The sequence below is a fragment of the Nilaparvata lugens genome, chromosome 8 (genome assembly GCF_014356525.2).
Source record: "Nilaparvata lugens isolate BPH chromosome 8, ASM1435652v1, whole genome shotgun sequence".
Lineage (NCBI taxonomy): Eukaryota > Metazoa > Arthropoda > Insecta > Hemiptera > Delphacidae > Nilaparvata > Nilaparvata lugens.
Window position 1 is genome coordinate 44,967,055 of NC_052511.1, and position 442,528 is coordinate 45,409,582.

General features: G+C 33.8%; 12 protein-coding genes across 43 annotated transcripts; 6 read left to right on the forward strand and 6 right to left on the reverse strand.

Annotated features, from left to right (window-relative positions):
* Positions 1 to 1,356: 1,356 nt before the first annotated feature.
* On the forward strand, positions 1,357 to 22,192 carry LOC111053497 (ras-related protein Rac1). The gene is made up of 6 exons (XM_022340396.2): positions 1,357 to 1,866; positions 10,902 to 10,973; positions 12,507 to 12,624; positions 14,710 to 14,772; positions 15,917 to 16,051; positions 17,678 to 22,192. Exons 1-6 carry the CDS (start codon positions 1,832 to 1,834, stop codon positions 17,831 to 17,833), a joined length of 579 nt encoding a protein of 192 aa, XP_022196088.1. The 5' UTR covers positions 1,357 to 1,831; the 3' UTR covers positions 17,834 to 22,192.
* A 2,700-nt stretch (positions 22,193 to 24,892) lies between these two features.
* Positions 24,893 to 60,196, reverse strand: LOC111053496 (serine/threonine-protein kinase 11-interacting protein). Of its 2 annotated transcripts, XM_022340394.2 has the most exons (22): positions 59,882 to 60,196; positions 58,659 to 59,160; positions 56,626 to 56,899; positions 55,617 to 55,810; positions 54,123 to 54,255; positions 53,706 to 53,876; positions 51,504 to 51,688; positions 48,912 to 49,179; positions 48,019 to 48,121; positions 47,398 to 47,572; positions 46,559 to 46,685; positions 45,803 to 45,946; positions 45,065 to 45,163; positions 41,081 to 41,237; positions 39,123 to 39,268; positions 36,726 to 37,001; positions 35,401 to 35,579; positions 34,648 to 34,745; positions 31,002 to 31,174; positions 29,481 to 29,687; positions 27,795 to 27,943; positions 24,893 to 25,162 (listed from the first exon to the last, which is right to left on the reverse strand). In XM_022340394.2, exons 2-22 carry the CDS (start codon positions 59,157 to 59,159, stop codon positions 24,992 to 24,994), a joined length of 3,930 nt encoding a protein of 1,309 aa, XP_022196086.2. In that variant the 5' UTR covers position 59,160; positions 59,882 to 60,196; the 3' UTR covers positions 24,893 to 24,991. The 2 variants fall into 2 exon arrangements, with proteins under 2 accessions (XP_022196086.2, XP_022196087.2); XM_022340395.2 differs by lacking the exon at positions 45,065 to 45,163.
* A 37-nt stretch (positions 60,197 to 60,233) lies between these two features.
* LOC111053503 (protein CREG1) lies at positions 60,234 to 65,710 on the forward strand. 4 transcript variants are annotated; one of them, XM_039434883.1, is made up of 7 exons: positions 60,278 to 60,458; positions 60,936 to 60,999; positions 61,680 to 61,843; positions 63,073 to 63,230; positions 64,038 to 64,157; positions 64,728 to 64,809; positions 65,274 to 65,710. In XM_039434883.1, exons 3-7 carry the CDS (start codon positions 61,690 to 61,692, stop codon positions 65,423 to 65,425), a joined length of 666 nt encoding a protein of 221 aa, XP_039290817.1. In that variant the 5' UTR covers positions 60,278 to 60,458; positions 60,936 to 60,999; positions 61,680 to 61,689; the 3' UTR covers positions 65,426 to 65,710. The 4 variants fall into 4 exon arrangements, with proteins under 4 accessions (XP_022196095.2, XP_039290817.1, XP_022196093.2 ...); XM_022340403.2 differs by lacking the exon at positions 60,936 to 60,999 and having other exon boundaries at positions 60,234 to 60,458; XM_022340401.2 differs by lacking the exons at positions 60,278 to 60,458; positions 60,936 to 60,999 and adding an exon at positions 60,595 to 60,735.
* LOC111053504 lies at positions 65,457 to 74,964 on the reverse strand. Its single transcript, XM_022340405.2, has 4 exons — positions 74,553 to 74,964; positions 72,196 to 72,405; positions 71,685 to 71,826; positions 65,457 to 66,730 (listed from the first exon to the last, which is right to left on the reverse strand). Exons 1-4 carry the CDS (start codon positions 74,748 to 74,750, stop codon positions 66,414 to 66,416), a joined length of 867 nt encoding a protein of 288 aa, XP_022196097.2. The 5' UTR covers positions 74,751 to 74,964; the 3' UTR covers positions 65,457 to 66,413.
* Positions 74,965 to 75,403: 439 nt separating this feature from the next.
* Positions 75,404 to 82,480, reverse strand: LOC111053502 (V-type proton ATPase subunit F 1). The gene is made up of 5 exons (XM_022340400.2): positions 82,272 to 82,480; positions 81,727 to 81,808; positions 79,785 to 79,867; positions 78,248 to 78,370; positions 75,404 to 76,440 (listed from the first exon to the last, which is right to left on the reverse strand). Exons 1-5 carry the CDS (start codon positions 82,323 to 82,325, stop codon positions 76,411 to 76,413), a joined length of 372 nt encoding a protein of 123 aa, XP_022196092.1. The 5' UTR covers positions 82,326 to 82,480; the 3' UTR covers positions 75,404 to 76,410.
* A 187-nt stretch (positions 82,481 to 82,667) lies between these two features.
* LOC111053495 (eukaryotic translation initiation factor 3 subunit G) lies at positions 82,668 to 88,338 on the forward strand. The gene is made up of 4 exons (XM_022340393.2): positions 82,668 to 82,853; positions 84,273 to 84,408; positions 85,168 to 85,384; positions 87,697 to 88,338. Exons 2-4 carry the CDS (start codon positions 84,274 to 84,276, stop codon positions 88,212 to 88,214), a joined length of 870 nt encoding a protein of 289 aa, XP_022196085.1. The 5' UTR covers positions 82,668 to 82,853; position 84,273; the 3' UTR covers positions 88,215 to 88,338.
* A 2,924-nt stretch (positions 88,339 to 91,262) lies between these two features.
* Positions 91,263 to 183,073, forward strand: LOC111043397 (protein tweety). The gene is made up of 14 exons (XM_039435159.1): positions 91,263 to 91,531; positions 110,664 to 110,730; positions 130,289 to 130,327; positions 150,273 to 150,490; positions 156,390 to 156,550; positions 158,686 to 158,797; positions 160,038 to 160,276; positions 161,857 to 161,952; positions 162,469 to 162,541; positions 163,501 to 163,859; positions 166,125 to 166,226; positions 170,005 to 170,277; positions 176,878 to 177,381; positions 178,331 to 183,073. The coding sequence occupies exons 4-13, from the start codon at positions 150,359 to 150,361 to the stop codon at positions 177,224 to 177,226; spliced, it is 1,896 nt and encodes a 631-aa protein (XP_039291093.1). The 5' UTR covers positions 91,263 to 91,531; positions 110,664 to 110,730; positions 130,289 to 130,327; positions 150,273 to 150,358; the 3' UTR covers positions 177,227 to 177,381; positions 178,331 to 183,073.
* A 1,639-nt stretch (positions 183,074 to 184,712) lies between these two features.
* On the forward strand, positions 184,713 to 248,633 carry LOC111043395 (TATA-binding protein-associated factor 172). The gene is made up of 36 exons (XM_039435160.1): positions 184,713 to 184,870; positions 187,338 to 187,421; positions 188,175 to 188,416; positions 189,845 to 190,002; positions 197,003 to 197,143; positions 197,712 to 197,957; positions 199,225 to 199,383; positions 202,036 to 202,171; positions 203,433 to 203,569; positions 206,503 to 206,774; positions 210,124 to 210,328; positions 215,651 to 215,800; positions 216,753 to 216,918; positions 219,146 to 219,489; positions 220,905 to 221,071; positions 222,406 to 222,523; positions 223,072 to 223,203; positions 223,465 to 223,581; positions 225,233 to 225,343; positions 225,875 to 226,028; positions 226,773 to 226,879; positions 227,907 to 227,997; positions 229,398 to 229,556; positions 231,248 to 231,483; positions 233,201 to 233,338; positions 233,627 to 233,778; positions 234,283 to 234,424; positions 236,488 to 236,695; positions 237,675 to 237,775; positions 237,990 to 238,096; positions 239,723 to 239,884; positions 240,650 to 240,784; positions 242,403 to 242,565; positions 244,136 to 244,272; positions 245,788 to 245,869; positions 247,034 to 248,633. The coding sequence occupies exons 2-36, from the start codon at positions 187,411 to 187,413 to the stop codon at positions 247,223 to 247,225; spliced, it is 5,478 nt and encodes a 1,825-aa protein (XP_039291094.1). The 5' UTR covers positions 184,713 to 184,870; positions 187,338 to 187,410; the 3' UTR covers positions 247,226 to 248,633.
* Positions 248,634 to 250,215: 1,582 nt separating this feature from the next.
* Positions 250,216 to 261,911, forward strand: LOC111043403 (lipase 1). 2 transcript variants are annotated; one of them, XM_039434884.1, is made up of 9 exons: positions 250,216 to 252,287; positions 252,917 to 253,058; positions 253,908 to 254,078; positions 255,043 to 255,157; positions 257,233 to 257,485; positions 258,296 to 258,424; positions 258,642 to 258,729; positions 258,944 to 259,089; positions 261,394 to 261,911. In XM_039434884.1, exons 1-9 carry the CDS (start codon positions 252,192 to 252,194, stop codon positions 261,571 to 261,573), a joined length of 1,320 nt encoding a protein of 439 aa, XP_039290818.1. In that variant the 5' UTR covers positions 250,216 to 252,191; the 3' UTR covers positions 261,574 to 261,911. The 2 variants fall into 2 exon arrangements, with proteins under 2 accessions (XP_039290818.1, XP_039290819.1); XM_039434885.1 differs by having other exon boundaries at positions 250,220 to 252,291; positions 261,394 to 261,910.
* Positions 261,912 to 263,626: 1,715 nt separating this feature from the next.
* Positions 263,627 to 405,001, reverse strand: LOC111043394 (tropomodulin). 22 transcript variants are annotated; one of them, XM_039434887.1, is made up of 12 exons: positions 372,726 to 373,074; positions 371,428 to 371,631; positions 294,578 to 294,733; positions 291,924 to 292,091; positions 286,164 to 286,287; positions 284,502 to 284,722; positions 280,489 to 280,643; positions 278,632 to 278,728; positions 276,035 to 276,182; positions 272,500 to 272,653; positions 268,272 to 268,321; positions 263,627 to 265,382 (listed from the first exon to the last, which is right to left on the reverse strand). In XM_039434887.1, the coding sequence occupies exons 2-10, from the start codon at positions 371,530 to 371,532 to the stop codon at positions 272,553 to 272,555; spliced, it is 1,275 nt and encodes a 424-aa protein (XP_039290821.1). In that variant the 5' UTR covers positions 371,533 to 371,631; positions 372,726 to 373,074; the 3' UTR covers positions 263,627 to 265,382; positions 268,272 to 268,321; positions 272,500 to 272,552. The 22 variants fall into 22 exon arrangements, with proteins under 22 accessions (XP_039290821.1, XP_022184028.2, XP_039290824.1 ...); XM_022328336.2 differs by lacking the exon at positions 272,500 to 272,653 and adding an exon at positions 270,640 to 270,744 and having other exon boundaries at positions 372,726 to 372,994; XM_039434892.1 differs by lacking the exon at positions 272,500 to 272,653 and adding an exon at positions 270,640 to 270,744 and having other exon boundaries at positions 263,634 to 265,382; positions 371,428 to 371,646; positions 372,726 to 372,982.
* An 896-nt stretch (positions 405,002 to 405,897) lies between these two features.
* Positions 405,898 to 439,219, reverse strand: LOC111043393 (methylthioribose-1-phosphate isomerase). Of its 6 annotated transcripts, none has more exons than XM_039434909.1 (8): positions 439,169 to 439,219; positions 429,920 to 430,132; positions 428,012 to 428,247; positions 421,933 to 422,141; positions 418,252 to 418,460; positions 412,764 to 412,920; positions 407,988 to 408,175; positions 405,898 to 406,068 (listed from the first exon to the last, which is right to left on the reverse strand). In XM_039434909.1, the coding sequence occupies exons 2-7, from the start codon at positions 430,049 to 430,051 to the stop codon at positions 408,051 to 408,053; spliced, it is 1,068 nt and encodes a 355-aa protein (XP_039290843.1). In that variant the 5' UTR covers positions 430,052 to 430,132; positions 439,169 to 439,219; the 3' UTR covers positions 405,898 to 406,068; positions 407,988 to 408,050. The 6 variants fall into 6 exon arrangements, with proteins under 6 accessions (XP_039290843.1, XP_039290840.1, XP_039290839.1 ...); XM_039434906.1 differs by lacking the exon at positions 439,169 to 439,219 and adding an exon at positions 438,337 to 438,483; XM_039434905.1 differs by lacking the exon at positions 439,169 to 439,219 and adding an exon at positions 431,054 to 431,175.
* LOC120348695 (histone-lysine N-methyltransferase SETD1B-A-like) lies at positions 430,007 to 439,008 on the reverse strand. The gene is made up of 3 exons (XM_039434886.1): positions 438,857 to 439,008; positions 432,510 to 436,836; positions 430,007 to 430,133 (listed from the first exon to the last, which is right to left on the reverse strand). Exon 2 carries the CDS (start codon positions 436,757 to 436,759, stop codon positions 432,545 to 432,547), a length of 4,215 nt encoding a protein of 1,404 aa, XP_039290820.1. The 5' UTR covers positions 436,760 to 436,836; positions 438,857 to 439,008; the 3' UTR covers positions 430,007 to 430,133; positions 432,510 to 432,544.
* Positions 439,220 to 442,528: the final 3,309 nt, after the last annotated feature.

The window sequence follows — 442,528 nt, forward strand, 5'->3', positions numbered from 1 at the left end:
CCGGTTGCACAACAGCCGGTTAAATTTAAACCGTGTTTAATTCTACGATAACCAATCAGAGAAGCCGTCTTTTCAAAAAACCCTTCTCTGATTGGTTCTCGTGAAATTAATCACGGTTAAAATTTAACCGGCTTTTGTGCAACCGGGCCTAAATCTATTTGTTCGATTGTCCTTTCGTAAAAAAACTCGCCCCTTTGTATTTTGTATTCAATTTATTTTTTCAATAGCTCCCTAGAAACTCTTTTATCAATGTATAGGAATTATCAATGTTGATATTTTGAAACTTGATGTTCTAAAATCAGAACAGTATGAGAAATCAGCAACTTGAAAACTATGTTTATTTCCTTGAAAAGTTATTTTTTCCAACGATTGCCATCATTATACATGCTCTGATCAGAAAGATCTCATTTTTTTATTTTTAATTCAGTATAGGGTTTAATATAATATCAGTATAAAATACAATTCACATATGAGGCTTCTCATACATAATTTACGATATTTAATGGTACTGAAATTCTCCCACTTTAATAGTAATATAGTAAAATATATCAACACCAAACTAGATATTAACTTACTGTAATGAGAGAAATTGCTATGTAAATAATTATTATGGTATTCGTATAGTTGGATAATAATATTGAAATTTATAAAATTATACAAAGATTTTAGAAATTGTATGTTTGTAATTGAGTATTTAAGCTGTGTTAGATTATAATTTATTAATGTTATAAGGACTAATCGACTTTGGACTAATATTTTGTGCTTAATATCCAACTTTGCCTTTTGAAAAATGAGATATTTTTTGACAAAAATTGACTAATTCGAATAGTTTGAAGTTGTAGCATATAAGAAAAAGCATAAAATATGTATTTAATTGAAGTGCAATGTATATTATTCTTGTAATGACTGACTTGAACAATAAAGTAATATTGACAAGTATAAAATCTCAATTTGAAGTATTGTTTCATTCAACATATTTCATTTCCCTGTTCAATTTGAACTCTAGCTATTTATTACATTACTAAAATTAATTTATTTCATGAATAGAAATATTGTATAGATTATAATGGTTGTGATCTGTAGGCCTACAGTTTTGCTGCCAAGATTTTTGTCTTAATTATTCACTAAATTATTGACTTTCAATACTCAAAATTATTTGAATTATAGCTTTTCAATCATATATTATCTCTATACTTTATTATTTTTATTCTCGCTTTTGAAATGCTACAAAAAATACTGTAGGGTTCTGAATGACTAATCCAAGTTTTGAAATTAAAATCTCCATCAATGTTTAAATTCTGCGCCCTCCAACATTAGTTCATGTCTACCAACCTTATTCAGTAAGTGAGTCGTTGCCAATTTCGGAAACTATATTATTTGTTCCCATCTTGCATATCAATCATCATACTCTATAAAATAAGAAATTAATTCATTAAACTATGAATCTTTTTTCTAATTGAATTGCGTTTATTTCTAGTTAGCATTTGTAATAGTGTGTGATTTGATTGAATGAACGAAGCAGGGCTGCCTAAAAAAATTAAATAGCAGTGAGAGTGAGTGAACAAGTGAACAGTTGTGGGTCTCAATCATCGGAGATCTATTATTATTATTGATGATAATTCTTTTGTGAATCTTTTGCACATATCTTATTAATGATTTATTTTTGCAACTATAGTTTTGAACTTTATTCGAAATCTGTAATTTCGTGTATCTCATAGTTAACGTTGTAAAATAAAACAATTACCAGTGTAATTGGACTCCATATTAACCTCCCCACCCATTCAGCTCTGCGTAGTTGAACAATAGTACGTGTCGGGATAATAATTTAAAAATGCAAGCCATAAAGTGTGTGGTTGTTGGTGATGGGTAAGTAAAATAACTGTTTAAACTATTTAAATTCAATCTTATGTCTTTGAATTGAACAGCTTGAAAATAAAAAGAAGTACAAGCTCTCTGTCTAGGTTAGAGACCCCTTCATGACAGCCTTGAACCAAACCAATGTACTATTGTTTGACGAACTTGCAATTTATGTAACAATAGAAAACTTTTATTTGTTTTTTCTATATTGATATAATGTTTGATTGATTCTATATTGCGGTAAAATATTCGTATTTTTATCTGACTTATGAATGAGCAAGAGTGTAAGCTCTGCTACTGGTTTGATGTTTTTACCTCCCACAATGAAACTCTTCACATCTGATTTTTGTTTTAGAATATTCCAAACAAAGCCCTTAAATTTTATTATTAAATTTTTATGTATTAATCCTCTTGTGTAAAAATATCAAATCAATAGCCTATTTTCAACATAATCTTGTTTTACAACTTGTTATTCCCCAGTCATGTGTACCGCCTACATGATTCAAGTAGCCTTCTGTACTGGAAGTTGTAATTATTAAACAGTTCAATTTACTTTAAAATATTTCTAAAATACAATTTGTTGATCAACCTAAGATCTAAAATTCTAAATTCACCATTTTACGGGTTAGGTTGATGTAGGTCTGAGTTATGAAATATTCTTTTTATTGGAAATACATCATTCCCTTTTTTGGAGATACAGTCAAGTTGTAAACAAATGGATTGCACAATGAAAATATTGTTTGATTTCACTTGAGAAGAGGTCACGTCCAATAAACTTTTACAAAATTCAATATTTAAATATTTCGAATTGAAAACTTGCCCAATTGGCTCTACCTTCATCTAAGTAGTAGTGTTAACTTTTTCATATGTTGATAAATGCTGGTAGTATTTCATGTGTCAACTCAATAAATTCTCTATGGTCTTTACTGGTTTCATAGTAAAATAGTATTTAATGTGCTACAACCATTTACTTTTTAAAAATCTTATCAAATCTTAAATGAAAAATAGAAACAAATGATACAATTATAAATCTTACTACACCTCAATTATTTGGCTTATTGTTGATAAATTGTGTTAAAACCTAGCAAATGAAAATTTGTTGTCACCTCTTTATGCGCACCGCGCTAAACTCTCATTTTGTCAATTCTTGCCATGCATGATTTTTTCATGTTTTTTAAATACGTCTTCTCCGTAGTCAGTGACTAGGGAATCGTCAGGTTTTCCCCCCTTGGGAGAGTTTGAATCGGCAGTTCTTGTCAGTTGTCCGACCTGTAAGATGTCTGAATGTATGTTTTTCCACATACTCCAACACTGTTAGGTACGGTACCGTTTGAGTGCAATGGCAAACGACCTGTTGTTTTCTAGTGCCTTAAGTTTTGATGGCACCAGGTTGAAAAAATATGCACCCACATATGCTTGGGACCTCTTGAACTTTTTGATGCGGTGCTTGGAGGGGTCAATATAGTTTGTATTCCTTGTATTGTATCGATGCTTGTCACCCATTAATGAGGGGGTTTCTCTTTGTGCCAGGAACGTGGTCACAAGAATATACAGTGAGATTACAGTCACTAGTTCAAATTCATTAAAGAACGGTTTCAGTGGTCCAACCTGTTAACTCTCAGTATTGCTCTTAGGGTCTTCTTTTGGATTATAGTATCCTATCCAGGTGTATCTGAAATGCTGAGCTCCATTCCACAATACCTTACCTCAGATGTGAGGCGAATAGAGCAATATACGTGACATGCGCATGCTGCCGGGTGTCCATTTTAACCGATTCTGCTAAAATTATTTATGAGTTTATAAAAATCGCAAAATATTTGATACAAACGAATAACTTATAACGGTAAAACAAAGGTATATACAACATATTTAGGCAGTCTAAAGAATGATGCAACATTAGTTCTTGTTAAATTAATTTATATCTGTACTGAAATATCGCAGAGCTAGATTTGATTTCGAGATAATAATTTTGCGGTTAAATACTGGTGAGATGGTGATGTAATCTTGGCAAAGTGTGGACCAGGCCATTCGGAGTGTGGCTGAAATTGGCCGGTCGCCAAGCTAACTGTGTTTATATTGGATAAAAGTAAACAAATCCTCCAGAGCAGTCGCCGATTCATAATTTCCTTTTCAATTTGGACCGATCAGCATCTCAGTGCGTCTGTTTATTGTTCATGAAGGCAAATTGATTAGTTTCTTATCAGATTGAGTCAGTTTTAATAGTTTCTGTGATGGGGTTTGGTCGTTTCCATCGTCTATAAATTTATGTATCTAAATTTGTTGACTGTGGTAACAGTTGAAGTAGCACAAGAATCTAGAATTCTAGGAACGTTTATGAAATCATTATTTATTGACAAATTAGGAAGCAACGTAGAATGATAACGTCTATTAAAGTCATTATTGTAAAAGAGTTGACGGAGATTGAAGATTCCAATGTGGTACCCTTATCAGAAAAATTACGTTAATAATACTTGAATCAACAAGTATGATGCTGTTATTTGATTAGGTGTGACATTAGAGTATCAAAAGGACATGTTGGTTTCTAATATTTTAAATCATTTTGTGAGTTATTAAATGAAAGGATAACTGGTAACCAGGAAAAACCAACCATAAAACATGTAAAGTTCTGCAATTCAATTAAAATCACAGGCTACAAAAAACAAATAGGAAGAATCTAACACAAAAATACAAATGGACTAATATATTGGTCAGGAAATCTCACAAGCAATAATACATTATATTATAGTATAATATGCATTATATCATATATTTTAAAAACAATGATGAAGTTATAGAATTAGCCCGTATTCAGCGAAACCAAGTATTCATTACTGTCTCATTAATCAGTCTCATTTAATCACTTGATAATGATCTCTTCATATCATATCATATAAAGTACGTCTATAGCTCTTTGTCTATCATAATTAACTCCACACTTTTTATGATTGGCCCGTAAGATTATTAAAACATTCAATGGTCGGCACTTTTGAATGGAGACCTCAAGTTAATCTGTAAATCACTTTCAATGTCACGTCACGTGTCTTTTGTGCAAGTCTGAGAATGGAATAAGAAGTGGTAGGCCTACTGAACTTGACTGTGCCGTAATTTGATTCAAAAATTGTCAACATTGAATATTCAACTGCACATCAACATCATAGAATAATGAGTGGTGAATATGATATGTGATTCATTTCAAGGTTCAGCTTAGCTCCGGAAATAGAAAATATTCAGCTTTCTTCCAAACAGGGTTTGATGTTGAGATGCAATATAATATAATGCAATTAAGATGGGAAGGTGTGGAGTGTGAAGGTGACGAAGGGGAAGAGTGGGAAGGGGCAGGTGATGTTTGAGGTTAAAAATCTATAATGAGATTCAATTTTCAAAGACAGTGGAAATAATAAATGAAAAGGAGGGTACTAGTAATAATAATTAAACAACTCAAGTAGCCCTATCAAAATACTTTATTTGAAAGTTATATATTCAGAAGTATGAAGTACCTTAATAAAAAACAAGAAATGAAGAGGGAATATAACTATGTATGTGAAATATCAATGCTAAAGATAAGCGTTGTTTCAGGCTGCTGAATATTTTAAACAGTGTAGTCACATTTTATTGTAGAACGTAAATGAAATATTAATGTGCTTAAACTCGCATGCAACGAGGAGCGGCTTTTGACTGAATTGATGCAAAACCCGCAATTTGCCCTCAAGCTAAATGTGCTTGTTCCGCTCAATTCGGCCGCATGTGAGTTACTCGAGTTGAAAATAGAAAAATTGCTGGTTGCACATCAAAAAAGTACAGTGCTCCGCTGCCATTTTACATGCGATTCGAATTTGCTGCGCTTTTGCAAAAAAATATTGGTGTTTGTTACTGGAAATACATTTGCTTCTTGAAATTTTACATGTTACTCAAAGTATTTTAGAACTACTCTAGCTATAAAATACAGTTAGTTGTTCATCGCTTAAAGTACATCATATAGTGATATTTTATGAGCGATTCGGAAATAAAGAGAGTATAAGGATATAACCATATAAGATAACATTAAGAGAGTAAAGGTTCAATTCCTAAACATCGACTATCCGATTCTTGTTGTCGCTTAGGAATTGGACCTAAAAAAATGACGTTGTTCAGGCCTACTGAAATTCATTTATTCTTCATAATTTAGTTAGTTTATATATTTTTATATTTTTTGTCAATTTCAAGTTAGTTGCTAGAAGTAGTAGTCCTTGTGAGAACTACCTATCTTATTAATTTAAACCTTTATTCTATAATAAATATTGATCATTAGTCTTTTTAGACTAGATTGTAATGCATTAAGAAAATAATTCCTAATTTTTATAAATTCTTATCATTGAAATATTAGTAGAGGGAAAGGTAAACCTTGAGCTAGTTTTCTCCAGATTTCAGATAGAATATGATTAGATCTTCACTTTCACACAGTTCAGCACAATTTACAGTCCAAATATATTTATTTATGTTCATGATAGGTTCTATCAAGAAACGAGAAAATACTCTAGTGATTATACATACAATAATTGAAAATACATTACTGTAATGTTATTTTGAATGCTATTTGTAAAAATTGTAGTGTCTCTAGTAAATGTGTAGTCCTGTGTTTTAGTGGAGGCAATGTTGTAGATATTCACATTAAATTGAACGTCTTTAATTTTAGAAACTAGTTTCGGTTGTTACACCAGTATTTGTCTCTAGTAGACATTCGAGTAGTTCAATATCGATCAGCAGATTATTCAAATATAAATGGTGCCATATGAGTGATAGCACACTGATGCTTCATTCTTGTTAGCTTCTAGAATACTTTACATCAATGCGGTAATGATGTAACAGCCACTACTAGTTTCCCATTATTTATAAATAAGTCGTCCCTTTGAAATACATAGTTGAACTTTTCGAAATCTATCTCTGAAAACACGTTCCTTTGATGATATTATACATGATACTTTTCTAAGTAGGTGAGAGACTAAAATAAATAGAATGCAGTCAGTTGGTGTTATTCCATCATCATCATACAGCTTAGGAACAATCTCAAGTATATAATGTTATTATTTAGTAGTGAGCACGATGTGAAATGTTATTATCATCCTGTCAAGCTCCATTACAATTATTAACCTCTTTGTTGATTAACTCCCACTCCCCTTAACTCCTGTCATTTTCAGGTGCTTATTACACTAATGCATAATTTAATGTGTTGCCTCACCATGTATATATTGTCTCGCGGCATGCATAATGATAATATGTGGAGGATCATACAATTTTTCTACTCATTATGATAGGTTCGACTTTTTTATGCTTTATATTAAAGGGAAGGTTTTTCGCCCTAAAAGGCTCAAATATATTTTTTATAATATCTAGTTCATTTAATTTTTTTTTAATACAGTAACTGTAACTGTAAATGTGTGAATAATTCGGAATTAGAAATATATTTACCAGATTAAACAATTCAGGTGTTTTCAATAAGAAGTGAATAAAATTGAAGACAATAGACGTACTGTTTGACAAGAAAGTAAATATATTATTCAACACGTATTTCAAGATATCAAGTTCAAGATAACCACAGTAGTATGAATTATTCTGGATTGTTTATTATTCTATTTCCTTGTCTTAAATTCTAAAATTATCGTTGGATTAGATTCCTTGATGTAACTGGTTTATTCTTATTCTTTTCCATATATATATTATATTTATTTAATACATTTAACATTGCCAAGTCTGACAAAACCTATGGCAAACACTAATAATAATAAACAAAAATAACACTTTTATAATGATGAATTAAATACAATAATAATTATACAAAATGAAGAATATTTGTCTGAATGCATGCAAAAGATGGGATGAGATGAATAGACAGAATTGAGAGGGATGTGGGAAATATGCAGAGAGAATATAATATCGCTAGAGAGAGAAAGAGTGAGAGAGAGAGATAGATCTGAAGTAATAACGAAAGAATTGGAATTTTTATTTAAGATTTATATTCTCTGATAGCTTTAAGTTTCCTGTGCACTTTTTTACTATTAGAAATAGTTAGTAATACTATTAGAATTAGTGTATTCAGATACATTAGTAAATTATTCTGAAATAATTTTCTTATGCTAATGATTAAGTATAAGGTATTTAAGAGCTATGATCACTAGCATTATGATATATAATAGAGAACAATATACCTGAAAACTTATCAAAAATTACTATTTTGGAATACTTTCCAATAATTATCTATTCAACTAAAAAACTGTAACTACAGAGAATGTACTGTTGTAATAGTTACGAATTCTATAACTATAAAAAACTTCTGATCCAGCTAGTTTTAACTTTCGTTTTTTGAATAAGTCAAATTCTGTCCCACTTTTTGAATGCTGTGTCAACAGTTATTATCGAATAATTCGTGCGTGCCTACAAGAATTTATTAGACCGAGAAATCTCTTCAACATTTCAAGACATTCTTTCTAACTGTCATAATCTAGGTGACAACTTAAATACACTAGAAACTAGATTTTTATTTTTTAATAGTTTCTGTACCGTTTATTAAATTCTATTCTTATTCGCTCTATTCAATCTTTAAGAAAAAAATATTAAATTATCAGAAATTTTAGAACTTGTGACTGATATTTGTAGAATTTTTTCCTCTGGCCTCTTCTGACCATGAATGGTTAACGTTATGAACTCTAGTTATTAACAGCTCTCCTGTCTTATACTTGACTAGCACAGGTAACCCTTGCTTTGAATTGGGGAAAATTTAGTGTTCTAAAATGCATTCTCCTTATGAGTCGATAGTCCTATTTTTCGATATTTATTTAGTCGATAGGGGATTTTTCGTAGTCGACAGTAATGGGCTAAAAATTTGGAACATAAACGACCTATATCATGGGATATCTTGTTTAATTATCTCAGTTATATTGTAATCGAATATAAAAGAGAAAGATTTATTACTGTATAATAATTTTAAATATCCAATTAAATAGAATTAAGGACTTCTGCTACTGAAAATATTGACCAAATAACTAAATAGCTGTAATTGCATATTTGAAATAATTATTATACAGTAATGATAATCTAGCAGTTGGTTAAACTGCAATTTCTAATAAAATCTTCCAGAGATAGATTTGATGAAATGAAAAATTTTTAATTGGAAAAAAGATTAGTTGTTGATTAGATTAGTTACCAAGCTCAATTTATAAAAATCTGGTGTGGCACACTCACATAACTTTCCTTGCCGTTATGAAAATTGATCACCTGACGCTAGTGTTCCCGCGCATCTCAAATCTACTATTCAAAGATTTGAGCCAGCTGGTGACAGGGCAATAACGCTGGAGACACACGAGGTCTGCTATCTCTTCATAGTGAATCATTTAATAGAATCAACAGTTATTTGTTGCCAACAGTTTGCAATAATTGGATAATCACATTTTCTCGAATTTCGAGCTTATTTTTAATTTTAGGTGAAAATGTTACTGAACATTAATTGTAGAGATTCTCATGCTCAATCTTTTCCACTTGAAATTTTTTGTTTAAATTGTATCTGAAGCCTGATAATTGAGAATCTAAAATCAAACTTTGCATAGATGGGACAGAGCTCCTGAAATTTTTACAGATATGGGACTTGTGGCAGTTGATAGAGCTTATCGATGACTATTCTAGGTATAACTTTAATCAAAATCGTTGGAGCCGTTTTCGAGAAAATCGCGAAAACCCTGTTTTTGACAACATTTTCGCCATTTTAGCCGCCATCTTGAATCGCATTTGATCGAGATTGTTCGTGTCGGATCCTTATAGTGTAAGGACCTTAAGTTCCAAATTTCAAGTCATTCCCTTAATTGGGAGATGAGATATCGTGTACACAGACGCACATACACTCTAAAGGTGCGTACAGACTTTCGCTCTGCTCCGCAACCGAACGTCACTCCAGCAGAGCGATTGATGATCGACCGGGGAGCAACAGTGGTTCGACCGGGGAACGCGAGAAGATCTAACATCTTCCGTTCATCTTAAGTTCATGATGGGTGCGGGGGCGGAGCGACTGTGGTTCGATGGAGGAACGAGGGCGGTACGAGGGCGGAGGGTGCTCGCTGCGGGTTGGAAGCGCGTATATGTGTACGCAGCTATACACACACACACACACACACACACACACACACACACACACACACACACACACACACACACACCAATACCCAAAAACCACTTTTTTGGACTCAGGGTACCTTGAAACGTATAGAAATTTAGAAATTGGGGTACCTTATTTTTTTTCGGAAAGCAATACTTTCCTTACCCATAGTAATAAGGCAAGGAAAGTAAAAATCGTGGACTAGGAGTGCAACCGTCTAACTCCATTTAACATAAGGGTAAAAATAAATAAAAATGTACTATTGTGGAGTTTGGAAACGTTTTTGGAAACCCGGTCGCACACTAAAGCTATGATTTTTACAAGGTGCTAATCTAAGCCTTAGCTGTACAAAAGCCTGTTGAATTTGAACCGCATTTAAATGCCATGAGAACCAATAAGAGAATCCATTTTTTCAAAACATCATTTTCTGATTGGTTTTTGTGGCATTTAATTATGGTTAAAATCTGACAGGCTTTTGTGCGATTGGGGCTAAGAGACGTTTTTAATTATGTTGAAATTTCAGTTTTGCCAAAATTGGAGTTTATAAGTTGAAACTCGACTTGAGTGAGTAGTAGACATCACAGGTCATCTCGTGGTGCGGCTTCTGTAGTCAACCTATCCATAGGCAACATGATATTACATGTACATTAATGTTTGGCCCAGTTGCACAAAAGCCGGTTAAAATTTAATCTTGAATAATTTCACAAGACCCAATTAGAGAAGGCTATTCCGAAAAAAAGGTTTCTCTGATTGGTTCTCGTGAATCATGATTTAAATTTAACAGGCTTCTGTGCAACCGGCACTGAATCTTATCCATAATTTATCAATGTAATAAGTGTTCGGTAATTTTTATATTTTTCATATCAGTTTGGATCAAAATCACATTAAAATTGTCTATTATATTAGGTTTTTTGTGTGATTTCAGTGCCGTTGGTAAAACATGTCTTCTTATCAGCTACACAACTAATGCCTTTCCGGGAGAATATATACCTACAGTGTGAGTATACTCCCATTATATTCAAATTTTATATTTACGGTATTTGGGGCAGTAAAATGATGGATAAGATCATAAAATAATGGTAAGGTACTGTATGTGCATTACTGTACTTGGATAAAAAATGTTCTCAGTATTTATAACTATTTTTTCTCTGACTTGAGTTATTTCATCAGAAAAATGATATTGCCAAAATAACTCCAGCATCAATAATAATGTAATGCGAGATGGAGGTACAATAATAATTATTTTAACAAACTTAACATTTGATGAGATTGAGGGATCTCCACTAATAAATTCCTTCAATTGAATTATTCATTCGCTTATGGACAACAATTCATGATCTTATCCATCAGTGATGGATCTATAGTTATCTATATTATATATTATCCATAGTTGTTGCTTTCTTTAACTTGTAACAAGAATTTTAATCTCAGATACTTTATTCTCGTGCTCAAATACAGCTCAAGTCATATAGAAATTATCTCTGAATACTTAATAATTTTGGAAGGATTTGGAGATATTACCCCCTTCCACAGTATAATAGTACAAAGCTATGCAAAATTCAACACATTAATGAATGAGTAATATGAATTTATTCAACTCATCATACAAATTGATCGATAATTGCGCTCCATTGATAATATTCATCGACCCATTCGTTTTAATGTGAAATTAATGTGGTTTCCTAACTTTGGATGAATAGACAATTATCTCCCACCAATTTACTATCGTATAAATAGTCACAACGTGATTCATTGATAAATTAAGTTCAAAGAGTATAAACCTTTGTTTATTTTTTATTTTCTTATCAGGACAATGAAGGTTGAGTCACATATCCGTGAATTGGAATTTATATGTTATGTATGGAATGATGATATCTATCACAATTACTGTAGAACATGATATTAATACTTGTTAAGCAAAAGAATGCAATAATTATTATATTTTTATCAACATACAAATATTTTTTAATCCGTCTCAAATATTTTGCATTTGTTTCCACATATCAAGCTCACATCATATGTATCTATTCATATTTAATCTATATTTATCGCTTTTTGATAATGTATTCATTTGTACTTGATTTTTGTGTATTAAAAGTTTATTTTTTAATAATTTCTAAGAGAATTACTCACAAACATGTATTTTTCTCCAAATGGTTTGTTTCAATAATTGTCATTGAAGTGACAATTCCATGATTATTAGTTTTTAGGCGTCGAATTATAGATCAATATAATACAGATTCTCGGCTCTGATTGTAATCTGGATACTGATCTGTATCACAACTTTGTCACTTGAATCCCAAGATTCTAATTTATTAATTTATAGGTTTGTTTGGATGTACGTCTATTAAAACTTCATTCCATCTTCCAATCAAATTATGTAAGAAAATGTCAAAGCTTACATTTTTTTCTTAATGACAAACAGTTTGTGGACTCATGTTTTGAATAATATTTTAAGCTAATCATGAAGTAATTGAAATGTAGCAGAAATTATCTTACTCCTATACTTTATTGTATTGTTCTATTACAGATTCGACAATTATTCAGCAAATGTGATGGTTGATGGCAAGCCGATCAATCTGGGACTATGGGATACAGCTGGTCAGGAAGATTACGACAGGTTACGACCACTGTCTTACCCACAAACGGTCAGTATTTCCTTTTTATACGCTATCAATAATTAAAAAGGATGGCAGCTTCCTTTTATGGAAATTATTAAATTTGTAAGAACGTTTCTACCGTACACCATCTTCAATTCGACAACAAAATATTTCTTGAGCGTTTATTTACTTGGTCTGAATGTGCAGACATGGAAGATTATTAAGGGGTGGTTTCCGAGCTCGGGATCTATAAGTTCTGGACTTACAAAGTCCAGAACTGAAATAAGCGCTCGGGTCTAAATCGAGTCACGATTTTATCTTCTAAACTCCGGGGTCTATAAAGTTCTCGACTTATTTGAGTCCAGGACTTTAATGTAGTAAACATGAGGGAAATTCACAATATTTTTCCGTTATATTGTTGGCATTATAGCAAAACGAAAACAGCTGATTGCAGCGAGATAATTCAAATGAGCATGCTCTCCAAACTATTTTGTGAAAATACGTTTCGATTTCTTTGTAGGCCTATTCAAAGCAAAACCTAACCTTCTGAAAGATGATTGAATAAACATTTTATTTTACTTTATGCTATTATTAATCATTGGTCCTAATCAGTGATTTTGGAAAAAAATTCATTAGGCTATTGAGTTTGAAAACGTATTTGTTTTGAAAAAAACCTGGAATAATAATTTATTATTTTTCTTGAATATTTTAAGGTGATGTCACATTCGTAAAATAAGGTTAGTTTTTACGCATAATTCTGATACAATTTTATTGCAAACTATAAATTATGAATTTAGATTGACTAATCCAAATAATTTAGGTATTCTATGACATCTATTTGGCTTTTCATCTACTCCAAACCAATAACTGAATTGTGTTTGCTCAGTTAAGTCTAGAACTTAAATTTAAACCCTACCCCAGTCGAGGGTTTAAAATTACGCTGTTTTAAGTTCTGGACTTAACGACTTTTTATAAATCCTCGACTCGGAAAGAGGCGAGAATCTAATTCAAGTCCTGGACTTATAAGCCCTTCACTCAGAAAGTGAAATTATAAACTCCAGGGGTCTAACGTGATCTCTAAACTCTAGGGTCTATTTAAGTCCTCAACTTACGTTAACGCTCTGACTCGGAAAGCCAATTTTCTGACTTCAGAGTTTAAAGCCAGTTAAAGTCTAGAACTTATCTAAATCCCGAGCTCGGAAACCGGCCCTAAGTGAGATAATATTTAGACAATTATAAACTATTCCATCATTTTTAATTTGAAACATCTCAGAGCTGTTGTAATCATAAATACTTATTATATTGCTCTAGTGGTGGAGGGATCTTTTTGGATAGTTTTATTTTGCTGTTTGTACCGTATTATGGAAGAGTATGTTCAAGTTTCAAACACATTCAATGTTTTTATATTATTCAAAGTCTAATGGAAATAGGAGAAGAATGTAAAATAAAAAATGTTAAACCTTGAAATGAATTGAAAGATTTAAATTTTCTTAACAGAAAGTGAATTTGGAGTTGATCAATTACAGAATTCCTTAGAACTATTTATATAGCTTTCATTGGATGTTTGAAATAATTATTATAAAGTATTAATATCCCAGCAGTTGGTTAAACTGAAATTTCTAAAAAAATCTTTCATCTTTGATACCTGGTCGGAATGGCTAACATCATAATTGAATTTAAGTAATTACATCTTACTCAATTTTTGGGTAGAATTTTCAAAATTTAAATTGAACTCAAGAAGTATTGGTTAATTGATACAAAATTTATTAATAAATTTATATATTACTTGTAGTATTAGTTTCTAGTTGAAAACTGTATGTAGAATTCAGAATTCCAAAAACTTCCTTGTTTTTCTATTATTCAAAGCTTAGTGAAAAAACTATGAATATAAGATAAGATTTAGTCTTCTTGGTCTGATGATTTGTTGCATGTTCTAAAGCCTTCTTACTTCATTTCATGATAAATACATTCAATTAATTAGTTAATGGAATTTAAACGAAAACATATCTGTTGACTTGTATCACAATGTCACATGATACATTCTATTGTATTTTGGTTAAATTTAAAAGAGTATTTGTGAAGAGTTATAATTTTCAAACAATTGGTAACATGTTTATATTTTCTCTGTTCCAGGATGTATTTTTAATATGCTTCTCACTTGTAAATCCTGCTTCATTCGAAAACGTCAGAGCTAAGGTAATTGAATTACTTATAATATTATTGATTTCAGACCTTCCATAATATTAAGTTACATTCAAGTAATAATATATAATGCACTACATTATACTGTATTAACGTTACATATTTACAGTATACAAGCATTTCTCATGACCGAATTCTCCTGACAATAACAGTAATGGAAGTCCAATGAATTTTTTATTAGAGAACTTTGTTTCCTATTCATTGATCCACTTATCTATTCTTTTTGAATTCAAGTTGATGTTTTATATCGCTGACCCCTACCACCTATGCATTATCTATCACTATCAAATCAATAACCCTATGGACTGTTCCTTGTTTTATATTGTACTGATCTAATGAATAGATGGTTTAGTATTTTTGACACCTGGCCAGTTGTGGAGCAAGTAGTTTGTTCCAAGCACTTGATTCAATTTTTTTGTTCAATCTCTTTTTCTTGAATCTTCCTCACTTTTTACACAATTAATTCTGATCAAGGATATTTCCTTCCCATCTAGTATTGTGGAAACAAGGCTTGAGATTGCTTTGTCATTCGGAAGGAGCTTTCACCACTGTATTTAACAAGAAACGTTTTTACTTTTCAACTAGTTCGATCATTGAAAGTTGTTTGGATGATTATAATAAAAGAGATGCTCTACTGTCTCTTACATTATGTGCTTTTTGGTGATTTTGACAAAAAAAGGACAACGTTTCAATGATATAATAAGAAGATACGTTGTCTTATTCTAGTTTATTTTAATTGACGATTATACTTTTCAATGAAAATTCAACTTTTTTATACTGTTAATGAACTATTAGTCTATTTTACAACTTCTCTGAAGACAGTGTTGAATTGATAATACTAATAATAATATACTGGTAATATAATGTAATACAACACTAAGTGCTGGTTGCACAAAAGCCGGTTAAATTTTAATCGTTATTCCACGAGAACCAATCAGAGAAGCCGTATTTTCAAAAAAACCTTCTCTAATTGGCTCTCATGAAATTAATCATGGTTAAAATTGAACCGGCTTTTATGCTACCGGGCTCAACAATATTTTGTTTTAGTATTGTATTCGTTTGATTTATAGGCAAAACTATATTATTTATTCACATAATATTTTCAAATAAATTCAATAACTAATGTTTTGTTTTTCAGTGGTACCCTGAAGTTAGACATCACTGCCCTACCACACCCATAATTCTTGTCGGAACAAAGCTGGATCTGCGCGAGGACAAAGAAACAATCGAAAAACTGAAAGAAAAGAAGCTTCAGCCAATCACCTATCCCATGGTGAGTGTTATTGTTGTCCAATGAGCACAGTTGTAGCATTGAGAATTGGTTGTCCTTTCAACCAGAATCGTCTCATCGCACAGAATAGCGATAAGTCATGCAGTCGGTTCTTCCTTTAGAAGGGTATCTTGTTGATGCCAGTCTGGCCAAAGCCCCCTGCACACAGGTCAATAGTGGCGTCTACTAGACCTGGTCTGGTTTAGTAGTGACTACTGAAAATCCTTGTGAGAAGGGGTTCGACGTTGCTAATGTCATCTTGATGACATGCGATGATCTTCGGACACCAGCTGTGTCCCTGATATGGTGTCGCTAGTGTAATGCCTAGTCCACACTTGGCCTAGTAAGCTGGCCCAGCCTGGCCCAACTTGGCAAGCTTGGCTGCGTTGGTCTTGTCATCCACACTGCGTGCCCAATCAAGGCCAGCAGTAGCCAACGTTGGCAAGCGCTCGCTACACGGGGGCCGCATTCAAAATGGCAAATTGAAAATAGAGTTGGAGGTTGCAAATATTAACTAGAAGGAACACAATAAAAAGGTAACGCAATACAAATTCACAGAATATAAACTCAAAAATCACAGTAAAACCAGCAAAGGAGACGACAAAACAGGAAACAGCACGCATTGGTTGACTAGTGTGGATGGGTAGTTTGCCAGCGCTGGCATTCGTTGGCCTTCGCTGGGCTGGCATCCACTCGAAAAAATCGTTTAGCTCATTGTTTAAACGTGTCAATTGTACAGTTTTTAAAATTTGATTGAGTTGAAAAACTAGCTAGATAGTTCCTGATGAACATTAGCTTCAATTGGCCAACGCTGGCAAACCATACATTGGCGCTGGCCGACGTTGGCCTTTGTTGGGCCAATAAGTAGATGCGGCATAATAAGCAGATCTGGTGTTCCTAGTGTAATAAACGACATAACTTTGTGTCTCTCATTTTTGTCCCAGCCTAAGCCTGGTGTCCTAATGTGCTTTTGGATACCAACATTAATGACATTTCACTATTGCAAGAGAGTACTTAGATACCTTATTATTTATTTTATTTACAATGTAAATGACACTAATGTAATAACATTGAAAGATGAAATAATAAGGTAGTCCTTGTGCTATTTTTCTTCCAAATTTATAAGTGACAAAGTCCAAGATAAGGTTAGAATTTCACGTGTACAATTTTTATAAAATTTTAGATTAATTATCGACAACAGTTCAAGTTAGGATGGAAACTTTGGAATAAAGCCACATTTGCAAGAGAGTACATTGGTTTATTGGTAGAGAGTTTATTGGAAATAGTTGACCTATTTTGTTTAGCTCATAATATGAGCAATTGTCTTGTTTAGTTATATCCATGTACGAGTATTTTCATGTGATTCTTTCTTATTTTCCTTTTATTTGTTTTTCTATTGTGAATAAGGGTATGAAGGAGGGCCCCACACAGGATTACCTTGGGGGTTCCATTTAGATATACAATGTATTGTGCATGCGAAGATGTTTGCTACACCAGTTAAGAGTGTTTTGTTTTTTTGCAATATTTTGTACAATGTATGTTGATTGGTCGAATAAATTATTACTTATTATATATTAAAGTTATTTATGGTTTGAGGTTATGTTCGAAATTTTGCCTGTTCTATTGCAGGGCTTGTCAATGGCGAAAGAAATCGGAGCCGTGAAGTACCTAGAATGCAGCGCCCTCACCCAGAAGGGCCTCAAGACAGTTTTCGACGAGGCGATTCGCGCCGTGCTCTGTCCCGTGCTGCATGTACCGCACCGACGGAAATGCGTCATCGTCTAGAAACAGCACAAAACCGAGCGCAAAAAGAGAAAACATATAAGGTGATCTAGCAATTGTACGTTCGTAATATAATAATACATTGTTGTCGTCAATAGAGAGAGAGAAAGAGCATCCACCTGTTCGAAAGTAATTCAATCATTACCAATCAACAAATTTGTTGATGAAAGTAATGATACTTTGTCTCCAAAGTTCAGCCAAACTAAAAGAGACTACTATTAAAATTGGTCCTAGAAATAGATAGTTGGTTGTTATAAGTGAGGAGGAAGTCCAACTATGATAACTTAGTCTACCATTCGCACAATTTATGTTATGTTTAAAATTATTATTAATATTATATTGAAAATCTTCGAGTTTATTTTTAGATATTATTGAGATGCACAACAGATTAATGTCGTCATTAATGTTCGAAATTTCGTTGATTGATGAGGTTAGATTAGTAGAGGTAGTAGAGTGTACATGGAACAACAAACTGGCGTTTTACAATGAGAATATATCAACAAACTACATAATAATGAACCTCTGATCTTGGCAGATATAGAAAGAATTGTAGTGTGATGACAATGTTCGAAGCTGACGTTTCAAACGAATCAATAAGAAGAAAGTCATACTTGATGGCAATTTGATTAGATAAGATTTGAAACAATTTACTATTTGTGAGTTTCGATATTGAATTGAAATAGATTGTCTTGCTCGGGTGAAAAAAGTTAATGATATATGAGGAACTATATTTTAGAAAATTTTTGTCCAATCTCCATTGAATTTTAAGCAAACTAAGCCGTAGTTCAAAAAGTTGATACAACGTGTCAATTGTTCAGATTTATAAATTTGGTTGAGTTGAAAAACTAGCTAGATAGTTCCTGATGAACATTAACTTCAATTTTATGGTAAACGGTTAGAGTTTCAGTTATATGAATAAAAACCTTAATGATAGTGTTTTAAAAATTTCATGTCCACAAAAGTACGAACGTTTAATATTGCCATCTACAATCTTGAAAATGTAATATTACTGTGAAGTAGTAATGAATGTAAATAATCAACACTTGATCATTCTACTATTTTTGATTATTTCTTGCTAAACAAAACGCTTTGTTCAATTTTCATAATAAACTGTGTTCATGGTTGAGAATAATTCCAAAATGTTATTATTATTGAATAGTAAATTTCTAATTATTTTTATAATCAAATATACTAGAAATAAACAGTGATGATTATCATTATAATATATTAACATTGTTATACTGGTTTATAATAATTAATTACATGTGTATAATCAACTTTTGTACATACGTGTAAAATGTCAGTGTCTGTCATATATAAATGTCATAAATAATCGTGCAGTATTTGAAAATTTAACGTTATCATTTACTGAAGAAGTGGGTTTCGAAATGAAAACTGATTTCTCAAAATCTATGTTTTTAGTGTTGAATTTGAATGAAAAAAATGAATGAATTTAATCTATGTGTATCAATGTAATACTGATATCAATTTTTATATATGCTATTCAATTTTACTGTGTCAAATTTATTTTTATCTCTAAAGTCTGTTACTTTAGTTTGGAAGATTGAAGACAAAATAAGAAGAAAAAGGAGATTGAAGAATAATAAAGAATATCTACCACAAAGAAGTGAGAAGAAAGCTAAAAGAGTTTAACAAGAAAAAAGAAGCAGATATAGAATGAGAATAACAAAAAATATTATAGAATATGTAAGAAGAAGAATATATGTAGAAAGAAGAATAGAAAATGAATAAATAAAAGAAATTTGAAGAATAAGAAGAAAAAAAATAATATTGGTTCATAACTCCTTTATATAGTCTTTCAGAAGGTTTGAACAGATAGATTGCATATTCCCCTTTAAATTTTTCCCTCAATTTTGTTCATAGCATCTCAGTCTGTTATTTACTGGACGGTAAAGGTGTTATCCTTCTCGAATGTAATACAATATTCTCAAGTAATCTGTTATTTCTTATTGGAACTAGACTTTCATAAAAATACTAATTTATTAAACTTGTTTAGAAAATAAGATAATAGTCCAGTTCTCAAGAATTAAGAAAATGTTGGAATTAGCTGTGTTTAAGGTTCGAACTTTTGACGTGTAGCGATATTTATAGACTTTTAAATTATAAAATTGATAAATTTAAATTCAGCTGGTCTGTCAATTTGGATAAATATTTTAATAATTAAAGTGGTTAGGAAATTGAACAAATTGAATCATTAATGTATTTTATGTAGAGCTAAACGCTGAACTGCTCTTTAGTTAGGAAACGGAACTCTGTAGTTTGAGTTTAACATTAATTGCAGTCGATCTTACATGAACTAACCTAACTATAGTAGGTTTTAATGTTTTTTGTTTGAAAACATTACATTCAGACTATTCTCCAGTATCTGAAAGTACTGTATTTTAATAGATTTAATTTGCTGATCTACATATTCTCATAAAGTCTGAGATCCTGAGACTTATGCATGATGCTCAATGCTACAAAGATACTAGGTTGAATAAACTCATTTTCAACTGAATTTTAACGCAAAATTTGTTAATTAAATTTCATGCCAACTTGAAAGATTCAAGTTCAATAAAGTTACTTCATGTACCGTTAGAGTTACTATTTCAACTTTCCTAAGTTGGCTATAATGAGATTTATCTAATTTGCGAATAACTTTTCTCATAATGTTGCTTGTTATTTATAATTATTATGTAAAACTGTTACAAAATATTGATTAATCTAGTTTAGCCGCTATAGAATTGGTTATATATTATTGATATTGTATTATAACTATATTATTAGAACTATTGAAATTTTGAATTGACTATTCCTTATAATTTTCCTATAACAATCCAAGATTTTGAAAATAATACGGATTATAGGCTTGGATTGTGATATGAAATGTTGATATTTTTTTTAATCAATAAAGTAGTTTCTGTATACATTGTCTTACGTTATTATTTCATGAATACTTGTTTAACATTGGAGCACGTTTAATTTATATTATGTTGCATTTCTCAGCTGTCTATTATAGTGTAATTGAGTAGAGATTTTATTATATATCTTATTTGATAAATTTATTATAATGTTCTAGAACTGTACTCTGGAGTGTGTATGGCTTCACATTGAATTATTATCAATAGATGTGATCCGCAATTAATATTTATATTACGCTTTGAAACGTTTTTAAATTTTCAATATATTTTACATAGTAGTTTTAAGCTTTTGAATCGTTCTTCCAGCAAATTTTGCATTCTATTTTAGGTTTAACACGAATTTCATTGGTTACAATCAGTTTAAATTATTAGGTTCTTTCCAAACGTATAAAGTTATAATTATTATATAGAATATAGTTTTATAAAGTGAAGGTCTTAGGCCGTAGTTATTAGCTCTATCATCCTAATAATCTGTAAAATTTCTACTGGATAAATGCCATAAAGATGTGAGAACTAAATATTCATAAATTGATTTTTAAAGATGGTTATCAATCAATCAATTCCAAAAAAATGGTTCCCATCTATATTTCATTGGTTGAAATATAATACAATGGAATATCTGTCACAGTATTCAAGTAAAAAGGTAGGATATTGAAGTGTTTTGGAAGAAGTTGAAAGGATTTATGGTCAGTATTTAGGTTTGACAATAAATTCAAAGTTGAACCTTGAAGAACCCTGATTTCTTTGTACAATAATGTCCTCAATAATCTTGTAACAATTTATTGTTCCCAACATTTTTTCAATCAACCAATTTTCTTGTAATGGAACAAACTGTGTGAAACTTGGCTAAAATCCTATTTATTTAAGTCTGTTATGTAGCTTGTAGTTGAACTGAAATATAACTGTGTCCGATTTTAAAATTCTCTTTCATTGTGGCTAATCTCAAGCATGAAGTTCTAAAGATATAGTTTGTAAATAACAAAAAGTTTCAGAGACGATAATAAATATCTACGTTTCTGGTTTCAGATTACGAGTACTAATATTGTTTCAAGTGAATAGTAATATTGTTAATGAACAACGCACAAGTCGTTGAAATAAATATTTTTGTACATACAAAACAAATAATAGGCAATGAGTGTGCTTTCCATATGTCTTCAGGGAATATCTGAATTTTTATTGGATTTCAATCGTAATGATTAATGTTTTGTTGATTTTTATCATTTGCGGTAAGTTTATTCATCCTAATAAACAATTTTAACGCATTTTAGCTTCTTTTCTATATTTTTTCGATTATCATTTACTGTACTGTATTTGATCATTTAAATCAATATTGCAGTTTACTTATTCAATTATGTATGATTTATTGTATATACCTATCTATGACATTTTGTTAACTGTATGTTTTTTAAAATACATAAATAATATTTAATTCTAAAAACAATTTTCAATTATGATTGAAAATCTCTCCTATTCCCTACTAAAATATTTACCACGTTTTCTTAGATAATAAATAATTTACTTAATTTTAATATAAATTCCAACTCGTCCTTACTATTGTATAATGGATTATGGAGTGCTAGTCTATTATCTTTTAATGAAACATAATGTGTTTTATACTTCTCATTGTCAAAGAAATGATGATATTCATAGAAAAGGGGATCTAAGGCTCAACTCACACTACCTCGACTCAAATCGTACGACTCCAGTCGAGGATACTCCAGTCTCTCTACCTTACGACTTTTTTGCTCATTGTCACTACTCAACTTCAGTCTCATGCTAATCCATTTCTAACCTTACTTTATTAAAAATATAAGATCCAATTCGTCACTACTTCGCATGTAACAAATTTTATAATAATTATTATGAATAATATATTGTCTCATCTAGTTCTTATTATTGTCTTCTCTAAAATGATAAAACATCACTTTCATTAAAAATGCACGGTACTACCACGGAATAAACATACCGTAGTAGTGCAAACATATAGTAGTGCTTCTCTACTCTGTGGTACTACGCAACTCAAGTCGAGGCTCGACCAATATGTCGAGTTGACGCTCGACTCAATCTCACAGTCATGAGGTCGCGTAGACTAGAATCGACTGGTCTGAGTGTCACCATTTGAAAGCACATGCTGCCTCGAGAAGAGACTAGAGTCGCAGTCACTTGAATCGCGTAAGTGTGATTTGAGCCAAAGTGTTTCATTTACAAGATATTGAGTAGCCCTCATAAAAAATTAGATGCCATTCATGAAAAAATTGTTATCGTATAAACATTACAGTACAAATGTTCTACTGATGAAACTTAATATTGGCATGAGACGGTCTACAAAATAGTACCACAGATCTAAACCTTAGTCTATGATTTACCTACTGTAAATTATTAAATGCAGATCCAAAAAACTTGCTATCAGCTACCCTGAAGACTTCTGAAAATATTGACTACAGGAATAATATCAAGAAGGAAATTTGATAAAATTTGAAGGAAATATTTGCCGAGCGGGGATCGAACCTGGCACCTCCTGATTGCTGGTCAAACATGTTCCCAACTATGAATAGCAGGGCTCATTTCATACAAGCCAAAGTGGTCAGATGACGGGACATTATTTGGATTTTTCTTGAATAATTATATGTCCTCATTATTTTGTAATGTTATAGATCCATATACTGTATCTATTTTTGAATAGTTTCTACTGTTGGCTATACTGGGATGTGGGATCAACCTTATCCCTTAATAATGCTGAGCTGATTTCAGAAAAAATTGATCCTAACTGCTTTAAGCCTTTTAACTGGTAAGCATCTCATGTATAATGGATCCAACGTTGTTCTTAAAAATGTTTTCACATTAATGAAACAAGAACAATCTATATAAGTCAATAATTTATTATCATATCAATTATTGTTGTTATGAATACCTGTTTCAAATCTCATCATACATAATGATCGATTACAGAATACATATAGGCCCTATATCAATGCTTCTATTATTTACAGCGAAATAAATGTTGTCTTATGTGTGAGAGAACGAATAATGAATTTTATAGAAATGAAACTATATTTTATTTGCAGTTTTTATAAAAATGTAGGTGGAGGAAAAATCTTGTGTGTATCACGAGTGAAAAATGTTTTTTCTCCGTCAGGAAAATACAGTACTTTTCACTCTAGATATACAAATAACTATAAAACTTCCTCCACATACAATGTAAATGACTGGTATGGTCTCGGTTTAAACATCGTTGAGAAAGAATTTGTCTTAGAAAACAGTGCACATGAATATTCTTTTATTGTATTTACTAGCTGGATTATAATATCATTATAATTTCAGTTTTATTGTATTTTTTGTATCCCATGTATTGTTAGGAATAGGAAGGAATTTCAGAAGCGATAATGGTTAGGGACTATAAACTTGAAACACCTTGTACTTCCAACAATTAACTGTAGGTAACTAAAAACTTCCTCCATCTTTTTAAATGAGGTGAACTAGAAAATGGATGAACATAAAATATTTATGGAGAATTAATAGTTTTGGATTTCAACAAATCAATCAATAAAATAACATAATTTCGGATTTGCTTATTTTGTTTAAAGGATTTCTTTGAACGAGGAAGAAAAATGCATGCTTTTCCAGTGTCTTGAAAGTTGTAGGAACAATCTTCTAGGAAACTCGGCAAGGTATATAGTCGCTGTACGCTGTACCAATCAATTTTACAGTAGTTATTCATCCAATTTACTTGTTATTCATTCATTAATATAAGGATATTTTTTAAGTATATCAACAGAGTCATAGTTATAGAATTATCATTGGGATCAATTTTCTTGTTATGTAGTAGTAAGTTGTTACAGCAGAAACATAATGGTTTGGGTAGCATTATAGATGAATATTAAGATATTTGTTATCAGTCTCTCTGATCAAGCATTACATAATATAACTTACAATACTGATAAATTTGGCCCGGTTGCACAAAAGCCGGTTAAATTTCAACCGTGATTAATTTCACGAGAAGGCATTTTTGATAAGACGGCTCCTCTGATTGGTTATCGTTGAATTAATCACGATTAGAATTTAACCGGCTTTTGTGCAACCGACAGAATATTAAACCTTGTTCTACGATCAACCGGGGTTGCTTCTCTAAAAAAAAAAACAATTTACAAGAATAAAGCATATTTATTTACAAACAACTTATCGAGTTCAACAGAATAAAATTATTGCCATATAGTTTCTCCTTTAATATCTGGTATCGGTTCTATCCATTGGTTATTTGCAAGGGAACTGAGAACAACGTTTCCCACGGACTTTTTATTGCCTCTAAGATATTGCTGACGGCTTCGGTGGTCAGATAGGAGAGTTTCCAAACTTCTTCAACACCTTCATTCTCGTCCAAGAAATGTAGCTCCAGAGAAGTGCCAGATTTCTCCTGCGAAAAATGTCAATAAGTTACATCTAGGTTCAATTTATTAGATCGTTAACATAGTTTATTTTAAATAAACTTCAAAGGAAACCAGAAAGTTTGTAAATTTAGTTCGATAAATGGTTTGAAATGCCATCACAAAGGAGTTGTTTGTGTGTGGTCACTCTTGATATGTAGGCCTAGCTGTGTAGAAAGTGTGTAAGAGAGATTCAGTTTTTATAGAGGAAATTATAATGTTGTACGTTAGGCTACCAATATTAAACAAAGTCACTTCAAATTACACACAAGGGATGTATGTGTGTTATTTACTGTTAGTAATTTACCATACTGTTGGTGAGTTAAGTTGATGATTAAGAGTGAAGCAATATTACGGGAAAAGTGAAATCTTGAACTAGAAGGCTATCAATCCCAAGGTTCTCAATGCTGTAAAAAGTTGAATTGATGCCATTTCCAGAAGTAGGATACTGGACACACAAAGAAAAAGTGACTTATAGAATCAGTTCAAACATTTCAAGCTCTCTGATCATCTATTGACAACTATAACTAATACCATGTGATTGGAATTTTCTTCAGATAGTAGCAATGCATAGAAAGATAGAAACTTTAATAATATGTGATCGGTTTTTGAGATATGATCTATGATTATTCCTGTAGCAGCTTGACAAATATAATGGAACTACAGTAACCTATATGTTTTGTTTTTTCCTATAGTAGACCTATAAGCTTTTCCAGAAGTAAAAACAATCCAAACAAAGTTGATCAAATTCTTCAGTCGAGATCATTTTAGTGATCCGTGTGGCCTAGTGAATGGGGTGCTTGCGTAGCAGCCCAGAGATTCCGGGTTCAAACCAGCTCATAACCAAATTTTTTTGACCAGGTCACTCCCGTGTGGATGGGCACGTTAAACTGTCGGTCCCGGTTGAGTATGACAGTCCTAAGGCTCATTGATGGCTTACATTATATATTCAGGCCAGATGGAACCTTCCCAGGGACTTTCCACCATTAAAAGCCAGACGAATTTACTTTTACTTATTTAGTTCTAACAAGTTCTATTCTTCTAGCTAGAGTATATTCGATTATTTTTTAAAAGTCGTATTTCGTAAATAATATGTATCAAACGAAACTCCAAATTGAATGCTATCATCCACCCCGAAGACTTCTGCCACTGCAAATATTGACAACAGGGTGAACAGCTAGAAGGAAATTTGTTTTAATAATGGTGCTTCTAAAATTCAATATAGCTCCAACATTAGACATTTGAATTACGGTGTGCCTCAAGGGACAATACTGGGCCCGCTGTTATTTATCTGTTACATCAAGGGGTTGCCTAGAGTTTTCCAAGAGCAAGCTACTTTGTGTCTCTATGCAGATGACGCTAATGTCATCTTCTCAGGTAATACATTGCAAAGTGTAGAAGAGACATCCGCAACTGACCTTTCTCTTATGAATAAATTTCTCAATGACAGGAACCTTATTCTAAATGGGGGGGGGGAAGTCAGTCGTAATTTCATTTTCGACGAATCAGAGAAAAAATGAAATTTGCCCAAATGTCTTTATTGATAATGAAATGTTGGAATTAGTGACCGGTACACAATTCCTGGGTTTAGAAATCGACAGTAATTTATCCTGGAATAATCATGTTTGTCAGGTAGTCAAAAAAATCTCCCCTGGGCTGTATGCTTTAAGACAAATGTCGAATAAATGCAGTCTTTCAACTATGAAAACGCTCTATCACTCACTAATACACTCCCATCTGGCCTATGGTCTATGCATTTACGGAACCACGACCAAGAGCAATCTTGATAGAATTCTCATTCAACAGAAAAAAACACTAAGAATAATGATGAATCTAAAAAGAATGAACTCTGTAAAACTGGTTTTCGCAGCTTGGCATTCTTACAGTTTACAGGCAATACGTATTTGATGTTATCATGTAAGTTAGGAATTACCCTGTAGAAGAACTACGGAATGAGACTCATGGCTTCAATACTAGATTTGGGAGGATAACGGAAAGACACAGGTTAGAATTTTTCAAGAAAAAGACGAACTACATAGGAAGGAAATACTTCACAATGCTGCCTTTGGAATTACAGGCAATAGAGAACATAAAAAATTAAGTATAAAACTCAAGGAGTTTTTAATGTCATTGTATCTGTACTCCCTGCAGTAGTTTGCAGATCGCACTGTGGGTTTGTGATTGTTGTTTAATCGATTTTTGTTATTTACATAGGAGATTTTAAGACTGTTACTACTTTTTACTGATTCTATTACTTTTTATGTTTATGTTTGTATATTGACGCTGTTCCTTATGTACCTGTACATGTTTATGAATGAAGATTTTTTCAATTCAATTCAAATATTCATCCTGCTGTCAGGATATATTTGCAGTAGCAAATTGCAGTATCTATTTAAAATTTAAATTTAATATTTGCAGCATCTTCGAGGAGGTTGACAGCATTTGATTTAAATATACGTTCAATAATTATTATTTATTCATTAGCGTCTGAACAAAAGCAATGTCTCATTTATTTCCATCTTTAGTCTAAAATTTCGATTTGAAATTGGACAGATCATTCAATCCTTCTCTGCTACAAAGCTCCATAAATTAACTAAAAACGATGAACTTAATACAACTTACAACATCAACCAGGTTGCTCATGAGTTGCGTCCTATGCAACGTGGGCTGAACATCGGTGGAAGCCAGCATCCAGCTCACCTCTGGCTCCAGCAGGAAAATATTCGAAGCCGTCACTCCAAACGAAGCCAACGATATTGTTTCAGTCGGCGCTGCAAACGAATTCAAACTTTATACAACTAATACTGAAACTTACTGTGGAATATCTCAGTGACTAATATCTAATTCGAGATTGAAAGACACATGATCTTACTTTTTTTGAGGAGGGGGGGGTCAAAATACTTTACCTATAACATGTAATCGGTGTTACCAAACTAAACAACACATAACTGAGCATCTCAAAGCGATATTGTTGTCAACGAGTAAATAGGTTCATTTTTTTTATTTTTTATTGCGGATGAGCCCTCATGAGCTTTTTGCTTGCGCTTGGGTAATGGAAAGTGCGTTGGTGAATATTGATGAGATGATCAAACGTTCATGCCATCGGCCGGATTCGAACCCACGAATCAGGCGGTGCCAGTAGTACGAAGTTTGTAACGCTCCTTACCACTAGACCGGCCGGCAAAAACTGCCTTTGAATAATTTCAACAATTTCACTACCTAATAAGATTCTTAATTTTCAATGAAGTTCTATTTTCAACTTTATCTCAGTTATGCATGCAAAATTTCCTTGAGCTAGATAAATAATTATATAGAGATTATATTTTATGTGGAGTTACAGCTTTGAATATATGAATTGTCCATTATTTTGTGTATGGAGATATGGGTTGATGTATACTCAACAATAAATTTCCAATAATTTATCTTACAAATTCGACTTATGATACATGATTTTGAACTGCTTTGAAGAGCCGAGAAGAATAAGCTGTAGTACGAGGAGATCCGATCATTGTGTCAAAAGTTATTACTGTTTGAAACTTTGATCCTTGAGGTGTCCTTATAGGCGACTCTCCACCAAATTGCATCTAAAGGCTGGTTCTCATAGAACATGAACATATATAATTGTGCGAAATCTCAATCAGGAAAATGAAATTGGTAATGAATGGTAATGGTTGAAGGTAATAATTAGGTGTTTTTCAAAATACAGGAGTATTTTTTATATTATTTATTTATTTATACATTGATAAATACAATATCATCCTCAATTATGATTGGGAAAGGAATAACAGGCTTATAGACCCAAAACTGTACCTTTCCCAATTTAGATAGAAATTGTCAAAAAATAGGTTATGTTTAATGTTTAAACATTATTATTTATGTTTATGTTTATGTTTAAACATTATGATTTTTGTCCAATTTTGAGTCCAAAATATACACTAGGAATTTAGAATTATAAACTAGAAATATAAACCAGGAATTTAGAATTTAGAAAAGTTGTAACCAAATTAAATAAGAAAACTTCACTAGATCACCACTGTTAGCAGGTGTACCTGGAAATCTATATGAGATAGAGCGCTCTACCTGGTCTCAGATTGTAGAGCACAAAATTACGCCCAGAGGTATTTTGACTTTAATAATGCTATCTACTATAAAAGGCAGTGGGAATGTGAAACTTGGCACCCCTGTAGTCCTATCAGTTTCACTGACTTTATAACGTGAATCTCACTATAATAGACCACTCTACGACTTTTGCACTGCACTTGATAATAGAATAATAGTCAAGATGTGAGCGAGTGACTGATTAGGTACCTTTATCGCGACTGATTGCGACAGAGACAGGCAGCGACATGTGTCGCACAACTGCGTCCAAGTCGCCCTCGCCCTGCATGGAGGGAGCTGTCAGCAGCTGCTGTTGAATGGCCAGCGCCATCTTGCCGTTGCTGTCCTCCCATGAGCCGCCTGCTGACCTCTCACTGCTGTCGATCACGCACTGCTCCGGTAAACATGGCCGAGCGTCTACAACAAATACAACACTTGAATTATTCAATTTAAACAACAAAAAGGTTAACATAATTATGATATGATTGCAAATTAGTTATATTATGATGAAAAGAATTGGCTTATACATGTATGGCATAGGAAATACACAAATAACACATTATCACGTCTGAACTACTAAACTGATTAACTTGAAATTTTTGCATGAAGATTCTTAATTCACCGACGATGGTTATAGGCCTATTTTCATTTTTGTTAATTATAATTTTGATCATTGAAACAAATCTATTCAATTTGCTATGCAAAGTTTACGTAAGATAAAACCCCAAACAAATCGTTTTTCTATTGTAAATTATTGCAGTTGGTAATACCATAGCCACCTCTCATACAAGGCCCCGGCCTACGATATTGCAACGTCGCAGCGTAGGCCTAGAATAACTGTTGTGATTGGTGAAGAAGATTTTGAAAAATACCAGCTGATCTTTTTCACTAATCATGTATTAGATTCTAGGCCTACACTGCGACGTTGCAATATCGTAGGCCGGGGTCTTGTATTAGAGGTGGCTATGGTAATACTTTCAATATCAGCATGGAACTACAAAACTAAAGTCAATCTATTTGTGATTTAAACAGAATTTTGTGGAGCTCGGGTTATCTGCTAGTTTTCAAATAATTTATCATTTAAGAGTGTTTTAATTCAGTTTAGTAATCATAGGAAGTCAATAAATAAAAGTTCACTATTCTGTGAGTATGTTTAATTTACTGAAATGGAATCCAACAGAAATAAACGAGATTGACATGAAAATAAACCTCCATATCAGTTGGTTTGCTAACTAATAAATGCATTTCATTTGAAAAAAGCAAAGATGAATTAATCTTCTGTATAATTGTGCAAATTATTCACTTCGCTAACATTGTTGAATTGTTAGTAGGCCTAATACCGGTTGGTACTGTCATGTTCAATATTGAATGACATCGATAGGACTACTGTCATGTTCAAAATAGGATGACATCGGTACTGTCATTCTTAAATCATCTTATTGGCTAATTCACTATAACGCAATTTTCCCAAGTTTTCTATTGCTGATTAATATATCTCTTTCGAAAAGATTTAGTAAAAATACTTCGATAGTAAAACGCGGTTTTGATCAAAGATATTGTTATAACAATTCCACGCATTCCTGTACAATCATTGTATGTCCTCATCAAAGAGATTAATTCATTCATGATATTTATTGCCATCACGAGATAAGAGAATCCGTAGAAAATACTCTGCCGTATTTTTACAATCTCTAGAATTTGTTCTATTGAAAAATAATGTAATTCACTCACCATTGACAGCTTTGAGAAACGATTTTGTCCTGGACACATCGTGTGTTAGAAGAAGATACCAGCTATCCTGGAACGTTACCGATGCACCTTGAAACCAGGGAAGTGACTGTACTTTGCTCAATTTCGAATTGCTAAACGTGCATTCTTTTTGCAAGAATTCACTAGCATCATCCCTGTTGAATTGAAAGCCAAAAGATTAAATTAAATCTAAATTTTTCAAATTTTGTTTTTAGTTTTGCTATTCACTTATAATATTGGCTATCGACAACAATTGTAAGACAAAAGGCCGGTTTCCGAGCTTGGGATTTGGCTAAGTTCTAGACTTTAAACAGCTGGAGTCAGAAAATTGGCTTTCCAAAACGGGGCGTAGTCGTAGTCAATGGGCCATATGAATAAAACCAAAGCATATGCTCATGACCATGAGCATGGAGCATAAGGTTTTGCTCATGAGCATTAGGTAGAAGCATAAGCATTTGCTCATTTTTATATGAATAAGCTTTACCTTATACTCTTACCTTATGCTCCTGAACTCTGGAGCAAATGCTCACGTATTTTAAAGACTTTTCATCAGCTGATTCGCCTTTGTGGCCTTACTTTGTTTTTATAGCTCACGTAAGCGCTAAATATGCAAGTAGGAGACACCGCTTGTGTTTGCGTCGTCTGCTCTGTTTTCTATTTACTAGTAGTTCTGTGAACAGTAGACCTCACGCAGTATTCTCATCCACAAGTACCTGATTGAAACTATAGACCTTATGGAAATTGTGCCAAAATTTATTTATTTATTTTTTCGAAATTATAACTTTTCCAAGATAAAATTTTATTAGAGTGCTGGATTAACGTTGTGATTTTCTTACGGTATCGGAGTAGTTTCATGATGTCATTCCGCACATTACGTAATTAAATTCTGATATTTCCTCTATTGTTTTCCAACGTTTTTCTAGAGTACTTAGAATTGTTGTAAACGCAAAATCATCATAAAAAATCAGTTGAACGTCCATTCTATTGCTGAGTCTTCTACTTTGATCGAGGGAATTTTCCTGTATTCTGTCTTTGTTAGTTGTATTCCTTTCTCGTTCTATTGAGGGAAATTATTGTCGTCCCCACCACGTCCTTTGTAATTTGGTATTTTTTAATGCATAATATTACCAGCCCTGATACCTTTTTTGATCCTGATTTGGTCGACTTGGAGACCTGAACGAGAGACCGCTTTTATCTTCTGTAGAGTACAGACATGTTTTCTGAGCTTAATTATTTATTGACCTGATTCAATAATGTCTTTTCCAGACAGTTTTTTATTCTCTCTCGGAGACTAAAATTATATTATTGGGAATCATTTATCCCATCAGTTTTGAAATCGCTAATCCTTTTATTAAATTATTAATGGCATAGTTAATTTCCATTCAGAGCGGTTGACTGCTGCACTTTATTATTATTGTAGGCTATGGATTAGTGACAGTCGAAAACCCATTTAAGGGTGAGTAATGAATATTTTATAGTATTGTTGTATTGTCTTTATTTTGATGTATCAGGTAACAACCCCTGATTTAACAATTATTCAATTAATTTAATTTTTCACTCAATTTTGTAGTCTTACATCTGAGATGTATGACCATATCCTAATGTACAAGAAAGCTATACTAAATGGAGTATATTCCTATTTTTTTATTGATACAGTCATTTATATCTCTGGAATTTTGTAATTGTGAGTAAAGTTTGGAATACTCACTGGTTGTACATCAACTGTAACTCTGTAACTGTTCATCATTCTTTTAACTAGTAATTTCTTTTCATAATCCCATTCATTATAGATTTCAAATTCTACAATTAATTCCTCTAATTTTAATATTCATGTAATTTGTATGTATTGTATTCATTAGATGATTTCTTGAGAAATCATTCATTAATTACAATATTTAGTATGTTATTTATTCTAGCATTACTAAGTAGTTGTGACTTGTGTTGCAGGTTTTTTTGTGTGTGTGTGTGTATTCTTGTATACTCATTCGAGGATCGTGCTGTAAATATGCCTTGCTGTCGAACGAGGGCTTACGAATTCGCCGACCGAGATGGCCGGTGATATCGGACATCTGACCTTGCCGTGCGGGGCTGAAAGACGATCTTCGATCTGACGCCACTAGCCCGATGCCTGGAGGCCATAACCCTTCATCCTCATCCATCACCCTTTGGACACCGGACTCGAGGACGACAGATCTTAGATAAGTACTTGATACCCCCACTACAATATTAGATGTGCCCCGTAAATTTGGTCTCTTAAAGACATATTGTATTTGGTCTCTTAAAGACATGTGTATTCGGTCTCTTAAAGACAGATTGATTATTAGATTATCCATGTAAAGATGCATTTTGTAATATTCTCTATATTATTCTCATTATTATAAGAGCAGTCAGTAAACCGCATATCTATGTTTTTTAATTCCAAGACCCTCAAACCACTAGAATTAGGATCACATTATTGATCAGATAAAAATCCGCAGATCTCAGGGTCTAGCACAATTTCAACAACTAAGCCTTCTCCGACAAAATCATTTGTCACCAGGAGATCGGCTTAAAATACAGCAATAGACTGGCTTCTCCACACATCTGTGTAATCACTTGTCAGCTGATTTATGATGAATAATTCTATAGTCTGATTTTTACTCGAATATTGGCGTATGAAGGAGGCTCCTTTTCTTTTTATATTATCCTTGAAATGCAAAATTTCCAAAAACCTTGTATATAGAATTTGTGTTTATAATTTTGAAATAATAGCGTGAAAAAATGTCATCTCTATAACAATCTTCAGCTTATTCTTATAATATCAATAGCCTTCTTATAATCGTCCACACTCTCATCTTCTTAAATGCCTATTTCCTATTTTTTGGTGTCTATCTTTATATCAGATAGCTATCTTTTGTATTTATTCTTTTGTAGGAATAATGGTAATTTTATATCATTGTTGAATCTAAAAAGAGTTTTATACTTCTCAACTATTGGTTGTGATTGTATCTGGTATAGTTTCCTCTTCCTCATACAAATTAGTTGAGCCATTTTACTATGAGCAAAAGGTGAAAAGCTGCTCTAGACTAGACTCACCTTTTTTGAAGCATTTGCTTTAAAAGTTGAGCAAATGCTCTAGTTTATTCATACAATTTTGAGTATAAGCTTTTACTTTTGAGCAAATGCTCAAACTATTTTTTTGATGAGCATGAGCTAAAGGTTTAGCTCACGTTTATTCATAGAGAATGAAGCAAATGCTCCATATTTTAGAAGTATAAGCAAATGCTCAACTTTATTCATATGGCCCATTGTCATAGTCACTTTTGAATCAAATTTCGCAAAACTAAAAAATTGAACACAAAATAAAATAAAGAGAAAAATATTGTTAAGTTTCAGCTATTTTGAATTATTTAGGAATGTTTAATTTCGTCAAGGAAAAACGTTGCCAATTATAGAGATGAGAAAATAAAAACTACAACTACTGTAATAAAAACTGCGACTACGCCACGTTTTGGAAAGCCAATTTTCTGACTCAAGCTGTTTAAAGTCTAGAACTTAGCTAAATCCCGAGCTCGGAAACCGGCCCTAAATATGATTCAGTCTAAAGGAAAACTAGATATTAAATATTAATGCAAGGATTATTACTTACCCAGCCTCTTTGCCAACAACCTTCAGGATGAAACAATTGCAATTTGATAGCACGAAACAACCCGGATACCTTTGTCCCTTTTCATCACAAATAGTCACCTACAAATGTAAAAACAAATAAAAGTATACTTCAGAAATACATTACGGAAAATAGCCAACAATATCACTAGATTCACAAAAAGTATATTGTATTGCTTTTATTTCCTCTCAAAGTGGAAACCACATTATTTATATGAATCTTTTATTGCAAACGTACGATATGAACCAAATCTACTTTATTCATAATCACTAATAATCAATAGCAGTAAGGACAGCTACTACTCGCTATAGTGAGGTCCACGTTATAATGACAGCATTTGATCAACTTTGGTGTTGCTATCCTTGTCTATTATTCGACAAAGCAGGTAGTACTATCCTTTTCTTGCTCCACAACGATGCCATATCTGTTTTTGACAATGTAGAAAGATAATTAATCAAGGCAGAGAATCGGCAACGCTGTTCTCCCATCTCAATCCACTGTCATTATAACGTGGATCTCACTATAGTATAATTCACAATACACAGAAATATTACACAGATAAAATTATAAGAATTTAAAGTAAAAAAGTTGTTAAAAGTTGAGTAATGTGTTTCAAATGAAACTATTCTCGCAGTAAATCGAGATTATAATCAGTAGGTAAATAATAGAATAAATGAAACTTAGAAGTTGTGTTTTAATAACTAAAATATATGCATTAGCTAGAGAATTTCTTACCCTGATTAAAAGTAGAAGGTCCTCATTCTCTTCTTTGAAAAGGCTTTGATACATGAAAAATTTGATACGATGGTCGACATTGGTTAGACAATCGTAGGAGTATTGCACTGTGTCGTCAGTCGGAGCTGCATCCAACTGCTTTGGTTCTTCCAACTTGGAGCTGACATTTTGCAGTAAATCTGAAAAACAACGAAAATCCATCTTAGTAACTTTCCTACTAGCTAACAATATTCTTATAATATAGTAAATACTATTCTAAATTCTAGATTAAAGTTCTCCAATTTCAATTGAAATCGGTAAGAAAGTAAATTCGTATGGCTTTTGTTGGTGGGGAGTCCCTTGCGGGAAGGTCCCACCTCACCTGAATATATAATTGAAATCGGGATTCTCAACTGTTTCTCAAGCACAAAATTGAGACTATGCTTAGTAAAGTATACTGGAAACCTCACTACTTGAAAATACCACGACAGTTTTCAAATGAGTAGATTTTATATTTATAATTCAGTTTTAGCAATATTACTTGTGATGAATTGAATAGAAATTAAGACTATTAAATAACTTGATTTTACAAACATCAACTATTAGTACTGTATTGAACTATTTCAAGTTCTATTTCGAAATCGATGGTTCAACAGCGTGGAATTTGAAGCGTTGGCTGCTACCAATAAGGTCAGAGTTTTTATTGAAGCTTGCATGCTTATTCGAGACAACTTGAAACCGCCTTGAAATAAAGTCCTCAGTTGGGTTTTCTTCTTCTTTGGTTAACAGCCATTGGGCTGATTGGCCTCTATGTCATCTGCCATCCTTTTGAGGTCTCTGTAATTGGCAATTTCAGATCCTTCTTCAATTGTTTTGTTTAAATAATAATTGTTCTATGTACTCCAGTCCATAGGACTTCTTCCAATTGGTTTTAGGAAGACAACAAAAACACTACAGCGATTGTTTAGTGTTGATAACCTAGAGCAGTATTACTGAATATGAAATTATCTGGGTATCTTTTAAATTAGATGAAAAATAATTGCCAAAACTCTTTAGCGGTTCGTTTATATTATTAACAATAACTGTACAAAGTATTCAAGCTATCATAGAATAATAATATTAATAATATTCGTATGGCTTTTATTGGTGGGGAGTTCCTGACGTTCCACCTCGCCTGAATATATCATTTAAGCCGTCAATGGGCCGTGCGACTGTCATACTTCAGCCGGGACCAACAGTCCGGCTGATATCTTTACGATATCATAGCGAAAAGCTATCATAAGATTATGCTATCTTTCCTCTATGATTATACTTATAGTACAATGGGTAACTCTATGTCGGGTTACCTTCCAAAATAGAGGCATAATTGGTGTTTGGAAGACTGTGGAAACTTTTGAGCGGTTCATTGTCATTGGACGGAGGCGGTTGCGGGCAGAGCAGGGGGGCGGTTGAGTCGGGGGCGGCGGCCGTGCTAGGCGAGTTCTCGGCGCTGGTCTCCTCGGTGAGGGTGGGGGCCATCCCCCCTGGCCCCCCGCCACCCCCTACTGACGACTGAGAGGGTAGACGACGCGATAGCGGTGCGTGGTTCTCGTATGTTGTACATATGCTGTCGGTTAGTGAACCTACAAAAAGAAACATTTATACACTCATGAGACACATAAGTATCATAATAATATTAATAACATATTATGTAACATAGCTAATACAACAGAACATAACCTAAAATGAAAAGATCACCTGAAAAACATAGTATAGCAAGAAAAATAGAAAAAGCCTTAAATAATACCCTTTAATATTCCTAAAGAGCTTTATGATGAATAGAGAATACTACTGAATTATTTAGCACTTCTTATTTAGTGGTATCTTCTATCTACTACTAGTAGAAGATACCACTAAATAAGAAGTGCTAAATAATTCAGTAGTATTCTCTATTCATCATAAAGCTCTTTAGGAATATTAAAAGGGTATTATTTAAGGCTTTTTCTATTTTTCTTGCTATACTATGTTTTTCAGGTGATCTTTTCATTTTAGGTTATGTTCTGTTGTATTAGCTATGTTACATAATATGTTATTAATATTATTATGATACTTATGTGTCTCATGAGTGTATAAATGTTTCTTTTTGTAGGTTCACTAACCGACAGCATATGTACAACATACGAGAACCACGCACCGCTATCGCGTCGTCTACCCTCTCAGTCGTCAGTAGGGGTGGCGGGGGGCCGGGGGGGATGGCCCCCACCCTCACCGAGGAGACCAGCGCCGAGAACTCGCCTAGCACGGCCGCCGCCCCCGACTCAACCGCCCCCCTGCTCTGCCCGCAACCGCCTCCGTCCAATGACAATGAACCGCTCAAAAGTTTCCACAGTCTTCCAAACACCAATTATGCCTCTATTTTGGAAGGTAACCCGACATAGAGTTACCCATTGTACTATAAGTATAATCATAGAGGAAAGATAGCATAATCTTATGATAGCTTTTCGCTATGATATCGTAAAGATATCAGCCGGACTGTTGGTCCCGGCTGAAGTATGACAGTCGCACGGCCCATTGACGGCTTAAATGATATATTCAGGCGAGGTGGAACGTCAGGAACTCCCCACCAATAAAAGCCATACGAATATTATTAATATTATTATTCTATGATAGCTTGAATACTTTGTACAGTTATTGTTAATAATATAAACGAACCGCTAAAGAGTTTTGGCAATTATTTTTCATCTAATTTAAAAGATACCCAGATAATTTCATATTCAGTAATACTGCTCTAGGTTATCAACACTAAACAATCGCTGTAGTGTTTTTGTTGTCTTCCTAAAACCAATTGGAAGAAGTCCTATGGACTGGAGTACATAGAACAAGTGAAGAAGGATCTGAGATTTGCCATTACAGAGACCTCAAAAGGATGGCGGATGACAGAGAAGCTAATCAGCCCAATGGCTGTTAACCAAAGAAGAAGAAAACCCAACTGAGGACTTTATTTCAAGGCGGCTTCAAGTTGTCTCGAATAAGCATGCAAGCTTCAATAAAAATTCTGACCTTATTGGTAGCAGCCAACGCTTCAAATTCCACGCTGTTGAACCATCGATTTCGAAATAGAACTTGAAATAGTTCAATACAGTACTAATAGTTGATGTTTGTAAAATCAAGTTATTTAATAGTCTTAATTTCTATTCAATTCATCACAAGTAATATTGCTAAAACTGAATTATAAATATAAAATATACTCATTTGAAAACTGTCGTGGTATTTTCAAGTAGTGAGGTTTCCAGTATACTTTACTAAGCATAGTCTCAATTTTGTGCTTGAGAAACAGTTGAGAATCCCGATTTCAATTATATATTCAGGTGAGGTGGGACCTTCCCGCAAGGGACTCCCCACCAACAAAATCCATGCGATTTAGAGGATAGATTCTTCATGGTATTGTTGATCTAGTAAAACAAAATTTTCTGAAAATATCAATTTCTGAGAAAGTTATTCAATTTACTATAAATAACTCTACTAAAAGTTATCTTTGGTCATTTTTAGTAAATTGAATAACTTTCTCAAAAATTCATATTTTAAGAAAATTTTTGTTTTACTAGATCAACAATACCATGAAGAATCTATTCTCCAAATAGAAAACTTTTTCATTTTGATAGCTTGATGATACACAAATCGAAAAACTTTGAAAAATATCACCAGTAGAAAGTTTATTTTTAGCCTTTGCACAGCCTCAATAGAAGTGAGTAGAAGTTTATTACCTGACGAGCTGCTTTCAGTGAGACCTGTGCCGACATTTTGCACCTCTGGAACGGTGACCAATTGCGGCACAGCGGCGATTGCCTGTCTCTCTTCACTCGATCGTTTCCTTATCGGCGTCGTCGATGCTCCGCCAATCGCATTCAACCTGACAAACAAATAAATCCGCTTGAATAATACGTTCTACACGGATAATATTACGTTAAAAAACTGAATGGATATTGAATATAAATTGAAATTGCAAGCTAAAAATAACAAACCATTTGAAATTTCTCCAACAAATCATATGAAATGTCAAATGTAATCATATGAAATATATTTGCTCAGAATGAGCAATAAATTCAAGAAAGGTAGTGGACTATAACACACTATAGATGAAATACACGAATTTCAAGGACTTGATTTTTGGCACTGTCAATATAGAAGGAAATCTTGAAAGCTGACAGTAAGCTGCATGAATAAGAACAAATATATAATGAATCATCGAAATTCTGGTAATTCAATTCAATTCTTTACTGCCTTAATTTAACAAAGTAACAAATCAAAGGTTAATAAATCAAACACTTATCACAAGAAAATAAAATAAAATTAACTACCCAGAACTAAAAAACTAAAAATTGTTTCAGGCATCACCAGCAAAAGAAAAGTATTTGACCGCTGGTAGCAGTCGCAAAAAAGTCCGATTCAAAATAATACTAAAAATAACACAATACAAAATCAAGTTGATGACAAGAAAAAACTATTTCATATCACTGCAATAAAAAGAGTAATAACAAATTTTGAGAGAAAAAACAAATAAGATTTTCTAATAGGAAAAACTAAAAGAAAACAGAGATCAAATGAAAAATATGATTACCATTCAGGTCTCAGAAATTACAAAAAATAAAATAGAGATTGCTTAAAAAATATAAAATATAGGCTATATATTACAACCATTCAGGTCCCAGGGAAAAGAAATACTTTTCCTTAATCCAAGCCTCTATTCCCTTCAAATCTACTCTTTGATGAATATCAAATGGAATTATATTAATAAATCTAGAGCTCATATACATCAACTGTCTTCTTAACATGCTCAACATAGAATCTTGAACAACATACCTCAGCGAACTGTCTGGTCTCAAGTTGTAAAATGTTCTATCAATCCTACAGAATTCATCTTTATTTTCAACTATATGTTTGAAGAGTCTCTTGAAATAAAGTTGTCTTACTGTCAAAACTTTGAAATCAACAAATAGAGATTCACTTGGATACAGCCTGGATTTATTTTATATTGTTTTTATTATACGCTTTTGAATTATGAATTATGTGGATATCATAGGCCCCACCCCAAACGACTATACCATACTGAATTAACGATTGTACAAAAGCAAAATATATCATTTTAAGGTACTCTAGATTTAAGATTTTATTTATTTTATAGGATTTATAGGAAATAAAAGCAATACTTTTCAAGATAACTGCAGTAGTTGAGAGCTTACACAACTAACCTTACAGAATGTAAGTATACCAAAGTATAGTAAATAAAAGATCCTTTTAATACAGAATAGTCCATAATACTTTACAGAAATGATGTTTCAATCGATTTTGTTACCATGACAAGTTCAGTTGTAATTCAAAAATGCATTCCTTCATTTATTGTACAAAACACTACAATCATAATATAATTATGACCATGGAGGAAAAACTAGGTTGAGCTTGTACCATTTTTCTCCCAAATTTTGATAAAATGTTAATGTTATTTAATATTAGGTTATGAAATAACACATCACTGCAACGCATCGCGACTAACTTTTTCCCACTAAATACAGTACTTTATAGAACTAAATCTAAAATAGCAGAAAAAACGTTATTGAGAAATTTGACTCCAAAGAGATTCAATAGAGATTAGGTTCAAAATTTTTGTGATAAGTAAACCTAACTAAAGACCTCTGAAGTGTATTCCATGGAAATAATACGGTACCTTGCTTGCACTTCGAGTATTTCAATGCTGCTCTGACTTGGGTTGCTTATAACTTCAATGTCACTCGTTCCGTGACTTCCTTCTTTCTCAGCATTTGTACTGCTCGGTCCCCCGGCCGGGGACTCCCTACTGCTGCGGTCCAAAGAAGCTGCTGACCCTAACATACAAATTAATTGAAATTAAGAAAAAAATAATTTTTCAATTACCATACAACTAATAGGGAAAATGATAGATTATTAAGAAAAGAATGATAGATCATTGATAATGGGTAGCAAGTGATCTGTCTTTTTGTGATTGGTAATCTAATTTTATACTATTTTTTATTATTATTTGATTAATCATTTCCTTTCATTTTTGGTTTTACACAGACATTCTTTCTCTCTACATTCTTTCTTCTTTTTTCTCTTTTTATTTCTATCTATCTATTATTATTATTGATTCTATTTTATTTAATGATTATTCTTATAATCAATTATTGACCGAACATAGTGAGGTCTATGTTTTAACTCTGATTTTCTTTTGTTTGTCTGTATGTAACGCGATTACGGCCAAACGCGTTGATAGGATTCTATGAGATTTGGCAGGAATATTCCTTTTTCAACTGCGCGTCGATATATACACAAGGTTTTTTGAAATTTATGCATTTTAAGGATAATATGAAAAGAAAAGGAATTCCTCCATACTCTGATATCACTATAATCTACTCTGAAGATAGGATTAATCAGTCTATTGAATTATTCATAATCAATCAGCTGACAAGTGGATTATTCATTGCATGCATTACACAGATGTCTGGCAGTGTCTATTTCTATAAGGTAGGGTTTCAATATTTTTATGATGCGTGCCTATCAGTATCAATATTCTAACATTTGAAAAACCAATTTAATAGGTGATTGAAAATAACATAAAAATGATAAAATAAACTAAATAATGCTGCAGAAATTATAATATTCTTGATTGAAAGAAATTAATTTTGAAAAAGTGGAGAAATATTTTTATCAGATGGAAAGATTATCACGGAACTGGATAAATTATCATATGGGTTACAAATTCAAACGTTAACTGAGTTTATTAACATTAGTGAGTTTTTGATCTTGGAGAAAACAAATAACAGTTTTTAAGAGTAAATTATGATTTAACTGTGAATTGTGATTCAACTGAATCAACTAGAACAAACTAGTGACATCAGATACTTGTGGATGAGAGAACTGCGTGAGGTCTACTATTCACAGAACTACTAGTTATTGTTAACGATTACTTCAGTGATTATTTGTATTCATTTATATGAATTGTATATTTCTTTCATTTATTTATTTCCTTGTTTTTCAAATTGTATAATGTGTTGAAAATATTGTATTGTGTGAAGGAGGCAAAATGGGTTTCAGCCTGTTGTCTCCATTAATAAAAATTATTATTACTAGTAGTTCTGTGAACAGTAGACCTCACGCAGTTTTCTCATCAACAAGTATCTGATGTCACCTGTTTGAAATGTTCACAAACTCAGTTCACGTTTGAATTTGTATTCCATATGATGATAATTCATCCAGTTCCATGATAATTCTTTAGCTATGTACACATGGTAGTGTCGCAACGCGCGGTGCGACGCGCGTCCAAAATTCTGCAGTTGTACACATGCGAGCGTTTTATACGCGGCGTCCACCTCCAGTTTAGCAATGGAAGTTGAAGAGGTAACATGTATGTGGCTTGTGTATCGTAGATATAAAGCGAGAAAACGAAGGCAAAGAAACTTTTGGGTTCACCCTATTTTGACCGATAGATTAACGCATGGTCCTTTTGTGACACTTTACCCTAAATTGAGGAAATACGAACCCACATTTTTTAACTATTTGCGAATGTCGATTTCATCTTTTGACGAGTTGTTGGAGATCGTAAAAGACGACTTGGCATCAAGTTCATGTTCTGTTCTTGTAATCAGGACTCGCCATATCCCATATGACATGTCGACTTTTTACTTCTTCTATAAACAATTCTGTTCAAAATTGTTCATTTCCATGGCTGCACACTGAACAGAGTTGCTGTAAAATCACCACACAAAACAAGTGAACTAGATCAAAACTGGCGTCCGACTGCTCTAATGTGTACAGTCCAACTGACTGTAGTGTACTGGGAACTGCGCTGTCGCCGCGCGGTTCAGGTTGAAAGTCTGGGCGGCGCAGTGCGCGGCGCGTCCACATTTGAGTGAGTGGTGCATGTGGACGCTGCCATTATCTCCATTGTATATCACACCGCGCGGTCGGACGCGCGTCTCAAACCGCGCGGTGCGACGCTACCATGTGTACATAGCCTTTCCATGTGATGAAAGTATATCTCAAGCATTTAAAAATTGATTTTTTAAATAAAAAATCTTATAATTTCTTCAGCATAATTTAGTTCATTTAATTATTTTTAATCACCTATTAAATTTGTTTTTTAAATGTGAGAATTATTATACTGATGGACACACATAATCAAAATTTTTCCCAGAATGCAAATGAATGCAAAACAAAATATTGAAACCATAGACCTTATAGGAATATACACAGCTTCTCCATGCAGACATCTGTGTAATGCATTCAATGAATAATCCACTTGTCAGCTGATTAATTATGAATAATATATAGTCTGATTAATCCTATCTTCAGAGTAGATGATTTTATATATAGTGATAACGGACTATGGAGGAATTCCTTTTCTTTTCATATTATCCTTAAAATGCAAGATTTCAAAAAAAACTTGTGTATACACATCGACGCGCAGTTGAAAAAGGAATATTCCTGCCAGATCTTATAGAATTCTATCAACGTGTTTGGCCGTAATTGCGTTACATACAGACAGACAAAAGAAAATCCGAGTTAAAACATAGACCTCACTACGTTCGGTCAATTATAATTAATATACAGTAATAAATAAATAAAAGCGGAAATAAACAAAATAGTGAGCGATAGTAAATTTTGTGTAGCGTGATATTATAACTTCTGAGTAAATTATGAGTGGGATGGTGGGCTGATGACATCCACTATACAGCGATACAACCAACCCATGTATACATTTCAATGAACATTTTTGAATTAAGAATTCTTCCTCCAATATATATTAGTTGAATACAAGAATGGTTCTCCTACACCAAAATAGTTTTTAATTCAATTCAAGAGAAAAGCCTTCTGGGAGAAAAACTTCAATTTCTTAATAAATTACCAAATACAGTAATGTTGTCAATTCAAGTCACCTTGGAAGTGGAAATGTACATGTATATGAATTCTACTGTATTTTTACTATTATCAGCTTGAAATAGACTCGAGATAGTTTTGTTAAAATTGAATCGAGGTAAATTTGTCTAAATCGAGGCAATTGTAGTTCAAAATTTGAATGAAACTGAAGTATAAAAACCAACTTCTTCATTCACCGCTTGAACTTGATTAATTGACAATACCAAATTCAACTTGACTACTATAAATTGTAAGAGAAGAAGGAGAAATTGATTGCTTCATTCACAAATCCAGCAGTTGAACTACTTCGGAGAGCAAAAAGGTTGGAAACTCACCTGATCCATCCATTACTATAGTGAGGTCCACGTTATAATGACAGTATATGATCAACTTTGGTTTTTCTATCCTTGTCTATCATTCGACAAAGCCGGTGGTACTATCCTTTTCTAGGTTTACAACAATGACAGTTATGTTTTTGACAGTGTAGAAATATAATTAATTAATGCAGAGAATCGGCATCGCTATTCTTCTATCTTTATCCACTGCCATTATAACATGGACCACACTATATAATATTACCTTATTGCTCGTACCAAAGTCTCAAACTAATATCAGCTACCTTATACCCTATCCCTAGGATAATCACTTTCAAAAAATAAACTAACTAGAATCCATAGAAATATTTTACTCAAGCTAACTAACAATAATTGTAGTAAATTCACTGTGTGGTAGATCAATAAAATAGATACATGATTAGTATTGAAAGACATGCGCTTACATGCAGAATAGGAGCTATCGTTATCCTCATGCTGACTGGTGTTAGTCATGTGAACCTCAGCTAGAAAGGCCACTGAAACCACGCCTTCGCCTTCACTCGCTGCATTTACACAATAAAACAAATTCGAGTGTTAGTTAAAAATCAAAACTAAATTAACGCAAACTGAAGAATCAAGAGGTACAGGAAAGTAAGAATTGGAGTAACTTTTCAAAGTCTAGGGCTCCAATAAAGCGAAAGTAGGAATAATTAAAGTAAACTCAATGAAACCAAATAAAGTAATTAGTGTACGTTGTTTTTTATCATTCAAGTAGATGAATTTAATCAATGGCATCCTAACACAGAACTTTCAAAATTGATTCAACCATGAATATAGTTTTGGATACAGTATGTAAAAAGATGAATAATAAATCAAATACTAATTTAAATATGAAATGACGAACTCAGATTTCTGATGACTCATGAGTAGGTTATCGTTAAGGTATTGGAGAAGACCATAACAGTCTAGTCACTTGAAAGATACTTTCATTGTGAAGATCGTAACAGTCAGGTCGAACAGTATTGGAGAAGTTTTGTAAAAATTAAACACAGATTTCAAAAGTGATTATGGTTAATATCCTATCGAATAAATACAATTTTCAAAATGCAAACTCTGGTTATAGTATGTGAGAAATCAAATTTTCAAACAGCAAACTCACTCAAAATTTAGTTAGGATTTGTTGAAATGAGAACAACACTTACCTATGCTACACTGGGACGGAGATGTGCTGAGTTTGGGTTCGATTCCAGTTTCTGACGGGCTTTTTCCCTGTGACGGTAGGTGCTCGTCGTCATCAACTTGAATCACAAGATTGCTGCCACATGTTTGACAGCGACGAGAGTTGTCTGTAATCAGATTTTTTTCATAAATCTAAAAGTTATTCCCAAAATTAAGCTCAAATCATTCAAATATCATCCTGTATTGATTGATTCATGCAATAAGTACATCAATGATAGGAAGCGGAAAAAATAGGGTAACCTTGTGCTATTCCTCTCCCAAATTTAGATAAGGTTACACATAGTCCGAAATAGGTTAAGTCTTGTGTTCACTTCAAAAAATGTCCAGTCCTTAATTATTTTCACAAAGTAGATTTTTAATTTTCGATCCTGAATGTAAACCTGCAATGGTCAGACACTCTAATAGTTTAAAGCAAATTTCACTATTTCTTACATTTTTTCATCTTGATCGAAAACTTCTTTTAAAACTCTACAAACTAGTAAACATCTTCACTTTATGATATAATGGTTAAAATCAAGTTAATTTAAATTTTAACAAAATTATGAAGTGTTTTATCATCAAGTTTTTTCGCTCTTCCAAGGAATAATTATAATATTAATTAGTCGGTTGTTACTCTAGAAGACATTGCAGTTAGCCGACCTAAGATGCAAAAGAACAAAGTGTTGATTGAAACACAAACATACAAAACTGTCAAAAACTATAGAGATGAACCCACTAACCTTTATGAATAGTTGCTTTTAATTCTTGGGAGAATACTGCTGAGCATTTCATACACCTAAATACGAGTTGGTTCATTTCCTTGAGAGGTCGTGATTCCAATACCTTTCCAATTCTTTGCAATAAAATCTGTGATCAGAAACAATAAGAAAATGGATTAGCATTTTTTATTATTTAAAACATTACAAGAACAATGAACAATAAAATATAGACTGTGAAAATTAAACCAAAATATCATTATGATAGACACACGTTAAATAAATTAAAATGGAACATCAGTAACTATATTACTAAGGGAGTAAGCTCAAGCTTGGAGAAATTAATTGATAGAACATATCATATAATAAATATACGTACAAAGAAATACAGTTTATCTTTCACTAATAAACAATCAGTTCACTGATTCTCTTTTCGAGAAATTTGAGGACATTTTTGGAGGGGGGGGTGTTCAAAATGTTTTACTAATTATTCATGTTCAAGTTTGTTATGGTTTTAAGAGAACAAACTATTGGTGGGGTTCAAAAGAAATGTTTTTGGGGATCACGTAATAGTCTGATAGCTCTCAAATCATTTTTTAAGAATACATATATCTTATGTTTCCCCAACTCATCACCATTGAGGCCAACACAGAACAACTACTCTTCTTATTCAACAGGTTCATTGCTTTATCCTAAATATTATTTTTAAAATGCCTCAATACTCTGGAATTTTTAAAACAAGTTCCAATATATTGATGATCTTATCTTTTTTTCAACGAGCATCATTGGATGTCATACTGTGTATACAAAGTATTCATTTAATATTATGGCAAATATTTATATATTAAGATTGTGTTAATTACCTGAGCATCATTAGGTTCCATTTCGTAGGAGCGTTCAGTACAATTCCTTCTGATAGTGTCGAATGTTAGTTGAATAGTTGGTGGTTCGGATGATGTCTTAACACAGCTTAGTACTGTGGATAGAGCCCATTTGACCAATACGCGGCCTGATTCTGTGCCCTTCTCTTTCAGTTCTCTGAGGAAAAGAAACATAACATGAATTTAGAGTTTTAATAAGATTAAAAAACATATAACTGTTTTTTAAAACACAGTCGCAAATCTTGAATTAAACTGATACTGAATTGATTAGTGACTGGATGTGACTCTCTCCACATGAAAATTCAGCAGTTTTTTAAAAATAGTTTTGAAAATAGTTAAATGAGGGAAGTTCATCACTTCTAACTAGGAAAAAATTTCAAATCTCAACAGTTGGAAACGAAATTATGTCCAAATCAATTAGTACTTGTAGACTTCTAGAAAAAAAATGGATTACAGATTGCTTGATTCTATCAATCTTCCTTACTTTCCTTAGACAGCTTGAATGTGAAATGATTAGTCTTGTTTAGAGAGTTAAGATGTTGCTTGGAATGGACTTGATAAAATGAATAATTTAAAAAATACCGAATTTTATTTGAATGTTACCTTTCTGTGAGCATCAAAAATATCTCGTCCTTCTTGCCATCTGATGCGACCTTTTGTACAAGCCACAGAAGATTATTCTCATGGTCCTCTTCTTTTTCTTCATCTAAAAATTGAGAGTTTAGTTAATAAATTCAGTAGTTCATACCAATCACAGAAAATAATGTGAGATATAAAATAATATTATGAAGTTTTATATTGAGGTAGATTGAAGTCATTGAGATAGTAAAGACAAAAGAAATGAAGAATTGAAATAAATTATAATCAATAAATTATCTAAATCACACTTTACAAGGATAACTAAAAATGTGGAGAATACGACTACAAAGAAGAAGAAAAAGTAAAAGAGAGAAACATGTTCTATTCATTATCTTATTATTGATAGCCTATTATTTACTCACTATCAAATGAGAGATATTTATCATCCTTTATCATCATTGATAAAACCAATTGTCCATCTTGTCCATTATCCTTCCTACCTGAGACGTACAAGAATTCTCCACTTTTTATATCAACAACTAAAATAAAAAAAAGGATTCATAATAATGGATAATTAGTTTACATTATTGAAACAATGATAGAGAGCATACGATTTTGATTTATAAAATACGTCATTAAATCGATCAATGTTACAATTATTTATATTAAAAATAATAGGACACTGATGCTGCCCATACCACTTTAACCATACCATTTTAAAAATATAATATAATTTTTTATTATGGAGAAATTCCACATCTCTTCCCAGACAATCAAGCAATTATTCATATATTAATGAATATATGTGTCTCCTTTTTTTTAAAGACACAGCAATAAATTGATTACTTTGACTTGACAAACGCAGCAATTAAAAATTGAATGTGCAATGAGAATTTAATAAGCAATATTGAACTTACCCGAATCTTCAACTGATGCCGGTTTTTCTTCGCCATCACTACTCGCCTCCTGCCTGACGGTTCTGTCGGATGAGGCGCTTTCCGAGGTGTCCAGTCTGAGTTTGGTGGGGTTGGCGGTGGCCGGTTCGTCTGTGGTGCTCTCGTAGGTGGTGTCCATGGGGGACACGCACTGGCCAAAGTCCTTGCTCGACTGGTCGGCGGCCGAGCCCACAGCCGGCGAGTAGAAGAGATCGGAGCCGGCTGTTGTGTTCAGGAGAGCTTGCTCAATCTGCGAATAAAATGGGTTGATTAATTGGAAAATTGGATTGAAATGAGAGAAAAGTTTTGGTGTTTTCAGTAGATTCTGTCCGATTTGGGAATAAAAAATGTAAATGAGAGATAAATTGAGTCGTGGTCAATACAACTGTCCGATCTTCGGATAAAATGGGTTGATAATATGGAAAATTCGATTGAAATGAGAGAAAAGTTTTGGTTTTTTCAGTAGATTCTGTCCGATCTGGGAATAAGAAAGGTAAATTAGAGATAAATTGAGTCGAAGTCAGTACAGTATGTAGAGAAAGGGAGGAGAGAAAAAATATATAGGGAGGAAAAATAGTAGAATTTTGTCTGATATGGAATTAAAATATATTAATGACAGGGAAATTTGAGTTGTGTTCGGTAGATTCTATCCAATTTGGAAGAAAAAGATAAATAATGCAAGAAAAATAGAAAATGGAGAATGGAAGATTGATAGAAAAATGAGAAATGGAAGAAACTTATGAAACTACAGTATGAAAGATGGACTAATAAGATCAAGGTATAATCGAATGCTAGTAGAGTTTATCACAAACCTATAGTTAAAATTAATCTTTAATTTGGATTAAAATCAGCATTGAATTTTAATTAATCATAAAATCAATTTTGGTAATATGATAAAACACAATAACACTTTCTTGAAACTTTTAACTTGCAACTGAAGTACATATAGTACAGTGCTATCTAACGTAAGGCGGTCAAAATGATGTTCGAAACTTTCGATGACAGGATGAATAGAGGAGAGAATGGAAGAATGGGTTGAGAATAAATTGACTTTTTAGAGTCAATTGACTTATTAGAATCAATTGAACATTTCTAATAGTTGTCAATGTTTGCCAAATGTTTGTTTGTTTGTGCAAATCTTTAGTATTTTTAATGCTGATAATAAATATTGCAACCATTCCATCCACAACAGAATTATTTCAAATTCAGTCTGAATGACAATAGAATGAATATTATAAAGTTATATGAGATTCAGCAAAGTCCTAACTCCGCCTAATATAGTTATTTGTGCAACTAGTGCGCAAAGTGCCACTTTACTGCACCGAAAGAAACGTTTACGGAATGATGGTTTCTTGAGTGCAGCAAAGAAACTTTGCGCACGTATTGCACATTAAATTTTTCCTACAGTTACCATAGAATGTGAAAAGTCAGTAATAGACGGTGAACATGTCCTATACCAAATAAAATGTTTGTTTGTGCAAATCGTAAGTATTATTAATGCTGATAATAAATATTGCAACCATTCCACAACAGAATTATTTCAAATTCAGTCTGAATGACAATAGAATGAATATTATAAAGTTATATGAGATTCAATTATAATAATACTTCATCTACAAGAAGTCATCAGCAAGTGTAGAAATGGCCATATCACTTGGCTGGATAATATATGTATTTTGAGCCATCAATGAGCCTCACAAACATTATACTTCACCCGTGACTAAAAGTTTAATATTCTCCTATCCGAAAACAGAAATTTTAAACTTAACCTCACTTTGGACTATTTATGTGCCAAAATCAAGGAATGAAGAAGTTTTGGGCAATTGCCTGTTTCTCTTTCAAATATCGTGTTTGTGACTGTTCTAATAAATAAATAAATAAATATTGAATACTATCAAAACTTCTTGTTTATTTACTGTTTGTTATTCAATATCTCGCGGTAATAATCAGCTGTTTTACAAAAATTTCCAGCCAGCAACATATTCAGGTTTACCAACATTTCTTTTACTTTGCCGCACTCTACCGTCATAAAGCGTGTTAACTATTTTGTGTTGTTATGTTGCAAATTTGGAGTGCAACAAAGTCTTTGCCGCACTCAAATCTACATTCCCGCACTGGGTGTGGGAATAAGGTATTTTGCGTACTATAATTGATGCGGGAATGAGCACTTTTTCGGGTAACTGTAGGAAAAAGAATTTTTTCATTTTCCTTTTCATTTCAGGAGATCCAGTGATCAATCAACACCAGTGGAAGCTGTGTTCTCAACGGCACAATATCTGTCACGACACCTTTGGTGAGAGTAAAAACTGTTTCATTTGACGTCATTCAATTCCGACCCCCACGAAATCGAACGATATCGTGTCGGAGAGAAATCGGTGTATGTGAAACGGCTAATCTTGACGACCACCTTAGTTACTGACTGTATAATAAATGTAGTAGAGTTTAGGGACTCACATCATGGAGAAAACAACAAAAAATAATCTATCAACGATACAAATAGAGAACAAGAATGTGCGTGGATGTCAACTCCTGACAGGATAACAAAGTATGCGAATGAGAGAATGTCATGCTTACATTGAAAGGTGAGCCTGAAGCAATTTCTGCCGTAACAGTTATCGGTGTATTATGAAGGCCTTGGATGGACGTCCCGTAAATAGACTGCAGAGTTTCTTCGTTTTCTGCCATTTGCTGTACAAAACTCCGAAAACCTTGACGATATTCTTCAATATTGAAGCTTCCTGATTGCTTTTCTGCTTGATCTGTAAAAAATAAGAAAAAGTTGATTTGAGAATGCGTTCTACAGTATTAATATGAAAAGAAGTAGTTTAATGATATTTACTTATTTTACAATCAATTTTTTTGTGAGAGTGATGCCCATATGATCTAGGATCGTGCGTGGGTAATGAGGCGGATGATAATGAGAGATGAATGGACCTACAGTTTTAGGTGGGTTTCGAACCACTGAATGTATGTATGTAAGACGGCGTGACCTAGTAGACTGGAGTGTTGCATCCTCAGTCTGCTATCTCTGTGCCATTTATGGGTTCGATACCCATTCAGTAAGGCACTTTATATAATTATAATCCCTTACATGAGTCATAGATGCATGTGGACATAGTCAGATGCAATGTTTCAAATATTCCTATTCTTACTGTTTCGTTCATCCAAAAGCCTGACTTGAACTTTGCAATGTCTTTTTCAACACTCAACACTTTCAACTGTAGATGATTGTGTGACTGACAATGAAAAAAAATAGTAGTAGAACATTATTTACAGTTTACAACGCATAGTGATGAGTATTAGATATATTTTAGGAATTATAATATAAAAGATAATTATAACAATTATTAAGATAATGATTTCAATTTATTATTTCGTTTATCCTACAACTGTTTTATTTTTACAAAACCCAGGGTTTCGATGTTCAAGGCATTATCTTCAGTTGAGATTGAGCTTAAACTTGAGTACAAACTCAAAATTAGCTATGCTCAAAACTCTCAACTAAATATGAGGCCTTGATAATAGAAGCCTTGGGTTTTGTAAATTAGAATATTTCTAGTAGGAAAGACAACATATATTGTGTTTTTAATCATGTAAAAATTCTACAACATCTTTGAATAAGAAGAACCAAGAACTTCTGTTACTGCAAATATTGATCAAAGAACTAAATAGCTTCTCCAAATTTCCTTCTGCTACTTAGTTATTTGGTCAATATTTGCAATATCAGAAGTCCTTGGTTCTATTTATACAGCTTTCATTGGATGTTTGAAATGACTATTATACAGTAACTATACTAGTAGTTCTGTGAACAGTAGACCTCACGCTCAGTAAGTTACATTGACCTGTTGTTATGTTTTCTCGAGAATTAATAAATAATTTATCAGTTTAAAATGTCTAGAAAAAATCCTTAATAAGCATACAGCTTTCTGTCCTATCGTACCGTGACGTGTCGTCCCGGAATGTGAGTGTGAGCGCTGTTATCAGGTCTGGCTGCCGTCGATATGTCAATCCAATGAACCCATCAGAGAACATTCTTGTTGTCGAAATTAACAAAATAAACTACCATAACGCTAATGTCCTACAAACTTCATTTCTCACTTTTCATGATTTTAGAAATCAATTTCTTTTCAATAATATTTGGTGCAATTTCAATCAGATAAAAAAGAAAAATGTAAAAAAATGTTTTCCAAATGTTTTCCACACTTTAAACTAGAATCATGGCCTCAGCTTATGGAAAGACAAAGTTAGTAGACAACTGTCTACTAACGTTGATGGAAAGATACATTTTCAAGATGTTCGATGTTTTGAACGGGTAGTATTATAGTCCACTAGACAGCTGATTTATGATGAATAATTCTATAGTCTGATTTTTACGGTAATATTGGCGTATGAAGGAGGCTCCTTTTTCCTTTTATATTATCCTTGAAACGCAAAATTTCCAAAAACCTTGTATATACATCGACGCGCAATTTAAAAAGGAGCATACCTGTCAAATTTCATGAAAATCTATTACCGCGTTTCGCCGTAAATGCGCAACATATAAACATTCAAACATTAAGAGAAATGCCAAACCGTCGACTTGAATCTTAGACCTCACTTCGTTCGGTCAATTATGTTTTTCTGTGGTAGGCTTATAATTATTCTTCGCCACAGGATACTTCATATAGTTATTTTACATTGCAGAGTTATACATATAAAATAAATGTATGTGGAACCTTGTTTGCAATCTTTTGTTGAACAAATCGTACCTGTAGAATATTAAATGCTAAATCTTACTCTCAGTTCTGGTCTTGTTTTGGATCCTCATCTGGCGTTCCTCTGTTTCAACTGAATCGGCATCTTGGATTACAGCCACTCGAACTTTCGGCGTTTTTTTACTGGAGACAGATCTCGAAACACCACCACGCTCGCTCAGTCTACGACTTGGACTTCCCGTGCTTGAATCTCCTGCAATAAACAAGACACAATCTTTAAAAATGGAAAATAAATAATTTGAAATAATAATTCAAGGAAAGCACTACTAAATACATTTTTAATTCGACATCTGAAAAAGCCATACTGTAATGACGTCCCACAATATCCACCCAAATTTTACAAAAAAATAGAATAAAGATATTCTTGAGTCTAAAGCATGATAAATTAAATCATAATGTTAAAAATAGAGGTATATTCCTGAATATTATTAAGTATTACCATTGATAAGCTCTTCTGAAGACGTTGGGGGTCTTCTAGGCGTTCTAGATCTTATTGGAAGTCCACCATATTTTACTATCTCTCCCAGCATTTCTTTTTCTTTCGTATTTAATGGTTTGCCATCTAACAGCAGCTGAAAATATAACCAATTAGGTATATTATAATTAAAAATAATAGAAAAGTTATATTTGAAAAGGAAATAATATTTCAACTGAGTTGTGGTCGATGTTGTAGAAACGTTCCATGATGAAATAAAAACACATAGATGTTGTCAGTTTTCTACACTTTAATTTGGTAATTAAAGTGTAGAAAACTGACAACATCTATGTGTTTTTATTTCATCAGGAAATAATATCATTTATATATTAAACGATTCCTATTTGTCATATAGATTTCATCGTTCATGTGCAATTGCAGAGGTCTCCAGAATATTTCATTAGAGTATTAATTGGAATTTTGTTTCAGTATGAATTCAGAAGGAATCAAATTATTACAATTTCATGTTTATTCTTGAAAATAAATTCTAAATTATTTGAAAATATATTGAAACTTAACAATTTGCATGTAAGAATCTATCTAACATTACACAAATAGCCTAAATTCTTATTGATATGGGTTAAGAGCAAACAAATAGCTAAGCTTTGGACAGAGATAATAATTTGAAGTAAATATTATTTTTGTAAACATAGAAGATAAAGTAGTTGACGAATGTTGGATACGAACCATGGATAAAAGTCAAACGAAACCACAGAAAAATATTGTAAGAGAAATAAAATAATATTATTTGTCTTTCGACTGACATAATAAATTACCTTTAGACTGATTATATTATTTCAAACTAGCATGTAACCCGTGCTTTGCACTGGGGAAAATTTGGCGTTATAGAATCTCCTTATGTCCAGGAAACATGAAGAAATAGAATACCTTTGATTCAACAACCGCGCTCGCTACCAAACAAGATACAGAGTCACTTGGAGAAAGTCCTGTTTGATTGGGCTTTTATAGTTAGATGAACTTTGAATCATAAACTGAATAAATTTGTTTTAATTATTATAAAAGAATTAATTTATTAATAGCAATAAGAGCAAGCCTATATCCATCATCGGTAAATTCGGAATCTCTATGCAAGATTTCAAGTCAATCAGTTCTGTAGTTCAGACGTGATGATGCGTCATTCGTGTATTTCCTATCCCGTACATGTTTAGGACGATTCTTTCCTTCATTATATTATACGAGATTACTATACATATATTACTATACTATATTATACATTATATTATTTACTCGTAGATAGATTAGGGATTGAAACAGTTTTTGGCGAATGCCTGTTCCTTCATCTCAAATTTTGTTATAATTAATTACAAACAGGACAATTGATGAATAAATACAGAATAAAGCAAATATTTGTAAACAGATTATTGTTATTTCGAATAATTCAATGATTATTGATAACATGAATAAGAGTTGAGTAGAGAGGGTGGGACTGAGACTGACCTTTGATGTGAATTCATTGCGAATTAGATGCGAGCAAGTTTGTAGACGATAGCTCTTGGCGTAACTAACTGGATTTCCTTCCAGATCAAGTTGGCAGAGATTTTCCAGTTCTCTAAGAGCTGCGAAAGTTCTAAAATTGTCTAGGAGATTATGCGACACATCCAGCCTTCTCAGATTTTTGTAGAGCCAGATTTCTATAAATAAGGATAACAGTAATGTTAAAAAGGTGTTGCATACAACACAAACCAGCAAAATTCAAAACACTATGAGTTACTGAATTAATCAAGAAAATAGGCCGTATTTTTCAATGATCACAATACATCTTTACATGAATTGCGTTGACTGGCATACATTTTCAAATGGTACACAATTTCAATACAATATACAAAATCTGAATCATTGGATAATAATTCATCGAACAAATATAGAGAATCAATTATTTCTCATGATTCGATTCTTACACTCAAGTTTTAAATATCTAGTCAAGCTATTTCTATCATTGACAGGTTGGGTTGGAAAATAAATTAATATCAAGTGAATGAAGTAGAAGTAGATAAGTAGCTTTCTCACGTATTTAAAATTCATAAATAAGAAATGGCCAACGGATATTAATTTTCTGATTTCAGGTGATGATTTTTCAGTAAATTTTGAGGAATGATACATCAAAAACAAAACCTTCAAGATATAATAGTCGAGTTGACATATTCCTGCTCTAATCATACTGAAGCATATTTTAACAATTGCAGAAATGAGTTGACTCCTATTTAGCCTACCTACTAATAATAAATGAGTACAGTTATGAGTATGACTCATTTGGATTCACGTCTTGGAATGCAACATACAGAGATTAGATCAAAAAACACTCATGACTTATCTAATTCATAATGCACGAAATTAAATAAACTTGGAAAACTGAGTTTTGTGATGAAGTTTTAGCTGTTGAGTAATGTGAGCTGTTAAGCTACAATGTTTCAACAGAAGAAAAATAAATTGAGCGAGTATATTCCACCTGCAAGATCGTCGATGAGATTGTTCCTTAGTATTAGAACATCCAGCCTCCGACTAGCCACCTCACTGAGTGCCGGCAGAGATTCCAGATGGTTGTAGCTGAGATTGACGTGTCGGAGATGGTCGAGAGATTCAAGGCACCATTTGCTAGTAATGCGGTTGTTGCTGAGATCAAGGTACTGCAGCCAGGGCGTGCCTCGGAACATGCGGGGACTCACCACTTCCATGTCGTTGTTGCTGAAGCTCACCGTGCGGAGGTCTTCCCATACCGGTACCTGGAAACATTCACATTCTTTCAATTCCTCTTTTATATTTACTCAAGTCAACTGACTGGGTAATCATCAAAGTAGTTGTTTCACCCAGGATATCCTGGGTTGAGAAGGTTACAAATGAGGAGAATCGTCGAAGTGTTTATTTTAACCAGGGTGTCCTGGGGTGAGAAGGTTATAAATGAAGAGAATCGTCAAAGTGTTTATTTTAACCAGGGTGTCCTGGTGTGAAAGTATTTATGAGTAAAATCAGAGGGAACAAAGCGCTAAAATTTGAATATATCAAATGTTGGAATGTGTGCTCTTCAATTTACTGTATTTCAAAACTGCATCTAATGAGTTTTCTAACCGATACTGTTACAATCTTGTAATAGGCCTAGACACACTCTTTTACTTTCTATAGATTAGAGATGAGGTGGGATTAGGTTGCAGAACCGCGACCCTATATGTATCCCACTGCAGAGAAGATACTAGGTTATATTTTCTAAATCGATGTTTAGAAAGATTTATATTATTCTTGTTTCTTGTGTTAAAGTTAGGTTGGTTGCATTACATGTATGGTTTTAAACGTTTTGCCAGTGTTAAGGCTTCCAGAATGAAGATTGATTCAACCGTAAATTGATTTTTTTTCAACAAATGGAGGGTCTGATGCCAGAGTGAACCAACTCCAAAATTTGAATTTTTGTAATACTCTGATCTATACTATGGGCTTGTATGCTCGATTCGATTTGCGTGAAAAATTGTTCTGATCGTCTACATTATGTAGGCTAGTCTTGAAGGGCCCTACACACTTACGGATTTCGCCTATGTCCTTGAAAAGGCTCGGTGCAAAATCAATACACACTTGTGAGCAACGCGAATCCCGCTAGCCGTACTTTTCGAGTTTATTCTCTCCACCTAAATCTAAATCATCCAATAATGGAGATGGAGGAATTTCTATTTCATATTTGGATTCAGCGACCCCACATTCTTAATACCAGGTGTCCCATTTTCGAAAATACCCAAAAACAAGGGAGTTATGACTGTTTTTAATATAGCTTTCCATTATCATAATAAAAACCAACTAGGTTAATAGGATAATAATTCTTCTGCTCACAAAGGAACAGTTTTTTAGAAGTTTATAAAATCTTGAACGTTTAAACATCAACATTTTAAAACTTTGAAAAGATTAATCCAAATATGAAATCAGAAAACTTCTCCCATTATCACCTAATAAAATAAAAATGTATTTATAGAAATAGAATTCTTCATTAATAACATTCAAGTACTCACAGAGTTTTTATCTTTAACTATTTCTGAGTTCCCGCGAACCATTTTATTAATTCGAGGAAGCTGAAATCAAAATCTCTATTTTTAGGAGATTTAGATTTCTATACTACATGCGCCCAGCTGGAAGAGCCTATACACTACAAATTTTCTCCCGAGCCGAGCCAAGTCAAGCCGCGCCAATAGCCCTGGACAGATTTGGCCTGGCTCGACTCGGAAGAATATCGCCTACACACTCACGTTTTGCGAACGAGCCGAGCCGAACCAGGCCAAATCCGTAAGTGTGTAGGACCCTTAATACTCATTTTGGGGTTCAGCTCCCCAAGCAACCATACAATATCGCAACTGTGGAGCAAACAAACAGCGTGTGTTATGCGGTAAGAGCCGACTGATGAGATCCCATGTAAAAGCCTAGAGCTCATGTCGGTATCATCATTGGTCATAACAGCTGCATCACTATGAAGCTAGAAAATTTTAGCATTTTACGAATGATACTTACTTCTTCAATGTCGAGTGAGTTTGATCCACTATCCTCAACCAAACACTGAAATCCGCCGCCGTTCCACTGAAACAGACTGTCCGAAGAATTCGCCTCATCTGTGGCTGAATGGCCCTCATATCCGGCCGAACATCCGTGACAAACCAGAGCCTCCAGTTGGGGTCTTAATGCCTGCAGACCTTTCACCAAATGTATCGGAATCTGCTCCATTTCCAAGTAACGGACATTCACGAATCTCGTGATGTCAACTGTGGCTGTCAGTCCCTTTGAACGGGTCACTTTCAGCTTGGGCGTTCTGCTGACGAATTCCTGGAGGAACTGGAGACGTTCTTTGATCGGTTCTGAGCTGGAATCGGTCTGGTGGAGTGCCGCGTTGATGCGCTGCAACACGCATACTGGTAGCGTCAGTTTTGTCTCGCCTCTGAATATTTTTAGCCCGCCATCTTCTAGCAAATCGACTAGCTTGTCGAGAACCACATCATCCAAGCCGGGGCTTTCCATACTGCCAAATAAGTAAAATGTTAATCAATAGTACTAATTTATTTTAACGGACAAGAACGCAAAGTTTAGCTTGGTATAAAACCTTATTATGATTAAATACTGATTCTAAAATTTAACTTATTTTGATTAGATAAAACAAGAAACCTGTATTCAATTTAGAGCTCGGTGAAATAAAAATAATACATAGTGATATTAGCAGCCATTCAATTTTAAATGCAGCTGCAATAGTAGGCTATTACTTTTGTAGAATATGTAAAGAAAATGATACATTTAATTAAATGCATTGATATTGTATACTTATTGTATGGATGAATAAAGAATTTTTCTACATTCTAGTGGCTTTGTGAAATTGTATTTGCTATAAAAACTACATAAATTAGAATGTCATTACTTTGTTTGACCAATTATCAAGTTTAATTTACAGAACATAAGATAAAACAAAACTTACAAGTTACAAAGCTGATAATTATGGCGATAATATTATAGAAATGCCAATGGTTAAATAATAAAGTTTAGCATTCAATTGAATATAATATTATAAACTAATAAACTTTGTTAATTTCAACAAGAGTGTTGGGCAATCATAGTAAAAATGTATATTGTACAATTAATCCATAAAAGTTATGAGAAAAACAGCCTTTTAATTATTGATATAGAAGCTGTTCTACGGAATGCATTATCTTAAATTTAGCAAATTCTTTAGATAATTTATTGATACTTACGTAAAAGTTTGATAGTTGTTCTATGACGTTGACTTAGGTTATGTCTTGGGTAAAATACAATTTAAAAAAACAAAAATATAACCCAATTTCTGATTGTTTGAATCAGTTTTTCGAATGAACATTTGATCCAGCAAAGTTACTCCAATGGAAATCTTACAAAATTAAAAACTACTGTATTTACTTCTAAACTAAACTGGCTGAAATTATTATTATTGTATTGAAAGAGTGATGACAAAATTTATTCTTATTGTGAGAGTGAGTGTGACTTGTGACATCATGAATCTGAGTACAGCTGTTATGAGTACACCATTTCGAACATCAAAACAACTGATTTTGATCAGCTGATTAGTTTTCAACTTTGACAAATACGCAGCCGACGATGTAAACAAAAACTCGCCCTGGAAAGTTTTCAACTTGCTATTGCTTCTTGCTACTGACAATGACAATCAATTTTAAGCGTCATTATTGATCATTGTAATTGTAATAACAATTATCTTTTGTGTTTATAGTCTTTTTTTGTTTTTGTATTTTCTAAACATTGTGTAATAGCAAAGACAAAAATTATCTGTGAAAATAGGTAAGTTGAAATATTGTCTATCATAATAAAAATTATTACTCTATGCCTACACTTTTTTAATAGCATCAGAAATAGAATATGATGATGTAAAATCTGTTTATGAATCAATTTGTGAGAACCCATTGTTTGTAAAATAATTTGCATACAATGAAAGTCGAAATTATGTTGAGTTGCTAGTGACTTACCTAACTACAGATCTTTTAAATTGTTTAAATTTAGATACGGTACCGTAGTCATTTAGATTCAGCAGGTTGAAAAGTCTTAAAACTCCATCAAAGTAAGTTTTATGTAAATAAATTAATTAATACAATTGGACAGTATCAATCTACCCGCTTGGATAAACCAAGTTGAGGATTTTATGTGAGTCTTGATTACTTAAAATTCTCTTTTGCTATACTTTTACTGAAAAATTAACTACCTTTTGCCTATGCGTTATCATTGTTAGCTATACTCCCCAGCTCTATTTTTATATTTCAGATTTTCTTTTCTCACATGATTCCTTTTAGGAATCCTTGGAGCCTTTTTTATCCATGTTTTAGATGTGAGTATACCTAGTGGACTGGTTAGAAAATTATTCATTTTAAGAAAAAAGAACCAATAATTCATTTGCTTACTTGCTAACTTAACATTATTAAATATTGGTAGGCTATCTTGAGTATTTCCACATTATGTTGAATAGTTTTTTTGAGTTTGGAAAAAGAATGTACAATAAGTTACCAGTTGAAATAAAAGAGCTTGAGATTAGACAGTTCAAAATTTGTGAGAAAAATATTTTAATTGACTGTTGTCCTTACAGTATGACTTAATCTAATGTATAATGTGATGTAATTTTTATGACCTGTGTGATATATTGATGTTAAATTTGTTTTAATTGACTTCTATTCTTACAGTTTGAAATACTTGATAATGTGATATGTAATTTTATGACCTGTAATATATTTTTGAATTTGTGATTGCTTGTATGCTTTTGATGATGTCTTGCATTATTGTTTTTAATGTTCTGACAATAAACAAATCTTGAATCTTATTATAAAGCAGAGCTATATAGCTCTCCAGCTACATAGTGTAAACATAACTTTAGGGCTAAAGCCATTAAAATTATTTTATATTTTTTCATATTTAAAAATGCCGTACATTTAAAATTCGAATAAAATAATATTGATTAGAATTATCTCTACAAAATATTCAGTTAACCATTTATTTTTGTTGAATATTTTCCAGATAAACGAAAATGCTGTATCTACTTTCATTCGTGCTTCTAGTTAATGCTGGAGTGCAAGCAAATACTCCATTTATCATTAGCAGCATAGACCATGATGACATTCCTCCTCCACCACCTGTAGACAAAGCTGCTCAGTATGCCCGATACATCGTTCGAAATTCTGGTGAGTTCATAAATATATAATTTGACTTTATCAAAAACAAGAATTGTTGAGATAATTGATTTCCCAGAATTGGTTATAAATTAAAAATTTTTAGGAAAGAAGTTGTTGGATCTCTCCTCAAAATAGTTGAAAATTTTCCGGTTTCACCTGAAAATTAAATCCGTTGTCACCTGGACTCTGTATATACCCCGCGGGGGGTACAGGCCACAGCATCTCTAAAATGATTCAGTATTCTCATATAAATATCTCGATCTGAAAATTCAATCTCCTTGCCAACAAAGTGATACATCACTCACCATTGATGAGCCGGATATTGAAAAAGTGTACATCAATGCAGAGTGGTAATCACTATGTAGCTCAATAACCCTGATACCACACCTATACTCACATTAGCTCACAGTAATGTTTTCCAAACAGAATTAATTTCATCTCTGGTGGGCTCAATACAATGTAGCCTATGTTATGTTATGTTATAACATTTTTCAAAAGCTTGCATTCTTCTTACAAACTGATTTTTATTCAACATTTTTTTTAAATACTAAATTGAACTAAAAAATAAATTATACATATTGACCTCTTTCATTCCTTCTAATCTAGCTAATAATAATATCGAGTAACCTGGCTGGCTCAGGTCTGGTGTCAGAGTTTTGAGGTCGCAACTGATCAATATTTCAAGGCCTCTGACATGACCTAACGACTGCTTTTTAGGCAGCCGGGACCGACGTCTTAACAAGTGCATCCCAAAACACGGGAGTGGCCCGAGATAAATATCTTGCCCGGGCTGGGATTTGAACCCGGGCCTCTGAATTACAAAGCCAGCATCTAATCCACTCCTTCCATATACAAGCTAGGAATGTTGAATCTGTTCTCACGTTTTTGCTGTTAGCTATCACTCTCTTTCAACTTATACACTTTTAAATATATTTCAAAAATTCACATTACAAAATATACAATTTTGACTATGCCATAAAAACTTCAATAGTCATCTGATAAGGTCCGGTTGCACAAAAGCCTGTTAAATGTTAATCATGATTAGATTCTACCAGACTCAATCAGAGAAGACTTCTCTAAAAAAAACCTTCTCTGATTGGTTTTACGTTCGAGTGTGGCATTGAATCATAAAATTAAAAAGGCTTTTGTGCAACTGGGCCTATCATAAGATTTTCACAGCGAAGAAGACAAAATAGCTGTAGAACCTATTCAAATTTGATTACCTTTTTTCTTTGTAGATTGGTGCTCTTTGTCACATGTATCACATCAGGATGACGTCACTAAGGGTTACCCAGTATCCAGAGTTTACTCTTTTTCCGATGGACCTTTCAGCAACAGCAGTGGAATTCCTTATATCTACACGACATTTGAAGATGGAGGAGCCAGAGATTTGAAGGTGACTTGTTCATTATTCTATTTGTAATTAGTAGTATTGATAATTATGGCGGCTCACTATTAGTATTTGAATATGGTTTCACATATTGTATCCTAATGTAATGCTAAAGTATAAGCAACATAATTTAAAATAAAAATCCTGTATTGGGCTACTTGTAATATAAATAGAAAGAAAAATAATGTATTGGAAATATTTTACTCTCCTATATTATTCATTGAGAACATTATTTATTCATTGAATTGAGTAATTCAGGTTCTTCTTGATCTTTGCTTATCATATGATTTTCGTCAGCTTAATTGAAAGTTAAAATTCAACTTATTAATTTGACATCCATCTGTGTGGGAAAGTGACTGACATGAATGTTGCTAGATTCTACTTCTTGTATAACCATAGAATAAGGATAGAGAACCCTATGTTTTTTAGTTCGGTACCTATATTATTCTATGGTATAACTATCACTTTTATTCTAGCATCTAAATCTGTTACCCATAAAACTACTAATCGAAATTACAAAAAAATGTATTATATTTACACGGCATATAATTATATACAAAAGCACACTTATAGTAATCAATCTTCAATAATAATTTTTCTTTCTCTAGTATGACTTTCATGTATTTCCCAAGTATATAGCCTAGTTTGCAAAACATTTTTGAAAATCTTGAGCAAAATGTAAAAAAATACTGTTTGTGAAATCCTTAGTGTGGCTCATCTAGCACAAGTTGAATCATGTGCTCTAGCCGTAATTCCAAGTCATGAACCATAATGTTTTACCAAGAATCTCAAATACTTATTGGTTTGCTTCAGACTGACGTGAGAAGTTCCATCACCGTATCGCTTGCTCAAGGAGCATTCTGTGATGTTAGAAATCTGGATCCCGAAGATCCAAGATGTCCTCAGGTGATCTTGACTGGCGATTTCGAGTTTGTGAGTATAGTTATTTATTGTTATAATTTATCGTTTCAATTTATTTATAGTAATTTTTGATCTATAATTTGAAGAAGCATAGTTCATTGACCTGACTGACATATGTGTTGGAACCATAAATATACTTGAGCTATCGTTAAAATAAAAATCCATGCGTATATATACACGACATTACCTGATGTGAATCATAATTCCAGCAAAATATAAAATTGAGAAACAAGTAATGAAGGTTGCATGTTTTTCAAAAAATAGTTGTCATAGAATAAAAGATTCATCTTGAAAAAAATAAAATGTTTGTCTTAAAAAATAAATAAAAATGCTCTAGATTACAATGTTATTTACAGAATTTAGCTATTTCGTATAATGTTGGTTTCTAAAGTACAAAAGTGAACAAATTAATATTTCTTTTCTCATCGTGCATTGTTCCAAATATATCTACTGTATTTTGAGACCTCGTACTAAATACAATGTAATTGTCAATCAATTCATTACTGTTTCATACTTGTACAAGTTTTTTTTTATTCTGAAATTTCATTTATTAAATTATACTTCATTTTTCTTCAATTCAAGCTTGAGAAAGACTCAGACGAATGGAAATTTGGACAAAATGCTCTTTTTGAGAAACATCCTGCTATGAAAACTTGGCCAAAAAGTGAGTACCATATTCTAAATTACAATGTGTAATGTTTAATTTAGCCTTATATTTAAAATACAGATAATTGAGAACATAATTACATCATAAAGACTGCACTCAAGGTATGGAACAAGAATACTTGAAATTTATATTATAATATTAAGAACAGTTCAATCTTGAAGACTATACACTTATGGTATGAAACAAGAAGACTAAAAACTTAAAAGAATTCTAGGGGAATAGGTACATTCAAAATCCAGCTAGATCCAGTAACCAATACAATGAGAAGAGGATTAAGGATTTTTTATTAATTTTGACGACATTTTACATAAAAACTCAAAGTAGCATACCATTTTTTTAACTTTATTTTTTCTCACAATATGTTTTGACTTGTAACGTAATTTTCAAGTTATTGAACACATTTTTTTATTCATTACTTTCAAAGTGGTTTTGCATTTTTGAGACACTAATTTCTATTTCAGGCCACAAATGGATGGTTAGCAAACTCAACATTAAATTCATAGAGCTTGTAGATAATGTCGGAGGGGGTAAATACCCAACCGTTCAGGAATATTTCAATGCCTCACCGGAGCATCCTTCAGCCTACCACAACAAAATACCTCTAACTGATTAATCGATAATTTTTCTCTCTTATTCCTCGTCGCACGTACAACTATACAATTTAACTGTGATCAAATAACGTCATCTAACTGAACTAACGCCACGAGAACCAACGAACGAATCTAATGACCATGACGTCATTAATCGACGGTTAAATTTGATAGGCGTACGTAAAACCGGACCTTATTTTTAAATTGTAGTGTTTATCGAGTACGGTAATGTTATTGTTAACTGTTATGCTATGAATTTTAAGAGGCCATAGTTATAGCTCATAAATAGTTATGTTTGTTTCATTATCTTATTTTTATTTTATTTCTCATCATCCCATAATTTTTTCCTCTTTCCTATTAACCCTGTTCGGTACGGTACTATGTTATCAAACTACCTGTTTGGTATGTATTTGTATTTAAGGTCCAATATCCAAAAGTGATTAATTATGGTAATGTCGAGTAACCTGGCTGGCTCAGATCTGGTGTCAGAGTTTCCAAGTCGCACCTGATCAATTTCACCTCACTTCTGAGCTCATTTAAAGACTGTCGATTGGATAGTTTAAGTTATTACATTTTGGACCCTATTTATTGAAATTTAATGGGTATGGATTTAAATCCTCTTGTTACTCTCTTAGAAATCAATTGCAATTTATTTATCCATTTATTGGATTGATAATGGAAACAAACTTTGATTAAAGTTGACACAATATGTTGAAATTCAGTAGTTCTTGGTTCAAAACCTGTTATCTTTCAACAATTGAATGAGATTTGTAAAATAATATGCAATGAATATTATTGCAGAAAGCTATGCGAAAACTATCATCATGGAAAGGAAAGTAATGTGAGTGAGCCTCACCAGATTTTTCGTTCATTGGAGAACAAATAATATTTTTAATATGAAAAACAGACCATATCGTTTAAAACGTTCTCCAAGGTTTTTTCGCATACAAATATACCAAATCAGGGATGTTTCTTGATTTATTAAAAAAAACAATCTTTGAACAGTATTATTTACAAATATTTTTCAAAATGCTCCGGTGAACAAACGTTGGACTCAACGTCGTCTTCATTCAAATCTTGCACAGTTGCCTGCGACCTGTCCGCAACACATTTTGCCAAAAACATTGCCTTGCTGTCTTCGCCTGTATTTTTGAACACCACTTTTTTGTCCTCTGTCCATTCCAAATACTTTACTTCCAGCAAGGTTTCGAATGCTTTTTTCTTCGCCAGCATCTGCTGTGGGTAGCTGGTGAAAATGCCGCCTATTACATCAATTTTGAACTTCTTTGTCTGCTCAATAGCTGCTTGGAACAGAGCGTCTCCAATACCTAAGGATGGAAAATGAAGTGGAAATAGTTCCACGTACTTAGAAATAGTTTGTAAGTTTTTGAGAAATGTTGTGGTTATAAATTAAATAGAATAACTCAGTTTGCCCTTTGCTTTGCTTCATTGTTTCAGAACAATGTTAGTTTTGAAGATTCATAGATTTAATAAATAATGAACTAGTAGAAGGTAATAGAAGTAAACAATTATTTTTTCCTACAGTTAAGTTGAAAAGTGGCCATTGCTGCACTGATTACAGAACACAAAGAATCACTTTTCCGCTCTAGTGCAGGAAAAATTTTTCCTGCACTCCAGATTTGCAACATGGCAACGCAAAATAGTTGGTGGGTTATATGGAGCACCAGTGCAGCAAAATCATAATTAAGTTGGTAACTGTGACTGTGGTGCACGTTATAAGAGTCTTGAGGTGGTTGACAACAGTGGATGACAGCAGTTGACAGCACACAGCCGCCATTCAAACACACATACTACATTCTATTTTATTTATTAATAATAAAATTACACAGATATACATTTGATGCATTTCAGGCAATTTTACCCATAATTACCCACTTATCATATTCAATGGTAAAAACTGTAGGAAAAACTAAATGTCACTTAAAACTTGAACTGTCACTTTGCGCACTAGTTGCACAAATAACTATTTCGCAACTAGTGGATTTTTGAGACATGTTGTTGTTCATAACCAATAACTCAGTTTCTCCATCAAAGTCTTTTGAAAAAATGAACAAGAAAGAATGTTAAATAGACAATCTCAGACTTAATAAAAACACAATGGATTGTCTTCTCTACTAAAAAGGTTGTATTCTTATAACACTCATGATTTTAATATCAGGGTCCACGGGTATTATATCTTCAGTTCAAGGTTAAGCTTAATCACAATCTCAGACTGTGTTGGTCCATTTTTCGAAATAGTTACACATTGTGATTTAGTCCAGGCAATGAATGCTCAAAAAAGGGTATAGAGGGAAAAGTTTGGAAGACAATTTTTGACCCCGCAGCTCTGTTTAGGGTAGTAAGGAGGTAAACATATCAAAAGTTCCCACCCCTACCCCCTGTGCTAAGGGGATGGGGGTGGTTCAAAGGTACCATTTTTTGGTTTCTCGCATATTGGTTTTTCTTATAGAATAGTCATGTCTGTAAAATGCATAATTTTCAAGTTATATCATAGCCACCTCTAATACCTCATAATACTGTATTAGAGGTGGCTATGATATAACTCGAAAATTATGCATTTTACAGACATGACTATTCTATAAGAAATTAAAGCTTACATAATTTTCTACAATATTAATTTAACAAATTTTTCTATATCTCTCTCACTTCTCGAGATATCCGCTCTAAAAGATGTGACATTTTTGAAAAAAACAACACATTTTCCTTCAATTTTTTGCTATTTTTGCTCTTATAACTTTTTGAATGTCGATGAGAAAAATCTATGCTGATCATGAGCTTATAGAGCATCAAATTCTCTTCAATTTGATGTATGATTTCACAAGTTTACGCACATCCCCACTACTGTTGCAGCTGCTTCAGTGTTGAGTGTGAGATCCTCAGTTATGCAAAAATTGACCAATTGACAAAGGAATTTGGAGAGAATGTTTTGAACAAAATTTTTGACTTCACAGCATTGTTGGGACCAGTTGAGAGGTGAACTTATCAAAAGTCCCCATCCCTACACCTTGTGCTACAGGGATGAATGTGGTTTAAAAATTGCATTTTTCAATGTTTTGCTTACACGCTCATATCTTGAGAAAAATGCGCTCAACCGACATGACTAACTGTTCAAAAATGAAGCTTGATAAATTCTCTACAATATTGAATAGCAAAAAATTGAAGGAAAATGTGTTTTTTTTCAAAAATGTCACATCTTTCAGAGAGGATATCTCGAAAAGTGAGAATGATATAGAAAAAGTTGTTAAATCAATATTGTAGGAAATTATGTAAGTAAATAGAAAGAAAAATAAAAAATCTGGTGTGGTACACTCACACAACTTTCCTTGCTCATTGAACTGTGAGCCTCATTCTTAAACGACAATAATTTAGAGAAATAACATTATGACGATTGGCGGCAACATAATTATTTGAAACTACGATCAGACTACTGTATATGTGTGTATATCAAAGTTAGTAGACAGAAGTTTGGTCACTCATCTATAGTATTTTAGTTGAAATGCAATTGGAGTGGGGGAACTGCAGCCGTGACGTAGGCTGTAGTACAGAGTAGGCAGAATATCGCATTCTTGAAAATCATACGGTTACCTATAGTCAAATTATATAACACAAACATTTTCTGACATGTAAGCTTTCTGTTTCTGCTTTACAATAATTATCAAAACATTTGAATAATACAAGCATTTTGCAATATAAAAGCAAAAAACCCACCTCCTAACCTTCCCTTAAGGTTTCTTTATCTTCTAGGTCGTGTTTATATTTTGTTTGTAGTTTGGCTATACATCAGCTTGTGAATTTCGGGGATGAGATATTTTGATTCTCGTAGAACATGTGCTCGATACCGGCATCTGTTCAGTGCATTTATATGAATGAAATTCATTGGATTTATCGGGATCGGTTTATTGTTTTATTGCAATGCATTGGTTCATCGAGATTTTTTATGGATTAATCTGAAATTATAATAGTATAACGTTGTCTACTAACGCTTATCCAGCTTATTAACTTTTTCGTGTCACGTGTTTAGATTCTTGAAAAACTTTCAACTTCATTCTATTCATACAAGTTGAATGAACTTGAAATATTAAACAACATCATTAGAATCGGTGATTAATTCGCTATTAACTTTTTAACGCTATTAATGGAGAATTTTTAAGTTCTAGGTCAATCTTGAGGTGATTAAACGACGATGTATTTGAAGATACAGTGAATAAACTGTATGCTCAGTGTGGTTACTCTATCACTTTTTAACTACATGTGACGTCACGCTGGAATTCCCCCCACCACTTCGAATCTTAGATCAGTGAGTGATCAACCTTCTGTCTACTAACGTTGTGTGTATATGATTGTTTTCAGAGTACTTTTTCCTTTGTGTAAATTGTGAAATCCGATGATTTTTAAAAGTCGTCAAAACAGCTGTTCTACAGATGAAATATCTCGACTATGTGTTATTTTTATAGACTACTCACCTACCTCATGCACGAGAAGGAGGTTACAAAGTCCATTTCTCAAGGATGGGGTGAACCCCCCATTAGTTTCCCAGAAAGGAGACTCATGCCAGTTGATGGAGCTGATAAATAACTATACAGAGTATGAATTTGAAATAAATCAGTCGAGTAATTTTTGAGAAAATCGTGAAAAACATGGTTTTTCAGTAATTATCCGCCATTTTTCTCAAGAATATTACACAGCTCCTGCTATTTTCCTAGAAATTAACTCATGTCAGTTGATAGGGCTTATAAATAGCTATCAATGGTATAAATTTTAAGAAAATCGTTAGAGCCGTTTTCGAGAAAACCGTGAAAAACATGGTTTTTTAGTAATTATCCGCCATTTTTCTTGAGAATATTACGCAGCTCCTGCAATTTTCCCAGAAATGAGACTCATGTCAGTTGATAGGGCTTATAAATAGCTATCCATGGTATAAATTTAATGAAAATCGTTAGAGCCGTTTTCGAGAAAATCGTGAAAAACATGGTTTTTTAGTAATTATCCGCCATTTTTTCCGCCATCTTGAATTGAATTTTATTGAATTTCTTATTGTCGGGTCCTCATGGTAAAAGAAACTTAAGTTTAAAATTTCAAGTCAATCGGTTAATTAGGAATGGAGTTATCGTGTTCACAGACATACACACATACACACACACACACACATACACACACACACACACACAACACACACACACACACGCACACATACACACACACACACACACACACACACACACACACACACACACACACACACACACACACACACCACACACACACACACACACACACACACACACACACACACACACACACACACACACACACACACACACACACACACACACACACACACAGACCAACACCCAAAAATCATATTTTTGGACTCAGGGGACCTTGAAACGTATAGAAAACTTGAAATTGGAGTACCTTAATTTTTTTGGAAAGCAATACTTTCCTTACCTATGGTAGCAGGGCAAGGAAAGTAAAAATCTTTAAAATGGCATTAATGTTGAAACATATTATGATTAAATAATTCAAAAAGAGTACTGAGATTTTTTATATTTCTTCTATTATTATTCTATTTATATTACAAGTAGCCCTATACAGAAAAGAGAAATTATGTAAAGCTTTAATTTCTTATAGAATAGTCATCTCTGTAAAATGCATAATATTTTCGAGTTATATGCGAGAAACCAAAAAATGGTACATTTGAACCACCCCCACCCCCTTAGCACAGGGGGTAGGGGTGGGGACTTTTGATATGTTTACCTCCTTACTACCCTAAACAGAATTTCGGGGTCAAAAATTGTCTTCCAAACTTTTCCCTCTATAAAACTTCGTTGACTGAGCTAATTGGGAATACATTTTTAAGTTTTTATATTATAGATAGAATACCAAGTAATACCGTGGAATAAATTTTATTAAAGTATGAACAGGAAAGTTATGTGTATAGTAAGTTGACAATTTAATAAATTACGTACACTTAGCGGATCAGTTTTTGGGATTCAATGAGACGTTATGAATGGTATTAGATTAATTGAGATTAACTTTAAGTAGATTAATTGGATGAACACGTTAAATTGTCGGTCCCGGCTAGAGTATAAGCAGTATGTGGGGCTCACTAATGGCTTAAATTATTTATATTCAGGCTAAGTGGTAAAGTGGAACCTTCTCGTAATTATGGACTCCACACATAACAAATAGCATAATAATAGCGAATATTTATTTACATGGATTTTTAGGAATGTTAAGAAAATTTAATGAAGAACTCACCCATCCTCCTGAAGGCTGGTTCAACTGAACACAAATAAATGCAATTCCACACATCTGTACCATACATTTTCTTCAAGTCAGCGTATCTTAGAAAATGATTCATTAGGCGTTGCAAAGTTTTAAAACTCTCACCTTTGTATATCTGCGCATACAATATTGTTAATCAATAACATCGGTAAATAATGCATAAATTATTATAATGAGGTAATTGAAATGCATACTTAGTAAAACAAGCCCTGATTGATGACAGAAAGTATTGAAGTTTGACTTTTAGGTTTTGCATATTATCTTTTTTCAGTTGAACATCTCCAAACTACGGTGGGAGTTTGTACTAATGTAGGTTTACATTCAAATTTTGGTCTTTATTTTGTTACTAAATAGGTCTTTATAATGTATATATTTCAAGTAGAAAATTAATCTGGATTTCAAGCTACAAGTTAATAGGCTGATATCATGCAGTTTATATTCAATCAAATGTCCATTAATTTTTTGAAGTAGCGTGAGTACTTACAGCCATTCTAGCAAATGTTTTCATCGCGAGGGAATCAAAAACTCTTGATATGAGAACACCAACTATTTCATTTGTGTCCTCCTTTAGTGCTATTAATGACTGATTATCTTTAATGTATGTTTTAGTGTGTTCATGTAGTGCGTTGAATGATTCTTCGTCTTCCATTATGTTCAACGATTGGAACAGTGGTTCTTCTAGGTAGTAAACTCTCTAAAAGTTTAGAAAAAACTCATAAAGTAATTCTTTGAAATCTTAAGTACCGTACTTGAAAAAATAGACTGAAATGAAATGTGCCTTCCAGTTTTATCTGAACGTGAATTTAACTCCATTGATTTTATTATTGCATATTCGTATTGTCACACAAGCCTTGTTTAGACTTGAATACAGTTGTAGAAGTTTCGTTAATTTTACTAGTAAATGGCAAGTAAAGGTGAATACTTAATTTTACTTGTCCAAATGACAAATTATAGAGGGTAAATTTTATTTCTCAAAATGACAAGTATGAAGGCCTCATCATACAATCTAATGTAAATATAATGCAATATACTAAATATTATACATATAAATAATTATAATAAATTATATTTTACAATTCAATGTAAATAAGCTGTTCATTCTTTTACTTAGCAAACATCACTGCAGCTCTTTTTTATACTTTTTTTGCGTTTCCTTGTTTATTAACAACTCTAAAGTGCCGGTCGCACAACAGCCGGTAAAATATTAACCGCGTGGTTAATTCCACGAGAGCCCCCTGTGGGTTGGGGGAGCTTTGAGTAGATCATCGTACTCAAGAATGTGTTGAAAACCAGAATTCACTCACAGCATCCATGCTTGTCGTAGGTGGCGACTAAAATGGACCTCAAGGCAACTCCAGAAGTTGCCTTGCCTTCAAACCCACGGGATCTGCCCCATTAGGGCAGTTTCGGAGGAACAAAAAGATAAACCCAAGAGACCAGTGATGGGTGAAACTCCAGGCATAAATGTGGGTCAAGAGGCTGAGTCGAGGTTGGCCGGGCGCCGGCGCCCTATAGGCAGTTTGGCGTCCCCTCTCTCAGCGGAAGGACCTAAGAAAAAGCCAGGAGTGGAACTCACGTAGGTTTGTGGGTGGAGAGGCCAAAACTCACCACTGCTCAATGAAGGGCGGCCATTCAGGCAAAACTTCTTGGGAGAGGTGAGGCTTTTGACACTTCAGAGTTTCGGAGGGGCACAAAGAAAAACTCAAGAGACCAGAGATGGGTGAAACTCCTGGTACAAATGTGGGTCAAGAGGCTGAGTCGAGGGTGGCCGGGCGCCGGGCGCCCCAGAGGCAGTTTGGCGTCCTCTCTCTCAGCGGAAGGACCTACAAAATTGCCAGGAGTGGAACTCACGTAGGTCTCGAGGACTAATCAGTCTGAAGAGACTGCCAAGCATATCACACTGGATTGCGACAAGGATTGCAACCAGGTGATGAATGGAATGTTAGTATAGGGAAAAATCCCTGGTTATTGTAAAGGACATATAGTGTCCACGTTATAATGGCAGTGGATAAAGATAGAAGAATAGCGATGCCGATTCTCTGCATTAATTAATTATATTTCTACACTGTAAAAAACATAATTGGCATCGTTGTGGACCTAGAAAAGGATAGTACCACCGGCTTTGTCGAAAAAGGATAGCAAAACCAAAGTTGATCAAATACTGTCATTATAACGTGGACCTCACTATAGGTATTGGTGTGCCTAACTAACATATTACTTGGGAACAAAATAAGCTTCGGTTGACATGTAGGGTTCTTTGAACCTTTGGATCCTTGAATCCGTCCCTTCAAAAACAATTAACGATAATTCCACAAGAACCAATCAGAGAAGCCGTGTTTTCAAAAACGCCTTCTCTGATTGGTTCTTGTGGAATTAATCACAGTTAAAATTTAACTGTCTGTTGTGCAGCCGGGCCTTATACTATTGTAGGGTACAAGACAAGTAATGTAATCTCTGCTATAGTAGACCTGTTCCAGTAGAATGTTGAAATTAAATCATTGTTCACCTAACAAAAAACAATGAAAAATTAAAAATTTAATCTTGGTTATTTTTCATGTACTTTTCAACTGATTCTTATTTAATACAGTACCGTACCTGGTATGTAGAGTTTTTACTTATTTGTCAGTATGTATCTGATATAGCTGTTATTACACTAAGCAGCCAATTATTTGGCTATTTATTTAAAAATGTTGGCTTATTTATAAGTATTCATTCAATCTTATATCTTAAAATATAGTTTATTTATCTATATAAAGTTTCCCAGTTTTCTGTGATAAAATATTATTTTTGACATTTGAAAATTAAGAATAACATCCACATGTGAATCAACTTTTGAATTACCTTAACATGATCGAGAACCTCTTCATATCTGTCCCTACGAAGATCTGTAATTCTCACACCGATCTCTTTCAGTTTGTCCCAAGTTGTCGGTAATTTGATGCGTGATTTTAAGGGAATCGATATATCTAATAAAGTTTCTCTGGGTGGTTCAAAGAGGTCTTTTGAACTCTCGTCTTGAAATATTCTATCAATTTCCATATTAGTCGTCTACTTTTGTTTTGAGAATAACTTCATTCAACTGGTTTCTTTGAAAAGAATATTTTTTGAACGGAGAGAAAGATATTGAATCTACAGGAAGTAGAGTCTATAATCATAGAAAGTTTAGCTGTTATTAAAACTACTCATCATGAAGTTATCTTGCAACATATGATAGTAGAATAAAAAATAAGATACCGTAACTCTATTACTAAGCTTCATGGTAAGTGAGCTATGGTAGGGAAGATATTTTTGTATTGAATTTGGGGAGGTAAGTTCCTGGTCAATCTATGATAATTAATCTATAACGTACTTATAACATACGTATTTTTGCTTACAGTCAAATTTTGATTGTAGTAAACCCCTAAAAGAATAGGTAAAATCAATGTACCTAGAATATTCTAGGTACATTGGGTAAAATCTTATCTTATAAGTGTAGATTAATAATAATAATAATAATAAGATAACATACAACTGTTACGGTATTTAGTTCAAAACTTACTTCAATTATTGAGTTAGGTACATTTATGCTACATTCATTCTCAGCTTCAATACCGTAATATGTTTCTTTCAAACTTACCTCTTTAAAGATGATTCAGTAAATATAATAAACTTTTCTAGTAATAGACAAGAGGTGAATAAAAACAACATGTTGGTCATCTCCTTGAATTTTTAATAACTTTTATTTTATTTACATGTTCTGCATGAAATAATGTTTATAATTAACACACAATATTGGAATGATGATACTTCAAATATTTAAACAACAGTCCAATTATTTTACAGTTGGATAAGTTGGATTATAATGTACTGACATTTATATAATTGCTAATACTAATCTCAAGTACATCCAATAACAAATTTATATCTAGAAACAGAACTGATCTATTGCCAATGATTAGCTGCAGAACTTTTATTATTTCAAATATTTTTTCATACGTAATCCAATATTTTGTAAAAACAAGACAGAATAGATTTCAATACTTTTGGGATAACTATTTATTTATTTATTGTACTTCTTGAACTAATAGGTAATAGTTATTGTAATAGCAAATGAATACTTTTTGAAAGTCTTTATGTTTATGTGTAAGTTATATTTATATGAGACTTGCTCACCTTTAATACGTTGATACGAATGATTAATAAATTAATAAGTATGAGTAAATGCAGCCATTGTGCTTGAATTGAGTCACTTAACCAGAAACTTTAAATCAATGAAACTAGAAAATTATTTTTAAATCACTTTTTAATAGCAAAAAGTGATTTAATAATAAGCAGTTCGTAATGGAAAACAACATTGAAGAATTCTATAATTTTTAATTGCATAATTTCAATAATAGCATTTAATAGATTGCATTTTAAATAATATATTATTGATAAAAAAGAAGTTTATTTTTAGGGCATAGCCTTTAGCAGACATACATTTGAAATTTATCATTTCATCAGTTATTATAATTATACTTACTATGATTCTATCTACGGCACTAATCTGCTGCATGAATAATCGTATAAAATCATAATAAAATATGATTCAATCATAAATTTGAATAAAACTTTACACATTAACAATCAATATCTGATCGGTTTAACCAACACCTATCACGAAATAACTATTATATTTTTTTCATAGATTTTCTGTCCTTGTTGAGGATTCATTCTGCAGTTAGTGTACATCCTCTGGGTTGAACATTCCCTGTAAAACGGATCGACATTATATTAGTTCAATTTCTATAATAACTATTCAAATGCTGGGTACTCTTCTGACCCAGCCAGCATTGCTTCATGTTGACTTTCTATCAATATATAATTGATAATATTATAAATCAGTTATACAGGGTGTTTAAGAACTCCCTACCAATACTCTAGGGCATTGTTCCTGGGTAAAAAACACATCTAAATATCATATTTAAATTGTCTGTAAGTCTTCAGTTACTCACATAGCGGCCATTTTGCTTTTTTCACTTATTATTTTTTTCTAGTTAATATTTAAACATACGAAATTGAAACTTTGCACAATCATTTATGATAACTAGACAAAGCTACAAAAAAATGATAATTTTTCAAATTCATAAAACAAAATGGCGGTCATTTAAAATGTTGTTTCTTAAATAACTCAGAAACCGTTGGTTTTACAAAAACTTTACTATGATAACTTGTTTTAGTAAATTTAATTGTCTATCGATTGGTACCAGATTCTTTAAGATTTGACTAATATTAACTGAGATACGACAGCTTTAGTGGTTGGTGACCCACCTTTGGAGTGTTATGTAACGTTATTTTATTGTTTGAAATGACCTAAAATCGCTTACTATTAACTTTAATGCAAATAGAGATTGTTTTATTATTGAGGCGACTCTATCAGCATGCCTTGGTTTGCATTGCAACAAATTTCAGTGGTTATCTTCATGGCTATGGTCAAATTTCATGGCTATTAACTTCAATGCAAATAGAGATTGTTGTATTATTGAGGCGACTCTATCAGCATGCCTTGGTTTGCATTGCAACAAATTTCAGTGGTCATCTACCACCAAAACTGACATACCTCAGTTAATATTGGTCCAATCTTAAAAAATCAGTTACCAATCGATAAGTAATTAAATTTACTAAAACAACTTATTCTAGTAAAGTCTTTGTAAAACCAACGGTTTCTGAGTTATTTAAGGAACACAATTTTAAATGGCCGCCATTTTGTTTTAATGAATTTGTAAAATTATCATAATTTTTTTGTAGCTTTGTCTAGTTGTCATAAATGATTGTGCAAAGTTTCAATTTCGTATGATCAACCATTAACTAGAAAAAAAAAAATAAGTGAAAAAAGTAAAATGGCCGCTGTGTGAGTAACTGAAGACTTCCGGACAATTTAAATATGATATTTAGTTATGTTTTTTACCCAGGAACAATGCCTTAGAGTATTGGTAGGGAGTTCGTAAACACCCTGTATACTGAGTTACATATTGCAATAATTATAAATAAAGTTGATAATTTATAATCATTCAACTATGCTGCTATACTCAATTGTAACATCATTTTTAAAGATGAAAAACTAATTATAATAAAGGTTGAATATGCATTGAGGATCAGTCTATCTTGAATTAATCCTTAATTAGAACATGAATGTTATTGAAGTTCTCTAATTAATAAATTAAAACTACATTAATGAATTTAATTTACAAAAAATAGTTGGACCACCAAGGCTTAACTGGCCACTCAACCGACAATTCAAGAGACTGGATTAAATATTTAGATTTATATTAGTATGTTTTTGTGTGTTTAAAACACCAGTTGTTGCTATAGTGAGTGAATTACTGCGCGAATCTCACTGTGATAAAAATTGACACCATAAACTCTCAATGTTGTCCAAGTTTATCGAATTTTAACACATAACCTGTGTGAGGTTTACGAGATCTCAATGCGGGGTACATTGATCAGTGTTATTAGCGTTATTGCTTTCAATTATATAACAGTATGTTGTACATAGTTGAGAAGATTCTTAATCTTACCTTTGCTCTTCGTAGAATAGAATCTTTACTTGCGTCATAAGGATGATCCTTGGATGGAATCTCGAGCACAGCTGGAATGGGCATGGTGTGGCAGTCGATAACATGGCGGATCATGTCTGCAATCTGAAAAACAAATAATAACAACGTTATAGTTGTACATGGAGTTTAGACAATAATAATAGAAAGCATGTATTCAACGGCTAAAATCACACTTGCGTATACAGTATTTGATTCCAAGGCTGTAGAATGCAAAAATGCCTGTAATTCTCCTCAGCTTTAAACAATCATGTGACCACATATTTATAATTTCCCTTTTAGAAGACTGAATGATAATTGTTGTAGAAGTAAACAAACGGATCAAGTAGCCTATATATTCACATAGTGTTTGTAAGTAGCAAAACATTATGGCTCAATTTTTATTAAATGATGAGGATACATCTCTGTTGTGATGAGATAGGATTGTCAGCTTTGATGATTACCTCAATGATTGTGTTAGAAATAACCAGTGAATGATATCATAGAGAAACAATAGCGTAAGTTGATATTCCATGTTATAGGGCGTTTATGTCGCAACTTTTACTGTCATCTCAAGCCGATTACTGTCGATTATTGTCGAATTTTACTGTTTTGACCGGGTAAAAGTGTATGAACGGCACAATATGAGAGACTACCAGCGCCATAAAGCTTCACGGGAAAGAAATACATGGACTATCGGCTTGAGATAACAGTAAAAGTTGCGACATAAACGCCCTATACCATGGGATATCTACTTCGCTATTGTTTCTCTATGATGATATTAAGTTATAATCCTATACTATTAAACGAGCAACTTCTGTTTATATGTTTGGATGTTTATATGTTTGTATTTCACCGGATCTCGAAAATGGCTCTAACGATTCTCACTAAATTCAGAACATAGTAGGTTTATAATATAAAGATTCGATTGCACTAGGTCTCATCCCTGGGAAAACTCGCTGAAGGACATTAAAAGGATAATTATTATTCATCCTTGGGAAAACAGCTGATAATAATTATTTCGTCCTCTGATGGAAGTGAGTGAGCGAGTTCATGTGTGTGGGACTGAGTCAAAATTATGACTCAGCTGTTGAACTTTTGTAATCATTAAATCAGGTACTTAGAGCCGGTTGCAAAAAAGCCGTGTTATTTTCAATCCTAATTAATTCCAGTAGATCCATCTTTTTGAAATGGTCTTCTCTGATTTGGTTTACGATAAGTTAAACAGGATTAAAATTGAACCGGCTTTTGTGCAACTGGGTCTTTGTGAGGGAAATTTTTGCATTCTTCTGGAAATTAATCTCAATTTGCTGTGATTAGATAGAACATTTCTGTATGAATGTTACTATAATTTCTTCTTTCGTAATAAATTTTTTATGCTTTTGTACTCCAGAGCAAAGCTCGGTCCCCGATATTATTACATAAACTCAAATTTAAGATTAACTTATAAAGACATTTTTCGACTTGTATGAGACTATAGGATATTAATATCAGAAGTTATTGACAGATGGTCTCTACTTACGTTCTGGTTTATGAGAATGATATCTAGGTCGTCTCTTCTTAGGAATCTTTTGAAAGTTTCTTCAACTTCACTCACAGCAGTATCTGAAAAATAATAAGGATATTGATTGATACTTTATATTATTATACACTAAAGACTGATGAATATAAGAGCCCCGCCACACAGAGAGCGATCTACGATCCTATATGTTTCTATCTCTATATCTTAGAAAGCCATCTAAGATATAGAACCTATTCTTTCTCTTCTTCTGGTCCCTATCCGTTACCGAAGTTGGCAATTATAAAATATATGAATATATAAGGAAATCTATATTCTATACTGTTTATAGATATAGAAACCATTAGGATTGCAGATGAGAGCTATCTAGGCCTCCAAGAATGGATGAAAACGTATTACTTCCAAAGTATATAATAACAAATAATATTATTTGTTACCATTTTAGTTACAAAGTATTTTTTTACTTGTTGTATAACTGTTCTCATTATTATATTACTTGGAATACAGTGGGCGTTTCTTTTCTCGACCAATGTCAGAGCCCAGCTTGATTGGTCAATTAATGATCAATTTTAAGGCTTCACGTGGACGATACCACATTGATCTACGGGGCTTCCTCTTTGGAACTGGTGCAACCAGGTGAGCCAGTCTGGTTGAGGAGGCAAAGCTGTGATTTGCAGCAAACAAGTTGAAGCTAAACGAGGAAAAGACATCCACCCTTGTATGTTCATTGAAGAGGCACGAAGCTGCAGGTGAGCCTGCCAAACAGCTTGGCTTCTGGGTTTGATGGACAGTTCTGGAACCACCACATACACCAGGTTCACCTGAACATGTCAAGAGTCATTTATCTTTTAAGACAGCTGAAGTCGACCAGAGCTGCCTTGTGATCGCACACCATAAACTCTTCTTCCACAGTCATTTGATGTATGGAATGCTCCTTTGGGAACATGTTCCTGAACATACTGCTTATGGAGAAGAGAGCACTGAGGTTTATCAATTTTTTGGGCTACATGGCTCATCTACTGCCGCCCATTTTTCAAGAGCCTTGACATTCTCACAGTCTCTAGCAATTACATAATGTATTCAGTGTTGTTGCGTGTCAAAAAGACACAAGAGGAGCTGTCAAAAAGGAGTAACATACACATCCACAATACTCGTCATGCTGCCAGACTGGAGATGCCTCGATGCAGACTGACGGGGACCCAGGGCAGTTTCCCAACTCGGGCCATCATCGGTTTCATTTAACACTCTGCCGAGAGAAGTACAAGATATGCAGTACACAAAATTCAACTCAACAGTAAGGAAGAGGCTGCTGGATAGGCCCCTGTATTCGTTGCAGGAGTTTGATGAGAAACCTCTCTTTGGCGTTCCAGCGCCTTCACAATCCAGATGACACTGGGTTAGCAAATGACACTGCTAATCTGGAAACGCTAGTCCTTGGCGACGACATCAGTTATCAAGTAAGCATCCTCACTATAATATACTCTGCTGCTTGATTTTTAAGCTTTCAGTTTATTAAAGGAGTAACAACCAAAACTACTACCTTATCTCTAAATGTTTTAATAAATGTGTAAGATAATTTTAATAAATTTTTATTCAATATGGGTAACAAAAGTTAGAAGTCTTATTATTTTTAACAGATTTGATTATCTCTCAGACAATTTGTTTCTTTTGGGGTTCATTATATATTTTTAGTTTAATCTTTTGATCAGCATAACAAAAGTTAAAGTCTTCCTATTGTTGTCAATTATTTAATTCATCATGACTAAAATTTTATGATTAATTGTATTTTTGAAATTATACAATGGTACAAAAGGATTCATCTGTTCAAAATAATGTAAGAAAAATTTCTGTATAAAATTCCTTCTCTGAATTTGCCAAAAATAGTTATTTTTCAGAGTCGTTAATTTATAAAACTGATGTCAAAAATGAAATTATCATCACTTACTTTTATCAACTACCATGAAGTTAGACTGCCTGTTTTTGTTTATTTCTCCCACGCCTCCAAGTAGAAACCCAACACAGGTGTCCTGAAAAAATATTAATTACTTATCAGCACGTATTTGGTATAAAATATATTCAAGTCAATAGGGAAGTTCTAGTGAAATAACTCAATGAACAATCTTGTGTAAACTTAACAGAGTAAAAGAAAAACTGGTAAAAATTTTGTGCTGAAGAATGGTTATGATAATATCATAAATATCGTGAGTAAGCTAAACATTTAATATAGACAATAAAAACGATATTATCTTGAGTTAAAAAAAAAATAACTTGTAACTGAAATTAAAATGAGATGAGCCACTAAATAAATACGATCTATACAAGATATTTGCATACTTCTTATGTTAAAGATTTACTTAACTACTATTTCAAAATTTTAAATATTTTATAAAATTGATAAATTTGAAGTTTAAAAGAAAAAATTAAGTTTTAAAAAAATAACTTCCAGCTAACCAAATACCAAACAGTAACATGTTATTTTTTAAGTCTTACCTCATCACCAATCACTGCAATCAATTTACCCTTGATAGCAGAATGTAGAGCCATTTTATATTATTAAATTTGAAATAGATAATTATAGTTTAGTGTTTCACAATAATAATGTTTTTACGTGTTTGATAGTTCTACAATCCACAACTCCAAAACAGACTACACCTTTCGTCTGTATTCTGTTCTGTAGTCTCGTGACAATCAGCTGACTTGAGTTAACCATGAACTTTTATAATTGTCCACCTCATTGATTTTATAGAAAAAGGTCGTTTCTTCAGATATTAAAATTAATTAGAATATTTAAAAAATATTTAATTTATTGCATGTATTTATAACTTTTCTGATAATTTAAAGTTTAAATTTTGCTTTTATTAATTATGCACAACCAAGGTAAGGTTGCACAACCTGAGTCATAAGCCTGCCACATTTTCTGTGTCCATTTTACAATATTTTTAGGCTATTTCTTCATTTCTTGGCTTTTGTCAAAACTAGAATTATTAATTCTATTTTTATTGCAATCGGGTATATAACTTTCAAAGTGTGATAAATTTGATAATTATTGCAGTGTTGTTCTACAATATAAACGTAAGTATGGTTTTGTTGGAAATAATGAATACAAAATACGGCAACATCTTTATGTCCTTCCTCGTTTAAAAACTTGTTTGACATATTATTTATGGAAATGTGCTTTATTTTGCACATAATACAAATCATTTAGAGTACACAAAGGAGTATTTATATAGAACGGACGCAGCAGGTATTTCTTTTAATAAATACCCACTCTATCCTTGAAAAACGTTCGGATTTGATTATGCTATGATATTTTCAATCTTCATTTGTAGGACCATTAACCAGCCAGATGAGCTGGATATTTTAACTTGCTACAAGTTGTTGTTGATTCTATGGTTTTTAAAGTTTTATAAATGTGAAAAGTATGTAATTTGACTAAAATAACTTGTTCATTCAGCATTTTATTACCAACATGTCAGAAACAGCAACAGGCAGCAAAACATTGTGGTTTCTACGTTTCAACCAGGGTTGGGGGTCCTTTTTTGAGAAATCTAAAATCTCCCACTATTTCTTCAAGGTGGCAGCGGAATTGTTTATTCCCACACCACACATTAAAAAGGTTATTAAGGTGTGGTTATGGTTGTGCCCGCATGAAGGTTTGGTTAGGTTTTTGTGTGATTAGCTTACCTTTTTGAATTTGAGGTTTCAAATTTTAATAGTGACTTGACAGTGTTGTCTGAAAAGACTGGATATAGGTCTATTGGAACAAAAATTCAATGAAAAAATATTTACTGTGTCCGTTCTATTTAATTACACTAGCTGACAATGTATGGTTCTGATAAGGTATGATTACATTCAATGCATAATTTGAAAGTGCACGCTTGGTTGTGCATTATCAAGCCTGCAGATAATAAATGAAATCTGGAAAAAGCAAGAGGAACACCATCACTGAACGGGTGCACTGGCTGGTTGCGTTCAGTGTGAGCAGCTACATACAAGTCACAAAGTGTTTCAATGGCATTTTCCATGAATTCTTTTCGGCTAATGCATAATGTAACGTGCTCTTGCACGTAGACGTAATCAATGTGAACACACCCTGAGGTTAGATTTTTGTTTTTTTCTTGGGTTGACTAGTTTGTGTTAATTTTTACCTATCACTCAAGTGTTCAATACTTATTTACTTATTCATTAATAGTAAGTTATACCCTTTTTATACATTATATTATTATACATTTTATACTAGAAAAAAATATATCTTTTTAAAGTAATGATAGAAATGACTGATATTGATAACTACCGTACGCCTACAATTGCTGAAGTTTTCTTATCAAAAATTTATCACATTATTATTCAGCCTTAAATTGTAAAAATTTTATTTCTTAGTTTACTAGCACAATTTTTTATTGCTATAGGCTACTGTGTTGGATTACTTCTTATAGCCTAACAATCAATTTTACTGTCACAATCTTTATTGTTTTGTCTGCTATTTTTTAGAATGCCAGTCCCAGATACAAAGTCCAGTTGGGCAGATGAAGTTGAAGAAGAGGGTTCACTACCCGCGCCCAGCGAAGTAATCACTAATGGAATGAAAATCACAACTGAGTACAAATTCAATGAGGATAATAAGAAGGTAATACTATTGTACTGATTGTGAAATCCGAATTTTGAAGAATACAAATTGATGGTGATGGTGATGAATCAATAGAACTTTATATTGTCACGGAGAAATTGATTTCTGGTCTGATTCATCCTTCCACATCCGATCATGAATGAATGAATCTATGAAGAAAATTTTATTTACAAAAAGCAACATGTTACAAACATTTGAAATGTAAACTTTACAATAATTTAGAAGAATAGTTCTCACCTAGAACTAGTCATTGTGTGAGGAGGGTAAACTGCTGAACTACACGTAAACTGCTGAACTACTAACATGATCCTTTTTGGAATGTCTGGTCTATAGTTACATCTGGTAACACCTAATATTATTGCTGACGCTGTATTCCATTGTAATGCTCGATCATAGTACTTTTAGTCAGTCTACTGCCAAACTTCACCGATAGCACTTCTCTCTTTTTCGATGTATATTTTATAATTATGTGTTTGAAAATAAAGTTTCCTTTTTAAAAAGGTGTTTGGTTACCCCAGAACTATAACTTATGATCTAGATATTGGGTTCTGTTAAAAATGTAATAATGATTTACCAATAAGAAATTTAAAAGCTTTTAACAATAAAATACTAGACTGTCAAAAAACAATATTTACAATATTTACAATATTGTTTGTCACTTACAATATTTTATCTACGATTTACTTACGATAAAGACAGTCTTATTATTAACTTAATTCTACCGTTTTCAATATCTTATACAACAAACTTGTATTCCAGGTAAAAACAGTGCGCACCTACAAAATCGAGAAGCGTGTTGTCTCGAAGAACATAGCTCTGCGCAAAACGTGGGGTAAGTACGGCGACTCGCAGCACGACAAGCCAGGTCCCAACCCACAAACCACCTTCGTCTCTGAAGACGTGTTCATGCAGTTCATCACCAACAAGGAGGAGCCGGACAAGATTGAGGAGGATGCTCTCGACAAACTCAGAAACCGTAATTATTTGTTTCATTACTCACCAACTTGTTACTTGTCTCGTCTTTTCCACACAGTCTGGTGACCGTGAATCAACTTGAAAAAAAGACTGGTATTTTCATTTCTATTAATTATTTGTTTCATCACTTGAGGTGCAATTCCTCAGCGGCGTCTCAAGACGTGTGGTTAGAGCCGCCGCGGCTAGAGCACACTTTTCCAATTCATCTGCCGCTATAACGTTCATACATTATAAAAACCCATTGGGCCATAAGAATAAAGTTGAGCATTTGCTTATACTAATAAAATATGGAGCATTTGCTTAATTTTCTATGAATAAACGTGAGCAAAACCTTTTGCTCATGCTCATCAAAAAAATAGTTTGAGCATTTGCTCAAAAGTAAAAGCTTATACTCAAAATTGTATGAATAAACTAGAGCATTTGCTCAGATTTTGAAGCAAATGCTCCAAAAAAGGTGAGTCTAGAGCAGCTTTTAGTAAAATGGCACAACTAATTCGTAAGAGGAAGAGGAAACTATACCAAATACGATCACAACCAATAGTTGAGAACTATAAAACTCTTTTTAGAATCAACCATGATATATATCACCATTACTCCTACAAAAAATAGCTATCTGATATAAGGATAGCCATCACAAAATAGGAAATAAGCATTTTAGAAGATGAGAGTGTAGACGATTATAAGAAGGCTATTGATATTATAAGATTATGCTGAAGATTATTATAGAGATGACATTTTTTCACGCTATTACTTAGAAATTCTAGACTCAACTAACCTAAACTAAACTCAATTCATAAATAGAAAACAGAGCAGACGACGCAAACACAAGCGGTGTCTCGTACTTGCATATTTAGCGCTTACGTGAGCTTTAAAAACAAAGTAAGGCCACAAAGGCGAATCAGCTGATGAAAAATCTTTAAAATATGTGAGCATTTGCTCCAGAGTTCTGGAGCATAAGGTAAAGCTTATTCATATAAAAATGAGCAAATGCTTATGCTTCTACCTAATGCTCATGAGCAAAACCTTATGCTCCATGCTCATGCTCATGAGCATAAGCTTTGGTTTTATTCATATGGCCCATTGAGTCATCGAATCTAATGAGTTTTTAGGTTGAGTGCTCCAGCCATCATGGTTGTAACGACGCGTCTCCGCTAAGGAACTGCTCCTTTACATGGTTTAAACTCACGTGTCTTGTCTTCCCCACATTCAAGCGACTGAGGTATTGTCGAATTGTGTTCAGATTATCTAAAGTGATAAAGTAATTTGCTACGAACAGATTGTACTTGCTTCGCCAGAACATATTTATACTAATATTGGAACGTTGAAGAGATTGGGCCAATAGTCTAATGTTTTGCTCATTGTTTCATTGGTTTACTCGAGCGTATTCACTAACTACTGAGAGATTGCATCAATAATGTATGGTCATTTCATTATACTTTTTTGGTCCAAATGTTAAAAATAAAATGTCAAATTCAGCTTATAAGTGCTGTGTTTCCCATTAACATTTATTATTTACTATTGATACTCTCCAATTATCATTCATCCATTTGTTTCTTACTTTTCAATTATTTAAATCATTAGATAACCAATAGTTATCTGTCCTCATCAATATTACTCATTGCCTTAGACTGTGTTTATTTTTTAATAAAACTATTATACATTTTTACTTCTATTTATTTATTTGAAAAAATGAGTAGCTAGTATCGGTTCGACAATTTTATCAATCTCCTGTGAACTGAAATCTTGAACATCGAGTAGCAGATTATAGTATAAATAGAACCATATTATTAATAGTATATCAACAATTCCACAATTATGTGGAACATCTTTTGTTGTGGTGACATCTTTTAGTCGTTGTAGTCAATATGAATATCCGCTTATACAATATCAATCAAATTGAAATTTCAATCAATAATTTCATTCAAGACAAAATACAAAAAAGAAAACAAAATACAATCAAAATACTAATTATTTATTTATTCTTATGGCTTTTATCGGCAGAGATCCTAAAATACTAATAATAATGATACAAAAAACAGACTTCATGTTGGGTACACAGGCTTTGAATTGTCTCAACAACTTGTATTGAGAAGCTCGTTTGGGCTACTCCAACATTATGGACATCACACTTGCTGGACATCAGACTATTAGGAGGACGAAAGAATTAGAAAGACATCACAGAAAGGTGAACTCTGCCTAAACAGTGGGTGAACTCTCTTGAGTAGTTTTACTAATGATTAAAGTATAATTAATTCAAAGTGAATAATTTTGAAATGTATTAGTTTTACTAATGATGTGGCTTTTGTTTTTCAGTTGGCGAGAAGGGTGCGGTGAAATGCCGTACCTGTTCGGGAGACCATTGGACCAGCCGCTGTCCGTACCGCGAGTCCAAGATGGCGTTGGCCAGCAAGGATGTGGGCAAGGTTGGGGGTGGCACAGGCCCTGGGGCAGTGGGAGGCGGACCGGCAGCCGGCGAGGACAAGCCCAAGACAACCGCCAAGTACGTTCCACCGAGCATGCGCGACAGCACCGGAAAACGCGTCGAAAACCTCAACCCGCGTCAGCGCGACGACACGCTCGCGATTCGTATCTCCAACCTGTCCGAGTCCACCCAGGAGGCGGATCTCGAGGACCTCGTCAAGCCGTTCGGTCCCATCTCGAAGATTTTCCTTGCGAAAGACAAGGCCACCGGTCGTTGCAAGGAGTATGCCTACATTCATTTCAAGAATCGCGCCGATGCGGCTAAGGCTATCCAACATCTGCATGGCTACGGTTACGATCACTTGATTCTCGATGTTGAGTGGTCCAAACCATCCACACATAACAACTAGACTTGCTACTTGTTTCTATACTATACGGTGTTTAATGCTGAATCAATAATCAATGGGTTTATAATGTATCTTTTCTTTTAATAAAATGTTCACTATAAACATAGATATTGTGAAATTTCTAGAAGTATCTACTCATTCATTTATTCATACATACACAACTTATCCAAATATTATAATCAAATACAGTGATAATTGAATATATAACTATGGTCTGTTCAATTTGGCTTCTCATCTAATCTTCAACAGTTTTTCCATATAAGCTTTATTATTCAAAAAACACAGTTTTATTTATGTTACATCCACATTTAATAGATTTGTAAACAGGACTGCAGTTTCGTTTTAACAAAAATTCCAGTTAAGCTTTATTACTTATTTTAGATGACATAAAATTCTACACTTTTTAATTGGAAGTTAATAGCCTTACAATAATTAATAAATAGTGCTTGCAATATATATTGTAGTTCAGATTTTTTTTCATATATTATTTTGATACATGAGAGAAGTCCAGAACCTATTTCTTCATGCAAAATTTCCTTGTGCTAGATACAGAGTGGCCAAAAAACCTCGTATTTTCGGTCGTTCGGAGATCGTTCGGAACTCTCTATCTCTAATGAGTACTAAACTATTATTTTTCAAAAATGAGTGAAATTTAAAGAAAAATCTATTCTGATGAATTTTCGTTTTTGATTAACAATATCTTCCGATTGTTGCCATTTATATGTATAATTCAAATTCCCTCTGGGCGTATTTTGTGCTTTTACAATCAGAGATCAGGTAGAGCGCTCTATTCCATATAGATTTCCAGGTACACCTGACAACAATGCTCCTTGTATTGTGAAAAACACCTAATTTTTAGCTTCAACCATCATCACCAACGCTGTGTTCTATCTTGCTCTACTGCCATTATAACGTGGATCTCACTATAGATACACTTCTACTTTGATTCAGTTTGAACTTGTAAAATATGTAGTCTTGAACGTAACTACCTATCTCTATTCTAGTTTTAAATAATCAATTATATTTTATTCTTCAAGAAAATATATTTTTGAATGATTAAATAGTGAATTTTCAAAATTGAGATCTTCATTATATTTTTCTACATTGTTGAAATATAATCTGGCAATTTTGCGGATCTGGAAGAGGATATCACTTTATGTACTATCGAATGATAGACAAGGATAGCAAAACCAATGTTAATCAAATACCGCCAGTATAACGTAGACCTCTAGATCGTATAAACGCGACATTTAGACAACTTTAGAATGCCGAAAACGATGGATACTTTGAAAAGAAGTAGCAGATTTAACAGAAGCCTTGAATAAGAGTGTGTCGGAAATTAAAGTGTATATTTTTATACTTATAATTTGGATTGTTTTCTTGTAAAATTCTATTTTTATAAACAATTATAATTGAGGTTCCTAACTGCGTTGTAAAATCTAAATAAGTAACTCAAGTTGTATAGGTAAATGAGTAGTCAGTGGTGCATTACTCGAGCGTCACACAACACACCTATTAATGCAAAACTTGAAGATAAAAGATTTAACAAGCCGTACACATTAAGGTGAGAGTAAGTAACGTCCTGCTTTCTAATAAATTTCTGCTCTGATAATTAGAGAAAGAATATACCATAGAAAATTATAAGAAGAGAATACGATGTTCAACCAGTGTTGAGTTTGATAAAACATATAGAAATAAGTGGTCAGATCATGTCCTTAGAATGCCTGAAGACCGTTTCCCATTGAATGCCCTACTCCACAAGCCAATAGGCAGAAGAAGTATTGGTAGACCGAGGAAGAGATGGACGCCGGAGCATGCTTGAAAAGCCTAATCCATGACGATGATATACCATAGATTCTTATGGGAGTGCTCACACATTTCCAGTCTACCAATATGTTGACCCTCCCAAGAAAACTAATGATATTTTTTCTACACAGAAGAGCAGATGACTGTGTGTGATGCTCCTACTTTTTTTAACTGATTAAGGTATGTTTTCTTCGTTTTATATTATTTCTTCACTTATCCCTGCAGTTCTCACATTATATCCCTAAATTCCACATTCAAATTTGATTTTTCAAAAGTTTCAGTACAAAATAGAATGCAACTGTACAAGGAAAGGAAGTGAATCAATTACAAAAATAAAATATAACTTTTAGATTAAAATTGAAGGCTATAATATTATTTACATGGATTGCAGAAAGTCATTCATAATTTTTACTTTCCTTGCCCTATTACCATAGGTAAGGAAAGTATTGCTTTCCGAAAAAAATTAAGGTACCACAATTTCTAAATTTCTATACGTTTCAAGGTCCCCTGAGTCCAAAAAAATTGGTTTTTGGGTATTGGTCTGTATGTGTGTGTATGAGTGTATGTGCGTCTGTATACACGATATCTCATCTCCCAATTAAGGGAATGACTTGAAATTTGGAACATAAGCTCCTTACAATAATAAGGATCCGACACGAACAATTTCGATCTAATGCAATTCAAGATACGGTAGCTGAAAAAGTTTGTCAGAAATAGGGGTTTTGGCGATTTTATCGAAAACAGCTCCAATGATTCTGATCAAATTTATACCTAAAATAGTCATTGATAAGCTCTATCAACTGCCACAAGTCCCATATCTGTAAAAATTCCAGGAGCTCCGCCGCATCTATGCAAAGTTTGATTTTAGATTCCCAATTATCAGTCTGATACAATATAAACAAAAAATTTCAAGTGGAAAAGATTGAGCATGAAAATCGCTACAATTAATGTTCAGTAACATTTTCAGCGTTATTGTCCTGTCACCAGCTGGCTCGGTTCTTTGAATAGTAGACTTAAGATGCGCGTGAACACTAACGTCAGGTGATACATTTTCATAACGGCAAGGAAAGTTGTGTGAGTGCGCCAAACCGGATTTTTTCATATTGTGGCTCGACTATTTTTTATAGGTAGCATAACTAACTTGTGTTCTATAGTGAGGTCCACGTTGTAATGGCAGTGGAGAAAGGTGGAGAAAAACGTTGTCTTGTCAATGCCTTCTATAGACGGTAAATGATACAGTCCCAGTGCAGGTTGAGTTAGTCATCTTTCTTTACGTTGTTTGTACGGATTGTCGTGTGTCTCTTGCAGTTTTGTATCTTTGTGTTTGTTCAATGTTTGTTATCTATTAGTGTTAGTGATAGTAATTGATTTTTGTAAAACTTGGAAAATACGGGTAGATTGGCTGCAATGTTCCGGGACCCGAAAAACAAAGATGGAGTTTGTTTGTTTGTGAGAGTTAGTTGTCAGTGATCTTTAGTGATTGGATAAACAGTGCATATTATCAAGATTCAAAGGTAAGTGATCACTTATAAATATGTTGTACCAGTAATTAATAAATTTCAGTTATCCTGTAAGAATCACTCTTTATTGCTGATAACTTTTATTATAATTTGTCAAAAGATTTTACAACCCTGCTACCCTTACGCCGGGCGTGGTATACCTCCTCTAAACTACCCCTACAAGGGAGCATTGAACTGTGAAACTCCCGGATTAAATTCACTTTAATTCTTTGTTTCCACTAGACCCGAAAAAGGCTAATCTGAATCATAATTAAACGCGACAACCATTTACAACCCTTCTGTTTTTTACCGCAACTAATTTTATTAGTTACACTTTTTACACTGTAATACTGCAGGTTGTAATATTTTTCTGTATGATGTTTACTGCGGTAAAAAGTACATTCTGAATTTTCCACTACCTTAAGATACTTGGAAATGAGTGCTCAACTCATTTAATTTTGTTTAATGTCTTTATTATTGGACCACAAACCTATATTAAGGAAGCTTGTCTAATTTTATTTAGTACCTAAAAAATTTCAAAATAACCAAGATTTATAACCGAAACTTTCAAGTTAGAATAAATTTAATAGCTTAAAATATTTGTTCAATCTAAATATGTCTAATATCTAACATCACACTATCTAAAGCATAAGGGAGTTCAGCCCCCCATGCAACACAATTACGCACTCCCTCCTAAAAATACCGTTCCATACATATTATGATATCTTCATTTAGGCCCGGTTGCACAAAAGCCGGTTAAATTTTAATGTAGATTAATATTACGAGAACCAATCTGAGAAGACGTTCTTGAAAAGACAAGAATTAATTACGGTTAAATTTTAACCGACTTGTGCAAGCGGCACTTAAGTTAGTGTCTAAAATCACAATTGCTGCCAATACAATAATTGGCTAATAATTCAAGATTCGACTGGAGTAGAGTGCATTTCATTCCATTATTCATGAACGATAATAATATAAGTATTATACTCATAATTGAGTTTTCCTTCTCATATCATATTCGACGGAAATGTTTTTACATAGGCTACTTCCTTTGATACAGATAAGAGGATTCCGGATTTTCCAATCCATTGTTGTGTACTATTATATCTGAAAACTTGTGAATCATATCAGTTTATCTATAGACACATTCATTAATTCATATCCATTATCGGTTCCTTTCCAATTTGTGGGTTCTTATGATACTAACTGTAGGTGTCCTCTACAGTATATAAATCTCACTATAGGAGGGTCAATCTACTTCTAAAACAAGCCCTGAGAATGCCATAGGCCTACCATTATTACATAAGATTTCTCAGATTCTCGCTTCATTCCCGTACGGTATTACATTAGGACACCAAGCTGTGACAACAGTGGTATAATTAAAGCAAGCTAGGACACTAAATCCTGGTGTCCAGCTACCAAAACCTGGTGTCCAGCCATCAAAACCTGGTGTCCAGCCATCAAAACCTGGTGGCCAGTCATCAAAACCTTGTGTCCCAGCTGGTAGCTCTAGTCCTCAGTGTAATGAACGTAACAAAAATTGAATAATTATGGCATATTTATAAAATATTCCCAGCAACTCACTCGAACATTTGGTGGCTCAGTCCCATGTCCTAATGTAATACATTATACATTACCTATGGGTCTTGTACACATTTGAAACAAATAATAAGGTTTTTAAATGCTATGGATTGTTTCCCAGGCATGAAGGAACAATCACCAATTCATTGAAATGTTCATTTAACCGTGGAAGTCTGTAGTGAATAGTGATTGTTTGTCTCTGAATTAATGGTTTTCAGTGCAATCAGTTGCTTTGTATTTTGGGACTAGTTTCTCGTTAATGGGCAACTTACTTGGGCTACTTACTTTTTAATGGGAATAGGCATAGAGTAAAGATACCTAGGTTATTTGTCTCTGTTATTAGTGTTGTATTATATAGTGAGATTTATGTTAGAATATCAATGGTTCTCACTCAACCAATCCTGACTTTTTGAACTTTAGTGAAATTCACTTGGAACTGTCAGAATCCCTTTACTTACAAAGAACATCTATAATTCCCGTTCAACCAATGCTGAAAGATAATAATAGCCTATTAATAATATCTATGCTGACCGTTAATAGTAGATTTCATTTAGAGTTTCAAGAGAGAGAATTATATTGTATGTAAACCTTTGACATACGATACCACTTTTGGGCCATTTATAGTGTTGGTGTGTTGCCATATCAAATTGTTTGAGAGAGATAGTCAGATTAGTGTGTAGGAAGAAGAGGGGAATATGCATTTATATTATAGGAATATCTATTTCTTTTATATGAAGATAAAATTATATAAAGCTAGGATGCAATCAGTAAGCTAAGGCTAACCTAAAGCTTGGGCAAGAGGAAAATATGAGGAGATGGTAGATAACATAAAATGAAAGATAAGATAATACGGAAAACACGGGACTAGGAATTACATAAAGCTCTTCCTTGATATGGAACTAGAGTTCATCATTCACGAGCTACGGTACACAGCAATGGAAGCACTGTATCCGAGCCAGATTCAATAGAATTGTAGGTAGAAACGATTAGTTTGTGTTAAATTTTTGGTTCGTTACCAAGAAATTGTCAAGTTATCTCAAATTAGAAAATCCATGTATTATAGAGGGTCTGTTTTCATGTATTCCCAATGGAATTGGTCATTGAATCAATTAAACTAAAACAAATAAAATGAGCTGTTTATCCATGGAATTGTACGTTGGATACGTTGTTTGAAATTGAAATATGCTGGTACTTATTTCAATAGGTGTGAATACTAACTAGACAATATAGGTTGCTAGTCGTGCAAATGAAACATAATCCTCATATTACTACTATCTTACTATCAGTACTTGTGCTCTTGTAATTATTGTGTTTCGAGTTAAAACTACTTGAAAATACTTGTCGGCAAAGGAAAGATAAGAATTAGCAGAGCTCTAATAAGTCGTCTAATGATAGTGGGGTCTCAAGATGATGAGATATCGGCCGACAATATAATTATGTTCCCTGCTATTTTTGCTAGTAATTTGGTTAACGCTTAAAATGTGATATTTACATTTTGCGTTGTTTTCAAGGCTTCTCAGAAACGTTGTGATAAATTATTACACTATCACATTACCGGAATGTTTGAAAAAGTTTTGACCAAATATGTTGATGTCTTCGAATTTATGAGAGAATTTGATACTCTTCAAAACTATTTGAAAGAAACCCTAACTGATAAGTGTAGATGATGCACCCCGTTCTTGTTGGGAATCTACTCCAAATAAATGTCTTCTTAATCATAGAATACTATTTTATTATGGTTGAAAAATCCACCTCAAGTCTTGAGCCTTCCCTGTTTCTTCAACTTGAAATGTATGTCAACCAAATTAAATTCAATAAATCAACTCCAACTTAATTGAAGCTGAATGCATTTTATAACTTCAAGTACAGCACCCAAGTATGAAAGCATTTAACGCCCTGTGTTCTCAACATTAGCAATACCGGTTTGCTGTAAATGTGTACAAATGGCTTCGACCTTGACCCCTTTATCCTAAGGAGGTTGCCTGTACAGTACTGCACAACAATTAGTGTCAAGATCCAAACCAGAGTTATTCCCTGGAGGCCTGACATCAATTAATAAGCTCCAGTCAGCATGAATCAAGTTATTGCTGTTTTGTTAATGGTTATTGCCATAAATGGTATCTGAAATCAATTTGATGAACCTGTATTGGTTTACGGTTGTTGGTCTATTGTTAGTCTTTCGATGCAAGTAGTTCAAATTTCATTAACGATTATGTGAATACAGAATTCAATTTTCATCAACTCAAATGTAATTTCATTTGAAAAGGGAATTTGAATATTGATTGTTCTGGTTTTTGTCTAGGAATCTCTTGTTTTGTAGATTCTATAAATGATTACAATTATAATGGAAATTGATGAGAAATTACATTTATTCGAATTCTAATCGATCAATGATTATTATGAAACTAAAATCTTAAGTTAAATACTGGGAACCACCCCGAAGACTAATGCTACTGCAAATATTAACAGCAGGGTTAACAGCTAGATTGAAATTCGATGTGAGCCCTGTTGTCAATATTTGCAGTAGCAGAAGTCTTCGGGGTGGTTCACAGCATTTAACTTAAGATTTTCGTTTAATAATAATTACAATTATAATATATTCTGTCATTTCAATAAATTCTAATTCTGCTAAAAATTTAACTACAGAACTAAGGATTTTCTAGTTAATTGTCAGATAATAGCAATAGGAATAGTGCAGGAATTGTCAGTTATAGGAATACATTGATCTATATAGACACCTTGCTGATTTCCCTGTACATTTTCCTGCAAAACTGAACGCAGGAAATGTGTGGCTTTCTGGAAAACCTGACAGAAGTTCCAATTTTTTGTAATGCCATTTTGTCAGCGTATCTCAGCTCGCTTCTTTTGAAATCTTTGTGCGATGCCCTTTGATAAGTCTTGCTATGGTGAGATTCACTTCATACTGTCAGCATTCTTCGAATGGGAAGCGTTGATGTTAAATGCTGACAGTGTAAAGTGAGGCATGTGATCTCGGTTGTACGCCTCGCTCCTCTGGGGATTCAAAACACAAAACCAAACCCAACACACTTCATAACATAACGTGCACAAACGCGCAGTCACACACGCGAGCTCAGTCTTCAGGAATTTCCCCTCTTACCTCTACAGTAGGCTATCACACGTCGATTCTTTTTTCTTCTGGCTTTTTCACCTGGCATCTATTCATCATCTACATCCGGTGGTCGGTGAATGTGAGGAAGTGAAAGATGGCCGAGTCAGAGAAGAGGAAGAAGGAAAGAGGAGATGAATTGATGTAGGAAGTGAAGAAGGAATAAATCATGTGGAAAAATGGGAGATGAAATCGTGTAGAAGAATATTGATGAAATGAAGGAGGATAGAAAAAAATGAGAAGAATAAGTAAAGGGATTGCAGATTAATGAATAAGAGTGAATGAGAAGAAGGAGGAGGAGGAGATTGAGGAAATGAAGAAGGAGAGGAAGAAACTAAGAAGGAAGAATTGCATACAGGATTGGATAAGAAGTAGGAGAAAACGTGATTAAATTGGAAGCATAAAGAGAAGATACCGTTAATACTTTTATTATTATTTTTCTCTAGTAAGAGAGAAAAAGGACAGAAATCAATTGTAGATAAAAAGAAAATATTCAACTTGTGAATAGAAAAACGTTGAAAAGAAGAGAAGAGCAGAAGTTATAGGGAAGGAGCAATAACAAGAAAAATTAAATAACAAATAGAGGAAGAAGGAAGAAATCATGGAAAAAGAACTGAATTAAACAAGAGAAATGTAGAGAAATTTCTCTTAAACTAGTGAGATTGTAGGAGAGATATAAAAGTCATAGGGAATGAAGTCAGTTTCTAATGATGGAAAAGGTGAAAAAGGAGATAGAAATGTCAACGGTTATGATGCTAAGGATGAAGGTACAGAGCTGGTAAAGGTATTAAAGAAGCTTGATTGATTATAAGCCTTTATGAAGGGCGGAGTTAGGATTTCAGGTCCTCTCTGCCACAAAACCTCAAAGAAGAAGATCTATCGGAAAAGAGAATGGCGGATGATTACAAAATTACTCGTAGAGTAAATAAATGAGAAGAAGATACGGTGATAACGAACTAGAATAACAAAAAGAAGAAAAGTGGGAGATGAATGAAGAAGAATTGAGAGAATTAGGTGTAAAAAAGTACGAGGAAGGGAAAAAGTAGATAAAAGTATTGTACCTGTTAACAGAAACATGATAGAGTGTGATGCTGAAGCTGCGTCCCGTCTTCAGTCGTTTGTCTTCTCTTATTCTATATGAAATATTTTTTTTAACTTGGTACTCCTCCCCCTCTTTTCTTCTTCATCTTCTTCAGCATCATCATCTCCTTTTCATGGTCCTCCTCCTCCACCTCCACCTCTTTTTCCTTCACCTTCTGCATTTCCTTGTCCATATCTTTCTCCTTCTCTTTTTTCTTATCCTTCTCTTCTTCTTTGCCATGTTCTTTTTCTGCCCCGATTCGTTGTGCGTTCAATAATAATAATTGATGGCGTGAATGCCCGCCCGGGCTGTGGGTTGTATCTCTTCTGTGCTGTACTGATGCTCTGTGGTCTCTACTATTCCTTCAACGGTCTTTTGTAGCGAGCAAAAAGATGATCTTTATGTAACGCGCTCCATGTGTAAACGTACAACTATTAAATTGCTTTATGGAGGATGATCTCTGCACTATCTCTCCCTTCACTATACTAGGTTTTCAATGCTGTATAGAGGGTTCAACTTCCCCTTCTTTTTCTCCTCTTCCTTTATCTTGATCCTTCCAACACTTTTCATTCCCGGTTTATCCTCTTGTTTTTTCACATCCTTCTTTTTTTGTCCTCCTCTTCCTTCTCTTTCTATTCCTCCCTCCAACACCGCTCTTTCTCTTGATCTTTTTTCTCTCATTCTCCTCCTTCACCTCCTCCTCCTCCTCCTCCTCCTTCTCCTCCTCGACCTCATCATCATCTCTCATTATCCTCCTTCATTTCCTCCTCATCCTCTTCATCTCCTTTCATTATCCTCTTCTTTTTCCTTCACCTCCTCTTCCTGCTCCTCCTCCTCCTGTTCTTCCACCGCATCTTCCTTTTTCCATCCCTTTCCATTCTCTCTATATCATTCCTTCTTTTTTCTCCTTAATCATTTCTTTAACTGTCATCTAATGTAAATTAGTGTATAAGCCAGTATAATATATTATATTGAAACATACTTGAATAAAGAACTCTAATGTAATGTAATCTAATTGTCTTCATCATCCTTATCGAATTCGATCTCTTCATTCTTTTCCTCCTTATTCTATTCTCAAATTATCCTATTCCTCCTCCTCCTCATCCTCCACCTCCTCTTCCTCCTCCTCCTTCTCCCTCTTCTCTCTTCCTTCTTATTATATGTTCATATTATCCTATTCATCCTCCTTTTCTTCTTCCTCCTCCTCCTTCCTCTTCTCCTAAATCTCATTCTCCTGCCCCTCATCTTTCCCCACTTACCTCCTACCTAATCTTAGTGTTGAAACTAGATTATCAGAAATCATTTCTCAAACCAGACATGAAAACCGTTCAGTTAGAAGTTATACTGATTACTCATTATTTTCGGCAATTAAGCTAGCGTGCCAGAGATTATTGACCGTAGCAATTACACACAATTTGAATAATCCAGCCGTTATTCGGTATGACTGTAGTGTACCTAACGATTTTTCATGCTAATTTTTCCAGTCATTATAGTCATTAGAATGATTGCGATCATTTTGTTAATTGAAATACCGTTACAAAATAACGAAACATAACGATAAATATGAGCTCTGAACTAGACGGTTTTTAGAGACAGACAGACAGTGCACAGGTTCCTAAATCTTTCTTCAAATCAACTCAGTTTGTATTTTATTCTATTCAAACTATTCACCCAGCAAATGCTGCTACCTATTGTTAGAGATTGGAGTTACTTGCATGCATTACTACATAAAAAACTGTTGACCAATCAGAAGAGAGTAGGCGGAGTCGAAAATGTCATGAAACATCTGCTGCCGTCTACTGGCAGAATACCGAGTTATATTACAAACTGTGCCCAATCAGGAGAGAGGAGGCAGAGTCGAGAAGTCTTGTGAATTTGTCATCCAATAAGTACTGCCACCTATTGACTGATTCTAGAGTTGGATGCATTTCAAATTTTTGACCAATCAGGAGAGAGTAGACAGAGTTGAGAGTCAATATGTCATACAAGTGCTGCCACCTATTGGCAGAATTCTGCATTAGATACATTTCATTTGAGATACTTTCGAATAAATTTGATTCAGTTACATCTTCCTGGTGTTAGAGTTCATGTCACTAGAGATTTCATAATCTAATGTAATTAAAATGTATACTTCAAATTGAGGTTAATGCAAAAGAATTCAGATAATTCTACCAGTTCAGCAGTAGTAGAGGAGCATCCTCATAATTGTTTTTGAAAACTATTATCTTTAAAAAATTCGGTACCTACTAGAGCTAGGCAGCCATCAACTGGATAGCATACTGTACATTGCCTTGACGTTCTATTGGTTCTAATGAAATGCAGTCCCCTTAATAGTGTTACGAATTCTACCCTCTATTTCCTCCGTGCCCAATTACGTGTCCAATTGACCCCATTTAGGCCTTGCCAATGCCATTCTCAACTCAGACCTTCTATTTCAAAGTACCACTATAGGCTAGGCTTTGTTCTGTAGTGGACTCCCGACTCCAAAGATGATTTCTCGGTTTTATTTGATAGTTTTGATGGAATAGTACTATAGTTTCATTGAAATAGTATTATAGCTTTGTTGGAATATTTCAGTTTATGACTATCATTTAATGAGACATAGGATTGAAATCCACTTCTAACGCTCATAGTATCATCATAGAACTATTTCATACACCAGAATAATTACTCTATGGTATTATGGTCTTCATAATAGTCCAGTCAGTCCTCAGGTTCTCTCAGTATGATTATCTTCAATTCAAGATTTCATCACGTTCTCTCGCTATCAAAATAGGCAGCCACACTCTTGTGGATTCATAGTCTCTATTTTCTAAAGATGATAAAATAGTTCTGTTTTATAGTTTTGTTGTTGATAGTTTCGGTCTAGCATAATATTTAATTAGAATAGTCCTGGAGTTGATAGTTGAAGGTTTTAGAGTTGAAAGTATCATTCTAACATAACATTCAATTATAATGGTCCGTCCTTATAGTCGTTACAATGCAGCACAATTTTATAGTTTTGGAGTTGAGTTTCATTAAGGAGTTTGATAGATACTTGAGCCCTCACTCATAAAATTAAGGTTCATCACATTATACAATGAAATTCATGTAGATTTTATTGGTGAGGATATCTCAGATATCTTGTCCTTCTCTGGTTATCATTCAATAGTGTTAACGTGAACGTTTACTAGTGTGAAGGGTGATCGAAAAGATACCATGTTTATCATCGAACAACTGTTCAATATTATTGAGCTGTGGTGAGATTTTTATTTTTTCACAAGTTTATATGATACACAATATTTTGAAAGTTTGAACCGTCTTGTAACTCTTTCATTTTTAAGTATTCTAGAATTTAATCCAGAAGCTTGTTTCTTTGGAATTTATAAGTTATATAAGTCCTGTAAGGCTCCCACACACTAAACATGTTCAATCATAACATACGGTTGCCGTTACTATTATTAGTAACATTACTGACATTACTATTATTAGTCTCTTGTGAAGTATCTATTTTTTCCCCACATTACTCGACTCCTAATAAGATACATCTTTATGAAACAAGCCTCAGTTTCCAGATCTCAATCATAGTAGGCCTACACTCATAATTCATCTTGTTATCATACATTTTTAGCTCCAGTACTCAGAATTTTAGCTAAATGTGTCAAGCTACATTTCCAGCTTCAGGCCAACTCATTACACTGTCACAGGTCACACATATTTTCCATTGTTACACAGCCATTTGCAACAGACAGACCGTTTCGTGACGTAGTTGGAGGCCGAGTTCAATAAATAAACACTTTCCCAGGGGTCACGTGACCAAAAGTAAAATATTAACGAAACGATGAGAGGGGGTTGGCCATTGTTGGGAGTGTGGGGGGACGGTTTTAAGGGTAGGAGGGGAAGAGGGTTAAACACGAACATTGACACGATAGCTGTTATGTGGTCGTTTGGAAAATTAAGCCCTGGTGAGTCACTGGTGTGTTAACTGTCACTGATTCATTTAGGCCCGTATCGCGGCAGAGACCACACCGACATTCATAAAGTTTGTTATCGCTTCTAATGAAGTGACAATCTATCACCAGGCCTAATGTGCTTTCCTCGATTCGTTCAATTAACGCAATTAGGGCAATAATTAGATGCCTAGTCGTTGGGTATGGATTTATTTGGTTCAGCTTTCAGAGGTAAATGATGGGGCAGTTTCATCTGTTGGGTATGAATTTATTTGGTTCAGCTTTCAGAGGTAAATGATGGGGCAGTTTCATATATTATGTTGTTGTTTGAATTCATTAATAGATTAAATTAGTACTTTCATTCATCTATCAAATAAAATTGACTTGTAGGATGTAGAATAGAATAGAACTTTATTAATTAATAAAAACAATATAAAAACCTTGTAGTACCCTTTATTTTTTAAAAACTTTAAAATAGTAGGCCTACAACGACTAGTTTCGACCCGTAAATATTTGTACTATTTTAAATGTTTTAAAAATAAAGGTTATTACAAGATTTTTATATTGTTTTTATTAATTTGTTCAAAAGTAGCCCATGTAAGTAAACTTTATTAATATATTAATATAATTCAAATAATACAAAAAGAGAAAATGAAAACTCATTCACAAAAACACCTCGTTTTAAAAATGAATTCAAATAAAATATATCTTGTAGGATGTAAATGAAAAGTGTAAGGCAGTTGAATATTCGAGTTTGATTAAAATATGAAGTGGAAAAATGCTATGAATAAAAATTGTGTTTATTAGAAATAAATAGTGTCTTTACCTGATTTTACTTGGCGCGGATTTACCTGACTTCTGGTTCTATTGAAAAAAATGCGTCATTATGTGACTTAGATTTTATATTACTTGACTATTATGAAGACACTTATATGGTTAAGGAATCTGAAGAGAATAAGCAATTTGAGACTCGAAACAATATAGAGGCCATTATCCTATGATTTATTAAAAGAATTGTCTCTATAATAATCCTAGTAAATATTCTTATTAGTTCCCTTTTGGCATCTAGACAAAATATTGATTTATTTAATAAGGAGGTAATTTATTTATTCATTGGATAAGGCCTACAAATACTTTCAGAAAGACAACAAACGGACAATCGACCAAACTTCTTCTATTGTTGAAGTTTCTCATAAAACTAGTCCAGCTATTAAGGTTAAATTAGATATTCAATCAAACAAATTCTTGAATCTTCATCAGCTCTATTCAGTCGATATTAGAAAGAATTATATTAGTCAGCTTAGAAACAATATTGTCATTTCATCAAATAAATTTTATTTACTATTCCATATTTATTGACTTGTAGAGATTTCCTGAAATTGGGTGCAATTGCTGAAACTTTGAATACTATTTTGTATAACCACACTGTATTGCTAGAGAAAATCGTGATTAACATAATCTTATCGATTATTTCCTCGTGGAATAATTTCTTTTGAACAAGATTAACAACTGAGATTGAAAAAGTACAGTTGGGTGCCCAATTGGATCCGAAGGCTATCTGATGGTGAGACCGTTAACAAGCCGAAGGGATCAGGAAGAAAAATGAATTCGTAGTGGAAGAAATCGAAGAAAAGAGGAAATGAAGCAGATAAAGAGGATAAAAATAAATAGTGAAGAATAAGAAGTGGAGGAGTTAGAGAATAAGAAGTAGAAGGAGAAATGGAATAAAGGAAAAGAAGACGAAGATGGTAGGGGGCCAAGGAAATAGAAAAAGACGAGAAAGAAAAACAAGCTGAAGGAGAAATACCCATTGAAAGTGACGAATTGTTGAATAATAATTAAGAAGTTGGAGAGAATGAGAAATGCTCATAGAGGATAGATGAGTATAAGAATAAGAAAGTATAAGTATAAGAAGTTGAAGAAAATAAAGAGCAAGAAAAAGGGGAATAAAACTATGCAATAAACAAAAAGAATAATCAGTGGTCGGGAGTAGGAGAAGAGGAAGGAAAAGAAAAAGTTGAAGAATTAATAGAACATGAAAAAGAGTTGAGAAACCTGAAAGGAGGATAAGATTGAGAGGGAGAAAAATGGAATAAGGAAGAGGAGAAAGAAGTTGATGAAAAAGGAAAGGACGATGATGATGATTTTTATTCAAAAAAGGATAAGAGTTTGGAATGAGGAAGAGAATTTTGGAGATGAATAATGACAAAGAGAAGGACTGGGAATAGAAATATGATAACATGATGAATAAGAACAGACACTGTTATTTTGTGTAGGCGTGTGTTGGAGAAAGGTGTTAAAAAGGAGATCCACTGATTGCGCTGAGGAGCACGAAGAAATATTTATGCATCAGGATAATTCGTGATCATAGATAAAGTTTTTTCACCTACAGTCGTTGACCCAATGTTTCAAATACAGTAATACATTATAATTTCGGCTGGACGTGCGTGAACTATTGCTTGAATTATTGTTTCTTCATCGACTTCTTCTTCTTCTTTTTCTTCTTCTTCTTCTTCTTCTTCTTCTTCTTCTTCTTCTTCGTCTTTTTCTTCTTCTTCTTTTCCTCCCTCTTCGTCATGTTCTTCTTTTTCTCCGTCTTCTTTACCCGTTCACCTTTGATAATCATTCCTTTCCTTTCTTTCTTGTTGTGTTGAATTCTATCGGTCATGGCATTGCACCGTTATCATTGGTCGGGATTGGCTAGGCTACAGTAATGCTAATAATTAAAATTTATGGAAACCTGCAGACTGCAAGCAGCGGACAGGACTGTAATTGAATGCTGGTTCGATTCGGACTGCTTTCCGTTAGGTTTGCCGATTCGAGACGTACTTTTTGGACTTGGCATTATAGAGATAAAAGAAGAATGAAGAGTTACTCTCGAGTACTAATGGTACTCTAAGGGTCGGTTTCCGAGCTCGGAACTTAGCTAAGCTCTAGACTTTGAACAGCTGGAGTCAGAAAATTGACTTTTCGAAACGGGGTGTAGTCTTAGTTTTTATGATAATTTTTATTTTCTCATTTCTTCAATTGGAAACGTTTTTCCTTTACGAAATGAAACATTCCTATATAACTCAAAATAGCTAAAACTTCACACTATAATCTCTCTATTTTATTTTGTGTTCAATTTTCTAGTTTTTCGAAATTTAATTTAAACGTGAACTACGACTACGCCCCGTTTCGGAAAGCCAATTTTGTGACTCCAGCTGTTTAAAGTCTAGAACTTAGCTAAATCCTGAGCTCGGAAACCGGCCCTTAGAATTAAGGGTTATGAGGAGTTGGGAGAAGGTGGAGGGAAAAGAGTAGGAGTAGGCAAATAATAATACGAAGAGGTAGATGAAGAAGAAGGAGAAGGAGAAAAGGATATTCAAAAAATAAGTGATGGGAATGAGGAACAGAAGGTGGCTGTAAATGAAGGGATGAAGGAAGGAAGGAAGGACTTGCGGTAGATTGATAATAAGCAGTAAGTAGAAGAACAAGAAAATGGAGAGGAAGTAGAGGAAGAGAATGGAGGAGGAGGAGAAGAAGAAAATTAATGACAAGAAAGCATAAGAACAGGACGAAGTAGAAGGAAGTAAAAAGAAGATTGAGGATAGGAAAGAGGAGAAATTGGAGTGCAGAAGATCAATAATTATAGGAGAAAAAGATAACAATGATAATATCAGATTAAATTAATGACTATAAATTAGAATTTATGATAAGATTGAAACTGAAGAAATTGCTTCAAGTCTCATTATATGACAAAATTGAATCTTCGTATTCTTCACAACACTTTTCCTAATCAATCTCATTATGCTACCAAATGAATGAATAAGAACACAACTGCGTTGATTCTCAATAATAAGTGACTTCATTGCTTATTCACTTTCAAGGCTGCTGGCAATTGCATCAAGGAAGCAAAAATGCATTTGAGTTGCATTGCAAACTTTCAAGTTGTGTCAGCTCTTTCTTTAGCGCAATCAATGGAATTGATTTGATTCGTTTCTTAATCTCTAATCACATACTTTTCCGACTTCCCCAACAATCTATTCTCAATTTTTTCCTTCTCTTTCCCCTCACTTTTTTATTGAAACTTAAACACACATAGTTATAGTCTCTTAAGACGAAGGTATATTACGAACGATAAACTCGAGGTATATTTGTAAGCGAGATTAGACAAAATGTTTCTTTCGCCTCTGTTTTGAGTTGAATGCGGATTAAAATGTGATTGAAATAAAGGATTAACATCACTCCCAACACATTAGTCTTATGAAACAGATTCGAGGTACTGTAATTTATCTCATTTTTTAGATTAATAGATTCAGCATTATATACTCTACTGTCACATCATAGATCTACTTATTTATTAATATATTTATACATTCAATATGTGAAATCATCGTGTAATTCGTTATGTAACTCCAATTTAATGTGACAAATTATTGTCAGAATTTCTCATTTGCAAGCTATCATTACTGTACTCCATTTTCTATAGGGTCTTTATTCTATACCGTTTCAATGAGAATTAGTGACAAATCTAGCTGTATCCTGCTGAAGACAAATTATCTCTAAAAATACAAATAAATAAAACGAACCTTGCAACAGTGAAGAATGGAGTAAAAAAAAATAGAGAAAAAACCTGAAATATCCTTTCTTCTAACACCGCTTAGTGGAGAGGCAAGAAAAAATGCTGGTGTCACATTGAAATAACCATTCTTGTGAAATTGTCTAACAGTGAAAAGGGAAGAAAAACTGTTGAAGTCGCCTTGAAATAACCCTTCTTGTGAAAATGTGTAACAGTCTGGGGAAGAAAAATGTTGAACGATGAGGGAAAAAATAGAATTTCAGAAAGAGAAATGGGAGAGAACGCCCAAAGGTGGTGATGACATGACTCACGACGTAATGAAGCCTATTTGCAGCAAAATGAAGAAACGAGGCGTAAGCGGAATGAGTGTGAACAGGGCTGGCTGGCTCTTCAAAGCCCAGGGCTGAACAAGTTTAAATTATTCAAGTGCGACGCTCAGTCCGCGTTTGACAGCTTTTTACTCAGAAATGCTTCTTGCTGTCTCCCTAGTCTTGTATTGTCCTTAAATTCAACAGCTCTTATTGTTCTTTTTAGAGCTTGTTGAAAGTTGAAATCAAGATGGAGAGATTATTATTCGTGAAGAGTAGTACTGTAGTTTTTTTATATGATTTAGTTGAAAATATGACACTTTTTATTATTATATTTTTATTTCAAATGAGCAGAATAACGAATTAATAGAACGTTGCCCAAAAAATAAAGAGAAATGTTGCAGACAGCTACTTTTTAGAGCTTGTTGATAGCTAAAATCAAGATGGAAACATAATTTATTTGTAGAAAGTAGAATTAGTTTGCAGATACCTGATAAACTGCTGACTTATTCATAAATTTATGTTGGATAACTTGATACCGTTACAAATTTGACATTCTCTAATGAGTCATATCTCTTATTGTGGATGATAATAATTATGAGCTCCAGGCTTTTTCAATGATTAGTAAGGCTAATGAAGAAGTGAACCTACAGTTTTAGGTGGGCTCCGAACTACCGATGAGTGATTCTGATTGAATCTTCTGTCAATTATTGGAGCTATCCTTTTACAGTCATAGGTTTCCTAATAAATTAACAAAGCAAATAACTATCATTCATTTAGTACGGTAATAATTTATTCTTTCTTTAGCATAATAATTTCTATCCCAATCGAAGCCAAAACTAGAATAATCAACAGTCATATTTATTCATTATGAACTGCATGGAATGATATTGGCCTGCTATTGGTAGACATAATCAGAGGCTGGCTCTCATTGGCTGGGCATGAATGTGATTGGGGGGGGGGAAGATACTCCGCTCACAACCAATCGCATTCTGATTCATTCTCTCTCACCAACTATTGAAATTGGCCAATCAGAAACGTCAGACCTCGTTACTACTCTGCCAGTCAATAGTATAATTACTTGACGGTATTTGTATCACAACGATTATAATATTTGAATCTATTAGGCATTAACAGTAGTAAGAATGATGTAAAGCTTTAAGTTCCAATTGTATTTGAATCCAACTCCATCAACTTTCTCTTTTTCACATACCTAACAACCTCACTCACTTCATAATAATAATAATGATAAATATTATCACTGTACTACATTACCAAATATTAATACTTTAACCCAGGATTATAAGGCACTAATTTAAAAGTAAAATGGATTGAAATATTACTGTTTTGCAAGGATTCTTATATACAATTTAAAAATCTTAATTTTATTAGACGAAGCCCACCATTGAAATAAAAGTGATAAGATTAACACAATGACACTTACGTTACATAATGTTGTATCTAGAATATTCTTATTTCAAAATACTATTCAAATGAAAGTTACCATAAACGATTAAATCTTTCACACCACAGTATGGTTATAAGCGTGTCGTACAAATCTATTTTGATGAATAAATTCCATTAAAAGACGACTGAAAGTAAGTTCAACTCACTTACATTATTATTGTAATTTTAATCTTCTAACCCCAATCATGTTATGTTGAACTTTTATAAAAGTACTAAATACTTGTGAAAAGTTGTGAAGGATAAGGATAAAAGTTGTGAAAGGATAAGGGATTAAGTTGTAAGAACTTGTGAAGGATTCAAAAATCATTCTGACTTCTTACTTTTGTATTTCCACAATGAAACTTCCAAGTTCTTTGGCGTAAGGAAAAAATGTGAATCGATGAAGAAAAGAGCAGATTATGCCATGAAAGAGATGCAAAAAGGGATTGATTTGCAGAGAATCGAATCCTTTGTTGTTGTGCAACAGAATGCAAAGAATCTTTAGCTGCGTTTTTATCGTCATTGGTCCCGTTGTCTGTCAATCACTTGTCGGCAGTACACTTCAATTGTATGGTAATTTTCGTCTCGACTTAACAACAGTCTAGTGTAATTGCATTATTATCCGTTGCATGCTCAATTTAACTCTGGAGCAAGCGACGATGCAGCCATTCAGATGCTGCTTGCCATTCATGACTGTCTGATGTCTTCTTCTTTTCTTGTCGACAACAAAAGGCCTATATTGAAAGAGTGTTTGTTGTACAAACTCCACCTTCACTTGACATTAAACTGTTTCTTTCATGTTTATATTTTCAGTTCAAATTATCATCAAAATTATATTTGTTTATTTTTTTAAATGTGAATTTGTGTTTAGAAATAAGTTTTCTGGATTTTTAATTTCATAAAATAAAAACTCAGGAAGTCAAAGTGAAAACTTTTAGTGAGAAAACATGAAGAACCCAATATATAACCTATAACTATGAACTTGAGTGTTGATAGGAAATGACATTCTTGGGTAATATGGCGAGGCAGAACATCCAAAAGGATCTCTGCCGATAAATGACATAACAATAAATAAATAATCTTTCATGTCTTCCGTTTATTATAAATATTGACTAGGGATAGTGATTGAAGTAGTTTTACAACTTCTAGAAGAGAAAACTTATACTTTTATTCAAGATTGTTTTATTCTATGATTCTAGTTAACTGGCTAGGTGAAACTAGTTCCGGTTGTTTCACCATCATCAATCGCTGGTAAGCCAACTTGAGCTTGTAGTTTTGTTTAAAGTTTTCCCACTTTTCTATTCACCCTTTCCACTAAGTCTGAAGTAGCATCATAATAATTCAACAAGTTTATTTCTCGAGTAACAACATTCACCACTATATTACCATCACCACTGCTAGGGAAATTCCCAACCCTCACCAACCTTAATCACAGCATTCGACAGTGAGCTGTAATATCATTGCTGCGGTGCTGATTTAAGGTCACATGATCCAGAATGACAGGCAAAGTCAGTCTAGTGGAAAATATGGCGGAGATTAAGTGGAAACTCCAACAGTTTCGCCCGGGGGGGACTTCAATGATAATGGATGAAGAGGTGGGAAGGGGGTGAGGGTAAGGAGGAACGTTAACGAAAAGGAATGATGATAATGGGAGTGGTGAAGGAGGAGATTGAGGAAGGGGTGGTGGATGAGAAGAGGAAAATGAGGGAAAATAATGATGAGACGAAAGCTGAAGATGACGGAAAACAATGACCCGATACTTATTGTCACTTACCTTGAGGGAGGAAAAAACAATAGGCCCTGCATCTGTGTTTAAGTCCCGAAAAGGGTCTAAGTGGGTTTGTTGGGAAGGGTTTAAGCCCTATCAACAGGCACTGACTGTGTGTTGTATGCCTTGCTTCGTCTTGTCTTCACACGTACATTACTTCAACCCTTTTCTGCATTGTTTCGTGTCCATTTTATGCAGAGTCTCGTACTGATATTTCGAAAATTTGCATAACAACCTGATTAATTCAGTAGCGTGTGTAGTTTTTGTGCAGGATTTGATTTTGCTTCATAACACGACTTTTTTGCACGTGACTGTATCATGGTACCAAGGTACTTAAGTTAACGAGATTCCTCGCCAATTTTCGAATACTGGTGGCAGAATTTGCTTATTTGTGTGTGCTACCTTTTATTGGATAATTACATTTTAAAGAAAAGTCTTCAGTATTTGGTTTATTGTATAGTTTGATTCTTTTGCACGTGATTTTATGTGCAAGGCATTCTTTTGTAATCAACAAGAATTTAGATAAATTTTAGCACCTTTTTTAGTATCCATGAGTTTATTTTAGCTGAAACCTGTTACTTGAAATGTTGGGATGCAACAATCGGGATAAACTGTCTTGAACTAGTATAGTAAATTACTAATCTCAGATTAAAATCGCAATACTATGAAGTTTCATATACAGTATTCTTGTATTCTTGAAAATGAGGATATTTTCAAACATCCTTCTAATTTGAAAGGTATATGTTTTTGTATTTTGTTATCGCAAACCTTTTTATTAGTTGTAGTTGATAAGTTCCAATAAATTTCCTATGAAATGGCTTTGGAATTATTCACCAATTGTATATTGGAATTATTGAGATGTTGTCCTTTTTTTTAATCGACTTCAATTTTGGTGGGTTCATGATGATAATATTATGTTGTGGGTAGGTGTTGATTTCTTTATAATCGGGCTTTAAAAAGAACTTATATCACATACTATACAGGTAGTCCTCACATTGAAAAACAACCTCCAAAAATAGTCAACCTTTAGATGGTTGTGCTCTTATACACTTGACCTTTTAAGTGATAGCTAAGTGGGAAGGAAGGCTCACGAGATTCTTGGTTGGAGCTTGATTGATCTAATTGGCTCTAAGGTCAATCTCAGTTCAGTTCCCGGTTGAGTAAATAGTTTTCCTTTGCAACCCATATCAAAGAAATTTCAAAAATATATGCAATCTTCGCCTTTTTCAAAATTTGTCGCAGTTCCTTGTGTATTTAAAAACTGATTATCTAGAAGTGACGAATCGCAGTATTTTGTTGTGGACGATCTATTTTTCTTATAAAAATATTTTTTATTTCATTTCCAGGTGCGTGATCTTTGGACAAAATTCAACCTTATTTCAACAGATTGATGTGAGACAGCCGATCCATTCAGTAAGTGTTCCTAGAGTCTGCCTCTTTTAGAATCTTCGTACTTTTTATTTGGAATGTCCTTGAAACCACTTAAAAGTGCTTGGTTTATTTGGAATTTCCTATTGTAGCCACGACTTCAATAATGGAAAAAATAAGTCATAGAATGAACATATCGATAATATTATACGCTCGATTATCTCAATTCTCGGTAATGAGGCCTAAAATTATTAGCATGATTTTCTAATTTCGTTTATTCTGATTTATAATTTTTCCAAATTCATTAGAATGCCAATTGGATATAGAATCTTTTCAAGTTGTAGTGAGCATAATGACGATCAAATACATTACACAATTATCCTTCCTTTATTTTGTTCCATTCTTATTCCATAATTCCTTCTCATTCCATATTCATCAAGGCTGTGCAAAGGCTAAACACCTTTCTACTGGTGATATTTTTTGAAGATTTTCAATTATTTGTTTACTATCAAAATGAAAAAGTTTCCTCGTGATCTTTTTTTCCGATCAATTACATATGAGCGCATAAAATTCAAATTTCTGGGACAGATCATTCCAAATTCGGTAAGAGATAAATCCATGAATTGACGAGGATATATTCACCATCGTATTGTTGATTGAATAAAAAATTTTTTTTTGAAATTATGAATTTTTGAGAAAGTTATTCAATTTACTAAAAATTACCAAAAAAAATTTTGCTCAGTTATTTTATAAAAGTAATGATTGGAAAAAAATTTCCTGAGAAAACTTTTTAATTTTGATAGCTTGATAGTATAAAAATCAAAAAACTTTAACATCACCAGTAGAATTTTTTTATAGTCTTTGCACAGCATTAAATGCCGATTCACTGTAGGCATCAACTCAGAGGGTCGTTTCAACAATCCAAATATAAACAGCCGCTAGAAAAGCTATCGTTCCATTTATTACAATGTGATAGATGAAACCATCAACTGTTCCTTCTCAGTTTGAACTTACTTTTTGCTAACAGACCTGCCTATAGATGTGAAAAAATTCCCACAACCTAATGTCAAAATCAATTAACAAATGCACACTTGAATAATTTCCGATCGTGCCCCGGGGGTTTCAATTTTTAATCTCCTCATCAGCGAGATGACAGAGCGTCCTCACAGCTGGATGCAAGCCTCACATTGTTAGAGATCAGATTCTATAGTGAGATTCATTTTGAAGTGTCAGCATTCCTCATAAATTACATCGACACTTTCCATTCAGACAATGCTGACAGCTTGAAGAGTGAAGTTGAGGATACAACACCGGCCTCTCTATATGTAATTCGAGTGGACTTGTAAATATTTGAATGGGGATGTTGTGCAGGCAGCTGTACATGGGTTTATATCTGTATATAGTTTTATGCAGCTGTATGTACACAGCGTATGTATAGCTGCAGTACGTATATACAGATATATTGTCGTAGCTGGAACACTTCTCTATGGTGCTCGTATACGCACAGTTGACACAACCCCCAAATTGTGGTACGCACGCGCACTATCTCGTGACGTAGTAGGTGGAATGCAGAAAGGGAAAGTTGGTTGTAGATCAGAGTGGGTGGGGTGGGGGAGGTTCTCTTCCTGGTGTCCCTGTAAATCTGTCCATTCCTCCGAGCCCTCTCTAAACCCTCCAGTATACCGCGCTCTCCTGGTCCTAAAATTGTCTTCCCCTCTTGTCGATGAATCCTCTCTTGTACCCCTCTTGGGTGATTGGGTGGTGTGTGGGTGAGGGGTTGCTGCACATCAGCACAAACTGCACCGGGAACTCACACCCTGTGCAGTCACTGTTCACTGAAGGCAGCACATGTGTGAGGTGTTTGTGTGAAGTGTAAACACTTTAAGGATTTCGAAGATTTCAAAGAAGTACAGAGTTATAGGAAAAAAGCAGAAAAATTTTGAAATATTACTTATTTATTTATTTACCATTCTAATTTTTACAAGAAAGCACTGAATGGGAGAGAAAAACTAAGGGTACTCCTTGTACTATTTCTCTCCCAAATTTAGATCATATTTTAAAAGTACAAAATGAGGTTATAATTCCACTTTTCTGAAATTTTGTCCTTTTTCACTCACAATTAACAGTAACTAAGAATTTTGAATCTTGAGAGTTGAGAAACTGGATAGATCGTCTAATAATCTATCTTTTGTGTTTATAATGTATTTAAGTAATATATTTAAGTATATTCAGTTAATAATGTATTTAAGTTGAGCTCCTGTGCTATAGTGAGACTCACTAATTAATGTCAGAATTGGATAAATTGGCAGCATTTCTATTATTATATTGACACTATAAAGTGCAACTTATTAAATATTTCGAAATAATCTTGCCTCACCCTGAATAATATTGTCCAATATTTACAAAAAACAAAATGTTCGTTGCAAATGGTCATTTGTTGAAGCATCCATTTTGTGGAATGAATGAAATATTTGAGGTGAATGAATTTTAATAATGGGAAGAAATTACTGTAATTAGAATTCAATAGTCATTATTCACCATGTTTTGGACCAATTAAACCTCAATATAGGTGGAATTTTTCTAAATTAATTGATTATAAATTGAAAAAATTCGCAAAGGTAAAATTTTATGCAGGAGAAAAATAATGGATAAAAAACCAGGAACGAAAACAATGTATAAAACAGGCGTGGAACGTGAACTCTAATCAATTCAAAAGAGAATTAGGCCTACGTTAATCTTGTTTCAGTCCCCAAACTCAGAACATATATTTACCGAGGAAATTACACAACCAACTTTGCCCCTAATCTTGGAAAATCCTCTTACAGAATTGTAATTATCACTCTATAAACATTGCAATTAACATAATCTGCTCCCCAATTTAATTACAGACATAAATCCGAATTCACTAAACAGATAATGGGAGGAATCGCAGTATAGCGTCATTAGCACGACTGTTGGGGAACAAAACTTCCAAGTTCAACGTCTTCGGCTAAGGGTCGGCTGGGATCCCTCGGTGTCGGATATCATCTTTCCTTTGAGGGGCCTCTGGAGTCGAATTGCAGTAGCGTTCATTAGGCTCGGCGCATAACCGACATACTGTTCGCAGACGGACAGACTGTCCGCAAACGTTTGTTTTGAAGTCAGAAATTATTGAAGAAGTGGTATGGCTGGTCAATAGGAAGCTCAAATTGCTCAACCAATCTTGTAATGTGAGCGCATGTAGGCCCATCTCTTACAGACAGTATATTTATTTATTTATTTACTTATTCAATGATACAAAATTACTATGTAAAATTATACAATGTAATGTGAATCAATTATACAGAATGTCCCACGAAATGTGTTACACCCGAAGACCAGAGATTCTAAATGAAATTTGCAACAAAAAATTAATAGTAGAATTTTCTTATATCGACCTTAGGTTTCGAGATACTGTATATAAATTTTTCAATATTTTTGGAAGACGTCAATGATTAGAAAACTATCAGTCAAAATCTCATTCTAAGGATATGGTTGGGAAGAGGAAGAAACTGATTTATATAATTTGTTCCTTTGACGTTTTTGAACTTTTTATGAGCGTTCAAACTGTTTGAAATGTGGCGTTAAACTCGACGAATGTACTTTTTTCAACTTTGAGCGCCTATCAAAAGTTCAACAACGTCAAAGGAACATTATAAAGTCATATGAATCTTAAGCCCTGTCCACACACATCGATTTTTGTTCGTACAAAATTTTGCCGTCCTTATGAATTCTACCAGATTAAACGGAACTTGACTAACATCATCTGTTTAGAATAATCTGTTTGATCCAATAGAAATTATAAGGACGGTAAAATATCGTACGAACAAAAATTGATGCGTGTGTAGCTAGCCTTATTGGAAATGTATGTCTCTTCCCAATCATATCCTTAGAATCAGATTTTGACTGATAGTTTCCTACTTATTGACGTTTTTGATAAATATTAAAAAATCTATACATCTCTCGAAAACTAAGGTCGATTTAAGAAAACAATTTTGTAGCAAATGTCATGTAGAATCGATGGTATTTGGCTGTTACACCTTTCGTGGTACACTCTGTATTCTATCGTCTCTGATATCACAATATATTCGTACATCTTGATTTTAGCAGCAATCGACTTGAATGTTAAGCAACTTTAGTAATGTGCTTTGTAGCAACTTGTAAAACAAAAGACTGTATGAAGTTAGATAGACAATTATCTATCAATAGATAATTAAAGAATATCTTTCTATCGTGTTTGGTATATCCATAGAAAAATATAATCTAACGTACACAACTTTACACTACTTGTGATAAGCTATCGATAAGAGAGATTAAGATCCATGCGCCTGCTACTACCGTTGTAAGGGTGACAACTTGAAGAGGAGTCAACTCCTCTTTAAGTTATGAGTTCTAAATAATCACTTATTATGAAAAAGTATGGTTAAATGATGTAATAGTCTATTGAACCTAAGTAATTTCCTCAAAACAACTAAACAAAAGAATGAGTACAGTATAAATATTCCTATAATACCATTCATTGTGCAATATTATCGATTAAAATTTATATAATATATAATCCTAACATTTTCTCGTATAATATAATTTAGCACAGAACAATATGATTGATTCAGCTTAATAGGTGTAATTTCAGTAATTTGACTTGAATCTAGTCTCCAATTCACTGTATTCCTGGAAGTCAATATCATCATCAAATCGCTATTGTAATCCGTGTAATACAATGTGGCTATTCTATTCAAACTTGAATGGTATGGGTTCATAAGGATGACGTTGAATGACAAGGACAGTCTGCAGACCACGTATCATGTATACAATATTGTGCGGAGGGTAGTCCGTCCATAATCCATCCATATGTTGGTGTCAAGTGGAGGGAATCCATATGTTAATCCAAATGGAGGGTAATGCATTATGTAAATTCAGAGGGAGGGAAATCCATGTCTCTATCCTTGAATAATGGGATGGTGGTGAGGGTGTGCTATATTATCTTGATATGATATTTGAATAAATCAAACTTGCATCTTGGGAAATGCTATATTTCTCAGACTTGAGCCGATATTTTTCATTTCTTTATAACTTTGAGAATTCTATTGCTATCAACTCTCACGATGGTTTGATTCATCTAATAGTAGTGTCTTGATATTTTTGCATTGTTCTTATTGATTTTTATCTTGTTAAATTCTTAATCGAAACTCAATATTTATCAAGTTGCATATTTGTGTATTTTTAACCCAACTTCGACTCTTACAAGTGTGAATTTCGCACTTGAATGTTTTATGTTTTCTTCTAACAATAACATGCTTTCCTAAGCTTCATTGAATTTTTTTGACTCATCGATAAGAAATTATCAATTTCTTAATAATTTTGAAATTCTAATTATTTGTTTTTATACTAGATCTATATCCAGTTATAATTTTAAAATTCCATGGACTTCTTTCTACTATATTCGATTTCCACTTTGCATATTCATTCAAATTTAGTGTTACTAAATTTTAGTCTTTTTATAATCCACAGGAAGATCACCAAAAATTCTATCCAACTCAATGAGGATCATTGATTCACTTATTACTGATTAAAATTATCGATCAAAACTGACTTCAGTTCTTTTGTAAAAGTGGAATTTGATACTGCATAAGGTATTTACCACCAGTTTAAGTGGGATGAAACACATTTTTGTTTCTATTTTGTTATCTTTGGCCTCATCTGTGAATTTTGACTTGTTTGCGGTTCAATAGAAGTGAAACAGTTTTAGGTAGGATTAAAATTTTGGAGAAACAAAAATGTTTTGTTATCTTCATCCTCATCTGTGAAGCTTGTCTTTGTTGCGGTTCAGTAGGATTGAACCAGTCCAAGTTGGATAACAATTTTAGAAGAAACAAATTTCTTGTCAAGTGGTTTTGCTATCTTCGGTCTCATTTGTGGGTTTGGTGTTATCTGCGGCTCAATCTACACGTTTGCCGGCGAGTGCAGACGATCTGCGCATGTTTTGAGGGTGGTCAGCTCTTTTTGTGCTGTCGCCAGCGAGTGGGGATTTTGGAAAAGAGCGAGTCGCGTTTAGGTTAGCCGGCTGAAGTTGAAGCCACCCCATGCTACATGCTACGGGGGTCCAGATGGGGATCCAAGCCAGGCATCGATCGGCTCTCAGCCACGCCTAGGCCACCCTTACAACTCATTTACCATCTCTCTCTTCCTCACCCACACTCTCTCTCTTCCACTTCCTCATTGCATCTCTTTTTAACTGTTGTCTGATTATAGTATACGCATTTCTTATCTAGATATCATCTTCTCATATACAGTATTTTCTCTCTTACACTCACTCTCACTCTCTCTCTTCCTCTTTCTCTTCTTCATTGTATCTCTTTTTAACTGTTGTCTAATTTTAAAGTATACGCATCTCTCATTTCTTTTCATCTAGAATTTATAATCTTCTTTTATCACTGTGTACCTCTTCTGTGGCTCTCTTTCCCAAATTTCTCTCCCGCTCTCTCATATTCTTGCTACCCCTATCAGTTGATAAGTAATCAGTATCTCATGTCCTGTAGTATTTACATATTTATTCTCATTCACCATCATTCTGAAGTTCTCTTCCCCCTGTATCCCATTTCCTCATTATATTTTAAAACCTATCTTTCTCCTTCCATCTCTTCACTATGCATTCTTTTCTCTCCACCCTATTTTCGCCTGTTGTCTTGATAACAACATAGTATACGCATAGTAATGTGTATGTATCCACATCTTTTTATCAAAACTATATTCTCCCCAATCCGCACAGATTAGATAATCAGATAGCACAACTTATCTCAATTACTTGTTCAACACTCGTTGATTTTTTCCCATTTTCTGAATTAAGTTTATGTTAATTTTATTTGTGAAATACCAGTCTTTGATTTTCTCCTCATTTTGAATTGGTCATCTTCTCTACTTCTTCATCATACTCGCATATTTCGGTGCTCCTCTGTCTCCTTATTTTTACTTCATGCATCGGAAATAATGGAAGTTTTTTTATCTCCCTCTTCCTCACTTATTATTATTCCAATTACTGTTTACCTGTCCTTTTTGTTTTATCACTTCCTCTTTCTTCTGTTTAGTTATTCAGTTCTCTCTTACTCAGTCTTATTCATCTTCTCATTTTTGTCTTCTTTTACCCATCGTATCACACTTCCTCATTCAGTTTATAGCCATCTCGCATCGCTTTCTCCCTCTTCTTCTATTTAATTTCCTCATCCATTTTATTGAAGACGACTCCTCTTTTACTTTCTCTGCTGGCGCCGCCAAATTTAGTACAACTTTTATCCGATTACTATCTCCCGTTCTTTATGGAGAACGCACTTTTCTCGAAAACGCATTTCTTACTCAAGTAGATCTCCAGTCAACAATCAGACAGATTTTCTATCGTTAAAATTGTTCTATTTTATTCATTCATCAATGATAAAAACACATGAACATAATAGAATAGTTTTGGGCCATGCCTGTTGTTCCTTTTTAATCAAATTTTTATTTGATTTGTGATTGTATCTACGAATAAATAAATTAATAATCGTTACGTACAGAGTAAGAAAAAAAGTCGATGTTTGAGAAAATTATTTATTGAAGGTTCAAAAGAGTTCGTTTAAAATCTCATCACAATAATAAAGAATGTTTGTAGAAAACCATTGAATCAATAAATAAATGACTAATTAGTGTTGCAATATTCGGCCACAATTCCAAAGCCTCTCCATGGGGTGGCTTCCTATTTGTTAAAATTTCATTATCTTCTATTGACTAACTTGGCCGAAAATTTAAATGATTTCACTGTATTTGATAAAATTTCTGACTTTTTTGGTTGATTTCTTGTCAAAAATACCTAGCTTCCTACAGCTGTCAGGTTTCTTATTGAACAGATCTTATCAATCTCTTATGAACACCAGTTTTATAATAATTATAATTACAACCAAAAACTATTTTAGCTTCCATTAATCAAACTATATCATTGGAAAAACTAAATCCACTTTAATTCAACTAACTTTACTATAAATTCCAACTATTTTATAATTAGATCATGGAATAGTAGATTTAGTTTTTCAATACCAAATCGTTCAGTTTACTCATTTTCGAATGTTACATACTTCATTGCAACACGAATAGTGTTGTGACTAGAGAGAATAGAACAAAACCTTATTCTATTCTTTCTGGCTGTGACTTTTATAATCCATACTTGATTTTCGAAAAATTAACTTCATGCTCCTCATAATTTTTTCTCAAGATTGTCTATAAATAGTTCAGTTAAGATACTATAAATTGCTCAATAACATATTAAATACTATATACATAGAGAATAGATAACTTGTATCAGTTGCTCTGCTATATACAGTATTATAGTTCTTTTAACATAATTCCGAAATTTTTATCAGACTGTCGTTCTCTGTTGCTACTTTTCACATCCACAATATTTCTAAAAGTTACTCTCCTCTAGTTTCCTCATGATTGTTTCACAATTGGTTGAAAAAATGTTGAACAATTCCGATTATCACGCTTAAATGAGATCCAACCCTCTAATCTCATCCATACTGTCATTAACATCACAAATATGTTTCGAATCGCGAAAATAAAGTGTCTACAACCTCACACACCAACTGAAATCATTGTCTATTACTCTAGAACACACACGTTGTGAATGTTCAGTGCAAAAACAACTCCTCCACTGTTATGAAAAATAATGTACTTTGTTAGCACGTTCAACATCTCCACGCTTTTGTAGCATCAATGCAAATTTCCGTATCCCATTGTTCAGAGTTTGTTCAGTGACAGGCTGGCATATAGATGGCGTATTTCCGAAATTGAAACGACAAAATTGTCCCAGATTTGCTCTCCTAACATGTGGACCGACTATAAAAGTGAACTGGAGTTATTGCGGAATATTTTTCGAGTTCTAAATGGAATTTCATACGTGTTGTAAATGTTATAGATTGAATTTGGGTTGAATATAGAATTGGTGTGGGATTCAGTAATTTCCTGGGTGCTGTGATTTGTTGTTTGGAGTGTATTTTTTCCTCGTTTTTATCACTTTTCCTCGCCCACTTTTTATTCTTAACTAATATCACTAAGAAACTAAGTATAGACTCACAAAGGACACAACTTGAGGTCTCACATAACGTACAGTATTTTATCCCATTCCAAATAGTATGAAACATTATGACAACTTTTCAATAAACTATTCTTCACATGCTATCATTACAGATCGTATTATAGTGTATTCTTCTTATGACAGAGTTCTCTCCTCATATTTCATTATTCAGAGGTCATGGTCAATAAATTCTTCATTGTATCAGTAAGATTATTATTCAGTTTAGTAGAATCAAGCCTAGTAATGTCGTTTCAGTAATAAAAATAGACATCATTAGGAAATTCCTTGATAAATTAACCTTATTGTTATAGTGTCCAAAGATTCATGGAAAATGTTGAGTTAATAAACTGATTATTGCATTTGACTTTAAGACATAGATAACATTTTATTATTGACATTCATCCAATGTCAACTCAATTTGGTTGTAGGATTAATAGTACAGAATCACCACCCATATAAATTGTATTTTTAAAGCTTGGATATTTGGTTTTGTTGTCAATTTCCTTCATTGTGAGTCTTCCATCCAATTTCAAAGCAATAATACAATTTTGTCAGTGAATTAAACCGTTTAAGACTAATTTAATGAAACTATTTACATCCCAAAGAACTCACTGTATATTGAATAGTTGATTATTCATTCATACTGTAAACCGCAATGCTAGAAACAGTAATTGAATCATCCATATAATTATTATCGGTGTAGGAGCTCTGTATGTTCTATTTATGGATGATATTTCCGTCCTGCTCAAATTGATATTCTGCGTTTGAAGGTGCATGCTGATTGGTTGTATTGATTACTTGGGTAAAATGAGAACCGCGTTGAATTTCAATAGCAGTGTTATTCGATTTGGAATGAGTTGAACAAGCTTATCAATATACATTGAATTTGCCTAATGCATTTCATTGGATTAATGCAAATATTAGATTGTCATCCACCTGAAATTATTATTTTGGTCAAGTATCATTATGTCATTACAAAGGAACGTACTGGTTCCGAATGCATAATTGTCGTAAACAATATACTGTTATAGAAATGTAATTGATTGTGGTCAGTTCTATCTTTCTGAATTCATTATTCTAGATAGTTTCAGTTTTATATCCTCGTTAGTTACATAGTTTTCTGTCAAAACATTGGAGATATTTTAAATAAATTCTGAAATATAAAAAATAAACTAAATTAATATCAACTAAATAAACTAATATCTTCTATCTATATATATAAAAATGTTATGTTGGTTTGTGTACGCTTCAAAAAATCCAAAAGTACTGCACCGATTGAGTTGAAATTTTAACATGATATAAAATCCGCATCAAGGATTGTTTTTGGTCAAATCAAATTTATAATCCGACTTCAGGACTCTTTCCTACGGTCCTTCAAAGTTTACATGTAATCCTTATGGGAGAAGATTTGGGAGCTGGCCTCACACAGAAATAAAAATCAGATGTTATAATCATCGCGTCATCCAACAGCCATCGGTTGTTCTGTTTTTACTTTCCTTGCCCTATTACCATTGGTAAGGAAAGTATTGCTTTCCGAAAAAAAATTAAGGTACCCCAATTTCTTAATTTCTATACGTTTCAAAGTCCCCTGAGTCCAAAAAAAGTGGTTTTTGGGTATTGGTCTGTATGTGTGTGTGTGTGTGTGTGTGTGTGTGTGTGTGTGTGGTGTGTGTGTGTGTGTGTGTGTGTGTGTGTGTGGTGTGTGTGTGTGTGGTGTGTGTGTGTGTGTGTGTGGTGTGTGTGTGTGTGGTGTGTGGTGTGTGTGTGGTGTGGTGTGTGTGTGTGTGTGTGTGTGTGTGTGTGTGTGTGTGTTGTGTGTGTGTGTGTGTGTGTGGTGTGGTGTGTGTGTGTGGTGTGTGTGTGTGTGTGGTGTGGTGTGTGTGTGTGTGTGTTGTGTGGTGTGTGTGTGTGTTGTGTGTGTGTGTGTGTGTGTGTGTGTGTGTGTGTGTGTGTGTGGTGTGTGTGTGGTGTGTGTGTGTGTGTGGTGTGTGTGTGTGTGTGTGTGTGTGTGTGTATATGAGTGTATGTGCGTCTGTGTACACGATATCTCATCTCCCAATTAACGGAATGACTTGAAATTTGGAACTTAAGGTCCTTTCACTATAAGGATCCGACACGAACAATTTCGATCAAATGCAATTCAATATGGCGGCTAAAATGGCGAAAATGTTGTCAAAAACAGGGTTTTTCGTGATTTTCTCGGAAACGGCTCCAACGATTTTGATCAAATTCATACGTAAAATAGTCATCGATAAGCTCTATCAACTCCCATATCTGTAAAAATTTCAGGAGCTCCGCCCCATCAATGCAGATGGATTACCAATTATCAGGCTTCAGATACAATTGAAACAAAAAAAATCAAGTGGAGTAGATTGAGCGTGAAAATCTCTACAATTAATGTTCATTAACATTTTCACCTAAAATTGAAAATAAGCTTTAAATTCGAGAAAATGTGATTATTCAATTGCAAATTATTGTTGATTCTGTTAAATCATTCACTATGAAGAGATAGCAGACCTCATGTGTCTCCAGGGTTATTGCCCTGTCACCAGCTGGCTCAAATCTTTGAATTGAGATGCGCGGGAACACTAGCGTCAGGTGATCAATTTTCATAATGGCAAGGAAAGTTGTGTGAGTGCGCCACACCACTACCTCCGTAAACAAAGCCGTAGTGCATTCGTGTGACGTCAGCATAGGTAGGGCTCCTACACCAATAAAAATTCGTTGATTTCAGCTGATCTATATCAGCTAGTATTTATATTGGTGTAGGAGCCCTACCTGTGCTGACGTCACACGAACGCACTACGGCTTTGTTTACGGGGGTAGTGGCCACACCAGATTTTTCCATTTTCTTTCTTTCTACTGATTCACAAAATTTCAATTCTAATAATAATTTTAACATGTTTAAAATTTTAACATGAGTATAATTTGTGGATTTAAGTGGAATTTTAAATATTTTTGTGATTGTGAAGGAAGATTTTGGTTTGTATTTATATTTTGAAATTAATTAATCTGATAAATCCAAAAAAATTGCAGTACATACATTTTTTGGACTCAAAATATTGTGTGAATTAATTCATTATTTACATAACCTCTAGACCGTGTATTCCAAATTAAGGTTGAAAGCAGTTTTGGGTGAATGCCTGTTGTTTTTACCTGCATTGAATCTATTGTCTATGAATAAATGAAATGAAATAATGCCGCGGTGCGAACGACGTCCAAACTTGGGTCGTAGAACTCGGAATGCTGTAAATTTAGAATATGCACGGGAAAATCAGCAGCAAGGAGAAATACCATTTAAGTCCATATTGAAATATAAAATACTGATTGATGGATAATTTTCATAAAAATATAGTGCATCAGATTAAGCAAAGACTAAGCACATCTGAGGAGGCGCGGCTTGGTGATACAAAGTGTTGATCTTATGGAGATTGCCTTATCACACTGTTACATGCCATGTCCGAATCAGTGAGTGTGAGTTCTTCCATTCAAACAAATAAGCAAGAAGCAGTTAGTTATTATCATTCAGTCGAGTAACATGTAGCAGTTCTAAGTTGGCTTCTAGCACTGAAAATGAGATGGAAGTGACTATCTTAGCAGCTCCTAGATTTGTATGTATAGCAATAAAAATGTCATATAGACAACACTAGACAATATTTCTTTCTTTTATAAGTGAAATTGTGTCAGATTTATTTGAGTTGGTGTTATCTAATCGGTGCTCACTGATTAACTAAGCTAATGACAAGTTGGTGCATCACTGGCTCTCGCTGGTTAGTTATCTCGTAATTACTGGATGAATTCTGTTCTGTCTCACTCCAAAACAGCCTCTCAAATATCACCATTAACAGGCACATCAACAAAGTAATGAGCTCAATAGTCTTATTCCATTGAATTATGTCCTGGAGTCTCTCACAAATTGACTTAATTGGGTGTTGAGCTGATTAAATTGTACTCTTCGGAATACTGATTCAAAACTTCTGGTACAGTAAAGTCTTCTTTTTCGGACTAATCTGTTTTCTTTCTCGCTCATCGTCACTTATACTTCTTCATCACTTTTCATCAAGTTTTCTTATAACTAATTATATGTTTTTCCCTTTCTTACGTTGAAGTTTTCCCCCTCGTAAGAAACATTCCAAGTTCTTAATTATCCCCTTCTCCATTTATTGTATTACTTCAACTTTCTTCCATCTTTCTCTTTTAGTATCCCATTGTATACAGGACGATGCTTCAATATATTTAATGGGCCTACTTTCATTTTAAATTTAAAAAAATCGTTCCTCCAACTTTATGTTTTATCGCATCGTATCCTCTTATATCAAGATACTTTTGCAAAAGTAATAAAATCAACTAAATTTTGAAAAAAAGGAATTAGTAAAAATGAATGGTGGTTCCATATATTTGTTTTTAGACAGAACTTCTTGAATTAATGTGAATGATTAGTTAATGATAAAGTACCATATAAGGTGGTGACAAGTGACAAATGTACTTTTTACTTATTTTTTACTAACTTATTTTTATCACGAGATATCAGTATAAGAGTTTACGAGTATAAGGGATTATGTAATACAGTATTGATAAATTTTGCATGACAATACAGCTTTTACTTACCCATTTTTGTATGTTTTTTTCTTCTTATCAGTGAAACAGTATTTATAAGGCTTGATTTAGTAGAACCGTATTTATACATTTATAGTTGTTACTCTTCCTTTGATGTGTCATATATTTCAAATCAAAATAAAATCAAATCAAATTATTGCTTAAGTGTGTGATTATGTCGTATTATTAGTAAAACATATTTATAAGGGTTGGTTTTGCAGAATTGAAACATAAGTTTTGCATTGCGCTACAGATGATGTCACGATGTAACAGCCTATTACAGTTTGTGATGCATGAGTGATGGGTAGACACGTGGAACTCGTTTCGTTTGATCCTCCTCATGAAATTTGTTGAACTAACCGACTCGTCAATGTCATTAATTATCCTTGACAGTTCTGGCAGTTTGCAAGTGCTCCAATACTCAAAAGTGCCTGTGCAGCTAAAATTCAATTTGTACAACTCTCAAAATTCCCTACCCAGTCGAAATTTGGTTCTCGCAACTCTCAAAATTTACCACTGAACTCACTCAAAACTCAATTTACAGAACTCTAAAATTCACTACTCATTCGGAAATCTATTTCCATAGTTTTCGAAACCTAGCAACTCAAGATTAAATTTGTACAACTCTAAAAATTACCTTCTCTCTTGAAAGTGAATTAGCTGAACAAATCTAGACTGGTCTATGGATTAAGTCTCCAAATCAGCTACTCACTTTAAAATGATCTTGAATCTTAAATGTACCTCTTTAATTTGAAATGTGAACATCACATCACTAAAAATCATGTTCTCACTCTCACTCAAATCAAGACCTCCTTTAATTACCTTTATTCAGGTGTAAAAGAGTTCATGCTCAAAATTCAATTCTCCTTCTCTTTCATATTTACCTAACAACTAAAAATTTGATTATCTCAACACTCAATATTATTACTTATGAATACAAAATTCAGTAACTTCGAAATTTAAAAAATTCCATCAACGTTCAATTGGCAGCTGCACTTTCCCATGCAGTAATATTCACTTTAGGCTGTCAGCATTCCTTACAAATAACCTCAATGCTCCCCATTCAACCAAAGCTGGCAGTTTGAGGTGAAACTCACTATACTGTAGAATGGCAGTCGCAAACTCTATGATTGGATATCGAGAACAATGTAATCTCGTTACCTGGATGACTTGCCTGTTAATTTATTCAGAAGTTAGTGCCTGCCTCCTCCATTGAGTGAACTTGCAGTTCGCACAACTTTGTGCTCATAAATTTATTAGATCTGTTCAAAGTCGGTGACAGAGTTACTAATTGAAGTCGTATCAAACAATAAATCGTCACAAGTCTTTCATTGTATTGATCCTGGATCCTTTGTTTGTGCGTTGAATAATTAAAAAAATCATTTTACGCGTTCTTCTATTACTCGGAACAAAGAGTGAAGAAGTTTCGATGATATTGATTTTGCTCTGTCAAAGGAAATGGAAAATTTGCAACTTGTCGCTTTTTTGGAGACTCATAATATATTAACATTTTTTCTGTTGTTGGTGATGCCTACAGAATTTTGTGACTTGTGCGAGGGTATCGAGGTGAGGGATGATACATAAAATGCCTGGTGGAGATGAAATCGGACTTGGACTGGAGAACTTAGTGAGATGCAAAGCCCAACCTTGGAGAAATAGACTAGTTTATAGCGATTGATATAGTTTTGGTCCAACCCAATGTTCATATGTGAATATTATATTTCAAAGTTCATATATCTATTGAATATTCGCAAACTAATACAATAAAGGTGATGGTTTCTTGATTAATTCCGAGCTGCGATGTATTAACACACTTTTTTCTATGCATTTCACATGTCATGCAGTCAAATAATTATTATTTTAAATAATTATAATTTGACATTCAGTCAAATAATTATTATTTTGAATAATAATAAATAATTATAATTATTTGACTGCATGTCATATGAAATACATAGAAAAAAGTGTGCTAATACAATAGTTGAGAAAGCCTATCCAACAGGCATTTGCGTAAAATTATTTTTGTCCTAGATTTTAAATTATCAGTTCTATTTGAAACTAAAATATAAATAATTCAAAATTGAATTTTGATGGGCTACAAAAATCCATTGAATTTTTCGCATAATAATTGTTATTCGCTATCAACAAAGAACATATTTTTGTGCTTAGAATGGATTGAATCCACTCACGTTGCCTGAAAACTGCTAGTAGAGATGTGGAAAAATGTAAAAAGTTCGAGCCCGAACAAATGATTAAAGTCCAATCATTCATGAAAACGAATCCCCACACAGTTTGTACTAGCTAGAGTTTGTATGGGAGCAAATAGTACTTTCTACTCTACTCGTTCATGAAAAACTTTTCCTTTCTGGAACTTTACCAAAGCTCACAAACAAACTTACTCAACTTTACACTGGGGGCTTCAATGGCCTGTTCAAGTGTGCAACTTACAAACTGTTCAACCATTAAATGAATGAATCGTCGTTTTGAAAGAGTAATTACGGCCGAAAAGTGTGTGAAAGAAAAGTTTTGGGATAAAATTTATATCCGAAGATAAGGGTAGCACTGATTGCATTTGCGTAGTTGAATGTTGGGCAAAATAATTCTCCAACAACCTGGAGTTTTTTACTGGAAACGTTCGTTGGTCTTTTTTCCCATAAGTTTTTTCCGTTTCTTTGACCATCTTTTTCAAATAATCCCGGTGTTGTTCAGAGGAGAATAATACAAAGATGAAAAACGGTGGGTGGGGAAAGGAAATTGAGGAAAAAGCAAGGAAAAGTGGGGAAAAAAGGAAGTTAATTGAGTCTCTGTGCACACAAAAGCAGGATTTGTTGATAAATCTGCCCTAAAGCGTGATACTAATTTCCTGCCATTTGTGAGCAAGGCATCAGAAATCTTGGCAAAATGGATGTTATCCCTATTATTCACTTGCAACCCATTAATTTTTCGCGTTTAATTGATCAATAGACTACTGTGTGCATTGGCTGCATTCTTTTCACGATGGAATTTTAAGGGAAGAAGTGTGTTCTTAGGAAAGATTTAATGAGACTTCTTTTCTTGGAATTTTTCTTTAATTTGAAGTTAGTTAGTTTCTCGTGCATTACCTTTGCCTATATTCAAGGATTTTGAATTCTCGTATATTTTGTTACAACATTGACAAACTTTATACTGTTTATTTTCAACTGTTTCATTCTTATTCAAGGCTTTCTTCTCTGAGTTCTTGGCCCATTATTGTATTAATTTGATGCAATTCTCATTGATTATCATAGTCATTTTAGGAAACTGCTCAGAATTTTTCTTTTTCCATCTTTCAATGATTTTGATGTCAGAAAGTGAGTTATAGTAAAACAAAAAAACCTGCTATCCTATTTATAGACTTGAAACAATAAATTAGTAATTTTAGTGCCGGTTGCAGAAAAGCTGGTTAAGTTTTAATCGTGATTACTTCCACAAGAACCAATCTGAGTAGCCGTCCTATCAACAAGGCCTCACTCATTGGTTCTCGTGAAATTAATCATGATTAAAATTTAACCGGCTTTTGTGCAACCTGACCTGTCTTTAAAGATACTAAACTTGATTATTTACAAATTTCATCATTGATAATGCTAACATCCCTAATATACATTTTATTATCTTGATTCTCGACTTGATATCAGCTATAATTTACCTGGATGTGAGCTACTTAATTTGATTAATTCCTAATTTTTATATTTTTCAGTTACTTCTATCTTGAAATGATAAACCAGCCTTTGAGCAACAAAACTCAATTTTCCCCACTTCTTCATCTACATCTTTTTCAATATTGATGAAAGTTTTAAAAATAGAGAAAAAGTAAGTCTACCTATTTTTCAATTTCTTCTATCGTGAAATGATGAACTACCAACAAAGCTTAATTTCACCCCAATTCTTTATACATATACTCCGTTAATTGATGAAGTTTTATAAATAGCGAACTGCAACAAACATAGTAAATACATCAGGTTGTCACAGTGCATGAAATAGTGAAATTAGGCTAGCACACCCACACCCACGAATACAATTAGCAGTGTATCCAGCTGAGGGCCTAGCATGCCTTCCCATGCTACCATGCTTAGGGTGTAAGTACACGAGCCCAATGTAGGCTTGTAGGGCATATAATACAAATACAAGCCTTTCCCACTCCCCTTTCACCCGAGAACAACATGAACACGCCAAAGTAAAGCCTTTAGGCATTCTAATATATGTGTGTTTATTTATATAGATCTATATTGCTATGCCTTTAGGCTGTGCTCAACATAGGATGTCGTTTAATAAGGGTGAGAGCGAGTGGGGGTAAAAAGGGGACTTGTCTAAGAGCCCCCCTTTCCTTGTAAAAGGGGGGGCTACTGATAAAGTGAACAGAGCACATCGCATTTGGCTTTTGTCCAATTACGAAAAACGCCCTGGCCACGAGATTCTCTGCCTCCTATAGTAAAATTCACGTTTAGCTGTCAGAATTGGTTGATCGGGAACCATCCATGTTATTTATAAGGAATGATGAAAGTTCAAAGTGAATCTATGAACTGTCAGCATGGAGTTTGTTGGTATTATTTACAAGGAATAAGGACAGTTTGAAGTGAATTTCACTTTAGCCTTGCTGTAGTGTTTGTTTTGTGTATATGGTGGAGAGATAAATGAGCTAAGCAACATGCAGATAATGATGTTGTCAGTTTCTATTGAGCTTGGATTGAATGACAATGCAAAATGTAGAATGTAGGAGCTAAGTTGGCTGCTGGAGATGAATGAGTTTGGTTTGGGTTGGAATAACAGATGATATTAGTGGAAAAGATCTTTCGGATAAAAAATATTGATAATAGTATTGGCTCTTCCATCAGTCACTAAGTTATGAAACAATTAATAACATCAAGTTAAACTACGTATCAAACCATAAATTATATTGTAATAGGTTGTGTATCGAACAATCAATAACACCTGAATCATATGAGGTTATATATTGAAGTGGATATAATCTATCAAACTCTGAGGAACACTTGTATCGATGATTTAAAACAGGAATCCATGTATTAAATAATTAAGAGCTTATGTATCAAATGAAAAACATATATATTAGACTTGACAGTAATGAACATCTAGTTGAGTATCAAATAATGAGGAACAAGAAGTTTAGAAGTTCATACCAAGTAATTGGTAAAAATAAGTTAGGCTATGTAAGGAGAAAAGAAATTGAATCGAGGAGAATAATGAACTTGAAATTTTAGCAAACAACACATTTCCATAGAAAATTATAATTGTTTGATTAAAATTGGTGCAATAATTCTTGTGTCAATATTTCACGTTGAAGAAGTTTTGGTACCATTTTGCATCAACAAAGTTTCTCTCTTTTTCATGGTTACATAAAATCTTAACTACTTATTCAAATTTCAGCTAAATAACTGTAGGCTGTATTTTTTGACAAAATTTCAAGTTGGTCGAAATAATAATGGTATTGGAAGTTTGTAAATCACAATTTTGACAACATTTGAATGTTAACTATTAATGCTCTAAACTGCTCAGTTATACATCCTATTTTTTATAATTATATTTAACTCCACACTACTTGAATGTGGAGCATTAACCACACATTATTGTTGCATCACAGCTACATTTGCTGTGGGCTCATTGAATATACTGTGTTATTTTGCTACTACTTGCTTTGCTTAAAGTAACATTATGAATTTGTTTCATCTCATTATAACTGAACTGGATCTAAATTCAACCACTAGCAATAAATCGTGCCAGTTATCATTATTTCAGACATGCATAATATTGCGGATTTATTTCTACAATAATATGTTCTTGATAAAATTTCTATCAAAAACATGTGGAACATACATCTATGATTATAATAATTTTGCATTTTCTTGTTTGTTACAGATTCTTATCTGGTACAACTCTATCACGTGACTTATTTCGGTAAGTTTGAATATTTTCAATTTGAAAAAATATTTTTTATATGTTGTTTAAGGCTAGGGCCACACGAGCGCACAAAGTGCGTCCGTTGCAACTTACTTTTTGACGTCCGTTGTAGAAATACATAGAAGTGAATTGGTGACAACACACCAGGTACGTGCGTACCAAGTAACGGAGTTCGTAACGGACGGTGATTTTTGAACTGCGAAGAAATGCTACAACGCACGTCGAGACAATCATGCAAAAGTTATTGCTTCGTCTGGTTCAATCGCCTAAAGTCAACTGACGTTTTCGCACCACACTCAACGCTCGTGTGGTGTCGTTGGCGACGGCCGCAAAAAGTAAGTTGCAACGGACGCACTATGTGCGCTCGTGTGGCCCTAGCCTTAACCTCTGAAACGTTGCATGCTGTATAGTAGAAGCGTTACTTTTCATAGGATACCTCAGAAAACTCTCTTCAGATGAGTTCAATTCGATTTTCTACTTTACTTTAGCGCATCACTCCGCTGCCAGTGCTCACTAAAACACAACGCTGAAATTTTGCTGGTCTGCCATTTGCAATTCAGTTTCCACTTTTCTTCCTTCTCATACAGGCACCACCATACTTCTTTCATCTACATCTATTCTGCAGAATACTTGAATGTACTGAGAATTATACAAGAACATTGAACACAATGAATTCTTTTTGAAATAATGTGAAAAATTAAATATAATTGCATATTTCACAGTTTTGTCTCAAAATATATCAAAATAATTTATTGAAATTTAAATTACGGTAACTAATATAAAAAATAGCTAATAAAAGTCGAAATTCATCGACAAAAAAAAAATGTCATTGACCGAGACTCGAACCTAGATCATGTTTGTTATTCACTGAGCTTTGAGGTTTGATGTATTTTGCCTTTACGCTCTCGGCCATTCCGTATTGTTAACGAGGGGGCCTGACTGAAACACTTAGCCGGTTTGCCGGCATTTCCACAACAAAATATTGCTCTGAAAATAGTTAAATCATAGAGAAAACATTCGAAGATTCAATCTTGAGTGGGCCTAATGTTTTCTCTATATGGTTTAATATTGAATAAAAATTAACTAAAAGTTTTAATAATGAATTACAGAAAAATTACTAGGAATTTTTCAGTCAAGGCTGAGTTTTACCAGTGGGCTTACCTTAAACTTCAGATCTCTGCTGTATTTTCTTATTACCGTATTATTGTTGATTGTATTGCATTAAGAAGTGGAATTCGACAATAAAAAAGAAACAATTATTACTCTACCTCACTTTTAAATATTGATACAATTATTGTACTTTGATTTCAAATTCGATTCTTCACTTTTAAATACTTGCGATACGTACCTTTCTGACAATGGACAATGCAACCAACATTAAGTATATTGTTGAGGCTATGGAGATATCATCGTATTCTATTGTTTGATATCAAAAACACAATAACAAATATTAAATTATGAAACAGTAATTTATAAAATATATCATAGACATAATACCGCGATTCACGATACATAATTATATAGATTATTACAGTCATTATGAGATCTCTATGATTTTTGTGAGATCGGACACGATCAGCTGTTATTCAAGGTCATTTTACAGCCCTAGGGCCGTAAAGTTTTACCGGCCTGGTCGGAAAACAATCACTTTCGGCCTCCATATGACGCACGTAAACCAGCTCATTACATCCAAGTGTGGCAAAATAGTATATTTCGCACCTAGGGCCGAAAATGAGATATTTCCGGCTCGAAATCGGTTTTTAAGTCCGAGGCCGTAGGCCGAGGACTAGAAAAGATTGAAAGCCAGAAATACATTTTTGCCCATGGTGCGAACGCTATTTTTCGCCACACCAAAAAAAAACTTCCCAATATATAAGAAATTAAAAAATAAATGAAATTTAAACAGCCTATTTTGATAGTTTGAATCTTGGTTATGACAACTTTCACTGTCAATTTCAATATTACCAATTAATAATTTATAATAGTGACAATATTTTTATACTATTAATATTTCGAATAATTGTTTGAATTTTTATAGCTTGCGCTTTGCGCCTGGTGCAATATCTCATGGATAGATGAATGAATAGAATTTTCATTACTATTTTGAAATAATGTGATTGAAAAATTAATATAATTGCATATTTCACAGTTTTGTCTCAAAATATATCTTAAAAATTGATTGAAATTTAAATTACGGTAACTAATATAAAAAATAGCTAATAAAAGTCGAAATTCATCGACAAAAAAAAATGTCACTGACCGAGGTTCAAACCTAGATCATGTTTGAAATTCACTGAGCTTTGAGTTCTGATGTATTACGCCTTTACGCTCTCGGCCATTGCATATTTTTGATCGAAGAAGCCTGTAAGTCAGTTAACGTAAGTAGGCTACTATAATGTAGTGTATAGCGGCAAACTTGAAGCCGCTTTCACAACAAAATATTGCTCTGAAAATAGTTAAATCATAGAGAAAACATTCGAAGATTCAATCTTGAGTGGGCCTAATGTTTTCTCTATATGGTTTAATATTGAATAAAAATTAACTAAAAGTTTTAATAATGAATTACGGAAAAATTACTAGGAATTTTTCAGTCAAGGCTGAGTAAGGCTTACCTTAAACTTGAGATCTCTGCTGTATTTTCCTATTATTATTGTTGATTGTATTGCATTAAGAAGTGGAATTCGATAATAAAAAAGAAACAATTATTACTCTACCTCACTTTTAAATATTGATACAATTATTGTACTTTGATTTCAAATTCGATTCTTCACTTTTAAATACTTGCGATACGTTCCTTTCTGACAATGGACAATGCAACCAACATTAAGTATATTGTTGAGGCTATGGAGATATCATCGTATTCTATTGTTTGATATCAAAAACACAATAACAAATATTAAATTATGAAACAGTAATTTATAAAATATATCATAGACATAATACCGCGATTCACGATACATAATTATATAGATTATTACAGTCATTATGAGATCTCTATGATTTTTGTGAGATCGGACACGATCAGCTGTTATTCAAGGTCATTTTACAGCCCTAGGGCCGTAAAGTTTTACCGGCCTGGTCGGAAAACAATCACTTTCGGCCTCCATATGACGCACGTAAACCAGCTCATTACATCAAGTGTGGCGAAAAAGTTATTGCTTCGTCTGGTTCAATTGCCTAAAGTCAACTGACGTTTTCGCACCACACTCAACGCTCGTGTGGTGTCATTGGCGACGGCCGCAAAAAGTAAGTTGCAACGGACGCACTATGTGCGCTCGTGTGGCCCTAGCCTTAACCTCTGAAACGTTGCATGCTATATAGTAGAAGCGTTACTTTTCATAGGATACCACAAAAAAATCTCTTCAGATGAGTTCAGTTCGATTTTCTACTTTACTTTAGCGTTCACTCCGCTGCCAGTGCTCACTAAAACACAACGCTGAAATTTTGCTGGTCTGCCATTTGCAATTCAGTTTCCACTTTTCTTCCTTCTCATACAGGCACCACCATACTTCTTTCATCTACATCTATTCTGCAGAATACTTGAATGTACTGAGAATTATACAAGAACATTGAACACAATGAATTCTTTTTGAAAAATAATTCGAAACCACAGTAGTCTGCACTTATTATTTCATTAAAATGCTACTCCAAACTCGAATCAAAGAAACTTGTATATTGTAAAATCTGAAGTTTAGCATAGTTTCTTAGGCTTAACATTACACAAGTTTTATTAATTAGAGTATAGTTTAGGAACTCCTTAAGTTGTTTCAATAGACAGCTTTCATCAAACTTCTAGTATAGTTTAGCAACTAAGTTTGACTTTAAATGAAACCTATAATCTGAATCTATGAATTCTAAGGTTGCCTACCAGATTTGAAACTGGAGATTATAGTGTTCCAATAGCTGATTTACTCTCAATGTGATAATTATTAGTCATCCACTCAATTATTTGGCATCTTAACGGACCGAAGAGATTTTATACTGCGATAAAAAGTGTTTTTATTTTGCCTGGCAGTATTTCAACTAAATTAAACCATAACTTATTGCCGTAAGCGTTTTAAAAGGCACTTATATTCTCGGTTAGACTCCAAACTACTACTTCGCTTTCTGCCTGGGCTGTTTCCAACGTCAAATGACACTTTAATTTGCATCTTCGTCTTTAAAAATAACCTGCTGTCTGTTTCTATAAAATATATGTTTTTTTTCTGTATCAGAAGGCTTCCGATCATTACTGAGGAAATAAACATAATATTATATAGGTAGTCATCTAATTATTATGGCGGAAATAAAAAATAAATTCTGGAGGCTTGTATCCGAATAATGGTCCATAAAATACAGTTGAATGTCGTAATTAATCTCAAAATATAATCGGTAGCACCAAAATTTGTATAGAAGCCTTACAAATTTATAAATAGTATAGTATTTGAAAGATAACATCAACTTCGTGTTTGCCTTCACAGAGCTGAGATAACCATCTATTTTTGTCAAAAATGTTTCCAGTTTTTATGATAGAATCTCCCGGCTTTGTTTATTGTTCTATATGTATTATTTCTCTTTCTAAAAATATTTTCTTGGAGATATAGGAGGAATATCAAGAGAGATTTCCTTTTATTTTAAGGAGAGTTTTATATTCTTTTGGTGACTGTTCATTTTGGCAATATCCTATTCTTTTATTAAAGTATCATTCACTTCATCTCTTTCTTGACTGATTTGGTTTGTTTAATAAAGAACACCGTCTTCTTGACTTTTTCCTGCATTTTAAAAATAGCTCATCTTGTAGACATAAAGTCTGCTTTTTTGCTGGGAATGATTTGTTATTTGGTAGGACATCCAAGGGATTATGGTCAAAGATTAACGATCCTTAAGTTGAGGTGGTCTCCGAACCACCAGGAATATTGCTCATAACTGTTGATTAAAGGAGCTGGCCTTAATCAGCCACCCTTTCAACTTGAAGGATTCTGTCAATATTTATTCATTTTTGAAGCCCGTTCAAATTACAACAAATTTGTTTCACATGTTTGTAGTAGTACGGTACATCAGAAAAGGAAAAGTTTATAAGTTATACAACTTATGCGGGGTTTGTTGTAACGATAATGTAGGAACTTATGATGGGAACTCTACACCTTGTTTGTAAGCTTTACTCGTATTAAGTTCATTAATGAATCAATGTACTCTTCAGATAATTTCGTCTTATAAAGGCATCTAAACAACATGAGTCCATACTTTTCGTTATCTTAAGACTGACGTATTAACCGGAATTTCTGTTAAAAGCCTGCTTGTCTCGTGAGTTTGTTCTAGAAGTTGCTAACTCGTGATGAGCACTTCCGCTTAAACTCAATGAAGTATTCCAATCATCTCCAAGTTTCAAAAGCTTTCAAATTGTGCATTCGTTGAAATTTCTGTTATCAAGTTTGGTGAGCCATTCTTATCATTGTGGCGTTGTTGTGTAATTTATTCAGTGCTAACTTCTTAACAGAGAGATATTCTGTGAAGTGCTCGGTTTTGAGAGAGTTTGTAGGCCTGAAGCTGTGAGATGAAATATAATTTTGGCAGAGTTTGTTGAAAGTTTAAGATGTCATCGCCCTGATAGAGACACTCATGTCACTCTCTCACTTACATATGCATAATCACGAAAGAAACTGAGAGAGAGAGGGAGGAGACTGAAAGCGAGAGAAAAAGAGAATGAGAGGTGGATACAGAAAATAAAATTAGTCTTTTACCTGAAGTATTTTTCAGAATTTGTGTTGCCAGTGGAGAAATTCGCACTGCATAGACTACTAAACTGAGTTGTATACTGGAATCTTATTGGTTGACACCGCTCCGCTCAACAAAAAATCGCGTGATTTATTTTTCATAAACCAGTGGGAGTATAGCACTGAATATTATTCGTTCGTGATTGGTTGGTCTAGTTGTTTTGAATCATCTCGTCCCAAAAATGGAGTACGATTTCATTCAATGTTTGTCCCCAATAAACCTATAAGATTGTACAAAATATTTGAATTTTACTGCCTTGAAAAAACTCTTGAACTATTGCTTGGAAATAATATTGTTCATTGTATTCATTGATTAATTTTGCCACTGGAATATACTATTCACTCATAGTTTTGCATTGCTGCATGAATTATTTATAATTTATTGATGGCATTGTTTTACCATTAATATCTATTTTTTACAGTAAATAGGAATTTGAAAATATATAAATGCTTGTCTTACATAATATGTCAACAATAAACAATCTAAATCCAAGCTCAAATAGTTAATTTTCTGATATATAAAGTTTATGATGAGTTAATTTAAAATTATTGAACAATGTGAATATATTAATAGGTTTACTATGACTGTGTGATACTATAATATTGAAAGCAATACCTATTCAATTCAAAAGACAAAAAACTAATATGAAGCGTTTTTATTTGCAATGTTTTTTTAATTTGTTGAAAGCGTTTTCATTTGCAATGTTTTTATTTTTTATTTGGAATAGCTCGGTTACCCATAATAACATTTAAATTCTCACGGATTTCGAAAAAAATTTTTTTTCAAACATTATAATTATATAGCTTTTACTTAATCTCGTAGCACAGCGTCTACTATATTATCCTGTCCATTCATTCCAGTCATGCTATTTTATTTCTAATTGAATTTATCTCCATAACTTACCGATTGTCTCGAGCTTGTACCTGGCGGTTATTTTTGCTTCGGCTATTGAAAATTGGCAATCAAATAAATTGCCAAGGATAGTGACAGGTGCTCAATGATCGTGGCTTTAATTACATTGGTCAGCCATAATCTGTATATTTTATACCTGGAAGTCTTGAGAGACGTGCAATTTACTACTTGCTCAGTGTAGGAGATTCTTTACAATCAATTGAATTGAAAGGCTCTTGAGTTATTGCTTCTGTCGTGTTGCTCAGGGTTGATGAAAAGTATATGCAAATGTAGTACTTCCTAACTCGAATATATTATTGTAGATTTTTGCAATCATATAATTTTTTGCATTGTCATTTATAATGCAGAAATAAATGAATTAATGGAATTCATTTTTATAAAATTTCCAATAATATGAAAGCGAAATGGCACTCACTCACTCACTCGCAGAACTAAAAATCTACCGGACTAAAAACGTTCAAATTTGGTAGGTATGTTCAGTTGGCCCTTTAGAGGCGCACTAAGAAATCTTTTGGCAATATTTTAACTCTAAGGGTGGTTTTTAAGGGTTTAAAGTTCGTCTTTTAGCATGTATATTCTTCTTATTCCAATCTCTTAATTATAATTGAAAAATGTCCTTACCATATGTTAATATAGAACTATAATCTAGAGAGAGTACCTCTTTGAAACAGTTGTTAACTGATAACTAAATTAATAATTTTGTCAGGTTGGCATTAAGTTGAGTTGACTTTGTTGGGTTTGCACCAAGTTGAAGATTGAAATGCATTTATCGCGGAAAAATTGATTGGGCACTGCTACTTCAATCAGAGCTATTCCTGGGAATATTATATTACTAGCCGTCAGGCTCGCTTCGCTCGCCATATCCGTTTAGTCTGGACCCCCGACTGGATCGTCCTAACATATGATAAAAATGCTCAAATGAAAAATGCAGGCGAGCGAAGCGAGACGGATAGACGGATATGGCGAGCGAAGCGAGCCTGACGGCTAGTTTCAATATAATCCATCCAATCGATCAATTTTATTCAATTCAACATAAAAGAAATCATAGTGAGGCTTCATAGTGAGGTGTGCTGAAAATAAAGAAAAGAGGAAAAGTACCTAGTCAACTATGTTTCTCCATATATTTTTTGAACATTGTGACGTTTCCGATTCTGTAATATTTATGCTTAAAGGAATAAAATCTATTCTATTCAATTCTATGCTATTCTATTGGCTGGTCCCTGGTAGAGGCTATAAAAGTAAGGAATGAAGGGTGAAGAGGAGCGAAAAATGGATATTATATAATAACAATTATGTATCAAGGAATAAAAATCCAAGTACCCTTTTTTTAATTGTTTACTTACACCAATTTCCCTATTAGAACAAAGGCACTTTCTATTTCTATTTCGTGATGTTTATGATTAGTCCTGACAAAACGTTAACTATTACATCTATGCAAAGCTGAACACCTGATAAAATGCTAGGACAAAATAAAAAGATGATTTTTGTATTGATCAAAAGGTATTTTCATTAGAATAACTTTCAAGAAATGTAAATCCTCGAAAAGGTCTAACTGATGAACGATTTTCTCAACGATAATAACGATCTTTGACTTGAAGTTATCTAGCACACGACCAAAGTTTTTGTGATGGTTGCTCTTATCAAGGGAAGCCCATCATTGTATTATGGTGGCAGTGACATTGTGTGAGTTCATACGCCTTCTGCATATAATCCAGGTGACTTCAGGGGCAATTATGCTAATGCTTTTCCGCTTTCCCGCTTTTCCCGGTTGCTGCCGTTTTTCCGTCTGAAAACTTTGCTGTTATCGATCGGAGGTCTGGCGCGACTGTCTCAGCTCTCAGGGGTGGCCACGTTCATTCACAACTGCAATTACTCGCTCCTTGTTTTTGTGAATAATTAATGTTAAGCCGGGTACTTGCTGGACACTCTGTACTCTGGTCGCTTGCATATTCATACTGGTATTAATCCGCTATTACGTGTCTTAGCACCAACGCTCCAAGGTATTGGCTAGTACTGTTCACAAGGGTGATATTATCTTTGAATATTAGTTGCTGTAGATTGCATGATGGGTTTGGATATTAATTGGCTGGTTTCGAATACAGTTTGGAATTGAAAATGTGGTGAATTCAATTAAAATACACATTTCCTTAGATATGCAAATACCTCAAATACGCATTACACAGATGTCTGACCGTGTCTATTTCTACAAGGTAGGGTTTCATTATTTTTTATGATGTGTGTCCATCAGTATCAATATTTTCACATTTGAAAAACAAATGTAATAGGTGATTGAAAATAAAATTGAAAAATGATTAACTGAACTAAATAATGCTGAAGAAAATATAATATTCTTGATTGAAAAAATTAAGTTTAAAATAGTTGAGAAATATTTTTATCAGATGGAAAGATTATCACGAAACTGGATTACTCATCATATGGGATACAATTCAAACATGAACTGATTTTAAGTGAGTTTTGATCTAGGAGAAAACAAATAAAAGTTTTTAAGAGTAAATTATGATTCAACTGTGAATTGATTCAACTGAATCAACTAGAACAGGTAACATCAGATCTTGTGGATGAGAAAACTCCGTGAGGTCTACTGTTCACAGAACTACTAGTCTTTTTTGCTTGAGGTTTGGTAATTTAACCTTGGCTCTTGTGTTTGATTTTGAGCACATTCCCAATTCTCATGGACTTTCAATTCAAATTTATCTTCGGTAAATCGGTTCTAAGTTTTTCAAACTTTGATGTTGTTTGATTGTCTCATGGCTGTAGATTGAATCCTCCGCCCATTGTGCAAATAACAAATTTTGATAGGTTAACTACAACTTCCAATCATGTGACTCCATTTCCACTACAAATGCTGCTTGGTGATTGCTGTTTAAGCTTTCAATCCACTAGAGTCAATAAATCCTGGACTAGAAATAGTTTTAGGTTCGGTATCTCGTTAGTTCAAAATAGTAAGTAGTGCAAATCCATTAATGACATTTCATCAGCTAGACCTGGAATCTCATCACTGTATTGTGCAAATTTATCAGATTTTTTTTCATAACCGTATACTTTAACAAGTCTATCAGATTTTCCTCAAAAAACATTATTATTTAACAAATTTATCAGTTTTCTCCCCAAAAAGCACAATAGTTCACTTGGAATTCTTTTTTCAAACTCGTTTCTATTCCTGAGTAGTTACCGACTGGCTGAATTAATTATTCTGGAATGTCATTGTGTGGTTTTATTGTCTGGCAATGGTGTTGCGGGCAGTCATGTGAAGGTAAAGGTGGCAGTGGCATTGTGTGAGTTCATACGCCTTCTGCATATAATCCAGGTGACTTCAGGGGCAATTATGCTAATGCTTTTCCGCTTTCCCGCTTTTCCCGGTTGCTGCCGTTTTTCCGTCTGAAAACTTTGCTGTTATCGATCGGAGGTCTGGCGCGACTGTCTCAGCTCTCAGGGGTGGCCACGTTCATTCACAACTGCAATTACTCGCTCCTTGTTTTTGTGAATAATTAATGTTAAGCCGGGTACTTGCTGGACACTCAGTACTCTGGTCGCTTGCATATTCATACCGGTATTAATCCGCTATTACGTGTCTTAGCACCAACGCTCCAAGGTATTGGCTAGTACTGTTCACAAGGGTGATATTATCTTTGAATATTAGTTGCTGTAGATTGCATGATGGGTTTGGATATTAATTGGCTGATTTCGAATACAGTTTGGAATTGAAAATGTGGTGAATTCAATTAAAATACACATTTCCTTAGATACGCAAATACCTCAAATACGCATTACACAGATGTCTGACCGTGTCTATTTCTACAAGGTAGGGTTTCATTATTTTTTATGATGTGTGTCCATCAGTATCAATATTTTCACATTTGAAAAACAAATGTAATAGGTGATTGAAAATAAAATTGAAAAATGATTAACTGAACTAAATAATGCTGAAGAAAATATAATATTCTTGATTGAAAAAAATTAAGTTTAAAATAGTTGAGAAATATTTTTATCAGATGGAAAGATTATCACGAAACTGGATTACTCATCATATGGGATACAAATTCAAACATGAACTGATTTTAAGTGAGTTTTTGATCTAGGAGAAAACAAATAAAAGTTTTTAAGAGTAAATTATGATTCAACTGTGAATTGATTCAACTGAATCAACTAGAACAGGTAACATCAGATCTTGTGGATGAGAAAACTCCGTGAGGTCTACTGTTCACAGAACTACTAGTCTTTTTTGCTTGAGGTTTGGTAATTTAACCTTGGCTCTTGTGTTTGATTTTGAGCACATTCCCAATTCTCATGGACTTTCAATTCAAATTTATCTTCGGTAAATCGGTTCTAAGTTTTTCAAACTTTGATGTTGTTTGATTGTCTCATGGCTGTAGATTGAATCCTCCGCCCATTGTGCAAATAACAAATTTTGATAGGTTTTAACTACAACTTCCAATCATGTGGCTCCATTTCCACTACAAATGCTGCTGGTGATTGCTGTTTAAGCTTTCAATCCACTAGAGTCAATAAATCCTGAACTAGAAATAGTTTTAGGTTCGATATCTCGGTCGTTCAAAACAGTAATTAGTGCAAATCCATTAATGACATTTCATGAGCTAATTTCCTGGGTTAATGAATCTCATCACTGTATTGTGCAAATTTATCAGATTTTTTTCATAACCGTATACTTTAACAAGTCTATCAGATTTTCCTCAAAAAACATTATTATTTAACAAATTTATCAGTTTTCTCCCCAAAAAGCACAATAGTTCACTTGGAATTTTTTTTTCAAACTCGTTTCTATTCCTGAGTAATTACCGACTGGCTGAATTGATTATTCTGGAATGTCATTGTGTGGTTTTATTGTCAGTGGTGTTGCGGACAGTCATGTGAAGGTAAAGGTGGCAGGACATTGTTTATCGCCCTGAGAGTTCTCAAGGGCCCTTGAAGTGTGCGGATTCCACCCCGGGCAGTCGATAAAATGGAGATCACACCACCTTACTTCCTTCTCTTGATACAGGACTGTGTTGTATACCGTATTCCTGTACCACGTTTACTGTCCTGGCGCCGGAAATAGTGGAGAGAGAGAGAGTGTATGTGTGTGTGTGAGTGTGAGTTCAGGTCAAACTTCAAATAATATCCTCCCATCATCTGCACTCCACACTTGGTGAATAGATGTTACTCCTCTTCTTCTTTTTCTTCTTCTTCTTCTTCCTCTTCTTATCCTTCTTCTCTTCCACCTCCTCTTCCTTCTCCTCCTCCTCAACCTCCTCATCAAGCCCCGCCTTCCCCTTTTCATCCCCCTTTTCCACTTTTAATTTAGTTTGTCTCATTTTCTTCCATCTCCTGTGGGTGTTTTATTTTATAATCCTATCTTTTTTATCTCCTTACATCTTATCCTTCTCGCATCTTATTCTGTTATAAATTTTATTCATCCTTGTCCATATCTCTCTATTTCTCTCTCTCTCTCTCTCTCTACATTTTGCTATTTCTCATACCTCTAATTATTCTTCTTTTTTATTGATCTTATACTCCAATCTCTTTCTCCTATCTCACCTCCGTCATTTTCATTCTTCCTCCCAAGTTTTACTCCATTTATTCTCTTTCTCCTGGATCCTTTTCTTTCTCCTCCTTCACTTTCTTTTCTATTGATTCTCAACTTTCATATCAATACTCTCTCACTCGTCTCTGTTCCAACTTAATCTATTCTCTTTCCCCAATTATTTTTGATTCCGGTTCCTCCTCACTCTTTTTCTATTTTCTCTGTCACTACTTACTTATTTCGTTTCTCCTGTTTCCATTCCTCCTCCATCATCTCCATATTTTATTCATTCTATCAACGTTTCTCATATGAACTATACCTATCAACTCTATGCGTTTCAGCATTCTTCCACTCTTCTCTATTTCTACTCTTTCTGTCTTCCGTCTTCTACCTTCCCCATTCCACCGAGCTTCTTTTTCTATATTTTCCTTCTTATTCTGTTCCTTTCACTCCTACTCTTCTCCATTATCTTTATTTCTTCCTCATTCCACCTTCTACATTTTCCGTTCCTATAAAACAACCTACCCTAGCCATACCCTGTGAATTTGTGTTGGTGGTCGTCTTGATAGTTCAATCTAGTGTTTGGGGAATTGGCTCAGGCTGGCCATGACCAGGCTGTCACTCGCTATCATTTCAATCTCAACTTCACCGCCACCACCCTTCCTTTCAGCTACAATGAATGAGACCCACTTCAAACTGTCACCATTCCTCATTAATAGCATCAATGCTCGCCATTTAAACAATGCTGACAGTTTGAAGTGAATCCCACCATACACTATTTTTCTTCGCAAACATCTTCTTAACATTGGACATTGGACTTCCCAGAAAAATCGTGCTTTCGTCCACCATGTCTAGCTTAAATGTCTCCTCCATTTGTCTTTCAGTAGAAGTGACAATTTGCAGCCAAGTTGAAAAATCATCCGAGAAATCGGCTCATTCTCATTTCAACCCTTCACATTCTTTACAAGGACTTTCACAAGTAAGGGACTTCTTGGAGTCTTGGTAACTCAGCCAGAACTTGAATAATTGTTCTAGATACTATGATATTGTATTTTTTATATGATCATTTGTTCCATTTCAAGACTAGATAATAAAAATGAGTTATTCAAATAGTAAACATTATACATAAAAATCATGTTTTTGGACTCAGGGGACCTTGAAACGTATAGAAAACTTGAAATCAGGGTACCTTAATTTTTTTTTGGAAAGCAATACTTTACTTACCTATGGTAATAGGGCAAGGAAAGAAAAAATAGTGAATAGTACATAATAATATAAAAGATTATCTACTGTGTAAGACTCTGGTACCAGAAAGAAACTAAATACTTGAATTAGATTATAACGTTGTAGATTTACAGGGGTTTCAGCTTCTCCATTCTCTCGACATTCCAAATTCCTTTTCTGACAACTGTAATAGAAATACGAGCAGACCAATTACAAAATTACACTCATAAGCAACTCAAGATGGTTCATGTTTTTAGATTTCTCGATTCTAGTATCAATTGGGTATACAATTGGTATGATATGCGTTTACAATTGGTCATGATATTGTATTTTTTCTTTAGGACTACTTCTAATATAAATGAAAAATAAATCTCAGTACCATTTTAAATTATTTTATCACATGTTTCGGACATTGAAAATTTCATAAAAGGGTACTGAGATTTATATTTTATTTAAATTGGTCATGAGTATGATTTATACAATGATTATGTAATTGGTCAGAAATTGTTTGTAGATCATGCTCTGACATTAAAGATACTTTTACATTGATCCCAGATTTACTATCACCTACTTCTACTTTATGGAATTCTGAACAATTTCCACAAAAATCAACAAAAACCAACAAAGCTCAGAGATGATGATGTTGATATGATTGGAATATTGGAAATAGTAAATAAACACGAGATAATGGGATCGTGACAAGACAATGGTTGTAATATCGCAGTGATTTTTCCAGCTGAGTTTCAGTTGTCTTCCCGTCTCTTTCGACGATAAATTCGTTGTTTCCACATTCCCTGTGGCTCAAATGGTACGGGAAGGAAGGGATGATGATAATAGAGAGAGAGAGAGAGAGAGAGAGAGGGAGAGAGAGAGAGAGAGAGAGAGAGAGGAGAGAGAGAGAGAGAGAGAGAGAGAGAGAGAGAGAGTGAGAAAACTCGCCCGAAGCAGAACAAAGGAAAATTAATCCTGTTTGTGGAATGGAGAATGGGAGAATGGAGATTGTCGAGGAGACCCATCCGTTTTGTCAGTCTATTCCTTTTGCATTCAAAGGAATCACTTCCCATACAAATCAGCGAACAGTTCCGTTGTTTAACCGGATGAGAATCAGCCATAAGCATACGACTGAGATGGAAGTATACAATCAACTATAAATATAGTATATAGAACTGAGATAGAAATATAATATAGAGCTATAATTGAGACACGACACACATCCCAGGATTTTAGCTTGCTCCCCATACAAACCCGTGTCGCTTCTTTGCCGACTGTACTATAGTGAGGAGTGTGGAGTGTGGAGCTTACATGGCTTGTGTTTGTTGAAGAGACAGTTCCTCCATATTAGTAATGATAACCCAAGTATGGAAAGCTGAGCAGCTGATAACGCTGCTACAGTCGTCGTCTTGTTTTGTTTTGGAAAGGAATTGGAATGGATCTCTTCTTGAATGTGTGAATTTGTAACGAAGTGTCTGCTTCTGAAAAGTGGTTAGAGATTCTTAAGTTTCATGAATTGGAAAACGAATTCCTGTTTTATGAGATAAGCTGTAACTATTAATTGGATTACATATAACTTTTTTGCTGGATGATCGGATGATGCCCACATAATTGGTTAAAAGTGTCCCGGCTTTAATCTAGGATTGTTGAGCTGCGTTTACACCAAAGTTATTAACAAAATGTTTATTTTTCCGCCCTTATAGATTCTATCAGATTGAACGGAACTTGACAAACACATTTGATCATCATGTGTATGATAAGTTATGTTCAATATAATAGAATCTATAAGGACGGAGAAATAAATATTTTGTTAATAACTTTGGTGTAAACGCAGCTTTAACGCGTTATCTGACAACTCTGACAATCCAAACAACTATTTCGTTGTATGTCAGTTTCTTCACTTGAAATTGTTAGTTGAATATCCGAAATGGTGTGTGTTAGAGGATATAGGATCTATCGTGTATCAAAAAGAGTAGTGTTGTATGTCATCAACAATAAAGTAGATGAGATCAGATGGATATTAGATAATAAAGTAGTTAATAGTATAATAGTCAATATATAAGAGTAGGAGGTGATACCATATTTATTGATTGGTCTATGAGATCAAAGCTCCTAATTGGTTGAGTATGTCATTATAACAACACGAAATGGCGGATGTAATGCACAAAATGGAGGATTATGTAGTAAAATGAGTGAAAGTTTCTATTTTACGATTGGTCGAAGATCCAAGTATCTGATTGGTTGATTTTGTATGTCAAGTTGATACATGAGATGGCTGATCCAAAACAATATAGAATGGTAGGTATTCCAAGTATTGAAAGGATACGTATGATCAAATCAATAGGAGAGCAGCTCAACAACTCAGCATTTCGTTTTTATGTTAAGAAATCGTTTTAAAATGGAAGTTTATTGAGAGTCCCTATTGTATAATGGAAATCTCATGTCATATATGCTTCTCAATAAATGTATTTTTGAATCAACCAGTGACGAAAAAATAGAATACCCAATTACCCTACAAACTTGCCGCAACTCTACCTCCAAATCAAACTAGATTTAAAAAAACTTTTTTCTTTAATATAAACTTTTATCAAGTTTCTTCATCAATACCAATTTTCATTACGTTTGTTCTATAGTACTCCTCTTCCATGTTCTCTCAATGCTCAATAACTTCCTCTGTTATTTTCTTCATTCCTCGTTCCATCGAGCAAAACTCTTCCTCCCATCGAAATTCGCTAGAGATTGAACACAACTGGGACAATAATTGTGTGTGCTGGAACACACCAGTCCATTCTTCTCGTGCCTATCTATGGAAGTTATTGATGGAGAGAGCGAGTGCAGGAGTGTGTGCCATAAGGGAATTGTTGTAGTATGTAGTAGTGGAACCAAGTTCGTACGACCAACAAATCGTGAGCTAGGAACAAGTTCTATTGGAAGAGAAGTCAGAAGTGAGTGACTTTTCGGATCGGAAGATTTCACATCACGTCTCGCCGTCGCGAAATACGTAAAAGGCGGCTCACGCGATCTCGCATTCTATTCTATTCTTTCTCCAATATTCTTGCAAGGTCCCCATTCTTATCCTGTCTTTTCATTCTTCTTTTTATTCTTCCTCCTTCCCCTGTCGGAACTATCTACTTATCCTCCTATTCATTTTTCTGCTCCTGTCTTCTTTTTCGTAGTTTTCATCTTCATTTTCATTTTCGCTTCTCATAAAACTTCTTCATTATCTTCTTCTCATCATCAACCTGTCTTCCTATCCTCTTGGTTTCACTAGTCCTCTTCTTCTGGGGAGAAGATGGGGGCACCTACGCCTATTTTCTTCTACTCTGTCGAAGGTATTTTCAATTTTTATTTCAAATCAAATCAAGTTTTATTCACTTACATGACAAATTCCATTACACAAATGATATTACAGATCAATGAATACAATACTGTTTGCTTAAGAAAAATCTTGTCTGCAAACAGGACTTTGTCCTTATATTTTTGCTGTTCTTCATACTCATAATTTTCTATTCTTTGTCTCATTCCTCCTCCATCTTCTCCTCTTCCTCTTTCTCCTTTGTCAAAATGCTCGCCTTCTTTTTTATCCCTTCTAATCCTATCTTCTGTTCTCTTCTTCCTGTATTCGTTTTCTACTTCTACTCCGTTATATTGTTCTCCTTCTCTCTTCTTTGTCTCTCTCCTTTCTCCCCTTCTCCACCACCTTCTCCAACCTTCTCCAGTACTCCTACTTCCCCTTTTCTTTTTCTTTCTGCTTCTGTCTTGTTCCCAACCTCCTCCACCTCTTCCCTCGTTCTTCCACCTCCCTCTGTCTCTCCCACCCCTATCTTTATTTTCTTCTTCAATGTTCATCATCAGTTTATTCATCATATTCTTCCTTCTTCTTTCAGTTGCTCTTCTTCTGTCTTGTTCTTCTCCTACTACACTTCATTCATCTTATTTCTGTTGTCTTCTGGGCTTTCGTCTCATCCCATTTTCTTGATATCCTTTTTCGTTTCATCTGCCTTATTGTTCTTTTTTGTGGTCTTCTTCGTCGCCCTCCATCTGATCCGTCCTCAGTCAATAATCGCGTCACATTGTTGAAGGAAACTGCTTCTCGTCGCTTCTGAATTCATTGTATTCACTTATATTCTCAGTTCTACTTGTGCTCACTCGTATGCACTTGTCTTCCTTACCACCGAATTCCTTCTCTCTCCTTCATATTCTCTTCCATATAATCGTCTCTGTTCTTCTTACCCTCCATCACATTCCGGACTCATCCTCGGTTTTCCTTTTTCCTCATATTGTATTCACCTCTCTCCGTTCTTTGCTTATTTTTCTGTTTCTGGCGAAAGAACGTCAACCTGAACCTGTAGCTACCTTATAAAGCATTCTAATACATTTCTTATTGTTGCATTCTCTCTAAGATGGGAGAAAAAAGAAGATTCGAAAGAAAAAGAATCAACCTGTGACAGTGATGGAAAGTCTGAATCTATTTTCCCTTAACTAGGTAGAAAGAATACGATTTTTTTTCATAACCATCTATTTTCTCTATTTGTGTCGTTCGGAATTCGATTGAGCTGTTTTGGGTTTATGACAACAATATTTACAATATCTTTTTTTTAGATTGTGAAATACACTTGTGAACTGTCAATACCAATCCACAAGAACATGGTTCGAGAAACAATGATCGAATACACTTGTGATCTACCCTAATTTTCTTTTGTTCATTTTGCTGTATAATATAACCATGCATGATTGTGTACTTATGTATAATTTGACCTCTCGTTACACGTTCTTGTTTGCATATTTTTCAATAAATTCATTTCTTCGATATTCTATTCTGTTCTAAAAATCCTTCTACATCAATCGATTCCCTCTACTCAGTCTAGGCCACTTTCCTCAACCTTTTCTGACTTTGGAGAATCTTAAAACTCTCTTTAGCTCTTGCCAGTCAATCCTCATCATGCAAAGGGGGCAAGCTGTTTCAGCTCTGATCAGTTTTCGAATGAAATGATTGTAAAACTCCTAACTTTGTGAATATAGGAATTCACGTAGAGTGGAACTAGACAACGTTCTGTACCAATTTATTGTGGCAAAATTCTTCATTATCTCTGAAACAAGTGTTGAATTCATTGCTATTGTAATGTTATGATCTGATATGATCTGTAATGTTACAATTTTTTTCAATTTCTCAATGTGTATCTTTCAGTATTAGCTAAAATAGTGTTGAATTCATTCAGAAATGGTTAGTTACAATGATTGCAATTATTATTGTGCATTACTGAAGAAGGGGCAGAAGAACGAGAAGTCGCATTACTAAGAAGCTACATATTGAAGTTTGATCACAACTTATGAAACTTATTTTCATTTGAAGAATTTATCAGAAGAATGAAACTTATTCACATCTACAAGTTGTGAAACAGGTCTCTAACATCTCTGATAACAATGTTGAACTCATTGGAACTATGTTTCATAACTGTTTTTTCAATCTCACAATAATTATTATTAAACGAAAATCCAAATTAAATGCTGTAAATAATAATTATTAATTCATTAACATTTGAATTAATGCAATATATCAGTAATTCCTATCTGTGATTTTACAATTTCACAATAATAATTATTATGATTCACAATCAATTTCACATTTCTCTGTCATTTCACTAACCAATGCTTGTTATCAACTGCTCTTATATAGTTTTAGTTATAGCTTTAGGGCCAAGCCATATGAAGCGTTTTTTCAGGCGTTTTTAACGAGTCGGCAGGGCAGGATGCTCTCCGATTGGCTGACGGATTATCAGTGATGATTCCTGAACGTCATCCCCATCAGCCAATCGGAGAGCTTCCTGACCTGCCGACCCCTCTGAACATGCCTGAAAAAAACGCTTCGTGTGGCTTTGTCTTTATAGTCGAGTATATAAAATACCATAGATTAAAGATGAGTAACGATACCTATAGTGAGGTCCACGTTATAATGGCAGTTTTTGATTAGCAATGGTATTGCTATCCTTGTGTATCATTCAACAAAGTGGATAGCGCTATCTCTTTCTCGATTTACTCTGTTTCCAGATCGTCTTTTAACAATGTAGAATTAACAATCAACTAACAACATATTTCGTATTAATTATGAAAATTCATTATGAAATAATTGAATAATATAATTTCTTACTTAATAAAATATAATTGATTATTTTACACGACAATGAACAGTTGATATTACGTCAATAAACCTGTACCAGCTACCATCTATTCTATTTATTTATTTAATCACTTTATTTTATTTTATTTATTTATTTATTTATTTATTTTTATTTATCTATAGAAAGCATTGACAAAACAGAGGATCAGCAACGTTGTTCTGCTATCTTTCTTCACTGCCACGTGGAACTTACTATAGATTATTATTACTAACTTAGTCTCTGATAGTACTTTGTTGTCTTGTTATTGTTCACTGTTTGATGTTTTTGCTTGGCCTTTATGTAATTTATGCTGTTTAGGTTCAATAGATTTAATTTTAATTAATTTGTATTTGTGTTGCAGGTTGGAAGCATGTTGTGGGATAGAACAGTTTTTGACGTGGCTGTGTGTTTGGAGCAGTCAGGATAGGCGTGAAGAGCATAAGCAGGATGCGGGGGGAAGAGGGGGTGCACTACCGGCCACCCCCCCTGGCCCGCTTCTTCCACGCCCTCCCCCATGTCAACATCAGTCTGCATCTGGTCAACTCCACATTCGACCCCGACTCTGACATCTATCTAGAGGTAAATTATCATTTATCAAAATATTTTCTACTCTTCAGGACAAGAATAGGACGAGATAATTATTGACCGAGCGAAGTGAGTTTTGGCATTTGTCTTAATGTTTAAATGTTTATATGTTGCGCATTTACGGCGAAACGCGGTAATAGATTTTCATAAAATTTGACAGGTATGTTCCTTTTTAAATTGCGCGTCGACGGATATACAAGGTTTTTGGAAATTTTGCATTTCAAGGATAATATAAAAGGAAAAAGGAGCCTCTTCATACGCCAATATTACCGTAAAAATCAGACTAGAATAATTTTTCATCATAAATCAGCTGTCTAGTGGACTATAATACTACCCGTTCAAAAACATCGAACATCTTGAAAATGTATCTTTCCATCAACTTTGTAGACAGTTACAGCCAGACCTGATAACAGCGCTCACACTCGCATTCCGGACGACACGTCATGGTACGATAGGTCAGAAAGCTCTATGTTTATTTAGGATTTTTTCTAGACATTTTAAATTTATAAATTATTAATTTTTGAGAAAACATAACAACAGGTCAATGTAACTTACTGAGCGCGAGGTCTATTCAAATTCAAATTCAAATTCATTTTATTGAGCCAAAAAAGAGCATACAGGCCAAGTCAAAACATAAAAATAGACAGAATAACAATGTATAATTAAAAATTTAAATCTATTGTTCACAGAACTACTAGTAATAAAGCTATGCCTCCATTATATGCTACAAAGGAAGTAGGGGTGTTGGGGTTTTCCAGTGAGTGTAATTCGAGGGCTAGCTCCAAGGTTCCTTATAAATTAATAATAATAATAATAATAATAATAATAATAATAATAATAATTATTATTAATTTATTAGCATTTTAATAATTGCAATATCTCAGTAATTTCCATCTGTAGACTGGCTGGCCGCTATGGCTTCGTATAAAATGAGCGCTGCTATCCAGAGATTGTCAGTTTGGTGTAAGTGTAAGCATTCCTGACCGGCAATTAGGAAGTACTGGGTTCGATTCCCGGGCTGATAAATAATTTTTGAATAGTAGCGCTCATCGAATTTCCATCTAGCTGTTTACCCCGTTGTCAATATTTGCAGTAGCAGAAGTCTTCGGGTTGAATCACAGCATTCAATTTAGATTTTTGTTTAATAATAATTATTTCTTATAAATATTAGTAACCACGTTTTTCTTGAATTATTTTTAAGGGTGTGTGCAAACTTATATTTATGTCTTCTAAGATCACTAGAACTCAGGACGCCAGACAGATATCTATCTGTGTGCACTCACACCCTAAAATATGATTTAGAACCAAATTGGATGAAATAGAATGGATTCACCGACTTCAAACATGGACAACCGCATCCACATGTTCTTTCCAGTTTGAGACGCAACTGACCTCGAGGACATCGATACAAAATTTCGTATTCAAATTTTCTGCCTCAAGGGAAATCTCCAAAGATTTTTCCATCCACAAGTTGTGATCTCCCTCGAGTCCACCCTTCGAATTGTCCTTTACATATTGAGTGGGCCTGAGTCATATTTAATATCTCCGTTTCCTAATTACCTATCTTATTTCGACAATTGAATAATCTTATGTTATTACATAACTCAAACTGTGCCAATTCGAAAGAAATATTACAATACCGATTGAATAAGTGTGTATTGCTTCAATATTCTGCGGCTACCGTAATGATGCCTCGAGTGTAAAAGAGAAAATATCGTGGCCAAGATGAAATGCGATGCGGGTGCTTCATTGAAGCGGCAATAGATGAAGTCGAAAAGAGACAGAAACGTGTTTTCAAATGTGATACTTTTCGCGCCTGCAATTGAAAGGAAGAGAGTGAATGGAGTGAGAAAAGTTGTAAAGAGTGACAATGGGGATACGGTTCAGAAGTTCAAGGGAAAAGGAAAGGAAATGTGGAAAAAGTAAGACGGTATAAGAAGAAGGAAGATGAAGAAAGAAAGAAGACTTAGAAAGAAAAAGGAACATCTTGCTCTTGAGGAGTTCTCATTGAAATTAGATCACATTGAGCAGCTAGTGTTACCAGATCTGGAATCCTTGCAAGCTTACAATGCTCAACCCACAATATAGTTTCAGATTTTGCGTTTATTCTTTTTACATTAATTCGAAATAGAAAATGTATCTATCTTAATTATGATCTATTTGTTGATTTGCTAGGCCAAAAGTTATTGACGACTATTGAAAAAATATTACTCTCAAAATAAATATAGTTGTATTGATGCAAACCGTATCTCATATTGAAGGGGATTGCATTTGTGATTGCTCTGAAGCCATTCTGGAGGTGCAATTCCTTAGCGACTAGAGCACATAACCTATAAATTCATTAGATTTGATGTCTCATTGGATTTTATGTTGTATGGACGTTATGGCAGCAGATGAATTTTGAAGAAGTGTTGGCTTCTATATTGCTTTTACAATTCATATCTGATGAATATCGAATCCTATGAATTTATAGTTTATGTGTTCTAACCGCTGCGGCTCTTATCACGCGTCTCTAGACGCGCTTCTCGATTCGTTGCTTAGGAATTGCACATTTAGTTAGAAAATATAATACCAATATTCATGAAAATATAATAGTATGTATTTATGTTTCTTTTGACTTGGAACTTGGAATATATTTTGGAAGAACTACAGTATTTATGGAAGTACAGCCTTACTCCTTAGTACACAAAATTAAATCTTACTTCCATCTTTACTTTTTCCCTTCCATTTTGATTTATTATTATAACTCCTTATCATTATATTTCCAATACCTATTTGATTTTCTCTTATGTTGACCAATAATTCTATTGTAGAAAATATAATATCAGTTTGTATTACTATTTCTTGTGACTTTGAACCTTGAAATATGTTATTTTGGAAGAACTACAATATCTGTGGATATCAATGAAAAAACCCTGATTTGATCAGTTTTTTATTAGGTTATGCATCTCAGCTAATTTGCAAACTTGTCATATAATATATATATATATATATATATATATATATTATATATATATATATATATATATATATATTATATATATATATATATATATATATATATATGGAATTAGGTCATATTTCAAAGCCTCCCCTCATTTCCCCACCAGGAAAAGCATTAGCCGAATAAGTCACAAACCCGTTCTCCACATCTCAAGCACATGCTCTTATACGAATTAAGCACCTGCCTTTTGCCAATTAAGTGACAACATAACAATGAGTGAGCAGAGCAACACTCGGTACTTGTGTGATGAGTGGCATGAAAACACCGCAAAACAGGGGAAATGTCAATTATTTCCGTGGTCGGGTAAGCGCTGATCAAGAAAATAGGAAAAACTCTCGACTAGGGATGGAAAAGGCCCCGGGCTGGAGTTAGTTGGTGTGTGTCAGTGTTAGTGTAATGAGCTACTAGTCTGAGGCTCTGTCAAGTTGCCTGTCTGTCTGTCTAGCCTGTCACAGGCACAACAGAGACTTAGCCCGTCACAGGCAACCATTTTATTCTCCTCTTCCTCCTCCTCCTCCTCCTCCCCGTCTTATTATATCCCCAAGAAGCCGCAAGAAGCTTCTAATTACTTGAAACACGTTACCTCTCACTCTTATCCTCTTCCCTTATTAGCTGCACCACTTCCTCCTTATTAGCTACCTCTTATCCTCCTTATACTCCCAGTTTCCTCTATTAGAGTACTCTTTAATCTTCTTATCAATCTCTTATTGAATCTCTTATTTGACCTGTTATTCGCCTTTCCTCCACTTTGTAAGAAGAGCTATAGAAAAGAAGACAGGTTGAGGAAATGGTGGATGAGAAGGAGAAGGATGAAAGGATAGAAGAATAAGAGAAGCAGAAAGACTGGATGAAAAGGCGAGTGGGTGGAGGGGGAAGGAAGGGAAAATAAGAAAAGAATAAAATAAGCAGAAAGACTGGATGAATAGAATAAAGAACAAGAAGAAGCTACGAGGAAATGAAAAGATGAATGAGAAAAGAAAATAGAAATAATGGAAAAGGCTAGAAGAAGGTGAAGAAAATAGGGAAATCATAGAAGAAGAAGGTTAGGAATAAAGTCAGAAGGAGTTGGTAAGATGAGGATATGAGTCATAGGCAGACGCAAGAGATAAAGATGAAGATGAAGAAATAGAAAACAAAAAAGCTTAAAATTTAAAACATTGGGAGGTGGAGAAGAGATGGTAGATAAGAGAACAGATGAAAATGGAGATAGAAATTCAGGAGAACGAAATGAGATGATGAGAGTTATTAGACAGGAGGAACGGAAAACTGTAGAGGGAGAAGTAAGACTAGTGAGGAAGAAATAAGAGACTAGAGAAAAATAAGAAGATACAGGAGAGGATAGCGAAAAAGAGTCAGAAAAAGGATAGCGAAAAGGAGTCAGAAAAGGGGAAAGAGAAGGAGAGAAAAAGATAGTTGAGGAAGAAGAGGGTGAGAAGACATGATGAGGAGATGGTAAATAAAAGAATAAGGAAAGATCCTCTCACACTTATTTTATGCTCAAATTCTCATTCCCCTTCCTGTTAGAAGGAATAGATCAAGAAGAAGAAGAAGAAGGAGAAGGAGAAGAAGAAGATGAAGTGAAGATTATGACGTGAGAATGAGAGAAAAAGAATAGTTGACAAAAATAGAGAGAACTTTCAAGGGAGAGGTTGTGCTTCTTAGCTCTTAGCAACCCCTTCAACCATCTCAATTACCCCTTTCTCCTTTCTAATTCCCCCTTCCAACTCCTTCAGCTTTCCCCTCCACTTCTGTAGTAGTAAATCAACAAGTTCACCAAGAAACTAGATCAAACTGCGGTTTTTACTGGTTTTTTATGGCAACATAAAACCAACAGTGTAGTCACTGGTAACTGTACTTTGGATGAATTCTCAGCTTTGCACCACAATTAGAGCATTTCAAGTTGAATTATACATTAGTAGAGTGTCATTGCTGATTAAAGCACACTTCAGTCATGTATTGATGGAATTATGGTAACGTGAGAAATAACCAGAGTAACCAGATATATGATAATAATAAGCCTACCAAATATAACATTCTTGTCTCATCGGTGATAGTAATCAGATTATATTTATTCAAGTTTATTCAATATTTTTCAAGTTTTAACACATTTCTACTGTGAAGTGTTTACATTAATTTCATATTATAACATTCCAAAATATTTTTTTTAATTATTCTGGGATCGAAATATTTATGTTTGAAAGTGCTGAAGAATCATAACCTCTTTTGGACTGATTTCCGGGTTATAAAGGGTTGTCATAAAACTAAACAATTAATTAGATTATATTAATAATAATTGACAATGCCGATTCTCACCATTTCAAGTAATAATGTTAACTTTGAAAACATCAGCAAATCTAGTTGACATTTGAATATTTTATGAGGAAGCAGGACGGATATTATTGCTGATGCTTTGAGTAATTCAAATCGCTGTTAGATTTATGAAAATATTATTCACTAATATGAATTCTATTCTAGTATACTTGGGAAGAAATACGGAACAGTATTTCATTTGGGTAGGCTGGAAGATGTATTGGAATGGGCCCAGGGTAACTACTAAATTTGCTTTCTCTTATTAATTTTAGAAATTACGGTATAACATTGAATGCTATTATTATTTTTATTGAATGCTTTCCTTGGCTGAGAAACCTGATTCAACTGCACGTCACAGGACCTCTTTCGAGCAGCAGTTAACAATGTAATAATTGCCATGATGGTAGCCAACCTCCGTAATGGAGAGGAAGAAGAAGAATTATTGTTTCCAACAGGAACGTACCTATGAGATATAATTTTCTCAGTTATTCTTTTCCAAATTTAACAAACCAATAAATGATTATTTGTTTTCTTCATCTTTCTTGATAATAGATAAATACATTGTGCTGTTTGTTGCAGTCTCTGGGCATCCTAGGATCAATCCCGGCAGCCTGGTTGATCCTCACCTTATTTCTGCTGCTTATTTACCTGCTTACAAGATGCTGCGATCGCAAGCCTCGGCCAAAGCACAGCATTGTCATCCTCAAATGGACGCTCTCAATATTCACCGTCCTATGCTGGTAACACTACAAATTAACTGTCAATTTATCCATAACATGACAATATAAATTCCCATTAGTGGTAATAATTACAGTAACTATATTACCCACAGTATGGCCATTGACTGTCACGCTTCTGATTGGTTAGCTCGGTCACATGGTACAAATCCGCCATTAAGATTCTAAACAAACTTTCAAGTCCTATCTTATAGCATTAGACATTTGGAAATTATCACTTATTTTACCGATTGGAAACATATTATGAACTTAAGATGAGTTTGATATATCGTTTTCGAAGAGAAATTGATTATACTTTAATAAAGACAACAATATAACTTTAAAAAACACTAATAAAGCTTAAAACATCAATTTCCCTTCCCTCGGACTCCTCGCGGACCACTTCTAGAGCTTTCGCGGACAACTTATTGGGAACCAGTGATCTATATAAATATTTAGAAATATAAATTTCAATTTTGTGTATTTCCTCATCCCATTTATTGGATCGAACTTCGAATAATCCAATTTCAAAATATTTTTTGTGGCTCAATTGAATAATATAACATTTTATGAAATATTTAACCATGATTAAGTGCTGATTGAAGACGTCTTGACTTCTCTGATTGATTCTCTTCAGTACTGAGTACCCTACCCATAACATGTTGGTACAATACCGGTAGCTATTGATATGATTTTCGAGTTGCATTACCACGAGCAGTGGTTAAGATTAGAAATATCACTAAATATAAACAATACCGTAATGGTTATGTATGTTATTTTTCAATTTCTTATATGTTTATTAAATTCATCGAGTAGTACTATGGCTAGAATAATTGGTTCTTCCAGAGTTTATATTCAATGTTGTGCTTCACAATATTTTCTTCAGACTTATTGGCTGAATAAAACAAACTATTTAAATGTTATGGAATCTATTGTGATGAGAATTCCATCATGCTTCTAGAAACAGATATGAGAACTTTATTATTTGTCAATGGAACAAAATTTATTACAATATCATGACACATTTCAAAAGTTTTATGGTATTTTTTTGGAAATTCAGCTTTCAGGTTACGTTACCTACCTTTCATTTTTTACTCGCTATTATCTACGATTTACTATTTCAAGTTCCAAAACTATATTGGGAATATAGAAAAAACATGAAAGAAATTATATCGAAGTTAATAATCACAAAAATATTCTTTAATAAGTAAAAGCAAGCGATTTTACTTATAATCCCATATAAGCTCCATTGTAAAATTCAAATATTTGGAATCTTCGTGGCGGCGGCGGGAAAAAAATTCCAATGGCCATACTGTGGGTAATATAGTTACTGTAGTAATAATGATTTATTATAAAAATATTCAGAACTAAAATTTTTCAGCTTGTAATAGTTTGTATATGTTGCAGTACAATTTCTTAATTTTGTTGGCAATTTCTTTAGGTTATATCATAGAGAACCATGATAATATTTCTTCCCATACAGAATAGTAAACTGAATCGTTATTCAGTTTATCAATGGATATATTAAGTACAGTACACCATCCAATTGTCACCACTAAAAGGTATAGAAGCGGTTATTACATATTTGAAAATAGCCAGACACATAGTATTATCTGTGTCGAGTTTCAATCAACCTTCAGAAAATCCTTCAATCAACCATCAACAGAAAAAATCTGCAGAATTTTACAAACGCTGAAATTAACGTGGTTCAAATCTTCAACAGTAAATACCATCAAGCTAATAACACAAATGCAAAGCGTACTAGGCTAGGCCTACTCTGTCTCATTGTAGAATGTGTAATGTTTAATATAATAAATACATGGAACTGTGTGTTTTCAAAGAATTGAAAGAATTCATGAATCAAAAATCATAAATTTAAATGTCTGCTTATTGACTTATATCATAAAAAACTTTAAAATCTGCTTCAATGAATAATTAACTTATAACTATATCCGAGCGAGAAAATATGTGGCTTGTGACACAATGAAGAGATCTTCCTTATTTTGTGTTTAAAGACATTGGTACTCATTTAAAAAATAAGAAATTTTAAAATCGAACAGTTATTATCGTTGGTACATATTTTTATTAAATAATTGAATTTGTAAAATTAATTCAAGTAATTTTTATTAAAGAAGTGAATTTATTTGAATTTGTTACAGTGGCGCAGTAGGAGTAGGACTATATGGAAACGATGATGTCCATAACGGAGTACTGGAACTGCTAGCGGCAGCGCGCTCAATAGACGACTCCATAGGATCAGTCAAGAATCAGGTAAACTGAAATACGTTTCAATCAATTCATAGCACGGCAATAGTAATTATATATTTATTCAACTATTTATGGATTAGTGATGTCTGTCATCAATAATTCAACAATTTGTTGATGCTGATTTGCACGAAACAATGTTCAGGTTTGGCTTTGGGTCCCTATGACATGGACATGTATAGGGCTACTCTAACTGGTGTTATTCCAATGAAACCTTCAATAACACAAGTTTCACCCAATTTGAAATATGGAATTCTTAGTTTTTATTGTTTTTTAGTGAAAATGTACTAAATTTCTCAACGTGAAATCATAACCCTATTTCGGACTTTTAAAAAGTTATGTAAATTTTGGAAAGAAATAGTACAAGGAGTAGAACAAGTAGTAGTACAAGGGAGTCATTGAGTAGAACAAATAGTAGTACAAGGGATTCATTGAGTAGTACAAGGGATTCATTGAGTAGAACAAGTAGTAGTACAAGGGATTCATTGAGTAGTACAAGTAATACAACTAAGGATTTAGTTGTCTATTTTCTGTATAGGGCTACTTGTAATATAAAAAGAAATAAAAATCTCAGTACCCTTTTTTTGAATTATTTCATCGCATGTTTCAACATTCATGCCATTTTCAAGATTCTTATTTCTTTTTATAGTATCCTTAGTTTTTCTCTTCCGGTCAGTGCTTTCTTGTAAAAAAAGAAATGTTCAACTATTCAAGTTGAATATGTTGAAAGCGGTTTGACTCTATTGAGGCGATTCAAACAGCGATAACAGCTGCTCTTAACAACGCTACAAAAACCGACTTCCAGCGGTCTTTCAACGAGTGGTGAACTACGTGTATAGAATCAGGAGAAATGTATTTTGAAGGGTATTTAGTTTATGATGATACCTGCTATAAATTTCAAGTTGTTGAACTAATCTCGATATTTATTGAATGTACCTTGTATCTGCTTTTGTTAACCGAAATCGTTAACATCTAGCTGTTGCTCTAAAAAAGCAAAAACATATATTGAAACATTTATGTGAAGGTTTTTCATTTTAAAAAAGTGATTAGTTTAATAATGGAATAAAACGATCTAGTTGCCTTATTGCATTACTGCTTGAGCCAGTGTTTCATACAGTTGAAGAGCATTTTTCAAGAGTTGAAAACAAGCGGCGCTATTCGTTGACAAAGGTTGGTTCATTGTTATAACATTATTATTGCTATTGTATTATTATTCGTTGTGTTAATTGTTTAATTTGTGTTTTAGACAAGCGCGATCGAATCGACGCTGAAACTAAAGGTGCAGCCGCTGTTGGTAGAACTGGGTGACACTTTCGACAAGCCGGTGGCCAATCAGACGGCACGCGGCATGCTGTTGGCTGCCCTGGCTGCGATGACTGGCAACACCTCTGCAAGTATCACCTCACTGCAAGACATCATGCGGCCTCTACGCGGCCTCAGTCTCGCACACACCATTTCCACTGTGCATCTCGCTGAGGCCATCAGGTACTACTAAAGTAGGGTTTACATTGGTCAAGTTTACTTGAATTCAAGTGTTTCAACCTCGGTACTAGAAACGTAAGGACCAATACTTTTTGAGACTAAAAGGTTCCGACATAAGAGAGGTTGGATCTTCGCAGGTAGAATCGGTGACCGGAACTTTGGGACCATCGAGGAAAAAGGGAATTTTGGGACCAATGGGTTCCGACAAACAAAGGATGGGTATCCGCAGGTAGAATCAGGTGTCTCCAACAGGTAGTTGAACATTGTTCTTCAACACAAAGGCCTTGAACACATAGAATTAGTTGCAGGCCTATTCAACTATATAAATTTTTATTCAATATACTTTATATTTATTTATTCAGATTTCAAAGTTTAATTATTATTTCCGCTACTTGATCAGAGAAATATGAATTTCTAGTTGTCATTAGATCAATAAACTAAGATCCTATAACATGGTTGAAAGAAGGCCTTCTGAAGATGCCTGTAATAAAAATAGAATTTTTATCTACGCAGTACACAGAACTATTTCTAAAAATGAATCTATGTATGGTTTTCATTCAGTGACAGAAGCATGTGAACCTGTCAAAAGGGCCGACTATTGTTTGCTAATCAATCACCTCGCAGGTAGAGACCCCAGACTTGTTCCCAAAATTTATATTTTTACTGGCTGGTCCCAAAGTTCAGGTCACCTTTAACCTCACTGCAAGACATCATGCGGCATCTGCGTGACCTTAGATTTATGTGATATATGAGAGCCTTGTATAGAATACTTTAGATCCTCAGAGAATAAGAATATAGAAACTCTATGTATTGTACAGAGTCCGCCACGATAAACGGATATTTGCAAATGGATAACACTCCTCTATTTTAAAGTTTAAAAATGATTCATTGCGTTTCAATACGTTTCTTAGAACATGCAATTCGACTAACCTATGCACGGTAAATAATATTATCAAGATGGCTCTATTTTAACGCTGTGGAGACGCTCAATGAAGTTTGCTTCCACTCTCTCCAATAGTTGACGATCGCTCTGAGCGACGTTATGCTCCATGCTTAACTAGCCAAGCAAGCCTAGCTAGCTTGTCGCAGTTCGCCCAAAGCTTGTTTTCATAAATACGAAACTTTATAAATCGTCACAAGAAAAAACACACATCGATTGGTCTGGGGGTCAAAGCAGATCATAGAATCTACTGATAACGCGTTAAGGGAATATAGCCTGTCTCACACGTTCTATATTCCTCAGAGTTGGAACTGTGTGATGTGGTCCCGGTTTCATTGAACTACCTTCACTTCAACATACTGAACAATAACAAGCATAAATTGCAAGGTCAGATTAGTGACTTCCTGGCCTCGGCTTCCCTCGCCAACTCCTACCAAAAGCATGATATAATTTGTGAAATTCATGATTCATTATTTAATATTGTTTCATCATGCAGGTTTATTGCTTTTTAATCATAGTAATTGATCACGGTTTGGTTTGATACTTGATTAACTGCCTATATAAATTTGTGAAATATTATTGAACTATTGTTTCCCACCATTCTTCTTTTAATCTCTCAATGTTTTTTCTGTTTGTTTATTAGATGGCCGGTGACGATGGCAGTCCTAAGCATACTACTTGTGTTCTGTGTTGTATTATTATTTGGTGTTGCTCGCCATTCAAGATGTGCATTAATAACGTAAGTAACAACTATAATAATTACTATCCACTATTTATTATATCTTCAATTTAAATCACACATGATTTGCATCAAAAAGGAGTTGTTTTTAGCTCCTCTACTTCGCACACACTTGAATATTTGTAATATCACTTATCCTTGAATATTTTGGAACAATACTTGTTGCCTTCCAATAGTGATTTGATAACTTATATTCATAGCAGAATAAAATCCAGTTTACTTTTTTGTCCCTCTTCAATATTGTTCTATAAATTTGTTAAATTTCTGTATCAATACTTTGAAAATAGTTGTACCTTTATGTCTTACGGTATATATCATTAAAATGTGGAATTTTATGAATAAATTAATCTGGTGGGGTTGCTCCCCACGACCAGAGAAATGATCATTGATAATTAAATTAATAGCGTAACAAGTATTGATGAATGTAGAGAACTACTTGTTATTAATTCCGATTAAATTGCAAAATATTTTCTCTGTTTTCGAATATTTTTCTAATTATTGTACAATTGATTACAGTTTCTCGGTATTTGGACTATTTGCTGTGATAATATCCTGGCTGCTTGCTTCCGTCTATCTCACTGCCTCTGTTGTAAGTACAATTCAATCATAACAAATTTTAAACTAATTTATTATTTTGCATTCAACAATTTTACTATATATTCTATTTGATTACCTTATCATTAATCGATTTTCGGCTTTCTTCGCAGTTATTTGCTATTAAGTGATTTTATTGAGACAATCAGATCTCTGTAGCATTTAGATGCTATATGGCATGATTCATTGTTTACTTTAGGGTTTTAGGCTACAGATATGCTTTAGACAATCATACACTTTATACTTTACATAGACAATCAGAGCGTTCTCTAGAATCTAGCTGCTATGGAATTTATTGCTTACTTTAGGCTACAAATAATTATTCCATATAGAATGCTCCATCTATCTGCTAATGTCATTCAATTATGTAACCAGTTACTGTGCAAGTTGAATAATCACTTTTTGGCTGCAAGACGGTTTGAACATCGTCACATTCTGATGAATAATTTGAAAAAAAAACCGTGCTTTAAACGAAGGTATACTACAGTTACAGTTACTAGTGAGTCCGATTTCACTAGGCATCAAACCTGCAATCTATGTAGAAATCAATCTGAAAAAAAACTACGATAGAAATAATTATAAGAATCAACAACAATATGGATGAATCCACATATTAACTGTTTTTCATTCTGGTACTGTGAAGGAGTAACGTATGATCACATTCACGAAATAGTCTCCAAGATTAAAGCCTTCTCTAGCTCTAGTAAGGATATTTATTCTCATTCCAGCTCCTTGATCAAACAAGTCATCAAATATTTTTGTTGTATGTCAATAGTTTGATTTTAATTTTTTTTTGTTGTCAAAGAACTTCAGCTTTGACGTGTTTGTTATGAACATTCCATTAACGTTATCATTATGTTTTTCATTGAACCAACTTATATTATTTTATTGTTCATTTATTTCTATAGGGGCGCTTGGTACTACAGTGATATAATATTTTATTTTGTTGTTCAGGCACTAGGCGACCTGTGCATGTCACCGGACGCGTTCGTGGAGCACGAGAGCCCCAGCTCGCTGCAGTCGGACATCCTTGAGTACTACACGTCGTGCAACGCGACGTTGCAGAAGCCGCTGTGGGTGGTGGTTCGCAAGGGCACCGATGCGGTGAAAGCGGTGTCGAGCAGTCTGAGTGTGGTGTCGCGGCTGGCCAGGCAGCTCTATCAGCCCTCGGAGTTGTCGCCCAAGCTGGAGGTGTTGAGTCGCGAGGTCAGCCTCGCACTCAACCTCATCAGCGGCATGGGCGCCCTCATCGACTGTCCGCCCATTCATCGCGAGTACATGCACGCGTTGCACGCTGTCTGCGATCTTGGCCTGTCAGTACTATACAAATACTCTACTCACATTATGAACATTATGGAGTTGATGAATATTATATATGATATATATATTGGAAATATATATGAAAATTATAGATGTATAGATGATAATATGAGGCTCTAATGAAAAACAATGGCTGTTTCATTTTTCAAATCAAATCAATTTCATTGCACAAAAACATAATACAATAATCACTGGGAAAATACAAGGTATGAACAACTAAAAATTCAATTTTATACGCCAGGAATGATAATATTGGTTTTTTAGATCTTCTTCCAATTAGATATCGAAAATACAGTAACGACGTAGTAACTCCATTTCTCCAGTGCCTCTAATTTCGCAGGAGAAGAGGAGGTAGCAGGCATATTGGAAAGCTCTCCAATTAATTTATTTGATTAAAAAAAATAATAATAATTTCAAGTACTCAAACAAATTAATTTTGATTTGTTTAAAATGTAATTTGTCATTATTGACAAAATCAACTCTAATACTAGTCACTAAAAAGTATCTGTATCCGCTAGAGAAACTCAGAATTTATGTTGAAAATAATTTCAAGTTATCAATCAAATCAAGTTATGATTAACATCCTGGATAATGAGATATTGCCATTATTAAATTACTAGCAAATTCATCTTGATAAGATGAAAATATTTATTTTTCATATTATAAGCCATTTAGAAAGACGATTTTGTGAAACAATGAAAAAATGGTGTACAAAATACTACTTCACTAGAAGGCTTCAAGTATTGGAAAAAAATTTGTTGTGTTGAATTTATCTAAAACATATTGGAGTATATAGTTGGACAGTTCTTCAATAATTTTCCCGGCTTAATTCTCTCATAGTTTATTATCAAGTTTTAATGCAGCCTTAACTACAAGTAGAAAATACCTATTGTCAACTACAATTAGGCTATAAATTATTACATAATAAAAAATAACAGCAATCCCTCAAGCTCTATTCTTCACTTATTTTGAAATGAAAATGTCAGCTAATAAAATGAAGTGATATTGGAAATTGTTGACCTGTAAGTAAATTAATCTAAAACCAGTCTAAAAGATATTCTCCTTTTTCATTTTTCAAATAATAATACATTCTTAGTAGACCCAACAAATTTGTCAACATTACAGTTCGTCTTCTATAATACGATTCGCTCACATCCTGCACAACTCCCTGTAGATTTGCAGCCGCATGGGGGATTAGCATTCAGTTCATAATAAATGAGTTGTCAGTGCCGAGGGGTGGACAGCCTACATCCGTTTCGAATTAAATTGCGTGTCTGCAGAGGAGAGAGAGAGAGAGAGGGAGAGAGAGAGAGTGAGCAATGACTGACATGTCATTTCATTCATTCATTCATTCATCCATCACATTTATGCGCGGTGATTCTTCAATTGGCCTCACAAGACCACCACTTGGAAATGATACAATGGATGGGAAGCTGTAGTGGAATGTTTCTTATTGATAAAATATGCTGAATATTTCAATACTCCCATTTTATATTTTAAGAGTTATTTTAAATTTTGTTCTCTACTATTTCTGCAGAATTTTTCTCGTACGTTTTTTACGCTACCGTACTTTCCTTTCCATAACAATAGAATATTATTGTTTAATAATCAAGTAGCGTCCCTTGTTTTATTGATTTTATGCCATGCTATATATTTAAAAATCGATGATTCATCACCATTTATGATTATATTTCAGAAGCTCAATGAAATCAATACGTTCACCTATAACTGAAAACTATTTGATGTATTAATGGTTTAACTGTAAAAATTATGAGGTTTCAATGGTTAAGGCTGTGCAAAAAAGGTTTAAAACATGTTACTGGTGATATTGTCGATTATCGAGAAAGTTATTCAATTTACAAAAAAACACCAAAAATAACTCAATAAAAGTTTTTTTCGTAAATGGAATAACTTTCTCAAAAATTGATATTTTCAGTAAGTTTTCGTTTCATTCAATCAACAATGCCATGAGGAATAATTTATCTTCAAAAGTTCACGAATTTCATGAAAATCTCTTACCAATTTGAAATGAGCTGTCCCAAAAATTTGAACTTTAGACGCTCATATCTTAAAAAGTAAAAACCGTAAAAATTCTGAGAAAACATTTTTATTTTGATAGCTTGATAGTATACAAATAGAAAAATTTTGAAAAATATCACCAGTAAAAAGTTTTTTCTAGCATGTTATGAAAATTGAATTTTTCCAACTGCTCCTTTTTTTATCAATTTATATAAAATGTTTTTGTGTTAATTGTTCAGTTTCGGCCTGACATTCATGCTGGCTGCGGCGGCCGGAGCTGGCTTCTTCTTCACCATTCTCGTCTGGCTCGACTCGCACACGTGGATCTACATCAGGAAAAAGTGAGTTTTCGCCGCTCCAACATTTATACTAGATTTTGCACGTTTTACATTATTCATTCCAATGATATATGATTTGATTGCAGTACCTAATCGTTTCACATGAATTTCAAATAAATCTGTAAATAATTTCAAATCAATAGTTACCTAACTGGTCCCACATGAGTACGGTAAACCATATTTTACAGTAACAAATTGTCATCAATTTTCCGGTTATAATTTTTCCTTTCTCACTATTATTATCATTTCGATAATGATACGGTAAACCATATTTTACAGTAACAAATTGTCATCAATTTTTCGGTTATAATTTTTCCTTTCTCACTATTATTATCATTTCGATAATCAATTAAGTTAGTAATTATTTTCAATAATTATTCTCTTGCATTGTTCCCCTTTCTACTACTGTATTACGTTGAGGGAAAACGTGGAATATTTCCTCCATAGTATTAAGCTGGATTCCCACATACCAATGTCAGTATACGTGTCCGGTACAGTGAAAATATTATTCCCCTCAATCTAACGAGATTATTCATACTCGCTTGGCCGGGCTGAGTGGGAATAGTCCCATTAGAACTCATTGGAATAATATCTTCACTGTACCAGACACCCTGATACTGATATGTGGAAATCCGTCTTTATTCTCACCTATGGCAGCAGGTATTTGCTTGTGCCTGAAATTTGCACGCTTAAAATATTGATAAGTCTTTATTTTCTGTACTTGTTATATACTAGTGATTATAGTAATTGTTCATTTTTTCTTTTAAATTAAATTTGCTTTTTGTAAAACTTATAAAAAGTTACTTACCTTATAGGTATAGTGATAAAGGTAATAACTACTTTGTACCTACTCTAATTATATCGTTACTTATCGCTTTTGCTGCTAAGATTTAATTGATGAGTTAATTATTGCATGAAATATTGTAAATCTTTAGCTATTTGATCAAATATCTATTTATACACTTGAAGCTATGCATGGAGCTTCTGCAATGGTTTTCTAGTTGTCATGTCTATTTTGGTGTTGGTGTTTTAATTGTTTTATTACAGTAGTCTGTTAGTAAAGCTAGCATTGTATACCTTTGCAATTATTATTAGTGGAATGATTATACCTACATTGAAAAATTACTCTGATCTTCATAAAACAAGCATCCATGCTCCCGCTTAATAATGCATTTTTTTTAATATTACACGTTAGAATATGCATTTTGTGATGTGATTACTTATTTTCATATTTACCAATCCATTCTTCGCACTGTCAAATTTTCAAGATTATTTGAATGGTGCATGTGTATTAGAAAAATTATTGTGATTGTGTAAAATATTTCATTGCAAAAATATCATTTATATAATTTTTTTGTTATTGAATACTATATGTTGAGAGCAAACTTATTATTATAATGTTCGAAGCTGGTATTATGGACTGTATTCGAAAATAATATACACAATTCGACAAATCGAGAACTTTATTGTTTTAAATCGAAATCGAAAACATAACCAAAACATTCGGCACGAAGCCAACTCGTGTTTCGGATGGACACGTTAAGCCGTCGGTCCCGGCTGCCTAAAAAGCAGTCGTTAGGTCATGTCAGAGGCCCTGAAATTGATCAGTTGCGACCTGAAAACTCTGACACCAGACCTGAGCCAGCCAGGTCATACGATATTATTATTATTATTTAGTTTATCCAAAACCAATTGATAAATCATCAATTAAATACGTTCCACTAATTAATTTATGAAGTAATTTGATTTTTATTTTAATAAATACTTACAATATATTTTGTTTATATTACGTGTTGATTATGATTTACGCGTACCTGACGTATGAGTCTCTCAAATTGTGTAATGGTTCATGAGCTTTTGCAAGCAAATTTAGAATCTATTTGAATATCGTATTTCAATGAAACTATCAAGGTAGTAGGCCAAATCCACTCAACCAATCTACTTGTAGAATTTCTCTAGAAATTCTAGATTGCATAATTTTTCTACAAGTGGAGAATCTCGTAAAATTAAATAAAAAATACAAAGAATTATAAAATTGTATTTTCAGAACCAACATTACCTTCAAATTTGAAATACGGTACCTTCCACCTTATCACTCGATGCTTTTCATATAATTTTATCTCACAATATAAATAAAACCCTTCTTTTGAAGTACCATTTATATTTTCTAGTTAGAGAAATTCTCCAAAAACGACTCATTAGAAACGCTTTGTCATCTTCAAGTATTTGAAGACTTGGATGTTTGGGCTAGATGGCTCGAACAGACTGTACTCAATGCTCTAAATGTACTGTACTCTTTAACACTTGGAACATTCCAAGTAATTTATTCGATCTCTTGACACTACTTCGAAAAATTTCAGCTATCTTTTGTTTTTCCTTCTGTCAAGTTTTTTGTTGCGTGCCTTCAAAACTTGATATTTTGAAGTTTTAGCGTCGTATTCATATTTTTTTGCAAACATCATGTAAAAACAAGCTACACTAAGCAAATTTCCAACTAAAAATTGCTTGATAAAGTTGTCTTAGAAAATAATTCCTCATTCATAAATATCACATGACTTAATGCTCACAGAATTGCTATTTATAGGTGCTATTGCTATTATATTAGATTAGATGCTTGATTGTTGTAAATGCTTACCATAAATATGTAACATGCAGGAGTGACATTCACTTCGTAATTATTCCAGTTGATCAAAAATCAGAGCAGGTAGGTAGGCAACTTCACTACGTCAAGTTTCCGGTTCATCAAGTTCCTGTTGCTTTCAGAAAGTACAGTGGATACTATATCATTATTTAATAATAATTCTGAAATTATCAAAACTTTCTGAATAATACCAGCTTAGGGTTTTGTGGCAGAGAGGACATAACGCCATTAATAAAGGCATTTAATTAATCAATGATATTGCCTCAACCAAAAATTTCCTCAACCCATTCTCGCTAATCCCTTACTAGTGTGCACCAGTGTATCTGACTATATGTATCAGTCTGCAACGAAAACTTGATGAACTGAATGGCTCAACTTGCCATATCTCAAGAAATAGTCTAAATAGTTACTTGATGAACTGAAAACTTGACGAACTGATGTATCCCGAAAAGGTCCGTTGTCACTGATGCGGCTGGAACGATAATCGTAGATCGCCTGCTGTGCATTGTCTTCAATGTCACTGATGCAGAGTCGTTGACTACAATCGTACGGGTCTGCCTCTCGATCAGTCATAATTGCAGTCGTTGGACGATCTCATCTCCTGTGATGGAATAATATGAAATGTAGTTTGAAGACTTCTTCTTAAGGTCCTCATTGATTAAACCAGACAGACTTAAACTAAAGTTTGGAAAGTCTGAAGAACTCAGAAAATATTCTTTCATCAGCTTGCAAATTATTGTTTATTAATATTTTGAAGTACCCTTCTTTGTAAAAATATTATGTGTGTTAAGTCGTGGTACTCTTAAAATTTTCAAAATGTCTTCATCTCTAAATCTTCAATTAACAAATAAGTCAGTAGCCGTTTCTTCAAACTCATCATTCAATACTTCACTTGGCAACAGTCAAATTTCAACTGAATAATTGTTCATAATCGAATGATTCAGTGATCAGTGACAATGACCACTTCAACGGTTATCGCCGAACTATGATCGTCTACCGATAATCGTTCCAGCCGCACCACTGGTACCTAAATACAGCAATATTTGCACGGCACCTGCTCAGTACTACCTAGTTAGCCTGTTGTCCACTGTTGACCGCTACTCAAACACGTTTGTTTTTTGTTTGTTGTTTGATTTTTAGGCGAGATTACCTGCAGGTGGACGAACAAGACCCGTTCTTGCCGCCGACGGCCGCCTCACAGGCCATAGCTGCCCGCACGCTGCGTAACCAAGGGTCGTACGCCACTTCTCTTATTGTCTCTCCTCCTCCCGGCTCCTCCTCCTCCTTTGCTACCCCCCTGCATCAGGTTCCTACGTCCCCCTCCTTTGACACCCCTCTGCATCAGGTCCCTCCGCCCCCCTATCGGTGGACGTACGCACCGCATGCACAGCGTAATGCACGGCATGATGTACTCTAAGTACCCTCCCCTCCACCCAAGTCAAAACTGTAATCACCGTTTCGTCATTTGCGTAGTCATGTTCAGATTCAGAAACTCATATCATGCCCGCTTAAATTTATTTTTCTCTGATGAATAAGATGCTCTTAAAAGACCTGCGATTGTAAATGAGGGATGGGAGGGATGATGGTTGGAAAAATAGGAATTCATATGTTGACTTGAAAATTAAGTATCATGCCCGCTTAAAATACGTTTTCTCTGCTGAAGGAGATGTCCTCTAAAGACCAGCATTTGTGAATAAGTGATGGAAGGGATGATGGTTCGAGAAATAGAACATCATATATTTACTTGAAAGTTAGTTATAAAAGATTATTAAAAGCTGACTTGAAAGATAAAAGATAGACATAAAAGATTACACAATATACAGTAAATGTGAAAAAATGTAAAAGCCACAAAATTCAGAATTTTCACAGTGCCTACAGTTTTAGATGCGTTTCCAGACCACCGAGAAGTGATTCGTGATTTCTCAGCTCATGTAGTTCAAAATTAAATTAAACTGAAGCACAGTTCAAAGTTGTTATGCCTCAAAATATAAAGTTTAAAAAACTGAATTACCTGAACTAATGATGATGATGATGATAGATGAATGGAACTGCAGTGTTAGGTGAGTTCCGAACAACAGGGAAGTTAATTACTGCCTCTGAGTGAGTTAATAAGTGACCACTTCAACGAGGTTAACGATGGTACTTCACTTATTCCTTCATACACTACTGAATTTAATCTGACTAATTACAAATATCACACTAACTGTTGGGCCAATCGCCTCTCTCTATAATATATTTTTCGGTAGGAATTTTAAAAACCTCAGATTGTGGTTTCAGTTATGAGCTGTAAACAAGTTTTAAGGGTGTTCTTTCACAATTCTCTCTATTGTTTACACAAATTGTATGATTTCTTAGTAGATTTCATTGGCCTACTTCATGAATTCTGTAAATATTATTTATAAACTCTCACAATTCTTATTGTATTGATGTGGGTGTTCAACGTACCAGGATTCAACGTGTGCCTCTCCTCTACGCGTCCGCCCTTTCTGTCTTTCAATAGGGCAAGCGGAGCAAACAACTTTCTCACATTGTCAATCTTTGCTGATTGACGGTATGATTTTTGTTCACTTGCGTTGGCAGATGCGTTTCCAGAAGGCTTTATTCCTAGTATCGCTGATGAAATGGGGGACGACGTAGTAGGTCCTAGACCTAGAGGGTTGTTCCTATACAATCTGGCAATCACTTTTCTTTTCCGCTCTTCTCTCCATTTATTTATGAGTTCTCTTTTTTCTTCGTTGAAAAGAAATCAAAACAGAATCACAGAACAGACTCAAGTCAAAATGAACACAACGGTGCTATCCTACCGTTGGAATTATCCCAATTCCTGGTGAGGTATTAATTAATGGATCTTCTGGCTCTAACCTCGCTAAGAGCAATACTTCTATACCTCAATTATTTCTCCCCATTCCCTCTTAAATGTTCCCTATTCTCTTTCCCTCCCCTTCGTAAATCTGTTCTATACTCTTCCTCATCATTCACTCCAACAATCCTCGCCAATTTATTTTCTTTTCCACCCATTGACCTATGAGTAACATAGATAATAAGCAGCATAAAGTTGTTCTTGTAGTTTGTAATTGTACTTGTAGACTTGTAATTGCTGATTGCTCTTACTTGATTTTTGTGGTGTTGTTACTGACTTGTATTGCAATTACTAATTAGTGTTTCTTGTTTCGAACTAATTAGTTTCAAGATTTGAGTTGATAAAGGTGTGTAGTTTGAAATTTGTTTTATGTGAGAAATTTTCAAGTAAGTTTCAAAATTTCGAATTCCTTTCATTTTTCTACATGAATTTTAAAAGCATGAATTTGACTTCTTGTCTTGTTTGACTCGGAACTGAGAGAGACATACACTTCAATTTAATAAGTTAAACATTCAAACACATAAAACTAGAAACAGTTATTTTAAAAGGAAACTGTCAAACAATAATTGATTGTTATAAGGTGTAATAGGTTCCTAGTATATTTTCAAGAACAATCAGTTGACCTTTTAATGGATTTTACTCCTTATTTTCTTTTCAGTGCTTTGGTGAACAGTTTATTTGAAACTTTAATTCATTTCAATCATTTTCATGCATTATTCCTGATTTTTTCTTAATATCGATAATTTATCCAAAAATTTTCCTATAATTCAATTAGTCATCCAGATTTTTTTCAAAATTTCAATTGTTTCTACTTAGGTACTGTATTGTATATTTTAGTGTAAATTATATTTTAGTATGCTTTCATCTGCTTTATTGTTAGTAAGGCACTGTATTTATATTTTTCACCTTCTTATTATATTTTTTAGTACCGGTAGTGTATTTTAGGTGCTCACCTTGAGTTTATTTGATTGTTTTAAAATTCTATTCCTTTAGTCATTCTTGCTATAATTTATAACTTCAGCCATTTCCTATTCATCTGTTTTCTTTTCCATTTTTAATATGGTTGCTGTTTCATGGATGATGATTTTCCTACTAACGGGCAAAAGACTTTGTTCTTTTTTGTTAGTAGTAATTTTATTTTGCTCTGTGAAAATCATAAGTTTGTTTTTTTCCTTTTCTCTTATTATATATATTTTTTAGTTTTAAATTACAGTATGTTATTATACTCAAGAGAAGGAACTTGTACTATAATATGTATTTGTTTTGATGCAAAATAAAAAATTATTTGATTTGATGGTGTAAATAGTATCTGCTGTGAGGAAAATAAATGAAGTTTTTACTTAGTTTTCATAAATTTCCATTCGCGTTACGGTACGTGTGCAATATCACCAATCAAACATTATCGCCATTCCTTGATTTAATCAAATTTTAGTAAAAATATTTCAATTTATCAGCTTTCCCATTCTCTCCAAAGAACATTACAGTTACCATACACATTCTTTCCCATATTTCAATTTATTCCTATCATTTAGTATTATTATATTCCTAGTAGGTACATTCAATTCTATGAGATAGGATGTATATTTGAATTTAAATCACATATATATTTTATTTTTCGCATCAGCGTTCATTTTTAGAATCGTAAGCTCATTTTATAACTGAGAATACATCATATCGCTATCCTGAATATCTTTGAGACTGTCTAGGATGTTTAAGTCAGGGTGATATCTTTTTATCTTAAAAATAACAGTTCTTAGGAAACGAGATTTTATTCATTTTTTTAGATTAGCATATTTTAATAAATAATATTTTGTATAATTTCGTTGTATCAGATCATGCGAATAAACTTTTTATTTTGAGATCAATTTTCATTTTTTCATCATTCCTTGTTTTGTGTTTTAACTAGAAGAGTTTTTGAGTTTTTCATTTTCGGTTTTTGAAATTAATTAAACTAACAAAATCCTAGGAGAACCACTAAACCAAATGAATAACGAAGGAATATTTGATCTTAGAGATTTTCATCATGTTAGTTATTAATTAGAAATTATTTTAATTAATGAATTCAAGTTGTTTTGTTTTTGAAGTTAGTATATAGATTGTTGCTTTTAAGTAGCTATTTCTATTAATTTGATTGAAGCTTGCAGTTATAGAATGTGACTTAGTTGTAGAATGAATCCATCTTCTGAGATAAATAAGTCTCAAAAAATGTTACGGTATTATTAATTTATGTTTTTCTTGAGTGTTTCAAGTAACTGATAATCAAGAATGTGTTCGTTGATCACTTTCACCTTTCACATCACATAAAACAAAAGCAAATCAGACTTTCATGTTGAAATTTTGTGCAATGAATAAATTTAATTCGCCAAAATAATATAAGAAGAATCTTATGACTTTATCTACAAGGATAGCTTTATTTTCATTACTTAATTTTTATACGGTACTTTTTTATCAGTTTCTGAGCTGAAACTCAACTGAAGTTAGTTGATTTGAAACTGAACTGAAATTAAAACTTAACATTAAAATGATAATGCCATGAGCAGCAAAATAAAAGTTCTAAACAAACTGTCTTTGTAGAAAACGACAATTTTTTTTAATGTGAAATCAAAAACCAAACTTTTGTTAAAAATTTCCTATTTAGTTATTCGCTCTTTACAAAAAAGTTTATACAGTTTAATGTTTACAAATATGATAAGGATAAGAAAATAAGTTCATCGAGTTATAAAAGTCAGATTATGATCATTATAAAGGCCTACCGGTTTTTTGTTGGCATGCTTGAAAAAAGCTATTTTTTCTTTTGGATGTTCTAACACTTGAGTCCTTGTTTAGTAATAAATTCAGTTGACAGTGAGTAGTGTTTGATCAGGATTATATTTGGTGTTATTTTTCTTCCATAAGACTATGTTGCAAAGTAATTAATGCTTTTTAGTATATATACGACTGATTTGCACTATTTTAATTACATTAGTATTATGTCTTTGCAACTTGTACTCAAACTGTCCTTTACTCCATATTTATTTTCTGGATGGCTGGTTCTTATATTAAACGTTTTACATAGATTCTATTCAGCTAGGTGCTGAACCTCATCTTGTGTAAATATTATTTTGCAAGAAGCAGTTCTATACTCGCTGTGGCTTTGTGCATAATTGAGTGCGCTGTTTGAAAACTAAAACATTTTTCAAGAACAACTGCGCATGAGATTGGTGGTGTGTTTGGTAGACTTGCAGATAGAATTAAACATGTTTAGCTAAATATTAGACTATATATCAATTATAAAAAGCTTATGCACACCACTGCAATTCGCATGACAGCGATGAGAGCGAGAGAAATTTCAACCCGTGGTTAAAATGTTGAAATTGTTGCCGTCACCATCATGCGAACAACAGTGCTGGGCAGTGGGCACTGCCCAGTAATTCAATCCAATGAATTATTTAAAATTGTACATGTATTGATCATAGTCTTCAATATTACTTTAATTAGAAGTTGGGTTTTAAATTTTATTTAAATATCTTATAAACTCAATTGACTGACTATGAATTCAGATTTATATGCTGTTCATGATGAAATTGCAATTGTATTGCCAATTGGTGTGACAATTTTGGTGCAGATATAGGAAGCAGGAAGGAAGTACCTAACTACATAACATTTTGGAGCCAAAAACATTTAAAAACGCATTTAATAACTGAAGGTAACATAACATTTAGAATAAACTGGAGGTAAACTCTTTAATAAAATTGATGTTTTTTGAGTTTTAAGCACATCTCAGAGCAATAAATTGAGAAATGCATAGATTTTACTGATTAGAAACGAACTACACATTAGACATGCACTATTGGGACTGTTCAGGTCATGCACTATGTATAACATTCTCCCTTCAAAACACAATGAAAAATAATCAACAAGTAAACATAATCACCTTCATGCAGTGATGGTGAATTATCACAATATAGGCTACTCTTTATTTTATTGTAACACTTCTAATTTCAACTCTTTGAGAGCCGTTTTCAAGTGGCTTACACTTGAAAATTGCTCTTGAAGAGATGAAACTAGAAAAGTGTGCAATAAAATAAATAGCAGGCTACTTGATAATTTTTTATTGTGTTTTAATAACCAGTAGCCCAAGAAAGAGTATAATTGCATTTGCAAACCTAAAATTGACGAACTAGGCCAAGCATGTTTTGTCTAAAGTCAGATGTGCAGTTCTCATTTCATGGAAAAATGAAAAACAGATATTCATAATTAAAAGGACAAATATAATTTTCATTTATAAACATACATTTATTGCTCTATCTCTAAAGTAAACATGAAGTTCACATTATAAACTAGTTAACTAAAGTGAGATTCACTTCAAACTATCAGCATTGATTTATTGGGAAGCAATTGATGTTATTATTCATAATGCTGACAGTTCAAACTGGATCTCACCAGAGGTTGGTGATGGGGTAACAACCAAAACTTGTTTCACGTTATTTTAGTGAGTGATTATGACAATATCCCAAGTCCTCATTTACCACATAACCCAATGCTGCATTTGTACTCTAAATAAAGTAGGTAGAGAGTAGACAGACAAAATATCCGTGTTGCCAAATAGTTCAAAATTCCAAACTTCTCATGCACCCCCCCCCCATCTATGACTAAATATATCCAAACAATTCTGTTGTCAAACTCATTCGTATACAAGATAAAATATTTTATTGGAAATTTCAGCTAACCAATTGCTGGAATATTATTATTGTATAATAATTATTTAAAATATCCAATGAAAGCTTTATAGATAGAACCAAGGACATCTGCTATTGCAAATATTGACCGAAGAACTAAATATAGCAGAAGGAAATTTTAAAAATGAAATTGTCCAATCCAAAAATTGGGCCCAGACCGGAAATCGAACCCGGTACTTCTTCGTTGCCGGCGGAGCGGCTTTAACCCTTCACCCACCAAGCTTTATCATTATTTTATTTTCTTGTGATAAGTGTTGATTTATTAACCTTTGATTTGTTGCGTTGTTAAATTTCTGGCAATAAAGAATTGAATCATTGATATGAGCTTGCATGAAAAGATTGAAATTTGACAACACGGATTTTGTGCAAGTGTGAATTAATTTGTGTGTGTTGACTTGTTGCGTTACTGTTGTTGTTTTGTGTTGGGTGACACAGAGATGGGGGGCGGATCGGCGGAGGCGGTGGCGGGGGGGCCGGGGTGCGGAGTGTCGGTGATCGGGGGGGCGGGGGGCCCTCCTCATACGACCACTTCCAGCCGCCTGCACACCAGCAGCAACCTGGCCAGTACGCGACTTTGAGTCGCAAGTTCCGAACACTCGACCACCACCACCACTCGTCGGCCGACGGCCGCCGGAGGCCTTACGGGGGCGGCGCCATGGAGGCGGGAAACGCCCAGACCCTGGGCAGCCGACGGGGCGGCGGCGGAGGCAGCGGCAGTGGGGCGGGACAGTACTCGACCCTCAGCAAGAAGTGCAAGACCCTCGAGTCTTCGGACTTCTACTGAGAGCCGGCCTCATCAGCTGACGCAGGGGGGGACTCCCAGGGGGGAGAGGGAGAGGGAGAGGGACCCCCTGCGGCCCAAGAAGACGATTACATGGTCACTGAGCTATGAGGCCGGCTAGACTACCAACAGCGACTAGCTACCACTCGACTCTAACTGTAAGTACTTACTTTTCTACTTAATAATTGAAAAATATAAACAATTTGAAAGCATATAGGCTGAAAATATCAATGACGCAGGTATAATGATTGAAATAAAATAATCTTCTAGACGTTTTGGGTAGTTGAGAAGTTGATATTGTGGTAAATTCATATTAAATGAAAAGACTAAGAAATTGTCAGAATCACAGATTTTATTAAAAGTAGAACGACCGGTTTACTGGTTTATCAAAAATTGATAATGGTGTAACAACCAAAACCGGTCGTATTAATAAAATCTGTGGTTTTGACAATTTCTTTGTCTTTTCATTTTATTTTCGAGACATTTCGTGCCAAACGCGATAATCTCGATTTATGGATTGAATACTGAGGTAAATTTATATTATATTGAGTACTGAGTAAATTCATATTAAATGAAAAGACTAAGAAATTGTCAGAACCACAGATTTTATTAAAAGTAGAACGACCGGTTTATTGGTTTATCAGAAATTGACAATGGTGTAACAACCAAAACCGGTCGTATTAATAAAATCTGTGGTTTTGACAATTTCTTAGTCTTTTCATGTTATTTTCGAGACATTTCGTGCCAAACGCCGATAATCTTAATTTATGGATTGAATACACTGAGCTATGATGAAACTCGCAATGAAAAAATGTGAAAAAACTTTGGGAAGATTAAGAACAAGATGAAACCCATGAAATTTGTTGAAAATGCATACAAGTTGTCAAAATACCTAGCAGTAGAATAGAACCGATTTCTTATTGCGAATTTTGTTTGCTTCACTCATGAAATTTTCAACTCTTCTGGTGTGGCAAATCAGTGTAGGTCATGGATCATAAAAACAAACACATAATTTTACTGAACATGAAACATTTCAACAAATATGTAACTTACTTATTGATAATTTACTATCACTGTCACAATGAAATTCATTGTTTATTGTTTCAGGTGGAGAACATCATTGTATAGCGGAATTGTAATGCAACTATTGCATTGAAAAAGTGAATGGAATAATCTTGAATGTTGACTTGACCCAAGGTATCACCGGTTGTTAGATCGCTTATTTAAAATTCGGCCTATGGCTTGCCAGGAGCAAGTTAGACCCCAGTTATCATAATGAAGTCTCAAATATACATAACATTCGTATTTTGAAATCAATTAGTAATGACCGTTATGATGGAAATATGAACAACGATATAATTAATATTTTGTAATTAGATTATTAAATTAAAAACTATCCGTTGTTTGTTGATAAAAGGAAGTAGCTTGTGACTGTCCCCTACCAAGAAGAATATTACTGGAATAATCAAAGACTATGGAAATCAATTGTAGTTAACTTCAATGTCAAATTTAGAACGTAGAGTAATGAGTCAATTTGACATTGGTGGCTGTGTAATAATACGATATAGCAATCAAAAATATACTACCTAAATAAATATGTGATATAGACTGTTGTTTTGCCATAAACTTCAAATGATACAGAAAAATGATTGGTTGAATATTTGTCATCAGTAAATTGCTCAAAATCAAGCATTTATAAATTAGAATGACTCTCATAGTCATGGACACACTATTATGTGTCATAAATTGAGCCAATACAGTACCTAATAATTTTATTTAAGAAGAAATTTTACTTCTATTGACAATATTATTGGAAACTAAATTTTACAGTACTGTCTTTTTATCAAACATATTCTATTGAACATCTTTGTCAAATAGAATTCATTCGTAGAAAAATCTGTAAACGCCAAACATTTTTCTCTGAATTTTGAATTGGAGTTTGAACTTTATATTTACTGCCAATTATTGAATAAACAAGACAAATAAATTTTCCCTGTTCGATAAAGAAAGTACATACAATTTAATTAGATATGTACTTAGATTTTAATTGATGATGAAAATAATACTCTCAAATTGTCTTCGGAATCTAGTTGATTTCACTGAAATCCTTGAATAGACATTCACACATTCATACGGTATTCTACAAAATAATAATGTTCTAATCATATTGTAAATCTTGATGTGAAATCATCAAACATTGTATTGGAAGACTTTTCAAGTTTAATGGAACAATTCCATAGTATTAACTTTAGTCTGCTAAATTATCAATAGAACTAACTGAATTTCATTATTTCCTTCGAAGAAATAGTTTGTTAGTTTCTGAGTTCACATCTTTAAGAATTTGAATTGAATTCTGCAATTTACAAAGCATCTAGTTGTTATAAATTTCTTAAAGAGATTTCATTAATAATAATCATACACCAGTAAAACAATTTGATCTGACAATTTCAAATTAGAAATAATGTTTGAAGCAAACAGTAATAATCTTGACTTGACTGCACAAACTTTAATTCTTTTCAAAGTCTGATCGCACATTCAACTATAGTTCAATTGTATTAAGCACAATAGTTCATTTTAAGAGATTGTGAACCTCATTCATAATATGTGTTGAGATTAGAATAGGCTACAGCTGCCGTTGTACGAATGCTATTTAAGAAATCTTTCAATGTACTGTTCTAAAATCGAATCATAAATTCTGATTCCATTGTTCTCAATAAAAGTTTTAACAAAATCCAATTTTACTAGTAAATGTCTTATCAATTGAATGTTATGGTAATTTAATATCAAATTTTGTAAAAAAAATTGAAAAATTGAGAAAAACTTGTATTGCTAGAATTTTGTATAAAACAAGTATAAAATCCATACAAAAAATTCTTGAGAGTTGTGATGGAAACAATATTGAGTTTTTCTCATAATTTGTCGTGTTAAATTGAATTTTCATGGAAACGGTCAAGATTTATGATATATTTTAATATTCGTTTTCAAAACTCTATGCTCAAAACGTTACTTGGCACGTACAAAATATAACTCAAAAGTATTTAATCTTTTTGATTCTGAACACAGTTTTTAAAGCTGTATTTGATGAAAATATAATCCAATCTGTTTCATTAGTCTGATTTTTAATAGTTGTAGCATAGCCTACGTACATAAATTATTTCAGCTCTGATATCAAATTCTGAATGTTTTAAAGATATAGTTGAAGAAAATACTTTTGAAAACATGAAGTTTATAATCTGTAGTTTTTCGAATTTAGGAGTGAAATTTAATATTTTATTCAAATCAATACCCCAAAGTCATTCTTGGGATTTTTAACACGATTGTGTTATGCAAACAGAAATATGTATGTTAACTTTATTTCACTTTTCTGCAATTTCTGATTTCAGAAATAAAAGTATGAAATTTACTAGGAAAACATGTATATAAATTGTGAGAAATTAACTCGATTTAATAATAGTTTTTCCTCTCTGGCTTTGAAAGAATTATGAAGTTTCCCTTTTTACTTCAACAATTTTAATGTAAAATAATATTTAGAAAATAAAATAGTGTTCTTTAGATGTAAATTGAAATAATGACCAATGTAGGGAGCAAGAATATTGTATTTAATCTCCAATATTATTCGTCTAGAATAAAAAATTATTTGGTTATTCAAGGAAAATAATAAATAATTATTTCATTCTGTTATCTAGTTGTTGATGGAATAAAATAACATTTAGAAAAATCACCATTTATATTGTTCAATGCTTAGTTCGTACCGGTAGTTCGTACCTCAAGTCTTTTTTAGAAAATTACAAAACCGCAATAATATATCATTTTTCATTGAATTTGTAATGAATGAATAATATATCGTTCTTTCCTATTTAAATTGATTCAAATTCATTGAACTTGACATAGTTTTTCGAAATAATTATTGAAAGGTTCAGAAAATAAAGTTTTGAAGTTAAATAGGAATCCAGTCAAATATGATTTTAAAATGTTATAAATCATTACCAATGCCATGCAATATATTATTTATAAATGTTTTCCAAGCAATATATTTATCTCTGTCCTCATACCATGACCCAATTTTTCCCTTGCTTATTGGGAAAGTCTTAGCTACTACGTTTTAGAAGCAACATACTCAAGGCCTACTTAATCAAAAAATGTTAAGATTTTAAGAAAATAGCTTTGTGATTTTAAGTTTTCTTAATAGAAACATTTGGCATCAGAAGTTATTTCTCTTGAGCTTACTCACATGTAAACTAAATTTATTCGTTTATTGATAATTAATATTTCAACAAAAGGTGCATCTTCTTGATTGAAATAGATTTTCACTACTGTGTTTGACTACTGTATAGTTGTTTCTGACTGTATTTTGTTGAATAAATAAATATTATATTATTGAAGAAAAATGTGTTTATACAATAAGTAGGCTATAATAGGCTACAGTTTGTAAATTCTAATAAAATGATACATTTTGGTATTCTAATATTTAAACCGAATTTTATTGTTTCGTATTTCAATCTTGGATTCAAACTGTAACTTCATGCTAATTTCTTATGTCTAGATTATTATACTTCACGGTGATTTCATAAATGCTTTCTGTAAAAATAAGCTAATCAAATAACATTGAAAAGACCAGGTAATACTATAAATCTAGACCTGATGTCACATTCTATTAACGTGAATACTATATAGTATTTATAGCTTTATGTTTCCTCTCGTGCCATTTTATTAAAAAAAGTTCAATGATAAGAGTTTTTATATCTTTTTATAAAATTTTTATAGCTTACATGATATTATATCAAATTGATAATGACAGGTTTGATACCTTGATGGTTGTTCAATTAATAATCGTTTTTGTAGTATAAATAATGTGATTATTTATTTATAATTATTGTAACTTACATCTTCTATCACATATATCTGTATCAAAATATTGGTTGTCTATCTATATAATAATTGAATTCTTAACTTCTTATGGGTGTAGATTGTTTAGTTGTTTCAATAAATATATGACAATTGCTATAATCAAAGCATTGTGGCTGCCATCAATATTTCTACTCGTAATTGTAATTTTATCATGTAAATAAAGTATGAATCAATATTATTTATTGTATTAAATGTTCATCTTTTGCGAGTGAATGATTGGTTGCTAGAAGTGTAATGTACGTGGGAGTAGAAAAATACTGTAGTTTTACTGTTGAAAGTCAGTGTTCATCCATTAAATATATATTGTAAATTAATTCAAAATAAATGAACATTTGAATAGTACAAAACAATTTGATATTAACAAATTGAGAGTAGAGTTTAATATTCAGAAGCATAATCAGCTTTATAACAATGAACCGGTGTAAATGTAGTTTAAGCTAATAAATAGGTAATGAGGTTTAGTGAACCATTCCAGACAGTATTGATAGTTAATTCTCTATTGAAATTTCTCATGTCATTTTGTACTACTCTCAAAAGTTGTCAGTGTATTTGTGGTTATTATAAGCTACTTTTGTGTACAAAAGAATATAATTAATATTATTATACACAGCAAGCAGCTTCGTCATTACCAAAGAGTGTTATCATATAATATTAGTGTACCGGTATTAATGTACATTTTTTAGATAGTCAAAAAATTATGCGATACATCTTTTATTATTACAGATTTCTATGATATTGCGAGTTAGGTGCTTATATGTAACTTGAACTGGAATTTATAATTCTTGTGTTTTGTAAATAATTCTCATCTTTGTAGTGAATGTATGAATATTTTCAATTTAATTTCTCAAATCTTCAGTCATGTTATCTCTGTATTGAAATTTGGTTGCTGTGAAAGAATGACTCAAATTGTAAATTATGTCAATGAATATAAATTACATCTTATAAGCCTTGTTTCATTTATGGAATTTTGTGGTTTCTCCCTGAAATATAACAAAGATATAGATTTTCAATGTAGTTTTAAGACTGATATTAAAAAATAAAATGCAGTGCATTCGCAATTTAATGCAGTGTATTTCCAGCACTTCCATGATTCTATCTTTATATGATTTCAAAGATACCGTGCTACCAAATCGAATCAAATAAATCTTTATCAACAAAATAAAATACATCTGCAGTATCAATTAAAATATTGTGAATATTTTTTACAAAGACACAGTCTGGGTCTGGGAAATGAGTTCTGTTTATTTACATAATATTACAGTATAAAGAACAAAACAGATAGTAATGTTCACAGCTTGATGCTAAGGACGTTTACAGAAACAATTGATAAGGTAATAATGAAAAATATTGAAGAAAAGGAAAAACATGAAATTAATTTAAAATTAATTTAATAGTTCAGTTTTGAACTTCATGCACAGTGAAGACGAGAATAATACTAGATAAATTACCTGAGAACCTGTATCGATAAATTAATATGAAGCATAGTGACCTAAACTTAGAAATCCAGATGAATATCGAATACCGTACCTTCAAGACTCAATAGTCATAGGCTGATTGAATTAGCTGCTGTGTCTACAAATTTTTGAGAGCCATCCAGTAAGACAGCCGTAAAGGATAAGACTGCAGTAATAGTTCCAGTGTCCTCTAGTTGCTTCAGGTAGTAATTTGGTTTATGTTTGCAGCACCTCGACTCAAATAGTTTATGCTATTGAGAAGAAATTGTAATTCCTGTTGAAGTCGCCGGTAAGTCTAAAAAAGGCAATTATCAAATCATTGAAATTATAAAATGTGAAAAATTTATCCTGAATAGGAGTTATAAGATTACGCAGGACAGTTGAGTCTGGAGGATAAGGTTTATTTTTTTTAGAAATAGGCTTAAAGCTGGGTTCACACCAAAGTTATTAACAAAATGTTAATAACTTAATCCTTATAGATTCTATTGTATTGAATAGAACTTATCAAACACATGATGAACATATGTATTTGTCAAGTTCCGTTCAATCTAATAGAATCTATAAGGATTAAGCTATTAACATTTTGTTAAACCCAGCTTTACAATACGAATTTAAAAAAAAACAGTTACCGTAGCAAAATATTTAACTTTAGAACTTTATATTTTACAGCAAGATTTTTGCAATAATTGATTCTTTGATTTGGACATGATGAATTTTTTCTACAAAAGCACAGAATATGCCTACACATGTATTCTGTTACAATGTATTCAATATTATGTTGCATTTGTAACAAACCAAAGGTTCCAATAAAATATTCAAATTGAAAAGCCGCATTTTCGTACCGTACAAAGTTGCCAACGTAAAAAATATAATGATGTTCAAGAAATATTGTCAGCAAAATAGACAATCAACTACTCAAGCTCTAAAAAAGAAAATATGAATCCATAAGTTTAAAACTTATCAAATTGAGATGACAATTCCAAAGTTTGCAATTTTATTTTGACATGAAAATGAACATCTGTTCTTTTTCAGCTGACAATGTTGGCTAGACCGTAACAAAGAGGCGGCCGGTCAACCAATCAGAGGCCAATGCTTGAATAAAATTTGGACCCATCAGCAATATGGCTGTCAGTATAAATGTGACTGTTCCAGAATGCCTTTCTCCCTGTGGAATAGGCGTGTTTTTAGAAGAAATCTGTGTTACCTATTTAAAAAATGTTACATATTTCATCTTGGATTACGGATAAGACACATATGTCTAATTTGCACATAAGGAGTACCCCAGGTAAAAATTGACTTTGTGTTCTGATGTCGCTGTTTTAGGTTATTTTTGCCATTGGTTACCCCACTCTGTCAAACACAATAAAACGTTCTATTTTCTTTTTAAAACTGGTTCATGAGTGAATAAACTTGTTTTCATACGTAGATAATGTCAGCACAATTATCAGCCACGTTTTATCAACATATTGATAATTGCTTTTTGCAGAATTTGACGTATAAGTTTCTGTCAGTCTATCGACGCCAAATTACACTGAATACAGTACATTTGATGAGAACAGAATTCACCCAAGCATACTTTCAATGATTTTCCTTTCCTTCTTTTTAAACAATTTTATTTTGCTCTTATTAAAATGATTCATTTTCCAGATTTTCCCCTTTCCTATTAATTTAGCCTATTCATAATCAATTTTGTTTGTTATACCCTGCTTACTTTTTGATATATATTTAGTTCTGGTTGAAATTTTTACCTGTATAGGCTAGAACAGTTATTGTTAATATTACCACTGTTTGGTTAGGTTTTTGACTTGAAAAATAATTTTTTTTTTCAGGTCATATCCTAGTGTACGGTACGGTATTGGTGTCTTAGGAAACATTTCATCTAGACCTTGCGACAGGTCTATTTTGCAAGATGCAATTTCTTAGCGACAACCGCGCGGCTATAGCCGCTCAATCGCAAGCGTCTGTAACCTCCACCCTAAGTTATATTTATTCATGCGATGTTTCACATAGCAAATCTCCAGTGACCTAGCCTATAAAATGTTACCTCGATTTAAATCAACTTCTATCAAATTTCAGCAAAATCTTCGAGAAACTACTATACAACCGTTTTGTTAATTTTTTCTCAAAAGAGAATATATTCAACAAAGACTTTAATTTGGGTTTAGAAGAGACTTATCCACAATAAATGCAATTGCTAAGTTCACCTAAAAGATTTACGAATGCCTTGACCAAAATAACCTATTTCAGGTACTTTCATTGACCTTTCAAAGGCTTTTGACTCAGTTGACCATTCTATAGTATTAACAAAACGTGGTATTGGAGGTCTAGCATTGAAACTTTTGGAGACATATCTTTCAAACAGGCTGCAATGTACAGAAATTGACTTAGAGGTTCAAAATGCAAGTACGAAAGTCAGATCAAATTTGAAAATTGTATAAAAGGATGTACACCAGGGATCTATCCTTGGACCCCTCCTTTTTTAATCTATGTAAATGATATGCCTAAAATATTGAACAGCCTAATAGTATTATATGCAGATGATACATCTCTGCTAACATGGGACAGTTGTACTGCACAGTTGGAGACATTAAATAGACAGGCTCTTGCAGAAATAACAAAATACTTCAACTCCATTGCTTTAATTGTCAACCCTGAAAAAACCAATGTTGTGCTCTTTGACGCTTGCAAGCAATTTTCACTGGATCCAAACTGCTCTCGTAGATATTTACCTCTAGAAGTAAGGAAAAAGGTGAATTTTCTTGGTATTCACATTGATGAAAAACTGACCTGGGAAGTCATATCAATTACATCACAATAAAATAAATAGAAATTCTTACATTCATAAAAGGATATCCAAATATTTAACTGAAGATCGGCTTCTTCTGGTTTATTATGGAATCGTGCACTCTCATCTAGCCTATGGTATAGAGATATGGGGAGAAGCTGCCAATAAATACTTGAATAGGCATTTTCTCGTTCAAAAAAGAATATTGAGATATATTTTCGGACTAGGATATAGAGACTCTTGTAGAACTACATTTCAAAACTATAAAATATTGACAGTTTATGCTCTCTACATATATAAAACCATAATCTTCATCCACAAAAATTCACATAAAATGACTGCTTCAAGTGACATACATAGCAAGAAAACTAGAAACTCTAAATTTTATCACAGGATAAGGGTAAATAAGTAACTAACAGAGAATGATCCATTTATTAAAGGGGTCATATTTTTCAATAAATTGCCAGAGCACATAAAATCCCTCAAAGGCAACCAATTAAAATCTCAAGAAAGATCTTGGGAGACAGGCCGATAGTGACTACTAATATCAATCATATTACTATATGATATTGTATATTTATTTAATTTATAGATTCACTGTTTAACTCCCTTTTTTGTACTGTCTAGTGTATATGTTTCTTTAAAAAAATGTTAGAGATTAGGAAAAACTGACGGTCTTGTAATCTTGCTTGATATGGAAATAAACTGATTATTATTATTAATGAAATTATGAGTTGAATGAATATAATATAGTAAAGGCTACAGCCGATAGCGACTGAACGGCTTTAGCCGCGCGGCTAGAATCGTAGAGTCATCACTAAGGGATTGGACCCTTAGTAGAGATGATATATTTGCTTGTATTATCTTGAATAATTTTCATTTAATGTGGAAACCAAGTTATATTTGGCTATTGCTAAATTTACTTGCACTAAATCCTAATCCTATTTTTTTTTTGTTTTCATTCCAGAAATATGACTTGAAATTGAGGTGAAGACTGAATAGTTATAAGGCTTCGGCTGTGAATATTTTAGTTATCAATAATGACGTCAAGGTGAGTAATTGCACTCGTTCAATTTACAGTAAGTTAACAGTTTTAAAGAACTAAATAGATTAATTGAACTAAACCAGATGAATTACTTGAAGAATCGATGGCAAAACACTAGCAGATAGTGTCCTGCAAGTTATGCATCTTAAATACTGATAAATTCCAGTGCTTACGTAGAAGAAATAACTTAATTATAAACTTAATCTAGCTTAAGTCAAATACTGATTCTCACCAGTATTCACCTTATAATTAAAAGTAAAAGGTTCTGATCGCATCATACTTCACTTATAAACCAGTTACTTCTTTCTTCCGTAATTAGTACATTTTATGTACTTAGCCAAAATAAAGAGAGAATAGTCTTAAAACAATATTTTTTAATTTAAAACTAGAGACCCCAAAGCATCTTGTACGATACTACACTGAGGGCTCTATTGCGGTCAGATATATCTTCTGTGTTCATATACTGGTCAAATCTCCGATCACCGTTCGAAGTTAAATCCAAGCTACATATCTGTCCCGTTCACATAGCGTATGTTGGGAGAGGGGACGGCTTCATCATTTCAGCGTAGTGTAGCAAAATTTGAAGAGTCCTCAACACAGGTCCAATAGGGAATAAAGTATTTTATAAAAGTTGATTATAGATCTAGCCTATGTCAATTTTAAACTCAATACAATGACTGATATTTGATACAACTGGCATTCATACTGTGTTTTTTCAAGCGGAGGAATGAAAAATATTTGATGTTATTTGCGTTGCAGACTAGACCGGCTGTTTGTGCTGCTAGAAACGGGTTCGTCAGCGGTGACGCGGCGCGCGGCCGCCACGCAGCTGGGCGAGGTGCAGCGGCTCTACCCGCACGAGTTGCACAAGCTGCTAGGTCGCCTGAATGCGCTCATCCGCTCGCCGGTCTGGGAGACCCGCATCGCGGCCAGTGCCGCCGTCCAGGCCGTGCTGGATAGTGTGCCGCTCTGGGATCCGGCCGGCACTGATTGCAAGCCTGGTCAGTCACTACCTGAATCCTCGCTTTATTTCATACATCATGTTCGGGGACAGTTCCTTATCTGGTTTGCGTATTATCGATAATATCGAATGTAGCACCATTAAACAATGATAACTGTACACTGTATTTCGAATAATATCAAAATATTGACATTTAAAAGCATAAACTCAACCTCCCTAACCTACTCTTTCATCTTTAAATCCTTTTATATTAAGCGAGAAATTTCTGTATATATTTTTTTGGTTATAATGGTTCATGTCAAACGGATCTCGAATACGGCTCTAACGATTTTCACGAAATTTGGAACATAGTAGGTTTATGATATAAAAAAATCGATTGCACTAGATCTCATCCCTGGGAAAACTCGCTGAAGGACATGAAAATTATAATAATTATTCATCCTTGGAAAAACAGATGATAATTTCGTCGTCTGTCGATAACAGAAGATGCGTGTGCCTGTGTGGGAGAGAGATTACGTTCAGCTGTGTAATCAATCAGATTATCTCACGAGAAATATCTAGAAATTTTAATCGACTTGATCAAAATAATCTGATTTGTTGCCATTACATGGTATATCATTTTAAATTATAGTATATACAAATTTTCAAATTTAATCATTGTTTTACAGTTTTAAGTGATTAGTGAGTGTTATTTTGTTAATCAATTTGGTTTGTAACCAATCTAAATTAGAACTTTTCTGTTTTCAAATGTTTGGACTGAAATTTGGACCTGAATTCAAGAGTATGGAACATAACCTACTTTTTGGACTATTTATAGTGTATAAATAAAAATTCGGGGAGGAAACAGTTTTGTGCTGTGCCTGTTAGTCCTTCCCCAATCATTTTAAAGAATTGTGTTCTGTTTATCAATAAATAAATAACGAGCGTAGCTCGGTGCCCCGATATTCATTATTAATTAGGTTCTGAACAGATGTGTTAGATGCCTACAGCTTACACAATACACTTGTATGTAATATACTCAGAATCATCACTTAGAACTAGAAATAAAACGTTTCAATCTTTTATACTGATTTAGCGACACCAGCAAAACCTTCGTTCGAGTGCTGGTGAAGAGTAAGGAAGTCAGTTAACAGAAATTTCGAATGAAAACAACTTTATGTTATCAGAACCACTAGGCCTATCAACTTTATTAATTGAAAAAATAAATCGAATGTGCTACTTTATATAACTTATAACCTACAGTATAAATTCAATAACTGAGTTGATTAGATGTAATACGTGTCCTAGAAACCGGGCCTTGATATGTTGAAAATAATAAAAATAAAATAATGTTAATTGAAATAATTTGTAAAGTGAGGGAGTGCTTTGAGTACAATGCTCTAGGTACTGCTGTACAGCCGTTACTAGCTTATACTACTATAACTTATTTGTGATGTTATTTGTTAGTTTATTTATTTACTTGTTTCAGAAAAAGATGTATGGCAAAGTGGTCGATTGACATTTTCGAATTTTGATTTGAAAAATGTGATTTCGAAAAGTGATTGTCTGATGGGATCCGAAGGCAAAGAGTATGATGCAGAGGCCGATCAAGAAGGTAAGAGATCTGGCAATTTAATTTTAATAGGTGTTAGTTATCATGGAATTTTATTATCTCATCCAATAATATTTTACCTTACCGTGCTTTTTATTGCAAATTGTCAGTGATGTAGTTTTAAGGTAAAACGTATATGATAATTTTCCTCTTAATAGGTTATGTTGCAAAAATTCGTGAAAATATCATACTTCTGACTTATAGCCTAATACATTATCTTGTCCAATAATAATTTTTTCGTTGCTATCCTGAAATAATTCTACTTTCCTAATCGATTAATTTTTTATACAATTCTTCATTATCTTAAACCATAGAGAAAATATAGCTAAGTTAAGTTATAATCTGTTGTCTCTTCTTGAATTTTTATGTATCATTTTAACATTGCTTGGTGGCAATCTTACAAATATTGTTTTTTTTTTTTAATTCATTTTTTCCCTAAACTTACGAATATTGCCATGTATAGTATCGAAAGTCTTGTTTCAAGCTTGGCCAATTCTTGATTTTCATCGTTAATCAGGCTTCTTTGTGAATCTGAAAATACGACTCAATTTGCAAGTCTTCATGGTGGGTCATCCGAGACGAATTAAATGTTTTTTTTTTAACAAATATTGCTGAAATATGGACGGTTTTGTTTCAAACTCAGTCGATTCTTGATCATCATCGTTATTAGGTATTCTCCTAAAGCTGAAATACATTTCTATTTTTAAATTTCATTGTGAGTCATTCTAGGTCGTCGAATTCAGTGTCAATGTAATTGATCATGTTTTATTTTTTATGGCATTTCTTCCATGCTAAACTAGATTATTGATAAAATTGTCGAATGACAAATGCGGTACGTGCTCTATCTAAAGTCGAACATACATTATGATAAAAATTGTCGGTGATTTTTCCTCGCCCACGTTTTTGATGTACTTTATCGGATTTGTAAGTGCTGTCCTGCATTATAAACAGTACAAAATTAAATAATCATTCGTGTGGTCTGAAATAAATTGCTCGCTGGCTTAGTAACCTAACGGAAATGACAGCAATAAAGAACCGTGACAAATTATTTCGGTGATAGTTCTAGTACAGCTATAGTTCATTTACGGTTTATCTTCATCATATTTATATATTTTCATACGGATATCATCATCTATCAAAACACAAGCGTGTTTTATAACCCTTGACAAAAATAAACAAGGATCATTTGACTAAAATAATTTGGAATATGATAATATTGCATTAGGTTAAATTTTTCATTTCAAATCAAATAATTCTGAAATATATTTTCACCAAAATTTTTATATTTTGATTAAGATTAGGTTGAGTTGTATTGAAGTTGCTTGAAATTTCTCCATCATGCTGGTTTGGTTTCAAGGCACCACCAAATTATGTTAATTTACTTACTACATTGATACGTCTGGAATAGTAAATATAGAAAGAAGTCTTAGCTGTCCAAGTTCTTTTGAACCTGGTGAATATTTGAATAATGTATTTAACATTGTGTCATAAACGTAAAATTACAACAATAATTGGGGAGTTTGGTCTCAGAAGCCCAAGATATGAAATTATCTTGCGATAAACTGGAAAAATTCAATAAATATGACAGACTGTCATAATAAGTAATTCATTATAAAACCATTATCCTAATCAGCATAGAATTATTTAATTACTAGCAGGTAACCCGTGCTTAGCAGTGGGGAAATGTTATTTTGTTAAATACAATCTCCTTATGTCCAGGAAACATAAAAAATAGAATAATTAATTATTTATTATTTTTTCAAAGTTTCTTTATGATATAGCACAGAATTACTACAGAAGGCTAGCGGAATAGGACATACTGTTCATGCGTAATCGAGGTAGTTCCTTTGCCAGATTGTAGACTGCGCGCAGAACCCTACTCCGGTCTCGCTCACCCCCCTTCCGCACTCCGTCCTCACAACAACTCTATCACCCACTCCACTGACAGGTAGTCGCCCCTCACTCCTTCACACTATCACACACACACACACACCACACAGATGCACACACACAGTCAACTCGGCACCAGACACCTGTCAACATGTGAAGCAATTATAGCAATTATAGGACTATTGTGATAATAATATTATTCAACCGCCTTCTGTTTTCTTTGCATTTCATCCCAACATTCTCACAGCTGAATCATGACTGTATCATTTATATTACTCTGTGTTCTGTAAGAATGAGAATTCTATGTAAAGAAGAAGTAAAGGAATAAGAAAAAGAGAAGTAGAAGAAGAAGAAAATATGAAGTTTTCAGTTCATCATCTTCTAAATATTTATTATTTTCTATCACTATTGTATAGTATATCTTCATCTTTCTTATCCTCTTCTCCTCCTTCATGATCCACTAATTCTTATTTCTCTCATATGCTACTCCTTCTTCTTCTTTTTCTCTTCCTCCTCGTAGAAGAAGAAGAAGAAGAAGAAGAAGATTTCTTCCTTCTTCTTCCACTATCTAATCTTCTTCATGTTCTACCACTTCTTATTTCTATCTTGCTACTCCTTCCCATTCTTCTCTTTCTTCAATGAGAAGAAGAAAGAAGAAGAAGAAGGAGAAGAAGAGGAAGAATAGAATGATGGAGAAGAGGAGAAGAAAAAGAAGAAGATGAGTAGATGATAAGAATAAAATGACGATTTTGAGTAGAAGAAGAAGAATAAATAATAGAACATGATGACAAAAAGATAATAGTAAGAAGCAGAAGAAGGAGAAAAAGAAGAAGAGCTACAACATGATGATGAAGAAAAATAAGTAGGAGATGAAGAGAATAAGATAACATGAGAAAAGAAGAAGAAGCTGATGTATTACTATTATTACATTCATTTAAACTACATAAGTCACCCTATCCATAATATTTGGTGAAGCTGAATTTTGCAGGATGTTAGTATACATAATTAATAGCCTGGAATCACAATATACTCATTTTTCTCTCACTTGCTCTATAAGGTCAACTTTTGTAAAGATATCCAATACTCCAGAATCATTACCCGAAAAATGTTGCGTTTTCGGAACTAATTATCAAAACTGCCCTTTTTCACTATCTCGTAACTGGACTATTATTAACTAATGAGCTGTTTAACATGCATTTGAACATGAAGATTCTGAATTTATCACTTTTATACCCTGGCCACCATGGGCGCCGACTTATCAAAATCTTTGGGTGGGCTCATTGGTTAGGGGTCTGGGGAGGGGTTTTTTCCATATAATTGATCAGAATTTTTTATGGACTCAGCCCCCCAAAATATTTTTTGGGTGGGCTCCACAGCCTACCTACCTACCTACCTACCCAGACCTTATGGAGTCGGCATCAGTGCTGGTCACTTTTTTGAAAACTGAGTATCGTACCATTATAATATAATGGAGAACTTCGTTTCTCTGATACCTTTTTGGCTATTGCATTTTGTGTTTCACACAGAAAGGACTTGTCACGGTTGATTATAAGAATCGTTCAATGGTGGGTGTTGAAAACACTGATGTCTCTCTTGAATGCTTGCTACCATCGGACTCCCCAATGCTTAATGCCCCCAAACAGAAAACTCTAACGGTGTAACATCCGGGTTGTGGGCATATTGTTCCATTCAATTAACCTTGGTAAACTCACACAGAAAACACACGCAATTCATTAGATGTCAATTAAAGGAAGAAACTTTGTAATCAGAAATCAGACCCATGTTTCCATTTCGCCAATCAACATTCAATATCATTATTTTATAACAATAATAACATCATCAACATAATGCAATGCTAATTTTAAGATCTGTTTACCAAGATTAATAATAAATTTGGAGACACATTAGAGCTCGTTTCACTTTCATTGCACTTAATAAAATTATTATTTATTTTATTGTTATAACATATTAATATTTATTATCACGTAATATCATGAAACTTGAGTAGTTTTTTTTTAGTTTATGAATTTCCTACTGGACTGACTGCTAAAAAAAGTATCAGAAAAGAAGAGAAATGAACATCATAACTTGATATTTGACCGAGCGAAGTGAGGTCTAAGATTCATGTCGACGGTTAGGCATTTCTCTTAATGTTTACATGTTAGAATGTTTACATGTTTAAATGTTCAAATGTTTATAAGTTGCGCATTTACGGCGAAACGCGGTAATAGATTTTCATGAAATTTGACAGGTATGTTCCTTTTTAATTGCGCGTCGACGTATATACAAGGTTTTTGGAAATTTTGCATTTCAAGGATAATATGAAAGGTAAAAGGAGCCTCCTTCATAAGTCGATATTACAGTAAAAGTCAGATTAAAGAATTATTCATCATAAATCAGCTGACAAGTGATTACACAGATGTGTGGAGAAGCCAGTCTATTGCTGTATTTCCATAAGGTCTATAGTTTCAATCAGGTGGATGAGAATACTGCGTGAGGTCTACTGTTCACAAAACTGCTAGTAGTTCTGTGAACAGTAGACCTCGCGCAGTTATACACCAACTATTCATTTGATCAGATCATGCTTACACAAGATTTAATTATCATATAACGCTCTCCGGAATTTAGCGCGAGAAAACCAGAAGACATCTAGGCGCCCAGACGAGCTGTTATAAGTTCTTTGCATCCTATTTATTAGGATAAATGATCAAAACTGTTTTAAATAAGGAATGCCGATATCCAAAAGCACAACTTTTTACAGAATTTACAGTTTTAAATGTAAGGCAATTGTACATTAAATCTTTATTGATCTACATAAAAACTAATAAACTTAAAATTTTATCAGATATTTTACATACCTATCCTACACGGTATAGAGCTAACTTCGGTTTTGCGACGCCGCAGGTGGTTCATGGAGTGGAGCTGAGGACACCTTTTTATTTGGCTCAAATGGTCTATCGTAATTTGCCCGCTGAGATAAGAACTGATATGGATGAATGCAGTGTGGCTGCATTCAAGAGTAAGGTGGAGGGGTGGCTATACCGCCTGGGCTGGGAGTCGTCAGAAAGCCTGCTTCAGTCTGTTTATTGGCACTAAGATCATCTCTATTAATTTGATAGCTTTTCTTATACATACATAGATTTTTTTTCATTTTTGAGAGCTTATAAATTTTCATAACTTACCTTTCTTCTCTTTATATTTACCACATACTTTATTTAATCGTTTATAGATTTACACATCTTCATTACTATATTCTTTTCAATAGTCACTGTGGAATCGGCTGGTTTCTGTTCCTCGGTAACTTTTTATATGAGAAGCTACCATTATTTTTTACAATAAGTATATACAAAATATATTCCACTCATGCAATCTCAAGAATTTATTCATATTCCAATTCTCGAATCTGTATAATATATATGTTACTCTTTTCAATCTTTTTCTGTTTATGAAATTTCGTCAATGTACAATGTAATAGGTAATTTTTAATTTCATAATTATAATACAAACTATCTTATACTTACCTTCTTCTTGTTAAAGTCGGACATTCTATTACCTATATAATATTATGAATAGACTATTGGCTACCCACTGTAACAGGAACCCACCCCCTACACTCAGACGAATAGTCTTGTAGGGGTATTCCAGTAAAACATGCTCTGTATTACAATGTAATCTGTTTTTTGTATGGAGTAAAGAATATTTGAATTTGAATTTGATAACACTCACATCATAAAAGCGTTATAAACTGAATAAATTGCAATTTTAAAAAATATCTTAAAATATGCCCAACTATTCTCTCCGATTATAGGAAAATAATGTGGAGTTTGGAAGAAATTGGAATTTACCACACATTATCCTGTTTTAAGTGTATGAGAGTTAAATTTCTAGAATAGAAATGCCCTCCGAGTTGGTTGAAGAGGTTGTCATCCTTTCGTAGTCTTTCAAACAGGCATTCAACCAATCCACTTGTCTTAGAGAATTATCATTTTTTCAGAAGGAATATATATTGTAGGGTACTTATAGTATGAATTCATAATCATACATATACTTTTCAATTAATGATTCATTTTTATTAAATACATTATTATTGGATCATGAAGAGTTGGTTTTCCTTTTCACAAATAAAAAATAAAGAATGAGAGTTTAACAATAAGAGAACAAGTATCATTTGAGAATTCCTCTCACAAATTATAAATGAGAAATATGTGTTTCACAATACGAGAGCAAGTATTCAATACAATTCTCAATAATTACTGAAAATTCCCCACGCGGTATGCATGCTTTAATATAATTATATTCACCCTTATATTTTGTTGTAGTTTCTAATTAGAGAGATTCAACCAGAAAACTATTTCCTGATCAAGTATATGGAAGCCATAATTTTTCTGAAAAAAGAGATTCTCCTCCTAATAATAGTTAACAATAGTTAACACTCACACTTCCTCCTACTCCATCACCTCCTTCTTCCCCTTCTTCTTCTTCTTCTTCTCCTTCTCCTTCTGCTCCTCTTCCTTCAGCTCCTCCTCCTCCATTTTTATCTTCATTTTATTCATCTCCATCTTATTCTTCTTCTGCTATTTCTTCGTGTCTTCTTATTCTTCTTCTGCTATTTCTTCGTGTCTTCTTATTCTTCTTCTTCTTCTCCTTCTCCTCCTCTTCCTTCAGCTCCTCCTCCTCCATTTTTATCTTCATTTTATTCATCTCCATCTTATTCTTCTTCTGCTATTTCTTCGTGTCTTCTTATTCTTCTAGGAGGAGGAAGAAGAGGAGGAGAAAAAGAAGAAACAAAGAAATAGCAGAAGAAGAATAAGGAGAAGAAGAAGAAAATGAAGATGAGAATGGAGGAGGAAGAGGAAGAGAACGTGAAGAAGATGAAGAGCTGAGAATAATAATAAAATCTTCTTATTTTTCTCATTATTCTTATCATCCTCCTTTTCTTCTCCTTATCATATTAAAGAACTTATCATATCAACAGATTATAGAAAAATAGAAATTATATATATTCATAATTCAGCTCTAGTGTTGTCAGAGCAGAAAGCTACATGTCACAAAGGAATGAAATTGTTTGTCTTTTATAATAGGCCACTAATTGGCCTTTGGTTGTGCTTGCAATAATTATTATTGTTGAGGCTTCCTCAGAAATGAGTTGAAAGACTGGCTCGCGAGCGGCAACAGCTGAACACCCGACTGCTACAACTGGGTCATGAGACGACTGCACTGGCTTCCATGCTGATCTCGGCCGAAGATATCAAACCGAGCTCCACTCCGCAGTCTCCATCTAATAAGGTACTGCATTGTTTCTCTATGAATTAGCAATTGGAATAATACTGTGTCTGTACAAAATAGCAAAATAAATTCATGGAAGACTCAAATTCAAATTTTATTTATTCAAACTGACAATATTTACAATCAGAATCAGTAAGAAAAACAAAAACACACAGCTCAGCAAGATAAAAAATAATTAATAGAAGATTAATAAAATAGATACTGGTATGTTTTATTAGAAAGAAATTTGTGAATTGGAATAAAAAATACTACTTGCTGGAAGTATAAAATACTCCACGTTTGCAAGCAGGAATGAATATCACTTTAATTAATTTGGTATCACATGATTAAATGGAGAAATAAAAAGAAGAGAGAAAGAAAAGACTAGCAACCATTCACTCTCACATTCACTCACCTTGCACACTTTCCAATAACAGCTCATCTTACTAATGCTTATTACCCTCGTCTACACTTCCACACAGATAAAGATGATAATAATCATAGTTGAACCCATTCATAAAACTTGATTTATTTAACCTATTAAATTAATTCGTTCACTCATTTAATAGCTGTTTGTCGTTTGTTGTAGCTGAACGTGAGTGAGGTAGTGAACGTCAGCGGACTGAGCTCGCGCGAAATGAACCGCGAGAAGCGGAAGGCGCGACAGGCGATGATGCGACAGAAGTCGCGCGACGCGAGCTGCGACCAGCCTGACGATGGAGGGTCGGGGGTGGAGGAGCCCGAGCGCAAAAGGATCAAACAGGAGGAGGTGGAGGAACCCCCAACCACACCCGGGGAGAGTGTGCCTGATATGACTGGCGTTTGGGGACCTGAGGTATGTTTTTTATTGTTATCATTTTTGGTTCACTAAAAACCAAAGGCACCAAAAAAACTTTCTGAGTAGTTTTAAAGGTGATATTTTGGTAGTAGTCCATACTTAATAAAAAGACTAGGTGTTGTGTCCTACCACAGATTTATAAAAAACGAGATACCGGTTTCGGTTGTTACACCTTTATCAATCTCCGGTGAACTCTACTCTACTTCGTACTCCATACTGAATAAATATACTAAATGTTGTCCAACCACAGATTTATAAAAAAACGAGATACCAGTTTCGGTTGTTACACCTTTATCAATCTCCGGTGAAATCTACTCTACTTCGGATTCCATACTGAATAAAAAGACTAGATGTTCTCCAACCACAGATTTATTAAAAAACAAGATACCGGTTCCAGTTGTTACACACCATTATCAATCTCCGGTGAACTCTACTCAGTGGTTGGACAACATCTAGTCTTTTTATTCAGCATTACAAGAAATTAGAATTCATGGCTAATTTATTATTTCAGTTTTAACAGTAGACTAGGTTTATTGTTTAAGGGTTTCTGTATAGGAGCTGTGAGTTTCACTTCTCTGTTGGAATAATTTTTGAGATTGAGCATTTCTAGCTAAAAGCGACAATGTTTATATTTATTTTGGTTTGCATGAAAACATTTTTTTTGTAGCTTATTTGTAAGATGGATAAGTGATAAATGCCTTTATTTAAAACTTTGAAAACACTAAAACATCTTCTATATAATTATATAAAGGAAGGAATTGGCTTATACATGTACGGGATGCTAAATACATGTTTCACTATATTTGAATATTATAACAGTTCGATAGTATCCCTCTAGCTGTAAGCTATTTGAGGGATGTATAAAAATATATTGAGATTCATGTCGTTTGAACTACTGAACTGATTAACCTGAAATCTTGAATAAAGATTCTTAATTTACCGAGCATAGTTAAAGGTATATTTTCATTGTTATTAATCAGTTAATTATAATTTTAATAAATAGAACAAATTCATTTAATTTTTGATACAAAGTTCAAGTAAGGTAATCAAATCAAATATTTTTTCTATTGTAAATTATTACAGTAGTTGAAACTTTTTAAATCAGTATGGAGCTATAAAACTAATTTCATTCTATTTGTGATTTCACAGACCCTTGCGGAGCACGGGTATCACCTGCTCGTGTATTATAAATTGAGAAATCAAAAGTACAAAACTTATTTAGAACTGGACATTTCTTATAACCAACACCCTTTATTAAATTCAGGCAGTGGATTGGCCGCTGGAATCGTTTGCGGAAGGCCTGTGCTCGTCGCTGTTCAGCCTGAACTGGGAAGTGAGGCACGGAGCCGCCACTGCGCTCAGGGAACTCATTAGGATTCATGGCCGTGGAGCCGGCAAGTCTGCCGATATGCCGTCTAGTCAGGTTAGTGCAAACATTATTCCTATGATCACATTGAATGCGTTGATGTGCAAGTGTGGTCGGTCGGTCATGCATGACCAAGCGCGCTGATGAGAAACAAAATCTGGAAAGAGCAGTAGGAACACTCACACTGAACACGTGCACTTGCTGGTTACATTCAGTGTGAACAGCTGCAGCCCAGTCAAAAAGTGTTTCAATGGCTCTTTCCAGATTTTGTTTCTCGGCATTTGCATGATCTGACGTGCACTTGCACATACACGCATCCAATGTGATCATACCCATAGTTTGTTGGGACGAATACACTGTTCAGTTCTGTGAACATAACCCCTTTATCACTTGTGTTATGGTTAGGTTAGGTTAGGTATTATGCGATCGGTGGTTGAAAGGAATACCCTTTAAATTACTCAGACAAGAATGGTTTTATTTGTTACAATATTCACAATTATGAAACTTATGATTTTGCAAAACTCTTCCAATTGATACACCAGTCCAAATATAGGTTATGTATCACAATTTCAATTTTCTTATTCTTTGAAAAATTTTATGAAAAACTTGATAGTTTTATCTATTACAAACAAATTCAATCAGGGATAATTTTGATGTTTTATTTCTGACTATATTCAAGTATTTCGAAAGGCTTCAATTGTATAATGCTCAAATAGAAATTATATTTGTTAAAATATTTACTTATGCACCTTCATAATATTACATATTCCAGTTGAAACATTTTTTCGGACTTGAAATTGTGTGTAAATCAAATCATGAATTCTTCATAACCTCTGGACTGTTCATTTTAAATAATGGTTGAAAGCAGTTTTGGGCGAATGTTGTTTACACTTGAATTTTATCTATTGTCTGTGAACAAATAAATTTAAAAAATAATGGTTTACTTGCACCATTCACGTTCAACTCTAACCCAGGGTTACATAAGCATATGGTTTTATGGTCGCATTTATTATAATCTGTTACATTCAGAGTTATTCATTTTTTTTACAAATTCAAATTTTATTTATTCAAACTTACAATATTTACAATCAGAATCAATAAGAAAAACAAAAACACATAGCTCAGTTAGATAAAAAATAATTTGAAAAATATTAATAAAATAGATACTAGTATGTTCTATTAGAAATAAATTTGTGAATTCGAATAAAAAATACTACTTGCTGGGAGTATAAGTACTCCACGTTTGCAAGTAGGAATGAATATCACCTAAATTAATTTTGAATTCATGGATAAATGAAGAAAGAAAAAGAAGAGAGAAAGAAAATACTAGCAACCATTCACTCACCTTGCACACTTTCCAATAACAGCTCATCTTACTAATGCTTATTGCGACTAAGAAATTACTTTGATTAAGGATTCCAAATAAATAAATGCTTATTTTCCAAAAAAAACTAAAACTACTACATCAATTACAGAAAATATTAGATAGCTTAGTTCACAATTACATACATTAGTTAGTTTAAGATATTTCTTATAATTTGTTTTCTATATAAATAGGGCCGCATTCCGAGCTCGGGAATTAGGTAAGTTCTAGACTTTAAACAGCTGAAGTCAGAAAATTGGCTTTCCGAAACGGGGCGTAGTCGTAGTAAATAGTTGCAGCAAAATAAATCTTTATTTTCTCATTTCTATAATTGGAAAAGGTTTTTAATTGACGAAATGAAACATTCCTAAATAATTCATAATAGCTGAAACTTTACATTATTTTCTCTTAATTTTATTTTGTGTTCAATTTTATAGTTTTTCGAAATTTAATTTAAACGTGACTTTGACTATGACTACGACTACGCCCCGTTTCGGAAAGCCAATTTTCTGACTTCAGCTGTTTAAAGTCTAGAACTCAGCTGTTTAAAGTCTAGAATTTAGCTAAATCCCGAGCTCGGAAACCGGCCCTAATTATATAGAAAACAAATTATAAGAAATATCTGAAACTAACTATTGTATGTAATTGTGAACTATGGCGTACCATGTTCTAGAGTAGGTGAGGCATAAGACCTCTGAGCCATCTAAGAATTCTTTTTTTAATAACAAGTTGATTCTGAACCCTCTTGATTTCAATTGGGATGTTATTAAACAACTTAGGCCCAAGAAATACAAACGATTTCTCGAAACAAGTGGTATACGATTTGGGAAGTCTCAGTAAATAAAGCCAACAGTTTACCCATCCAAGTTTGAACTATGATGACGCATATGACTTTTCAACTAATCAGTTCGCATGATAGTTTGACATCTCGTGAGAACTAACTACTTCTCCTACTTTCCTACTACTTTTCCCTTCTTATCCTACTTCAAATAGTAATGAAGTAAAATGGTATGGCCATTTACGCCGAATGAATACAGAGAGAATACCATTGAGAGTCTTTGAATGGACTCCAAACCAGCATCAAAAGTGAGGTAGGCCAAGGAAATGTGGTTGGCCATCCAAGTTCGAAAAGAGATGGAATGCAGAGGTTTGCGAGAAGGTGACTGGAGAGATAAGGAGGGGATGCGAGAAGCGACTCTTGCAACAAGTTGTAAAAACATGCGAAAAAATCCTTCTTCATTCCTCTTTAAGCCTACACCTATAAAATTCTCATTCCTTCCATTCCGGTCGGGAATCGTTTTCAAATACAGTAGTTGAAATTTGTGTGTAATTTGTATTTGTTGTAGATGGAGGAGATGCACCAGAGCTGGCTGGAGGACGTGTCACTGCGACTGGTGTGTGTGTTGGCACTGGACAGGTTCGGCGACTATGTCTCCGACCAAGTGGTCGCCCCTGTCCGCGAGACCTGCTCTCAAGTTATTGGTTTGTTATTTGATTTCACCCAGTTTTCATACGATTATTACAAAACAAAAGAAAAAATTAGAACCATTCAAAGGAAACTAAACTATTACTATACTGTATATTGTATTTCTATTTTAGTTTTATTTATGTATTAGTTAATTTTGTTTTCATTTTTGTATGTTATGTACACTAATAAGAATACAAATTCAATACAATTGAATATTATTAATGAGTAGAAATACACCAATAATTCCTTGGTCATTTGACACTAGCACTTAAGTCCACTTTTTAAAGAAATGAGATAATTTCACATCCGGATGTAGAATTTCGAGATCTACTCTTTGGTAAAACCACTTGAGTCCTACTTCCGTTATCAAGACCATTATAAGTCAAGTATTTCAGAAGAATTTTGGGAATCTATGCTTGGGTATAAACACTTTACTGTTGTTAGTTTGAAAATGTGAATAGCTTGCTGTTTGGATGGTGTAAAGTATCATTTGGTAAAATGACTTAAGTTCTCTTATGTCATCTTTTTTCATGGATCAAACAACTCAAGTCATAATTAAATCAGTAGTTTTTTATTTTTTCATTACTTTGCAATAATAGAATCATGAATAAGTTTAGTGTATTTTGAACCTACTTTGTAGGTTTCATTGTAATAGGATCAAAAATATTCTTGAAAATTATGTTTGAACATACAAGAAAACTTTGGACTCCATTTTATTAAAACTGCAGTTTTGGACTTGAGTGCTTATGACATGTGATTAAGGAATTATTGCATTGTTTATACTGTAGACGAATTCAGCTAGTATTATTATTTATTTATACAGTCATCTTTCTTACAGAATTAAAAATTTCATTAGACCTATTTATCCAATAGGTGTTGAATCGATTGTTGACAATGAAGTCATCCAGCAACGTCATGACTGACTAGCTTGTCACCACGAAGAGAAGAATATGGGTATCTTACATCTAACCCTGGCTACTGATAAGCTTTTTGTATCAGCCATACATCTGTCGTACATAAATGAATCTGCTATATTAGATAAACTAGTTAGAAGTGTTTGATGTAAGTTAATGCATGTCATTAAATTATGACGTTCTCTGGTAGCGGATAGTGGAACGGTATGATACGACCCGTTTCAATACAACATGCAATTTATGCATTACACTTAAAGACTCAATCTTGAAGCTACCTTTCTCCGCTGCACTATGTTTGCATCTTTTGTAAGTTTATTGAGACTGATGTGAAGATGTTGAATGGATTGGATTTTGTTGACAGGATCTGTAGTGAATCTGATGAGTAAGGAGCGCGTTGAATACCTGATGAGAGTGCTGCTGCAGTTGCTAGATCACCCCGACTGGGAGGCTCGTCACGGGGGTATGCTTGGCCTCAAATATGTCCTGGCTGTGCGAGGGGTGAGTATTCTATTGAAATGAAATGAAAAATGAATTTTATCTCCACCATAACAAAGAAATTTCACAAACACTTTTTGAAAATTAACTTACCACTACATGAAGTAAGGCTATTGTAATTGAACAAAACCAAAAAGAAAAATAACATTTTACAGAAATTAGGAAAAACCTGCAAAAGCCTGAGCGCAGGAAAACTAACAAAATATTTTCGAATTACATACATCATAATAAATATAGCATATATACAAAGCATAATACAAGATGAAAGTGATTTTTAGATGATCAAATGAGGGGGAAAATGTATGATATAAATGAATATTATGAGAATGAAAGGCGGGGGAAATGAGGAAGCATACGGATTTGAAAACAATATGATAAATACAATATAATGAAATGCATTTAGAAGGTGAAGGGATAATAATCATAACGGAGTCTAAACATCTTGAAATATAATCAATGTTGGTGAATGTTGAATAATCCATTCATTGATCTCAATTATTGATTTCTAATGTTCGATTTTAATTTAATAACTCAGTATCGCATTGATACTAAGTGACTGTTGTCTCTCTGTTACTTACATCTGAAATCTAGTAATGTTGGCAGTAACCAATATGCAGTGTTGCAGTTTTAAATTAAAATGTAAATATCGCGGCACCGAGCTTCTCTCGTTATTCTTATTTATTGATAAACAGAACACAATTCTCTAAAATGATCGTGATTATATTTTACAGCTTGCTATACGTCAGCTTATGAATTTCGGGGATGAGATATTTTCATTTTCCACAGAATCACTCGCTCACTTTTTACTATCCACATACGACAAAAGTCTCAGCTGTTTCAGTCAAGGATGAATTATCCTTTTAATGTCGTTCAGCGAGTTTTTCCAATGATGAGACCTAGTGCAATCGAATTTTTATATCATAAACCTACTATGTTCCAAATTTCGTGAAAATCATTAGAGCCGTTTTCGAGATCCGTTGAACATAAATAACCAGATATAAAAATATGAACAGATATACAGAAATTGATGTTGCTTTCCATGACGAAACACTATATAATAACTCTGTTGTAGTTCAGACACTGTGTTACTTGCAAATATTCGAAAAACACTTACTTTTGTTGTAGTATTGAGGAATGCATTTCACTCCTGAGGCTGATGAAGCTCCTCTTCAGGAGTGAAATGCATTCCTCAATACTCCAACAAAAGTAAGTGTTTTTTCGAATATTTACAAGTAACACAGTGTCAGAACTACAACAGAGTTGATACAGAAATTGCTCGCTTAATATAATAGGATAATAACTACATCTGTGAAGTTTGTTGGCTTTATTTGTTTATTGATGTAGGCAAAGGATACAGTTCAATATCCGTTTTCTAGGACTCATCAAATCATTTCAATGTGAACGTTCATTTTATTTCTGTCTTACTGCAATCATTAATTCTATGGTTTGATTTGAAGATTTAGTACAGTCTTTTTTCTCATGCTTAGTTGATAGTATTTTATTGTATGGTGTAGTTGACTAGCGCTAGTACACTGGCATAATCTAGTTGACATTATGTGAACATCATTTTCATGATGTACTTATTGTATGAATCAATAAAGAATCAATCAATAAAAAAAAAAACTTCTAGTCTGATGTGACTTTTTACAAGAAAAAAGTGAGTGACATTAAGAGCATTATCTTTTACAAAAACTGTTTTAACCGCGAAATTGACTATTTTCATCTTCGGTCAGAGTTTACAATCTTCGATTCCTCTATTTGTATCTGGTTAAGCTTAGCTGAAAATGTAAATAAATGGTAAAGTTTTGGTATATCTAAGAACAAAAAATTGACTTTTTGGTTCAATTACAACAATCTTGGGTGACGAATAGCGATGTACCTCCGATTATTCAAACATAATTTTGGTGCTTATGCGGGCATTATACTATGCAAAAACTACAATTCCTTTATTTGTATTTGGAGCTAAAAGTAAATAAGTAAATGGGTGGGGAGTCCCTTGCTGGAAGGTCCCACCTCGCCTGAATATATAATTCAAGCCGTCATTGGCCTTACGACTGTCAAACCTCAGCTCCAGCCGGGACCGACTGTTTAACGTGCCTATCCGATAACACGGGAATGACCTAATTAAAAAACTTTTGGTAATGAGAGGCTGCGAACCCGGGATCGATAGGCTGCTACGCAAGCACTATCCACGAGACCACGGATGACCCCAATCGAAGCTGATTTTAGATTTTTTAAAATGAAAGTGTCGATACTTCTATGAACAGATACATTTGAATATTATATTATACTAGTAGGTAACCCGTTCTCCGCAAGGGTTCAATTAAAAATTTGATAAACTGAAAACTTGACCTACTGAAATCTTGAAGAATCTAAGGTCTATAACCATCCTCGGTAAATTAAGAATATACAAATTTTCAAGTTAATCAGTCCAGTAGTTTAGACGTGATGATGTGTCATTCATGTATTTCCTATCCCGTATGTAATAGCCAATTTTTTCCATTATTATTTAATAGATAACTGAAGAAGACATAATACTTGAAAATTTCACAGTATCATATTGATTTTTTCAATACAACAATTTTAGTATCAATTATGACAACAATGTAGGCTATGTGTATAAAATTCCCCATGTCCCATGAATGAAATTTGAACATTAATTCTGAAAAAGAAGGAAGGTTCTAGAAGGAAAATTGAAATTTGGCAAATTCTAGAAGGAAAGTTGAAATTTGGGCTTCGAGGTGCACGAGATTGATATTTTTAGAATCTATGTGCAAAATTTGGAGATCTAAATCATTCTCGTTTTACCGGTATTCAATCCACAAGTTGACATTTTTTGATACGAACAAACACAACCCTACTCTCTCTTATTATATAGATGTATTTACATTACACAACATATAACAGTTACATTTGTATTTGTGTTTTGGTTGCAGGACCTAGTGGACACTCTGCTGCCGCTGGCATTCCCTTCCATCCTGCAAGGTCTAAGTGACGAGGTCGACGACGTGGGTTCAGTGGCGGCGGCCGCCCTCATCCCCCCCTGCACCGCCCTCACCCGACTGCTGCCCCACCACATCCCCACCACCGTGCAGCGCCTCTGGGACCTGCTGCTATTGGCCGACCACCACGAGTTGGCCTCCTGCAACAGCTTCATGGGTCTCCTGGCTGCCTTGCTCAGCGATCCCAACGTGCAGAGTTTGGTCAGGTAAGGAATGATTTTTTGAAAATCTCATCCTTTTTATCTTTATTCTTTTAATTTGTATTCTTTCATTTTTCAATTTTAAACTCTTTTCTTATTCTTTTTTCAGTCTTCACCTTCTTAATTTATAGTCTTTTGTTCTCATTATTGTCATATGTGACATGGGTAGGATTTAAGTGCTTATTTTATTGTTTGATTTTTCGTGTGTTTTAGATTTAAGATTTTTCAGGAGAAAAGACTCTCATATTAAAATAACAATTTCCGTAGTTGGACTATAGTGAGAAAATATAATTAGTAGGTAAGTAGTATTATTGCAGCGACAATAAGATTGTGTCAACTTATGTGTGCACGACTGTGAGAAGCATCAAATTGAGGGATATTTGCTAGTTGTTAGGGATGAGGGGGCTGGCTGCACGAGGCAAGGACACGGCGGATATGCGGTAGCCTGTAGATATTTTCACAGAGAAATACTGCACACCTGGCTGCAGACCCGCTTGTCCAATCAAGTGACAACCGACTCACTGCTCCACTAGCAGCAGGGCCTTAGGCCTTCCACTACACTCACGTCGAGAGGGGGAACCAGTCGTTGAACAACCGAGATACCGAGCGGATCAAAATCCATACCGTATTGCAAACAGTTAAGTTAGTTTTCCGGCATCATGAGATACGTGAGTGTCCTGTGTTTTGGGATTACCAGTGGGAGTGATAGCTGTGTGTGAGTGCCAAAATTTCTAGCTCATGATAAAACATTTTCACCCGACCGAAACCCTAATTAGAGATGATCTTGTTGTATAGTAAAATTTATAGTTAGCAGAATCTTATTGGCAGGTAGTTTTGAAGGAATAATATTTTAATAAAATGTACTGCATATTACGTTCTTTAAATCTCAAGTAATTGGCATAATAAATGAGAATTTTTTTAGGTAATACAATGTTGTTGTCTATCCGGTTCCCATGACTCCCTTGAAGTAATAATAAGATATCTTCAACCTCCATCAAGGGCGGTTACACAAATTATTCTTAATTTCATATCCTTATTTTTTCTATTGATCTAAGCTCACATTTCCCTTATTTCTTATTTTTCTCCCTCCTTCTCTCTCTTTCTGTTCTTTCTCCTCCCCTCCCCCTTCCTCATCTTCCATCTCATCTTCATTTACCTCATTTATTTCCTTCTCCTGCTCCTCCTCCTCCTCCTACTCTTCCTCTTCTACTCATCTTTCTCTCATACTTGATTCCTCTGTTAGCAATCGGCTTGCCACAAAACACTCAGCAGGCTTTCAACACGCAACTCTGTGCATCTTGGTTGGGTACCTAGCCATGTAGCCATAGGAGGTAACGAGCGTGCAGATGAGCTTGCTAAGCGGGCTTCCAGTATGCAATTCTTTGGCCCAGAGCCAAGCTATGGCATAAGCAAAACAACTGCCTTCCACACAATTTGTAAATGGTCCAGGGACTTACATCACCAGCAATGGCAGGTTCACCCTGGTCAAGCACTTGGCAAAAGGCTGCTGGCAGACGCAAGCCCTCGCTTCACCAGCTGGCTGGTGAGTCTGGGTAGAGGTCAGGTCAAGCAGTTGATTGCCCTGATAACTGGACATGGCCACTTCAGGAGACATCTCCACACAATTGGACTCAGAAATGAAAGCCAGTTGTGTAGGCTTTGTAATCAGCCTGCAGAAACTGTCAAGCATATCATACTGGATTGCAAAAAACTTCGCAAGCAACCAGGTGAGGAATGGGTTGTTAGTATAGGGAAAACTCCTGGACCTTGTAAAGGACACAGGAGTTGGTTTGCATAACTAACATACTTTGTGACACACAATTAGCTTCGGTTGACATGTGAGGCTCTTTGAACCTTTGGATCTTTGAATCCGCCCCTTCAAAAACATAAACATAAACATAGCAATCGGTTTTCTTCTTTTCGTTAACTTTTTGTCTCTCCCTTCTTGCTCTTCATGTTTTCCTACTTATCTCACTTTTCATAGCTTTCTCTTCCCACTCTTTCTCGTTGTATTTACCTTTTTCTTATTCATAATCGCCTGCTTCTCTTTATCTGTCCTAATCGTCTTGAAAACGTACATTCACATCTCATCAATTTCCTTTTATCGCTTCATCTTCGCCTTCTACCCACACTTTTCTTCTTCCTCTTATAATCTTCCTTATTTCTTCTTCTCAAACATCTTAGAATGCTTCTTATTTTGTCCTTCCTTATCTTCCCTCTAATTTTCTACTACAGTCTTTTAACACGGCTCTTTCTTGAAGACGGAGAGGTTCGATGCTCTATCCTTCACTAATCATTCCCACTACCTAACAGCATTCTCCTACTTTTGTGTCAGTACTGAGTGTGTGTGTGTGAGAGAGCTTTGTAACGCGTTGCGCCAACACTCCCCTCCAGCTATTGCCTCGCCTTGTTCAAGTATAGTGCGAATGTTGCGGACAAGACCAACAACTCGAATGACACGGCGCATCCAGTTGTGCGCATTATGTATCTGTGTCTTTGTTACAAAGTGTGAAAGGAGTTATCGGCATCTCCTCTTCATGTTAAAAGTAATATCTCACGGACTTTAGACATAGATAGGCCTGGTTGCACCGGGCTGGCTGCACCAAATTTTGATCGTGGTTAATTTCACGAGAACCAATCAGAGAAGGCTTTTTTAAAAGACAGCTTCTCTGATTGGTTCTCGTGGAATTAATCACGATTAAAACTTAACCGGCTTTTGTGCAACCGGCACTCAGTAGTTGAGTCCTTCGGTTAGTTTTTTTGTCAAGTATATGTACATTATTATTAGTGTGTGTCCGTTTTGCCAAACTACTTACTACATTCACAGGCTCCTGTTTTTCTCTCCACTTCATTCCGAGATTTTCATTTCACCCAAGCCTTTCATATTTCTTATCTATCTTGAAATTTCTAGTGTATTCTTATAAAACTTTGAAGTGAAAAAACACTCACATTCTTTTGCCACACCAAAGAATGTGAGTGTCTTTTCACTCTGAAGTTTTATAAGAATACACTAGTAATAATTCCAGTGAAAACAAAATGGATAACCAACAACGTATCTTAAAATCATTAAATTACTGTTTTTACTAACCTTGTTCAAACATTCTATCACAATATCCACAATGTGTTGTGATTTGTAGCTGTTTCAGCTTTACAAGACTTCTTAACCTCTATGGAACTTAACCATGGATAGTTTTACACACATTTTCAACAAACTCTCTCTCTCTTGATTAGAGTAATATTCTACGTAATTAGTAATTTATCTGAGCATTTTGCTGCTAAGATTGATAAGAGTAGCCTAATATCCTATGTAATGGGAAGAATATTAATTTTGATGATTGCAATAATATTGTTTCAGTACCGATCAGAGCGTGGTGTCGCGACTGTGGCCGTTCCTGTCGCATAACACGTCGTCAGTGCGTAAGGCGACACTTCAGACGCTGCTCACTCTGACGGGGGGGAGGGGCACCACCCACTCATGGAGTCACACCCTGTTGCAGCAGGCGCTCTGTCACATCTACCAGCGAGCTTTAATCGAACCAACACTAGATTTAGTCGAAAATGTGAGTAATCATATCACTCAACAAACAATACTGATATGAAAACATTGGTAGATAAAATACTTAGGCTATCATCCGTGTTTTTCATATTTTTGGGCTCTACATTTGCCTCAAATTGATAAGTGAAGTAACGTAACCTACTTTTTGGATCCAATTCTAACAAAATATAGAAAAGATATAGTTTTGAGATAAGCCTATTCATCCTTTTTTCAATCATACTTAGGCTATCATTTCTGTATCATTTCTGTATGCATAGATACATAAATGAATTAGTGTTTTTTTTTGTCCTGGGTGGTGCCCACATAAACGTATCACGCGAGTGAATATAAACATTGCGTGTACAATGAAAAAAAAACTTGAATTCGATTTCCTTTCGTCTGTCTGTATGTAACGCATTTACGGCCGAACGCGTTCTATGAGATTTGGCAGAAATATTCCTTTTTTAACTGCGCGTCGATTTTTTTTTAAATTTTGCACTTTAAGGATAATATGAAAAGAAAAGGAATTTTCTCCATACTCCGTTATCACTATATCATCTACTCTGAAGATAGGATTAATCAGACTATAGAATTTTTTTCATAATCAATCAGCTGACAAGTGTATTATTCATTGCTAGCATTACTCAGATGTCTGGAGAAGCCGGTGAACAGGTGACACCAGATACTTGTGGATGAGAAAACTGAGTGAGGTCTTCTGTTCACAAAACTACTAGTTAGATGACAAATTATATGGACCAAAACCCCACCACTGAGTTTCCGTGATTCTGTGAAAATGTGGGTTCTGTGATCGAATTATATGATTAGAACCCACTACTTTCCTGACAATAGTGTGGTAAAGGTTGATAACGCCCTATTCGGTCGTCGATCTGATTAAATGTACTGTCATTTTTTTAATAATTTCAACAAAGTATAATAGATTATTATTGATTAGATAGTGAAATTGTAGTCGTTTCATAGAATAGATAATTTGACGTTCAATTCCCATGATGTCATAATCATCAAAAATAGACTTCTACGTTTGATGCCCAATAACTTTCTTTAAAGACCAGTAAACAAATAATTTTTCGCAATAAAAATTGTAGAGAATTTAATTCTGAAAAAAATGATGTAAGCTGTGTAAACGAAATTTGAATAAAAGTTGGATGAAATGTATTCTCATGTAGTACATTACACCACAAAATTTGCTGTTTTATGTGGAGAGAACTAATAACTCATAGGTTGTAGCTGATTGCAAATAGAACATTGATTTTAAGAACAGCTGTTCCAAAACAGCTGATTTATTTTGTTTTAAATAAAAAAATATTTAAAAGAAATTATCAGCTGAAAATTATTTTCAGAAATATTTTAGCTCACTGTTGAACAAAAAAAAACTGTAAGTTAGGCCTACTGTAGACGCGCTGTGTTTTTTGTTTAACCTATTAACCAGTATTTGTAACCATTTCACTTTGCTTTTGTGTTAAGTGTTAACTTTTTAAAAGATGACAGGTAATTTTAGACATTATTCATACTCCAAATTAGCTGACATGCATTTAATGTATGGAATGGGACACTACTGTAATAGTACTGAAGCAAGACGTTTGTATCAAGAGAACTTTCCTAACCGAGTATGTCCAAGTTCAAGATTTTTTGCCACTATTCATCAACGTCTGTCTGAGACTTTGATGTCCAAAGAGCACATTTATGCAGGCAGACCCCGATCTACTAAGACTGTTGAGTTAGAAGAACAAGTTCTTAATGAAATTTATGAACATCCCGAGAAGAACACAAGAGAATTGTCAGTGCAGTTTAATGTCAATCAATCTATTATTTGGAGGATACTAAAAGAGCAACAATTACATCCATATCACCTCCAGAAAGTTCGTACTCTATCGCCAGGAGACTGTATTCCCCGTGCTGGTATTTGCCGATGGTTTTTAGTAAAACTTGTTTACCCAAACTTTTTAAAAACCGTTTTATTTACCGACGAGGCACACTTTACAAGAACAGCTATCGTTAACGTCCACAACGAACATATTTGGGCAGCTGAGAATCCTCATGCCATCAATCCCAATCTTCCACAACATCAGTTTTCAGTAAACATTTGGGCAGGAATCATAGGAGATCATCTACTTCTGTTCGAGCTTCCTCCTAGGCTTAATGGCATAATCTACTAGTCTTTTGGTATAGTTTGGTAAGTTTGATGTCATTTAGATATGCTACTTTCATATAAAAAAAAACTTTTAATAAAAAACCGAATATTTTATTTGCAATCAGCTACAACTTATGAGTTATTAGTACTCTCCTCATAAAACAGCAAATTTTTGTGGTGTAATGTACTACATGAGAATACATTTCATTCAAATTTAGTTTACACAGCTTACATCATTCTTTTCAGAATTAAATTCTCTACAATTTTTATTGCGAAAAATTATTTGTTTACTGGTCTTTAAAGAAAGTTATTGGGCATCAAACGTAGAAGTCTATGTTTTTCTACTTGATTTTTTTTTTGCATATTTCAACTTTTTTCTCAAAAACTACTCACACTACAGCTTCCAGACTAGTTTTATTCAGTTTTTCAGATATTTTTCCATATGAATCCAGCATAAGTTTTTCAAAAACTAGTTCCCAAACAATTCAGCATCGGTGTATTTCACCAGAGGAACTGAATTCCGGGTGAAATCTTTCACCCTGTATAGCTCGCTAATGAAGCGTTTATGGATATATGTTTATAGGAACTTTTTTCTTATTTTCACCTCTACTATCACGTATTGAATTATTTTACCATAATTATGAATCATTCTGTATAAATACAGAACCTGGTTTCGTAAGTTGTAAACAAACAGCTGAAGATGTGGCTGGTAAAGCCACGAAACCATATAGCCTATATTATAATAATAAAAATCTGGTGTGGCGCACTCACACAACTTTCCTTGCCGTTATGAAAATTGATCACCTGACGCTAGTGTTCCCGCGCATCTCAAGTCTACTATTCAAGTATTTGAGCCAGCAGCTGGTGACAGGGCAATAACGCTGGAGACACACATGAGGTCTGCTATCTCTTCATAGTGAATGATTTAATAGAATCAACAATAATTTGCAATTGAATAATCACATTTTCTCGAATTTAAAGCTTATTTTCAATTTTAGGTGAAAATGTTACTGAACATTAATTGTAGAGATTTTCATGCTCAATCTACTCCACTTTATTTGTTTTGTTTCAATTGTATCTGAAGCCTGATAATTGGGAATCTATCTGCATTGATGGGGCGGAGCTCCTGAAATTTTTACAGATATGGGACTTGTGGCAGTTGATAGAGCTTATCGATGACTATTTTAGGTATGAATTTGATCAAAATCGTTGGAGCCGTTTCCGATAAAATCACGAAAAACCCTTTTTTTGACAACATTTTCGCCATTTTAGCCGCCATCTTGAATTGCATTTGATCGATTTTGTTCGTGTCGGATCCTTATAGTGAAAGGACCTTAAGTTCCAAATTTCAAGTCATTCCGTTATATTGGGAGAAAAGATATCGTGTACACAGACGCACATACACTCATACACACACACACACATACAGACCAATACCCAAAAACTAGTTTTTTGGACTCGGGACCTTGAAACGTATAGAAATTTAGAAATTGGGGTACCTTAATTTTTTTCGGAAAGCAATACTTTCCTTACCTATGGTAATAGGGCAAGGAAAGTAAAAAGTGTTTGACAATTTAAATTTGTGTTTTCAAGCCTATTCATACTTTTTCAATCACACTTTTGTCTCAAATGGATAAAGTGAAGTGATGTAACCAACTTTTTGGATCCAAATCTAACAAAATATAGAAAAGGTACAGTATTGAGATAAGCCTATTCATCCTTTTTCAATCATACTTTTGTCAGAGAATAGGTACAGAATGGAAACTTGTAATCAAATGCCTATCCAACCAATGCTTTTTACATGACGCAAATACTAGACACGTCACGTGACCTTGGGAAGTTCCAACCATGGTCTTCTGATTGGCTCGTGGCAGTGAACGAGATCAATTGATCCGGATTATTAAAGTGATCCGAACCCATCAATACTATTACAATGCGGCGCTTCCTAACAAGATGGCGGATTTTTGCGTCAGGGTACTAGCCAAGCTTCCATACTGTATGTATATTGTGCTTTTGTCTCAAATGGTTAAAGTGAAGTAGCTTAACCAACTTTTTGGATCCAATTCGAACAAAATATAGAAAAGGTACAGTTTTGAGATAAGCCTATTCATCCCTTTTCCACCCATTTCTGTATCATACAAAGTATAGTACATAAATAAATTACTGTTTTTTTTTGTTTTGTACTGGGTGGTGCCCACATAAACTTATCACGCGAGTAAATATAAACAAAGCGTGTACACTGTAATTGACCGAACGCAGTGAGTTCTATGTTTTAACTCGTATTTTCTTTCGTCTGTCTGTATGTAACGCATTTACGGCCAAACGCGTTCGGGAGATTCTATGAGATTTTGCAGGAATATTCCTTTTATAACTGCGCGTCGATGTTTTTTTGAAATTTTGCACTTAAAGGATAATATGAAAGGAAAAGGAATTTCTTCCATACTCCGATATCACTATATATAAAATCATCTACTCTGAAGATAGGATTTATCAGATCATAATTTTTTTTCATAATCAATCAGCTGACAAGTGGATTATTAATTGCAAGCATTACACAGATGTCTGGAGAAACCGGTGAATAGATGACACCAGATACTTGTGGATGAGAAAACTGAGTGAAGTCTTCTGTTCACAAAACTACTAGTTAGATGACAAATTATATGGACCAAAACCCCACCACTGAGTTTCCGTGATTCTGTGAAAATGTGGGTTCTGTGATTGAATTATGTGATTCGAACCTACTACTTCCTGACAACAGTGTGGTAAAGGTTGATAACGCCCTATTCGGTTGTCGATCTGATTAAATGTACTGTCATTTTTTTAATAATTTCAACAAAGTATAACAGATTATTCTTGATTAGATAGTGAAATTGTAGTCGTTTCATAGAATAGATAATTTGACGTGCAATTCCCATGATGGCATGAAAGTCTTGTGTGAATGCTTTTTGTGGCTTCTAGTCGTCACTAGCTCCGACACACAAACTACTTTTTTAGCGAGTAGGAATTGGGCTGTGTGCTTTAAGTGCATGATTTAGTTAGTATTCATTCAAAATTACTTTAAAGGAATTGTTGCTGAAAAATATTTAATTGAGAATTTAATAACGGGCCTGATATTCTTGCTTCATTTGAAAATGTTTTTTTATCTCAGTCTAATCTTAGTGTATAGAATATTGTGTAATTATTTGTTGTTCTTTCCAGGTATGGGAAAATCTTGTAAGAAATAGCAGTTTAGAAAACCTTCTTCTAGCAGTATGTCCCTGTGTTAGTACCTGGTTATGTTTAGCAATGCAACCTACCAAAATCGCATTTGATCCGTCGGTGCTCATTCAAGCTAAATCGTCGGTAAAGGTAAGCTTAATCAGGTAATTGTCATACTATTAAAGAAATCATTTTTATTTATTAAGAAACTGTCATTTCTGTTGCTACAGTATGCTTAGCAGTAAAGTGAGATAATAGCTAGATGAGCTGATAAATTTAGCTACTATTTACCTATAGTCCATGCAAACATAAGTTTGCAGCACGGGGTCTTATGGCTATGCTATTCATTGTGTGAATAGGAGGGGGCATTGTTGCCGAGCTTTTATCAAAATAGTTTGGCATTAATTTAATAAGGTTCTCAGTTTATTAGATTATTGTGCTCTCATAGTTCGTAACAAATAGTTCAATATAGGAAAATTAAATAATTCAATATGGCAAATAATTTTTGGAAGGTAGCTTTCATCAAATTTCCTTCTAGCTGTTCACCTTTTTGTCAGTATTTGGAGTAGCAGAGGTCTTCGGGGTTGTTTACAGCATCTAAATTTGGATTTTTGTTCTACAATAATTGATTAATTCAATCTTGTATGGATAGGAAAAATACAATTACTCGACACAAAAAACTTCATTGAATGCAAAAGTTCACTGATCACTGTAACTAATAACCAGTAAATGCAGAAATTATCTCCATCTACATTGATATGTATTGAACTGAGCTTTTTACCAAATATGTGTAATAATTTTAAGGTTAAATAATTATTTATTACAATGTGGCTGGGATCTGAAGATTGATTTATACAAATTAAGACGTCTTGAAATTGAGATAGAAGTTTCCAACTTAGACGTAACATAAGTAGTTCAGGGAACTGTAGACCTGGGATTATAAATCCCTGTTATCCCTGTTACTGGGATTATAAATATTCATGAAGCAGCCCCTGTTTTTAACGATTGTAACAATTTTGAAACTAGAATTAAAGCTGAATTAACATAATATTTTTTTAAGATATGCATTAAAATACTGATTTGAGTATTTTTAATTTTCTAGGAACAAAAATCTCGCAATAGAAATCGCAATTGTATGAACGCAGATGCTGGTGGAGCAATACCCAATTGCGAGCTGAAACTGTACATCGGAGGCTCGGAGACAGTTGCTCTGGCAACCAGAGAGAAGCATGCAATAATTGCACGGTGTATGGCTGCCAGAATGCTCGGTAAGTGACAACCATATGTATTACGAAAGTATTAGGCCTAATAATAGCCTATAATATTTTCAAAAATAAATAATCAATATTTCGGTATAGATTTCTATATAATATCTTTATTTATATGTATATTGATTGTCTTGAACTATTGATAGAACTTATCTTATTGACTGAAAGGAGCCAGAAAAGAGCTTCATTCTTCATCGCAGTTTGTGATGGATCAAATAACCATAAATTTCTATCTTGATAAAATATTTGTGGATAGAATATTACATCATAGTGAGCAAATACTTGTTTCTCAGGTCGTAGTCAACGTATCACCCCGACGTTAATCAATCTGTCGATTTCACACCAGTGTAGCGTTGATTCAACTTTGGGTAGGACGGCTACGTCTTCCGGAGAGGTATTTCTAGCTACGCTGAGCCCTGTGTGAAGAGACCTTTATGATTGTGAAGCAAACTTTCCACCTCCTAATTCTCATACTACTGATCTACTTCACTGACTCAGCTTCCTATTGTGCGGTTTGATTGTCTCACCCAATATGTTAAGGAAGGCGATGCCAACATGGCAGGTAACCCGTGCTCCGCAAAAGTACAATTAAACACTTGAAAAACTAAAATTTTGACGTAATGAAATCTTGAAAAATTGAAAACAGGCCTATAACCATCCTCGATAAATAAAGAATCTATGTGCAAAATACCAAGTTAATCACTGCAGTAGTTCAAACGTGATGATGCGTCATTCGTGAATCTCTTAAGTGCATACGCCAGTTCTTTCCTTTATTATAATATAGAAAACGTAATCTCTCTTGAATCTACAGTAATGCTGGTTATTTTAATGTACTTTTAATTTGTTAGACATAATTTATTAAAAAAGATAAAGACAACCAATGTTAACATGAGACGTACTTCTTAGTTCTAACCTATTTTCTTCTGAATATACAGTTATGTTGATTATCTAAATCAAATCCAATGTATATCATCAAATTGAAAACAATACAATAGATAGAGCACTTCGCCTGGCACGGGCCGGCATTGATGTTTAGTGGAGTGAATATGAAACTGGCAACCAGCTGGTAGGCCTAAGCCCTTCATGGGCTGTTGAGCCATTGACATACATACAATAGATTAATACAATGTATGATAAATACAGGGTGATTTTAAAAGGACTTTAGAACTTTGAAAGCACATACATATTCATTGAAATTACTTACAGAATTGGGAAAGGTGTAATTTTTTTACAAAACACTTCAAGTTCAATGTGTGGGAGCTATTTTGATTCGATGTGACATCCGTTGCTAATGCGACATAATTCCCACCGATAATCGATTTCTTGCCTCACCCGTAGGCCTACTAGTATATCAGGCTTGTGCAACCGCAGCGATCCAAATGTGATCCGATTTCGGAGGTCATTAGGATTGTCTGGTAGAGGTGGAACATGAACCTTATCCTCAATAAAACCCCACAGGAAGAAATCCATCGATGTTAAATCCGGTGAGCGGGGTAACCACGTGATTGACCCTGCATGGTAAATCCAACGAATTTGAAAGCGAATGTCTAAAAAATCCCAAACTTCTCCGTGGAAATGAGGTGGTGCACCGTCATGCTGAACAAGATGAACAAGTGCCCTTTCACTTTCAGCATGACGGTGAACCAGCTCATTCCCACGGAGAAGTTTGGCATTTTCGAGACATTCGCTTTCAACTTCACTGTATTTACCATGCAGGGCAATTGCATGGCTACCCCGCTAACCGGATTTAACATCGATGGATTTCTTCATGTGGGGTTTCATTGAGGATAAGGTTTATGTTCCGCCTCTACCAGACAATCTTAATTGCCTCTGAAATTGGATCACATTTGGATCGCTGGATTTGCACAAGTTAAGCCTGATATTCTGGTATGAGTGAGGCAAGAAATCAATTATCGGTGGGATGTATGTCGCATTACCAACGGCTGTCACATCGAACCAAAATAACACCCATACGTTAAACTTGAAGTGTTTTGTAACAAAATTACACCTCTCTCAATTCTGTAAGTAATTTCAATAAATATGTATCTGCTTTCAAAGTTGTAAAGTCCTTTTATAATCACCCTGCATATAATATGTTGTTGATTAATATATAAGTGTTTTTGTTAGCTTATTGCTTGTGATTGTAAATATTGTGAATTCGAATAAATAAAATTTGAGTTAAAATTGGAGTAACTTTAAAAAACTTCTAATCTGTTCGTTCTGGCAGGTCTGCTGTCGTGCTACATAGTGAAGCCAGCGCCGGGCGTAGACTACACGGCCGACGTGGAGTCGCCGATTGACATCTACGTGAAGGTAATCTGCGCACACCTGAACTCCAAATCGGCGCTACAGCGCATGGTGGCCGGACTGGTGGTGGCCGAGTTTGCGCGCATCGAGAGGCCCCTCCCCCATCCCCCCGCTCTGGTCGCCAGGCTGCATGCAGCGCTCACCGAGAATGTCTACTACGACGAGATATCCACCTCGTTCATACGGCTACTGCAGGAGGCCAACGACTTCATAGCTACGCTCAAGCACTATAACATACCGTTTGACCAGGATGCTTACAGGAAGGTTAATACAAAAATAATATTGTTTTCGTTTGTTCAATGGTACACAAGATTCAATTCATTAAAATGATTAATGAGGGCAGGCACAGCCCAAAACTGTTCCTTCCCCGAATTTCGATTCATTAGTCCAAAAAGTAGCTTAATGTTTTATCATTTATTTAGCTAGGCCTATATTAGAGTTATATTATAAAATAAAACTTATATAGTACCCTTCAAAAACACAGGTTATATTTCTAAAGTACAAAAAACTTCTTCAAATTATTAAACTACTAAAAAAATTGAATACGGTTTTCGACTTTTAAAAAAGTAAAATGTGTTTTTGAAGCAAAAAAGGGTACTACTCTTTATGCTAGAAGTACTTTATCACTAGAAGTTATCATAGTTCGTACTACATATTATGAGAGTCTTCTAACATAATGAACAACCAATAACAATAAATAAACAAATGAAAAATTAAAAACTATAATGATAGAAAAATAATTTAACCTCAAATAGAGAAGCAAAGAAAAAATATTCAAAAAAAATCGGAGATACAAAAACCCAATCTCAACAAATTTTGTTCGAAGTCTTTCGCTGTGGTAACATCAGTGTATGACGTAAAGTTCGTGTTGAAGACTGGAGAAAGAATTTTGAACCGTTGGTAGCGCCAGACGTTAGGACTGATAACTAAAGTAGTAAGTAGTAGATTTACTACTTCAGAAACAACTTGGAAAATCTATGTGTTTAAATGGAAAGATCTCTAGCACATTTAGACCTCTGCTTGATGACGTAGAAGTAGGTGGACTACTACTTTTAACGAACCGTCGAAGTCGGCACACAGTATTCACTTTCCCATGAGAAATCTCATTGTGTTTGCCTTCTATGATATAATTTTCCGTTTGACCACAAGGCTTTTAGCAAGGTTATAACAAATAATCAATTCGTGCACGAATTGATTAATGTTACGGCCGGCTAAGCGACAAATGGTGCACCCTCTATTCGATTAGGCGTGAAGGAAAGACACGTTTAGACATGTCTAATTGCAATGACTAATTAGTGTGAGTTGCGTCGTAAGCAACAATGTGAAGTATTGTGACTAAACGTGTCTGATCCTGTCTTGTCTTGTCTTGACTAACTGGTGTGCGCCTGACCTTAGTCGCTCAATCATATTGTCCAATTTCAACCTAGAAAGCAACACCTGTAAAAAGGAGATAGAAGAGATAAGGAGTAATATTTAATAAGCGGAGTAAACCTGTAAAATCAATGTAGGAGCCACTAACTTTTTTGATTGTGTTTCTAAATTTTTAACACATATAAAAACAATAGTCATAATAACAAATAGCTACGCTTTGGTAAAGGACTCAAACATTCATTTACAGCGTTAATGTTCATTATTTTTAATGATAATTTTGAGTAATATTTAATATATAATTTTTTTAGGTTTTAACTCTTGAACAAATTCAACAACTGAGTGGTCCCGCATTCCAGCAAATTCTGATCAACTGTAAACTAAAGACCAAAATTCACGAAAACCTAGAATCTAGAAGAAAATCCATCCAAGGAGCTGTTTCTCAAACTAGTTCAGATCAGCAGCTTCTTACAATATCGTGAGTATCTGTTTTATAACTCAGTCCAGCAAGACCACTTTTCATCAAGTACTTATTTTGACCATTTCTTGTGATACTGAAACAAATGGGAAATTGAGACATTCAGTTTGCCAAGTCTTATCATCAAGTTTTCGTTGCAGGCTAATACACAGAAAGTGTATCAGTTCGTCTACACCGTTGCACACTAACATAAAACGTGACATAGTAAAGTTGCCTACCCTGGCTGATTGTTGACCAACTGAGATCTTGATGAATAGAGTGTCGCCCTTTCTTATTGATGGAGTAAAGTATCTCAATTCATATTTTTTTTCTCCTGTGAAGAAAACATTCATGATTATATTTTGTATGTTCCTTTAATCACGTCATTAGTTGATTAAAAGATATTTTAAAACAGGGGAGAATACGACAATTCGAGGTATCTACTTCATTGAAATTCTTGTTGGGGGGGGGGGCGCTCTACAAAGGAGGTCAAAAGTGTTTAACCGAACCGTTTTCTGATGACCTTTCTCTTATGCAGGTATTTTGTTGAAATCTTTTTTATCTACATTTGTTGCAGTTAAGGGCAGGCACCACAGAATAAGATGTTTTCGATGTGGATGATAAAAAATTCTCTACTGCTGGTAGTGAAACTACTATTTTTTCCAATCATATTGTTTTATTATATTTTTTCGCCACACTGCACAGAAAGCAGCTGTTCTCCAGTCCCTATGTAGATCTGAAAGACATTGTTTGCGGAAAACTCTCGTCTGACGTCAGAACAGGTTTCTTTCCGGCCTCAGCCGGAAAGAGTACCCTTTCCGGCCGCTTTTTGAAAATGTGTTTGGACAACTCTGCCATATGTTGCATTGTGTTCAGGAGGGTGAGATCGGAAATTTCCACCCCACTTTGAGTACCCTACGACGTCTGGTTCTTGAGATATGAGACATCAAAGTTCCCCCCCCCTCATAAAACATTCTTATTCAATTTATTATTATTATATAGCTGATGCCAGAAAGTTAGGCGGCTTCGTGGGTCACATGGTGTAACCTACTCACAGCTGATGCAATGCATCTATTTATTGCCAAGCTAGATGACAACTCTACTTGACAACATCAGCTGTTGGAATGCACAAGAGACCCACGAAACCGCCTAACTTTTTGGCGTCAGCTATACCTGCAGTGTGGCGAAAAATATCGTACGCGACTCTCTCAGAAAGGTGTTTACGGTATTCGGATAACATATTCCCGGGCTCGGCGAGCCTCGCCCGGGAAACTATCCTCATACCGTAAACACTAACTTTCTGTGCTTGTAGCGTAATATACTTTTACGAATTAATTGCCAATTTTTATTTGCAGAACTCAAGCAGCCTTGGCAGGCGCCACTCTTATGCTTGGAAGTCTTCCTGAAAAGTTGAATCCTGTCGTAAAACCACTCATGGAAGCGATCAAAAAAGAAGAAAACCAAGAATTGCAGGTGAGGTTTTTTTAGTAGTTGATCTCTCTTTATTTAGTTTTGTTTCAATAGGCTTAAGCTTGGAAACAATTGTCATATTATCAAATAAAATAAGTATAACCAACACATAATTTCGCTAAATCATTTCACTCTGATACTGATCCAATGATAGTCTTTTCCAGCATCATAAAATGAGAGATATTTTATATTTTTAGATATCTTTTGGTTCAACTTTACTAGTTTACTTTTAGGTTTTTGGGAAATTCCTATTCTATTTTTAAACATTATTAATATTGAAGTCTCTGAGTTCAATGTCAAACGTAACCACTACAAATTTGTCTTACTTCGAATTATAAACTAGGTTTTCAAGATGTTACTGTCATTTTCTATATTGACATCTACTCAATTATACGTGTACGACACACTCACACAATTACTTTGATAACTGTGTTATGTAATATTTTCTCTACATGGGTGTCTAAGTTTTATTGTTTACTAATATGTAGTTATGTTTTAATTTGTCTAAGTTTTATTGTTTACTAATATGTAGTTATGTTTTAATTTGGCAGGTGCTTGCTGCAAAACACTTGGCTGAGCTGATGAGTGTCTGTATTGACAGAAATCCATGTCCCAACAGTAAGATAATCGTCAATCTTTGTAATTTTCTTCGGTCGGATGCTGAGTTTACTCCAAAAATTCATGTTAGTATTTTCGCTTTCTTTGAAAGTGATCTTGGGTTTGAAAAGTAACTGAAAAAATCAGTTATTGTATGACAATAGATTTTCTTTCTTAGAAAAATTGAGTTATGATAATAATAATAACTAAAATATCCAGAAACAAGCTGGAAAAGTTTGATCGCAGAATTGTTACACTGCACTTAGTCATATTGGATCATGGAATTATTTGAATTTGAAATGTGTATCTAATTCATGTTAAAATAGCTGATTTTTTTTATTTTTTAGAAACAAGAAGGAGGAGGCTCCAGTAAAGAACCGGCAGCATCAAAAGCCAATTCGAATAACTGTTTCACGAACAATGATAACTACTCGGGAATACTCACTCTCATCAATCAACATAAGGTAAGCATGAATTCATTGTAGCTATTACTTTACTGAATTCTTGAAAAATTAGTTACAATAATTTTAGTTGAATCACCCCTGACTGCTTATATCTGATTTATAAGTCCTTGATGGAACCAATAATTAGATATGACATTGAATCATGGGGAAGTGCAGCCAATTATCTTTTATCTAGAGTTGAACGAATACAATTAAGAACATTGAAATGTATAACTACCAGAATTCCTTATGTTAATAATATTGATCCATACAACCCACGTAGCTTACAAATATTCTATCATACCTTACCGCCCAAACATTTCTATCTTTTCAAAATTGTAATACTTCACAAAGAAAATGTATACTATAGACTCCTTGCTCCTCCCTCACCCTACAATTTAAGATCTCCGTCAATATATGTAGTACCCAGATTCAATAATATTTATGGTAGAAGATCCCTACATTATGTAATTCCCTACTTATTTAACAGACTTCCTCCAAATATTCGTGATTATTCTAAGAAGGATGTAATGTTGTATCTCAATAATAACAGCACAATCAATTTATAAAACTATAAAACTAATAATATTATTTCATCCCTTTCTAATAAATTTTCATTTTTCCCTTTTTTTATTAATTAATTCTGTATAAAAATCTGATGTATATTTCTTATTTTATTTTTGCATTTTCTATTAGTTTTCTTTCATTTTTTACTTAAAATCTTTGAAGTGTAATATTTATTTTGTCTAAGTTTATTTATCTTTTGTAACTCATTTTTTTCCTGTGACTGGGCACCCGCCGAAAAACCTTTGGGTTTGGCAGGACCCTCAACTGTTTGTATTGTGAATAAAAAATTTTGATTTGATTTGATTTTGAATTGTCAATTTATCAAGTTTTACAGACAAAGGTGTTAGGAGCATTGAGTTCCTGTAGATATGTAATCTTCATTATTGCATTTTATAAAATTTGAAAAGCTATCTCAAGCTTTTCTATTTTGTGAAGTATGTGACAAACAAATTTAATCGGGTATTCTCTTTTTTAAAGTGAAAATATATCCATGAATCCATTCTTTCTAAATATACTTCCTAGATAGGAATAGTAGACTAGCATACATAAGAGTAGGAAAATTTCAACACCCGAAACGTTTAATAAATTGAAGCTGATTACATATTAATAATCATTGAAATGAATTGCTTTGTGTATTGAAATGTTTTTGTGCAACGGAATAATGTTTTGCATCACTTTTTTTATTGCTCTTTGCTTTTGCGTGGGTAATGGGATGAGATGATATGAACACTACTTTTTTAGTTCTTAAATTTTGAATTGTTAGTGAATTTTAGTGAAGCGCAGATTGATGTAGTGTCTAGAATCCTTGTAAAAACAATATAGCCTATTATCAGGACCTCTTATATACTACCGGACCTGAGCCTAGAAAAAAAATGGCCGCCGTATGTGGTGGTCTTATAGAAATTCCTGCTGAGAAAAAATCACTAATGTTAGAGAGCATCTCAGTTTGTCTAGTTCCCGTTTAAAATATCAATGCAGGCCACCGCATACCGCGGCCATTTTTTTTTGTAGGCGCAGGTCCGGTATATAGGAAGTTCTGCTATTATTTTAGAAGTTTTAATGAGTTTTTGATTCAATTAAATGCTCAATTTATGCTATTTTTCAGTCTGCTGAAATAGCCGTTTTAAAAAGAACAAACTCTTCTGGTAACCGAGGTCCAGGAAGGCCACCGATAACAGACATACCACTCGAAGAACTATTCGCTGCTGATGATGATGTAAGTCCAACATTTCTTCTAAATCATCGATTTGAAAACTTCCAATTTATTTTTCAACTTACGTTAGTTCAAAAGCATTTCATCTAGCTCCAAATATAATTTTGGTTACCTTCCAAGTATCGTACAAATACTCTGTTGATTTAACTAAAAAGTGAATTCGTATGGCTTTTGTTGGTGGGGAGTCCCTTGCCGGAAGGTCTCACCTCGCCTGAATAAATCATTTAAGTTATTTAAGCCGTCAATGGGCTTTACAACTGTCATACTTCAGTCGGGACCGACAATTTAACGTGCCCATCCGATAACACTAGGACCTAGTCAAAAACTTTTGGTGATGCGGGTTTGAACCCGGGATCTCTAGGATGCTTCGCGAGCATTCTATCAACTACACCGATCACTCCTGTGGATTTTAGTTTTACGAGTAGTAACGCTTATTTGATTACGGGACGTTTTACCCTTAAATTTCTATTCAAGTGCAACCGGAACACTTGCATATTTTTTTAAGGTATTAAATTTATTGTAATGTGATTGCAGGTGAAAAAGATGAACAGAATTCAGAGGCGTGGTGCCGTGTTTGCGTTAACTACAGTAGCCTCTCACTGCGGCAGTGAACTGCCAGTAAAGCAACCAAAGCTGTGGGAAATGATGATTGCACATCTACAGGAACTCATTGATCCTAACTCTTTTGGTGAGATAAAAATTTCTCATCAGATAAATTAATCTTAAATAAATGCATTCTTTTTAGTTAATAAAGCACTACAATTTAATACTGTACAATAATACTGTAAAAGAAATGTATGTTGATTTAAAAAAAAATATTTGAGGAATTTTGACTTGATTTGATCCTAATAATTCTTCTTTTTTGCAGATTCTTCTAGCCCCCTAATTAAGGGTATCTGATACTGAGTAAAACGTCTAGATATTGTCCAACCATTGTTTAAATATGTGGTTGGACAATATCTAGTCTTTTTATTCAACATGAATAACACAATATCAACCTCACAACCACTCAGAAAGGGTATCTGATCTTAACACTACTTTTCAAGAATAGAAGTTATGATATATAATAAACATACAGCATTCATCTGCACGGTTTGTGAAGTATTGTTTATTTAGGTGCAAATGTTGAGCATTTGAAGTAAATACTTCAGAGTTGGAAGAAAAGCCATAATATATTATCTTTATTATGTTATGATACATTTTCATTTTGTCAGTATGATCTCCATATAAGACGTATTGTGAGTGATTGGGTCCTTGTGTCTGGGTGATTGGACTTATTGTGATGGGGAAATAAAGGACTTATCGTTCATGGCTGTATATCTGAGATGCTCGTGTGTGTTTAAGCGTAGATACGCTATAAATTATATTCTTAGACCATTCATTTATATGTTTGTTATTATTTATTTTAGTAACATACTGATTATTTTTCCAGTACCTGCGTCGGCAGTCAATTGTGATTCAGTTGCCGAGGATTTGGTTTCAACTTTGCAAATCCTTGAAGTCACCACTCCAGCTCTTCATTCCTCTCTGATTCCTCAGGTAAATCATCAAACTAATCTAAAACTTTATAAATTACTTTAATGTTTTACGAGGGCAGGATGAAAAGTTCCCGACCTAACCATGCAGATGACAACTCTGGTGAACAAGAGGTGGTGTATCCCTTCGTTCATATTTTAATAGCTACTTCAATATTAGCCATTTTGGATGACTGGTATTTATGTTATGCCACTTCCACACTTTTGCCAAATGCATACAAATGACGACGAGCGCGTATAGATGTATACAGCTAGCCGCTTGGCAAGCGACTTGGCCAGTAATTTGGTGAGAGTGTGGCGCTGGCATTACAGTCGTTTGAATTTGAATTCGAGTTGAGTGCCGCGTCTGTGCACATCAGACAAAAACTTTTCCAACTCCAAATTTGTTAGCGCTGTAGGCTGTAGGCCAATGTTATATGTTATGTTTAATATCAATTTGTCTTTTATAGTGTTAGGCTGGCCACTAACGGTAGGACACCCTTAGGAACGAAGGTGAAGAGAATTCCATTCTTCTCTTTTTCACTTCTCTTCACCCTTCGTTCCTAAGGGTGTCCTACCGTTAGTGGCCAGCCTAACACTATAAAAGACAAATTGATATTAAACATAACATATAACATTGGCCTACAGCCTACAGCGCTAACAATTTGGAGTTGGAAAAGTTTTTGTCTGATGTGCACAGACGCGGCACTCAACTCGAATTCAAATTCAAACGACTGTAATGCCAGCGCCACACTCTCACCAAATTACTGGCCAAGTCGCTTGCCAAGCGGCTAGCTGTATACATCTATACGCGCTCGTCGTCATTTGTATGCATTTGGCAAAAGTGTGGAAGTGGCATAACATAAATACCAGTCATCCAAATGGCTAATATTGAAGTAGCTATTAAAATATGAACGAAGGATACACCACCTCTTGTTCACCAGAGTTGTCATCTGCATGGTTAGGTCGGGAACTTTTCATCCTGCCCTCGTAAAACATTAAAGTAATTTATAAAGTTTTAGATTAGTTTGATGATTTACCTGAGGAATCAGAGAGGAATGAAGAGCTGGAGTGGTGACTTCAAGATTTGCAAAGTTGAAACCAAATCCTCGGCAACTGAATCACAATTTACTGCCGACGCAGGTACTGGAAAAATAATCAGTATGTTACTAAAATAATAATAACAAACATATAAATGAATGGTCTAAGAATATAATTTATAGCGTATCTACGCTTAACACACACGAGCATCTCAGATATACAGCCATGAACGATAAGTCCTTTATTTCCCCATCACAATAAGTCCAATCACCCAGACAAAAGGACCCAATCACTCACAATACGTCTTATATGGAGATCATACTGACAAAATGAAAATGACTACAAATGTATCATAACATAATAAAGATAATATATTATGGCTTTTCTTCCAACTCTGAAGTATTTACTTCAAATGCTCAACATTTGCACCTAAATAAACAATACTTCACAAACCGTGCAGATGAATGCTGTATGTTTATTATATATAACAAGTTCTATTCTTGAAAAGTAGTGTTAAGATCAGATACCCTTTCTGAGTGGTTGTGAGGTTGATATTGTGTTATTCATGTTGAATAAAAAGACTAGATATTGTCCAACCACATATTTAAACAATGGTTGGACAATATCTAGACGTTTTACTCAGTATCAGATACCCTTAATTAGAGGGCTAGAAGAATCTGCAAAAAAGAAGAATTATTAGGATCAAATCAAGTCAAAATTCCTCAAATATTTTTTTTTAAATCAACATACATTTCTTTTACAGTATTATCACTTTTATCCGATTGTACAGTATTAAATTGTAGTGCTTTATTAACTAAAAAGAATGCATTTATTTAAGATTAATTTATCTGATAAGAAATTTTTATCTCACCAAAGTGTCTCATTGATCCCAACACTTTTGGTGAGATAAAAATTTCTTATCAGATAATTAATCTTAAATAATGCATTCTTTTTAGTTAATAAGCACTACAATTTAATACTGTACAATAATACTGTAAAAGAAATGTATGTTGATTTAAAAAAAAATATTTGAGGAATTTTGACTTGATTTGATCCTAATAATTCTTCTTTTTTGCAGATTCTTCTAGCCCTCTAATTAAGGGTATCTGATACTGAGTAAAACGTCTAGATATTGTCCAACCATTGTTTAAATATGTGGTTGGACAATATCTAGTCTTTTTATTCATCATGAATAACACAATATCAGCCTCACAACTACTCAGAAAGGGTATTTGATCTTAACACTACTTTTCAAGAATAGAAGTTATGTATAATAACATACAGCATTCATCTGCACGGTTTGTGAAGTATTGTTTATTTAGGTGCAAATGTTGAGCATTTGAAGTAAATACTTCAGAGTTGGAAGAAAAGCCATAAGATATTATCTTTATTATGTTATGATACATTTTCATTTTGTCAGTATGATCTCCATATAAGACGTATTGTGAGTGATTGGGTCCTTTTGTCTGGGTGATTGGACTTATTGTGATGGGGAAATAAAGGACTTATGACAGCCGTCGTGGAGCGCGTGTTGCCGCTGCTGGCCGCAACGCACTGCGACTCGAGTCGCCAGGGAGCCGCGGAGGCCATCGCATGCCTCATCGACAAGCTGCAGTTCAATATTGTGCCCTATGTCGTCCTGCTCGTCATTCCATTGCTTGGTCAGCTATGTCTTCACTTCTTTTATTCATCCTCTCCTGATTGTGTTTTCAATCTTTTCTTTCTCTTTTTCTTTTCTTCTCTTATTTTTCTGCTACTCATCATCTTCTTCGTCTGTTTATTCTTAATTTTATTTTTTTCTCTTCTTTCTCCTTTTCTTTCCCCCGTGTTTACTTTTCTTCTTTTTTGTCTTTTCGTTTCAACTTTTTTGCTCTTCATACTTTCTTAGTATGTGCTTGTTTATCTTCTACTGTCTATATTTTAATATATATAGCCTATATATGCATATGCACTCATAGGTCAATAAAAGGATTAGAAACATCCAAAGAGTGAATAACTTGTTTGACCTATGTATGTAGCCGGGAGACATTTCTGTGTCCGGCCTGCAAAAACTGAACTTCAAATTGAGAATTCAAAATCCACTCATCATCATGTAATGCACAATGAAAATTCTACTTTGAGGTTGGAATACATTCGTAATCTTGCTTTTGAAATTTCTTCATGAAATTCACTTCCAAAAAAACGTTTTGTTCTTAAACCTTTAGAACTAGTTGATAAACACATATTTTAAACATGAAATTTGTCCAAAATTAGATACACATTACATTTTTTTTATAAAACGGAATTTAAAGATGTTCAACTCTGTTGCTAAGGCAACATCAATAATTTTTTTCTTAATCTATGTCTTCTTTTCCTTTTCTTACCTTTATTTCTCTTCCCATCTACTTCCATTTTCAAATTTTCTTTTGCGGTCCATATTTTTCACTACTTTCTTCTCAGATTTTTTTGTCTCCTGTTTTCCTCTCCTTTTTCTTCTGTACTTTTCTTCTCTTCTTTTATACTTATTCTTCTGTATACTTTTTCTCCAGTATACTTCTGTATACTACTTCTTCTTCCTCTTCTGTATTTGTCTCTTCGAAAATTTCATGTTTCCAGGTGGAATTGACTCGTCATTGTGGAACATATTTATTTATTCAAATAAAGCTATGGGTCGGAAGAAAAATATACTGTTTATAGAAAACAATACAAATGATTAATTATTCTTGTCATTTCAATCTAAATAACTTGCCTATTACTATCTTCCCATGATTCTGGGAGGTGTAATTTTCAAAAGAAAAAATAATGTTTTCATGACTTTACAATTTCATCAAAAATATTTCATTTTCCTTCAACCCTGAAACGCTTTTAGCGCAACTAGTATATTGGGGATAACATTCCACTTAGGCCGGCTACTAACGATACTGAATTTCTGTCGAACATGTCTGTACAAACTTTGTGTCTTCGGCAAAAGACTTCAAGTGAAATACAACTGTTTCTAGCAGTAAATGAACCACTGGAAAATCACTTATAATACAAAAATAATTTAACCCCAAATAGAGCAGCGAAAAATGAACAACTAAGAATTGAAGACATAAATACCTAACCTCAAAACATATTAGTTCGAAGCCTTATCGAAGACACAAAAGTCTGCTCATAGATGAAGACTGTTCAAAAGTCTGTTTGAAGTCACAATCGCTCAAAAAGTATGTTTATAAATGTTGTGACAGTCATGCAATAACGTTAGTGCAGGCCTTACAGACCTGCGGTTGAATTAGACATTTAAGATAGTGATATTCATACAATTGTCAAAACTGATATTTTGTGGTCAGTTTGTTTTATTTAGACTATAACCGTTTTCTTATTGTGTTTGCAGGTCGAATGAGCGACCAGGATACGTCGGTGCGTCAGATAGCGACACACTGCTTTGCCACGCTGATCCAACTGATGCCATTGGACGGCGCCATTCCCAATCCCCCCGCACTCACAGCCGAGCTCACCCTCCAGAAGGACAAGGACAAGGCATTCCTCGAACAACTCTTCAACCCCAAAACCATTGAGGACTACAAGGTGCCCGTGCCTATCAACGCGCAGCTCAGGTCTTATCAGCAGGTTAGTTCAACCATCATTATTAGTTAGGGCCTCCCAATTGTTAGGCTCTCATATCCTACATTCAGTACAAGGTCTATAAAAACCAGCAGGTCAAGACACCCGTGTTCCTTATGGAGCGGCCATTTTGTGCGGTTTTTATGGCGGTACATTTAAAAATCCAATCTAATTCAATTTGCTCGTAAAAAAACATGCATTTTGCATTTAAAAAAAATATTATGGTTCAGATAATATTTTGTAAATTCAGGTTTTAGATTTTTAATAATGAAATTTCAATAATAAATGGTTCAATAATTTATTTATTTATTAATAAAAATTGTTCTTATTCTTGTTCCCAATCAATTAAATCTAAAAATCAACAATTCAGTTCCTAGTTGGAAACTAAATACTATTATTCTGTCGGAAGAATTTATTTTACAATTCAAAGCCAAGCAATATCCCTTAAAAAATATTACAAATAACACATCATATTGTTTAATCTATAATGATAACAGCTGATAAATTTGAAAATTGGTGAACCAGAACCCCACATAATGGCGATTTTTCAATGCATCACGGGATCATGTCATGACCTATATTTATTCATTTATTTATTTATATAGACCTTGATTCAGTAAGTCTGTCAGAAGATGTTGGACGTGGGCTGATTCGAAATGCCGACAATATTATAGAAATAAATAAATTAAACTATCATCCTCATTTCATAACAACATTATCTTTATTGGTTGTGTTATACATTTATTTATTTAATAATGTACAATTATTATACTTATATTAGAAGGCACAATAGGCTAATGTCCAAAACGGTCCCTTTTCAAATTTATACTACAGTCCAAATCAAAATGTAGATTATGACTCTATCACTTATTAAAAGACCAATTTTACACTTGAAAAACAACAGCTATCAACCATATTACTAATACCATAGATAAAGGATAAGCATAAGTTTCTTGTCTCTGCTAATAGTGATACATAGTATTTGGTACTAATAATTAAATATGGAATTAGGAAAAAAAATGGAATAGACCCACGAAAAGCCCTATGATGGCCATGTCCTGCAATAATAGGATTATTGTCTATATAGTAATAACAATGAATAATTTCATTTGTACAAGGTATAACCACACAAATTAGTTGAGTTTAACACATTCTAACAATGACTAAATTATATTACTTGAACAAAATATCATAAATTTGCACACAACCATGGAAGCTCCTACATTACAATAAATAAACAATATTACCATGAATTAATTGCCAACATTTAACAATATGACACTGAAAGGTAATTCCCAAAGTCAATAAATCCAGCAGATTCAACACATTCAAATAATTCAGTAACTTAAATAAATTAAATACATTTTTTTGTTTAAATAATTTATTTCCAATGGTATGAAATTTATACAATTCATAATTTTGTATTATTGAATAATATTAATAATTGATGCTATAAAATCTCAAAAATTTATTTAATCCACGTTGCTTATATTCACTTTTTTCAAATTGTTTGCAACTAAATTGTCTGTTGTCTGCCTACATTTTTTCAGCAGATTTTAACTTAATTTTATTGCATTTGGATTATTGCTCTACTGTTTTGATTTGATCTTCAATTTGATTGAAATCAAAATTTATACATATCAATTTATCCTATCAATCATTGGTCTTCTGTTCAATAACTTTTTCAAATTTATCAAATAATTGAATTTCCTTCACTTTTCAGTCTGGTGTCAACTGGTTGGCGTTTTTGAACAAATACAAACTGCATGGAATACTGTGCGATGACATGGGTCTAGGAAAAACACTGCAGTCAATATGCATTCTTGCCGGTGATCACTATACAAGACACCAACAATATAAGGTATGCTTACATTTCAATTGTTAATTTCATGAAATACACTGTATTTAAAAGTGTTTATCGAATATTAAAGACATCTTATTAGACAAAAACTAGGTTTTATCTTATTGGAAAAATCTAGATTAACTAGTTTTCTGATATTAACCGATTATAAATAATGCAAAATAAATTTTTTGTATTAACTTCATCAACTTTCATTCACTTTCATTTCTTCATGTGTGTATTTATTTGATGGTGATTTATTTTCTTTCATTCAACTGTGAGATTAAGTTTGTTTTAAATTGTTTGCAGGCCACAAAAAGTCCAGACTGTGTACCTTTGCCATCTCTAGTGATTTGTCCTCCAACGCTCACTGGTCACTGGGTTTATGAAGTTGAAAAGTTCCTATCCAAAAAGTATTTGAATCCGCTACATTACGCTGGACCTCCTGTTGAAAGAGAACGGTAAGCATAGTATTATTAAAATTCAATTAAATTTTTTTTTTGTTATTTCATAGTGTTATTTTGAATTTTGTCTTTTTTCTCAAAAATGTTGATCCAATTTTCTAATTTTTCTTTTAACCTGATTCATCAGATCATATAAAAAGTTTTTGTAATGCAGCGTTCTGAATATTCAAAAATGGAAAGTAAATATGCGTTTTGATAAGTTTCTTTTTTATCTAAATGCTTTTCCAAGAAATAGGTATGGTAGAGATATACCTCAGACATTATTATTCTGATAGTAAAGTAAATTCGTATGGCTTTTGTTGGTGGGGAGTCCCTTGCGGGAAGGTCCCACCGCCTGAATATAATTCAAGCCGTCAATGGGCCTTACGACTGTCATACTTCAGCCGGGACCGACAATTTATTCTGATACTTCATTAATTTGATAACTTTTATAATCTATTTTATACATTTTTGTATGGTGGTGTAGATACTTTTGTTCGAGTATTTTGTTTTGTATTACAGGTTACGTTCGAAAGTCAGCAAGCATAATCTGATTATAGCCTCCTACGATATTGTGAGGAAAGACATCGACTTCTTCTCAGTCATTAAATGGAACTATGTCATCTTGGATGAGGGTCATGTCATCAAGAATGGCAAAACTAAGGTACGGATATTTGGCTTCAACATTCAATATTAACCCTAGATTGAAGATTTCAGTATGATTGTTCTAATATTAAATTTTACCAGTCACCAGACAAATGAGTAATGTGATGTAATGTGACAATTAAATTAATTGATTAAAAAATGAAATAAGATTATTGATACATTTTTCTATTGAATTGACATGGTTTGTTTGAATTTAATAGTAATCAATGTTGAAAATTGTTGAGAGCATCACTTCGTAAATCAGTTGATGTAATGTGATGATTAGCCACATATTCTTTAATATATATAGCAACTTGATACTTTACTATAAAATAGCTCTTAGTTCAACTCTATAAAGAGGAATGATTCAAATTAGCAGTTTTGAGTGAATTTCAGATTCAAATTGGACACTATCTTGAAAAATCGGGGTATTTTAAATATCTTATCTTTATTTTATTCTGTAATCGACATTTGTTTGACTCTTCTTTTTAGGGCTACTGATCATTAAAACACGATAAAAATGATCAAGTAGCGTCATTTTATTGCAACAGTGCTAGTTTCAACTCTTAGAAAGCCATTTTCAAGTGTAAATCTTGATTTATTGATTTACACTTAAAATTGCTCTTGAAGAGTTGAAACTAGTTGTGCTGCAATAAAATTGAGGGTACTTGATAATTTTTATCGTGTTTCAAGTATTCGCGAGTTTATCTGGCTAGGGAATCATATTTAGAAAATCATCATTTCTAGAAATCTCGTAATTTTTATTTTTAGTTTCTTTAATTGTAGTTTAATTTTATTTATAATCGTAGGCAATCATAGTATCTAGAAATTTCGTGATTTTTCTTTTTAGTTTCTGTAAGGCTGCATTTACATTAAAGTTATTAAACTGACGATTTTGTAGTAATTGTTATGTTTGAACCACTGTCATTGAAAAAGCGGAAATGTTGTACATCGAAAGGTCTATTCTTGCCATTTCAGTAGCCAGTATGTCGTGGTCAAGTGAACATCAAGCGATTGTGATTGAAGCTTATTTTTAAAATAATGACTCGGTTATTTTAACACATCGTTTATGTCGCAGACATTTCAATATTTTAAATCGACACGCGCCTGTTCCCAGTAGGAATACGATTTTTTGTGGGTAAAGAATTTCAGGAACACGTTGTCCGCTTTAAAAACGAAACTAACAAGACGAAAACGAACCGTGAGAATGCCTGAAAAACGCCCAAATCAAATAGCTGTTACACGGTTCAGCAGCGAAACATGCTGTTGCGCTAGCCATTTCTGATCTAAGTTTACGACGAATTCTTCATTCCGACCTAAAATTTCATCCGTATAAGATAATGTTAGTGCAACAAGTTAATGCAAATGATTGGGCACATTGCAAAGCCGCTTGCGAGATCATTCTCGAATATGTCCACCAGGATGCCGTTATTCTTTCAAGTGACGAGGAACATTTTCATTTTTCAGTATTTGTGAATAAACAAAATTACCGTTATTGAGCAGCTAATAATCCACAGAACTAAAGGAAGTAATTCAACGACAAATTGAAGCAATTCCACAAGTGATGATTGAGCGAGCAATGGCAAATTTTAGAATTAGGTTAAGTGAGTGCGTGAAAAGTAACGGAAATCATTTGGATGACATAATCTCCAAATAAAAAACGTTGTGAGTAATCTATTTAATTCACTATAAATTGCAAAATTTGATCTTCAATTTGATATATTATATGATTTAATTGTACGAAACACACTCAAGTTATTATCCTTCAAAAATCGTCAGGTTTTTATGCCGGGCCCTGTATTAGATTGAACATAATTATGTGTTTGTCAAGTTCCGTTCAATCTAATAGAATCTATAAAGGTTAGTGTAAACGCAGGTTTAGTTTCTGTAATTCTAGTTCATTTTCATCGATTATTTATGGTTTGTTTGGTTGTTTGTCAGTTGTCGAAAGCGATTAAATAGCTGATGGCCAACCACCGCCTGATTCTGTCGGGGACTCCGATCCAAAACAATGTGTTTTCTTTTATTCTAGTTAATTGTCTTTATAATGGATTATTTATGGTTTGTTTGGTTGTTTGCCAGTCGTCGAAAGCGATCAAGCAGCTGACGGCCAACCACCGGCTGATCCTGTCGGGGACTCCGATCCAGAATAACGTGCTCGAGCTTTGGTCACTGCTGGACTTCCTGATGCCCGGCTTCCTGGGCACCGAGCGCCAGTTCACCGCCAAGTACAGTCGGCCCATCCTCGCCAGTCGCGACCCCAAGAGCTCCAGGCAGGAACAGGAGGCTGGTCAGTCGGATTTTGTCACTTCTACTTTTCAAATTCATTCATTTGCCATAAAATTTTTATACAAATTGATAAATATTCTCAATTACAATATGGCTCTACTGACAAAGAACAACTTGTGTGCAGGCAGTGAGCTCAAACAACCAGGTATGATAAACATGTCTATAGAAAAATAAAAATAGAGCTTATTATAAACAACTAAAATAAATAAAATTACGGAAAACTAGGTCACATCCCAATATTTACAAACAATAAGACAAAGTAACGAATTACAAATTAAAAAAGACAGAACAAGGAAGCTATGACAAATAATTTTCAAGATGTATAATACTAGATTGAAACACTACATAATGGAGATAGATAAAATATCTATAAATATCTACTATCAGACTTTTAAATTAATTAATATGTTAGAGCACTTCCACCATCCAACTTTTTTATCATCGAAATTAATTGCAAGTGTCAGTTATGTTAGTATAAGCTCAACACAAAGTTGAGCTTGGAAAGAGACGTGGATAAGTCAAGTCTAAGGACCCAACTCTTCGAGGGTCTCAAGACGCACTGAATTTCTTCAGCTCGTTATCTGGATGCATCATCTTATGGGGTAAACTATACGAGCGAAATAGACGCTCCCCATAAGAGGCCATGCACTTTGAAGACGCGCGCGAAATTAATTCAGAGCGTCAGACGCTCGTATAGTTAGGGTCTTAGTTAGGGCTAAGTAAGTCAAGTGACCTGGTGTCATAGTTGAATGAAACATTCTTACTTCGAAGAATAAAGAATTTATGCTACTCTCATGTTACAGTAACCATTTATTACATTTGGTTCACTGATAATTATCTTGAAACGTGTAAACATAATATTTTGGATGGAATTTGGATGTTCACCTCGATTTTCAGTATTGGGTTCCGATTGAAGTATTAGTAAAAATTGTAAGATTTATTTAAAATCCTCATTTTATCTCAAAATCACTTTATTTCAGGTGTTCTAGCCATGGAAGCTCTCCACAGACAGGTTCTTCCATTTGTTCTTCGAAGAATGAAAGAAGATGTTCTCAAAGATCTTCCACCAAAAATCACTCAGGTAAATATCTTGATTTGTTTTTTCTTGCTTTGGTTATTTTAAATATATCAATCTGCAATTCAGAATTTTTATAATATTAATGATGGATGTTAGGATGTATAATCCATGGAGTATTATTCTATCAATCCAAATCCGTTAAGACTATTAAAAAATGTTGTCAATCATTCTTGTCATCTTCATTGTAAAATGATCTTTGTTTCATTGTTTTTCACAGGATTATTATTGTGATCTAAGCCCTCTACAAGAACAACTGTACGAAGACTTCACCAAGTCGCATGCTCATCAAAACCTTGCTCAAACAATTGGCTCCAAAGTCAGTAGCTTACAAGGAAATCCTTGAGGATTTCCTTGTAAGCTACTGACTTTGGAGCCAATTGTTTGAGCAAGGTTTTGATGAGCATGCGACTTGGTGAAGTCTTCGTACAGTTGTTCTTGTAGAGGGCTTAGATCACAATAATAATCCTGTGAAAAACAATGAAACAAAGATCATTTTACAATGAAGATGACAAGAATGATTGACAACATTTTTTAATAGTCTTAACGGATTTGGATTGATAGAATAATACTCCATGGATTATACATCCAAACATCCATCATTAATATTATAAAAATTCTGAATTGCATTTTGCAGATTGATATATTTAAAATAACCAAAGCAAGAAAAACAAATCAAGATATTTACCTGAGTGATTTTTGGTGGAAGATCTTTGAGAACATCTTCTTTCATTCTTCGAAGAACAAATGGAAGAACCTGTCTGTGGAGAGCTTCCATGGCTAGAACACCTGAAATAAAGTGATTTTGAGATAAAATGAGGATTTTAGATAAATCTTACAATTTTTACTAATACTTCAATCGGAACCCAATACTGAAAATCGAGGTGAACATCCAAATTCCATCCAAAATATTATGTTTACACGTTTCAAGATAATTATCAGTGAACCAAATGTAATAAATGGTTACTGTAACATGAGAGTAGCATAAATTCTTTATTCTTCGAAGTAAGAATGTTTCATTCAAGAATGACACCAGGTCACTTGACTTACTTAGCCCTAACTAAGACCCTAACTATACGAGCGTCTGACGTTCTGAATTAATTTCGCGCGCGTCTTCTAATTGCATGGCCCCTCGTTCCCCAGACCTAACACCGCTGGATTTTTTCTTGTGGGGTTTCATAAAAGATATTAAGTACGTACCCCCTTTGCCAGCCAGTCTATCTGAACTTAGAGCAAGGATTTGCGCTGCTGTTGAGCAAGTTACACCTGAAATGCTAGTGCGAGTCTGGGAAGAAATCTACTATCGATGGGTCTGCAGGATATCCAACGGAAGTCACATAGAACATCTTCAGTTTTAAGGTAAAAAAACTAAAGGAAACCAAGTATTTTCCTAGACACCAAAATCAGCTCTGTACTGTGTTTAATAAGATTTACATGAATTTTCAATGTTGTAAAGTCCTTTTTGAATTACCCGGTATATTACTACTAAAATTATCAACATTTTGGTGAGGGATATTCTTATTTGTATACTACTAAAATCTATTGTGTTATATGTCATTTATCTTTCTATATTTCTTCATATCACAGCACAAACCCGTACTAATGTATAACATTGCATCACAATAACAATCTCAATATTATATGTATAACAATCTATCACATTGTTATAGTCTTTAGAATAGAAAATCGAGTTTGCTTGTAACTGTACACTTTATAGTATTTTGGAATCTACTCTCAACTTCTTGCTGTGAGTTAGAAGTCCGGAGTTGTAGTTTCATGTATTTCTTCATTGGAATATTCATTTACTTAAAATGAATAATAAAGAATACAAAAATGCAGTTTTTTAATTAACATTTTTTGGTCATGTATATCTGAACTCATTTCATGTAATGTTTGAACCTTTTGAATTTAACACAATTGTCATTTATTGTCTTTTATACAATATCAATATTATTCTCTTCTCCAGGCTCTTAGATATTTGCAAAACGTGTGCAATCATCCAAAACTGGTGTTGACACCCCAGCACCCGGAATACAGTAAAATCTCACTGCAAATGCTATCGCAGAATTCTAGTCTCAAGGATATCAACCATGCTGCCAAATTACCTGCTCTAAAGTAAGTATTATTGTAAAATATTGTCTATTTGACTACACAATGAAATGATACATTTGAATTACTTCACATTTTATAAATCGAAAGTGGCAGAGGCTCTAGCACTAGACTATTTTTGAACATCGTTAGGCCAAGTTTCTAGGATACTATGAAATCTAATGAACCATCAAATGTTAATTAAATGCATATGTTTAATGGTCTATTGGATTTATAAAACATATTAAACCTAGAAAACTTATTTTCTCATATAATTTACCAAGTGCTGAATTTAAACGTAAATATACAATAAACAATCGAAAAGGGTGTTACCAAACATTAGAAATAGTGTGAAAACTACTTTATTTAACATCAATGATCTATTTAATAATTCTAATCTAGAATAGCCTAATAATTTGATTTGAAGTTAATATTAATACATCTATTGAATTGTTTATTAATTTTGTAAGTTAAGATTTCTAAGATTGATAGCCTGCTAGTTGCACACAAAAACCTGGTTTTGCTGACAACGCCTGTGAGCTTATGTTGAGAAGAATATATTTATTTCATGTTTATGTTTAAATTAAGTATTTTAATGGTGATTTTGTTTTGAAAATAATTGTATGGTATTATGGCAAATGTAGAAAGTTTGAATTTTCTACTTATTCAATCATTTACAACTTACAACATTCATACTCAAGGAGAAGCATAACAGGCTCATGTCTGAAACTGTTAATTTCCCTATTTATAATGCAGATACATTGAAATATAATAATAATTTGATTATTGCAGACAATTGCTGTTGGATTGCGGAATAGGATCGGAAAGTAGTGGAAGTACTGCGGAGCCTGTAGTCAATCAGCATCGAGCCCTCATCTTTTGCCAGCTCAAAGCCATGTTGGACATTCTGGAAAACGACTTTTTCAAGTAAAAACTCTTATATAACATGATTCTTGAATACTCGATTTACTCATAGATAACCTGTATGGTCAATATCACTTTTACACTTTTATTCACTTTTTTATCACTTTTTCTAAGGTACATCAAATCGCTGAACGAAATTTTCTGTTTTTAAAAAAATGGCTGGACAGAAATACAGAGCTTGAATGTTGATGAAACCAATTACATGACTTTCGCATTAAACAGATCCACATGAAATTTATCTGCAATAGAATAAGATACCTTTCCTTCAAATTCTATGAAGCAAAAAAAATCTGAGTCAAAGTCAGCTGAAAATGGTATACTTTGCTCTGGTTCAATCTATAAAGGTAAGCGCACACAGATCGTCATCGGACGGACGGCACGCATCTAACGATTAGATTTGATGCATTGTTTTCAATTGGAGTGCGCATACCTATACGATGCGGATAGGTATGCGTCGAATCTAATCTGAAAACTAATCTCTGATCTCAAAAAATCTGAAAAACTGATCTCAAATCTAATCGTCCGATGCGTGCCGTCCGTCCGATGACGATCTGTGTGCGCCTAACTTGATAATTCAATATATGATATCGGGGGGGGGGGCTGTTATAATTCGCATTTAGAGGAACTTTCTTATGTCAAAATTTAATCATCAAAACTATTCTAAATAAACCTAGACTTTTCCCAACCACTTTTCAAGAATTTGATGTTCTCACAATTAGACATTTTGAGTATAGTAAAATTTATTACTAAGCATAAAACTGATTTTCCTTCTACAAATAACACTGCCAACAGCCTGTACAACCTAAGACCTACAGCAAATAAATATTCAACTTACAATACAAACATAGAAACTATCAGAAGACAACTTATATACATAAGCAGTAAAATCATTAATACAATCTCTGAAAAGTATATTAAATATGCGAAAATAAATAAAAACCAAAAACAGGATATTAACACCTGGATCAAATGCAATTTTTTCTTCTATCTATGAGATGTTTTCACAAAGTGTACTCTTCTGACTTGTGTGCTTGCTTATTCTGCATTCTTTGTAAATTATCTAGTCCTTCAAATCTTTTCACCACCTGGTTCTATCATATTTTTTATCCTTTCCCTTATTTTTGTTCCCCCTCCCATCCTTTCACATTTACTGTCTATTTACTTTTCCTGTTACCTCTTTCACCTTCTCAAGGATTGAAGGTTTTCCTAGTACATGGATAACCATAGTTGAAAAACCCTTCAATCCTCCACCTTTTTTTTTGCACCACTTTCTTTTTATTTTGTTTTAATGTTAGGGGTCGCTGACAGGAGGTCTCGCGTTCTGAGGAAGGTGTAGAAGCGGAGTGATGCTCTCTGAAGGAGGGCATCGGCTTTTATAGCCGTTGGCTGTAGTAGAGTGGCGAGAGTTGAGCCACCTCCGCTGGCCGGATCTCCAAACCTGCGTATTTAGAATACGCGTTGCAGCAAAATCTTCTAGGCAGTTTAGCGATAACCTCCTGTCATCTCTAGCATTATACTTCGTAACAAATTCACTTCGTTACATACCTAGCACTGCCGTTTTTCATCCTAATCTTGAAGTTTGTATTTCTTAACTTGTGAAATTGATTTTTTTATTTTACAGGACGCACATGCCAAGCGTTTCTTACCTTCGGCTTGATGGTTCGATTCCTCCCGGAGCTAGGCATTCGGTTGTCACTCAGTTCAATAACGATCCCTCGATAGATGTGCTGCTTCTAACCACTCATGTCGGAGGCCTAGGACTCAATCTCACTGGAGCTGATACTGTGAGTTCTAATCTATCACTTTCTTAAAGGATTTTCAATGACATCAGTTCTATCATCATTTTTAAATATCATTCTTATGCACTACTATTTTATGCTAATATGTAATTATTCGAAATTAATAGTATTATTTTTTTATATTGATAGACTTTATTCTGAACCAATATTGTTGTATTTGAATGGGAAAAGTATTAGGGTAGAAACACACTGTAAGCGGAGCGTGGTGTGGTTAGAGTTCATGATACACACAGAAGCGTCTGAGCGTCTAGCGTCAAGGGCCTAGAAAATGGTGTTGTCTAAGTTTGCACGTACATCACTTTGTGAGACTAATTACTAAGAGCCGGTTTCCAAGCTCGGGATTTAGCCAAGTTCTAGACTTTGAACAGCTGGAGTCAGAAAATAGGCTTTCCGAAACGGGGCGTAGTCGCAGTTTTTATGATAATCTTTATTTTATCATTTCTATAATTGGAAAGGTTTTTCCTTGATGAAATGAAACATTCCTAAATAATTCAAAATGGCTGAAACTTTACACTATTTCCTATTTATTTTATTTTGTGTTCAATTTTCTAGTTTTTCGAAATTTAATTTAAACGTGAACTGCGACTACATCCCGTTTCGGAAAGCCAATTTTCTGATTCCAGCTGTTTAAAGTCTAGAACTTATCTGAATCCCGAGTTTGGAAACCGGCCCTTAAAGTATTGGATATTAGCTAAGCCTGCTAGGACAGAGTGGGTTAATGAAATTAACTTAGATCGTCGACTATTTGGCGAATATCATCATCTATTTAGTGTGTGAAGAAAGCATGAGTCCCGATTTTTTGAGTACATGCGAATGTCAACTTCAACATTTGATTATATTTTGACGAGAGTGAAGCCTGATTTGGAAAAACAAGTCACCAATTGGAAGAATCCAATATCTGCTGAATAAAGACTTGTAATAACTCTAAGGTAACCATATTTCATAGAAATATGAATAAAATGGTTTAGGATAGCCTTACTTTTTATTTCAAGGTAAAATAGATGAATTTTCACTTCTGAATAATCAAATAATACACATTACAGGGGAATTTGGGCAAACATTAAATATACTAGTGTACTAGATGGTGGGAAAATGTAGTAGAACAAGTGCATTATTATGTACAAGAGTAGACCACTAGTATGTACATTAGTAGGGCACTCGCACTTTGACGCTTTGAATTGTAGATTCTCCAAAAAACAAACCAGCTTGTTCCACGTTTGACGCCACGCTCCGCTCTGCGAGTAGACGCTTCCAGTGTGTTTTAGCTCATTACTTAACATGATATTGTTCACGTCGCTCCTCAATGCCACGCTCTGCTCCGCTTTCAGTGTGGTTATACCTTTAGGTTATTTCAAATTAAAAATGACTGTCTTATCTGAACTCCCCCCTACACACAGACGAATAGTCTAGTATGGGGTTTCCTAACATATCAATTTTATCATGTAATTTTTGTAATTATTTGCGGAAATAAAAGTTATTTTATTTGATTTATTATTATTATTATCAGGTATTCAGTTCGAATTGTCGAATAATTAAATATTAATTATTGTTTCAGGTTATTTTTGTGGAGCATGATTGGAGTCCTATGAAAGATTTGCAAGCTATGGATCGAGCCCACAGAATCGGACAGAAGAAAGTGGTCAACGTGTACAGACTGATAACTCGTGCAACCCTCGAGGAGAAGATTATGGGGTAAGCTCAACAATTCCATTCTAAAGGAGAAAATTATGAAATAATTAGGATAGCAATAACAAATCTAGATTATCTATTAATTGACACTTCTGTTATGTTATGTTAAGTTTGAAGGGACGGATTCAAAGATCCAAAGGTTCTAAGAACACCACACGTCAACCGGAGCTTATTGTGTTCTCAAGTACGTTAGTTGGGCAAACCAATAACTGTTTCCTTTACAAGATCCAGGAGTTTTTCCCTATATTAACATCCCATTCATCACCTGGTTGCTTGCAGCCAATCAGAGCCCTTCTTCTTGCCCCTAGTCTCTCGCAATCCAGTGTGATATGCTTGGCAGTCTCTTAAGACTGATTGGTCTTCGTGATCTACGTGAGTTCCACTCCTGGCCTTCTTTGTAGGTCCTTCCGCTGAGGGAGGGGTCGCCAAATTGCCTCTAGGGCGCCCGGCGACTGGCCACCCTCGACTCAGCCTCTTGACCGACATTTTTTGCCTGGAGTTTCACCCATCTCTGGTTTCTTGGGTTTTTCATTTGTCCCTCCAAAACTTTGCAGCGTCAAAAGCCTTACCTCTCCCAAGTAGTTTTGCCTGAATGGCCGCCCTTCTTTGAGCAGTGTCTGAGAAGCTCATCCTTACTCTCCAGTTAGGATGGTGTCATTGAGCTTTCGACATCCATGTTGTGATCGGTAAAAGCCTTTTCAATGTAAATAGCCTCTACATAGAACGGAACCTCCTGTGTCCCTGAAGCACCCATTTCATATTGAGGAACCTGCCCTGATGGATCCCGATGGATTTGAAGGCAAGGCCACTTCTGGAGTTGCCTTGAGGTTTGATTTGTTCATGTGTCTCCTACAAACAGCTAGGGAAGTGGAGTCAACCCAGACAGAGCCCCGCATGTCCAGGCAAGGCTAAATACTACAGGAGGGCGCCTGGTATCCTGCAGGCACCGATACCATATAGAAGCACCATTCATCAGCACGGTCCACATCACACCTTGGGTTGGCCTAAGAAGAAGTAAGAATATGAACAAGGTAGACCGTGAGATAGAAAAAAAAGAATGAATGACACAAAGCTAAGTCCATGGAAAAAAGTGCCATTCTAGAAATGAAAAGCTCCAAATTATATTAAGAAGGAGAAGAAGGGCTTCGGAAAGGGGGTCCCTTTAAGTCGCCTCCTACGACAAGCAGGGCTTCTTTGGGTGTATTCTGGTTTTCAACAAATTCTTGAGTACGATGTTCGACTTAAAGTTCCCCCAACCCACAGGGGGCAATTGACACTTGGGAATGCTGAATTTTAAAATCTATGCAGAAATATTATTTTCTCTCTTTAAAATATAGCCTACATTTTATAATAGAAGTGTAAGGTCAACGAATAATGGATATTTTCACTTATGGTCAAGTCAACCCATGTAGATGTGGTTTTTGTGTGGCTATCAAATTCAGCAAGACTTGAATGATTTTTAATAAAAACATGATAACAATCAATCTAGATTCTTTCAATTTTAATTATTTTTTACAGGTTGCAAAAGTTCAAGCTGATGACTGCCAACACAGTAATTAGTAGTGAAAATTCACACATGATGACCATGGGAACAGATAAAGTGAGTATTGAGAAACTGTTATTATGATACATTGTTTTAATTTCAATTATACTGCTTGTATTATTGAAAGAGTGTTTTAGAAGATCTCATGTTCTACTTTTATTTTCACTCGTTGAAAGAAGCCGCCATTGATTGAGAGAAAGTTTATTGTTGAGATTGACTCTTGTGAACTACTTCTTGGAACTGCACATCCCATAATGTAGGTCAATTAAATCCGTCTATTAGTGCTTTTTATAATTTATTTAATATATTATTGAATAACTGACTTGAAGCTCCTCTAGTGTTTACGCATTAATTATTACCTATGTAATCTATCCATATTATTTTCTTGATTCCAAATTTTCTTAAATAACTCAATTTTATTCGTTACAAGTGGTAATTGAGTGAAATATTTCTAATAAATTTATTAATTCAAGCCATCTAAATTCAAAATTTATAGTTTTAATGTTTGTTTTGGACTAAAATTTTATAAAAATTGTACAAGTGAAATTGTAACCTTATCTTGTACTTTGACACCTATAAATTTGGAAGAAAAATATCCCAAGGACTACCTTATTATTTTATCCACCAATGTTATTATATTAGTGTAATTTGCATTGTAAATAAATAAATATTTAAAAATGGAAAGAGAAGTGGTTGGCTCTGTGGTCGTGCTGATTAGCTATCGATTCGTGTGCATGTTACTCCCTTTGTAAGGGTCGTCACTCGAACAGCGGACTCCAAATTCATGTTCAGGATGAAATCAGCTTAGCTTTAGAACTTCACATAATACGAGGGTTCCAAGTTGTAGTTTTCTTTGACAATTGATTTCGCTTCGATATGCGGAAAACTGCAGTAACTGTGAGTTGCTGTGGATTTTATCAGCGGCTCTCCCAATGTTATTAGAAATGTTATAACGGCCCAACCTTTATTACATGCAAAATAATATTATTGTAATACTATTTTGTTGTTATGGATACTGAGATGCAAATGCAAATCTTGAACATTCAATATAATAAAGTGTTATGTACTATCGTGAGATATATTTCAGACTTTCAGTATTGGATGTCGCACCATTGGGAAGCATCATGTTACATGGTAGTTCAAACTTAATGCCATTGTAGTAAGATAATTATTCTCTTTTATTAAATAGCAACACATTAACATTAGAACGTTTTTGTGCAGCTATTGGACCTATTCTCACTGAACAAACAAGAAGGCAGCTCTTCCAGTGCCACCTCGATCAACTCGCCGTTGGCGACATCTAGCGGCCAATCGATGAAGTCTATGATGGAATCGCTGCCCGACTTGTGGGAGGACAACTGCTACCAAGAAGAGTACGACATCACCAATTTCATCAGGAATCTCAAATCATAATCTGACAACCTTCAAGTTGAATCATTAAATACCAAAGCTCAACTGAACTGTATGTTTATTCATTCATTTCTTATCGTATTTCCAAAGCAGTCCATAAATCTTGATTTATGTATACTGTGATAATTTTAACTTGTCGTATCATTTAGTAGTATTGATATTAATTGATTAGTCGTTGTCATATCAAAACTTAGGTTAATAAATTATTGGTCATCTTTAATGCTAGATTTAAATTGTACTTTTTTACTTGTGCTAGAAATGATTCTCTCATTAGTAGATGGGCTATCTGCTGAAGTATTATTTTAGAAAAATTAGCATGTATCGATCTCTTTTGAAGAGGTTAATAAATATTGTAGTGTAACTCCATTCGATACTATGGTAACTTCTAATAACAATATAGAACTGGATGGGAATGAACATAACTTCCAGATAGAATAGTAGAATAATTAGGATGAAAACTCTTAACTTCTGATTACAATACTCGTAATAATAAAATTAGATTGCACACGTGCATGCATGTATTTGAATAAAAAAATATTTGTAAAATAACTCTAAATGAATATTTATATCGATGGTGTATTCCGAGTTTGTTTTAAATTTTTCATAAAATATGCACAGCTCATTCTATCTTAAATTCAGTAGTAGAACTCAGTATTTCTTCAAATTTATATTATTTATAAAATCCTACTGATAGGTTTCTTACTGTATCAGTTCTTTGTAATCAGTATCCTACTGTTATCAGTTTTGTCTATAAAATTTATAGATTTGCTTATTTTATTCCAACAATATTTCATTTAATAAAAAACTTCAAATAAAGTTATTCATTCAAATATCAAGAAGTTATTAACACAAATAGCAGTTTGGTTTAGATTAGAAGAAATGATGCCTCTGTTTAATTATAGAATAGATAATCATTTTTTAAATCTGTTAGTAAGGCTCTTGATAGCTTTTATTTTTCCGGCTTTACTATTTTATATTTTACAAAATTTAAGTTTTAAAAGTGGGAATTAACCGTATATAGTTTTGGGGGATCCAAACATTAATTTGATTTATAAATTACATGTTTTTTATTGAAGTGGTAATAAATTTATTTTAAAATCTTTGTTATTGGATTTTCTTTCATGAATTGAACGTGTTTTCTACATAGCTCACAATTGTTTATATTTTAACAGTTTTCCATGTATTAGTAAGCATCTAGTTTTTGTAGTTGCTAACGTTGGATAAACATCAGATCAAAATTCATAAATCATTGATCAAATCATCCTAGAATGGCAATAATAATTATTAGAATAACTTTCTCCATAGTTATGATATTGTATTATCATTCATTGTATTCATCCGTTTTGTAGATGTGTATGATGTTTTTTATAATAATTATTTATTACATTCATCTGTAATGCACTATTGTGTTTTCATTCATTATTCATTCCATTCTCATAATTCAATGAAAACAAAATATCGAAATTCATTGGCATTCAGTTGGAAAGTATGTTACATTGAGGCAGCTATTTCATTCGATTTTAATGAATTTAGATGGGAAGGATAGTATTTTGGTTGGGTATCATCCAAAAACTTGTATCATAACATGAAATCATCTTTATTTAACTTCCATAGTCCTTGGGTACTCTTGGCTCCTTCAATATTGTAGAATACCCCCCTTGTCCAGCGACTACATTAATGTTTCACATGTTTGACTGATAGTTAGTTCAACTAACCTGCAGTAGCATACAATTGCTACTTTTTATCGGATGTTTTCATCAATTTATTTATTTTTGAATGAAGCAAACAATTACAATATCCAGAATGGAAAAAACAGGCTATTGCCCAAAACTCCTTCTGTTTCTTAATTTTGTCTTAAATAGTGCAAATTAAATAGTTATGTCCATATCAATTTCTCCTTATTTGAACAGTCCCAGTATTGCAAGTCGACAAGTCGATGCGATTGCACTGATTTCATTCTCAGTAAACGAGATAATAGTGATGACTGAGTTAGAAGACTCGTGATACACAAAAGCAGTAAAAAAACTACAAAAAAACTAAACTGCAGTAGAATATTTGTAAAAATCGACCTTTAACTGCTAAATATAGAAATATATAAATGTCTTAGGGCCAGTTGCACGAAAATCCAATCACATTTAACCGCAGTTGAAAGAAATCATCCAAGGAAATCAATGCAACGGGAACCAATGAACGAATCTGACGGCAATCTCACTCAGTTGCGTCATTTCATGGCAGTTGAATTCAGTTGATTTATCTTGCAACAGTCGTTTAATTATTGTACTAATTCGAAAAGTAATTCGAAATCTATGTAACAGGATCCAATGATAAATCTGGGAACTCAGTGACGTCATTTTACGGCTGTTAAATTCAGTTGAATTTTCTGGCAATAGTCGTTCGATTATTCCCACATATCAGTGTCAAAGTCAGTGACCGGTACAGTGAAAATATAATTCCGGTGAGTTATAATGGGACTATTCGCACTCAGCCCGACCGAGCGAGTATGAATAATCCCATTATAACTTATGGGAATAATAATTTCACTGTAACGGACGCGTTCACCGATACTGATATGTGGGAATCCGCCTTAAAAAAAATGATGCGGTCGAGCCACAACCAACCAGCAATGTTTTGCGGATGATGCCCAGATGGGTTTTTGCTTGTGCTTTGATAATCGAAAGTGCGACAACAATAAAATAAAAACCATGCAAACGTAGGAACTATTGAGTGTGAGTATGATTACTACAAATTTACTGTTTAAGCTGGATTCGCATACAACAGTGACATGAACAGTGAATATAATTCCCACGAGTTCCAATTGGATCAGCTTGGACGAATGAGTATGAATGAAACCATAAAAACTTGTGGAAATTGTATTTTCACTGTCACTGTTGTGTGTGAATTCAGCTTTATTCCATGTATTCAGGAATAAATATTATTAATAAATTATATTCAATTCTAAAAATAATAATATAAGAGTAGGTAAAATTTGTGATTTAGCTAGGCTGTTCAGTGGAACCGTCAACGATATCAGTTGATTTTTTAATGAAAATTCCGATTCTCTCTCAATGAATGATCATCGATAATCGTAATACAGCAAACTGTCAGTATTCCAATAAAAATTAAAAATCAAAGCGCTTATTATAGTTTTTTTATTTTTACACAACATGTTTCGAACTTTGATTTTTAATTTTTATTAAAAAGTGAACATGTCAGTATTCCTTGTGAATAACACCACCGCTTCCCATTCAACCTATGCTGACAGCTTGTAGTGAATCTGACCGTAGTGACGCTGCAGTAACTGTCAGTCCAAGCATGTGGGTCAGCAAAACTTGTCTGATGACGTAGTTGTGACGTCAAACTTACGGTAATTCAGCAAATCGAGATATTTCACCCATTTGGTCGCCAACTGGGATAGGTGGACCGGTTTACTATAGCATGTATTTTATGTTTTTCTCCCGTGTGTAACACGTTTATATGTATATATACCAAAGGAACAGGGGAAAGAGAATGTGAAATAACTAGTAACCGATTATTGGCGACGGTCATTGACCAGCGGCAATAAAGTCAAGTTTGACTGAGTCAGTCAGTGACGGTCAATGGTCAGGGTCGGTTGCTGGTTAGTCACGTGGTTAAAAAGTCATGAAATTATAAAATATCTATTATTATGTTGAAAAAACTGGCTATAGTATAATACTGTGCATATTTTAAGTGAATAAAATAAATAAATATTGGAAATGGGAAAATGTTGAAGTCAGTTAAGTGAATTTCTAGTCATTATAGAAGTGGACAATCTTTATTCTGGATACGTGATTTAAACATTTATTATTTAGTGGGAATACTGGGACGAGGATGAATTTACATGAGATTTATGGTTAAATGTATGTGAAGAGTTATAGCCTACTGGTGTGATAAGCTGTAATATGGAATCTACGGGACCAGTTTTTAAAAAAACTGCATTGAATTTTTTTTGACTCAACGATGGACCTACGTGATTGTTATGCATTTAAATGAAGATTAGAGAAAAACAGAGTTCATGATATACGGAAGGATCTGATTTATGGTTTTGAATTGATAAATTCATTAAATATTTTGTCATGATTTGTTCTAGAGACAAATTAAAAATACAAAAGTTGTTTAATATTTGAATCTGAACATTTTTTCTTTTGCAAATAATATTTTTTAATAGGTCGAAATGTGTAATTGGGATGAACTGAGAACAGCTCAGTGAAATTGTAATGAGAAAAATTTGATTTGTCTGTCTCAATAATTGGTTTTAAATATTGTAATGTTGAATCAATAGGCCTATTCAATGCAAAGAGACTCTTGAATACGTTTCATTTGTAAAATATATTATCATGTTTCTCAATGAGAATATATACTTTCCATTTATATATCTTAGAAAATCATGAGTGGCAATATGAAAGAATAATTTATACACTGTTACAATGACCTAGGAAATTTCCGGCCCGTCATGTAGATAGGATCTGTTGAGATCATACTGATATCACCTCTAGTCATCATCATAATATAATGTATGGTAGGTAATGAATGCCGTTAAAAATTGTGAAGGATTTTCAAGTGTGCGTGGACAATAATCACAACGAATTATTCTATTCAAATGCAGTTTTCATTGGTTTTTGATTTCATGCCTGATGAAATGATTCATACATCGAGTCAAAGTTTAATTTAAAAGAAATTAGTGGCTGAATGGCATTGGTGCTATATCGCTTTTGGATATTACAATCTATTAGACTTTTACAAATTACCAACACCATACTCTTCAAATGATAATTGTGAACATCAGAACCTAATTACTTAACACCAAGTTAATAGAGGAAAATTGAGTTGTTTGTAATGACTGATCATTTCATTAACAAATAAATTTTTGAGTTTCTGAAAATGATGGAGTACCTGTGCATTACGTTTACTGAGACTTGGAAGTGACTTTCTACGTTACTGTATTTTGAAAATGGACTTGAGATGGGGTCGAGCGTCTCTGTCTACAGTGATATTTTTCGTCATGTTAACAGCCGGGACATGCCAGGAGAGAACTTTCAAGACATCGGTTGGTCAGTGGTATATTCTTTAGTATAGTGATGCACTCTTTTCAATTCATTTTATTGCGTATTCTTGGGGCTACCTAATCAAATTAAGACCTAAATATGTGAACAGTAATAAAATTAATTGTAAATTGTAATCATCATTTTAATTCAATTTTTATTCTTGGGTAGAATTTTTTGTCAATTATAGTATAAGTATAATAAGAAGAAGTTGAATAAAAGTTATGCAATCTGATTTTGGAATGTTTTTACCTCTTTCAATATTATTATCACCGTAAAAATTACTTCCCCCTATACATTTTCTTTTATTCAGTTTTTGTGATGTAATCTTTGATTATACTTTCTAGAGTCTGTCAACTACTTTCAAGATTCTTGTAGTATTTTTGTGAACTCGCTTATTTTATTCTCGACTGAAATTTCCATGAAAATCGTAATAGAATGAATTAACATAAAGTACTCCAATTAAAACAGTTCATAATAAAATTATCTTATCTAGAAACATTAATAATTTTTCACACAAAATTGAAGGTTTTTTAATTTTAGCTATTGTAGAACAAATAGGCCTAAATAATTTTCTAGCACTATTTTATATATCTGCACTATTCTATTTCAATAGGTACATTATTTTTGACAGATGGAGAGAATACGCGATGCTGGCTGGAGAGGGGAAGAACACAAAGTAGTAACAGAAGACGGTTACATTCTCACTGTGTTTCGGATTCCTCCTCAGAAATCTCCCAGTGAAGAAACTGAAGGAAGTGATGATGGACCAATAGGTAAAAACCGAGCAAATTGTTATTGTTCTACTCATAAATAAATCTCAATCAATTGATTATTTCTACTCTTTATTGACTGTTTTGAACTTTTTATTGATTGTTTGATTCTTTATCACAAATGACAATGTATTGCCAGGTCTTGCAAGACCCATTGCATACTAAAACTACATTATAATGGAAACAAATGAAAAAATTGCCTTATTCAGAACAGAGAATAAATATGTAGATGAGTTGATAACTTCTAGAAACAAAGAGTAGAACTCATTTGTTATATACAGAATAGAAATTAGAATACATCTAAAATTCTATGAATACTAAGTAAATAAAAATGACTCAACTTTTACAACAGATACACTTACACACACACGCTCAACAAAAATCCAATTGAAAAAATAGTTTGAGAAAAATACTTGGATTGAGAAATACTATAGATTGAGAAAAACAAAAACTGAAAAAAATCAAAATTTCAAAAACAAAAAAATTGAAATTTCTCTACTGATAAGAGATAATTTTTATTTTATTATCAGTCATAATCATCCAAGATTCGGATTATGCTCCATATATTATGTCATATTTTGTCATTTGGGAGATAGTTCATATATGTAATATGCATGGGTAAATAGCCTAGTATACTTTTAACTGTCAGCATTTCTTCGAATGGGGATCATAAATGGTATATATATTTATATATATATATATATATATATATATATATATATATATATATATATATATGAAATGCTAACTGTTTAAGGTGAATCTTACAATGGATATAAAGCAACGGTATATGTAAAAATGCTTGGATTAAAATAAACACATTATTAACATCTTCATTTTTCTAATTTACAGGTAGAGTGACCAGCTTTCTGACGGGTATAGCGTCCAGAATAATGGGAAATGATGATGATAACGAAGCTGGAGATAGGGACTCGAGGGAGCCAAGGAGAAGACTGCCAGTTCTCGTTCAACATGGCATATTTCTATCTTCGGATGGGTTTTTGGTTGATAGCGACGGTCTAGGTAATAATAATGACATTATTTTTTAATTTATTTTATTCATTTCCAGAACCAACTAACTTCTCCAATATCGGATCAGTATAAATGTAGCTTGGCAACGTGTAGAGTGTAGAGGTAGAGTATAAATAGGCGGAAAATTGTTTGTTGTAAGATACTGGTTCCTTTTTATTTTGAATCAGCTTCAGTTTAATAATGACTGAGTAACACTTCATTCTTTTACAATTATTATGAAAATCAATTTCTTGAAATGTCTATGAAAATTGAGTGATTCGATTTTTACAAGTATCTCAACTTGAGACTAGCACAACATTTTTGTACCTGTGTCGGTAAATTAGCTGAAAAATCTCGTTTGTTTGTCTTAAAACTGATTTATCACAAATAACACCTTCATGTAATGGTTATCTAAGAGGCGAAGTTATAAAAAACATAAAGCTACACATACTAAAGCTAATCATATTTTTTGTTCAGTATTATCATAGAGAAACAATAGCGTAAATAGATATCCCATGGTATAGGGAGTTTATGTCGTAACTTTTACTGTTATCTCAAGCCGATAGTCCATTTAGTTCCTTCCCTTGAAGCTGTGTGACACTGGTAGTCTCTCATATTGTGCCGTTCATACACTCTCACCCCAACAAAACAGTAAAAATCGACAATAATCAACAGTAATTGGCTTGAGATAACAGTAAAAGTTACGACATAAACTCCCTATACCATGGGATATCTACTTACGCTATTGTTTCTCTATGGTATTATACAGTACTATCCATACACCGTACAATATTATTGGTTCACAATTATTCAATTGATCCAGTTTATTCGTTTATCTTTTAAATTCTATTATCACAATTTTTAAATCAACTAATAACAAATAAAATTTTATATCCTGTTCGTTTTTTGGTTTTTACCATTTGTTTGTTTAACGATCGATTTTTTCGAATATTAATGTCAGATTTGTGAATTTCAGCATTTGTTCTGGCTAGAGAAGGATGGGACGTGTGGCTGGGCAATGCCAGAGGAAATGCTTACAGCAGAGCGCACATCTTACTCAACCCCAGTGGATCAAAATTCTGGGATTTCAGGTGAATATTCAATCTTTTTCATTTTTCTTTTATCAATTCTTCAATTTTTCATAGCAGAGCGCACATCTTACTCAATCATAGTGGAACAAAATTATTGGATTTCAGGAGACAATTCAATCTTTTTCATTTGTCTTTTATCCATTTTCAATTTAAATTAATTCAAGGATAAACATGTAAATGATCGAATGGGTGCTGAATGATTTATCCAACTCAATATGAGAGCTTCAAACCATCATTGTCAGCTATTTTTGGTTTCTAAGGGCCGAGCTCGGGATTTAGCTAAGTTCTAGACTTTAAACAGCTGGAGTCAGAAAATTGGTTTTCCGAAACGGGGCGTAGTCGTAGTCATAGTCACGTTTAAATTACATTTCAAAAAACTAGATAATTGAACACAAAATAAAATAAAGAGAAAATAGTGTAAAGTTTCAGCGGTTTGAATTATTTAGGAATGTTTCATTTCATCAAGGAAAAACGGTTCCAATTATAGAAATGAGAAAATAAAGATTTATTTTGCTGCAACTATTTACAGCGATTATGCCACATTTTTTAAATCAAATTTTCTGACTTCAGCTGTTTAAAGTCTAGAACTTAGCTAAATCCCGAGATCGGAAACAGGCCCTATATTATAGTTATTAATATTTATTTATTCGTGGACAGAATCACAAATCATATAAATATGATTATTGATATTCTACTACAGTAGAACAATAGTAAATAAGACAAAACGGTTAAAGTATTTATTTATTATTTACTTTCTAGAGGAGAAAAGCTCTCTTGGAAATAGGATCCTATCTTTCTCTTAACCCGTCAATGTGGGTAATCTTTTATGTGTTGCCAGCTTTTCATTCTTGAAACTTAAACCTAACTCACAAAAACTTGAAACTTAAACCTCAACTAACAATATCGCTATCAACATTGCATGTCCTGCGTTTTAGTGAAGGTGATGTGGTAGATACGTCTATTAAATCCCCCTATTGAATTCAGGGCTACGGTACTCATTTTTATTTATAAAATAGAATTATAGTACCCTTTTTTGAAATTAATAAAATAATAGATTAAAAATACAATATTGATATTCACTTTGAATTACCATCATTATTTGATTGGCCTGACTAGTTTCCCACACATCAGTATATCAGGTGAAAGTGACCGGTGAAAATAGTGGAAATTACAATGAAGATATAATTCTCATGAGCTATGATTAGACTATTCTCACTAGTCCGGCCAAGCGTATATGAATAGTTTAGATTATTTTAGATTAGTTCCCATTATAGCTTATGAGAATAACATTCTCACTCTACTGGGTGCGTTCACTGTCACTTATATGTGGGAATCTGGCTTTAGCTCGCAATCAATTAAATTAAATTGAATAGAACAACGTCAAAATAATTTGTTTGTTTAAAAATTGAATCGGCCTTCTATTCAATAATGGTTTAGAAAAAACTTTCAATCTCTAGTCTCTGAAAATAGTATTTTAAGTCACAAGGACGGAAGGAGCATTTTGCAGGCGAGAATGATGTTTCTAGTCGAGGTGTTAGCCGAGTAACGTATACTATTTTTTGTCATAATAATCTAAAGAAGAATGATTGGGAAATAGAAAACACTTCATGCTTGTGCTGAAGTTACTACATGCATTATATGAACATAACCTAGTTTACAAATTCCGAATTAGAAATCTTGTGATTGTAGTTGACAAAACTTCCACCTAGAGCGCTGAAGGCGGTTTTTTGTAGTAGTTTTGCTGTTCCTATTTCGGAACTAGGAAACATACTCAACTGTAAAGAAAACATATGATTTCATTACAGTAGAGTATGCTGTAATGAGAATCATAAGTTTATTTTTTTGCAAACAGCTGTTTACCGGCTTGATTTCATGCATGGAAAACAGATGAAATTGGATGAATATGACAAAAAAGTAAATTCGCATGGCTTTTGATGGTGGTGAGTCCCTAGCGGGAATGCCTCATCTTGCCTGAATATATAATTTAAGCCGTCAATGGGCTTCAGTATCGTACTTGTGTATAATTATATTAATAGATTTATTGGATTTTTGTCTCGGTGTAATTGTTGTTATAGTTGGCACGAAATGGGCACCAAGGACCTGCCGGCGATGATTGATTACGTGTTGTCGCGCACCGGTAGACGGCAACTGCACTACATCGGCCACTCAATGGGCAGCACTGTGTTCTTCGTGATGGGCGCCATGTTGCCTCGCTACAACCGGCGCGTGCGCACTATGGTTAGCCTCTCGCCCATCGGGCGCATGACCAAGTGGCACTTCGCCATGCACAACAACTCGCTGCTCTACAGTCTCATGATGTCCGAATATGTCAGTTCACAACTACATTTTATAATAGTTCACTAATCACTAGAGTAATACACTGTATAGAAATACAGTATGAAAAATTATGAAAGAAAAAATATAGAAATGTACAATATATAGGCCTATACAAAGTATGTCTTCATGAAAAATCAAGCTGTGGTTGCATTTATTAAGGCTAAGGTTTTGGGAGATTTTTAGTTGTGAAATTCAATAATTTAAATTCCACAACTTCTAGAAAAGTACCTCAAGCTGAGCTCATAATTTTCACAGTTTTCAAAACCTTGTTTTTCACAATCAAACCTAGATTGCAACATTGCTCTTATGGAGTGCAGAACTGCCAGAATTCATAGAAGCTGGAAAACCTGTGAGGAAAAGAGCGAGAAAGAGAGCAAGATGATTTTGATAGTATCAGAAAGAAAACGGCAACAGTGTGCTCTTATTATCTTTTGAGAAATAAGATTTGCCTTAAAGCCGTGTGCTGCAAACTGCGAGGTTTGCTCTGACTATAGTACCGGTAATCAAAATTAAAAACTTTTCTTATAAATTGTTTTTGTTAATAATTATTGTTGAGATATGAGCATCTAAAGTTGAAATTTCTGTTTGGTAACATTTGAATTCATAAAATTCTGAGGATACATTGTTCACGGTATCGGTGATTGAGGCTGTGCAACAGGCTAAAATAAACGTTACTGGTGATACTTTTCAAAGTTTTTCGACTTGGTTATTATCAAGTTATCGTTATTACATAAGAGTATGGGTTATTTCTATAATAGTAAATAATATATGTGGAGATTCTATTCGCTTTTAACATTTCAGGCACGTCTGATTACCGAAGAAAAAATGGAATTTCTTCCCAGAGAGGATTTGAAAGGAACATCCAACAATCAGGTGCTCTGCTGGGACGTACTTATCAATTTCGCTCTCACATGCGAGTTTATAATTCGGGTAGGATATTTTTTTCTGTAATAATAACAAATTCTAATAATTAATAATTATAAATTTCAATTATGCCAATAGTTGCTTAGAGACAGAAACACATTAAAAAATTATTTTCAACAATCAGGATTACACTCTCTCATCATTATTTTATCGTTATCAATTTATTAAATTTAGAATATAATTTTATGACAATAGAGTTATTTATTATATGTATTGTTAACAGATGGGCCGATACCTGATCAAAGATTCATCACAACCAGCGGGTATTTCAATTAACACTGGCAATCACTTCATTCAGAATATTGGATCAGGTAATCAATGTATTATTCATTGAATGATATAAATGTATCATTAACTAGCATTGTTTCAACCACTCAAATGGACTTTATTCAAATGAATTTAATTCAATGTGAAACTGGTGGTCTTCCAACATGTAGTTGTCCATTCTTGGAAAATTATATCAAAGGATTTCCGGTCCACCAATAATTTGTTGCTAATTGATCATGCTTTGTTTTTAATTTCTAGCGAGTTTCAGACCGTTCGACTACAGGGACACAGAGAAAAATATGAAAGTTTGGGGCGAGAGTCCACCTCCAGAGTATCCACTAGAAAGGATCAGGGCTCCTGTGGCCATTTTCTACACAGCTGGGGACGAACTCATTTCTGAACAGGTTTGATTCTCTTCAACGTTATCAAAATAATAAATTTATTTCCATTGAAGATTTACTGGAGAAATAAAAATAAACTATCAAAATAAATATTAACTACCGGTATATTCTATGAACAATACATATTCAAATAGCTAACGTTTATGATAAAGCGAGAGTTTTCAAATTATTTTGTAACATTTCTTATCAGGAATTTCGTTCTAAAAATGTGATTAGTCTGTGTAAAGCATGATAGGCGCCTAATTGTCTAATATCACCTCTGTTCATAAGTTCATCAACTTGGAGAAATAGTTGAGGGAACAATTGTCTTGTGCCGAGTGATGAATGGTGCTCACATTAAGCAAAAAGAGTTCACCTTTGATTTGATAGGTTAAATATGACTTGTGGCCGAAAGTTTAATGTCAAAACATATTGGAACACCGATATCCATTTTGACTCTATTCTAACAAAAAACTAGTTTTGCATACAGTCAAGCAACTGGCAGTTTTGGTATGCATGTGTGTATACAATAATGAAATTGTAATATTCTTTGTTTCAATAATGATAAATATATTCAATTATAAGTGATTAACCATATTATTGATATTAAGGCTGTGACAACACATTTCATACGCGGATTAGCAAGTGACTATGGCTTTATCACTAGTCTAGACTATGAATAGTGATAAGATAAGGTCTAATTGCCAGCCAAATTTTCCTTTAATTCTATTCTGTTGTAAATGTGAATATTTTTGTATTATTATATTAATGAATATTATAATCCTCTCTCGGAAAGGTGCTTCTCTGAATTTGCCCAACTAGCTGGTTTTAATTTTGTTTCATTGAGATTCTTTAAATTTCACTCAATTGAGGGTGCTTATCCCCTCCATCTATTACTTTGGGGAAGGGTGCTTATCTCCCTTGAACGGTATTCTCCCGGTTCCCGGTGACTCTCCCAGTAGGTTTAGCTACTGAGTCTCTCTGAGATTCTTGTCTCTCGTTACGGTATCGAAAAGTGTGACCTGTCGGTAGTGAGAATCGGAATTTGACTGTGATATGATATTCCTAAAAAAGTATTATACAGGATGTTTGAAAAAGAACTCCCTAGTTTTAGGCATAAATTTAATGTGTAAATTAATTAAAAACGACATCAACAAGTACATACAATGAAAGATAGAGCCTTTAAGTTTTGTTTAACATCAGTACACTTCAACATGGGATCCATTTGTTGCCCTGCACAAGCCGAGACGATATTCAAGTTCTCGCCATGTATTCACCAACATATCAGGTGTAACTGTCCCAACCGCCGTGACGATTCTTTCCCGTAAATGGTTTGTCTCGGATTTTTTTCACTGTACAAAACATTTTTTATGTGTCCCCAAAAGAAAAAGTCCAGAGGGGTTAAGTCCGGGCTTCGAGGTGGCCAAGCAATTGGGCCAGCTCTCCCTATCCACCTTCCCGGCAGCGAGTGTCTAGAGCCCCGCGCACATGGTTACTGTAATGAGGAGGGGCGCCATCTTGCGGGTCTGTAGATGCAGATCTGCCAACTACAGGGGGACAAAACTTGGACAGTTGCTGAATCGAACACCACAAACTAGAACAGTGTATAATACACTTTTTACAGATTCATGACACATTAGAGGTATTCACAATGTTGGAGTTAGCAGGCTAAGTCGAGCTATTCGCTAACTCCTGCTATTTGCTAAGTCTGTGTTAACTCATTGCTGTAGGAGTACGTTAGAAAAAATTAGCGCAGACGAGATAGCAGATAGCGTAGGTTTGAGTCCGCTAACTCTGTTAAAACGGCGGCCATATTTGTTTTGGTCATATTTGGTAGCAAAAGTGAGTTTATAAACTTTGAGTTACACAAATTATCCACTTGGACTGCTATTGCAGTTAGCTAATAGCAGATTGTTTTAGATGGGGCGTTCACAATCCAGAGTTATCAAATAGCACTTTAGCTGGCTAAAACAACATTGTGAATACCTCTATAAAAACTAGAGTTCTTTTTCAAACACCCGGTATATTTAGTGCGTGCGTGCTAATAAATTGATGCCAGAGCTGATGCTCTATCGACTGAGGAATATCCGGGGACATACTGAAAGAGTCGGTGAGTCCGTTCCTTTATCTAAATTACATGAAACGACCCTTAGGTGCAAACCATTCTCACAAGGCCTAGGGCACAGTTGGCCACCATGTACGCTCCACCAGTCGCGCTAATATTTTGTGGGTCATGTTTGTATCTTACGGTACATCTAACTCAGGCTTTAAAGACCCTCATAATAAACCTGTTGTATAAACTACTACTGTATTCAATCAATTTTACAGGACGCTGAGTATATGATCTCGAAGCTGCCGAATGTAATAAGGGTGTGGAAAACGTCATGGCCAATGTTCAGTCACTTTGATTTCACCTTCACAACTGTACCGACAAGCCTCCACAAGCGAAGAGAGATGCATCAGGAAGTGCTCAGCATTCTTGAGGAAAGAGATTCTTTCCGACTTTGATTCACGATTGAAAATTCACCTGATATTGATAGGTAGTGAATTATTACAGTCCACTCACCACTAGAGATTACTGAATAAAAAATGAGGACTGTGATGAAAGTTTTCAGTTTTATACTTTCTTTAATCCTATTGTCTTCCTTCTTAGGGGTTGTATTACACCTGCGTATTTTTTATAAGGTTTCTAATCTATGCACATTAGGCTACAGGAAAACCCCAATATGAAATTCAACTTTACGCCTCAATGTTGAACCTTCGGAACAATCATAATTTATAACTGTACTTAATTTATAATAATTTGTATTGTAGATTATGCTATATGAGAAAAAACAGTAGGCTATGAAGTTCAACTTGACGCCTTTCACTTTTGAATTTGTAATAATTTAATGTGTAAAAGTTGTTTGAAAAAAAATAATGAATTTTAATGAAATATTTCAAAGGAGACACATACTTCATATTTAATTGGAAAGCCAGCCGCAGATATGAGCGATCGCATATCAAGAGCTGACACATTATTGGTAACGTTGTAAACACTTATAAAAAAATATGCAGGTCTATGAGGCCCTTAAAACCGGGGCCACATTTCAATATTAAGCCTGTTCCACACGCAACGATATGATCGCACCAATAATCGTTGCAATAAATTGAACATCGACTTTCCGTCCACATATGCAACAATTTTCGCCCCTATTTCGTCATTGATCTAATTGCACCATTAATCGTTGCAATAAATTAATTTTACATCGACGTTCCGTCCACATGCAACGATATTTTTTGCCCCAACTTCCTTCGCAATTTGTTGGTTTTTCCTCTTTCCTTTCTTTCAGTTGTGATCAACATGGTAACATAGACGTTGTGGTCCCTTTATGTAATTTGTTTGGCGAAGTTAGGGAGAAAGAGACAATTCACACCAAGTGAGAAAACAAATGTTTTTAAAAGTGTAGGGACACATACTACCGCACCGCGTCAGCACCGTCACCGTGTTTGTTGCCCGAGCCGTGCCCGTGCAGTCACCGACTAGTTTAGTTTACTTTTTGACGATGACGGTACGGGCTCGTTTAACATAGAAAGTGAAAAACTTATTGAAGATATAAGGAATTTTCCAGTTTTGTATGATCAAAGTGATAAGAAATATGGTTGAACGGAAAAATAAGTTAATCCAAAAGTAAAATTATAACCAAATAATAAGTTAAGCCAAAGGAAGAATAGACATGATATAATAAAATAAACAACAAAAAGTATAAAAGAAGGAACCCGTGACTGTGTCTTAAATTTTAAGACTAATTATGTTTAGGTACATAAGGCAGAAGATAACAATTTTATTGCTGATATTTATTTCCGATACATGAATGATTGTGGTATTGTTATGCACCGAAATATATAGCAGCACTATGATTCTCATCTTCTGTGTCTACAGGCAATTAGTTTAGAAATGAAAAATATAAATTTAAATCGGATGTAAGAAGATTTCGATAGTGTTATATTATTAAAAATAGTTTAGCACATTCAGAAATCAGACCACAATAGCACTACAGAACTGAGACACGGCTGTCGCACGGATAAGTGTGTTCTCCTAGCACCATCACCGTGTCGCGGGCGCACCTCGGCACGGGCTCGGTGTGGTTATGTGTGTCCCGACCTTCAGTGTAACAATATGGTCGGTACCGATCAGATTGGTGCAATGAATCGTTGCGTGTGGCCACAGTGAAATAATTATAATTTCCATGAGTTCTTATGGGACTATTCCCATTCAGCGAGTATGAATAGTCCCATTAGAGCTCATGGAAATTATATTCTCATTGTACCGGACACGATCTAAACGTACATGATTTTAAGTTTATACAGTCATCACCAAATTGACAAAAATGTCACCCGCTATACTGTCATCTGAGAGAAGACATAGAATTATTCTATTTTGAAAAAGTTTGATCAAGCAAGTTTGATATTTTTACATTAATTCTGCGGATAATGGCATTTTATCCTTTTGATGAGGACGATTTTCCCAAGTCTAAAAAAATGCAGCATTAATCTGGAACTAGTAATAAAAATCCACAAGCCACCAAGCACTTTGATTTACTTTATTTTCTTTTACATTTAGACTGACACAGTAATTCATACACATCAATTAACAAGAGCATATAAAAAATCAGGATTTGCAATTTATATAATATCAATAAATTATTTACATGCATAGGATAAGGCTATATAGCTCTAGATAATAATTCCATTCAATTATATTGAGACTTTACCTTTCAGGTTTTAGTGAGGCCGTGAATACTGTACTCTATTTCATTGTGATGATAGCGTGAACAATTAAACAAAAAAAAAAACATTTGAAATCATTCTCACAAATTACAAAATTAAAATGGTAACATATTTCATATTAATTATTTGGAGCGATATATAAATTTCATCAATCTACAAAAAACAATAATATAATCTTGATTTTTAAAAATTTTATTTACAAAGAAATATATATTGGTTTTGTTTCTGTACTTTAGCGAGGATTCTAAATTATAAAGCATTAGTGCAACTATGTCATTGATTATGTGATGAATGAAGTACCAAAACTAAACTAAATATTTCATTGGGATTCGTTCATTTATTTTAGTTTTTCTACATGAATCGCCTACTAATGGGCTTAAATTTATTATATTTTTATTGAATAATCCTGTATTCCTCTCACAGAGATTTCTCATTAATTGGAATTTATAATTTGAATTAATAAATCAATAAAAATAGTCTTTTAGAAATAAATCTAGAATGAACTCAGTTCTTAAAATTAGTTCCTTTCAAAAGATAATAAATTTTTATTTTGTCATTTGACTTGGCAAAGTTTGGACAGTAATGTCCCATCTTCCACTTAATCTCGATATGCATGTGCTTATATTTTACAAAAAATCCACTTCTTTGAAATCTTTCAAACGGTGGTGCTTAACTTGGCAAACAACATATAAATTAGCTGTGTACATCTATTTCAATATTTTATATTCAGTATTTAAACAACATAAAATTTAAGCTATGATCTAATTCTAGAAGGACATAAAATATAATAATAATTGTTTTACAATATCTTCTTCACTGAACGAGAGAGCAAATTATGAAGTGATAGTATAATATTATAATGATGTTGATGACTTCAATAAGCAAATGATACTAACAATAAAATGTAATATACACTCTTAAAAACTAAATGCTTTTGAAATTTCTCGTTATAGGCGATACTTTGTTGAGATGATGAACACAGTGCTTTGAAATGAACAAAATGTTTATTTCATGTACCTTCACAACACTGAAACTATAATCACAGAAGTCTTCACTCGCAATTCAAAGGCTAAGATGGTGTGACTGGCTATTTTGTTGTAATTTAGGATTTAAATTTGATGTGAAAGATTGAAGTTTAGTTGAAGCCTAACTAACAATACGTGTGCTACGCTTCTACCAAAGCAGTAAAATCTGACTCTACCTAGTACAGCAATATAATTGTAACGAATAATTTGTTCAAATTTATTCGGAAAATTCAAAAATTTCTTGGAACTGATAGAATTCACACAGTTTTTATAAGGATTATCTGAATAGTAAAGATAAATGCACACACTAGACAAGGGGCTATCTGGATAATTCGAGGCAATAATAAAAGTTATTAGGCTGAATAAACTTTCGGCTAAAATTGTTAAAACTGATCTACTGATTTTTTAATTATGTAGTTGGCTGCAAACCCGGAAAATTTCAAATTTTCTTTGCTGTAGGAAAACTGGAAAACCATCCGCCAATATAGTTGCGAGAAAAGTGTCCAATCCGTCTAAGACGACCTGTTAACAAAAGCAAATAAATTTACAATTAGAACGTTTCCAAATTGAAATTTATCAAAATAATTACACCTGATATTTTAGACATTTGGATTGAAGATGCATAATAAGTATAATTTTATCACTGTTGAGAGTTCTTGAAATACTTTACTCGTATCGTTCAATAACTTAAAATCTCGGCATATTCGTATCTCACTACATAATTAATTAATGCATCTGATTACTAGATGCTTCTTAACGTACTACTCATTGGTTCTCCATTGTTTTAAAGACTCAATGTAATAGAAAACTATATTTTTTAGTAAATTATCAGTCTTGATAATATTATGGATAAATTTGAATAGTTCATTCAAGAAAATCTATAGTTTGAAAATCTTCAAGAGACTTTGAAAGGATAGAGAACTTGGATAAAAACAATCAATATTGGAAAATATAATATAAACAGTGAAAAAATCAAATTAATAACTTTAATTTGATATTTATGCGATTATTCAATATTATTTGATTATAATTATATCTGTGGCTGTTGTGAAATATTAAAGAGAATTATAGAAACGACCATCAAACCATAGACTTTATTATTAGAAATATATCATATTCTAAACAATAATTATTCTACTTATTATCAGACCACTTTATTTAATAAGTAGATTAATAAAATCCCAATTATCATAACAATAATTAATTTGAAATTTAGAAGAGAAGCGAAACATTGTTATAGATTATTATTATATCATAACAATATTATTTATGCATTAGAATGCAAATAAGGCTGTAAAGTATTTATGAATAAAACAATTATATTGTACAAGTATAAATTATTATAAATGAAGCACAGTGTAAATGTAATGATATATATCTATATACACAATAATAATTGTACGTGTGTAGTATGTGATCAACAATGCCGTATTTAAATAAATCAATTGACAATATATTTGCAAATTAGGAGGTTACCACATTGAGAATAAATACATTTTCTAAAAGTTACTTTGAAAATTGTTAGACGTATTTTTAAGCTTGAAATTGAGAAGGCGCGAAACTGCTTCCTAAATTCTATTTACCTATTTGCAAGGATTCAAATTGGAATATCTAACACACGCTAGACATAATGAACGTACATTACATTGTAGATTTTAATATTCGAATAGTAACATAGTAATTAATCGAGTATTCAAGTATTGAGGTATTAAAGTATGGAGAATCTTACGCATTTATTTGGCTCGTGCGTGGGTAATGAGGTGGATGATAATGAGAGATAAATAGATCTACAGTTTTAGGCGGGTCCCGAGCCACCGAAAGTGTAGATAGAGCTTAATGTAAGCTTACATGGCCGATATAATGCAATCTCCGAAATTTATAATGTAATCTACTAGTTTATCTTCTAAAATGTAATGTGATATATAAGAATCTCCAAAAACCTAATTTGCAAATATATTGGTGTTGACAGCGCAGTATTTTCATATAACTATTTGTAATCAAGTCAATTAGAACAGTTTCCTACATGTAATATGTATTCTATTATATTGCTTGTAATTTGTACTATGCAGCAAATGAATGAATATCTACATTAATATGATTTGTAGTGTATGTACTGTTTGTTTGAAGTTAGCTGCTGATCTATTGTATTTTTTATTTCAAACATCAAGCATTGCTATGACATACCACTTACTTCTTATTGTAGAAGAAGACAAAAAACAATTTTGCTGAACAAAGAAACAAGTATAGTGAGTGAAAGAGGAATTCGTAACCAAGTGAAGAACCAGGGAAAATATAAATGAAAATGAAATAACATTGAACAAATTTGATAATAATTTGAACAAGTCCTTAACCCCATACACATGCAGTAACTTAATATAATTATCTATAACACAGGAATAATTTGAAATAACTTTTTTGTACAAACGTAAAACAGTGTTTCTATACAGTAATAATTAATGTCAATCAATGATCGCAATTATGGATGATTATGTTCCTTGAACTAAGAGCTTACTTGACTAAATCATGTATTTTCTAAGCCTCACCCTAGTTAAGGGTGTTCGGTCGATTTTTTTTTATTCAAATTAGATAATCTTTCTAAATATAATTGTTAAGATCATTATAAGAGTGAGAAAAAGTGGCAACCACTTTTTGAGTGGTCTAATACGCGAGTTATGGGGCTTTGAAGTGCTAACTCCGTTTTCTTTCCAGATCATAAACGGTTTTGACTATATTAACAGAACTACTCTTAAAAATTCAAAAAATGTATCTTTCCAAACTAAAGCATTTTATTTCCCATATCGTTTATAAATAAAAAAGTAACATTTTTTGTAAATTCGATAACTTGTATATTTTGGCATTAATCGAGAAAAACGCATATTAGAACAAAGCCAATGATGTACTGAATATATTAAAAAAAAACTCCAATGGAAAATTCGGAAGCGTTTTTCGAAAAATCTATAGATGTTTTACTTTTTTATTTCAAAATTTACAATCATTAATTAAAAATAAAACATCTTAAAATCATAGTAAGCAAATATTCAACTATTAACGTTCTAGTGTTATCAACTAAGCTGTATGATTGTTTTGTTTGAATTATCAAAAGAATATCGAGTTCACTATATAGAAAGGTTTAGAATGGGCTTATAGTTTAAATAACGATGATACTGTATCAGCAGAAACTTGAAGGAAGCGAATATCTGGTTGAAAGAAGCGAAATAATAGAAAAGATAGACCAAACCCAACTGAGATCACAAAAGCCGTGGAAATGAATAAATTATTATTTAAAGCGTGAATCATGACCAAAGAAGAAGGAAAAGAAGCATGAAACAAATAATAGAGACGATTAGAAGCATCTGCCGGCTAGTGCTGTATTGACTAAATGCTAGATAAAATCAATTGGCTAGTTAATACCTATTGGACTTGGGCCTATGAGGAGGTATTTCCCAGACGGCTCTGACGTACTGCAATCAAAGCAATAAAAACATCAGTTATACCAACTTGACAAAAATATTATCACTGCTGCCAACTTTACCAAAAATATATGGATTCAAAAGTAAAACGGGGATCCTTCAAAGTGATCCTTCATCAGAATAATCAGTTGGAGCATGATGATTCTAAATGGAAATTGTGTTTTCATATCATTTTTGAATGAGTTCATTATAATTATTGGAAACATGAATGATAAATTTCAAATGATATTATTTTATAACTTTTGAAATTAATGAAGACTTCATATAAAACTATACTCATTTCGGTCTTCTTCAATTATTTATTAGAGAAGTATTTCATGTTACAGGATATACAATTAAAACTGATACAGTGGTATAAATTGAGCAGAAAATGTAAAAAGCCCGTTGTTGGCAGCAAAAAATCAGATTGAATAGCTTTTCTAATAAATTTAATTCATGGAAAATGGTAAGTAATTTTCACTGGGACTCAGATCGAGGCTAGATGCAATAAACGCAAAACAACGTGCTTTCATTAGTATAGGAATCATTGATTGGAAAAATTACAATGCTTATTCAAACAAATTACTCCATTAATAGAGTCACAGAAAACAATAAGTGGACACGAATAACAAGAATTATTCCGTTTAAAAATAGTATGTTTCACATGAAGAGTCATGCTGGGAATAATGAACACTGGATATGTGTCAATTCCTTGAGAATATCGGGGTAATTTGCAGAATTTACTTAATTTGCCGAATAAATTAGTTAATGAGAATGAGCCTATAAATGATAACTTATTCTTCATTCAGGAAACTGAATACCACAGTAGATTACTTTGGATTGGTCTTGAATGGGGATAATTGAAGCATAAGCATTGCAATATTTCAGTATCAGTAATATTATTAGAGAATATATCGTTTAAAAAAGTGAAACACTTGAAAAAATTAATGAGAAAATAGTAAGATTAAAATTCAAGAACACAAACACACACACATGTTTCAAGATGGCACTGAAAAAGACATCACGATGTTAAAAAGCATATTAGTATGTTGATTAATATTATTGAAATAAGTCACTTACATCATACTGCAGACTACAACTTCTATAAAATCATTGTAGTAGACTATCTACAAAGTTGATAAGTCATTTAATCTTAGGTAAAAACGGAATCAATTTGAACCATGAAAACTCTTTGAACATTGCAAAAACGAATCATTTGTACAAATAAATACAGCATTTACATAGGCAGTTCAGATCGCACACAGTATAAACAGCAATGAGATCGTACTTATCAAATTAGACTCTTTCTCACGATACCTTCCTAGATAAAAATTTCGTATACAATCAAAAAATAAAGAATATTGGAAGTCCAAATCGCCAGGTTTGTTGAATTATAAGAAAATATTCAGATACAAAATGAAAAAAGGGAAGAATGGAAGGATTTTTGGGAATTTCAATGATTAAAAAAATGTAAAGAGGAAAGATAGAAAGATGTTGGGGATTTTAATAGAATTTATGTTTGTGGTTTTCTAATTATTCTAAAACATAAATATATTTTTCTGTAACGAAGTACGATTTGTAGATCGAAAATGAAAATAATCAACAGCTTATGTTTATATTTTCTATTAAGTCAGTGCTGTCTTAAGAGCTCAAAAAATATACGAAAATCAATTCAAAACAAAATTAAAACCAAAAACAATCTATGAGTGGTCTTTGGGCTCAATTGGAATGAGTTTAGCTTGGGTTTTTGTTAGTTGCATGAAAGTTAGAGCAAGATAAAATTAATTGGAAATAGACTAAAGAGTAAAAAGTAAACAGACGATAAAATAGGAAAAATTGTCAAGAAAATTAAAATTAATCTATTAAAAGAATCATAAACTAAAATAAAATGTAAACTAAAAATTATGCCTATTCACTGAACTATCGTACTAGAGGTTAAAAAAATTAGAATATTCAATAAGAATTTAAATGTTGAAAACATCTACCTATTAGTCGTTAAATTTTCATCAGAAAGTGATTTGAGCATGAATTGTAATTCATAATAGTAATTGTTGGCAGTAACTTATCTGCATTATTGTATTATACATTAGAAAAAATGAGATTACTTCAATATTATCATCTGTGTTGTTCATGTTCTAGATCAGGACTAACTATATTTATACTAGTTCGGTCCTGAGTAGATTGGAGTTTATTGTATGGAGAAATAAAACTATTTCGAATGTAGCGAAAAAGCATTAGAAAACAGTGGAAAAAGAAGAAGTTAGATAAGCAGAATAAAATTGAAAACCCATAAAAATTTATTTCCGGAAAATTGTTTAATTTTCCTCTACCTGTACAAATTTATTTGCAGCGAGAAACTCTTTAATTCAGATTGTGTTTCCTCTTGAGAGTATTAAAGAATCTGAATTGAAGCCTCAGCTTAAGATCCTTCCGTACTATTCGTCCACAACAAAAAACAATATTCATTCTATAAAATCCAATTGAGGGTAAATTGATTTTCACAATAATTAATTAATAATAATCGAATACACATATTTCCAAATTGTGGGTTCAAATTATATACAATATATAATTACAATAAACCAGATTGGAATCTGAAGTTGGTAGACTTGATTTAAATAGAAATATGGAGGGAAACCTTTTTTAAATAAAGTTTTTCCAATGGTGGAAACTAATATGGAAATAGAAATAGAGATTAGCAATAAAGATTGAAAACTATGCAAATCTACCACTTAGAATTTTAGTTTCAAATTTTGAATACAAAAGTACAAACTAACACCTAGGTAAGAGAAAGTTTGAGAATATAATTCCCAAGGAAATCTCCAGACTCACTAAAAATCTAGATCCTTCAAAATACAAAAATAAGGATAATATTATACACATTTACATAATTGTATATATTCGATACAGAAGTTTTAAACTAAGAAAGAAGGCAGGACAAATCACATACCTGTTATACATGGTGTGCTCAAGTTATTCAAACAATTCAAAGTTCTATTTCTTTGGGAAACTTCGCAAATTTTTGAACAAAAAAAAATGCAAACGATTTAAAAATATCAAGTGACAGTCACATTTCTTGGAATAAAAAAAACTGCCACATCAAGCATAAAACGCATGTGATTTCTCCATCACCTTTTTCACAGTACATCACTAATGAAATAAAAGAGCAAGGATCACTCGGATAAATAGAGTTGCCACCCAACAATCTGAGATCAGATTCCGTCCTGTGGGGGGGGGGGAGAACAGTAGAGTGCTATGGAACAGTTATCATGTCAATTAAATAACATTTTTATTTAGAAAAGTACCTTAATTTGTTTCAAATTCTTCAAAGTTATTATGTTTCTTATTATTTACATGAGGCGTATGGCATTTCGTTACAGAACGATAAATCCTTTAAAAAACATAAATATATCCGGAGAGAACACTATATAACAGTATTCGATCTCAGAACGAGCACTAAATTGAGGTGAACTCTAATTCAACTTGATAGATTCAAGTCGTATTGGATTCTGGAATAGAATATCATTCATTAATATTTCCTACCTATCTGATAATTATATTCTTAGGATGACCTACTCAATTGTTTATGAAACAAGCTCCTGGTTTCCAATAATAAAAAATACTAAGTAATAACAGCTCTATTCTATCACTGATACTCTTCTTTAGTACATAATTAGCTGTTCTATTATCTGTAAATTTCTTTATAATTATCTGTATTACTATCTTTTCTACCTAGTCAAGATGCAAAACCACTAAGGATTAGCATGCTTTTAACTTTCATTTAGTAGTAAAGTTTTCCAAGATATTTGCAAAATTTAAAAGGACAGTTTACTTCCGTCCAGTAGAACCTTAATTTTTCATCCATTATATAAATTTCACGATTAGTTTCTAGAAATTCATTACATCGAGTTCACAGTATTAATCAAAGGTCGGCAAGATTATAAAAAAATTCAAATTCTTAAAAAACATATTCTGATTATTCCAATTCTACTTCATTCTGATAATTACAATTCTACGATCAAATTTATCATCCAGATTATTCTCATTTTAAATTCACTTTTTCGAAAAATCGACATGACCACCAGTTCCAAAACACGCTTTTCCACAACTGCACACACACCAACTCAACTACAACAAGGAGTCATACAACAAGGAGGAGCCAACCACCAACCAAATCTGGTCACACTCACAATGATCTACGCGTGATTACACCATAATTCTACAAATTATCATCATCTATCAGCTAAGCCTGAGCAATAATGTGCAGCGAGCCATCCTGCTGACGACCCAGAGTGAACGAGGCCTCTGTCTCCAGGGCGGTCGCCTTCCTTAGTGCGCGCATATCTATGATTAAATGATTAAATGGTCAACATGATTCAATGATGATGGACTTTAAAAATGAATATATGAATGATCACATTAGAGTGAACCAACATCACTACAATGAATGAATTATCAACTTAAATTCAGAGTGAATAAAATAAATGAATCATAAATGAATGAACTAGAACTAGAGTTTCAAAATAAATTAAATTATTATAAGGTATGAATGACGATTGGTCAAGAACTCAAGTTTGAAAGTGAATTAACGTCACTTTTTCATCAATCAATGACTAAACTAGCTTGTAACTGTGACACTTTTGAAAATAAATATGTATTATGGTAGCATAGGAAATTGAAGTTCTTGAGAAGATTTACTAATTTGGCTCATGTGTCATTCACTGAAAGTGTGATCACACTTTTTGAAAATTTAAAACCCAAAAAAATGTCATGGTGAAAGTTTGATTTATAGTGAATATAAAACCATTTTGTTTAATAATTATATTATAATCATTTATGAATATCAATGCAATTCATTATGTATTTTTTGTTTCAGAAAGGAATGGAAAATTCAACTTCATGAATACATATGAAAAAAATTTGTGGATTTGATTTTTTAAGATACACGTATGAAATTGGCATGGCATTACTGTATTTTATAGCTATTGATCAATACTTGATAAAAGCATGTTTTGAATGTGAAGTTTGAAACGTAATAACAAATTAATTCATATAATTTTACATGTAGGCTACATGTGACCATGTTGTTTGTATGATAACTACAATACAGTGAAGATTATTATTTTTCAAAGAACTTTATTGTTATGAAGATTTAAAAATCATTATTCAAGAATCTGATTATAAGATCCTTTGTGTACGAACAAAGGCTCGAGTATAGATTTCTCTAAAGCAATGGTTAATGCGAATAGCTCAATTCTTTATGCTAATGCCAAATCATTATGCTTTATAATGATTGTACTCTTCGTACGGCCACTATTTATATTTTGATATAAAAATAAATGTATCAAATCTTAGTTATAGACTTACAGATATCATTGTTAAAATTTGACAATGAGGGAGAAAAAATATTCTACAAATATTTCAAACATCCACACATATGCATGAGATTAGAAAATGAAGAACTAGTTGTTGTCAAATAAGAATTCTACTACACAGTGAGGGGGGGATACACTTCAATCATTCACAAACGTAACACCAGTCATACATACTTAAAATGTTTACAATACAATTAGGAATACAAAGATAATACAGAATATGATTAAGATACTCACAAAAATCTAATTATGATTTTGGAATATGAAAAACTTCAATAACTACAATGTACAGGAAAAAAGTGAAAATGCAATAATTTAATAAATTGATGAATGAGAGGAATGGGTTCTAGTACTACATTGAAAAAATGTTGTAAAACAAATTAACAAGACTGAGAGGACAAAATCTACTAGGAATACAAATTCGATTAACATAAAATATAAAGAAATGGGATAGTTGCAATTCATTTTAGGAACAAAATAGTCGAACCAAACCTACTCAAAGATAATACAACTTATCTCTTAACAGATGCCTTCCAAGAAACGGTCTGATGAAAGGTGGAAAATAATCCAAGAGATAAAACTAAAATAGGATAAGTCAATAGAATAATTCCTATCACATGAAGAAATAAATATTTAGATTTAACTATAAAGCAGATGGATGATTAGTAACTATCATTATCTTACAAACTAAATAAATCTAAGAATACATCTAAAAACATTCATACAAAACCGAAGAACTGCATAAAATACTAATATAAAGAACAATAATGATCTAAACAAATAATCTACATTTAATCCTCCTACAAGGAGGATTTGCCTCCTTACCGGTCCGGAAATTTCAATAGAAACAATTTTATAAAACTGGGGGCAGAAGCTGGAAGAAAATTATTAAATTGGGGACAAAAGCTGAAAGAGAAGTATTTGTTAGAAGAATATAGAAGAAGCATAGCTGCTGACACAATCACCTGTTAAAAACGGTTAAAAGCAGATATTATAACATAGACATAGATTAAAAATAGATGTTCAAATCACATAGAGAAAATTAAATACATAGCAAAACAATATTATTGAAGAAAAATAGTATGAGACATCACCAGGAGCAGAATATTATAGTCTCGGCTGAAGCTTAAAATAGGAAAGAATGACACATATTGCTTAATCAATTATTATTATAGTTTTAAGGCAGCGTAAACAATAAAAAGTTAATTATCATGCTTGTTGCTGAAATAAGAGTAATCTCATCAAGATTTGTGAAAAAAGTCCATATAGGCCTACTCTTCTGAATTTGTTGAAAAAATTCTTCAATATGAAATGAGAAATGCTCTCAATATTGGGGACATTATTATTCATTATAGAACAATAATCTAATATTATTTATATTTATTGTTACATTTACATTTGAAAATCTAATCAAATAGTCTGAACGAAATAGTCCAATGTAGACTATAATAATCGCAACTTTGCTACAAAAATCAAGTTGTTGAAAGATGATGCTAAAATATAGTTTAGACTTTGGATCTGTCTAATTTATCGTGATTATTCAAGAAGATAATAATATTGTTTATTTAGAGGAAGATCTCTAGGCTTGGAATAGTTAAAATTCAGTTGGAACCTGCATAATTGATTGCACAAATAATTGATTAAAAGAGACATAATTTTTCCTTAATTTTAAACATTGATTAAAAATAAATGTATCAGGCTTCAAGCATTTGAGAAATTCAGTAAGGACACATCAATTTTCATCAAAATTATTTCAAAATATGTGTTATATCGACTCGTTTAAATCATTTTGTTCATTTAACAAGTTTTTAGTATCATTCCTAAAGAATAAGCCTACAAAAGTTGCTAGTTGAAATGCAGTTTGATTTATCGTGATACTAAAAAGAGATAAGAGTAATTTAGTTAGATAATGGATAAATAGGAGATATTTTTGGTCTGAAATAGTTTAAATTTGGTTATATCCAAATTGATTTCTAAAAGAAAATATGAAATGATTTAAAGTTTAGATAATGACTCCTGTCAGGAGATTTTGTGTCTGCAATAGTAGAAATCTGGTTATATTTATGTTGATTTTCGAAAGAGCTTAGATACTGAAAACAGTTTAGAAATCTGGTTATATTTATGTTGATTTTCTCTTGAGTTTAGATACTGACTCCTTCCGAGAGATTTTGGGTCTGAAATAATTGAATTTAGCTATATTTAAGTTGATTTTTGAAAGAAAATAGATTGATACTTCTGAGTTTTTGAGATTTAGTTTTTGTGAAAAAAATATTTAATTATAAAGACCGAGATATTTTGGATTTGAGATTTTTGTTTATATTTATTGAGTAAGATAGTTTTGGATACTGACTCCTGTCGATGTTTCGCTGTAGGTGGGTGGCGATGCGGTGCCGAGCATCGTTGTACTCCAGATGCAGACCGAGTCGCAGGATGGTCGGGTTCTGCTCTATCAGCTTCGTGATCTCCATCTCAATTTTGTTGCCCAGAACTTGAGATCGCTGCCAACACAAACACACATTGAAATGACTATTATTCGTACAATGAACCATTTCTATTATCATGGATTTTAAAACATTTTTGAAGTAGAAAAAGAACTTACTTCTGGTAGTTACGATCGTTTCGACCTGTATCATAACTAGAGTGCTTGTTCTACTTCGAAAGTAGTTTGAAATTAGTGTTGAAATTATAGTGAAAAAGAATGGTTACACCATATAGTACATCAACAAATTTAAAGTATTAGTATTAATTTGTAACCTATGATACAAATTTCTTAGTTGTTACTGATTTGCAACAATATAATCATGTTATTCCATAGCCACATTATAGCCATACTGAAATATGCAGGATGCCCCACGAAAGGTGTAACAGCCGAAAACCATAGATTCTACATGAAATTTACAACAAAAAATGTCCAGTAAAATTTTCTTATATCAACCTTAGTTTTTGAGATTCAATATTTCGATATTAATGAAAATGTTCAATAACTAGAAAACCATCAATCAAAAGGAAATTAAAAAAGTACATTCGACGAGTTCAAAGCCAAATTTCAAACAGTTTGGACGCTCATAAAAAACAAGAAGTTGTCTTTTTTCTTTAGGGCTACTCTTCAATATAAATGAAAATAGAAATCCAAGTACCCTTTTTAGAATTATTTAGTCACAACATGTTTCGGCAGCTATATGATGCCATTATCAAGTCATAATAATAGCATCATATAGCCGCCGAAACATGTGAATAAAAGCTGCGTTTACACCAAAGTTATTGACAAAATGTTAATAACTTAATCCTTATAGATTCTATTAGATTGAACCCATTGAACATAACTTATCATACACATGATGAAATAGATTAATAGAAATAGATTTCTATTTTCATTTATAAACAAGAAGCTATATGAATGAAGCTATTTTATTGGAAATTTCTTCCTCTTTCCAACCAAGTTTTGCGTTTAAGTGTAAGCGTATAAAAGTGATTACTCATAATAAGCTTCTATTTGCTCGACTTGTAAATATCAGTTCACAATGGATAAATGTTCTATTGCAGTGGTAAAAGAGTTCGTCAAATGCATTAAAACGTCAATTCAAACAATAACTAATGAAAACAAGCATAGCTTGGCCAAGCGTAGCTATGAATAACACGCTTTTACATTATGAATATCAAACTAAATTTCTTGGTCTGTTAATAGATAGCAACCTTTCGTGGGATAATCATGTTGCCAATGTAGTGAAAAAAATTTCCCCAAGTCTATATGCATTGCGTTGAATGTCCAGTTTATGTAATATTCAAATATTAAAATCAATATACCACTCAGTAGTACATGCACATCTATCATACGGTCTCTGCATATATGACAGTAAAATTAAAAGTAACCTTGATAAAATTCTAAAACAGCAAAAACGAGCAATAAGAATTATGCTAAACCTCAATAGAACTGATTCTGTAAAATTAGCTTTCTCAGACATAGGAATTTTCACAATATATGGACAATACATATATGATGTAATAGTCTTTTTCAACAAGAAAATGGTGACACAAACTTGAGAAATAACATTCACGGTTATAATACAAGGTTTGGTCGTATAATAGAGAGGCACAGATTAGATCTTTTTACGAAAAAAACAAATACAGAGGTAAGAAGTGTTTTGTAAAGTTACCAAGCAGTCTCCAAATATTAAAAGATCCAAGAAAGTTTACAAAGAATTTGAAGGAATATCTGGTCAAATTGTCGCTGTATTCTTTTCATGAGTTCAACATTGATTTTTGACGAAACCTTTTTTGTCTATATATAAACTTGCTAAGCTAGCCTAATTATTTATATTTATATTGTAATTTATTGACACTGTTCTAATGTAGTTCTTACATCTGATGAATAAAGTATTTTCTATTCTAAAAAAACAGCGAATAGTATACACAAAACAGAAGAAATACAACAAATAGAATTATAAATGCTTTTATTGCTACTGGGACAGGTACTGTGATTATTCGGCAATCTAAGACAAAGCTGTTTGGATTGTTACTGTAAGTCGGTTTTGCTGCTCCAAGATCCACTCTCACACACATAATTTTGTTTACGTAGTCTATCATCTCCCAGAACCGACTTCAGTCACAATTATTATGGTAGTCAATATTTCTAAAAAAAATAAATTGAAGTTATAAGACATTATATTCACTATGATTGTCTACCACAATATCACCTCGTCTACTAGACAAATTGTTCATCAAAGAACAAATTTAAGATGATGTCTTGATCCATTCCGAGCTGCGATGAATTGACACAATTTTGTCACACCGACATGCATTCAGTCATTCATTTGAATTGAAACGATTTATCTATTTACATACAGGATTTATTGACTTACACATTAGCAAATTGGAATGAAAAACATAGAGAAAAAGAATTATATTATTTTTTGTTAGAAAATTTTGAGGAAAGCGAAAAATACTAACCTGGTTAGATGCCCTGAACTCTTCGATAACCTTTTGGTTGAGGAGGGCCTTCACGAGATGAACTATGCCTACAGGACTGATGAAGTTTGTTTCAACGCTGAAATCGAAACACATAAAAATATGAACAAATGTTGAGACCTGATTGTGATTCAAGTATCGAATTTAAGAGGTCATGAAGATATGAGTAATTGCCAGCAGGAATCGACACAACATTTGCCAATAAGATGCACTGAATTGCACTCTTTTGTAAGGATTATTAAAATAAATTGACAGTTGAAAAGTTACGTTGATGTTGACTTAGAATTCTACCAGAAAAAAAGTTTTTTTTTTAAATATCTAGTTTGAATTGAAAAATTATAATTTTTGACCGAGCGAAGTGAGGTCTAAGATTCAAGTCGACGGTTTTGCATTTCTCTTTATGTTTATATGTCTATATTTTTGTTTATATGATCCGCATTTACAGCGAAACGTAGCAATAGATTTTCATGAAATTTCACAGGTATGTTCCTTTTTGAATTTCGCGTCGACGTATACATACGGTTTTTTTGAAATTTTGCATTTTAAGGATAATACAAAAGGAAAAGGAGTCTCCTTTGAACGCCAATATTACCGTAAAAATCAGACTTTAGAATTATTCATCACTAGCCGTCAGGCTCGCTTCGCTCGCCATATACGTCTAGCCAGGGGGCTCCGCCCCCTGGACCCCCGACTGGATCGTCCAAGAATGAGATTATCAGGCTCGCTTCGCTCGCCTGCATTTTTATCATGTTAGGACAATCAAGTCGGGGGTCCAGGCTAAACGGATATGGCGAGCGAAGCGAGCCTGACGGCTAGTAATATAATATTCCCAGGATTGAAGTAGCAGTGCCCAATCAATTTTTCCGCGATACATGCATTTAAATCTTCAACTTGGTGCCAACCTAACAAAGTCAACTCAACTTAATGCCAACCTGACAAAATTATTAATTTAGTTGCCAGTTAACAACTGTTTCGAAGAGGTACTCTATCTAGATTATAGCTCTATAGTAACATATGATATGGAAATTTCAATTATAATTAAGAGATTGGGAGAAGAAGAATATACATGCTGAAAGACGAACTTTAAACCCTTAAAAACAACCCTTAGAGTTAAAATATTGCCAAAATATTTCTTAGTGCGCCTCTAAAGGGCCAACTGAACATACCTACCAAATTTGAACGTTTTTGGTCCGGTAGATTTTTAGTTATGCGAGTGAGTGAGTGAGTGAGTGAGTGAGTGAGTCAGTCAGTCAGTCAGTCAGTGAGTGAGTGCCATTTCGCTTTTATATATATAGATAAATTAGCTGTCTAGTGGACTATACTACCCGTTCAAAAACATCGAACATCTTGAAAATATATCTTTCCATCAACGTTAGTAGACAGTTGATTATAATACTACCCGTTTAAAAACATCGAACATCTTGAAAATGTATCTTTTTATCAACTTTGTAGACAGTTGCAGCCACACCTGATAACAGCGCTCACACTCACATTCCGGGACGACACGTCACGGTACGATAGGACAGAAAGCTCTATGTTTATTTAAGATTTTTTCTAGCCATTTTAAATTGATAAATTATTTAATAATTTTTGAGAAAACATAACAACAGGTCAATGTAACTTACTGAGCGCGAGGTCTACTGTTCACAGAACTACTAGTGTTATAAGACAAATTTCAAGGTACAAGTAGCTCCTATCTGCAGAAAACCCTGCGGATTTAGCAACACACATGAATGTCTTCAACTACATATCAATTGAAATAAAATGAAATAGTCGGAAAATAAAACTGGTTATGATAGATAGATTAATCTAGGGCAGAAGTGAAGTTTAGATACTGACTTGAGTACTCGCAATGTGTTGTTCTTCTCGATGGCGTCCGCCAGTTTGATGGCGGTGCGGTCATTCAGGTTCACGTTGACCAGACTCAGTGTTTCGAGGTGTGTGTTGTCTCCCAACGCAGAGAACAGCTGTTCAAACTTCTCGTCCGAGATGTTCTGCAACAAATAAGAACGAAGACGTCAATAACAAATAATAATCCAACTCTCTAATAAAGTATTTTAATAGGGCTACTTGGATTGTATGATTATTATAGAAATTACTGGTACCTTTTTCATGCTTGTTTACATAAACACAACTAGTTATAAGCACTCATGCCATTTTCATACACGAGAATGAAACTAGTCGTTTTTATGTAAAAAAAGTATAAGAAGAGTACAACTATTTTCTATAATAATTAATCCAACACTCATTTTCACTATGAATTATTCCATCATTTAAAAAAATTTTAATTCGAAGATGAGTTTAATACAAAGTTCATACTGAATTAATCACAAAATAACTCGGAAATGCCCCATGAATGTCTTTAATTGGCTGTATGAACGATTCTTGATCATCCCAGAATCGATCACTGAATCTACAGCCGCTATTCTCTATTTTAATCATTTATTTTATATTAATCATTAAGATTAATATTGAGCATAAATTGTGAAAACCAAGTGTCTACATTGCAACCCAAGTTTTTGTTGGTGGGGGATCTGCCTTGCTACTGCCTTCTATAGAGGATAGCTGATACCGGTATATCAGCTATAATTAACTGTTAATTCTTGTTAAAAATAATCAATTATACTTTACCCGTCAAGAAAATATATTTTGAAATTATTTTTCCGAGGGTGATGCCCACAAAAACTCTAGGCTTGTTCGTTAGTGATGAGGCGGATAACAAGGAGAGATGAATGAACCTAGTTTTAGGTGGGTTTCAAACCACCGGAAAGTGATTCTACAACCATGAATCATATTGAGAGTAGTTGGCTCACGCGGTCACCCTTCCAACGGGAGTAGCAGGCGCATGATTCTTGACTGGGGAGCGGTTTGACTCAGTGGTCGAGCTGATAAGCTATCACTTAGATAAGTTATGAATCATGTGCCTGTTACCCCGTTGGAAGGGTGACCGCTACTCCCGATTGAAAAGGTTAATATATTTTTTCCCATCTGTAGACTGGCTTGCCGCTATGACTTCGTATAAAATGAGCCCTGCTATCCAGAGATTGTCAGTTTGGTGTAAGGGTAAGCATTCCTGACCGGCAATTAGCAGGTACTGGGTTCGATTCCCGGGCTGACAAATAATATTTTTGAATAGTAGCGCTCATTTTTCAATACTAGCTGTTTACCCTGTTGTCAATATTTGGAGTAGCAGAAGTCTTCGGGGTGAATTACAGCATTTAATTTGGATTTTCGTTCAATAATAATTAATATATTATTTCATAATTATTAAATATTTCGGTAATTGATCATATTTCTACATTTTTAGAAGACGATCTAGCAACGTTGCAGCGGTAGAAAAGGATAGCGCTATCTGCTTTGTCGAATGATAGACAAGAATAGCAACACCAATGTTTATCAAATACTGTCATTATAACGTGGACCTCACTATACACTAAATACTCACTAATCACTATATACTCTGTACATACAGAGTGAATCATATGTATGGGAACCCTTTGATAAATTTGAGATTGTTGTAGATATAATACTGTAGATATACTGTCCTGTAACTTTCAGGATAAGTTGTTGGTCAAATACTCTACCTTTTGACGTACAACTGAATTTCAACCCCTCTTAAGGGGGTGACTTAGGGGTTGAAACTCGAATATTTTAAATGTAAACATCCACTGTGTGGTACATCATTCTAAAGGATTTTTGAAAACGAGAAAGATGGCATCGATAAAACTGTTCTATGCTACTTGTATCCATTGTATACATTTAAAATATTCGAGTTACAACCCCTAAGTCACTCCATTATGAGGGGTTGAAATTCAGTTGTACGTCAAAAGGTAGAGTATTTGACCAATAACTTATCCTGAAAAGTACAGTATTATATCTACAACAGTCTCCAATTTATCAAAGGGTTCCCATACATATGACTCACTCTGTATAATGATGTCGACCAACTTCACCTAAGCTCACCTTGATATTGTTCCAGTTGAGGTCGACGAGGTTGTGGTCGTCATCGCCGACCTGCTGGATGGTCTTGTCGACGTCGGTGGCGTTGGGCGGGTCGGCCGGGAATGCCTTCGGCTGCGACGCCTTGGTGACGCCGTCCCAACCCAGGCCGATTGGCTGGCCCTTGTTCAGCAGCGACGCGTGGTACTGCTCCTGGTTCATCATCGAGTGGAAACCCAGGATTGCTGCAACACCAAACACCATTCAACACTTATTGCAACCATCAGTCACTTATTGCAATCATCAAGCATCAATTCAAATCATTCTTTAATTGGCTGTATGAACGATTCTTGATCATCCCAGAATCGATCACTGAATCTACAGCCGCTATTCTCTATTTTAATCATTTATTTTATATTAATCATTAAGATGAATATTAAGCATAAATTGTGAAAACAAAGTGTCAACATTGCACCCCAAGTTTTTGTTGGTGGGCCTTGTCACTGCCTTCTATAGAGGATAGCTGATACCGGTATATCTGATGTAATACTAACTGTTAAATCTTGTTTAAAATAATTAGTTATACTTTATCCGTCAAGAAAATATATTTTTATATTATTTTTTCCGAGGGTGATGCCCACAAAAACTCTAGGCTTGTTCGTTAGTGATGAGGCGGATAACAAGGAGAGATGAATGAACCTACAGTTTTAGGTGGGTTCCAAACCACCGGAAAGTGATTCTACAACCATGAATCATAATCAGAGTTATTGGCTCAAGCGGTCACCCTTCCAACGGGAGTAGTCAGGCGCATGATTCTTGACTGGGGAGCGGTTTGACTCAGTGGTCGAGCTGATAAGCTATCACTTAGATAAGTTATGAATCATGTGCTTGTTACCCCGTTGGAAGGGTGACCGCTACTCCCGATTGAAAAGGTTAATATATTTTTTCCCATCTGTAGACTGGCTTGCCGCTATGGCTTCGTATAAAATGAGCCCTGCTATCCAGAGATTGTCAGTTTGGTGTAAGGGTAAGCATTCCTGACCGGCAATTAGGAGGTACTGGGTTCGATTCCCGGGCTGACAAATAATATTTTTGAATAGTAGCGCTCATTTTTCAATACTAGCTGTTTACCCTGTTGTCAATATTTGGAGTAGCAGAAGTCTTCGGGGTGAATTACAGCATTTAATGTGGATTTTCGTTCAATAATAATTAATATATTATTTCATAATTCATATTAAATATTTCGGTAATTGATCATATTTCTACATTTTTAGAAGACGATATAGCAACGTTGCAGCGGTAGAAAAGGATAGCGCTATCTGCTTTGTCGAATGATAGACAAGAATAGCAACACCAATGTTTATCAAATACTGTCATTATAACGTGGACCTCACTATACACTAAATACTCACTAATCACTATATACTCTGTATATACAGAGTGAATCATATGTATGGGAACCCTTTGATAAATTGGAGACTGTTGTAGATATAATACTGTAACTTTCAGGATAAGTTATTGGTCAAATACTCTACCTTTTGACGTACAACTGAATTTTGACCCCTCTTAAGGGGGTGACTTAGGGGTTGTAACTCGAATATTTTAAATGTAAACATCCACTGTGTGGTACATCATTCTAAAGGCTTTTTGAAAACGAGAAAGATGGCATCGATAAAACTGTTCTTATACATTGTATCCATTGTATACATTTAAAATATTCGAGTTACAACCCCTAAGTCACTCCATTATGAGGGGTTGAAATTCAGTTGTACGTCAAAAGGTAGAGTATTTGACCAATAACTTATCCTGAAAAGTACAGTATTATATCTACAACAGTCTCCAATTTATCAAAGGGTTCCCATACATATGACTCACTCTGTATAATGATGTCGACCAACTTCACCTAAGCTCACCTTGATATTGTTCCAGTTGAGGTCGACGAGGTTGTGGTCGTCATCGCCGACCTGCTGGATGGTCTTGTCGACGTCGGTGGCGTTGGGCGGGTCGGCCGGGAATGCCTTCGGCTGCGACGCCTTGGTGACGCCGTCCCAACCCAGGCCGATTGGCTGGCCCTTGTTCAGCAGCGACGCGTGGTACTGCTCCTGGTTCATCATCGAGTGGAAACCCAGGATTGCTGCAACACCAAACACCATTCAACACTTATTGCAACCATCAGTCACTTATTGCAATCATCAAGCATCAATTCAAATCATTCTTTATTGTCATGAGCATTTTTACAAATACTGACATCGTCAGGTACAATCATCAAACATAACAACAGAATCAACAAATCAAACTACAGAATGAGAAAGGCTCAACTCACACTTATGCGACTCAGGTCGAGAAGAGACTCGACTCTAGTTGAGAGCATGTGTTTTCAAATGGTGACAGTCGCGGAGACTAGAGTCGACTGGTCTGAGTGTCACCATTTGGAAATACATGCTCTCGACTAGAGTCGAGTCTCTTCTCGACCTGAGTCGCGTAAGTATGAGTTGAGTCTAAAGGTGCGTACAGACTTACGCGCCGCGAACATGAGCAATTGACTTTTAATCAGCTGATGCCAATCTTTTTATATCTGTATCTTACCGTTTCTGTAAAAATACAGATATAATCAGTTGATTAGGCTGATACCATTAGGCTGACTACTCAAGATGGGACACACTTGTTGTCCTGTTGCAGGAACATACACACACACTTGTTCATGATGCATGTTTTGTCATCAGCTAGAGGCTTCTAACACAGAATGAACAACCAATAATAATGAATAAACTACTGGAAATTACAAATTATGATACAAAATAATTTAACCTCAAATAGAGCAGCGAAGAAAAAATAAACTACAAAAATCAAAGATACTAAAACCTAGCCTCAAAAAATGTTGTTCGAAGCCTTTTGCTATGATGACGACGTGTGTACACACATATTAATCATGCTTGCCCTATCGTTAGTGGAAAGCCTTAGTAATTTATTGCAATTATCAAAGATAATTTTGTCGAGTGGCGCTCTTTCACTTGGCGATGTGAACCTCGGTCAAGGTTGCTCTTCAGCCTTGTCATCCCTTCCCAATTGCATTTATCTCTTTGTACTAATTGTGGATGAGTTGTAGTTCTGCCGTGCGAATAATTGAAAAATCAAAATATTTTCCAAGCATTTTAAAAAGTGACTATTTTATTTTAGAAAATCATTTTATATTAGTGAAAGCATATTCACTAACACGAGATTAGTTTGGCGTGAAAAATTCGAACATTTATATAATTTCTAAATGTAGGCTATTCGTAAAAGTATTATATAATTGCATTTCAGAAAAGTATCAAATATCAGTAGCAATATCATTGAGATGTTGACTACACATTAAAGCCACAAGTCGTTGTATTATGTGGAAATTATCCTCAAGAAACAAGTGAGGAGACTCTAATTGATGCACCTCGTCTTGAATCCATTCATCATTCAATGAGAGCATACATACAACGTTAGATTTTTGTTCGGTAAATACGACTACTTATATAGTGATTCCACAAACAGTACATGAGTGAAATGGAAAACTGGATAGTTGAAATTGAAAATAGGAAGCTTACCGGCTAAGTCAATGATTTCTTCTTGTGTGGCATCGTTGAGAGCCTCCTCGTACTCATCTCCCAGGTCAATGGCTATCTGTTCATCGGCGTCCTTCTGCAGTTGTGATTGTGGCGGGGGCATCCACTGCAAACAAATCGAAATAAAATATTCAAATTATCGAAAATCTACAGACAATGTAATGGGAATTGATACAGGGGTAAAGATGTTGCAGATAATAAGCTGTTCTTAGTGAAAATTTGTGTGTGTTTTGGCTTCAAAATTTTATAAAATAACTTAATTAATTCAAGGTGCAGTGATTTAGTGTAATATAATATAACTATAATTTGTAGTTTTAATTCTTCTAAATTCAAAATTTCCACCTCATATATATTTTTGGACTAATATTGAACTTGAACTTTTTTCAGTAGAAACAGTCATAACCTATTTTTTGGACATGTTATTCAGTAGCTATAATAGTTTTGGGCCATGCCTGCTGTTCCTACCCAATCATATTTTATATGATTTTTGATTGTATCCACGATTAAATAAATAATATAGAATGGGGTGAGAGGAGTGACACTTTCAAGGTGCGTGTAGATGACAGTGAAATGTGAGCCGGGCGAATTTAGAGGAAAAAATAATCGTGCATAAAAAATAAATAAATGACCATTATACAATTATTCCATAAAAACAGTATCGAAAGCAAATCATTGTAAGCATTTTCACCCCATGGCAAAGTGCCCTCTGGGGGAGGAATAATCGTACATAGTGAAGAGCGAGTTATTTATTTACAATAAATTACAACATTTTTGGAGCGGGCGCTTGACTTGCTCACATGGCATGTAGGTATTTAAATGTGAGATTACATTTTTTTAAATTATAGATTGGAATAACATTTCATACTCCAAGCACAATGTATAGGGGAAAATTAGAAACATTAATAGGAATAGTATTTTATTTCTAAAACAACAAAATCATGTAACTTCTAACTTTCTTCAATTTCACTCAATGTGGCATGATTATATCATCCTTATTTAAAGAGTTTGACAAATTTACGACAGAACTTGAGTTGGTGGCCTAGGCCTGCCTCAACATTAAACACTGGTGTGCCTTTTGAATGATCATGCACAGTGTTATCATATAATATTTAGTAAAAGCTCGAAATATTCAGAGATTGAACAATTCTATGCATCTTAAAATAAAAAATGTTATTTAATTTTGTTTCCTGTAATATAGTGCGGTATTTCAACGCTGAATTGCATTGTATAGAAGTCTAACATGAAATAATTGACGCAACAGGATGCGCCAATAGGGAAGTAGCAATTAGAACATTCGGCCCACAGAAAAATGATGGGAGATAATAACTATGCAGTGATTCAAACATGAAACACGAAGGAGTAGCCTACGGTATTATTCGACATTTCATGGAAACTCTCATAATTCAACTTATTTGAATGTGCTTTCTATCATACATTAGGAAATGCATTTCTATCCTATTTTAATATGTATTTCTATTACACCTGATACATTAAAATAATCTTCATTGGTTTTTCCGACACTCAAGAAAATACGGAATCTTTCAAGCAAAAATTCAACTGTGTAAGGCGCTACAAGTGTCTATGAACTTATTAACAAATCCATATCGAATTTACTTGAAGTAGGCCTGATTCAGAATTGAAATCAATTTGATAGAGATAATATAGAATCGAAGTTCTGAGTCATATTTGAGCTCAAGTGCTCTAGAAATTATCTCATCAACTTTTTAAACAACGTGAAAGGTGCTTGAACTTGGATTTTCCATTGAAATTCATGAAAGAGAATCCATATTGGTTTTATTCCAAGATAATTAGGTAATGCAAGAAAAGCACAAGTGAGAGACTTTCACAATACTTGCAAAACTTGATTTGATTTTAAAAACAATAATTTTTTGACATTTACTTGTATATCAAACTTATTGGGATTCAAGTTGATCATTAATAAATATTTCGAAGAGGACCGAATTCTTTGTATTTTTTATTTAAAATTACATCATTTTCAGCAAAATTCAAACTTGAGCTATAATTTATATCATAACTTACATATATGACAGTTGTTGCAGTTTATATCAAAATAAGTTATTAAAATAACTCATACATCAACTTCATCTATCAGTAAATCACAACAATTTTGGGTGACCGAGAACGGATTAACCGAGAACGGATTATGTTATTAAAAACGAACAAAAAAATAATTTCCTAGGTCGCATTTCAATAACATGCGATATCTTAAAAGCGTCCATGAACCGATTAAATCAAATCGTTCAACAGACATAAACTGCCATAAAACTTATAGGAAATAGCAAATGCAATGAATCGCTGATAAGCATGAGTCAGAGATTATCGAATTGGGTACGTCAATGATGCATTATTGTCAATGATTCATTATTGTCAATGATTAGGCCAACAGCATTGATAACACTTATTGCTAGAAGGACATTGATAAAAATGCTAGATTCAATATGGATTTTAGAATATGGAATTAAATAAGATACCATACTCAAGGATAAACCAGTCACATTTTATAACCTGGTATTGGGCAGTTGTATTATTATAAGATCAATTTTATTAAATCAAGTTGGTTTTGAAGAATACAAGTAGGCCACAGCGTTAGTGAAATTTACGAATCTAAGTGATTCTATAAGTTTAGAGCCGTTATTAAAACTATAGTTTTTTAGCTATTAAAACTATAGTTTAAAATCTCACTGCAAATGAAATTTGCCTTGAAAATTCAGACTGCACTGAAACTATAAGTTTATATAAGTGCAGTATGATTTGTATTCACTGAACCAATAACATCATATTCACAGTTCGCGGAAAAATTACTGTATAGAAATCAAGAAATACATTTGTGGCAATAAATACTACTAGTGTGCATATTCAATAGTTGTATCAAGTGTACAAAATTTGACGCGCTATTAAAATAAATTATAATTAATTCAATTAATGAACCAATTACGTAAGCTTTCTAGCGAACCAAAAAATGTCCAGATCAAATAGTCCTAAAGGCGTATGTTTCGAGTTTGATTTATGGTAAATGAAACATTTTCTACTCCCTTTTACATATTGTCTTTAATTACTCCGAACCATAAATTTTGACCATGAACGTTTGTTTCTCTCACATTTAATCCTGATTTGCAAGTGAATAAGATGTTGTGAAAACAAACTACCATTTTGAACGTACTCCAAATACTATATTATTATGAGAATAATATCTCATTAATCATTACCAAGCAATTTGTTGAGGAGTTTTCATACATGGAAATTTTAATCCACATTGATTCTGAGATATTAATATACTGATAGTTGTATGTTTCAAGGGAACAAACACAAACAAAATATTATATTCTATTCTACATGGAAATTTGAAAGTAAATCGAAACCCGTAATCCGGTATAACCATTCAATTGCATAATATTACAGTGCAGCACATTTACTAGTTGGTTCGATTTTCTCCTCCAATGAAGTCACTACATGCTCATGCATTGCACCTGATTATAGGCAAGATGGTGCTCGATGCACAACTTCACTATTACATCCAATTTATGGCGGCCAGGGACTCACTCTCACTGCTCACTGCTCTATTACGGCAGCACCACTATTTACTTTAAACAGATTCACTTTAAACTGTCAACATTCCCAATGAATAGCATTAATGCTTCTCATTCAATCAATGCTGACAGTTTGAATTGAAACTCACTATTATAGCAGTGAAATCTGTCTGATGTTAGGCTAGGCACACACCAGTTAGTCAAGACAAGACAAGACAAGACACGTTTAGTCACAATTCTTCACATAGTTGCTTATGAAGACCTGTCTAATTGCAATGACTAATCGGTGTGTGTTGTTTCATAAGCAACTATGTGAAGTATTGTGACTAAACGTGACTAGTCTTGTCTTGACTGACTAACTGGTGTGTGCCCACCCTTATACTGAGCAGCTGTGTTTGGAAACGTTTGTTAGCATAGTCATCAACCTTCTTAGTGAGGAACAACTGGAGAAAATCTTTGTGATGAATAATTTATCAATTTATCGTATTTAGAAATAAAAGTTCGATATCGTACTTACACCTTACCGAGGGGAGAAAAAATATGGTATTACCTAGATCTGTTCTTCCAAATAAATATGATATTCTCAAGTATGAGTTCCTTTGAATTGGATGATATTCTAATATTTCTATTAGATATAAGATTGAACTCTTGTTGGAAAGTGATGTTTTCTTAAAATAATTCATATGCACATGGGTAAGAAATAAATGCGAGTAGGCTATATATGAGAAACGAAAGGAGTTCAATTAGTATTAGTTTTTATTAAACTTACATTCAACTCACTTGACTTATGATCAGTTTAAAATTACACCATTTTTTTTTTATTCGGACTTAAGTCAAAATATAGAACTTTTATTATTTTCATAGTAATTTTATGATTTAATTTTTGTATATCCTACTTGGAGAAATGTAGGAAGCAATTCAGTTCAATACATTTTTGAATTCATTTCGAATGAATGTTGAAATAGCAAATAATAACATATTTCTGGTATATCAAAATTGAAGTAATGAGAATGATAAAACTGTAGACTGAATTGATGTGCTGATCACACATATTTTAAGAAGTTGTAGGGCTTGAGTAAGGCTTTACTACTTACAACTTTGAGAGCGTAAGACTACTGAGTGCTGATGTGGGCAATTTCGGGCTTAATGACAAGATAGATTGAAAAATGAAAAGAATGTTGTTTGCATTGTATGAGGTTTTCTTATATATTGCAGAGTGCTTATTATAATAAAAAGTTTCCGTTTTTTTGTACATTATTTTCTACTGCTTAATGTAACTAGGAAGGTAAGGGGTTCGGTTTTTGCTTTTAAATGGCAATATGCTGGTATTATACGAAATATATACAGAGTGTCCCACGAAAGGTGTACCAGCCAAAGACCATGAAATTTGCAACAACTAATGGCCAGTAGAATGTTCTTATATCGACCTTAGTTTTCGAGATAATATAGTTTATTCAATATTTTTGTAAAACGTCAATAGCTAGGAAAAATCCAGTCAAAATCGAATTCTAAAAATATGGTTAAAAAGAGAAAGAAGTTTCCAATTTACTTGGTTGCTTTGTTTGACGTTTTTGAGCTTCTTATGAGCGCTCAAAGTTGAATACGTAAATTCGTCGAGTTCAAAGCCAAATTTCAAACAGTTTGAACGCTCATTAAAAAAGTTACATGACGTCGAACAAAGCAACAAATTATATGAATCATATTGAACATTTCTTCCTATTTCCAAACATAAACTTAGAATTTGATTTTGATTAAGCTAGTTAGTTATTTACGTTTTTCAAAAATATCGAAAAATCTATATATCTCGAAAACTAAGGTCGATATAAGAAAATATCAATTGACATTTTTTGTTGCAAATTTCATGTATAGTGAGGTCCCCGTTATAATGACAGTATTTGATCAACTTTGGTTTTGCTATCCTTGTCTATCATTCGACAAAGCCGGTGGTACTATCCTTTTCTAGGTCCACAACGATGACAATATTATGTTTTTGACAGTGTAGAAATATAATTAGTTAATGCAGAGAATCGGCATCACTATTCTTCTATCTTTATTCACTGCCATTATAACGTGGACCACACTATAGTATCTATGGCCTTCGGCTGTTAGGATGATTTCGTGTGACACTCTGTATATTATAGAATATAATTTGTGATCAACTAAAACTATATGGAGATGAAGTGAATGAGCTAACCTTTTTGCCTCGAATGACGCCAGGCACGAAGGGCTTGACCTCTGGCTGATCGGGTGTCTCCATGGCCTGTCGGTTGATGTGTTCGATCAGCTTCTTGCGGTCCAGCGGTCCAGTCGGCAACTTTGTGCACTCATAGCTGCAGCGTTGCGACGGCGGCAGCAAATTGTCCTAATCACACACAATGAGGTTAGGTTAGACTAGTTCATTCATGTGAATGTTATTACATTAGTCTCATTTGTATTGCAAATAAATGAAATGAAATGTAGGTCGCAAAATGCAGAAAATTGTCCTAATCACACTCAATATTACATACTAAATAAATATATAATTATTAGTCCTTTACAAAATTAAACTATTTAATGACATTATTTTTTGTTAATAAATTTGAAAATAAACAAATTGTAACTTGTCAGACAAGCATAAAAACAACAAAATGATTACAACTCTTATAATCTAGAAAATCTACTGTAATTCATTCTTGTAGGCACCAGATTGTCCTAACCAATATTAGATACGTTCTACAGTATAACTCTTACTTCATTCATGAAGGATATGAAAAGCAGAAGATTATCCTGACCGCAACAGAAAAATTACAGTAGCTACGTTTTTACTATACTCTTAGCTAAGATTTTTCTTAGTCAATGGATATCTAACAATTTAGTTTGTACAATGTTATTAGGATGATTGACTTTGATTATGCGCTGAGCAAGGTACACATTTCCTACAATTGATTAATTATTGTCTAGCCTATTATTCTTCGGTAAGAAACTTTTTTATGCTTGCCATTTATAGCTTCTCGGAAAAGTTTAAAAATAATCTCATTCAGAGATTAGTCAGTCATTTTAGATAGTCATTTAGCTCTTAAAATTATCTAATGTAATGATGTTCTCTGATTCACTAAACAATAAATTATTGATGAGGAAGTAACTTAAGCAACAGAAAATATAGAGAAACATAACTTATAGAACTTTGTGTAGAATCTAGGACATGAATAGGACTTGTAATATGGACTCAAATTTGTATTTTACAGGGTAAAGATCAAGAAAACTCATTAGCTTTGGGCAATTAATCCTCTCATCACTTCTCATTCGAGTGTTCAAGTTATTGGCGCATTGTAATGTGGAAATGAAAGCTCAAATAAAATAAAATTAACTTACCCACTCGAGATTATGATCAATATAATTGAAAATGGGGCTAAATGAATGGAATATCATCAGTATACTGTTCAAAGTGACCAACTACATTTTTTACGTTTTGAGAAAACAGTGTTTGAAAATGTTACTTGGAAACAGTTATCAACTCGATAAAAGAAGACTTGCTCACTTGATATGAGTCTCTTTGTAGTGCTCAAAGTGACATTGAGAATAGCTATGATCCTCAGGATACCTATGATCAAAACCAGACAGTTATTTTCAGCTGCATAATAATCGTGTAACTGAGGTATGGTTAAAACACTGCTTCCAGGCCCTCTGATGAAGAAATATCGACTCGAGCAATTTTAATGATAAGTTTACCATCCTATGATGCTAGGTCACAGAAACCCAATTTCGCCAAGAATGTAGTAGGTCACTTTCATCAGTATAAACGATCAATATATTAATGTAATTGGGAATGAAAGCTAACACTCGAATGATAAAGTGATGAGGGATTTAAGTGTCCAAAGCTACTAAGATTTTTAGAAGATAACACTTTAAGAGACGATGAAATCAACTTATTCACTTGAATGTCTAAACTGAAAGCATTGAACGTGTTATGAAAGAGATATTGTTTATTGTTTTTGAAGGGACGGATTCAAGAATCCGAAGGTTCAAAGGACCCCACACGTCAACCGAAGCTTATTGTGTTCCCAAGTAGTATGTTAATCAGGAAAACCAATACCTGTGTCATTTACAACAATAACCAGGAGTTTTTCACTATAGTAACATCCCATTCATCACCTGGTTGCTTGTCGCAATCCAGTGTGATATGCTTGGTAGTCTCTTCAGACGTTCAGACTGATTAAGTCCTCGTGACCTACGTGAGTTCCACTCATGGCCTTCTTAGAAGGTCCTTCCGCTAAGGAAGGGGCGGCCAAGTTGCCTCTAGGGCACCCGGCCATCCTTGACCCACATTTGTGCCTTGAGTTTCACCCATCTCTGGTCTCTTGGGTTTTTTCCCTCCGAAACTTCGCAGGGTCAAAAGCCACACCTCTCCCAAGAAGTTCTGCCTAAATGGCCGCCCTTCTTTGAGCAGTGGTGAGGTTTGGTCTCTCCACCCAAAACTCGTGACCCACGTGAGTTCCACTCCTGGATCTTTTTGTAGGTCCTTCTGCTGAGAGAGGGGACGCCAAACTGCCTCTAGGGCGCTCGGCGCCCGGCCACCCTCGACTCAGCCTCTTGACCCGCATCGTGCCTGGAGTTTCATCCATCTCTGGTCTCTTGGGTTTTTCTTTTTGCCTCTCCGAAACAGCCCTGATGGGAGATCCCGTAGGTTTGAAGGCAAGGCAACTTCTGGATTTGCCTTGGGGTCCTTTTTAGTAGCCTCCTACGATAAGCAGGGATACTGTGGGTGAATTCTGGTTTTCAACACATTCTTGAGTACGATGTTCGACTCAAAGCTGCCCGAGCCCTCAGGGGGCATGAAAGAGATAAATTGCTAAAAGTTGGTGGACTTACATCAGGGTCGACTTCCTTGGCGAGCAGACTGATCTCTTCGGGTGTGAGCTGAGCCAACAGCTGATCGACGTCGAGCTCCTCGTACTCTGACAAGTCCTTGCCGTACAGTTTGGCCGGCGCTGTTGTCATCGTCGTCGTCTTCGTTGTTGACGAAGTCTACAAACAAACATTTCCACTAAATTAGAACACAATTACATAGAAAAGGGTACAGTATACACTGTAGTATAAATTACTAGATTTATAACCATGTAGTAATAATAGTAAATATCGGGGCACCGAGCTTCGCTCGTTATATTTATTTATTGATAAACAGAACACAATTCTTCAAAATGATTGGGGAAGGACTAAAAAGCACAGCCCAAAACTGTTTCTTCACCGAATTTTGATTTATACACTATAAATAGTCAAAAAAGTAGGTTATGTTCCATACACTTGAATTCAGGTCCAAATATTTGAAAACAGAAAAGTTGTAATTTAGATTGTTTACAGAAATTGCTCGCTTTATATAAGAGGATAGACTAGTTATGGTGATACTGTGTATTCCCTCCATAGAGAAAAGATACCATCAGAAGAGAGAAGATATCCCATGGTATAGATAGTTTATGTTACAAATTTTATGCCGACTCTTTGTTAACTGAAGCCGATTACTGTCGACTGTTGTTTATTATTACTGTTTTGGCCGGGTGAGAGTATAAGAACGGCACAGTATGAAAGACTACCAGCGTCACATAGCTTCACGAAAAATAACTACTAGGTCTATCGGCTTGAGTCAACAGTGAAATTTGGAACACAAACGCCCTATACCATGGGATATCTTCTCATGCTATCTTTTTTCTGTGGTATCATAACAAAATACACTGGTAGCAGTTGGGGAAACTTTATAGGTAGAATTTGTGAAATCATTGTTATTATGAAATTATCAAAACATAATTTTGTAAAATAAATTCTATACATTCATTGAACAACCATAGTGAGTTCTTATTGATGACTAGATCCTAGAGTCATTGTCCGTTTTTAGGGTTGTGAGTTTTTTCGATGACTAATTTCGATCGCTTACATCACAATCAACTTCAAATTTTCAACTTACTATATTATTTGCACATAGGCTACATAATATTTATTAAAATCACTTCACTTATATGGGCTACTTTTGTACAAATTAATAAAAACTTGTAAGTTGGTACCCTTTGAAAATGACCTATGGTCGAAACTAGTTGTTGAAATATTTTAACGTTTTTAATAATAAAGGGTACCGTACTACAAGTTTTTATATTGTTTTCATTAATAATATTCATTATATAGATCGAGTACTTTGCCCAAAGAATTTGACTCTCTCTTTTCCTTTTTGAGGATTATAATAGTATAAAATTGAAAATGCATAAGAAATTTGTAGTGACTTATCATGTAGCTGACTAGAGAGTGTGTTTTGGGAGTTATCACAAAGACTGTATGTCCTTTATGCGCCGACACGTGATTTCAGCTATCTATCTTGCAACGGAGGTTTTTTTTACTGAAATAACAAAATTCTAGTAAATAAAGAAGATGGAGTGAGTGGCAAAATAAGTAGAAGGGAACAATTTATAGAACTGCACATTATTGTTATTGGCTAGTGTCTAATTTCCTTTCCATTTTTGTAATGGTTGTGACTTAATAATAAGAAATATCCTGTAAATTCTGGTACCAGATGTAAATTCAAGTCATTTAATTTAGGAGGATTAATTCAAAGTGAAACCAACCACAAGCGTTTAAACCAAAAATAGAAAAAAATAACGATTTACAATCATGAAATGAATATTAATTTTACTAACTTGCAAAGCCAGCTTTTAAATCTAAAAGAAGCCTTGAAATGCAGGTGGGAATAACCAGAGAAAATGCAATATTATTCCTCGCCAGGAGGATGAGAATGGAGTTTAGTGATTTATGTAACTTGATGAATAGTACCGCATGAATATTACTCAATGCTTTCTTCAACAATATTAATAGCTCTGTCTGATTTGTGAAATTCAAATTTTGCATTTGCATTATTGTAGGCAAGAGATTCAAGTATGACCATAGAGAGCATTAGCAAGTTGAGTAACTACTTTTTTGAAGCGCCAGAAACTTAGAAATGCAAATAATGGCTTAGATGCAAGGATACCGACTAGAAGATTTCAGGTTTAGCATAATAGTTATTTCGTACAATGAATATCTGTGATAAATAGTACTAACTTATATAAGTTCAGAGCAGAATTGTTAGCTATTCAAATTAAATGGAAAAATGGCAACTATCCATTTTTTTCTGAACTTATCTATTTAAGTTAATTCAAATCAATTTTGTAGATGTACCTACTACTTCTACACATACACACACATCATAATAATTATTGGAAGTTGTCCAATCTCTGCCAAGGACAAGATAATACAAATGTAAACACATTAGACGTCATTAGAAATTCTCCTCCATGTTCTCAAAAATAATTTATACAAATAACAATACCTCAAAACAGAGTGGAATGAATAGGAGTTGAAGTTAAGTATTAAGTAGAGAAGATTTGTTTTAGACAATTGACAAAAGACAGAATTTTTCAAAGTAATACTTTTATGCTGAACAATAAAGTTCTGTGTGGAGGTCAACTATGAAAGACAAACTTCATTGAAGCTTGGACGGTAATAATTATGTTGCTGTGAAAAACTTCAAGGCTATTTAAATTGAAGATGAATAATTGCACACGTACTTAGCTGTGTGAGATGATTTTTGCATTTCAAGCTTTTACACAAATAAAACTTTGACATGATATTATGTACAAGTGTTGACTTTCAAATATATATATTCTCAAAAATAAAATTAAACTTTGATGGTCCATTTACATATAATGAAATAAATCAATCTTACAGATTTTACCTAAATTAGTTTTATATAAGATAATGTATACTGGGAATCAACAGGTTTGAGATTAGATTTAGCTAGATTTACAAAAGTTCAGTTTAGAAAAAAGTTTAAATAATTGTCTACTAGGTAACTTAATAATATTATAATTAAACAAAAATCTAAAATAATTGCTTTCAACCACCCCGAATACTTTAACCATGCTTAGGTCTTAGGTACTGAAAATATTCGGAGTGGTTGACAGTAATTAAGTAAGATTTTCGTTTAATAATTGTTAAATATCCATTAGCATTTGAATAAATAATGCAATACCTTATCTCATCTCTTTAGATCTGTATATAGGCTACTGAATCAAATATTATATTCATCATCTACAACTGGCTTTTTCTTCCATTCACCTTGAATAAGAATTAATATAGATATCTGTTATTACTAGTAATGTCACTTGTTTCCCCAAATTTTAATAAAAGTAAAATGTTTGAAATTAAGACTAAAATAAGTTGGTTATGTATTATGATGGCATGCAGCTTGGCTGAGAGATAAAATTTCATAAAACTTCTACCAGAAATCCAATAAATAAGGTGCAATTCAACATAAGTTTCACATAGGCTATATTATTTATGTTTATAAATATAATTATTTTTATTGGAGCGCCACAGTGTCATATCAATAAGATACGTCCTACAATAGGATTCATTGTTTTATTTTATCTAATATCAGTTTCAATGCCATAAGTTGTTATGTAGTAGCTAACTTATGATAACTCAATTAGGGTACAAGAAGGATAAAAAATGAATTTAATTCTTTTTATCAGATACCAGTATGTTTTCTATTACAAAATTGTATTTGGAGGATCAGTTTATCAAATAGGATCTTGTTTCTAGTTCTTTGGATAAATCTGAATAGTAGTCTAGGCTATATTTGATAATGAGGTACGATAGGGCAGTTTTTTGAGAGTTCAAATGTTATTATTATTAGAATAACTTACTGGAAAAATAAATGTAAGGGTACATTCAGTAGAACCAGACTATATTTTTAAAAGCTAGACCAGGATTTTCCCAAAACCAAAAGCCCAATTTTTAAAAATGGCAAATCAAACCAATTCACATAGGCCTACCTATTTCATTTTACATAATTTTCATAACACCAACAGTATACAGCTAATAAACATCAACTCAAGAGTGCCGTAACAACATTAATTTATTGTTAGATTTTAATTTTGATCTGGCTTTTAGAAAACGGTTGATCTGTGGAAGGACACCAAAACATCAAATTTGAACCGTAAAAAGTTTTGAATTTCTAGTTGCCTAAATAAAAATGAACAGGAATAATAACAAAGAACACTACATAATAAATAAATCTGACATTGTTTGCTATCAGTCAACGTTACGAACAAGTTGGCTTCCTAGCGAACTTAACCTAAAAATTGACAGCTCACAACTCTAATATTCATTTGGATTAAACACAACTTCATCTCGAATAGATTTATTAAGATAATGCTTTGCGATTTAAAAAATTAAACTAATAATAAAAACAACAACGAAATAAAGTATAAATATTATAAAACCGTTGAAATCCATTCAAATGCTACTAGGATGACACCAATCGATAAAGCCTTCTAGTACGGCCATAGTAAAGGTTGTGTAGATTCAGCCACAAAAACCAATGTAGTTTTGTGTTTGAATAATCAATTGCCGTATTTCAATATCGGCTAGATACTAACCATTGTGGAATGATATCCTCTAAAGAAGAACGAATTATAATCGAAAAACTACACCCACTTCGGCACAACTAGATATCACATGAACTAGCACACAAACTGACACAACCGACAACGCGAACGCACAGTGGATTGGTTGGCTGCCTGACGTAAACTAAACGGAAAACGAGTTCTCTGGTTCGGCTCCGCCGTTATGATGGAAAGTATACAGTCCCCACCATTGAAAGCACAGGCAGTCACCCCACCATGAAAATAATTATTATTGAACGTCTGTGATAAGATCTGCACGTACAGTGAAGTCTGAGAAAAGCAAGAAGGTTTTTTGAAAAGGGAAAACTGAAATGTAAAATGATGGGAAATATTCATGCTTACTCAAAAAGAGTAAGCATTTCGGCACTCCAGTTGATTTAACTTGTGACATGATTTTTACATTGATTTGAAACTTGAAATAATCTATAACACTTTAAGGCCCGGTTGCCGGTTAAATTTTAACCGTGATTAATTTCACGAGAACCAATCAGAGAAGGCGTTTTGAAAAGGCGTTATGATTGGTGCAATTAATCACGGCTAATATTTAACCGGCTGTTGTGCAACCGGCACTGAGAGGATAAAATTTAAGGATTGAAAACTATTAAGCACCGGTATAGTATCCTCATTTGAAAAAAATTGAATATTGGGAAAAAGTCTTATCTATACTGGAGTTCTATAAAAGATCGTTTAAAATAGTATAATATATAAAACCTCCACTTCCATTTCCATCCCCTCATCAATTATTATTATAACCTTTCAAGCCATATCCCTCTTGTCATCAATACCCACCAATACCCACCGGTCAATAACCACTGAAGTGACAGACCAAACGACGAATAGATCAATAGCTGTTAAGAATTGGCCATGCAAATTAGAGACATGAAACCCATCTCCTTGCACAAAATACTGATTCTTGAAAATAATTTTCTATATGAAATAGAAGCCTATATTTGTATTAAACTAATAACACTGTATCGTCTTACAGTGTCATTATCATCATCATGAAACACCTACGCGACACACTAATTTACAATGTGATTCAACCAAAAATAGCACAACTAAAAAAATATCATTCAATATCATGCATAACTACAACATGATAAACAACATAAAAAAGATACTCAATACAACATTAATCAACTAAACACGCAAAATAGTATAACAAAATACATCTCAGCTAGAATATTATGATACAAGAGATAAGAAATTTTGTTTTTTGTTTTTAATTATAGTGCTTACTTGATACAATAATAAAACTTGATAGGAGAAACACTAATCAAAACACACACAAAAAACACCAGTGACACAATATGATACGGTATTAATACAATATTATTCTCTATATCGGTACTACTCGACTCAACAATAAATTTCAATTCAATTCAATTTTTTTATTTCCACAATGAAAAAAATACAACATTAAAACACACAAATAATACAATGAAACTCAACACAAACAATAGAATAAAACTCAACACAAACAATACAATAAAACTCAACACAAACAATACAATGAAACTCAAAACAACATACCACAATCCATCCAATATAACATGGTCTCAAGCATAGATAGCTCAACACAACTAGAAAAAACACATAATTTCAAAACTTTTTCAATTCATAATCTCTTTCAATAAGTTACTCCTCTAAAATATTCTCAACCTACACACAGAGTTGATCTCTGAGTGTGAGTGATCTCTGAACACAGAGCTTGATGCTTTGCTTTCTGAACGGTGATGCTTTCGTGTGATGCTAATACGGTGATGGTTGCTTTCTGATGGAGAAAATTTTTGACTCAAGTCAAATTTGACTCTAAATTCACCTCTGAATAAACAACAAGTGGTGAGGACACTTGAATTGAACTCAATTTTTAGTAGGCCTATCTTATTCTTCCACAGGCCTACTCATGAATGACGAAGCTAATGGGATTTAAATTGGAGCGCTGTCCCAGATCTTACTACCGTACTCCATTGAGAACTCCATCTTGCTCACTATGATTTGTCATGTAGGCCTCCCCAGCACATTATCTTTGACAAAGATGATAGGTCCTTGTGAAATCTCCTATTGTTTCAGTCGATCTAAATACAAACTCTATCATAGCATAGTATTTACGAGGGTGTGCCAATAAATATCGAACTCTAATAATGGACTGCTCCGAACAATTACGTTTTGCTAGATATGCGAGTTATTCTTTAGTACAATTAAAATGAAACAGGAGAAAGAAGCTGTAGATTTAACAAAGTTGTGAGAATAGAGAATTGTATGACAATATTTCCAATTTGTTAGCAGTTTCCGAACTGTTAGTTGATAGTTCGTTTTTGAACTATTTTTAACGACACTACAGTCAAGTTTTTGAATAAAAGTTATTAAATACTAGTATTCACTTGTGTAGCGCCTTCGGAATTTTGAATCCATTTTCAACAAGTGAGAAGGCTACCAGTTTTAAATAACTTTTATTCAAGAAACTTGACTGTAGTGTCGTTAAAAATTGTTCAAAAACGAACTATTAACCAGCAGTTCGTAATGGAAAGTGAAATAAATGAATATTTCCAAGTTGAAAAAACATGTTGCTCAGAAGTTGTATGGGAATATTTTTTGGAAATAGTTTTTCTGTTTTATGGATAAAAGTGCATGAAAAAGAATGTTGGAAGTATGAAAACGACGTCAAAATCAAGTGCCTCTGTTAGTATGTTTAGCACATCACAATAGGCTAGCCTTCAACTAGGCCTCGTGTTGAATTTAGTCTGAATTATTGTGGTAACCTCTACCGCGGTTGCTCAGTGATCCAGTAGAAGAAGATAGCGGTATTGAGTACTGACCACTGACCACAAATTTCCGGGTTCGATTCTAGGCTAGTTGACGCATTTTTTCACCAATTTCCACTTCCACCAACTGAACTACAATCAGGAAATACTTTATTGGGCTATGCTAGTTTGAACTTGTTCCAAATGACTGGAGAGAAACTAATAGGGTTGTCGATCACAATAACTTAATAGGAAATAGAGAAGTACCTACCTATCATCGAATCCTAAAACCAAACTTCAGATCTCTTCTATTCTTCTTCCAATACAAGTAGAATAACTGTATTTTGAACACTGAGAATAAGATAGTGTTGAAACTTGTTTGCGTTTTGGAAGGAACAACACGGTCGTCTTTTATGAGGTGTCTAGTCCTAATCATCAAGGGCCAAGCCACATGAGGCGTTTTCCAGTCGAGTCGATAGGACAGGAAGCTCTCCGATTGACTGATCTCCCGAACGCCAACCCAATCAGCCAATCGAAGAGGATACTGACTTGTTCTAGGAAGAAGAAGAAGAAGTCCCGTTCCAGGAAGAATTCCTTCCCTGCCGACTCGTCTGAAAAACGACTTATTGGTCCTAAGACTCGTCTGAAAAACGACTTATTGGTCCTAAGACTCGTCTGAAAAACGACTTATTGGTCCTAAGACTCGTCTGAAAAACGACTTATTGGTCCTAAGACTCGTCTGAAAAACGACTATTGGTCCTAAGACTCGTCTGAAAAACGACTTATTGGTCCTAAGACTCGTCTGAAAAACGACTTATTGGTCCTAAGACTCGTCTGAAAAACGACTTATTGGTCCTAAGACTCGTCTGAAAAACGACTTATTGGTCCTAAGACTCGTCTGAAAAACGACTTATTGGTCCTAAGACTCGTCTGAAAAACGACTTATTGGTCCTAAGACTCGTCTGAAAAACGACTTATTGGTCCTAAGACTCGTCTGAAAAACGACTTATTGGTCCTAAGACTCGTCTGAAAAACGACTTATTGGTCCTAAGACTCGTCTGAAAAACGACTTATTGGTCCTAAGACTCGTCTGAAAAACGACTTATTGGTCCTAAGACTCGTCTGAAAAACGACTTATTGGTCCTAAGACTCGTCTGAAAAACGACTTATTGGTCCTAAGACTGAATACCAGGCAACATTGAGATTCAGATTGATAATGCAATAAACGGCAAAAAAATAGTATAATTCATTAATCATCATTAATAACATATTATTTTCAAGAAAAACTGCAATTTATTCTGATTATTCATTAACAAAAACCCATTCAGATAACATTTTATCTACAGACTAGTAATATTATTTAAAACATCCAATGGGAGCAATATAAATAGAGCTAATGGAACGGAGAAGTACCGGGTTCGATTCCCGGTCTGGGCGCAATTTTCGGAGAGTTTCATTCTTAAAATTTCCTACCGCTATTTTGTTCTTTGGTCAATATTTGCAGTAGCAGAAGTCCTTAGCTCTGTGTATGTAGCTTTCATTGAATATTTGAAAAAATCTGACTATTGTATTATTTGCTCTATCCAATAAATAAATGACAAATTATTATACAGTAATTGTATTCCAGTGGTTGGTTAACTGCAATTTTTTATAAAATCTTCCTTCTTTAATTTTATCTGGTCTAGAATTGAAGGATTTCTCTTAATTTGAGTAATTCTTGAACTAAATGTTTGTAGGCTCTTGAAAAATTGGAAATAGCTCATTAGCAAGTTGGTGCATGGGAGAGAGCTTATTGCATGTAAATCTCCATCAATTATCCTATATCACGTTCCTCAACATTATCGTAGCTGGCGTCTTTGAAAACAAAACGATTTCAATATAGTTCCTCCAAATATCTCAGTGAGTGATTTTATTCAAGTTACTGAAACCTGGAATAGTTAAATCTCCAACTCTCATCCTCAATTTGATCGAGAACTCATGTAAATCAATTCCAGTAAAACCAACGAAGAATTTCGTTTTGGGATGAGTCTCAATAATTATTCCAGTAAGACACCCACTCATCGCATTCAATCTGACTAGCATGATTCATTACAAACTGTCAGCATTCCTGATAGATAACTCCAAAGATTCCCGTTCAATCAATGCTGACAGCACAACGTAAATCTCACTATTGCATTCAAACCGAGATTGTGTCAGCATTCCTCATTAAAAACATCAATGCACCACATATTCGACCAATGCTGACAGTTCATAGTGAATGTGACTGTAGCTACTGCGGATGCGTTGCGTGGTCGTTTGAACAATACAAAATCCACTTGTAGCCACTACAAGATGACTTCACGTTCTCAAACAGATAATTGCGAACCGTTGGCGTTAACAAAGGTCAAGTAAGGTGAAGAATAAGAATCCGAGAAGCATTCTCAAATAAACAGCGAATCGTATTCTATGGCATCGAAGTAACTTCAATTACTATTTTAATCCATTATGGGAGATAGAATGCAATTTGATAGGTCGAAGTTATTCTCGTGGTTCTCAAGGATTACAAGGTCGTCCAGTGCTCTCAGATCTCACCTTAGCAATATGCAATAATACAATTTATATGCTGAATAGTAATATTGTTACTCTATAGTCGCTGGATGAGAACTTTACAATTCAAATTAACCTTTTTGTACGATATTTAAAAAATAAACTATTGGTCAACCTTAGTGTTATCCGCTGTAATAAGCTACAGATTACTGTATGCTTCTATGAGAGTCCACGATGTTGTAAGTTCTAGTGAAGGTGTTCAAACCACAGATTGTGATTGAATCATATTCTAATAAAGCATTTTGAACCAGATATGTCTTAATTTCTCCCAAAATTAGTATTCATGCTCTTGACAATTGGACAACTATATATTTTTACTTCAAGTACGATTATGATACTGCATCATATTTCTCCAGTGTTTGATAATTTGCACACATTAAAATATCAAACAGATTCTTCTTGGAATCCCTATTTTACCGTGAGCTCTTCTATGAGAATGACTGGATAAACAATAAAATAAAATAAATAAAAAGATACGTTCACAAAGATTAATACATTGTTCATACTGTGCATTGCTCAAGTGTAAACACACTGCAGTTATTAATGGGAATCATATTATATTTACGAGGAGAAAGTAAATTGGATAGAAGAAAAGATAGCTTCCAACAACACTCAACTAAACAAATCCAAGGAAGAGAGCACATTATTTTCTATACTGACTATCCTTTTACTATTTAACTATATTGACAATCTATTCATAATTTATTGCATCTATGATCAATGAATAGTGTTTCTATAATGCCGTGATCTATTAAGATATAGGCTTGAATGACAGTGACTCAATCATTAATAAACTCCCGTGGTAACGGATGACAGCTGAGGAAATAGAGCATATATTCAGAAGAAGAGGTAATTGAAGGAAATCTTGCGGTGTGAATTGGTTCCTTCACCCGGATAAAATAGAAGAAGGCATTGGAAGGAGAGAGATGAATAGGAAGGAAAGATGAAGAGGAAGGAGAGAGAAAGAAAAAAGAAGGAAGAGATTGAAGAGGAGGATGAGAATAGTTTCATGAAAAGATGGAAGCAGAAGAAATCAGAGGATGAGATAATTTGTATGGCTTTCCAACAGGTTGCAATTCAATATTTCCCTACGAGATCATTCACCGTTACCGTTACCATACGAGATGCCTTCCATTTTTTTGAAAACTTCCTAAGCTAAGAACTATACATTGCATAAGAGCTTATATAATCCAGGAGTCATTTGTGATTATTTATTCAATTAAAGTTCGAATATTCAGTATGTGGCATATATTAGAAATTATATTATTTTTTCTCTCATACTTTTAAATCGCAATGTACGTGATTACATTGAAATTAGTTCCTTAATCTATCATTTAATATTCGATTCATTTTACTATTTATTTTTGTTTGGTTATACTGTCTTCCATTTCGACACTCTGTAAACCTACATTAAATTTTCAATTTAAAGTAGATAAACTCAATTATTGCGATTCAATCATCATAATAGTTTAATTGTGATTTGTGAAGCTAGAATCAAGTTATTTGGATCCGTAGTTGGTTTAGTATTCTGTTGATAACAGTAATAATCAATTATCCACGGTCGTATAATTCAATATTCATGCAATTTGCGAATTACATGCTATTTATAGTTATTAGTAAATCGATGATAAATAGAAGGCTACAAGAGTAGGAAAATCCATCCAGATATCTAGTATAACCTGGTAAATGTGATATTACTTTCTAATACCCTAGCATTAGCCTAGTTTTATTTGCGATAAACCGTAACGTTAACATGATGCGTGCTTAAAGTTTCAATCTTGAAATTATTATCAATGGTATAGAAAATTATAGACTTTTTCACGGTTCTATTCAGTTTAACATAATAAGACAAAATTTATGTGAAATTTAATCTTCTTTGAGATTCGTGCAACACGACTCAACGGAAATTGATATTGGTGGAAATATTTATGAAATTGACATCCTAGTAGAGGCTCAACTGTAGAGAAATCTACCAATTTGATACAATTACCAGCAGGTAAGACAGACATCTCAAATCATTGCTGCTGGTCAGTCTAGTTTGTGAAAGTGGAGAAAAAATATATAAATCAACAGGTGTAATTTGGGTACGGTATCAATGTATTTCAAATCATTTCAAGAGTGCATTGATAATAAATTGTAAGGAAGTTTCTTATTGCAAACTAATAGTTGACTACAATACATCGATTTGGGGCTTGACTAGAGGCTCATATTACAGTTTTACATATTTTTCAGTCACCCACATCATTTTCACTTATTCAGTTTATAAGACTCTGTACAGATGAAGTGTGGGAGATCTATTTTAAAAAAGAATTTCTTTCAACTGCATGCTACAACACATACCAGGAGTAGCATGAAGCAAGAGACCATGAGACTCAGACGACAAAGGAAGTAGATATGTGTTAGATAACATTCACAAATAATTTAGAACGGTGGAGTGAAGAAAGGGCACAGCTGTAGTGCAGGAAGTAGACGAAAGGAAAGGGCCACACCCACACCAGTCTTCGTAGGCTCCTCTTCTTCATCCTTTCCCTCTTCTTCAGAGACAGGAGACACAGAAAGCCAACCGGAACTGGGAGTAAAGAGAGAGAAATAGAGTGAGAGAGAAAGAATTGGGAGAACCACTTTCGGTGTTTGATTGTGAGACATCCAAAAGCAAAAGCATATCAGTAGCCAAAGTGTTTGTTGAGAAAGACAAACTTAAAGAAACCGAGAGAGAGAATATGAGAAGTTGTGAATGAAACAGTGAAGAATAGAATAGAATGACTGCCTTTATTTTTATACCTGGGAGGGCGAAGTTAGGGCGCAGTCGGCCCTCTCTTACACTTCACCCTCCAATACAATACTAAATTATAATTTAACAAGCAATACTCAGTAAAAAAAGAAAAAAAAAGTATGAAAGGTAAAGGTAAAAAAGAGGAATGAATGATTAAGTTATGTGTGTTAGGAATGTATACCACTAAGAGATGAAAGGTTTGTGAGATTGAAGGAAAACGAATTTGAAAAAGAATAAGTCTGAAAATGAGGAGAAGAAGAAGATGAAATGTAATAACAATGTTTCAGAATGTTATAGCTTGCATGAAGAAATAGAGTGATTACGTGGGTTTTAAAGTGGAAATATTAGATGAGGTTTAACATTTTGAACATATGACAAATTCAAATTGTTCACTGATACAAGCAAAAGAGAAAAATACATTTAAATACAAGGAACTGGTGAATAAATTTTTTTTTATTATTTTACAAAGGCGACTTTCTAGAAATATTTTAAGCCTAGGTGATGATGATGAGATGAATGATAATACAATGAAGGTAGAGTTATGAATGAATAAAAATTATAGGTTATGCTATATATCCACTTGAATTGATTTTAGTCAACTTTTCAGTCCAGAAATAAATAGAAGGAATAAACAAAGTAGGATTGAAGTGATGAAAAGTCAGAAGTAGAAGGTGAAAACTCAAGTTGGAACAAAATGTAATGAAACTGATTGATTCTAATAAATAATTATTATTTGAATAAATAATCAAAGATTGTGGAGGAAATGTAGGATTGGGCATTGGATAGACTTTATGAGACAATTTAGCAGATGGGAGAAGGAAAATTGGATAGGGAGAACAAAAAAGCGATATAAGAAATAATGTAAGATATGTTTGTGGTAGAAAAAAGTGAGATGCAAAAATTGTGGAAAAGTAGAAGAAGTAACTGAGAAGGAAAATAAATAACGAGTGATAGATTGCTATGAAGATGATACGACAAGAAAGGTAAGAATCACTAAGAGTGAAGAAATGAAGATAATGAAGAAATGAAGATAAGAGTGAAGAAATGAGGAATTATTGAGAATAAGGAAAGTTTGTTAGGAGGATGAGACTAGAAGTGCATGAATTGAAGTGGAAAGAGGAAGACAGTGATGGTTCTAAAATAAGAACAATGGGACAATGGGAGGAAGTAAGAAGTAAAAGTCAGTTAGAGGTTCTAACTATATCTTTTGGCATGTGTTTCAAAGATGAAGAGAAGAGATAATTGGAAATAATATAGAAACATTAAATAAAAATATTTGAACGAAGAATATGAAGAATTCAACAAATCTGATTCGGTTGATTCAAGAATCAAAGGAAGAAAAGCACCTTACTGTTGCAGAAAGAAAGTGCAAATTATGAGAAGGAAATGCAAGTACTGCAAATCATGAAAAGAGGGAGAAGAAGAAGAAGAAGAAGAAGAAGAAGAAGAAGAAGAAAACTAAGCTTGAGGTGGCTACCACCGGAGAAAGCTGTCTTGTATGATAGCCGGTAACTGATAACAAAATACCGGTAATTAGTTGTAAAAGATACTATACTTAATGAGTGGCAGTGGCTAGCTGGTTGGACAAGTGGCAAGTTAAATAAGATAAGATTGAAGGTGAATTTAAGTTGTGACTAGTTGCCAATTCGTGTACTATTCTAGAATCGTTTCCACCTGTAAACAAGTACATAATTCTCAAACTGAATTGAACAGGTGCGAGCTATTCATTTCCAGAAAAAATGAAGGAATTAACTTATATTATGAAGTTCTGTAAATATAGAGAACCGGAAACGCTTCGTTAATTAGTCACGTCTCAGTAATTTTAAACACGGATTCAAATCTAAAAATATGACAATAACGGTGCATTATTTTTCTACTATGTATTAAACTCATTGCTGATTTTATTTATTTATTCATGTGACTTTTATCGGCGGAGAGATCCTTTTGGATGCTGCTGATAATAATTTACGTTGATTGAAAAGATTGGCTAATCTACCAATATTGTTGTAATTTGGATTAAGTTAGACCTTTTGTCATGAACCAACCCACGATCAATCTCGTCCAGTTGAACTGGATTAGAAAAAGACAAAATTCTCAAATAAAGTATAGGCTATGTATTCGTAAGTTGTAAGAGCAAAGCAGAAAGTAGAGAGACTCATGCAGTACTCTGTGAGTTACTTAGGTTTATTGGCTGATAGCTTATACAGTAGTGAGAAAAATCTGGAACATATCCACTCAGAGTACGTAACTGTAACTACAAGAGGGGAAAACATATTCAACTAAAGTTACAAATAATTGGACGGCTTTGGCAAAGTAATGAACAACGTCTCTCTTTTCTATAATATAATAATAATAATAATCATTATTGTTATTATATAACAATAATTATTGAAATGGAAAGAGGAAAATTTGAATAGGCCTACATGAGACAAGTAACTCATAAATAGAAGCTTCCAAGGAGATGGAGTTTGCTATGAATTGTGATAAAATGTGATGTGGCGGTTATGTGTTTTCAGTCTCCTAGAAAATTGTATCTCAATAACAATACCCAATTTTTATGTATTTTTTTCCAAACGACAATATAATAAGCTCAATATGGGTTCTGTTTAGAATTTATTCTACCTTCCTTAATACTCCATAAACCAAGCCCAAGTCATGAGGTATATGATCAGAAAAAATAAATCAAGAAACGAGTACATGACTGAATCCATGACTAACATTTCCTTGCAGGAACATTATACTTGAAAATACAAGTACTATAGACTAAGTGTGACTGTATCAATATATTACGAACAAGGTACTGTACATTATCTATACAGTATTTCTGTTTACAGACCGCAATAATTCTTGAAGTAAAAATGTCAGAATACACCACGTGTGTCAAATGTTTATTCCGTGGTTGACAAGGGAGTTTTTCTACGACAGTGCCTATCGATTGGGGATTTTCCAGACTAGGGCGTCTGGCGCCGCTTTTTACATCTAATCAATAGACAGACCACTATGTGGTGGAAATAGAACAGAGTTTTGGCTTGGGAATAGAGAGCCTCATTGTCAACATGAAACCATGACACTAGTCGATTCAGTTACTGCGCTATCGTTATGTCTCAATTAAAAGGGAATAGAGTCGGGTTCATTTTTAATGTACTGTTTTGCAATAACCTACTATACCATTTAATAACTAACCTACTATTCTACTATAATTTGGTAATAAGTAATCGTTATATGAATTGATAAATATGTGGACTAAAATTCACATTGGATAAGCCACATTTAAAATTTCTCACAGAACGTACGGGCTAACTATTTTCATAAAAAGTATTCAATGAATCTTGGGTTGAGTTTATTTCGACTACTTTATCGGATACAAAATATTGAATGAAAAAGACTAAGAAATTGTCAAAAAACCACAGATTTATTGATACTTAGAAAGACCGGTTTCGGTTTGCAATATTGACAATTTCTTAGTCTTTTTCATTCAATATGAATAATTACCATAATATCAACTTCTCAATTACACAAAAAATGGATACAAAATACCTTAGGATTTCAACCCATTTCATGGCAAACTAGAAAATCAGTAGGAACGGTTTGACAATGATTATGTCTCTATTATTTTATATTTATCTATCTTCAACTATTCGATACTCTCTCTCTCTTTCATTGAGTTGGATGTGCTCGTTGTGAATAAACTATGGAGAAAAACTGTGGAACCCACGTACCGTATACCATGAGAATAATTCACATTGTCAATGGTGAGATAATATTAAGGAAAAGAGTATAACTCTAAAAGCAGAGTAGGCCTATAACTCTGATGTGTATAAAGAAAAAGCAACACTTTTATTTGATTAAACGGAGACGTTATCCCAGCTTTTTTACAAAGTAAACTTCAACTAGCTACGATTCAAATAAGTTTGCCAAAGTAGTATGTAGCTATTCTAGATTAGCTAAAGAGCTCTAGTGTGCTAAAGATACTCTACAGTACGCTACTATACAGTAGCTTAGTACGCTTTATAACTCTAAAAAAGTAGGCATATAACTCTCCAAACAGAGTATAACTCTGATGTGTAAAAAGAAAAAGCAACAACTTTATTTGATTAAAAAGAGACGTTATCCAAGCTTCTTTTCAAAGTAAGCTTGAACTACGATTGAGATGAGTTTTGTCAAGGAAGTATTTAGCTAGTGGAGAGAGGGTATGCCAATGGATTTGAGAATGAACACCATAGAATGTAATCAAACTCATCAAGATATTTTATTGCTGATGAAACATTACTACTCAACAATCACAGTTGCTTGGGAAAGCTTATAGTTATAGTGCAATTTGCAACTTGGGATTGAAAACAGTTTAAAAGTCGTGTAAGATAGTTGGAACACCAGAGAACAGATAACAGAGAAGAAACACGTGTGCACTCCAATTTGTTGTTGGTAATAGGAAACTGAACACTGAAGATGTGGAAGGAAAAGAAGAAGAAGAAGAAGAGGAGGAGGAGGATGATGATGATGAGGAGGAGGTGGAGAAGAAGGAGCAGATCACATCACAGCATAGTATAGCAAGCGGCAATGGGTCAAGGACTGGAAGGCGCAACAGAGGTACATCTAGCCTCTAGTGCAGAAGCGCGCATTACTATAGTGCAATTTACATGCGAACCAGTGTACCCAACTCCACTGGCCTAACCTAACCTAACTGCCGGCATGACCTCCATTTGATGGCGGCACAATTCACATCACACTGTCAGCAATCTATGAACAGCAAGCACCAAGCACCTATCCACGAGCAACGCTGACTGGATCCTACTAAAAACACGACAAACCAAACTGTCTGCATTAGTTGAACGGGAAGAGTTGATTTCATAAATGAGCCATGCTGACAGTTTTTAGTGAATCTGACTGTCGGCACGACAAACAGAAATCAAATACAAACGACTGTTTTCAAACAACACTGCTGGCTGCTCTCACAGCTCACAGGCCTATCCCCTATCAACAACACATTCTCACACTCTCTTTCTCAACAAATTTCTCTCGCTCTAGCTTCAACGAATCCTCTAGCTCTCTCTGTCGAGTTGTGTCTGAGTTCACAATAAATTGGTTGATAGTGGAATGTGCTTTCCGTAGTAGGCTAAAAGGCTAGTAGGCTGGTGCACTGGTCTCGACTTTTATAGTAAATTGGATGCAAAGCACCAGGTATTCTTGTCAACTCAGGCACATATTTACTTGGTGAATAAAAGAATTTGTAATCATTCCTAACTGCGATGAATTACTTTCATAAATATTATTGACTGCACATTGTTGTGTGCAACATCAAAACATGTGGAGTGATCCGTGGTCTAGTGGATAGAGTGCTTGCGTAGCAGCATATAGATCTCGGGTTCAAACCCTCTCATTACCAAACGTTTTTTAACCAGATCACTCCCTTGGATGGCCACGTTAAATTGTCGGTTCCGGCTGAAATATGACAGTCGTAAGGCCCATTGACGGCTTGAATATTCAGGTAAGGTGGGACCTTCCCGCAAGGGACTCCCCACTAACAAAAGCCATACGAATTTACTTTTTACCGTGTATTGATTTGTAATCTCTACTGTTCGAGAATAATCCACGATTTGAATAATGGTACGGTTCAGTGATGCTAGGTGTTTTGAAAAGTTTAATCCGTAGTAAATGTCCAGTTCGAAATTGAGAGAGTAGAAGAGTTTTAATGCGGCCATTGGGACAAATTGTTTTTCAAATCGATTGTAGTATTTTCTCAACAGGAAACACTAGGAAGATCTCTGCCCTCACCTCTCTCCACTTTGAATTTTATTTTTCAGGTTTTTTCAAGTAAAAAATAAAAAAATGAAACATATTCTTGAGGTTTGTGTTTTTTTTTAAATTCAATCAAATTCCAGAGGAAACAGTAATAAATTAAATAATGCTATTCATCAATCTGCTACATTCACTTCAGACTTGGTTGAATGGGAAACATAGATTTTATTATCTAGGGGTGGGAAGGGGTTATCTTGGGTTTCTAGGGGGTGGCATAGGGATAGGGGGGAGGAATGTAGTTCCTTTCTTAGTGGTGGGGGGGGGTGAGGTGTCTTCATTATTAAATGTCAACAAGCTTAACCAATCTATGCAAGTACTGTAAAATATATATGCCTATTCCTACCTTAGACTCATTCTCGCACACAGGAAGTAAGCGGCAGTAATGCCTCTGCGAGAGTATATATTTTTCTTATTATATTACTGGTATATCTGCTGACATTATCTTACTTTTATTGTCAAGTGTATTATTATTTTATGCTACCACTGAAAGTGCTTGTAAGATTTATGAAATAAAGAACGTTGAATTGAATTGAATTAAATAGATGAGGAATGCTGATACTTACAATTTGAAGTAAGTTTGAAGATAGGAAACCATTTTCGAATGTGGATTTCCTCAGCGCAATAATCAACTTATTTTGGATACTGTATTCTGAGTCCTAAAGAAAAGTTTATTTAAGTTCACCAATGCATTTTTCTCGCTAATCCAACTTATTACATGCTACTTTATTTCATTCCTAATTTTTAAATCTCAACTTTCTATGTAAACTTTCTTCGTCTCTCCTACTTCATAAAAACCGGACTGTACAACAGTAATGAACATATTTTCCTTTTAATCCAAGATATTCTCTGTCTTCATGAAAACTCAGCTTCCCTTCTTTGTCAGTTACTAAATTCATATTACACTAATAATAAGTAATGCATCTCGTTTTAGACTTTTTCTACTGAACTAGCTGCCAATAAAAATTGTAATTGCAAATCTTCTTTTCATTTGCGTTCAATTAAACTCTATTGACTTCTCTGCCATTTTCTCCTCACCTCCCTTCTCTCTGAGTTTATTCTTTTTCTACATCTCTATCTACAAGTTTCCGATATTAATTTCCCTAACAATCCCAACTTTTTCATCTACTGTATTTAAATCTTCATCAATTCTACAGACTTCTCCATTAACTACTTCCATCTGTTGTCTTCATCAATCTCCTTTATTTTTTATATCTACTTCTTTCTTTTGCTTTATTTTTCTTAATTTCCTTTATTTTTATATCTACTTCTTTCTTTTGCAAACATTTATCTCTAAATTGCTTCCTCCTGCTTCTCAACTGTACTTTTACAATACTCTCTTCCTCAGCCTCAGCCATCACTCTCTCACTCTCCTGCTCGCGACCCTTCTGTCCTAATAATAATTGGATTGGACAGTGCTCACAGCAGATGGTCACTACTCTGCCAATAGACCGGGCTAATTATATGCGCTTTCGTTTGCTTGCCTGCTTGCTTGCACCTCTTCCCCAATTTCTCTTCCAATCTGTCTTCCTCACACATTCTCTTTCCTTCACTCACTCTTGTTCACTATCACAAACCTTATTTCTCTACACTCACTCCTCCTCACTCTCACAAACCTTCTATTCCTTCTCTCTCATCCTCCTCATTCTATCTCTTCTTTCCCCTGGCGAATCTTCAGCTACTTAATCTGAACGGAACGGAACCGGAACTTAAACCAGAGACTGAATTCAACACACGACGACCACAACCTGAATAATATTCGAACCGATTGTCTGCCAATTCAAGTCGCAGCCACTTAGCAAACACGTTTCTCATTATGCCTGTGGCTGGTCAGTTTAGCTTAACATCTGTGGAAAGTATTTACTTTCCCAAATTTGGCAGTTTTTGCACTGGACTTGATTTCTGTCGAACTCTGGAGTCTTTCTATTGCAAATCATTGTTTTTCTCCACATCTTGCTATTTTGCAAGATTATTCTTGATCTATAATGAAGAAATAGAATTTTAATAGACTATATTAATAGATGATTTTTCAGAAATTCGGATATGTATAGCTCAAGTTCATTAATCCTGATGTATAAATTTATTTACTGATGCAATCATATGCAACAGCAGTTGAAGTTCACTGGAAGATGCATCAAGAGAGTACCACCGAAATAAGCTTCTCTTTCAATTACAAAAATCCGGGTTAGGATACATGACATATTTTGAACAGAGTTTACCACATCAATTACATTGAAAAAATCAAGTATTCAATTTTTTACAGTGGGAATGTTATTGTTTGTTTTTTTTTTTTGTTACAACCAGGAACACCAATCGTGAAGGAAATCCTCATCCAAATCTGTTTTTAAATTTCAGAACTCTCAGAATAGGATATTTTCTATATAAGCATTGGAAAAAAATGAATTAACAAACACACAAGTTGTGGTTTTCTCAAATGGATAGGAATCAGGCAGCTAGTAGTATAGAGAATATGGTGGCTCTAGAAAGTCAACTCAAGTTAGTAAAGTTAAAAGTTAATAGTCAGAAGTGCCTTGAAGGCAGAATTTCACAACAGAGTAGTAGCCCCGAGAAGTAGAAGGGAGATCAAAGCAAAGGAGAAGAAAGAGAAAGGAGGATATACGAGGACCAGTGAGAGAAAAAATCGAGATAAATAGACGAGTGTGTGTAGGCCTACTGACACAAATGGTGAACACTATCCATTATCCATTTCGATCATCCATTACTATTACAGCAATTACTGGGGGCGCGAACACTTCAGATTACACTCGCAGATCTAGTGAGGTCCACGTTATTATAATGGCAGTGGATAAAGATAGAAAAATAGCGATGCCGATTCTCTGCATTAATTAATTATATTTTTACACTTTCAAAAACATAATTGGCATCGTTGTGAACCTAGAAAAGGATAGTACCACCGCTTTTGTCGAATGATAGACAAGGATAGCAAAACCAAAGTTGATCAAATACTGTCATTATAACGTGGACCTCACTATAGTGACATAGTGACAACGTCGTAGCTTGTCTGTTAATAGTTCTACTCTTTGGTATTTGCGTCAGATAGAATTCCGACCTGTGTTACAGTTTGATTACAAATTGGGATTAATTACCCCTGTTTGTCTCCACTGCTCACAAATTATTTCTGGAGTAACCAACTCACTCATAGCTCTTTTATTCTTCAACAAGTTCTCAATAGACTATCATTCACCATACTTTCCGTTCTTGGGTCCTGATTTATCAAAGATTGAAAGTACTTAATACAAAAAAGGGTTCCTTTGTATTTTGTATTTGTATTTCAATTTATTTATTTCGGTCATAAAAGAGGCTAGTACGAGTAGTATGACATCGAATTCAATAATTGTATGATATTATTCTGTATTGTGAGTAGAATGATGAGTTTCGAAACTCAACTAAGAACTGAATCCAGCCTCAGTTCAAGGACACGAAACAAATTAAAAAAATCATTCCATGTTAAGATTGCTGTAAAGGGACTTATGAGAGATGGACACACTGACCATACTGCACAGTGCTGAGCTAATAATAGAGTACAGCTTCTAATACAGAAACAACCAAGAATTTCCAACCTTCAGCTGCAAAAAAAGATAGAAGAAAAACGAAAACAAAATATTGCAGTCGACTCAATTCTTGGTTCTGAGAAAGCATTCTTCTCTTTATCCTTCAGCTTCTAGTACTCAAGTGCACCTAATCACGCAAATTGTATGGCACCTGGATACCTAAACCTGATGATGCTATAATGTTTATTTCGCAAAATCACCACAGCCCGGCGCCACTATCAATTTTCGCTAATCATAGATTGCAAGTTCCAAGTTCCAAGTGCCTTCAGACACACGGCATCGTTTAAGTATAGTAAGGTGATATTTATTGTTTTTAGATATGATAGATGAAGTCAGTCTCATTTAATGCCATAGGTTACAATATATTAGTCAAAATTTCACTGTAAAGAAATATAGACGATTGCAATAAAAACGAAAAATTGAAGAACAAAAGTATGAATCTACATCAGCGTCCCAAGTGAAACGAAACAATGAAATATTCACTACTGACCCTTCAGATAACGAGGGATCCACTGTAGAACTGTAGTTCTCACCCTTTCCCATCCCATACTTGCGGGCTGCTACAATTTTATATTGTAGTGGTGCGGGGGGTACGTGCTTAGTCTTTTTATAGAGAGGCTGACTTCCGTAATATTTTTATCATTATCACTAATCTCTGATCTCCTCTTCTATCCCACACCTTTACGGTCAAATGCGGTTCCTTTTCTCTCTCCTTTACGGTCAAGTGTTGAAGGGACGGTATCCTCGATACCTTTTCTGAGAATGCACACTCTAAAGGTCTAAACTCTTCATGTGAAAATATTACAGTAGGCTAATACCTCAACATTCGCATATTTCATCATATTTATTTGCTCAATATTATTGTAAAACTGGAGTGGCCGTAGTCTAGTGGATCAGTGGATCAGATGCTGGCTTTATGATTCAGAGGCCCGGGTTCAAATCCCGGTCCGGGCAAGATATTTATCTCGGGCCACTCCGGTGTTTCGGATGGACATGTTAAGCCGTCGGTCCCGGCTGCCTAAAAAGCAGTCGTTAGGTCATGTCAGAGGCCTGAAATTGATCAGCTGCGACCTGAAAACTCTGACACCAGACCTGAACCAGCCAGGTCCTCGATATTATTATTATTATTATTATTATTATTATTATTAGCCGTCAAGCTCCCAGATGGAAGACGCTGAGCAAAATTTGGTTCATTTTTTGTTTTCTTGTTCTTTTATCAATCACCAGTTTTTCATTTTCAGTGAGAACTCCGCTTTCCTTGCTTCACTCCATTTTGTTCCCACTCTGGCACAGTCATCTCTGGTTTAACTTCCCATTTTTCAACCTTTCTCTGAAACTGTTCCTGTTGTATTTTCATCATTGTTAATGTTAGCAAGTATTAAGTCTTTCTTGACGTTTTTCATCCATGCACCTCCATTACTAAGGGTTGCTACTATGTTACTATTCTTTTTGTAAGTCTGTGATCTGAAGCCTCATTATGTGACCATAAATTTAAGGCGCCTTTTCCTGATGTCTGCTTCTATGTTAGAGTATTCTTCAACTTTGGCTGTTTTCTGTAGTCTATAACCTCTTCGGTCTTTCTTGGTCCAAGTATTTTTCTAATTATCTTCCTTTCTTCTTTTTTCAATTTTCAGTATCTGTTTTTCTGCTAAGTGTTAGGGTCTCGCTGGCATACAACATTGTTGGCTTGATTACTGCGTTATAATGTTTGATTTTGGTATTGATAGACATACATCTCTTATTATAAATATATTGCACTAGCCCTAGGCCTTTACGAGCTTTCTGTATCCTTTCATTTGTGCATGTTTTTCTGATATAATTTCCCAATATTTAAAGTATGGTACCTTCTTAATTGTTCCATATTTTGTTTAAAAATAAAAATATTATTATTATTAATATTATTGTAAAACTCTTCAGTCTGTATATGATTCATCATGCTATATTACTCTTACTGGTAATATTTATATTTAACGCTTACAAGTAAGTTGTATTTTGTTTTGTTAAACTCATGAATAAAGGAATCTGAATCTGAATTCCATCAATATGTTGAGCCTGTTGTGCCTTTCCACATGTCAAGCATTTGTACACAAGGTGATAGATAAATAAACTAGAGACCTTCTGGGTTGAAGAACTCGCCCATGAACTCTTGTATTGATCTCTGATATCCGTAACTTGTAATTATACTGAGTTGGTGAGAATTATTATGGAAAAAGCTAAATATATATTTCACAGTAGTAGGTTCTATGAGAATCCTATTCCCATGGAAAAAAAAACTTTCTGTCGCTTCAGAACTTTTGTCCACCATCTTGGATCCGTTATATGGATCCAACAGCTTCATTTTTTCAAATGGGAAGGTGGTCATGTGATACGTGATTCCGATACAGAGTTTCAAAGCAAAATTAATGGCGAAACCCGCACATCGATATCTCAAATCGTTTCAATGATCTCAACATTTGAAGGTACTAATGAATGATACAGAAAGGAAATGAATGAGTACGGTACCTATACATTGAATAATCAAGTGTTATTGAACACCAAAATACCTAGAATACCTAAAATGTATTCTAGGTACATTGGTGAACACTAATAACAAATTTTACACTACTCAAACTTTAACACTTTGAACAAAAAAAATTGTCATAGCAACAGCTATCACCAGTATTATTAATAACGTGTATGTTACAGACAGGCAGACAGACGTTAACGGAAGCGAGAACTTATAAAACTTATAGAACTTATAAATTATTGTTGTGTATTATTCAGCTGGAATCATGTGTCGGCGCATAAAGTCTGTTTGTCTGAAAGTTTGTGTGACAACTGCCAAATAATAGCATCAGCTTCTTTAAATGAATGAAAAAATACAGAAAGAGCATGCAAATAATTGCAGCTGACTGATAATAATGATACATCAAAAAATTTTCTCATGAACTTTCAATGTTATTTTTATATCCTGAAAAAGGACGAAGGAGAGAGTCAATTCTGTTGTCCAACGAACTTGACTTGTAAGAAGGTTCGAAGAATTCGTGTTCAAAATGGAGCTGATTGATCCATTCCCCTAAAGTTCTTGTCGAACATACAAACAGACAGAAAACGACTTTGGGCTCTAGTAAGTTAAAAGTGATAACTTCGCTAACGCTCGTTCAATAAACATATTGTTATCCACCTGCAATTGTCCCATCATCCTCCTGCTATCCAATACTGTAGTTTAACTGTTATTCTTCAATTCTTTCTTATATATCATTTACTTCTATTTCTCTCTAACTTTCTCGCTTATACTCTAATTCGTCTCCTAATTTGCTTTCCTATCCTCCTCCTCTTCACTTATCTTATTATCCTTCTTCACTTTTTTACTTTCTTTTCATCCACATGCTTGCCATTCCTTTAACCCTTTTTCTCCTCCATTTTACTCCTTCTTCTTCCTTCAATCTCTTCCACACCTTGTTTTCCTTCTTCGTCTTCCTTGTCTATCACGCTGATGGCATCGCGGACGTGAACATATTATCACCAATAATTGATGGTATGATCCATTTTTGACGGTAAAAGGTGAAAGGATGTCAAATTTGCCAAGGAGAGGAGAAAGGATCTCCCTGATATCGATATGCAATGGAAACGGAGCAGGGCAAGGAGACAGGTGTGATTTGTTCCTGGCTAGATTCTTCATCTTTTTCTAGGTAGTTGCTGCCTGTCGAGGTGAGGAGGATGGCGGTACTTTTGAAGTGCTGCTGTTAGTAAGAAAGTCGGTCCATTAGATTATTGGTTGATGCTTGTCAGCTGCAAAGTGTACAGGGCAGGTGAAGAGGAGAAGGTGAGTGGATGGCGGGAGAAGAAGAAGAAGAAGAAGAAGAAGAAGAAGAAGAAGAAAAAGAAAAAGAAGAAGAAAAAGAAAAAGAAGAAGAAAAAGAAAAAGAAGAAGAAAAAGAAAAAGAAAAAGGAAAAGAAGAAGAAGAAAAATAAAAGAAAAAGAAGAAGAAACAGGATGGTGGAAAGTGAGGAACCGGAATATGTGAAGAGATGTGATGAAAGAGGAAAGGAGGAAAATTACAAGACGATGACGAGGAGGTGGACAAGGTGGAGAAGGAAAAGATAAACGAGAAGAAGGAGGAGAAGGAGGAGAAAGAGGAGAAGGAGGAGAAATAGGAGAAAGTAGAGGAAGAGATCTAGGAGAATGATAAGGAGAATAAAGCAGAGAAGGTTATTGAGAAGAAGATAAGATAAGGGAGAAAGGATAGGAATAAATTTAGAAGAGAAGGTAGACAGAAGACGAAGAATTGGGGAAGAAAGACAATGGAAAAGAATAAAGTTAACAGAATAATGTAACCATGAAAAACCAAGTAGTAATGAGGAAGTGTGTAGAAGATGTAAAGAGTAAAAATTTGTAAGAGCGACAAAAGAGTCTATAAAAATAACATACGAAGATAAAAAAAGAGGAAATCCTAAAAAAAGAGAAAGAATATGATGAATGAAATGCCTGCAGGATCAGATGTGAAAGAAATGGCAATGTGAGAGGATCTTGCATGAGAGTAGCACGAGGTGAGAAAATGGATGAAGAAATGGAATAGAGAAGATAAGAGATAGGGGATGAGGAAGTGGAAAAATGTGACAGAAAACATAGGAGAGAAAATAGTAGGAATGGGAGTAAAAGTAAAAAGTTGAAATGAATAGCCTAATACAGAAGAGCTGGAACAAGTAGAAGAAAACACAGATTTACAAGAAGAAGGAAAAGGTAAAGTAAGCTAGAATATAGGAGTCACCATCATTCTCTGATAATCACCCATCTCTTGCAGATAGAGCTTCTAATTCTAGTCGGTCATGGTGCACTGTCACTTTGATTTGCCGTGCAAAAGGTTTCAGTCCAACTGCAAATTTGCCACCTTTTCTTCTCAGTTCAGCCAAATCATGTGTCATTTCGGGTGCTGGTGAAACTAAGAGAGAGTGAAAGAGAATGATGGTCGTTTAGCTCTCATTTCAACGATTTTCTGCGACAGAGTACGGTTGAATGATGGAACGACCTAACGACAGTGCAATTGAAAATCATTTGCGGACTTGAACTCGGGAGCACAAAGAAGTAAAAGAGAAGAAGTAAAATGTAGAGCACACACACACACAGAGAGAGAGAGAGAGAGAGAGAGAGAGAGAGAGAGAGAGAGAGAGATTAGATTTCTTTATTTATGTATGTTACAATATTTACTGGCTTATACACTAATTTACATTAAATGACGATAATGCTAATTATTCAACGAATTTTACAAAGTATAAATAATTAATCAATGAGAATAAAGATTGAATGCAATTAGAATAACAATAATATAATAATGTGATGTAACTTCATAAATCAGCGGTGTTTCAACAAATAATTGTTGATTCTCTAAGGAGGATATAAAATATCCTTCCCATTAACACACGACCGGGTTGTGATGAATTAGAGCTCTTGGGAATTATAACTCGAAGTAATGTTCAAATAAGAAAATAAGAAACTCTACTTAATAAGTAAAAAACTAGTTGATTTGAATCTTAGAATTATGGGATGAATGGATGAATGAAATTAGAATGAGTAATAGTGAATACAATATTGCATTAATAATTAAATTATTAGATAAATGGAACAAACGTTAAAGGGTGGGATTTAAATTAAAATTTTAGAAATTGATTGAGTAATATCGACAATATACAATACTGAAGAACAGAAAATCTTGAGATGGGAAGATGAATATGTATTATGTAGAATGGAGATGGGATGTGGAAAATGGATGAATGAATGGAATGAAGAATGGAAAGGAAGGGAGATTAGAATATTTGTCATGAAGTGCTCTAGGGTTGGACAGACTAAGTCATTTTCTCTATAAGATACTTTTTCAAAGATAGGATGAGAGAGAGAGAGGGAGAGAGAGATTTGATATTTATTTGATAAATAAAGATAGAAAATATTAATAGAGAGAGAGAGAGAGAAGAGAGAGAGAGAGAGAGAGAGAGAGAGAGAGAGAGAGAGAGAGAGAGAGAGATGAATTATAGGGTTAGAGGAAATAAGAAGACGAGGAAAAAATCATAATTTATTATTATTATATTAATTAGAGATGTAAGATTAGCTTGGAAGATGCTAATCTTACAACACAAGTTAGGAATGTTGAGTAAAAAATCAACACAAATAAGAAACACAACATCAAGTAAGAAATGACAGTTTTGGAAGCGCAAGAAATCGAAGCAGTGACATGAAAGGAATAAGGAACGAAGATGATAATTGGGTAAAAAGGAAAAGAACAAATAATATAAGGAATTGGAAGAGGAAAATGGAATTGATGATTAGCACAGATCACAGATAAAAATGTAAAACCTTTATGATATGGAAATAGAGTATGAAATTATTCCAATGATGTAACAGGGAATAGTGGAATAGTTAAGAAAAATATCTCAAGAGTTCGAGTTCTTTAACCTGCAGACGAGCTGATTAAGCGTTGAATCAGCTCAATAGTGATTCACTGCTTTCTTGGCAAGGTCATCGTTACAGTATATCAAATTCAATGAATCACACTATGATTGTATACTATGAGAAAATACAAAGACTGCAAATACATGACTAAATCGTCATTATCAGTTGATTCACGTCTAGTAAACGTTTTTGATTGACGATTTTGTCAAATAGTCAAATATTTATTCAGTATCTGACTAGTGACAAGTTTCCAATTTATTGTATTTTCTCTCTACCAATATTCCAACTCATAAGAAATTCATCATTAAATCCTTGATTAACAATCTTTTCTCACAAGACGTTATAAGCTTCCTTCGCTTCTTCAGATTTTGTTTATTTTTCAACCTTAACTTTCAACATTATTGAAAATTCTCATACACTACACTCAAGTATGTACTGAATTATCGAGATAAACATTATTACATTTTACATTTCACATGGTTATAGTGTATTGTAACTTAATATATTCGATTTTCACATTGTAATATAATGAGTAAATGAACACTTCCTTTTTGATTTTTCTCTCTTCATTTTGTTCCCATTCCGACCTTCTAAACCCTTTTGTTCCGTAAGCATACAACAGTGTTTTCCAATTACTTCGGATAATTTACAAAGCAAAAAATTGATTGAAATAATGACTATGCGTAGATTGCACAAGGGATAATAATAACAGCTTGCGGCAAACTAAGGACAACACAAGGACGATTCTTTGGAAGAAGACAAAATATCTCTAGGTCTTTTACTCCTTACAGCCTGTACTAGGTTTTTGTTCTTTTGAAGGGAAGGTGTTATCTATAGCTTGAAAGAACTCCTCCAAACTGACATTGACTAAAACTGAAATTATTCTCTGTCTCCATTCCATTGGGCTGAATTGATTGATTTATGTAACTCACTTACCATCAGTGCTTAGACCAATGTTGAATGTCTTTGAACTTCTTAATGATAAAGAAAACCTTTTTTTAATGTTCAAGAGCTATAGAAAACCTCTTTCCAATTTCTCAAGGTATGAATGGACGCATAACTTGTTCTACAATAAGAGCAAGATCACACGAGCGTTTTTTCAGGCGTTTTCAGACGAGTCGGCAGGACAGAAGGCTCTCCGATTGGCTGATTGGATTAGCATTCGTGAATCAGCTGATAATCAGCCAATCGGAGAGCTTCCTGCTCTGCGGACTCTACTGAAAACGCCTGAAAAAAAAAACGTTTCGTTTTGGCTTGGCCCTTATTGTACTATGTTTTTGTTCTTTTGATGGGAAGGTGTTACGTGTTATCATAAACTCCTACAAATTGACATTGTCTCAAAGGTTTTTAGTTTTATTGTTATTGTTAAATAGTTGCATTCGCAAATGAATTGTTGTCTCTTTGTTTTGAATATGAGTGAAGGTTGAATGATTATCAATAACAAATCGACATGAAACTACTAAGGGAATCAGACAATAGTCAGTATGAGTACGTTAGGCTGAGAAGGAAATCGCGTGTTGAAGGAAGGAGCGTGTGGATTGTATCAATCTAGCTCTCATTATTGTATACAACTGCCTGTAACACCTCTTATAAAAATAGCACAAATTTGGTCGACTGCACAAGTAAAGAAAAATAGCGGAAAAATTGCATGGAAACTACTGAATTTGCTGGGTTGCTGGCTAACCTAACAAAACAGGATTATGATTGAATCTAACTCAAACCCATAGTTTGAATGCATCGAAAAGCAAATAGCAATGCTAATGCACTGAGCCAATTCAAATCTCTCCATTGTTTGCAGCAAACGAATTTTCTACATTTAGTGCAGAATTATGCTGATCGACCGGATATGTCCCATTGTTTTACGCCACAGAAAAAAGAGAAAAGAAGAGCAATCATTTCCGTTGATTCAATTGCCTGTTTTTGTTTTACCCGAAAGTGACTGATATTATCTTATTTAAACAGTTAGTGAAACTACAGACTTCTACGTGGTGCAATGATCCAAGTGGGATGTGAAGAGGATAATTTACTAAGAACTGATATGTAGATTGATAGAAATAGCCAATTGATTGAACTGGACTATTGACAAACTAGCTAATTAACATTGAGAATCAGGATAATATAAACAAAAAAAAGCTCCTACTATAAAGATATAAACAACTTCTGTACTTTCAAACACATGAGCGATCTTATCAGTCAATTAGAGGAGAGAGAGCGCTAGACGCCACATCACTTTCACAAATTAGTACAACCAATCAGAGACAAGCAACTTTCGATTGATCCTCCTCCTAACTTACTGGCCATCTGATTGGCCATCTCGATGTCGCCATCTTCTTTCCAAAATACATATGACTTGAATAAGCTGCAAGCTCTGTTTAAAATATTAAATCCTCTCTTCTCTGAGTTCATTGAAGCTGTATGTGTATCAACATTCTTTATGTGTAACAACTTAACGATTATTAGTTCTTCGAAAAACAGGCTTTTGTCGATATTTAAAAGCTTCACAGATGCTACTTCAAATTCAATAAGAATGATTTCATTATTTTCAATAATATAAATTTATTATTTTTTATAATATGAATTTATTATTCAATAAATTATATAACAGTACCCACAAGTTTAAAAATATGCAAAATATAAAAAAATTGACTTTCCAAAGAGAAACGAAAGACCAAGATTGACCTTGAATTTCAAGACAATTCCAATATTTTCAAATTATCATAAATTGTATTTAGTATTGTTAAACTCGACCATATAATTTCTCCATTAATACCTACTACACCAGTTCTTCCTAGCTTCCTTTCTATGAATCTATGAATCTTCTCCCAATTTTTGTAGTCCATAATAAACCTATTTTGATGAGAACTATTGATTAGAAATTATTTCGAAAGTAATCTTTATTTTACGAAAGTAATTATTCTTCTATGTTTGGTTTTGAAGCATCTTAATTAAAAAATCCACTTTGTGGAAATAATTGAGAACTGAAAATTTTGTGAAGTGAACTATAAGACTTAACCTATTTCGGAGTATGTGTAACCTTATCTAAATTTGGGAGAGGAATAGCACATTTTTTCTCTCCCTATCATTTTTGAAGATGAACTTATTGTTTGAATCAATCAATCCATATAAACTTCCTGTGCTGTAGCTTGTGAGAAAGGTAATGTGGTGGTCGCTAGCCTTATAAAATAAAATGTCTTGAATTTGTTTCAGCCACTTATATTCATTAGAATAATCAAGATAAATTTATGTCGATTCTCAAATAAGATAGTTCTTGAGGGAATTTCAGGTCGTTTTCTTTGATTTGGTATTAGCACAGATTAAATAAGTAATCTTCTTATTTACTTCATTTATGGTATTAGGTACTTTTCTACGACGAAATCCACAATAAATATAATTTTTCCTTCCAATTTACAACAAATTACAGACTCGAAGTACAGTAAGGCCTCTTAGGGCTGCAGCTGTCATTGACCTCAGTATTCTTGGCTATCCTTGACACAACAGAGTTGAAAGGACAAGTCAGTCCAGCTCACAGTTTATAGTTGGGGCTATTAGCCTTAAAAACAAAGTGAAGTAATACTGCCTGTGGTTTGACCTGACCTCTGCTTCAAATAATGCCGTAACCAAAACAGCATAATCTTCCATACCACTACAATACAGCAGTAATCTCAGGTTTAGGCTTATTATCATTTAGGAAAAAGAAGTATACCTTTGAGAAGAGTGATGGATGAGCTCTTGTTTCCTTGATTAGAAACGGGACTTGATGAGCATCGTTGAATAAGTCATTATTGATGATCAACCTCACCACGAGGACTTTTTCAAGTATGAGATACTTGAATGACAATATTCCAATCATTGCAGCTGATTGGCCTTCAATAATTGCAATATTTCAAGAAATAAATAAAATTAAATTTCCAAGGAAAAACTTTATTTGATTGCTGTATTCAATTTCAGTCTATTATTCATTTTAAACTGTATTGTTACGTTACTCCTCCTTTTTTTAAGTCTGGTTTCAAGTAATTGCATTAGAAAATCTATTAATATCAACAATTCATTTATCAGGTATTTTATGATCGAGATAGTTCTACTTGATTTGATTATAGAGATAAGGATCACCATTACATCTAGCCTATGAATTTATTTCAAAAGTAGCTGTTAGTTTAGTAGAGTGATATAATGAATCAATTGATATCAAGAATTCAAATATCAGGTATTTTATGATTGAGATAGTTTCACTTGATTTGATTGTTGATTGAGATTATCATTACATTCAGCCTACTGCATTCATTTCAAACGTAGCTGTCAGTTTAGTAGAGTGATGAGTGACAATATAGTAGTTTAGCAGTTACACTTATACACTTCAGTAAAGTATAGCAGGCCCACAGTAGATTGAAGGAGTAATAGGTTAGTGGGCTTCATGCCTGTTTACCAAACATTTATTCAATATTTATCACGTCTAAAGGTAGCGTCTATTGAAATAATATTGTCCCTATAGAATTGTCTCTATAGAATGACTAGATTTTTGATGTGATTACTCTCTCTGTACACAATACAGTAATCAACATTGAATTCTGATTCATTTTCGTAAGTTTTCGGAAGAAGCTGAACATTTTGTGTAAATAAGATTCAATGAATGAATTGGGAATTAGGCCTACTGGTAACCTGAATTTTTTATTTTGATGTCTTTGTTGAATGAAACTTACTTCCTTGATAAACAAATCGAATTGAAAGATCCACTTCAATTATTGCAATTAAATAAAACATAACCGAGAAGTATTTCAAGTCCTTCAAACTTCAAAAAATGGCATTGCTCCACCTCTAATCCTGAAACTCACTCTCTCTCACTCCCACGAGCTATTGATTATTTGCAGCCTAATCCATTACATAACAATTCCTCTATCTGTGCGATCAATGCTAGAAATTATTTGTTGTTGGTGAGTAATGCTAGGAATTCAACTGGACTACAAACGAAAACGACCGTGACCCATTCACAGCCAAGGACCACTCTTTGTGCAGACAAACACTCAACTACTACTACAATAGAAATAGTTGTGAAGAAAAAAACGACGATAGAGTAGGATGGAAAGAACGAATTTTACCTAGGTAGTTCTGTGATGAAGCCATGAAGAGTAGTACTTGTACACAATAAAATGAATACACAGTAAAGAACATGTAGATAAATTATTTCGTGAAGGCCTATACAGAGTGACACAGAATAAAGGGAACTTTTAAAAACGCCATAAAACGTTAGTGGGAAAGGGCAAAAATGATTTTATTCAAACTTATGTAAAGTTCAAGACTTGCAATTTGACAATTATTAATAAATTTTTGACAATTACTTCTTTAAGATGGCTTCCTCCTGAACGAATACTCTCTAGAAATCTGTGTTGACGATTCCTCATTGATCTCTGTAACATCTCATCTGCGATATTGTGGATTTCATTTTGAATTATGATTCTATTTTTAATTAATTCAAAAATTATTGATGAAATTGTGAGCGAAAACCACTCTGCACGGCATTCAATGGCAAATGTGCGAGTAAGTATTGTTTAGTAACCGTGTACACGATTAGGTTGCGTTTCCTGGTCCCGTGATCTGTCCACCTGCGATTTACTCTTTATGGATCTCAAATCAAACGTTTCCTCAACTTGACCAATAACTGTGGTTGAATCATAACAGACAATTCAAAATGAAATTAACAGTATCCCAGCTGAAATATTGCAGCAATCGTTCAGGAATCTCATCACAGATTTCAAGAGTGTATTCGTACAGGAGGAAGCCATCTTAAAGAAGTAATTGTCGAAAAGTGATAGATGTTATGATAATTCTCAAATGACAAGTCTTGAACTTTACATTAGTTTGAATAAAATCATTTTTACCCTTCCCACTAATGTTTTATGGCGTTTTTAAAGGTTCCCGTTATTCTGTGTCACCTTGTATGTTTTGAAGAGAGCTTCATACATGACATTTTCAGAGCATACGAAAAATTTGGGCCTATGAAGTCGACTTAGATCTATAATAGGTCTTATAGTGTCCAGTTATTGCCAACATGTCAAGCTAGTATTTTTTGATGTCTTAAAATATAATGTTTAACATTGTGTTTCAAGCCTTTAAGATTTGAAGGCTTCTCTTCATCTTCATAATTTTTCTCTACATTTCTCACTGAAACTCTCTTGTACCATTTCTATCTTCGTCCTCTTTCTGTATCTCTCTCTCATACACACACACACACACTATTTCTCTTTCAGGTTATTGGGTCAAGTTTAAGACAGTACTTGTTCCAATTTCGTACATTTATGTAAAACCTAACTAATTGTTGTATTTCCTAGATATAGTTTTCACAAATCACTCTCTTTCTTTGCCATTAATGAAGGCAATAATTGAATTCAATTCTAACGTTCAATAGCATAAACAAGGAACTGGTTGTGTTGTAAAAATTTGAATTGGAACCGTTTTAGGCGTAAGTTAGCCTAGTTCTGTAAGTTCTGTAAGTTGTATAATATTCTGAATGATTGAATAAATAAATAACATAGTTCTCTATATATGAATCCTTTCTTCTCCCTTTATCACATTTTATTTGTCTCATTCCCCCCCTCTCTCTCTCTCTCTCTCTCTCTCTCACCCACCGTGAGATAACTGCCGGCCTATTTCGTAACAGAGAACGTTCCGTTTGTTAAAATAAAAATGGCGCCCATAATTCGTATACTGTCGGACCCAGTAAAGTGAAGCATCACGTCCTATTAAATGCCTTTCTCTTTCATATTTCATAAATTAGTTGAAGGTGAAGGGCCCAGTAGTCATCATCCTACGCTCACTCCATTATTGCACTGTACCTTGGGCTGCGCTATCAAATGATTCAATTGAAATTCAAATTCAAAACTCAAATTGAGGCCCACACTCTTAATGTTTGTATTATGCATGGAGTCTGTTGTCGATGGTATTTGATAGAGTAGCTCACAACAAATTCTTCTCTGGTTCGTAGATAAAGTCTGAAGATTTGATTAAAGACTGAAAACAATAAAATATTTAGTAAGAAGTGGCTGCAAGTGGCTTACAAGAATATACAATACAGTGGCTTATAATGGAATATACAGTGGCTTACAATAGAATATAAGCTTGCAATAGTGAACGAGACAATAGTTATTTGTGCAACTAGTGCGCAAAGTGACAGTTTGCTGCATCGAAAGAAACGTTTACGCCCGAGCCGTAGGCGAGGGCGGAATGGTTTCTTGAGTGCAGCAAACGAACTTTGCGCACGTATTTCACATTAAATTTTTCCTACAGTTACCATTGAATATGAAAAGTGGGTAATTATGGGTAAAATTGCCTGAATAATGTAGTAGTGTTTGAATGGCGAGGCGGCTGTGTGGTGTGTGCTGTGGTGGCACTGTGCTGTCGCTGTCCTCCATTATAATATATAATGTAATAATTAGCGCGTTGTGCTTCGTTGCACCTCTGCTCACTATAGCAGCCCACTCACTGTTACCAACTTAATTTTGATTTTGCTGCACTGGTGCTCCATATAACCTACCAACTATTTTGCGTTGTCATGCTGCAAATCTGGAGTACGCAAAGTACTCACTTTTCGCACTAGTGCGGAAAAGTGATTCTTTGCAGCCTGCAATCAGTGCACAAATGGTCACTTTTCAGGGTATCTGTAGGAAAAGATTATTTTATGAGCCTCAATCACTCAATATAAATGTGCGTACAGACTTTCGCTCTGCTCCGCAATCGAACGTCACTCGAGCAGATCGATTGATGATCGACCGCGGAGCAAGAGTGGAACGCGAGAATAGCGTGTAACAGTTTATGATCGGAGCGATTGCGGAGCGAGCGCGGAACGTGTGTGGTGCGATTGCGGAGCGAGTGCGGAGCCTGCGCGGAGCGTGTTGGAGGCGCGTATATCTGTACGTACCTCAATATACAGGGTGATTCATAATTATGGTAAAATATTTTAATACGTGATAGTAGAGGTAAAAATAAGAAAAAAAGTTCATATAAAAAACAGCTGTGGTTTTCTGTAAAGTGTGAGGTTTTTAGCTCGAAAATTTTTAGTTTCAATCAAAATTTAGACTTTTTGAATAATTATTAAGTTACTGTTCTAGATTTTTTGATTCTAGGCTCTAATAGTATCTATTTGGTTCAAAATTTGCTCGTTTGAAGTCTGAGTATTGAAGAGCATAAATTTTATTTTGAAAAGTGAAAGTGACATAACCAACATTTTGATTTGGACAGTATAGTATAAATTGGAAATGGGACAGTTTTGGGTATGAGCCTGTTGTGCCTTTCCTCATCTCAAGTATTTGTACACAATGTGATAAATAAATAAACATATATCCATAAACGCTTCATTAGCGAGCTATACAGGGTGGAAGATTTAGCCCGGAATTCAGTTCCTCTGGTGAAATATACCGATGCTGAATTGTTTGGGGACTAGTTTTTGAAAAACTTATGCTGGATTCATATGGAAAAATATCTGAAAAATTGAATAAAACTAGTCTGGAAGCTGTTTATATGAACTTTTTTTCTTATTTTTACCTCTACTATCACGTATCAAAATATTTTACCATAATTATGAATCACTCTGTATACGGCTCCGATAAGCCTGCAGTGGTGCTAGTCAGTCAGAATCCTGTTATTAATAATTCTCCAAAATTTAGTATTTCAGAAACCTAGGTTTCAACTGTTTTCCAATCTTTTCCTTATTTCATCTTCCACGAGATTCACTCTTACTCATCAATCAACGAGGTAAACTACGATTTTCCTGTATAAGTTCTCCCTTTATTCTACTTTTCCACTAGTCTTTCTATTCACCCTCCAATTGAATGTTTTCAATCCAAAAAGTATTCCAACTACGTCTATTTTTTGGCCTGGAAGTGAGACTTAGTAATTCGTGTCACTGGAAATACGAAGATAAAACTTGATAATGAATAGACTATGTTCAATCAACATTCCGACTCTCCATTTTTCAATACATTGATATTTATTGTTTATCGTTCAATTGACAAAAAGTTCAAATCCTCTCTCCAATACAACAAATTGTGCAATTATCAATAATAATTAATCCACGAGTAATATATAAAGAAGAATCCTGCCAAATAAACTCAGTAGATTTGATGAATTTTTATACCACTACTTGTTTTTGTATTACTAAATACGCTTACTTTATTGAAATAAAGTTCAGACCAACTCATGAACTCATTTCAAACCTTATTATTCCTACATATATATTTTTACCAATCAATTTATCTAATAACTAGACCTAAATCTCCAACCAATTATAAAAAGCTTCACGCATTGTATCATCGAATCCAGTTAACACAACTATTGCGGAATAGTAGTATAATCACGTGCAGTGGGATGTGAAAGGACTCAATTATTTTAGCGAAGTCCACCGGCCCATAAACTATAGATTAATCAGTGTCTTGTATCACAGTCAGAGTTGGATTGAATATTTGTGGACCCAAAGGCAGATTTTTGGTTCGGGGCCCCTACTAGTATGCCTTTTCTCAAGCAGATCCTAACTAGCAGAGGTTGTGTATGATGGGTAGATGACGGACGGAGGTGTTGGGAGGGGGTTTGTCTCAACGTTCATGCAACCCCCTTGATAATGAACAGAAACCCAGTTTCGTGGAAGTAAGTGATAACATAGAGAAACAATAGCATAAGTAGATGGTATAGGGCGTAAGTAAACGCCCATGGTATAGGGCATTTATGTCGCAACTTTTACTGTTATCTCAAGCCGATAGTTCATGTAATTCTTTCCCGTGAAGCTGTGTGACACTGGTAGTCTCTCATATTGTGCCATTCATACATTCTCACCCCAAGAAAACAGTAAAATTCGACAATAATCAACAGTAATCGGCTTGAGATAACAGTAAAAGTTGCGACATAAATGCCCTATAACATGGAATATCTACTTACGCTATTGTTTCTCTATGGTAATAATCTCTATTCACTCATGCTTAATCAGGACATTAATGCATTTATTCATATCAAGACATACGTTTGAATTCGATCATCAATTAATGATATCAAACAAATTATGAAGTGAACTTATTTTCCAATTTAAATCAATTGGCAGCACTTGCTGTAAGACAAATTTTCAAAAATTCTTGATTCTGCCTTCTCTCTCTTGATTGGGCAACAGTTTGTAGTGTATCTACTGCTAATTTGTGCCAATAGGGAGCAGCAGTTGCTGGGTTGATTAGTTCAAATACAAGGGTTATCGATTGGAGAAGTTATTGAGAGCCTTCAATTTCTCCAAGAAAAGTAGAAAAACTTACGCTTCACAGTGAATTGTATTATACGCTTAAAAAATGTACGTGATGTGATTTGATGGCTTATCCTTATGGTTGTAAACATATATGAAGCAAATATGAAATATTTGCTGCAATTCGGAAAATATTGAAGGCTCCGAATACCAGTCGTGCCTCTGAATTAGAATTCTAATCTATCTAATTTCTAAAATTCTAATTTGTATCTTGTACTGCCACCTATTGGCATGATTCAACAATACTGTAATTCCATTCATTATTTTTTGTGCGGAACCATTCAAATCTTAAACATTTAAGATTTCAGGCAGACTTCTCCGAACACAAATGAAAATATAGACTCTATCAATAAGTCTATTTTCTACTCTATTTTGACTTGGAGTTTGCCTAGGAGTTATATTATACTGAATATTCATAATGACTATAATCTGGACTCAACATCTCAAAAACCATCACGCTCCAGCGAACAAAACTGTGAATCAGACTGGAATGAACAGACTACACGAAACAAACCTGAACTACCGACGTAGGTGGTTAGGCCTACAACGATTGAATAATGTAGGTACGGAAGGGTACCACCAAACTGAATTCCTCTTGCATAACAATTCTGATTCAATTTACATTCCAACTATCACGCCAGTATCCTATGAAAACCACAATATCATGATTTCAACACTTTCCAGTGCTTTCAACAGCCTATGCACGAATAGACCAACTCACAGATTTAGATTCACGCGGCTCTTGACTATGTTCTTGAACATGTAAAACTTGGAGAGGAGTTTCTATACAATTATAATCATGGAAACGATGAAAATTATATCTCAAAACAAATCCTCATTTATGTCTGAGGAGCAAATATTTGCGTTTCATGGAGAAAGTATCTCATCCACAAATGGGTCTTTTCCTCAAGAAATTCTTAGAAGATTGGGAGTGACATGATTTGAACAAATGAAAAAGTGTAATACTTCCTATCATTGTAATATCGTACTCCTAGTAATAAATGTTCTCAATAATGTTGAAAATCTCTATTTGACTCTATTCATACCTTTATTAAATTTGTATCACTATATTCTTCAATTTCTGTTCATTCTGAGCTAATATTTCTTCTTCAATGTCATATTTGTAGGGCACCAGAGAATTCCCATAATTACCTTTTATTTCTATTTTGTTGCAGGAGTAAAACAGTAATGAGAAGATTGAAGATTTGAGTTGAAGAGAGAGAGATAGAGATTGATAGATTGATTGATTATATACCTTTATTAGGGCGGAGTTAGGACTCCTGGTCCTCTCTGCCACAAAACCCAACTATCACTCTATCAACTATCTCTCTGTTGAGAGAGAGAAAGAGAGAGAGAGAGAGAGAGAGAGAGAGAGAGAGAGAAAGAGAGAGAGAATAGAACTACAGTAATCTACTGTTTTAGGTGGATTCAAACTACCGGAACAGATACAAGTAACATCGATAGATTCAGTGTAAAAATTATATTTCAGTACATTCTGGATCCTAGAATGCCAAGTCATATAAAATTTGGTTTGATAGCGGTAAAATAAGAGACTATTATTCATGTTTGGTTCCAAACCTTACAAGGAACCTTAACAGTAAAATGCATGTAACACGACTGCTTTCCAGCGATATTGTTATCAATTTCCGTTGAAATTAGGCACTCTGCTCCATTCGTGACAGAATTATAATGAGCCGAAACCAAATCGGGATATTAAATGTGAATCGTGCACTCAGTATCGTGAAATTCAATGAACGGTTGGAAAATGCAAATTTCTCTGAGCCCGCACTATAATGTTTCAATTTATAACCGCAAGTTTTCATGTGAAGCTCATTACAAGTATGAATCCTTCATAGTTTATCCTCCTTCATCCTTCATACTCCTCATAGTTTTGAACTCAAGATTCAACCATGTTGGTCGATTTATAGTGATCAATAACAACTGTCAAAAATTTATGGTCGTCTCAAGTAGACTAGTTTATGTCTCTGTCATGCTCATCATTTCCCATCACAGTACAATAATTCCATTGTTATAGTGCAATTGAGGAGGAGAAAGCCATGTCAAAAATCTTCCACGAGTCATTTACTTTCTCTGCTCTCAAAAGAATCTTAGAACCATGTAATCTTCCAGAATGCAATCAGAGTAAGAGTTCATATTCCGCGTGATATTATTTTTCTTTTAGGGAATAAACGAGATGGAATTGTAACCTATCATTAACCGCAAACTAGCATTGATGAGGAGAATGTCTCTGAAGAAACTGGTAGCTTACTCTGGTAATCAGATCAATATTGGGCAATTTGCTATGTTGAAAAAAGACAGCGAGAGTACTCTATGAAAATTTTATTATGTTCATTTAGTTTGAGAGGCACTATCACTATCACTAAACACACTATCACTACCATGAGAGTTTTTGCTTTCATTAGTATTCGATCTCTGTCAAAAGCTGAAGCAAATTATCGCTGTATAAGTGAAAGGAGTAGTGGAATCAATTCAATTGAGCATATTACCTGAGACAAAAAGGGCCCATACTAACTTATACCATGAACAAAAGATAGCATAGACTTATACTATCTTTTCTATATGTTAATACTGAAGCAAAATAAATACACCAGTTTTTGAATAATGTAGAATGACTTTGGGAGGTAGTCCAGTCAAGATAAAGGTTATAGTGGGAAATGCTTGGAAGACAATTTTTGGCCCCGCAGTTCTGTGTAGGGTAGTAAGGAGGTAGACATATCAAAAGTCCCCACCCCTACCCTCTGTGCTAAGGGGGTGGGGGTGGTTTAAATGTACTTTTTTGGTTTCTCGCATGAAACTCAAAACCTATGTATCTTAAGGACTTGACTGTCGTATAACAAATTAAAGCTTACATAATTTCCTCCAATATTCTTCCTACAACTTTTTTATATCTCCTCTAATTTTCGAGATATCCGTTCTTGAAAGTGTGACATTTTAGAAAAAAACACGTTTGCCACCAATTTTTTCTATTTTTGCTCTTATAACTTTTTAAAAATCGATGGGAAAACCCCATATTGATTATGAGCTTTTAGAGCATTGAATTCTCTTCAATTTGATATATAATTTCACACTTTTACGAATTACCCTACACCTTTTGCAGCAGCTTTAGTGTTGAGTGTGAAATCTTTATTATTGCAACAATAGACCAATATTGACAAAGGAATTTGGAGGGAATGTTTTTGACTTTGCAGCTTTGTTGAGGCTAGTTAGGAGGAGAACATATCAAAAGTCCCCATTCCTAACTCATGTGCTAAGGGGATGAGGGTGGTTAAAAAGTTTCATTTATCAGCGTTTTGCTTCCACGCTCATATCTTGAGAACAATGCGTTCAACCGACATAACTAAATTCTCTACACTTTTTGTTTAGTGGAATTTCGTGATATTAAAAACAATATAACTTTAAAACAATATAAAAAATAGAATTTAATAAATGTAATTAGGTTACTTAGTAATTAATGAATAAGAAATAAATTAATCAAATGAAGATAAGCATATTTTCATATTATCTAGTATCAACTTGTTTATTTTCACATTATAACTTGAAAATGACCAATGGTCGAAAATAGTCGTTATCATGACATGATAATTATTTTCATAAGTGAAACATGTTTCATGATACAATATTGTTAAAGCTCAGACATTTTTGAGCAAAACTCAAGAGACCCGTTCAAAAGAAAACTCCTAGTCCAGCCAAGTGTAGCTTACAATATTCTGAACTACGTTTCAACAACTTTGTTCACAACGGAACAAGATAAACAATTTTAATTGAAGAATACGTGAAGCTTTTCAATAAATGCAAAATTTCATTTGGCAGCCTGTCCGACAGATAGTGCCACGATGTCGGCAGATTTTTCAAGTAGGGGAGGAAGGGTTGGAGATTGTGACAGTAAAGTTTTGGGGCATTTTTTGGCTCCCAACCAAATCCCTATACTTGGCCAGAGAGACTGTGCCAACTCTGTGAGACTCCTCCACGCTCTCTTACTCATCCTCTCTCACTCTCACTCTCTCACTCTTTCTCTCTCTCTCACACTCTCACTCTTTCTCTTTCTCTCTTGGGTTGTGTGGCAGAGAGGACCAGGAGTCCTTATTCCGCCCTAATAAAGGCATATAATCAATCAATCAATAAATCACTATCTCTCTTTCTCTTTCTCACTCTCTCTCTCACTCTCTCTCTCTCTTACTCTTACTCTCTCACTCTCTCTCTCACCCTCTCTCTCTAATTGAAGTTATTTAATCAATCAATCAATACCTCTCTCCCTCACTCAATTTCTCAGTCACAGTTCATCCCTCACTCTCACTTGTTTAATCTCAAACTTTAACTTTTGATACAGTAAATAAGATAATCAAGGAATACAGGAAAGAGCTGAATCAAATAATTTTCAACAACTAACTAGAAGACAGTTTCAACAGAAATGGTGTACTTATATTGTAGCAGGACAATTATTAGGATGACTTCATTCATAAAAAAATGTGACTTTTTAATTTTCTGAAGGATGAAGTGGTAAGGTTTGGACAGTAATGTCCACTCTACCAATCTATCATGATTCACTCTCATTCATTTGATCCCCATCTTATTCAAATCAAACAATTTTATACTTTTAATATCCTATTATATTAAGCAAGCAATTTATGTATATATTCAGTTATTTATATGGTTATTTATGTCCAACGGATCTCGAAAACGGCTCTAATGATTTTCACAAAATTTGGAACATAGTAGGTTTATGATATAAAAATTCAATTGCACTAGGTCTCATCCCTGGGAAAAATCGCTGAAGGACATGAAAAGGGTAATAATTATTCATCCTTGGAAAAAAACATGATAATTTCGTCGTCTGTTGATAACGGAAGATGGGAGTGCCTGTGTGGGAGAGAGACAGAATTATGTTCAGCTGTTCAACTATTTGCAATCAATCAGCTTATCTCAAGAGAAATATTATCAAGAAATTTTAATCCACTTGATCAAAATATCTGATTTGTAGACATGACATGGTATATCATTCTGAATTAGAGTATATAATAATTTTCAAAGTTACTCATTATTTTACAGTTTCAAGTGATTGGTGAGTGTTATTTTGTTATTCAAGTTGGTTTGTAAACAATCTAAATTAGATTTTTCTGTTTTCAAAAGTTTGGAATGAAAATTGGACCTGAATTCAAGTGTATGTAAGATAACCTACTTTTTGGACTATTATAGTGTATAAATCAAAATTCGGGGAGGAAACAGCTTTGGGCTGTGCCTGTTAGTCCTTCTCCAATCATTTTAAAGAATTTTGTTCTGTTTATCAATAAATGAATAACGAGCTAAGCTCGGCTCCCCGATATTTTAATCTTATGTTCAATTAAACTAGCCTCATTTATTCGTCAGAATTCACAGGATTTAGTCTCATAAGACTAAAACCATTTAGGACCGGTTTCCGAGCTCGGGATTTAGCCAAGTTCTAGACTTTAACCAGCTGGAGGCAGAAAATTTGCTTTCCTAAACGGAAACGTAGTCGCAGTCCACGTTTAAATTAAATTTCGAGAAACTAGAAAATTGAACACAAAATAAAATAAAGAGAAAATAGTGTAAAGTTTCAGCTATTTTGAATTATTTAGAAATGTTTCATTTCGTCAAGGAAAAACGTTCCCAATTATAGAAATGAGAAAATAAAGATTATCATAAAAGCTGCGGCTAAGCCCAGTTTCGGAAAGACAATTTTCTGACTCCAGCTGGTTAAAGTCTGATACTGAAATCCCGAGCTCGGAAACCGGCACCAAGTCTCATTTGCTCAGTGACCACTGGTAAGCGATTTTCAAACTCATAAATACATCTAGAGGAGTCTTCTCTTCAAAGGGCCATCCTTACAACGGGAGTAACAGCACTTTGATCTTATCAATAGCTTATCAGTGCAATTACAGTTAATCGCTTCCCCAAATAATAGTGTTTAGTTTTGAATAATATTATTGTTTTGTTGTGAATGGATGCCATTTTTATAAATTTTCATTTAGCTGGTAGTGCAAAAATCAAGTGAATGTGTCATCTTTTATCTTTATTGTTATATATTTTTTAAATTAGTAATGTACTGTTATCAAAAGGAATATATATTCTATTTTGTAGATACTCACATATGTGGTCAAGCTTCAAAGCTTTGCATACATGTGTAATTTAATCAGAAGTATTCATTGATATCAAATTTCAATTGTTATTATTTGTGAATTGTATTATTAAAAAAAATGTATTATGGGTTTTTCGTATAAATGAAATCATTATTTCATATTTCATTACTATTTTGATTTTCGAAGTACGTAATATCTCAGAAGAGTTTCAGAATGGATGCTGTATAAAAGCATCCTGCTTTATAAGCATCCTGCATCATGCTGTATAAAAGTGATTGAAATGATGTAATAATGAGAAGTCTATTTACCTTTAAATGTGTACACATGCTTCATGTTTCATTACTGAAGTACACTCCTGCTGTTACCTGTGAAATAAAACAAATTTAAATTGTAAGATGATCTCATCAGAATAAAAGTAATTATAGCGGGAGAAAGGCGACAGATTTTCAAATTTCGCTACTAATTTAGCGTCTCTTTTATAAAGATTGATTTTTTCAAGAAATAGAGATATGAGAGCTGCTTGAAAGGCGTGATAATATTAAATATACGATTACAGTACAGTGATTGTAATACAACGATAGAATAGAAGCAATAACACTGTTTCTTTATATCGTTCAATCACCCAAACTGGTTTCATGGAGCTATTGTGTCTACTTAGGTTTAGACTGGTGCGTACTGTAATGAATATGTTTCTCATGTCTTCTAGATTTATTTATAAATTATCTCACGAGACAACAATGTGATATTTTCTTATAGTATGAAGACAGTTGCCGGCATTAAATAAAAATAATTTTAAATTTAGTGTCAAAATGGAAGGCTATTATTTATTGTAGCGGCGCAGTCGCTGAGACAGGAAGAACCACTCTTAATGAAGACGAAGACCTGGCTTCAGTTAATTGCTACATAAAATGGTAGACTTCATTTGGCAATGTTCCATTACTATTCATTTTTCTTCCTCTTTCAATAATAGTTTTCTCATTTCATGTTCCTTTATTTTTATTTTACTTCATACTAATCTTTTCCTAGTCTTTACTACCTTCCTTTACTCTTGTCGTGGTTAGCATTCTTCTTCTCTCTTGTATTATCTTCCACATATCCTGCTTTTGTTCTCGCATGCTCCTCTTCCTCCTCCCACTACTACGACATGTTCTCCAACTTTCTGCTATCTTCCTTTCTTCCAAAATTTGTTTTGTGGATCCTAAAAGTTTACTTTTTCTCGTATCTTCCCTATTACTCTCCACTTCGTATGACATCGTCCTTTTTCTATAACTCTGTAGTAGATCTGTAGTGTCATCATGTAACTCTGTAGTTTCATCTTTCTCTGTAGTAGATGAGTTGTTGAAGAGTGAGGTCACGTTTGTTTGAGCTCTCATCATTTGTTGTTTTTCGTGTAGTTTTTGATGGATTAGAGGTCTGAAAATTTGTCAAGTCATTAGAGTAGGTTTTCTGTATAAATTTCATGTATTGAAAATCTCATACATCGATCCAGTCGCCTGATATCAGTGAATATGTCTACTCCTAAAGCGACAAGATCTAATGCAGGAAAGGGCAAGGGTAAAGATAAGGCGTCCGGCACCGCTTCGGGCGCGATAAGCCGGTCGTTACCTGACGATGCCAGGCTTCGACTTTCATCTGATGTCTTGGATGCAAACAAAGTGACTGTGTCAAGTACTTTAAAATTAAAAGACGATTCACTTATCTCTTCTATTCTAGTTGATAAGATATCTTCTAGAGTCTTATCTAGTTTGGGGCAGCAACTCTCCAATATGCAATCAGAAATCAATACTTACTCCAATATTCATTTATCTCAATACTTATCCCATTATTTCATTAGAGATAATGGAATAAGTATATTCTTGAATCTTGATTGAAATCAAATTTCCTGAATCAGAACATAGGAATCCCACAAAAATAAATAAGAAAGTTCACTTTTATACTTTCAGAGAGAAATAATCCTAGCGGAAAACTGCAAGAACTAAATCAGGATACAAAAATGTGGCAGTAGAAATGCTAAAGTAAAATTCCACGCCTCGAATTTTACGAGCTATCTCATTGGACAATGACTTGCATGTGACATTCTCAAGATGCTTGCTTCCTATTGGTGGGAAGCTGTGAAGGTACAATGGCGACTAATCAACGGATTGACCAATCAGACAGCTTCACTGACTGAAGTGTCTATCACATAAGAGTTAGGCTGAAAGGTTGATGAACAACTCTAGGTTTCAGAGACTTATTAAAACATGCTCATGAGGGTGGGAACATGTTGGAGAGAAATTGTAACTTAATTAACAGATTGAATGAAATTTTGAACTTAAGGTTCCTCTACCATGAGGATATTACAATGAAATTAAATACAAAATGACAGAAAAAATGGCGAAAAATGAGTAAAAAACCTTGTTTTTTACGGTTCTCTCGAAAACGGCCAAAACGTTTCTCATCAAATTCATACCCTGGAGAGCTATTCATAAGCCCTATCCACTAACTACTAATATGAGTCTGATTCCTGCAAAAATCGCAGGAGCGGCGCAATATTATCGAGGAAAATAATTCTTGTTGAACTTCTATCACGATTTTCTCAAAAATAGTTTTAGTGCAGTCAAGGAAAGGTTATAGAGGGGAAAGTTAGATCAGTGGAGACAAGTTCCATGAGAACTGAGAAAAAAAAAGTGAGATTAAGGCTATGGAAAGTGGAAGAAAAACTTTTTACTGGTGATATTTTTCAAAGTTTTTCGACTTGTTTACTATCAAAATAAAAACGTTTTCTCAGAAAAACAATTTTCCGATCGTTACTTTTTGAGATATGAGCGCCTAAAGTTTAAATTTATGGAATCATTTCAGATTCGGTAAGAGATTAATCCATGAAATATTGAAGATAAATTATTCGGTTATTTATTACATTCCACAATCAAATATCAAATCAATGATTGGGAGAGAATCAACAGGATAAACCCAAAACTGTTCCTCTCCCCACTTATCCTCACTATAACTCCTGCATAATTCTCGTTCTCTTCCTCCTTCTCCTTTGCCACCTTCAATCCTCTCCTTATCCATTTCCTTCTTTTTCAATTCTCTTCTTTTTTCCCTCCTTTTTCTTCTTTCTCTGGTTCCCTCTCCACATTTCAAAGTTTGATTTTCAATCTTTTTTTTCATAGCCATCACTCTCCTGACTTCTTTTCCATCTATTTTCTTTTCCTCTTCAGGCCATTATATTCTGTTTCAACTTCTTGAGAGTTGAATGTAAGAGAGAGCTGACTGCACCCTAACTTCGTTCTCTAGGAAAAATAGATAAAACCATTCTATTCTCCTTCTTATGGTATACTCCCCAAAGAAAGCTGTTTTTTCATCTTTTTCCTTCTCCCTCCTCTCCTATTCCTCTCTCTTCCCAGAACCCTCCACTCATCACTCTCGATTCCTCTTCCTTGTTGTTCCCTTGATCCTTTTGCTCTTATCTGGACTCCATATTCCTTGCTCATTTTTCCATTTCATTCCATAATCCTCATCTCATAGGTTGGTATCTTTGTCCTCTTTCTATATCTATATTTTTCTCTTTCTCTGTTCTTATATTCCTTTTCTATTCCTTATTATTTCTCAACTTATCTTCTCTCATTCCTGACTCCTCCTGATTCCACTTCTCCTTTCTCCTCTCACTTTTTCCTTTTTATCCACTTCACAATTACTTCGCTTACTCATCCTCTCCTTCACATCCTCCCATCCTCCTTCTCTTCCTCCTCTTCTCCTCCTCCTTTTCTTCCTTCTCCTTCTCCTCTTCCTCCTCTTTTTATCCACTTCTCAACTACTTTGCTTACTCATCCTCTCTTTCACAACCTCCCATCGTCCTTCTCCTCCTCCTCTTCCTCATCCTCCTCTTTTTATCTACTTCTCAACTACTTCGCTTACTCATCCTCTCCTTCACATCCTCCCATCCTCCTTCTTCCCCTCCTCTTCCTCATCCTCCTCTCCTCCACATCCTCCCATACTCCTTCTCCTCCTCCTCCCACTAACCCCAATAACTCTAAAACAGATCGTGAACCTGGCTTCAGTCACGTGATAACCGAGTCACGTAAGAGAAAGAATGATGCTGGTGGCTTGTTCTCGGAAAAGGTGACGAAGGCTAAGCCATCAGGAGCAGCTAAGTAGTCGGTCACAGTCACATTCACTTCAAGCTGTCAGCATCGGTTGAATGGAAAGCTTTGATGTTGCTTATGAGGAATGCCGACAGTGTGTAGTGGACCTCACTGAAGATACGTGTCCTCCTGTCCACTCTGTTCACGTTCCATTCGATTGTATAATGTATTGGTCCACGATTCGGACATGGATGTCAGGATGAGCTCTGTAATGATGCTGTCACGCTTCAATCAGTGGACGGCATCAACTAAACGAGAGGTTAGAGAAATGAGACAGAAGATATTGAGAGATGTGAACATTCTTCCATCTACCTGTAATGATGATATCACGAGGGAGTTGCAGCTCAGTCGAATATGAAGACAACAGAATAAAATCACAGAAACGCACATTGTGAGGAAGATTTCAATAGTGTTGCCAAAATGATATTAGATTATATTATTTTACATAGTAAAATGCCAATGTATGAGAGTTAATTTTTCAGAAAAAATCCTTTCAGAAAAAAATGCAGTTTCGCATTCTGAGGAAAGTTAGAAAAATTACCTAAACAATCAGTCATCAGCCTCCTGAGGCCTCCATGTAGCTCCTCCTCAGGAGTGAAATGCTTACCTCATCTCATCACAAATAGTAAGTGTTTTTGAATACTGTATTCACTAAGATACACAGTATCTAAACTACAACAAAGTTATTATAATATTGTTTCGTCATGGAAAACAACAAACATCAATTCCTTATTAAATCTCAAAGAAAAATTGAGTCAAACCATACGTCGAAATTATTGGGTTTTATAGAAAAAGCTAAATAATAATAAAACACATAATTCTATATCAATATCAACAAAAAAACGAGGCACCAACTCCTCTGCTTCTGCAGAAATTGAATGTCAGAATTGATACAGAATAAATTACTAAACTAAATAGAAACTTAATCAAATTATCAATAATCTTGAGGAGTCTTAAGAGAGCTGTTTGTAATCAATTATTCAGTTGCATCTATTTAATCTAAATGAATAGAGGAAGTGAATAGATTCTCTTTTTGTTCCCTACATTCATGGGCTACAACTTGAAACCAGTCAAAATCCAACAATATTAGTTCAGAACGAAAATGAGTCATTTTTAAGGAAGACTCACCGTATCGCGATTCAAGGCAGTCTGGATCATTAGCTCGCTACTATCAATAGCACACACATGTTCCATCCAGCAACAAAGATAACGGATTTGCCAAATAAACAAAACAAAGCTCGCTTCAAAAATATCTATGGAGCTGTGAATAAATTATCCGTGGAATCGTATGGTTGCAAGTCTCAGTATAGTAGGCCTACAGTCACGTGTTGCAATTATTTCACTTTTTTCAAGTCTCGAAGACAACTATTATGGTGAGACTCATTTTAAACTATCAGCATTCCTTATAATTAACACCAACGCTTCTCATGTACCCAATGCTGACAATTTGAAGTGAATATAGACTGCTAGACTAGTCTAGCGTGAAGGCTACTGAAGTCTTGTATGAGGTGGGGGGTGGGCCCTAACCTTTTATCACGTTTCACGTGTTTGCAATAGCTACAGTAATACACAGTTACTTTTTTGATACATATAGATAATGAGAGATATACATATCAGTAGTAGGTGTGTTTGAAAAGAATAATTAAGTTTCCTGTTTGAAGGATAACCAGCCCCAGATGGAGTAGACCAGTAATGTGCTCTTTATCTTGAGTTTGCCTCGAGGAGCAAACCTTGTTCAGTTGCAAACTATTCGTTAATATCTTTTGTCTGCTGCTAACGAATTCAGGACCGAAGAACAATAGACTCGGATTGCATTTATCAAGGTTGTTGGAGAAGAGAAAGTTTGATATAGGTATTATAGGTTATGCTAGGTCATTGGATGAGGGCACTCAAGAAGTCGTGATGAGGGATGGTGAAGGAATTGATAATGGAGTACGATTATATAACAAGGGATGGATGTAATGAAGTGATAGTTGATTCGAGTTGACTGCAAAGTCTAAGTTACGTGGACTAAGTAGACATAGTTATCCTTACATAGATTTTTCACAGTCATACATTCGCACATTGCTACGTGATAGCAAAGACAGACTGACAAACTATGTATTTTTATGGTATCGTTCTACAGCTTCAGGCAAGAGTGCAGATTGATTCCAAAGAGATAAACTCGCAACAAAATTCTAGGCAAAGATCTATTTCATGGCATTTTTAAAAAATAAAATGTTCATGTATGTACTTTCTACTTCTAGTGTAATCAATCACTGTGATTTTCAGGAGTAAGAATGCAACCTGCATTTCATGCATATATCCTATTTATTGTCATTCGATTCTCAAATTGTTTCAATAAACTAGTAGTGGTTTTTATTTTACAATATGAAACTTAATTATTACAATATCACTGATCATTCAATTCTAATCAGGAATGGATGAATAATACACTGTACTCCAGTAGTTGTATCCCGGTATTGTGAAAGAGTTTATTAATTTAAAAGTTTCCTTCCATTTTCTTAATCTCAACACCAAATCTAATTCCATTTCTCAATCTATCTTTAAAAATGCATACTAGAGATATTCGATTATAACCTACAGTATTTCAGATGGTGAACTCCAATTCCTTTCAGAGTAACAAGCTAATAAGTCTCACTGGAGTTATTCAGTTTAATGTTATATCTCTATTTTTATTATTCTATGCTGGCAGAATATTCAAATGAACTATTTTATTTTAAACGCTTCTGACTTCAGCTTCAGATTCAACGTTATATCTCATTTTCGAACAAAATATACCAAGAACAAAATTGATTATTTCCTTCAGTGATTCAGTTTCAAATGCATTCAAGTGTGAAGTACTAAACCCTACCAACAAGTACAGTATTGTTAAATAATGATTTCAAATGTAAAGTACAATAAACACTATCAACAAGTAGTGCAGTATTGTCACATGGGGTTGCTGCCAAATTCCTTGCTTACTGGGTACTACGGGTCAGGGACAATGACGAAATTCTCCCTCCGTCTTCCTCTAACTCACAACAAAACTTTTCTCTCTCTCTCTGCTCCCTCATCCCCTCCCACAATTAAACATTGCTCTTGCCGATTGTGCAAATCCGTAGCGATTTAGCATTTTTGCAATGTCTTCCTTATTACCACCTGACCGACGCATGCGCACATTCGCGTACCTTTGCACTTTCACGCCATTGAAGCACGTGTGAAGGTCGCGATGTTTCTGAATTGGTCTCGACAATCTACTTCTTCCGCTGCTGCTATCTGATGTTGTTTCAAAGCAGGGAGCACAGTTGAAGCTCAAAATAAAGTGTCGCCTGTTTTTGTTTTGAAATATTCAAATATTAGAATAATTTATGTGCCAATTCTTTTGCATGCCTCGACTGAAATGTGGGACTTGAGTGTAAATCATGATCATGGGATTATGTTTTTTTATGCATTTTTATCTGTCATATTCTACAGACTGTTAGCAGATAGCAATGTAGGTGAATTATAGAAAATATTGCGTGCAAAATTGAATGAATACTAGGTTAACTATAAAAACTTAGAAAGGATATATCGTGAATGAATGAAAATTGTTGTTGTTGAATAATAGAATAATTCGGTAATTAGTCATAATATTATTACATACTATACAATACTGCACGTGCTCCGCAAGTGTCTATTTTAAAACCTGACAAACTGAAAACTTGAAGTAATGAAATCTTGAAGAATTGAAAATAGGCCTATAACCATCATCGCGTAATTAAGAATCTATATGAAAAATTTTAAGTTAATCAGTCCAATAGTTCAGACGTGTTGATACGTCAAACATAATTTTCCTATCGTGTACGTGTATAAGCCATAAGCCAGCTCTTTCCTATTATACTGTAGTATAGATAATCATCATGATATCGGATATTTCTTATCAATGTGCATAGAAAGTATTTATTTTCGATACAGTATTTAAAAATTTCAACAAAGTTGAACCTGCGTTTCAAACAATAATTTGCATGCAAGTAGATTTGGGCAATAAATTTTGAAAGTTTATCATAGTAATAAACGACGTATGGAGTTTCCATGTACTATAGTCTAAAGATGAGACAGAATGATCATATATTCTGGAAAATAAAGTCCCTTTTGAACTGAATTTCCGGAGAAAGTTTCCGTCAAGTATTTTACTACTTTCATTATTTTAATTTTATTTGCCTCTCACAAGCATATCCACTCATCCTTCATAGCAACATTCTCTCAGGCTATCAAAATGAAATAGCACTTTGTAAGAAAAACAATTTTTCCGATCATTTGAGATATAAGCGCATATAGGAGTTTGAATTTTGGGGTCAGATTTTTTCAAATTCAGTGAGAGATAAATTCATGAAATTCTAACGATAAATTCTTCATGGTATTGTTGATTGAATAAAATAATCCTGAAAATAACAATTTTTAAGAAAATTATACAGTTTACATAAAATGATCAAATATAACTTTTAGTTGAATTAATTTTTGGTAAATTGAATAACTTTCTCAAAAATTTATATTTTGTTTCATTCAATCTACAGAATGAATGTTTTTGTAATTTTTCTAGCTTCAAATTTATCATGTTCTTTAATATTTTTCAATTTATTAATGCATTTTCAAGTATAATATCCATACGTTACATCTTTCTGATCAACCCAGATACAACAAGCTTAGTATAATGTATATTTGGACTGTAGTTAAATCATTGAGATCTTTATAAAAATGTTTCCATAAACACATTTGGACTATTTTTATCTAAATTAGGGGGAGAAACAGTTTTGGGTTTATCCTGTTGATTCTCTCCCAATAGTTAATTTGATATTGTGATTGTGGAATGTAATAAATGAATAAACAATACCATGAAGAATGTATCGTCAATATTGCATGGATTACTTAATCTGAAATGATCCCAAAAATTTAAACTTTAGGCGCTCATATCTCAAAAAGTGATAATTGGAAAAAACTGTTTTTCTGAGAATGTTTATGATAGCTTGATAGTATACAAATCGAAAAATATCACTAGTAAAACGTTTACCTTCAACTGTGCACAGCCTCAATCTCACTTCTTTCTTCTCAGTTCTCATGTAACTTATCTCCACTGATCTCTTTTTCCTAACTTTTCCCTCTATAACCTTTCCTTGAATGGACTAGTTATTTTGAGTAAATCGTGATAGAAATTCTACAAGATTTATTTATCTTAAGAATATTGCGACGCTCCTGCAATTAATGCAGGAATAAGACTCATGTTAGTGGTTAGTGGATGGGGCTTATGAATAGCTCTCCAGGGTACGAGTTTGGAAAAAAAAGTTCAAGCCGTTTTCGAGAAAATCCTGAAAAACAAGGGTTTTTACTCATTTTTCACCATTATTTCTGTCATTTTGTATTGAATTTCATTGAATACCGCATTGTCGTATCCTCATGCTATAAGAACCTTAAGCTCAAAATATCATTCAATCCATTAATTAGGTTACAATTCCTCTTCAACATGTTCCCACCCTCATGGCATTTGGTGGAAAAAGCGTGGTTTCAGCTGCAAACAGTACTTTTCTCTCTTTTTCCGATGACGCTCCAGTCGTGGAATATGGACTTACAGCCTCCAAGCTGATGCCATTTTAAAGCTTCGGGAATATTCTAAAACACTGTACCAATAACATTAGTGTATGTCTACTGCGAATACTTTTACAGTGTGGAAAGTGAAATATTGTCCTCAAAAAATGTATGTCTCAAGTTTTTGAAGTTGAATAAATCATGAAAAAAGTGGTCGAAATGAGACGATTCTCTCGAACATCATAGTTTGGTAATTCGAAACACTTTGGTGATAAAACCAATCCGATATCTCTCACAATAACTGAATAGCAAGCGATATAAAAATTTCTGTCAATAATGACTGCCATCTTGAATTTTTCAATGATGTCAAATATTTTCGTTGTTTCCATCATCAATATTCTTATTCGGCTTTTTGTAACGTAGAGGTGACTGTGACCGACTACTTAGCTGCTCCTGATGGTTTAGACTTCGTCACCTTTTCCGAGAACAAGCCACCAGCACTATTCTTTCTCTTACGTGACTCGGTTGTCACGTGTCTGAAGCCAGGTTCACGATCTTTTTGGAGTTATTGGTGCTAGTGGGAGGAGGAGGAGGAGGAGGAGAAGGAGGATAGGAGGATGTGAAGGAGACGATGAGTAAGCGAAGTAGTTGAGAAGTGGATAAAAAGAGGAGTAGGAGGAAAAGATGCATGAAGAGGTGGAGGAGGAGGAGGAAGAGAAGGAGGAGAAGGAATAAAAGAAGTACAAGGAGGAAGAGAAGAAGGATGGGAGAATGTGAAGGAGACGATGAGTAAGCGAAGTAATTGTGAAGTGGATAAAAAGAGGAGTAGGAGGAAGAGATGCATGAAGAGGTGGAGGAGGAGGAGGAGAAGGAGGAGGAGGAGAAGGAGGAGGAGGAGAAGGAGGAGGAGGAGAAGGAGGAGGAGGAGAAGGAGGAGGAGGAGGAGGAGAAGGAATAAAAGGAGTACGAGGGGGGAGAGAAGGAGGAGAAGGAGGATGGGAGGATGTGAAAGAGAGGATGAGTAAGCGATGTAATTGTGAAGTGGATGAAAAGGAAAAAGTGGAAAAAGTGAGAGGAGGAAGGAGAAGTTGAATCAGGAGGAATCAGAAATGAGAGAAGATAAGTTGAGAAATAATAAGGGTTAGAAAAGGAATATAAGAACAGAAAAAGAGAAAAATAAAGAAATAGAAAGAGGACAAAGATGCCATCCTATTATATGAGGATTATGAAATGAAATGGAAATATGAGTCCAGATAAGAGCAAAAAGATCAAGGAAACAACAAGGAAGAGGAATTGGTAGAGTACGTGTGGAGGGTTCTGAAAAGGGGGAGGAGTAGGAAAGGAGGGAGAAGGAAAAATATGAAAAAGTACCTTTCTTCGGGGAGTATACCATAAGAAGGAGAATAGAATAGAATGGTTTCATTTATTTTTACTAGAGAACGAAGTTAGGGTCTCTCTTTTAGCTCTCTTTAGCTCTCTCTTACATTCAACTCTCAAGAAGGTGGAACAGTTGGCCAGTGGACCATTTTTACATAGAGGCTATTCTACAGCTTCGAGAAAGCTTTTTCAAACGAATCTCAGAAGACTTGATAAAATGAACCCACTTATTATAATGTTGGAATACTGCACTCAAGTTGCACTGAATCAAGTTCCTCACCTAAAAATTGAAATAAGTTCTATCTCCGAAAAAGCATTGAAATCAGAGAAAGAATACATGGTAGTTAAATTATTTCCAATATTATTCATATATTAATTATAATATATATATAAATTAATTATATTACAACAAGTAGGAAACACTTCAAACACTTTCCACTAGGAAGAAATATTTAAATATTAACAAGCGTATAAACATTGTTGCTGTAACCTGTAACTAGTGAATAATGTTAACTTTTGTAACTGTGGTTATTTATTGGAAATTTTATTATGTGGCTAGTCAGAAGAAAGGAAATGTTAGCTTAGATGTCTCAATCTCCAAAACTTCGACTGACCTTTAGCAACCAAAATAAACATTCGCAATCCTACTTTTTCCTGTATAGTGTTTTCACTTTTAAGGTAACTTTTGCAACATTATGAAAAAGTCAATCTTTGCTTTCATCACAAAAATTACTCAATCATGATAGTGAAAAATTTAAATGTGAAAAAATTGAACCCCCGACTAGTTTGAAAGTTTTGAGGAGTCTCAGTGTTGAGAAATGCATTTACTCGTGACTTGTTGAGTGAGATTTTAATTAGTATGGTTTTGAACTTAAAATTTACAACCTGGTTTTTGCTTTCAATTTTATGGAACAGGTTGAACTTGAATCAATAAGAAACAACATACTAATAAAATCCATGATTATTGATCAATGAATATTCGTTCAATGCTTGAAATTGCGTCTGGTTTTATGCTTACTTTCACGAGTTGCTGGTCGGTCAAAACAAGTCAACAGCAATTAAGATGAGTTTGATTTGAGCGTCTCCATTCAACTGAGTCCGGTCACCTATCTAGATTCATTTTTCAACAGGTGATAACATTTTATTACATTCCTCTTGGCATGTTTTTTTGAAAATGGTTGATGCAAAGATACGTCCTATAAATTTGTAGAATTTTGTGTTGGGATTTTAATTTTTACTTAGTACTTTACTTCCTGATCGAGGGATGAAAATGTCATTCATCATCACAGCTGTCATCTTCTTCACGGTTCAATTTAGGGCCAATTAAATTTTGAATTGTAAATTTCTTCCGCCTTCATCACATTTCGATCTCAATGTGCATTTTCGTTTGTGCGTAAACTTCCGCAGTCGATGACGACAAGCATTTTTGACATTCATATTGTCCAAACTTCAAGTGTGCTAAAACAGCTGATCAAATAACTTTTCATTATTTGTGTTAATTATTCAAGAATCAAAACATTTCTAATAATATCAACATATTGACATTTAAAAGTATAAACTCAACCTCCCGCATTAAAACATAATTGAACATAATCTTTTAGGTTATTCTGACAAATCGAAATTGTATCCAATCTGAGATGTTTACTCTGTCGTGGTCGACGACGACATTTATGCACTAACAAAAACCCAGCTTTATAAGTATTCATACTCATCACATTCTCCTCCTACTCCATTGATTTCTATCTTCTTTATTCATTTTTCCTCTCTACACGAACCTCTCTTGAACGTTCATTAATTATTCATTATTTCAATTTGATTTATTTTTTATTTGGATTCATATAAATTTTCTCAAGCTATTCAACCAACTATAGATGTGATTTCGGTTTCGGTCTTCCGATTATCACTTATTATCAATATTTATTTTCTTCTCTCAAACCTTCTCCCCTATTTCTCTCTTCTGAGAGAGCTTATATTCGTAAAATCTAAGTTTTTTCAAATATATGTATCTCGATTTGAATATTGTTTTTATTACTTTATCCGCTCATTCCACAAACACAGATTAATTGCTTATGTACAAATAAAATGGGAATTTAATTTTATAAATTATTATGATTACAATAATCATAATATTTTCAAATTCATGAAAATTTGTGTGAATAGAGACAAACAAGTTTTCAGGAACACTCATCAAACAACTCACTGCTTCAAGCTGTCAATTACTTACTTCTCTTCTAAGAATAATTGTAGTAAAGCTACTAACTTCACTCTACTTGAAGAATTCATACGATGTAAAAAACTGCCTTAAATTGTATAACTTGGAAACAAGACATGCTTGTCGATGACGTGCTAAATTAGCAACCTGCTCGAATTTAATTGCTTCTAATTCTCTTCATCCGCCAATTTTCTGCAAGTGGAATTACTTTGGGCTAAAATGAAATGAGTGAAGTGTTGATTGGTGTATTTATGTTGCGCAGGCGCTTTGAACTTTATCAAAGAGGTCATTGTTGCACAGCTGACTCTTTTAAGCGATATGACCTTTGAAGTAACGTAGGGTACCTCATGGAATGGACCCGGTTAGTTGTAGAGTGAGATTCACTTTGAAGTGTCACTATTTGTTGAATCGGAAGCATTGATTTTATTTCTAGATAATGCTGACAGTTTAAGTTAATTCCACCATACTAGATTATTATCAATGAAATTAACTGACTCTGACTCCATCTTTAGGTCGAGGCAGTAACTGAGGTGATCTTTTGATAAGCTTGTGCAGAAATTTGAACTGGAAGTTATTTTCTATAACTGATATTATATATGATATTACGCTGTGTAATTGAGCTGAACGTCATTCTTGATAGAATTTGAACTATAAATTATAGCATATGATATTATGCTATGTAACTGAACTGAACGTCATTCTTGTAGAATTTTAACTTGAAATATATTCTCCCAACGTAAAGTTTGTAGATTTGCCGCTCAAGTAAATAGAACAACTAGAGGCAACACAGAGAGATGGAATACTATTTCTTATAGAACAAGATTACTATAAATACTACACTTTCTTATAATATTTAAATTTGTATATAAATATTGTATTATATATATTCAAGTGTCCCCACACAGGGTAGGCTATAGGGAACACATATTAGAAGTTAGGAAACAATATTGTATTTGCTTTTTGGAATGCATTTGATTGTTTAATTATTTTTTTGAATGAAGAATTTGAATTTGAAAAATATGAAGTATGAAATACGAAAATTATATATATATATTATCATATCTATTATCAAAGGTGATATTCTATCTTTGAATGAAGGTGCTAACAATAGTCTTATAGTGTTAGCAAAGTTTTGTTTCAATGATTGTATTTTATTTCTCAATAAATTGCTCTATGATATCGTACTGATGATACTGAACTTGTAACAATAATGAATAATTTCATAAATTCATTTTTTATTACAATTTAACTTGGTGATTATTAACAATAATTTCAATTTAAACCAATAATGTTTAAGATTGTTAGTATAATATTCTCTACTTTATTGGGATTCTAATTTGTTGGAGGAATTAGATAAGGAGGAGGAGGAGCAAGATGCTGTTCGTGAACAGGCCCTCTGTGATTGGCTGAGACGTCACAGCTCTCAACCATTCAATAACATTCAACCAATCACAATCGTCCATTCACAGCGACATTACTTTCTTAGGAGGAGGGGTATCACAATATTGTAGAATTCAATTTTGTTTTCTTTTTCCTGTATTATAATTACAGAATCAGATATTGATTTCAGTTTTGGAGTACGCCTACTGGCCTGCTCAATGGAGTTTATGATAAATTTGTGGTAATTGACGATATGTATGATACGTATTTGGTAATTATAGATAGCCTAAATGTTTTTGAATATTCAAAAAACCAAAGTAAAGATTTTCTGTAATAATTTCTTCAATTGATAGATCAAATATTTATGTAAGAGAAAACCCGTTTCGATGAATGAAAAAGACAAATTATCAATGGAACGAAAATAAACTTCCAAAGAATGCATGATTATTTTTTCAAGTTAATGTGATCCTTCAGTAGTTACTATTCTTGTACAGTACTACTACTATTTGTAAATTCCATGAGAAAGTGAAATGCTAGGGGCACTGATTAAAACTTGTTAGCAAGTCTAGTCACAGAAATAAAACAGTCTACTATTGGAAGCCGCGCCTTCAATGAAGAAGAGACTCGATGAAAGATTCATTAGGCTTTTGGAATAGGCTCAACTATTCTCGGTCTCCGTTTGGACCTTTACTGGGACATTAACCCTATTAGTGCGGTTAGTATTCAGTGGTGTTATTTTGAGCCGGTCTGAAACTTACCTCACCTAAGGAGATGGAAGTTATTGATCAATTTGAATGGAATTCAAAAGAAGAAAAAAGTCATAATCTAGTCAAAGACATAGTAGCATACAGAGTTGATTGAAAAAATCAATAAAAAACCACTTTACAATATATTAGTAATAGTACAACAAAGCTTGCATCGAATTAGGCATGCGATATTGGAAAATCATACTTATTACATACTTGCGAAATTCGTTGATATTAATTTCAAACTTTAAACATCAACAAGTAATGTTACAACTAGTCTATTTTGAAACACCTAGCTCGAGAGATAACGAAGAAAGCAGTTTTTTAATTCGTTCTTTAAAATCTTTATCAACCACGATTCATTAATTTGGGAAATAATAACTAATCTAAATCAAACACCCATTACCTCGTTGGATTTGAAAAACTCTATCTATAGCTCACACGAATACAGTAATTAATCAATTGGCATGTCGAAGTCAATTTCATTATATTTGGTTCTAAGACTCTAACGCGTGATTTGAAACCTATAGCCTACCTATTTCCAGCCTTCCAAGTCTGAATACATGAATCAATCAAAAACTTCAGCTTCCAAATCGTGCAATCAAAGAAGAGCCTTTCCTCATTTATCGATTTCTAAATGGAGATGTACCCGCATAGGTAAAAAGTTTCAACGATTAACGTGGGAAGTAGAAGGCCCACAGAGTCGTTAAAGATTGCCTAATCCAGCAAGGAAATCTTCCGATTTGGAAGGATGTGTTTGGTGAAGGCGTTTTATGTGTGATTGCATGGGAAACATTTCATTTTTATTTCTCGGTGAAATTAAAGAGATAAAATGCCTAAGTCTGAAAGAGGAATCACTTTCTAGAAGCATTCCAGCACTTTTCATAAGAAATCGAATAAATAAGGAGACAATATGAAGGACAACAGATTAACCCGTTTTTTAAATAAACGGACTAGATGGTAAAATAAGATAGAAGCCTAAAAATATTGAAATAGAATCTATCTCTGCAAAATCAATGATTTTCTACAAGTATATTTCACAATGAACCTGATTGTGAAGGATTCACTAAAAAGTGATTCAGTAAAGATTGTTGAAAAATCGTTTCAAAATGGAATTCTAACTACAAAGTTGCAAATGAAACTATCATCACCGTGTAGAGGGTGGTAAGCAATAGACTAACTTTTGACACAACTACGGAATTTTCACGGCTTCTTTCCAAAATATCAATGTTTAATGTGACCTTCACATCCAAATTTATTTTGAATTTTCAAAATTTTAGAGACAACCTACAACAACCGAATACACAACTGTTGCTAAACATTTCAATATCAATGTTGACTTGTTTATTCATCTGTTACAGTAACAAGTGGATTTTGTATGTTAGTGTATTTTCGCACTACATACTTGCTTCCAATTCAATTCGCTCTCTTCCATTTTTTTGTACTCTATCTCTCTACTTCCCTCCACTTTATTCTCTCTTACTCATTTGTATCTCTCTCTCTCCTGTTTTTACTCAAAGCACAACCAACAAGTCCCGTATGTTTTCAAATTCCATGTCACTTGAATATGACGAGTCCAAACAAATGGACTGCAAAATGAGACTCAATCCACTCAAGAGATTTTAATGTTTTTCCTCTCTCCCACACACTCCATCTCTCTCTCCCCCTCATCCTCCTTTCTCTTGAGAACACTATTGAAACTCACCAACCAATAGCTCTTCTATGTCTCCGGAAATCTATTTCGGGTTCAGCGCATAAACCTCTCTTCCTGACCTTAGTCTAAAATTGTTCAAAGGAATTACTATGAATAGAACACTCTAAGATGGTTTTTTCGCAAAGATAACAAGTATTAATATGGTACATCTTCATTGTTTACTATTCGTGTGAAATTAAACGTTGCAAACTGGCAAATTTCAATCGTGTTTTCCGTCTACACTACGCAAATTCTCAATGAAAATAATTATTCTATAGAGGAATTGTATACGGTAGTCCACACAAGAGTACTCAAGCATACGTATAAACTTGTCATGCGTCATGCTTGTTTACTATTACAAGAGCCCACTGTACTTTCTTAGGAATCGTTCAATTGAAAGTGTACAGGGTTTTTCAACATAGTACACAATAGCTCCTCCATTTTTATTCCAAAATATAAAAACTACTGGTTAAGCAGTAGAATAGATGACTGATAGAATATTCTCTGGTAGCTTCAAGATTGAAGTATCTATAGAAGTGATAATTAGTATCAAGTGATTTGTATATTACAAAACTGAGCCTATGCAATATTATACGTGAATGTGTAGCTTGAATCATGAACCTCCCCACACAAATATTTTTACACTAGGGAAAAATCTTCAGCTTTAAAAGTCAGTTCTGATGTCAAATTTTCAGAAAGAGAATTTTCAAGAGATTTCTTCTCACACACTATAAGCTATTAAAAACTATACTTCTTGGATTTATCGAGCTCTATCACATTATTATAATTATGATACATTAGCTACTCCACACTGACGAACGTACTGTGATTTTGATAGTTATTATAGTATTGAAAGAAACGAGTAAAACATACAGAAAACGTAATTATATGACAGCGTGAGAATATAATATAATTGAGACTTTGAGAGCGTGAGAGAATGAAACAGAGAAAGAAAGTAAGTGGCAGAGAGAGAGTGCGTGAGAGAGTTCCATATTTCGGCACTGATAAACACACAGAGGAAGTTCGTTAAAGGAGTGTAAATGTAAAGTGAAGTTAGAGGAAGAAGATAGAAAAGCAATACAAATTGGACTTCCGGTCACAGGAATCGCTCGCTGTTGGATGAGTTCTTCAGTCCAGCAAAGGTTCCCAGGTAGATTCGATTTTCTGACAGATAATACTGAGAGTTCGACTTCTTGTTCTGTTTACTATAGAGAACATAAATAGAGCAGGGGTTCTCGGAGTAATATTAGTTTTCTAAAATCTCAGAAGACATCAATAATCATTTTAAATAATTCGTAATTATGATGGAATATCAAAAAGAACAAAAATCGATTATATAATATTGTTATGATAATAAAAAAGATAGAGTGAGTTCAAGGAAGATAGACAGAACATAATTTCCCCACAGTTTTCAAAATAATTTTGAAATAGAGTTCATTGACTCTGTCGAACTTATTACATAATAATAGAAGAGAAGATCTGGTAGGAGTGAATTATTCAGTTATCAAGTGACAGCCGCTAAAAAAGGAAACAATTCGTTACTAAGTTGTTACTAATGATTCTTAAAGTATTGTAAGAATCATTCATAATAAATCACAGCAATATAATTCAATTGAATTTCAGATTTATTTCAAAATATAAACAGAAGACCTTATCAGTGTTCTAAGCGATAACATCCCTGTGAAACTCCAACTGACTCAAAAATCCCATTTATTTGAAATGCATCTTTCAAGAAAATGGAGTCAATGGAATGACTCAAAGGCATCAGCCAATGAGAGCGCGTTATGGGCGTGGACTAGTTCTTCACACCTAAAGTGTACTCGCACGGGATTGGTCGACGGTTGGTAATGAAGTTTAGTATAATTCTTAGGGCCGGTTTCCGAGCTCGGGATTTAGCCAAGTCCTAGACTTTAAACAGCTGGAGTCAGAAAATTGGCTTTCAAAAACGGGGCGTAGTCGCAGTCATTGTCATAGTCACGTTTGAATTAAATTTCGAAAAACTAGAAAATTTAACACAAAATAAAATAAAGAGAAAACAGTGTAAAGTTTCAGCTATTTTGAATTATTTAGGAATGCCTAATTTCGTCAAGGAAAAACGTTTCCAATTATAGAAATGAGAAAATAAAAGCTACGACTACTGTTATAAAAACTGCGACTACGCCCCGTTTTGGAAAGCCAATTTTCTGACTCCAGCTGTTCAAAGTCTAGGACTTAGCTAAATCCCGAGCTCGGAAACCGGCCTTTAATTGGCACACGCCAATAGAATAAGGGGGCGTTCCGTAAGCAGACTGCTTGTTTTGTCATCAACCAAAAACATCTTTGAAACTAATACACTACTACACTACTATTCTCAATATATCTGATTAATTACAAATGAAAACACTTCACTTATATGGGGTACTTTTGTACAAATTAATAAAAACAATATAAAAACTACTACAAGTTTTTATATTGTTTCTATTAATCTAAAAATGAATATGTTGTGAATGAACAAATAAACATAATTGAATGTTAGAAATTGCGTTAATTTTTGAAAAGCTATATCATTTTGACTTCAGTTCGAAAAACCAGGTAATCATTAGTAGTGTTCAATAGTCAAATGTAGGAACACTTAATACTTGTTTCGGGTAGCCTAAATATATTTAATAAATACTCAGTAAGTATTTAAACGTACCGATTCAAATTCATGCATTTAAAATTGAGAAAAATTGCAAGCAGCATTCAGCATTCTTTATCAAATTGCTTCAGGAATATAAGTGAAAAAGGACTGCACTCATTAGTATGAGAGACGTGATCTGATTTGTTGACTAGACAAATAAGGAGTTCAATTGAGAGATTATAAATTACACAGTTAATTGGCCTACACACGTGAGATTACAGTATCAATTTATTCTAAGTAAATGAATGAAATTCATTGATGGTTTTTTTAATCTGTATGTGTGGAATTTGAATTGATTACTTATTCAAATCAAATTGAAAGAACACAATATGTAACAGAAGAGTTGAGAAATAATTGAAGGAACATTTAAAAAATACACGAGAATTAAAGTACACAGGACAGTGAGAAGCTTTTTTTCAGTTATAACTCATACCACGAGAATAGTTTTTGTTAGACTTGGCAGAAAAAACTGGCGTTTCGAGCAAGCATGACTCACTATGAAATGTTATCTAAAGTGTTAACTTGTCACTGCCACTGCATCAACTATCAACACAATTTATAGAAAATACAAAAATTATTTTGATTATGAATATCCCTAAAGTTGAACTTAAGGGATTTCATCTGAAATACTTTCCTCTGAAATCCTTTGCACAAAACTCCTTCTACTACTCTGTTATGAATTCAACTCAATTGGAGGCCAGCATTGAATGAGAATAGTGATGATACCGTTACGTACAAAGCTTTCAGCTAACATTTCCAGGGTCAAGAGTTGAAAATCATAAGTTTATTTGCTCTACCTGTAAAGGACAAATGCATGTATGCCTATTACCGGTTTGGAGCCATCAATGAATACTTGATTTCTCTTTCAATTCTGAATAAATTTCATCCCGGAATCTAAGTTTGGTCAATAGTAAACTCTCGTGAGTTTTTTCACAAAGAATTCAGTTTTAGTTGTTGTTGTTACATAACTGATGCATGTTTTTGTGAAATCTATAATATAATAAAGAAAAGAACTGGCTTATACACGTACAGGATAGGAAATTCACGAATGAATCATCACATCTGCACTGATCTGCAGGACTGATTAACTTGAAATTTTGCATATAGATTCTTAATTGACTGAGGATTGTTATAGGCCTATTTTAAATTCTTCAAGATTTCATTACCGTACGTCAAGTATTTAACTGGACCCTTGCGGAGCACGAGTTTCCTACTAGTTAAATAATAAATGTGAGTCTTATGAACAAAATTATTGGACCGCTGATAATAGAATGGGAATCATGGAAGTAGGGAATTCATACGTAGAACAACTTTGTCATCATCCGAGTATTTTATTGGATTGCGTTTTACAGTATTGTTTAATAATATAATTGGTAATATACATAATGTCATATACTGTCTATAATGATATTAGTCAATCAGTGCCAACTTATCTCTCCAATCATGAGAGTATTGAACGACTAAATTCTTATGTATTTTCGTGTTGAGAATGATGTCTACATGAGAACGGGAGTGATGTGATGTCGGTCACCTTACTATTCCTTACCATCCAGCTAACTACTACCTCTCTTTAGACATTCATCCAGATTTTCAAATTATACACTTCTCTTTTCGTAAATGAATCATTTTCACAGAATTCTACCCATTTTTCAATATATTCAGCATCCTATTTCCAATTCAAAGACAATTTACGGTGTACAGGAAACTGTATGTGAGTGCATTATGAACAGACACAGTAGACTATAGGAAATACATTTGCACAGTAAACTGTAGGAATATTGCTTTACTGCCATTACTGTAGGAAATGCAGGCCTAGATAGTGACCACTTCAACTGCTTCAGATTCTTCTACAAGAACGGCAGTTATATAGAAAGTAGTTTCCTAGATTTCCCACAAAATATCACAAACGACATCCTGACTTTCTCATCAAACAATAATGATCATGCATTCGTCCTTTCTATGGAGAAATTCACCTTTCCCGGAAAAGGACATTATCAAGGAAACTAGTCTGGTGTAAGAAATGTAATACTTGTAAACACATGAACTAAATCAATCCATCATATCATGACAAGATATATAATATACTGCATAATATATTGTCTTTATTAATATTGTCTTTATGCTTCGTTCTCCTTGTCCCAACAATATCTGTCTCTCAATATATATTTTTTTGAAAATTCTGTATACTGCACTGAGAATCAGATAATGTACTCACATTTTGGCGTTGCAAAATGAAATGTAAATGAAACGCATTTCACCCCTGCATGTAGCAGGGGTGAAATGCGTTTCATTTACATTTACTCATCAGGCTAACGTAACTATGAGGTCAGCAATTCAAATTCAGTCAGTTCAGGTGAGGTCAGTAATAAGCTGTTGACACATTTAGCTTTCTTTTACTTCAACTTGCATGACTTTCAGTGATCAGCCACTGGTTGACTGACTTTGTTTGGTAGCTGCCCAACAAACAATGACTCCAGATCAGCTTTGATGTTCCTGAATAGAACATATATATTGGAATTTAATTTTAACTGTCAATTAAAAAAACGGTTAGCATGTCATATAATAACTAAATGTCATGATATTATGTTATTACATGAATATATTATAGGATAAATGAGGAGATAAACCAGGAAGAAGTACGATTGATTGAGGCTAACCGCTAGTCCCATTGACTGATAAAGCAGCTATGAGCTCTCTTACAAATTTGAAGTAATAAGGAGTCATGATAATATTGATTTTTTAATACCTTTGAAATATCTCATACCAATAGCGCAGAAAAAGCATACGCGAGCTTAGGCCTACGCTCATCTTCTATGCTATACTTATTTTTATGCTATAATTTTATGATGACAGTCAAACTGACCCTATAATCATTCAATTAGAGTTTTTTTTTCTAAAGTTTTCTGAAATTTCTTTCGGAATCGATGGATACATGTGAGATTAGCGCTGGACCACGCTCTTTTCTGTAAGCCTGGCAATCTATATTTATTCAAAATGTTGCGCCACTCATAAGATAGGCTGTCGGGAAGGCATTTCTAACGCCATTATGTGGAAACTAAGCCGTGCGAACCATTTGGCTGCTAATTTGGCATCAGTCGCTGGTCGCTGTTCACTTGATCTTTTGATTCAGCCAACACAACTTGGTGAGAAAACGTTCAATTTTCCGCTCCCCTGATTGAAAATAATTGCCCCGTCAACCATATAATTAGGATTTATGCCTCAATGTTTAGCAATAATGTCCATAGCTTCAGAGTTTGGTCTAATTGCTTGAATGCATCTCAGGTAATCTAAATCCTAATTGAACGAATATCCTGACAGAAATACTACCTAAGATCATTGAATGGATTAGTAATGAGTAAATTGAAGTGAATTGTCTATGACTAAATAAGTTTATTAAATTCATTTGCCATATTTATAAAAGTTTGCAGTTGCCCTACTTGTCTGATTTCTCAATTAGATGTAGACAGGTCTACTATTCATTGTACTGTTCTATTCATATTATGACAGTAGTTGGAACAGTCTAATTTACTGTAATATCTTTCTTATAGTCAATGATGTCTCATCAAAATCGTAACATTCTTAAAACAGACAATCTGAACTGAATAATATTTTTGTTTAACAAAAACTTTTTAGTGAACATGAGTTCTATCACAGAGAACAGAATTGGACATGATAATAGACTTGTATTGTCTTTGGCTACATCACCCTGGATTCTTAATATTAGACATTAATATTCATCACAGAATAGGAAATAATGATATTGACTTGTATTATCTTTGTCTAAATCGACTTGGATTTTCAATTTCTGGTGTTTTCCATTATTTAAAATTTCTGTCTTAATCAATTTCGAGGCCAATAGTTGAAGTACAAACATTTCTCAGACGATCAATAATATGCATTTGAATGGCCGTTTTCACAATTACTGATTGTTGGCCGACACTCAGAATATTGTCCTCCGATTGAAATCAGTTGTTAGTGAGGATTAGCAAATCCGAGAGGACAATAATTCTGAGTGTCAACCAATAAATATGGCCAAAAATAAATGGTTATTCTGAAAACTGTCAGGAGCAGAAATTTAGGTTTCAGGGTTTTTCTTCTTTGGCATATAATTGAAGTTTGAAAGTAGTAATATATCTAGTTTCCTAGACATCTAAACATGATTTTTTAACGTAAATATTGGTTCCATTGAATGAGCAATTTCCTATTTCTCCAAGCTTCCTCATAACACAAAATCCATGCATTTCCATCGACGTGCTCAGTAACCTCGTGATCAATATAATTGTGGGTTTCAGGGTAATCATTCTCCCATTTGTAAGCATGACTCCCTCCGAAAATCGTGACCACCGTTCAAGTAGCGGTAGGCGGTTCGAATACCGTTTCAGTGAATGGTTTATTAATATTATTGTCCGTGAAATTGTATCTGACAGAAATTATTATTGTGCGCCGAAATAGCCAGCCCCTCCACACTGTCGTCGAATCGCATTTTGGCAGTTAAAAATATTATTTCTTTGTGAAGGTGCCAAATAGTGGAGCAATTTCTACTCTTTCTCCTTCTCACTCTCCTTCTCCTTCCCTTCCTGCTGTCTTCGCATGTCGAGTACTTTTTGTTGAAACGATTTTTTTCGGCTGGATTTTGCTGTAATGACCGTCCATGAGTCGGGTCGCCTAGGGTCATAGTACTCAACAACTGCATCGAAATAAACCACTCAACCCGTGGGACGTGAATTATTAGGTAATAAGTTTCAAATTGATGATGATGCTCAGCCCAAACTTTGAGTGTTCATTGAGTTTCATTAAGTTTCATTGAGTCAACGAAACTCTATTGGTGTGATTGTCATAAGACTCTTCAAGTCTACTTGAGACTGTATTAGATTTACTTCATCCACTCACGATTTATTGAAGTGAGTGCTTCAACAAGACTTCAAAGACGATTCTCTTTCTAGAACCATTTGATTGAGAAATAATATTCTGGTACACTGTTAGTATCAACAGTCAATGAGAATAAACAATCAATCAATGAGACAAAGAAGTTTATTACAAATTTACAACACAAACACAGAGCAACGAAGATTTTAATGTATTACAAGATCCAACAAGGCAACTATGGAGCATATAGAAATAGATTCTTCTAATCAATTCTAATCAAATATACATAACAAGAACTAGTATGGCACATATTTGAAAAACTAAATCTTCAAGTTCTCATTTCTTCCAACTAATAATTCAAAGTGGATGGAAAAAACAAGCTCCTTCAGTTTATATGGTTTAAACAAAAGTTTTCTGACCACACTCCCTCTTCCTGGTCCTTGAAAGAGCTCGTTCTACTGAACATCGATTAGACTACTTATCAATACTGATACTTTTTAATATATTGCATGAGTATTGTTTTAAAAAGGATGTGCCCCAAGTGCAACCCCGAAGTGTATGCCGACAAACCCAAAACTCATCCTTTATTGTCTGTATTATATTGGAGAGTACGGCCTTACAACAACGTGTCAAATTATTTACCGGTTTACCCGATAAAGAAAAAAATGCAATGAATAATAGTCATTTTCAAAAAATAGGCCAACTGATAAACTAAACAGCTAAGAAACCAACTTCACACGAAACGAATAGCTAACTTATATGTTGGTACTGATAGCTCTTTACCTGTACAAATTCAAACACATAGCCAATACATTTCTAAAACTGATGTGCTTCAAAGGCACCAGAAAGCTATTACGTCTGTGCCCTAGGTTTACCTTGTACATGGACTGATAAGCTAATAGATAAGATGCCGAGCGGGCAGTGCTATATCTTCCGTTTCCGTTAACATAATATAGTTTCTACTTTGATGCTGGCCACTATACCTATATCTATACAGTCGTAAGCCATTTTTCTAGTTTGCATCACGCGTTTAGAGAGGATGTAACGCATCAGTAAACTTAGCATTGTATATATCTGTAGTTGTATTGGCTATTATATATATATATGTACATATAGTTTTAAAGGTAGTTCCTCTATACTGATATACTAAAACTAACTTCATAATGTCAGTATTGGTTGAACTGGGAGTGCTGGTGTTATTTATAGGGTTAACTGACTGTTTTACGTGAATGTGACTATAGCTGGTCGCTGACCTGTGCACCTGTGCGTGTGTGAGCCCAGAATGATTACGAAATTTGAATCACCTCGAATTAGCATAGTGACGTCTTAATTGGAGCACGCGCATGAGCACAGGAAGGAAGCTGTGCCACCAATTAGAAATTATGATTCAATTTTGAATCACGGTACACTTCCTTCAATGAGTTGCCGCACAGCTATGGAAAGAAGGAAGCTCAAAGAATACCTAGTTTTTAGAATGGATAGTTTTTAAAGTTCAGCTCTATTCGGTGCTCTTCAAGTTGAAGAGTCAAATTTTTTCGAATTTTGTTTTTTCATCGATGTAAGTGGTTTGAGGTTTTAAGAATAGAGAAAGCTTAATGGATGTAAGGTTTCTAGTCCTTAATATGAGAAGCTCAACAATTGACATCAAGTGGTTAGAAATCAATTTGAAATGGGTTTGAAAAGTTTGAGAATTTAATGATTTAAGAAAAGTCAGCTGCCTCAATGGAAAATCAAATTCTCCATTTCTCATTCTCCAAGTGACTTGGGCAACATGAGCGACCTTTGCTGCCTTTCGACAAGCTTATTAGGTCGTGTCCGCTCTGCATAGGAGGAAGCATATAGCGGGTGATCCAATGGATTATCACATTCAGAAGCAAAGTTGCTTATAGTTGCGTCTTGTTGGTTGCTTGTCGTGCTTGTGTGCGAACAGACTTTGGCCACACATGCGAAGCAACGTCAGTCACACATGGAAAAACAGCTGCAGCATCGCAGGTGAGAGCAAACAATTCTCTCGTAGCCTTACACTAAAATATTGATTGTTGCTTGCTTCTCAAGTGTTCAATAATTGGAAAGAATTGAAAGATGTCGAATCAATTCAAGAATATCATGAATTATTTTAAATTACTACTTTTTAGCAAATCCCAACTGTGCAGAGATCTTATGACATCAATATAAATTACTCTACAAATATGTCATCAAAAATCAGTTGCTTATTCTGCTATCACAATAATATTTTTAAAATCTTGTCGCTAATATTAGAAACACTTGTTGGACCTTTTTTTATAATCATGCTATTCTGCAAGCTGCTGATGATATTGTTATGCTCTTTCATCACAACTTTTTGCATTAAATCAGAGCTCTGTCTTCTATTTGTTCTTTAGTTCTCGAAATTCATTTTCCCACTACTTTTCCTTCATTACAAAATGCATCGCATTCTTGTGTGTTATTTTCGAACAAACATGTTCTGTTTGTGGGTTAAGGTGAAACGTCACACATTTTATGTGTTCACTTTTTTATGTTACAGATTTACAACAGCTCAGCTGAGTGGAGCCACGAGAAGAAAACAAAGAAGAGAGGGAAGAAGAAGAAGAAGAAGAAGAAAAGAAGAAGAAGAAGAAGAAGAAGAAGAAGAAGAAGAAGAAGAAGAAGAAGAAGAAGAAGAAGAAGAAGAAGAAGAAAAGAAGAAGAAGAAGAAGAAGAAGAAGAGAAGAAGAAGAAGAAGAAGAAGAAGAAGAAGAAGAAGAAGAAGAAGAAGAAGAAGAAGAAGAAGAAGAAGAAAGAAGAAGAGGGGAAGAAGAAGAAGAAGAAGAAGAAGAGTAAAAGAAGAAGAAGAAGAAGAAGAGGGAATGAATATTGTAAAAAGAGGAAGAAAATAGTGAGTGACATTACTTGATATGCGGGCCAGAGCTGTCATCAGACAGCTGAGAGCTGATTGGCCCGAATTGCAAGCAATAGTTTTCACACAATCATCAATCAGTCACCAGTGTGAGACTGTGAGACTGGGTCTGTCTTTGGACGTTTATTATTCCATCCACTGATTGACGACAATGAAGTGTTGAAAGGAGTCAGACATGTTTACCAGTCCATGAATAGTTCTTGGGATGCACTCACAAGTACGTTTGCAATGCAATATATCACAACTTGATCCTATTAGGTGAGGTCAAGAACATTTCAGAAGTGTTGTTGTGATGTTATAAATAATATTAGAAATTGGAAAAGTCGAATTTTTATTTTAATTTCTCAAGGGAACTTACAAGAGACTTTTATATACTCAATAATCAAAATTTTAAATTTGATAATCTGTGTTGTTCGCATTAGATTGTAAATTGCAGTTTTTAGGCTAATTAAGGATGTCCAAGTGACACAAAACCTATCTACATTTGCACTGTCTTATAAACTAGAATTTGAACCATTTTGGGCTCAAGCCTGTGTTATTTCTCTAAAAGGTGTGTTTTGTTAAGAGATTTAATTATGTGATATTCCAATCAATCACTTATTATAGCATTACAAACTAATTATTTAATGTTTAATTCACTCCAAAGATCAAATTCTAATATAATTTTCATAAACTGCAGTGAAGATTGTTCTATTGTTAATAATATTGTTCAGGGTGCTTACGCTTGCTATAAAACTTTCTATAGCATTGGTTATTTGTCAATATTATTCATGAGGCTGGATGTAGAATTAATTTATAACCGATGAATTGACTGTAGTGAAGAGTTAACACTACTTTTGATATAGAATAAAGACAAATAAATTAAACCGTCGCAGTTGAACGACACGTCTTCAAGACCAAACATTTAGAATTTTGCCAGTTGCTGTCAGAAGGATAGAATAATTGAAGATTGGTAAAACGATTTTATCAATCGATTTCATGCAGTATTGTTGGGAAGCATTGATTGTTGGGAAGTTATATTAAAATAAATAATGACAGTTTGAAGTGAATCTGACTGTAACAAGATTGCTCTGCATTCAACACTACTCGATACCACACTTCGAGAAAAGGAACGAACGTTCTAAAGTAATCATGCCCCATACAATGTACGATAGTATTCGAGATCGAGTCGCATATTCTCCGATCGATTGCCTAAAAGCAATGTCAAAAAAAGATTTCACACATGAAAAATCAACAGATTTGTTGAAAGATATGTGTGTGTAGCTAAGTGAGTGTAGAAATGAGTTCACGCCCACTGATGCCTATTTCGGTGCAACTTCACTACTACTGTTTACTCACTGCTTTTTTCAACTACTGATTGTTTACTGATGGCTGCGCTGTTTTTAGATCGATAGCCGATTTCAATTTTTGATGCGAATAGATGGAATATTTCGGATTACAGCCGAGTCAATACCCTATTTCAGCAAGAGTTGAAGACTACAGAGTATAATAACCTCTGCCACTGTGTCTATAGGTTGTATCCCAAGTGCAGATGATTTTCTGATGTAATAATGATTTTGTTCACAATTTCAGATAACTTTTGTTCGAGCATCAGGAGACCTGCCATTCATCTAGTGAAATTCTAAGCCAAGACAATACCCTACTTCAGGAACAAAATTCAACTTACACTCAAAAAATCCCCCCCCAAACATCCAAAAATGGTTGAGTTATCATCTATGATAAAATAAAGGAAAGGATTAGCTTGTACATGTTCGGGATAATAAATACACGAATGACGCATCGTCAAGTCTGAACTACTAACTTGAAATTCTACATGAAGATTCTTAATTAACCGAGGATGGTATAGGTATATTTACATCTTTGTTAATCAATTAATTGTAATTTAAGTACCTAATTGAAACATATTTATTCATTCTGTGATACCAAGTTTACGTGAGATAAAAGCCCAATCAAATCGTTGTTCTATTGTAGATTATTACAGTTATTAATAATTTCAATTTCAGCATGGAACTATAAAACTAAATTAAATTCATTTGTGCTTTGAACACACGGGTTGTCTGCTAGTCAACAATGAATTTGTGAATAATCTTGTTCAAAGACTGTCATCAATTGTTGTGTATTTGTTGATTTGAATCTGTCATCATTTGTTTAAGGTTTGTAGCATTCCAAAACCAAGTCAATACTCTACTAGACATTTCAAGATTCACAATTTTTCTCCATCAACACTCATTTAAACATTTTCAAAACCAGATCAACAGCCTCCTCTCCTTCAGAATGTGAGAGTTAGAATGTAAAACAGCCCGTGATAAAAATAATCTAAAGAGGAGAATAGTTACATAACAAATTATAAGATTGAAAATATATGGTACCAACTTCTTTGAAAATATTCTATTTAAAAAATTTAGCGCTCGCTCAATCTGTTCTTGGATACACGAAGCAATCTTAGATGACCTATTTTTCAGCAGTCCATTCACCTTTGATTACCCAACTCATTTACTTTTCTGTTCAAATAATATGTCTTGTAACCACTCTACTTGTACCAAGCCAACTAATCCCTCAAATCAATAGCCTATTGTGCTTTGATTATTTAAAAAACTTTTTTTGTAAGGATATCCGCTTCAAACTGTCAGCATTCGCTGAATGGAAAGCATCGATGTTATCTACAAGGAATGCTGACACTTTCTAGTGAATATAAGATGGTACCGACGAAGCATTTAATCGTAGGTTTTTGGCGCTCTATTCGGAGGATTAAACCGATCCAGCTGCTCTGAAAATATCAACTAAGAACAGACGAGCGTTACGGAAATATCATCCACTTGCCTTGATTCACGAAACGCTAGTATTAACCAACCGACAACGTTTAAACCAATCAACTGTCCACCGATTTAACATGAATAAATTGCAAAGGATACATCATGTACCTACTGAGAACTTAAGCTTTAAGACAAGTTGATGTGTCCTGTGTTTTTGTCACTAAATTTTTGTTTCTTCGGTCACTGTGTTTTGTAATCTCTGCCACGAGTATAATTTTTTTTTCGTTGATAATTTACCCAGGACACTCGAATATAAGCTTACTTCCTCAATTTAAGATCTCAAGGGTTTAGGGATAGTAATCTGGTTTGGAATCATAATCGATGGAATACATTGTTTGCATTTAAAATACTGCGTACTGTTGTATTCACATTTCAGAATTGAGAAATTTCATAAATTAATTGGTTACACTGTCTCAAAAATAATTTATGTAGACAACAACGGAGGCCTATCTATTTGAAAAATACATCCCATAGTTTTGAACAAATTAAAACGTTTTGGATTAAAAGGATATTGTTAAAAGTCACATCAGGTTGATCTCAATAATCTGCCCTTGATTTCAGATTTTTTGGCGTAAAACCTTATATCAGCATCATGGTCACTGGTGAAATACATAGAATAGAATTGAAATAGTCTTTATTCATCAGATGTAAGAAATACATTGGAACAGTGTCAATAAATTATAAATATATAGATATAAATAGCTAGGCTAGCCTAGTATAGACAAAAACGTTTCGTCAAAAATCAATGTTAAACTCTTGAAACGACCAGATATTCCCTTAGATTCTTTACAAACATTCTTGTATCTTCTAATATTTGGAGACTGCTTGGTAATTTAACAAAACACTTCTTACCTCTGTGTATGGTTTTTTCGTAAAAAGATCTAATCTGTGCCTCTCCATTATACGACCAAACCTTGTATTATAACCGTGAGTGTTATTTCTCAAGTTTGTGTCACGTTAAGCATTTTCATTACTAATCGAATGATGTAAACGCGATCGAATGATCTGTGTTACATATTCTTATGAGTATTGCTATCAATTTTTGATTTTTTTCATATTTTTGAATTAATGACAAGATTTGCAAATGTAGAATAGAGAATATAAAATGAAAGTTAGATTGGAGAATGAAAAATCAACAAATTCGAATCTATTAGAATGTAGTTCAGATGGACCAAAATCAAAATAGGTACTCCTACAGATATCATCAAATGTAAAATATTCATATCGAAAGTGAGATTATCATCCCGGAAAATGATCCAGATACAAGAATACTGTAGGCTAAGGGTGGGCACACACCAGTTAGTCAACACAAGACAAGTCACGTTTAGTTACAGTACTTCATGTAATTGCTTATGAAGACATGTCTAATAGCTATGACTGATCGGTGTGAGTTGCGTCATAAGCACACTGTGAAGTATTGTGACTAAACGTGACTAGTCTTGTCTTGACTAACTAGTGTGTGCCTGACTTACTTTAAACGATAACTGCAGGATAAAAATTAGAGGCCTGAAGAGATTATATAATTTGATTAGAGTTGCTTCTTCTAGCTTACCAATAGAGTGATACATTTTCATAATGTCTCAATCACATTATTTCTCAATATATTATTGCATCTAATTAGTGCACACACGGAAAAATTAATACAAATTTACCTTTTTTGAAGGAAAACTCTTCTCAGTGACAGTCTTCCGTGAAATAGTCTTGGTTGTGGTGGTAGTAGTGCTGTCCCATTCTTCAATTATTTCGCCTGTACCCATTTTTGCCAACTTTCAACTGTTCAAATTCACACAACGTCTATACAGTTTTCCCAAACACACGTAATAGGAGGTACAGATTGGTGGTTGTATTCGAAGAAGCTATTAGCATAAAATCTTTGAAATTTATAATGAATAAGTTGAAAATGAAAAACAAATGCGTAATGAACGCAAAATAAATAACGAACTCAACGTTCATTATCAAAGTTTGAAAATAATTTTATCACATGCTGCTATTTTTAACTTGTGAAATTCCGTCTAATTGGAGCTTAAAAATTTAGAATCTCAGACTAATAAGACTTCGATTTGAGAATATGCAAATAATTTAAAATTTTCAAATGGGAACATTGAAGCTACAAAAAATCAATAAGGAGAAGTGGTTCACATTATTATGCTTGTAAGACTAAATTTTATATTCCTTTTTCGACTGTTGTTAGTATACATTGTAGCTGTTGTATTGAGCTGAAAGTGATAGTCCACGTGAATTGCCGTTACAATCACTGAATTTAAGAACTTTAAGACGATAAATTAATGAATCAATCCTGATTCCTTAATTAACCTGTTAGAAAAAAAATGGTATGGCTTATTGTTGGTGGGGAGTCGCTTATACGGGAAGGTCCCACCTATGTTTTTTATCCTGAATATAGTATGTTCAATTCAAGACGTCAACAGCCCTCACTACCCTACTGCATAGACTACGGTCATAGAGTTGATAGAAAAGTGCATAGATTACATTCAATCTGCATAGAATTTCTAGGATAATTATTACAACAATAAATTCTGTGTAATTTATTGGAAATTTCAACTCGACAGTTTATTTCAATTTACACACTCATTCAGCTACAGGAATCGTTCGGATCGTGTTTGGTACAATTACTCTTATGATAAAGACTCAGTTTCAATTATTCAATTCAATAGAATACTACAAAGCATACAACAGGGAGACTGGAATCCTACGTCTTCGTAAAGATTATAACCAATATTATAACGGTATAATCTCTTACGTGATAATTCAAAATATCCTTACTATACAAGGGTCCTTATCATATCCTAATTATAAGAGAGCAGCATCTAAAGAAATTATTCAATAAATTATTTAAATTTAAAATTCTGAGCCACACATTTCCAAGAATATTACAAATACTGTATTATCACGCTTGAAAAGCCCTATTTAGTACATTATCATACACTCCAACCTCTATCAAAACGTCTCCTTTTGCAATTCTATGAACTTTTCCTCTACTTTTTTTGGAAAACAATGGAAACTATCAAAACCTCCACTTCTTTTTCGTGAAAACGATAGAAATATTTTCGCAACTCTCCAGGTTTCTAATAAACCCGTTAAAATCGCGACAATAACCCGCTTTCCGTTGAACGTCTAAACTACGCGCGGCGCACGTATTAAACGCGTCTATCAGACTAAGCGAACCGCTACAGCAACAGCTCTCAAAACTGGAAACAAACTGCAAAATAATTTCAAAAGTGGTGTCCTCTCTTCACCCCCTTGTCACCATCTCTCACTCGTTTTCAGTTTCCCTACTTCTGCCCCAAACCCAAGCCGGCGTCATATTTTTGGAGCTTGATCACCACCCCTCTCCCTCCAGGGGAGAAAGAAGCATACTTCCCCCCAAATAAACTGCACAAGAAACGAGGGAGAGAGAGTGATTGAGAGAGAGAATGAGAGAGAGGAAGGGATGTTGGATCAGTCCCATGTTCGATGATATTTTCATCGCACGTTCGTTAAAATTTTAACTCAACCACGGTACACTGCATTTGTTCTTAACTGCGGCGGTCGTTTACTTATACTGCGACCCATCATCCATCTCCTCTCACTCTTTTTTTCTCTCTCTCTCTCTCTCTCTTCCTTTTACTCTTCTAATAGTTGAAGAAATATCGGGATATTATTCTTGGATGAATGTGTTAAGGTCTATTACTATATAAAAAGCACCAATTAGTAGAAAATAGTGTAAACGAAGCCTATGGAGTATAGAAAAATGTACTAATATCATTGAAAAGAGTGTTCAGTGAAGTTATCGTAGATTAGGCTATATTCCTCAAGATAGAGATCCCAAAAATATTGTAATAATTGAATCTTACCAATCTAAAAATTATTAGTTATCAAGATCAAAAGTTGATACTCATATTATTGAATAATAATTACCTAATCATTAAATGTCTGATTACTTGTTGAAATGTCTAAGTACTTGAAATGTCTGTTTACTTGAAAATCATATAATTTTTCAAACAATAAGATTTGAATATTACTATAATTTTTGGATCTGTATTTCGAGGACTATGCGCGTTGATACCTTTATGTATCTCTGAAACATAATACATAACAGTATATCCATCATCGTAAGAGCTTTATATCACCCATTTCCTGATTTTGTTCATTATTGTATCCGCTATTTCATGTACTGTATCATTGGATCGCATCCGCCATTTTGTGTATTCCTCATTATCGAAGGGTCAGTCAATCAGATTCTTCAAACACGGATTTGAGCCTAAATTCTATGAGGAAACAATATCAAGAAACATACTTTCATACTTTTTCTGGAACTGAATGTTCCTTCGTCACAAGTATCGTATACCGGAATGTATTTGTATGTAACCAACAATTTTTTTTTTCAAAAATTCCAACCAAACGTTTTGACATTCCACCTCTTAAAAAATCAGCAAATACAATAATTATGCATTTGTATGCAATCAACAATTTTTTTCTTTCAAAAATTCTAACCTAAAATTTTGACACCAACACTTCTCCAAAGCTCAAAGTTTGATAATGAGAAATAACACCATCAGTAAAAAATCTTCAATCCCTTAATTTATTTGCTGTCTCATTCAAACCTTCAATAGGGGAAGGGTGGGTAAAGTGGCCAGATCGGGTAAAGTGGCCATTCGACTTTATGCTGTTAGTTAGTAATGCATTCTCGTGGAAATAATGCCAACTATTCGCCAGCCAGTCGGTCATTGTTGTCTGTGACTTTGTATGCTCTACTGTTAATGGTTCCAACAAAATTCGCATTTTGCTGTTTTCCAACATCACATAGTTTTGGTAAGTGACAAATATTATTTGATACTGTTCAATATTAATAGGTGTCATATCTATTTGCTAGGTTGCAGCTGATTTGTTTATATTTCATCTTTGAATACATTTTTGTTTGAAAGTTCATTGTCAAGTTGGTTAGTTCAAAAGTTGATACTCATATTATTGAATAATAATTACCTAATCATTAAATGTCTGATTACTTGTTGAAATGTCTAAGTACTTGAAATGTCTGTTTACTTGAAAATCATATAATTTTTCAAACAATAAGATTTGAATATTACTATAATTTTTGGATCTGTATTTCGAGGATTATGCGCGTTGATACCTTTATGTATCTCTGAAACATTCTGAATTCTATCACATAAGGCATCTGTTTCCCGGTAATGTTGTCTCTAATATGTACTATGCATTTGTGCAGTCCAGACTTGGGTATGGTATTTCGTGCTGGGCATCCACTTATATATCTCATTTCTTGCCTTTGATTAGGCTGCAGAAGGCAATTATCCGTGTTATTTGCGGTGAGGGTGGGCGGGTCCACTCATTCCCACTTTTTAAAGCAAGATCCATCCTGCCGTTGAGATATCTGTATGTCTTCAAGGTTCTGGCACTATTTTATAAGAAAAGTGGTAACCATGGACCTGATGTAGGCCTACCCTATTACACTAGGAATGCTGAGAGGGGGTTCATAACATTGCCTCGTTCTCATTGTACTTTGTTTCAGAAGAGCTTCGTTTTTTGGGCCCGAAATTTTTCAACTGTCTTCCCACTGAAGTCAAAAATGTAGCTAGTATTGCTTCTTTTAAATCTAGATTAAGATTGTGGTTGATGAATCGTTCACCGGGAGAGATTGAGGATCTTTTTGGAATTTTAATCTGAACTTTATTCACTCGTTCTTCTTTTTTTTTTTTTTGATACACCATTGGAAGGTGTAAGCTATGATTTAACAAAATCAGCTCCATGTTGTATGAGTGTGTGTGTGTGTGTGTGTGTGTGTGTGTGTGTGTATGTGTCGTTTTAAGTTTTAATTATTTATTATATTTACTATTTGGTATCATTCATATTCATTATCATTATTATTTTATTCCCATTATTTTCAGTTTATAATATCTCATGTGTGTACGCTAAGCGAATTCCCTATTTTATTTTCAATTGTGAGATATGCTCCTGTTTGCAGACAAAGTTCACTCTTTAGCAAACAGTATTGTATTCATTGACTGTACACTAAGCATTTTTGTTGAATTCAATATTTGATTATTGTTATTCTGTAATGTACTTGTCATAGAATAAAGATTTATTTATTTATTTATTTATTTATAATACATAACAGTATATCCATCATCGTAAGAGCTTTATATCACCCATTTCCTGATTTTGTTCATTATTGTATCCGCTATTTCATGCACTGTATCATTGGATCGCATCCGCCATTTTGTGTATTCCTCATTATCGAAGGGTCAGTCAATCAGATTCTTCAAACACTGATTTGAGCCTAAATTCTATGAGTAAACAATATCAAGAAACATACTTTCATACTTTTTCTAGAACTGAATGTTTCTTCGTCACAAGTATCGTATACCGGAATGTATTTGTATGTAACCAACAATTTTTTTTTTCAAAAATTCCAACCACAAATTTTGACATCCCACCTCTTAAAAAATCATTTAAAATCAGCAAATACAATAATTATGTATTTGTATGCAATCAACAATTTTTTTTCTTTCAAAAATTCTAACCGAAAATTTTGACATCAACACTTCACCAAAGCTCAACGTTTGATAATGAGAAATACCACCATCAGTAAAAAATCTTCAATCCCTTAATTTATTTGCTGTCTCATTCAAAACTTCAATAATATTTGTTGGCTGTCACTTAATAGTTGAGCTGTGAAAATTCGTTGAATAGTTGCACACTTTTTAGCCGACAACAAACAATGCGGCGTCTAAATTTAACTCGGGCCACGCCAACCTATAAACTGAGTTGAAAGTGTTGTCCTCTCTCTACAGACTTGAGGAACTCGTCCTCGGGCCTATCCAAAGCCCACAACTTGTCCTCTTATCACGCCCAGAAAGCTGTAGATAGTATATCTCAATCAAAGCATGAAGGTGATGATAAAAAGGCAAATTTAGCTCGTGTTTTTGTCTGGTGACTTTTGTCATTGATAAAGAATGAGAAGAGAATACGAAGGAGAATATAGAGAAGCATAAGGTTGAAGAAAAGAGAGAAAAAAGGAAAACAATCATGGAGGAGAGGGTGGAGAGGGAAGATTATGATGATGATGATGATGATGATGTCATGATCATAATTATGAAGGAGAAAATAAAATGAGAAGAGAAGAAAATCGGGAAGTATGGAGATAAGGAGACAGAGGAAGAATCAGATGAAGAAGGAGGAGAGAAGAAAAATAGTAGAGAGAATCTGAATAGGAGAGAGATGGAGATAAAGAATAATGAAGAGGTGAAGCAGAAGAAGAGCATGATAAGGGAGAAGAGAGAGGTAGTGGAGAAAGATACAGATGCCGCAGAGGAAGTAGAAGAAAAATAAGAATAGGAGGTGGAGGAGGAGCAAAAGAAAAGGAATCGGTTTGAGGGGATTCAAACAGGAGTAAAAGAAGAGAGTGGAAAAGAAGATTGAAATAGACGTATACATAGCAGTGAAAGATGGAATCATCAAAAATTAAAAGGACACTAGGCACATTAGCTCAATAAGGACAAGTTTATTATGACTGAATGAAAATTGAAAGTATTATAGAAATCATGCGAATTCAAATTAAATGTCATCAATTAAATGAATAGGGATTCTACTCGTAGATTACAAAATATCAAAATCAAAGTAGAAATGCAGGCAAGATGAGAGCTAACAAGGAGATGGAGACAAAACGCATGAGCAAATAAGTAGAGAAGGAGAGAAAAGATGAGAATGATCCAAGGATGAAGTATAATTTTTGAGTAAAGAATTTACAGCCCTCATTGAATATAACTCATACAGAATTTTTCAAAGTTTAATTTCTACTCTGCTGAAAAAGATGGACAGTAGATTAAATAAATACGTCGTCAACTGAAAGAAATCATTCAAATAACAGTTCTCTTGCTTTGTTTTATTTATTATCTTAAATTTTACTGTAGGTCAATCGCTTTGCTATTCTCAGAAATGTGTTATCTATTTTGAAAAATGCGAGTCATGAATTTCAATGGTATTAAATTAAATTTCAATGAATTTATAGATGAATTCCATTGTGCTCAAATTGAAGAAACTAAAATACAGTACAATGACCTAGAATACAATGTCAATAGAGCGATAATAGAAATTGAATACATTACATCAATGTAAAATCGGAAAGAGAAACAGTTCTTGTTGCTTTCTGGGGATTATTCGAAAAGTCTGATGTTTCTTTTCCTGATATTATCATTACAGAATTGGTAAGACTATTTTCTAACAATTGTTTTATAGTTTCCGCCATACCAATTCTGAACTACCAAAACACTACCTTCGAACATTGATACTGAACTACCGCTATGCATTATGATCATTATTTCAGAAATAGCCTACAAAAAAAGATGAGAACATTTATTTATACTGAAAGTATCGGGAAAATCTCTTCCGCTTATTTCTGCATTTTCACAGCTTGTCAACAGAATAGGCGAAGAATGGGAACCAGACGGTGACAAAGAAGGAATAATAAAGGATGACGAAAGAAAATCACCGACCGAAATTCACAAGAAAGACAATGGAAGAAAAGGAAATGATTAGATCAAATAAGAGATAACAGAGTTGTCCGTTGCTCGAACTATTCTACAATTCGTGTCTTTTTCCGCTTCACAGAAGAAAACTAGCAAATTTCAATGACAAGAGTTGCGGACCAGCGAAAAAAGAACGGAAAATGTGTAGAAAAGGATGAAGAAAAAACTGCTATTGACCCATTTTGAACTTCCGCAAGATGAATGTCTTCAACATTGAACATTCTAATTGCTTCATATAAAAACATCAGTGAGAAGTGACCTCGAAATCTATATTACGTGATTAGAGCAGTCTTTCGATCCTTTATTTCTGATAACTTTTTTAAGAGAGTTTGTTTCTGGTTTTTGGAAGTAGATCCCGATTTCAAAGTTCAATTTTATTTACAGAAATTGTTATGTTTAGCCGAAATACATCATAATCCTAAATCCTAAATCTTGTTTCCAATTAAAAAATAGAGCTGTCAACGTTGATCATTTTAATTGCTTCATAAATAAAAACAGTAGAAGTGTGAAGAAATCTCAAAATCTATAGTACTTCATTTTCGATCTCGTTTTTAAAGAGTTTGCTTCATGTTTTTGGAATTAGAACTTGATATATCAAAGATCAAATTTCAAGAACATTACGGAGATTCTTATGTTTATCCGTAATCTATCCTCATCCTGAAACCTTGATCCTGTTTCTTCAATCCAACATAAAATTTCATCCAACATAAAAGAAAAACTTTGAACATTCAGTAGGACTCAGTAGGACTACTCAAATATACGATTGCTATTTAATTAGAGAATTGAATATTAACCAACTGAGAATAGGCACTCAGAGCTTATGCATGCTCAAGTGTCAACTCAAGCGTTTATTTAAGCGTCAACTCATGCAATTTTCAGTAATTGACAGAATCTAATCCAATCAAATGATTTGTCGAATAAAAACGAACTATATAATCAGGAATATTCCAGCTACATAATAGATATTGAAATTGAAATTATCTTTATTCTTTAAAGTACAAACAATATACAATATACATAATACAAAACTTGAAGATTCCTCACAGGCAAAGCCTGTGTGCAAGGAAAAATTGATACAATAGATATTAATAGTAATATTAATAATAAATATTAATACTTTCTAATGACCCATAATAACAGCAGGCCTATGAACTCGCTATGGCAAAAAGCCAGCTGACACTTTCTAGGCTGGAGAGATTCACTTCATAATGTCAGCATTTGTTGAATGAAAAGCTACCATATCATTCATAAGTAACACTGCCAGTTTGAATTGTATCTTGGAGCTGTCAGCATTACTTGAATGGGAAATGTTGATGTTAATTCATAGGAAACACTGACAGTTTAAAGTGAATCTGACCATAGAAAATGATGTTGGAACATGACATTACGAAGACGAATGATGGCCAAGTCACGAAAGTAGGCCAGATACCAGATTGCTGAACATTTCTATAGCACGAGTCAACTGTAAACAATAGTTGGCTGGGAGATACACTGATTGATTGGGCGGCGCATCGAGTTCAATCGATAATGACTTGGCGTCGACTGATTAGTTTCAAATAATCCTTCCACGGCCGCTATATGTAGCTGGGAGGAGCTACGTATCTAATACAGTCTACAGCTACAGTGATGTCACCAGTTAGCAATATTATAATTTTATAAGGTACCAGCACAGATTTAAGCCTTGTTTATTCAGTCTGTGGTGTTTAGTTCACTGTTAATTATTGAATGAGTGAGAAATTGGGAGATGGCGTGAATAAGGGCCAAGCCACATGAAGCGTTTTTCAGACGAGTCGGAGGGCAGAAAGCTCTCCGATTGACTCATTATCAGCTGATTCCCGAACGCCAAGCCTATCAGCCAATCGAAGAGCTATGAACGCTGGTGTGGCCTCGCCTTGAATAATATATGGAAAGTTTCCATCATGAGTTTCCACAAGTTTGAAGTTATATGAGATTCCATCTTCCCAGTAAAACCTAGCTAATTTGAGGGAGACTGTAAGAAAATTTGCTGAATATTTGTATTGTGTGAGTATTTTCCAAGATTCCTAAAAGTAAAGCGGAATCAAGGGTCAGCAACCAATCAAACATATTTCAAGTTGGCTCTTTTCACAAGCAACCAAGATGGTTCGTTATTCAAAATCAAGAATCATTCCAATATAGGAAGATGAAAATAAATTAAATATTTTTACAAATCGTACCGATTTTTATGGGTAGCTAGAAAGAAAAAATAGTCATTTCATAAAACAGTAATGATTTAGTCTACAGAACTTATTAATAGGTGATTTGACGACTACAGAAATGAATATACAAACATCGAATTTAGCTGTCAACATGAAATCAAAACTAATCTAGAGTCAACGGTCTTCGCCTTTTCAGCATAGCAGACACGGCCACCATGAAAGCATTCATCTAAAAACATGACGACAAACTAAATAATATATGAGAAGGCTCGCCAGTTATTATCGTGAATGATGGTAGAGGCACAGCAAATAGAAACAATACTCCAATGTTCATTACTCCGTGGTGGAGGTGACAAAACCATCAAAATGACATGGATAAAGATTGAGTCATCAAGAGAAAGAGATCTTTCAAAATGAGAAATAATAGAGACAGATTCAAAATGAAAAATAATCAAGAGTCATCAGTCAGAGTCAATAAACTCGAAATTCGATTTCAAATCGAAATCGAAAATTGAGAAATGAAAGAATCGGGCGACAATCACGTCATCCATCATCTAACCGGGGTTAAATTTAACAACGTACGTGCAACCGGCCGATTATTTGACGTAGGTAATACACAAACCGACAGAGAGGCATCCCAGGAAGAGAATTTTGTTCACAGTATAAGTACAAGTATACTTCTTATAAATACAAATATAAGTATGAATGCATTTCAAGTAGTACAATATTGACTCACTGCAGACAGCAGTCAACTATACTGAAATTCATTATCAGCATTCCTTATGAATAATATCATCAATGCTGACAGATGGAGATGGATCTCAGTCCATCTCACTATACAGTCCAAAGCTAACATCAACTTGTCAACTACACAAGAGGATTCTAAGCAGGTGCGTCACCTGTGATCCAATCGTGACTTCCTGCTTGACTGCAGCGACAAGAAGTCATGTCCTTTGTTTACGACTGCCCAGGGTTCACCGCCCTCAACTTCAACATATCTCCAGCACCTCTGCTTGCAACTCACAGACACAGGTGGTGTTTCTATTATTATGGATAGAAAGTGTCGACAAGATTGCCGACTCAGGCTGCAAGAACAGGTGTTCTTGCGTTGCTACGGATGAATAATTGTTGTGAGAAGAAAACGCATAAAATTTATTGTAACATGAAGAATGCATGTGTTCAACACACATAAAATAGCTTCCAGTTGATAGAGTGTCACGTTTTATAACAATGCTGAAGGAATAATAGGAATTTTAAAATGTGTTCACTTGATTATCAGTTAAACTGCTGGAGTAAGGATGTGAAAACACCCTAACTTATATTAGATTCAATAAAACTTGATAATCTTACTTGTTAGAGAACAAGAGGAAATAATCTATAATATAATAAAGAAAAGAATTGGCTTATACACATACGTGATGGGATTCAGGAATGACGCATCATCACGTCTGAACTACTGAACTGATAAACTTTAAATTTTGCATATAGATTCTCAATTAACCGAGGATGGTTACAGGTCTATTTTAAATTCTGCAATAATTTATTATACACTAGCAGGTAACTCGTTCTCTGCAAGGGTCTAATTAAAAACTTGACGTACTGAAATCTTGAAGAATTAATAGGCCTATAGCCATCCTCAGTAAATTGAGAATATATAATCTATCATAGCTCATATGTGGCTTATGTTGAATATATAGGCCTACTGTGCTTGGTTTTTTTTTCAAAAAGTTCCATCAATTAATATAGTAATATTATTATAGCAATCATAGAAACTTATAATATTAATTAAAGCAATAATTTCACCAATTTGAGTAATGGAGTAGTTCGAGTAATATCCATTTGAGAGAAAAGTCTAGTTCATGATAATTTATATGTTTTTCTTGCTGAGGATGGTGCCCACATCATTATGTTTAGAATATTATGCGTAAGTAATAGGAGATATGATAATGAGAGAGGAATGGTCCTACACAGTTTTGTAGCTTTCAAGAAACCGGGAAGTGCTGATTTTGGAACGCTGGAAGATTATATGAGCTTCATAACATAAAGGAAGTGAAGAATACAAAATCAGCTGGACAGGAGAGTCAGGTTTTAAATTAGAGTTGAAAAAATTTATTAAGGAAAAAGAAAGTTTAAAATTGTGACATGAAACAAAAGTTCCAGTAATATAAGTCACTACTAATTTTTAGAAATCAAATACTATGAGACTGATGTCTGAAGCACATATTTTATGCTGTGGGGCCCCTATGATATCATTGACATAATGACATTGACACAAAATTATTTGAAAGCAGAAGCTTTCATTCTTTGAAAGTTCTGTCAAGTCAATACAACCAAAATCTTCAATTGACATTTTCAATTGGAAAAACATTTACAATTATTTACACCAGCATTTGAAAAATTCTATGCTTTTCTGGAAGAGGAAAAATCATCCTACTTGTAAGAGCTAGAATAAGAAGAAAGGTATCTCAAATTTGAAAAACGCTTTGCTTGCAATTTCAGGAATTTCATATTCTAAATTTCCCACGACTAATTGGATTAATCCACTCACTCTCACTGAATGAATTCTCAAGATTTTCAAATATTGATCACATTAGGGCAAAGCCCCATGAAGCGTTTTTCAGGCGATTTGCATTGGCGACGGACGAGTCGGCAGGGAAGGAAGCCCTGGCTTGGGTTGGCGTTCGGGAATATCAGCTGATAATCAGCCAATCGGCGAGGCTCCTGCCTGCCGACTCGTCCGTCGCCAGTTCAAAAACGCCTGAAAAAAACGTTTGGTTTGGTCCTTAGATAGATTTCTTTCAAGTTGTGAGTGTTCCTAGAAAATTAGCCTATTGTACAGTAACTGTATTACCCACAGTATGGCCATTGACTGTCACGCTTCTGATTGGTTAGCCCGGTCACATGGTACAAATCCGCCATTAAGATTCCAAACAAACTTTTAAGTCCTATCTTATAGCATTAGAAATTTGGAACTTATCACTTCTTTTACCGATTGTAAACATATTTTGAACTCACGATGAGTTTGATATATCATTTTTGAAGGGAAATTAATTTTTAAAAACACTAATAAAGCTTGAAACATTAATTTTCCTTCCTTCGGACTCATCGCAGACCACTTCTAGAGCTTTCGCGAACAACTTATTGGGAACCAGTGATCTAGATAAATATGCAGAAAGATAAATTTCAATTTTATTGTATTTCCTCATCCAATTTATTGGATCGAACTTCAAACAATTCAATTTCAAAATACTTTTTGCGGCTCAATTAAAAATAACATTTTATAAAATTTTTAACTGTGATTAAGTGCTGAGTAAGTAAATCTTGACTTCTATTATTGATTCTCTTCAGTACTGAGTACCCTACCCATAACATGATCAATAGTTGGTCAATAGTTATTGATATAATATGGATTTAGAGTTGCATCACCACGAGCTTAAGATTTGAAATATCACTGAATGTTAATAAAAATGGTTATTTAATAATAATGGTATAATAATGGGCTATATGTTTTCTTTTTCAATTGCTTACATGTTAATTAAAATCTTAAAGTAGAACGATTGGCTTTTCCACAGTTTATATCCAATGTTGTGTTTACAATATCTTCGTCAGACTTATTGGCTGTCAACTAATAAAACAAAATATTTGAATGTTAAGTAATCTATTGTGATGAGAATCCCATCATATTTCCACAAATAGATATGAGAACTTCATTATTTTTTGTTAATGGAACAAAATTTATTAGAATATCATGACATATTTCAAAAGTTTTTTTGGAGATTCAGCTTACAGGTTATGTTACCTACCTTTCATTTTTACTCGCTATTATCTAAGAATCACTATTTCAAGTTCCAAAACTATATTGGGAATATAGAAAAAACATTAAAGAAATTATATCGAAGTTGATAATCACAAAAATAATGCTTTAATAAGTAAAGGCAAGCGATTTTACTTATAATCGCCTATAAGCTCCATTGTAAAATTCAAATATTTGGAATCTTCATGGCGGCGGCGGGAAAAAAATTCCAATGGCCATACTGTGGGTAATATAGTTACTGTAGCCTATTGTAACAAAAAAAAAGTGAAAATAAGGACGTTTCTTAGATTAATACAAAAGCCAAGTTAGGATAATTCATTGAAAAATGCCTGTTTTTGTATGCAATATTCTAGGACTGGCGGCTGAACAAAAAGCTGCACGTTTTCCAATTCAAAGTTCATTCAAAAATTAATATCATCTTGGGACTAATAACGCTATCTAGCGTCCAGTTGTAGAACTCTTGAAATGTTTTAGAAACTCTCCAACAGATCTCGTGTTTTCGCGCCCTTGTTCAAAATTCTGTTCAAATATGCGTGAATTTCACATATTACTTTCACAGAGATTATGCCTAATAAATCAGTTTACAGAACACTCTCATATAAAATTAGTAGTGAAAACTTGTAGTATCCTTTTATTAAAACATTAAAAAAACTTTGAAATATTTTAACGACTAGTTTCGACCATTGGTCATTTTCAAGTTAAAATGGCCATTTCATGTTAAAATGACCAATGGTCGAAACTAGTCTTTAAAATATTTCAAAGTTTTTTAAATTTTCTAATAAAAGGATACTACAAGTTTTTATATTGCTTTTATTAATTTGAATAAAGTAGCCCATATAAGTGAAGTCTTTTATAAAATTAGAAGTATATTTTGATTGTAATAGTTTATAAAAATAGAAATCTGAGTAGGTACCCTTTTTAAAATATTGTTTACTCACGACATGTTTTGGCTATTAGATGACGAATGAACCTAATATAAGTTAATTATTTATAAAAATAGTATGGACAGCAAAATGAAAATTAATAAGCGAACTTTGGAGAAATAATGCACATCTTAATAGGCTTACTGTATAGTATTTTTATTTTATCACACTATACTCTTCATACGAGGCACAAGACTAATATTTTTCAACTACGGTATAATTTCTCCAGTTATAATAGAGAGAAGCTAAGATAAGTATCATCCATAGAGAAATTCATTTCATTGTGTCAGCAATCCTTAGTAAAGTGAACAATAAATTTACAATATTATTACTGCGTTAATTGAATAGCATTAGCAAATTGATAATAATTGACGATATAATAGCCTGTATTAAATCAATAATTATAAACAAGTATAAATCAATAAGATATCAAATCAATAATTGGCTGATAGTAGCAACCGGTAGGTATCTTTTAGCATTATTGCATTATTTACCAATCCATCCAGTCCAGTAGTCTGAACTGAGAACAATTCAATTATCAATATAAAAATCACATTTATCTTGAGTAGGACAAGCTATTAAAAATTGAGACTTTTTATTGTTAAACTTCCATTCGATTACCGTACATCAACCAATTATAATATTCACGATCCATCTCTTCACTTTTTACCAAAACTCATAGTGAAGATCACTGACAATAATAAATTGTTATACTTCATTATATTTTCAGCTGTGGTGAAAATTCATGCTTATTTTCAATTATCTATTAAGGTACTCAAAATAACTATAATAACTCTATAATAACTCAAAATAGTTAAAAAATTGGGAAGAGGTCCTGAGAGAATTACATGGCAGTTCAAAATAATTTATTACAATACCATTACAACCAAACAGCCCAAAAAACAGTAATAAAGTGTGGATAATCATCTATAAATCATGAGTAGAGTCAACTTTTCAAAACAATTTTTCATTTATCTTGACGGAAACAAGAGCTCTAGAATACCTACCTTGCTAGAAAACTACACTGGATTGACCGGCCCTGTTGATTTAGTAGATAATGCAAGTGAAATTTCAACTACCTACTTTCCTTCTAATGACTTTCGTTGAGCGGAATTATTTATCACCTGGTCATTCGGCAAACGTAGTTGGCATTCGGCTCATTCTGGCAATTGTTGGCTGACGTCATTCGTGTAATCATGGCAGCGAGCTGCACATTCATTCAATTAAAATAATTGGAATGCAATCCAAATACAGAGCAGTGCAGAGCAGAGAAAGAGACGAATCGCCATTCATAAGAAAGGTAGAGTACGTGTATTTATGTAGGCTATACCGTATTCAAACAACCGTCGTCCTTAATAGTAGTTTAGCAATGGAATTGATTGTTGAAGATGATGCTCATATTAACCCTAGGCTTGTGCGTTGTTAACAGGGTAAAAGTTGATATACATGGACCTATAATTGTGGGTGGCTAACGAACCGCCAGGGAAAAATTGATTTTGAAGCTCATAATAATTACCATTGATAGTAGCCTATTGTATGTTTTAGCGGAGCTGATATTCATTACCATTCATCATTCATTCATAAAATAAAGTACATCATCAAAATGACAGGGAGAGGGAAAATAAGGTAACATTGTGCTATTGATATTCATTATTTCTCTTTCCTTTTTAATTTTGAATTAAATTTTTTAATAACCTTTCATGGTTATAATTGATATATAAATAAACCTCCTATATAAATAAACCTACTCGAGTCCAAAATCAATCGGAATCGTGCATTGATCATATCTTTTTCAAAAATAGTTCCTTCAAAGCTGAAGATTTGATAGGTGCTATTTTCAAGACCGATATAACTGACCATTACAGCACCAGTATCCATATTAAAACCGCAGACGGTGGTTCTGATAGGCCTAATTTAGCAAACACTATTACTGAAAAAATTGTTTTCAATAAATTAATTTCAAATCTTGAAAATGAAGATTGGGAGGAGGTAATAAATAATAATAACATCCATACACTAGTACATTCTTTTGAACAAAAACTTTCAACCCATATTGAAAATGCAACTATCAAAATAAAGACATCACACAGAAATAAACCACTAAAGAACTGGATCACCACCGGACTAATAAGAGCTATTCAAACCAGAAATAAAATGCACAAAAAACTACAGAAGCAACCACATAATAACGAAATGAAACAATGCTACACTCGCTATAGAAACGTCCTAAACAAATTACTGAAAGAAACCAAGATTAGGTATTACAGAAATAAATTGGAGCAAAGTAGAGGTAACTCCAGGAAGACATGGAATACCATAAATGAAATACTTGATGTAGAAAAGAAAAATTCAAAGACTGATATTGATCCTGAAATTTTAAATAAACATTTTTCGTCTATCGGGAGAGTACTCGCAGAAGAACTGAATAAAGAAAATAAAAACATCCCTCCTCCAACTGGTCAAAATTCCCGTTTTTCACGAATAGGTTTCCCAAATTCCTTTTTCCTTTTCCGACAAATGAGGAAGAAATTATCAAAACAATTAAAGACCTCAAATCCAGCTCAGCACCAGGAATTAATAACATAAATAATAGCTGTCTAAAAATCATTGCCCACTATATTGCTAAACCTTTAAAAATTATAATTAATAAATGCTTTGAAGAAGGTTTCTTTCCGGAGGAGTTCAAGGTGACTAAAGTCATACCTTTACATAAATCGGGAGATGTTGACGATCCAATAACTACCGCCCAATAAGCTTGCTAAGTGGATTTTCAAAGATCATGGAAAAGCTTATTAAAAAGCGGCTAGTACAATACATGGTTGTGAGTAAGGTGATTCACCCTAACCAGTTTGGATTTCAAGAAGGAAAAAACACAGAAGACGCTATTTTGTTATTAGTAAAAACTTAACTGAAAATTTTAGTAATAATAAAAAATCTATTGCAATTTTTATTGACTTGAAAAAAGCATTCGATACTGTCCCACACACCAAACTGTTGGAAAAGCTCAATAGAATTGGAATTCGAGGTTTGCCCCTGAAACGTTTTACAAGCTACCTTGAAGGTCGCTCTAAAATATTATCAATTGAAAATAAATCCAGTACTGAAAATCTTTTAGATTACGGCTTACCGCAGGGGACTGTACTCTCACCAATTTTATTCATACTATACATTAATGACCTCCTGAATCTCGACTTGCAAAATGGTCAAACAATCTAATTTGCCGACGACACCACTTTAGTTTTTTCGGGTGATAACTGGGAGAGTACTAAAATATCAGCTGAGAAGGGTATTTCCAGGGTCAAGAACTGGCTTGACTATCATACCCTGACTCTGAATCATAAAAAATCTTCATTCATGACCTTCACACCAAATGCTGCTACTCAACCTGTAAACCAAATAAACTTGAAAATCCATAATATCAAATGTAATAAAATAGGTTTGAATGATTGTGACTGTCCTAAACTAGAGGACTCTAAAACCGTTAAATACCTGGAATAATTGTTGACCGTCATCTGAGATGGGATTCCCAGATCCAATCTCTATGTCACAAGGTCAAGTATCTAACAAATAAATTTTACAAAATGAGCCAGTTGAAAATGCAACAAATTACTAGAATGGCCTACTTTGCTTACGCACAATCTGTGTTGCAATATGGAATTAGGGTATGGGGGGTACTGCTGAATGTCATATGAACAAGATCTTCAATGTTCAAAAACATATAATAAAAGTGGCACTAAGCAAACCAAGGCTGTATCCTACTAGAATTCTCTTCCAGGAATCTAACATACTTACAATCAAACAGCTCTACTTGAAAAATTTAATTTCATATTTATTAAAAAACAAAAATCTTTTCAATACCCGAATTACTCCATATAACACGCGCCAAACTTACAGGAGATTGACTTACCTGAAACTAATCTAACAGTATGTAGAATGCAATTTCCGTATAGATGTGACAAACTAGTAAATATTATACCACAAGACTTCATATCAGACAATCAAAATTGCTATAAGAGAAAAGAAATCTTATCATGGATCAAAACATCACCTGACGTTTTCAGTAATCAAAGGCAGTAGCTTATAACAAATTCTAAATTTACGTTTCTCCACTCACCTCTTCTCATCACCAGTTGACTTGTGCATTCACTGTGCTTCTTCTCTTTCTCAGGTTTTCCCTCTTATATTGTAAAAAAAACTGTTCTTCATTTCACTCTGTATTTCAAATTTATTTTACCATTAGGCTATTCTTAGTCATTTATTATATTCTATTTTATAAATATTTTTTCTTTTCTACGTTTCTCAATCTTTATTTTCTCTTACTCATGCTCGCGAACAGACGAAAGTCTTGCGAGCTACACATTCTTTTGTACTCTTTATTTATTTTGTATTTTTGTGTATTTAAACTATGTAAAATGTGCAAAGAATGAATAAATTGAATTGAATTGAATTATCAAGCCTATCTGATAAGGATGGCTCAAATAGCTAAGATATGTGAAAACTACACAACTTCATTTGGAAACATACAGTTTATATCTAAGCATTTGCGACTCATGAGCTTTGTTATGTATCTGCCATACGCTAAATAAATAAAATAATGTGAAAATTGTTGGTTCTATTTGAAATAAAGAAGAAAAGTTGGAATATTGATAGAGGTCAAGGATATAATGCGGTTTCTGTCTTGTACCACAGAATATGGATATAGTTAGACTAAACTACGAAGTAATATCCACACACAGAGCACTAGTAGTAGAAAACATCTGGATATCCACTATGAAAGGCTATCATCGTCAATCAATTCATATCTCACACTAGGGCTTGGACTTTATAATCAACTTCCAGCGGTAATAAAAAATCACGAACTGTAAATGCAACTAAGTTGAGGATAATGAATTATTATTACTGGTTGATTCTAAGGAATATTAATTCTATTGTATCTAAGTGGATTTTTCAACAGTTGAACTTCATAACATATTGAATCCTATTCATTTATCAATGTACTGTACATGTTTCAGGTTGCAGTTTGATTCATAAATATTATAAAAATGGTAATAGATATAAGATGACAAGACACTCGCATGGAAAGACTCAAAAGAGTTGATTACTGATTAATTTGATATTTTCAAACTTTTTTGATAATTCTGATACCGTGAGATTCATTGATATTGTAACTATAGAAATGTGTAGCAAAATATGAGAAATAAAACGAAATCAATTTATTTGCAGACTTTTGAGAGATTGTGTAAAATATTAATCAATCAACTCTAAATCAAACAATAGCCTATTCTCCTCTACTAGGTAATTAAAATACCACGAAATCTCAACTTCATGCTATATTAGTAGTTATGTATTCAATTATGTAGATAGAAATAATAATAAAAATCTCATTACCCTTTTTTGAATTATTTTATCACAACATTGCCCTACCCCCAACAACATTTCAATGTTGAAACATGTTGTGAAAAAATAATTCAAAAGGGTACTGAGATTTTTATTTTTAATTAAGAACATTTCAAGTCTCTTCAATTTTTATTTTTATTTATATTACAAGTAGTCCTATACAGGAAAGAATCAATTCTGTAGCTATATTTGATATCAATATTGAATGATATAGATATTAATTAATACCAAAGCCATAGTGGAAAGAAAAGATGGAGAGTTATGACAAACAGAGGCTTAATCTTCATTATTTGTCTATGATAATACAGAACCAGGAATGAAAGGTGATGAATAATTCAAAATCAGAATCAAAACATGTCGCGTTTATGAGAGAGACAAATAGAAGTGTACTAGTTGATTTGTTTAAAAATTTAAAATGTGTAGAATTTTTGAAGATTTAGAAACAAAACTCAAACGTTATTTTTGTTAGTTTTTACAATACTGTAACATATTGGTTGTATTGTTGGGTAATAAAAAAACAAGTAAGTCCGAGTAGTTGGAAGCTACAAATATGCAATGAGTGATCTGGTGTTAAGCCAGCCACAGACCAACCCACCAACCCTATTGCCTATTGACTGGTGCTGTTAATAAGTGAAGGTGTTATAAATAGCCTTCTCACTCGTTGTTGGAATGAAACAGCAGCACACCACCTGCCTCTGTTGCTGTTCAGCACAAAATAAAACAAGGAATCAAGGCAACTTGCACATCACATCACCAATATGAATGTACATCACTGTCAATACAAACGAGTTCATTTTATTGATGGAACAATTAGAAGGAGGAATACAACTACGGTATTGATTTCAACTATTAACTAATCAACTTTTTTAACTAATCAACTATTGCAAATAAATGTTTACTTGATCTCAACATGAATCACTTTCAATTACTGTCTGAAAACAGACTATTTTCTTATGTATTGTAATTCTGGAGACCAAATGAAGGCTTCATTTATTTAGGCCTATATTTTTATTATTTATCCATTGCATCATTCATTAAATCAGCATGGAATTCAAAGCTACCCTTTACCTGGTTGAAACTTGTTCTTTTTCTTTTTGAAGGTAGAGCATTAGCTGTGCATCTATATTTTGTTTATCAAGTACTTGATTATTGATAGAATTCGACATTCATAGATTATCATCCATCAACAGAATTGTATCATTTGTACTGCAGTTATTAGATTAGAACGTATTTCTTATTTTTAGATCTCGTGGCTGGAGCTCAAGTCTTCTTTTTCCAGTCACGCCAAAACCTATTGTAATTTAATGATTATTTTATTTGTAAAAATATTTCTTGTATTTGGCAATAAATTCATTATTCATTCAAATTGGTAAAGACCAATAAAGGCTAGTTGGTAAATCTTCCAATTGATAACGGATTTCAAATTATTAATATGTTATTTATTTATTTATATTTTTTACAGAGAAGCACTGATTGGGAGAGAAAAACTAAGGACACTCCTTGTACTATTTCTTTCCCAAATTTAAATAACACTTTAAAAGTCCAAAATAGGGTTATGATTTCACTCAACTAAAATTCACCCTTATATGATTGAACACTGAACATGATCTCTAGCAACAAATTTAATATAATAAAATTTGAAATTAAATTCAATATAATTGAAATTCCAGAATTCTTGGAACTATGTCAATTCACTTCACTCACAATATTCTCGATAATTTTATTTTATTGTTCCAAAACATTCTAAAATCATCACCTTGCAAATCAGTGGGTGGAAACTGGATGATTGGCACATTTCTGCTTTCTTGCCAGAAAATTTTGAATAGTTCTGAAATATTTCGCAAAGTCCCTGGCACAGATTTTCCAAAATAAAATCCGCAAACTTCAAGAAAACCCGAGGGTTGACATGGCTGCTCATTTTTATCCCCAAACCATTGTAGATCAGAGTAATTCAATTTAATGAATTAATATTGATGTCAATTGTAAGCTTGTCACATTACAATATTGAAGATTTTAACGTTCTACTAAACTCTGTCCAAACAGGCATGAGCTCTGAAGGATTAGCCCGACCCTCCTACTACTCACACACACAAGCGCAGTCTCCTTTAGTGTGTGCGAGTAAAGGGACGTTCTGCCTACCTGTATATTACGTAGTATACATAGTATATCAATGGCGCAGGTAGGCCGGGCGTGTGTGCCTGGGCGTGGGGGAGTGAGGGTCGGCTTAATCTTTCAGGGCTCATGGCAGTTTGGACAGACTATAGTGAGAGTCACGAAATTCCAACAGTCATTTTTGAGGGCAATTTTTATTTGCAAATTTTCACTAAGAGATGTTTCAACCTGTATCATAACTTTAGACAAACAGATGAAGCTATTGGAAAAGCGTCGAAGAAAGCAAAGTTTCAATAAAACGGTTTCATTGTTTATTATATCACTCAAAAACATCTCTTCACTTCCCTCACTACTCTTTTAATATTTGTTTTTTGCTCAGGAGGATGGTTTCCTCATAAGTTTTGAGCGTGCCGTGTATGGGTGAATCAAGTAGCTCCATTTTGTCTTTCCTAAATCATCTCATTATTATCCATAGTTTCCCATTTCAATTCACAAATACTACTTGATCAAACTCATTTAATAGACTTGATCCAATTATCTTCTTAGAATCAAACATAGTTAGCATACGGTACTTGAAATTAGTATTGAATTGACCTACTTTCTTGAGAATAGTTTCTATCACTATTCACATTATAAATCAACTTACAAAGGGAAAATTAGGCTGAAACACAAAGTAAACAGTTGTCAGCAAATCGAAATTCATATTAAATGAATAATCTGAGTCTAATAAGACAAATTTTGAATTTCTCCTTGCTCTATTTTATTAATTGGAATTTGGCACGGTTAAAACAGAGCCTACAAATCATTATTATCTACCCCGTCACTTTCCAAGTTAACAACTTGGAATATCTGTCTAACAAGCTACTAGAGAATTTTGAACTAGCGAGTCGATAACATCGAGAATAATAATAATCACAGCTCAAACTCAATAGCTCAATGGATATGCCTGCTAAACAGTAAACTTATCTCAGTATCAAAATATTCAACCCACTTCATTTGATCTGCTAGTATAGTTTATTTCTAGTCTGAGCTCTGAGTTTAATTAATAATTTATTTTGATCCATTTACAACAGAAACTCGACAGTAGCCTATGTGTGATTGAACTTTTCTTGAATTGATTCCTTGAAATAACTTGATTTTCTGTGAATTTTTGCTGTTCCCGGGGACATATAAGTTCATACCTACCCAGCACTGATTAATAATACAGAGTGACACAGAATAACGGGAACTTTTAAAAACGCCATAAATCATTAGTGGGAAGTGCAAAAATGATTTTATTCAAACTAAATGTAAAGTTCAAGATTTGCCATTTGACAATTAATAACATCTATCACTTTTTGACGATTACTTCTTTAAGATGGCTTCCTCCTGAACGAATACACTCTTGAAATCTTTGTTGAGATTCCTCATTGATCGCTGCAACATCTGCATTTCCTGGTCCCATGATCTGTCCACCTGCGATTTTCTGTTTGTGGAGCTATCTCAAATCAAACGTTTTCACAACTTGACCAATAGCTGTGGTTGAATCATAACAGACAATTCAAAATGAATTTGACAATATCCCAGCTGAAATGTTGCAGCAATCGTTCAGGAAACTCAACACAGATTTCAAGAGTGTATTGGTGCAGGAGGAAGCCATCTTGAAGAAGTAATTGTCAAAACGTGATAGATGTTATTAATAATTCTCGAATGGCAAGTCTTGAACTTTACATTAGTTTGAATAAAATCATGTATGACCTTCCCACTAATGTTTTATGGCGTTTTCAAATGTTCCCGTTATTCTGGGTCACCCGTTATAATCAAATGGTTGACAATGTTAGAAGATCTGTAATGAGATAATTCATTTCGTCAAAATTGTAACAAGTATTTATTTATAATACAAGCACAAACCATATAGGCTAAGCTCAAAACTGTCCCTTTCCATTGTGAGGAAAACCTTAATGAAAATGCGTCACATAGAAAAATTTAGGTAATAAAACTGCGGTTTTTCAAGTGTTAATAGGCACCGAACAACCCCTGTATGGTTTTCTGTATAGCATAATACTTTACTCTCATCATGTTTGTTGCTTTCCCTCTTTATTTCAATTGAAGTATATAATGTGTACGTTCAAAACGTTCCTATTCCTATTTTCCAATTTTCTTGCGATAAAAAAGCATTTGATTCTCGCCCCCTTGTGCCTTCATGCATAGAAAACTCATTGCATGCTGTAAAACTAAAAAATAACTGGGAGAAGGCAATTTAAAACGGCACCCTTCCATAAGAGAACAAAGCAACATTATCTAATATTTTTATGACAGATATCGATATTACATCTGAATATCTGATACCGAATTCTAAAAAGGCGATAATTCTAATTTCTAATTAAATTTTCAAATAATGATCATTTTAAGTTCAGTGTTTTTATGAGGCAATTAAAAGCATTCCTAACGTACGAAAATCATCAACAAACAAGCTTGAATTTCTTAGTGAGAATTCGAAATAAATTAACAAATGAATTCATCACCTCCGACTGCAGGCAACAGCAAATTCTGGATTTGGTCAAAGAGAGGAGCAGTGAGCAGTGAACAGTTCTGTTGGAAATCAACCAGCTGGCTTATAGCCGACACAACAGAATGAGATTCAATTCAAACTGTCAGCATTCCTAATGAATAACACCAATACTTCCCATTCAACCAATGCTGACAGTTTGGAGTGGATCTTACCAAGGAGGAAGCTCATTCCAACAAGAATTCAACTGTGATAACAATTCAGCTGAAAGCCAATCAAAACATCTATCAACAATATTATATAACTATTTCATTCATTAGAATAATTTATTTTTTGGAAATACTTCTTACATAATATTCTTACATGATAATCCAAAGTGAAGACAAATTCATAATTACTAGTAGTTCTGTGGACAGTAGACCTTATGGAAATACAGTAATAGACTGGCTTCTCCACACATCTGTGTAATCACTTGTCAGCTGATCATCATCTCATCATCTTCACTTCAGGGATTAGGTTAATTAATGAACCTGTTCCGGTACCCATCTCTTTCTTGGTCTCCCTACATATCTTTTTCCTGTAGGTCTATAGTTTTGGACTACAACGGGAATTCTTCCAGGTGGCATTCTATCCAAATGACTGCACCAGTTGCGTCTATTTTGAATAATTCTTTCATGTAGAGGAGCAACCAATAAACTTGTACCATGAGGAGCAACAAATAACTTGTCAGCTGATTTATAATGAATACTTCTATAGTCTGATTTTTACTCTAATATTGGCGTATGAAGGAGGCTCCTTCTTCCTTTTATATTATCCTTAAAATGCAAAATTTCTAAAAACCTTGTATATACGTCGATGCGCAATTAAAAAAGGAACATACCTGTCAAATTTTATGAAAATCTATTACCGCGTTTCGCCGTAAATGCGCAACATATAATATAAACATTAAGAGAAATGCCAAACCGTCGACTTGAATCTTAGACATCACTTCGCTCGGTCAATTATGAAAGACAATCCAAAATGATAAAAATTCCGCCAAAAGCAATTTCATGAATCCACACATTTCTGAACAGTATTATATTAAATAATTTATTCAAATAATTCATTAGGAATTCTTCACATAATATTTCTAATTTATTACAAGTTTTGTAAGAAATAGTTCTTAGTATTGGAAATTTTTTTGTTACCATTTGAACACCAATTCAAGACAGCAATATTTTATTTGATAACAAATGTAATTAGACAGTCATTTCAACGATAATCAATTAATCATTTTTACTATGCATTCTTGAGCAATATATTATTTGAACAATAGCACTCCTGAAGAAATTGAGAGTATTTTCAACACGTTCATAAGCAATAAAATATGAAATCATTTATTGGAATAGTATTTCTCAAAAATAGCATAGTTTATAATTATTTCCAAGTGAAATAACCTTTATGTTCAATACTTTTTTACAGAGTCAAAGTTGTTTCACAATCTAAAGAATAATGCACCGGTGATTCGTCTGTAAGTCTCTTCAACCCATCACATCTCATCTCCAAACAATATTATCATTCAATTCAATTATTATTATTTTTTTAGAAACTTACTTCAAGTAATATTGATGATAAAAATACAAGTTTTTTCATGACTACAAGATAAATTCAGCAGCCATAGTTTCAAGATATAAGTCAAAATTTAAAAAAATCTTTAAAAATGCTATTATTAAACTGAATTTGTATTAATAAATTATCTTCAATAGGCTACTTCACATTTTAGAATAATTCATTAATGACAACGTGTAATGTGTCTTTGTTTCGTGGAAGACCAATCTATTTTGAGGGAATCAATTCTAATCACAGATAACACATTTGTTTTGTCTATAAGTTTACAGTATGTATTCATGAGTGTAGAACAATCTCATCACAGGAAATCATTCAAAGCTATCACAATTAAATCCTTAAAATCAAATTTTGTTAAATGTAGAAAAAATACCCTACTTCCTGGACTAGTTTGATGAATCAAAATTGAGGGAGAGGAACAGTTTTGGGCTGATTCTGTTGGTCCTCCACCAAATTATTTAAAAAAATGATTTTATGTATCATTGTATCAAAAGTCAAGAATCATACTTGTGAGCAAAGCATCACACCATGTAAATGCAGCCCAGTTATTACATAAGGAGTGTGGAGATTATTGAACTCAACATACACACGACAGAGACTGATGAATTTTGACATAAGTCCAACTCAAAATTCGCAAAAACAGAAAGTACTGACTGGAGGTGAATGCACTGCAGAACGAGTTCAACTTTACTAATCTGATCTCATTTGCAGAGGGAGCATCGATTATCAAGAAACAAATTTATCCAAAATGACAGACACTGTCCTGCACGGAATCCCTTCGAAAGATGGAATTAATTAATGACAATGGATCACAGAGACGACAGATGTTTCATCAACTAGACAATGCAAAATATCACAAGAACAGTACGGAGTGGCCTCTATAGAATATTATAGCTTACAGTATTTTTCATCTCACTTGTTTAGAAAGTAAAACAAGTGAAATACGAATTTATAGAAATAAAAATACACAAAATGGCATAATTTTCTTACTATCCCTTTTACTTATTCTGAAATGTGAAACTCAATTAGGCCTAATAGAAAAATCATCTAAATAATTTATTTTCTCCTCTTAGAGAGAAAAATGCCTTTTCATAGATAGCAATTTTAGCCAAGGCGGCTGAGAATTTTGTGCTTATTAGCAAATTTTTATTGAATTGTGATTTCAATTCGCATAGAAGAATAAAACTATTTCCAATAATACGGAATTCTAGCATCATAACAGAAGCAAATGTAACAATATTTTGGATCACTTTCAAGAAAAGATGGTACTTCTAATTTTTTGTAAGGGTTGAAAGATGACATTCACATATCCATATTTATTGGAATAATAAGAAACTATTAGAATATGTTTTTACACCATCATAAATATTTTGTAATTGTACAATCTGAACATTCTGATTTTGTTTTCAGGTACCCAGACTAAAAAGAGGATGCAGTTGTTTGCTTGCTGATACATACAATTTGTAAGTGGGAGGAGGGGGGAAGAGAATAAGAAAAATAGAAGACGATGGAGATAGAAAAATAAAGAATAGAAAAAAAATAGATAAAAAAGTCGGTCTCTCTCTACCCGGGCGTCTGGCTTCAACTCTGCCGGAAATAGATTTGTGTGAGTGACGTCACTTGAAAGACCGACTCTCGACTTGTGTTCGGATTTGAGATTGTTGTGCACACATTCTCTATAAATTGACGCTCTAGTTAGAAAAACACGAATTTTGACAGCCCTACAACAAAACTACATCAGCTGGCGATGCAATATCACATCGTTTGATGAGAGTTGGGAAATTTTGGGGATTTATTTAATTTTTTTGTTGGAGGTGGTGCTCAACCTTTTGGCACGTGTAAACTGCTTGATTAGACAGGACAGATCTAGGCTACCTGAGATGAATATAATAATATATCATAAATATGATCAATGTGGAAGTAGGCCTAATCCTTTCGTATTAAGCTTCTCTGAGAAAATATCGTAAAAAGATTGTATAGAGTTCGTCTTATAAGAGGTTTACTGTAAAAAAATGAATTATTTTTATACTGTTCACAAACATTCATTTGTTTTGAGAGGATTTGTATTATTATCATTGAATTTTTGAGAAATGAGACACTTTCTTACCTCGATTCCACAAGCAATTTAAAAAGACATTAAATGTGTACAGTTCAGTTCATTTATTCATTACATTCATACAAAGCTAAATATTCTACAGTGTAGCATATGAAGGAGAAAAAAATCCTCACTCTTCTCAATGAGTTGAAATAAATATTATTCAAATGTAAAATTTGTATGAATCATTCTCACATATTTTATTAACTGTATTTTTATTACTATGTTATGACTCTCTGATGTTATATGTTCATCTGATTTTTCTAGATATTCTGAGATATTGTTATTCGAATGTATTTATGCTATTAGCTTACCTTACTTCATGTTTTTTTTATTTTAATGTATTTGATTGACGATGCTTATTGCTTTTTGTTAAGTTTTTGTAGAAAATAGAAATTCTTGATTCTTGAGATCAATGAAAGAAGCATTTTGCAGAACTAAACTGCTCTTCGAAATGATTTCACTCATCCCACTTAGTTCTGCTGGAAACTAGAACTAGTTAATGAATCTGATTGTTAGGTAAAATAAAGCAGGTTCTTCAATGTTTTGCAACTACGATTCCAAGATTTTAAACTCTGTATGACCATCATCCATGATGTATTTATTTCTTATGAACTTTTTAGTAATTTTGTCAAAATTTTTGTATAGGTATATTTTTTCAAATTAATAAATTTTATCTCGTTTGTGAGTTTTTTAGTTATATATGAATGCAAATGTTAATCCGAATAGACTGTAACGTATTGTTCCAATAAAGCGAGAACAATAAATTTCAATACAGGAAATAATAAGTATAATATGTATCTTTTCAAATTTTAGGCAGATTTTAATTTTTGTTTAATTTAATTCAGTTTCAAATTATTCATGCTTGTATAAGAAATATTATGTCAGATGAGTCCAAGCATCTCTCTGTGTGGATGCATTTTATGCAGGTACATTTTGGTAAATAAATTTGAATTTTAATTAGTTACCTGACTAAATAATAATGTATTATTACATTTCAAACAGTGCATTATAACAACTATAAATTTGGCTCAGTCCTGATATATTGTGATTTATTTCACGTTTTCCGCCCTCACAAACACACAGTGTATCAACAAATTACCAAATTAAGACATGCGGTTGAAAGGAACTCGGAAATAGCAGGAAGTCATAGCAAAAAAGAACATGTGGAAGAGCCCCAATGAGGGTCAGCACCTTGAAACAAGGTCATTGGATGTGAACTCTTCACTTGGAACTTGATCAAACAGAAATTAGACAAATTTTTTCCGCACTAAATTTCCATCTGATTCGCAAAAAATACTCAGCGCGGCGCGGATTCGAACGGCGTTCTAAATAAATCGCGCATAATTCCGTCCTCCCAAACCAGCAGAGCTGGCTAAATCTTTCAAAACTAGATTCTGTGTTCTGTTAATTACTAGATGCGAGCTCGAATTTATCTACACATTTTATTGGGCTTAATTCTCGTCGAATCACACTACTTGAAATATTGGCGATGTCTGGTTTTCCTACATCTTCAAAAGTTGTTAGGCAAACACGTAGATGCATTATATCAGTTTTATTAGTTAACGCGTTATACTGTATAATCAATTTAAAGCTACTGGAATTGAGGTAATCCAAATTAACTGAAACTAAAATTCAAGTTGTTTTTTTTTTTTACTAAAAAAATTACACGGTATTGAATTTTCAGGTGGTTTGGCAATTTCAAGCTAAGACCCTATTTTAGCATTCAATGAGCCAACGCTATGATATTCAGCAAATGAGACACTTCTATGCTATGTAAGATATAATTTGTAGCGATTACATTGGGAAGAAACGCATAGAAAATGGCTATTACGTCGTGTTGTGAATATTATTCAATTTTAATTATTTGTTCTGGAATTCCATTCAAGTTTTTACTGAATTTTGAGAATTACAGTTTAGAATTAACAGCAGCTTGAGTTACCGAAAAATCTAAAGGAGCCTAGACCTACTTAGGTAACTAATGCCAGGTGTAGTTATATTGGGAACAGAACCCAAGTCACTGCAAGCTTCATTATAAGAAAATGAAATAGACGTGAGAAAAGAAATTATTTGAATAAGGCTGCAGCTACTTCAAAGTATTTTTCAAAATGAATGAATGAAAAGTGCACTGAGTTAGGATTATGAAGAATTTATTGTTTCAAGAGATTTTACCAACAATAGTAGACCGACACTATAAGAATTGGTTCAAATGATGACGTATTAATAAGACAATGTTCTGCAAATTGAGGAACTTGCTCGTATGTACAGTAATTATTTTGGTCGATATTCTGTACCTAATGAATAAATTCAAGTATTCAGTGAGTAAATTTGTTACGAATAATGCAGGAAATGAATTATTGAATATGAGTTTTTATAGTTTGTGTAGCTTAATATTCATCATATATGCGGAGCACGGGTTACCTGCTAGTCAAAAATAAAAATGGAGAAAAATTTAGTTTTGAATAATCTTCAAAGAATGAAACAGTATTAATTAATTAAAACTTTGTTGAAGGATTTTACAAAGGAATAAATTGCTTCGGAACAATCGATTATCATCAGACTTGGACTAGGGGACTAGACCCGAGTACCAAGTAGTAGAACAATAGAACCTGATAATAACCATCATACCAAGTTGAATTAGTCCAGAGATTCAACAAAGAACAAATTCAAACTTGCCTACAACATCGATATCCGAGTCTGGTTGGAATAGTTTTATGTGCAATAAAAAGTGAAGGCTGTGTATGTGCTAGCATGGAGCAGTAGCAATGGCGTCATGTTTATAACGCTGGCGATTCGCCCAAATTCTCAATTTAATCGTCCAAGTCCCGCGTTACGACCAATGCTCTAAAATTTCCTGGTTCAGTCAGGAAACAGAATTTGTCTTGTTAAAATTCGATTAACAGCTGCAGTGTTGTTACAGCTTTGCAGATTTTTGATGTTTCAGAATAATGTCTCGTGTTTTTACAGCCTTTTAGATTTTCAAAATTGTAAATTCAGAAAGTTGGTTGGAAAACTTGTACGAATAATGAAGATTGAAAATGGTTCTGTGATTGCTGCGATTTAAAATATGAAAATATGCAACTAAGATAAGTGAGCAATTAGCCTACTTCATTACATATTTATAAATATTAATACTGTAAGACCCGGTTGCACAAAAGCCGGTTAAATCTTAACCGTGATTAATTCCACGAGAACCAATCAGAGAAGGCCTTTTTGATAAGACGGCTTCTCTGATAGGTTCTCGTGGAATTAATCACGATTAAAATTTAACCGGCGTATTTGCAACCGGCACCAAGCTTATTATCTTATCAATATCTATTGATTAAAAGTATTGATCAATAGAGATTGATAATATCGACTTACAGAATGTATTGAGTGACAATGAAAATAATACCAATCTGTTGATAAACCCATAAAACAGAATGGATAAAATGAATACAGATTTATGGAAGGTTGATAGAATATGCAATCTGCATTGTAGTCCAACAGCCTTGGATTTTTCTTCTCTATAAAAAATGTGATTGTACTAACTATAGTGAGGTCCACGTTATAATGACAGTATTTGATCTACTTTGGTTTTGCTATCATTGTCTATCATTCGACAAAGCCGGTGGTACAATCCTTTTCTAGGTCCACAACGATGCCAATTATGTTTTTGACAGTGTAGAAATATGATTAATTAATGCAGAGAATCGGCATCGCTATTCTTCTATCTTTATCCACTGCCATTATAACGTGGACCTCACTATAGTGTAATTTTACCGGCAATATTTTTAATGCACAGTAATAATCAAGTTAACAAATCAATCAGTGAGAATCAAATAGTACAGTGTAACCACAGTACTCCCTGTGGAAAGGTTGCCTATAGAGACAAGCTCCTCTGATAGAACTTGTGCTTCAAGAATCACTTTTCTGTGGTTCTGAACAAACATACAAATTCAACTCCAATCATCAAATCTCATGCGCAAGCATTGCTCAACAAAAATTAACAACTTCAATATTGTAGATTTTATAAGATGGGAAATTATAAAACAAACAAACCCGATGTTACCTGACATAAAAGTAAATGAATATTGTTTCAAGTGCTATATACAAGAGCGCAACCTCAAAATCTGTCTACCAATACAACTGCTAAATGGAAAAGATAACATTACAAACATCGGGAGTCCTATTCACAAATGAGTCAGATCCAAAAATTTATATATTAATTTAAAAAAAGAAACCAACCAAACCTACCACAATAGCTTCACAAAAATATGATTGTTATTTATAGTCAAGTCAAAACCAACAACAAAAAAACGCTAAATGAGGTGGTTCATTTCAATTCAAAATTGCGTTAATAATTTGGAGAAAATGTTACGTTAAGAATTTGGTGATGTTTTAATGAAGAAAAAAAAGCTGTTTAGCGCCAAAGTTTCTCTTTTCCATAAGTGTGAAGTATAATCAAATGTGAATTTAATCAATGTGAAGTTTTTTAGCAGAGACTACAAAAAAGAAAGTGGATGAATTTTGTTCAAGTTTTCACAAAATTATTCTTTTTTTTCCTGGGAAAGATCATGTTTACTTCCATTCCAATACGGGGTTATTAAATTGAAAACTATATCAGTTGATTATCTTCGAATCTATATGAATTCTTAGAATTTCTACAATATTTATCGATGTTTATACTGAGACCTACCCACGTGTAGATAAGCCTTCGAATATTAGTGAAGGCACGTGGTTAGATGAGAATTTCTAATAAAATTGATCAATATGAATTGTGATACACTAAAACACGAATTCCTTTATAAATACCAAGTACTACTCATCAAAACCACAAACAAGCAAAAAATATTGTAATTCCAACAAATGATGACATTCTAAGTCTTGGTGTTATAAGGAATAATCTAGAGAAATTTCATTTAGCAATCGCGTAGTCTCAATGAGCAATCCTGTAATTTTGTTAATGAACGGGATTAATAATAGTTATGATCTAGTAAAATTAGTAAGATTCAAACTAAACTATGAAATAGACTCTCGCTGTTGCCAACAAATGAAAGGTCTTTGATTCATGGATGAGTCATAACTCTAAAAAGAAGTTTGCAAAAGTGGGAAACTGCTTCGGACTTGGCCAAAACATATCCAACTTGTGATTCTCAGTAATTCTTAATTTGTTTAATATTCAGACTTAAAATTAATTAAAGCTCTGCTTAGTATTATTTTTGCCTCTCTTACAACGCTGTAACCGGCGTAATACAAATTCCAGTATCCTTTATTCTTTATTTAGAACACTTGTCGAACTGAACTTCTGTGTCGAGACAAAACGAAAATAAATTTCAACTCTGAACAACAGCCTATGCCTTCTCTCCACCGCAAACAAATCTTCAAAGCCAGATTAAAATAGACACCATCTAAACATAAACGAATCACATTTACTAGTCTTCTCATCAATATATTTTATAGAAATGAATTGACCATGTTCAAATATGTTGACCGAACTTGGTGAAACTGGGCATTACAGATAACCATTTGTTCAAGTTTTAGTCCATGTTGGAATTCATAACTGCAGTTTATGTTAATGTTGAGAAACACTTCTCGTTGAAATAATAAAACCTAAAATAAATTATTCTTCAATGGGGCTATTAAAACGAGAATAAATTGAGACACACACACACTGGATTAAGACGTCCGAAAAATTCAAGATCAACCATCTGAATCGCGGCCCAAAAATAGCAGTTAGGCGCGCGCGGACTGACCTCTTGTATTTTGAAGCTGGTCCTCCTCGTCACCTTCCTTTTGACGAAGGCTTCCTCCTCAAACGATTCCTCCACGGTGCCCATGTTGGTCGAAAAACTTCTCCAAAAAAGAACTACAACAATCCAACTGTCACTAACAAATTCGAATTATTTCGTCACGCCGTCGTCACCACTCCGCGTCGCTCAAATTTTGTCGACAATTTTCGAGAAATATTTTTATTTCGAGCACGCACTGACAAGGACAACAGTCTAACCGCCGTTAACGCCGAGCAGCTCTGATAAACGACAGCAGTGCGCCTGGTGACGGACATCTCAACTAATCCAACACTATTTTAACCCCTGCCTGCCAGCCAACATGTGTTCAGTGGGCAAGGTCTATCATTATTATTTGACGCACGGCCATTCTCAAACCCGACAATTAACAACAATATTATTCAGAATTGCGACAGTCGCGAGAAATGTACACAATTCTTTCCACAATTCTATCAATACTAAATCTGGAATTTTTTGGAGAGTTATAAACCTTTTCTTCTTAATCAAAATGTTACAGTTAGCCGAATGTGATGTGGTATTTTTCCATAATGAAACACAAATAGAAATTGTTAACCACTTATATTATTGAAAAATGGTTGACAATTATTTATTATAATGAAAGTGGTTGACAATTTACATTTGTGTGTTTACAGTAATTCTTAATCAAATCTTGGAAAACTAAAGTTTATTTTTTAATCTGGCGAAGCTTCTGCGTTTGACAGATCTTAGCTTAGGTGACAGATGGCATTGAATGACTATTCAAATCAATCATTTGATTAATATCTTTGGATAAGGGCAAAAACATGTAAGATCTTGATAAAGTTGAACTCTAACAATGAGGAAAAAATTAAAAAGTTCTAAAACCCCATATTTTTTAAAATTATCAGTTCCAAAATTACCGTAGCGTTGTTTGGATTCGACCAAACACGGAGAGTCAATTGTTCTACTCAAGAATATTAATGAAAACTCACCATTTTTCAAAACGTTGAACGGAAATTGATTTCTTCATGCAACCTAATCAACACAAGAGGAACTCTTCATAACAGGGACAGATATTCGACCGCAAGCAACATTCAAATCTCCATCAAATTTTTAACAACATGAGTTAAAGCTGAACTGTTCATAATATAAAGAAGCGCCATCATACCTGTTGACAACATTATGAAACAGAAAAGTTTGTTAAATAAATAAATCAGAGTAAAATCGAAATAAAATATATTTATTTATACGGTTCTTTGTATGATAAAATGTTCACGAAAGGAGAGAAATTCCATTGTTTTTTGAATAATTGGTAACATAATATTATGAGCTGATTTTTTTTGGTGATTATTTCCTGTTGCATAAATTAATGTCCTCTCGAATATTCTTTTGAACCTGTAACACAGATATGTCTTTTCACAACCAGAATTTTTCTGAAATTAATTTTAGAACAATTCAAAAATCAAAGCAATATCCAAAATTCTTAACTTACAGCGCTAATTTAGTTAATCAGAGAAAAGAATTGAAATACATTAAGGGCCGGTTTCCAAGCTCGGGATTTAGCTGAGTTCTAGACTTTAAACAGCTGGAGTCAGAAAATTGGCTTTCCAAAATGGGGCGTAGTCGTAGTTTTTATAATCTTTATTTTCTCATATCTATAATGAAAAATGATTTGCCTTGACGAAATGAAACATTCCTAAATAATTCAAAATAGCTGAAACTTCACACTATTTTCTCTTTATTTCATTTTGTGTTCAATTTTCTAGTTTTTAGAAATTGTACTACGACTACGTCCCGTGTCGAAAAGCCGATTTTCTGACTCCAGCTGTTCAAAGTCTAGAACTTGGCTAAATCCCGAGCTCGGAAACCGGCCCTAAATTTAAGGAAAAACATCGAATGAAGCAAATTATAGAACTCTGATAGAAATTAAAGCAACAGAAGTAAGAAGCTTACAAGGACAATATTGCCATTTATTATTATAAAAAACCATATAAAATTACAGTAAATTAAGTACAGACTGCTAGAATGTAGGTAGTGAAATTGATTGAGCCTTAAATTTCATTATCTATCTGAGACCTTCAATATTTCAACTCTATATAGACGACTTTCAGGTGATTATTTGTGTGAAATATTAAGTCATAATGGATCTCGAACAATTTAAAAGCAAAATTTAGTTTACGAGTAACACTTTATTTCATATTTTTCACATAATTACAGTCAGCAAGTCATCAAGTAAACCTCCATGCTTGATTCATGCATTTGCTTAAATAATGAGATGTGTTTATGGACGTGGGAAATTGGAAAAAAGAAGCAAAACGTTTTATGAAGAGCATGAAATATGAAAGAGGATTACAGAGAATTGATGGAATCGAATCAATACATAATAACAATTAGTATTAATTAGCAATAAGTCCGAAAAGTGAAATAAAATCACAAGAATAAAGAATAAAACTAAAGGAAACTTGGTGAGAAATGCTATATGAAACAGCTAACTACGTTGAATTTTCAAAGACCTTAAAGAGATATAGACCCACAATGCCTATGTCTTCCCAATGATAGCTCTTACTTGAAATTGAAGGCCGCCATTGGGGTATTTTATTACGATATATTATATCTATATATTTGTTATATTATAGATTACAAAGGCATTGGTATGTAATAATCTTCTAGGTTGCCCCCTCAATGGCCGATTTCAGCACTAGCGCTGCATGTGAGTCAATGCATCTTTAAGGTCTTTGTGAATTTCAAACATTGTGTATCTGATAATAATTCATTAAACATTTATTTAAGATAGATTTCTATTCTGGAGAAAAATTTAAATTCATTCATTACACTTAAACATTTCCATAATTGATCCATAATTCAGCATCAGATAACAATGTGCAAATAAAATGTGTGCCCCATAAAATTAACGCTATTCGAAAGCGCCTTCAAAATATCACAGCTACACGATAAAAATAGTTTATAGATAGATTGATGCCTTTATTATACGCTTTTTACATTACGAGCATTACAATGGCGATGTTGAGACAAGAGGATTTAGCAACTTATTATTATAATGAGTGTTATGAGCCTATAGAACTTAAAAGCAAAAATATTAACAGAAACACTAATTCAGTATGAACAGACTTTACATGGTAGGATCTTTTGTTTGCAAATTACAACAGAAAGACGGCACTCTAAAATATAGTGATAAGAAAAGTAGCCTATCTATGCAACTTATCCGAATTTTGATCATTTCATAGCTTTTCAATTCCCTACCAAATGTTGTATTCATTTCATAGAATAAATCCCTGCTTGAACATCCAACTCACCGTTGATTATTGCTTGTCTCCAGCGAAGGCTGCTTCAAGCGACAGCTTCAAGACTTCAAAACTTCAAGACTGATGTTTGGGCACAATCTCTTTCAGTTCGCCAGGCTTGAAGCAACCATTCTCGGTAATTATTCCAGTTATCAAGTGCGCAGGAGTCACGTCGAAAGCCGGGTTCCAACATGATATGCCTAAACAATCATAATAGAATATTGCTATGGATCAACTTAGTACTAACGTGAATCAAAGTCACAATAGGTCAGAAAAAAGTTAGTTACAAGCAAATAGAATTAAATAAAGCTAGATAACTTTTTGTAATGAAAACACATATATGACAAACCAGAAGAAAATCAACAACATAAGTTGAACAACCGTAAAGGTACGAACAGAAACAAGTCGACGTTTACCTTTTAGTTTCGATCGAGCCACCAATCAGAATTAATATCGGGGCACCGAGTTTCGCTCCGGAGTACAAAAGCATAGGAGCATAAAAGCATAGTTTATAATATTAATTTATTGATACACAGAACACAATTCTTTCAATTGCCCAAAGCTGTCTTTCAATTGCTCCAAAACTGTCTCTTCCCCGAATTTTTATGTATACACTACAAATACGGTAGTCCAAAAAGTAGGTTTGTTCCATACACTTTTGAATTCCAATTTTCAGTCCAAACATTTGAAAACAGATAAGTTCGAATTTAGATTTTTCACAAACTAAAATAACACTCACTAATTACTTAAAACTGTAAAATAATGATTAGGTATGAAAATGTTGATATAGGTACTCTAATTTTATTTAAAACAAAAAATAATGGATCTTGAATAAAATCATATCGTTGGTCATGTCATCAAATCAGATAAGGGTGATCAAGTCGGTCAATTCAAAATTCGGGGAAGAAACAGTTTTGGGCTGTGCCTTTTAGTACTCCCCCATCATTTTGAATAATGTGTTCTGTTCATCAATAGATAAATAATATTATAAACTATGCTTCTAAAAAAACAGCTGACAATTTCGTCATCTGTCGAGTGCGTGTGTGGGAGTGAGACAGAATTATGTTCAGCTGTTGACAACTTATTGCAATCAATCAGCTTACTTCACGAGAAACATTGTCTAGAAGTTTTAATGGACTTGATCAAAATATCTGATTCTTGACATGACCAACGATTTTATTCAAGATCCATTATTTTTTTATTATATTAACGAATATTGTAGCAAACCTAGTATATAATTCTAAATTAGAGTATATCCGAATTTTCAAAGTTAATCATTATTTTACAGTTCTAAGTGATTAGTGAGCTTTATTTTATTATTCAATTTTGCTTGTAAACAATCTAAATTTGAACTTTTCTGTTTTCAATTTTTTAGACTGAAAATTGGACCTGAATTCAAGTGTATGAAGCATAACCTACTTTTTGGACTATTTATAGTGTATAAATAAAAATTCAGGGAAAACAGTTTTGGGCTGTGCCTGTTAGTGCTTCCCCAATAATTTTAGATAATTATTGTGTTCTGATATCAATAAATAAATATAAACTAAGCTTTTATGCTCCCATGCTTTTGTACTCCGGAGCGAAGCTCAGTGACCCGATATTATTATTAAATCAGATATACCGGTATCAGCTATCCCCTATGGATGAAGTGGCAAGGCAGAGAATCGGCAACGCTGTTTTTCTATCTTTCTCCACCGCCATTATAACGTGGACTTCACTATAGTCAATGAAGTGAATAAAAATCATCTCATGTCATCGTGCAGCAACGCGATCGAGTCTAGGCCGCCATTTTGTTCACTCACATGCATTACAATGCGTGAATAAAATAAGCGAATAATCAAGTTTAATTTATAGCATTCATGACCAATAATAGTCCAGTCAATATAAACATAAAAAAGGGTATGCTTGCAATTTATATTGTAGTTCTGATTTTTTAATATATTATTTGGGTACATAAGAGAAGTCCAGAACCAATTTCTTCATGCAAAATTTCCTTGTGCTAGATACAGGGTGGCCCAAAGACCTCGTATTTTCGGCTCATTTTCCAGTTTTCAGCTATTTCTGCCAAATCTCGTAATCGGACAGAAAAATGTGCTCTCGTCTTTTTTTCAGTTAATAAAATTTTGGATAAAATGAGATCATTTGGAACTCTCTATCTCCAATGAGTACTGAGCTATGATTTTTCAAAAATGAGTGAAATTTGAAGGAAAATCAATTTTAATGAATTTTAGTTTTTGATCAACAATATCTTCCAATTGTTACCATTTATATGTATAAGTCAAAATCACTCTGGGCGTATTTTTGTGCTCTACAGTCTGAGATCAGGTAGAGCGCTCTATCTCATATAGATTTCCAGGTACACCTGACAACAATGCTCCTTGTATTGTGAAAAACACCTAATTTTCAGCTTCAACCATCATCACCAACTACATTGTCCTCACATTGACATAAGTTCATGAGATTATGTTCTATGAGAATTACCCGTTAGATGCACTTCATTCCAGTATTTCCTAGTGGAGAGGCGCGCTTAAGGACACCTAAAGGATCAAAATTTCAAACTTTTATAACGTTTGACACAATGCTTAGATTTCATCGTACTACATTTCTTCTTCTCGGCTCGTCAAGGCGGTCCAAAATCATGCATCATAAGTCAAATTCGGTCGAAAAATGGAAAATTTATTGTTGAGTGTACTTAAGCCCATATTCCAATACACAAAAAATGGCCAATTTCTATATTCAAAGCTATGTATCTCGGTAACCCCTTATTATAAAAATCATATCTTGATCTTGAAATGTACAATAAAATTTTTCTCTTTCATCTGCTGTAAAAGATTTATGAAATATATGTTCGTAAAGTGAGATTTGATTGTTGAAAAAGATCCGGAAATGTTAGATATTTTTCTCATATTAGCGGTTTTGGCAGTTCTATGATAGGGAAAAGTGATCCAAAATGGACTCTAGGCAACTGAGCTCGTAGAGGATGAATTTATCTACAATTTGGAATCAATCGTGAGTTTCTATGATGTATCAGATTCGTTTTAGAAACTCTTGATCAACAGTAAAATCACAAAAACAATGTAAAAACTGAAATCGCCATTTCTAAAATCTTCGAATTGTATTGGAATCGAAAGTATTATTTATTGGAGTGGGTAGAGGGGGACAATTTTCACATCTTCACTAGATTTGGAAATTTTAACAGAAGTATTTCACAAGACATGCAGCTTTGAATAAAGAAATTGGCCATTTTTTGTGTATTGGAATATGGGCTTAAGTACACTCAACAATAAATTTTCCATTTTTCGACCGAATTTGACTTATGATGCATGATTTTGGACCGCCTTGACGAGCCGAGAAGAATGAAGTGTAGTACGATGAAATCTAAGCATTGTGTCAAAAGTTATGAGAGTTTGAAATTTTGATCCTTGAGGTGTCCTTAAGCGCGCCTCTCCACTGGGAAATACTGGAATGAAGTGCATCTAATGGGTGATTCTCATAGAACATAATCTCATGAACTTATGTCAATGTGAGGACAATGTAGTTGGTGATGATGGTTGAAGCTGAAAATAAGGTGTTTTTCACAATACAAGGAGCATTGTTGTCAGGTGTACCTGGAAATCTATATGAGATAGAGCGCTCTACCTGATCTCAGATTGTAGAGCACAAAAATACGCCCAGAGTGATTTTGACTTATACATATAAATGGTAACAATTGGAAGATATTATAGTTAAAAGATAGATGATTAAAAACTTCAATTCATCAAAATTGATTTTTCCTTCAAATTTCACTCATTTTTGAAAAATCATAACTCAGTAATCATTGGAGATAGAGAGTTCCAAATGATCTCATTTTATCCAAAATTTTATTAACTGAAAAAAAAGACGAGAGCACATTTTTCTGTCCGATTACGAGATTTGGCAGAAATAGCTGAAAACTGGAAAATTAGCCGAAAATACGAGGTCTTTGGGCCACCCTGTATCCAGCACAAGGAAATTTTGCATGAAGAAATTGGTTCTGGACTTCTCTTATGTACCCAAATAGTATATTAAAAAATCAGAACTACAATATAAATTGCATACACCAATGTATATAGTGACGACTTGACGACTATAAATGAAAACTGTTAAAAATTCTTGTTCTAATGAGTTCAAATGGGAGCTATATACTTTATTATACTAATTATGTACATCATATTTGTATAAACTCACAAAAGCATTGAATCATTCTTCCATTTTTTATTGATAATATATTTTCATTTTTTATTAACTACTCATGAATACTATATTTGGATGAATATTTCAATATCCAACATATCATAAAGTTATACAATCATTATACAAATCCCATTTAACATCGTAAACAAATAAACAAAGTTAGTGCCGGTTGCAAAAAAGCCGATTAAATTTTAATCCTGATCAATTCCACGAGAACCAATCAGAGAAGCCGTCTTTTTAAAATGGTTTCTCTGATTGGTTCACCTGAAATTAATCAGGATTAAAATTTAACCAGCTTTTGTGCAACCGGGCCTTAGATTTTTAGAACATCAACAATGATCAATGTCATGTATACATATAATGTAAAAGGAGGCACTGAGCTTGTAAACTTGTCAAGATGTTCCCATTTTTCTTTGTGAAACGCTTGTGAAGTATTATTTGTCATTACAAGTACTTGTCCATAGCCATGGTTGGTAACAATGCTTGTAGCTTTGTGAAGCAGGCCCCAGGTGCAACAATCAGCTGATAATGAACTAAAAGAAACATAAATTGTTGGAGCAGCAATGATGCACATACCAGGAGCAGCAATCCTGATGTCTTGAAGATTAGTCATCTCCTGGGCGGGGCGATCCTCGATGACAATGCTGTCGCCGGATGGCAGAGTCATGTCAATCGTGGTGAACGGAGCCGCCACGTAAAACGGAATGCCATGCTCCTTCGCCACCACTGCTATCTGCCAGTCCAAATACAAACAATATTTATTTATTCGGTTACAAACAATACAATGATCGGGAAAGAAAAAACTGGCTATTGTCCGGAACTTCTTCAATTTCCTAATTTAGTTTCAATTTCAAATATTACACATAAGTTATGTCCATTTCAATTTCTACACCAAATTATCAATCTAAAAGTATAAATTAGAATAAAACAAAACATTTTAAATATTCATTTATAATAATTACTAGTGACCCCTGGGTTGGAGATCTCGTTCAAGAACTATTGAATTGTAATCTTTGAAACCCGCAACTTTTAATTATACAGAGTTGGTGAAAATTATGGAGACAGCTCAATATTTATTTTACAAGAATAATTCAACAGTAGGGGATCCTATTTGAAATGAAAAATTACGCTTCAACATCTTTGCCCCTCCTACGAATCCACATTCACTTATTTAAATGAGAAGTTGGTCATGTGTTACATGATTTCGAAACAGAGTTCCAAGAGAAAATGATTGGCAAAAACAGCACATTGATATCTCAACCCGTATTAGTTTTTTTAGGTAAAAAGTGTAAATTATGTTGTATATTAACCAGCTGAAATCATGTGTCAGCGCATGAAGGTCGTCTGTCTGTGTGATAGCTCCCAGCTGATGTTATGAATAAATGAATGGAAAAATTGTTGTATTGCATGCAATGAAATCTTCAGTTGACTAAATGATAAATCACAACAATTTTTTTCTCATGCACTTTCAATGTTATTTTTATATCCTTAAAAAAGGACGAAGGAGTGAGTCAATTTTGCTGTCCAACGAATTTGACCTGTAAAAAGGTTCGAAGAATACGCGCTCAAAATTTGAAGCTGATTGATCCATTCTTTCTAAAGTTATTGTAGAACATACAAATAGACGGACAACGACTTTGGCCATCAGTAAGTAAAAAGGGAGAACTCGCTAACGCTCGTTCAATAAGCTATCTGCCAATCCATTTAAATAAAAGTTATCGCCAGAATAAATAACAAACGAACCAAAATAACGGGAATTTGAAAAATATATAAAACAAGTAGGGACGGCAGAAAATTAATAATTTTATAATAGTTGAAACTTGCTATTCAAGAAAAATTAATGATATTCATCATTGGTAGAGAATGACTTCCTTTAGATTCCTACCTCCTGGATTATTAAAATCTGTATTGAATATTCCTCATTAATTGCAGCAGCTTCTCAACTGGGATATTGTGGTTTTCATCCCTAATTTGTTGTACAATAGTTCCAAATATTTATATTTTCAAGTCTTAAATTTGGAAGTCCTGAAAACGGGAACACCTGATTATAAGATAATGTTATGACAGTCTATAGTGAGATTCACGCTAAAGAGTCAAATGAAGGTATAGTGGAAATGAAGGCATGAAGGCATTGCTGCCGAAAGGATGAGGAAGTGTTATTGTAGCCAAAATGAAACGGGGGTTGAACAAAAGAGAAAATGGAAACAGGAAAATAAAATCTATAATAGTATAATGAAGAAAAGAATTGGCTTATACACTTACAGGATAGGAAATTCACGAATGACGCATTACCACATCTGAACAACTGGTCTGAATAACTTGAAATTTTGCATATAGATTGTCAATTTACCGAGGATGGTTAAAAACCTATTTTAAATTCTTCTAGATTTCAGTAAATCAAGTATTTTAAACCCTTGCGGAGCACGGGTTACCTATTAAATAAATTAAACCAAATGATAGTCAGAACTTTTTCGATTCTACCGTCTTCTATAGTAAATAGCTGTGATTGAAGTGAAGTAATCTCGGTAAGTCTCATCCGATATTTAATTAGTCATTAATATCTATCGATGATTGATCATATTTCAAATGTACAGCATTTTATTCACCAAGAAAATGATTTTGATCTGTAAACTCAGAATAGTTCAGGGGACCCAGAGTTGTGGAATTATTTCACCGGTGTAGGATGGTGTTTCAATTGCAGCCATAGAAAGCTCGCTCCTGGCTGCTGCACGCGTGACTCCTGCTCTCCGAGAGGACTACTTCTTGTCCACTATTCGCTTACAATTCACCTTTCATTATTAATTTCATGATTATACATTTTCATAATTGAGATGAAATATTTTGGTAGTTCATCATATTTTTACTCAGGCACTAATTATACTAGCGCGACTCAAATATTACGACCCTAGTCTTAAAGACTGGTATCCGCGACTGGAGTCGTACGATTTGAGTTGCACAAGTGTGAGTAGAGCCTTAGCATAAACAATAATTAAGCAATGGTGCAGAGTTGGAATAGGATAGAGATCTCATGACAGGCAAAGATAGCAAACCAATGATAATCAGATGCTTACTTTACAACCTAAATCTCGCTGTAGGGCGAAGGCTATTGTATTATCTACGCTGCCTTTCAATGAGATATAACAGTCATCTGATGGACTATCAAACTATATGATTTTTAAAAAAGAAGGGGATGAATTGAAATACCGAAGTTCTCTTTCCGTTTTTTCTTGTCTTTTTAGTTTTTTCCCCTTTCTTAATTTGCTTTGTGTTAACTGTAACGATTCTTTTTTTATTTCAAGTAGTTATTTCTGCCCAAACAGGTTTTTGTAACCTTTGGGAATATTTTCCATATAAAATGATTTTTTGTTATGTTCTTCAGGGTATGATTGTGATTTTTCAGTTATATGGTAATTATTCCAGTAACTATGGTAATTTCATGCTCTGTATAATTATATTGTAAAAAATGGAAATAAATTAATTGATTTGAAACGATTCAAGTGAGACATGATTAGAGAGTTGCCCATAAATCATGAAGAAGGCAAAGTTTTTAAACCGACAGTAATACTTGATTGGAAAACTTGATGAGAGCACCAAAATCAATTTTTGGAGCAAAGCTTTGGTTAGTTTAGGTTATACGATGCATTCTGTTCGTAGCACTTGGAAAGTTGTTATACTTGATCATCAATTTGTCATACCTGTCAGACAGCACTTGTCATCTCACTCAAAACACTGCACAACTGCCAAGGCACTGAGTCATCTACAAAACAGTACAACTCACCCAGACAACACAACTTGTTCTAAAACGAATTCAATTTATTTGTGTTTACACTATAGGTATTGAGGGTGTCCGTATAAGATGCAATTTCAGAACTATGACGATTTAATAAAAGCTGTCAAATGTCAAAGAGGAAAATGGTGCTTTTCTCTTTAGTGCTTGTGGTAGGTAATACGGAAATTTGAATAGAATTTATAATACCTTATACCTTGTGAATGAATTAGAATTGCTCTCTCGGAATGACCAAGACATTGGAAAAAATACATGTATGAGAGAAATAGAACTAGCAAGGGAATTGTTATATACAATGTATTATTACAAGTTATATTTATTACAAACAAGCAGGAATTGACTCTGCTCCACAACGTTCAATTATCAACCCTCTAGTGTGAGTGTTTTATACTACAGAAAATTAAGTTTTATCCTATCAACTTAACTTTGAGATCTAAAAAATGGAGAATAGAAAAATTAATTGAGAAAAAATATAAAAAATAATGATTTTCAGTCTATTGACACAATTACATAGATAAATACTTTAAAAACAAAATGAAATTATTTTAAATTGTAATTGATCAATAAAAATAGGCCTTCAACCATCCTTGGTAATTTCAGAAACTTTGTGCAAAATTTCAAGCTAATCAGTTTGGTACTTCAGGTTTGATGAGTATTGTCGTCATTCGTATCTTTTGTCTTTAGAACTAAAGCTTTATTAAAACGATATTGTATGCTCATAGATTTCCAACAAAGGAGAATCCATGAATTATTGGAGCAGTTATCAACATATCAAATCGATCACATTGAATAAGTGACTTGCTCTCGGTTCTCTCATTAAAAGGATGACTGCTTGAGATCAGCTTCACTAACTGGCTATAATTATGAGCTTGGAAATCACTTACCGGTGGTCCGGATCCTCATCATCCCTCACATTACATATCACATTAGAGCATAGGTTTGTGAATAAATTAACTATTGATCGCGTGCAATAACGCATACAATTAATAACTAAAATAACATCGTATTGTCTCTCAAACTTTCTCTGCTTTGAACTTGGCTGTCCTGTTGCCAGTATGTCTTGAAGGAGATTAGCTTCTGATGTTAGCATTTTTGATACACCAACCCCAACAGCCATTAGCAGGTTTCACAGCGATATCTCGCAGACACGACAAACAGACAGGATCTACTCTGATGGACAGTATAAGAGGAGGCTGCGGTTTATAACTGCGCGAGGTCTTCTGTTCACATAACTACTAGTCCTATAATCATCCACGGTAAATTAAGAACCTATATGCAAAATTTCAAGTTGATCAGTCCAGTAGTTCAGAGGTAAATTTCCTATCCCGTACGTGTATAAGCCAATTCTTTACTTTATTATAGATGATAAATAAATAGCACCTGACATTAGAACTGATGTGGGTATCATAATAGAGAAGACACACACAAGAATACTTGTAAATGAATTATTCTCTATGAATCATCCTCCGTAAAAAGAGAATTCGATACAAAAAAATAATAGATATCACCTGATATTAGGAATAATGTGGGTATCATAATTGACCGAGCGAAGTGAGGTCTACGATTCAAGTCGACGGTTTTGCATTTCTCTTCATGTTTATATTTATGTTCAGCATTTACGGTGAAACGCGGCAATAGATTTTCATGGAATTTGACAGGTGTGTTCCTCTTTGAATTTCGCGTCGACGTATATATACGGTTTTTTGAAATTTTGCATTTTAAGGATAATACAAAAGGAAAAGGAGTCTCCTTCGAACGCCAATATTACCGTAAAAATCAGTCTATAGAATTATTCATCATAAATTAGGTGTCGAGTGGATTATAAATTGTATGCAATGACGCATGCAATTAATATCTCAATGTAACTTAGTGAAAAATCAGCTGTCGTGTGGACTATTAATTGCCAGCAATGAGGCATGCAATTGATAACTCGAAGTAGCATATTATTATTTTCTACCGACTTTTCTCTGCTTTTAACTCGGTAAGCTTTTGATGATAGCAGCATAGTTGTTTACAATTAAATGTTGTTATTAATAATAATTATTATCGATACAACAACTCAAACAGCCATTAGTTGTTTATGTTTACACACCGATATCTTTCCGACACGTCAGGACAGGACATAATTCACTCTGATAGACAGTATTAGAGGAGGCTGTGGTTTTTAACTGCGCGAGGTCTACTGTTCACACAGCTACTAGTAGAGAAAGCACACAAGCCAACGTGTAAGTTATTTCTCATCCTCAGCGAAAAACCAATTGGAACAATGAATTTTACCTGATAAGTTCCAATTTTGTTGGCGGTGTCGCCGTTGGCCGTGATGCGGTCGGCACCGACAATGGCGGCTGTCACCTTCTTGGTCCTCATGAGGGCGGCGACCGCACTGTCGCATACCAAGGTGGACGGGATCTTCTCGTGCACCAACTCATAGGCGGTCAGCCGAGCGCCCTGGTTGTACGGTCTCGTTTCCGTGCAGTACACGTGTTCTGTGCCAATGCCAATACAATTCAATTTATTGGCAAAACTAATACAACAATACTGGACAAATGCCTAAAACTAGATACAATGATATGGTATGTAAATAAGACAGACTTGAATGCACACATTGAATTCTATCAAATAAGAGATACGTTTTTCCATTATTATTTGTAGAATGCCTGTCAAGATATTATGGAACTTCATAATGAATGAATTAAACACTGATTAATTTACTTCTACTGTAAACGGAGGGGGCGTTTTTCTCTTTTTTATAATATTTACTGAACTGATACTGCTATGAAACCTATATTCGAATTCTTGATCGGTTGGGAGCTTATAGTGGATGATTCGTTCATTCAAATGCACAGATTATCATCATCATATAATTGTATCCTATCTTAGCAAATGGGCCTACTGACTACGATTCAGGAACGTCAATGAAAAATATTTTTATAATAATTCAACTTCAGGTTTATTGAAAACGAATTAATAAAAGTCATGTCACATCTCAATATTTTTAAGAAAAGTTATTAAGAAATTGATTAAGGACAAGAAGGTTTAATCAATTTAAATTTAATGTCGGGAATCTGCTAACTTGCTGCATTCTAACTTGGGCCTCGGTCAATCTATGAAACTATTTTTTTTAGCTAAATATCAACATAAGTTGGGCCACAGAATAGATACAGAATGGAAACTGTCAATCAAACGCCTATCCTACCAATGCTTTTTACATGGCACAAATACTAGACACGTCACGTGACCTTAGGAAGTTCCAATCCTGGTCTTCTGATTGGCTTGCGGCAGTGAACGAGATCAATTGATCCGGATCAGTAAATTGATCCGAACCTCCCATCAATACTATTACAATGCGGAGCTTCCTAACAAGATGGCGGATTTTTGCGCCAGGGTACTAGCCGAGTTTCCATACTGTATGTATACTGTGGTTGGGCACTCACCATGTTCACAATTTAAACTTGAGAAACACGACTCTTGAGAAACACATAATTCAACCCTCGATATACGGCATTAAAAAACTCACTGTACTTGAACTCACACGCGCAATTAATCTCCTGATTCTACTTCTTATCTACTAAATCCATCAAATTTGTTCTCCTATTTAAACTAGATAAAAACTAGCCTACTGATTACAGAAAACCCCGTCAAATTGTTTCTCTGAATGGAACCAGAGGACCGAGGTTCGCATACAGTTACATGTTTTTCCGTTTACGTCCCAATTTGGACTATATTATCTCCTCCACTGAAAATTATTCTCCCTCCACGGAGCGTTGAGTCCAACTTTCAGTGGAACAGCCAAAGCTACAAAAAGGTCAATGCTCGTACAATTCTCAAATACAGTAGTATTTTCGACAAGAAATTGAAACTGTATCTGAAAAAGGCACGAAAATTGCTTCAATTTTGACAAACAAGAAGCAAATTCATTAAAGACATGGTCAATTCTCCCACTAAAAAACTCAAAGTATTGATCAAATTTTAATTCAGTTCAATAACCTGAAAAAAGACACAAAAAACAACTACAATAATACCCACTCAATATCACACTACTTTGACTGTTAACACTGACACTATGGACCGTTTGCACAGTCAAAGCTTAAACTCGATTTCATCAGCTGGTGGCTTGAACTCAAAATGAAACACATTATAATAAACTAGACTTGATACGGATTTAATCCAGTTTGAAATGAAATTTAGTTTAAACTGTCACTGTGCAAACGACCCTTACACTGTCACTTCTACTTTTTATTTTAACACTCTTGAACATATACTCTTGAAAATGTAACTGGTAAAGCAAGTAAACTAGAAAGCGGGGTTACACCTGATAATAGATTGAACTTGATTCAACAATAAAACTTTGACCCCGCTTATGACCCTCTTAAAATCAACACTTCATTTAAAAACCAAATGTAACCCATTAATTTGGAAAATAAAAATGGGAATGACAGGATAAATAATATGATATTGTTTCTATCCAAATATAGCCCCCTGTGGGTTGTTTGTTTCTTGCGCCCTGTGGTTTGGGGGAGCTTTAAGTCGAACATCGTACTCAAGAATGTGTTCAAAGAATTCAGCCACAGTACCCCTGCTTGTCGTAGGAGGCGATTAAAAGGGACCCCAAGGCAACTCCAGAAGTTGCCTTGCCTTCAAACCCACGGGATCTGTCCCATCAGGGCAGTTTCGGAGAGGCAAAAAGAAAAACCCAAGAGACCAGAGATGGGTGAAACTCCAGGCACAAATGTGGGTCAAGAGGCTGAGTCGAGGGTGGCCGGGCGCCAAGCGCCTAAGAGGCAGTTTGGCGTCCCCTCTCTCAGCAGAAGGACCTACAAAAAGATCCAGGAGTGGAACTCACGTGGGTCACGAGTTTGTGGGTGGAGAGACCAAACCTCACCACTGCTCAAAGAAAGGCGGCCATTTAGGCAAAACTTCTTGGGAGAGGTGAGGCTTTTGACCCTGCGAAGTTTCGGAGGGGCAAAAAGAAAAAACCAGGAGACCAGAGATGGGTGAAACTCCAGGCACAAATATGGGTCAAGAGGCTGAGTCAAGGGTGGCCAGGCGCCCTAGAGGCAACTTGGCCATCCCTTCCTCAGCGGAAGGACCTTCAAAGAAGGCCAGGAGTGGAACTCACGTAGGTCACGAGGACTAATCAGTCTGAAGAGACTGCCAAGCATATCACACTGGATTGCGACAAGCAACCAGGTGATGAATGGGATGTTAGCATAGGGTTAAACTCCTGGTTCTTATAAGGACACAGGTATTGGTTTGCCAAACTAACATACTTCTTGTGAACACAATAAGATTCGGTTGACGTGTGGGGTTCTTTGAACCTTTGGATCCTTGAATCCGCCACTTCAAAATAATAAAAATAATAATAATAATATCCAAATATAAATTCTGTTCAACACCTTTATCACAGATGTAGAATTGTTCCATAATGAACCAACTACAATGGCAATTCAGTGTAGGTACCGATAATGAAGTTATGAGCATTGAACTTTTGTTTTGCGTGAACAAAAAACTATCCAAGTCTTCTCATTAACTAAGCTTAATACTGCCTTGTACTGTTGATGTAATGTTAATGTTGATTATTAAAGTTGATGAAATATTGTGTGATTCTTAAAGACAACATATATTGTATTTTACTCTACAAACAATTTTGATTTATTAATCAATGACATAATGACATCATACAATGATTGGGAATGAAAAAACCTACTTGGCCCTAGCTATTCCATTCCTGAATTTCAATTAATAATGTTTCAATTATCTTAGTTATTCTTTAAGAATACCATATTTTAGTTATTCTTTTAGAATACCGTGTTTGTGATGGTATTGATGGTTCAGTCACGAGAAAAAGTCTGAATTTGGAGCGGCGACCTTATTCTCCACCTATTTATAATAGAGTCGCTTTTATGTGTAGCTTTTAATGTTAGCAATCAATTTGTAAACGAATCAAGCAATATTTACCGAGCAAGTTTGCAGATTTGAGCGCTCTAATAACACCGAGGGCGGTGCCATAGCCGGCCGTAGCCAGCGACCCGGTGTTGCAGTGGGTGAGAATGGTCACCAGTCCCTCCCCCGCGTCGTTCTTGCAAATCGTCTTCGCGCCAACCTCCCCAATCGCCATGTTGTCCGCTATGTCCTTGATCAGCATCTCTTCGATAGCAAACACAAATCTGAAAACAACAATCAAGATCAATTCTATGTCCTATTATATTAAGCGAGCAATTTCTGTATATATTTTTATAATTGGTTATTTATATTTATTTATGTCCAACGGATCTCGAAAACGGCTCTAACGATTTTCACGAAATTTGGAACATAGTAGGTTTATGATATAAAAATTCGATTGCACTAGGTCTCATCCCTGGGAAAACTGGCTGAACGACATTAAAAGGATAATTCATCCTTGGAAAAACAGCTGAGACTTTCGTCGTCTGTGGATAATAAAAAATTGAGTGAGACGCACTCGGTTTGTGGAAAATCAAAATAACTCATCCCCGAAATTCATAAGCTGACGTATAGCCAGCTGTAAAATATAAACACGATCATTTTAAAGAATTGTGTTCTGTTTATCAATAAATAAAAATAACAAGCGAAGCTCGGTGCCCCCATATTCATTTTCCTAGCAGACAACACTGTTATAGTAAACGCAAGTTGGTGAGGCGGGTGATGGTGGCACCATCTCTGAGTGAAATTGGTAAATTTTAAGCTGTAAATTGCATAAATGTTATTCTGAATATTGGAGATGTATCAATCATATGACAATTTTAAAATCAAGTTTTATTTATGTTTTAGAAAAAAGCAAACAAATACTCGTCACTTGTGCAATTACAACGGTTTAGGCCCATCGCAAAGTAGACGCACGCTAATCCACGAAAAACAGCCCACGCCGTGGGATGTTTTGTAAACCATTGTTCCAGACATCTGTGTAATGATAATAATACATGCAATGAATAATCCACTTGTCATCTGATTGATTATGAACAATTCTATAGCAATGGTTTACAAAACATCCCACGGCGTGGGTTGCTTTTTGTGGATTAGCGTGCGTCTACTTTGCGGCGGGCCTAAATGAAGGATTGAATTAGTGCTTGAAATGTTTAAGTCCATTCCAAATTATTCAGTTTGGATAAAATGTATGACTGAATTTAAAACATTTAAAAAAAATATTTTTAATAAGAAGTCAGGTTATGATGACATTTAAATGTAAACAAACACGAAGCAGACCAACTGTTTGAACTTTTTTACAGCTTGAAATTTACCAACTTCACTCATAGATGGAACCACCATCACTCGCCTCTCCAATATGCGTTTACTATAATAAGCAATCAACCAATCAAGACATAACAGGAATCAGCTTGGGCCATTTCTGGAATGTGGTGGGAAGAATTACCAAGTAGTTGACAATTTCACGTACTTAGGAAGTTGTGTGACCAATTGTAATGAGGAGCAAAAAGAAATTCAAAAACGTATCCTTGCCGCCAATCGCACATTTTTCTCATTACTGAGCATACTCAAGAATAAAAATGTACACCGGATATGTAAAATAAAGCTCTATAAGAGTATAATAAGAACGGTGGTTTGCTACGGTAGTGAAGCTTGGACTATCACAGCCAGAACAGCGGGTATCTTGGATGTGTTTGAGAGAAAAATCCTGAGAAGAATCTATGGACCGGTTTGCGAGGATGAACAATGGCGCATACGTTCGAATGCTGAATTGAAAGAGCTTTATGCAGAGCCCCAATTATCGGCCCACATAAAATTGATGCGCCTCCGATGGGCAGGGCATGTGCAAAGAATGCCTGAAACACGAGTGCCAAGGAAAGTGTTAGTTGGTCAGCCTGGAGGAAGACGACCTGTAGGGAGACCAAGGGAGCGATGGGAGGATAGAGTGCAGAAGGATGCTAATGAAATGTTACAATTAAGGGGATGAAGAGAGCGGCGTTAGATAGAGATGGATGGAGGCGTATTTTGGTTGAGGCCAGAGCCCGATTTGGGCTGTAGCGCCATTGGAGAGAGAGAGAGACATAATAACCATAATTCAAGTAAAAAATGTTACCCTCAAATACCACGATAAAGATTTCATTCAATTTTAAATTTTAAGTCACACTGAAAATCTAAAACCTCAGATTCACAATTGAAATATAGTTACTTTCAAATACTTGAATTACGACATAGCAGTCGGATTTTTATGATAAAAGCTATTAGCGTCCGAAAGCGCTCCACAAACGTGAGTAGAAGCTAATAGCTTTCAATCATAAAAATCAGACTTCTATGTCGTAATTCAAGTATTTGAAAGTGATTATTAACAAGCAGTTTGTAATGGAAAGAAAAATTGAAACGAAATACAGTGTTTAATCGGATAAATTAAGGCATGAAACTGTGGCTTGATTTTTGAAAATTCGTATTGTTTTTCAGTTGTAGAGTTTCTAATACATTTTCATTGATACTCTAAGATTTCACATTAGTGTATGCTGTCCAATAAAAAAAGTCAAAGTAAAAAGTAAATTAAACAAAGTAGATGAATGGATAACTGAAGATATTCTTACTCAAAGAAATATTGTTAGGGAAGCTTATGAGGAATTTAAATTAGTGAGGGATGCTCCGAGTGAAGTCAAATACAAATGTCTAAAGAAAAACTATGAAAAAGAAGTGAGGAAAGCTAAGTGTAAGAAAACAGCTGAAATATTAACAACTAGTACCAATTTTAACTCTGCTGTTTGGGAGGTAATTAATAGAAATAGGAGAGCAGCTCAAAAAGATACAGTTACTAATGTCCCTAGGATAATCGATGAACATGGAAATTATGATGATAGTATAGACATTTGTAACTTTTTCAATAAGTATTATCAACAGGTTGCATATAATCTCCAAAAGTCACTGAACACTAATACTTATAATACAACTACATTAAATGCTGAGCCAATTGAAAAGGTATTTAAATTTCATGCATTATCAAGAGATGAGTTGTCAAGAATAATAAAAAATTTGAATAACAAAAAAACAGTAGGATTGGATGGGGTTTCAAGCAAAATTTTAAAAGAATGTGAAAATGAATTACTGGACCCTTTATTGCATCTCCTTAATACTTCACTAGAGCAGGGTATTTTCCCTGATGATCTGAAACAAGGAAAAATTTTGCCAATTTTCAAGAGCGGTGATTCTGAAAGAGTTGAAAATTATAGACCCATTAGTATTCTAAATGTAATAAGTAAAATTTTTGAAAGAGTAGTTTTAATAGGCTATTGATGCACCTGGAAGAAATTAATTTCATATGTGATGAACAGCATGGGTTCCAGAAAGGGAAATCTACTAAGACTGCAATAGTATCCCTTGTTGAAAGACTAATAGATATAATAGATTCAGGTAAGAAGGCAGCCGCAATATTTCTTGATTTATCCAAAGCTTTTGATTGTGTGAACCATAGAATATTATTGGAAATACTAAAAACTGTAGGTGTGAATGGTATAGAACTAAAATGGTTTGAACATATCTCATAGGTAGAAACCAGTGTGTTGAGCTTACCAAGGTGGATGGGAATGAAATAGTAAAAATTAAATCTCAAAAACTGGAGGTCCAGGCTGGAGTACCTCAAGGCTCAATTCTGGGTCCCTTACTGTTTCTGTTGTATGTGAACCAATTACCAAAAGAGTTAAAAGATCACAGAGCCCTGTTGTTTGCTGATGACACATCGCTTATCTTTAACAATTATTTATTAGATAGTCTAGAAATAAATGCTTTTACTGGAGTACAGTCAATTGTCCAATTCTTGAAGCAAAGGCAATTAACAATAAATAGTAAGAAATGTCAATTCCTACAATTCAAAAGTAAATATAATTCAGTAGAGGATAGAGAAATAAATGTGTTTGTAGAGGAAAATGAATTAGACCAAGAAGAGAAAGTAGCATTCTTGGGAATTTTATTGGACAGGAAATTAACATGGCATCCTTACATTGAGAGGATATGTAATAAGATATCATCTGGGGTATTTGTCCTGCGGCAGCTTGCTAGGCTGAATGATAAAAAACTACTGTTAACTGCTTACCATGGACTTATACTATCTCATATTAGGTATGCTATTTTAGTATGGGGTAATTCATCTCAACAAAATATGGACAGGTGTTTAAGATTCAAAAGAAGGCACTCAGATGTATAGAGAAAGTGAATAGGTTAGACTCTTGTAGGCCTTTATTTAAAAAGCTTGGTCTATTAACTGTGCCATCTTTGTATGTATATGAAGTTGTAATGCATGTGAAAACGAGTGGTGTGATCCAGAATTCAGATGTTCATGAGTATAATACGCGAAACAGAGCAGATTATCATATAATGGGTCACAATAGTAGGTTATTTGAACAAAAACCAGATTATATTGGTAGGAAATTTTATAACAAGCTACCTCAAATCTTGAAAAGTAATGATGATTTTAAGATTTTCAAAAAACAAATTAAAAAATGTTTAGTTGATAGAGCTTTTATAGTGTACAAGAATTCCTTTCAACCTAAACTAGGTTGAACTACTTAGTGTTAGAATTATTATGAAATAACATGACTTGTCTTATACTCCATGACTGGAGTCTTTAGGACGTAATCTTAAAAAAAAAAAACTATAGGAATGAATATTCACATTAAAATTATTTTACCACTCAAAGTCGTTGTCACGTAAAACTTTCGCCCGTATACCAACTTTACAGGCAACCATGCATTTTTTTTTTTTTGTAAAGCTTTTTTGTATTTTGTTTTTGGCAAATAAAATTCATTCATTCAAAAAAAAATACATGCAATGAATAAACCACTTGTCAGCTGATCGATTATAAATAATTTCTATAGCAATGGTTTACAAAACATCCCACGGCGTGGGTTGCTTTTCGTGGATTAGCGTGCGTCTACTTTGCGGCGGGCCTAAATGAAGGCTTGAATTAGTTCTTGAAATGTTTACGTCTATTGCAAATTATTCGGTTTGGATAAAATGTATGACTGAATTTAAAACATTTAAAAAAATATTTTTAATAAGAAGTCAGGTTATGATGACATTTAAATGTAAACAAACACGATGCAGACGAACTGTTTGAACTTTTTTACAGCTTGAAATTTACCAATTTCACTCACAGATGGACCACCATCACTCGCCTCTCCAATTTGCGTTTACTATAATAACCATAATTCAAGTAAAAATGTTACCCTCAAATACCACGATAAAGATTTCATTTAATTTTAAATTTTAAGTCACACTGAAAATCTAAAACCTCAGATTCACAATCGAAATATAGTTACTTTCAAATACTTGAATTACGACATAGCAGTCTGATTTTTATGATAAAAGCTATTAGCGTCCGAAAGCGCTCCACAAACGTGAGTAGAAGCTAATAGCTTTCAATCATAAAAATCAGACTTCTATGTCGTAATTCAAGTATTTGAAAGTGATTATTAACAAGCAGTTTGTAATGGAAAGAAAAATTGAAACGAAATACAGTGTTTAATCGGATAAATTAAGGCATGAAACTGTGGCTTGATTTTTGAAAATTCGTATTGTTTTTCAGTTGTAGAGTTTCTAATACATTTTCAACGATACTCAAAGCCCTTTTTGACTCAAATTGACCCAAGAAAATAAAGACATCAGACAGCCAACTATATGTTTTTAGAAAAACTAGTTGCCCCATCCAGAAGTAAATAGGTAGACCAATATTTGATATACACTTAGCACAAACGGGGATTAAACTATTGGAACAGTACGGGAGGAGCATTCCAGATAGAAACATAACATTAGACCATACCTGAGGTATTAATGCAATAACAATATAAAAGCATAAGAGAACAGAAATGAGTTTGCCAACAGTCAGGGAGATAGAATACCAGTGTGGAGTTTGGTGGATGAAGAAATTCAACAAGCATTGTGCACAATATAAGAGTGTCCATACAAATAATAACCATATCATTAATAGCCATATCATAATATGATATTATCATAGTATCATTCAAATCCTAGAAATTAATAATGTAAGTCCTTGAAATTGTCACTAAAACACTTTAAAATTGAAAATACTCACTTTGATTTCATCTCATCGACATCAGTTTTTCCATCGGCCTCTAACTTGGTGGCCAGTGCAATTAAATCTGTGGCAGCATTCTTCAGATTGACGGCAGTAGGCCGCGCCGTAATCAGAAAGTTCATTTGTTCCTCAATTTGTTGGCGCAAAAGTGTCTTATCAGTGAATGATGCTTTCAGCAGTTGAACGGCAAGGCTCAAACTGCCCACCAGAGCGATGGCAGGAGCGCCTCTAACCTGAAAAAATAAAAATAATCATGAAAACTATTCCATATTTATTTATTTACATACCGTACAGAAATATGTGGAGGCAAACAGGTAAAACCCCAAAACTTGCCACAAGTTACACAATACAAATGTTATAAGATATAGCAACTAAGAATAAAAACTTATAAATAAGAAAATCAAAATCATAATGATAGACTAATTATTATAAACATAATTATACAGTATACATTTTGAAGTAAAAAGGAATACTTTGAAATAAATGAAAATAATAATAATCGCTTGGAAAAAAGTTAATGAAGATGAAATTAAAAATAATTTGATAATCAGTACGGTACAGGGGAAAATAAAAAAATGAGATGATGCATTAATATTACAAACTGTGAACTCGACAACATCTTATAAATAAAATTGAAAAAAATTTTAAGAAGAGAGTCGTATTAAAGGAGTTGTCACATAGATGCAAGTGCAAGTTTCAGGATGAACTGATTAATTTTGAGCACTCATTGGATTACACTGAACTGTTTTTGACCTGGGGATGAAGAACAAAGAACATTTTTCAAATAGATGAAAAACTAACAAGTTTCATAATTAAAAAACAATAACATCGGCATTTTTCAAACTATGGATTAGCTTTTTTACGTTTTTTCAGTTTGTGTAAATAAAATCTTCTTTCTTGGCTAAGAGAGTAGTGTACTTGAAATAGTTTATAAGAACGGCCCTGAATGAATTGAATTGAAAGTAAAACCTGTCTTTATTTATTTCTAAACCAGTAGTTCACATATCTCTTTTTTGTACAATAAAACTTGCTTTCTTGGCCGTGAGAATTCTTATAACTTATAGTTTTTATAAATGGCCCTAAATACAGTAGTATACATTTGAGAAGGGTTTTTGGGCATAAGCCTTCTCTCATAAGTGTACTAATTGTACATGACTTAATAGATAAATAAATTGAACTGAAAATGTACGACTTGTATTAGATGGATTTTATGCTCTGTTCTGTGGCAAACTTCAGTTGATCCACGCTACGATTAATCGCACATCACTGCGAATTGCATAACGGCGATTTCTACCATTTAGCCACGGTTAAAATGCTCCCACTCTAATCCAAGTCATGTGATTCTTAGTGATGTGGACAAAGCTTTATTCTAATACTTGTCGGTACCCTGGATACCATTCTAATACTTCTAGGTATCATCATTATTCATGGCCAATTAAACTCTATTTTATCTTTAAAATACTATTCTTAAACCTTTTATTGAACATGTTCTATGAATCAAGTGTATTAAAGAATGAACAAAATAATAAAGAATCAACATCAGAGAAACCATTTGCATAGTAACCATTATGACACACCCTTCAATTTGAAATATGATTCATTAAAGATTTAGAGTTCTTTATGTTACAATATATACTGGCCTATACACTAATTTACATTAAATGACAGTATTGCTAATTATTCTTGGAATTTTAAAAGTATGAAAAATTAATTAATGAAGAAAATAAAAATTGAATACAATTCGAGTAATGATAATAATATTGTGATGTAACTACATAATAAATCAGCAGTGTTTCAACAAATAACAGTTGATTCTCTGAAAAAGATTTAAAATAATATCCTTCCCCATTAACACTGGGACTGGTAAATTCTAAATTGTGGAAGTTGCACATTGATTCAACATACCTGCATTGAATGAATTGCCTTCCACCCATCTTCCACATTTTCAATATCAATGTATTTAGTCGTAGTCGGGAGTAGTAATTGGTCCAGAATTCTTAATTTTCCATTATCATACTGAATCGCTTCGAGGGACATTTTGGATGATATCAATCAGGAAATAATTCACGCTCACTTTTTTTTGTTTCTTTTCGATATTAAAATAGGTCCAATATATGACTGAAACAAACAGAATAGATAACATTATTAAACACTACATTTTATTATAGTATTCCTTGGTTATGAATGAGCTTAATATTTGAAAAATATTGATTTTTAGATTCTATCTACTAACTGAAGCTAGACAAATTAATGAATCAATACTACATCTGGTGTACAATAACTGAGTACGATATTAAATAAATTAATAATAACTTGGATAAGTGTCACACTAAGAAATATGATCTATTTCAGATCAAAATAAATATTAATTTCCTTACTGAGGCTACTCCAACTTCTTCAATTGAATTAACCTGTTGAATATCCATAGAGAAACAATATCGTAAGTAGATATCCCATGGTATAGGGAATTAATGTTGCAACTTTTACTGTTATCTCAAGCCGATTACTGTCGATTATTGTCAATTTCCACTGTTTTGTTGGAGTGATAGTGTATGAACGGCACAATTTGAGACTACCAGCGTCACACAGCTGCATAGGAAAGAACTATGTGAACTATCGGCTTGGGATAACAGTAAAAGTTGCGACATAAACGCCCTATACCATGGGATATCTACTTATGCTATCGTTTCTCTATGATTATAACCTATTAGTCATAATCAAAGATAAGAAAGCGAAAATGATAGGATATACGGTAGCAATTGATTTATTGTATAATATTCTATAGAGCAATCGATTTCTAAAAATAATAAAGAATTGTGAAAAATAGCACAGATATCTAGTAGAGGCAGTTTAACAAGGAAAATCTTAGTATAGATAGACCTTTTGACATTTGTCAAGTATTATGCAGTTTCTGTACTAAGACTGACCAAAAGTAGAGAGGTTTGAATTTGCAATTCATCACATTAAAATTTAACTATAAAAGATATTTCACACGATCACAAGTCATAAAACGTGATTTTCTACACTCACTATACGTACAATTTAGACACTAAGAGCACTTGAATAACATGGCACTTGAGTAGAGTATAATTGAACGAGCTTCTTCAATGATAGTTGTTGAGACACTAGCTCAAAGTCTGAGCTGGTCTCAAGTGGTTCATGTTAGATAAAGGATTGGAGGGGAGAATGGCGGGAGAAATTGTTTAGATAGTACAATTATGAATGAACGGCAATAGTGCAAGCAAACAGAGATAGTGAGTATTCAAAGTGGATAAAACTATATTTTAGATAGTAGTTCACTAGCACTTGATTTAGCCAATTTTTTTGTCAAAGTCCTTCTAACATTTTTTTCTAACATCCCTTTCTAGTAATATTTATATAGTATACATACTGGATAATAATACTGTTTATAGTTACAATTTATCTATACCTAGAGTGCGTTTAGGCTATTATTGTAAAATAATAGAGAGAATGATATTTCCCAACCATTTGAGTTCCAAATCAACCACTGATATACTTCTTGAAAATAACACAAGCATCAACTGCAAGAAATGAATTCATCCGTTATTGAAAAAATATTATTCAGATAAATTAAAAGAGCAATGTAGTGAAAATAAAATTTTGATTTTCCAGTGACAACTACACTATTGAACTTGAAATAAATTTTACACGTAAATAAACCTAACATAGCGTTTGAATTGGATCAAAACTAAGTTAATATTAAGAATTGGAAATCTAACTTATTGAATTTGAATTCACATTGAATCTTGAAAAGTAGAATAATTACACTAGGTAAATTATTCACTTTATTAGTTCACTATTCACTTGAATAATCAATTAGGCTACTTCCTTTATAAGAGCTGGTCAGAAATAAATCTCATACAACTCATTTTTACGGGGTGAATCTTGAGGTGTAGTGCAGTTTCTAGAATAATAAGGTGATAAGTAGTGTACGACAGAAGTGTTTATTATGAGATGATATAACAACAAAGAAGTTTCTTGAAAATATTGAATAGACATAGTAAAACACTAAAATGATGATCATGCAATTTCATGCATTATGTGCCTAGTGTCATCCTAAAAAACTTATAGTAATATGCTAATAAGCTGTATTTGTATGAAATATAAAATGTTAAGTATTCATTCAAAATAATAAATATTGTTCCACTTATTTTTCTCTATATATGATTACAGTTTGAAGCACGTTTCATAGTAATAAAGAAGGTGATAGCTTCTTATAATATAGTAGTTATGTGCAACAATCAATTCTCAAACAAGTATTAATTGGATTCTTTAGACATTCTGCAAGATGGGAGCTTAAAGCAATAATTTAGATTCTAGAGTAACACAAAAAGTAATAGTTACTAATCTATCACAATTAATACACGAAATTAAATGCACAATTAGGGATCACGTTGTCACTTTCACAATACACACACGTGATAATCTACAATCAAGATATGAATACATTTTGTTGGCATTGGCAAGTACTCACCCCCAAACAAGTCGTTTTCAATCACTCATCATCGCTTAGTTGAGGGTTCCACGGCATCCCTGGGCTCCACACAGGCAGGGAATCTTCTGATCCTCAATAGGGAACTTGTAGTCGTACGTTATCTCCTCATTCACACTGATCGCCTGCTTCGAATAGATTACAATCTTCTTCTGATTCTCAATTGTGATGATCTTCGCATAGCAATTCGGATTACAACTGTGATTGATAAACCTCGATAGATTGCCGCACTTTGTTGCATCGATGATTGTGTCAGAGTCTATTCGGAACAGGTATGAACTGCCGATTCCTATTGCTTCATAGTATCTCTCCCTTACATCTGCCACAACGGGACGAATCATTTGTCCTACGTACTCAATTACCATCTCGTCTGCTGCTATTGGTTCCATGGCAAACAAGCCCCAGTCATGGATGGCCGACTTTGCGAATTTCAGATGCTTTTTCCTGAATTTCAATCCGTTGAACTTCAACAGGTCACTGTCAGTACACGTACTAAACGCTGTCAATAATCTACGTTGGTTACTCCTCGCTTCCCTCGAGATAGCCTGCTTCTTAGTTCCACAACACTTCAAAGGCCCTGGTTCTTGGTCGAGGTTCAAACTAGACGCAACGGGTATAGATTTTCCAAAATGGTACTTATGTTTCGCTTTCTGCTTGACATCCAACTTGTAGTAGCCTTCAGCCCTCGCACAGCCACTGGGATGCACCGGAACGTCATCCGGTTTTCGTTTCTTAACCGACGTTAAAGCTGTGATTGGATGATCGACCCAATGTGTGTCATTGAACCAGTAGCTCAATTGATCGTTTGCTAACAGTGCCTCGTAGCTCCGCTTCAAAAATCCAATATCCTCACTATCGATACCGTCTGTGAGGAAGCTGTACATTATTCTCATTTCATCAATGATGTCACGCTTTGTGAATGATCCTTTTACCGTCAATTTCGTCTTCTTAGTTGGTTCAACATCATCATTCATCACCTCTGCAGGTTCATTACCATATTTGTGATCATTGAAGAATATTTCTTTCAATTTATCATCATTGACTTCATCAACCAACTTCAGTTCGGTATATTCTTTTTTGTGAGATTCTACAGCACTATCCCTAATATCAACCACAGCTCCGTTGAATTTCAACTTCTCTAACTGTACTTTCAAAACGGGCAAACAGGTTTCTTGCTCTTTCTCACAATTGTCAATATTCTCTTCAGGTTTCTCCTCATTTGGACTCGGAACAGCATCTAACTCGAGATCAGTCTTAGCCTCATCAGTCTCAGTGGGAGTCTCATCCAACCATGAGTCCAACTCCTCAGGTATCGGTGTAGACTGGCCGTCAGGCGTCCTACATCCGAGGTAGTCTTCAATCTCTTCAATACTGATCATTGTCAGTGGATTATCATCTTCTGGTTGATCCTCCTCACAGCCAGATTCTTCAGAAGAATCAGAACTGCTCGATGAATCTTCTGACTGTGAGGAGGAGGATGACGAGGGAGATGATGCTGAGGAGGTGGAAGACCGTCGGGAGGGCAGCATTTCACTTTCGTTGTACTCAATTTTCGACTGAGAAACGTCAACTGATGTGTCCTGGAGGTCGGATTCTGACTGTAGCACCATTTCTTCATCGTGATCACTGACTTCATCTGCCAACGACGACTCATCCATGGGTGGAGGTGACGGTGCCTTCATCTTCCTCCTAAATGAAGGCATTTTAGGGATTGCAGCCCTGAATCCAAGACCCAAGCCACCCATTGCAATGGGGTCCAGTGCGTTTGTTTCAAGCATTGCCGTAATTATAGTTTCACTACTTTTGGAACAAGTAGTAGCTGTTGCAGTAGTTGTACCTTCAGTTTCATGTGTCACAGCTGATTGACTAGAATCTTTAACCTGAACAGATTCGCCTTCCTTGGAAACAGACACCTGATCATCCCACCACATCTCAAATGCCTTGAAAGCAGTGCTTTCAATCATCTTTTTGTTGATGTCTTTTTTGAGGATCTGTTTTAGCTCGACCATTAATTTATCGACGACAGCGTTGATAGTTAACATGAACGGGTCTGGAGGACGGACGACGACTGGTTCAGGCGGAGGGGGTGGCGGGGGTAGAGTACGACTCAGAAACGCCGCAGCGGGCGGGAAATTCAAATGAGGAGGAGGAGGATGATGATGATGAGGATGATGATGAGGATGAGGAGGTGGCAGATGGAAAGCGGGTGGCATGGTATAGGCTAAACTGTGATCATAGTAGGTCAGAGGAGGTTTATGGGTTTGCCAGTAGGGATCTGGAATCTGTACAGTCAACGGATAATTGGAAGACATAGTATTTTTGACGGCGAAATCATAAGATGGCAACACTGGCGGTAGTTTAGTAACAGTGGTGTTGGCGACAGAGGATGAACCAGACAGGCACTGTTGGTTAACTAGAGGTTGATTATCACAATTTGGTAACTTATGATCACTTTTGATGTCCTTTTCCTTCAAACCGGTTCCAATTTTGTCATCTGATGATTCATCTAAACCAAATATTTTGTCATCATACCCGAGCAACTGGTTGGTTTCCAAAAGTTCTTGTTTCCTGGCACGTTTAGCAAACTCGAGCCCACTTTGAAAGCACTGCAAGTAAATGTCTTTGGAGATGAACGGCGAGGGAGGAGTCGATAACGGAGAATTGGCAGATTCGTGTATGGGTGCAGGCGGAGGAGAATACTGCAAATAGTCATCAGAATCAAATGACCTCTTACGTTTCGATTTACCGTCAGCCTTCATCTTCACCTTCACCAGAGACTTCTTAGACTCATCATAATCATTGTTAATGATCTTCAAAAACGATGGAACGTTTCCAGTCATTGAACTCTCCTTGAGTAGATTCTCAATTCTCGTATCCAAATCTAAACTCTTGGTAGCAACCTCTTTCGAATCTACTTTATCTTGAAGTGGAGGTATTTTAGGTTGAGTGTGAATCACATATGGTGGTGGATGATGGTAGGTTTCCACGGTATGCGGTGGTGGATTCCATTGAGGTGGCAAAGAGTTGCACATCGCATTGTTGTAATGCAAAGGAGGTGGTGGCGGCAGGTATGTTTGTAGAGGGAAAGTAGTCGGCGAGGGCTGGTGCAATGAAGCAGGAGTGCTGCAACTCATATTGCTATTGGGAGTATAGTTGGACCTGTCAGACCCTGCATAACTACTCGACTCACTAGCACTAGATACAACTAAGTAGTCTTGATCACAGCTATTCAAAGTAGAAGCCCTAGATGGACACTGAGCTTTGCAGTCACTATGCGTTTGTGAAGCATGTTTCAAACTATAACTGGAATGATTCTTTTGAGTGTTATCTTTCTTCATCCACAGCTCCGAATTACTCACTGGTAAGTTTTTATCGCCATTCATGACAGGTTTAGCAATATAGGTATCATTTTTACTACTTGATGAAGTAGTAACTCGTTCCTCACCGGTGGAATGATGATGGTTCCTCAACCTATCATCCTTCTTCTCATTATTTCTAACTTGAAACACTTTCTCTTCAGTGCACTCCACATACATTTTGTGACATTTTTTGCCAAAAGGGTCCAAAAAAACATCAAGCACCTTACCCATGACAGAAGTTTTGTTAAATTTTTCCACAAACAATTTTGCGGATTCCGTGTCCTCGAAAAGAACCTTAGCCAACCCCAAATGTTTCTTGTTCATCGGGTGATAGTACACTAACAACTCATCAATAACACCACCAACTTTTTGTGCCATATCTTTCAAAAAAGCGTGATCGATGTTATCATTTAGATTGACCAAGGTCACTTCCAACGGTGGTGGAATGCCCACATAGTTTGTGTCAATTTTGAACCTAGGCACAGGAAGCTCCAGAAAGTCGAGTCTGTTGAGATACCTGGGTAATTTGCTTCTGGGGTCCCGCAACTGCACTGGAGGGAGTGTCGGGTCATGGCCGTCATACCTGTACAGCTTAGCCGACCCTTTCGTCAGCACAGGGTCAACCAGCAACTTGTAGTTCCTCACTACTCTGTTGTTTTGTTGAGCAGTTTGTTGTTGTTGTTGTTGCAGTTGATGATGGGGATGATGGTTTTGTTGATGATGATTTTGCGAATGATTTTGTTGATGATTGGTTGTGGTTGCTGGATGATGACGTTGATGTTGATGATTGCGTTGGTGATGATGAATAGTTTTTGTATCAAGGTTGTGACTTCCAGCCCCTCGGCTAAGCACCGGATGGGTTGACGTCTTCATGTTGTTATGTAGAGACTCGTTCCAAAACTGAACTTGTCAACTACTATCACAGTAGGTGGATACTAACTCTTCCATTCCTGTAATGAATAAAAAGTAAATTCTGATACTCATCTGTCAATTACCATATCCATAGAGATAAACTGTAATTTTGTTCAAGTAGTTGGATTCAGCTGCTTTGAGTTAATTACGATAAGATTTTTTAGAATAAATTGAAAGTTAATTATATTTAAATAAAATGTTTTCCACAGTCCTTGTCTGATGGAAGTGAAGATTATTTGACAAGTCAAAGTAAAATTAATTTGACAGGTCAAAGTCAAATTCATTTGACAGGTCAAAATCACTCTAGAATCTATAATTCAGTTCTCACATTTTTAACTCGTATAAGCCTACCAACTTCATTAGCCAAAATTCATTCATTTTCAATTTTATCCGTCTCAAATTATTTTCAATCAGTTTACTAGTGGGATATTATGAAAAAACTACATTGCAATACTAATATTGCGAATTTATGAATGACATCATTTCATTTCAAATAGAAGATTTGCATAAATAAGAAACGAAAAAATACCAATCCTAAACAAACCGAAAAATAGCAATCGGCCTATCGTAATCTCCAAAAGCAATACGGCAGTTTCCATATATTCACGAAACATTAAAAACAGATTTTAAATTTAATAGATTTGCAAAATAAATATATATGTGATAAAGTGAACTGAAATTTGTGATCTTAAATTTTAGACTGTTGTAATGTAGTATCATAATATAAATATTAATAGCTGGAATGCCCAAAATTGGCAAACTTGGCCAAAAAGGGGGAAAATTGTCAGCCAGCTCCTTTATGAAATAGAAAAAGTAAACAAATGACAAAATATTAAATTATTTTTAAACTGGATTGGGTAAAGTATTAGTATTAAAAATTCTAAATTGAAATATGGATAATGAACCAAATAGGCAGAGTTTTTATTGAGTTCAATGTTAAAACGGATGAATTCATTTGAAGTTGCAGTTTTGTTTACTAATTATGATGAATTGGGAGTTGAATTTGCGAAATGTTCTTGAATAGAGTAGCTTACAGTATACGGTTCATTGGCTAAAAGTTTTTGATTTTTAACTTATCTAATTCACTTTATCAATATTGTTATGGAAATAGTATAGAATTGCAAAAGCCTAAAAGAAATCGTTCAAGAACTACTAGTTTTATACAGTAGGTTATAGAATTAATAAATACCAAATACGAATCTTTGTAAAGTATAATTTATAATCAACAAAATAAACTTTGCTGAAATTTAAAAAAATCAAAAATTAATTTTGATACAATGACACAGTTTAAATGACTGCAATTTATTTTTAATTACTGAAAAAATTATTATATAAAATATCAAAATTGGGTAACAAAGGGGGTTGTAACTATGAGCCTAACCTCAAATCAAAAATCTCACTAGATAGCATTAGAGAACAGCAGTCAACAAAATAAATAAATTGATGAAGTTTATATTTATGTTAGTTCTAATGAAGAGATCTAAAAGATGTAAGTCTGAAATATACATTTTAAAATGTTCACGATAATGACAACTTACCGTAACTTACTACCGTGAAATCAATGGGGCTCAATATTCTTGTTTCATAACCTATCCTTTCTTAAATGGTTCAAATAATGATCCTTTTCCTTTTATTGTCTACAGTTTTGAATGGCATTATAAACACCGTTTTTGTTTACCGGTTACCAAAATAGATTTTCATCTTGTCGGATTTGGTCAAGAATAAACAATAAACGATTCTTATCGATCCAGATAAAATTATCACTTTTAATTGAAATTCTGTAATTGCATTATATAAAACTAAACTTATAAAACTGAAAAATGCTTTGAATTATTACTGTTTATCTTGTAAACAAAGCATGTTAGCTCAAGACAGAGATCAGTAATCAAGAAATAACAATCTAGTGTTGATCTGTTGATTATTTTTGTAGGCTAGTCAACTTATTTAACAAAACTTGAAATATGCTAAGGAGTTATAATAATTATATTTCGCTTGGTAAAATAGACTTTACTTTAAAATATGTTTATTTTAAATTTAGCATCAATAAAATAAACTCACCTTGCCTCGCTTCTATGATGGTTTTCGTACTTCTCTTGCTTACCAATTTTCTAACAAGATCTACATAGAGCATAGAAAGAAGATGGAAATATAGGAATAGAAGTGAGATAGTGTGATATTCCTAGAAAAACAAACGAGAGGCTATAAATCTAAATTTGGGTAAACTTTAGCGCTCCAGTGAGCGTCTTGTTAACTACATACTACAATGACAAAATTCCCGATTTGAAATGATGAAATTAATATTAATATTCGTGGATTATACTAGCATTTATTGCCATTCAAGAGTAAAAGGCAAAATTCAAGCTTCCTTACCTTTTGCCCAATTTCTCTCATAATCCTAACCTCATGTAGAAAAATGCCCAAATTATGATTTTTAGCAGTTCCTGGGAAGTGAGAATCGATGTCTGTAAAGTCGATAGAGTTGCTTGTCGATTTTTCAAACAAAAACGGTTGGATGTTTCATTCTTCTCAACACTCACAAATCTAGATAAATTGATTCGAAAAAATGTGATTATTCATTCATTTAAAAGCTATTGACATCTGAAAAATGTTTAAATTTTTTATCGTTCATGCACACCATGGTGGTGCATTTAGAAACCATTTCAGTAGACACCATGACATTAACGGGCATAAGCCGCGGTTTTTTAAAACATGATAGAATGCTATGGTATAAGGATGTCAACTTAATAATTAAAGTACCTAGCAAAGCCAAAATGTTACAAAATTTATCAATAATATAATATGTTATAGCCCATGCACTTTAGTATACATTTTCTAATCACCAGTCCTCAAATGAATAGATTGGAAAACCATAGAGTATGATCAATGGCGTTTTTGTCACAAATTTTACTTTCCTTGCCCTATTACCATAGGTAAGGAAAGTATTGCTTTCCGAAAAAAATTAAGGTACCCCAATTTCTGAATTTCTATACGTTTTAAGGTTCCCTGAGTCCAAAAAAGTGGTTTTTGGGTATTGGTCTGTATGTGTGTGTATATATGAGTGTATGTGCGTCTGTGTACACGATATCTCATCTCCCAATTAACGGAATGACTTGAAATTTGGAACTTAAGGTCCTTACACTATAAGGATCCGACACGAACAATTTCAATCAAATGCAATTCAAGATGGCGGCTAAAATGGCGAAAATGTTGTCAAAAACAGGGTTTTTCGCGATTTTCTCGAAAATGGCTCCAACGATATTGATCAAATTTATACCTAAAATAGTCATTGATAAGCTATATCAACTGCCACAAGTCCCATATCTGTAAAAACTTCAGGAGCTCCGCCCCATCTATGCAAAGTTTGATTTTAGATTTCCAATTATCTGGTTTCAGATATAATTCAAACAAAAAATTTCTAGTGGAAACGATTGAGCATGGACATTTCGCTTCAATTAATGTCCAGTAACATTTTCACCTAAAATTGAAAATAAGCTTGAAATTTGAGAAAATGTAATTATTCAATTGCAAACTTTTGGCAACTGTTGATTCTATCAATTCATTCACTATGAAGAGATAGCAGATCTTGTGTGTATCCAGCGTTATTGACCTGTCACCAGCTGGTTCAGATCTTTGACTTGAGATGCGGGTTTACACTAGCGTCAGGTGATCAATTTCCATAACGGCAAGGAAAGTTGTGTGAGTGCGCCACACCAGATTTTTTACTTTCCTTGCCCTATTACCATAGGTAAGGAAAGTATTGCTTTCCGAAAAAAATTAAGGTACCCCAATTTCTAAATTTCTATACGTTTCAAGGTCCCCTGAGTCCAAAAAAGTGGTTTTTGCGTATTGGTCTGTATGTGCGTCTGTGTACAAATCTCATCTCCCAATTAACGGAATGACTTGAAATTTGGAACTTAAGGTCCTTCCCCTATAAGGATCCGACACGAACAATTTCGACAAATCCAATTCAAGATGGCGGCTAAAATGGCAAAAATGTTGTCAAAAGCAGGGGTTTTTGCATACAAAACTGTATTTCAATAAGTTACACTTCCATCTCAGACTAAGATTCGTGGTAGAGGATGAATCAATAATACCGAAATACAGATACTTTCCGAAAAAAATCAAGGTACCCCAATATCTAAATTTCTATAAGTTTCAAGGTCCCCTGAGTCCAAAAAAGTGGTTTTTATTCATTTATTTATTTATTTATCCATCACATTGTGTAGAAATACTTAACATTAGGAAAGGCACAACAGGCTCATGCCCAAAACTGTTCCATTTCCAATTTATATTATAATGTCCAAATCAAAATGTTGGTTATCTCACTTTCACTTTTCAAAATACAATTTACAATCTTGAGTTTTTGGGTCTGTGTACACGATATCTCATCTCCCAATAAACGGAATTACTTGAAATTTGGAACTTAAGGTCCTTCCCCCATAAGGATCCGACACGAACAATTTCGATCAAATGCAATTCAAGATGGTGGCTAAAATGGGAAAAATGTTGTCAAAAACAGGGTTTTTCGCATTTTCTCGAAAACGGCTCCAACGATTTTGATCAAATTTATACCTAAAATAGTCATTGATAAGCTCTATCAACTGCCACCAGTCCCACATCTGTAAAAATTCCAGAAGCTCCGCTCCATCTATGCAAAGTTTGATTTTAGATTTCCAATTATCAGGCTTCAGATACAATTTAAACAAAAAAATCCAAGTGGAAAAGATTGAGCATGAAAATTTCTACAATTAATGTTTTGTGACATTTTCACCTAAAATTTAAAATAAGCTCGAGATTTGAGAAAATGTTATTATTTCAATTGCAAACTGTTGATTCTAAATCATTCACTATGAAGAGATAGCAGACTTCGTGTGTCTCCAGCGTTATTGTCCTGTCACCAGCTGGCAGATCTTTGAATAGTAGACTTGAGATGAAATTATCATAACGGCAAGGAAAGTTGTGTGAGTGCGCCACATCAGATTTTTTATAAATTGCTTGATGTGATTTAATGACTTACTTCCTGGGAAGTGGGAACCGATGTCTGTAAAGTCGATAGAGTTGCTTGTCGATTTTTCAAACAAAAACGGTTGGATGTTTCATTCTTCTCAACACTCACAAATATAGACAGATTGATTCGAAAAATGTGATTTAAAAGCTATTGCTAAGTTCATTCATTTGAAAGCTATTGACATCTAAAGAATGTTTAAAGTCTTTATCGTTCATGCACACCATGGTCACAGAATAGGTACCATGGTGGTGCATTATAAATTGCTTGATGTGATTTAAATGACTTTCAGTTAACTCAATGAATAATTTGATATTTATAGGTCTTGTATTGGCTCTTAAAATTATGAGGAAACTCTTTGTAAAAGCTCTTGAGTTGATAGAAAATTATCATTGTTAACAATCACAATAATATTTCACAATGAACGCCATATAACTTGAATTAGTGAAAAACTGATCTTTATTGATTAGTTTACCTCATTATAAGATGTAAATTAAGGGGGAGTGCCCTCCTAGAACAGAATTTTTCCTAGAACAGTATCCGAAACGTTTATACCTTATTATAAGATGCACAATAAGGGGGAGTGCCCTCCTAGAACAGAAAATGATGGTGCAAAAAAATTATTGCCTGTTTGCCACACCACAATAAATAGCTTTGTATAAATTGTATACAAATTAGAAATAATCTATAATTTTACAAGATGATGACTAAAATGTTTTTTATTA

What these genes read in the sequence shown, in the direction of transcription:
- LOC111053504 (XM_022340405.2), bottom strand. Translation starts at nt 74,750, where the DNA reads ATGGAAATTGATAGAATATTTCAAGACGAGAGTTCAAAAGACCTCTTT. An exon ending in AGGTTCTCGATCATGTTAAG is followed by an intron (nt 72,406 to 74,552) that starts GTAATTCAAAAG and finishes CTAAACTTTTAG; the next exon opens with AGAGTTTACTACCTAGAAGA. An exon ending in ACCAGCCTTCAGGAGGATGG is followed by an intron (nt 66,731 to 71,684) that starts GTGAGTTCTTCA and finishes TTCCATCCTTAG; the next exon opens with GTATTGGAGACGCTCTGTTC.
- LOC111043393 (XM_039434909.1), bottom strand. Translation starts at nt 430,051, where the DNA reads ATGTCCCTCGAAGCGATTCAGTATGATAATGGAAAATTAAGAATTCTG. An exon ending in AGGCAATTCATTCAATGCAG is followed by an intron (nt 428,248 to 429,919) that starts GTATGTTGAATC and finishes TTATTTTTTCAG; the next exon opens with GTTAGAGGCGCTCCTGCCAT. An exon ending in CATCAGGATTGCTGCTCCTG is followed by an intron (nt 408,176 to 412,763) that starts GTATGTGCATCA and finishes ATGATTGTTTAG; the next exon opens with GCATATCATGTTGGAACCCG.
- LOC111053496 (XM_022340394.2), bottom strand. Translation starts at nt 59,159, where the DNA reads ATGGAAAGCCCCGGCTTGGATGATGTGGTTCTCGACAAGCTAGTCGAT. An exon ending in AAACAAGACCAGAACTGAGA is followed by an intron (nt 51,689 to 53,705) that starts GTAAGATTTAGC and finishes TATTTTTTACAG; the next exon opens with ATCAAGCAGAAAAGCAATCA. An exon ending in TGAGCAACCTGGTTGATGTT is followed by an intron (nt 25,163 to 27,794) that starts GTAAGTTGTATT and finishes CATTTTTCGCAG; the next exon opens with GAGAAATCTGGCACTTCTCT.
- LOC111043397 (XM_039435159.1), top strand. Translation starts at nt 150,359, where the DNA reads ATGCGGGGGGAAGAGGGGGTGCACTACCGGCCACCCCCCCTGGCCCGC. An exon ending in TCAAGATGTGCATTAATAAC is followed by an intron (nt 161,953 to 162,468) that starts GTAAGTAACAAC and finishes AATTGATTACAG; the next exon opens with TTTCTCGGTATTTGGACTAT. An exon ending in TGGATCTACATCAGGAAAAA is followed by an intron (nt 166,227 to 170,004) that starts GTGAGTTTTCGC and finishes TTTGATTTTTAG; the next exon opens with GCGAGATTACCTGCAGGTGG.
- LOC111043395 (XM_039435160.1), top strand. An exon ending in CTGGCGTTTGGGGACCTGAG is followed by an intron (nt 197,958 to 199,224) that starts GTATGTTTTTTA and finishes TATTAAATTCAG; the next exon opens with GCAGTGGATTGGCCGCTGGA. An exon ending in TGACCATGGGAACAGATAAA is followed by an intron (nt 245,870 to 247,033) that starts GTGAGTATTGAG and finishes GTTTTTGTGCAG; the next exon opens with CTATTGGACCTATTCTCACT.
- LOC111043394 (XM_039434887.1), bottom strand. Translation starts at nt 371,532, where the DNA reads ATGGGTACAGGCGAAATAATTGAAGAATGGGACAGCACTACTACCACC. An exon ending in AGAAATCATTGACTTAGCCG is followed by an intron (nt 284,723 to 286,163) that starts GTAAGCTTCCTA and finishes TTGGTGTTGCAG; the next exon opens with CAATCCTGGGTTTCCACTCG. An exon ending in TCAACTGGAACAATATCAAG is followed by an intron (nt 280,644 to 284,501) that starts GTGAGCTTAGGT and finishes TATTTGTTGCAG; the next exon opens with AACATCTCGGACGAGAAGTT.
- LOC111053495 (XM_022340393.2), top strand. Translation starts at nt 84,274, where the DNA reads ATGCCAGTCCCAGATACAAAGTCCAGTTGGGCAGATGAAGTTGAAGAA. An exon ending in TCAATGAGGATAATAAGAAG is followed by an intron (nt 84,409 to 85,167) that starts GTAATACTATTG and finishes CTTGTATTCCAG; the next exon opens with GTAAAAACAGTGCGCACCTA. An exon ending in TCTCGACAAACTCAGAAACC is followed by an intron (nt 85,385 to 87,696) that starts GTAATTATTTGT and finishes TTTGTTTTTCAG; the next exon opens with TTGGCGAGAAGGGTGCGGTG.
- LOC111053502 (XM_022340400.2), bottom strand. Translation starts at nt 82,325, where the DNA reads ATGGCTCTACATTCTGCTATCAAGGGTAAATTGATTGCAGTGATTGGT. An exon ending in TCATTCTCATAAACCAGAAC is followed by an intron (nt 78,371 to 79,784) that starts GTAAGTAGAGAC and finishes TTTGTTTTTCAG; the next exon opens with ATTGCAGACATGATCCGCCA. An exon ending in CTATTCTACGAAGAGCAAAG is followed by an intron (nt 76,441 to 78,247) that starts GTAAGATTAAGA and finishes TCCGTTTTACAG; the next exon opens with GGAATGTTCAACCCAGAGGA.
- LOC111043403 (XM_039434884.1), top strand. Translation starts at nt 252,192, where the DNA reads ATGGACTTGAGATGGGGTCGAGCGTCTCTGTCTACAGTGATATTTTTC. An exon ending in TCAAAATTCTGGGATTTCAG is followed by an intron (nt 255,158 to 257,232) that starts GTGAATATTCAA and finishes TTGTTGTTATAG; the next exon opens with TTGGCACGAAATGGGCACCA. An exon ending in CATGCGAGTTTATAATTCGG is followed by an intron (nt 258,425 to 258,641) that starts GTAGGATATTTT and finishes TATTGTTAACAG; the next exon opens with ATGGGCCGATACCTGATCAA.
- LOC111053497 (XM_022340396.2), top strand. Translation starts at nt 1,832, where the DNA reads ATGCAAGCCATAAAGTGTGTGGTTGTTGGTGATGG. An exon ending in GGAGAATATATACCTACAGT is followed by an intron (nt 10,974 to 12,506) that starts GTGAGTATACTC and finishes GTTCTATTACAG; the next exon opens with ATTCGACAATTATTCAGCAA. An exon ending in AGCCAATCACCTATCCCATG is followed by an intron (nt 16,052 to 17,677) that starts GTGAGTGTTATT and finishes GTTCTATTGCAG; the next exon opens with GGCTTGTCAATGGCGAAAGA.
- LOC111053503 (XM_022340403.2), top strand. Translation starts at nt 61,690, where the DNA reads ATGCTGTATCTACTTTCATTCGTGCTTCTAGTTAATGCTGGAGTGCAA. An exon ending in GAGGAGCCAGAGATTTGAAG is followed by an intron (nt 63,231 to 64,037) that starts GTGACTTGTTCA and finishes GGTTTGCTTCAG; the next exon opens with ACTGACGTGAGAAGTTCCAT. An exon ending in TATGAAAACTTGGCCAAAAA is followed by an intron (nt 64,810 to 65,273) that starts GTGAGTACCATA and finishes TTTCTATTTCAG; the next exon opens with GCCACAAATGGATGGTTAGC.
- LOC120348695 (XM_039434886.1), bottom strand. Translation starts at nt 436,759, where the DNA reads ATGAAGACGTCAACCCATCCGGTGCTTAGCCGAGGGGCTGGAAGTCAC.